This window comes from Polistes dominula, unplaced genomic scaffold (assembly GCF_049000335.1).
Source record: "Polistes dominula isolate Pdom_NZ unplaced genomic scaffold, Pdom_raw_medaka contig_22, whole genome shotgun sequence".
In the NCBI taxonomy this organism is placed as follows: Eukaryota; Metazoa; Arthropoda; class Insecta; order Hymenoptera; family Vespidae; genus Polistes; species Polistes dominula.
In genome coordinates, this window is record NW_028300966.1 from 965,145 (window position 1) to 1,439,339 (window position 474,195).

The following is a 474,195-nucleotide window of genomic DNA, read 5'->3' on the forward strand; positions in this document are numbered from 1 at the left end:
GAGTTAGTTATTACGTTATTTCTTCTCTAATTAGACGAAATAAAATGACGGCATTCTTGAATCATCGTCGTAATATACGCATACCGCTTTCTCAATCGGCGAACGATTTCTTCTTATCTTTTGTAATTCGACGAATCCTTTAACATAAGAGTAACAGAGAGACAGACAGAGAGAAAGAAAGAAAGAAAAAAAACATGGACGGAGTATGGGAAGTTAAAGAAGAAGCAGAAGAAGATGATGATATATAGATAAAGATGAATTGAAATACAACATGGAGAATAATTAAAAGAATAAAAATGATAAGAACGAAAATAGGAAATAATAATATTGAAAACTTGAGATGACGAATAATACGAGAAAAAGATAGTTTAAATATAGATGACAATTGTAGATGAATTTTATATACAAGATGGCGGATGAGATAAGAAGAAGGATAAATGGGATAGAAAAAAGAAAAGAAAAATATTAAAAAACGTGAAAATAAGGCAAAATAATAATAATAATAATAATAATAGACAGAGATAGAGATAGATAATTATTCTTAGGAATGTGTAACCATTAGTTAAACGGAAAGTTACGGATGCGATATACTCGAGTATAATACATGTAATTCAAAAGAGAAGAGGCCTATGAGATATTTCAATTGGATAGTCTGTCCCGATGATGTTACACTCGCGATGCATCAATTCCTTCCACGCCCATTGAATTGATTTCTCCCTGACTCTCGTAGACTCTTGGTCGCCTTTTCAAGTTACTAACCATATATACATACACACGCATACATATAAAGCTTTCTCTCTTTTTCTTTCCTTCTTCTTTTTTTTTTTTTTTAATTTCTTAGTACAGTGATCCGTTCCAAGAACGATTGAGACCTCCTTGCGTAGTTTCTATCTTTCTATCTCTCTTTGATGCACTTAAAATGTACTCTCTCTTTCACATTTTTTTTTTTTTTTATATCTTTTTTTTTTTTTTCTCAACAAACAGTTTCCTGCAAAACAGAAAATCTTTTTTTCCCCTCGTATGTCTCGACACACTGTTTACGTGTTTTTTGTTTTTTTTTTAACTATTATTCTTTTTATTATTTCAATGTTTGTTTGTCATTGGAATGATCTTATTTTGTATTTTGTTAATGTTATATACAAATTATATTGTACTTTTCAGATGGATTCAAGAGTGACATCGTACTTTGGTGTAAATTATTATTACCTCAAGCAGGAAATAAAAGAGTTTACAATTTACAAAGTAAACAATTGATCAAATTGTTCGCACGTATATTATGTCAAGACGAAGAATCAATGTTAGAAGATCTCGAGAATGGTGATATTGCTGAAACTATTCGTATATTTTTTGACAGTAGTACCGCTGTCACTCCTTCGAACAAAAGTTTACTCACAATACAAGAGGTAAAATGAATATTTTAATATATATATATATATATATATATATATATATATATATATATATATATATATATATATAAATTACGTTTTACGTTGTTTGTCCGCAATGGACTCCTAAACTACTGAATCAATTTTAATCAAATTTTACACATTGTGTGCAGTTTTATCCAACTTGAAAGATAGGATAGTTTATATCTTGTCCCTTAGGGATCAGAAAATCTAACATTATAGTCGATTAAATGAATTCTTTTTTTATTATTCATACAAAATCTCTATTTTGAATAAAACAATTCTCAAAACAATATGTGTCGTGGTCAAGGTAGGATTTTGGTCGTCCAGACCCTTCTTTGAATTCAATCAAAAGGAAAACAAAAAATACGAGACTTTTCTCGGTTTCTTTTTTTTCTTTTCTTCTTTTCTGGACGAACAAATCGACCCTTCTTTAAGCCAACCCCTCAAAAAAAAATGTATATTTTCTCGTTCTATTTCAAATCCACTCTCGTCAAATCTAATATACATTTTTTCTTTCTTCTATACGATAAAATTTGTCTCTTTAAAAAATGAATACAATGGATTATTACAAATTATTATATTTATTCTTATTTTTCAATGAAACCATAAATTATTATAGGTTGACGAATTTCTCGAACAATTGTCACATTTAACGAAAGAGGATGAACAAATCAATCATTTTAAGTCCATTATTGGTAGGTAAGTGATGTATTATTTAAAAACAAACAAAAGTTTCGTCTATTTTAAATAAACATTTTTAATAATTTGTATTATATTACTTTTAGGTGTACAGGAAATGATTTGAAAATGATCATACGACTTATAAAACACGATCTTCGAATAAATGCTGGTCCTAAACATATGTAAGTTAATTTGTTTGTCCTAATTCTTTCTATGATTATGCAAGATACAATTTATATAAAAAAAAAAAAAATTATTCTATATTTATTATTTATAATAAAATAGTCTTGGTGCAGTTCACGAGGATGCATATAAAGCATTTCAAGTATCAATGAACTTGGAAACAGTCGTGGAACGATTTGTACCAAGTACTTCTTTACCCTCACCAATTTCTAAGAAGGGAACTACAACATTAACTTCACCAGGTGGTAGCAAGGTATCTCTGTCATTAATGACTCCTGTTTTACCAATGTTGGTAAGTATAAATTGTTAGATATATTTTTTTTCGTTACACCGATAACTACTAGCATAACAATTTTATTTATAGGCAGAAGCATGCAAATCTATTGAAATGGCAATGAAAAAGTGTTCTAATGGGATGTTATCTGAAATTAAATATGATGGGGAACGTGTTCAAGTACATAAAAGGGGTTCTGAATTTCAATACTTTAGTCGATCACTTAAACCGGTGATGGCGCATAAGGTTAATTCATTCTTTTATGATTTATCAATGAAAATTATTGAAGATAATTGTAAAATAATAAATAATGAAATTTCAGATAAGACACTTTAAAGATTACATTCCTAAAGCGTTTCCAAATGGTGATGATTTAATCCTCGATTCTGAAATTCTTCTGATTGATAATGAAACTGGAAAACCATTACCATTTGGAAGTTTAGGTGTACATAAGGTAAATGTAATTATATAATTATTGTCATTGCCATTTAGTTACTTATTTCTACTCATGATGTTGCAGAAATCAGAATTTAAGGACGCAAATGTCTGTCTTTTTGTATTTGATTGTATTTATTATAACGGGGAAATACTTATTGACAAGTAAGTAGAAATAAAATAATTCTGTAAAATATTCTGTGAAATTGTTGATAACGTTACATTGATTTTTAGATCTATGATAGAAAGAAGACAGATTTTGAAGAGGAGCATGACAGAGATACCTAACAGAATAATGTTGTCCGAAGCTCAAGAAGTTCATGTAAATAAATTTTGTTTGAAATTTGTATATCTTTGGATAAAGATCATCATTTTTATGTAATTATTTTATCGTGATTTTAGGATCCTAAAGATTTGGCAGAGATGATTGCTAAAGTTTTGAGATTGGGACTCGAAGGATTAGTTTTGAAAGATATTAAAGTACGTATGTTTGTACACAAATTAATTTCTTAATAATTATTTTAAATAAACAATTGTAGAGTAAATATGAACCTGGTAAAAGACATTGGTTGAAGGTAAAGAAGGATTATTTATTCGGTGGTGCAATGGCCGACAGTGCAGATCTCGTTGTTCTCGGTGCTTGGTATGGTACCGGTCAAAAAGGTTTCTACATTATCAATGTCGATATTACAGTTTTTTTTTTTAAATTTAAAATAATATTTAAAAAATATTTTTTTTTTTTTTAGGAGGAATGATGTCTATATTTCTTATGGGTTGTTATGACACTGATAATGATAAATGGTTAACAGTAACAAAAGTGAGCAAATTAAAAGATCAAATTTCAATGCTACAAAATAAAATTGTATAATAGACATGATAAATAATAAAAGATTATTAATTAATTAGGTACATTCTGGTCATGATGATGCAATGTTAGAAACTCTTCAAAAACAACTTGATATGGTTAAAATAGGTAAAGATCCTAGCAAGGTTCCAAAATGGTTACGAGCTAACAAACCAATGATTCCAGACTTCGTTGCAAAAGATCCAAAGGTGATTAGAACACGTTATATCAATCATTTTATTTAAATATATGTTTATTCTTTATTTCTTTATATATTTGATTTTAGAAACAACCAGTATGGGAAATCACTGGAGCAGAATTTACAAATCAAGGTGTACATACGGCAGACGGAATTAGTATTAGATTTCCACGAGTAACGCGAATTCGCGATGACAAGGATTGGTCTACTGCTACAAATTTAAATGAACTTCGTGATTTGTTTAAAAGAAGTTCGGAATCATTGGACTTTAGTATTCTTTTGGGTACCAATAATAACAGGTGAGAATTAACACGAAAGAATGAACCTTATGCTTTTAAAATGAAACATGTGTTATGAACAATATATTTTTTTTATTATTTGATTTAAGCGAGAAGAAAAATACCGATGTTGTTGCTTCGACTAGTTCTACTCAAAACAATCAAACTACGATCTCTAACAAAGTTACTGTTAAAAAAGATATTTCTCCGAAAAAAATAAAAATTGAAAATACAAGTTTTGACAATGATAACGAAAATATCCAAGAAGAAGTTACAAATGTAAAATCTAGAATTCGTGTTAAAAAAGAATTTCATATTAGCGAATCGAGTACTACTAGTACAGGAAAGACAAATATGAAGAAAAATATTGAAAAGTACGAAAAGAATGTTAAGGTAAAAAAGGAATCAGATCTTTTCGATCCTGATATTAAAATAAAAAAAGAAGTTTGTCCAGATGTAAATTTACACAATGAAAAATCCATAGTAGAGACTGAACTTGATTTTCAAGATGATTCATCTGCTAAATATTATTCTTTCGTTGGAAATGATGTACGTGTAATTTCTGTTTATTTGTTAATAATTATTCTCTCTCTAAATATATTTTTACATTTAATAAATTCTATTGAAACGTAAACAAATGTTTTCTTTTCTTTTTTTTTCTTTCTCTAACATTAGTACATCGAATACAACGAAAGAGGAAGCCCTTTAAATTGGATCAAGGATCGAAAGCCGGAAAAGGGATTACCACTTGACGCTCAACCCTTATCTGACAATATGGAGGATGTACTTGTAAGATAACATACTCACAAAATGCACTTTTATTGTTATCGCTAACATTGACCATTCACTTTTCTATTTTATTCAAAAAAAAAAAAAAAAAGCTGTGCTATTTATTTTGTAACATTGAATTTTAAATCATATTTAATTACAGAAATCAAAAGGTATTTTTGGGGAAGTTCGTGTCACCTTGGCGCAAGATATAAAAAAGAAAAGACGAAAACGTCTTTGGCGAGAATTGAAAACGTATCCTTTTTCTATATTTCAATATTATTTCAACATTTTTTTATTATATTAAAAATCAATTATAATATGTTAATTTTTTTCTTTTTATCATATTTTGCTTACTTTAGAAAAATTTTTACTACGCGTTTTTACAGTTTTAAACAATTATCTCAAAGAGAGAATTTTAAAAATGAATAATTGATTTTTAATATCACCTGTGAGAACTTTTGACACGTCCTGTATTATAATCCTTTTCTTTTTTTCTTTTTATATTTGCTGAATAGCAGAAGTCCACTTAGAATATTTATGCATGTGACAGTATCGTGATTTACGAATGACATGATCGATACTACATATGCAATATGTATATACAGTTAAAAGCAATGCGTTCAAGTATTCCCGAGCTATCGTTATTAAGAGAGTTTTTTTCAAACTAAATAATAAAAAAAAATAAATAAATAAATATAAAAAATAGAAAAGGATAAAGTTAAAGAGAGAGAGAGAGAGAGAGAGAGAGAGAGAGAGAGAGAGAAAATAAAAAATATGGAATACGTTGAAAAACGTAATATGATCGAAACTTTTTGACAGTACATATACCCTTCCCACGTGTGTGGGTGTGCATATAAATTTTAATTATTTTCAAATGAAGATAATTAAATATGCGACGAGCATACCTATATGCATCATTTCAAATTTTTATTTAAATTTATTAAGCTAGGTAACTGTAAAATAATCCAACATTCTCGGTGTATGATAATCATTTTGAAAATTAACAAAAAATTCAATTAAATGTATCCTTTTAATATAAGAATTAAACGAATATATAGAAATATTCTTATTTTAATCGTTATTTTTATTTTCTTGTGCATTTTACTTATTTTTAATAATAAAAATCAAATAACAATTAGATATTGAACACCATTCAGTTAAACTTTATTAACTTAATGGTATATTTGTGATGAAAGTAATTTGATCTGGTCAAGTATACATAAGATAGAAATTTGTTTGATGATTTAGTATATATACATGTAAGTGTGTATAATTAATGTAATTTTATGGTTCTCTAGTTCTCTAGTACTCTCTCTTTCTCTCTCTTTCTCGTCTCCTCTTATTTTCATTTGGAATGATAAATTACATGTTTCGTCTAATTGTAAGTAATATCATCTCGTTGACCATAGCGCAGAAAACAGAACATATTTGATGAATTACTATACTTAAGTGATATATTGTAGAATTATTCTCTCTCTCTCTCTTTCTCTTTCTTTTTCTTATTTTCATTTAGAATGACAAAAGTTTTTTTTATGCCAAGCTTTGTGTGTTCGTTTATGAGTAGTTTTAAATATCGTTAATTATTCTAAAGAAAAAAAAAAAAGGAAAGAAAGAAAGAACAATTCAAGGATATAACAGATTTAGAAATTGTTGGTAAAAATATTTGAAGATTTTTTTAAAAATTATTATTAATATAAACATTTAAATGAGGTATATTTTCCTTAGTAAAAATTACAAAATGATCAGACTTGGAGCAATTATTTTGAAAGACTCGGATCGATGCAAATCTACTCATGTGATTCACGATCGTAAAGAAATTTCATCGACACTTCTAAGGGTTTGTGAAATTAATATTTTTTTTTTTTTTTTATTAATATTCATTAATGTAAACAACAATTTTCATATGTTCACATCATTTATTATTTCAGACATCTTTTTTCTATCACATTAACATTTATTGATTCAGTTATTTAATATGTTTTACATTTTTATATTTATTTTTTTTTAAATGTCTTTTTTTTATCACATTTGAATTTTGGCGCGAATTTGTTACTATCTTACGATTGGATGATTACGAAAAGTGCGGCAAATTTAATCGATTCCCTCGTATATGGGATACGACACTAACGAGATTAATCGTAGAGAGTTAATTCCGAAGCCATTACCGCGAGGTGTTTCATCGTTTAATAGTTTGCCTAGCCTACAAGATGTCTACTGGATTTAATCATCCATGGTTTATGCCAATTAACCTTTACACGATGTCGTAGCAATTACCAAATAAATCCCATAGCCCGTAGGAAGTCATGAATTAGAAAACATATATTCGATATTTATTGATTTTCTCTTTACAAATATGAATAATTTCCGAAAAATCAACGATTGCTAAACATGTTTTTTTTATTTTTTTAATCAATTATGCATTGTATTATATGGTATATGTAATTAAATATTGTTATAGGATTTTCAAGACGTTCCAAAAAGTGCAAGACACGTAAATTCGTCCTGGTTGGAAGAATCAGCTGCGTCATCGGAAATGAAGGATATTTATTCTTACGCTGTAACACTAGTTGCGGATTATTGTAATTGTTCTTGCACCTGTTCCCATCGATGATGAACGAGCTTCAATCGGAAAATATCTTTTTTTTTTATTATTATTATTATTATTTTTCCCCTTTTTTTTACCGATCAATCAAATATTTCTACCCTTTTATAGATATTTTATTATTGAAAGTAAATTGTTTTTTATTCGTAATAGCAAAGAAAAAAAAAAAGAGTAGAAATAGAATGAAATGATAATGTTTACATTTTTAATCAATCAATCGTAACTACTGCGAATATTATTATGAAATTTGCGTATATTATTTTTTAAATAATTAATTATTGTTATTTATTTAAGTTGAAATAAAAATAATGCTAAAGGGTGATCCCATAAAAGTTGAAATCCAATTTAGAAGCCATGTGTAAAACTGAATGTCCTCGACGGAAAATTTTATATCGCGAAATTTTAATTAAGACACACCGAAGGGAACTATACACTTGTACGGTTTAAAGGATGAAATGAATTAGCTAAAGTTAATGAAACTTTTTTTGCGAAATTGTCGTTTATCGAGAAAACGATAAATGAATGAAAAATTAATAAAAAAAAAAAAAAATAAATGAATAGCAAATTTTGTGTTTCGTTTGAAAGCCTGCTTCCAAAATAATTCAAAGATTTCTATTTTTAGTCTTGAGCAATTATTTCTATCATAAATTATATAATGTACTCTAAGTTAACAAATTATTTGATAAATCTAACATTCATTTGATTATTTGTAATAAAATTCATTTGTCAGAAGGACCTTAAAAAGTTAATAATAATTTAAACATGTAAATGATTTTAAATTGAATCTAACACAGCCATTCGCCCGATAGTACTTGCGTTACATAATTTACAATTAGATTTGGAATAGATCGCAAGCAATATCGACCCAGGTCTCACCGCGAGAAGGTTGCTGTTTTCGGAGACCCACGGGCTAAGACTCTACTTCTATAATTATCTTTCTAACTAGTACATTTCATTAGTCATTTGTTAGAAAGAAATTTCTAAAATTCAACCGGAAAAACGTGTCACCAAATTTTTTATCCAACTTATTATTTAAGTTAGATGAAAAATCATGTACATCGTTTTAAATCGACCTACCTACCCGATTTACAATTCTAAATTAACGCAAACATGTCTAAGCTTTGACGTAGATTCGGTTGGAACTTTAAATAATATAAAACGCAAGTTCCTATTAAACAAACGCAAGTTCCTAATACGCAAACGCAAGTTCCTAATACGCAAACGCAAGTTCCTACTAAACAAACGCAAAAATGTAAACTTACAATGTAACACGCAAAGTATTACAATATGAACGCACGCATTTATGTGCACTAAAGTGCATTGACTATTATTTTAATAATAATAAAAATTCGTAACGTTATAAAAAATATTCCTAATATTATTTAAAACCTGATAAAAATATTTTAATTTCTCGTTGGATTAAAATATTTTTTTTTAATGATTATTAAATTTATATTTTATTCTTTTATAAGATTAAAATAATTTAAAATATTCTTTTTACATTATTCATCTTATTATAACATCATAAATCAATCATTTATTTTATTATCTTATCATTTAATATATAATTCTATCTAAAACTAATCCTCTTCAGATGCTATTAACAATATTTCTACCTGTGAATAGAAACAATTAAGAAAGATTTATAAAAAAAAAAAAAAATCAATGAAAATTGTTCACACAGACACACACAAATAGATTCATTACATTCATACATTCATATATTCAGATCCAAAACCCAACACCACACTACTACCACAACACAAACTACAAACACTAGAATCGATCTTGCCAATAATCTTTGTCTTCTGTCTTCTTATTTTTGTATTCCACTTCTGTAACAAAAAAACTAGATGAAAAGGGCATGTGTGGAAAAATGAAATTCGATGTAGAATCCCCGACAAAAAATTTCCAATTTAAAAAAAAAAAAAAGTTTTAAGTGACCAAAAGGTGGACATTAAAAAATATCGAATTCTCGATGCATTAGAAAATGTGTTTTTTTTTTATATTTTAAACACAAGTGAATTTGAAAAAGTGCATGTTTTTTTCAATATGCAAATATATGAATAAAAAAATGTTTCAATTTCATACGAAATTATTAATCGATTAATACAATTACAAATGCACATAGAAAATTATTCAAGACACATTATAAAAAACTTAATCAATTGTGAATATTTCACAATATTTTAAAAATTAATTAACACCGCTTTCAAAAGGAAAAATAAAAACAATATTGCACCTTACGTCGTATTACAAAATGCATACGCAATTATGCATATCACCATAACCATAACCATATCGAAATCAAATATACATTTGATCGATAGATTACATATATGTATACATTTTTTATTTCATTAAATTTATATTAACGCGAAGTATGCAGTTACATCGAGTGTCTGATGTACATATTATTACATAATTTATATACAAGACACTTTTTTATTTCTAGTAAACTATTAAAAAACAACAAAATAGTAATACAATTTCACAATTTTTTAAATATATATTTTAAATAAATATGAAGAATTCAAGTGAAATATCAATTCGATATGAAATTTTAAAGGAAGATAAAATTGAAATTCAATATACAAAAATATTAATTGAAACAAAATTGATAATTAATTAATTGCTATTGCTTGCTTTAACAGATTCTAAGCTAATCAAGTCTCATAGATAATTAATCGGAATAATATGACTAATTTTTCACGGGAAAGGATGATTGACTCTAACTAATGGGACTAATCCGATTAGCCCATATATAAAAAAAAAAAAAATACACAAATCTAAGCAAGGTGATAATGTTCTTCTGCGACCACGTAAGAGGGATATACCCTCGTGGAAGCAATTGTGATTAGGATGAATATTTAGATGAAGCGTACTACTAATCGTCGAAGAGTGCGATTATATATGTAGACGCAATTATGAATGAACATGAATGAAGGGTATGTAAGGCTTACCTTACATTACCCACAGCTCTATGAGCTGTATGAGAGGGGTGTCCCTACTCTACGGGAATTATAATACAAATCTACATAAAAAATAGAAAAATAAAATGCCAAGGGAAAATTATTCCAAATTAATATCTACAAGATTGATAATCACCCAGGTGCATTTACAATCCCGTATGCAAAGCCTGGGCTCCCTGTTCTCAACTTATTCGTATAATCCACACTCTCGAGAGTGTGGGACAGCCTTTTAATTAGGTTTTTTTATATATCAAGACTTATGCATTTTTATTCTAATTAAAACATTTCTTCTATTATAAATCTGTGTAAAAATAGTCAAATGATTTTTGTATCATCTCTCTTTGCTTTCATTTTTTAGAAAAACTTTGATATTTATTTATATATATATATATTTCATAAAAATACTTTCTCCTCAAATCTTTCAATTAGATATTTATTTGTTAATAATTTTAGAAATAAAATGCACACCCTTGACATATTTATATGCACTCGCATGTGCTGGCTGTACTTTTGTGTATTTCCATTTCGCTTAGCAAGACTTATACGTTTCTAATCAGAATGATTCAAAATAGTTTTTCATTAATTTGCACTATGTAAATATAAATTCATTATTATATATGATTTAAATGAAATTTTCTAATTATTATTAGATAAATTTCTGTGGTTAACAAAAAATATTATGAAAATTTGAATATTTCAAATAATTATTTATTAAATACTTTTATCAGTGCATTCATTCATTCACTTTTGATCATTCTGAATGAGAAATGTATATTCTTACTGTATGTTCATCTGCACTTAGCAGGTATGTTCGATTGCATTTAGCAATTATATTCATCTGCATTTAGCAGGTATGTTCGATTGCATTTAGCAATTATATATTCATCTGCATTTAGCAGGTATTTTTGTACTTACTGCGATTTTCATATGCACTTTTTAGTGCAGACATGTACTTACTGCGATTTTCATATGCACTCTTCAGTGCATTTAATCAGAATGATTCAAATTTTCTTTTTATTTATTTGTTACTATTTAAAATAAAAATCAACGACTATATATTCAATAAAAAAAAATGTATAAATGAATTAAGAGACTATGTAAAAAAAAGAATTATGTAACTTTTGGATGCAATAAAAAATATAGTACATTACAACATTAAACATATTCAATAAATTATTATATCTTGGAAAAAAATTGAAATGAATTTAAATGGTATTAAAAAAAAATTGACAATATTTATTTATTATATACTTTGATTAATGTATTTATTAATTCAATTTGAATCACTCAGAATGATAAAACCTTTTTGTTGACCTTATCTGCATTTTTGTATGCAGAAATATCCTCTTCTTCCATCGTTGTATCCAAATGCACTCTTTTGTGCAAGCTGCAGCAATCCATGGATGTCCACACAATTTAAACGATCGTGTCTCTAATTTCATGAAAATTATCTAAGAAAATACTCTAATTTATATACTTCAAAAATGCAATGACTCGACTATTAATTTATTTTAATAAAAAAAAACTCCAATGACTCGACTTTTAATTTAATTTAATAAAAAAACTGCTATGTGTTTGTGTATGGTGGGGTGTGTAAGACTCGAATATTAATCTAATAAGAAAACTGCAATGACTCGACTTTGAATTAAATAAGAAAAAATGCAATGACTCTATTAATTAAATAAAAATAGCAAAATCTAGATTCTAGTATTTAAAAGACTCTAATTTTTCACGAACGCGAGTGTGGAACGGCGTAGCAGGGAGATGGAATGGTCCATCATCTCCATTCAGGAACAACTTATAACTAATACTACTACGAGCACAAGTGACAACGTGATAAAGGGTAAAAAAGGGATTTTGGTATGACCACGAATCATCGATCAAAGGATTATTAAAAAATCCTTTGAAAAATAACTCGTAGTCGAATAGTTGCCCTCTTGAGCCACAATTAGTGGGGGCCTCTTCGGCATTTTGCCTCTTCTTTGCTTCGTGCCCTGACCACTGCAATGGAGCATTCCCTACGTGCGACGCAAGAAAAAAAATTACGTGTCAAAAAACGCCCTACCGTTTGAAACAATACATCGCAAAAATGGGCATATTTCAGTGGATTATATCAAAAGAATGAAATCGTCCCTGAGCTAAACCGACCTAATCCCGACCTGTTCTCACCATACGCGACAAGACTCAAACCCTCGTGTTTAATAAAACGCATTTTATTATACGAGACGCAATTGGATCTAAGCTGAAAGAAAATTGGGGAAGGAATCAACACAGGTATTAATAATTGTTATTTCCGCAGGTTTTTACGCTGGTATTTTTTTTTATTCTTATTCTTACTTAACCTAACGAGAGGTAAGAGCTTGCAACGTATAGTATCGATTTATTCTAAATAATATAACCACTGAAATATGACAAAGTTTGCAAATGCATCATCCCAAACGCCACTGACGAGTCCCAACACGCAATCTCAACTGCGTTCCTACCTAAGTGCGTCTCGATTTTTTTCTAACACAATTCTCACTTACTTATTTATGTGTTAAAAAGAATTATAAAAAAAAAATAAATGTGTAAAAGAGTGAGAAAATATTTAATTAATTCCGTAAAGTAATCAGGCTAGCCTGTGGACGATCAATGGACTCAAAAGAATTCACCGATCGTGCGCAACTACACAGGCACATTTAATCGAATGCTCCAGCAGATATCTTTTTTTCTAAATGATGAACCTATTACAAACTAGGATTAACACGTTGCACATTAAAAGTGAATAATGTTTCGATAAAAAGAAAAAATTACAACAACTGTAATATTCTCATTTTATTCGAGGTATAGGTGTATGTTATTTCTAATATTAAGAAATATATTATATATAGTATAATAAAGATCGCGAAGTGCAAGTGTTAATATACTTAAAAAACTAAGTATCAAAACTAATTCAAAATCCTTTGCTAAGTTCAAAAGATATTGGGTGATCTATCTAATGTTCTCATTGGTTGCAAAGTATTTTTGAACTGTTTGATACAATTATCTTAACATAATGCATAGTATCAGCAAAAAAGAATAGAGAAAAAAGATAAGGTTAAAGGTGTAAAACTTTGCTGATACTTAGCTGAAAACCCCGGAGGCAGGAATGTCCACCCTGAATGGAAGCAAACCTTTTGCCGTACCCGGTCCTTACCTACTTAAAATTAAAGTATTCACATACACTCAGAAAAGTATGCTACCTGCCTACCTATCAACCTATATTTAAAAAGTGCAAACAGACACACCAACACATACACTCCACGGTTCTCACACACTCCACCAGGGTGCAAAAGCCTACACTAGAGAGCATGCCCCGGGGCACCTCCGACACCCTAGTTCAACCACGTTTTCTAAACTTATATTCTAAAAGGTTACGTACCAATTGCTGTAATCGACTGCCAAGGCTAATGATTATTGCAATAATGACTAAAGCAAAAATACTGGTACATACTAGTATATATTAGCATACTAGTATAATACAAGTATTGTTAAATTTCCACAAATAAATGTGGGAACTCTACTATTCAAAACGATTAGGAAAAATAAAATGAGAAAAATGGAATATAAGTATAAAAATACAAGTACATATCACACACGTGACTGTACAAGTATTTATCTGAATATTGAATGATGTATTAATTAAAAAGTACCACGAAACGATGTACAATGCACCACCTATAACGCACACACAAGTGCAATGTACACCGTGCAATCACTAACACAATGACAGTCGCCAAAGGAAAACTTAATAACTAAAACCCGTGCAAACTTTTTCTCACCCATACGTATAACACCTGGGTAACACGCATCGATGAGAACGAAGAAAGCACAGGGGGGAGAAAAGGGGGAATTAGTATATTAGAAGCTGAAAAGCCTGATCTAAAAAAACATAATTAACACATATATAAATATATCACAAAAGATTTTCATAAAAATTCATCTAAACGGGCTAAGGACTCTACAAGTCATTTGGTGAATAATGACTTAAACAAGCGAATGATAAAAAAAAGTTACCCCATAGGAAACAGTTAGAGTTTCGAGGTAAGGATGTATTAAAAGACTCTACGGTGATGATGGATATTTTTTGCAAACCTCGGACGACTCTTTCACTAAATGGCTGTTCTAATGAAAGAACTGGGCTTTGAGCCACCACTTAATTGCCAGAATCTATCCGTTCGCGAATCTGGTTTGTCTTCTTGCTCATTTATTAACAATATCGAAGTATCGATATATTGAAATAAATTACGATTGAAAAACTAATTACGATTTAAAAACTAATCACGTTTGAAAAATTAATTATGAAGCAGTGCATGTATAACAATTTATAAATACTTTCTTGGCACGAAATCAAGTAAATTAATGCTTGATTTCACCACTACTAACACGAGTAAATACGTAAAGAGAAAAAAATAAGTAAAATAATTAATTGAAGTGTTAATTAAGTGAATTGAAACCGATGAAACAAGAAGACCCTGGCCTAATCTAAATAAATCACATATATACATAAAAATCACATATATAAAAATCACATATATTAGGAATCACTCGTGAGCAAAACCATAGATTTTACTCACGGTCGCTTATGCTCGTTTCGGACCAAACACATCTACGAATACAACCAGGAACCCGTGCCGATATTGGATCTTTCATCCTCGGCATGATTGGGCACTGGAGGGACTTTAAATAAAAACTCACAGTTTAAGAAGTTCTGCGATGGCTCCAAAACACTCGTCCCCCTCGCTGTTGGTTGAATGATGTCGTGAAGTGGATTCAAATTTGATGAATTGTTGAATCGATGTATCGTTGAATCGTTGAATTGATGATTGATCTGTAATCAAAAATGCAATATAAAATTAATTATGTTTCACATCATTCTAAACATTTTTCATGAATAAAAATAATCATGATTTAAAAAATATATATGAGAAGTAATAATTAAGATTACAAGATAATACTAACCGTTGATTTATCCAGACGAAGCCCCAGATTCGTTGATAAAGATGATCCAGAAGAAATGAAGATATTAATTCACACTTTCGACCATGACAATATTTTTATCGAAAACGCAAATCCTCTTCTACCGAATTGGCCGAAAGTGTGTTAATGATTCTAATCACGCGTACCGACCAAATTATTTTTCATTTAACAAGAATATTGAAATAAATTCTTGCATTGATTTTAAATGTGATCGAGTTTAGTAATTATTTTTAAAGCAATCTATGCGATTGCATAGAAAAAATGTAACTTCGTTCGAAACAAACACTGACTCTAAAAGATTGCATTGCACGCAATCACAATTGAAGATCTGAAAATGAAAGTTTAGTTAAAGCAAGTCGTAGCGTACTTCTGTTTATTTATTACGTTACTAATAAAAAATATATTATTCATTTTAAAATTCAATTATTTAAATTACATATTCCAAAAATTCTGGAATTGTACTATTATTTTAATGTTTTAATTATTAATATAAAAAAGAGAATTCACATGATGTAACCACAACCTTTTAAACTATATGAAAAATAATATAAAATACAAACGAACAAATATCACATTGCATTCTATCTTTCAAAAAATATATTTAATCGCGATAGGGTTATTTTTACAGAAGTATGCTAATTGCGTGAATACCTATAGGAAAGAATAGATATAGCATTAATGTAAAACTAAACAAGGTACAATATTTATAAATAATCATTTAAACAATTAATTATAGAATCGATTGAACGTGTCTTGAATTATTTATGTGAATTTAATACCAAGATAAATGAAATGAATTTAAATGAATAAAATTGAAACAACAATTGCAACGTGTAATTAAATAATTAATTCAATGAATCGTTTCATTCACATTACAATTTAATTAATGATGCAAAAAGTTAAAATTTTCTAATGCATCGAACGTCAGCCATTGGCTCGACAGTGCTTACGTTGTACCATATAAATTCTATGGACATCATAAGCAATATCGGTTACCGGATCTCACCACTGGGAGGTTGCTGCGTCGGAGATCCATATAAAAATAGATGCATTTATAAAATGAAAGAAAAGAAAGAAAGAAAGAAATATATCTGCATGTATGTATGCAGTAGATTATAACACCATCGATTAGTATGATTTCCATGGAACGATAGCGAACGTCTTTCTGAAATCATAAAAAGAAATGCATATTAGTATATTAACACACACATACCAAGTATGAAATGTTAGTTAAAATACTCATTAAAAATCTTTAAAGTTGTTTAAATAAAACAGTAATTGTATCAGAGCAAACTCAATAAAGAGTAACATAAAACATAAACCACGTTTTATACCATTCTATGCAATGAACAACTTTTTAAACTATTAAAATCAAAACGATAACGTTAGAAATAAAATTATTAAATAATTTAATACGTTCCTTTTTCGTTGATGTTGTCTCGTTGAAGGATAGAAGACGAATACGAGATACGTTACTACGTAACCTTGTTAGAGGAGACTTTCGGAGTGTCGAACGTTCGGCTATTATACCTATGTTATCGGCTGTTTACGTTTTGTCGTCGACTCGAGAAATTCCTGGAAATATAAATACACATTTATAATAGCCAATATATCGGGTGTTTTGTTTTATTATTATTTCTTTCTCACTCTCTTTTTCCTTCCTTGTCACTCTCTCATTCTTTCTGTAGTATTTCTATATGCCAAATACACTTAAAAAAAAATAATGCTCACCTCGACGTATATAGAGAAGATAAAAAAACTTGTCACAAGGTTAAAACGTTAGATATGTGAATTCGTGGTGCAACTCTCCCCATGCTTAGAAAGCTAAAAAAAAAAGTGAAATATGAAAACACTCACATATTAAAATCTTGCATGTAACTATCATTTGGTATATAAAATTCGTTATATATAACATGATATATAACAGGAAGGTGTACGTTAGATAATTAATCAAATCAATTACCTGATATTAACGGGATAACAAAATCCACTGCAACAAGTATACCGATGATAGATGAAAAATTCGAAAGATTCGCCATATTGATGTGCATAAAACAGGCGCATAAGACTGGCGCGAAAATACTGCATGCGCGAAAATGATGCGCAGTAGATTTTCTTTCCACCTATAATAAAAACAAATTTCGAATGATTAAAAATACGATATAGAAGCATAAAAATTGTCAAAATATACTCAAAAAATCCAAATTGATCCTTTTATCCTTTATATATTATAATAGAAAGGTGTAAACCTTACAAAATATCTATTAATTACCTGATCTTAACGGGACGATGACACTCCGATGTGTTCTCCACGAAAGACGCCATGAAACTGAAGAATTCGGACGAAAGCTTGGCCGTGATTGGCTAATTCACTTTTTTGATCATGAAAAGGGTCATCACGGCTTCTTACACGGACAGAATCTGACCTTCCTCATGACCACGCTGGTCAAACTACATATGATAATTTATTTATTAAATAAATTAAAAATCATTTCTATTTTTCTAATAAATGTATACATAACTTATAAATATTCTAAAAATAATGAATAGAATAAAGACAATGTCGACATTAAGAGATCTTTGTCGTTTTGCATAAAAGAATACAATCGTATAGAAGAGAATTGTCGATAGAAAAATGTCTAATATGAAATGTAGCATATGAAAGAATAAATTCCCAAAATCTGTATCGATAAAGAATCCTCACAATTGAAATACTTTCAGAGATGCATAATTGTTTTAAAAATATTCATAATAACGTTTATACACGATTCACACACGAAGATTATTCCACATGCTTTTCTATGCTATAAGATACTACATTCTCTTTATCTTATTCATTATTTTTAGAATAATTATGAATAATGTGTACATTTTATTTGTAATCGAAAAAAGAAACACAAATTTATAACATATCAAAATTGTTTTCTATTTAATATATGTTAAATTGTGAGATAGTAGAAACCTGCTTTAAAAAATAAAATATGCATTATAACAAAAATAATTTTATCCTGAAATTAAATAAAATAAATATTACAATAAAAGATTTCTTGTTTTATCGGTGTAATGCCTGTAACATTATAAAAGTTATTTAAAAACATTATAAGGTAATTAGTTTCTGGAGATGAAATGGATAGAAGGAGCCAAGGAAAGGAATAAAAATATGTTCATTGGAAAATTACAGAAACTAATTACAATTATAATGTTTATGGTAAGCGGTCTTTGGCTGGATTTTACTTGCAATGGAATGTAAAACATATAAAAATATGTTAAACATTACATGGAAAGTAATATCCATTGCCCAGGTCTAACCACGAGGAGGTAACCGCTTCTGAAGACCCACGAGGGATGTGCATCCTGAAGATGCTCGCATCCGAATATAATTCAAAAGAATGAACCTAACTCTTAGGCCCCACCATAAGAGTACCATCCGAAAAATCGTTAAAATTATTATAGAAAATACCAGAGAAAAATTTCAATACCAAAAAATACAAAATGATAAATAAGGAGTGTAATCTGAAAAGAAATTCAATAGAATCATCGATGATACTTAAAGCTAACACACCCTAGAATAACTTCAACTTATAGAAATACAATCTATATACATATATTCATAATTTTCAATCTACATAAAATAAAGTATAATAATTAAAAAGAGTATACAATTATGAGTTGTTCCATGGAATCTATAAATAAAGAAAATACATTAAAAATAATGATCACACATGTGCAATGCTACAAAGAGAATTATATAAAGATACAAATTTTCATTTTATTTATACAAATAATTATTTTATACTATCCTACGTTACCAAGTCCACTTCTTGTTTCTTTATGGTCCTCCTTTGGTCCACCTGTGGTCGTTTCCTTAACATAGTCCAGTCTGCAACAGAAAAGAAAGGGGTAAAAAAGAGTTAAAACATAAAAGGGATAGGAGAAAAGGGAGGATGGGTATAACTTTTAAAGCGGAACTTTTCACGATTTTTTTTTTAAGTGGTTTCCCCCCGATTGGACTAGTCCACTGACTCTAAATTTAGGAGAAACCTACACTAAATGTTCAGTCCAACACCGTATACTATTGCGAACTTACAGAAATGAATCCTTGGGTCCGTCTAACAATTAGCGGAAGATGCCTTCCCTTACAATGAAGCTTCAGTTTCCCATGCTAAATGCATATCTATCAATGCATATCAAAAAGCCAAAAAAGAAAAAAAGAAAAAAAAGGACGGTAGTTCAAGTTTAAAAGTCAAATGAACATGATTCTATCCTTGGGAGTAAGATAGAATCATGGCTCGCGTGGGCAGGGTCGCATCCCTGAAGTAAATTCTTTATTTGTAAATGGTACCACCCTTTACGAACAAAAAATTTACCCGCTACCCATTAAACCACTTCTGAAACAGAAATTTTTAATGAATATTAATACAATTTTATTTGCAATGTAAGTAATTGGAGTATATTATATTACCTTCCGATCTAGGAACGCAATCAAGTTGAAGACAGTTATCTGATAAACTGAAAAAATAAATTCATATTAAAATTATTTTCTATTCAAAGTATGTTAATAGGTATGTAACGTTTAAATTAATGTATATGCGTTGAAACAATCTGAAAAATAATTAAAGTATATTAAAATAATGAAATAATTATTAAATAATAGATAGAAGTATCGATTATTATTTAAAAGTACGGAATATATTTTCGGAGTACCTTCCTCTTCGAAATGCACTAATAGACTGAGCTGTTGTTCTCTAAAACAAAACATTGATTAGAAAGTTGTTTATATGACTTCATATATGTTGATCATGTGTGCAACGGTAATTATAATTCTAATAAAAAAATTCAATATTATAACGTACAGATTTTATTATTTTATTTATTCTGAAATAAGTATTTTATTGTTCATGAGCAGTGATGACTTCGAGTATTAAATTATGCTATAATATAAGAAGGGTGTATTAGAATAATAAAATAATTATTAATTAATCGATAGAAGTATCGATTATTGTTTAAAAGTACGGAATATATTTTCGGAGTACCTTCCTCTTCGAAATGCACTAATAGACTAAGCTGTTGTTCTCTAAAACAAAACATTGATTAGAAAGTTGTTTATGATTTTTCTTATGTTGATTATTTCTGCAACGGTAATTATAATTCTAATAAAGAAAATTCAATATTATAACGTACAGATTTTATTATTTTATTTATTCTAAAGTAAGTATTTTATTGTTCATAAGCAGTGATGACTTCGAGTATTAAACTATGCTGTAATATAAGAAGGATGTATTAGAATATTAAAATAATTGTTAATTAATCGATAGAAGTATTAATTATTGTTTAAAAGTACGAGATATATTATTGGAGTACCTTCCTCTTCGAAATGCACTAATAGACTAAGCTGTTGTTCTCTAAAACAAAACATTGATTAGAAAGTTGTTTATGATTTTTCTTATGTTGATTATTTCTGCAACGGTAATTATAATTCTAATAAAGAAAATTCAATATTATAACGTACAAATTTTATTATTTTATTTATTCTAAAGTAAGTATTTTATTGTTCATGAGCAGTGATGACTTCGAGTATTAAACTATGCTGTAATATAAGAAGGATGTATTAGAATATTAAAATAATTGTTAATTAATCGATAGAAGTACTAATTATTGTTTAAAAGTACGAAATATATTCTCGGAGTACCTTCCTCTTCCAAATTTACTTATAGACTGACCCATTGTTCTCTAAAACAAAACTTTGATTAGAAAGTTGTTTATGATTTTTCTTATGTTGATTATTTCTGCAACAGTAATTATAATTCTAATAAAAAAATTTAATATTATAACGTTCAAATATTATTATTTTATTCATTCTAACGTAATTAATTTAATGTTCATGAGCAGTGATGACTTCGAGTATTAAATTATGCTGTAATATAAGAAGGGTGTATTAGAATAATAAAATAATTATTAATTAATCGATAGAAGTATTAATTATTGTTTAAAAGTACGAGATATATTATTGGAGTACCTTCCTCTTCGAAATGCACTAATAGACTAAGCTGTTGTTCTCTAAAACAAAACATTGATTAGAAAGTTGTTTATGATTTTTCTTATGTTGATTATTTCTGCAACGGTAATTATAATTCTAATAAAGAAAATTCAATATTATAACGTACAAATTTTATTATTTTATTTATTCTAAAGTAAGTATTTTATTGTTCATGAGCAGTGAAGACTTCGAGTATTAAACTAAGCTGTAATATAAGAAGGATGTATTAGAATATTAAAATAATTGTTAATTAATCGATAGAAGTATCGATTATTGTTTAAAAGTACGAAATATATTCTTGGAGTACCTTCCTCTTCGAAATTTACTTATGGACTGACCTATTGTTCTCTAAAACAAAACTTTGATTAGAAAGTTGTTTATGATTTTTCTTATGTTGATTATTTCTGCAACGGTAATTATAATTCTAATAAAGAAAATTCAATATTATAACGTACAAATTTTATTATTTTATTTATTCTAAAGTAAGTATTTTATTGTTCATGCGCAGTGATGACTTCGAGTGTTTAATTATGCTGTAATATAAGAAGGGTGTATTAGAATATTAAAATAATTGTTACTTAATCGATAGAAGTATCGATTATTGTTTAAAAGTACGAAATATATTCTCGGAGTACCTTCCTCTTCGAAATTTACTTATGGACTGACCCATTGTTCTCTAAAACAAAACTTTGATTAGAAAGTTGTTTATGATTTTTCTTATGTTGATTATTTCTGCAACGGTAATTATAATTCTAATAAAAAAATTTAATATTATAACGTACAGATTTTATTATTTTATTTATTCTAAAGTAAGTATTTTATTGTTCATGAGCAGTGATGACTTCGAGTATTAAACTATGCTGTAATATAAGAAGGATGTATTAGAATATTAAAATAATTGTTAATTAATCGATAGAAGTATTAATTATTGTTTAAAAGTACGAGATATATTATTGGAGTACCTTCCTCTTCGAAATGCACTAATAGACTAAGCTGTTGTTCTCTAAAACAAAACATTGATTAGAAAGTTGTTTATGATTTTTCTTATGTTGATTATTTCTGCAACGGTAATTATAATTCTAATAAAGAAAATTCAATATTATAACGTACAAATTTTATTATTTTATTTATTCTAAAGTAAGTATTTTATTGTTCATGAGCAGTGAAGACTTCGAGTATTAAACTAAGCTGTAATATAAGAAGGATGTATTAGAATATTAAAATAATTGTTAATTAATCGATAGAAGTATCGATTATTGTTTAAAAGTACGAAATATATTCTTGGAGTACCTTCCTCTTCGAAATTTACTTATGGACTGACCTATTGTTCTCTAAAACAAAACTTTGATTAGAAAGTTGTTTATGATTTTTCTTATGTTGATTATTTCTGCAACGGTAATTATAATTCTAATAAAGAAAATTCAATATTATAACGTACAAATTTTATTATTTTATTTATTCTAAAGTTAGTATTTTATTGTTCATGAGCAGTGATGACTTCGAGTATTAAACTATGCTGTAATATAAGAAGGATGTATTAGAATATTAAAATAATTGTTAATTAATCGATAGAAGTATCGATTATTGTTTAAAAGTACGAAATATATTCTTGGAGTACCTTCCTCTTCGAAATTTACTTATGGACTGACCTATTGTTCTCTAAAACAAAACTTTGATTAGAAAGTTGTTTATGATTTTTCTTATGTTGATTATTTCTGCAACGGTAATTATAATTCTAATAAAGAAAATTCAATATTATAACGTACAAATTTTATTATTTTATTTATTCTAAAGTAAGTATTTTATTGTTCATGAGCAGTGATGACTTCGAGTATTAAACTATGCTGTAATATAAGAAGGATGTATTAGAATATTAAAATAATTGTTAATTAATCGATAGAAGTATCGATTATTGTTTAAAAGTACGAAATATATTCTTGGAGTACCTTCCTCTTCGAAATTTACTTATGGACTGACCCATTGTTCTCTAAAACAAAACTTTGATTAGAAAGTTGTTTATGATTTTTCTTATGTTGATTATTTCTGCAACGGTAATTAAAATTCTAATAAAAAAATTTAATATTATAACGTACAGATTTTATTATTTTATTTATTCTAAAGTAAGTATTTTATTGTTCATGAGCAGTGATGACTTCGAGTATTAAACTATGCTGTAATATAAGAAGGATGTATTAGAATATTAAAATAATTGTTAATTAATCGATAGAAGTATTAATTATTGTTTAAAAGTACGAGATATATTATTGGAGTACCTTCCTCTTCGAAATGCACTAATAGACTAAGCTGTTGTTCTCTAAAACAAAACATTGATTAGAAAGTTGTTTATGATTTTTCTTATGTTGATTATTTCTGCAACGGTAATTATAATTCTAATAAAGAAATTTCAATATTATAACGTACAAATTTTATTATTTTATTTATTCTAAAGTAAGTATTTTATTGTTCATGAGCAGTGATGACTTCGAGTATTAAACTATGCTGTAATATAAGAAGGATGTATTAGAATATTATATTAATTATTAATTAATCGATAGAAGTATTAATTATTGTTTAAAAGTACGAAATATATTCTCGGAGTACCTTCCTCTTCGAAATTCACTTGCAGACTGACCCATTGTTCTCTAAAACAAAACATTAATTAGAAAGTTGTTTATGATTTTTCTTATGTGGATTATTTCTGTAACGATAATAATAATTCTAATAAAGAAAACTTAATATTATACCGTTTAAATTTTATTATTTTATTCATTCTAACGTAATTAATTTATTGTTCCTGCGCAGTGATGACTTCGTGTGTTTAATTGTCCTGTAATATAAGTACAGTGTATAAGAATATTATATTAATTATTAATTAATCGATAGAAGTATTAATTATTGTTTAAAAGTACGAGATAAATTATTGGAGTACCTTCCTTTTCGAAATTCACTTATAGACTGACCCAATGTTCTCTAAAACAAAACTTTGATTAGAAAGTTGTTTATGATTTTTCTTATGTTGATTATTTCTGCAACGGTAATTAAAATTCTAATAAAGAAAATTCAATATTATAACGTACAGATTTTATTATTTTATTTATTCTAATGTAATTATTTTATTGTTCATGAACAGTAATGACTTCGAGTGTTAAATTATTTGTAATATAAGTAGAGTGTATTAGAATATTAAAATAATTGTTAATTAATCGATAGAAGTATTAATAATTGTTTAAAAGTGTGAAATATATTTTCGGAGTTCCTTCCTCTTCGAAATTTATTTATAGACTGAGCCGTTCATTAGAATGATAAAATAATTGTTAAATAATTAATATAAGTGCATATTGTTATCTAATAACTTATTACATATGATCTATGTACCTTTTTCTTTAAGATTCACCTTTTAACTGAGACATTATCCTCTATAAAAATGCTTTTATTCAATGTTGGTTATGTTGTTTTCCAAATGTTGTCCATGTATGTAACAAAATAAAACATTCCAAGTAAACAGAGATACACATTATAACTCTCTATTTTTTACACTTTTTTTACTAGTACTTTACACACTTTTACTTGTAAATATTATATAAATAATGAATAAAATAAAAAAAGAGTACATAATAAAGACATTATCTCATTGCATAAGAGAAAACAATCATGTAGAAAAGAAACCTCTTCAAAGAAATATGTAAAACAATTGACAATCTATCGCTTGCCAACAGTAGAAAAGTCCCTATTATTTGTATCGATAACGTAAAAATACGCCTTTATGGTAGAGATTCATTTTTTTACGGGTGGCAATCGATATATTGTCAATTGTTTTACAAATTTCTTCGACATCGTTTCTCTTCTACATGATTGTTTTCTCTTATGCAATGAGTTAATGTTTTTAATCTGCATTCTTTTTATTATATTCATTATGTTTATAATGATTACAAGTTACATGTGCATTTAATAAAAATAGTAATTACATAAAAGTGATAAGAATGAAAAAATTAGAGAGTTATAAAGTGTATCTCTGTTTACTTGGAATGTTTTATTTTGTTACATACATGGGCAACATTTGGAAAACAACATAACCAACATTGAATAAAAGCATTTTCATAGAGGATAATGCCTCAGTTAAAAGGTGAATCTTGAAGAGAAAGGTACATATATCATATGTAAGCTTTTAAATTAAAGTAGGCAATCTCATTCTTTAATTAACAATTATTTTATCATTCTAATATTCTCTAATTACATTTCAGATTGTTTCTATGCATATACATTGGTTTAAACATTTTATATGTTTTAACATACATTAAATAGAAAATAATTTTGATATGTTATAAATTTATGTTTCTTTTTTTGATTACAAATAAAATGTTAACGTTATTCATAATTATTCTAAAAATAATGAATAGAATAAAGAGAATGTAGTATCTTATAGCATAGAAAATCATGTGGAATAATCTTTGTGTGAATCGTATATAAACGTTATTGTAAATATTTTTAAAACAATTATGCATCTCTGAAAGTATTTCAATTGTGAGGATTCTTTATCGATATAGATTTTGGGAATTTATTCTTTCATATGCTGCATTTCATATTAGATATTTTTCTATCGACAATCTCTTCTATACGATTTTGTTCTTTTGTGCAAAACGACAAAGATCTCTTAATGTCGACATTGTCTTTATTCTATTCATTATTTTTAGAATATTTATAAGTATTGTGTACATTTATTAGAAAAATAGAAATGATTTTTAATTTATTTAATAAATAAATTATCATATGCAGTTTGACCAGCGTGGTCATGAAGAAGGTCAGATTCTGTCCGTGTAAGAAGCTGTGAGGACCCTTTTCATGGTCAAAAATATGAATTAGCCAATCACAGCCAAGCTTTCGTCCGAATTCTTCAGTTTCATGGCGTCATTCGTGGAGAACACATCGGAGTGTCATCGTCCCGTTAAGATCAGGTAATTAAAAGATATTTTGTAAGGTTTACACCTTCCTATTATAATATATAAAGGATAAAAGTATCAATTTGGATTTTTTGAGTATATTTTGACAATTTTTGTGGTCCTATATCGTATTTTTAATCATTCGAAATTTTTCTTTATTATAGGTGGAAAGAAGATCTACTGCGCAACATTTTCGCGCATGCAGTATTTTCGCGCCAGTCTTACGCGTCTGTTTTATGCACATCAATATGGCGAATCTTTCGAATTTTTTTATTCTGTCATCTGTATACGTGTTGCAGCGGATTTTGTTATCCCGTTAATTTCAGGTAATTGTTTCAATTAATATTTTAATGTACACCTTCTTGTTATATATTAAATTATATATAACGAATGTTATATATCAAATGCATACTACATGCATAATTTTTATATGCGTTTTCATATTTTACTTTCTTTTAGCTTTCTTAACATGGGAAGAGTTATAACACGAATTCACTAATCTTTTAACCTTGTGGCAACTTTTTTTATCTTTTCCATATATGGCGAGGTGAGCATTATTTCTTTTAAATATAAGCATATAAGCATATAGAAATACTACAGAAAGAGTGAGAGAGAAGGAGTGAGAGAGAGAGAGGAAGAATAAGAAAACAATACACTCGACATATAGGTTATTATAAATGTGTATTTTTATTTCCAGGAATTTCTCGAGGAATTTTCTTCGTCGAATTTCCGACGACAAAACGTAAACAGCCGATAACATAGGTATAATAGCCGAGAGTTCGACATTCCCAAGATCTCCTCTACCAAGGTTACGTAGCTACGTATTTCGTATTCGTCTTCTATCCTTCGACGAGACAACATAAACAAAAATGAGGCGTATTAAATTATTTAATAATTTTATTTCTAACGTTATCGTTTTGATTTTAATAGCTTAAAAAGCTTTTCATTGCATAGAATGGTATAAAATCTGGTTTATTTTTATGTTACTCTTTATTGAGTTTGCTGATATAATTACTGTTTTATTTAGACAACTTTAAAGATTTTTAATTAATATTTTTACTAGCATTACATACTTTGTATGTAATTTAGCAAGCAAATAGTTGCATACTTTGATAAATTTCACAAATATTTAATAACTTGAATACCATTCTATCAAAAATATTCAATGGTTTTAATGTGTGCCCTGCCTTCAGAAATGATTTACAGGAAATATTGTAATATAGTCTTTAGTATGTTTCAGCTTTTTAGACTTTTTATTTAATTTTATTTTATACATCGTCATCCTAAGGGTAGGATACCCATCCTGCAGTCATCAACGAAGACTAAAAGTAAGTATATTTTACTATCAAACATTTCTATGATAATTTCAATTGATTTTTATTACAACAGTGATATTAATTGTTCTTTTTCTTTTTCTGTTACAGAAAATCATTGCAATCGAGCGCGTAGGCAATGAGGTTCTCGTGTGTTGCATCGTGTTAAAATAAAATATAAAAAAGTCGACAAGAGTAGATTCAGTGTTGATCGTCGTATGTTAAAGTTTCGTTTGCTCGGTTAAGAAACTCGCAAGTTTCTTTTATTCGGTTTAAATATGTGCTCATCGTCATCCTAAGGGTAGGATACCCATCCTGCATTCATCCTGCATCCATCAAAGTGAGTATATTTTTCTATTAAACATTTTCTCAATAACTATAGTAATTTTTATATAACAACGATTTATATAATATTGTTTTTATTTGTGTTTCAGATCATCGTTGGAATGGTATATTCACATTTTATTTATTAAATTCATTTAGAAATTCGTTTAACACTAGATTTTTTCACTATTTTTTTAAAATTTACAAACGTTGTTTATTTAAATGAAAAATTGGATAAAGGAAAGGAATTAATATTTATGTATATTTCATTACAGCATTAAAAATTACCATATAATTTAAAAAAATATTCTACTGTAAAGTTAATTAAATTTAAATTTTATTAAATTACAATTAATTTAAAATATTTCTATTTTATATATATGTAACAAAAAAGTTTGAAATGAATCAAATTCGCTCAGTCCATAAATCTAGTGTTAATTGAATTAATTACATGTAATGCAGTTTTATAGTCATTATTTGTGCATTGTCATCGTCATCCTAAGGATAGGAGACCCATTGTGCATTCATCAATAAAGATATTTAAAGTGAGTATATTTTTTTATTAAATAATTCCTTAAAAATCTTAATGATTTTCTGTAATAGTAATGATATTAATAGTATTGTTTTTTATTTCAGTTTCAGATTGCAATCGTGCACGGATGGCCCATGTGAAGTGACCGGGAGTGAAATTTTTCTTCTTGCATTTGACTGCGAGCAATGCAGTCTTTGAATTAGTGCAGTCTAGAATCAGTGATCGGGCGAGTAATAAGTTAAAATCAAACGCGAATTAAAGTCAGTGTTGTTCGTCGTATAATAAAATTTCGGTATCGCGATAAGAAACTCATCTATAGTTTCTTATTTTCGTATAAACCGCGTTTTTAGATTCACGCGAGGTGCATCGCCATGGTGCAATAGAGCTGCATCCCATTGGAATGCATTGTAAGTATTCATTTTTATTTATCTTTTATTCGATTTTATTTTATATGATTTGGGATAATATTCCAGATAACTTATCATTTTGTTCTATTTTATTTTACAGATATAACCATGGATTCTCTTCCTTTCAAAGATGTTGGATGAATTCTTCGATGGATTTTTGATGGATCTTCGATGGATCTTCTTCAATGGCAAATCGAGTATTGTCTTTCATCGTCAGATTACAATACTTGCTGCGAAGTAGGAGTGTTTTGGAGCCATCGCAGAACTTCTTAAACCGTGAGTTTTTATTTAAAGTCCCTCCAGTGCTCAATCATGCCGAGGATGAAAGGTCCAAATCGGCACGAGTTACTGGTTGTAATTATTTAAATAAATTATTGACGAGCACATGAGTAATTCCTTTTTAGGAGTTACTCATGAAAATTGTATATTTTATTGTATGTTTTATAATTAGTTCAGGATAGGTTTTCTTGTCTCATCGGTTAAATTCATTTAATTATTAATGCAATACATAAATGCACTCTCTTTTTTATTACGTGTTAAAAGCATGTAATAAATGTCTTACATGCATTGCTTCGTACATAGTTTATCTAATCGAAATTAATTTTGATATATCACTACTTTGATATTTTAAATAAATGAGCAAGAAGACAAACTCATTCGCGACGGATAGACTTTGGCAGTTAAGTGGTGGCTCAAAGCCCAGTTCTTTCATTAGAACAGCCATTTAATGAAAAAGTCGTCCGAGGTTTGCAAAAAATATCCATCATCATTGTAGAGTCTTTTAATACAGTCTTTACCTCGAAACTAGAATTGTTTCATATGGGGTAACTTTTTTTTTTCATTCGCTTGTTTAAGTCATTATTCACCAAATGACTTGTAGAGTCCTTAGCCCGTTTAGATGAATTTTTATGAAAATCTTTTGTGATATATTTATATATGTTAATTATGTTTTTTTAGATCAGGATTTTCAGCTTCTAATATACTAATCTCCCGTTTCTCCTCCCCATACTTTCTGCGTTCTCATCTATGCGTGTGCCCAGGTGTTACACGTATGGGTGAGAAACAGTTAGCGTGGGTTTAGTTTTAGTTTTTTCCCCTATTGGCGGCTGTTATTGTGCTAGTGATTGCACGATGTACTTTACACCTGTGTGTGCGTATTAGGTAGTGTGCATTGTACATCGTTTCGCGATATTTTTTATTCATTTAATACATCATTAAATACTTAAAGAATTACTTCTACATATCTATCTTCATTCTTATATTTATATTAAATATTTCTAATTTTTTTGAAAATCGTTTGCTTAATAGAGTTACTGCATTTATTTGTGGAAACTTTGATATACTTGTATATTACTAGTATGCATACATATATACTAGTGTATACTTGTATTTTTGTTTTAGTTTTTTATGCAATAATCATTAGCCTTGGCAGTCGATTTCAGCAAAACGTACGTATACCCATTAGCATATAAGTTTAGAAAACGTGGTTGAACTAGGGTGTCGGAGGTGCCCCGGGGCATGCTCTCTAGTGTAGGCTTTTGCACCCTGGTGGAGTGTGTGAGAACCGTGGAGTGAGTGGGTGGGTATGTATGGTTTTTCTTAAAATGGGTAAAAATATGGATAATAGGCAGGCAGGTAGCATACTTCTTTGAATGAGTGTGAAAACTTTAATTTTAAGTAGGTAGGATCCAGGAAAGGCATTAGACTTCTTGCTTCCACTCCGGAGTGGAAATTCCGCCTCCTGGTTTATACAGAATTGTTACAAAATTTGATCATCTCATTCTATTATGCTTGATTTGTTAATTTATTTTGTAACTATTCTTTGATCTTTATTATGTATCATGATTCAAAGATATTTGCAACCATTTGAAAGATTCATTTCTGCTTCGATTTTATCTCGAACGAGATAGAATCGAATCAAATCCGTAAATTCTTTGATGCATTTGATACTTAGTTTTAAGTATTTCAGTATTAGCACCACGCACTATCGCGATTTCGTCTTATAGATAGAAATATTTGATATAATTAAATATAATGAATTAATCAAATGAAAGTATTGCAAGAAAATGTATTACATTTACTGCACTATTTATTTCAATTCGATTTTTTACTCGACGTTAAAAGTGCGAAGTGTTATTAGGTCATCGAGGGAAATTATTATCTGCTTGGACATTCGATTAAATATTCTCGTGTATGATCAATGAACTTAAAGTTCATTGATGGTCCACGAACTAGAAAAGTGAACGCGAAATGTGAATTAATTTTTGAATAATTGAGAATTAGAATCATAAGAAAATGCAAGTTCATTTGTAAAAGTAATATGATAGATCTTATCTTGCTCGCACGTAGGAAATGTCCAATTGCAGTTTTCATGGAATGAAGAAAGAAGAGGCTTAATGCCGAAGAGGCCCCCACTTAATTGTGGCTCAAGAGGGCAACTACAGGCTATTGAGTTATTTTCAAAAGTTCAACAGCAAGTTCGAACCTTTAGAGAATGGCTCTCTAGTCATATTTTATATTTTATTGTTTTCCTTTTTGCTCGTCATTAATTTTTAGTTGTAAGTGGAGATGATGGACCATTCCATCTCCTTGGGACACCAAAGTCGTGTCTATATCGTCAAGAAGATGCATATATGTTTAGTTAGTTTGAGTCAAAAAATTTTAATTTTCTTATTATTAAATTTTGAAGCTTAAATAACTTTCAGTAAATATTAATGTAATCTCTCTTTTCTTTTTTTTTGTCTTTAAGATTTTTAACTGTGATCGTAGTTTATTAAATTCTTAATTTTTCTTTTCTATATAATGCAGTTTTAAAAAGTATTAGTCTTAATAATTAATGGATATTATTTTCTCTAGTAACTTTTACTTTTGTATTTTATTTTTATTTTTTGTAAAGATAAAATCACGCGTTTAAATTTAATTTCGTTGCAACGGTAAATAGATATTTGATAAAAATAAATAGAGTATTCAATTGAAAAAGTGCATCTGCGAATTGGACGATTCATATGTTAGGCTATTGTATCTCACTTGATTCTATAATTAATATAGTTTTCTTTTTGTTACAGGTGATCTTCGTTGGATTTAACAACAAACCATTTTGATTCTCCTCCTGTTTTTTATAATATATGTATAAATGCATTTCTGAAGGCACACACATAAACACTAAATATGTTTGTTAATAAAATGTTTAATTTTGTAAACATATCTGTTTCAGATTTAAGACTTTAATGGATCTACTTGTTTTTTTTTTTAATTATATTTATGACTGGCATCTCAAAAGGTAGTAATTTTATTTTGCTTGTTTCTATGATACGATAAACAAATGTAGGATATTCGAAAGATCATTGGTACAAAACTTGATGAGAAAAGAGGTGAATGAAAAAATCAGGAAACGTAATCTTTCATCTAATTCCAACTCCAGAATTATAGTAGCCAAAAATCTGTAAAAATTCACAAAATTGTTTTTAATGATGTTAGAAATGATAAAAAGGTTTGAGCAAAATCGAAAGGGGTCGGGGTCAAAAGTGGTCGATTTGACGTAGAATGCCCCATATATATGTATATATATTTTATGTATAGACACACAAACGCACATAGAGAATATTTATTAAAACGTAATTATTGTATTACGATATTTATCTGACAGAATTAATTACAGTTAATAATAATAATAATAATAATAACAATAATAGTAATGGTAATTACGAAATGTTATCAGATCTTTTTAAAACAATAATTAAAAAGGCGTGTGGATTAATTTTATAAATATGATAATTAAATAAACGTGTTATCCTTTATTAAACCATTAATTAAATTTTTAATAAAGAAATATATTTTCTCTCTATACAGAAAATAATTAAATAAGATCTGACGGAAATAAATACTTTATTAATGTTATTTACTTATACGTAATATATAGAATCTTAATCATAACATAAATATATATATATATATTTATTTATAATATTTTTCATTGTGGACATTAACATTAAAAACTTATTCAACCAACCAATATTATCCACATTTAATTAATGTTATTAAAAATTCGAATTAATTGCACATACGCCATTAGTACATTCCAATTATTTTTATTTAAATGAATTCATTAATAATAACAATAGTGTCATGTAATTAATTGTGAAAATTCCAAATAAGAGTTTTTTATTTTCTTTTTTTTTTTGTAATTAGAATAATTATTATTACCAATACGTTAATCTCAGATTGAACGAATCATATAATTTAATTAATAAATATTTTATTAATTTTCTTATATTTCTAACAGGAAGAGAAATAGAGAGAACAAATAATTCAATTCAAATACGATATGTGTATTTCTCTAAGAACTACTTTAGCTTAGTTTGAGAGAGAGAGAGAGAGAGAGAGAGAGAGAGAGAGAAAGAGAAAGAGAAAGAATATATTGCACAGATGATGATCGATATTTTTGTCCCTAGCATCCGTTAAATTTATTTACTTTTTTATTTTCCCCCGATTAAATAGAAAAAAAATGAAATAAAAAATGACATTTACAAAAAAAAAAATGATTAATTTTCTCAACGAGAAGAAACAATCTTTTATTTCTTTTTCTTTGTAAACCGATTAATCACTACATCATTACAATTTATATAAACAAAAATATATACATATATATATATATATATAGATGTTTGCATAAATGTTCTATTTGATTACTATCAACTGTAATATTTATTTTTAATGAATCAAATACTTTTTTTTTTTTACGAATAGATAATTAGAATCACGGATGCTAGGATGATTGGCAATTACATCAGATATAATTCATTAGTTTCATTTTATCTAAGATTTTTTTTCTCGCGATAATTAGTTTGATTTTTCAAGTTAACTCTCGAATAAGATAAAAGGTTAGAAGAGATAGATTTTGGGGGTTTTGTGGGGTTTTAGGGGGTTTTAGGTTTGAGGGGAAAATCGAACGTTGGTTTCCTCTTTTTTGTTATTTATCATTTCCTTTTTTCTTTTTCATCCTTTTTATTACTTTTTTTTTCTTTTCCTTTTTCCTTTTTTTTTTTCGTCCCTTCGTTTGCTTGTTTATTTGCCAAAGCAGGATACCGCATTGAAGGCGCATTGTTTCCAATAACTTCGTTTACGTTGAAGATCACCAATGTCCAGTTGATTTCTAAGTCGTTGTACAATTTGTTTCGTGAAAAGATAATTAATTAGGGCAGCGTCGATGGTACCATCTTCATCCACCAACTGAAAATAAAGAAACACGTAAATGTATTAGAATTTTTTTAAAATAAAAATCATTTTTATTTGTTCTCTTTCTTTTTGTATTGTTCAAAAGTTGTGTTAGGTTTTGCGTCAAGGGTTTTTGGTCAAGTCAGAAAAATTCTTCTTTTTATAAAAATTAGATAAAACAAAAATCAAACATATACATTTTTTTCGTGGCAATTTGTTTTTTTTTTTTTTCAATAGAACAAAAGTAAAGATTTCTTTTTATGTATTATAAATCAGTTTAGTTTTAGAAAATATTCTAAGTGAAATAAAATAAAAATAAAAATAAAAAAAATACGTTTTCACCGAGTAACTCACAAATTGTATAAAGCCGAAATCAAATTTTCAACAAATTCCTTTTATATCGTAAGTTATCTCAAGTTGTTGTTTCCAAAGTAGAAAACAAAGTTGAATTTCTATCTGACTGATCGAGAAAAGCTTTTAAATCGGCGTAAAACTTTTGGTAAAAGTTTTCAATATCGATACCATTAGTAGAGATAGACATTGCGATAAATTATTCCTATGTGATTACAAATTTTCTATGAAGTAATGAAGATTATTATCTCGAAGAAAACTGAGAGAAAGAGAGAGAGAGAGAGAGAGAGAGTGTTTGCGTTTATCCTTAAAAGTAATTTACTTCTAAACACATTTTCCTTCTACTTTGGATTACGAATTTAATTAATGTAAGATATCGATTGTTGTTAAATTTACATACACTCGTACACATGAACGCGTCGTAGTTGTATTTCCATAAACATTAGCATACCTTTACTAACACTATCACTGTTGTTGCAATAGAAATGTTCACTTTATCGTATTAATATTATTATTATAATTATTATTGTACAACTACATTCGCATAATATTAGACATATGTACGCCAAAATTTAATTTATATATATATAGTTACACGGGACCACATTTAATTTATAAATTCCACGCATATTTTCACAATATAGGTATACGTTCGATTCAGTTATTCAATTTATAATACACAAACGTAAAATTTTACGTGATAAATTATTATCAATATTTAAAAGAAAAAAAGTTTATTTCCAGTCGTCCTATTTTTTTCTTTAATTTTTTTTCCTCTCTTATTAAACGTAATAATAATAATAATAATAAACAAGTTATATTATTTTCCAGAGAAATAAATTACCGTTTCTCAAATTACATCGTGAAAAGGTACACCGCGTGACATTTCCTCCCCTTTCTCATCATTCCTTCATCCCACCCCCTTTAACCCTTCTGTGTAGTCGTCGTCATTACAATCTTTCCAACCCTTTCGTTAGAATTCTGAAACTCGTTTTGTTTTGCATGGAAAGTTTGAATGCAGTTACGTAGCGATAACGAGAATAAGGTTAAAGTCTGTTAGCTTGAACGAAAACGATTCGCATTCGAACAGTTTGAACTTCTTCTTTCGTTACCGTGAAATTCACTTGTCTTTCTTAAAATTAGATGTACACATGTAATATAAATGAAAACTTAAATTTATGATAACGATATTGTGACATTATTCTTACAACATTAGATATTTAAACAGTTAACAGACACCATGCAATAAAACTTTTACGAAAACATTTTCATTTTTATTTAAATAAGAACACGATTGAAATAATTAAAAATAAATGATTAAAATTAATGGCAAAATAATTGCGACAAACGTATACCAATTATTATTATATAAAATATTAATTGATCTATTTATTTGAATATCGATGTATAGAAAAATGTTTGATTAAAAATTATACAATATCGAAATATTTCAATGAAACAACCAAACATAAAAAGGAGAGAAAAAAAACAAAGTAACACAATTACGAATCAAAATAAATCGAATGATCTAAAATCGGATCTTACAGAAGAAGAAGAATAATAATAATAAAAAAAAAGGAAAAGGGGTTAGAAAAGTTATGACATTCTTTTCCTCATTTTTTTTTTTTTTTTTTATTTCTCGACAATGTCTCTTTACCGGAACAACAAAATGGATCCATAGATACAACAGGAAGTTCGTAAGGGGTGTGAAAGGGTGGTTTATAGTATGAGTGAGGTTAGGGGAGGGTTTAGAGATTTAGTTTTATGATAGTATGACGTAAGGGAGAAAAACTGTCGATCTTTATGAGGTATTTGTTCACTATATATCTCATTCACGATCCTTCCTACTTATTATAGTTATTACCCAACCTCAAATCTCAATGGACCACATCTAAAGGTCTTTAAAAGTCGTTCTCATACGTTCGTTTTTCTGACAAGTCTCTTTTTCCTGTCTTTCTTCCCTTTCCCTTTTCATTTTCTTCCTCTTGCGCCAATCTTTCATCCATGAAACCACCCCCTGCTCCCAGTCCCACTTCACTCTCTTTCTATTTTTCTCATTTTCTTTCTTTTGCATCAATTCATACCAACATATTGACAGATTGAACCAGTCGAAAACGTTTCTTGTCAACGTTTCACATTACTTTTCTATAATACGTGTTTTTTTTCTTTTTTTTATTTTTTATTTATTTATTGCTAGATCGATTGCATCGATTGTTCTCGACAGTTTTCGTTACTTTCAATTTTTCATATACATATATCTATTTAATGTAGTAGTTATTGTATTTTTTAAATAAATATTAAATTAATTAATATTTGTGAATGAGATCATATTGAATTGTTCGGAAAGTAATTTTGTTTTTTCTTGACACAATAAAGACATTAGTTGATGCAAATTGGCAAATAACAATACGTAAGATTCGGTGAGAAGTTAAAAATGTATAAAATTCAACTATTTATGCCAACTTGAAAGGTCTAGGTTTAATCTTGACGCGAAAATTGTCTTTATTTTCACAAAAGAAAAACCAAACTACTTTCTGAACAACCCAATAGTTTTTTTTTTTTTTTCTTACGTAATACATATCAAGAAATTCTGTCAGGTAACATTTGTTGTTAATCTTTTTATTTTCTTCTTTTTTTTTTTTTTTGTTCCTAATCTTTTACGAGCAATCACAAATGAAGAAGAGAGAGAGAGAGAAAAAAAAAGAAAAGAAAAGAAAAGAAATTAGAAAAGCCGGAAGGTCGAGGAATTTGTGATTGATCAAATAATCGATAATCCTGTCGCTCGTAGGCAATCAGATTTTAACAGATGTCAGTTGGATTTCTCGTAAACGTTTAATACACCAAAGAACTTATAAACGTCATATCGACATTTTTGTTCTTTTTCTTTTTCTTTTTCTTTTTATCTCTTTCCATTTCTTTTTAACCACGAATTTTTTTTCCCTTTATTTTAACATTCAATATTCAATCATAAAAAATGAATAAGAACAAACATAATGTATTATACATTGTAACGTTAAACGTTAATGTTTCTAATGTTTTTTAAGAATAACTTTTTTTAAAAAAATTAATTCACAAAACAAAATTTCATTGGCAAATCTCTTGGACTTTTAATCAAAATTAATTCATTTTATTTTTAATTATTATTTTTTTTTTTTTTTTTTAATAAAGTTTATAAGTTAGAACAAGAATTCATATCTTAAAAATAATCTTTAACAATTTGTAACTATGATCCAAAAAATATTAGTTAAATATATTGATGAAATGAGGAACAGGTAAAAATATGGGTATAGAATCTTTTTCAGTACAAAACAATCCACGCAACAGGTTACCTCCACTTATATTCTTCTTTCTTTTTTATTTTTTAATCTTTCAAACGCTTTAACACAGATACATATATCCAGTCAAAGGATTTCATTCTTTCAAAGATTTGTTAAACATTTTTTTTTTTTTTTTTTTTAATAAAACATTGAAAAGAATTCTAAAAACCCATTTTAAGTATTGTTAATAAATCCATTGAATGTTTGATATTTAGAGTAATGACAAAGTCATTTTAAATTCTCTCTTATTCACGCAAACTCATTTATGTGTATGCATAACCAGAATCCTTTATTAATGAACAATAAGCTTAATTCACTTAACCAATGTTTAATTATTTTACATAAAGCATGCGATATTTGAGGATTCGATTTAATCCCTTGAACTTGTGATCTTCGATTTCAGCTTTGAAAATAATGCGAAAAAAGAAAAAAAAATTAATTTAATTATAGAATGGAAATGAATGGAAATATCAATGATAAGAGAATGATATAATTATTTGAATGAACCTTTTATGTGATATTAAAGTACGTGTTATTAAATTAATTTAATAACACGTTAAGATTAATGTAATACTTTAAAATAATTTTTATGTGAAATAAAACTCGTTGATATACTATTAATTTAAATACGTGTGGGGGATACTCGTTAAACGTAAAAGTCTTTCGTAATGTAGAAAAAAAATCTTTTTCTAACGAACCTGAAAGAGTACTCATTTTTCCTTTGCCTTTAACAGATTCCAATTGATCATCTTTCTCTTTCTTTTACTTATACTTTTTCTCTCTGTCTATTTTTTCACTATTTTTTCTCATTGAAATAGCTCTGGTTACATCTCCCATTCGTTTTACTTAAACAATCTTTCCTCTCTTTTTTTTTCTCAGTCTCTCTCTCTCTTTATTTCGAATTACTTTCTTCCAATGTGTATTTATTTGTATTTTTTTTTTTTTATCATCAAAGGCACTTAGATAAATATTCTTGATTGAAATTTATTTGGAAAAATGTTAAAAAGAAATAAAAGTATACTTACATCAACTTCGTTTAGCATATCTTTGTCAGGTGTTGGTAACGCTGTTGTCCAATCGATTAAAATGGTGAAGAACAACGTCAAAATTACTGCACCACGTAAGAATTTCATGTTTTCTTTTTCTCTGCAATAATAAAAAAAAAAAAATTAATTAAATCTTTCAACGATCAAACATTTTCTATACTACTAAGTATCTAACATTTGTCTTTAGTGAAAATGATTTATTTTCGTCATTTTATTTTTTCATATTAGCAATAATAATTTATTCCAATGAAATGTCTCCGGGAATAAATTAATTAAAAAAGATTATTAAAAAAAAATTCGAAACATTAATGTGTTTAATATTACCACGTAATGCGGATAATATATTGAAATAATTTCGAGTAATAAATACAAATCGTGTAATAAAAAGAAAATAAATATAAAAAAGAGGAACATTATTAAAGGGCATAAAAGGTTATCAGTAAGGATTTAGGATTGAGACCTTTACCTTTGAGTCAGCATGATTTTTGTCAAAAAAAAAAAAAAAAAAAAGAAACCTTTGTTAATACGTCGTTAGGTTTTCCTAGTCGTATCATCCCTAAGAAGGGTAGGAGAGATAAAAAAAATGGGACATGGTTTTGTCCCATAAACTACGTCGTTTTCGTGTGTATCCTAATGGTACCACCATAAAAAAAAATCAAAATCAAAATCTTCTCTTCCTGGTACGACTACATATACATATATATATATATATTTTTTTTTATCATCAATTACACGCCACTCTGTATATACAAATATATATCACTGTAAAAATGTAAATATAATTACGTGTATGCGTATAAAACGTACGTTTTAAATCTTTATTGTTATTCCATGGAGTTACCAGAATATTTTGGTAATTTTATATGTATACGTGTAATATACATCTGTATAAATAAATGCAATATTTCAATAGAGATCAGTTTTAGTAACGCATACGTATATATAATGCTTGTGAATGTGAATGTGTTGTTTTCGTTGTGAATTTTTATCCTTTTTCTCCCCGTTTGATATCGAATTCATAGAATTATAATATATGTATGTATGTATATACAGGGAGATACGTGTAACGATTACTAAAATTGTGCATAAAATTTTCAAATAAAAAAATATAAAAAAAAATACAAAAAATAAAACAATATATAAATATCGTAAATAATAAATGAAATAATTGTAAACACGTAGGCAAAGAATCGTTTGGAAAGATAACGTGAATGAATATTAATATTTTGCTTTAAAAAAAAAAATAATAATAATAAAAACCAAAAGGAAAATAAAAAAAAAAGTAAATGAAATAAAATAAAATTAAAAAAAGAAAAAACCGATGAAATAATAAACAATTGTTCGATCAAATTAAATATGTAAAGAAGATAAATCGAATGAATTTTTATGAGATGTGTTTTCATAAGGAGTTAAATAATTTTTAATTTTAATAAGATGCGTTATTAAAAATTTTTTTTCTTTTTCATTTCTTTCTTTTTTTTTTTTTTTTTTCTTACTTTCATAATGCAAAGGATTATGCTCGTAAGTAACGCGAATGTCTGTCAATTTTCGTTGCGAGACTCATTTTAAATAAACCCTTTTCAAACATTATCTTCTTTCACCTTGAAAACACGTCTTAGTCATTGATCGGATTAATTCATATTTAAATTTCACTCGATTATTTCGTTTTCTCTTCAATGAAATGAAAAATTTGATAGAAGAAGAAGAAGAAGTACAACAAGGCGAATGAATTTTGTTAAATAAAAATTGCATTCTATTTTAAATTATTTTTAAATTTATTAATATATTTATTTATTATTAACATTATAATTATGTTAATTTTTATTTATTTATTGATAATTCATTGGTTATCAAATTTATCGATAAATGAAATATTTTGATGAAACTTTTTAAAGATATGCATGCAACACAATTTGCATACGTGTCAAAAATTTAACTTAATGAACGTGTATAGGAGACTTGACGTTTCTTTTTAAACAAATAAATTACATTTTTACGTTGAAAGAAATATATTCTACGTTTATAATCTTTTTATAAGAATTAAATAAGCGAATTTTGTAAAGAACGTGCAAATCACCGTTGACATGTTAAAAGGTTTATACCTTTTTTATATTCGTATCTCTTTTCTCGTTTTTTTTTTTTTTCTTTTTTTTTCTTTTCTATATTTCACTTCATCTTTCTTTTTCTTTTCATGGTTGTGTTCTTAATCAAGTCATAAAGCTGCTTACACGAGTTTTTAATGCTTCCTTGCAAAAGAATAGAAATTCTCTTTAATTTTTTTTGTCTTTTTTTCTTTTTTTTTCTTTAGTTTTCCATTAGATAAACGTTCACATATATAAAAGTAAGACATATGAGTATGGAAAGGTATTTAAACAATCTAATCGTACTTAGTCGTAATGGTAAATACATTTTCTTTTTTCCTCGACCTATTTTTTCCTCGGTAGATTTAGAAAAATATATTACTCGAGATAAGAATTCGATAAACAAAAAAAAAACAAAAAAACAAATTTATTGATCTTCAAAATGTATAAAAAAAATTAATTAATTCGATGTAACATAACACGATCAATTTGTAATATTTATTATGCGATAAATTATTAATACTATATTTAATAATTAATAAATTATATTATATAAAAAGAAATAATAACAAAACAATACGAGAAATAAATTTAAATATATATAATTTAAATAAATTATACATATTAAAGTTATTTATTTTATTTTTAATTAATTAAAATATTTTGTCAACTTAAATTTTATTAAATTTCAATGATTTCTTTTAAAGCACAATTTTAGTTCAATTATAAAAATTCTTTTCTTCATTTATATTTTTTTGCCATCATAAAAAATTGAAAAGTAATGTAAAAAAAAAGGTACATCAATGAACAAACTAAAAAAAAGAAGGGTTGCAAATTGTTCGAATTGTTTCGTGCTTATTTTAACTCAACTCGTGTTTATCCATTATCCAGATTGTACTTTATCGTTAACGTTTATTTTCAATAATTTATCGATTATAGTTAGGAAGTAAACCTTAAATATTATTTGTTGGTTCAACGGTAAATAGTGATCCTCCTCGTTGATGAGAGTTAGGTGTTTCCATCAAACTTTTTGAATTATCGAATTATGTATCTACCTAAACTTAAGATGCTTCGTGAATTTAATGTGTATAGTAAAATGCATCTTGCATTTTATCAACAACAACAAAAAAAAAAAGAAGAGAACAAAAACAATAAAAAGATTATGGTAAATTTAATTGAAACCTTAAGAAAAAAATAATAATAAATGTTTGATGAATATATTGATAATAGTCACTATAATTTTGAAAGATATCAAATCAACTGATAAAATATTCAAATCATTTCCATTTCCATTTCCTTTTTTCCATTTGTTAATCCTCATTCATCATTGTACGATAAAACGACAGTACAAACGATTATGGTTTTTTTTTTTCTTTTTTTTTTTTTTTTTTTTAGATCTATCTGATAATAGTAAAAAGATACTATATACGAATATCAAATTTATCTTACATTAAATATTTAAAAAATAGTCATCTAATTGTAAGACAATAGAATTTTACTTATCTGATCATGATCGATCATTTTTCTTTTATATTTTATTTTATTTTATTATTATTTTTATTATTATATGAATGAGATTTTTTTGACGGAATATATAAAATAATCGATGAAAAAGAAAAAAAAAAAAAAGAAAGGTTCGTTAACAAATTTATTTTATTATTATTTTTACCTATCTAATTATATATGTTTCTCTCATTATAACAATTATCATCTTATTATTTTTATTTTTGTTCTATATTCAGTATAATTAAAATTGAAACTTTTATATTAATTAGAGAAAGAGAGAAGAAGAAAAAAAATTACAAAAGTGTTGCTCGTAAAATAAAGAAAAAGTTTTCATCGATTATATAAAAAAAATTTGTTCAATTAATTTATTAATAATTTTTTCATTGTTCAAGGAAGCATTAACAAAACTGAGAAAAACATAAGTAAAAAAAGTTGAACATAGAACGTCTTCGTATTTCTCTAATTAATCTAATAACCTTATTGGAGGAAAGTCACTTAACCGCATTGCCTTTTCGAAGATAAGAAAAAAAAAAAGTTAATCAAAGTAGAGTAATAACTTGTGTAAGTAATAATGATAAAAAAAAAAAAAAACCATAAATAATAAAAAGAAAAAGATTCTCACTAACGCGTCTTATATTTTTGGGGGGGTTGAATTTGAAGCTTGTGGCTTTGCAAAAAAAAATAATATTCATAAGTCAAACAAATTGGATTATCAATCAGTCGTTGTAACCACGAAGGGTTGCTGTACCTTTCATTTATCTTTTAAAAGAAACTCCTACTAGTTACGAATGAAAAAAGGGACAGAGAGGAGAAGGTCAGAGGAAAGGTAGTGAAAGACGACCGAATGAAAAGTTTATTATTTTCTACTTTCTACTTACTCTTCTTTTTTTCTGCTCTTATTTTCTTGTTCTTTTTCTTTTTCTTTTTCTCTTTTTTTGACCAATATCGTTGCTTTTATCAATTTACAAAAAATAATATCTGATTATACCGATTGAAACATTGGGGATTTATTCGAATCAATATTTCGACTTAACTTTGAGAAACAAATAAAAAATAAAAAAAAATATATATATATAATTAATAAATAAATAATAATTATATAATATATAACAATCTATAAAAGTTATCCTTAAATATAATTTGTATAAATATTTAAATAATAATTATTGTATTTTTACGATGTCATAAAAATTTATTTCTAACCATCATTATACGAAAAATATAAGATCACTCTACCCCCCCCCACCCCTTTAAAAAAAATATTAAATAATTACTAATAATAAAAAAAACAAAAAATATTATAAATAAATAATGAATAGTATACCTCGAGGTTACGATGATCTTCCAAGAAAAATAATAAAAATCGTAGTAGTAGTCGGATTTCTTGTCTTCCTTTCGTGGAACCAGAAGAATCCAAGAAGCAATAAGATCAGTTGGCGATGGTTATGATGGTTCTGATGGTAATAGGGGGACAAGTGAAGGATTGTTTATTATCGCAAGAAAAAATAATCGCGATTTGAAATCGTATACTATTTAACCCTTTAGTTACTACTCGGAGTTTCTATGTCAGAATGACTGTGCTTCCAACCACGCGACCACTTTATATTCTCCAGTGCTGGTGGGGGATGAAAAACTCACCCCCCACTATCGTTCCTATCAGAGTGCGCTTGGTACAACCCTAGCGCGGAATGTTTCACGTGCCAACATTCTATACTACGAATCCTTCTTCCTAGTTTTACTAACACGAACAGAAAATTCTACGAGTCCAAAGAAAATCCTCGATCCCTCTCCCTTGCCCTTTTTAAGTATCCAAAGTATTTTCTATTATTTTTAGGAATTACAAATCCTCTTACTTATATTGTAGATCACATATTCTTTGGTTTCTTTAATTATAATTTGTTTTTTCTTTTAATAAAATCTCTGTTTAGTTATTGAATTTTTATGTTTTTATAGCATTCAGATATTTTTCAAAATAAATTGATAGATTTTTAATATACTTGCAAATTGTTCTAATCTCTTGAAAAAGTAATTTTTAATTTTTTTTTAATTAAATAATACAACAAGTATAAAAAAAAAACTATATCAGAATGTATGTAACTTTGACGCAACCACTCGTTTCCTTTGTATAAAAATATTTAACAACTAATTATTATTATTATTATTAAAACGTAAACGAAAAAAATATTTTTCTTCTTTCATACATCTGTGATGTACTTTGTTATTTTATTATCTAAAAAAATTTCGACTTAATAAATATAAGTTTATAATTTTTTGTGGTGATTTTTTTTCCCCCTTTTTTTTTGTTTTTTGTTTTGTTTTGTTCTTAGGAAAACAGAGAAGTTTGGAGAATAAATAAAAAGGATGTACGTACATTTCCTTTGAGATAAAGTTATTCGTTGTTTTACCTGAGGTTTAATAAACAAACAAACAAATTTGTGTCACTTGTTGCTGCTCATTTTGATATAAAAAAGAGGTAGAGGATTTTTAATTCTGGATAACACGACCGAAGTTTTTCGTTTCGCACGCTAATGCAGTTTTCACGATGCACTCGTCCTCTTCCATTCATTACGTTGCACACATTGCATTTTATTATTTTTCCTTTGTTTTTTTTTTTTTTTTTAATTCCTTCTTTTAATACACATATGCAAGTATTATAATAATGAATCTCATTAATCACGCATATTGAATATCTTTCGTAATTCAATCAGTGATCGTAATCGTTTGTCATCATTAATTCTCTTTATCATTGTATTAATATGATTTTTATTTTGTTTTTTCATTCATCCAATAAAATAAATATTACATCACATCGTGCATATACAATAACTTCATTCAATAACATTCGAAAGGATCCCCTTTTCCCGCTCTAGTTGTTTTCATTTTGTAAACATTTCACAAGAAAATAACAAACGATCATAATAAATGGGACACCGTGTATACGTAACACCTTAATTATTTACCTTTACGTAACTATTTTCCACAATCACGAAATAAGGGATACGAAATAAGATCAATTTCTTCCACCCCTTTTTTCCTCAACTACCCTACACCACCACCAACACCACCACCACCATTACCATAAACATCATCACTATAAACATCATCATGTATGTATAGTATGTACACGTAATTTATATATATATATATTAAGATTATATTTTTATTATTTTTTTTTTTTATAACATACCTGCGATAAGTTGACGAACATACACACACATATATACTTTACATCTTTTGTCTATATTTATTTTTCTTCATATCTTTCATAGATATGTTAATATACATATATTTATATACATTCTCAGATCGATTGTTTACATCTTTCTCTAACATAACATTTCAACCATTAAAAAAGGAGAGAGAGAGAGAGAGAACAGTTTTCACTATGTTTTGTTTACAACGAATCTTTTTTTCGAAACGAGATCAAACAACGTCTTTCACCATTACCTACTGGATAGATGGTTTACTTTGGAAAAGGTGTGATTTAAATTTCGATGCGGATTACTTTCGTTTCCTCCCTTTCTTTTTTTCTCTCACTCTCTCTCTTACTCTCTCGCTCTCTCTCTCTCTCTTTCTCTCAATATGTTTCCTATTTTATACCTTAAATCTAGTTCTTTCATCCGGTGTCGTTCAATTTCGATACGACGACGACTCTTTCTTAGTAGAAATTGTAAATAAAATTGGAAATGGTAATATAGAATGAGAGAGAGAGAGAGAGAGAGAGAGAGAGAGACAAAATAAGATAGAATATTTATTTCATTATTTTATTTTTTATAATAAAATCAACGAGAAACTGTAGACATTAAGATCACGGTATAATATTTCTCGTAGTTACGCAAGCTTAAAAACAAGCAACTGAGAATTCTTTTACTTTTTAATTTTTTTTTTTCTTATTACGCTCGTGTAAACCAATTAAAAAAATTATTTAAATAAACTTGTCTTATAATTTTTTTATATCGTTAATTTTTTATTCTCTCTCTCTCTCTCTCTCTCTCTCTCTTGTAAATGTCCTTACGAATAATATAAAAAATGGAAAGGTTACAAAAAATTTCATTCACCGTTGCTTTTTTAAAAAGGTTGTGGGTCTTCTTTTTCTGCTGGTTCCTTCCTAAGTCTCTTTTCTTTTTTTTTTTTTTTTTCAACCACATCATGAAAAATAAAATGGAAACCGTTTATGAGTCGTAAAGTTAAAACATCGAACTGTATTATAGAATTTTTGTTAACACAAATGTGATCGTATATACCTCCACATATATATACAAGCCCCAAACTCGATTCATTTTTCACGTTTGACTTTAGAATTTTGTTCGTCTAAAACCTTAAATAACATCGTCTATTTATTTTCATTAAATTTTAAAAAATGAGATCAAACATTATGCAGAAGAAAAATAGTAACGACGATAGGAACATTTTACTCGTGTTTAATGATAAATAAATGAATATTGTTTTCTTAAGGAAAAAAAAAAACGTATATTAATAAATATCTAAGTTTATAAAAAAAAAAAAATAGAAATATATTATATTATAAAGAATTACTTCGTCAAGAATTAAAAGAAATAGAAAAAGGGTAAAAGGATATTATTTTCAAGGATATTTTCTAATAGAACATATAAAACACAAACTTATATTTCCATTCGCGTAATAACCCACTACAAATGCAATAAAACTGCAAATGACGTAAATTATGAAACGCCTCTGTACGTTTATTTTACATCATTTCTTTTTTTATTTTTGGTCTTGTTATTAAAAAAAAAAAAAACTCAAATGTTAAGATTAATAAAAATTAGTCTAATAACTATGAATTATTTTAAACTTTTCTTCAATTGATGATAGTTCAGTAATTAGAATAGTTTTATCATTAATATTAAACAAGTTAACAATTTTAATAATTATATTGAGAACGTAAACTTCGTTAACTATTATAATTAATTATAATAAAATATATTAAATCCCCTGAAGGTATTGCAATACTCGATATGTTTCCATTGATAAATTCTACTTGACGAACGTGTATACATACTTTGAATGAAGAAACATATGTACGAACCCCTGGAAATAGGCAACACATTCGTACACTCGTGTATTACGGAATGATACTTGTAAAAGGGGCTTTAAAAAAATGAAAAAAAATATATACAAGTCCGATTAATATCCTTCGTAACTGACCATATTACCGAACAAATGATAAAATGTTGTAATGATGTACCTTTAGGTGCTATGCAAAACATCCTATTGTTATATAATATAATAAAATATATATATATATATATGTTCTTTTTGTTTACTCTTTTCATACTTAAACATCTGATATATTATTTTTTTTTTTTACGTGACAAACTTGTTTGCACAAAGAGATATGCTTGGTTGCATTACTACGACACTTTTTCTTCTATTTCTTCTCTTTTACTTTTTTTCCCCATTCCTTTTACTTTGCCATTTTTCCGTAAGTAGCAGCAGCATTTTTATCTTAAGCATCTTTCGTCAGTAATTTTGTAAAGAAAAGATAAAACAACGCTAAGAGATTAAGGTAATGCATAAGGTTTTATCTTTCAAATGTAAAAAGATAAAAGAAAAAAGAAAAGAAAAGAAAAGAAAATCGAATAAAATTAATAATGATAATTTAAAAATATATCTATATATATATATATATATATATATATATATATGTGAAGAGTTATGTTACACAAGAGTGAAATATAAATCTTCTAATGATATCAATTAGAAAGAGAAAGACAAAGGTCGAGTTTGCACACGTGTCGTAAAACGTATTTCACTGATGAAAACAAAATTATTCATGATTATGAAGGGACTAACTAAAATCTGCATTAAATTCACTACCGGTAAATTTAATTACGTGATGTAATGAAGATAACGTTTAAACGATCGTTCAGTGGCACACAATATGCGGTTATCGAATAAATGGAAAATCAAACGCAAGCAATTAACCCGCGAACAGTATTTGTGTATATAATTAGTATTTTATGCAATGTACTATTGCATATATGTATGTATGTATATGTGTATACACATTATAAACATATAGGGTGTATAAGAAAAATATGATACATAGTTTCACGCATTTACTTATGTTAGAAAACAAATAATATATCAATTGTAGGAAAAGTAGGTGTCAAAGTTTGAATATTTGATCAAGTGCAATAGATTTTTCTTTGTGATAAATTTCAAAAGCTCTTGATAGGATGGAAGAAGTATATTATATTTGCAACAAACTATCGTACTTTTGATAAACAATCGAATTAAATAATGGGAAGTCAAGGAGTACATGTGTATTGGATTTTCTTTTTGAAATTTGTCAAACATTCGTTAAATGACATTTTCTCATATTTATTATCATGATTTTGTTTCAATTTATAATATCTGAAATATATTCGTAATAGGATTATCCACATGTACGTACATATATTATACAATAATATTTATTATTTCATATTTGTTATAACTAATGAATACTTTTAATTCTATCGTAATATAATATAACCAGATATTTTCATATGAAAAAGAAGAAAGTGTTTTTTTTTTTTTTTAATTATCTTACAAAATCTCTGAAATGTAATATTTAAATCAAATATAATTTAACTATTCAATTAAAAATTATCTTTTAAAATATTGATCAACTACGTTTCTCTCGGAAAGATTATTAATCAGTTCAGACACTTGATGGGGAAAATTGAATAGACCTTTGATATCGATGAATTGCAATAGACAAACGTAACGACACTATCATCTGTAATATATCGATTTTCAAATAATATTCTTCAATGCAAACGAACTATAAACAATCTTTGCTATCTCCATTATGATTATAGTAACCTAGGAGATACTTTATATACATATACATAGAGATACATACGAGAACGTACAACACATATGTTCAATTTTCTTTACAATATCGATACATTTGATCCAATCTTCTTTATTTTTTTTTTTTTTTTTTTTTTTTTGATCATTTATATACAAACCTATCTTCTGTGTAATATATTTTCAATATATAAATATTATATTTTGATGCATAAGTATAAGATTATAAAAATGTAAAGTATTTATGCATTTATATTGTTTATTGTCTCACATATGTTTCAAGGGGGTATTCTGATCTAGAAATTGGAAAAAATCGATATTTTTTTTTTTTTCATATTTCCAAAGCTTAACTTTTTAAGAATATGTCTTTAAAAGGATTTTTCAAAATTCAAATTATTTTCGGAGATATAACTGTTTTAGTGACGCGGCATTCTATATTCAACCCTTATTACGCGAAACTTCAACCCTTTGATATTTTGTTTAGTGTAAATCGATAAAGAACAAAAAACATATATCCTTTATTTAAAACATCGATCGAAAAGTGGCGACTGCAGTCGATTTACCTTTTTACGAAGCATTCTCATTCATTAATTTGTACATTTGTTTAAAATCTGACAAACACGTGTCAAATACAGATACTCGAACACGATGGAAATTGAGAATTATATGCCTGTTACACTCTTTTATGATCTAACATATGGAATTGTGCATATGGAATGAATATAAATGTATATATATATATATATGTATTAAGTGCCAAACAAAAGTATTGAAACGTTAATCAATTTTCTTACAAACTTTCATGAAAATAAAATAAAATAAAATAAAATAAAAGAAGAAATAAAATAATGAAAAAAATATATAGAGGTTTGATTTTAACAATAAATCTTTAACTATTAGTAAATATAAATATCAAATATTTGTAATTAATTAAAACAAATATCAAATTCTCATAATTATCAGACCAGGAGAGATACTCAGAAATTTTTTTTTTTTTCAAATTTTGCACACTTGTAAAAGAAACTTTCTATATAAAATTTAAATCATTAGAATATACATTAATTAAATCAAATAATTGATTGAAATTATTTCTAGCATGTAAAATGAATTTTTAAAGAACAAAATCCCGACATCAGATATGATGGGAATCGGCGGATGATGTATTTTCAATTTGTTTAAAAATAATATGATGGAAAAATTGACTTTTGCTGATAGTCGATAAACAAGAATTTATTATTACCGACGTTCTATAAAACAGGAATCTAACATAACTTAACTGGATATATTTTAATTAAATTATTTTACCTGTTAAAAAGATGCAATTAGAAAGAAAAAAATAGATCCATAGTGAATAAAAAATTTCGAATATGTAAGATAAAATGAAAATAAAAGAAATCACTAATATATTGTGTAAAAAGTAAGTAATGCGTTATAACGAAATATGGATAATCGAACACATGCTTTATTCTTTTACATAAAAAAAGAAAAAAAAAGAAATAAAAGAAGAAAACAAGTCAGCAGGTGGTTAAGTGCTACCAGAGAAACCTTTACGTTGTCATTTCGTACTTACCATTATTCTGGACACCTACCAACATTCTGATTGACATACAGTGTCGTGTAAAAGTACTTTTACTTTTGTTCTGTTTGTTTCTGACCATCTAAATCGCGTTCTAATATATTACCTTATACAGGGTGATTCTTGGAACGGAGACGGGTAATAACTTTTTAAAAGTTATATGGCACAAACAAATGTCAACTTTATATGATCTTACTTGTTTTTTTTTGAAAATGCATCGATGCACCCGCTAGATGCAGTTGTACTTTTTTTTTTTTTTTTTAACGCAACCTTACAATTTTTTTCACACCATTCGATTCCTTTTTTTATTCTGCGTTAAAAAGTATTAAGTGAAGGTCATCGAAATGTCAATAGTTTAGAAGATATTTGAAATTATATAAGGAGAATGTAACAATGTATTGTTTCAATATCAATTCATGAATCACCCTGTATAAAGAAATATAATATTATATTATATTATAGTATTGACGTAATAGTTATGTTATATTATAATTTTAAATATTATTCAAATCAATCAGATGAGGATAATATTAGAAGGGACCTTAAAAGAAATAGAATACAAAGACCGCGAATGGAAGAATTGCGCTCAGGGACGGGTACAATGGCGGGATTTGGTATTTGCAGCAATGAACTTTCGAGTTTCTAATGCCAATTAATAATAATAATAATAATAATAATTAATCAACTAGATTACTATTTATTGAGTTGGTGTTTTGAAAAACAAATGAATCATTATTTATAACAAACTATCAATGCGACATCGATCTAATTCAAAAACTATTAATATGCATTTTAAATGATTTAGTAAAATTTCAATACATATGCTGTATATCAATTTATTATTACAACATATTCTTGTCTATATTATAATAATAATTTAATTAACATATTCCTAAAATAGTATTTCTATCGAACGATATTAATCTCATTCATATTGATTGTTTGTTTTTTTTTTTATAAAATAGAATTTTTTTGAAAAAAAAAATGTTCATAAAAATTCTGACCAAATATATTAAAGCCGAATTAATGGATCAATAGATTAACGGATTAATTAAATTTGACCTTATCAAGATGTACGTAAAATAAATATCACATATAATGCATATTCTTTCTGTATGGACATAAGGCAAATATGAAAGGAAAAGAAAGAAAGAGAGAGAGAGAGATAGAGAGAGAGAGAAAAAGATGGGTTACAGGACAGTAATAAATTAAGCATCCTTTTTTTATTACGTCGTTTACTACACCCACAATCATTTTCAAACGAACAACGCCAATCATCGTCGTCTTCACTTTCGCATCCCAGACGCCAATTGAAAAAAGCACCCTACGACGTGCTAAGGTCATTAATGACACTTTAGTTCATGACTTTTCTCAAATTTATACTTCTAATATATATTTGATATTTATTTAAATCAAATCTAATATAAATAAATTTTTTTTTGTTTTATTATTAATTTAGAGATAAATCTTCAGATTGTTGTTGTTGTTGTTGTTTTTTTTTTTGTTTTTTTTTTTATCATAAATTTGTAAATGATGGTAGCAAATTATACAGCAATTAGATGTATGAAGTTGTTAATCTTATTTTTGTTTTTTTTTTCTTATTTATTATTAAATTATAATTTTTTTAAATTATTATTATTATTATATAATAATAATATATAATTTTTTCTTATTTTATTATATTTTTATTAAATTGACATTATTTTAATTTTTACGATTTTCTTATTCTTTTTTTTTTCTTCTTGTTTTTTTTTTTTTTAAATAAAATATGGAAACAAAAGTGGTGGTTTTGTCTGTCTTATATAATTTCTTTTTTTATATATATATATTTTTTTTTTTTTTTTTTTTACTAGCATTTCATCAGATTATCCCTTCGTAATCAATCTATTAGTTCGTAAGGTCAGCTAGTTTACGAAGTCTATTAAACGTGAATTTGAACGGGTAAGATCGGGTGTACATTTTGACAAAAGGGAATAGAAATGGGAAAAAGTTTGAAGATGAACAAAGTGAGTAAAGATGGAAGAAAAAAAGAAAAAGAAAAAGAAAAAAAAAGATAATTCGTCACGTAGGTAGGATAACGTTCAAGACCGAATGTTATTATGTAGTCCTTAATTATGACCTGTACGTGACTGTACAAAGGTAGTATACATAATTAAATCGATTTTTTTTTCCATCCCTCTTTTCTAAACATCTGTCAATGAGCATGATATTTCAACGTCGAACAACTATCAAGTATTTTTTTTTTTTGTTTTCTTTTTTTCGCCTTTGTCTTGCAATATTTTTCATTTATTTAATACAAATAATATCAAAATTATTAAAAAAAAATATATATACAAAGGTATGAGTAAAAATTACAAGACGTGTACAAGTCATTCACATTATTAAAAAGTGTCTTTAAAATTATTAATTTTTAAAATATATATAATATTAAATTTTATATTAAATATATTATTATATTTTATATTAAAATATATTTTATATTAAATATATTAAATATAATATTAAAAAGTAATTTTTTTTTGTTTAATTAATTTTATTTATTAATTATTTTTGTTTCATCGGTTTTACGTTCTTTCGTTTTTACAATTTTCAAATCACCCTGATTCGAAAGAAGTTTTCACTTTCAAAAAACAAAAATTATATAAATTCGTAACTTTTCGTTTTTTTTTTTTTTTTTTTTTTTTTTTTTGAAATTCTCGTAATTATGTTAATTAAGACAAATTCCATATTGTGTCGAGTTAAAATGACAAAATGTTTTCTCACGGACATTTTATTTTGTATTTTAACCCATTGCCGCAAATGACGGCTATAGCCGTCCGATCTTCGTATTTCTAAGCACGATCGTCAAATTAAAAGTGTGCGGCAACGTGTTAACACTTTATTAACCATTAGTATTGATTGATCAGCTTTTCATTGCCAACACATATCGAACCCTTTAATCGACTTTTCCATTGCTAGAAACAAATGCAGTCTGAACGATAGCCTCAAAAACGAGGCTACCATATTCCACACAATTCATATACTTTAAGTACGAATTCGGAAAATAATTTAACCAATGTGGAAAAACATGGTAAAGAAAATAAATCATTAGATTATTTGTTATAAACAATACTAATTTTACGTTTTCAAATGATTGTCACACGATAATTGCATGTACGAAACGATGTGGGGAGAGTTTGTTGAATATTTTCAAAGCAGAAACGCAAGAAAAAATGTTAATAAAATATTTAAAAAAAAAAAAAAAAAAAAAAAGAGAGAAGAATGATTATAAAATCAATAAATGCATTTAAAATGTGCAACCCACGTTTATCATTACGTTTAGGACTAACCTGGGGTGTCCTCTTATCGTTAACCAATTAAATGAGTTATCCTAACGATACGCCTTCAAATGGTTTGCTTCGTTTGGTCTTTCTGATCGACACCTATCAAACGTGAATAATTGGATTCGTTAATCGTTCTCAACCAAAGATTCGCATCCTTTAATCTTCCTATTTGTTTTTCACCTATCATCATCTATTTGAATAAATACGAATAATATATCATAGATAATAGAATATTATTGATAATAATATCTACGATGAAATGGGATCACTTCTCGCGATATTGTTTATTTCATTTAAATAAATCAATCAATTTAATATACCACACGATATGCACATGCACGATATTATTGTAATCGATTGTGATGAATAAAATCTAATAAATAATCAATAACGATGACACATATTTCTATTCTTTTTTTTTTTTATTTTATTTATTTATTTATTTATTTATTTATTTATTTATTTCAAGATAAGTTCAACGAGTTAATAATTGCATCGAAAATAGAATTGTAATTAGGAGGAATAGAGTTTGGAAAATTTGGTTACTTTTTAAGTTAGAAAAATAATTTGATGTAAAGATTAAAAAAAGGAGGTTTTAAAATTAAAAATTCACCGATAGATTTACAGAGAGAGAAATACAAATAAATAAAAATAGGTGTGTACATGAATTGAGACGAAAAATGTATTTATAAATAAATAATCGAAATTCTTGACATAGTACGTAGAATTAAAATAAATTATAAATACGAAATTATTATTTTTTTTTTTTTAAAGCATGAATATTTTGCATTTTTAATTAGTCAATTGACGAAAAAATCTTTTCTAAAATTTATTCTATAAATAAATAAAAAAAAAAAACAAATTCGTTCTATTCGTTCGTTGTATTACTACGTTTTTCCAACGAAAAAAAACAAAACAAAAAAATTTAATTTAACGAAATTTATAGGAAGTTTTTCAAGAAAAAGTTTATTAACATTCCTAAATATAATACTAATAAAAAAAAAAAAAAAAAGAATAACTTCGATTTACGAATTAACAACGAATTTTACGAATTATTATTATTATTATTATTATTATTTATTATAACGTTAAAAGAGAAGAAAACGAGAAGAAAATCTCAGTGAACGTTTAAAAGCGCTTGCGCGCCATATTCCAAATAAATAGAAGCGCTTTCGCCGGCGCGGTTGTTTCATTGCGTCCTCGAGAGTACTTTCTTCGTTGACATCACGGACAGATCAAATAGAAAACTATCGATAAATTAATTCCCTATTCTAAATACATACATATATACATATATATATAGATATCTATATATATATATGTATATATTGTGATCGTGTGTCGATATGAAAACAAATTGAAATAAAACCATAATCAGAATTTGCACATACGAGTAAAAATATTAAAATTCAAAGGAAAGAAATTTTTTGTTGGAAAGGTGTGAACATAGGAAAGGTGTGAACGATTAACACGCAACGAGGTGTTTATAAACAACAGGAAGGAAAATAAAAGAAGAAGATAAAAAAAAAAAAAAGGAAGAAGAGATAAAACGATCATCAAATAATTCGTCGTGACAGAATTGGAATTTAATTTGATTAACTATAATAAAGAAAGAAAGAAAGAAAGAAAGAAAGAAAGAAAGAAATCTGATAATTGTTTAATAATTCAATAATTGAATGAAGAAGAATTGATCATAGATAATATTACTAGGAGAAAATAAGTACTTGTGTAGTACTAGGAGAATAACTATGATGAAAAATAACGTAATTTATTCGTTTCTCGTATTAATTCTAATACCATTTATCATCTGTGCAAAATTTGATCAACTAATTGTCAAAAGAAACAACAATAACAATAATAATAATAATAATAATAATCCATTAATAGACAATACTGATTACCCTGATTATCCGAAATACAACGAGTACACGGTGAGTAGTTTATTTACTTAATAATAAATCAAATGTTTACAATAATTAAAAAATCATAATTTTATTAAGTATGCGTGTGTTAGATGATAAATTTATCGTAAAAAAATTTTTTTTTTTTTATATCATCGAATAAAAAATATCTTTAAATATTTGTATTTTTGTTTATTTTTTCTTTTTTTTTTTGTTTTTTTTTTTGTTTTTTTTTTTGATCGATGACAAATCAAATTTATTAACCTAATTGAAACATATAATTATTGAAATGTGATTAACCATGATTATCCATTGTACTAAATTTACAAGCGATAAGTTAAACAAATGCTACTACACGTTATTAGTAACAATTCAGCAATTCCCTCGATATATGTGTGTTCGACGAATACGATTCATTAAACATTCTTGTGTTATGTCTCTCTCTCTGTGTGTGTGTGTGTGTGTGTGTGTGTGTGTGTGTGTGTGTGTGTGTGTGTGTGTGTGTGTGTGTGTGTGTGTGTGTGTGTTTCTCTAAAAGCCGCAAAATTTCGCGCCCAAACTATTCGACCGATAAACACTAAATTTACGTACTACTCCTTTAATTTCAGATTTAACACGTTTAACTTTGAAATATGCTAACGTTATAATAGTTTCATTTGAAACGTTTCTAACATTAAAAAAAAAGAAACAAAAAACAAACAAACAGAACAAAAACAATCTTTAACACGTAACTAAATTTATTATAATTGTGTTTAGATCAAATATAATTATTATTAATTATGTATGATTTAAAAATAATATTATAATAATGCATAGTGTGTGTTCAATTGATAATCTAATTCGATCATCTAATTAATGATTTAAATTTTCAAAAAGAAAATATTTATTTCTATAACATTTCAAAGACAAGAAACAATATATAAAAATAGAAATAATAATTATTAATTGCAACAGATTGATTATGTTTCATTTCTAATAATTTGACAAGAGGTTTTGCTTGGTTTGCTTTTAAACCTTAATAGAAAAGAAAGAAAGAAAGAAAGAAAGAAAGAAAGAAAGAAAGAAAGATAGTAATTAATAAATATAATGGTATCGTCACATTGCATTTTACTTACAATGAAATAATTTTGAAGAATAAGATTAAAATAATAGAAAATAATGTAAATTAATTATCAAAATGTAAATAGAAATGCAATAGCAATAGCACTGAAAATAAATCCAAAGGTAAATGGTGGAAGTAACATTTGTGACTATAATCAATTGACTGACTAACTCAATGAGAACGATAGATAAATATTTCAATAGAACAATTAGAACAATATAAATATTAATAGTTTCAATGTTTTATTTTGTTATTATTTTTAATCTTCTATATCGTGAATTATACTAATTGTCATTAGAATTGTTTTAGATTACTTGAGATACTTAAATGTTATTATAACGATCATTATTATTATTATTATTATTATTATGAATGATTTATTATCTTTTTATATCTCGTTACTTTCATTTCATATTTCATTGATAAAAAATGTTGATCTCAAGTATCGTCGTACGTTGTACGCGTGTTTTTCATTCTCTCTCTTTCTCACTCACTCACTTTCTAAATCATGGAGATAAATAGAAAGAACACGATTACGCAAGCTAATTTCTTCGTTCATCTTTACCAAGACAACGACTACGACGACGACTACGACGACGACGATGATAAGAAAACTGAGCTAAGCTTAGCTGAGTTTAGCGTACACCAGCACGCAGTAATTGCATTAAGGAAAATTCAATTCTATCATATTGTTGTAACCCTCTAGTAGTAGTATCTGCTTACGTAGATACATCTATCTTAATCCTTAGCTTCCTTAGTTATTTCTTGTTTTTTTTTTTTTTTTTTATTAATTTTTTATCTTCTATCAAATAACAACAAGAACAACAAGAACAATAACAGTAACCAGTCTACAACGTTTAATATTCTTTCTTTCTTTTGCTTTTGCTTTTAGTTTTAGTTTTAGTTTTTTTTTTTTTATTTTATTTCTTTCATTTTCTACATTTCATATCTCTTTATCTTTTTATCTTTCTCGGTTTATTTGATCGTCCTGTAATAAAAAAAAAAATAAAATAAATAATAGGATCTTCTATATTTTTCTTTTGTTTCGTTTCTCATCAAAATCATATTAAATCCAATTAGATTGATATATACACAGTAGATTTTTTTGTAATAATAATTAATTTAGTCGAACAATATTATTATTTGATAATTCGTTGTGTTTGAAAGATGACAAAATCTTATTTATATCTTTTGTTTATGAGATACGTCGACGGGTTTTCACGTGTACTTAAAATAAAGTAGAAAATAATGACAAAACTGTCTCGTGTTTTAGTGGAATATCATCAAGTCAGAGGGGGTGGGGTGGGGGGGGTTTCTCGTTCATAATAATACTGATAAGAGAAAAGGAAAAGCGACACTGTATAATATACATACATAGATATATAGTTATACAGATAGGTAGATAGACAATTGTGCGAACATACGTGTTTTTAGTAAGTAGTCGTGCAAAGTTGTATGTCTCGTCGCGTGTCAAACTTCCTAAGTTTGGTTTAAACGTGACGAGAGAAGATGAAATAGAGGTTACACTGTAATATGTAATACATAGTTACAATTGACACGTGTTATTGTTCAATTTTTAAAGTGAAAACTTCTTTAGAATCGGTGTGATTTAAAAAATATAAAATGCGGTGATATAGTGGGGGGGGGGGTAAAGAAACGGCCTTAACACTACGTAAGAAGAGAAAAAAAAAGAGACAAACATATCATTATTTATAAATCATCATTATTTATAACAATATTTGATTTGTAAAACTTTTTTTAAAAGTGTTTTATTATTTACTTTTTTTTTTTTTTTTGTAATTATTACAAAAATGCGCGCCTGCATGAATGCAACCCTCCAGACATATTTTGAAAATGTTGCTTGCTAGCGCCATCTAATGGGACGGAATTTTTTTTCTACTGCCCGAAAGTTAGGCAACCCGTCATACATACGTGTATAAACAGTTTTGAGTGGAAAAAAATTCTGTCTCAGTAGATGGCACTGGCAAAGAACATTTTCAAAGTGTGTCTGGAGGGTTGCATACGAACAGGCGCGCGTTTTTATAATTAAATTAATAATTAAATAAGGTCGTGTCAAAAATTTCTTCCTTTTTTTTTTTTTTTTGATAATAAGTTGAACAATAATATTGTATGCGAATTCTAGATTTTTGATTTTTTTATTGTTTGCACGTGACGTTATTACATTTATCTCGATATACTTTTTTTTTTATTTTCTCTTCTCTTATAATAAATAAATAAATAAATAAATAAATAAATAAAATAATGGTATCTCGTTATCTCGAATTGCTATCAGGAAAAGGTAGTAGAAACGTATGATGATAAAATTTGTCGAATGAAATTGTTCGACAAATTTGAAACGTAGATAGAAAGAGATGAGAATAGGCTATAGTGAATTGTCGATTAAAACATAGCACCAGGTGAGAAGAGACTAATTAATCGAGGTCATTTCACGCTTGAACGTTGTAGTAATCTTTTTACACTTTCGTTTATGTTTTTTGTTTTTTTTTTTTATGAGAAAAATGAGAAGTAACATTCTATGATTAGTCTTCGTTAAAAAGTATCTCTACCTTTAACCATAATAGGCCCCCACATACATGGGCTTTTGAAAAATCCTAGGTAATAATTAAAACTTGAAACTTTGATTAATTATTTTGTTTCTTTTTTTCTTCTTTTTTTCATAATATTAGCTAGAATAAAAAATAATTATTATTATTATTATTAAAATATTATATTATATTATATTATATATTGAAAAATAAATGATTGAATTTAATTGAATTATTATAATACGAGATGGAAATGTTCTGATTGAAAATTATGCAATTTATATTTGAGATGGATATTTCATCTTACCTGGGTTATACCATCTAAGAATAATTACATTCAGTATTAGGATTGTAATTAGTAAATGTAATCCTTTATAACCAATAGGGGAAATACCCTTAAATGTAATATGAAATGACTGTAAGTAAAAATAAGACGAAATGAAATTAGTGTTTCAAGCAATTATTCAAAATTCTTGTTCAAAAGTTTATTTCTAATGTTCGTATTAGACACATACATTGATAACATTGAAAAACACATTCATATAATCAACACGGTTACGAGCATTGAAATCTCTGATAGGAAAAGCACATTTACTCGTTGAGTAAAATAAATCAAAATATATTTTTTCAAAAGAAAGAAATCGTGCACGATTTAAATTTGGAATTTGATTTCTTTTTTCTTTTTTTTTTTTTTTATCACTTGACTGAGCATAAATCTCTTAACGATATTTGATCGATATTTTGAAACGAAAATAGTTAAGAAATTGAATTAATCAATACCTGCCATGAGCACATAACAAATGAGATTTCTCTCGTCAGAAGGTAAAGATATCAAATTATACTATATTTAAACGATCGTCTTGATCTACAAATATTTTTCAACAATTTCATGGATATATTTATAACAAAAATTTGCAAATTAAATCAAAATGTAATTTACTTATCCCCTATTATAAAGGATTGATTATCCTTTTCTTCTAATTACCAGGGTGAACCTAAAATTGTAATTGAAATAAAATTCATTAACAATCTATATGAAATATTGTAGAATATATAATACTATTTGTATAAATATAAATATAAAATAATAATATATAATAATATATATTTTTTATAATATATATATATATATATAAAAATATATTGTTATTATTATTATTATTAATTGACATTAGGAACTTGAAAGTTCATTGTCGCAAATAACCAAATCCCACCCATTGTTCTCGTCCCTGAGTGCAATACTTTCATTCGTAAAAATATATAATAAAATAAAATACGAAAAAAATATAATACATATATTAAATAATTAATACAATATAATATATAATGAAAAAAATCTGTATGAAAATACGTAAATGATTTTGATTTATCATCTTCGTCTCATGAAAAATAGATGAAGTGGGAGTGGAAGGACTAATAAAAAAAAATAAAAAAAAAATGATACCCCATATAAATGGAAAGTGTACATCATAAGAAAACGCTTTAATCATCGTTAAGGGATTCTTAGTATCAAACGAAAGTATATTTACGTTTTTTTTTTTTGTTAGGGTAGTTCATTCGAAATGGCGTTGAAAGCTTCTTAAGTTAAATGAAATAATCATTCTGATGATCGTAAGACGATTTTAATCTTTGATCAATGGCAAAAGACGATAATAAAGATTTTTATTATTCTCTTTAGTGAAAAAAAAAAAAAAAGAAAAAAAAAACAAAGTTCTATTTTTACTTCTCATAGTATACTTATGTTTTTTTTTCTATTACGTTTATCATCATTATTTCTACTCGTGTAATTATGAATTATTGATTGATAATGATGAAAATCTTTAATACATTTTTTTTTTATTCAATTTTTAAACCCAATTTGCGTAAGATGATGATTGATGATGCTGAAATTTGTAAAATTTAACAATTTGATTTTGATTTAGTCTTCTTTTATTTAAGAAATTTTCTAACACGATAATAAATATTACTCTGACTACGTCGAGATAACGATTAAATCATAACATCACAGACATTTGACTTCTTACCTTCTATTTCCGAAGAAAGAAACTGAATTACTCACCCTCAGTTTCTTCTTTCACCTTTCTGATCCCCCTCTCTCTCTCTCCCTCTCTCTCTTTCTCTCTCTCTCACACACACATACACTTCTCTTTCTCTCTCTCAATTTTCTATTTTTGTTACCCTAGTTCATATTTGAAATTTTGTTGGTGAAAATCGATACAGCTTTCATAATTCTTGATTTACGTATTTATTTATTTATTTGAAACTTATCGGACGTAGAGGGATGAAGAGAAAGCAATTTCATTCGTTGATAATTCTACAGGGGTCAAAAAATATACACATTGAACCCTCGGTTATGTTTCTTGTTTTATTTATTTTTTTTTTTTTTTTTTTTATTACAAAATTTATCGTCGAGGTAGAAAAACTTATCGCACAACTTTTCAAGCCACCGTTGTAAATCTTTAAAGTGATGATCTCTTTGGATGTGAAGTTGCGGCTCTTTGCGGCTCTTTGCGGCTCTTTAGTTAAAAGAGTTGAGTAAAAAAAAAGGAAATAAAAAAAATTGTTCTGAATTGATTAACGAGGGAACCGATGAATAAATAGATTAGTTTTTTTTTTTTTTTTTTTATCAAACAGATTTATTTATGCGAGTTATGCGAGTATTATTTATTTTGTTGGCAAGAAAAAATATTTTGGGTGGCTGTTTAAATCTTAGAAATGTTGTAAATTATAATTTTTGGCTCTTTCGACTGAAAAGGTTGCCGACTCTCCTGGGATAATGTTATACAAAACAAAAAATAATTACACTAACGAATATTTTATCTTTATATATATATATATAAACATTTACACAAGTAATTGCATGTATGCGTTTTGATTGATTTTAATATTTATTTGAACGATATATAAAAACACGAAGAAAATTAATATCGCGATATGTTATCACTAGCAAACCTGAAAGCCAATTAATTAATCCAGTATTCTGAATTTAGTAGTCCCACTTAATTACCGAGTTTTACACCTTAATAAACAGACACGTGTATAATAACACAGAAGACGCACACTTTTAAATAGATACGTTATTTTTTCTTTTTTTTCCTTTTTAAAAACTTTAGAATCATCTTTCAAATTATATTTAATTTATAGCGACATTGAAAAAACTATATTGTGATCTTTTGAAAAATATAAACGAAAAAAAGAAAAATTAATTAACTAATTATAACAAAAAAATTTGATATCTTATTTGAGAACAAATGGGACATACTAAATTTATCACATAAAAAAAAAAAAAAGTAAATTAGAATACAAAAAAAAAAACAAAAAAAAAACACTAGAACAATTTGTGTTTAATTTGGTAAATGACATAGTTGTGAGAAGAAAATATGAAAGAAAATGTTGTAATTTCATTTTCATTGAAGAAAAATGTTCATTCAGAAAGTTGCCATTTTACAAAGAGTCAATCTACAGTAGTTGGTACGCACATATGTGTGTGTGTGTGTGTGTGTGTATGTATGTGTATATTCATTTGAAACGTTGGTTAAAATGTAAACATGTATGCAAACGTTATAAACGCTGATAACAAAGGACCTAGGATTATACGATGTCGAGAATAGAATGGGGGGGGAAATATTACAGGTGAAATTAATTTTTTTTCTTTTTACGTATACGCACACATGTGTGTAGCTTATTGTATTCGTTCCATCAACCAAAAGGATTGATCTTCTTTCTAAAAGAAAATCAAAGGATATTATCTCCTTGGTTTTGTTCTTTTCTATATAATCGTTTCCGTAGGAGTACTTTCCTTGTGTAATTATTAAGAAAAAGAATAAGAAGAAAAAAAAAAAAAGATGATTTTACGTTTATAAAAACACGTTGAAAATTAACATGAATTTTTCTTCTCAAATTTAACCTTTGCTTATTACTACATTTGGTTCAAAGAACTCAGACCTTATTTTTTTGCAACTTGAGTCATTTTTCTCAATTGTTTCAAGTTTGGTAATTTTTTTCAACATATTTAAATTTAATTTAAAGCTATAAAACCTATATAGTCTTTTGAAGTAAGTATTAAAGAAGTCCCCAAAAAAATGTTGAAGTAAATCTATGCAATGGTTTTTTTTTTATAATGATTTTGGGTGATAAGCAAAGATTAAGACACAAAATGTTATTTTCAAATAATAAAATTAATATTTTATATACACGTGATAGATAAGAAATCATTTTGTTAATTTTGATGATTTTTTTCTTTGTCAATGTTGTCAAACAAAACTGAATTGAAAATAAATTGTCATTATAAATTCCCGTGTCATTTTAGAAATATTTGAAGAATAAAATTACTAAAAATGAGGCCCATTATTAAAGCAACGTATGCACGTAGGTGCATATATCAAACAGTATCAATGCATATGATTATTAATGACATTTTACTCGATTTGCAAGATATTTGCTATTTATATTTCTCTTCTTCATCATCTTTCTCTTCGTTTATATTTTCTCTCTCTCTCTCTCTCTCTCTCTCTTTCTCGTTAAAAGCTTTTATTATACATTCAAAAACCAGTTTTGCAACTTGCAATGATAAACGTTGAAAAAATAATTTCTATATATATATATATATATAGTCTTTTGTATTTTATTTTAATACATTTTTCTGTCTATTCAACATTCAGACGTTTCTTTTGAAAAAAAAAAAAATTTACATTTTGAAGAATACTATTAAAAAAAAAAAATAGAAATGTAAATTAAAGTAAATCGTAGTTACGAACTTTTGAAAACAAAAATGTATATTTGTATATATATATATATATATATATATATATATATATATATATATATATATATGTAAATTAAATAATATCAACACTTCTTTGTTTATTAAATGAATTATTGATATTATTTATTTATATATATATATTATTTTCTTCCATTCATTATTCATCTCGTTAAAATTTGTTATGACATTTTCTTTTCAAATCGTACGCTTTATTATTACCATACAACGTGAACTTTCATATTTCTGAAGATTTCCCGCGAAATGCCGAGCGCGTCCGAGCAAAGACGAAAAACAACGATTGACCAATTAAACATTTAATTTGAACAATCGCGCGGTATTTTTAAATTCAATGAAAAACAAAACAAAACAAAAAACTTGGAAAATTCTTTCCTTTTATTTCGTCCTTTGCTTTTTACAAATGGAAATGTTAAAAAAAAAAAAAAAAGGACAATAAAAGTTTATTGTTTGACACGTTCCTTTGGGAAATCGATGGAATAAATAAAAGGGAGAATAAAAGTTGCAAGATTGGAAGAAATCGTCATTTCTCTCTTTCCTCCTTATTTTCTTTCATCTTCATTTTCTTTTTCTTACGTTTCTTCATTCGATGTTTACATCCAACACACATATTTGCCAATCGAAAAATATCTATTTGTAGTTTCAGTTATCACTCGTAAAAGGATACAATTGTAAATTGTAATAACATCCGCCTACTTTGTTTGAAATAAGAAATATTAAAACTTATCAGGGAGATTTTTCCTTATCTTCATTTACTTTTACATTAATACACACTTGATTTATGATTTTAATATTTAATATTATACTTAATCCCATTCAAAGGATATTTTAATCGTTTCGAGTTTAATAACACTGTCGTTATTTTACTTTTGAAATATACTACGTCAATCAAATACAAATTTACACAAAGAAATCGATTTGACAATCGAGTCTTTATAAATAATAAGGGTGCCTGTCCCGCCACGTGTTGCTGTGGCTCACAATCAGTCCGATACCTTTGTTAATAAACAAATAATTGGCAATAAAATAATATTGCGAATTATAAATTGAAATATAAACTATCCTATCTTTCAAGTTGGATGAAACTGCACACAATGTGCAAAATTTGATTAAAATCGGTTCAGTAGTTTAGGAATCCATTGCGGACAAACAACGTGACGTGACGTAATTTATATATATATATATTAAAATTATTATAAATATAGATAGACACGTGAAGACTGTGAAATGTTTTTTTTATAAAAAGAAAAAAATAAAAGAATCTACTTTAATATCTGTGTAATAGATAATTTTAGATCGTAGATTAGATAAACGAAGCATGATAATTGGATTCAGATAAGGAACGACAAGTTTAGAAATCGCTTCGAGCAATAATACCACACTAATCTAATTGACCGATTCATTGTCGCTTCATTGACCAATCAACGTGTTCTACTTCGCATATAACATTTTTTTTATTTATTTATTTATTTATTTATTTATCTTGATACTCTTCTAATACATATTATCAAATAATTAATAATTATTGATAATATTAGAACAAAAGATGATATCGGAATGTGACAAGATGAAATGTCGCACTAAATACATATATATATATATATACATATATGAATAATGAATTTCTTTAATTAAACAACACTATTATCTTTCATTGTAACTGATCGATCTGATTGACTTTTGAAAATGCAATCACTGTTATCTCAATTAATTAATCGCGTCCAATTATGAAGCAATTAAAAATGATTATTTCTAACCTTTTACTCGTTATCGATGTATATTTTAGAAATGCATAATACAATGGCAACGACATATCAAAATTATCGATCATTCGTGTGACGATATTCTGACAATTCAATAAAGAACGCGTATATACGCACACGTTTACTGTATATAAAAGTTTAACATGTATATATATATATATATATATATTGGCAATCATAAATCATATTACATTATTTATTTTAATGCTATTTTTAAACTCATATTTGTTAACAGGTTGTACCGAAACGAGCAGCATTGCTGTTTGATCAATTAATGATAGCTTTACAAAAAGTCGTAGATAATCAAGGAGGAAACATTGGAAGTAGCAAATCTGTACCAAAAGCTATACCTCTACAAATGGCCAATCCACAAATACAGTCATCTGAAGAACAAACGGTGATGATTCTCATTAACAAAAAAAAAAAAAAAAAAAAAAAAACTAGATTTAATTTAATTTAATAATAAATTGTAATAATCACAATGATAATTCAATCAATGTAAACACATATTAATCTTTGCTTACCACCCTTCCTTGGAGTAACACGCTTACCACACCCGGGTCCCTTGGACCCGGACGAGAAAAATTGTTATAAAAAAAACTATTGCATAGATTTACTTCAACATTTTTTTGAGACTTCTTTAATATTTACTTAAAAAGACTATATAGGTTTTATAGTATTAAATTAAATTTAAATATGTTGAAAATAATTATCAAAGTTGAACCATTGAGAAAAATGACTGAAGTTGCAAAAAAGGTCGTCTGGGTCCTTTGAACCAAGTGTGGTAAGAAGCAAAGGTTAATAGTAATTATTCTTCTTTGTAATTATCTTATTATTTGAATGTTAGAAAAGAAATGCAATCTGATTGATTATTTTCTTTTTTTTTTTTTTTATAGATGGATTTACAACGAAGAGGACAATCGAAAAGTCGCGTTTATTGGAGATGTTATTTCAATGCTGTAACATGCTTCAAAAAGAAGTGATAACATTTCTCTGAATCAATTGCTGATTGATGATTTATCAATTGCTAAAGAAAGTTCTTAATACAATTATTCCTATGCTTTGACTGATAGCAAATTTCTTCTTTATTTTTAATTAGTTTCGAAGAATTCAGTTTGTTATTTCTTTCGTCTTCTTTTTCGCTAAGAAATCAATTAAACAACATTAATATTCTAAACTGGAGATAATTATATTCAATCAATCAAACTAATTAATTAGATTCAAATGAAATTATTTTAACAATCATGATTAATTTATTTATTATTGTCGTATTATAATTTTAAGCATTGTCAATGTTGAATTTTATTGTTAATTTCTAATCACTGGTCAATGACTCCCTCTCATGGCTGATGTTTCAATGAAATAAACAATAACAATTATATAATCTAACAAATGCGATTTTTATTTTGTTTTTGTTTTTTGTTTTTTGTATCGATTTAATAATTGCAATAAATATTTCTCATCATCTCGCACAGTGCGTGCGCATTTGAGTTTTACGACAAGATGAAGATGAAATATTTTTATTGAGATAAGCTTTACATGACTCACATCTTATTGCATTTTACAATATTTTTTAAATTTGAAACAACAGTCTTCTTCTTCTCTTCAAGGTAAGATCGAAAATGAACACACGTGATGATCAATTTCCATGAGATAAATAATGTTACAAATAGGAATATAATTAATAACCAAAAATCCGTACCTCTTTATAAAAATATTGAAATGTTGTTAAACTATTTATATTTTACAGATTTATTAATCAATAAGTTTAACAATTATATTTGCGATATTATTTAATAGAATAATAATTATAAAGCGATACGGGATATGAAATAATGTTAATCAATCATTAGATCATTTTTGTATCTATTTGTTGAAAATGATTTGTTGTTTGTTTAGTCTTTTTGTTTCGTACATCGTATAGAAAATATTACCACAATATTATTGATAATTAAAAATATATATGTATAGAATTACATAATAATAACAATATTTAATTTAAATATTATTTAAATCATCATCGTTCGAGTCTGTATCTTCAGTAAATCTTTCAAAGCATATTATTAATTCACAATGATTCGTATGAGGAAACATATCTACAGGAACAGCTTTGATCGGTACAAAAGGTTTGCCAGCAAATAATTTCGATCTTGGTCTTGTAAGATCCAACAAATTTTTCATAGCAGCTTGAGGATTACAAGATATATAAATCAATCTATTCAATTTATTAGTCCTACGTAACGTTAATAATGTTTTTTGATCTACAAATAAATATGTGTAAAATGATTTCATTATTTATTTGATATAATATCTCTACATACATATAGAAATGTTTGTTTACTTACCTATACCAGCTCTTGGTGGATCAAGCACAGCTACGATACGAGATTTGGTTGCCCTTTGTACAATAGGATATAGAATCTTTTCTGCTTTACCAGAAAAAAAGTCACTATTGGTAATACCATTTTGAATAACATTTTGTTTAGCATCTTTAATAGCATCAGGTACAATTTCTACTCCTAACACTTCACCGCAATGCTGTATAAAAATAAGAATCAACTAAGGTAAAGAGCAAAATTTGTTTTTGCGTTTCATTAATCATACACAATATATATATAAGCATACCTCTGAGAAAGATAAACCTATAGAACCAGTACCACAACAAATGTCTAGTACTGTAGTATCATTAGTTGGTTCTGCCATATCGATAATTGCTTTATATAAAACTTCAGCACCTAATGTATTTATTTGAAAAAAGGCTTGCGGTGATATACGAAATTTCTTATTTAACAACATTTCTTCTATATACTCGGCTCCACTTATATGCTGTATAGTATTTCCAGGCTCACTACCAGCACTTCTGTAAAATATAAATAAAAACAAATTATAGAAAAATGACGATGTAATAATATATTTGTCATTTAATTATTAACCTACTTTTTTCTCATTATTTGAAAATAAAGTGATGTAACATTTATACTGGATCCTTTTCCAATTTCGACAAATTCTTTCAGCATTGTTTGTAATTCTTGTAATTTGTCATCGCTCAAATCTTGAGGATTTATTCCAACTATTAACATTAATTGATTGAGACGACTGGTTCTAACAGTAACTTGTTTCCAATATCCACTGTTATCAACTGGATTAAAAGGTTCTAAACCAGACATTTGTATAAATTCTTCTAAAATCTATAATATAAATAGATTGAAATTATTTGACACATAGATCAAATCATTCAACAATAAAATATAATATTACCTTCATAGCAGTTTTCATACTTGTAGGAATATGACAGAGATCATCGATAGGACCAACTGCTGTACAACCATCAGCATAACTAGACAGTCTGAATCCAATTATTACTTTATCACCTTTTACATTTTTACCTGGAATATAATTCAAATATTAACAATAGTTACAATTTATTTATTATAATATATAATATCTTAATATAATATGCAAAACGTTATTCATCATTTACCAATTGTAAATTCACATTTGTTTCTATAACCTTCTGTACTATCAGCATATAGTATAGGTTTTAATTCACAAGGTAAACCTTCATAGAGTTCCTTTTGCGAATGAAGCCATTTTGATAGTTTCAAACCATTCTGATTATTGTAATTACTAAGCATTTTCTGTGCGAGTTCTATTAATACAGACTTCATTTCTTCTTGCTTGAATTTGAGCTGAAATATTAATAAAAACAATATTTCAATATTTATATATGGTGTATAAAAAAAACATTTGAGATAATCTTTTAACTCTTTGCGGCATAGAATTTCAGATAATAAAATAGACCTATGTTGCATAGAAAAATTTGATTAAGTTTTTAAATGAAACAAAATTGGTATATCTTTTAATAAAATTATTGCATAATGTAATAATGTAAAAACATATTAAAAAAAAGAGTTAATAACCAATTGTTTTGCATAAATAAGAAGAAATATAAACTTATGAGCATGTGTAGTAGCTATTGCAATAATATTTCAAAGTGGGACTAAAAATATCCCATGTGTGCCTCAAAGAGTTAAAGAAATGTATAATATCGTCGTACTTGATCTGGATAAGACATATTCCATAGAGGAGTAGTTTGTAATTTAATTTTATCCATGTCAGACATATTCGGATCAGTGTTAGCGTTTAATTTCTTATTAGTCTTATTCTTTTCTAATTTTCGTTTTATAAATGGATCTGGAGCAGGTTTAGCGATCTAAATAACAAAATGAAAAGTCAATATTTGAATGAGAATGAAATTGTTTTAAAAGTTGTCTCTTATAAACAAAAAAAACAAAAAAAACAGATCAATGATAATACCTGAGCGGTAAGTTTGCAATTTTTCCATGTAATTCCATTTAAAGTTGATATAGCTTGTGCACGACATTCTTCACTTCTAAAACTAACATAAAGCCAACCGTTGGAATCTTTCATTGATTTAACCTTGCATGGTTTTAATTTAAGCTTGATGGTCAATAATTTTTTAAATTCTCCAATTCCATAATATTTGGGCAATCCGCGTACTTCAACTTTAAACTTTTCTGATGTGAAATTTTCTCTTTCGAGATAAGCGTAAGGATTATTTTCATCTTTCTCTTTAGTATCTTCTGCTGGTGCTTCTTTAGTTTCAGAATCTGTCATTGTTATTAAATGAAACTAATATCAAGTACTAAATATCATATAACACGTGTGGATGATCATGAATCACCTCATGAATTTGTCACTGTTATTATTTAGATTATGTCACTTACAAATTTTCTTTTAATTAATTTTGATATTTTCAATAAACTTTTTTTTTTTTTTAATCTGTTATTTATAAATTCTTCATTAACTTATTCTTTACACGAAATAGTAAATATTTGAAATTACACAGGTTACATATGTTTCAAGTCATCACTGTACACTATTTTTTAATGTAATCAGCACCATCTATTATTTTAAATATCAACTTTATCTTATTTCCGAATCGTCGTGTCGGTAATATCGCTCAGTCGATAATATTAAAAAAATAAAATTGCTTCTACATAATTGTTAAAAAGAGTAGATATTTTGATATTATTTTAATAATAAATAGTTAGATATTATTTGCAATAAAATTATTTAAAACCATTAAAAGATACAAAACAAAAAGTATCACTAATATTGAGCTTTTCAACTGGAATAAATAAACAAAATGTCATTTGTTCAAATCTTCTTCAAATTTAAAGCTTTCAATTCAATCAAATGATATTATTTAAATAACATATTTACAAATGTACACGCGATTCATTTAATAATACATTATTATTTTGCATGTTATTTATATATTGTTTGGTTTAATGAATATAGATTCATTTTGATCATTAGCAGATACTTTATCTGTTTGAAAAATTAAAGTAAAATCTCTAAAAATGGAAATATTAATAATTAGTTATAGTATATGCAATGAAATGTTAAAAAATATAATATTCATTTAAAAATCTGTAAAAATATACCTTTTTAATGCGTAAGCCTCATTATTATCTATGTTAGTATTAACAGATTTGAGAACATCATTGTTATAATTAGAAAATGCTGTATTATCTGTATGAATTTCTTTTTTTCTGAATTGAAAATTAATCGTATTTACTTCTATTTGATTTTTATTTTCCATGTCTTCTTTAAAACGTTTTATTGCATTCTTGCTTTCTTCAATAAATTTATATTTTCTCTTTCTTGCTCCATATACTTGTTTTGATTCGTACTTAGCTTGTAAAGATCTGTTGTTAAAAAAAGAGGATTGTAATGTAAAAAACATTATATCAATACTATGTTTGTATGGGAATGATATTACTTTAAAGGACTAATCTTAATTTTGGTTTTTAAAGTTTCAAAAAAATGTGTATCGTCTTCATCATTATTCACTTTGTTTTCTTCTTCTATCACCGGTTCTATCAAAGACTTACGAAATAAATTTTGTCGAGTAATGGCAGAGGAACATATGATTCCTAATAAAAATAATACATGAATTTATTTCCAATCAAAACTCTTTAAGAATAGTTGCAAACATTATTAACATTAACATTTAAAATATAAATACTTGAATAAATGGAATTTAATTTTTCTGGATCCATAGTAGAAACCATCAAACTATAAACGCACGTAAATTTTACAAAAATCAGAATAATTATGAAAACATCTTAATTATTGAACACTTTTATTAAAATATATAATACTAAAATGCATATACGTGTTATTATTGAATTTAATTATCGACTGACATTAAAAAAACATTTGAAAGACAGTGTGCATAAGGAAGATGCGCAGAAGCAAGATACGCATAAGCAAGATGCGCAGAAGCAAGGTACGCATAAGGAAGATGCGCAGAAGCAAGGTACGCATAAGCAAGATGCGCAGAAGCAAGGTACGCATAAGTAAGATGCGCAGAAGCAAGGTACGCAGAAGCAAGATGCGCAGAAGCAAACTACGCATAAACAAGATGTGCAGAAGTAATATACACATAAGCAAGATGCGCAGAGCGAATATATGCAGAAATATTTACGCAATGATTAGTTATGCTCAATTCACACGTCTTAGCATCAAGAATAAATATTAACAAATCACTCGATAAACAAATGCATAAATAAATATAGATAATCAATATAATTGATAAGAATAAATTATTACATTTAATTGTTACGAAAAAAAACAGCAGGTTGTATTAACATTACGATCATTCTATTAAAACAAATTAGAGGTTAGTCGATATACGTATGTATGTAAATTCATGTTAGATTTCATCATATAAACTCCATAACCTCTCTTCAATGCTGTATATTTAATATCTTAAGAGTGCAGAAAGGATATATAATATAAAATAGTGAAAAAGGAACAAATAAAAGAATGCGGTGTGTTATGACAATTAAAAGTAAATTATTACCGGTATTTCGTCATAATGCGACGATTTGTCGATCGTTTTACAGAAATCATCATTTAGATACTCGCAATGTATTACCGGTTTATATTAAACCACAATTTCCTCGAATAGAACTTCGTAATCAAAGCTATGGAATATTGAGTCGAAATATTCGAAATCGTAGAGAATGCACAGCTATTTTATCTGTCAGATTATTTTCATCTAAGAAACCAGATAGACTTCCTCCAAAGTATGTACATTTTCTTTTCGCATTCATAATAACACTTTTTAAATGAATGAAACCTCATTAATATATTGTTATTATTTTAGTGAAAATGATGCAGAACAATCGGAAGACTATTCAGCCACTTTACCTGCTACGGTGGTTGTGCCAGAAGTATGGCCTCATGTACCGGTTATTGCCATCAATAGAAATCCTGTTTTTCCTAGATTTATTAAACTTATAGAACTTTCTAATCCTATTCTTATCGATTTAATACGTAGGAAGGTTAAATTAAATCAACCTTATGTTGGAATATTTTTGAAGAAGAATGAAGAGTAATTATTGTTCTAACAAAATAATTGATCATTATCATCAATTAAATATCTGATCATTTCTTATTATGTTTTTTTGTTTTAAATAGAAACGAATCGGAGATTGTACAAAATCTTGATGATATTTATTCCGTTGGTACGTTTGCCCAAATTCATGAAGTACAAGATTTAGGAAATCGTTTAAGACTTGTAATAATGGCGCATAGAAGAATTAAGATTGTTGGACAAATATTCGAAGATGTTGCTGCGATGCAACCAGTGCATGGTAAAAAATTTAAATAATAATTTAGTATTTTTTTTATAAGATAAAGTTCAAAGGTAACACAAGACTCGATAAAACTAATTTATTTATTTATCTTTATTTACAATGATTCATCTATATATTTTCAATAATTTTAAACAAGTGTTGAATAATTCGCTTGTGTGAAACATATGTTAAAATGTTTGGTTGTCTTTTTTTCTTTTTTCTTTTTTTCTTTATGACAATATGATCATTTGTACGGGCAGAGAATAATTTCGCTTTTTTGTCGCAAATATAAAATTGCCTATTTTATGCAGAGATGAAACTGACGTTTCCACTATTAAATACAACAATTAACGTCCCTGTAGACGATACTATGACTGCTGGTAAAGTGAGCCGTAGATCTGCACAACGCAATAAAAAATCAGAGAAGATATCTGGATCGACAGAAAATATAGATAATTCTACTGTAGTAGAAAATATCATAAAAGATAAACTGCCATTGGAACAAAAACAAACAGAGCTTTCTCCTGAATCAACGACAACAACAACAACAACATCATCATCAGATTCTCAGCCGATTGTAATGGTAGAAGTTGTAAATGTAACGCATGAAAAATTTAAACAGACCGAAGAAATTAAGGCACTTACACAAGAATTAATTAAAACTATTAGAGATATTATAAGTATGAATCCTCTGTATCGAGAATCTCTGCAACAAATGCTTCATCAAGGACAAAGGGTGGTTGACAATCCAGTTTATCTCAGTGATCTTGGTGCTGCTTTAACAGGAGCAGATGCACAAGAATTGCAACAAGTGTTAGAGGAAATGGATGTCAGTATATCTACTTACATTTATCAAATATTATAAATATCTTGCAATAATTCTTTGTTTTGTGAAACACAGATTCTTAAAAGATTGAGATTATCGCTTGCGCTATTAAAAAAAGAATACGAATTAAGTAAACTGCAACAAAAGATTGGTAGAGAAGTCGAGGAAAAAGTAAAACAACAACATAGAAAATATATATTGCACGAGCAGTTAAAAGTCATTAAGAAAGAATTAGGTTTAGAAAAGGATGATAAAGATGCAATAGAAGAAAAATATAGGGAAAAAATAAGACAAAAAACTGTTCCCAAACCGGTTATGGATGTGTTAGAAGAAGAATTAAATAAATTAAGTTTCTTAGAGAGTCATAGTAGTGAATTTAAGTGAGTACTTTGGAAAATAACTTTATCATAAAATAGATGTTACATTTAATTTGTATTAATTGTTTTTTTTTTTTTTTTGGTCGTGTTCAGTGTTACAAGAAATTATTTAGATTGGTTAACTTCAATGCCTTGGGGCATAACTAGTCCAGAAAATTTAAATTTACAACAAGCTGTAGAAATCTTAGACGAAGATCATTATGGAATGGAAGATATCAAAAAAAGAATACTTGGTATATTTATTTGATATTTTCTTGTAAAAATAATTACAGTAATATTTTTGTAATATGTTCTCTTGTATTTTTTAGAATTTATTGCTGTTAGCCAATTGAAAGGTTCAACTCAGGGCAAAATATTATGTTTTCATGGTCCACCTGGTGTAGGAAAGACATCAATAGCTAAATCGATAGCTCGAGCACTTAACAGAGAATATTTCAGATTTAGTGTTGGAGGAATGACAGATGTTGCAGAAATTAAAGGACATAGAAGAACATATGTAGGAGCCATGCCTGGCAAAGTTATTCAGTGCTTGAAAAAGACACAAACTGAAAATCCATTAGTGTTGATAGATGAAGTAGATAAAATTGGAAAGTTAGTATTTCAATGTGATACATAAAAAACTTATTAAAATTATTATAAAACAATGATTTATATATTATATAATTAATAGGGGACATCAAGGAGATCCTGCTTCTGCTCTTTTAGAAATGTTGGATCCAGAACAAAATGCAAACTTCTTAGATCATTATTTGGATGTTGCAGTTGACCTATCAAAAGTTTTGTTTATATGTACGGCGAATGTAGTTGATACTATTCCAGAACCTCTTAGAGATCGAATGGAAATGATTGAAATGTCTGGTTATGTAGCAGAAGAAAAACTTGCAATAGCTAAACAATATTTAATACCACAGGCTATGAACGATTCCGGACTTAATGATACACATATCAATATGCAAGACAATTCACTTACATCTTTGATTAAATATTATTGTCGAGAATCAGGAGTTAGAAATCTTCAAAAACATATTGAAAAAATTCACCGCAAAGTGGCTTTTAAAGTTGTTAAAAAGGAAATAGACAAAGTTGATATTACCGCAACAAATTTACACGAGTTTGTAGGAAAACCAGTATTTACACAAGATAGAATGTATGAAGTTACACCACCAGGTGTAGTCATGGGTCTTGCATGGACTGCCATGGGAGGTTCGACATTATTTATAGAAACAGCTGTTCGAAAGCCTGTAAATGCAAGTAAGATGGAGGGTACATGCGAATCAACTGGTCATTTAGGAGATGTTATGAAAGAATCAATACATATAGCAATGACAGTAGCTAGAAACTTTTTAAAACAAGAAGATCCATCTAATACATTTTTATATGATTCTCATATACATTTACATGTTCCTGAAGGAGCTACTCCTAAAGATGGTCCAAGTGCGGGTGTTACTATTGCAACAGCATTAATTTCTTTAGCTAAAAATCAAGCTATTAGACAAGATGTTGCTATGACAGGTGAACTTAGTTTAATAGGAAAGGTTTTACCTGTTGGTGGTATTAAAGAAAAAACAATAGCGGTAAATAAAATCATCGAATATATTAAAAATGTTTTATGGTGTATAACAGAATATGATCTTTAACATATATTTTTCAGGCAAAAAGAGTAGGCGTTAATTGCATAATATTACCAGAAGAAAATAAAAAAGATTTCAATGATCTACCAAAATACATAACAGATGGTCTTGAAGTTCATTTTGCTTCAACATTTGAAGATGTTTATCGTATATGTTTTCTAGGACAGAAAGCTCCAACTATTGATAATGATGAAACATTTTCAAATCATGTGTCATCCAAACAACAAGCACCTTTACATGGTCAAGAGAATTGCTTATGAATATATCATAGGTTTGTATTTTGTATATCTGCTGCACTCTCTTATCGCGATTCAATTTTATATAATGTGTTTCTGACATTAATGCAAAAATTGCAGTATATTCAAAATAAGAGATGTTCAATGATAATTGAGCCCCTGGCAAGTTCGTCTTTCGTTAAAAGTTGAATTGGTCATTATTACTTGATCTTTTTAAATGCAATTTTAAAACATGTATAAATATTAAAATGTGACAGATGTTGACACTATATTGGCAGATGGTAAAATTATAAAAAAAAAAAAAACAACAGAACTAGTTTGTTTCGCGTTATAGATTTTTATAATTAATATATTCATTTAATGAACGAAAGATATTCTATATATATATATATATACAATGATCAATATAAAATAATTAACAATATTAAATAAAAACGATGTATAATATTTGTTAAAAGAACAGTTAAAAGAAGTAAGTACGATAGTTGTTGTTGTTATCATCATCATCATTAAGATACTTATTTAATTAATATTTTTTGTGAATGTCTCTCTCAAAAAGTGAAAACATTAATTTTATAATATTTATAGATATATATATATATATATTTATAATTTTTGTTTTCAATTTAATTCAAAATATGTACGAATATAATTAAAAGGTTTTCTTTGTTTTTTTTTTTTATCTCTCAATATATTTGCTAAATAAATGTTTTTTATTTTGTACAAATTTATATATCAACTTCAACGAAATATAATGAAATTAATGCAATTTTACAAATATTTCAATGACGTTTTTATTTTCATTTCATATAATGGTGTGTTAATAATTTAATATCAGTGTATATATACATATATATATATATATATATATATATATATATATATATATATATATATATATACATATATAATTTCTGTTTTAGTAATAATAATATGCAATTTATTAAAATGAAGATATCATTTGCTTTATAAAAACAATTTCTTGTTAAATCGTTTAAAAAACATAATATTTAATATTAAACGATAAAAAAAAAGTATATAGAAGATACAAATAGAAATATGGCCAAATGTACTTTATTTTTTTATTGCATTTCTATATATTACAAATAAAATCTAAAATATTCCATTTAATTATTTATTATCATAAAGAACACACACACACACACACACATGAGCTACGTATCATTAAGTTAATATAATTGAAGAGAAATAATAAAATAAAACACATTGCTATTTAAATTGAATAATATCATATACATAATAAAAATAGCATATTTGGAAATTTGATGACAAACATTTGCAAACAAATCCAAAAATGCAAATAATGAAATAAACGTCAAATGTAACCCCATTCCTCTCTCCCTCTCTCTCTCTCTCTCTCTCTCTTTCTCTCTCTCTCTCTCATTCTTTAAGAAGATCATACTGAAGGTGCATAAAAAACAGTAGCAGTTGCAAACTAACCAAGGTTGAAAATGATCAATAAATACAGCCCCAGTGAATTAAAGAAGGGTTATCTCCATTTTGCCAATCAGCTGTAACGTGAATCACGCGAAATGAAATATTAAAAATTTAAATAAAATAAAATTAAAAAAAAAAAAACAGTTAAGAGAGAAAGAACGAGGAAGAAGAAGAAGAAGAAGAAGAGGGGGAGATTGTTACGAGAAATAAGAATGAATACGTATTAAACGTGTGTGTGTGTTATATATATATGTCGTGTATGTGATTAGTGAATACAGTGTTTATAAATGTGTAGGTGTATGTACTTATCGATCTTATCGATGTCATTAGTTCTGAGATCTTACCATTCTTAGCGGTCAACAAAAACGTTCGTAAAAACTAAAACTGCATTGTTAACGTTACCGGTAGTAATTTATTAATTTATTTCTTTTTCTTTCCTTTTTCTTTTTCTTTTTGTTTTTTTTTGGTCATTTGATATTCCCGTTTCCACAAAGTGTCATTAATTTCAAGAGACCATTTCCATACCAGCACGGTTCACGTCATTTTATCTATCTATCTATCTCACTCTATCTTTCTCACTTCAAACACGGATATTACGTGAATATTATGTGTGTGTGATATATATATATATATATATATATATGAGTATGTTATATACTATGTGTAGATTTTTTCTTTGATTTGCGGGGAAATACACTGAACTATACGCGCATGTGTGACATAGAAGAGGAACTTGTAAGTAAAAACATAAGTGTGTGATTTATACACGTGTGTGTGTGTGTGTTTTCTCTCTCTCTTTCTATCATTCTGTTATATTTGTCATCGTTCTTTCTTCTTTTTTTTTTTGTTTCTCGTTACTTTCATTATTTCTTCTCTCTTTCTATTGGATGACCCATATTTTTTTAAGAGGTAAGAAAAGTAAAAAGTATTTTGTTAGAAAAAAAAAAAAATATTGTATTAAATATATGAAAATGTATTATTTTATTCTTACAATATTACAAACTAACATTCTCGAAAACATTGATCGAAATGTCATTCGTCGCGGGTTTGTAAGCGTTGGAAATGTTAAAGGGGGTTGAAATTTCTTCGACTGCTTTTGATTGGTCAATGAGAGTTGACCAATCAGACGTTGAGATGCTTGAATTTTGGTTATATGACAGATGAATGATACAACACACTTGTTGCTAATGGTTGATTCATATCGAAGATAAGATTTGGCTTATTCAAATTATCATTGTCAATTGTCTGTGACTCCATAAAGAAAAAGGTATATTTAATATTTCATAAATTAATATTACTTTATTTCCTTTTTTATTCATTTTTATTATTATTATTTTTTTTTTTGTTAATTTACGAAATGTATGTATACTATAGGATGAGTTGAAAAGTTTTAAGCCTAGCATTTTCGATCAAACTAACTTTTATTTAAAACAAAACAAAAAATAAGAATGTGTGTTTGTATTGAGATTGAAAATTTGTTAACTCATCCTTGTAATATGTAAATTAACAAAATGTTCGGATTATTTGTCATAATAATACTTTAGAATGTATGTCGCGTAGCGTTAAATCAAATTAAATGCAAGGGATTGTGGGTCAGTGACTTTAAAACGATTGAACTCGTTTGCAGAAAATTAAATCTAATGTGTGACAAATGATTTATACTCGTCATAAATATATTAAAGTCTACTATGAATATATTGTATCATTGATATTTTTTTTATTTTATATATATATATATATATGTTCGTGTACGTGAGTTTAGATTGTAATGATATCATTGAGTAGAAAATTTCAAATAAAAATAACAAACTTTTAATAATCCATTATCATCATAAATTGCATAGAAAAACATCTGTCAAATATTTACATACTCGTAAAAATAATGTTACGAAATTGAAATGGAAACAAGTGTATGTTTAGTAACTCATTGTCAGTATTTACCTTTCAGTAGTCGAGTATCTTTAGAGGTGTTAAGTCACAAATCAATTAGAATACTTTAGAGATAAATTTTTAGTTCAAGGTTCTACTTTTTTTTTTTTTTTTTTTTTTTTAATTAATATTATTTTTTTTTGTCATGAATATTCTTGTCAAAAACAATTGACAAAATTAAACAGATCCGTTGAATAATCATCTATCTCTCTCTCTCTCTCTCTCTCTCTCTCTTTCTCGTTTGTGCAATTTGATTAATTTCGTAGGCGGGAAAATATGAAGAACGCGCGATAGTGATAATATATATAGTGTGTCTTGAATGTATGTAATTTTCAAGTTAAACCACATATATTATGATTAAGAAATTCTCTTTGAACGCGTACTTCTGATCAAACTGAACTACTATCTTTCATTCAGTCTCAAGCGTTAGAGTTATAAAGAAGAATTACGAAGTAACTTGCTACGAATGAACGAAGACATTATTCTAAATTGTAAGAATTCCATATTACATGTTTTCGATATATTAAGAATGTGTTTTATTATTCGATAAAACAATATTAACAAATGTCAAATTAATTTCTCATTTGGATATATATTCGTATTTTATTTCAATATTTATCAAGCAAAAATAGTAATACGTTATTAATTAACATATATAAATTCATACAAATTCCAATATAATACAATTCATAATAATACAAATTATTAATAAAAATTAATACAAATTACTTATTGATCAATGCAACAAATCAAACACGTTACATATCAATTTTATTATACATATATATATATATATATATATATGTTAAATAATCACAAGTATTTCTTTTTTTGTATGAGTACACACACTTACACGCATACTTTATTAAGAATCGATTTTTTATTTAATACATACGATAATAATCGATTTCAATTGATCTCATAGTAATATCACTTTTTATTTACTCTTATCATTGTGAAACAACGTTTCTACTATCTCAGTTATGAAAGTATGGTTTACAAGAAGATAAGGCTTATATCGTTTATATTTCCATTGTTCATTATGATTCTCTTTCTAAGCTAATTCGATTTAAAAAAAAAAAAATAAATGTTTCCTTTTTTATTTCAGAAATTGAATAATATCGAAAGTTTAATAGTGAAAGATCATTTTGATGATCAATGTGGATGATCTGCGCTTTGTTATATATTGTATATCAAACATATTGTTAAGTGATGTATGAGAAGTGTTAAAATATGCCATTGCATTTAATATTTTTAATTATATGGAGTTTTGTAATAGAAGAAGGATTATGTATCACATTGAAGAGAGTTGCTTTACAACCGTCCAACACATTAGACGATTATTATGCTTATCGTCATATCTCAATCATTCATTTCGATGTACCAGAATATTCAATAACTGCGGGATTCAAGTAAGATTTTATTTCATATTCATTATTTCTAATGTAAAAACAAAACGAATGACAATAAGATTTTTATTAACCGATTTGCATTAATCCAACGTTTCGATGATACTTACGTATGACCGCAACCGCAGGAAAATTCCGCTAATGCGCAAATCTACACTGAAAACCTGAAGAAAACATGACGAAACCCTGACGAAACCCTAACGAAACCTTGACGAAACCCTGACGGTTGCGATACATAAGTACCGTTTCGATTTATCGAGATATCTGTTTGTATGAATCCTCGGATGTAAAGTCTGACGATTGTTCATGATTTAATTGAATGAAATAATTAAATACACTGACGTGTTTACATTTATTATTATAGATTTACAGTAAAAGAAGAAAAAACCGGTGGTATAGGTAAATGTTCAGCAAGAAATGTTTCATTGTATTTGAAATCCGGTAGTATACCATTAATTCGTCCAGACGGATCGATTATCGAGGCTAAACTTATGAAAAGAAGACGCAAACACTATGCTTTAAATATTCAAAGTAATGGTGACGAACATATGATTACTATCGATTCACCAATACCAGGTGACTGGTATATAATTGCTTTTCGAAGTTGGACCGATCCTAATAGCGACAAGATTAAACAGCAAGGTGAATATTATTGAACTTTGTTTTCTTCTATATTAATATATAATTATAAATGTTAATTAATTAAATTACATTTATTTAGGTCTCGGTGCATCATGTGATACTGTTCTCGATGCTGAGTTGTTAATTGAGATGCCATCAGTGATATCATTTATAGAATTTAACAAAGATTATGAAATCGTATTAAACAAAAATACAGATACTTCAGTAGCACAAATTTCAATGCCAAATAATTTATTAAACGCTGTATTAGCGTTGAATCAATCCTGCGAAGAGAATTGTAAATTTGCAATACATATTGTTGCTCAGGAACATATTACAGGACAGATCGTTAACGATACAGATACTTTGATCCCATTCAAGCCTTATTCAAAAACATTCCATTATATTACACTTCGTTTACTTTCTGGAAATATGACCAGTATATTTTTGCGATTTGAAAAGGACACTACTTCGTTCGTTGAAACTAATCAAGTTAAATGTTTAAATCTTATAAGAAAATCATTGCCAGAGTTTTTTCTTTTTGATTACGAACATCGTGGTGAAAACGATACGAAGGCTGTACCATTTAATTTAACCAACGATGGTATTACGGTTCTTGATTTTGAAATTGGCCGAGTTTACGATGTTGGCGGTACAGTAACAGTGAAAATAAAAATGCTTGATGTGGATAAAAAGGATGACAAAAATGTTTTCGTCGTAGCTTGCATTAATTTGGGTTAGTATTATTGTTAATCTTTATTATCTTGAAAATAGTATTAATAGATTTGACGATAATTAATATTGAATATTTTACTATGATACACGATCGGTTAGAAGTTTATTTAGTTTGTTATTATTGAATGTATAACTAACAATATATGAATACATGAATGACTAATATTTATTCAGGATATTACTCGAATATCACTGCCGGTGGAAGTTGCATACGAGCACAAAATGTAACTGGGGCAGACATATATGCAAACGAAACGGCACCGGCTCATATTCATATACCATTTCCCGAACCTGGAAGGTGGTACGTCACTTTAAAATCATTTAGCATCGAGGGAAAGTGTAATTGTGCTGAGAATTGTTTGAACGGTACTATCATCTGTCAAGAATGCGAATGTATGATACCGTGTTCTGTTAAAATAGAGACCAGTATATCTTCGTCACCTTGCATCGAAGGACGTTGTAATTCACATGGAAAATGTATGCATTACATGAGCGGTGGTTTTGTCTTTGCAGCTTGTTATTGTACAGAAGGATATCGTGGTTTTGATTGTGCCGATGGAACATACGTTCTCGGTAACAAAGACATACTAGTACGTTGTTTGATGTTAACCATTAGCAATCTTGCCTTCATTGGTTCGATTTACTTAGCAATACGTCGAGAATATTTTACAGAAGCTATCGTATATACAGCCGTAATGTTCTTCTCAACATTTTATCATGCCTGCGAAGCTGGAGAAAATGTTTACAGTATTTGTATAATGCGATTGAGCGTATTACAATTCTGCGATTTTTTCAACGCACTTCTTTCCATTTGGGTTACATTGGTAGCAATGGCTTCCTTTGGACCAAAGCTCACAGCATTTTTCCAGATACTGGGTGCAATTGTTCTTGCTATGAGCTCAGAAATGGATCGTACTGCACTTTGGGTATTCCTTTTACCAGCCATCACTGGATCTTCTTTAATTGGATTATCTTGGGGACTTACATGTAAAAGAAGAAAAACTGTTCGATATCCTTCACGCGTTTACAGGTGTGTATTTTAATTAGTGTTTTTTTCTTTTTTTTTTTTTTTAATAATATAATAATTATTGACCTTTTCATTTTTTATTGACAGAACCATCTACTTTCCGGCGGGTCTTCTCATAGTCTCTTTGGGTCTTGTTTGCTATGCCTTTTTACAAACGCGTAGTAATTATCACATTGTTCATAGTTTGTGGCATATTTGCGTGGCCGTTGCGGTTATGCTTTTATTACCAAAAAAACATTATATGAAATAAATATGTTTTTAGTAAATACATTTCAAATTCAGGGATCATAAATGATAGATATGTGTGCATGTATAATAATCGTACGATACTACTTGTACGTATTTATTATCCTAGAAAATATTGATCTGAATTTGTCTCATGATCAATTGTGTATATTATATTAATTATTTTAATCAAACAAAACAAAACAAAACAAAAAAGAAAAGAAAAGAAAAATGTTATTCTTGTAAAACGAACCTCTATACATATGGCATTACATTTTTCCACAAGAATAGTTTATAAATATGTAATATATACATGGTGTATCCTCATGGAGGGGTGGGGGTGGTACAACGAAGCAGGGGATGATTCAACGTGTAAAAATAAATCGTAACATTTTTACGTTTGAGATGATACCAGCTTCGGGATACACTCTGTATATATAAATATATACATATATATATATATAAGAAATTTGAAAGGACATTTAAACGAATGCAATAATATACAGTATCAAAAGCAATTATTCTAACAGTATTATTTAGTTAACATATTCGCATTTCAATGCAAAACAAAATTTAAACATAAAATCCAAATATAAATCTTTCTATCAATTTTTATTAAAAATATATGGCAAAGCATATATGTTATTTATAAAAGCAAAATTATTATAAAAACATTATTAGAAAGTTGAAACATATAACTTGTGCTTTTACTGACATAAAATTATTGTTATTTAGGATTGTAAGTAAATGACTTTTGAAGATTCATTCACAAATCATATTACATTTAAAAGATAATGTTTGAATTTTCTATTAATATATTATTTAATTATTATTTATATGTGAGACAGTGATTTAATTTGCATCATGTAGGAATCAAAACCTCGCACATATGTAAAAATTATTATTTATTATAATAACATTATATTATTATATATATATAGACGCGCATATAATTTTGAACAAATGTACACATACACACATGCATTACATATATATGTATATGTACATTAATAAGTCAATTTCATGAATATAGTATAGATAGATAAAAAATATTGAAAAGAAATGAACAAACAGAATTATATATATATATAGAAACGTGTATATTACAGGTACATGAATTACATATGTATTTTTAATATGTATCTTTTAAATTGAACAATTCTCTAGTCGACTCTATTGTTCTTGTCTGAACTACTGTTGATAGTTTTTTTTTTATGTCTGACAACAAAAACAACAACAGAAAAAAAAAAAACCATTACATATTTACAGTGCACGAATCAATGCATGAAAAGTTACAGTACTATTTATGATATATCATGGCAGGAACACATTTCTTCTTTATTGTATGTAAATATGTAATCTACCAAAGATTGTTTAATTGATCGTGAAAATTAATTGATAAAATGGAGAATATTAAAAAAAAAAAAAACAAAACAAAAATGAAAATAAATATGTTGTTTATTTGTTAGAGTTGTCTCTGTTGCTTTTTTCTTTTTTCTTCTTCAATGTTGCAAATAGAAATAAGTGTGTGTAACAAATGATGAAGATAATTACATTTATTTAAACTAATTAATAATAATATGAGTTTATAATTATAAAGATGAAGATGTTGTTGATGATGCATTTCGTAAATTAGTTGAAGAAGAGACAGCAGTAATAACATTTGATAAAAGTGATAACATTGTTTCCAAAGAAAAACCACAATGGGGATAAGAATATGAACAATTTTTACCAGAACGACCAGCTTCTACAGCTTCTTGTATAGCTGTACCCTGCATTGCTGTTCGAAATACTTGATTGGTAGTTATCGCATCGATCATTTTATCAAAAGATGATATTTTGTCATCTTCATTATCTTCGTCAGCTACTTTTACAGCTGCAGCCGCTTGCTGAGAATATGTACAAACTGCACGTTGCATACAAGAAGTTGTATCTATACCATGACGAGCCAATGCGTCGTCCAATTTAGTCATGGATTGTGCAAAACCATTTTCTTCGCCTATGTGTAAAAGAATATTTGTCAATTGTTACAAATTATATAATAATAATATTTAATGTTTAATTGAAATATTATATTATACAAAAAAATACTTACTTCTCGCATAATTTCCGTAGGTACCTGACAGAACGTATAATAATTTTGGAATGATAAGAATGGAACCAACTCCAATGATAGCACCTAACAAAAGTCCACCCAAGTCAATTTTTGCTGGTGCATAAGGTGATACTGCGTAACCCTACAAATCGAAATGAACGTTGAATCTTTCACGTGGTTTAAATATCTATTTGAAGTTTAGAATTATTGAAATAGAAAAGTGTATTAATTGTATACTAATCTTGTGCTTACAGAACCAGAACTGCCGATATTGGTGAAACCAAATCTAGCTTCTTGATTACGATCAGAGATATCATTAATCGTAGTATCTCCACGTTTCGTTGATGCATCAGTTCGAACTTCAGCTTGTGATGGCATAGCTATTTGATCCTGTGCCTTTCCAGCTTTTTCCATGTAAGCTATAGAACTTGGTATAAAACTGTTAGAAATCAAAAAAAATAATTAAGAAATTATGTTAAAAGTAATGTAATAATATTATAACAATGAATATGTGTTACCCTCTGTCGTCATATTTAGGTACACAATTTGCACGAACTGCCAGAAATGTTAATATCATTATGATATTATTTTTAAAACTGTATTTCAACATCTGTAACAATGAAGAAGAAATGAGTATATACATGTTTTGTATTGATTAATTATTAATGTATTTTTGAAGTTTACCTTGAAAGTAAATAATCTAAAATAATTCATTCACAGATTAGAAGAAAGAAAGAAAGAAAGAAAGAAAGAAAAAAAATGATGAATTTTTAGCAGATGCTTATACGAAATGCTTTCACTAGCAACTGTGAAAATAAGACACTGTTACTGACATATATAGTTCTGCACCACCCTTTGTGAACATGACAAATCGTCGACATAATTGCAGTACGGTGGTTTCGCTTTCATTGTTAGATTTCCATAGGAGGATATTATCACGATGCGTGACGTTCTACTGACTCTTCGCGTCATTCTTTTAGTAAATAAGTATACACTGTATATAGGTATACCCTTTTGTCAACGAAGTAACTCTTCTTTAGTATTGTTATTGTTACAGGTCACTCTTCCCGAAATTCTGAGTACTTTCGAAGCTGAAATAATTAGTCTTTTGCAATGTTAATTGCTCGATTACTGATCTTCAGTTTCAACTTTACCGTTCTAAATAAATTATGTATTTTACTTTTCTTTTTCCTTTTTTTTTTTTTTTTAACCATCAACTATATCACATATAATAAGGTAATACTTATTTTTATTTATTATATCAGTATTATAATATAAATAATAATTATATACTTTTCATAGTATAAATATTAGAAGAGCTTTATGAGATACATCAAATACCAGGAAGATGTCTGTAATTTTGTTGCTACCGTTGAAAAGTTTCGATTTTAGATATTGTTTCAAGGTAAACAATTGTAAAGTGAGAAAGTGGATACACTTTGGAGTAATATAACGACAGTGAAAAGAAAACTAGCGTTTGGACATTTCATAGATTTTTATTATTATTATTATATATATATATATACATCTGTCTTTTCAGAATGGAATTCGTTCTGGACGTTGGTTAGGAAAATTTTCGAAAGTTACGCGAAAGGCACGGGCATGATGAGCCTGCTTAATTAGACAAATTGTCTTTGAGTACACGTAAGAAGACTATATTTTTATATTGTTTTGTTTTTTTCGTATACTTTTCTTCCTATCCAAGTGAAAACAATAGTATTGCTTTATCAAATTTGAATATACATTTATAAGAATAAGCGTATATTTATGTTAACTTTATAAAAACATAATTATAAGAAAGAGAAATGTATTTAAGAAACTTATAAAAATATATATATAATGATGTACGCGTAGACAATAATTCTTAATGATAAATAACACGACATAATAATTGCTAATGTACAGAGTAATTTGGTTTGTCATTCTTCCTAGGTTCGTTAATTCTATAAGAGAAAAAGGAATTTCCTGCTTGTCGTAGGGGTGGGCTAGACATTATACATATTCTGCCAGCTAAGGTAGAACCCGACTTTGTAAGAAACTGTCCATCAATGTCATCGTGTTTAATAAAAATAAGCTGATATATTTAAACTAAATTCAACTATTTATAATTTATCATATATATATAATTTCGTTTTTGTTTTGTTTTACTAATATAGTGTAAGTATTTACTTTCATTTGTAATATATGTATATTTATTAATGATGTGAAGTGAAGTGTGTTTGTCAAGTTAATCCAAATTGTTTTTGTTCATGAAAGTGAATGATAATATTATTTTTTACTAATTAATTAAAATGTTCATTAGGAATTATACGATATCAAAGATTTCTTCTGCAATGAATTTAACAATCGTACTCGTATTTTTTATCATACAATTAACAATGGCCGATTATATATCGGCTGGTTCCGGTAAAGGAAAGATTTCCAAAATGAAGAATCCATTTGTTGGTCATTCGAAACCTAAATTTATTTCGTTCGATGCTGAAGAAGCAAATATCGATGTAAGTTAGTTTAAAAAAATGAATTATTATTTTATATTTAATATATATATATAAAATATTATTAATTTATTAAATGATATTTGATTTATTTTTCAAATTTTCTTAGATCAGTTGGGACGTATCCATACCATTCATTTCTATTCCATTGCAAGAAAAAATGGATGAAGATAATAAAGAAAAATCACCAAAGTTATTCAATGTTAATACAAAAGCATTAACAATTGCTGGAATAATAACGGGAATTTCTTCTTTAGTTGTACCATTATTTTCAAAACCCGTGAGACCGCCATTGCAATCTCAATCGCATTATCGTTCGTTGATCAGATTTTTCTTATTTAATATTATAAAATACCAATGAGATAATAATAACAATAATAATCATATAAATATTTGTGAACATTTTTTAGGAACGGACGATGGAATGGAATGGTCAACGATGGGTAATACAATTAATGAAATGATTTTTTCCAATAATTATGTAGCACCTTGTATGCAACGCATTGTTTGTTCGATTGTATCAACTGCCAGTCGTACAGATAATCCTACGAGTACAGAAAAAATTATCGATGGATTGTCAAGGTATCATTTTTAAATTGAAATCATTTCTAAAAAAAGAAATATTCATATTTAGTATTAATCAATAATTTTTATTATTGTATGTTTTGATTGATCATCGTAGTCATAAATGGTTCCGAGATGCGACAAATGGAACACTTATCGAGGATGCCGTTTCGGTAGGTCGAGATGATAATCGTGATTGTACGCGTGTTTATAAAAATTGTTTGATAACGCCGAGACTTTTGAACAATTTAATGAGTCAATTCGGAATAATGTGATATGATTAAAATATAACAGAGAGAGAGAAAAAAAAAAAGACAAAAGAAATGCGATACCATTTGCATGTAATTAGAATTATCTATCTTCGGTGAAAATGTCATATTTTCAGATAAAAATTAGATACACAGTTGAAGAATATTTATCAATTAATAATATTTGAGGTGAGGCAAATTTCTTACCCATGTTTTTTTCTTTTTTATCTATTTTTGAATAAATGATAAAAACGTTAGATCGTAAGATTGTTATCGTTAAGATTTTACATTTAATTAGATCGATATTATTTAATCTATATTCGAATGTGTATAATGAAATTAATGTTACGCGTAGTATCTATTTTAAAAAAAAATAAAATGCTAATTATGTCATTATCATTAATAATAGATGAATAGACAACAAAAGAAAAACAAAAATTGATATTTAGTTGTAAAATGTTTACTAATATTTTTCTACCATTTCAATTTGCCACTCCCAGTGTAGAATAGTTTCAAGGCTTATCGCCATGATGCGACAGTTAATAAGTGCACGTGATTGGATACGATCGTATGAAAAGATCCAATCATCTTAAAGATGTATTATCGTTGTTTCGTTATTGGTTCATACATATATATATATATATATATATATAACTGATTCCAGTTGATTCATAAATTTATCGAAACCAATCGAAAGCTCTCACTATCGTCATTCGTATTTATCGAGATATTCGACATTCGGAAGTTGAACTTTTTCGTCCAGTATATAGAGTGTATCATACTGGATGAAAGATATTATTCTCCAAATGTCAATTTTTATACCTCCTTGTCATTTTAATAATAGTTGATGTTATTAACATCGACAATTTGACGAGTATAATTAATGTGTAATCTATGGAATATAACGTAGTAATACACGTTTAAAAGTGTACAGACGTTCTTATGGATTATCAAGAAGGCATGTTTGACATCACAGAAACGACTAGTGTTCCGTTTTAGGTAAATACATATCTACGAAAGAGTTAATTAACACTCATCCAACTTACACATATTTAGATTTAAACATTATTCTATTCAAATATGATTTTTCATTATATGAAGTGTTATCTTTAAAGAAGATAACAACTGTAACCTAATTTTCTAACTCTTTACCATATAATATAGTGACACCCGCGCCCATTATTAAATATATAATAACAGAATCATTGTTATGTTTATTATATTTTGTATTATCAAATAATTGGATATAATAACTATTGTCAATGTTAAATGTCAATATTAATTTATCTTCTTCTTCTTCTTCTTAATTTGTCAAAAATTGTATTATTATCATGATCATATTTGAAAGGAAAAATATAAGAAGAAAATTGTAATATAAAATGAATTTCTCTATTGTGTTGATGTATAGTAGAAAGAAATAAAAAAAAAAATGCCGACACCACCACCACCATTACCTCCTGCCCTTACTGCATCTGCACCTGCACCTGTGTCAGGAGAACAAAATAGGAGTTTATTACTACAGTCAATTAGAGAAGGAAAAGCTCTAAGGAAGACAGTTACGGTAGATAAAAGCGCACCTGCTATAAGTGGTACGCTTTAATTTGAAGATGCATTTTTTGTTGTTTTTTGATATTAATCTATCATTCAAATAAATCTAAATATATTACATATTGATTTAATTTGTAGGTAAAGTCAAGGGTGATTCGACTTCTACAACTTCTGGCAGTAGTGGTAACAATGGCCCTAATGCATTCAATAGTAGTATTGCTAATAATAACAATAGCGGACCAATAGGCCTAGGTGGATTATTTTCAAGTGGTATGCCAAAGTTAAAGCCAACGGGTCTTAGGGGAAACACTATTGAAAAGGATTCACATAATACCACTAATAACAGTAATTTTTCTAATACGACTGGTAGTTTGAATCAAAATGTTAAAAGAGGGCCTCCACCAGTTCCACCTCCAGCTACACAGAAACCACAAGTATTTCCTCAAGTATGATTATTAAACCTCTTATTATTTTGAATAAAGTGTAAATGTTTTCTGTGTTAATATTAATTATATTATACAGGTATCTGGCGGTTCAGATTCAATTAATTCTAATCCAGATGGACATAAAGGATTTGGCAAACCAACACTCGCACCTAAACCACCACCACCATCCACAGCTCCTCAGAAACCATCGCCACCTCCTAAGAAATTAAGTTTAACAAGTTCCGGGAGTGTCTCAAGAGCACAAAGTATGAGGTTACCCAGGTCTCCGCCTGTTCTTGCTCCAACACCGCCATCCCTTCATCAATCGCAGGATTGTTTAAATGAACCACAATCAAGACCCACGAATCGTGTTCTTAGACCACCTATTGCTAGACCTCCTTCTCCTCCAATATCCAAAGCAACATCATCAATGGTGATAACAAGAGCAGCACCGCCACCACCTTCCAGAGTAACAGTTACAGCGCCTTGTATTCCTCCACCACCTCCACCCCTTCCACATCGACCTCCGACTCACCAAAGATTGGCTGCACCTCCACCTCCACCACCAACACCTCCTACAAGGGGTTCATCAATGAGAAATGGACAAGCTACTAATTCTAATCTTGATTTGGAGATAAGATTTGCTGAAATGTTTCATTCTGTATCGAGTTTTCCACCACCAGAACCTTTTAGAGGATTTACAAAGATCTACAGCAGCAGAAATGGTGAGAATAATAGTAAAAATAAATTTACTACGCTCAAAAAATTAAATGTTAAACAACAAATATCTGATATGTTTGTTTGATGCTGCTCATTATGCAATATTTTCTGTTTTCATATTTATTCATATTGGGAATAATCTTTATAATTAATATATTTCATTAATAATTCTTTTTTTTTTTTTTTATATATACAATAACTATAAAGCATTTACTTATTTACATGTTTGTACATTTTTGAACTAATAATACATCGAGAAAGTGTGATTCATTCACTAATCAAGGACTATCTTGCATGCACTTGAGTTCATTGGGTTATAGTTGGATTTATTGATAACTGTGCCAACTATTTTTTAAAAATGAATGTTATGTTAGTACAATTATTAGTTTATTTAAAAAAAAAAAAAAAAAAGAAATATTACACAGGGCTGCTTTTATCGTCATTGATTTATTCAAAGCTTCGTCGTATCTTTATTCATACTGTTGTATTTTAAATGAAAATAAATTTCATTTATATATATTATATACATTATAATCAATCGAAGATCTTCGCAATTAACGCGTTAATAATCAATCATGTCATAGCATGACTAAAACATATAACTATTTATGTATAATATAATTTAATACAGATTTTGTGTAAATAGTTGCTACATAATTTCTCTATGTAAAATTGCATGCTGCATGTATATTATTATCTATGTATATATAACATTGGTATAGTTTTATATGAAAAAAAAAAAAAAAGTATATATATATATATGTACTAAATTAATATATATAATTATATATATAAAAGATATAATAAAAACAAATAATTATATAAATATATATAAAAAATTACAGCTGCAAAGCAACAGGCTCCGGCACCGCCTCAACAAACATCTAATCCAAATACAATACTTCCCTTAAGTGTATCGTCTAGTAACAGTGGCAATACAATGCAACAAACGTGGCATGTTAAAAACTTTTAGTTATCTCTAAGTTTTATCATTTTGTTTATAAAACAAAACAACAACAACAAAAAATGAAATGAAATGAAATGAAATGAAAAGAAAAGAAAAGGAAGAAAAGGTCAGCATTTAATATTGTCTTACACATCCAAGAAAATAGTAAATGTGTGTGAATACATAGAAAAATTGTGTTTGCAAAGAATCTAAGTTATTGTTATTGAAAGTGTATTTTGAAGGTCTATTTAGAGTTGTAATTATAATTAAATTTAACAGAGATGAAACAAAACTGAAGACTATAGTTGTAACATAATCATTGACACAAAAAAAAATATATATATATATATATATAATTTTATGCAAACATAAATACATATTACAATCATGTTCTGATATTTGAAATCACTTTATAAAAAAAAAAATTAAAAAGGTTTTTATGTAATATTTAAATATATATTACTGTGTCAGACTTTAAATTTTTCTATGGTTTCAATTTGATGATGAATGATTATAACATTATATGTGTCAGACGACATTTTGTTTATGACAAATTTATCAATGCACAAAAAAAAAATGATTTCATATTATAAATATGATTAATAAATAATAGGTATATATATATATATATATATATATTTAAGTTGAAACTAACATGAGATCATTAAACTTGTTAAAATAATGTTGGAAAAAAAAGAAAAACAAACACACAATTGCAACAATAAGTATTAATGCAAACCTAATAATTGTTAAGAAAAAAAAAAAAAGAAAAAAAAGTTCATATATACCTACGTATTATGTTGTAACATTATTTAAAAAAAAAAAAAAACAAAAAAATATAAAATGTTACATATTTTTATTTCTATCAACAGTTTCTCATAATCCATTATATCATATTGTATATACAATTTCATAGCAAACGATTTATGATATGTAAGTATAACCAGGCAGTAAACAATTAAACTGAGGACAAGTATCTTAGTTATATTCAAAAAAAAAAAAATAAATTAATATTTATATATACATATATACATATATATATATATATTGAGAAGTAAATGAAAATTATTTTTTTATCTCTAGATAAAAAAAAAACTTTTCTCTTAGAAAATTTCATTATAGAATATTATAAACAAAAAAAAAATGACTAGAATTTTATATGATATATAATAAAACTCATATAAAAAAAAAAAAATAGAAGTTCTCGATAGGAAAATTATAAAAAAAAAATATGCATTCGATTACGATTGTGTACATTCAGTATTTGAAAATAATTCGAATAATGTAAAATATATTTTGAAAGATTCAACACAAACATTGAAAAGTAAAGACTGTTATATTGTGTTGTGTTTATATATATATATATATAAATAATAATATATTTAATTTATTCAATTTTGTGTCATAGAATGTGAAAAATATCAAATATTCAATTCGTGATTTAAAAAAAAAAAAAAAAAACGAATCCTCCATGAATAAAAATGCAAATGAATTGGAAGTACTGAATTGTGGATTAAATCAAAATAAATTAAATTAAAACCAAGGTAGAGATGGATATGAGGAGGAGGAGGAGGAGGAGGAGGAGGAGGAGGAGGAGGAGGAGGAGGGAGGACGATATATATATATATATATATATATGAATTTAATTAACGCGATTATTTTCTAAAATTTTTCATAACATTGCATTATTTAATACAAGGTAGCATAAGGTAATTTGTAAGATCGAAAACATATAAACAAAATCAAATAAGTTTTTATACTTCAAGCTCTTTTTCAATAATCCTACGATATTCATCAAAACCTCCTTCAATGCACCGAACTGATCCTTCACCACAGACCCATAATTCTGTACAAACCATGCGTATTAGTCGTTCGTCGTGCGATACTAAAATTACTCCAGCCTAAAAAAAAAAAAAAAAAGGAATAATATAAATCGTATTGACGAATATTTTACCCATATAATAATAATAATAATAAATCATTGATAATCTTATCAAAATTTTACTTGACAAGTGTTGAGAGCTTTTCCTAATGCTTCTATTGATTCTATATCCAAATGATTAGTAGGTTCATCAAGAACTAAAAAGTTAGGCATTGCAGCGCACATTAAAGCAAAAGCTACCCTTGATTTTTGACCTCCTGATAAAGAATTGATCGTTTGCAATGCCAAATCACCGCTTATGCCAAAACTACCAAGCATACGTCTGTATTCTTCGATTGGTTTACCTAGAAAGAAATAATATCAAAAATCTAATTAATTGTGCGAGATTGAAATAGGATTATATATATATATATATATATATATATATACTGTATAATTGTCACATACCTGGGAAATGATTTTGCAATAATTCTACAGGACATACGCGCATATCTAATTGATCAACATGATGTTGACTAAAATATCCAAATTTCAAGTTACGATGTACGTGTACTGTGCCACGAGTTGGACTCAAAGCACCTGTTATTATTTTTAATAATGTAGTTTTACCAGCACCGTTTTCACCCACAATACAAATACGCGATTGTAAGCTTGCTGTAAGATTGACATCAGTGAAAACGTATGAATTATCTTTTCCACTCTCATAACGAAATGAAACTTCATTTAACTGTAGTATTGGAGGACTTAATGGTTCGACATCGGGGAATCGTAATGTTACTTCTCCTTCCTTTTCCATGGGTTTCAATTCTGGTCTATAAAATAGAAAGAAAAGAAAAAAAACAGAAATATATTTGTAAAATAGATATTATAATCATAAACTAAATGTTGTTATCATATTTAGAAGAATCTTACAATTTTTCCAACATTTTAATTTTACTCTGTACGCTAGAGGCACGGTTGGCATTGTAACGAAAGCGATCAATGAATTCTTGCACATGGGCTCTTTTAGCTTGTTGAGCTTCATATTCTCTTTGTTGATTTCGCTCACGTTCGCCTTTAGTTTTAGAAAATTGTTCATAATTACCGCGATATGCCTCTATCTTTTGACCTCGTAAATATAGGATATCTGTTGGTACCTATTATTATAGATAAAAACAATTAAGTAAATATATGATATAAGAAAAATAAATGACATCGTTAAAAATATACACACGGTATCCAAAAAGTTTCTGTCATGAGAAACAACAAGTAGAGTTGTTGGCCAAGATTGCAAATATTTTTCTAGCCAAAGTATAGCTTTAATATCAAGCATGTTCGTCGGTTCATCGAGTAATAAAAGATCTGGTCTAGAAAAGAGTGCTCTTGCAAGGGCAAGTCTCATCCTCCAACCACCGGAAAACGCTTTGGTAGGCCATGACTGTCGTTCGACGGAAAATCCAAGTCCAGATAATATTGCACTTGCTCTAGCCGGTGATTTATCAACTTCAGCCAATTGCATAGCTTCATATATTCGAGCTAATTCTTCTCCTAATAGATCACTCGCCTTACCACCATCTTTTTCTATCGCAGCTTGTAATTCTGCTTCTCGGCTTAACAAAGTGCTTCTTTCTTGATCACATTCTAACACTGATTCAAGAGCTGACGTTTCATCACCAGCTACTTCTTGCTCTACATGTAGAACTCGTACGTGAGATGGTATTCTAAGTTGTTTACTAATAAATGAAGAATCATTCATTTGAATTATTATACACATTCGTTTCATTATTTATAATACACATTAATAATATTATTAATTGTTTATTATTACCTTGAAATCATTCGAAGTAAAGTGGTTTTACCCAAACCATTTCTACCAATTAAACCATAGCGCCTACCAAATGCAAGAGTTAAATCAGCACCTTGTAATAATACTCTATCTCCATATGCAACATCAAAATTTTCTATTCTGATGTCTTGTGTTTTATTTACTCCACCTTTGGTTTCCATTCTACTATCTTTTTTACTAGTCATTTGACTAGCACTTGCAGATTCTGTAGCTTGACTTAAATTATTGTTACGTCCTGACAAACCCAATTCATTGATAACCCTTTTCTCTTGTTTCTGTTGTAACTTAGCTTCTGCCTTTTCTAATTTTTTAGCATCCACTTTCTATCGTAAAAAAAAAAAAATCATATATAATTATTATTGAAATGACAATTTGATTCTAATCAAAAATTGTTAAATAATGAATTACCGTGCCATCATCTCTTGTGGTTACCCATATACTTTTAATTTGTTCTACATGTGCTTCCAAAGTAGCAGCCATTGCTCCTAGATGTATGGGAGCATTTAATACTTTATTTGCACCATTTTTTCTTCTGTTAACTTGTCCTTGTGTATTACCTTTTAACATTTCTAGTAACTTCACACATATTTTTCTGTATAAAAAAGAAAAAAAGACAATACTTCATATTTCTTGTATGTTTGAAATTTTTTAAATGTATCATTCAAACGTGTGCACATATAAATATATATATATATATGAAATTTAATATTATTTTACTATATAAATCATTCCACATACCATTTGCATAAAAATGCAGTTTATTTTTAACACGTCATAAATTATCATATTTCCAAGAATCACAATTCAAACGAATTCTTAGACATCTATAATTAAAACTTACCTCATAATAATTAAAATTTTTTGATTAGGAAAATAAAATAAAAATAATTAAATAAATAAATAAATGTAACAATTTTCAAACAAAATAATAAAATAATTGAAATGTAACGTCTAAAATATTTCCATTAAAACATATTCAAATCTAATTCTATAAAAAAATGATTGAAATGGATTGTGTAAATACGAGTTTTACAGACCTAACCTCGTTTACTGGTTTATCATCTACTTCATGTAAAATTTCCCCAATAGCATCATAAATCTCATCACCGTTTTCAAACTCATCTTTGGAACTATCTAAAATACCTGTTTAAATAAAGTAAATAATAAATGACAATCATATCGTAAACTTTTGTAAAGGTACATTTTTGGTATTCTTAGGTTAATCAGTTGAAATGTACCTTTTACATATTGATACAAATGATCATCTATAGTTGGAAATTGAATACGAATATATTCACTATACGTTGTCATATTAGCCGATATATATTTGTAGGAATATTTAAATATAAATCTCCTACTAATAAATTAGAATAAACGCCTTGATTGACGGACTAAACGTTAAACGTTCCTTTGATCTTCATGAACACATGTTTACGCCATTTTGAATTTGAATACTGTCGTCGATAGATCGATTCGAGTTGGTTGACTTTTTGTTAGAAAAAAAAAAAAGTATTATTTTATCGCGTTAATTTAATTAAATGATTATTAGAAATAATTGAATGATATTAAATTGATATCAATGGAAAACATTGCCTTTATTAATAATCTTTTCTATAGGAATTCTATATATATTAAGCAGTAGTCGCCATCTTAAAACTAACAAAAGTCATTCCTCCTTGCTCGTATTGCGTATCTTTTTATTTGTTGACATTATCAATAATTAAACTTCCGCATTGAGAGGATCCTATTACTGAAGTAAACACAATTGAATAATTGTAGATAGTTGACAAAATATTCTTTATAAAATGTGTATTAAAAGACAACAAATTGTAAACGATGAAATTGACGATACGAGCAATGATATTAAAATTGTGGTGCATCAAATTCTTAGGGATTAAAGGTCAATACAGTTAGCAATATCTTTTTTCATTTTAAAAACATTATACTTATTTCTAACTGTATTTAAAGTGATTTCTTGAATAAACAATTATATAGTTGCATAAAATATTAAGAAAATGGCGACAGATGTCGAGGAATCAGATACGGATGATCATGAAAGACCAGTTCCGCCAAAACGTCAACGTACTAGATGCATTAAGGTCGATGAAAATTATTCCGATACGGTAATTATTAATGAAAACTTTACACAGATATTTATAAAATGTTGCTACAAGATTTAACGTATATGATACTTTAATTAATTTGCATATAAAACACACATACATATATATACATATATATAGATGTATAGATATATATATTGATACTCTTTGAATTCTAACTTCATTCATTCAAAATAATTTGTTGTTTTATCATACAATAAGTAATAAATAATATTCTTAATGAAACTTTCAAATAAATGTCATTGTCAGGATAATCATACAACATCAGACAACAGCGAACATACAATTCAAGATGCAGAAAATGTTGAGTTAGAGGATGTAAAAAGAAGAGAGAAATTAAGGCGATGGCAGGCCTGCCAAGTTGCGACAGGAGTTGTAGACAATACTATTAATAATATGTTAGAAGATCTTATACCAAACGAATCGTTTTCTGTGGAAGAGACAGAATTTCGTTTACTTAGGGAGAGTGACATGGAAAATACAGCTGTGATGATGGCCATTCGTAATCATGGTTTAGTTTCATCAAGAGAACTTTTCCCTACGCCCAATAATCGATGTAGAACCGCTTATTGGAGTAACGCACATGTATCGTATTGTTCATCAAGTAATATGCAAGATACAGGAGGTTTTTCTAATTCCATAGCTTCGTCATCGGCTAAATCCTTGGCAATATTTGATCCTATAGAAGTTCGACCATATATTGAGCCCAATTCGGATATTGATGAAATAGCAACTAATGATCAACAAGAAGATTTCCTAGAACGAGCTGTAGAAGAAGCTATCAAGAAAAAAGGCTTAAGTGCATTGAGTGTTGATTACGGATGAACTGTTTTTCTTTCCATTAATTGCTATACGAATGTATTAAAACACAAACATGGTATTATTATATATAAGACTATTATATACATTTATGGGTATATAATAGTGATCATTTTGTTCTCAATTTTTTAGAAACTTTCGTCGTAGTTTATTTTATTTAGTCAATATCAAAAGACTTTATAAACATAGACGACGTATATGAACCAAGCGTGTTCATAGAGATTAATATTTGCTGATGGATTTTAACATCAAAATGTGCTTGCCTTATGGTCAAAACATTCTTTTATTGTGATTGGTTATTTATGAATGAAAAAACAAATCATGAAAATAATAACGATTATGTTTCATTGATTATAAATTTATTTAATAATTATTATTTGTTCATTCATTCATACAAATGTGCTATTTATTATAAGTAAAAAAAAAAAAAACAACTGTTTTCGTAAAGAATGAAAAAGAATATACATACATATTATATATATATATATATATAGATACGTTAAGACTGTAGTATTAGACATTTCATTTTTTATCGAATTGTACATCCGCTTAATTTTAATTGACATCTTTTATTGACAAAATGTGATTTACATTGAAATTAAGAAGAAAACTGAATTATACCTTTACTCTGTATCGTACATATGTTTCTTTCTTTTTTTTTTTTCAAATGCGTGCCTCCTATTTTTTTTTTTTTTTACTTTAAATAAAACATCAAATTAAAAAGAAATATCATCTCATCGCTAAAAATAATAATTGAAAAAAAAAGAAAAAAAAAAACATTAAGTTTCTACATAGAGGAGAAGCAATAAAAAATATAGATAGAAGAAAGATTGAGAAAAACAAAAAAATGTAGATAATTTCAAGAATTATAAGAGATAGGATCAGTGACTCTAGTAGACTCTAGTAAATTTTTTCATAGATATTATAAAAGTTAAGAGAGGAAAGTATAGTTGTCCGAAATGCGAAAGACACACTGAGTATTAAAGGTAGTGAACAGCAAAGCTTTGTAGAGTGATAAGGGAAGAAGAGAGGAGAAGAGAGAGAGATTTTCTGAGGTGGTGGTCGCAAAAGAATATTAGAAAAGAGAGGGGTTTCAAGAACAACGGGAAGTGCAAGAAGCATGAGCACAGACAGAGCATAGTACATATTCGCGTGCTGCTGACTGTCGTGGCACGAGTACGAAGCATTAGGGAGTATAAAGGGGCGAAGGGAAAAGAAAGAACGTGCTCTTTCAAGGCGAAATGTAAGTGAGAGAGAGAGAGAACGATATAGTAAAAAGGAAGAAAGAAGAGCCGTAAGAGAAGTCGAGGGGAGGGGATATAAGGTTCGGAGTCGGATGGAGGGGGGAAGTGCGAGGAACCAACGAATAGCAAACGAGAGGGGAGAAACTATGAGCAGTGGGTGCACACGTACAAGGCGTAGTGACTGCATGCCGAGTCGGTACGCGGATAGTGAGCATTAATGTCGCATTTTCTGTGCTGTTTTTCTACACGTTAATATTTAGCCAGTGAGGATAAAGAGTTTTATTCGTCGTCTATCTCAAATCGTTCGTTTCAATAATGGCTTCGGACGAAGAGGTGGAAGAAAATTACGCGGGTGAGTCGAAAAATGAACACATTGTTCTAGCAACCACCGGAAAGCAACGAGTTGTGTCCTCGTCGGCTAAGCAGGACGCGCGCTTTTCGTATGATGGCTGCCGTGTGTCAATCGCTTTTTGTTGTTGTTGTTTTATTTTTATGTTTTTTTTTTTTTTTGATATTTTTCCCTTCTTCCCTTTTATTTATAACACGTTTTTTTTTTTTATATACTTACACGTGATACTATAATGGTAGTTGTAAGAATGCATCAAAATTATAATTTTTTTCTTCGTGAATGTCTTCTTATGCTTGATTGGGCAATATTTTTTTTCTCTCTCTCACTCTTTCGTTCATCCATCTCTCCCTCTCTCTTTCTCTCTCTCTCTCTCTCTCTGTCTCGCTCATTTTTCTTTTTTTCTTCCTTTTCTCTCTACTACCTCCCCTCTCTGTCTGTCTTTTTCTTTTGTCATCTTCCTTCTTCATGAATGCCAATTGCTCGTATTCGATTTGAACGCGCGCGAGATTTTATTATCAATGATTTTGTTAAAGATTTTTCGTAATATATTAATATTACACATGTGTGATTCTATCTAAGGACGAATTTAAGGTTAACATTTCGCGCCTTGTCCAGAATTGATCGATTCAACGATCGAATGCATGGAACACGATGCAAGTGTTCGGAAAACGATCGGCGTTTGACCGTTGCTCACCTCTCGCGCCGGAAAACTTGATCAAAAGACAACATGTCAATTTATTTTTTTATCTATCATTAAAATTTAATAATTAATTTGATTAATGCAGTCGAAATTTGATTTTTAAAAATTATATTTTTATTTGATTGTACAGTTTTTCCTGTAGTCATTATTTTGTTTACATTTTAAAGTGCAGAACTCAAAGTTGTATTTTGTGTGGTGTTGAAGACAAAAATTGATGACTTGCAATTAAGTCCAAAAATATCGAAAAGAGATCATTTTGATGCAAGTATTAATAAATAATATTGCAAGTGTTGCAAATAAATGTCAGACAGTGACTTTAATTTTTTTTTTTTTAAGTTTCACTGTTAATTGTAATTATTTCAAATTGTTGGGAACAAATCATCAGAATATTTTGAATCAAAACAGATCTATTTTATTTAGTTTCATTCTCTAGTGTTAATATCAATTTATTACAGTTATTAATTTAAATGCTCCCCCAACGTATATATATATATACTATATACTATACTATATATATATACTATATTATTATTCTACTATTACTATTATTATGATACTGTTGTACTATTTCTCATGTACAGTTGCGAATATGAAATTATTTAAAATGTGTCGCAACGAATACATGTTAGTCTACGATATTTCACGTTATTATTATTATTATTATTTTTCCTTCTTCTTTTTAATATTATTATTATTATTATTATTTTTATTATTATTATTATTTTTATTATTATTATTATCATGATGATTATTTTTGTAGGTACATAGTAACTTCGTGACGCTCGCTTCGCTTTTTGATCTAGTGCAGCTGTGTGTTGTACTTCGTGACTGACACACTTATAGGGTTGTTATAATAGCCGGTTCGTGTACGCGAGTTTATCAAATATTTTTCTAATTTTAATAATTAACCTATTTTTTGTTCTATATTCTATTGATCATTATTTTTCATAGATTTGTTTAGAAATAGTTTGTTCAAAGTTGACAATACTAATCTAAAGTACGATAAGATTATGAATAAATACTTCTTACTTCGTATGCGTTATGCCCTTTGAAAGAAAATGGCGGACGCACACTCGCACAAAGCATTCGCCGAACGCGGATTAGTCCTCTGTAATAATTTGTACATTTTTGTTAAACTTACTCGTGCATAATATTATGCATTCGTTATATTCGTAAATCGATTTTTATCGTGTTTCTTATCATCGGCAAGTAATAATCGTAATAGTTTATAAAAATAGTGAAAAATCGTTTTAATATAAGTTTTAAATTTCGTTTAATAACCGTCAATCGTTCCTTTCAGGTATTAGAATATGGATGGTTAGTAAACGACGATCTAATTCATATATTTCTGTTATAAATAATAATAGTTTTATTTTGGAGGGAAACTACTCTCTCTCTCTCCTCTCTCTCTCTCTCTCTCTCTCTCTCTCTCTCTTTCCTTTCTCTTTTGTGATTTGTTGTTTTGATAATTTTGAGTTTATTTCAAATTACTCAAATTTTGTCGCGATACCTTCATTTATATTTTAATCCATATTTTATTTCAAATAATATCATATAATTTTTTTTTGGATCTCATTTCAATTGTTTATTATAATATTTATAATATTTCATTTATACAGATACATTTTATTGATTTTGTGAAGGTTCAAGTGTGGTTTTCATTTTTGCCAAACCCAACTTATAATCACCATTCACATATTGATTTTGTCTGCTTAATACATATAGGAACAACTATATATATATATATAACTATATATATATATATTCATATTATATATATATGTATGTATAATAATAACCTGTAGAATAAGATACTAGTTATTTTGAATTGCATTAGAATTTAACATTTTATATTGAAATTCAAATAATTTCTTTATATTTTCATTCATTTACACATTACCTAGAAAATGTTTGGTTATGTTTTATTGATATGATGTTAATATGAAATGTACAGGCGAAGATGATCTAGAGGAAACTGGGGGTCAGGTTTCTAATATTAATCAACAAGTAGATGGCTCATCTGATGCTGAGAAATCTCCTATATTAGTAAGTATATAATTTCTTTTATTTTATTTTTCTAAATTTAAAATAAAACTTATAAGATTACACGTGGTTTCTTTTTCATTTATTATAGGAAGAAGATGATGATTATGAACCGGAAGAAAGAAAGAAGAAAAAAGGGAAAAAACGGAAAGCACGCAGTGAAGATAAGAAAGGCAAGAAAAAGAAGAAAAAGAAAAAGTCTGATTCTGGAGACGTAAATATTTTTGTATATACATATATAATAATATATAATAATAATAATAATTCTTACATGTTCCTTTCTTCATAATAAGTTTTATTTCCAAAATATTAGGAAAGTGATTTCGGTGGTGGAGATGTTGGTGATGCAGCAGGTGATGACAGCGACTATGCAGGGAATAGAAAGAGTAGAAAATCTTCATCGAGGAAATCATCCAGTCATAATGAACCGTCTACGCAAGGACAAGAACCAACAACTGGAATGCCAACGATAGAAGAAGTTTGCAACACCTTTGGATTAACTGATGTACAAATAGATTACTCTGATGCAGATTTTCAAAATTTAACAACGTACAAACTGTTTCAACAACATGTTAGACCACTTTTAGCAAAAGAAAATCCAAAAGTAAGTAATGTTATTATTTAGAAATAATATTCGATATCTTATCATTTATTTGTACACGTATTATGCATAATAGGTACCAATGTCCAAATTGATGATGCTGGTAGCAGCTAAATGGCGAGACTTCTCAGAGCTGAATCCTCACACCCAACCGGATGCAGATGCATCATCTACAAACGTGGACGATGATAGCAGAAATGTAAGAACAAATCGTAGTGGTCCGGTCCAGGAAGCAGAGGATGAAGAGGATGACGACGAGGACAGCGATAGAAAAAGGAAGTCTAGAGGAACAAGGGCCAAAAAAGGGAAGAAAGCATCTAAAGTACCAACGCTTAAAATAAAACTTGGAAAACGTAAAAGGGGAAGTTCAGTATGTGATTTTTAATTGATTGCAACAATTCAGAAATGTTGTGCAATTAATTCAAGTTGTGTGTTGCGTGTGTAATTGGTGTCGTTTCCTTTAATTAGGATGAAGAGGCAGAGGGAAGCGGGGCAGGATCTGATCGCGATTCCGACATGGAGTTCGAGCAAATGTTGGCCAATGCAGAAAAAGGATCTGGTGGTGATGGAAACATGAAGGCGGGTGTAGAAGAGGGTGAAGTTGAACCACCAGCAGAACCACCTGTTCGCAGAAAGGCCAAGACCAAGATCGGCAACAAAACTAAGAAGAAAAAGAAGACTAAAACTACATCTAAATTTCCAGATGGAGAAGAAGGTCTTCAGGTAATAATTTCATTTATAAATTTGTATATTTTATAATATTCTCATGTGAGATGTATTTCATTTTATTCAGACGGATCATCAAGATTATTGCGAAGTTTGTCAACAAGGTGGAGAAATTATCTTATGTGATACGTGCCCAAGAGCATATCATTTGGTATGCTTAGAACCTGAATTAGAAGAAACACCGGAAGGAAAATGGAGCTGTCCTCATTGTGAAGGAGAAGGTATTGCAGGTACCTCCCTGGCATTCCCTATCCCTTTTTCCTACCCTATCACATTTATTCAAGTATACTTGTAAATTTATATTACAAGTTCTTGATTATCTTCATTAGGTGCAGCAGAAGATGACGATGAACACATGGAATTTTGTAGAGTTTGTAAAGATGGTGGTGAATTGTTGTGCTGTGATAGTTGCACAAGTGCATATCATACACATTGTTTAAATCCTCCTCTGTCAGAAATTCCAGATGGCGACTGGAAATGTCCCAGGTGTTCTTGTCCACCATTACGCGGCAAAGGTCCGTTAATTGATTTTTATTACTTACTAAATGATTATATTGAAATAATATTAATTTTCATAATTTTATATATTACTTATTTATTTTGTTTTAGTTGCAAAAATATTAACGTGGAGGTGGAAAGAATGTCCAGAAACACCATCAGAAGAACCTTCAACAAGTAAAGCAGCACCAAAGCAATGTAAAATACGAGAATTCTTTGTCAAGTGGGCCGATATGTCTTATTGGCATTGTGATTGGGTTACAGAATTACAGTTAGATGTTTTTCATCCACTTATGTTCAGGTAATTACTAGATAATAAGACATGAATAAGAGTAAATACTTAAATTATAGGGAAGGGTTTTAAGATAATTGGAAAATAAGGTATAGTTCCTTCATTAGATTCTATTTTTCAGAAATTACTCACGTAAATATGATATGGATGACCCACCGAAATTAGAAGAGCCATTGGACGAAGGCGATTCTCGTGTAAAGAGATTGAAAGAACAAGATGGTGCTACTAATAGAGATGATTATAATTTAGAAGAACGATTTTATCGTTATGGTGTACGTCCTGAATGGCTTGTGGTTCATCGAGTCATTAACCACAGACTTCAACGAGACGGACGAGCGATATATCTTGTTAAATGGAGAGAACTAGGCTATGATCAAGCTACTTGGGAAGATGAACATGAAGATATTCCTGGATTGAAACAAGCTATAGAATATTATTTAGATTTAAGGGCAGCAAATTGTTGCGATGGCAGTTCATCTCGTAAGGGTAAAAAAGGTAATGTCGATATATAATGTTATAGAAAACTTTGAGTAATATATTTTTAAATATTTTCATTAATTATATAGGTAAAGGTAAAAAATCCAAAACACGTGAACTCATTGATGACGAAGAGAGAACACCCAAACGTTATACACCACCACCAGATAAACCAACTACAGATCTTAAGAAAAAATACGAACGTCAACCTGAGTATTTGGATCAAACTGGAATGCAATTGCATCCTTACCAATTAGAGGTAATTTTTTGATTTGATTGCAAAATATGTGACCACGAATAAATGGAAATAATTAATGATATTATTTTGTACTTGTTGTGTAGGGATTAAATTGGTTGAGGTATTCATGGGGACAAGGCATAGATACCATATTAGCAGATGAGATGGGTTTAGGAAAAACTATACAAACCATTACATTTTTATATTCTCTCTATAAAGAAGGTCACTGCAAAGGACCCTTCCTTGTATCCGTTCCACTGTCAACGATTATCAATTGGGAACGTGAATTTGAAACATGGGCACCTGATTTTTACTGTGTCACTTATGTTGGTTAGTACACGAGCTAATTGCTATACTTTTCTTTTATCTGTACAATATTTGTACAATTATATGTAAAATGTATTTGATTTGAAATATAGGTGACAAAGATAGCAGAATGGTAATTCGTGAAAATGAATTATCCTTTGAAGAAGGAGCTGTTCGAGGCATAAGAGCATCAAAGATTCGATCATCACAAATAAAGTTTAATGTACTATTGACAAGTTACGAACTGATTTCCATAGATTCAGCGTGCTTAGGTTCGATAGATTGGGCCGTACTCGTTGTAGACGAGGCACATAGATTGAAATCGAATCAATCGAAATTCTTCCGATTACTTGCGTCTTACAATATTGCATATAAACTTTTATTGACTGGTACACCATTACAAAATAATCTAGAAGAATTGTTCCACTTATTGAATTTCCTATGTCGTGATAAATTCAACGATCTAGCAGCATTCCAAAATGAATTTGCTGATATTTCAAAAGAAGAACAAGTGAAAAAGTTACACGAGATGCTTGGGCCACACATGTTGCGTCGATTAAAGGCTGATGTATTAAAAAATATGCCAAGCAAATCAGAATTCATAGTAAGAGTTGAATTGTCACCAATGCAAAAGAAATATTACAAATATATTTTAACGAGAAACTTCGAAGCACTCAATCCTAAGGGCGGAGGTCAACAAGTATCGTTATTGAATATTATGATGGATCTTAAAAAATGTTGTAATCATCCATACTTGTTTCCTGCTGCATCGCAAGAAGCACCAACCGGACCTAATGGAAATTACGAAACGTCTGCATTGATTAAAGCTGCTGGAAAATTAGTTTTATTGAGCAAGATGTTAAAAAAATTGAGAGACGATGGTCACAGAGTTTTAATATTCTCTCAGATGACTAAGATGTTGGATATACTGGAAGATTATTTGGAAGGAGAGGGTTACAAATATGAAAGAATAGATGGTAATATTACAGGTGCCCAAAGACAGGAAGCTATCGATAGATTTAACGCTCCTGGTGCACAACAATTTGTATTTTTACTTTCTACACGTGCTGGTGGATTGGGTATCAATCTGGCAACAGCAGATACTGTTATCATTTATGATTCTGATTGGAATCCTCACAATGACATTCAAGCATTCAGCAGAGCACATAGAATTGGTCAAGCCAATAAAGTTATGATTTATAGGTTTGTTACTCGTAATTCAGTGGAAGAAAGAGTAACGCAAGTAGCTAAACGTAAAATGATGCTTACGCATTTAGTTGTTCGACCAGGAATGGGTGGTAAGGGTGCTAATTTCAGTAAACAAGAACTCGACGATATTCTTCGATTTGGTAAGTTTGAAAATTTCATTATAAAATTAAACATTATTCTTGATGTAAATAAAAACTATTAAATTCTAATTTGGAACTTTGTCTTTTTTTTTTTTTTTTTTTTATAGGTACCGAAGAATTGTTTAAAGAAGAAGAAGGTAAAGAAGATGAAGCAATTCATTATGATGATAAAGCAGTTGCCGAATTGTTAGATCGAAGTAAAGAAGGTATAGAACAGAAGGAGAATTGGGCAAATGAGTACTTAAGTTCATTTAAAGTAGCATCTTACGTGACAAAAGAGGGTGAAACCGAAGAGGAAGCGGATACTGAAATAATTAAACAAGAAGCAGAAAATACTGATCCAGCATATTGGATAAAGCTTTTAAGACATCATTATGAACAACAACAAGAAGATATCGCGAGAACACTTGGTAAGGGTAAGAGAGTAAGGAAACAAGTTAATTATAACGACGGTGGTGTTACGGGAGATCAAGGTGCAAGAGATGATCAACCGTGGCAAGAGAATTTGTCAGATTACAACAGCGATTTTAGTGCGCCAAGTGATGACGATAAGGAGGATGATGATTTTGATGAAAAGGGTGATGGAGATTTGTTATCTCGTAGAAGTAGACGAAGATTGGAAAGGCGAGATGAAAAGGATAGACCTCTTCCGCCATTACTTGCCCGTGTTAATGGTAATATTGAAGTATTAGGTTTTAATGCCAGACAACGAAAGGCATTCTTAAATGCTATTATGCGTTATGGCATGCCACCACAAGATGCATTTAACTCACAATGGTTGGTCAGAGATTTGAGAGGGAAATCGGAGAAAAATTTCAAAGCTTACGTTTCACTTTTCATGCGACACCTTTGCGAGCCTGGGGCTGATAATGCTGAAACATTTGCCGATGGTGTACCAAGAGAAGGCCTTAGCAGACAACACGTTTTAACTAGAATTGGTGTAATGTCTTTGATTAGGAAAAAGGTTCAAGAATTTGAACATATTAATGGATATTATTCAATGCCAGAAATGATTCGTAAGCCGGTAGAACCTGTTAAGGTTGAAGCAGCTGGTGATGCAGCTACGGGTACTAGTAGCACAAGTGCCACGCCTGCTACTTCAAATGCACCTAGCCCTAGTCCTGCAGCCACGCCAACGCCTACATCTGCATCCGGCACGATGACTAGTGAAAATAACAAAGCCAATGCTGATTCATCCGAAACAAAGGATTCCAAGGATGATCAAAAGGAAAAGGAGGTTTGTAAAAACTTTGATCGACTTTCTTTTTATTTTTATTTTTACAAGGACTTATTCAATAAAAATGTTTAAGTATATTGATCATATAAATAAATTGAAGTATCCAAAACGTTTATATTATATTTTTCATGTTTCCTTTTTAGGGTAATGATTCCAAAGACGTGAAAGAAGATACTAAGGATAAAGAAGAGGAAGATGGAAATAAAGATAAAGAGAAAGATAAAGAAGAAATCAAAAAAGAAGAAAAAGAAACGGAAACAGACATATCGGATAAAGATAAGGATAAGAATGATGGAAAGGATGAAAAAGGTACAACGAAACATGATGAAAAAACTGATACGAGTGACAATAAACAAAAAGAAGCTGAGGAGGATGTTGTTATCGTTAAAGACGACGAAGAGGAAACAGAAAAACGAGAGGTACTTTTATGATTTAATAAAATGATTTATTTTTCTTTTTCTTTTTGCTCAGACAATAATTATAAATTTGATTTATAATATATAATAATAAATGACTTGTAGGATAAAGATACGAAAGAAAAGGATACTAAGGACTGTGATTCTGAAATACTTAAAACTAAACGTAAATTCATGTTTAACATTGCCGATGGTGGTTTTACGGAGCTTCATACTTTGTGGTTAAATGAAGAAAAAGCTGCAGTACCTGGTCGTGAATATGAAATTTGGCATCGAAGACACGATTATTGGTTATTAGCTGGTATCGTTACTCATGGATATGGCCGTTGGCAAGATATTCAAAATGATATACGGTAGATAAATAAACATTTTCATCATATTTAATATTTTCTGTCTTTTTTTTTTTTTTTTTTTTTTTTAATTTTAAATTAATTTCCTTATTTATAATTACAGATTTGCAATAATTAACGAACCTTTCAAAATGGACGTTGGAAAGGGTAACTTTTTAGAAATAAAAAATAAATTTTTGGCTAGGCGTTTCAAACTTCTAGAACAGGCATTAGTGATAGAAGAACAATTGAGGAGGGCTGCGTACCTGAACTTAACACAGGATCCCAATCATCCTGCAATGAGCCTCAATGCCAGATTCGCCGAAGTTGAGTGCCTTGCTGAATCACATCAACACCTTAGCAAAGAAAGTCTTGCTGGTAATAAACCTGCAAACGCCGTACTGCATAAGGTTTGAATTACCAATAATATAATATAAACATTAATATGTTATCATTAAGTCTAGTTGTGAAAAAAGTATAATTTCCATTTTGAGGAATGAATTGTAAAAATGTATTCATATCACAATATCATTCAATGACTCATAACTCATGATCTATTATCTTATCAATGCTGACATGTAATTGCTAGTCATTGATATTGGATTAAGAAGATTGATATGTTAAAATAGAAATTATATTTATAACTTGATTTATTACAAATTACTATGATTTATTTATGTTCAATGATCGATCATTTTTAACGTTGTTGTAAATGTAAAATGATTATAGGTATTAAATCAATTGGAGGAATTACTGTCTGATATGAAATCAGATGTCAGTCGTTTACCAGCAACTTTGGCACGTATTCCTCCAGTCGCCCAAAGACTTCAAATGTCCGAGAGGTCGATATTGAGTCGATTAGCTGCAACTGCCCCAGGTGGTAATAGTTCTCAAGCTGGTCAATTATTGGCACAACAATTCCCTGCAGGCTTTTCTGGAGGACAACTGCCAGCGACATTTGCAGGTGCCGCTAACTTTGGAAGTTTCAGACCACAATACTCAGTACCAGGTCAACCACCTCAAGGTTTTACAGGTCAGTGAGACCACCGTGTCTTCGTCCGCTCGAACAAGAACAATTGTTAACTTGATACGAAAAGGTGATTCATTTCTATCGTAGTTTCAACATAAAATCCTTGAATTCTTTTAAAGAATTCTAATATTGGCGCTGGTTGCATTGATTCAACAAAATAATAACAACAACAACAACAACAATAATAATAATAATATTATTAAATGATGGTAACAACAATAACAACACAAAATATTTTGCTGTATTATTATTTCTCTTAACACTAGTTGAACGTTTTTTTTTTTTTTTTCATTAGAAGAGGGCGATAAGATTTGAATATATAAAGTGTGTAATAACATTTTATTATTAAATTACATTATTTACCTGTATTTATTATATGTACATTCGGCAACTAGCATCATCAAGCAAGAGAAAGAGAGATATTCATGTTTTATATCAATGCAAGCGATTTTAATTCAAGAGACTTGAATTATTTTTTGAAATATATATATATATATATATACAAATATATGATTATTAAGAGAATGATTTTATATCTCTTGATATATATATATATATATGAAATCGCTGTGTGTATCCATATAATTATTAAGATGTTCGTTTTACTTAAATTTATTTAAGAACAAGTAATTAATTTTATGTGAAGAATTTACAATTTTAAGGTGTTTTGATTAATAATCGCGATGTATTCTTATAATTTATTCTTATTAAAGGGAGAAAAGATAAGAAAAGAAAAAAATGAATGAAAATTATTATTATTAGTGACAATAGTTGGCTCGGATGCAAAAAAAAAGAACTAATAAATTAACTATAGTTGGAGTATGTAAGTGAGAAGGGAAACATGTAATCATCAAGAGTTACAATAACTTCTCATTGAATTTCGTTAATGAAATTCATCAGGATATAATATGAAAGAAAGAAAGAGAAAGAGAGAAAGAAAGAAAGAAAGAAAGATAATAGAACTTTGAACAAAGGCAATCATTTTAGTTAAGACTGACATTTGATATTGTATCCGAGAGATTGTCACGCGTGATGTACTATTATAACCTACAATTGATTATATTATTAGTTACGTGATGATACGTATATATATATATATATAAATATATATATATATTATTTTTTTTCTCTTTTTTTATTGTATCTTAGAATTTCGATAATCGGTCGGTCAATTTTTCCAAGTCAAAATATTATATTATATAGGTAAAAGAGTGATTTAAAAAAAAAAAAAAAAAAAAAGAAAAAACAAGAAAAAAAAAACAAGAAAATGTTTGTATGATCCGCAGGAATCGATTTACATTCACCTACACACACACCCACATACACATTATTTCAATATTATTTGAATTTGGAAAGAGAGAGGAGGAGAGACAGACACACATTTAAAAAGAAAGGAAATTCCCACTAAAATGATGTACGTACCCCTTTTTCAATATGACGTTTGTAATAATATCAACGGATTTCAAATTGCAATATGATAATAATAATAATAATAATAATAATAATATTAATAATCATCATCATCATTATCATCTTCATCATCATCATCATCATTATCATTACACATACACTCATACAAACACACCACACATGGATGTCATATACTTACAATAGAAAAGAAAAGTAAATTCTTTTAACACTGTGTACGTCTACAAATATATGCTTCGAAATTTTGTCTTCTACCTTACCTAACAATAAGTTTAGAAATAATAATAATAATAATAATACATTTGTACATACGCGTATATATTGTCGCACTGCAATTTTCGAAAATATCATAGTTATAAGTGATAACAACAACAACAACATAACAAAATTATCTTGTGCTCCATGCATTACATTGGTTGGATGATCATTGTAAGTAATTACATGATAGGAAAAAAAGGAAAAAAATTTAACTGCGTTTAGTGGGTATATATATACATATATATATATATATATATATATATACATATTGATTATATTCGGTCTTTTCTACTCAATTTGCAAAAAATTCACAAGTATTTTACTTTCTACTTATGAGATTTGCCAAATTATTATTTTGGCATTGATATAAGTTTTTAAAAGTAGTGTAGAAATTATATAATTAAGGGATTTTATGAAAGGATGATAAAAAAAAAAAAAAAAGAAAAAAAAACAAGTATTGAAATAAACGAGGAGTAGAAACATAGAAATTGTTTGTTCACAGTCCTTAAAAAAAAAAAAAAAAAAAATGAATATTAGTAATAACTATTAGGTGTATATTTATGGAATTAAATATTCTAATAGATATTGGGTAAAATAAAAGAAATTCACACACACACATATATAGACATTACTACTTTTTTAATAGCATTTTAAAAAATATTACAATTCATCAGTACAGACAATGGATGGATGAGTAAGTGAAACGTAATCGTTGATGATAATTTAAAATATTTAAATAAAAAATATTGAAATATCGAAAAGAATTAATATTTTTCATGAAATGATAATCTCATATTCGTTGAAATATAATTGAATAATGAATTTTTTTTTTTTAGAAATGAAAATGTTTAACCTGAAGTATCTTTGCTTTGTCTTTGCTGTACCATTTCTCTCAGATTATTTTCACTCTCTTTTAAACTCTTTTGCAAATAAGTTTTATTATTTTCTAAACTTTGTACCTTCTCGTCAACAACTTTCATTCTATTTTCCAAACCAATTTTAATATTTTCAATATCGTCAAATAAAAACATTCGACCAATGGATTCGTAAGTTCTAGTGTCCGGTGGTAAAGAGGTTATCTCTTTAACAGTAAGTTGTGCACGTTGTTTAGTTCGTTTTAATTTGTCTATTTGAGCATCAGCTAATTTTAATTTTTGCGTAGTATCGATCATTTTTTCATGCAATTCCGAAAATGCCTTTTTTAATTCTTGATCCGGTACTCTTGCCATGTCTGTGTCTCTTGTTCAATATATCTACATTTACAAATGAAACATTTATTAACATATTACAATGATTTAATATAACTATATATACGTACCTTTATATATCGATTAAATTTATATTTAAACACACCACACGTTTCTATTTCTATTTTTATTTGTTAATAATAGTTCAATCAAATTTGTATTAATGCAACATTGTGTTAAATAATGATTCTTAGATCCTACGTTCATCATCCATATATGACAAAACTTGTTTAATAGATCAAGGCGTATTCGCATGACATGTCAAACGTATGATTTAAAATCACAAATAGGTTATGTAAAATATTTGATTCTAGTAATAATTGTTTAATACGTGTAATCAATTTTACCAATTAATTTCATTATAAAAAAAAAAAAAAAAAAAAAATGGACGTATTACATAAAACACTTTTGATTAACGTATTATCGTAAACTCATAATCTGATTGGTTGTTACAAATAAACCTCATCATGAGTATTCTCCTTGAATATAAGAACGTACGTAAAGTTAGTTATTAATACAGTTCACAAAGAGTAATTTATTAATACGTTTATTTAGTAAATAATAATTAAGATTATTTATAATAATAATAATAATAATAACAAATAGTGTAACGATAAAGTCTATTAATATTATTGAATTGTTTTAGATCTATTTATCTATCTCTTTCTCTCTTTAATCATCTTTCTCTTTCTGACCAATAGTCTAGAAGGATCGAAACACGTTATACGCCATATTAGATATCGACCTTTGTTTGCAGCAACTTCAAGCGTTAGCATCGTTTCTCTACATTTGTCGCGTTGTGCTCTGTCTTTCCCTGTCCGCGGTCGGTATTCCTTTAGTCTCCGGATCCCCCCAAAAAAGAAATCATTTATTTTTGTGCATAAATTTATTGTTCTGTGCCATTGGTCAACGTGAACGTGGAAGGAACCACTTTGCGGTGAGTGAGATTTTTCTATGGCCTACGACCATTATTATTAGGCTCTTCCCCACCCCACCCCGTCTACCCCATAACGTTCCTTTTTTTTATCCCTCCGTCTCGAAAATACGAAAAAAAAGGGCTAATAATCTTACGTGTTACTCCATTATCTCTCTCTCTCTCTCTCTTTGTTTTTTCTTTTTACAGTTTACGTGATATTTAAACACCTTGGTAATTTCGAGAAAGAGAGGGAACGAGAAATTTCAATTAATAAAATTGAATAGTTTCATCGTCATCATCGTTGTGATCGTTTCACCATTTTTTTTCATAGTTATTATTGAATATTTAATTGAAACGTTTTAAATATAGTCAATTTTTCTTTTTATGTATTATTTTTCAAGCTTCTCATTTGTCAAATATATATATTGTGATTTTGATGTTGATCATGTAATGGGTTGCCCTTTAGTCTTTGATAAGGGTGACCATCGTGCTAATGTCCATCGAACTCGGCCGTTACATACACCTTCCTCTTTCCCTCTCTTTCTCATTCTTTTTTTTTCCACTCCTTGCAGTTATATACATATACACACATGTATGTATATGTATATAACAGTACATAGTATATACCACTGGAGTAGGTATACGTTACCTGCCCTTTTTTCTTTCTTTCTCTCTCTCTCTCTCTTTCTCTTTTTTTGCTATTGTTGAAAATCGTGTCCTACTCTTCTCTCTTTCTTTCTTTCTTTCTTTCTTTTTATACTCAAGTGTAATTTAAAATACAAAATTTGGTCACACACACACACACACACATTTGTCTGTTACATAAAACTCATTTAAATAATATTTACCATTTGATTTCAATTGAAATTTGATTAGAATTTTGTTAATTGTATATTAATGTTTGTTATTAATATATTGTTCTTATTATTTTAAAGGTTAGCAAAGCGCAATTGCAAAGAAGTGCATTGTGTTTCAATGTTTCTTTGATCTTGGCATATAATTTTATAATATGCAACAAACATATATGCATTTAATAATAAGAAAAATATATATATTCTCTCTTGTACTTTAAAAAAGATTAGTAATTATTTTATCATAGTAATTAATAAGTCCTGTCATTTAATTAGGACATTTATTATCAATTCGTTATTTGAATCATGTTGTATTTTATCTTATGTTTCAACAAGCGAGAAGAATATATATATATTATTGTATTTACGATCATACGACTCATGTTCTTTTCATTCTATACTAATTTATTTATTTTCATGATGCATTTCACATAGTCTCTAATAATAATAATTTTATTCATCATTATTACATGTTGTGTATATTTATATTGAGAATATATATATGTATATATTTATGTATGTATGTAGGTAGAAGAAGAAAACTGTATAGCACAACGTGTTAGGATATATGTGTATTATGTTACGTGGTAGAAAGTTTGTAGGTTATGTTTCACATCCATTTTACTTTTAAATAATTTCTTTAACCAACCTACTGAATCTGACTAATATTATTGATAATAGTAGTAGTAGTAATAGTAATAGTAGTGTGGCAACCGTTCGATAACCTAAACGACGTGATATCATAATGATTCATAAAAGATCTGTATAGATATGTCAATGTTTAAACGTTTTTTTTATTTCTATTATATAGATAAATAAATAGATATTTAATTTATTTACAGCATGATGTTAATGGTTCTTGGTAAATGGATATGGTTATAAATAAAATACTATCGCGTGTAAATAATACAATTGAAAACTTTTATAATAATAATCTTGATAATTATAAATAATAGAAAAAGTGTAATTTATTTAATCGCGTTAATACGCGAAATATCTCATGATTTTCTTAGTAACATTCGAAATTCATTAGAAAGTTGACGATAACGCGATAACTGTATTGAAGTGTGTTGAAAATGACTCTCTAACAATTCGAGGATTCATTTGTATTATCGATAATAATGACAATGGTGAAACTTTATAAAGAAGAGTATTCCTTATTTAAAAAATAATCAATATTATTATTATTATTATTATTATATAGCAGGAATAAAACTGTCGTGATTTATTTGAACGATGTATCTTGGTTTACCCGTTAACAAACGATCATTGAAATAATTGCAACAATTGGTGCAATCATATAAAACACACACACCAATGGTTACTGCATGCATCAAAGATACATCCGTTTAAATTTACAAATGAATTGATTAAGTAAAATTATTTGATTTTATTGAAATATTTATAAAATTATTTTTTTATTAGTTTTTGTTTTGATTAAACATTTTTGTTTTTAAATTTGTAGAAGAAATACTAATAAGGAATAAGGGATGATAAATAATAACGGAATAGAGAATACATGTGATCAAAGTTAATCGTAATGCGTAGTATGTATATCAGTGTCACTGTTACGATGATAACAGGTCATCGTGTATAAAATTCAAGCGGTGTCATCCATATTAATGAAATTATTCTTTATTAGTCCAACAGTTATATTACGCGATTTAACGGAGCTCACGTTCACCGTAATGTTTCCTGCACGCGAACTCCTTGTTATCGCTGATATTAGTTTGATAGTATGTTGCCATATCATTATGTCTACTAAAGTAAGAGGGAACTGTTTTTGATTAGAGTAGTTCAACTTTTGTTTTACGATCAATTTATTCGACCATAATCTTACGATAAACTTGTCACGAGATTTAGTATTAATCGCCATTTTTAAAAAACAATTCAAATTTCCCGGGCTTTCTTTTCCCCGCACTTCTCTCACAGAGGGAACTGTTTTTGATTAGAGTAGTTTAACTCTTGTTTAAATGATCAATTTATTTGACCATAATCTTATGATAAACTTGTCACGAGATTTAGTATTATTCGCCATTTTTAAAAAACAATTCAAATTTCCCGGGCTTTCTCTTCCCCGCACTTCTCTCACAGAGGGAACTGTTTTTGATTAGAGTAGTTTAACTCTTATTTAAACGATCAATTTATTTGACCATAATCTTATGATAAACTTGTCACGAGATTTAGTATTATTCGCCATTTTTAAAAAAACAATTCAAATTTCCCGGGCTTTCTTTTTTCCTACACTTTCAATTTATTTCTAATTTATCTTACACGAGGTTCGTTAACTCTTCAGGATATACCTTATAAATTATTGTGATTTATTAATTTACCTTCCCACCTTCCCCTCAGCTCATTTTTTATACGGAAGTATGATATTAAGTTGCTCAAGAGATAATTAATAAAAAAAATAGTAGAGGGTTCGAGGATCTAAAAGGGAGATGAGATTATTTTTAAAACGTTCAACAGTGATTCTCAATTCACAAAGTGATTTATTATTACAAGGTTAACGATGATCAATCTATAGTGGTTTTTTTTTTTTTTTATCAGAATTACGTAATTTCACGTTTGTACAAAATACCAAAGTGGTGGTATTATGCCAACGACACGCATGAATATTTTTCAACAAGTCTGACATTGCACATATTTTATATTTTCTTCTTCTTCTTCTTCTTCTTCTTCTTCTTCTTCTTCTTCTTCTTCTTCTTCTTCTTCTTCTTCCCTGACATTGCTAATTTTATTTTTATTTTTATTTACATTAACTCGATCCCGTTTTTTTTCTTATCCTCGTTTTATTTTATTTGGTAATATACATTAATAATCAATCAATTTATATTCAGGTCACGTATTTTGTATATGAGTATTTTTAATATAAAAAGAAAAAGGAAAAAAAAAGGTCAATGCAAATCGTTAAAAATTCATCGTTGTTCTGTTAACATAATTTTTTTTTTTTGTTTGTATGTAAGTAATATATACATATATATATACTTACATGTGTTCTCGTCCATTGACATGCGCATAAGTTCTCGTTGTATTATGCATTATGCATATATATATACATATATATACATATTTATGTATTTAACAGTACCCTGCAATAGAGGATGGTTGTTATCAAGGGGAACTCTGTGTGTGTGTGTGTGTGTGTGTTGATCAAATTTTGCGTTCATCTTTTATGGCTTGTTTACATTTTCGATTTGTCACCTTTGTCTTTCAGTATTATTGTCTATTTAAATATAATTATGTATTAGTAGGAAAATTTATTAAGTTTAGTTTATCATCTAGGAGATTAAACTTCATTGAAAAAAGAAATTCAAAAAAGGAAGAGGTTAACACACGTGTAACATGATATTTATATGCATAACCTATAAATTTATTCACCTATATTTTATTATTTGTTTTAAGAAGAAGAAAGTAAGGATAGTTTTTATTTAATTTGATAAAATATAATGTAATTTATTTATAGGTAAATTATTTATTATATATACATAACCTATAATTTATTCACTTATATTTTATTTTAAGAAGAAGAAAATAAGGATAGTTTTTATTTAATTTGATAAAATATAATGTAATTTATTTATAGGTAAATTATTTATTATATATACATAACCTATAATTTATTAACCTGTATTTTATTTTAAAAAGAAGAAAATAAGGATAGTTTTTATTTAATTTGATAAAATATAATGTAATTTATTTATAGGTAAATTATTTATTATATATACATAACCTATAATTTATTCACTTATATTTTATTTTAAGAAGGATAAAATAAGGATAGTTTTTATTTAAATTAGTTTTTATTATATATAATATAATTTATATTTATAAAATGTTAACATAGAAAGGTGAATTAAAAGAAGAAACAAAGAAACAAGAATATCATCAAATATCATCAACTTCTTTGTGTGGTGTGTTTCTGTGACTCATATTTAACATAAAAAAAAAAAAAAATAAAAAAAAATACAATACAGGATCTCAGGTAGGACATATTTAAAGAAAATGAAACAAAAATTGCTACATAAAACTATGTATAATCTTTTAATATCCTGTTATGTGTCCTGTTAACATTTTCCTTAAGATTGTATTTGAAATTTGTTTATCTAATCTTTTGTGGTTCTTCAAACTTCATATTTTGATTACAAGAGAGGAACAATTCTTTCTCTCTCTCTTGCTCTCTTTTAAAATCCTTTTTCTTTGAATACGTCGTCCTGTGGCCATATATGTAAATCTGACGTCACCACCCTCATGAGAGTCACATAAGGACGCCCACCTTGACACAACGACCACGTTGTGACAATCATGATGATGATGATGATGATGATGATGATGTTGTTGATAATAGTGTCGTTTGTCGCTTCTTTTCCGCATCCTTTAAAAAAAGAAAACATTTTTATTTATTTAAATTGTATTAGATGGATCAGAAAGTAATGTCGCTTTTTAACCTCAAAATACAAACAAGTTTTTATTATTAATCAATAGTTCAATTAATTAATCACGTTATCAACAATCTTTATCTAATCTGATATGCAAATTTTTAATATCGTAATGATAAAAATCATTAATCAATTTTTTGATTTAAAATATTAGAAATAATTTGACATATGTAGTAACGTAACTCCATTACTTTTTAGTTTCCTTGATATTATTAACTTCGTATCTCAATTGAAAATGTTTTTATTTATTTATATAGATGGTTGCAATTAACTTTGAGATAATTTTTTTTTTAAACAAATGTTGTATTTATTTTTACAGTAATTTTATACAGTTCTGTATAATTTTTAGAAATAGTTTTTTTTTTTTTTTTTTTTTGGTGATAATTCAGATTCAGACTGTTTGAACTTTCTTGACGAAATAACAATGATATTATTTTTTTGATTATTTTTAATGATATTTAAGTAAATAATATAAATTGTTTAAAATTCGATCGTAAAGAAGACAATTTTCTTCGACGTACGATAATACGAAAGTCAAAATGGAGACCTCGAAAAGTGCCCACTCGTTCTTTACTTTACAAATGATTAACATGCATTGCGTAGGAGATAAAAACGCGTTTTTTTTTTTTTTTGCTAACGTAAAAGTACACCTTTCGTATTTCGTTTAAAACATGAACGAAAAATATGAATCACCTTGTTGTTTCATTTTATCTTTGACACAGATTTTTACCTTCAGGTCCAGATATAATCTCGTAAATAAAAAAAAAAAACAATATCTAATTATTAATTGCGAGATATTTTATTTTTTTTTTAACAATGGTGGATTTTGATATTTGCGGCAATGTACTTTCAAACTTCCTAATGCCAATTAATAATAATAATAATAATAATAATAAGATATTTTATTTTAATGTTACTTTTCAAATTGAATTTATTTATGCATCACATAGAAATTTGTTTAACTTTGTGTGTGTGTGTGTGTGTGTCTTTTTCTTTTTCTAAAATTTGTAATTTCAAATGATATTCTTTCAATTTATTGACACACTAATTTTTATTTTTCTAATTTTAATTCTTTATCAAAATTTATAATTTCAATTCTCAATTTTATTTGAAATTTCACTTTTTCAAATTTAATTTATTTATGCATCAATATAATTAAATTTGTCTAACTTTGTCTTTTTTTTCTAAAATTTCAAATGATATTCTTTCAATTTATTGACACACTAGTTTTTAGTTTTTAGTTTTTTTTTTTTTTTTATAATTTTAATTCTAATTAAAATTAAAAATTAAATTTATTCATTAAATTTCAATATCTTTTTTTCTTTTTCTTCTTTCTTTTACTTTGCACATATATTTTTTTTGTTATCTTTATTTATCTTACCATTTATACTAATAATACAAATTATCAATTAACTTTAATTTTAATTGTTTTTTTTTCTTTTTTTTTTACTTTTTGCATATCTTTCCTTTTTTCTCTTTATCTTTCTCTCTCTCTCTTACGAATACAAATTACCAATTAACTTTAATTACAATTATTCTGTTTTTTTTTTTCTTTTCTTTTGTATTATTTATCTATCCATCTTTCCCATTAAGCATGGAAAAAGAAAAAGATAAAAGAAAAAAACAAGAGATAATATTAACGTGTCGTGACTAAACTTCGTTCAGCTTCTGACTCAAACCAAACCCCAGTAAGTTTGCGAAATCTATCTGGTATGGTAGTAGTAGTAGTAGTAGTAACAACTAGTAATAGTTGCCAACAAAAATTGTGCACGTAAGCTAGGGCGAATAGAAAGATAGATAGTTAGATAGTTAGATAGATAGTTAGATAGATAGATAGATAGATAAATAGATTGAGGAGTAGGGTGATGGCTGTTTCAATTTTCTATTTGCGAACTAACACCATTTTTGAGATCTAATCATCACGGAAAGAGCTTATAACGTAACTTGTATCTATCAACTATAAACGAAGATAGAAATAAAAAGAACAGTAAGAGAGAGAGAGAGAGAGAGAGAGAAAGAGAGAAACTAGAAAAGCAAGGTCGTGATCGTGAAGGTATCTTCTATTTGTCCCACTTTAAGAATTCTATTCGTTGATAACTCGTTAGGAGACATCTTTGAATTTTATTGAAGTGAACATTTTCTTTTTTTTTATTTTATTTTATTTTATTTAATTTCTTATTTTTTTGTTCAATCTGTTTTATTTTAATATTAAATTTATCTTCTCTGTATACAAATGATTTTTATTATTATTGATTTTGGTTTGTATATACACACACATTTTTTTTGTTTTTTTTTTTTTTTTTGATTGATCAAAGGAAAAATTATTCATGAAAAAATAATAAAGTATAGAAAAAGGTTTGATTTGAAAATTGAATATTAGTATTAGAAATGTTAAGTGTCTAGGTCGATGACGATCATGTTTAAATTTTACTATCCTTGGAATGTTGCCCGAACTTCATAAATTCATTTTCCTAGTGTTATCTTCAATCTTTTGCCTTTGATTTAATTGCATTTTGGTTTATTTAAAAAGTGTGATGGTGGTGAAAGTAAAAGAAGAGTGAAATGAAGATATTTTGAAATAGATTTAATTGATATAAAGTTATATTTCATTGAATAGAATATAAAATAGGTGTAATATAGTGCATTTAAATATTATATATATATATATATATATATAATAGTATGTATTACAGCAGTGATGATGAATATGATTAATTGATTTATGTAAAGCACGAATGTGAGTGGGATCTTACATGTGTATCTATAGTTTAATGCATAGTTTACAGATCATTGAAAACATTACGAAGTTACTAAAAATAAGATTTTCATATTATCTTCTTATTAAGATAGACGCATATAACATTAACATTAATTATTATATTAAATTTGTTATTAAATTTTATTATAATATTTGTAATATAATTTAGTTTTAGTATTATATTTGAATGATATTATATTGAATTATATTATATTTTATATAATTTTATTATAATTATAATATAATATAAATTTAATATAATTATATATTAATAATAAAATAATATAAGATAATTAACATAATATATCTTAAATTTTATTAATATAATTAATTATATAATATAACTAGAGGTGCCCCGCCACGCATTGCTGTGGCTCACAATCAGTCTGATATTTTTATTAATAAACAAATAATTCGCAATAAAATAATATTGCGATTATAAATTGAGATATAAATTATCCTATCTTTCAAGTTGAATGAAACTGCACACTGTGTGCAAAATTTGATTAAAATCGGTTCAGTAGTTTAAGAGTCCATTGCGGACAAACAACGTGACACGTAATTTATATATATTAAGATATCCTATCTTTCAAGTTGGATGAAAGTGCATACAGTGTGCAAAATTTTATGAAAATCGGTTCAGTAGTTTAGGAGTCTATTGCGGACAAACAACGTGACGTGACGTGACGTGACGTAATTTATATATATTAAGAAGAAGAAGAAGAAGAAGAAGAAGATGTAAATTTAAATATAATATAATTAATAATATTAATAAAATAAATAATTAATTATATTTAACACTAGATATACCACCATATTCAATATACCTATCTCTACTACACTAATCAAAATAACTGTTCTGGTATATCTAGTGAAGAAATAAAATCTAACTTTTCTCTTAGTTATTTTTATTTTATTAGAAAATAATTAATTATCAAACAAAATCAAAATGTAATACCACCTTTGTCTTAATTTGATTTCTAACACAATTGAATATAATAAGATAATAAGATAATATGAAAATTTGATTATACAAACATAAAAAAAGTGGGGAAAAAAAAGTTTTAGGAAAAAGAGAGAGAGAGAGAGAGAGAGAAAGAGACAAAGAGAGGTAGAGGAAAAAGGAGAGGAATGGAATATCGTAATGACCTCCACCTACGCTTTTCATACTATTTTCGATACTCAGTTCGGCTAACTTTAGAGTTTTCGTCGGTCCAGTCTTTGACTTTGAGCTCAGTTTTCTCCCGAGAATTCGCTCTCACGCTACTCTCAACGTGTACCGTGTTCTTTATTTGCTTTTTTTTTTTTTTATTTCCCCCCTCCCCCTTTCTTCACAATTTCATCCTTAATTATCACCAATGATGTTTCATTTCGATCTGTACATCAGTTGAAATTATTTTGAATTCGTTGTTGTTTTTTGTAATTTTTGAGTTGTGTCGTTTGTTTTATTTTTACCAATTTTTTGTTTGATTAAAAATAGGTGAAAATAATTTGAATAAGAAGGGGTTTTTTTTTTTGAGGTGTAATAAATTTATAAAAATTAATCATTTGATTATGTGATTATTTTCTTTTCTGTTTTGTTTTTTTTGGGGGGGGGGTTGTTCAATTTATATACCGTGTGATCGATAAAAATATGCACTTCGATAATATAAATGGCCGAAAAGCGTGAGATATGTGTTATTGCTATTTAAAGGTGATTACTGTGCAACATTGTGCATATCCTAGCTTAAAATTAGTGCCAACTTTCTGACATAAGTTTATCTATAGAGCTAGAGTGTGAGTATAAAAGGATTCAAGTCAACAAACGTTTATTTTTTATCGGTTACTTCTTCTTCTTCTTCTTATTATTATTATTATTATTATTATTTTATTTTCTTACCCTTTTCTTCATATTCATTTCATTACTTGTACCATTGAATACAAAAATAAAAGAAGATAGGTAATAATTCTCAATGATTTTGATCAATTCAAACTAATTCGTAGTATTCAGACATTATATTTAAATATCTTTGAAAATGATTACAGTTAAAGAGAAAGAGAGAGAGAGAGAGAGAGGAAGGAAGGAATAATTTGAATTTGAATTTGAATTTGAAATTGAAATGAAGCTGTAGACCCATGATTTTCAAATGATCTCATCCTGTAGATGTTCTATTTTTTTATTCTTATTTTTTTTTTGGTTAACATAAGTTACTTGCCAGCTGGCTGGTCAAATGGTCTTGCTTAATTAGTATAACTAACTATGGATTGCATTGTTCGACAGGTGGTTGCCTAAGCTCTGATACCTGAGCAGAAAATTACATATTACGATGGTCGACTACTACAGGATTCTTGAAGTACAACGAACTGCTACCAGCAATGACATCAAAAAAGCGTAAGTTCAACAACAAATTTAATAATAATAATAATAATAATAATAACATAATTTAATTATTAATAATAATTAATATAATTCTAGAGAAGATTAAGAAGAAAATGATGATGATGATGAAGAAGATTTGATTAGATTGAAAGATTTGAAGAGAAAAATAATATTATTGATTTTTATTATTTGAATATTTGTTTTGTTTTTGTTTGATGGTATATGTAAAATTATTTTATTATATATTTTTCATTTTGTCAATGGATCAACCGGGTGAAAAATTGAATGAAAAGCTTTCTGCAATAAGAAGAAGAAGAAGAAGAAGAAGAAGAAGAAGTAGAACAAAACTGTATTTTGGCCATCATCCAAGTTCGAACTTGAAGAAAGAACAGTTGGTCGGGTCTTGTATATTCGATGCTTGAAAGCAAAGCATGACGATCATAATAAAATAGATCTTTTTCTTCTTCTTATTCTTATTCTTATTCTTATTCTTCTAGGTGAACCAGTTTCAATAAAATATCCTTGTAAAATGTTAAACTCTATAGTTTACTTCTTATAAGTATTTTATTATTTATTTTCATTTATATTTGTTAGAATCTTTTGTGTTTCATGTATTTCAAAAATAATTTTGTATATTAGGCGAATTTTTCATACAATTTTTTATTATTAATCAATAATTCAATTAATTAATTAAATTAATTAATAACTTTATCTATTAACAATCTTTTTCTAATTGGTATGCACAATTTTTAATATCATAACGATCAAAATCATCAATCACTTTTTTGATTTGAAATATTAGAAATAATTTGACTTGCGTAGTAACGACGCGTAGTACTGTAGTAACGAATTATGTTTCACGTTGTTTGTCCGCAATAGACTCTTAAACTACTAATCCGATTTTAATCAAATTTTACACACTGTGTGCAGTTTCATCTAACTTGAAAGATAGGATAGTTTATATCTCAATTTATAATCGCAATATTATTTTATTGATCTTAAAGAGTCAGAGATATTAACAAAGACGTGTGTATCGGATTGATTATGAGCCATAGCAACGCGTGGCTGTTCATTCCTCTAGTATTATATATATATATATTTTTGTAAGATATTATATCAATTTTTCATTTGATATTTTACAGATACAGAAAATTAGCGTTGAAATGGCACCCAGACAAAAATCCCGAAAATTTAGACGAAGCAAACAAGAAATTCAAGGAAATATCTGAGGCGTATGAAGTATTGATAGACGGTAAGAATTTATTTTTCTAACTTTATTGCCAAAAAAAAGGTTAACGAGCAAAAGAAAAAAAAATGAAAAAGTAATAAAAATGAAATTGCGGGGAAAAAAGTATTATTTATGGCTTGTTGAGAGAAAAGGAGGGGAGGAGGGGAGGGTGGGTGGGGTTTGAAACAGAAAAGGATTAAATAAAAATTACTTTTCAATTTTGAATATAAAAATATTTGGAAGGAACAAAAGAAGAAGAAAAAATTGAACGAAAATGGAAGTGTGAAGAAAAAAAAAAAACTAGCCTAAAAAAATGTATATTTCATCATGGCGACTGAAAATGGTGCTTCGCATGAGAGCTTTTCTTTCAAAAGCGAATCCCCTATTCTATTTAAAAAAAAAAAAATACAATGAAATTAATTCAGACAAATTTATATATATATATATATTTTTTTTTCTTTCTCTTTATCTCTATCTCTATCTTTATCTCCAAAAAAAAAAAAAAAAAGAAAAAGAATTACAATTTATGTTAATTTTCATTTCAAATTGAAATTAAAATTAAATTTTTTATTTTACGTTTCATTATTTTGTTCTTTTCGTTTTGTTTGTTTGTTTCTTTTTTTTTTTTTTGTATCCGTTGAACGATCATTGAAAAAAAAAAAAAAAACAATTGTTTGGAGGAAAACAAATGTGGTATAAAACAAGAAAAGAAAAGAAAATTAATTATTCACACTCGGAAAGAAAAATTTTTGAAAGGAGAAGTTGATAGGGAAAGTTCAACGAAAAATCTTTGTTTCCGGACACAATCTCATGGGGGTCAAACTTTGGTCTGGGTGTTCAGATGCGAAGAGACGTACCTACGACCAGCGATTGTATCAGAAGGCGTCGTCAAGGCCAGGCCGTGGATTCACCTTCCGGAGTTTCTTTGATTCTCCCTTCCAGCGACATTTTGGTACCATTTAAAAAAAAAAAAAAAAAAACAATCAAAATGAAAATGAAAATGAAAGAGTTGAGAAAAAAATTGAAATAATTGTCAAATGAGACAACAAAAGAAAAGGCTTTACAAGATAAGCCCCTCCTACCATCATATCTATCATTGAACATTTCTTTCATATTTGAATTTATATTCTATTTTTCATTGCTGCAAATAATCAACAAGGGTTGGGAGAGGGTTAAGAATATAAAAAAGGGTTGCTTACTCATTTTCAATAGCTGGGGTTATTTTTATAAATTACAATTTGATAATAGATAAAACGTAGGATTGAACATAATCATTTTAAGAAAAATGGTAGTTGTATTGATTCGTATTTTAATAATGGCGGAAAGAGGGGGAACAAAATTAGATTAGATTAGATACATCCCTTGTATTTTATTATTTATGCACGAGAGAGAGAGAGTTTCTATTGTAAACCCAGTTTGTGTTTTTAAAATCAAATTGTCCATTTCGTGTGAGTTCATTTGCGAGTGTTTTTTTTCCCCGAGGGGTGGGGTGGGTGGGGGGTAAACTTTTAAAAGAAATTATAAAAATGGAATCATTTTGATTAATTGTCCGGCGGATGTATTTTTATATATTATTACTTTTCTTTTTATTGTTTGGTTTACTGTAATAATAATTTTACTTTTATTTTGTATTTTTATTTTTGCACATTTATATATTTTTTTTTTTTTTTTGGTCTTTTCCCCCCTTTCATTACAAATATAAAACGTGAGGTATAGAAGAAAAGAGATGGAAATACAAATATATCATAATTATATTCTTATTTTTCCATTTATGGTTGAGAAAAAAAGGAGAAAGAGAGAGTGTCGTCCTGGATTCGCTAGCTTTATTTTCTTTTTTCAACAAGCGTAACAAATACTCGTCATCTTGATATGCGCAAATTAGTTAACAATAATGAGTGCACCTTCTTGTTGGCAAAGAGTTCTTTTTCTTTTTCTTACTTAACAAGCAATCTTCTCCTCCCTATGTTTTCCTCATCAATTATTTACAAACAAAACAAAACAAAAAGAGAAAAGAAGTAAACATTTTGATTACAGTAAGTCGTCGTCATTTTGTTCTTCTTCTACATGTTTGATTGGCAATTAAGTGATTACGAATTTTGTCGATAGATGGCTTTTTAAACTCAGCAATGATTTAATTGATTCACATTTTCTATTAATTTCTTTACTTTTTTCATATTTTTTGCAATAAAAAAACATATGTCAATTTAATTAGTTCTTTTCTCTCGCTCTGTGATGATAATTTTTGTTCATGCAAATTTCCTTGTTTATTAAAATAAAACAAAAATAAACATAGCAACAATTACAACCAACCAATCAACAACAACAACATAAACCAATCCTAGCAAATATTTGACTAACATACACAAACATATGTTGAAATTCGCAGAAATTTCCTCCCCTGCTGCTGCTTCTTCTTCTTCTTCTTCTTCTTCTTGGATTTTGGAACGAATAAACATTTGTTTTTATGAAATCTTTATTTCATTCATTTCATTTGATTAATATGATATTTTGTTTTATTTTTACAGAAAAGAAAAGGCGCGTTTATGATCAATATGGCAAAGAGGGTCTACAGATGAACGGTGGCAAGAGACGTCATGAAAGTGACTACAGGCCATTCTTTACCACCTACGTGTTCAGAGATCCAGAGGAAGTCTTCAGAGAATTCTTTGCCGGCTCGTCCTTCGATGATCCCTTTGATAGTAATTAAAATATCAACAATTATTTTATTCATTCATTCATAACTCTGACATCTTTAATAACATTTATAAAGATTAGTTAAACATAATTTTTTTTTAATATTGTGGTTCGGAAAGTCGTTTCGTTTTTTGCTGACGCAATAATGGTTGCATTAGTTGATGCAAACTGACAAATAATAACACATGAGATCAAAGAGAGATTAAATTGATCAAATTCAACTATTTATGACCACTTGAAAGGTTTAGATTTAACTTCGATGCAAAAATTGTCTTCATTTTTACAAAAGAAAAACGAAACGATTTTTCAAACCGCCTACACAATGTAAAGAAGTTCAAAATTACGTATCAAAACTTTTGATTTATCGTGTATACATTTCTTTAATAATTTAGATAAAAGTTATTAAATTGTAAACGGAATTAATGGTAGCATGTTCTTAGGTTCATACATTCAATTTGACTAGCGTTGTTCTATAAATTTATTAACACTAGATATACCACCATTTTCTATATACTTATGTCTACCACAATAGTCAAAATGGACTGGTGTATACAAAAAATGTTTTTTGAGACTTTCAGTCTTTATTTACTCTTAAAAAATAACAACAAATGTTTTAACAATAATAATTTTAATAGATAAATGGATTTATAGACATTTTGAAATGACAAAATGTTTAATTATTTACAGAAATCAAATGTTACATGAATTAAAATGGCCGACCAGTCAAAATAACTGGTCTGGTGTATATGTAGTGTTAATCATCGTTAATATAAAGAACAAAATCTTATATTTAGTATACAGTATTTAAATGAAGTATATAATAAAATGTATTTTCGATTATTAGGCTTATTCGTACCTGCTGCAAGACGAGGTCAAGGTAGTATTGGTACTAACAACAGTTTAAGCGCATCATTGTTTGGACGTCTAGGTATTCATTCACCGTTCTATAACCCATTGGGTGGTATGGATTTTTCCGAGTTCACTGCATTTCCTACTATCGATGTATCCGCCAATCATGGGGCAGCAGTTAAAAAGACCAGTACTTCGACACGTTTCATCAATGGGAAAAAGATCACCACCAAAAAGTAATGATTCAAATAGATATATATATTCTTGATGGTTCTTATAATGAAACAAGTTGAACACATTGCCAGCCGGCAACCTAAAAGACATTTAAAGTCTGAGCTTCGGCAACGTATCGGCCACTTAACACGTTTACGCTGGCGCGTACCACCGGTGGCCCGCACTAGACTGTCTCATCGGGCGGCTTGTACCACCGGTGGCCCGCACTAGACAGTCCCATCGGGCGGCGCGAAAAACTAGCAAAAAAAAAAATCCACATCATCGTGGGGCAGCTACTCAAGCGACAAACTCAGAAATCCGCGTTTTTGCGGGGGTGAGGGAGGGGCCGGCCGGCTGTCAATGTGTTAAAAAAGAAAGTAGAAGATAATTCATCTTTTATTATTTCTAGTGTCATCTAAATCAAAGATTCCCAAGCTTATTAAACTTATAAATCGTCTAAAATATATCCCAGGGTTATTTTTGAAGAGAAAGAAGGAAGAAGGGGGGTGGTGCGCTTTTGATTGAAATGTTAATACTTTGTTTGGGAATCATTGATTGAAATAAATTAAATAATTGAAATTTATTCATAATAATGAATGTAATCATTTGATTTTTGTTTGTCATCAGGATATACGAAGATGGGAAGGAAACCATAATGTCATTCGAGAACGACGTCCTAAAATCAAAGACGGTGAACGGAGTACCACAGTCAATAACGTACAGTTAAATTAAACTTTCAATTCGAATTTCAATCTCTCATCGGCAATCGAGAAAATATATCCTGTCGTCGTCACGTTTCAAATATCTCTACTTCGAAGTACACTCTGCTAATCCAACGGCATCCAGCTACTACCTACCATCAATATATATATATATATATATATATATCCAGAAGTCGCGTTTTCTTCTCTATGTCAAGATCAACGTCGAGACTATCTTTACTATTCTTTCATCTGCTTTTTTTCTCCTACTATCTACTTCTACTACCTTCTACTACTTCTACTTCTCTTCTGTCTATTTTCTTCGCTTTCATCTATCTATCTCTTATCTTATTTATAATTCGTCAATTCGTTTATAGCAATTAATTTGGACTTTCTTTTTGAGGATTACTTTTAAATCATTTTTTTTTCTTTTTTTTTTTTTTTTTGGGCTGTGCTCGTTTCAAAATTCAATTATTTATTTACTTTCTTATCTATCCCCTCTTTTTCTTTTACATCCGTTTCTTCTTTTTTACTTTCGTGTATTGTGTGTGTACGCTCGCGCGTCCAAACGCATTTTAAATGTATTATTTATATAACGTTTAATGTCGAATCAAGAAAAAAATATACATTTAATTAAGATAAGAGACGTGTATGGTAATGACAGGATCTCTCTCGTATTTGTTGCGATATTAGATAACAAAAAAAAAATATATATATATATATATAAAATAAATATAAATTTAAGAAAGTGTTATTAATTAAAATTAAGCAAAACACTAGGTGATGAAGATGATGATGATGATGATTATAATGATGATACTATCCCGCTCTCGTCACGTTTTTATTTTATCAGGTTCGAGCAAGTATCGACAAGTCGTCAGGTCGCTGAAGGAGGTGATGATGTTACGGTGATTAGCCAGACTGTAAAACCGCATCATCACGGTGATTATCCGAAGGGTACCAGAAACAAAACCCATCATCACCCACATGTCAAGAAGGTGGATAAAAGTAAGAGAAAGTAAAAAAAAAAAGAGAGAGACAGAGAGAGAGACGCGCAACACCAACCATTTTTCTCGGCGCTTCTTCTTCTTCTTCTTCTTCACACGTTCCTTTCTTAAATAATTAATAAAAAAAAAAAAAATCGATTGATGAAAAATAGGTTGCGGTACGATGGACTTGATGTAAATTTTTCCTTTTTTTTTTTATCGCTATTATTACTATTACTATTACTATTATTATTATTATTATTATTATTATTATTATTAATATTAGTATAATTATTTTTATTATTATTATTATTATTAATATTAGTATAATTATTATTATTATTATTTTATTATTATTATTATTATTTACTACGACATCATGTTTGTTGTCGCTTAAATGAAGGAAAGTTCCACGTAAAAAATATAATAACAGATGTAAATCTGATTTAATTAATAATCGTATCTTGTGAGAGTGATGTTCGGTGAAAAACAAAACAAAAAACAAACAAACAATCCGTATAGATTAACATATCTGTATGCGATTGGATGATAATGAAATAAAATTATATGTCAAGTAATATTATAGTAAAAATATATTGAAATTTTCTGATTGTATGAAAAGCGGTGATATATATATATATAATAACATCTGCAGGTAGAATATAGTATGGATAAATAATATATATATTATATATATATTATTTTTCTTTCTCAGTTGTTGTTGTTTCATCAACTGTATAATAATAATAATATTATTATTATTATTTAAAAGATCAATGTTTACAAAATTAATGATTAAACAAATTGCACATCATTTCTTTTCATGTTAAAAAATGTTACCAACAAATTTATACTTGCATAAGGTTTTTATTTAACAAATTTTATTTCAATTGTCATCATATATATATATATATATATTATATAAATAACACACATACATACAATTATTATGCATCATTCTCTCGCGTGTGTTATTAATTAAAGATACGTTGTTCAATTTCAGAACTGATGATAATTAAATGATTAAAATTTTTAAGCTATAATTGAATGAAGAGAACAAAAAAAAAAACAAAACAAAACAAAAAATCCTTAAATGTGTCAACATTATTAAATTTGTAATTTTTAAGTTTTAAACATTTGAATTGGGCCCCCTTACCAAGTGCGCATAATAGAAGATATTAATTTCAATATGAAGATCAATTGCTTTATCATTGCCTTAAATAAAATTGTATTGTCTCAATAATTTAACAAGATAATTCTCATTATTTCTTCTTTTTCTCATATATATATATATATTTCGTTATAGTTGATTTAACACGTTGAGCGCCATGTGAATTTTTACAGAAATCTTTGTCAGGCCACGTTGAGTGTCTGAGTTATATCTAAAAGTTGAGTGTCAGTCATTGGTGCCTGACATGGCCTGAACGTGAAGTTGACTGTCAGTCATTAGTGCCTGACATGGCCTGGACGTGAAGTTGAGTGTCAGTCATCAATGCCTGACATGGCCTGGGCGTAAAGTTGAGTGTCAGTCATCAATGCCTGACATGGCCTGGACGTGAAGTTGAGCGTCAGTCATTAATGACTGACATGGCCTGGACGTGAAGTTTAGTGTCAGTCATTAATGACTGACATGGCCTGAATGAAGTTTAGTGTCAGTCATTAATGACTGACATGGCCTGAATGAAGTTTAGTGTCAGACATCGGTGCCTGACATGGCTTGAACGTGAATTTCAGTGTCAGTCATTAATGACTGACGTTGCACTTAACATGTTAAATACAAAATTCTATCAAGTGTTAATTAAATAAGGAATATTAAAATGCGCGAGTATATTTTTTTAGGAATGAGATCCTTCATCCCAAGAGTTTAATTAGCCTTCTTCTTCTTTATATATATATTGTATATTTACCATCTTGTGTATGTTTCTTCTTTAAGTACTTAGTTATGCGCGGATGTGTATATAATGATTACCGATAAAACATGTTAAACGCGAAGAAATACATTATTAATTACGTGTATGTATAAATGACGTCTCATCTATTTCCTAATTGATTGGTCAAAGAACTGGATATATATACAGGAATGAAATTCAAATAGATATTTCTTCACAGGTAAATTTTAGGATACTCTTGGAATATGAAGGTAGGTAGTTTGAGTTTTGATTAAATGTTATATTTAAATTTGTCATGTTTAATTTAATTTATTTGAATTTTTTCAAGGAATATAATGTGGAGTAAATGTAGTAGTAGCAGTTACATACCTACCAACTGTACAAGAAAAATCGAATATTCTTAGGTGACACATCTCTCCTTGAAAGTTATTGGAAAATTGTGAAATTACTATTATCTATTGAGTCAAGAAATTGTAGATCGTGGATTTTGATTTGATTTGATTTATTTTTTTTTTATTGAAATATATACAAAGAATATTTTATGTATATTCTTTTTATATAAACAAGGTAAATTTGTTAATGTTTTTATAACGTGACATATAAAATATGCTCTTGAATATCATGCACATAGTATAAAGTAGTGTGTTGTGTTTCTCACATTAATAGAATACGTATGAAGAAATTGTGCAAAAGTTTAAATAATTATTTAAATTCTTGTTTTTTTTTTTCTGTCATTACAGAAACTGAATATTATATATATATATATTATATAAACATTTAGAAATATATATTAACAAAAAAATATGTATATATATATATATATATATAGCTTATAGACGTAACATATATATATTTATTCCCATAATGATAAATTTGTGTTTTTTTAAAATGTATTGTTACTTTTCATCAGCTTTCATTAATTCATTGGCTTTAGTTATGTAATTTTCTTTTGCTGTATCTTGACTCATACCTTTTAGTTTGTTCCATGCATCCCATTTAGCTTTTTTTTCAAATTCCCAAACATTTGGTCTATCTGAAAGATAAAAGAACAAAATTTACATAAAAAAGGTTTGTTACGTACGCCATAGCAGTAAAAATTCCGCTAATGCGCCAATAAAGAGCAACAATCTTGTTGTTTGCACATAGCAACCGTCAGGTTTTCGTCAGAGTTGCATCAAGGTTTTGTCAAAGTTTCGTCATTTTTTTAGTGCTACGAAAAGGCGTATTTCGGATTTGTCAAAAACAGAACAAGATGATGTTAGACATCATTTGAAATCTTATTTATCAGAATTCATATGGCGACAACATCAGATGAATGAAAACAGAGATTGTTTTGAATCTATGGTCAATTCTATATCGGGCCCATTTTCCACCAAAATTCAATTGACTTCTTTTTATAAAACAAATCTTTTGAATTTGAAAAGTGTTTCTCGACTTTAAATCAAGTTTTTTTTTCTTTTTGTTTTTTTTCTCTATGATTTGGCGCAACAATTGAAGCTGTAGTTTGGCGCATTAGCGGAATTTTGTTGCGGGTGGCGTTAAATACGTAAATACCTTAAAAAAAGGATGAATATTTTTACGGTGAGAATTAAAATTAAAATGAAATGACTTTATTTTTTTTTTGTGTTCTTTTTTTTTTTTACCTGTATCACAGTCACCGACTGTTGCTTGTTTATACAGTGAATACAATTCGAGTAAAGAAGCATTCGACGGTTTGTAAGAAAGTTTTTTAACATCCTCACTTGCTTTGGTAAAATTCTGTAAAAATAATATATATTTTTGTTATTTCATTAAAAAGCATATTATAAATTATTCTTTTTTCTTTTTTTTTCTTTCTGTAATATGTTTTTGCTTGAATAAATTGTTTTGATAAATTGACAAAATAATTCAGATAATAAATAATAAATTGATCAATATTTCACATATTTTACTCAAAATACAGTTACATCATTTGATAAAAATAAAAAAAATATATCATCCGATTAGATTATTCGATATAATCCATTTAATTTTGTATAAAAGTGAATCATAAACAAGTTCGTAAGATAAATGTGTGTCAACTTACTACTACACACACATAGAGATACACACTTATTATAAAATTGATAACAACACAACATAACAACCGGTTTACGTTATAATGACAATACAACAATTAATGATTTAATTTTGTTTTATATTAATAATTATTATTAAATATTGATTACCTCGTCTAACGACATTTTGTGATATCTTGAATTATTGAATAATTTTATTATAAATTTATATTAATTGTAGAAATTACAGAAGGAACAACGTACACTGACAAGTACGGTGACACGAATGAGTACGCGCAGAATCGTGGATGTTCACTTTCTGGTATCTTTAAGGTTAATTCTCAATCAAATATAGATATGAATGATTTTATATAATTTGAAAAAAAATCATATTAATCATTTATTGCTAAGTCTAACCTTTATACTCTATGCTAATTTATTTTAATTAATTATACAATTGTGGAATTGACTAACAAAAAATGTCTGTAAGAATTTGATGATTGATTTCAAACCTAAAGGCTAACACGCATTTTCAAATTTCGCGGTAATGAATTTAACATTGTTGACCTTGTATTTAGAAAAAAAAATTATGATAAATAATTGTAAAAATATGCGCAAGAAGAAAGAATGAAAAGATATGACCTTTTCATTTTTTTTTTTTTTATTTGTATTATCATCAAATTTATGTTTTTGTTAGTTTGTTCATAATACATTAGACATTTTTTTTTAGAAATGTAATATTTAATATCGTAAAATAAATTTTTCAAACAATTTTTCTTTAATGTCAACTTATTAATTCTGTTATCTGTTAAGATTTTTTTTGTTTTTCTATGTAAACATTTGCGTATTATTTTATGAGTAATTTTTCAAGTATGGACAATGTCCATATGTCGATTCAAAGTTGGTTAAACATTAAATATTTACATATGTAAAGAGTATTCCGATATTATCTTATGTCATATATTACGTTGGTAGAAATATATCGATTTTCTTATTTCTTATATCATAAGTTGAATCGAAATAACAAATGTAAGTTAAATATGAAAAGATATTTTTATAAACAAAATGAACACATTCATTTTTTTGTAAATTGAATACTCTTCAAGTATTATAAACTTTACTTTAAAAGATTAATAGATTAAGTTAAGATAAAAAAAGAGATAATCCATCAAATATTAGTGATATTATTTAATAGAATTATTAAATAAAAATATCAATAATTTATTAACACAAATTTTATTGACTAGTGGGTATAGTAGATCACTGTATTACCGGCTACTTGTAATAATAAATTCTTATTATTTTGTTATACATTTTTTGAAATGCAAATAAGTTTTGTCTTAAGTATAGCCTTGAGAATAGATTATAAATATTTATATGTATAATGTGATTATAAAAACAAATATTATAGAAATCGTTTGTGTATTCATATTTAAAATTCGCACCAAAAAACATTCGATACAAGATGGCGGAATAAGAAACGATTATCAGGATCGTAGTTATAAATAGTTCCAAAACAGGCTCTATTGGAAATAATAATTAATTCATTTTATTTTTTGTTATATACTGAACAATTCAATGTAATAATATTTGTGGTTATGTTTATTGAAATAAGAAAGGTTATAACATTATTAAAAAGTTTGGTTAGATTTACAATGTTGCATAAATGTGCAGAATAGTTAAAATTAAGAATACAAATATGGAATAATAAGAGCCTTTGTGTTTTACAAAGTATATACTTTCCTGAACATTGCTTTTACCGCTCGTTCATGTTAGTAACTGTCAGCAGTGCTATTTCTAATGTTTGAAATAAATATTGTTAATTAATTACGTAGTTCTTAATAATATTCATATATGTTGTATATATGTGTGTCTTTTAATACAGTAAGTTAGTAATTAATAAATTGGTTATCTTTTGTTGTTTTTGAATGTTAAAATGCATATGTAATATTACATGCATTATACATATGATTAATGTGTGTGTGTATATATAATTTATAATTGTATACATTTGTGCTTTGTTCTTTAGTAAATTTTCAAATAATAATTATGCCCCGACGCAAGCAACAGAGGCCTCCTTTAATAGGAGAAGACACTAGAATAGCAGTTAATTTAACTTTGAAGAAATTATTAGGAACACCAGATCAAAAAGAATTAGAATTTCCATCTTCATATACAGCAGAAGAACGAGCTTACATTCATGAACTTGCCAGGGAACTAGGTTTAAAATCTAAAAGCAGAGGGTACGTGTCAAATAACATATTTTAATATATTATTAGATAGTGTTAGTATTGTATTCTTTATTAGTTTACAGTTATTAATATTTTATACAAAACATTAATTGATTGTTACAATGCTAACACTATTTACTCTTATATATATATATATATATAGTTTATATTTATATAATGATAGATTGTGTTTTCATTATTTTAAAACATAACTGATAATAAATTTGAATTTACAGTAAAGGTATCAATCGATTTTTAACCGTATACAAGAGAGAAGGATCTACTATAGTTCAAGCTGATGCAGTTATCAAACTGCAAAAGCCTTCTAAACAAAGTATTTATGCTTTATTACATAATTTCCCATTGAATCATAAAGAATGTCAAGATTTGTTACCTCCAATGGAAAGAGAAAGGCCTCTTAATGCAGATGGTAAGAATAATAAATTGAAACAGTTCTTGAGATGTATAAATGTATAATTAAGATATTTAGAAATATTGTTTGTATTATTTTCAGTTATTGCAAGCACAAAAGCTATGGGTCGTTTGAATAGTAGCATCCCACAAGTTCCACAATTGAAGACTAATTTTGACGTATTGAATTTTCGTAAATCTCTTCCAATTTATAGTGCACGAGAAGATATTTTAAATGCTTTAGCTACTAATCAAATAATCATAATAGCTGGGGAAACAGGAAGTGGTAAAACTACTCAAGTACCTCAATATATATTAGAGCATTGCCAACAGAGACACCAAATTTGTAGAATTATATGCACTCAACCTAGAAGACTTTCTGCTGTATCTGTTGCTGAAAGAGTTGCATTTGAAAGGGATGAAAAAATTGGACAAACATTTGGTTATCAAATAAGACTTGAAAGTAGAGTTGCACCTAAAACTTTATTAACATATTGTACCAATGGTGTTCTACTTAGGACTCTTATGGGTGGAGATTCTGCTTTAACTACGGTTACACATATAATAGTTGATGAAGTTCACGAACGTGATAGATTTTGTGATTTTCTTTTAATAGCTTTAAAAGATGCTGTGAATAAATATAGATCATTGAAAATCATTCTTATGAGTGCAACTTTGGATATCAATATTTTTGCCAAGTACTTTGACAAGTGTACTGTTATTAATGTCCCTGGTAGATTGTTCGAAGTAGAAACATATTTTCTTGAAGATATTTTAAAAATGACTGGTTACATGACTAAGCAAATGATGATGAGAAAAAAGAATTTTTAAATAAAAAAGAACAATGCAAAGTGTTAGAATCTTGGACGCAATACAAGCCACAAATTTCTGGTAACGGTTCATCTAATGAAAGATGCTTGTTACCTGCTCCAATATTAGCACAACAAAATGAACCAATACCAGAGAAGGTTAAACTTGAACCTTGGTTGATAGAAGAAGTAGATAAAAGTATATCGGATGCATGGTTGTGCGGTGGGGAAGATAACTTTGCACAATTATTGCATTTTATACTCTCTGAAAATGTTTCTGTAGATTATCAACATTCTAAGACATTAGTCACACCATTAATGGTTGCCGCAGGTAGAGGATGTATAAACACTACTGAACAACTATTAAATCTTGGAGCAAATTTGAATCTTCGAGCTGGTAACGAATGGACTGCATTAGATTGGGCAAAAAATATGAAACAAATTGAATGCGCTGAATTGATTGAAGCATATATGAAAACATATGATTGTACTGTACAAGATTGTGATATAGTTCATGGTGAAAATGTCCCTCTCTCTGAGGAAGCTAAAATGTTATTAAATGTATATCATCATACATTTAACGATGAAAATATCGATTATGATCTTCTAGTACATCTCGTTATATATATTCATTTAAAAATGCCACCAGGTTCAATGTTAATATTTTTGCCAGGATACGATGATATAGTAAATGTCAGAGACAAAATAAATAGCGAGGAAAAGAAATTGAATCAAGGTCTTCGTTACACTTTATATGTACTACATTCAAATATGCAAACGTGTGATCAGAAAAAAGTATTCAAACCTAGTCCACAGGGAAGTAGGAAGATTATTCTTTCTACAAATATAGCAGAAACAAGCGTTACCATCGATGATGTCGTTTATGTCATTGATTCAGGAAAAGTTAAAGAAAAATCATTTGATGCAATATTAGGTGTATGTACATTTCGTTCTAATTGGATATCACAGTCATCTGCAAAAGAAAGAAAGGGAAGAGCTGGCAGATGTAGGAAAGGTTTCTGTTATCGTTTATTTTCTTCAGTTCGATTTAATAGTATGGCATCTCATCAAACACCTGAAATCTTACGATTACCTTTACAAGAATTATGTCTCTTTGCAAAACATTTGGCACCAGGAAATACACCAATTGCAGAATTTTTAGACAGAGCTATAGAACCTCCTTCTAATATAGTAACCAGAAATGCTGTTCAATTATTGAAGACCATAGATGCATTGGATCCATGGGAAGACCTTACTGAATTAGGAAGTCATTTATTAGATATACCAATAGAACCAAGATTAGGAAAAATGTTACTTTATGCAGTAGTTTTAAAATGTCTCGATCCAGTTTTAACTATTGTTTGCAGTTTGGCATATAAGTATGTAGTATGTTCTAAAAAAACATATTGTATATATTAATATTATTTCTAATATGATGTAATTTATTACAGAGATCCATTTATTCTACCAGCTCAACCATCACAAAAAAGGGCTGTGGCTGCTGCTCGAAAAAAATTTGCAACCGGAACTTATTCAGATCATATGGCTGTTCTGCGAGCATTTCAGAGCTGGCAAAATGCTAGAGCAAGTGGCAAGGAACGTAGTTTCTGTGAAAAAAATTTTATTTCAGCACCTGTTATGGAAATGGTTGTTGGAATGCGAACTCAACTTCTTGGTCAACTTCGTGCATCTGGATTTGTTAGAGCAAGGGGTGCTGGTGATATTAGAGATTTGAATACAAATTCTGAAAATTGGGCAGTCGTTAAAGCCGCTTTAACAGCTGGTTTATATCCAAATTTAATCAGAGTCGATCGAGAGCATATGCAATTAAGAACTCAGTATGTATATTTTCAATTTATGATTATTTATTTTGTATTGATATTTCATCAATTGGTATAATTTTTGTTCATTTTAGAAAAGAAGTTAAGGTCTTCTTTCATCCATCATCGACATTAAGAGATTTTCCAAAATCACCTAGAATGACTTATGCACAAACTCATGCAGCTAATGTAGAATCATTACCAACAGATTGGTTACTTTATGAAGAAATGAGTCGTACTGGTCGTTTCTGTCACGTTAAAATCGTAACTCTTGTAAATCCCTTAACTGTAGCACTTTTTAGTGGTCCAGCAAGATTACCAATGGATGTTATTTATGAAGCTGGTGGTATGCTCATTTTATATTATAATTATTCTTCATTGTATGTTAATGATTAAATATAAAATACATTTTCTTATATGCACTTTAGCAATACCCGAAAGTGAATCTGATTCAGAAGTGGATGAAAATCATGAGGGTACTATTTTTAAATTGGATGATTGGGTAGTATTCAAACTTGATATTGAGACTGTACAATTGTTTTTAAATTTACGACAAAAATGGAATGCTCTATTCTTACGACGTATGAAAGCACCTGGAAAACCTATGTCACAGTTAGATGAAAAAGTTGTTAGTACAATAGTAACTGTTCTTACTAATGAAGAACAAGCATGTGGATTGCAACAACCATCAGGAATTGGACAAAGACCACGTCCCTTAATAGTCGATTATTATCCTGCAAATGCTAGAAGAGCAGATGATTTTGTCGAGGTAACTTACTAATTAATAATGATAATAATATTAATAATTTTATTTCATATTATTATTTGTTCATATTTATGAAAGAGAAAGAAAGAAAAATTTAATGTAATATTTGTTATTTTACAGAGAAACTTCTAAATGAGAAATTTATATCTCTAAAGAAATGATTACAAAAAAAAAAACAAAAAAAAGAAAAATACAAAAATTTAATCATGTACAGTTTTTTGTTATTTAAAAATGATGTGCGTGTGGGTGTGTTTTTTTTTTTAAATTAGAAAATTTGTATTTTATTTTTATTTAATTTAATTTAGCTATTTTGCAAACATCACAAAAATTTAGTTATTTTTTTTGGTTTCATTTGAAATTATAATTAGTAAAAAATATGAAAATTGCATAAATTAAATATACGTATGCAATTGTATATATAAGTATGGCTGTATTTATTATATATACAATATGTTTAAGCTAATTGTCCTTTCATTATTTATTACTGCATTATTTTTTAAGATCATAAAATATGTATTTTTAAAAAATTAATTAATTAATTTCTTTTTTTGTTCTTTAAATATTCGAATAGATTTTATTCTGTTGTTTGTTAAGTGAATGAATAACGATAAATAATGTAATTTTGTTTAAATGATCTTAAAAATTAATTGAAGTGATAAAATTGTTACATTAAGGTGTATTTAAAAATGCTATTTTGTTATAATATTACTGTTATTATTTTTAATTATTAATAATATTTGTATAGCCTAATGTCAACGCAAACTATGCTGAACAAATGAATAAAATCAATATGCATTGACACGTGTTTACATTAATAATTTAAAAATCTAACAATAAAAATAATAACTTTGTAATCGATATCATCGTGTAATATATTGTTAAGATAAACAAACACAATGAATTAATATTTAAGGATATTTAAATTGCGAAAGAATAATGTATGTACATTCAAATTTTCCCGCCATTTGTCATTAGCAAATAATGGCGTGCGGTTAAAGTCCAAAGTTTATTTTTGCAGTGTATACGAAGAAGAATGAACGTGTATCGTTTGTCAGGATAATAATAATATAAAGTATCATTTTTAACAAAATGATATTTAATTCATTGAAATGTCAACGTGTGTCAACAGTTTACAAAGTTTTGGAAAGATCTCGTGGATTTTATCCTAACCTATCATCTATGTTCGTTCGTTGTAAATCAGGTAAGTTTAGGTTTGTTTTGCGGTTCCTATATGCATATACATATAAAAATTGAATTAATTAAAGATAAAAGAAATATAATACAATATATAAATATCAATTGACAGTTATTAATAATTTTATTATTTTTATCAGACGATTCATTTGTGACCATTGCTGATGTGTCAAAGCGTGTAAAGTCAGCCAAAACTCCAGAATACATTCCTAGAAAATATTGTAAGTATTCAATTATTGTAATAATAATTAAAAAAACAAAAGAAATATTATTATTAAAATACAATTGATTTTTATTTTGCAGCATTTCAAATAACTGGACAAGAATCATTGAGACATTTAAAATGGATGTTGCAAAAGGATATCCTATGTCAAGATATATTTTTAACAGGCAGTCCAGGTTCAAGAAGACGAGAATTAGCTTTGGCATTTCTCGAATTGACAAATCGAGAATTAGAATTCGTTTCTTTATCCAGAGATACAACGGAGGCTGATTTGAAACAAAGAAGAGAGATTAAAAGTGGTACTGCTTATTATCATGATCAAAGTGCAGTTAGAGCTGCTACCAATGGTAGAATTCTTGTGATAGAAGGTGTAGAGAAAGCAGAAAGAAATGTTTTGCCTATTTTAAATAATTTATTAGAAAATAGAGAAATGCATCTTGAAGATGGTAGATTTCTTATACCAGCTGCACGTTATGATAAATTATTAGAGGTATATCTTATATATATATATATATATATATATATATATATATATATATATATATATATATATGTTTAAAATAATAATATTTGTATATGACACGTATCTATTTATTATGTCAATTGATTTGTTAATAGAAACATAGTCAAGCAGAGTTAGATGCATGGCAATTAGTTAGGGTCAGTGAAGATTTTAGAGTAATTGCTTTGGGATTACCATCTCCACGGTATCCTGGTCATCCATTGGATCCACCACTGAGATCTAGGTTTCAAGCAAGATATATACCATTTTCTACCTTTGAAGTAAGTTAATCAAATTAATATTAATATTTACAATAATATATGAACGAATGAATTGATATTGCACGTTATTAAAACGCGTTAATGATAATGCCGATGATGCTTTGATATAAAATTAATGACTTATAATATTTTTGGAAATAGATAAAAATAGTAGAGGATAAAATAGATAAAAAAAAAGTTAATTTAAATGTAATCTATATTTAAAGTACAAATAAATATATATATATATATAAGCCATTTTACGATTGATGAAAATAGGGTATCATCGGAATGGGGTTGTTGAGCAGTCGTAAGAACCCCTCTATATCCACCACCCCCTTCCGATACTCGTTACCTTCGTATATAAACGAAGACCGTGACTGCGCGACGGTCACAGACACTGGGATCGCGTGTCCTAAACGTTAGAAACCTTACTTGTCCTTTCCCTACCGAAGTCGATAAGCCGGAATTTAGCCGAAAGAATTGCTTTTACTGTTTTATCAAAGATACAATAGAAAATATTCTTTAAATAATTCATCATATTAGTTTAGATAATTTCTATGATCTTTTGAGAGTATAAATTAAATAATAAATAAATAAAATTAATCTATTAATATAGTGATATGAAAATACACGTGTTCTTGGTCACGAACAATTGCATTGAATCAAGTGAACATATTAGAAGATTTAAAAGTTGTTAATTAAAGTATTATAAAAACAATGTCTGCTATATGGTCATCATCAGAAAGACCATTATCAGTAAGAACTGTTTGGGTGGGTGGTATTCGTCATGTTGTCTTGTCACCAGATGATCCTTTGATCAACACTAAGAACAAATATCAACATCGACGACCACATACATCGAAAGGTAACAACAACCAGTTTAGTCAATCGGATTATCAACAATTGAAATCATCAAGATTGGATAGTTTGAACAATTGTTTCGTCGATTTAAGCGTGATGGTTGAGAAAGATGATCGTGGATCTTCTAAAATGATTCTTAGACAATCAATACCTTCCTGCGATAGATTATTGTCAGGAGATTCTGGAAGATCGTTCAAATCTTGTCCGGTTATGAAAGATATTAAAAAACATTTAACATTGGAACATCATCAAAGTGTCGAGGATTTTAGGATAGAAATAAAAAGTATCGATGAACGATGGAATAATTCATCAAACGATTATTATTCATCGAGATCTAACATTGATAAATTCGAGTTGCCGGAAATCCGTTCGAATCTTTTATCAGAGAGGGTACTTCAATGGTTGGATTTGTCAGGAAAGGTTCAGAATTATGTACGAGATGTTGAAGATGTTGGAAAAGGTTTAAACACGGATGAACAACGTTTAAACAAACATCACATTTCTTCGGATAAAAGACAATTATTTATGCACAATTATAAATTAAATAAAGGAAGAAAACCTGAATGTTTGGAAAGAAGCGTACGAAGAATGGCAAGAAGAAAATTAATTGAAATTGATGAATGTACGAAGAAAAATGATAAGATTGAGATCGATGAAAATGTTTGGATAAAATCGACGAATGAAAATGAAGAAGATGATTCGACGAAGATGATAGAAAAACAAGAAGAAAATAAAGAAGAGATAGAAAAAAGTTGTAATAATTCTTGGTCATCAGTTGGAAGACCGCAGTTACATATTTTTATGCCTAAACTTAATTGCAATGAGAAAATACGTGCGACATCTTCTCAGGAATCCCTAGTTTGCGATTAATTTTCATAAGAATGGCTCGCAAAGCGAATATACATTTTAAATTTTGGTCTTTTTTCTTTCCCCGTTGTACGTGATATTACAATGCACTGGAAAAATGCATTTTTGAAACTTTAATAAATTTGTTCTCTCAACAAGACTACGTTAATATCTTTTTATTATAATGTATTATAATAATTAAATAATATAATATATAATATAATATATATATAATAAATATATATAATTTATTATAATGTATATATAATATAAAATTATATTTATATTAAAATAATAAAAATATATAATATTAATATAATATATAAATATAAATTAAAATTATATTACATATATTATATATATATATATATATATATACCACATAGGATCATTGTAAAAAAAAAAAAAAAATAATTATAAACATAAAAAATATCTTTGTTATTATAAAATAATTATAATGTATTATGTATTTAATGAAATTTGTCTTTGAAAAAAATAATTAACACGCACCAATCATTTATTTTTTAAAATACTGATTATATAAATAGAAGTGTGTTTCTCCTTTTTTTATAAATTTATATTTCTTATTAATTATTATTATTTATATATATATATATGTATATATAGTGCCAATGTGAGATATCACCGAGAGTTTTGTTTATTTTTTATGATAATCCTTTTTTAAAAGTATACGAAATTAAATCATAGAAGATAACGGGAATAATAATGCAAGAGAAAAGGTGCTTAAAACTTCGAAATAATTATAGAAAAGTATTTAAATTGTTTCCGCAATGGTAGAAAGGCATTTTGTCACGCATTCTCGTGTCAGTTATGCTACTTTTCCAAATACCACACAGACACGAAGAGTAATCGTTTTAACGTTCTAACATTCGCACGAAATTATTGCCTAATGTTTATTCTCTAACAGCTGACATACTTTCTTTTTTTTTTCATGTATTATTATAATATATATAATTTTATTTATTGTTATCATTTTCTTTTTAAAGTATTAGCTCGAGTCATAAATAACTTCCGTTTTTTTTATGAGACTGATTTTTGAAGACGCGTTTCTAAGACTGATAAGTGCAAGACACCTTTCATGCAGTTTTCGTTTTTTTTGCACTCTTTGCAATTGTTCAACGTATCTATTGGATTTTGCTTCCAATATTACCTTTAAAAGGTTCATCAAAGTCGGAAATACGTCCCTGCACTTGGGTTCATCTTTTAACATCGTATCTCCAGAACGGAATTTTACAAAACCAATTTCTGACTGCCCCTATCAGTTATCAGTCCTGCACTGTATACACTGTATATTTTTTCAGTTGCCACTTTAGTGCTAATTGCCTTGTTTCAATTCTTAAAGCATTACATGTCGAATATGCACTTTTTACTACTATCCATTTGAGTGGTTAAGAAAAACGGTTAAATGTAACATTGACTGTATAAAAAAGTTAACAGAAGACTAAACTGAATTCTCATCTATACAGTGATATCGAAAATCCGTTTGTTTCGGTGACTTATCTTAATATATATAAAAATTTCGTGTCATGTTGTTTGTCCGCAATGGACTCCTAAACTACTGAACCGATTTTAATCAAATTTTGCACACTGTTAGCAGTTTGATCCATCTTGAAAGATAGGATAGTTTATATCTCAATTTAGTTCGATAAGATTCTAACAAATGGCGGTATAAGGTAATTCGTTGATTTAAAGACGTGTTTATTGGCAACGCGTGACGGGGACACCCCTAGTAGTAAGTAAATACGAAAAATAGATTTTACATAGTCGCATTGGAAGTTACTTATGACTCGACCTAATATAAGAACAATATTAAAAGTTAGAGAAAATCTTTTGGTTACAACTGTGTTAATTACGACCAATTCAGAATTCTTTATTTTATGATTAATTAACACTGATTATCTTTATCAAAGAAGAAATACAAACTGACGATACTTTTTAATTTGATGTCGTGTGTTCTGTCTCGTTAATAAAACTAACATAAGATTATTAAAGTTTTTGACTGATAAAACTTTGTTCAACTTTTTCTACAGTGACATTTATCACGTATATATATATATATATATATATATATGAATTTGAAATTGTCTTTTATAAAAGTTAGTCAAATAAGAAACATTGTACAATACTTTCATGCAAAAAGAAAAAAAATATATTCATAAAGACAATTAATCGTCACGAAACTCATTTCACGAGTTTTAACGACAGTAAAGAAAGATCACAGTGTGATAGATAATATTTGTACGAATTGTTTAATCGAAAATAGATTGATAAGAAATAAATTGTAAAATGTTTTTAAATGAAGAGTTTGAGGGATGTTCTTATTGTATAAGAGAGTTAGTTAGGGGGGGGGGTGGTTGAAATTCTGGCACACGAGAATATGCATGCGGCCTACGTTTATAGCTTTTAGAAAGATCGACTTGGGATAAGGGATCAAATCCAATTGGAAAGTTTTTCCATGAAAATCCGACCAAGTAATCCTTGGGATTTCGTGTCGAGTGGTAGTTACTCGGGTACTTGCTTCAGTTAGGAGAAACCACTTGGCGCTAATCACTCCAAGAGCTTTTATGTATGGAATCGATCGCAATGGTAACATTCCTTACTTGTTAAATCACTGTTTCGTGAACTCTTATAAAAGAATATTGGCTAAATTATATATATATATATATATATATATATATCAGGAATTATCATTTATGTTTAATCATGAATTTCATTTGTGTAAAATGAATTCAAACATTTTTATTAATTTAATTTAATGTAAATTTTAATGGTAATTTTTTTGTTTTGTTACAATGTTTAGGAAAATATGAAAACTATGAAAGAATTAGCATCTAACATCGATTCAGAACGTTTATCAAAATTATTATCCTGCGCTCATGCCTTGGTAACACATGAAGCTATGAGCTTGAATCTTCCTGATTTCCCATTGGACAATCTTACACTTGCTGCGAAAATTCTGGTACATATTTTATTATAAAATCACATTTGATTGTTTCATCTTCATAATGATAAAATTGAATGAATTTTTAATCATTTTGTATTGTATTTATTTGTCACAGAATAATTGTCCAGACTTGTCGTCATTTGATATATTTTATAGACTTTATCCGTATAAATTATTTTTGAGTAAGGAAGGACAAACTGCAGTAGAAGATATTCTTAAAACGTTCGATCTTTTGAATAATCCAATAAAAGGAAAATCAATTAAAATAGATGGTCAAAAAATTGATGATAATTTATTACAAGTTGTTATTACGAAGGATGATGTAAAAACAACATTAAAAGTAATGAACAATAACAAAATGTATTTGATGTAAAATTAATTTTTGATATATATTTTGATAAATTTTATTTTTTTTAAACATTAATTCACAGATGCCTTGTGGATCAATGGAATTAAATAAATCAATGGTAGATAAATATATAGAAACGAATTATCAAAATAATTTATTAGCCAATCTAATGGAATCAAATTTAGTTTCGGATTTATGTTTAATTGGTCCGAAAGGTTGTGGTAAATCTACGACTATTCAAAAGTTAGCTGATTTAATGGGTTACGAAGTAGAACCTATAATGCTTTATCAAGTAAGTTTTCAAATACTTTGTCAAATAATCATTTTCATTTGACAATTTTTCAGACATTTTATTTGATTTCTTTTGTTTGATCAATTGTAGGATATGACATCGAGAGATTTGATACAGCAAAGAACAACTTTATCAAATGGTGATACTGTTTGGAAAAATTCGGCTCTTGTTGATGCGGCTCTTGAAGGAAAAATGGCTGTTTTAGATGGAGTTGATAGAATACATCCTAGTACACTTGCAATATTACATAGGTATAATCTTAATATGTATAAATTACGTCACGTCACTTTGTTTGTCCGCAATGGACTCCTAAACAACTGAACTGATTTTAATCAAATTTTACACACTGTGTGCAATTTCATCCAACTTGAAAGATAGGATAGTTTATATCTCAGTTTATAATCGAATTATTTGTTTATTAACAAATAGTCATGATTATCTCTGTTAATTCAATAAGATTCTAACAGATGGCGGGATAAGGTAATTCGTTGATCGGACTGATTGTGAGCTACAGCAACGCGTGGTGGGGCACCCCTAGTATTAAATAAATAAATAAATAACGATCCATAATTGATGAGAATTGTCTTTCTTTTCAGATTGATTTACGATCGTGAGTTACAATTACACGACGGTAAAAGACTTTTAAGAGCCGATCGATATGACGAAATTAAAGAAGAATATAAAAAGTCAGACGAAGAAATGCGCGAATTGGGGGTTTACCGAATTCATCCGTCCTTTAGATTGATAGCTCTTGCTGGAAAACCAGTGATTAATAGTTCAACAGGTCAATGGTTGAATTCCGAGCTTTTAAGTATGTTTATTTTTCATGAAATGAGACCTCTGGCTAAGGAAGAAGAAATTCATATTATTCGATCGAAAGTAAATAGCTTTCGTATTTTTTTATAAATGTCAACTTTTGTTTCAAATTGATTATGTTAATAATATAATATTGTGTTTTTTTTTCAGTATGGAGAACCCAATGAAGCTTTATTAAATATTATTAAATTAGCACATACTTTACGATCATCGAACGATCCAACTTTACAGTCTCTCGCTAGTTCTCTTAGTACAAGACAATTGTTAAGAATAGCTGAAAGAATGAAGAAATTTCCTAACGATGACGCTTATTCGGCTGTTCATCGTGCATGTTTGGCACGTTTCTTACCAACCATGACGAAACAGGCACTCGATGATTGTTTGAATCGATTAAATATCATTCCTATAAAAGATACTAAAAATATACCAAAGATTGACTATGAAGTTAATGATAAAACATTAAAAATTGGTAATACTGTAGTTGATAGGTATAATACTACGTCATTGAGCAAAGTACCGGACATATTGTTTTACGATGTACCGCAACATCTTACATTGTTGGAAAATTTGCTTCAAGATTTTACGTTAGGACATAATCTTTTACTCGTTGGTAATCAAGGTGTCGGTAAAAATAAAATAGTCGATAGATTGTTGCAATTGATGAACAGACCTAGAGAATATATTCAATTGCATAGGGATACCACTGTTCAAACTTTAACTTTACAACCTATGGTCAGAGATGGTAAAGTCGTTTATGAGGATTCTCCTTTGGTTCAAGCGGTCAAACTTGGACATGTTCTTGTTGTTGATGAAGCCGATAAAGCTCCGATACACGTGACCTATATATTAAAAGTAAGCGAAAAAAGTTTTGCATTTTTTAACAAGACAAATATTATTTGTGAATTTGAGTAATTGAAATCTTTGATTTCAGACTTTGATTGAATCCGGTGAAATGATTTTATCGGATGGTAGACGAATCGTTCCATCTAATAATAAAATATCTGATTGTAATGAAAGAATATCACTTCATCCAGATTTTCGAATGATAGTTCTTGCAAACAGACCTGGATTCCCATTTTTGGGCAATGATTTCTTTGGTGCTTTGGGAGATCTCTTTAGTACACATTCTGTTGATAATCCCAGTATGGAAAATGAAATTCAATTGTTGAAACAATATGGTCCTAATGTTGATGACAAAGTTATACATAAGTTGGTCAAAGCTTTTGGTGAATTGAGAAGTATGGCCGATCAAGGTTTAGTTTCTTATCCATATTCAACTCGAGAAGTCGTTAATATCGTCAAACATTTAGAGGTAAGTAAGTCGAGTAATTGAAATTATTCATCGAGATCGATAAGAAATGTTATTTTATTTAAGAAATAATTACAATAATTATCATATTTCAGAAATTTCCAAATGAAACTTTATCTGTAGTTGTACGAAACGTATTTGATTTCGATCGATACAGTCCAGAAGTTTTTGATACATTAGTAACTGTCCTACACAAACATGGCATTCCTGTTGGAACTTCACCAAATAATATAGCATTAGCGAAAGAGTAAGACAATTTTTATTCGACATTATATAATTATTTTTATTTTTATGTAAAAAAAAAAAAAAAAAAAAAAAATTGATATGTGTTTTATAGAATAAAATAAAATAATGATAACAGTAAAATATGTATAAATTATTATTTGTTCCTTTTCCTTTTTCAGAATATCTTTACCAGACATCAAGGTCTGCGGTAGTTGGAACGTTTTAAGCACATCCAAGGTTGTGCCCGTTCAAGAGAGATATGTCAAATTGAAAACATTCTCTTATCCAGTTCGAAATAATCATGTGTTAGATCGAGTTGAAGCTAGATCTGCTTGGTTCACCGAGTTACAAAGTTATTGGACTGTACCATTGAACGAAAGTGGTCTAGTCGTGTCTTTGACAGTTACTAAAGGAACAAAAGGAGATGGCACAGATGATAAAGTACACGTGCTTACTGTTAATCCTTTAACTTTGTTTACTATGAATTTAGAATCTGAAACAATTCAAGAAATTAAACTACATAATTTAATTAAAGAACGCAGTCATAAGCCGTCACTTTATACAATAACATCTGACAAAATTGGAAATGTTTTTGTACACGAAGGAAGTGTAAGTTATTAAATACAATTATAATTATTCTTTTTGTTTGTTTGTTTATATTTATTATAATATCACGTAAATTTCTTCTTTTTGTTTTTTTTTTCTAGAGTAATAGTTTACTTATGATAAATACGGATAATGCATCCATCCAAGAAGTTAAATTATTTTCAATTTTGGAACAAACTGTTGATAAAATTACCAATTCCTTCGGACGTCAGAATTTCAATTGGAAGATGTTACCAGATTTGATTACTTCGACAAATCAATTAGTCTTCTTTCTTCCCAATAATAATAAAATGGAAGTTGTTAATTTGGATAGTATGATCACATATTCGATCAACTTACCGTGTGACGTGGAATCGATATTACTTGCGTCTGCGAATAAATGGCTGATACAGGATACATCCAAGAATAAATACATTTTAGGCAAGTCTGTGGAATCTCAACCGTGTCCAAACAATTTGCGAGAAATTCAAGAATCAAATAATCATTTTTTGAAAAATAGTTTATTCCTGAGTTGTTCTCAAGACAATTTACATACAAACGTACTCAGTGAAGCATTGCAACAAAAAATTGATTCACCTAATAGACTTTTGGTTACTAATAATATTTACGCTGGGATTGTTATTGGATTTCCTGAATTGGACAGTGCTAATGAATTACATTATTGGCCTAGAAACAGACGATTAAATAGTTTTATCAGACCTATCGTTACAAATGATGGTCAAGTTATACGAACAATTTCTACTGAACAAGTACCTGATGAAGTTTTTTCTAGTGATAAAAAATATATTGGAATTTCTGGTTATTTAGAAGTTGTTAATACTGTTAATCGTAAAGTTCGATATATTCCTATACCAGAGTAAGTTACATATTTCATTTTGGAATGTCTTTTTTAAATATGATAATAATCATATGTATTATTATTTAGACCTGTTAAAGTCAATCCTCTTTCTGAATGGTTGTACGGTAAAGAGTTGCCAATTTTTGCTGCACCTACTTCGAATTATGGTCTTGTAACTGTTGACGTTAATGGATGCATTCGATTATGGGAAACATCGTTAACGAATATAGAAAAGTCTTTAGGTTCTTGGAGAAAAATGATTGGATCTGACGATGATAAAATACAAATAACAAAGGAAAGATATTCAGGACAAGATGTGAGTAGTCCGAAACATGGAAAGATCGATGAGAAGAACGATCCACACGTTGGTGGAAATACTTGGGCGGGTGGAACAGGAGGTACGTTTATTTTTAAATAAATATTCAATTATGGAAGAGACAATTAATTCAAGAATCTGTGTATAAAATTGTAGGTAGAGATACGGCTGGACTTGGTGGAAAGGGTGGTCCATATCGTTTGGATGCTGGTCATACGGTGCATCAGCTCAGTGACGAAGAAAAAAATGCAGTTCCTGAACATGTAAAAAAAGCTGCACGTGAAATGGGTTTGCGTGCTTTTAAGCAACGTTTAAAGGATATCAGTATGAGCGAATACGATCATAAACTTTATAGTCGGTTTAGTGATGCAGTTGCTAAACAAGTTCAAGCATTAAGAATCATATTAGGTAAGTTGTTATAACATTTAATGTTATGTTTGATCAATATCTATGATTATTTTTTACTATTTAGGTAGTCTACAAGCTAAAAGTAACGAACGTCAATGGTGCAGACATCAAACATCCGGCGAATTGGATGATACAAAATTAATAGAAGGTTTAACCGGTGAAAGAACGATTTATCGACGTAGATCAGAAAAGGAACCAGAGATTGGTGCACCCCAATTAAAACCAAAAAGACTTAAATTAGTTGTAGATGTGTCTGGTAGTATGTACAGATTTAATGGTTACGATGGACGATTAGATCGTGAAATGGAAGCTTGCGTTATGATGATGGAATCGTTCAGTGGTTACGAAGATAAATTTCAATATGACATTATTGGTCATTCCGGGGATGATTATCGTATTCTTTTTGTTGATCGTGCTAATCCTCCGGTTGATAATAAACGAAGATTGGAAGTAATTAAAGTAAGATATATCGGATGAATTTAATATATTATTATTATTATTATTATTGCAATTGGTTTAATTCTAATTATATTTCAGACGATGCACGCTCATTCACAATTTTGTATGTCAGGTGACAATACATTAGAAGCAACACAATATGCTATTTCTAGTTTAGCAAAAGAAGATTCCGACGAATCGATAGTTGTCGTACTTTCTGATGCAAATTTAGAACGTTATGGAATTAGACCAGAAAGATTTGCTAAAGTACTTACTTCGAATTTGGATGTTAACGCTTATGCTATTTTTATCGGTTCGTTAGGTGATCAAGCTACGAGGTTCGTATAGATGATTTATTTTATTTTTAGCTAACATTAGTTTCATTAATTTGATTATATTTTCGTTTGTTTGTAGATTGATCAAAAAGATGCCTTCCGGACGTGCCTACGTTTGTATGGATTTACAAAATATTCCAAGAATATTGCAACAAATATTTTCATCCTCGGTATTAAGTACAACAAGAGTTAATTGATGACAATAATTAGATTAGGAATAGTTTAATTAAACAAATGATAAGGTACATTAGAAATACTTTGTAATATATTTTATGTAATTATGTAAAAAAAGAAAAAAAAACAATCAATCTTTACTCGTTACAAATAATTTAAACCAAAAACAACAAAACCTATCTTTTAATATTCTTTCTATATTCCAGAATCCCATTTCTTATATGTACAATAATGGTATTTGTGAAAAAGAAATAAAAAAACATTAATTATAATATTTTGAAAGAAACATATCATACAAGAAGACATATAGTAAATCACATTATATTTATTAAAAAAATTGATTTTGATCGAAGTTAGTAGACACATAAATAAAAGAAAACGTATTAAACATACATATACATTTAAACCGTCGTCGTCTTTCATATATTACATTAAAAGGAAATATATTTTGAAGGTTCTATGAAGGAAGGCATTTAAAGAGCATATTTATATACATATGACTACATTCTTCAGTCGTTACGTGACGAAAGCAGAAAGAGAATATCGTCATCAGTGGTACACAGCTGTGAGGAGCTTGACAGTTCTACGAGTTTTCATCCCCCACTCCTCGAGGTTTAGTTCGCCGAGTAGTCGAATGTTAAGTCGGAACTTCCCGAAGCTAACCGAAGTGGTTCCGACCGAATGGTATGGGGCGTGCAATTGTCAGTTGCACGCCGGTCGTTGAATGGAGCGGGTTTGGAGACGTGTACAAGGTGTTGGGCGTCGCAGTGCCGTAGGACGTTGCGGCTGCCCCGTGCAACCATGTCAGTTGCACGTGGACCAACGCGCGAAGCGTGGTGCCAGTGGATCTCGAAGATCAAGAGATCCTCAAACGATAGTATGTGCTTGCCAAGTTCAACCGTGTCCGGTACATCCTGTATTAATAAGAGTTCGTCGTACGAGACAGCAACCGGTAGGCAACTGCGACTGTCCAAACGAATTGCAACCCTGTCCTCACGACGCACCCCGCGCTCCTGGATCTTCGCGAAGGGTCAGAAGGTGAGACAATTTATTTTCATTCTTTTTATTTTAGTTATCTTTACGTATGCATTGATTTTATATGTTTTCTTTTTTTATAGATCTTTAATAATAACGCTTGTTTGTATTTTTATAGTATAATAAGTTTAATACTTTTATTGTAATTGTTTTGACTTTTATTTTTATTATATGATTTGATAATTTTGTATTTCTTTGATTATTATTTTCTTTTTTTTGACAGATATTGCATAAACTGGTTTGAAATATATTTGTAATTTCGCGCGTAAGAATGTCAATAGTATCCTGTACCTGATCAGCTGCTACACTCTCGAGATTTGTCCTGGTCGATAAAAGATTATTTGACAATTGTATTACATTCTTGACAGTTTCGTGTCCTTACACGTTTGATTGATTTTTTTTTTCAAAGAAAAAGTTTCATTTATTGTTCTCGAATATTTTTCAACCAAATGTTATCTCTAAGATAATAAAAGTACTCATTGCAGTAAACAAGCCTTTTGTTAACACTTCGAGTTTTACATTTAAGGGACGAACGCCCAAGTGTTTGCTTGCATCAGACCATGAAGACATATCCAGTATGTTGAGGGTTGAAATCCGAAATTTTGTCTCGCTCGTCTCGAGCGTGAAGCGGCTTAAAGGACCTGTCGAGCGTATATACGTGTGTGTGTGCTATGAGGTCCTTTATATATACATATATATATATAGATATGTATTTATGGCTTTAGGAGCATGTGCATGCGCGCGAGTGTAATTCTCCCTCTTATTACTTGTGTGTATGTGCGCGCATATCGACATTCCTGGTTAATGATACGTAAAATGATACACGATACATTTTGATAGATTTTTATGACAAATGTGAATAACTTATTTCAAATGTCTAGTCAAATTATTGATACACCTTTTTTTTCGTATCCTTATTATATTATATTTTATTATGATATAAATGTTTAACCATTTTAATGATATTAATCAATCAATTTTGAATTTATTTTCAGATGCGAATGCACGGAGAGACCTTGTCGACATACTACTACCAGTGGTACTGTTATCTCACAACAACAACAACAACAACAACAGCAGCAGCAACAACGTCGATTGGGGACTTCATCACCTCTTGCTGGCTCGTCAAATCAAACAAATCAACAGCAACAGCAGCAGCATCATCAACAACAACAACAACAGCAATCGATAAATGTGGGAACGTTGCAACAGGAGAGAACATCGAGCTCAATTGTCGAGCAGACTCGTACAGACGGTGGCGAGGCGCCGTGCGAGTGCGACTGCAACGAGCAATCAAAACCTTGCTCACACGAGTCAAGGATGATGATGATGATGATAACGACAACAACAACAACAACAACAACAACAGCAGCAACAACAACAACAACAGCAACAACAATAGCTGGTGGTCGCCGTACTGCAACGGCTACTCGCGCAACCTGCGAATGCGGAAAAAGTTCATTAAACGTCGACGAAGATGACGATGAAAGCGTTGCCGGTACTCGACCATGTTCTCATAAACCACAAACCGAGGGTCGTATTAAACGAGTTAAATATCGAGTTAGGCGTGCTGGTTGCGCGATGGCCAGATGCACGGCTGAGCTCGCGATGTTGCACTTGCACTGGGAGCTCGCCTCCGAATGTGCGCCATGCCGGCCTAGGGCATTCACTAGGAGATTATGCAGACGACAACAGAGTGACAACGAACTTTACAGGAGTAATAGTTTCAAGTTTGAAAGATTCGAGAGAAGCAGGGACGAGTATGCTACACCGTTGAAGAAACAGGTTTGATTTATCTATTTTTCGCTTATTCAATTGCATGCATTTGTTTGTTTATTTTAATAACCATTCACCTGTTGTATTTATTTTCAAGATCATGGTGTTCTCTTCACGCTAGGAGTCTTGTTTATTTTATTATTCGATTTATTGATGGTTTTTTTTTGTTTTGTTTTGTTTTGTTTCTTTCGATCACTGTCAAATACCCATATTTGGTGGTTTGGTGTCTGATTGGTTTCTAGGTAGAAAAGCAAACTTTCTTCTACGTACTTTATAAGATTATCTTTGATATTGGTCTATCGAAAACTTAATACACATTTCTTTTTGTTTTTCTTGTTTGTTTGTTCAGATATAACTTATAAAATTCTTTACTTTTCATATAATATACGTTCCTTTACAACTTATCGTTAGTTTTTCTATAGATCGTGTTTAATGGATCGTGGGGGTATATATTCGTGATGAATGATAAAAGATATATAATATATAGTTCAAGTTTTTGTTATGTGAATGTCTTCCATCGATTTTTGTTCCGTTGAGAAATTCGTTCTCTCTCTCTGTCTCTCTCTCTCTCGCAATTTGATAAATTGAAAGCAACTTGTTATCATCATAGTCGTGTTACAAATTTTACATGTCGATCGATGTTTGTCACATGAGTTCTTTTGTTGAAATGAAATGATGATTAGAAAACATCGCTGTTAAATCTCGTGATTCAGTTTTTAATCGTTTCTACATATATAGACACAAAAATAAAAATGTGATTCATCAGTAAGTAACGTTGGAATGTTCAATATAAATAATAATATATTTCAAAATCTATCAGAATAATATAAAATACACTTATATATACTATTATATATTCTGATTTTATATTAGAAATAGGTTTATTTGAAGATAATATAATATAAATACATTTGTGTAATATTCTACTATGTTATTGTTATACGATCAGCTGTTCCAAGTAGTCAACCAACTTGGTTCATTGTACTCAACGATCGTTCGTTCCTTCCATGAAAGAAACTTCAGCATATATATATATATATATATATATTTATAGGTATGTGTGTAATTTATGTTACACCAGTTCACTCGTAATCTTTTGTCTTTTGTTAAGCTTTATTATACTTTACTTATTCATACATATATATTTACCTAAAGATAGATGTATGTATATCTTGTTTCTCACGTTTACTCATATATATGTGTATATATATATATATATATATATATATGTATGGTTTTTATGTTCTTATACGTGTTTTTATGTTTCCATTGATTCGGTGAATCACCATCGTGTCTGTGACTCAACGATCGAAGGACTTTCTTGAACAACTTCCTTTTACCCCTCATAAATGTCTGAAAATATATTTTCTATGCTCTTACTACTATCTAAAGCTATTGTATTGAACATAGTTTTGTTTTATTGTTATATCCCATAGAGAATCTTGGATATATTTTTTCTTCTTCAGTATAAAGATTTTACAGAGAGAGTGAGAGAGAGAGAGAGAGAGAGAGAGAAAGAAATACACTGTTTTTATTTTTACACATTTTATTTTATTATATTTATTATTTTTATTTTTATTTTTATTTATAATATTTGATTGTAATTTTATAGAAAGTTGAAAGAGATTTAATTAAATATTAATTAAATATTTATTAATTTTTATATATATTAACTAGGAGTAACCCGTCACATGTTGCTGTGGCTCACAAGCAGTCCGATACCTTTGTTAATAAACAAATAATTGGCAATAAAATAATATTGCGATTATAAATTGAGATGTAAATTATCCTATCTTTCAAGTTGGATGAAATTGCATATAGTGTGTAAAATTTGATTAAAATTGGTTTAGTAGTTTAGGAGTCCATTGCGGACAAACAACGTGACACGTAATTTATATTAAGATAAGAATATATATATATATATATATATATATATATTTATTAAGATATTATTAAGATATAATATATAATATATTATAAATATATAATATATATTAATAATTATTTATTATAATATTATAATAAATAATTATTATAAATAATAATATATAATATATATATCACACACAGATTATTGCATGTAAGTAGATAATTATTTTGTTATTGATCAGATTCAATAAAAGATAATCCCTTCTGTTAGTATTAATATTACACTAATACTATCGTATATATATATATATATATATAAGACATATGGTAGGAAGTAATATTCGTGAGTCTAATGTGGCGTGGTTGAAAGAGTTAATAAACTCGGTGGGTCCCCAGCGAATCATAATGTTGGCTTCTTGATACTAGTTTAAATCTTCTAGCTAGACCAATATTAAAATCGTAGTGGTTTTCTATCTCTCTTTCTCTCTTTCTCTTTAGTTGGTTTGTCCTTTTCAACTATCTTTCTCTACTACGTGAAATTGACTAAAAAGAAGCGTCATCACAAGACTCCCTACCAAGTGTAATTTTGTGTGAGATGAATAATTGCATGGGCCATTATCCCTTGAAATTTGTATTTTTGCTAGCTGTAAGCAATTTTCCTTTTTTTTTGTTTTTTTTTTTTATCTTTTTATTTAAAATTCTAAGGTGGAAAGATTTCTGCTGATGTAGGAATTTTTGTTTTTGGTTTTTTTTTCTTGTTGAAGTAAAGTGTGATATATTACATATTATAATATATATATATATATATATATAAAGATTTGTGTGTGTGCTTTCTTTTTTTTTTTAATTTGTTTTGTAAATGAATTATCATTGTAAGTTAACAAATTATTTATTTATTTATTTTATTATCTAATTTTATGTTGTATAATATGTTTCGTTTATTTATATATTATTTTAGGTTTAATTATAGACAAATATTTGACACACATATATACAAATTATTATTGTCAACTAAAACAATATTTATTTTCTAATTTTGTGTTATATAAAATGTTGTTGTTGTTTTTTTTTTATATATATTATATTTTATATTTAATTATAGAAAATATTTGACACAATAGTTACATAAAAATATTGTTTTATTAGTTGATAATAATAATAATTTTGCAAATAGAAGTACTCAAATAAATACATTAAAAAAGTCGAATTTTTAAATGAATATTTGTATATTTTTGATTTATTTATCTTTATTGATAGTAAACTTTTAGAACAAATATTTATATTATAATATGTAAGAACACAATTGTGATAAATTCTGGTCGTGTAAGCTTTCAATCTTTTATAGTAAAAGTCGACAAATCTTAAGATTTCAAGAGATTGAGCATAGTATTTGCTTAGAGAGAACGAGAGAGAGAGAGAGAGAGGAGAATAGTGTTGTGTTGTGTTAGACTCTTGAAAGAAGTAAGGAAATAAATAGAGATGAATAATAAAAAAAAAAAAAAGGTAGAAAAAAGGGAAAGAATAAAGTAAAGTGTATTTGGTAGAAGAAGTAGATGTGTCGAATTGATCGTGAATGGAAAATCGAGCTTTGCCCGTGGGAGCTTTACTGGTGCTGGTTTTTCGCGTATCCATTCAAGGAGAAAAATATAGGAAAAAGCTTTTATTCGATTTGTATCTAGCTTTTGTAATAAAGCTTAAAATGAATTTATTTTGGTAATTGATCAAAGAAACACAATTTTATTTGTATAATTAATAATATTAATTAATATTTTGTTGATTATTTTTAATTATTATTTTCTAGTTTCTAGACGATTTGTAATAGTATTGACAAAAAAAATGTATATTATTTTAATTTGTTATTTATATAATAGTAATTATTATTATTATTATTCTATTACCATATAAATATAAATATATAAATTAAAATTATTTTATATGTGTTATAATATATTATATATTATATTATTATAATTATTTAATTTTGTATAAATATTTAATTTATAATTGTACTATTTTATAATTATTTAATATTTATTATTACTATTATTTTAATTATAATAATTATTTTATAGTTATTTATATTTTTATTATTTTATTTTGAATATCAATATAATATTATTTCTAATTAATTTATATTAAATATAATTATAACATTATAGTCTATTTATCTCCTATTAATTTATCTATTATTTTTATAATACTTTTAAAAATATATGTATGATTATTGAAGCAGGAAATCGTATTAGATTTGATTGTATATATTTGAATGATTATAGTTAAATTACAATTTAAAATCGTTTGATAGTTCGATTGTATAAACGCAATAAGGGTGAATTGGTTCGATTGAATATATATCCGTGAGAATGAACTTCAATATCTCTCTCTCTTTAGCTTATTATTACATACTACAATAATATATATATGTATATATACTATAAATTATTTTGTATGTATATTATATGCAAGTAGAATTAGTAGAATACGTTTTTACTCTTTCATACGACGATTGCATTCGCTTGGTTGGCAAAAGCAAAGCGGAAATATCACAGAAAACTCTGTGGGAATGAGTTGTGTCAGTTGGATGCTGAAAAGCACTGAGAACAACAACGATTGTTTTGCTTTTTCAGAGATAATGTGTATCTCTGTGTGTCTGTCTGTGTGTTTGTGTGTGTGTGTGTATTTGTGTTTGTGACTAACTCATCCACGCGATAGAATGTCTTCTTATTTCTCGTTTAATACGCGAGTACATATTCTTCATTTTCTTTTTCTTTTTTTTTTATTTTTTATTTTCCCTTCATTCCTTCTTTTCTTCTTTCTTTATTTCCTTCTTCTTCTTTTTTTTTTTCTTCTTCTTCATCCCTTCTGTTTTTCTTTACTTTGTATCACGTTCAAATCACAGGGTAAAAAAAAAAAAAGAAGAAAAAAACTTCTTCTGTGAGTGTTGTGTATGAATTTTTTTTTTTTTTTTTTGTATGCATCTCAAGTGCAGAAACGATGCAACTTTTCTATCGCATTCGGAATAGTAGTAGACACTTGTAGGAAGGGTGCTTAATGAGAGGAAACAATACACTGAAAGGGAAAAAGAAACACCTGATGATAGACAGGTAATAAAACTCATGAAGAACATTTCTTGACGATTATATTCATTTATTTGTTCTGTATTAGTATTTTCTATATTATATATATAATATTACAGCATATATATATATATTGTACAAAATAATATAATTATTGTATTATAGTTTTATGTATAATATATATTATATAATATATAATATTACTATATAAATATATATACTATATTAAATTACTATTACTATATATTATACTATTACTTAGTATCATAATATAATAGTTTATTATAACAGTAGTATTATAATATAATAGTAGTAGTATAATATAGTAATAGTAATATATTATTATACTACGATTACATATATATAATATATTATATTATAATATTACTATATAAATATACTATATTAAATTACTATTACTATAGTTATACTACTACTTAGTATAATGATATATTAGTTTATTATAACACTAGTATTATAGTATAATAATTAGTAATAGTAATATATTATTATACTATTACTATTTTATATATATATATAAATATAATATAGTATAATAATAGTGTAGTGTAAATACAGTAATACTATACTATAGTATATATTTATTATAGTAATATAATAATATTATATTACTGTAATATTACTATATAAATAGTATAAGCAATGATGTCATAGAGATGTCTAGTTGTTGCCGAATTTCTTACTTAGTATAAGACGTATAATTTTTTTTTTCCCCCACCGGGATTTGAACTCGGGAACGTACGACGATTACTGAATGGTCATTACTGGATGGTGATTTGCCTCACTGAGCTATCTATATAAATATATATATATATATATTAAATGAAATTACTATTACTATATTATACTACTACTTAGTATCATAATATATAATAGTAGTAGTAGTAGTATAATATAGTAATATAATATAATATATATATGTATGTATATTTTCGTTCATTTAATGTTTTCACGAAAAAGAGAGAACAATAGTAGAACAGCATTTAGCTCGGTTTTGATTAACGGGGTGAGAAAAGGTGAATGACGTAATCGATCACCGTTCTATGTTTTGGTAGGATGCACCCACCCCATTCATGGTGAATAGAGTGAGAGGACATTCATTATAGGAAAACATGTCACCGTTCGTCACGTTCAACGTTGTTTTTCTTCTTCTCGATATCATCGCAAAAATAAAAGTCTTTTCATTCGTTTAGTTTGTTGTATCAATTTGAAATAATAATTATTTAAATGTGAACTTTTACAAATTACATAAATCAAAGAAAAACAAATGAAAAATTTAAAACGTTCATGTAAAGTCTTTTATGTATAAATGAAATAAGAATTAGACAAAGTTAGAAAGAGAAATTTTCATTCAAAGTAATCTTTGGTAAACGAATTTAGTTTTCTAACAACCGTGTATACTCATATTCATATATTTATATATATATATGTGTGTGTGTGTGTGTGTGTGTAATATATGGTTGAGTTTGTTAAGTAAAATTTCTCTAAGGTCTTATCAAATGGTCGAATGATTTTGCCGTTAGCATATTTCACTTACTCACTCAGTCAGTTAGTAATTCATTCATTCGTTCATTCATTAAGTTGCTTACCTCGTAGCAGGGGGTATGCTTTTTGTTCTTAGTCAGAGTTTCTTCTTCTATCTAAACACAAGGGAGATATTTCGTCTTAATTAATTATCGTATGCAACGGCACACGTTCGTTGCTGTTAATTAATTTTCTCAAATATATTCGGTGTTAAGATAATGAACGATGTGTGTGTGTATGGTAGAAATTTATAGAGTTAATGAAAATATTGACTCTCTTGTACTACTACTACTATTACTAAGGTGATTATACATATATATATGTTTTTATATAAGATTATATATATATATATTATATTTATATACTAAGATATATTGTGTATTTTATCATCTTGGTTTTTTGACGGACAACATTTCATGAATATTAAAATATACTAATGTATCTTTTCATCATATTTTTCTTTATTTTTGTCTATTTTATATTGTCAATTATTTTATCTTATTTATCTTTGTATATTTAATAGTACAATTTTGTAAAATATATATATATATATATATATATATATATATATTGTTATTATATTTATATATATTTTACAAAATTATATTATTATAATAATTATAATAGTATACTAATATAATACTTTACTAATATAATAATTATATTATTTTGTAAAATATATATATATAATATTATAATTGTAAATATATATATTTATATACATATTTTTATATATATTTTACAAAATTATATTATTATAATAATTATATAATAGTATACTAATATAATACTTTACTAATATAATAATTATATTATTTTGTAAAATATATATAATATTATAATTGTAAATATATATATATATATATCTTTTTTTATATATATATTTTAGAAAATTATAATATTATAATAATTATAATAGTATACTAATAGAATACTTTACTCTAATATAATAATATATTATATAATATATTTATAAAACTCTAATATAATAATTATATTATTTTGTAAAATATATATATATATATATATTTATATAATATTATAATTGTAAATATATATATATATTTTACAAAATTATATTATTATAATAATTACATAATAGTATACTAATATAATACTTTATTAATATAATAATATATCATATAATATATATATATATATAATACAAATGTATTGTATATATATAACTTGTTTGTACACTTGAAGAAATGATACAAAAATTCTTTTCAAAATTCTTTTCAAAAGAATATAAGAGTATAATAAGATATGTAAAGTTTCTTCAATAAAATATGACAGAAAAGAAAAATAACAAAAAAACAAAAAAAAAAAAATACTTTCAAAGTATTCAACTTCACTAACAAAATGATCTAGTCGAGGGTTATTATTATATGAAACTCGTTTTATTTTCAATCTAGTTAAACGATTCAAATTAGAAATTTCGATGCTTGAGTATAATCAAATTTCTTCTAGCTTGAGTTTGCTATTTTTCTTCTTTTTAAAAGTAATGACGTACACCATTACCTTTCAAGTATTAGCATATGCTTTTAATCTAAAGATAAAGTTGTTATTCTTCTTCTTCTTCTTATTCCTCAGTATTTTCATAGGAAGAAAATTCTATGAAAATATTTACAATAAGATAAAAAAATAAATATGACAATTATCAAGGAATAATTAAATGAATGAATGAATGAATGAATGATGAATGATTTGTATAAATACATATAAATATGAATGAATTCGTACAGAAATTCATTCATTATTTATTCAAAAAAATAATCATCTATATATATGTATATAACATAAGAATATTTATCATAAAATTAACAATAACAAATTTTCCCCATAAAATATTTTCATTAGATTACCCATAACTCTTGAAATATCCAATATAATATCTGACAAAACTACAAACACACAGTTGTTATTGTTGTTGTTGTTGTTGTTGGTTTGGATCAGATTTCTTTTTTCCACTGACCACTGAGATGTAACTGAAGCAAAAAAAAAAAAAAAAGAAAAGAAAAGAAAAAAGGAAGATGAAAGAAAATCAGGTTGTATAGATAGAGAAAAATAGATCCCCAGGTATCTGGGGATACCTATATATATATATGTGTGTGTGTGTGTACATATAATACTAAGAAAGGTCTAACAATACAAAAGACATCGCAAATCGATGGAAAAGATTTTGTGGTGGCCTATTTTCGTCTTCCTCCTTTTGACAAGTTGAAAAGTCACCTTCTTTGCTTCCTACCCCCTTACCCCCTTACCCCTTTACCCCTCCCTCCACTCCTCTTATCTTTCAATACCTTTCTATCTCTGTCTATCTCGTTAACGATGAACTACCGCCAACGCAATGTGTCCTTTCGTAGGAATAAGTTGAAAGAAGTAGTTTGTTGAATCAGATTAAAAAAAACGAGATAGAAAATGGATAGAAAAGTATGGAAGATAGAAAATTGTACGTTTAGATAGATGAAAGATTGATTAAATAAAGTCTTCTAGATAAGATTTCGATATATATATATATATATATATATTAAGTCAGCTGGTGGCTACTTAAAGATATGAAATGTGCAAATGAAATTTCATTTGCAATGTAAATATAAGAGGTGTAGTATAAGGGTTGGTTGGTTGGTTGGTTGGTTGAGTGAATGGTGGTTGTGCATTTGTTGTTTTAAACGGGGGTTGAGAAATTGACGAGAAGAATTTCTTTATGGAAAAGAGTGTTCAAAGCTTTTCTTTCTTTCTTTCTTTCTTTATTTATTTATTCGTCTGTGTTTCTTACTTTATTGGTATGCAATGAGAGAAAGAATAAAATGATGGCTTCTTTATAGTCATTTGTTACCTTCCTTTCTATCGAGTTAACATGCAACGTGCCGATCTTCTATCTACTCGATAACTCATTTATTAAAGGGGGTGAAACACTGAGAATATTCTATTATATATATATATATATATATATATATATATATAGAGTGAAATAGGAAAGAGGATTTAATGGTTATTATTTTCTTGATGCAAAAGCGTAGACATTGATAGATATTTAATATTGTAATTATCTTATTATTATTTTTATTAATATTGTTATTTGTAAATTGTAGATAATTTGTCTTTATTTTTATTAATAATTTTATATATATATATATATATATAATAGTGATTTAATGATTGAGTTATTTTAATTTTAATTTAATTTAATTATAACGAAAGATTGAACGATAAATCATAGAAATGAAATATTATATGGGAATTATTTATTTACAATTAAAATAACAAATAAATTAGTATAAGATTTGATTTGTGTGTGTGTGTGTTTTTTGTTGTTGTTGATCTATTTGATATTATTACATTTGAATAAAATATTTGATTAGTCGTCTAGTCGTGAAGAAAATATTCATTGAAATGAAATGATTAAACTCGTTGGTTTGAATTCGTTTTATTTTATTTTTAATTTTTTTTTTTTTTTTTTTTTTCATGAAAATATTTCACGATTCTTCATGAATTTGTTTTTTTGTTTTTTTTTTTTTTTTTTTTTTTCTACCTCGTGTTCGCGCCTATGAGCATAAAGCACGATGGTAGGTGGGTGGATAAGGGGGTGGTTAGTGGTAATGGTTGGTTGGTTGCTACCGCAAAGAGCAACCACCACTACCACTACCACTCTAACATCTCCTTTTTCTCTCATTTGCATCGAGATCTCGCGCTTTACGAGTGTCGTATCTATCTTTTCTATATATTCCGAGTTTTCTCTTATTCCTTTTAGTTCATACCTATCTGCTTATCTATCTAAGCTATCTACCTTTACCCCTTTTTCATATTTTCATCTCCGTTAAGCGTGCTCTTTTAAACGTCGAGTTTATTGCAAACTTGTCGTTTAAAGTTTCATCTCTTTCTGATATATTTATATATATATATATATATTTTTTAAGAAATATTTTCGTACAATTTTCTTTTTCTTTTTTTTTTTTATTACATAGACAAATATTTGTTTTTATCTATCTTCTTCTAATTAAGTTCACCGAGATAAATTTACTTTTATTTTTTTTTTTTTTTTTTTTGTTTTTGCTTTTTTTTTTTTCTTTGCAAAATTATTTAAACCAAAATGAATTGATGAAATATTACACGAAGTTTGAAAGAAATATGATAATTGTGAGATTAATGGAAAAGTAAGGAGAAAAGTTTTACGAACTAACGAAAGGATAAGGAAATGAAAGAAAATGGAAATGGAAATGGAAAGGAAGAATAAAAAAAAAAAAAAAATAGGAAAAAAGATTGGGGTGGGAGGGGGGGGGGAAATTAAAAAAAAAAAAATAAAAAAAAGATTGAAGAAAGAAACGTGCCATGATACTACTGTCTGCAACTTTAATCTCTCTGGCCATTTCTCGGTGTGAAATTTCAACGAAAAGAAAGAAAATGAAGTGAAAGAGAAAGAGAAAGAGAAAAGAGAGAGAGAGAGAGAGAGAGAGAGAGAGAGAGAGATAATGACACAAGGAAAGAACGAAAAACGTTTCTCGAACCTTTCTTAAAGAAATAAAAGATAAAACAAGAAAGAATGGAAGAATAGTAAAAAAAAAAAAAAAAGTAAAAAGGATCCTTGAAAGTGGATGATGGTCGCTCGTTAACGAACAAATCGATCGAGGGGTAGAAAAAAAAAATAATAAAAAAAAAAAAAAAAATAAAAAAAGAAATAAAATTCAACTTGATATCCAACTAACTACTACTACGTGAAAAAAAAAAAATAAAAAGAAAATATAAAAGAAATAAAAAGAATGTAAATGTTGTAGTTTCAAACTAAATCATAGTAAAATATAAAAATAATATATTTGATAATGAACAATTTATTATACCATTTAAGTTTTAAACTAAATCATGGTAAAATATAAAAAATATATATTTAAATAATGAACAATTTAATTTATTATTTATATCAATTAAGTTTCAAATTAAAATCATCAAAGTAAAATGCAAAAAAAATATTTTGGTAATAAACAGCAAATAGAAAAAAAAAATTATAAACAAAAAATATTTGATAATAAATAGTCGGTAGAAACAAAAAAAAATTATAAACAAAATAATTTGTAATATAAACATTTAAAGAAAAAAAAAAAAAAAAAAATTATGAGAAAAAATCATTTCAAAATAATAGAAAATGTATCATCAACAACAAAAAATGTATATCTTACACAATAAATTAATAAAACAATGAACAAAATATTAATAAACATTTAATTGAATTAATTAAAAATTTCTAGAAAAATTCTTAACAACAAATTAATTAATTACGTTATTATAAAACTATGAAATGTCTGATTTATTACTCTGGATTAATTTTCATCTCTAAATCAAACATTTCATATTTAATGACCAAATAACTTGAACTGAATTTCAAATGAAATGAAATGAAATGAAATGAAATGAAATGAAAAAATAAAAGAAAGAGTACAAAATTTTAATTAAATATTTAAATTAAAATAATCATCAAGATTTATCTCACAATCAGATAATAATACGTTTATCTTTATTATGGTCAAAAAACAAAAAATATTAAATCAAAATAATATTTTCATTTAATTGAATATCATTGAACATAATTCAACGTGTGAAAATGAAAATTAGTTAAATAGAAAGATGAATTTGATTAGAACCACCCTTGCAATCGAGTAGAATTATGCAAACGACTCTACAGTTGGATTTACTGGTCATGCGAAATCACAAACACACACTCATCCCCAATCCATCTTATTCACCCCTGCTTATAGGGTAGTGCCAGGAGAAGAAGGGTGTCTGCTATCGACAGATCTTCGTATGATAAGCGGCTCATCTTAGGAAACAAATGGGGGAAAAAGATGTTTAAAAAGTGTACGTATATATGTATATGTAAAAGTACATACGCATGCATAAATAGGTAGATAAGTGTATATACATATGTATGTATGTATGTATGTATGTATGTATGTGTGTAAGAATATTACTTAGGAGAAGTATTTGTGTCTGTGTTTTAATATCTTGAATGAAAATCTTTCCTTTTTAATGGAATCTTTTAGACAACCTTATAAATTTACTAACAAGTGTGCAATTATTTTTATATAAATAATAATTTATAATAATATTTAATATACATTACATATACATAATATAAAGTGTTAATACACACACATACACACATGCTCATATATATACGTATTAGAATTTTACAATGTGAAATTAGGAAGGTGTAACAAACGTTTAACAGTGTTACAATAATTTATGTCTTTTCTTCATATTTTGTCACGTTATTATTCACTCAATTATTTATAATTACTTTGAGTGTTTTTATAATATATATATATTATACTAATATATTAGTTATACTATATATATTAGTATACCTTTAAAGGTACACTATTATTACTTAGTATTATTACTAGTATAACTGTACTTAGTATTATTACTAAGTAATTATACTAATATAATATTAATACTAACACATATTTTAGTTATATAATATATTTATTATAACTAATATTATATATATATACTATATGTATATTAATTAATAATAATATTATATTAAAATATTAGTTATACTATATATATTAGTATACCTTTATAGGTACACTATTATTACTTAGTATTATTACTAGTATAACTATACTTAGTATTACTACTAAGTAGTTATACTAATATAATATTAATACTAACACATATTTTAGTTATATAATATATTTATTATAACTAATATTATATATATATATATACTATATGTATATTAATTAATAATAATATTATACTAATATATTAGTTATACTAATATTAATATATATTAATAAAACTATAATGGTTGGGTGGTTGGGAAGAGGATTGGGTGTATTCTCTGTGAATACATAATATATTTGAATTTGAATAAAATAAATATTAAATAAAATAAACAAAAAAAGAAATAATTATAATATTTAAACATACATACATACATACATAATTAAAACAATTTAGTTAAACGTTTATAATCATGTAAAACCATAGATGTATAAATTTCATTAAGTATAACCATAATAACTTGAACACATCTGATATGGATTGCGTAAAATTTCGATAGAATACGACTATTCGATTTAGTTTGATAGGAAAAGGGTTGGAATTGGGTGGAATGGGATGGAATGGGATTCGGATTGGGATAGGATAGGATAGGATAGGATAGGGATAGGATGGGGTACTGTATAACAGGTCAGCTGGTGTCGCAAAAGATCAATACAACACTATGCTCTTGTGCGCGGTGTTCACGTGTTGCTCTCGTTTCCTGTGACACTCGACCATCCTGGAAAGGATCGACGAAGAGGAGGAGGAGGAGTAGGAGGAGGAGTAGGAGGAGGAGGAGGAGAAGGAGCACTTTGACGTTCATCCGAGAAACTAGTTCGAGTACCTCCATTACTTTTTAATTACTGTAAAACTTGAGAAGAGGTAAAAAAAATGTCTTGAAGAATTTTTCTTCTTCTTCTTTTTGTGTTTTTTTGTTTAACTAATTCCTATACAAGTTTAAAAGTCCCCCCCCCCTCCCACGAGTGAGTGTCAAATTAATTTCATCAAATAAAATTACCTGTCAATCAAATTTACATTTTTTTGGGTTTTTTTTTTATTACATCGATGACTGTCGTACATTATAAAAGAAAGAAATATGTGAAAGATGGATTAAATAAGAGGTCCCTATGGGTCATGTGTATTATATTTTGGTTCTATGTATTTAAGGGATAATTAGGGGTATGTTTCTGGATAGGACAGTTCATTTTTAAGTAATTCAAGTATCTTATATCTTACTTTTAAAGTAATATTTATATTCTATATATATACACGTCAAATAATATAACTTAACATATATATATATATATATATATATATATATACCTTATCTATGTTATCTTACTATATATCTTACTTTTATAATATATATTATAAAATATTATAAATTATATATTTATACTATTTATTTTGTATATATATATATATATTTTTAAAATTATTTTAAATTTATTTTATATATTACTTTTATATTATTTATATTAATTATATTTAATTAATATAATATTTTTTATATAATATATAATTATATTTTATATGTGTATTATATTAATTATATAATTATAATTAATTAAATTTATATTTATATTATTTATTATTTTATATTACTTTTATTGTTATACGTATACCTATTTTTATTATTATTATTATTATTATTATTATTATTATTATATATATATACACACATGTTAAGTTATATTATTTGACATAACAAAATTATCAAGAAATCTCAACCTATGCAATCATAAAACTCATTTTATATTTCAAAAAGCAAAGAAAAAAAAATACATACACCAAATACATACATCAAATACAGATACACTAAATACATACACCAAATACAGATACACTAAATACATACACCAAATACAGATACATTTAATACATACATAATGTGTTAGCAACAGTAACAGGAGTCAGCAGCAGCAGCAGTAACAGCAAAGGGGAAAGATCGATAACGAAGTGCAATGGCATGCAACTCGTGTGCTTGGATATGCGTAAGGTAATTACTGATAGTAATTAATATATGTTTCCAAAAAAAAAAGAAAAATAAAATAAAATAAAAAATCATAGATCAGAGTCGTGACGATGAAGGTGGGGGAGTGGGGGGGATTATTCTTGTATCATTTCAAAGCAATCCTTTTTAACATAGATCACTTTTAGATGGTATATGTAAAACATGTTTATATATATATATATATATAGGAATATGAGATGAATGCTTGGAATTTATTATGAAACGTGAAGGGGGGGTGTGGTAGGGGGAAGGTGAGGGAGTAGCAGCATCCATGATGGGTCATTGCACCAAGATTCCTGATACCTAACTAACACGTCATCTATATATGTATATATATATATATATATATATGTATATTGTGTATCAATCTTGTCACATGTATATATATATATATATAAGATTGAAAAGTATTCGTAATTTTATTTGATTGATAATATATTACAGTCATTAATTTAAAATCATGAGATATTTATATGTATATATGTATATATGTATATTATACATTCTTATCTGTATCGTAACTTTGTTTGGAATTTTTTCATTTTGATTTATTTAATTGTTAATTATATCCCATTGTGAAACAAGTAATCCCGTTGTTTTCCAACGAGATAAATATGGGTTTTTCTGTTTTTTTTTTTTTTTTTTAATTATTTTTTTTGTTTTTCTTTTTTTATATCGCACCCTTCGTGAGGAATGAATTATTTATTATTCGTGTATTATTGCGATATGTTTGAATAAACTGATAGTAGAATGTGTTGGTAGTGGTGGTAGTGGTGGTGGTGGTGTTAGTGTAGAAATTTATTATCAAAGAATTTTATAGTTTTGTTATTTTGGAAAAAATAAAAAAAAAAGAAAAATAAAAAAGACACGACGAGCATTTAAAATGTTACGTTTTTATCTTTATGGGGATGTTTCTTTTTTTGTTTTTGTTACTTTCTTTCTTTCCAGCTGGTTTTTAACATTTTTATTATTATTATTATTATTATTATTTTTATACAGTTTCTAGCGAGCTAAATTTATACGTCGCGGTTTATCTTTTTTTTTTTTCTTCTTCACATTTTTAAATAATATATGTTCATATATTGTACGAAACGTGAACGTCAGTCATTAGTGACTGACACGGCCTGAACGTGAAGTTTACTGTAAAAAATAGGTGATTATAAAATTGACATATATATATATATATATATGTAATAATTTTTCATGTATCGATCATTTATTGATCTATGTCCATTTTAATATACAAAGCACCGAATAAAAATAATCGGTATTGTCGTTACAAATTAGTTTATAATAAAAAAATATATCTATATATATATATAATACAATATTTTGTTTGGAAAGGTTATCTTTCTCTTTTTTTCCATTGAATTTGAAATTAATCTTTTGAGTTAGCATTTATCCAGCTTCTGAACTCGGAAACACGAGTGTAGACTGTAGGGTAGTCGGTAAGGGCGCAAGCTTTGGCCCATGAAACCAAACCAACGAGTTTTCCATTAACGGTCAAGGGTCCACCAGAGTCACCCTAAATACACACATAGAAAAATAAATGGTTACTATTTTGTTTTTTTGTTTTTCTCTGTGATATATTATAATATCTACTTTAACATGATTTCTATTTTCTTATTGTGATAACATTAATGTGCAACATTGAAATGAAACATTGATATTAATTTAAATAAATTATAATTATTAACATTTTTATAATAATATACATTTTCAATGATTAATTTATATTATTATTATTTCAATAATAATATATTATAATTTATATTTATTTCAAATGTGTCAATTTGATTTCAATGTTGCATATTATGAATGTTGTTGCATTGATCTTTGGGGTTTTTTTTTCTTCCATCTTTCGTGGAAATATTTTCAAAAGAAATTTCTATTTAATAGATTTAAATATATATAGTATAAATTTTGAATGATTAATTTGGTTTTTTATAGTGGAACTCAAAAATATTTTTTATCAAATTTTTTAATTATGATTTTTTTGTTTCGAATATAAAATAAAATGACTTACGTGGCAGGAACCTTTTGGAGATGATGGGTCATAAGCACAGATATGGGAATCATGAATATCATAACCCATACTGTTATACATATTTCTACAGTAACTTTGATCAGCAATGTAAATGTTTACACGTTGTAATTTCTTGGTGGTAATACCGTCTTGCTAGAATTTAATAGAAAAAGAATAAACAAATAAATAAACAGAGATACCAAGTAATAATTAATAATTAATAATATTAATAAATAATAAAATATACTTTTATGGGAACGATTAGAAATATGAAATATGAAACAAATGATTGTATATTTATTAGTTTTGTCAAAACTTACCCATAATCTACCCCATCCAGAAACAACTGCTACATCTTGGGCACTGATAACATCATGGGATGATGGCAAGCTTACAAAAGATAACAGTTTAGTTTCGTTGAATGGTTCAACCACCTAAAAAAGGTAGACAGGTTGTGTTAGTTAAATACTTTGTACATCATTATACATCATTTTTTTGTTCTGTTTTTAATTGTAAATATTGTTTTTTAAAAAAATAAGAAACAAGGTACACTCAGTACTTGTAAATTACTTGGGTCACTTGTACTTTCAGATTTATTTATTTATTTATTTATTTATTTATTTATTTATTATAGCAGAAAAAAAATATAATTCATTTAGATTATGCTTCAGATTATACTTCATCATTTTTTTAATTTTTTTTTGTGATAATTATTATTCTAATAAAAAAAAATAAGAAACAATTAGTTCTTACCCTTAACAATGCAATATCATTTTTCCACGAATCACTTGGATTGTAATTTTCATGTACAATTATTTTTGCAACATTGTGAACTGAGACAGGTTTGTTCAAATTGATTGTACCAGCTACCACTTGAATTCCATTTGCTGTTTTACTGTAAAACAAAAAAAAAATGAATGAATGAATGAATGAGTGAGTGAGTGAGTGAGTGAAGGTGGAAGAGAAGAGAAGAAGAAGAAAATAAAATAAAATAAAATAATGTGTTAGAAAAAGAGAGAAAAAGAGAACAAACTAAAGAGTTTTGAAAAAAAAAAAAAAAATAAAAAGCTCGTTTTAGTAGAGAAACGCTTACGTGACAACACAATGAGCAGCAGTAATGACGTAGTTCTTGTTGAGAACTGAACCACCACAGAAATGGAAGTCCGATACTTTTACTTGAAGAGAGACCTGAAAGAAACGATCAAAGAACATTTTTTTTTTTTTTTTTTTTTTAAACACACAGTACTTTTCTCTCTCTCTCTCTTACTCTCTTACTCTTTTTATTATTTTTCTTCTTTTTCTTTTCTTATCCACTTTTTTTGTTAACCACGTTATATTCACTCACTTGGAGCTTGATTTTATGCTTGTTAGAGAATCATGATTAAAATTTGTATAAAAGGATTATGATGAAGAGTGTGTGAGTAAGAGAGAGAGAGACAGAGACAGAGAGAGAGAGAGAGAAAGAGAGAGAGTGAGAAAGTGAGTTTTTAAAGGATAGAACGACTCATGGTACTTTTCTATGGTACATATAAAATCGTTTTACTTTCTTTCATATTTGTTTGTTTTTGTTACTTAATCTTTTTTAATTTTTAATTTGGAAGAAAAAGGAAAGGTTATATTGTTTTTTAACAGTAATTTCTATATATATATATATATGATTTACCTGGTATGGTATTTCACCTGGTTTTGCATCCTGTCCATTTACAATTCTTGGATCTAAAAATGGCACTGCTGCACCTGTGTATAGAATTAATATTAATAATTAATAAGACATTTAGATTGTTATTGTTATATAGAATGTTTGTTAAGAATCTTATTATAAATTAGACAGTGTTTTATAATTAATTGAATAATTGTATATCTTATACTGGGGTTTTTTTTTTATATTGTTTACTTTATATATTTATTAATTATTCGTTATAATTATATCTATGTTATACTTAATTAATATTAAATAAAATACATTAGGTCGAGTCCTAAGTAACTTCCGATGCGGTTATGTAAAATCTATTTTTCGTATTTACCTACTACTAGGGGTGCTTCCGTCACGCGTTGCCAATAAACACGTCTTTAAATCAACGAATTACCTTATACCGCCATTTGTTAGAATCTCATCGAACTAAATTGAGATATAAACTATCCTATCTTTCAAGTTGGATCTAACTGCTAACAGTGTGCAAAATTTGATTAAAATCGGTTCAGTAGTTTAGGAGTCCATTGCGGACAAACAACGTGACATGAAATTTTTATATATATTAAGATAAGTCACCGAAACAAACGGATTTTCGATATCACTGTATAGATGAGAATTTAGTTTAGTCTTCTGTTAACTTTTTTATACAGTCAATGTTACATTTAATCGTTTTTCTTAACCACTCAAATGGATAGTAGTAAAAAGTGCATATTCGACATGTAATGCTTTAAGAATTGAAACAAGGCAATTAGCACTAAAGTGGCAACTGAAAAAATATACAGCGTATACAGTGCAGGACTGATAACTGATAGAGGGCAGTCAGAAATTGGTTATGTAAAATTCCGTTCTGGAGATACGATGTTAAAAGATGAACCCAAGTGCAGGGACGTATTTCCGACTTTGATGAACCTTTTAAAGGTAATATTGGAAGCAAAATTCAATAGATACGTTGAACAATTGCAAAGAGTGCAAAAAAAAAAGAAAACTGCATGAAAGGTGTCTTGCACTTATCAGTCTTAGAAACGCATCTTCAAAAATCAGTCTCATTAAAAAACGGAAGTTATTTATGACTCGACTTAATGTATTGTATATAATATTAATATATTATAATATATAATATTAATATATATAATATATAATAATATATTAAATTTATATAATATATATATATATATAAATATTGACTTGAAATATTTTCTATGAGTATTTTGAGAATTTGTAAAAGATATGAAATTTGTTTAGAGAATATATAAAGGGAATAGTATTAGTAGTAGTAGTAGTAGTAGTAGAAGGTAAAGGTAAAGGTATTACGTCGTTCTTGTAAGCTTCAAGTGTTAGAAAAAAGAAAAATAGATAAAATATAGAAAGAAAAAAAGATAAAAAAGATCAAAGTGTATCGTTGAATCGTTTGATATTGAAAAATATTCTGAGATGACCTATTTCTTTCTTTTTTTTCTTCTTCTTCTTCTTCTTCTTTCTCTTTTTCCTTTTTTTCTTTTTTTTTTTTTTATTATTCACCAGACTCTTGTAAAAATAACAATAAAAGTAGTAGTAGAAGAAGTAGAAGAAGAAGAAGTAGAAGAACAAAAATGGGGTTGAGAAAGACTCGAGAAAGACTTTGTTGCTATAGAGAACAAAAAATGGGGAAAGTGGAAAGAATAATAAAAGTAGGTTTTTTTTTTTTTTTTTTTTATCTTTTGTGTTACACCTTAGTTATATATCTATCTTTATATAAATATATATATATACATGTGATATATGTTTGATTGATCAATATGATTTTCATTTAAAAATACTCATTTTGTTTTGTTTGGAAATTGTTTGATATTTCATATAGTTTTTTTTTTAATATTTAAAATAATATTTTTTATAGATTATTTGTTAAATTATTTCCAGTCAAGTATATATATATCTACATATAAATTTATATTAATATTCTTTCATTTTTATTCATTATTTAATTAATACTTGTAATATTATTGTAGTATTACTTTTATGAAGAAATAATTTGTGTTAGAGAGTTTATATTTAAAAATATATATATATATGTATTACACTTTAATTTTTATTAAATACTTGTAGCACTGTAGTATTACCTTTATTATCAAATAATTTATTTTTTTATATTTTAAAATATATATAACACACATTAATTTTTATTAATTATTATTAATTATTTAATACTTGTAGTTTACTATAGTATTACTTTTATTAAACAACTAATATGTTATTTTATATTTTAAAATATAAAATAATATGACACTTTAATTTTTATTAAATACTTGTAGCACTGTAGTATTATACCTTTATTAACAAATATATAATTTATTATTATATATTCTAAAATATATATATATATATATATATATATATATATATATATATATATATATATATATATGTAACACTTTAATATTGATTAAATTCTTCTAAAAATGTATATTCAAGTAAATAACACACACTATATTATTTATTACAAAATTTCTATCATTTAATATTAAAATAATAACTAATTAATTAATTAATTTCATATTTCTTCATATAGAATTAATTGAATATATTTTAATATATATATATATTTTTTTTAAGTTGAAATTTAAAAACAAAAATAAATGAAATAGAATATACGTAGAATATACGTAGAATATACGTAGAATATACGTAGAATATAATAAATTATGATGACTTACCATAACAGGCAGCGATTAGGCCAAGTATTAAGAGAGCTCTTATTGCCATGATTTGATCTTCTTCAGGTGAATCGATTGTGATGTCTGTTCATTGAAATGATCGAGAGCAATGAATTTATATATCACGTTCTAACAACACAATTCCACTTCCGTGGATCATCTATATACGAGAATCATGCAACCATTTCTTTGTTCTTCATAGATTAGATTAATAACCGATAATAATAATAATAATAATAATAATAATAATCGTGTAATACCGATCAATTGTATGTCACATCGTGATTGACTAGGACTACTTCGGATTATTAATTATCTTTTATGATAAAAATATCATCTACGATTTACTTTTTTTTTTAATCTCACGTTTTTTGATTTATAGATAGTTTAAATTTAATTTATCTTTTGTCTATACATTTGTGTTCTTTTTTTTTGTGTTGTTGTATGTATGTAAACATTGAAAGGTTTTATTATCGTAATAAGATGGATTTAATGATTAATTGGATTTTCTGATTGATTTTCTTTTATTTCTTTTTTTTTTCTTTCTTTCTTTTGTTGATTTTTTTATTTTGTGTGTGTTTTTTTTATTATTTAATTTGTTTTAATTAATTTATTTATTTTTATTTATTTATTTATTTATTTATTGTAGGATAATATATTTTATATGTCATATATTATATTTGGAATTTTGTATATTTTATATTTTATATTTGGAATTTTATATATATTTTTTTATATTTTTATATTTGAAATTCGGAATTCTATATATTTTATATTTTATATTTGGAATTTTATATATTTTATATTTTTATATTTGAAATTCGGAATTTTATATATTTTATATTTGAAATTCAGAATTTTATATATTTTATATTTTATATTTGGAATTTTATATATTTTATATTTTTATATTTGAAATTCGGAATTTTATATATTTTATATTTTTATATTTGGAATTTTATAAATTTTATATTTTATATTTGGAATTTTATATATTTTATATTTTTATATTTTATATTTGGAATTTTATATATTTTATATTTTATATTTGGAATTTTATATATTTTATATTTTTATATTTGAAATTTGGAATTTTATATATTATATACTATATATATATATATATATATATATATATATATATATATATTTTATATTTTATATATTATATATTTTTATATTTTATATTTGGAATTTTATATTTTATATATATACATTTTATATTTTATATATTTTATATTTTATATTTTATATATTTTATATATTTTATTTTGTATATTTCCAAATTTGTATATATCATAATTATATTTATATATTTTATATTATTTATATTCCACCTATAGAAATATATATTTTGTTTTTTCTATTTATTATACAAATCGATACATCCTACCAATATATAAAAACAAATTTATTTTATTCACTAGTTTGTATTATATCGTATCAGTTAAAAACGAAAATATCCATATTGCACTTTTTTTTTCTTTTTTCATTTATCCCATTTAAAAACTCACTATCATATTGATAGAATAAAATAGAGAGAGAGAGAGAGAAAGAGAGAGAGAAAAAAAACAACAAAAGTATCAATAAAATATGATTGAATTTTTGTCTACATTTATTTATATTGCAATCATATTTTCTGTTTATTTTTATTTCCTTTGTTTAAAAAAAAAAAAAAAGAAAAAAAAATTTCTTCTTTCAAAGTATCAACACACAATCATAATCTCAGTCGAGGGATTAGGCATCAAGTTGTCAGACATTCTTTTCACCGATAAGGTTTTCCCCAATATCTCTGATTAAAGTATCTTTCCAATGATTTTTTCATTTAATACTTTTCAATACGATTGATAAGAATTTGAAAAAGTAAAAAAACGTTCAATAGTAGCAGCACAAAAAAAAAAAAAAAAAAAAGGAAAGTAAAGTTTCATGGTTTATTTGACACAATCTAATTTCGTCTGACGATTATTAAAAGATATTAATCTTGTATTTTTTAATTGCTTATAATAAAATATCGATATATATATATATATATATATATATATATATATATATATATATATATCTTAAATAAAATAAATAGATAAATATCAAATCAAACAAAATTAATCAAATGTTAAATGTCACATAAAACGTATCGAGTGTCTGATAAAAAAAAAAAAAAAAAAAAGAAATAAATTATAATGTTCCTATAATAAAAAAAAAAAAAAAAAAAAAAAAAGAACAAAAGAATTTCACACGTATAACTAAAAATTAATAAACTTTCTTCCACAAAATTGAATGACATTTCACGTAACATAAGAAAAAAACTTTCGAAAAACAAAATCTTCTTCTACAAAAAAATCTTTTTACAAGATGAAAATGTTCGCGTTTTTCGAAGACTTGCAACAATTCTATCAGTTGTTATTGTTTTTTAAAAAAATATTTCTGTTCAAATCTTTTATAAATCTTGTACAAAATATTTTTAAAATGATACCTGCGCAAGATTTCTCAAAGATTTCTTTTTTTTTTTCTTTGGGGGAAATATTTTACGAAACTTTCACTAAAAGATTTCAAAACCTTTCGTGTTGTATGAATTCTGATAAAAATCTGTTCTTTTTTTTTTTTTGATAAGTAGATGAAGTATACGTACTCATCATCATCATCATCATCATCATCATCATCATCATCATGATGATTTTCAATTAGAACACTTGAAAGTTTTATCGTCGTAACGATATAAACTATTGCATAATAATAGTGATAGGAATATTACGGTTAACATGCCAGTTTATCACATTCGTTTATATTTGAATCTGTGTCTGTATCTCTATCTCTTTGTGTATGTGTATGTGTATGTGTATGTGTATGTGTATGTGTATAACCAGATGAACAAACGATCGATCTTCTAGGATGATCTACTAGCGTATTTTGAGATAGTATCGCTTGTGGTTATGACATTTCTGTATTGACGTTAACTAGAGAACCGCATTCGCTATGATAGCATTTCCTTTGAATTACAATGCGAGAGAGAGAGAGAGAAAGAGAGAGAGAGAAAGAGAAAGAGAGAGAGAGAAAGAGAAAGAGAAAGAGAGAGAGAGAGAGAGAGAGAGAGAGAGAGAGAGAGAGAGTACTATGTGTAATATTAGTCGAGATAATTGGATTCTGTATCTCTCACCGTTTAAATCATCCCCCTATTACCCCCCTTACCCCCTCACCCCTTCTCCTTTCCTCCCTCCTCCCTCCTCCCTAACCCCTTCCTTCCCCCTTCTCCCTTCCCCCTTCCCCTATTCACCCTCCCTCTTCCCTAATCCTCCTTCTTTTTTTTAATTTTTCGATGTATATTAGTCACATTTGTGATTGATTGATTTCATGTGTGTGTTTATGTAACGATAATTCTATTTGTCAAATTAAATGAACTTTTAATTATGAAAAACAAAAAAGAAAGAAGGAAAAAATAAAAAAGTAATATATTGGAATTAATTAGAATAATAAAAAAAAAAAAAAAAGAAAAAAAAAGATAAATACAGAAATGTTGTATAATCGAAAAAAGAAAAAATAATGATAAAAAAAAAGTAATTAATTAAATATCAGACATATTTATGTATTTTCAAAATCGAATCTTCGGTGTTTGATTTTACAATGAAATTAATTATGAAAAAAAAAAAAAAAAAAAAAAAAATACATAGAAAAGTAATATTTCAATTAATTGGAATAAAAAAATAAAATGAACAGAAAAAAAATTGTAATCGAATAATAATTAAAAAAAAAAAAAAAAAAAAAAATATTAATATTAATTTATATTTAATTAAACTAAATAACCCGCGATACATCTATTTTTACATTGAATTTCAATTGTGTGATTTTAACTCTAAGTTAATTATGAAGAAATTAATATTAATAATAATAATAATATCTATATTTAATTAAATGAAATATCAGCAGACATATTTATTTATAAATCAAATCAAATCAAATCTTAAGTGTTTGATTTAGATCGTTTATCGTGTCTCGTGACAAAAATATATATATATATATATATATATATTATACTAATAGTATATTGTAATTATCTTTGTATACTTTATATGAATATTAGTATCGGTAATCAATCGAGATAAAAAAAAAAAAAAAAAGAAAGATCAAAAAAAGAAACTATTTTATGATAGAGGTTTTAATCGTTGTTCGGACGTAAAGGATTCGTAAAGCGCAGGTCAACAAAGTCGGGCAAGGATATAGTAGTCCAAGTTTAAAATCAATCGAACCTTAATTCATCCATGGCCGCTATTCGATTCTCTCTCACCTTTTGCAATTCTCATTAAAAACTACCTTTACTTTAATTTAAATCGTATTTTTCTTTTCATTTTGGTAATTCATTAAATTTGTTTGAAATTATCATTGGAAAATGTACAATTTTTGTTCTTAGTCAATATACTATTACATTATTACATATATTCTATATATATATATATAATACTATTCTATAGAATATTGTAATATTATATATATTATATATATTATACTATTATATACTATTATAAAATAATATATTATTATACTATATATACTATTATAATATATGATATTATTATATTATTAAAATAGTATAATATATTATACTATATATACTATTATAAAATATTATATTATTATATTATTAAAATAGTATAATATATTATAATATATATATATATATATATATATATATATATATATATATATATATATATATATATACTGAGCTATTCAGTGACTACCGTATATATATATATATATATTATACTATATATACTATTATAAAATATTATATTATTATATTATTAAAATAGTATAATATATATATATATATATATATATATATATATATATATACTATTATAATATATGATATTATTATATTATTATAATAGTATAATATATTATATATATTATACTTTTTATTTTATTATATTATATAGTATATATGTTATAATAATTATAATAATAATTATTAGTATATATTATGTAGTATATATATTATAACAATTATAATAATAATTATAATAATAATTATTAGTATATATATTATATAGTATGTATATTATAACAATTATAATAATAATTATAATAATAACTACTAGTATATATATTATAATAATTATAAGAATAATTAATATTATATATATTATAATAATTCTTTTAGCAATCTAACAATCATAGAAATTCTTTCCAATAAATAATTTAATTTAATAATATAGTCACAGAATTATTATTAATTATTATAATTATTATATTAATTAATTAACAAACTTTTTATAATAATTATAATAATAATTTAACAATCATATAAAATTCCTTCCAACGAATTATTTCATTTAACATAATAATTTTATATATTATTTAATTTTTTTTTTTATTATTACTTCTTATTCTTTCTTTTTTCTTTTTTTTTTTTTTACTTTTTTACAAAGATTACAAAAAAAAAAAAAAAAGAAGATAGGACTTAAAAATAGGTGAATAATTAAATCGATCGAACAAGTTAATCTCATCTTTCTTAGATAACACTATTATTATTTTTATTATTATTATTATTATTATTATTATTATTATTATTAGACGTTGAATTATCTAGAAAGATCGAACAGGATGAAAAGTTTTATAAGGAGTTCATCGTAAAACTCGATTAAAAGTCATCAAACCTTTAAACATGGATTAATAATAAGACACCTTATCACAAAATCGAATTACTTTTTTTTTATTTCATTTTTTTTATTTTAATGACGTAAAATATGACGTTGAACGTGTTTTAAATGTATGAACAATTTTCAAGTGATCTAAAAGTGAAGTGACAAGAATAAAAAATAAATAAATAAATAAATAAAAAAAAACGTGGAATTAAATTATAAAAATGTCACAAAGGGGTGAAAAAGTCAACGAAATTGACAAAAGTTATTCGAAAGTTTTACAGTTTTTTTTTTTTTTTTCTTTTTTTTTTAGTTGATTGTTCGGAAAATTTGTTTTGATTTTAACTCATCAATCGACTATTCAAAATACTTGATTGACATGCAAGAGAAAAACGGCAGTAATATCTGTGCATGTGTGTACATGTGTGTGTGTGTGTCTCTCTCTCTCTCTCTGTCTCTGTCTCTGTCTCTGTGTATGAAAGTGTGTGAGATAGTGAGAAAAAATTTGTATGTGTGTTAGAAAGAAAGAAAGAAAGAAAAATGAAAAAAAGAGAGGAATATGGGGTGGGTGGGTGAGGGGGAGGGAAGGTTGTGAACGATCGATTTCCTTGCAACCGAAGGACTCGATATTGAGAACCACTGCTTTCCAGGACTCACCTGCGAACGACGACCCCGTGTCCTGACCCTATCATCGGTCACATTAGAAGGCCAGACATCTTTTCTAACTTTTGTCTCTTTCTCACTTACTTTATTTCTTTTTTTCTTTCTCTTTTTTTTATATTCATCTATGAATTATATATTTTCTAAAGTGGTGAGTTTAATTTTTTAAGTGAAAAAGTACAGTTTTAAAAAATTAATTAGTTTTAATCAATCAAAAGTATGAGGTGGTGTGATCTTTCGATTGATTTCAATGTTTAGAATTTTCAATTGAAAAAGAAAAATAAAAATAAAAAAAGAAGAATATAAATCATACAATTTTATTTTATATTTACTATATATATATATGTGCCTATAATTATGAAAGTGATTGTAAGTCATGTAACTCTTGTTTCGAGATATTTAAAGAATTACATATGAACACTAAATGAATTCTGTGTAATCAACATTATTAAACATTTCATTGTTGACAATATCGTGAAAATTAAATTGAATTTGTTTAGTTTATAATAATGTTGTGTGTAATAATTGATAAGCACATTTTTAATTACATTTGATTTAGATCACTTTCATAATTATGGGCACATACATATATAGAAAGTGTAAGTGTTAGTGTTTGGTTGCTTTTTTTTTTTTAATGCAATCATCGATCGATCATTTCATATATATATATATTAAATAATTAAATTGTTATATAATTAAATTTTATATTAAAAATTTATTTATTTAATATGAACGTATATATAAATATATATATGTATTAATTATTTAATTATTTAATTATATATTATAATTTAAAAATTAGTATATTTAATTATTTAGCTATATATATATATATAATTACATAAATTATATTCAATAATATATTATAATTTATAAATTATTATTTAATTATTTTATTATATATTATAATTTATATAAATTATTATTTATTTATTTTATTATATTTCTTTATTTCTAAATTATTATTTAATTATTTAATTATATATTATTATTTATAAATTATTATATAATTATTTAACTATATATATAATTACATAAAAATTATATTTAAAAATTAAAATAAAATTAAAATAATTAGTAAAAAATAAAACCAAATTATTATTTAACTATTTAATTATATATATATATATATATATATATATATATATATAACTATATAATAAAAATTGCTATATTTATAATAATCAATTTATTTTTATAAAACAAAATTATAGAATATTTTTATTAAATATCTATCACCATAGAATTATTTTAAAATCTTTCGGAGCTTTTATATAGAAAAGTTATATATATAGGTGTTAGTAATGGGAAGCTTATGTATTAAAGTATATGTGTAAGAAAAGGAGAAGTTCAAGAGAAGAAGAGAGAGAGAGAGAGACTAATGTAATTTCGTATAAAAAGAGAGAGAGAGAGAGAGAGAGAGAGAGAAGGATTTTGTTACCAACACTAGTTCGTAAGCTCACAGATCGATCGTGCGTTTCCGCTTGTCTCCGTCGATACGAAGCTCGTTTTACGATCGAAGGAGTTAAGAGTGTGAAACAGAGAGAGAGAGAGAGAAAGATAGAGAGATAGATAGAGAGAGAGAGAGTGAGAGAGAGCTTTAACAAGGTGCTTTAAGGTGCTTTTTCATCTCTCTCTCTTTTTTTCACTATCGTTGAATGATGTGGAAACTTAATTGCTCTCTTTCTTTCTCTCTCTCTCTCTTTCTCTATTTCTCTTTCAGTTCCACTATCGAAGCTTTTTTACTTTGTGATTTTGTTAAAACTAATTCTTTTTTGATCTTTTTTTTTGGGGGGTGGCGGAGGGGGAGGGGGAGGTTCCAATGTGTGTGTGTGTGTGTGTGTGTGATTATTTTGATTATTATAGAAATAATATAAGACACACGTGAGAAATTTATCTGTAAAGTTTTGTCATCATTTGGTTGAATCGTTTTCATCATCATCATCATCATCATCATCATCATCATCATCATCATCATCATCATCATCATCATCATCATCATCATCATCATCATCATCATCATCATTATTATTATCGTCATCGTCATCATTTTTATTTGTTTAAACTAAATACCATCGTCGTCATAATCTTTATTTGTTTAAACTAAATACCATTTACTGTATTGAATATTTTTGTTATCGATAGGTTGGTATTATATAAAAGTTTATCATTTTCTTGGATTTAATATTACTACACTTGATAATGATAAAGATGAGTATTATCCACCTTTGTGTTTTTTTTTGCTTTTTCTCTTTTCTCTTTTCTTTTTCTTTTTCTTTTTTTTTTATCAACGAATAAACGCACATTTTTTTTTTATCTTCACGAGAAAGAGAAAGAAAGAATATACGTTAATATTCGAGAAAATAAAATGATATTACTTTTTCTGTGTTTTTTTCTTTTTTTTTTTTTTTCTCATTTGAAATGTGGGAAAATTATATTTTTACTTTCGATCGATTTATGGATAATATTCATAAAAAGAAAGAAAGAAAGAAAAAAAAGATTCGGGACGACATTTCTTTGACCGATATTTTTTCTTTGGGATCAGTATAAAAAGAAAATACAATTTGTTATCTATTGAAAGATATTTTTCTCATTTATAAGTTGAGCCAATATAAGCTTTAAAATATTCCATCGATTTGCTAGATGTTATTTATTATCTTTTACAAAGAAATTTTTTCTTTTTTTCCTTTTTTTTATTGTTATTATTATTATTTATAGACGTGTCACTTTTATTTGAAAAAAAAGGGAGATTGGAAAAATTAATTTCTACTATTATTAATTTTTAATTATTTATTTTTGATAAATAATATCACAAATTTATCTTTACAATTGTTTATTATAAAAAGATATTTATTATTATTATTATTATTATTATATTTATATTATATTTTATAATAATAATTCTAAATAATATCACAAGTTTATCTTTACAATTATTTATTATAAAAAAAAATTATTTATTATTATTATTATTATTATTTTCAATTACAATATTTATTTAATAAAAAATAAAAGAGGAGTTTTTATATCACAATAATAATATATTTTGCATTAACAATTTTTCTCAATTTACATAAAATATATTTTTAATAATAATAAATCATATGTTATATTTTTTAATCCAATCAATTTTATAATCATCGTATCTTTTATCTATCTCGATATGCACATATTTATGCACTCACTCATGCAACAGTATAATGCATACGTTGCATATATACATTGCACATGTTTACACAAAATCTTGTTCAATTTTATCAATATTTCAAATATCCAATTTAATTGAATTAATGTTACACAATTGATAAAATTATAATCAAAAATTTGTTCATCATACTTGTACTCGAAATACACACATGAGACAGTATAATGCATACGTTGCACATATGCATTGCACATGTTTACACAAAACCTTGTTCAATTTTATCAATATTTCAAATATCCAATTGAAAATGGTATCAATTTTATTAATGTTACAAAAATTATAAAATTATAATCAAAAATTTGTTCATCATATATGTACTCGAAATACACACATGAGACAGTATAATGCATACGTTGCACATATGCATTGCACATGTTTACACAAAACCTTGTTCAATTTGATCAATAATTCAAATATCCAATTTAATTGAATTAATGTTATACAATTGATAAAATTATAGTCCAAAATTTGTTCATCATACTTGTACTCGAAAAACACACATGAGACAGTATAATGCATACGTTGCACATATGCATTGCACATGTTTACACAAAACCTTGTTCAATTTTATCAATATTTCAAATATCCAATTGAAAATGGTATCAATTTAATTAATGTTACAAAATTTCTAAAATTATAGTTAAAAATTTGTTCATCATAGTTGTACTCAAAATACACGTATGCAACAGCATTCACGCATGCAACAGTGTAATGCATATGCACATTTGTATTGCACACACACGAGAGAACCACAACTCTTTCATTTGAAGCGTAATTGAAAAAGAAATAGAAAAAGAAAAAAAAAAGAAGAAGAAGAAGAAGAAGAAGAAAATAAATTACAGAGAAAAATATACAAGAGTGAATAAAAAAAAAAAAAAAAGAAAAAGGTAAAAAAGAAGAAAAAAAATGAAATAAAAGCAGCCGCCACGAGTAATCGACGGTAAACACTTCCGTAGTGAGTGCACTCATTAACTCTTGAACTATCTTTAAGCGCTTTTTACCACACACAATCTCACTTTGTGCACACACGCACGCGCACAATGTATACACACGTGCATTTATCGTTTTGAGAAATGAATGAGCTTTGAAACACTCACACACACACACACACACACACCATTAAATTCAGATCATCAAATTTGTATAGGAAGAAGAATATCTGAATCTGATAGATGCATTTTATTTTATTTTTATTTTTTTTTTCTAAAGCCACCCCTTCCTCTATACACCCCTTACACACTTTTTTGACCATTTTATTGGTTTCTGGGGAATAAATATCATTCTGATTTAAATAAAAATCGAAATTGAAGAAGTGGTGTCATTTATTTTCAAGTAGTTTTCAAGAAAATTTGTTGCAGTTATTGCAATATTGTCTCACGTGAAAATATTATGGGGATAAGGAGGGTTATATTTTTTTAAACTTACCCCCACACACTCCTCACACACTTCCTGACCATTTTCATTAGGAAAAAATCTGATTTAAATAAAAATCGAAATTGAAGAAGTGGTGTCATTTATTTTCAAGTAGTTTTCAAGAAAATTTGTTGCAGTTATTGCAATATTTTCTCACGTGAAAATATTATGGGGATGAGGAGGGTTGTCTTTTTCTAAACACACATTCACACACCCCTTACACACTTTCTGACCATTTTCATTAGGAAAAAATCTGATTTAAATAAAAAAAATAGAAATAAACACTAGTATCATTTATTATCGTAGTTTTCAAGAAAATCTGTTGCAGTTATTGCAATATTTTCTCTTGTGGAAATATTATGGGGTTTATGAGTGTTGTCTTTTTCTAAACCTACCCCCACACACTCCTTACACACCTTCTGGCCATTTTCATTGGAAAAAAATCTGATTTAAATAAAAAAATAGAAATAAACACTAGTATCATTTATTATCGTAGTTTTCAAGAAAATCTGTTGCAGTTATTGCAATATTTTCTCACGTGGAAATATTAAGGGTGGGGGGGTGGAGGTTAGGAGGGTTGGAAAGGGTGTAGGAGTCTTATATTAGAAACGTGTCTCAAATCGATCTCTCTCTCTCTCTCTCTCTCTCTCTAGTTTAATTTTTTCTAATTTGCAGTAATTACTAAAAATAAAAAAAAAGTAAAAATAGTGAAAGAAAAAAAAAGTGTGACAGATTTATGGTGGTAGAAAATTGGTATTTCTCGTCTAGTAGTTGAACTTATCCTGAAAATGGAAAAGTATTCTCGAACGTATGTTTTCTTCATGGATAGGTGACGGTGAGGGTTGGGGGTTGGAAGTTGAAAGGGGGTTGAAAGGGGGTTTGAAACGGGGTTGGATAGAGAGAAGAGGTTACAGGGTAGAAGCACATTGACTTGATGTTACTTGGCAAGCACGTCGATATGCAAAAGTCGCAAGGACGATTGAATACGTTCTTTCTAGGGACTTTTTTTTTCTTTCTTTTCTTTACTTTCTTTCTTTTTACAGTTAGAAATGTAAGATGAAAAGTACGAGGAGAAGAGAAGGATGACGATCTTCTTCGAAGTCAAGGGAACCGATTTAAAGGCTACCCCGTTATCCACCACCTCACCCACACATTTACTTCACATCCTTGGTTCTATTTTTATCATTGGTTTCGTTCTTTATTTCTTTCTTTTTCTTTTCTTTTCTTTTCCTTTTTTTTTTTTTTTTTCTAGATCAATGTCGATATTTCTACGTGTATAGGTTATCTTTGTTCACACCCTCACGTACTTGACATTTTTCTTAAGACTTTTCATCTTGAAATTTTTCTTTAATACTTTCATTTAACATCTTGGAAAAATAATATAATATTAAATAATAAATACAAAAGAATAAATAATCAATACAAAATTTAAAATAATAAATACAAAATTTAAAATAATAAATAATATATAAATAATATTATATTATAAAATTAAAATAATATTCTTAATAATTATAATTATACACTTAATAATTATAATAATACACACAATATTATATTATAATATAATAAATATATAATATAACACAAATAATACACAAACTATAATTATGCAATAAAATTTAAATTAAAAAAAATTATATATACATATATATATAATTATAGGAATGTTATATATATATTAAATAATAAATATTAAATAATTAATAGTAAATAATAAATATAGGAATAATATATATATATATATATATATAATACTATAAATAAAATATTAATTAACATAATAAATAAAATATTAATAATATATTATAAGTTATAATATTAATAAATTAAATATATATATGTATAATTTTTTTAAATTTAAATTTTATTGTATAATTAGTTTGTGTATGATTTATTGTCTAAAGGAATACATTTTAATTTAATATTTATTATAATAAATATTATTATATATGAATAATATCTCATTCATAATATATATATATATATATATATATATATATATATATATATATATATATATATATATATATATATGTGTGTGTGTGTGCGCTGGGTATGTGTATTTTGTTTTTAGTTAAAGGTGTAGGAATATTGTTTAAAAAATAATAATAGAACACATTTTGTTAATTCGTATTATTAGATTTCATTGAAATCTTGTTTATTTTTATTTATACGTGAATGTTAGTACTATAAACTGTTACATATATATATATATATATATATATATATATATATATATATATATATATATATATATATATATATAGATAGATAGATAGATAGATATGTGAAGTATGAAATTCAATCACATATGTCAAACTTTATTTGATTCGTGGAAAACGAGATTTTGATCCTTCAGTCAATCGAAAATCATATTGACGTTGTATCTGCAAATCAATTTTTCGTTTACAATAAGATGAAGTTTATCATGAACGTACTTTATAAAGAAAAAAAAACTAGAAAGAAAATTTGCTTGATTCACTCTTTTGTGTTATTTTATCCCCAGTATTTAAAAAAAAAAAAAAAATAAATAAAATTGAAAGATACTATGATAAACCATGGAACCCATATTACCAACGATCAAAGTTTACTATGAAGAATCTTAAACATTTCTATTGTATTTTACTAACGTTCCAGAAAGAAGTATCCATCGAGTAAAAGAAAAAAAAAAAACTCTGATTTGAAACGAAAAGAATAAAAGAAAAAAAAAAAGATAGGAAAGGGTAAGGGAAAGGGAAAAAAATCCTTTTGGTTGGTGGTGCCTTACTCTCTCTCTTTCTCTTTCTCACTCTTTCTCTCTCTTTCTTTCTGTACCATGGATTTAGGTTTTTCTCTTTACTTTACTTTACTTTACTTTACTTTACTTTACTTTACTCTTTCTCTTTCTCTTTCTCTTTTTATTTTGAAACGTGAGCTGGAAGGTACCAAAACTTCCATCCCCCTGTTAGATAGAAGTAAACAGAGAAAAGCTGTTCTCCTCCTTTTCTATCAAGCAAAAGAATAATCGTCGCCTAGTTTTATTTTTTTTTGTTTGTTTGTTTGTTTTTGTTTTGGTTTTCTTTTGTCTATCTATCTTAGTCATTCTAGTAGTTCTCCTATCTCTTTCTTCGGTTAGTTTCTTCTTTCATCTTTTTATCATTTAAGGACACGTTTTTCTAATCGTGTTTAATATGATTTTTCTCAGTTACAACAGTGTCAAAAAAGAATTTTACATGATAAATGGGATATGAGATATTTTTGATAAAAGAGACTAACAAAATTATTGAAACAAATAATATTGATTTTTGTTGTTGTTGTTTGTTTGTTTGTTAAATCATTCGATTGATTTTTAACAATTGATTTTTCAGAAAATTAAAAATATAATTTAATTCGAAATTTGTTAATAAATATATTGTAATATTATTTATTAGATATATTCATTTGAGATTATATTATCTTGGTGTTGATATTTTTAGATTATATTATCTTATATATCAGGAAAATTACAAAAACAAAATCGTAAAATGTTTAGGTAAAATTAAAACAAAACAAAAAAAAGAAAATAAACTTAAAAAATGTTCGTAGACAATTAAAAATAAAAAAAAAAAAACAAAATCGTAAAATATTTCAGGAAAATTACAAAAAAAACAAAAAATGAAATAAAAAAATGTTGGAGAAAAATTGAAAATAAAAAAAAATAAAAATTAAAAGGTATTCCAGAAAAATTCAAAAAAAAACAAAAAATATATATTCCCTTTTCGCACAATTTCGATTTAATCTGATGGAAATTTTTATTGCAAAATTTAGCAATTTTTTTTTATTTTATTTTATTTTATTTTTTATTTTTTTTAATACTTCGTACGAAGAATTTTTTAATATCAATTTTTTTGGCTTACGCATTTTTTTTTCTTCCTTCTTCCTCTTTTTTTTTCTCTCTCTCTTTTTCTTTTTTATTTTTTATTTTTAATTTGAGATTCAACTTTTTAATTATAATTTCGAAGTTAGGTACAAATTCAAAGTTACGAGGAACCGATGAAACCAACACACGAAACACGAAACAACACATACGTCCGATTTGAAATCGATTAATTTACCATGGAAATTAAATGGAATATTTCTCATCGTAATCATTGGGATGTCTCTTTGTCCTTCGGGTTTTAATACCATAATATATATATATATATATATATATATATATATATATATATATATATATATATGTATATTTCATAATGTTTACTCGTTAATATTTTACGTAATAGTTACGACGTTCACGTTAATTACGTTAATTATATTTAATTAATGACATGTAATCCTTTGATTCATATATTATCATCAAAGTCAATATTTTTTTTCTTTTCTAATATTACAAATGAAAAAAAACAAACACCAAAAAAATGAAAATGAAAATGAAATTCCTCGGGGGGGGGTTTGTTTTGTTATTTTCTTTTTTGAAATTATCTACAAATTTATTTCTTCTTTTTTTTTCTTTTAATATTCCTTCAATCAAAAAGAGAGGATATTATTTCTTGTTCCTTAATAAGAACTCGACCTTAATTGAATTTAAAGTGAAAGACGTGTCTACCTTACCACACCCTCCCCCCTCCCCCCGCCCGCGATGCCCCCCCCCCTATTATCGTCGTTCCTATGATTTTATCTTTGCCTAGAAAATTTTGGTGAAAACGAATTCGCGTGGCATTTAAAGGGATTAAAAGATTATCGTTGAATGTTCATCCAAGGAAAATTAGAGTTTCCCTAGGTGGAAATTCTTCCAACTCACAATTATGGGAGCAGCAACCACCAGCCTCTTTTTCGCATTGTGTGTGTGTGTGGTTTTATCTAATCCTTCATTTCATTTTCTATTATTTTTGTCTTTTTTTTTCTGTACATTTCATTGAAACTTTTCTAAACGTAAAAGAAAAATCCACAGGGGGGGTTTATATTCATTCGTTTGTTTTCACAACTCGAATGTAATTTAAAGTAAATGTTAGTTTTTGATTAGGCTCGTTTGGTGGTGTTTCCTCTTCTTTCTCTTTTTCGTTTTTGCATTTTGCAAATCTTCTACGTTCAATTTCAAATAATACTATGTGTTCGAGTTAATTATAAGAAAATGAATATAAAAGTATATTAATTAATTAAATCGTTTGTATAATTTGAATTTTGTTTTTTCATTTATTGATAATTTTAAGTAGTATTGTATGATCGATCAAATTTCACTGCAGTGCGTCGACTCAAACATTGACTTTCTCTACTGATAAACTCAGAACACGTGGAAACTCGAAGTTTATCGCAAGTTCTACATGTGAAGAAATCTTCCTTACCGACGGAAGATTTTATATCATTTGCTACAAGTGCTTTTATAAGTTACAGTATTTATTATTATTATTATTATTATTATTGTTATTACCGACTGTGGATGAGAATAATAATATTAATCATTTTTTATATTTATAAAATATTATCTTTGTAATTGTAATATTTAATGTTGTTAAATTTGTCAATAGAATATTTTAAAACAAATATTTTATGGAATTGATCATGGTTGTGTTTGATGTATCTGATGAGTTCAGTTAACCGTGTATGACAATTGTGCAAAGGACAGAGGACGTTGTGGTTAACCACTTGTTTCTAGGATAGTTGATAGATGAATAGAACACTTGTGGGTTTTGTAACATAGTCAAATGCATACACTTTCTTTCATTTATTTCAAAACTTGTTTGATAGATTTGTAGTTAAAGTCTTTAATAAGATTTAAGTAAAGTTAATTTGACGATTTATTCACTCTTCTATTATTTATTATATTATTTATAAAATTATTACGCCTGTAGATATGCAACCCTCCAGACACACTTAGAAAATGTGTGCTTGCGAGCGCCACCTGTTGAGACGACATTTTTTTTCAGTCCAAACTGTTCATACACGCGTGTATTACGGGGTTGCCTATTTTTCGGGCAGAACAAAATATTTCGTTCCAACAGATGTCGCTCGCAAGCAACATTTTCAAACTGTGTCTGGAGGGTTGCATATCTACAGGCGCGCATATTTTTAAAATAATTATTCAATAAATGATTAAAAAGAAGGTAAATAAAAAAGGAAATATTGTAATAATGTTTGTAAATTACATTTTAATATTATTTTTTTTGCAAATATAACCAAACATTCTTATTTGAAACTTGAATAGAGACGAGTAATGTACATTGATACGCAAATTGTATTGTCACGAATGTTAAGAACCTAACTCACAGGATGTTCTGAAGTACGTAGAAGGGCTGACCGGCCAATTAGTTTCTGTAGGCCCCTTTTAGTTGGAATTGCTGTTCCTAGTAACTTGACTCGATGATCTCTGTGTCGGTTGGGGTAGAAGAAAGGTGGGGTTTAGCATTAGGGAATCTTTACAAGTACCACTCGAAAATCCAGAAGCAGGTAGACTCGATTTAACCATTCGTATTTCCATATACCCAAATCATTCAACTGCTCGACCATTTTCGTCGCCCTTTTTTTTCTCCCCAGAAAAAATAACAAAAAAAAAAAAAAAAAAAAGAAAGAAAAAAATCGCTCGATTCGATTTCGAAACCGATTCTTTCCCTTTCCATTTTCCCTCCCAGCTCTCTCTTGTTGAGTGCTCGTTCATCATTCTATACGTCAAGTAAATTTGCATTTCACTCTTTTTCGATTCATTTTAAATAGATTTTAATTGTAATACTTTTAAATTACGATTGATAATTATTTTCTATTAGGTTTTTTTTTTTTTTTTTTAATTAAAAACAACTTTGATTGATGGATCATAGTAATTTGAATTAATTTCAAATTAATTTGGAAATATTTTGTTTCGTTTTGTTTTTTTAGGATTAAAGTATTGTTAAGGAGTAATATAATGTTCTATTAATTTATTTAATTATTTATACAATTTCTATTGCGTACTACTATTTGTGATAAAGTGCAATATTATACACTTTTAAATAAAATATAAATAAATTATTAAATGTATATTATTATAGTTAAATAATTTAATTATAATAATTGTTAATATAATAATACTAGGACTAGGAACTATTATATATTTAATTAAAAAAATAGTTATATAAAAGAGATAGTATTATTATATTACTAATAGTATTTAGTATACTAAATAGTATTATTATATACTACTATATTTTATAAAATAGTATTGTAATATTATTTATATTATTATATTATTTATACTATTTATATTTGTAGTAGTATATAATAATATTATTAATATTATTAATAGTATTGTAATACTATTTTATAAAAATATTTATAATTTATTGAATATTAAAATTAAATTAATTTATTATATAAAAATAGTATTGTAATAAATAAAATAATATTTTTATAAAAATACATAGTATTTTACAATAAATATATTTCAATGAATTAATTTTGAAATACAACACACGTGAGATCATTCCCAAAATACTCACAGACAAGATTAATGGAAAACACATATACACATACACACACATACACATATCAATTCATTCCAAGCAAAAAAAAAAAAAAAAAAGAATTCACGAAATTTTGTATCTCATTTTTTATTACCATCGAATATTTCCAACCCACCCACCCCCTCCGTTCATGAGATTTCGTTCTTTTATTTTCCTTCTTTTCTTCTTCTTCTTCTTCTTCTTCTTCTATTCATTTCTTTATTTTGAAAGCGTTACATGGCTCATTTATATTTGAAAAAAGCACTTCTCTGATCTATTCGGTCTCGTTACAAGAAGCTCCCTGTTTTCTCTCAGTTACTTTCAACCCACAGAGAGAGAGAGTGTACCACCGACACTCCCTTGGGAATCTGTGGTATAATAATGTTGACATAGTCGACGCAGCGAACTAAATAGGAACCACCACCACCACCACCCCTGTCTCTTTTAACTTTTTCTTCATTCCTTCATTCCTTCATTCCTTCCTTCATTCCTTCCTTCCTTTCTTCCTTCCTTCATTCGTTCATCCAAGAGACAAGTAGCAACATCAACTATAGGTTATACTATCCTTTTTTCTTTTTATTACAACTAGTGTGTACTTTCATACGTTCAACATGTATACACCTATACCATCAACTACCCCTTTAAATTCATCTTCTTTTTTTTTATCCTCTATCTTTATCTATTTATCTATCTATCTATCTATCTATCTATTTGTTTCTTTTTATTATTCGTTAATGATTCAGAATGCATTATTACAATTACAATTACAATGTGGTTATCACCTTTTTAACAATTGCATTTCTTTATTAAATTTTTTTTTTTTTTCGGGAACAATTCCAATGTTCATTGGAAAACGAAGTGTAAAAATAAATTGTTATAAATGACACATAGTTTGATATTTTTATTTGATCATTTGAAAATGCGAATGTTCTTTCCACTAAAAGCAACCAACTCACCCTGCTGTTCTCCCTCATTTCATCTTAAGAAATTCTATCATAAACTTTTAACCCTAAACCTCTTTTATTCTCGTTCATCTTCTTCTTCTTCTTCTTCTTTTCTCATCAGTTTCTTCTATCGTAAGAAGTGATGATAATAGTATGGTGCCAACTTGAATGAATCTCTTCCGAACGAGAAAGGAACAATGGACGAAGAACACATCTCTCATACCAATGAAAAGTCTCTTTACTTTAACAACCAACCCCTTTTTGTGGGTTCAATGTAATTCCTGTAACGTTACTGTTATTTCTGATTTTCTACATCGTGTCGTGCCATCCAAGAGAACATTTTTAAAGGGGGAGGGGGGTTTTGTCGTCTGCCCTTACACCCCCTCTCACCCCCAACCCCCCGTTACAGTTGTAGTAGTAGCACTTTTGCAAAAAGATAGTCAAAAGGGTGAGTTTGAGGTACGTGACAAAGACAGAGAAAGAGATAGAATGAGAATGAGAATGAACGAAGAAGGGTAGAAGAATTGGGTGGGAGGGAGGGAGGGAGGGGGTTGGTTGGTAGAGAACGGGGTGACTCTTAATGGAAGAAACCGTCGGCTTCATTCGTTCATGGTGATGGTGATGGTGGTGATGGAGGTGCTGTTACTTCGTGCCTTGCCTTCCTTCGACTCTACAATTTACGACCATTTATTTAATTGGTTCGTCAAAGTCCATGGGACTTAATGCGTTGCGATGAAAAAGCAAAGCCCCATAGGGCCTTTATCTTCTTTTTTTTTTTTTTGAGTGGGGGTGGGAAGGGGAGGTAAGGGGCGGCTTTTCTTTCTTTTTATTCTTCTCATTCTCAATCAAACGTATACATATATATATATACAAAGTTGATTTTATCGATGAAATAACGTCATTCTATTACTCTAATAACTTAGTTAATAAACTTTTGTTTAAACTTTGATATTATTCAATATGTTGACAATTTCAAGTTGTTTCCATCAAATATACATATATATACATATTCATACATATTTAGAGTAAAGGAAGTTGTCAATGATATCGATTTCGGACTTCAAACTTGGACAACCCCTTGAAATTTAGCGGAAATTGATTTACCGATTGGTTACGACAAAAGGGTCACCACGGAATATATTTGCAAATTTTCAACATCGAAATAATCAAATTGACTTGTTCTTTTCTTTTTCTTTTTTTTTTTTTTTTGGGGTTTTCTTTCTTGTTTCTTTGCTATGTAAAAATCTGAAGAATCTAGTTACTTTTTTCTTTTTTTGTGTCTAACTTTAATCGTTCTAATTTCATTCGAAAGGTTTTATCGTATGATTTGGGGGACACTGGGTACCAGAAAAAAAAGAAAAAAAAATAGAGGGTAATACAAATTCGTTTTGGAGGGTTGCAAATTGTAAATGTGTGTTGAAGAGGGGACAAAATGAGACAGAAAGTGTGTGTGTGTGAGAAAAAGATAAAGATAGAAAAAAAGTGTAAGGAAAGTGCATTTTAGGATAGTAGTAGTAGTAGTAGTAGTCACAGCTGCTATCGTGCCAAAAGCAATCACGATGTCGAAACTAAATCGTTTTTCATTTTCTATCTAACCGATCATTTCTATTATTCTTTTCGACCTTTATTTTTGTCCCTTCCCTTTTCCCCCAAACTTTTTGTGCCCTTTTTCACGATGTTGTTACCATTACTTCGAATAATTTCACCAATAAGATTTCTTTTTACAAAAATGTTCCATGAAGTTTGTTAGTTGAAGGAATGAATCATCATCAAATTCATGTATTTTTTTTATTATTATATTTATTAAATCGTTATTTAATAATTAAATAATTTTTCATTTATTTACGTATTTTATTTTTATATTAATATATATATATATATATATATTACGTGTCACGTTGTTTGTTGGTAATGGACTTCTAAACTACTGAACTGATTTTGATGAAATTTTATACACTGTGTGCTGTTTCATTCAACTTGAAAGATAGGATAGTTTATATCATTCTAACAGATGGCGGTATAAGGTAATTCGTTGACTTAAAGACGTGTGTATCGGACTGATTGTGAGCCACAGCAATGCGTGGCGGGTGGCACCCCTAGTATTTATATAAATTAATAAATACCATATTAATATGAATAATAATATAATTAATAATATACAATATATATTATTATTAATATAAATAAATAATAAGAGAAAAGATAAGAAAAATATACCAATGAAATATGACAAATTTAACGTTAGGCAATCGTCCAAACGTTTTTACATTGAAAAACAACAATTTTTTACCATTTCATAATAGAATTACCAACCCCCTTCCCTTCCCTCTCTCAAAACAAAAAAAAACTAGAAATAAAGAAAGAAAAGAAAGATATGAAAGAAAACAATCTTAAGCTTGTCGTAAGCTCTTTCATCTTCTTTATTTTTGATCCATAGAATGAAATGAAGGAAAGAGAAGATGAAGGTTGGGGTATAAAAAGGGTTGAACAAAATTTCATGTTGTCTTTTCTACTTGTCTTTCATGGGAGGTACTTGTTTATCCAAGCTGACGACAATTTGGCGAAAGTTCTCGTAAAATCATCATCAGAGTTTATTATTATTATTCATCACCATCACCACCACCATCAGCAGCAGCAGCAGCAGCACCACCACCATCATACGAGTCAATTTATTTTGTCTATTCGTTGGAAAAGTGCCTTTTTCATTTTTGGTAGCAAAGTATCAAAGAGTTAGATAGAAAAAGAGAAAAAGGGTAAAGTATACACACACACACACACACACACATTGTGCTTTTCCAGCATTCCCATATGACAAAAGCCTCCCTAAATCCGACGATGCATTCGTTCTGAAAGAGGACAATAATAGTCTCATTCCAATATCTATCTTCCATCTCTTTCTATTTTCCATTCATCGTCATGGTAAATAATAACAAATTCATTCTTCCTTTCATTTTCTATTTAATTTTCACACCCTTTCTTTATTTTTTGTTTTGTTTTTGGTGAAACCACCCTTCCTCTCTACTGTTGTTTCATACAAATTCATAATAATTGTTTTCCAATAATCATTTTATCTACAAAAAAAAAGATTTGTTTTTCCCCCTTAAATTGTTTTGTCCAATTTTAAATCCCCCCCCCCCCGACTTTTGTTTGATTTTATTTAATAAAAAAACAAAAAAAAATGAATAAAAAAGATATTGTCGTTTGTGATAGATAAAGATTCGAAAATTGAAGAAGGTTATATACAGTGATATGTTTGAAAAGTCAATTTTTGATTTATTCCAAAGTTAAGGGCGATATATGATATCCGGTAGAAATGAAAAGGGCCGACACGTCAGTGCAGGCTGCGTGCAAATGACCAACGACCGGCGCGTGAGACTCCTATTAATTGTCCTTTTAATTTTACCACGTTACCAACCCTCCCCTCCCCCCTTTTCTGTACCTCCCCTCTTTAGTTTTCGTATGATTGTTCGATTAACATTTTGTTAAATCATTTGAACAATTCGTCGCGCGAACATTATTTTTAAACAAATCTTAAATATTTTCAATATGGTTAGGTCATTAAATATGAAATGTCTGATTTCGAGGTGAAAATAATCTGAGTAATCAAACATTTTATTGTTAATAAGCTAATATAAATGTTCATTTTGTGTTGCTGATCATGATATATTAATATTATATATAATATATATTACTTTAACACGTTCACACCGGCGTGTACCACCGGTGGCCCGCACTAGACTATCTCATCGGGCGGCTTGTACCACCGGTGGCTCGCACTAGACTGTCCCATCGGGCGGCGCGTACCACCGGTGGTCCACCTTGGTCCAGGTTTGAACAAGCAAAAATTACGCGCCGCCAGATGAAGCGCATCTTAGATTCGAGTGCCGCCTCATAGCGCAGACACTGAAAATCTGAAATATTTATTTTATATTATATTTACAATATATTATATTATATTATATTATATTATATTATATTAATATTATATAATTAATATTACGATATAATTGTAATAATAATTTTTTTGGAACTAGTGTATTTTTTAAATAACATATTACAAATATGTTATAGTTATTTTTTTTATTTTTTTTTTTTTTGTAATATTCAGAACAATTATACGTATATCAAAAATATTTGTAAAAAGAATAAAAGAGAAGAATTTTCATTGAATAATAAAACTGAAAAATCATTGATGAAAGAATACTGTATCATGGTAGGTAGGGAGGGGTGGTTTGAGGTGGGAAAGTAGGGTGTCGCGATTTGGTAATAAGGGATTCAGGACGTTTTCCCGTTTTGACGATCGCAATCGCGTCCCTGAGGTAATTAAGAGGGAAGAATTAGGATTTTTCGCTAAGATTGCAAGTATCCAAGAAAACGTCGACTCGAACGTGATCCGTTGGTTTGTTAGAGGTGCTGGGTTTGTCTGACTTGGTTGGAATAAGAAAAAAAAAAACGAAAAAAAGGATTGGGTAAAGGGGAAGAGTGAAAGCTGTCGAAGAATTTCAAATTGGATTAGCAAGGAAGAAAGTAAGAGAAAGAGAAAGAGAGAAAGAGAGAAAGAGAGAAAGAGAGAGTGATAGGACGAGTCTTGTTCTTCTTCTTCTTCTTCTTCTTTTCTTTGCTTTTTTTTGTTTCGGCCTTTTCATTTTTCCTTTCCACTCTAAGAAAGTGGCTCCCAAACGTTATTTGCATTACAAATAAACCTTAACCCACCTTTTTTGCGTTTCATTAGATTCCTTCTCTTTCTCCTTCTTCTTCTTCTTTTTTTTCTTTTTTTTTCCTTTTTTTTCTTTTTTTTTTACTAACAAAGAATGCTGGTTAGTGTTATAAATGTATTCATTTCCTGCACCCCTCTTTTTTTTTTTTTCGAAAAAGGGTTGTCTTCAGAAAGAAATTAAATATCGAACCCCCCAAATGAATTCATTTTATTATTTTATTTAAATTAAATTTAAATACGTATATTATATATATATATATTAATTATTATTATTTAATATGTATATATGTGTCATAGTTATAAACGAATTTGAATCTGCATGAGGATTATAAGATTTAAATGATGAATAATATTATTTTGTTATATAATAGATTTGTTATTTTTTCCTATTTACATTATATAATAGATCGTTCTGATATAAATCAGTGAATTTATATATTTGTTTAAACAAAATATCTTTTTATTTAATTCTCTCTGTGTATGATTAATATCACAAATTTTGATAGATAATTCTAGTTTACAATGATATAATCGTGTACGTGACTGTGCATTTGATTCTATCATAGTATTCGATTTACTCACATGTTCTATTTGGGTGCATGTTTCACATCAATTTGAAACGTTTTGGGGGGAGGGGGTGAGTGAAGGAGGGTTGTTCTTTGTTCGGTGTTTCGAATACACACAAGTGTTTGATAGTTATATCCTTCGAAAATTGAGATACTACTACAGTGAGATAATAATTCTCATCCTGTTCACTCTTCTTTAACTTTAACTAGTTTGTAATAGTAGTAGTAGTAGTAGTATTAGTAGTAGTAGTGAAGGACTAGTAACGTTAACTTGAATTATGGTGTTCGCGTGTCCTGCCCTTAACAGCAGGCAAGGAAACAAGGAAGGAAAGCAGCATCCAGTTATCCGAATGGCTCTATTTTATCTACGTTAGATATATTTATGTGAGAAAATCATAGTCCCATGCCTATGGTTGTCTACTCTCTGTTATAACGAGGATTACATATATATATATATATATGTACTCTTCTATGGTATATTATATTATATGTATACGATAGTCTGTAAATCAAACTAAGTTTAGTTGAATTCCTTCATATTTTACTTCCTTGTTTTGCTTAAGGCTTAGTTGGTATGTGTGTGTGTGTGTATATATTAATATGGTATTATTCCTCAGGGAACTTGCTTTGTATTTTTTTTTTTATTTTTTATTTTTAGCAAGTACGGGCTTAGCGAACCCGGGGTCCCGAGCTTTAGGAATAAATTAAAAAAAAAAAAAAAAAAAAGACGAACGAGGACATGCCGACCATCTTTACAAGACTACTGAGACAGAACCCGGGACTCTCAGCCTCCTCGTGGAGGGTGTGGGACGGGAGGGCTGTCCATGGTAGTAGGTTCTGTCCTGTGCTAGGCGTGGATGCGGTTTCTCTGAGTCAGTTGAAAAAGCTAGGGCTCGTCCCTCACTTCGGTCTGGGCTGGGCTCGTTTCTACGAGACTAATAATTATTAATAACAATTATTCTAACAATTATTATTAACCAATCTAAACAAATCGTAAATTGTTATTGAATTAAAAAAAGCAATAGGATATTTTTCTTGATTACGTAATACGAAAAACAAAACTTCTATACACTCATATATTTTATAACGAAACTCTCATCCTCCCTAAAAAAACAAAATCGATATGGACAAAGGGCATAAAAACGGACCTTTTTTTTTTTTTTTTAAAGCGGATACAAGATTTCGAGATAGTACTTGAAAAAAAAAAAAAAAGAAAAAAAAAGGAAATCAAGCTCTTCGAAGCACCTGCTCGTCCTTTCTCCATTCCTCTTAGCCCTTCCCTCAATCTCTCCCAACTTTTACCCTCATCCTCAACCTCCTTATAGTCCTGGGTCCTACGGACGATTTTCGGATTTAGCCGCAAAAAATGCTAACGACTTTTGCAAGAGGAATTCATGGACGAGTAGAGTCGAATCAACCTATCCAAGAAAATCCCAACACGATATATATAACTATACAACCTATATACATGTAATAATGACGTTGGTAGATACCCAGCATAGGTTGGGGGTGGATTGGGGGGAGGGTTAGGTAGAAGACACACAGTACGAAAAGGCAAAGAATAAAACACCGAGCAGAACCAACACCAACATCAGCAACACTCACTCACTTTCCTTGGGAAGATCATTTTAATGCATGTATTCATACGGTTGAAGGATGCAAAAAGATTTAAGAGAAGAGGGGTGCATAGGTAGAGTAGGGTGAGAATGTGAATGTGATGTTTATATAGTATATAGGTGTGTTATAGGTGTTAGAGACATTTTTTTTCCATGCTTTTTTCTTCCCTTCTTCAAGAAAATCCTAAACCACGTGAACTACTATACATATTCTGTTTTTTTTTTTTTTTTTTTTCAAATAAATATCTATGTATACATATGTAAGGGAGGATTGGTCTTCCTTAGAATTGCTTTATAAATCGTATGGTGTTTTTTTTTTTTTTTTATATCATCGATACAAAGATATGGTATCCCGTTTCGATCACACCGGATATCCACACTTTCTCAAATGATTCTACTATCCCCAAGCACATTTATCGTTTCCTTTAACAGAACACGATTTGATTTCATATAAGTTCCTGGATATAGGCAACACATTATACTTCGTATCGTTTAGATATTTTTTGGTAAATAAATATTTTTAAAAATAATGACTAATTTATTAATATAATATTATAAATTTATTTAATATTAATTTAATATTATTATTAAATTAAATTTTATAAATTGATTATATATAAAAGAATATATAAATAATTTATATAAATTTTATTTATATAATTAAATTTAATATATTTTAAATTTATTTATTAATTTATATATAAATTAAATATAAAATTGTATAAAAATATAAAATATAATATATAAATTAAATTATATTAAAATTTAACACACACTTTAAACTTCTTATCTTAATTTATATATTATATTAATAAATTTATATATCATATTATTATATAAATTATTAGAAAATAATATAAAAATTCTTTTTTTTTTTTTTTATTTATTTATTTAATACAAATTACCATTTTTTTTTTTTTTTTGGTACAACTTTCGTGTTGATATTTTTTTTCCCCAAGATTCGACGTACTATATATCGAATAAATATAAAAATAAAATAATAATAATAGAATAAAAAGGGGTTAGGAAGGGGTGTAGGTGAAAATAAAAGCAGGACAGGAGTTAAACTCTCTCTCTTTATTTCTTTTTCTGTTCTTTTTCTTTTCTTTTTTTTTTTCTTTTTCTTTCTTGTCTTGTCTTTTTTACGCTTCGAAGTCAGCGGAAACCAACCGAGACACAGAAGCTCGCGCACCTGTGTCTTAATTAAAGTCTCCTGACTTCTGCCTTGTTGTGCTCTTCGCGCCACTCGTCAGCGTTGTGTCCCCCCAGGGGTGCAATTTACCTGCTACACACCCCTCACAACACTCACTTGCCGTCGTCCATCCCTTCCTTTCTACCCTCGTTTTTTTTCTCTTTTTTTTTTTTTATTCTTCTCTGTCGTTCGAACTATGTTCACAAGAATGAGACTACTCCCTGTTCGTCGATGCAGAAACTTTTTTCTCACTCCATTATCATCATTGTCATCATCGTCATCATCATTATCATCGTCATCATCGTCATCATCATCATCATCATCATCGTTGTCTTCGTTGTTGTCGTGGTTTTCGTTTTTTTTTACTATTTTTCTTCTTCTTTTTTTTTTTTTCTAATGTTCATATCTTATTTTATACTTCGACGAAGTGTCTTCAAGTGATTCATCTTTTAACATCGTATCTCCAGAACGGAATTTTACAAAACCAATTTCTGACTGCCCCTATCAGTTATCAGTCCTGCACTGTATACGCTGTATATTTTTTCAGTTGCCACTTTAGTGCTAATTGCCTTGTTTCAATTCTTAAAGCATTACATGTCGAATATGCACTTTTTACTACTATCCATTTGAGTGGTTAAGAAAAACGGTTAAATGTAACATTGACTGTATAAACAAGTTAACAGAAGACTAAACTGAATTCTCATCTATACAGTGATATCGAAAATCCGTTTGTTTCGGTGACTTATCTTAATATATATAAAAATTACGTGTCACGTTGTTTGTCCGCAATGGATTCCTAAACTACTGAACCGATTTTAATCAAATTTTGCACACTGTTAGCAGTTTGATCCAACTTGAAAGATAGGATAGTTTATATCTCAATTTAGTTCGATAAGATTCTAACAAATGGCGGTATAAGGTAATTCGTTGATTTAAAGACGTGTTTATTGGCAACGCGTGACGGGAGCACCCCTAGTAGTAGGTAAATACGAAAAATAGATTCTATATAACCGCAACAGAAGTTACTTATGTTATGTTAAGTTACTAATATTTTTTATTATTATTATTATTATTATTATTCATCATATTATTCTGATTGTTTTCTTTCGTGATATTCGTAGTCTATCTCTTTAATGTTTATACCACGACTAGACGTAGTATGTTTTTAAAATGGAGAATCTTGAAACATCGATCGAGTCAAAACGCATTCCACCGTGATTATTTTCTTTTCTATCCAACGTGCATATAACTTCCGTCAATTATAGATTTTCCTCCCTTAAAATGCATCGTGTGTGTATGTGTGTGTGTGTGTGTGTGTGTGTGTGTGTGTGTGTGTGTGTGTCGAATGAACGAATAGCCTGACCAATAAGATAACCAATGCGCGCGCATACATACAATGTTTTTAAACGTCGTCATACACACAGTGATAAAAAATAATAAATTGCGTCGTCATTTAAAAAAAAAATAGAAATAGAAATAAAGATAAATAAATAGATAAGGGTAAAAATAAGGGTTAGAAAGGAATGAGAAATAATGGAGGGGGTGGATGGGACAGGGAATATTAAATAAAAAAAAAATATATAAAATACACAGTAGACGATGTTATCATGAAACTTTTGATGGTATCCTCTACCCATGTGATACCATAAAATACTCTTTCATAGTTCGATCGTTGCTCGAAGGTCACGTTCAAAGATCAAAGCGGGTTGTATTTGAGAGGGGGTATGAAAAGAAAAAGGGGGAGTGGAAAGAAATGAGAGAGAGAGAGAGAGAGAAGGATAGGTACTTTTTCTGATCTCTTAAAAATCTTGGAAAATCAGCATCCCTTTTTGTCCCACCCTTACTTTCTCTCTCTTTCTCATAGATTCTTGCTTTTTTCTACTAAATAAATATCGACTAGACTGAGATGGTCATAAGAAAGTTTTTTAGTTTTCTCTCTTTTTTTTTTTCTCGAGAGAGAGAGAGAGAGAGAGAGAGAGAGAAAGAAAAGTTTGAAAACCTTCCTGATAAAGGAATAAGAAAAGAAAAAAAAATACGATAGTCCAGACCCCATGGACAAAAAGGGAATAGGGGCTGTTTTACATAGTAAAGACCGTGAAGGACAAAATCTTTTAGACAACGTTTCGAATCTTAAAGAGAATACTACATTGTCATGCTTTAAATTCATAGGATATATTTAATGTGTGTATAATATTTTATTATATATATATATAATATCAAATTATAATAAATATTATAATTATTATAATTTAATTATAATAATTTAAATTAATTAATAATAATAATTTAAAATTATCATATATAATTAATTTAAATTATAATATATAATATGTAATTTATAATTTAAATGAATTAATAATAATTTATATTAATTTAAATTAAATAATTTTATTATTGAAATTATAATAATTTAAATAATATTAATTATATATAAATTATATATATATAATATTGAAGTATTGAATACCCCTATATACAATGTTCTATGTTAAATAAATGATATATATCTCATCAAGATAAAAAGATATAAGTATAAAATATAGTTTATTTTAATATGTGAATATTTTAAAATATAAAATTATAAAATAAATGAAGAAGAGAGAGAGAGAGAGAGAGAGAGAGAGTATTATAAGGGTAGGGGAAGAAACCTAATGACATTCGTGACGTATAATATCTGGCAAAGATATTTTGCTTCTCATCGACGTTATAAATGGGCATGATATAGGCTCCTCGTAGAAGTGTCGTTTTTGGTCCAACAATGACGCCATGCTTTAACAAGAGAAAAGGAGGAGGGTTGAGAATAGGGGGTGGGTGGGTGGGTGGTTAGGATGGAAGAAGAAGAGGATGAGATGGTTAGGAGGAGAACTGGCGCCATTAGCCTCCAGGTGTTGGATATCCCAGCCTTCGTGCGATCATGCTCAACGATGATCCCATTTATGGTAGTGTAAGTTTCACTATTTTCTTCAGATAAATGTGTGTAAATATATATATATTAGTACTTGTCTGTATGTATGTGTGTGTGTGTGTGTGTGTGTGTGTATTTGTGAGATAGAGAAAGATAAGAGGAAGGGAGAAAGATGGTAGATGAGAGTAAATAATCCTCCCTCGTATTATCCCTTAGGTTCTTCGAAATCGCGGCTAATGGGGTTCCTAAACTTACCTAGTCTTACCTTCGCCGATGATCGGCTTTGCTGTTATCTTAAGTACTTTTATAAGTTGAATATTACTTTCATTTTTTTTTTCTTTTTTCATCGTGAGTACATATTTGACGAGTGAATAAATTCAGTTGATTATGGGATTTATATTTCATTTGTTTAACCACATTACGATTTTATTACAAGATTATATAGTTGTTATATCTATATTTGTTATGTATCTTATCACACACACACAACACACATAATATAATTATAATATTTATTATAATTTATAATATTATTTTATATTATATTATGTATTTAAATTTTTATTTTTATTTTTTTTATTAAATATATATTATTATATTAAATTAAATTAAAATTAAAATTAATATTATATTATATTAAAAATATATATATATATTAATATAAGTATTATATAATAATATTAATATGATTTTTATTGTTCATTCGGTCTGACAAATATTTTGAGTATTCGATTTGGAAAAAAGGTTATAATAGAAATTGTATATTCAAAATTACTTTGATTTGAAATCTAACACAAATGTATATGTGTAATATGCAGGTTATAATACATATATATATATATATTAAAGATAAATCTGTGTTAGAAAGTAGTGTACCAAATAAATAAAAGTTACGACCTAGTTTTACTGGATAGAGAAATTACACAGAAGTATCATTTTTTTTTTGTTCTTTTTGTTTCTCGAAAAGGTGTAAATAGGAACAGTCAGTTAACGTTTTCAAATGAACTACTAGGTATTTAGTAGTTGTTATTTACAGTATATTGCAGTTGAAAATGAATGCTTGCAAGTGAATGAGATGGATAGAGTTAAACGACCATTGAAAGTTTCTAATCAGTCTCTCTGGATATTTAACGCGGTTTTTTTCTAAAACATTAAGTAAATAACATGTGTTAGTTGATATATGTAACATCTGTGTACATATATACCTAATCGATATTTCCCTTCATCTTGTACGTCTTCACGTTATGCATTGAAAAAGATTAAGAACGGTCAATGTAAAACTAAACCATATTACGAAACACATTCTTTTGTAAAAGTTTCACATGTGTGTATGTGTGTGTGTGTGTGTGTGTGTTAATATTCAATTTATAAATATAATATTCATTCTGACATATTGAGGTCATTGAACACTTTAATTGAAAATAATATATAACATGTTTTATTATTAAATTAATACTCTCGTAGCTGTATATATTAGATAATGCAATTGAATTATACGACATAGATTTAAACAGTTGAATTATTTACTTAATTATATTTTTAAGAAATTATTTTCAATCGTATTATCTTATCTTGATGTTCAGATTAACACGTTCGTCGCCATGGCACCGTATACCGGAGACGGGCATGTTTCTCCGGGGGCCTCGTCACCGTATACGGTGACAATCTTCTTGTTGAAGTCATAGTATTTTTAATTGGAAAAACTTATCACATTTATCATTTTGAAAAAAGAAATTATTTATGGTAAATAAAATATAATAATATAATATAACCATAATATAACTGATAGTCGAATTTTGGGCTGGGCGACGATACGTGTTAAAAACAACAAAGTTAGTGTTATGCAAATAATACACATACGTAATATCTTAACTTATCTTTGAAAGATAATTGAATGATCTCACTTGTTATTTCAACTGTTAAATGATTCGATAAGAATTTGATGTTATTATGCGTATGGCATATAACTGCATGATTTTTCATGAACGTATCTTTTAGATGGTTCGATTAATTCGTTACAACCATAATCTTTGTAAAAACATTCTACTCTTCTGTAATTACATTTTTCTTCGTGTATCGTTTGACGATAACGTTTTGGTCTAACACGACAACCATACTCGGACCATTTACAATCAACCTGTTCGTCAGGATTTAATTCTAAATGTGGAGGATAATATTGTGCATTATCGTAATCATGTTGTTGTTGTTGTTCAACACGATAATTACATTTTTGTTCGTGCGTGTATTTTCTTCTTCTAGGTATTCTAACTCTACAACCATAATCACGAAATTGACATTCAATCAATTCTTCTGGATCGTTTACTTCTTCTTCTTCTTCCAATACACTACAATCGGTTCTCATGTAATTACATTTTTGTTCATGCGTGTATTTTCTTCTTCTAGGCATTCTAACCATACAACCATAATCACGAAATCTACATTCGACCAATTCTTCGTCATCATCATCGTTGTTGTTGATCGTAACACAATCGATACTTTCAATCACTGCATTAATCGCTGCAAATTTTTCTTTGTAATTGCATATATTTTCGTGTATACGTTTTCTCCAAATTGGCATTTTAACTTTACAACCAACTATACTGTGACCACATTCTATCAAATCGTTTTGATCGTGACGCAAGTCCGTTGGCAATTGTTCTTCCTCCATGTGTGGTCGAAATTGACATCTGTGAAAAAAAAAAGTTATATTCGTCAGGTCACGTGAATTAAAACGAAAAGCTGAACGACAGGCCACGTGTGTGTGTCAAAACGAAAAACTGAACGTCAGGCACAGGTGTCTGACACGGCCTGAATTGAAAGTTCACTGTCAGTCATTTATGACTGACGTTGCACTCAAAGTGTTTAACAATTCTATATATATATATATATCATTGAGTGAATGAAAAAAAAAATGAAAGAAAAAAAGGGGTAGACGTCCGAACAAAATGGAATATATCAATCGACAGCTATTCAAAATGGCTTATCAAATATTTACCCGTCCGTGATATTAACGTTAAGAGTACTGAAGTGATTTTGAACGAAGATAAATGGTTGCATGTGAACAAAGAGTGATAGAATAAGAGAAAAAGACAGACAGAGAGAGAGAGAGAGAGAGAGAGAGAGAGAGAAAATATGAGGGGTGAATTTTTTTGATGATTGCACTCGATTATGGAGTGCGTAAAAAATGTCGAAAAAGTCTCAGGGTTTTTTAAATATCAACGTAATACTTCATGAAATGATGATTGGGAGAAATGATGTTATTAAATAAAACTTCTTTCTTGTTTTTTTTTTGTTATTATAAAATTATTGATTTAACGATATTAATTATTATATGAAAAATAAATTTAAATCAATTACAAAAGGTTGAATCGTTTGATAAATATAATATTATATTAAAAATCTAAGTCTTTTCTTTTTCTTTTTAATTTATATTCAATTTATTTGTATATATTTAATTGTAAAATATTAATTAACATTTAATCAATTATTATTAATATTATTATTATTAATTGGTAATTAGGAATTCGAAAATTCACTGTCAAAAAATACCAAATTTCGAAAATTTAATAAATATAAATAAAAAAATTAATAATTAAATTTAAATATAATTAAAATAAATAAATATAAATTTAAAAGCAATAAAATTATATATAATTTTATTATTATATTAGAAACTTTAATAAATATAATTAAAAAAAAATAATAATTAAATTTATATATAATTAATATAAATAAATATAAATTTAAAAGCAATAAAATTGTTCAATTTTATTATTATATTAGAAACTTTAATAAATATAATATAAAAAAATACAAATTAAATTTAAATATAATTAAAATAAATAAATATAATTTCAAAGCAATAAAATTATATATAATTTTATTAGATTAGATACTTTAATAAATATAATATAAAAAAAATAATAATAATAATTAAATTAAAATATAATTTAATAGGAATAAAATTGTATAATTTGATGAAATCAAAACGACATAGAAATGAAAACCAAAAAAAGAAAAAAAAGAAAAATTAGAATAAAATAAAAAAATTAAATTCTTACCTCGATTCATGAAGTTGTTTAAGATATTCTGGTACTTTAATCCAACAACCAAGATAAGAATAAGTACAAGATAAAAGTATACTATCCTCAGGTGGAATAGGTGGTCCCCAAGGATGTTTTCTTTCGTGATCCAAAAATTCGTTGTTGTCCATTGGTGGTGCACTAGGATGATTGGGTGAATTCGGATATACTGGTGGATAAGGATGTGGAAAAAAATGGGACGGTGCTGGGGGATATGGAGGATTATTTCTGCCAGGTACAATTTCTAAGTTGAGAGTTGATTGACAGGTAGGACAGTTATAAAAATGTGGCTTGCAACGGTAACAAATAGTATGACCATTTTCACAAGAATATCTTGGAGTTAATTCCATTTCCATAAGGCAGATTGGACATACACCTTCGGATTTAAATTTGTCGTGCAAATTTGGATATAGGCCGTCCATGATCTTTTTATGAAAAATTTATATTTTTATTATTATTCATTGTTTTTCTTCTTCTTCTTCTTGTTAATTTTGTATTTTGTATTTTAATTGTAATTATTGTAAATATATTTTAATATTTATTATTGATTCGTATTAAGAAACTTAATACTTATAGTGTTCTCTAGTTACTATATATATATAATATAATATTCTATATAATATTTATATATAATATATAATATTAGTAAATATTAATATAATAAATATTATTAAATAATATTATTTTATATATATATATTAAATTATTTTGTTATTATATTCTATTATATATATATATTATAATATTACAGTTAATATATATTATATTACTATTAATATTATGTTAACTATAATAATTAATTATAATAATTAAAATTACCTAATTATAATTAATATTATATTATAGTTAATATATATTATATTATTATTAATATTATGTTAACTATATAATAATTAATTATAATAATTAAAATTACCTAATTTTATAATTAATATTATATTATAACTATTATTATATATATATATATATATATATATATATATATATATATATATATATATATATATATATATATTTTATTTTATAATTTTCACGATTGATATTTTGAAAAATAAAACAAAATGAGATTTGTACCTGTTCAACGATATTTTTTCTCTTGCACGTTAATAATTCGAATTGCTATCACGTAGAAAACAAAAATGTGGAACGAGATGAATTGTGGTTGTTGAAACAGCAGCAGCAGCAGAAGAAGAAGAAGAAGAATTGAAAGAAGGAGAAAAAAAAAGAAAATAAAATAAAAAAGATAAACGTTGTTACGAGACACAACGTATAGTATGTAGTAACTTCTTTGTAAGAAAGAGCACTACGACTACTAACAGTTAGTAGCTAGGCCAGGTTTTTCGTTTCGTGTCATCGTCGAGCTGTCACCGTTCCCCCTTATCTGCCAAGACCGATAGCACGATTTTTATCTGATAAAACGTTTTGCTCATGATAGAATCGTTTCCAACGCACGCCTCAAACGTCTTACCCAAATATTTTGGCTTTGCCAAAAAAAATGATTAGTTCTTTTTTTTTTGTTTTTATCGCACAACTTCAACACACTTAATAAATCAAATATTATTTATTTATTTATTATACCAGAAAAAAAACAACAAAATAATTTACATAATAATACACAAGGTTAATACGTAGTAAATCCTACAAGAGGTAAACATAGTTATCAGTACATAAGCTGTGCGTGTGTATGTGTGTGTGTGGTACATACTAAAATTATTAATACTTAAAACTAAGAAATATAAATAAATTGAAATAACATTATAAACTTTTAAATAATTGTTTAACAGTGATATATGAGTAGTTAGTTAAACTATATCACATATTACATTCTTTAATTTATGTTTAATAGTATTATCACACATTATGCATTATGTCTTTGAGATATATATATATTTATATTATATAATAATAATTTTCTAATATAAATTTAGTTAAATTTTAATATTATAATATTAAATAATAATAATATAATATTATTATATAATATATATTATTATTATCATTACAATATAATATTAATATATAATTTTATATTAATTTATTATTATATTTTATATTATATTATATTATTATATATTATAATATAATTTTAATAATATTAATATTATATATATTATTATTATTATTATATTATTAATATATATATATTTCGGTATTTATGAAGTTATTTATTACGTGTATTGTTTTTTTTTCAAATTTTTATAATAATTAACAAATTATATATAATATAATATAATATATATTATAAATCAAAAATAATTTGATCATTAATTGCAAAAATATAATTTGAATTTGTTACGAATTTATTGATTGTTCATTTCTTATCTCGTTCGTTTGTTTCTTATCATCACAGAATGATTCACCACACCTAATTCTTGATTATTATTATTTTTTTTTCTTTTTTTTCTTTTTTTTTTTATTGAGTCAGATTGGTCTTCTTTTTTTAATTTTCTTGCACATCTCGTTATATTCTAATTCCTTTTTTCTTCTGTCTATTTTACAACGTTAATTGCAATTTTGAAGGTCACGATAGTCCAGGTCGAATTTTTATCTTGTTCATTTCTGCTTGTTACACGGTGACAGTTAATTACGCATGAAAAATCGGTGTTGGGTGGTGGGAGGATGGTGGTTCCCTCCCTCCCCCCCTTTCTCTCTTCCCCCCATCATCATCATCATCGGTGAGAACAACACATCTATATTATGGTGTCGCATTCGGTTTGTCTTCGAAAGATGAATGCCAGTTGTCATGTATGAATGGAAAACGTGAATTATTACAAGGTTATCATGCGTGTGGTGGTGTCTCTTCTTTCCTAAACATATATATCTCGTTACGTTCATTTTTTTTCTCTTTTTTTTTTCTTCTTCTATTTTTTTCTCTTTTTTTTTGTGTGTGTGTGTTTTACTGGCCAGAAAAACGTTTATTTTCCACGATTCTATTCTCTTCGATTTTTCCTACCTGTCTTTTGGATTTTTTTTTGGGGTTGCATCGAAAAATATTCCTCTCGTATTTGTTTTTTCTTTTTTTTTTTTCTTTTTTTATTTGACACTACATTTTTATGTTCAAAGAATAATAAAGACAAAATGGTTTTTTTTTTTTTACAGTACTTTATTGTACAAATAAAAAAAAATACGTAAAATTGGGTGGGGGAGGAGGGTTGGGGATGTCATTTTCAATGAAATGTTGAAACAAATTATTCGAAGATTTGTCAAATAAGAAATAAAAATTGTTAGATTAATAATAAAAAATAAAATTGCCAATAAAATTCAAATAAAATTCAAATAAAATTGTTAAATATAATAAGAAACAAATAAAATTTAAATAAAAATTGTTAGATTAATAATAAAACATAAAATTCCAAATAAAATTTAAATAAAATTGTTAGATTAATAATAAAAAATAAAATTCCAAATAAAATGCAAATAAAATTGTTAAATATAATAATAAACGAATAAAAATTTTTTAGATTAATAATAAAACATAAAATTTCAAATAAAATTCAAATAAAATTGTTAAAAATTAATAAGAAACAAATAAAATTTAAATAAAATTGTTAAATATAAATAATAACAAATAAAACTAAAATGATATATTTTTGTATTAAAATATTTTGAAATTAGATTCACCAATATATTTTGATAATATGTATTATACAGTAACCATAAGTGTCATTTCCCACATATTGCAATATAAAAATACATACACGTAGAATGAGGATACATGTGTGTGTGTGTATATATATGTAACCATATTTATATATATGTATGGATATGAATATCCATGGAAAGAGGATCGTATGATATTTCACACCGAACGTTAGTCGGAAAACGAGCATCCCCATCACCACCCCTTTTTCCTCCTACACACCCTCGTTTGAGAATTCCCGCGCGAAAATGTCACATCAAAGATAGTCAAAGCCGACGAATGGCTGTTGGCCATTCGCGAAGCTAATACCACTACCATCACCACCACCACCACCCTTGGTTCTGTCCATAAGTCATTTATGTAAATACACGGAGATGGAAACACGCATTCTATCGTAGGAGTCTACGATGAAATGTCAGATATATCGGCACGATACAAATTCAATTTTCAAATTTCAATGTGTATCACTCTGAACTAGTAGGATTTATTTCTACATATTTTTTTGTCTGTATTTTTGTATTTTTTTTTTGTTTTTAAATTTTGTTTTTTAGGATACATATTTGATATATATATATATATATATATATATATGTAGAAAATTGTGTCAATGGTTTTGGTGATTTAATAATTTCAAATTTGTGCGTGGTTTAAATATTTGAAATTATTATTAATAAGTTTTTAATTATATTTTTTTTTATAAATATTATAATTGCTAAAGATATATATTTTTATTTTTATATTAAATATATGTATATATATGTATTATTTTTATTATTATAATAATTTGTTTTATATTTAATAATTTATATATTTATTTTATTTTATTTTGTATTTATTTTACTTTACTTTATATTTATTTTAATTACATATATATTTATATTATATATTATATTTATCTATGTTTTTATTAATATAATAATTTATTATATATATATATATATATATTTATATTATTTTATAATATATTTTTATATTTATTTTGATTAAATTTTAATTTAATATTTCAACACAATATTTCAAATATGAGAGCATATCTATTTTATTATTATTATTATTATTATTATTATTATTATTATTATTATTATTATTATTATTATTATTATTATTATTATTATTATATATTTATTATCCCTCTTTTTTAATAAGCATGAAATGTTTGTAAAAAAGGAAATTAGAAAAAATGAGAAGTACTGATTTATTTTAATATATTCATTGTTCACAATATTTAATAGGCCAATATAAGGGAGACGTGTGTAGGTGGAATGGGGTAGTGATGGTGATGGTGGTGGTGGTGGTCGTGGATGGGTATTGAAAGGTTTCAGAAAAAAAAAATATATGAAAAGAGCAAAAAATAGAAAAAGAGAGAATAAAAGAAAGAAAGAAAAACTGTTTAATGAGATCCTCTTTTCTTTGCTTTTTACGTTCGCCATTGGCAGAGAGATCTTTGTGAAAGGGGCGGAAGAAAAGGGCCGATGGGGAGAAAAAAAAACGAAAGAATCGAGCAAAGCCTCTCTCGATTGCCAGTCTCCTCTTTTTCTTTCTTTTTTCTTTTTTATTTATTTTTTTTTTTTTTTTGATATTCAAGGAGTTCACGTGGTATTCAAGAAAAGACTCCTTACATGTAATGCTTCCCATTTTTTTTTCTTTTTTTTTTTTTTTTTAAATTTTCCTTCTATCAAGTAGATCGACGATGTTTCGACATATTTTTTATTTTGTTGTTGTTGTTGTATTGTAATATTATTTGTAAAAAAAAAAAAAAATTAAATTAAATTATATTTTTCTAATAGTGTTGACAATTTAACAAAATAATACAATAAATTTTTCTATAAGGATTCATATAATTTTATTAATTTAAATTTATATTAAAAATTAATAAATATATTAAATATATTAATATATATTATATTAAATTATATTAAATATATATTAATATTTGTAATAAAAATTCTAATAAATATATTAAATTTTATTAAAATAATATATAAAAAATGTAATATATATATATATATATATATATATATATATATATATATATATATATATATATATAAATATTTTAATAATTTATTTAAATTAATAAATTTATGAATTTAATTAATTTCTAATTTAATTAACACACACACACACACACAATATAGAATATAAATATAACATTGTAATATTTTATTTAATCCAAACTTAATTTTTTATCATTCATACAAAGATACTTGCACGAGATTACCCAAAAATTAATTTTAATCGTATTATATATATATATATGTTGAATTTAATGGAAAATTTGAATTGAGTATTATGAAAAATATCAATCATCGAACATCCTTGAATATATTGATTTCCAAACTGTTAAACGCATTTCTAATAGAATCTAATACATATGTAGGTGTTGGTATACTAATCGATAGTGAGAGAGAGTGATAATGTAAGAGAGAGAGAGAAGAGAGAGAGAGAATCTAATCAGGATCCAGTTTGATGGATTCGAACATATTTCTCGACACGTTTTAACATACAATGAAACCAATCGATCTTTTCGAATCCTATCGTTGATCTGACGTAACGTGTATTCGATTAGAACGACGCAAATTATTAAATCTCAAAATAGAAATGGAACACGTTTGGACACACAATGACGATTGCAATTTTCGATTTGAAAATCTATTAAGGGGAAAAAAACACCCCTTTCTTTTTTTTATGATACAATCTGACAGATCTTTCATTGGAATTTCCTTTTACAATTTCTTCGAATATTTTTGTTTCTTCTTTTCTATTTCATTGACAAAATGAACGATAAAATGCGTTAACTTAAAGGGCAGAAAGAGACAGAGAGAGAGAGAGAGAGAGAGAGAGAGAGAGAGAGAGAGAGAGAGAGAGAGGTGAGAGTTTCCAGAGATTACCCTAAATCTCCGAATGAATGTACGTTGATTTATTGAATTGCAAACGAGCTTTGTGAATCGTCGTTCATTACGTTGATGCGTGGAATAAACGCTGAACTATGCGAATCCCTTCTCTCTCTCTCTCTCTCTCTCTCACTCTTCATTTTATCCTAGAGAAGAAGGGAGAAGGGATACGTTAGGGATGAGTAGAAAATGTTGTTTGTATTTCGATTTCTCTAACTAATTCGTTAATTTTACGTTTACGTTTACGTTTGTCCTGTTTTGTTGAATTTAGTGTAGTCTCAACGATCGTATAACAACTTGTTACCTTTACTTGGAAAATTTCATATCGTTCAATTTGTCATTTGTAATTTTAATACAATTATTTATCAATTTGTTTGATGCATTTATGAAATATTATTGTTGCTAAATTTGATTGCAATTTTTAAACCGAATATCGTTAGGTTTGTAATCATTATATTAATTTAGAATGAATTTATTTAGTACGAACATTATTTGATACAAATTTGAAATATTTTTTTTATTTAGTTTTTGTATCATAGTTTTAATTTATTTTTTTTTTTATTTATTGCAATTTGAAATGAATATATATATATATATATATATAAGGTTTGTAATAATTGTATTAATTTCAAATTAATTTTATTTAATTATATTATTTCAATATCTTTATATTATCTTTATTATGAAAAATATTATTTATATTATCTAATATAAAATATCAAATATATATTATATTATTTAATTAATAATATTAAAATATAATATTTTAAATTAATATAAATATTACAATCCTTATCTGTGGTACAAATTTTAAATATTTTTTTTATTTAATTAAATTTTGTATCATAGTTTTAATTAATTTTTTTTTATTGCAATTTGAAATGAATATAATAAGGTTTGTAATAATTGTATTAATTTCAAATTAATTTTATTTAATTATATTATTTAAATATCTTTATATTATCTTTATTATAAAAAATATTATTTATATTATCTAATATAAAATATCAAATATATATTATATTATTTAATTAATAATATTAAAATTAATATTTCAAATTAATATAAATATTACAAACCTTATCTGTGGTACAAATTTTAAATATTTTTTTTTAATTTAATTAATTTTTGCATCATAGTTTTAATTAATTTTTTTTTTTTCAAACATCCAATATCTTTTGAAGTATCACGTTTGTAATAATCGAAACAACAATCCCCTTTTGTCGATATATCGTCAAGATTTTCCGCATCGAATCCTCGAATACTCTGAAGATGTGGTGCCAGGGTAAAAGGTGGGCTGGGTGGAGGATTAGTCGAAGCATAGAGGGATGATGCGGGTGCATGGGGATAGGGGATGGGGAGGGGGTTTGTCTGGTTGCGCAATATGTCGCATAATTTGACCATTCCTCCGTTCCGTGTGTCTCTTTTGAAAAATGTCACGATGGAAACAATGTTCCGAACATGTGTAGGCTTTTTCATGTATGATGTGTACATATGAACAATTTTGTTGAGATTGAAATATATACATATATATATCTATATATGTATATGTATATATGTATATGAGAATTTGCTTTTGGCTTCAAAAAAAAAAAAAAAAAAGAAAAATCCTGATGGGTTGATCCCTTAGAAAGTATCAGAATTCTTTGTCTTCATTTTAAACGATAGATATGGATATGAGAAAAAAAAGAATCATAAATCTTTGAAAAATGAAGAAAACGAAAAAGAACAAAAAAATATGAATTTTTTTTATATATCACATTGAATTTTTTTTATCTTAAATATAAATCGTCTTATGGTGTTAGTAGAGAAATATAATATCATTTTCCTATTTTTTATTTTTTTATTTTTTTTATTTTCTTTTTTTAAATCCTATTATACACACAATAATAATAATAATAATAATATTATAATATTATTATAAAATATAATTATATAAAAAAAATGTCTATCGTAAGATAATTTGCAAGGTTTAAATGTTAATATTAATTGTTTTACGGTGTTAGAGAAATATAATTTTCTAAATTTCTTTTTTTTATATGTTTTCTTATTATACAATAATAATATTATATTATTATAAGAAATATTTTTAAATATAATTATATAAAAAAGTTTCTATCTCCAAATAATTTGCAAACTTTTATCAAAGTTTCGTAAATGTATTTTTTCTTTTGAAAATATTACAAATTTAATTATTTTTTTGTAATATCCTATTATAATAATATTATAGTATTATTATTATTATTATTAGAAATATTGGTAAATATAATTATAGCAAAATTTTTATCTTAAGATAATTTTACAAACTTACGTCAAAAAATTTTGTTAATTAATTTTCTCTATTTTTCAAATATTACAAATTTAATTAAAGTATAAAATAAGTACGGATAATATAACAAGTGTTAAAAAAACGTGTTATGAAATGACAGTGTCGCCATGTTGAAATATGCAAAAATTATTCCTTGAAAAGATTCTAACGACGACTGCGACGAGATCTTTCGGTTTTCGAATCCTTCTGTCGAGAGACGTAGAAGCTTTTCTTCATCCCTTCTTAAGGGTGTACCATGTTACACGCGTAAAACGTTCTATGTATATATATATATATAGATGGTGACTGGAACAGGTGCAAGACGTCGTACTTGTAAGAGGAATGAGAAAGATAGATATAGTTGGTAGGTGGGTTGATGGGAGGAGGGTGGTTAGGAAAAAGGAGAGGGAGGGGGGATGGATATTATCATACTCCTGAATACAAAAGCCTTCTTTTCCAAAGGCGAAGGTAAAGTTTTCCGGTTAGAAAGCGTGTCGAGTGCTTTCGAACTACGTGTAGAAAAAGTGGGGGAAAAAAAAGGAAAAAAAAGAGAGAGAGAGAGAGAGAGAAAGATGTGAACAAAGAAGAAGAAAAATCGTTTCGTTTATTCTCGATAATTTAACAGAAATCATTTTTTCTTTTTTTCTTGGTGCCCTTTTCTTTATCACGCAATAAGATTTTAAACCCTTTAGTTCAGTCAGAACTTTTATATCTATATATAGAATTGTATTAATTAATTAATTAATAATATAGAATTAAATTATATATTGAATTTAATGAATGAATGAATTATTTTTGTTTCTTCCGTTTCACGATTTTCAAATCACCCTGATTTTTCTAAAAAAGTTTTTACTTCAAAAAGAAAATAAATTATCACACATGCACACATGTACACACGTTTTCGTCAATTTTGTGAATATGTGAGAAATGGATTGGTTTTATTTAGTTATTCGTATTTGACATTGTCGAAATATCCAAAATGTTTGTTAAAATCGTGAATATTTTCGAATGGTGTCATTAACATCTAAAAATGTATAAGTAGGTTGCGTTTTACATTTTAAATTTGAATTTTGATTACATCTTTTTGTTTTTGTCACCAATTGAGTTACCATAGTATATATATATATATATATATATTATATATCGAGTTGTTTGTTCTCTCGTTGAACGTCAAAGGTAATATTACACGAAATGCAAGAGAAATTGGAATTCGTTGCAATTTGCAATTAACCTAGAGCAGATTGGTAGACTAAAATGATCGTGTTTTCCCTCTCTGTTCATCACTTGTGTCTCGTTGGTGCTAATATTTCTTGTGTGTTTTTGTTAAACGTAAAGCTTTAACTTTAGCTTCAGTGTTACTGTTAAAATCCCTGTTAAATTTGATACAAAACTTTTAAAGAGACCATTTACATGTCTTCTGTTGTTTTTTTAATTTTAATTAAAAAAAAAAAAGAAAACCATTTTTGTTAATTAACATCAATACGAATACATTTCAATGATAAATCATGACAAACTTTTTTTCTTATCTTTCTGCGAGATTAATGTTACGAACACGTGCAACTGGTAGATAGAACGATCGAAAGGGAAAATAAAAAATAACGAGTTGAATTACACAATGAATCTCTTTAATAAAAAAGATTTTTGTTTGAAAAACCTTGTTTTTTTTTTTTTTTTTTTTTAGGTTTTAACGACGATACTTTTAAACACAAAATCTCTTTAACACACTTTAACATTTTGTTGAAATTAGTTCGTTAACCAACAACTCGATAAATCATCGTACATTCTTTTGGTTTTTTTTTCTTCTTCTTCTTCTTTTTTCGTTTATTCTCATAATTTAAAAAAAATTATAGGATAGGTTTATTGTTGATGTAACTTTGGTAACTAGGCATAAATCGAGATGAAAACGTGCGTCGTCGGTGCTTCGGGAATTATGAAACTACTATGGGAGACGATGGTTTACCGAGTTGTTGTACGAGAGACGAGACATTAAAGTTAACTCGATAACGGCGGTGGCATATACTAGACAAACTTTATTTAATAAATAAATTAGAACATTTTAACAGCGAGAGGAATGAAGAGAGAGAGAGAGAGAGAAAGATGAGGTATTTAATGTGTCGTGAAAGTAACTCGATAAAATATTAATCTCTTTTTTTTTTTTGCTAATCAATATTTCCTTGCAAAAAGGAAAAAAAAACAAGGAATAAAGAAATATAAAATACTCTCGATCAAGGCACGTTGAATAATTTGTAATTCATATTTTAAATATTAGAAAAAGAATAAACACTCGATAACTCAGTCGCATCAAAGTTCACATTATTATCAAATAAAACTCTCGAGTAGACTTTTGATAGAAGTTTTTAATATTAAAAATCAATTATATAACGTATATAAATTCATTATATTCGTTCATTCATTATGTATAAATAATAAAAGGAAAAAACGAGAAAATATCCTCTTGAAAAAGAAAAATAATAGTTTCCCGCGTATCTTTGAACACAGTTTCATCAATTTCACCGCGAGATGGCAATAGCGATACGAGGGTACGAGGTTGCGCAATCGATATGCGATATATCTCGACTACCCCGTCATGTCGTAACGCCCGCGCATGCGCAAACCGTTTGCCGCTCCGATTGGCCGGCGATGATGTCATGCAGTCACCCCTAGTTCTCTGATATCATCTGCGGGATTTTCTGCAGTCTACACCGACCACTCGAGCGGCGTAGCCGCGACTAACGAACGCCAAGGGTTTTTCATAAGGGTTAAACAAGATAAACCCGTTGTGTTGTGTCGTTGAAGTTTAACGTTGTCCGAGTTACGTCGCGTCGTGTTGTGTAAATAAAATGGACATTTTGTAATGGACTGAGATAGAACGAGAGAGAGAGAGAGAAGAGAGAAGAGAGAAGAGAGAAGAGAGAGAGACAGATAAGGTTAGAAAACGGGGTAGTCGTCGTAACATTTGGCGTCATATATCTACAATACGTCATCGTCTCGTTAATAATTTTATCTTCTTATTCGGTGATCAATCGGAATTCATCTACAGATTGACATCAACTTATATATATATATATATGTATATATACACACCTGTCATCTTATTTTTACCATAAAAGAGAGAGGTACAGCTATGAAGAAAATGAAATAGATAAAAAGAAGAAAATACGAAGAGAACTTACGTTGCGGTCGCTTATCGTCATTACTTTTACTTCTGGCCGTTGTCGTTGTCGTCAATGAGGTGAGTCCTTTTCGTTCACTCCGTACTAAGCTTTTTCCCTCCCTTGTGTGTGCGTGTCAGGAGCTAACGACCTCGAGTGTGCAAGAGAGAGAGAGAAAGATATATATACTCAGTGAAGAAATTGAAAGAAACTGATCGTCAGAAAATAATACAGATTAATAGATAAGATGAATTTATATTTAAAAAAAAAATATATTTTATATAATTATTTATTATAGTATTTGTGTGTATTTATTTTAATATTATTTTGTAGATAATTTTCAACAAATTTTCAGATTAATTGTAAAGAATTATTGTACTTTTTGAACAATGTTTAAAAATTGATTTCTATTTTGTACCGATTTGTTTTGTTGTTTTTAGTTAATAACGATCAATGAGTATTTTGAATAGATGATACATTTTGAAAAAAAAAAGAAAAAAACACGTGGTTAAGTTTTGTTTGTGTTTTCATTTGTACGTTCGATCGTCTCCCTTTTTTTGTTGTTGTCTCTTTTCATTGCCACTCTTATTGCTTGATGCGACCTACGTTTGTTGATGTATCCATTGGATATCTTTGGGTAGGTCGGGACTTTACTCTCAACGGAATTTCAAGGAAGAAACTTTAAGCATAGTTAGATGATGATATTGTTTTTTTATTATTTAGATACATTAATTGTTAGACACATATTTGTATTTTCTAACAATCTAATATTTATCTTATTCAAGTGATCAAATAATTATTTTATCTTGTATTTATTCGATCATATAATGTTCAACATTATAAAACAATTTTAAATGATTGAAATAAAAATTGATAAGATTTATTATAACATATGAATTGTTATTATTATACTGTTTTAGAAAAAAAAGTAGAAGAAGAACTGTCTGTTTGTATTTTATGAAAAATATTTGTAAATGTAATAATGAATGTTTTTTTGTTTAGTTTTGTGTTAGGTGGATTTTTAAAAGTTGTAGAAAATGAAGGATACTATTTTTAATGTTTAGAAGATTATAATAGATTGTTGTTTATTATAACGTATATAAGAAAAAAAAATATGAAAAGATATTGTAAATTTATCGTTGTATCTTATGGCATATAAAAAAAGATAAAAAGATAACAAAAAAAAAAAGGGACGACGTACTTATGAAAAATCTAATTAGCTCGTATGTTCCCCTTGAAGCCGTTGAATGTCTTCTTTCTGCAACCTTCTTTCTTACTTTCTTCAACTTTCACGGGTATCTTATATTACTATAATAAAAATCTATCCTACGTTCAATATTATCTTCTCAATTATTTTTTATTTTAAGTAGATAAATAACAGTATAATAATTATTGTACAAAATGAAATTGAAAGTATCAATCAATTTCTAATATTAATTTGCAGTTTTTTTTTTTAAAATGATATAAAGTGTTTTTATATTTTTTATTTTTTTATTTTTTAGAAGAAACAAACCCGCAAAATTTAATATACGAAATATAGACATTTATTTCTCAACTATTTTTTTATTTTAGAAGATACATAACAGTGTAATAATTATTATACAAAATGAAATTAAAAGTATACATTAATTTCTAATATTAATTTGTATTTTTTAAAACAATATTTTATTTTTTATTTTTTTTTTTTTAGGAGAAACAAACACTCCAAATTTAATTAACGAAATATAGAAATTTATTGTAAATGTTAAATAATTCGAATTATTCGAAACAGTAAAAATATTGTTTTCCTTTATTCTACGATGAAAGAAAGAAAAACCAAAGTAAAATAGAAAAAAAAAAAAACAAAAACAAAACAAAACTATTCACACACGTTTAGTTTAGTTTTATTTATTATAAAAGTCACATAGTGAGAATAGGTTACGTGATGTGAAATTTGTTAAATGTATGAGATAACAATCCATGTTCTTTCCGAGCTTTTTCCTGCGAGTCTTGTTGTTCTATTGCAACTGAACCGAGGAACTGCATTATGCACTGAGTGGATATCGCATAGAAACTTTCTCTCTCTCTCTTTCTCTCTCTCTCTTTCTCGTTGTGGTTACGATCTCGTGCAATGTATGCGAAATTTGCTGAGGATTCAGGAAACTTCCGAGAGCGGTGTGTAGTTTCACGAGAGTCCTTTCGACTTACTTCCAACTATATCTGTATCATCTATATAAACTTGCATATATATGTGTGTGTGTGGGTGAGTGTTTGAGTTTGTATATAAATGACCAAATACGTGAGTATCGAACGCAATGAGGTTATTGAACTTTTCCAAATGTCTCTCTTTCTCTCTCTCTCTCTCTCTCTCTCTCTTTGTTAAATTTTAGTTGCATTCTCAATTCTAAGAACTATTTCAGTTGAATAATCGGTCTGATTTGCCATTAAGATTAGAAAATAGAATATTACGTTGTTGAAATTTCATAGTTTCAATGTAGATACTTGTCTGTGATATAATAAATATTGAAATAAAATTTAACGACGTCGTGTGTGCACTGTTCTTATTCTCTTTTTATGGGATTACATAAAATTATGATTTATTTTCTATTTTATTTCATATGTGATATTCGATTTTTCAAATTGATTGATACTAAAAACAAATAAATTTAGTAATTTGCAGTTTTAGTAAAGTTTCTTGTTTTTTTTTTTTTATTAATTTTATATAATATATAATTTTATTTAATTAATTAATAGTTTATTTAGTTGTTGGAATATTTTAAGTAAAATTGTATTATATATATATATATTTTTTTAAATAAATTATATTGCGTATAAAATTGTAGACATTAATATTGAATATTATTTTTTTATAGTTTTATTTAAATATATAATTTTATTTAATTAATTAATAGTTTATTTAGTTGTAGGAATATTTTAAGTAAAATTGTATTATGTATTTTATTTTTTATAAATTATATGGAACACACGTCTCATTTAATTTATTTATATTATTTTTTTCTAGGTATCCTAACAATAAAAAATTAATTAAAAAATAAAAACAAATAATACACATAACTATAGACATTAATATATGAAATATTATTTTTTAGAGTTTTATTTAATATACAATTTTACTTAATTAATCCTTTATTTATTTCTAGGAATATTTCAAATAAAATTGTATTATATATATTTTATTTTTTCTAAATTATATTGCGTATAAAATTGTAGACGTTAATGTTAATAGATTCTTTTTTATTAATTTTATTTATTTATTTAATCCTTAATTTATTTGTACAAATATCTCAATTAAAATTGTATTAAATATTTTATTTTTTTTTTCTAAATTATATTACACACACGTCTCTCATTCATCTTATTTATATTATTTTTTTTCTTATTGTCAAGGTTTTCTAACAATAAAAAAAAATTGATTAAAAAATTAAAAACAAATAATACGTAAAAAAAAAAAAAAAAAAAACTATATAAGTTAATGTTAATAGATTCTTTTTTTTTTTTTTTTGTCGATCGTATATTTATAGGTCGAGTGATCTCTCCAGAAGTACTATATAATATAATGAAGCTTTAATTGCTTGCTGCAACTAGAACGGAGATTGTATGTATCGTATATACACGATGTGTAACAACAACAACAACAACACACAAAGGTTGCATCCTTGTTTTCCTCGGTTTATATCGATCGTCAAGAAAGTTTACCAAAAGGATTTCCTTTCTCTTTTTTTTTTTTTCTTTCACCTTTTTCTCTCTTTCATCTTTTTCTTTCTATACCATTCTACTACCTACGCTTTTTCTTATTTTTTAATTTTTTTTTTTTTACGTTTAACCAACTTCTTCTTGTTTCTTTTTTTTTTATTTCTATATTTATCCTTCTTTTCATTTATTCTTTTTCCACTTTATTCTTTTGATAAAGTGCACGACGCTTTTTCAATCTGTCAAATGAAAATATGCGAAATAAATACAAACAAACAGAGTGATATGGATACAAAGTGTGGTCTCGTGTAGAAAGTCATGTTAATATATTGCATATAAGTTAAATTGTTATACAATTGCAATAATACGTAGGGTTGAAACTTATATATAGTGGCAACTATTTATTCACAATCGATACAAAAGAGTTACATGTTTGCACCTCTTACTGTTTCTCAAATTAGTCACTAGCGTTGTGTAAAACCCATTGCCAGCGATTTGGAAGGAATAGCATACCATTAACAGAGCCTGTTCTGTTGATGGTGCAAATTTAGCCGGTTTACTGCCATGTCTCATCCAATGTTATGATACGGCGTAAGAAAGCCTCTTATTTGCGCTCATAGCAGCAAGTTGCGCCCAAGTGCGTCTGAGCAGCATCGTAACGCATCCATTTCTGCATTTCCGTCAATTCATGCGAAACCCATCGTGACATTCGCTTCAGAACTGTTTCAGAGATTCGATAGGTAGTAGATTGTTCATCATTTTCTTTTTTTATAAAATTCATTCGATCGATTCCAACTCAATTTGTTTATAAAAAAAAAAAGAAGAATATTTATGAACTTCAATCGTGAACTAAATAAAATTGCAATCTCCAGTTCCTTTTATTTTTTTTTTATTTTTATTTTATTTTCAAATGTATTTATGTTACGCTCGAAAGCATGAAGTTAAATGCTATAAAGTAAACGTTTCCACACACATATACACACACACACACATAAATAAACGTGTACCCTGCACAAGCGTGAATAATATATGTCAGTATCGTAAACGTTGTGTTTTTGGCGGTAGGCCGGCCAAACGCGTTGAGGGAATACGAGAATTGCTATTAGTATGGTAGTAGTGTGAAACCGATGGTCCTTTGTAGCGAGTAGTATAAGTCTATGCTTGTGTCAGACGGTACTTTATATACGGGGTGAACTACTGAAAAAAATAATATTATACCTTGTCCTTCTATTACCTTTTTTTTTCATTTAGTTTTAGTATTAATAATAACATATAAAAATAACATATATAAATTATTTTTAAATAACATATAAATTACTTATAAATAACACACACACACATATATAAGTTATTTTATAATATAAAAATAATATATAATAATATATAAAATAACGTACAAAAATACATACAAAAAAAACCAAATATTAAAAATATTAATTTATTCTTAGTATTTAATAGAAAATTTATAAATAAACGTTTTGTTGAAGTAAATTAATTTATAAGAAAATTTAGGACTTTTTTTTTAGGATCAATTTTTTAATAGAACAAAATTAAACATATATATATATTTTAAGAATTTAAATATATCTGTTCAATGAAATAATGTCCGAGATTCTGATTCGTTTGACCACCCTGTAGAATTGGATTACCAGTCGAGCGTTTAAGTTTAGGGTCTAGAAAGTGAAAAAAAAAAAAAAATAAAAAGAAGATGGAAGGTGAATGGATGGCGAGAAAATATATAAAACATTGGAAAGATACACTTGCAAGAGTTTGAACCCTCTCAACTTACATATATATATATATGTACATACGTACACGTATATAAATTCACATTGTAGTAACAAGGAGTGTAGGACCCTTGCATTTCGGGAATGCCAGTTACTACTACCACCCCCTGTGGGTCACCCCCCTCCCCCTTGTGCGTTCCTTTGTACGTGTCTCTTTTTCTCTCTATTTTCTCTTTTTTTTCTTTTCCTTTATATATTCGACGCTTCCCCTTTTTTTACTTTCTTTAATTTCGTTTGCCAACAAATTCTAAAGCGGCCAACCGTAAGCCGTTTCTACACCGAATTTTTCGAAACTTTTGCTCGAGAGTTTTGTAATGAAATTATTAAAAGAACTAAAAGTTATTCTGTACATTTATATATTTTTTTTTTTTTTTTTTTTACATCTTTGCATATAAAGTATTCGATAAAAAAATGTTTACATTATTAAAAGAACTAAAAGTTATACCTAAATATTATTATTATTATTATTATTTTTTTTTTAAATCTTTGCATATAAAATATTTGATACAAAATCTGTTCGTGAATAATCATTGAACAAAATTTAATGTTATTTTTATATTTATTTAAATAAATATATTTATTTATCTTATTTATTATATTAACACGTTTGTCGCCCAGTCCATTTAGGTTGAGTTTCTCGCTAGGCCCAAAATTCGATTGTCGGCTGACGGCTCGTGGGGGTAATCTGCGTACTCGGCCCCGTTGTGAACGCGCCGTTTATTAGGCACCACATTAGCATAATGGTCAATTTTAAAGGAAACGCCAAATATTATTAGAGTTGGATTGAAAAATAAACAATTACAATACATTTACAATTGTTACATTCATATCATACCAAGTGTCTACACCAGCGCCATTCTGGAAGGTTTTTCAACTGTTATTGATAGAAAACGCTGGACACTTATTCACATTTTCTTCCATAAGAGATTTTATTCCTTACTTTTACCCTCCATACTATAACTTCAGCAAGAAGAGTGTCACCGTATTTGGTGACGGGGGGGGGGGACTCCCGGGGAAGCATGCCCGTCACTGGCATACGTTACCATAGCAACGAACGTGTTAAATAATAAAAAAACATATAAATTTTTATATAGAAATAAAATAATGATTCTTTCATCGAAGTATTAAATTTAGGATTATTCGTTATCTTGAAGGAACAGTATCCAATGATCCTTGCGTAATGCACTTAAATCAGAAATATAAGGAGTCAAGATAAATAATTACGCGATTATAGTCAATAAATAATGAAATAGGACGAAAAAAATCGGATCTCGGAGAATTTCGAAGGATTTACAAAGAGAGAGAGAGAGAGAGAGAGAGGGAACAAAAAAAGTCAGAAAGAAAATAAGAAAGAAGATATTTGGGAAAAGTTAAGCGTAGCGAGTCAATCAGAAAAGTAAACAACTGGAGTGTCGTATTTTCTATCTCTTTTCTTTTCTTTGTGTGTATGTGTGTGTGTGTGTGTGTGTCTAGTTGGTACTTCTATTTTTGTCTTGTCTTTCTTCTTTAGTTTATCAGAGTCATCATCTTCGAATGCTAGTTTTAGTGAGGAAGGGGAGGGTTGGTACTGGAAAGAGGAAAGTTGGTCTTGTTGTTGGAAGTAGAGAAGAGATTCGTCAAAACCTTTCATCCCCATTTTCAGTTTCACCTCCCCCATTTTGTCATCGTTGTACTTATTCGTAACTGTAGTACGACTTGGAGTCCCTCCAGCTTTTTCTTTACCCCTACTGAACGAATTGTTGTCCGCCATCAGTGATTCGTGAGTTTCTGATATGCGACAGAAACAGAATGTGGTGTTGCCGTAGGGTTGAAACGTATCAAAGAAAAATGAGAAAGAAGAAATATAAAAATAAAAAGTAAAACAAGAGGGATGAAAATATTGATAAGGGTATAAAATGATAGACAAAATATATTGGATAATATCCATTTGAACAATCGATAAATAGATAAATAGATAAATAATATAGTAAAATATTGAAATAGTATAAAATAGTGATATATATATATATATATATATATATATATATAGAAATATATATTTATGAATTTAAATAATAATTAAATAAAATTAAATATTAATTAAATACAATTAAATAATAATTAAATATTATATATATATATATATATATATATATATATATATGTATTTTTTTTTTAATGTAATAATTTTGTTCAAATTATTTTCAACTCTTTCGTAAGTCAAGTGTGTATTGCAAAATCGAATAATCGATTTTGTTTTAAGAGGATAAGATTTGTTCTTTCTATTCGTTCGTTTTCTTTCGTTTCGTTCGTACAATCGTTTATTCGTACTACTGAATTTATTTCAGTATTATTTTTATTTTCTGTTCTATTCTCCAACAAATTCTTTTTCAAGTACTACTAGAATAATATTATCTGAAATATCGATAGATTTCTCATCTTTCTATAGATAAATTCTCGTTATTGGAATTCCAAATTTATGTTACAGAATGTACATAAAAAAACAATGTAATGTAAAAAACAAAAAATGATTTATGTATTTTTATTCTTTTGAACGTTGTTGCATTTTGTCAAAGTTTTATGGAGAATGAAATCGAAGTGTCAAAATATACCATCTATTTTTATATATCTGTACAATTTATACACTCACACACATACACATGTATATAATACTTTGTATGTAATATAGTTAGGTGTATTTATATATGGTTTCATAGACCGTTTCTTATCGATTTTCCGATAGGCCGGCACCATTTGGAAGGATAAAGTCAGAATGAGTCATAGTATGTCGGTGAAATGCAGTTGCATAAAATTCCCAACGATCCTAAACCATTCTCTCTCTCTCTCTCTCTCTCTCTCTCTCTCTCTCTCTCTCTCTCTCTTTCTCGCTTCTTACAGAGTTTACTATAATACGTAGAATCTAGATTGATGTTAACTCCAGTCGTTCTTAACGTACCGTGTAATACGCTCTCCTCTTTCACTTAAAAAGAGGGTGAAAGGAATGAGTTGGGAAAAAGGGAATGAAAAAAAAAAAAAAAGAAAATTTCTTCCTATCGAATTTCTATATTTATCCTTTCTCTCTCTCTTTACTTGTACTTTTTTTTTTCCAACCCCTTTCGAATATATGTAAAGGAATAAGGTTTATTTTATGTATGTGAAAGTATTATGTATTTTATATTTGTTGATATTAATTTAAATATTAAATTAAATATATTAAATATTAAAAAATTAAATATTAAAAATTAAATAATAAAAATTAAATAATAACAATTAAATAATAAATATTAAATCAAATATTAAATATTTATGTTGAAAATAAAATCTAACTGGTATTTTTCCTTCTCTCTCTCTCTCTCTCTCTCTCTCTCTCTCTCTTTGTTTTATTTTTTTTTTTTAAATTTAATTTATTATCTTTTATTTCTTACATTTCATTTACATTGCATCTGAAATATTTCTATTTTTCTTTTCAATTTTTTGTTTTGTTTTTGTTTTTTCTTTGAAGCCCTTCTTTCGTTCAAAATTGAAGAAAAACGAAAACGAATTAATATTAATAAAATTTGATTAACAAGAAAAGATACATGAATATTCAATTTAAATTTAAAACTAAGTTTCTTTCTCTCTTTCTACCACCTTTTCCAACCCCCTATTTCCAACTTAATCGAGTTTTCGGACCACTCCTTTCTTTTCTCTTTCTCTCTCTTTCTCGTTGCTTTTGCAATTAGCATGAAACGCATTTCACTGTTTCTATTTTCTTTTTTTTTTTTCTTTTCTTTTTGGTGTATTTCTCTTGGTTTACTTAGTACCGATTTACTTTGCTCCCTCCCCCCTATAGGTGTATATCTCACATGGACCTTTTTATTTTTTTTTTTTTTTTTTTACACCATCTATAATCTGTCTGCTTGGTTTTTCCTAATGAAACGCAAACGCGGTCACCCACCTGTATTTGCACCCAGAAATTGTAATTTCTGTCTCTTTTATTTTTTTTTTTTTTTTCTTGTGGTACATCTCCTCACCTCGTTTCATTTATTTTCCACACGTTTCTCCTCTCTCTCTCTCTCTCTCTCTCTCTCTTATTTTCTATATATATATATATATATATTTTTTTGTGTATGTGTAAATGTGCATCATGCAAGCAGTTGACTGCATACTAACTGAAATATGAACACACAGATAGTCAAAATACAAAAACAGTTTTATACATTGAAAAGGGTTTCTTTTTTTTTTTTTGTATGAAAATTGTTTCTACGTGTGCGTTTTGGTGCTTAGTATAATACTTCAAAACGATTCCACTTTTGTTTTATGAGAAACAAAGGGAGAGAGAGAGAGTGAGAGAGAGAGAGAGAGGGGATTATTGATCTCGTCGAAATTCTCTTTCATGTTTGAGTTATATACCTTGGACAGATTCGTTAGACTTATAACACGATATATACACCCGGTATATTATGACGTTAAGTTAGAAAAGTTCGACATCAGTCCCTTTTTTTTCAGTTCAATCGAATTTTCTATTTTTTGTTTTTGTTTTTTTAATTAAAGGATATTTTTAGTTTTAGTTTGTTTCGTTCGTAAACATTTTTTCAATTTCATTTTTTCTTTTCTTTTTCTTTTTGCATTTCTCTCTTTTTGTCTCTGATTCTTGTTTTTTTTTTTTTTTTTAAGGGTGCGGGGTTTGAGGTAATATTTTACATTCATCAGCCCTTTTTTTCATTTCACTTGAATTCTTCTTTGTTCTTTTTTTTTTTTTTTAAGGATATTTTTAGGTTTAGTTACTTTTTTTCCCCTAAACATTTTTTAAATTCCACTTTTTCTTTTACTTTTTGCATTTCTCTCTTTTTGTCTCTGATTCCTGTTTTCTTTTTTTTTTTTTTTTGGAGAAGAGGGAGAGGTAATATTTTACATTCATGGTACAACTTCCATTATATTTTTAGTCGTATCACTTTTTTTTTTATTTATTTAACGATCCAACATCATTCACATTTTTTTGGGTACTTTTTATTCACCTTTTTTTGTTATAGGGGAACATCGTAACGTTCAATTATTATGTGTGTATATTTTTTTTTTTTATTTTTTTTTTATTGTCTATTTTTTCCCTTTTCATAGTATTTATAGAGATTTGTTCGAGCGTTTATTTCTAGTTAATGGATAAAGCAAAAAAATTTTGTCGAAGAATCATATATACTAATATTTGTATTATTTTCGTTTTTTTTTTTTGTCAAACATTTATTACGAAAAAAAAAAGAAAAAAGAATTATTTTCTTCTTATGTAAAAAAAAATCTTTTCCTTAGAAAAATGTAACAAAGTAAAACAAATGCACTAAAATTAGTGAAAATAAACTTAAAATTGCGAATAATTTTGCATACAAATTATTATCGATACTGAAAATTGTATAAGCATCGAATAAGCAAGAAATATAAAAGGGCTTTTTACTTATTTAATTAATTAATGGTTTTCTTCTTTTTAAATATAATTTGTAATTGAATAATTTCTATGCGTTGATAGATCACTCTGATAATTTATACCAAACGCATTTATGCGTCTGTAGCATTCTAAAGTTTAAAATGAAACAATTAATTCAAAGTATTTTATATATATATATATATATATATTTTTTTTTAAATACTTTCTTGAGAAAAAGAAGTTTAAATATAAATTTTTTTTTTAACGAGAAGTACGTACCAAAAGATGAAAAAAAAAAAATGAAGAAGGTATAGCTGCCATTTTGAAGCATACGAAAAATTTAGATGAGGAATGAAAAAGGGATGGTAATAAAGGGTAAGGAATGAGTAACGTCTGAAGGGTTTAAACGAAAAATGTATGAGAAACACGTATATATATATATATATCTGTGTGTGTGTGTGTGCATATTTACATAGCTGGTATATAAATAGATATAAATCCATGTATGTGTATAAGTGTGTTTATGTATTAGTTGCACTTATAAATCGCTTAATCGCTGCTTTTCACGGATCACGAAGTTTAGGAAAACTTTGTTCCCCCTTTAAGTTCGTAACCTCTTAGAAACCACCTTCGGTTAACCTTTGAACCGTTCTCCACTTGGAGCACACTCGAAACACGCGAAACATCCCGCGATTTCTTCTTTCCTGAGAATTTAACTAATAATAATTCATCAAGATTATGATAAAACTTCGGATTATTTTATTATTCATATAAACATTACTTTTTTTGTTTGTTAATGTTGCAACAATTATTTCCCATCAAATTTTGTTCATATAAATTTTTTTGTAATATTGTAAGAATTATTTCCCATCAATTTTTGTTCATATAAATTTTTTGTAATATTGTAAGAAATATTTCCCATCAATTTTTATTCATATAAATATTTGTAATATTGTAAGAAATATTTCAAATCAATTTTTCTTATCACATTTTTGATTTTCATATTTTTTTATGTTTATTTTTTGTTTATTTTTTAGATTAAAAATTTTTAAACAGATTGTAACAATTTTTTAATAAATTGTAAAAGATACACCACTTGTACATATTCAATTTAATTTTTATTTATATATTGTTTTCATTTTAATATAAATATTTGTAATATTGCCAGAAATATTTGGTATTCATTTTTGTTATCAATTTTTAGATTTTCTATTCTTCTGTTTTACTTTTATTTTTTAAATTAACAATTTCTAAGCAGATTGTAACAATTTTTTAATAAATTGTAAAAGATAATACACCACGTGTACGTGTTCAATTTAATTTTATTATTTATTATTTCTTTTTAATGTGAAGTACTGTTAATTAAAAAAAAAACTAATAAAATATTAATCATATTTTAATGACCATTTTAATTTCTACTTAGAAATTTATCAAACATATATGTATGATCCATTATTATTATTAATTTTTTATGTTTTATATAAAGTAAAAAAACTTCTCTTACAATTTTATATAATTTTAATAATACATAATATTTAAAACAAATTCCAGGATATTATCGAGAGATTCCAACGAGTGGATAAAATATGAAAAAAAATAAATCTCACATCAGTTAAATCATATTCTTCGAAAGTATCGAATGTAAAATCACTTCTTTTTCACTTCAAAAAAAAAAAAAAATAGTCTTTACATACATCGTGACGAGAAAGCGGAAACAGACGACACGTTTCCGTCCCGTCCAACTTGGCATAATCCCTGACGGCATGTCCATTCTGTAAAGAGACGAGAGAGATCGATTGGAAACATATGAAAAGGAAAAGAGAGTGAGAGATAGAAATAGGGGGTTGGTAGTAGTGAAGGATATACATGATGTATAATAACACAGACATTAAATACATGTATATATATATATATGATTGCATACAGTTTTTGGATAGTCATTTCATATACAATATAATAATTTCTATCAATTCTGATAAATACTTTTAATTAAATAATGAAATCTATTAATTAGATCGTGTAATAAACAATTCAAATATTCTTTTGTTGTTTGTTTATGAAATTTTCGTATGATATTAATAATCACATATTTATATTTATTATTATATAATCATTGTATATATCAAATTTACATTGAGAACATACACATTGTATAATATTTTATAAGGAAAGTTAAATTATAATATATAATAAATATAATTTAATAATATTTATAAAAATATATAAAATAAATAAAAATAAATAAAATAAAATATAAATATATGTAATAATATAATTAATATAATTATGTGTAATATGTAATATTACATATAATACAAATTATATATTGTAATATATTTGTATTATTTATTAATAATACAAAAATAATATGTAATATTAGAAATAAATATAATTAATATTATAATATTATAATTATAAAAAATAATATAATAAATATTAATTATAGAATATAAATTATTTTAATAATAAATAATTGAAAATTAAAATGATATAACAAAAGTTATAACATGATATATATATATATATAGATACGTGTGTTATGGGATTATACAGTCGAATAGTTCATAGAAATAGTTAGATATTCTTAGTTTCAGTATCTATTGAGGAATATCTCGTCATAACCAGTATGATTTCGTATACTATGTTTATCCTTCAACCTATTTACACCCTTCAATTTCATCCCCTTTTCTATTACTATCTCTCATTCTATCTCTATCATCTCTATTTCCATTTCACATATCTGTTCTATTCTTCTTGGTGTCTGGTTATCAGAACACGACGTTGCTTCGAATTAATACCAAGGAATATAAGGGACGTATAAAAAAGAGAGAGTGAGTGAGAGGGAGGGAGAAAGAGAGTAGGGGGTTGAATACATGAAGGGTGTAATGATCATCCGATGACGCCTGTCAATATGTTGCCTTCAGTTTTTGATTACGTCGAGTGTAACAGTGTGTGGGGGTGGCAGTGAAGTAAGTGGGGTGGAGACACCAACAGTCACAAATACATTGACAATTTGTGTTGGTGTCACGTATTACCAATGAAATGAGAATGATATGTTGGCATGAGAAAGACATAGATACATAGATAGATAGATAGATAGATAGATAGATAGATAGATAGATAGATAGATAGATAGATAGATAGATAGATGATAGAAAGAGAAAGACAATGAGAGAATATACATGTGTGTATATATATGTATACGTATATGTGTATGTGTATGTGTGAGAAAGGAGAAACGAAGATTAAAGCGATCACACGGACATCGATTGTACTCGCGATTAATGCTAGCTCGTAACCAATACCCCCCCCCCCTTCCCCCTAACCAACCCACCCTTACCTCCCTCCCACTTTCCACCCTCCTGTTTTCCATCCCCTTCTTTTTTTCTTCTTTGTTTGCTTGTTGTTTGTGTTGTGTTGTGTTTTGTGTCGTTGTTCGCGATAGGTTTTCGTATTAACTGGCGCGACGTGTATGTCTGTCTATCCTTCTTTCTTTCTCTTTCTTCTTTTCTTTCCTTCTTTATCCTTTTTTTAGTATTTTGTATTTTTTTTTTTTTTTTTAATTCTTCTTTTTCATTACTCTAACTGTCTAACGGAAGGGACCGACGACTATTTTTGTTTCTGTTGTTGTTTTTTTTTGGCTTTAGGCTATTTCGACTGTACCCACCACCTCGAACCGATACTACTATTATTATTATTATTGTTGTTATTATTATTATTACTACTACTACTACTAGTATACTCATTCGGCTTTCATTTTCAACTCTTGTTTTTTTTTTCTCTCTCTCTCTCTCTCTCTTTCTTTCTCTCATTTTCGAATCTATGGACGAGGCAGTGCCATCATTTTTGGCTTTCTTTTTACTTGTTCGTATATCTAGCTCATTGCCAGACACCATTGTGTTGTCATCTGCTGTTTCTACTTGCTGTATATATCTCTCTTTCTCTCTCTCTCTTTCTCTCTCTCTCTTTCTCTCTCTCTCTTTCTTGTTTACATCTTTTTCCGATCATTTTCCTTCGTCGTTAGTTGCAATGTTTGTTTGTTTTTTGTTATTGTTTTCATCTGTCTTCCTTCCTCTTCTTTTATTCTTCTTCCTTTTTCGTTTGTTTTCGTTTGGCACCTTTGATTACCGTTCGTTCAAAATCACCTACTACGTGGTGGTGATGGTGATGGTGGTGATGGTGGTGGTAGTGGTAGTTCGATTTTATGATAATAAGACGCAAGGGAGTTTTTCTCGAGACATTAGCGAGATTGATAACGTATTGTTATCACGAGTGCTCAATTCACTCTCACCCTGTAAACCCTTTTTGATTGATCGTTTCGTTGTAAAGAAAAGAACCCCCCCCCCCAAAAAAAAACAACGACAAGTTATCTTCAACCTAATTCTTTTCTCTTTTGAAAAATAATTTCACGTTTCTTTCGTTTCAAGCAAAATTACACGTGTGTTCATTTTATTAAAAAAAAGTGATTAATTTATTATCATCTATGTTTATATTTTTCATTTCATTTTATTTTATTTTTTAATCTTCGTTTTGTTCTCTTTTCTTTTTTTTTTTTTTTTTTTTAGTTTCGATCATCGTAATTTTAACGAGTAATATTTTACTGCAGGGAAAATTTCGATACATTTGATGTTTATATTTTACACTTCAAGTATTTACACACGCATACAGAGAGAGAGAGAGAGAGAGAGAGAGAGAGAGAGAGAGAGAGAGAGAGAGAGAGAGAGAAGTGGAGGTAGAGAGAGAGAGATAGATAGAGAGATTAAAAAAATAAAAAATAAAAAAAAAAAAGGTAAGGGAGATAACATATTCACCCTTCGTTTTCGCCATTTCACCGTTCGACGTATCGATCGAACGCGTTAAAATACACGGATCGCTTGACTACGTGAGTATTTCCTTTTTTGTCTCCCGTTTTGTTACAAAAATGAGATGGGATGCTTGAAAAAGGCTGGATAGACAGAGAGAAAATATCTATATGTATGTATGTGTTACAGAGAGAGAGAGAGAGAGAGAGACAGAGTGAGAGAGAGATAGAAAAAGATTTAATACTCGTTTGATCGTGCTCTACTTCTCTTACATTTAAATTTTGATTCGATCGTATTAATGTGACGTTATTAAAACGATATGCATGTTTCGTGATAGATATTTAATTAGTGTCTCATATATATATGTATATGTAGATTGGTTTTCTTTTTTTTCTTTAATATTTACGAGATAAACTTTCTCTCATACTCTTTTAAACAGACGTGTGTCTGTGTGTTAATCACATGTTTTGTTATATATTTATGTTGAATTTTAATAAAAGTAAACTTTTTGAATATTTTCAAAGATATTTTGTATATCCATTGATTTATAAATTTATTAATTAATATTATTTCTTTTTTTTTTTAAATTTATTTGAGATAATTTGTACTTTGATAGAGCCTAACTTAGAATTGGAATTAGAAATTAATTAAAATGTAAATTTTAATCTTAGATTTTGTAATATATATATATTACAATTATTATTATTACAATACATATATAATAATAATAATTTTATTTTTATTTAATTATTTTACTATTATATTATTTTATAATTTTATATAATTCTAATTTATTATATATATATATATATATATTCCTAATTATTTTTTCTAACTTTAATAAAATTATCATAAATTTAAATTTACAATCACAACTCATACTAAATAACTAATCATGTTTGATACTTTTAAACAAAATATTTCAATCTATATTCCTTTATTATTGCATACGTTGATTGTTAAATTATTAATAACACAAGTGAACTTTTTACATTTATAATATGAACAATGTACAATATAAAAACTAGACATTGTATAGTAATGAATAATAACAAAGATTAGTTGTATGAGTGTGTATATATCAGGAAGTAGAAAATAAAAGTGACACGTGTCAGTCGGTCGAAGATTGGTATACTCTAATTAAGCAGCATCATAAACATACCTCGTTTGTCGAACGAACCCTCTCTAGTATTCTTCTCTTCTCTCCCTTTCTGTATACATATACATCTAAAGAGGGATGAACCTCGCGTGCACGAGGTGACTGGCACGATGCAGGAGCCATTTTCCAATTGGCTAGTGCCCATAATTGAAGTCAGGAGCCCCGAGTGACCGACCATAAACGATCGTAAAAGATGAACAAGAGACACCATATACATATTTATTTATATATATTCATATTATATATGTATATGTGTATGGGTATGTGTATGTATGGTTTTTAGGTCTTTCAAACTTATATATTTATAGTTGGTTTATTATTAATTTTATGTTTTTTTTTTCATGTTGTTAATAATTGTTTCAATTATTCATTTAGATTTGTTTTCTTATCAGAGATTTTTATTAACATTTATTTTAAATATTTTTTTTGTAGATATTTTTATTTATATATGTTTATAATATATATCTGTGTGTGTATGTATTTTTTTTAGATTTTTCAAATTTATAGTTGGTTTATAGTTTGATAATTTGATTTATAATTAATTTAATTTTTACATTTACTTTTATATTTAACTATTTTTTAATAATTATTTTAATTCAATTTATTTTCACTTTTGTTAACAATTTATTAACGTTGCATATTAGATTTTTATTAAAATTTATTTTACATATTTTTATTTATATATGTTTATAATATATATGTATATGTGCATGTGTATGTTTTTTAGATTTTTCAAACTTATAGTTGGTTTATAGTTTTATAGTTTGATTTATAATTAATTTAATCTTTACATTTATTTTATAATTAACAATTTTTTAATAATTATTTTAATTCAATTTATTTTCACTTTTGTTAACAATTTATTAACGTTGCATATAAGATTTTTATTACAATTTATTTTACATATTTTTTCTCGTTACATTTATAGAAAGTAATAATCTATATACAAATAAATAATTAAATAATTATTAATAATACTATTTTTCAATTATTGAAATTATTCATTTTTAATTTGTTACTTTTAAGAATTTTTTTATTCAATTTATTATACTTAAATTATTTTCAATTCTTAGTAAATAATGATTAATTGTAATGAAGTTATTTTGATGATCAAATAAAGTTTTAAAGTAGGTTAGATGATATTAAGTAATTAACTTTAAGGGAATTTGTTAGTTAAAGACGTTACCATGAAATGAAATAAGAAAAGAGGGGAGGAGGACACCCTATCCTTTTTGGTTTAATTTCTTCTCCTTCTCCTTCTCCTTCTTCTTCTTCCATTTGTGTCTTTCTGACTTAGAGATCGAGCATGTTCGTTTTCCCAAGTGTGTGTTCTAAGGATTCCACTGGGATTGAACGAAGTGTTTGCTCACGTGAAGCTTAGACGTTAGGGAGAAGGCAAATTTGCACGGTTCTACCAGCTTATATTTTATATACATATATATACACGTGCTAGTTCGTAGAAGTGTGTGAGTGTGGGTGGGTAGGGGGAATAGTTAAAAATTGCCAAGAAGATTTGATGAATATAAATTGATGATTAACTCATGAAAATGTTTCAATATTACATCGTCATTCTAAATAATTTCAAAATGTTAAGTCCAGTTGACTGTGGAATGAAAAACAAGCAATGACGTGTATACACGTCGAATGCAAGGCAAATGGTATTATTATACATTTGTACGAAAAATGAGGAAGAATAACATTTTTATTCAAAATCAACAAAAAACACTAACAATTCGTTTGTGAATACGTTATTTTTTACTAAAAAGCTTGAAAATTGTCAACAAAAAAAATAATCAAATACATTAAATAAGAAAAATTGAAGATAGGAAGAATAAACGAAGAAAAAATAAGAAAATAGTTAGCAAAATTTCAACCTATGTATGTGTGATATGTTTGAAAGTGTGTACGGTACCTACGCAAAGGTGTGACTTTTACAGGTCGTACACCAAAAACCTTGTTTCCTTGCATTTTCCATTTTTTTTTTTTTTTGAAGCAAACGCGGCACATCTTATAAATAAAAAATAAATATAAATAAATCTAAATAAAATACATAGAAATCGTATTGGTAATATAAATGGAACATACACCATCAAATAATATTCTTATTTATATTTCGAGTTTTTCTAGTGAATGATAATTTTGTTATTTTACAGGACGAGTATGCACGTCAAACGTACCACAGTAGAGAGATTTGTACCGACGTGTATACACGTGTCGAACGTCACTTAATTGGTTAAGTTAAAGTTTTTCTCATTCACATACATCATCCCAAGTACGATTGTATTATTTTTATGATTTTACTTGTCTCTTCCTGTTTCTCATATTTTTTTTGTCTTCTTTTAATGCATCGTGTAACTCTGGTAGAGTAGTAAGAGGGTAAAAAAAAAAAAAAAGAAAAAAACGTGTACGAAACGAAGAGGGGTGTATGGGGGTTGAATTTTCATCGAGTAAAACGTAACTTTCCAAATTTGTCTTTCCTTCTTTTTATTTTCCAACGAGAGAACCGAGAACCGAACGGAATTCGTGAGCGTACTACGTGAATGATATTAAAAAAAAAGAGGAGAAGAAGAGAGAATGAGAGAGAGAGAGAGAGAGAGAGATAGAAGAAGAAGGAGTAAGAGAAAGAAAGATAGAAAAATAAAATAAAAAAAAAAAGAAAAAGAACGCGAGAAACGGGAAAGCACACCCCTAGTGGTGGTATTTTCCAACCGAGCGGCTTTTCGCATATATCGTCGTAACGACGATGTTTGCTCATACTGATTCCATCCATGGCTTTAGCAAACTGAGAAAGAAAGAGATAGAAATGTGGAAGAAGAAAATAAAAGAAAAATAAAAAAAAAGAAAAAGACAAATTTTTTTTCTTTTGGTCGCCAACGAGTTTCGTTCTTCCTCTCTCGTCTAAAACGAATGCGAATCAAAACGAATTTACATGTGAAAATTGAGAAAGGTGAAAAAAAAAAGCTTTTTTTGTCAACGAGACACCAAGTTCCAGTGTAAAGTTATTTTTTATTTTTATTATTTTCATTTTTTTTTTTTTTTCATCTTTCCCACTTTTTAGTAATAATAATAATAATAATAATAATAATCTTCTATTCAGTTTTTTTTTTATCGAAAAAAAAAGAAAGAAAGAAAAAAATCATTTTCAAAGTGTAATAAAAAAAAAAAAACAAAAAAAAAGAAAAAAAGAATTCGTGAAATTGAACACACGTGAAACTTCACACGAATGATTTTCATTTTTATTTTTTATTTATTTATTTTTTTTTTTTTTAATAATAATTAGACTGGAATTATTCGATAAAATTGACGAAGGAATAAAAATAGCATTGATAAAAAAAAAAAAAAGAAAGAAAATAGAAAAAAAATTATTCAACGTTGTAACCATTTTTTTTAAACCACAAATTTCCGGGTTATGAGAAACACATAGAAATAAAAAACGAAAAAAAAAATAAAAAAAATAAAAAAAGAACAGAAGATACATTGACGTGGTATAACAAATGTAAAGCTTAAAGGGTCTATCGGCTTGCACCACACCGTTTCACCCTTACCCTTTTCCAACCCCCACCCCTCTTCCCACTCTTCTTTTTTTATATTTTCATGCTCGTTTTATTTTCCTTCTTCCGCGAGTTTTACAACAAATTTTTGTTGCCACTCGGCGGGGCATAAAGTCAATATTTTCGTGAGCGTACTGCGAGCGAAAAAAAAACACAGGGTGAGGAGTAGACGGGTGGTAAGGTGAAGGATAGAAAGAGATAGAGAGATAGACAGAGGGGAGGGGTGGATTATACGAAAGATTTTTTTCAGTAGAAAGTTTATGGAATATTTAAAATAACATATCAAAATGTTCAAAATGACATAACTCGTGAGCGTTAACACACATGTTGAGTGGCACGTGAATTTTTTTTTATGGAAATTCTTGTCAGGCCACAGGTTTTACTTTGTATTGAAAAAATAGTTGAATGTCAGTCACCGATGACGGACACGGCCTAAGCGGAAGTTTAATGTCAGTCACCGATGTCTGACGTGGCACTCAACTTGTTAAAAAACGCATAAAAATCCTAAATAAAGTGAAGTACTCTAACCTGAGAGAGAGAGAGAGAGAGAGAGAGAGAGAGAGAGAAGAGGTGAGGGGGTAAAGAACAGAGTTTTGGATGAGGATTGAGAGAGGGGATGAATTCAACGTGTATGTGTGTGGGTTTGAATGTGAGGAGGAAGTTTGAGAAACGATCACAGATCTTCTTGGAAAAATTTCATTATTCTCCGCTTGATGGAAAAAGTTTTTTCCTCGGTTGGTAGGTAATACGTTTGCCATGGCAAACCACGAAAGAAGAAGAAGAAGAAGAAGAAGAAGAAAAAAATGAGATTGAAAGGTATAAGGAAAAAAATAAGTGGGAGGATAACTGATGATGGGATAACTGATGAACGACGATCGAGTGAATATGCTAAGATGATATTCAGATTTCATCTTATTTTCTTTTTTTTTTTTAACGTGGTTTTATCTTACGTCATGCAATTTTTGTATATTTCATATTAAAAATCATACAATTGTAGAATTTAGATTCTTATCTTATATATAAAAGAATATTTATAATATATAAAATTATTATTTATTATTATATTATTAGAATTGATATATATATATATATATATATATATATATATATATAAATTATACATATTTAATAATTAAATAATTATATATATTTTAATATATAAAATTATTAATTACATATATAAAAAAGAATATATAAAAATACGTATTATAAATTATATATTTAATAATTCAATAATTATAAATTTTAATATATAAAATTATTAAAAAAAATTACATATCTAAAAAAAATAATAATTACATATATATATATATATATATATATATATATAAAAAAACATATAAAAATACGTATTATAAATTATATATTACATATGTAAAACAAAGTTTTAATTTTAATTAAATGCAAGCAGCACAACTTTTAATAATAATAAATTTATTATATATATATATATAAAATAATAAAATAAATTTTAATAATATAATCATATTATTTCAATCCTAAAATATACGAATATTATTCAAACAAATTAATTCATCATTCATTTCTCTTTAATCTAAGACGTTTCATTAGCAAAGTAGTAATGTTTTAAAATAAAACTGGGGAAATCAAAAACAGGTGTCAGAGGATAAAAGATTCGCACATGTATTTGTATATATATATATATATATATATTCTAATACCCCATAGTGTGAAGAGAGATCCTTTCATCGTTTTATTGTAAGGGTGTTGAAACAAGAATACGTTCTTTTACGAGCATGAAAATAATTTCATGGCCTTTCTTCATCTCTATTTCTTCACTTTGTATTGGTAGTAGTAGTGATGGTAGTGGTGGTGGTATACATTTCGCGAGGTCTACAACTTATTGAAGCTTTAAAAGCTTTTACGACAATACCGTATCACGATTTTACACTCTTACTTCTTCCTAAAAACAGGAAGCCAATGAAAACTATCAGGAAATACAAATTGTAGTTATCGATATTGTTATTTTTTTTTTTTTTTTTTTTTTTATATACAATTTCACAGAATGTTGTTCATATATGTGTTTTTGATTTATCCCCTTTTATTTTAATACTAAAAATAAATTCATGCAAAATAATTAATTCTAATAATCCATAAATTAAACACGTGGGTATTTTTATTTCCATATTTGGATGTTTAATATTTAAAAATATTAAAATAATATAAATAAAAATAAAAATAAAAATATGTAAATTAATTCAAGATAAAGTATAACACGAGTAATTTATTTGACACAAAAATTCTAATTCAATAATAATAATAATACTAATAATAATAAATAATATTAAAAAATTACTTTAAATTTGAAAAAGGATTTGGTATAAAGTAAATAATACTCGTAAAGGTTTGTTCAGTTGTTTAAATAAAAATCAAATACGAAAAGCTTATAATAATAACTCGAACAAATTTGTAGGTCGTGGTAGGAAGGTTTCTCGTCCTATAGTGTTGTTGCCTGACTGCTTCCTGTGTCCCTTTTGTCTCGCGGATAACCGGTAGGGGTTTTCAATTATGAACTAATTACTGCGTGTGCATAGAGGTTTGGGTTAAGGGCTAAAGAAGGGTAGGGTAGAAGGTGGAGGGAGGGGATAATTACCTTGGTATGAGTGGCGACATCTGCAAGGCAACGTGTTTCGTTCAGGTTTACGGTAATTCACAGACAACGCGTGTGTCTGGGCCCTGTTCAATGTTATGCGTGTCCATATACCAATCAAGTATATATATATATATACATATATGTATGTATGTGTGAGAGAAAGAGAAAGGGGTAGAGGGTGAGTTTCTAGATCGGAGTGATTCTAAGGGATGCCAGTGTCATGAACGTAACTAACCCTTTCCACCTATTCTCAACAAGTCGTGTCCCTTTGTAGGTATTGAAGGAACACCAAAATTACTATATTCGTCTAGGATATGATGCTGATAAGTCTTCTTAGCATGGTAGCATATGTGCAACCTTGATAACTTCCAATCCGGAATAATGTCTTGATGAAATGCAATTAAATTAGGATGAGTTAATTAGATGAAATATATTTGATATAAAGTTACACGTATATTTTTATTTTTTGATTATGTTATATTATTATGATTATTAGATTATATATATATGTATATATTGGAATTTTGTTTATATGTATTTTTGAAATATGAAAATGATCTATTAATATAATATGATTTTTTTGGTAATTTTATTTTGTAATATAATATTTGTATTCAATTTAATGTAACTTTTTTTTCTATTATAAATTATTATATATTATATGTATATATATAAATTTAATTATTAATATATTAAATATAATATTATATATATTCCTATAATTTATTTATATTTAAAATATATTAATATTTAATTTTATGATTTTAATTATATTTAATTATTTATATATATATATATATATATATATATATATATTATTAAAATTAAATATATAATTAATTATATATTTATATTTAAATTATATTATAATATAATATTATATTATTCCTTATATTATTTTAAATATTTAAAAAAAAATATAAACACACGATATAGTATATAAGTAATATAGTAAAAAGTAATATACGTAAACGGTGTAAGATAAGCTTTGCATTGAAAGGTTTCAAAGAAAAGAAAGGTGGATTGGTTGTACAAATGGGGGTGGATAAAGGGGTAGGTTTTGTTGTTTAGTTAGAAGTACTTCTTTCGAAGAAAAAGATATTCTTCTCTGGAATACTTTGGTGGATAACTTGTCGAGTCACGTAGAATAGTTTTCAAGATACACGATACTGTCTCTGAAATTACAGTTGCAGTTAAAGGTACAAAATGTTAGTAGTAATAGTAATAGTAATAGTAGTAGTAGTAGTAGTAGTAGTAGTAGTAGTTGGAAGTGTATAGTATGGATCTTTTTCTCTTTTCCCTTGACATTCGATGCCAAAAACGTTATTTTACGTTTGCCCATATGTTGTAACACACAAAGTAAAAGAGAAATAGAAAGAGACCCTTCAAGTTTTAAAATTCTGCAGTCGTCGAACGCGATACGAAATCAATGCAGACTGTGAAATACCTTAGAGTCTTCTTCGTATATGTATATATATATCTATATGTAGATAGACCTTGTGGATACGTGCTTCCTTCTTAAGGATATGTTATATATATGTATATAAGGTGACTCACTTATATTTATATATATATATATATATATATATATATATATATATATATATATGATGTTTAGTTAAAGGTCTTGTGTTACGTTTAATATAATATCAAATACAACATTGATTATTAATATTATATATATTTTATTTGATGATTATTAGATTGTATATATATATATATATATATTTGAATTTTGTTTATATGTATTTTTAAAATACGAAAATAATGTAATATAATTTTTATTTGTATTTTATTATTTAATATAATATTTAATTTAATTTAATTTCAATATTATGTTATTTATAATTGATATAATAATAATCCCTTATTTAGGATTTTAATTATGGTCAAGATTATATTTATTTTATTTCTATTTTATTTCTATTTTATTTTTTTTAGAAAATTGAATATTAAATTTATTGAAACTCGAAGATGATATGATATTGAAAAATGAGATGAATATACGTACGATAAATAAAGCCTTTTACTGTTTCTCTCTCACTCTTTCTCACTTTGGCGAGTTTTCAGAACCACCCCATATATCATAGTTATCCTTGTAACTCATCGAGGTATTCCAGGATATGACGTCACCCTCAGCCCGATTTTACTCCCTAAAACCATGTGACCGAAATACCAATGTAACTCAGAGATGTTGAAAGAACTCGAAGAACTTCTTGTTACACGTGTATATGTAATATATATATATATATACATAAATATATATACACATTGTACTTGTCATAAAGTACATGCATGAACATTAGATGATAAAAAGCAGTTTGATGTGTCAGTTTTTTTTGTTTTTTCAAAACATTTTTGTAACAAAGTTCAATCTTACACTTCACATTAGACTAGGTCATAATGATTAAAATTTAAAAAAAAAATTATAATAATAATAATTATTATTATTAATAATTAATAAGAATAATTCACATTAAAATGAATTTCTATGAGGTATAAAAAAACATTAATGTAAAGTCTCTCGTGCCATTTAATGATAATTCATAGTAAATGTTATTCATACCATAAGTTTCGTCCCAGGTTATTGCAGTAGAATTCTGTAACCCTGGGGGTGGTCAGGGTAACGCACCCCCTTGTGGCCAGCTTTCTCTATCTCTCTTTTCCTTCAAAAGCAAAGCAAGCAGGCAAGCAGCCAGGCAGGCAGGCAGGCAGGGAGGAAGGGAGGAAGGGTGGTAGGGTATGCAAGCAGGCAGGCAGGCAGGGGTTGTTAGATTAAACTCTAGCCCTTCGCGACGCCCCGGATGCTTCCGACGCCACGACGAGTTAAAAACAGACAGGAAGAGAGCATGAGTCATCTTTTAGCATTGATTTGAACCTCTTTCGAACACACGAACAAATATCTTTTATTTTATTATTTGTATATAAAGTGTATAAGAGTGTGTTGGTGAATATCCAGTTTTGTTATATTTTATAAATGAAATCTATTTATTGTACACCGTGTATATGTTTGTTCGTGTGTGTGAATATCGAGTTTTATTATATTTTACAAATTAAATAAATTATAATATATTATATAATTAATATTATATTAATATTATATTAATTAATATTATAATAATATTATATATATATATATATATATATATATACATTAATTATTTAATATATAATTAAAATATTAAAATTAAATATTAATGTATTTTAAATATATATAAATTATATTTAAATATTAATATATTTATAATATATTATATACTTTACAAATTAAACAAATTATATTTAAAATAATATAGGGAATAATATAATATTATATTAATAATACAATAATATTACATTATTATATTAATATATTAATTATATTATTATATACTTTATAAATTAAATAAATTATATTAAAAATAATATAAGGAATAATACAATATTATATTATTATAATAATATATTAATTATATTATTATATACTCTCTTTACAAATAAAATCAATTATATTTAAAATAATATAAAAAATAATATAATATTATATTAATACTATAATATAATAATATATTAATACATTACTAATAACCTAATTTATTTTAAATATTAATAAATAATATTTAAAATAATATAATGAATAAATCAAACAAATGGTTGAAATATATTAATATAATTGTTCAAAATGAACTTAGATTGTATCCATCAGTAGAAATTCTTACTGTAGAGTAGAGTCACTGTCAAATTTTGTGTATCAGTGAACAAAAGGGGTTTATATTCCGTCCTAGGGTCAAAAGGGTTTCTAACAAGTATATAGGACCATTGGGAATAGCTTGAAGGTTGTTTTCAACGCGTTTTGTCTCTTAGTAGTAGATCTACCTAGAAAACTAAAGTATGTTAACTGGAAACTTTGCTACCAAAGTGAAAACTTTTTGCAAATTGAAAACACATATACATATACATATATATATATATATTTCCCTATATATAGGGGATTATTGATGCTGAGTTTCAACATTCAATATATAAATCCTTTTGTTCAAGATCTTTGGTTGAGAAGCTTTGGAAAACTTATTCGTAAGCAATTCTCAAGTCAAAGGTTCAAAGGTTTAGATATTGTATGTGTGTTTCTGTACGTATAATGTGTATGTGTGGTTTCATAAAAAATCGATGACATTTCTCTTGCAATATAGTTTCTTCTGTCAAAATGTAGACGATATTTCTACGTGATCCAATCATACAAAACCTATGGGATTTGGTATAGAAATACTTGTATAATGTAGTACTGGTGTTCAAATCACGACCACCCCTCTTTTTCTAAGAAAGTGTTTTAAATCCTTCAGTTGAAGGATAAAGAGAAAGAGAATAAAAAAAAGAAAGAAAGAAAGAAAGAAAGAGTGTGAGATGGGAAAATAGTGATGGTAGTAGGGTTGGGTGGGTGTGGGAGGATGATAGTGAGAAAGGGAATATCGGTTGAACCCTCTAAAAACCCTCTTCAATTATTCCCATGGAAACGATTCGACCGAAGCCTTTCAACGCATCAATCTCGTTCGAGTTTCTATCTAATATACCAGTAGGGGTTAATTATTCCTTCGACAAAGAGACCGCCTGACAAGTCGACAACTTTTGTCGGATATGATGGATAATCTTTAGGAGAAATCTTTTGGAGAAATTCAGTAATATGTAAAGTAGAATATTTGATGTTTCTTTTTCTCTCTTTTTTGTTGTTGAATCAGCGATTCAGTGATTAAAACTTTTTTTCTTTTTTTCTCAGTTTTCTCATTTGTTTTAATTTCAGGATTAAATTGATCGTAAAGAAAAGTTTCTTTCGTTTGTATATTTGTTGTTGTTGTTGTTGTTTTTTTTTTTTTTTTTATCGTTATGGTGGTAATGCAATTTTTAGTTTAATTCTTACGCGTTGTTTTATGATAGATTTATACATGATTTGTTTTTAGTGATAATTTTTTTGATATTAAAATATTATTTATTAAAATGGTAATTAAAATTTTAATGTTAAAAATATTATTGATTAAATTTTTATAAGATTGAAGTTTTTAATGCAAAATTTGTAGATTTATTTTGTTGTTGTATTTTTGTCTAATATTTAATTTTTAAAATTTAGTTAAATCTTTTGTTCTTTTAGATACACGTAATTTGTTTTAATAATAGTTTATCCTATCTTAATATTTTTTTGTATAAAAATATTATTAATTAAAATTCTAATATTAAAAATATTATTTATTAAATTTTTATACAATTTTTTTTAATGCAGAATTTATAGATTTATTTTGTTGTTGTATTTTTGTAATATTTAATTTTTAAAATTTAGTTAAATCTTTCGTTCTTTTAAATACACGCAATTTGTTTTAATTTTAATTTTTTCTACCTTAATATTTTTTAATGTTAAAATATTATTTATTAAGTAAATGAGGTTGAAGTTTTTAGTAGAAAATTTGGTTGTAGTATTTTTGTAATATTTAATTTTATGGTGTAGTTAATTTTGTTGGTAGGTAAGTTTTCTTAGTTATTATTTACTTTCCAAATTTTGGTTAATTTGTTTTTGGTAATAATTTAATTTTTAGTTAAATCTAAACCCTAATGTTAAAAATATTATTTATGAAATATTTATAAAGTCGAAGTTTTTATTAGAAAATTTAGTAAGGGCTGTATTTTATTGTGTTTTTGTAATATTTCATTTTTAAAACTTAGTTGAATCTTACGTTGTTTTAAATACACCTAATTTGTATTAATAATCATTTTTCCTTCCTTAATATTTTTTTTTGTATTATTAAATATATCATTATTAATATTATTTATTAACTAGATAAGGTTGTAGTTGTAAGTAAAAATTTTGGAAATAAATATACCTTGTTGTAGTATTTTTGTAATATTTAATTTTAAAGTGTAATTAACTTTGTTGGTAACAAACGTTTCTTATGGTTAATTATTTATTTTCAAAATTGCAATTATATTTTTTTTTTATTTAATGTAACAACCCTATGTAACTTAAACTTATAATATTTGTCGTATATGTTAGTGTCTTTTATATTTATTTATTTTTTTATTTTCTAGTAGAATGAAATTTAATTAACGAGACAAATAAAATAACGTCGTTTATTCTTTTATGTAATATCTTTGTTATATATATATATATATATATATACATATATATATAGTATATAGAAAGTAATTTTCTTTGAAGTACCTAATCCAATTCGCAAGTGGACAAAAGAGGAAAGTTTTGAATGTATTCGCGAACGAGATATAGAAAGTAGAGAAGTACACAAAAAAAAAAATAATAATAATAAAAGATTGTTGAAGAAGAATGTGTATGGTTCAGTAGCGTGTTGTTCACCATCAACTTTATGGGAAAAAGAAAAATAAAAAAGATATATAAAGTAGTATATAAAGAAAAAGAAATATATAAGAAGAAGAAGAAGAAGAAGAAGAGGAATCCTTTTTCGATGATACTCGTAGAAAAAGATTTGTTCGCGTTGATTGTAACAGTTCTAAGGGAAAAAAAAAAAAAAAAAAAAAAATACTTATCTAAGAATTTATGACGACGATGCACACGATATTCTCGTTCTTTCACTTTTTTTATTTTTATTTTTATTTCATCATTTTATCATTATTATTATTATTATTATTATTATTACATATATTTTGTCTTAGAAGTGAAAGAAAAGTTTTTTTTTTTTTTTTTTTTTCAAATAATTTATCTCACAGATAATCGTTTTGATTAAAAGTAAAGTAAAGTGTGTGCTTTTTATATTTATTTTAAATGTGTATTAATTTGAAATGATTTATATTAAAGATAATAGTGAAGAATTTTAGAAATTAATTGTAAACTATAATATTATTTTTAATTTTCAATTAATTATGTTTAGAACTAAATTGATTTAATTTAATAAATTAAATATCATAAAAAAAAAATATAATTTAAAATATTTAATTAATATTGAAGATAATAGTATAAAGTATTTATAAAAATTAATTATAAATTATAATACAATTTTAAATATATATATATATTTGAAAAAAAAAAAAAACTAAAATTGGGTTTAGAAAAAAAAAATTAATTTATTTAATTAAGACTATCATGAAATATCAAATATTAAATTTATATTAAAGATAATAATAAAGTATTTATAAAAATTAATTATAAATTATAATACAATTTTAAATATATATATATATATATATATATATATATATATTTGGAATAAAAAAAATCAAAATTTGGTTTAGAAAAAAAAAACAAATTGATTTTTAATTAAACAATTAAAACTATCATATGAAGAGAATATAATTTAAAATATTACATTTAAAAAATTGTAATTATTATTAAAGTATATCTATAAATTATTTATAAACTGTAATATAATTTTACATATATATTTGAAAGGAAGAAAAAAAAATGGAAATGAAAAAGTTGGAGAAAAATTACAATGTAAATGACGACTGGGAAACGTGAAACGTGTGTTAGGATCATTTTTTATTATTATTATTATTATTATTTTTTTTTATTCTTCTTGGCTTTACCAGAGCCCATGGGCCACTCTCATCTTCCACTATCATCTCATTCTAGTCTCTCGTGTGAACGGAAAATAAGAGAGAGAGAAAGAGAAAGAGATAGAGAAAGAGAAAGAGAAAGAAAAAAAATATAAGGGAAAGAGATAGCAGTTCGAAATGAATCTACCCTTAACACATCGCATCCCCTTCTCTTTTTCTTTCCTGTACTTCTTTGGTCCTTTCCTTTTAGGTAAAGGGATAGAAAAAAAGTCGACGATTCTTTTCTTACTTTTTCTTTGAGAGTCCCATTGTAATAGTTTACCTTTATCGAATGGCAAAAAAAAAGTCTCTCTACTGTGATTGTTATTACTATATATATATATATCTTTTTGATTACATATTAAGTTTTGTAAGGAAAAGCTTCTATTGTGTAGAAAAGCTTATATATATGATCTTTTAAGAAAACTTTGATATATTTCCTTTTAATAAAATATATATTTGATTTTTTTTTTTTTAATTAAATTTCATCTTATTATAATTTTATTAAGATATTATTATAATTTTTTGTTGTTGTTATTATTTTATATTATATATATATATATATACAATTTTATTACAATATAATTATATACAATATAATATTAATTATAATATAAATTTATTTAATTTATTATTAAATTAATTTATTATTATTATTATTAAAATTATATTAATACAATATAATTTAATTTATAATATAAATTAAATTATAAAATATATATATATCTTAATATAATTAATATAATATAATATGTAATCCTGACGCAATCCTATATTATATAATTAATATTATATATTAATATAATAATTATTTACTCAAAAATAACAGAGTTACAAAAATAATAATAAAAATCTATTAATTATATTTATATTATTAAAAAAAAAAAACAACAACAACAAATCAACAAACAACAAATCTTAATTCAATGATCGATAATAATATAAAAATATTTTTCTATCGAATTTCAACATTATTTACAATCGTTTTTATTCTCATTTGAAGAATCCTTTCGAAAGGTTTGCAATGTTTTGATGAAAAAATAAGAGAATGGGGGGCAGAGGAATTCTCATTTAAGGAATGAGTCTGACTGAACCTTTGCTGACACTACACGAACCTTCTCTAGGTATCATATCATCCCTTTTGTCACGTCTTCGTCGTGAAAGTGTATTTCCTCATTAGGCTTGGGTTGCAATCCTAGAACGAAAACAAGCAAGCAACCAAACCAACCAACCAAGTACTCGTCGTCTCGTCAAGGACTTGGGATTCTACTGAAAATCATTGCATCTACCTTCTTTCGATCCTCTTCTTAATTTTTGTTTGTTTGAATTTAGTATGAAACATCAATCATTATTAAGTATGAAAAAAAGAAACAAAGGTTTATTTTATTTTGTACTCTCATTTTTGTAGAAGAATTGATAGAATTTGAATATCGTTTTTTGAAGTGACAACTTCATTAGAATCAGGCTGATTTAAAAATTGTGATTCACGAAAGAACGTGAAACCGATGAAACAAAAATGAATAATCATCAGTGTTACAATATGTTTGTCTACTAATAAATTTCGAAATTACTTAACTTATCTTAATGACGACATTTAATTTATTTCACATGATTTTTTACCAACTTACCACATAGCACAATATTTATTGCGATTTTTTTTATTTTTTTTTCATTATTATTTCTTATTACTAATTTAAAGATTTTTATTTAGAAGTTTATCTAGGTTCTGTAAGATTCTTTCAATAGATGACACTGTATTATAATTAAATTATTACGATATATTCACGTCTCGAAGTTTGGGTTTTCTTTGAAGGTTTCACTTCTACCGTGTGTGTTATCTGTTACAGATTGATTATTAAATAATCTTGTAATTTTGGTTAATATATTATCAATATTTTTATAATATATTAATTTTTTTATTTATTATTATTTTAATTATTTAGTATATTATACAATAATTTTTTTTTAAGTTATAATTTATTTTTTTTTTTTTAGTTATATTAGTATAATATATAATTTACTTAATTTTATTTGTAATATTTTATAAATAGGATATTATTATTTAATATTAATTATTATATATATATATATATATAATTATAATGAGAATGAGATAGAGTTGTTTTAGAGATTAGAAAGAAAGGTAATTATTTTTTAGTTAAGAGATAGCTTGATACAGAATAGGGGATTCTCTTCTTCCATTAGCTAATTACTAAACCTTCTGTGTAACATCTAATGCATTTTAGATTTTTATTCTTAACTAAATGATATTTATCTTACGATTAGATACAAATTGTTGAAATGAAATCAATTTTGCCGAACGTATTGTAAAAAATTGCCAAATATTATTTTTCCTTTTTATTTCGGATGTTTTTAATTTGAGATAGAGCAGCCACATAAATGGTTGAGGAGAGAGCACATATAATATATTTCTCTTCTTTCTCAGCATGACGCCAATGGGGGAATTTTCTGTCTCTTTCTTTTTCTCTTGCAAAGCTTCAATTTCGGTTTTCGATTAAATCCTGAAGACTGTAGTTCTAGGTAGCTAGCTAGCTAGCTGACTGGCTTGGTTGGTTCTGGTGCAGGCAATCTCGATCGACACGGGTGTTCTTTGTGCATCTTCTGACGATAACATGAATACCTGAGAGATGAGGAAAAGATCCATTATTTTATCGTTCAAACATGACGCCCGTCAAACGAGGAAATTCTTTCTTCTGTGAAATTATAATTTCATCGATCCATAAAACCACCTTGCTCATAACGGTTTGAGAACTTTCTGACCGAACTTGAGAAAAGTGTGATAAGAAGAATTTGTTGAAGAAAGCTTTTTATAAAAGCATATCTCGCAATCTCGCATTTTATATTGAGATTGATAAAATGTACAAAGAAATATTATCAAATAGTGTCACATTTCAAATACAATGGAACGTGCTCGCTTTTTTCCAATTGCTACGCTATTACACACACACACACACATACACACATTCTTTTGGTAAAAGTTCTTTAGGTAAATATGTTCCTTGATGTCTACCGATTAATATAAGTCCAATATCATTAGAATCCGTTACTTGGTTTCAAAGTTATACTAAATAATACGAGGATCTGTAAATGTGCCATTTCTGTGGCACGGAGTAGCTGCTATCCAACGTTAAGAATCGTGCGGAGTGCAAAGTGGTTAATAATATAATAATTTACAATAACTATAAATAACTATAATATAATAATAACAGTAATAACTTGTTCAATTGGAATTATTCACGATAAAATAAATTAATGAATATTAATAAATTAATAAAAAAAAAACCAAAAAGTCTATGAGATTATTTGATTGAATATGGTTTAGAAGAAAAAGATGTGTTTTATGGTTTAGAATAGAAGGTTGAGAATGAAACGTTTCTGAAGATCTTCGTAAGAAAGTTTTAATTGCGTTAGACAGGGGATAACTTGCTACTTAAAAGTCGGGCTATTATTTGAATGTAATTACGAGCCCTTTGAAAGGAATTCAACGACGTCCTACCACCCACCCATCCACCCCCTTTTTCACCTTCTTCTTCTTCTTCTTTCCCCTTGTAGGTTCCATCTTACGTAGAACCATGGCTTTTATTCAACACCTTTCTCTGCATCTTTCTTCGTAAGAGTAAGATAAGAGTAGTCCAAGTTCTTTGCATGACGACGACAACTTACAACCGTGAGAGTTTTCTTTCATTTTTTTTTTTTTTTTTCAAGTATTTTCTTAGGAAATTCTAGATAACGTAAGTAAGAGGTAGGACGAAGGAATGTAAAACAAAAAAAAAAAAAAAAGAAAAAAGAACGAAAAGAAGGGAAGGAAACCCTTCTCTCGTATTTCCTTACAAATTTAATTTGCCAAACCAGAAAACACGACGTATATGTTCTTGAAATAAAGAAGAAAAAGAAAAAGAAAAAGAAAAGAAAAGAAATAAACTCACAACCAACCCTTATGAATTTCTTTTTCTTTAACTTCATTCTCGTTACTTTTTCAAATAAACGTTTATCTTATGACATTTTAAAAGTGTCATTAAATTTCCTTGTTCTTTGAACACGTAAATTCATTTCCAAGATGCTTACTTTTAGAATAATTAAACAAAATAAAATAAATAAAATGTAATATGCATTTTTATTAAAAGTACAATAATTTTGCAGTCGTTTAAGAAATGAGAGAAGAGGTGGGGTGGGGGGTGGGGGATGGGGGGATCGTAAAATCAATAATAAAAACAAAAGAAAGATAAAATCGTATATAAAAGAGGAACCGTTTAAGCACATTGGTGTAGTTCACATTCCAGTCTCGTCTTAACCAACACCACTACTATCACACCACCATCACACCACCATCACCATCACCAATACGATTACCCAGTACCGCGAAATTCAGTATGGCGTTCCACCTTATTTTTTTCAATTTACCCATTCGCCGATCCTGCATGCCGGGTAGCAGTCGATAATAGAATTTGGCCGCCCTTCACGGAACGCAGTGGCCCTACGAGCACAGCACTGGCTGATATGCAAATGATCTCTCTGTCTATCTTTCTCATAGGTTAGCTAACCGAGTAAGGGTGTAGTAGTGCATTCAAAGGGAGATGACGTTAGAGATACTACTACTACTACTACTACTATCTTGTTGGTTGGGTTAGATAGGATGGAATGAAGGGGAAGGGGTTTGGTGAGAGTTCAGGTGAAAGCTAGGAACAGAAGGAAAGAGAGAGAGAGATAGAGAGGGTTATGACCTATACTGAAAGGAATTTGTTGCTTTCGCGTGCGTTACGTTGGAAGTCTCGTGGTCCTCCGCAGACACCTGAGGAAGGGTGTGTAGCAACCTACCCCGAAAGGGGTAGTTCCTGTAAACGGCTAACTCAAGTTCTCGCATGCTTTAGCTTTTTCAGGTTCTATCTTCCAATTCTTGCAACTTTGCATATTTACTCTTACAATTATAATAATAATAATAATAATAATAATGATGATTTTGTATTATTATTTATTAAAAACTGTATATGATTATAATCTAATTGTTAAATGAAAAGTAAACAATATATTCATTCAGTTTAGAAATCTTGAAAAAGATAGTGATAAGTAAATTAGAAAGGTAGATAACAGTTTATATAAATTCGTTTGTTCGTTCATTGGGTGTACGTGGGGTGTGAGAGGGTGGGTGGATGGGTGAGAAAGGGTTCATTAGTGATTCTCCTGCATGCTTGAATTCTATTCGTTGTTTAGTATAGTTAGGTACCTTTCCCTTCATCGTTTCTATATACATAACATGCACACATATATATATATATGTATGTACATAGATAGAATCGTGAAATGTGAAGGAGTGGGAAAGGGTGGTTAGGTGGGTGAGTGAGTGGGTGGATGGTCGACTCGATTCCTGTGTTTGGTCAAACAGACAGCAATGACGAACGCGACTACTAGCTGTGCCGGTGGTTGTTTCGGTACACAGGGGTCTCCCCAAGTTATTTCATTAAGCTTCCCGTTGCCGAGCAATAATTATTGTCGAAACGTTGCGTCCTTTACGCATAGTATCCTCCTCCTCCTCCTCCTAAACCTCCACCTTCTCGTTTGCTGCCATATTATCACAGGAAAAAGCTGTGCCTTCTTTCTCTTTGTGTTGTTCGTCAATTTAAAAGAGAACGAGAGGAAAAACCACAGACGAGGGAAAAGTATTTTCAACCCTTTGAACCCTTTTTATTTTATTTTTTTTAATCCATATATATATATACTACAATTCGCTATTTTATTTGTTGCTAATATAAAGTACGTTTTATGTTGTTGTTGGTGGTGTAGTTTGTGTTGCTTTTATAATCATAATCGAGATAAAAGTTATGCAAAAGTTTATAAATTAATTTGTAATAAAATTTGTGAATTATTATTTTTTTTTTACATAAGATTATTTAATTATATAATTATATATATATATATATATATATATATATATATATATATATATATATATATATATATATTATATTAAATTATATATATAATAATATATAAATATAAATATTAATAAATATAATTATTAAAATTATAATAAAATCGTTCTTTCATTTATTATTAATCATTTTATGATAAAAATATTAATTGTGTTTTCCTTTCTTTCTCCCTTTCTTCAATTTCACGAAAAGGGGGAAATAAAAAAAAAAAAAAAAAATTACGAAAATTGAAAACAAAGTGTTTACAGGAAAGAATATCGGAAAATAATGCAGCACGTTTTAACGCGTTCACTTTGCTTTTTTCTTTTCTTTTTTTTATTGCTTTCGCAGGAAAAATCACCCTCCTTTATAAAAGTTGTGTACGCCTTGTCAGAGGATTCACCTGAAAATCCGATACAAGAGATATTTGCACGCACCCACGTAACCTCGGATACCTCTCCTTCCCTCCCTGTTTCCCTCTTCTTCTGTCATGTACGAGGAGGAACAGAGACGGAAGGATGGAAAGAATATTTTCCTCCCTTTCATATTCTCATAAAAGACAAAACCTGAATCTTTATTCTCTTCCAAACCCTAAAGAAATATCTTACTGAAATATTCTTCCGCTTAGTCGAGCATGATACTGATATTACGTTTAATTTATTATCAATTAAATAAGTAATCTATTAATTATTACATCATCATCATAAGAAAACAAACTTCATAATAAATAATCAAATAAAAGTCATTTAAATTAATACGAAACATAATTACAATAATACAGGAAAAATCAAAGAGATTAGGTTGGTCGAATGAAATAAAAAAAGAAAGAAAAAAAAAAAAGGAAAGGAACTTTCTCATTTGTCAAGGATGAAATTTATCCCACTGGAGGGAGGCAGGCAGAACAGTAAGGGGGTTGATATCAACTTCTCCCTCTCTAACGTTGCCACGTTAACTACCCCGAAGATTTCTCTAACTCGATCACGAAAGAGGAGAGGATACAGCTACCGGTGTAGCTACAGGGATATAAACGGTGCTAGGTAGAAAGTTAAAAAGAGAAAGAACACACAAAAAAATTAGGGGGTTGTGGTCTCTTTCTCTTAGGTATTTGCTAAATTGGTTGAGCTTCGAGAGGCCAAAAACTCTTTATCCCAATACCCAACCCTTATTTCTTCTTTTCCAACGCGCGATGAACGTTCTATTCCCTCTTCACTCCCTCCCCCAACCCCTAACGAGAGTGAGAAAGGACGACGGTTCGGGTAACGCACGAGAAAGTCAAATCCAATCTTGGCCTTCTACGTAATTCGTTAAACCATTTACTACATATAGGTATGTATATATGTATGTATGTGCGTGTCCATTTCCATTCCATCGTAGCTTTTGGAAATTTCCTTTCTCCTACTTGACCATCGCCAGAATTCATCCCTAAAACCCCATCGAGTATCGTCTCAATTCGTTTCGACAAATTTAGTATGATACTTGGTGGTAGTAGTAGTAATAGTAATAGTAGTAGTAGTGGTGTTGCTTTCCGAATTTCTACGTCCCTGGTAAAGTTAGCTTTCGTTCGTACTTTCCGACAACCATGGTCGACCAACCACACGCGAGAGAGAGAGAGAGATGAGGAACAAGGAACGAATGAATCCCCTTTTACTAATTCTACGGCCAATTATGTTCCTACGTCGCGTGGTTTTACTCCTTTCTGGGGTGGTCCCTCTCTTGGGAGTAAGAGGACCAAATTTCATTCATTCTCTTTCTCACTCTCTCACTTTATCTTGTACTCTCTTTAGGTATAACGGAATCCTTCTCATCCAGGATCGTTCTACGAATTGTCCGCAATCCTTCCTTCCTTCCTTCCTTCCTACCTTTTAGTTCATCCAGTAGCAAAGGATCCTAAAGGTTACACTCTATTCTCCTACTTACTATGAAACCTCGTCGTGATTGTATTCCACGTGTGTATGGGTTGAGAAACCAACCAACCTCGAGATGGTATCCCATAATGACCGTTTAACGCGACACTTAGGGGTCGCGTTAATTAATTATCTACATACGTGTGAGATGTTTCCTTCAAGTGTTTCGAACACATTCAAATGGATCTTATGGGATTGACGTTTGTGTGATTGGGCCCATTTCTGTCTTTAAGATACTTCTTCAGATTTATGGATAATTGGATTTATTCTTGATCTTCTTTTTATTTTGTTTCCTTCGAGGATTTGGTTTTTGCACTCATCTTGTTTCTTGCAACAAAGTGTGTGGGATGTTTTCTCTATGTATTTGGAACACATTTGAATGGATTTTCTGAGATTGACATTTGTGATTGGCTAGATTTTGATTCTAAGATACTTTTGTTTGAAATTTCATTTGAATTATCTTTTTATTCATGGACAATGGGATTTATTTCTGATCTCTTTGGACTCATCTTATTTCTTGCAACAAAGTTTAATGGTATAATACGTTGATATTATTATTATATGTGTGTTTGATGTGGTACTAATAGAAAATAAGATTTAATTTGAGTTCTTTGAAAGTTGAATAACAAAATTAAAAAAGGATTACACGTTTGACCTACCAACTGTAAAATACAACAACAAAAAAACATTTTGTAGTATCATACTTGAAAATTGTTGAGAAGTAGTTATTTAAACACTGAATATAATTATTTGAGAACAATCATTTGGACGTTTGAATAACGTCGGATTAATGATTGGCGTGAGGGTGGAAAAAGAGGGGGTGGTAGAGAGGGAAATGAATAACTCGTTGAAAGAGATTTTTAATTCTCACCAATACCAACATCAGACACCAACACAAGCAAGCATCAGCAACGCATCCCTTTGTTCTAGCGTTTAGTTCCGGCCAGTTTGTGAGCATCCGTGGAACGAAGAACCAACCCTGTGCATTCAGACCCTAAACCACCCCTCTAGTCCCACCCCCACGTTCTTCCCAACTCTCTTCTTCTACTGTTCTCCTACGTGAGCCATGATCCGCCTATCTGCTACCACCAACACATTTACGTCTTTACTTTTGTGGGTGTCTCTCTGTACGTAGGTGTAGAATATAAATCATTAATACACTGGGTGTTCTATTTTCATTTCATTTTGTATAATATGTTTTTTTTTGGTTATAATAATTATATTGTTAGTTGAGAAAAAGGTTAGATGTTTTAAACATTAAAATGTTATTCAGAAATTTTATTTTTTATGTTGTTACAATAGTTAATTGTTATACTGTTTGTTATATTAGTACTATTGTTATATTACTAATATAATATATATATATTAAATATTTATAATATATTATTAATAAATATATTATTATATATTATATATTATTATAATATATAACAAATTGTTATATTAGTAAATTTATTTGCAATACAAATATATATTTTATTTTGATATTATTTTTATTATTTAAATTGTATACTTATATATACAAAAATGTATATATAATAAAAATACAAATATTTTGTATTTTTTTAAATTATAAAAAATTATAAAAATATTATTTAATTCCAATATAAAAATATTAATAATATTTTAATTTGTAAATATTTCTAATAAGACGTTGAAAATCTAAACTTTTTATTTCGATGTTAAATGTTTCATTCGTAATTACGACACGAGCTTATCTTTCAAAGTTAAATAAAATGAACAATATATTTTTTAGTAGGTTATATAGGTTATAGTTTAGTAAAATATTGCACCCTGTATATATATGTATATGTGTATGTGTATGTGTGAGAGCACGCGATGACCAAAGCTGTGTGTTAGAGGAAGGAAATCGCAACGAGCACGTACGATACGGCCACGGTGGATTAAAGATTAAAGGATTTAAGGCGAATGGGAAAGCTGAAAGGAGACATAAAAAAAAAAAAAAAAAGAAATAAAAATAAAAAAAAGCTCTAACCCCCGCGTTAATGATACCGAATGTAATCCTCCGGTTTGCCTTGCGGAACTCGAAAGCTAAAAATTGCATCACGTTGATGGTGAAGGAAAACGTTTTCATTTCATATGATCATCCCATACATATGATAATCTATATATAAATATAATAATTTAAAAGGTTTTTCTCTCATGCACCATTTATTTATTTAAACAATTTTCTGTTTATTGATTTATATAATATTGGATATCTCACATATGTCTAAGAATCTTATTTTTGTTTTGAATATTTTCGATTAAAAAACATAAGTTGAAAGAATTTAATAGAAAGTTTGAATTAAGGTGCTTGTTGTTTCCCCATAGAAGAGATATAGAAGGGGCTGGAACGCATGAACATATTCGATTATGGTTGTATAGTTTTTTTTTTTTTTTTTATTGAATTCCACCCTTAGAAGGTGGATTGCTAGGAGGAAGAAAAAGGAATGGTAAAATTGCAAGTAGAAAGGGTGGGATAGTTGGTAGTTGTGATAAAAGGTAAATAAACTTTGGATTTATTTGTTATTTTTTGAAAAAATTAATCATTCTAAGTGTACCAATTGTTTACTAGAAAAAAGAGTACGCGTTATCTTTGAATATTTTTATTTTTTATTTATTTTTTTATTTTACTTTCCATTATCCACCATACACCCCTTCATAAAATTTCCCTAAGCTGTGTTTTGTATTTTTCTGTTTTTATTTATCGATAAAACCAAGCATAGTGTTATACATTGTTCAACTTTATCTGTTTCCATTCTTTTTGATATTTATTTATTTATTTATTTTTCTTCTTTCGATGTTTTCTTCTTTTACATAAGATAAAAAGAGAAAGATGGTAAAACACCATCGTTGAATTTACATTTTCTACTTCGCATGGGTTAGTCACGCATGTTCGCGTGTACAGACTGATAAAACTTCAGGTATTTTAAATTACTTTCTTTATGTGTTTTTCTACGAGTTTTTATGTTTACGTTTGAATGAATCATTCGTACAATTATTTTGTTTAAATAGTTTTATTAAAATGTTACTTATACAATCAATTTGAATTACTTATTGAAATATTTGAATGAAATTTCTTGATTAAACAATTATTATATTTAAAACAATTGGATGAAATTTTCGAATAACAGATTGAAGTTGAATTTCTTTTTTTTTTTTCTTTTTTTTTCGTTGAGAATATTTTTTCGATATTTATTGTTCACTCGATTATACATATATATAGGAATCAATGAAAAAAGACTGTCAAACGATCGAAATTGTAAAGAAAAGAGGACAATGAAAAGCCATTGAATTGAACACACGTGGAATGATACGTTGGATACATCGAAAAGGTTTATTAAAGCCTAGAGATCCATCAAGAACGACTACCTTTTCCATTTCGTTCTAGAAAACCCATTGCTTTTTTTCAATTTGACTGTCAGTGTCACTGTCACGACCATGGTATACACACTCCTCCTCCTCCTCCTCCTCCTGTCACGTCGAATCGTCAATCGAAATTTCGTTTCTTTCTAGTCTTAAATAAAGGAAATGAAATGATTTCAATATTTTATTTTCAATTTCAATTTCATTTGCATTTCGATATTCATTGGATTGGTCAACAAAGTGATATTGAAAAATATGTTTGACCTAGGTCAATAATTTCTAGAGAGAGAGAGAGAGAGTGATTGTATTTAATATTGATTTATTGGGTTTATTTATAATTTGTTATGGTTTTGATATTTGATACGATTTATATTAAATATTTTTCATAGTATTTTTTTTTTTATTAATGAAATGGGAGGAATAGGAATTTTATGTATATAATTTTTCAAATATTATATTAAATATTGTATATAATGGTATGTATAATTTTAAAAAGAAATTAATTTCAAATAATATAATATATTTAAAATATTATAAATTAGAAATATATAATATAATATAAATACTATAAATTAAAATATATTCTAATATTTATATAATATTATATAATTAAAAAAAAATAAATTTTAAATAATATATAATATATTTAAAATATTATAAATTACAAATATATAATATAACAAGAATGCTATACAAATTAAAATATTATATAATTTAAAACAAATTAATTTAAAATAATATAATATAAATATTTAAAAAATAAACTTATAATAATATTTATATTATAAAAATAATTGTAAAATTAAATATAAAATAAAATTTGAAAATATAATTAATTAATATTGCATCCAAATTTAATACAAAACTAAAATAATAAACAAATTATAATACTAAGATTGATTTAATAACTAAATTCAAAAAAAAAACAAAAAAAAACTAAGAAAGAAATGAAAATAATGTTGTAGAAATTAGTCCAAGACAGTTTGAAATCCCATAATTCTATGGGTAACATTTGAAAGTATTTCTTCAAGTCGTAAATCCGATTCCGTCAGCAGCCCTTACCCTGCTACTACTCTGCTTTCTGCCGATCGGCAGGTTCAAGTTCGCAGCCTATCCGACCTTCGAATCTCGAAGAAACAATGGACAAGGTTCTCGTATTTTTATTGAATTCTTTCTTTCTTTCTTTCTTTCTTTCTTTCTTTCTTTCTTTCTTTCTTTCTTTATTCATGGCAGCCGGTGTACTTCCTCGCCAAATGGGTGAGATGTATATGTAAATGTTGCTTGGAAAAAAGGGGGGTGGCGTAATCCTTAGGGAAAGGACCACCTAGGGATGAAACGAGGATGATAAGAAAGAATGAGAGAAAGAGAGAAAGAGATAGAGAGAGAGAGAGGGAGAGAGGGAGAGAGGGAGAGAGAAGGTTCACGATATTAAACGATATTCCATCATTGGTGAATACTGTTCTTATCTTACATTTACAGAACTTTGATATCGTAAATATCTCAGAGTATTATACTTGTTATTAAGTATTAGTATTTATTGCTATATCGCGTATTTACTTTGATTTATTTATCATACATTTTATTTGTATATATATATATATATATATTTAATACTTTATTTAAGTAGATTTTTTTTCCAAAAGAAAATTATATTTTCATTTATGTATATACATTGTTCTTTTATTTTATAATCTTTTCTGTTATAATAATACTGAAATTTATATTTAATTATATTTAATTTAATATTTAATTATAATATTAAATTTATAATTTAGATTTTATTATATTATATTATTATATAAATTTTTAATATAAATTATATTATATTATATTATATTAATATTATTAATTTAATAATAAAAGTATAAATTATATAAAAATTTAATATAATACTAAAAAGTATATTAATGTAATACTAATTTATTATATATAATAATATATTATTTATTTCAATTTAAATTATAAATTTATTTGTAGTATTAATATAAAGTATATTATTATATTAATATTAATAATTTAATAATATAAGTATAAATTATATAAAAATTTAATATAATACTAAAAAGTATATTAATGTTATACTAATTTATTATATATAATAATATATTTGTTATTTCAATTTAAATTATAAATTTACTTTTATAGTATTATTAAGAAGAATATTAATATTTTTTTTTTTTATTAATTTAATAATAAAAGTAAATTATAAAAATTTAATAATACTAATGTATTATATTTAATAACACATTTGGTTTTTATTTCAATCTTTTATTTTTAATAATACTATTTATGCATAAATGAACTAGAATCTTTTGTATGATGCAACGATGAAAAATATGATAAATATCTATAGAAGAAAAATACATATAAATTAATTATTTATAATAGAAAAATATAATCTAATGTTGTTTATAATATTTTATCATGATTGATTTGATATATCGTTTATAATAATACAAAATATATATATATATGTAAATGTATAAATAATTTTTTAAATATTACTTTACAATATTCAGACTGATGTTACATAATGAAACATTTCTATTTACACTACTCGATCATTATTAATTATCGTGTAAATTTTTCATTTAATCCATGAAAACATTGTAAAGATTTTTTGTTCAACTTTGCTGATTCATAAAACGAGAACAGGGAAAATTGGACTTTCGTAAATAAAAAAGTTTGACTGGTGTATGTGAACGTGTGTTATACACACGATACTGAAATAAATCTGTTAGACCGAAGGGCCTGTTTTCTTTGAAGGGATTACTCTACTGGTAGACTATGAGAAAGAGTATACGATGAAGAGAGAGTAAGTCCTTAAGGGTGCACTAACCCTCCAGATAACTTCTCAGCTTGTTCATCTTCTATCATTCGATTCTCATCGTTATATACATTTTGCGTAAAATGAATGTATGTGTGTGAGTGGGTGGGTGGTTGGTTGGCTGTAGAAGGTACTTGAAAAATCAATGCTTTCTTTTTCATCCATATTGTTTTTTTATTATTATTTTTTTTTTTTTATTTCTGCTTCGTAACTAACCATCCATTTTTCATGATTCGATAGGTAGGTACACCTGTTGTTTCTCTATGGTTCTCTTTTTTTTTTTTTTAGATATTTTCTTTCATTTTATTTTGTTTGGAAATAATATTGCAAGTCATAGTTAGATAGGATGATAGAAAGTATTATTAATCTTTTTTATTATATAGGGTGTCATAGTTTTTCTATCGATTTTATTAGATACTGTAACCCTTATCTTTCGTTTTCAATGTTAATCATTATTTAAATATTGATTTTAATTTATATATATAATTAAATATTGTTTGTGAAAATATTGTAATATATTTATTTAATATTTATTTGAATTCGTCATAATTTAAAAAAATAATGTTAATTTATATTAAAATACGTACGTAGTGTATTATTTTGTTTTAGAAAATTATTTCTATATTTATTTAATATTGAAATTTGAATTTGTCATAACTTACAAAAATAATTTTATATTATATTAAAATATTTAATATAATATAATATTTAATTTAATTATTAATAAAATTTAGAAAATTATTATAAAAATAATATAATTAGTATTTAATTTATAATTTATATATTATATAAAATATGGTTTAATCAAATATTGTTATATATTTATTTAATATTAATTTGAATTCGTTATAATTTAAAAAATAATTTTAAATTATATTAAAGTATTTAATATATAAATTAATAATGTAATTATTATGAAAATTTATAAAATTATTATAAAAATAATATAATCAATATTTAATTTATTTATATTATACTCTCTTAATATTTATTTAATTTATATTATATAAAATATTGCTCATGAATATCTATAATATTTATTTAATATTTTTTTGAGTTCGTAATAATTAAAAAAAAATAATTTTAATTTATATTATAACGTATTTTTTTTTTTTAAATTTGCAATAATTATTTAACATTTATTTGAATGTAAATTTGAATAATCGATCAATCACCCATTATTCACTTTTCAATTTATTTGTAAATTGCATTTCGATATTTGTATTGAATTTGATTTAAATCATTAAAATTCTCACTCATTTTTCTTTCTTTCTATGTATAAAAATAAAAGTTGATGTAGTGTGTGTTAAGGGGGGGGGGTTTAACCCAAGAGAATTCTTTTCTTGCCAGAGATTATTGTACTCGAGTGGCATACAAGTTGTGTCAGTAAAGAAAAGAGACAAGCTTTTCTACACCTGGGACTTGATGTTACCCTTGGCTAAGAGAAGAAGGTGTAGGATGAGGAGGAGGATGAGGAGGTGGAGGAGGATTCAACGGGGTTTCCCCCTTAAATGACATTCACGGAGACATCATGGTTTCGAGGGTCGATCTAATGGGTGTCCCTATGGAGCGGTCACGTGTTCTGTATATATCACATTCGGTATATCTGCGGTTATATACACGCGTCTGCCATTAATAGCTATGAATGTTACCATCGTGACGTCATTTATACCACCATTGAATAAACCATTAGAATGTTTAATATGTTATAAATATTTTTTTTTTTGTAGAATAATGTTCAATAATTATTATTATTATTGAATATTTATAATTGTTGTTATGGTTAGTGTTTTAATGAAGATAATTTTCATGGAATATTTTTGAATACAATTTGAAATGTTTATTTATTTAATATTTTATAGGAACTTGTATATATATATATATAAATACGGAAATGTACGTGATATCGATTTTTTATAAGATGGCCTTGGGAACGAAAATAAATTATTATTCATTCGATAAAGTGAACTCAACGAAGCTGAACTAATAGAAAAACGATGAGGTGTGGTGGTTATCTTGATAAGAAAATTCTTTCCCCTTTAATAGATTTCTACTATCTCTCTCTCTCTCTCTCTTTTTTTTATACATATACATATATTTACACGAGTAGAAAATTTATTTATTTATTGATTTTAATTTACAATTTAATTGAATTTCATTAACATTACATTGTACACAATTCTAATGATCAAACAAAATTATAGAAATTTATTTATATATATGAATTACAAAGTTGTGAAACTATTTTATAAAATTAAAACAATTATTTCCATATCAAGCTATAACAATTTTTTATTTATTTATATATAAATAAAAAATTAATATATTAAAATAAAATTTGAATATGATTGAATGTTGTTTTTTCAATTTATTTAACTAAATTATTATATTGTACGTTGTAAACCTGTCAACAAATTTTTGTTGGTGTTCAATGATTTAATCTCTTTTTTCGCACTTTTTTTTTATGGTATTTCATGGTCGTAAATCTATGGTGTATCACAATGGCGAGACCCGTAATAAATATCGACTCTTTCTCTCTCTCTCTCTCTCTCTTTCTCGTTGACTCTTTTTGGTAGACGGTTAATGGGAAGAATAGGCCGTTTCAACAACGCGGTCCAAACTCGATGATATTGTTTATGGCGGTTACGTATGGGAACGCGATATAATGGAAATTCCACCGTCCAGTCGACTATTTATGGGACACCGTAGATATAATACCAACGCTTTTGCTTGTGGCTAACCTTCGGGAATCGCTTCGTTGGACATCATATATATATATATATATATAGGACACGTGAACATTTCATGGGGTTTCACTTATTAACAAGAAATTAGATTGTAACATTAGTGGTGAATTATCAATCATTATAGAATTATTTTTATTTGTTTATTAGATGATTTTATTTCACTCGTTTATTCATTAGAATAAATTGATTAAATTTAATTTATTATATACACACACACACACACACACACACACAAAATTATATACAGTAAAAGTTATATTACCTATAAATGATTAAGTATATTAATTAATAATTATATTATACTAGGGGTGGCCCGCCACGCGTTGCTGTGGCTCACGCCATCTGTTAAAATCTTATCGAACTAACTGAGATAATCATGACTCTCTTTGTTAATAAACAAATAATTGGCAATAAAATAATATTGCGATTATAAATTGAGATATAAACTATCCTATCTTTCAAATTGGATGAAACTGCATACTGTGTGTAAAATTTGATTAAAATCGGTTCAGTAATTTAGGAGTCCATTGCGGACAAACAACGTGACACATAATTTATATATATATATATATATATATATATATATATATATATATATATATATATATATATATATTAAGATATTAATTTATATTAAAATTTATTTTAATATTATTTATTATTATATAATTTAAAACTATTATTATATAAAAATTGTATTATATATATTTTTATTATCTCTGATAAAACTTTCAACATTAATTGCACCAAATCCAATTAGATCTCAAATTCAACAAAATTTATTTTCAAGATTGTTCTATATTTTTTTTTTTTTTCAAATCAATGTTGATACAATATTTTAAAATTGATAATTTGATATAAAAAAACATTTAAAGTTCTTACCTGTGTTCAATCAACTTTATATCATTATTAGTATTCTCTATAATTAGGTTTACTTGTGAAAGTATAAAATGCAGATGTGTTTTAACTGTTGTGGCAACAAAGTTCTGCTATTATTTTTCACTCGAATATTTCATGAGAGTCTACTATTAACAAGTATTAAGTGTTGTGTGAAGGGTAGTTTCGTAATCTTAGAAAATGATTTATATTAGTTGTAAAAGTTGTCTTCTCATAGTCGACTTTTGTTAACGATTATCATCTTAGAATCATTATGTGACCATGACAGCTGCTACCTTCGTAAATGTTCTTGTTTAGAAACTTCCAAGTTTTCATCATACTTTTCTCTAAGTTATAAATATATATATAGTTTCTATGGTTTTATTTTGTGAGGAATAAATAAGACATATCATTTTGTTCAGGTGACGTTTAACTTCTTAAATAATACTCTTGATCCATTATATTGGGTCCACGTTAATGTACTTCATAAGTTTTAGCCTTGAGTCTTTCCAAGATCAAGGTTGGTAGACTATTCTCATGGGATCAGATCATAGCTAACTTTGTTTCAGAATGGTGAGAGGAATTATCCTTTGAGCAGATTACCATAACAGGAGAGGAGGAACTATTATCTATGGATATTTTAATGTGTTAATGCTTGAATGATTCTTAAACATAAAATATAAATTTATATAATAATAATAATAATAATATATCAAAGTAAATTAATTTTAAAAATTTTGATATACAAAGTATCTATTATAATTTACAGTGAGATATATCGTAATTATTTTATTAATAATAAATTTATTTATATAAAATTGACGAGTTTGAAATTGTGTATCGTTGAAATGAATTTTATTCTAGGTCACACATACACACACACACACACATACAGATGTATATTTATATACGTAAATGATCTTAATTAACTAGATTTTGTTGAACGTGTAATAATTGAATTATAAATAATTAATATTATTTAGAAATGATTCATAATTAAGTAGGATTCATACAATACCAATCATACGTCACTACGTACGTGCTTACGCACATGTACACACTTGTTAAATGAAGGTCTATTATCACTTGTGGTAGGCCAATATAACGATGGCATTTATAGGGTATGCAAGCTCACGGATCGTTAAACCAATGCGTCGGAAGTTTACGCAGATGTTGTTCGGTTTCCCACAATGAAATCTCGTTAAATGGCGTCGTCCATTTATCTGATACAAATCCAGAGATTGGCCAGTTTTCGATAAGCATCTTGATTTAACATTTTGAGACCAAATAAGAAAAATTTCCAATTGTAAATCAAAATATGATTTTATAGAGAAATATTATTTATTACGAATTTTTTTTTTAAATTTTTTATTTAAATATTTATTTAATTCAAATTGAGAGTATTAAAAGTGTTGCAACTTTTTGGTTGATAAATTTACAACGTTGGGATTATTTAAAGCCAATTCTATGATAAATAATTTAATTGAATTATTATTTTATTATTGTTTATATTAGAAGATTTATAGAAATATTTTATAGGAATTTTTTTTACAATTAATTTTGTTAGTTTTATTTCAATATTTATTTAATTCAAATTGAGGGTATTAAAAGTGTTGCAACTTTTTGGTGGCTAAAATTTACAATTTTGAGATTATTTATAGCCAATTCTATGGTAAATAATTTAATTTAATTATTACTTTATTGTTTGTTATATTACGTTGTTTATTTATTAATAAAAATAAGTCAACTTTTAGTGAAATTTACAAAGGAAGAAACTATTTGTAAAAATTCCGTGAGTTTAAATGAATTAATTACGAAGAATCGAAAAGTATTGGAAATCCAAAATTGTATTCAATGGAAATCCCCATGAAATAGGATTATATAACGAGGAAGGTTATCGATCCAAAATGGGTTTTCGACTGCTCGTTAAGTTAAAACGTTAAACGACAAACGAACGAACGAACGAACGAACGAATTCGAAATGTAGGGAATATAGAATCCTGGGGGGGGGGGTTGTTTTTATAAATTGAAACGGCAAATCTATAATATACAGTGATAAAAACTGTATAACCTCCTACTACTATTATTTCTCTCGAAGGATATTGAAATAATAGAAATGTGTCAGTGTAGTAGTTAGTTTTCCTTCGACATGAACAAACGGTGTTTACTTCGTCACGAAACTTACTTTACGACAACGACAATGAGTTTCAACGATAATACGAATTTACGAAGAGGATGTGATGGCTAAAACAGAGAGAGAGAGAGAGAGAGAGAGGAAGAGGAAGGGAGGGTGGTGAAACAACCCTTAGCTAGCACGATCGATTACGGTAACGTTAATTTACCGTTAATTCCATACCATAAGTGTTTGCTTAGGACTTTCAAGTGGAGATTAAATATAGGTACCCATAGTTTGATTAATAATTATTTAGAACTTATTTTTTAATATAATATTTGATATAATATTTAATATAATATTAAAAACTAATTTAATATAATATTTAATATAATACTATATATATATTTTATAAATTTCAATATATAATATATAATTAAATTACAATTAAATATTTAATTTAATTGAACAAAATTAATATTAATATATAATAATTAATAATATATTAATATATAATAATTAAATTAAATTAATATTAATATTAAAAAAAAAAAGAAATAATATTATATGATATTTAAATCACACACAATTTCACAGATTTTTATACGAATTATCATCGAATATTTGATAATAACTTTTTTAAAGTGTTCAACCACCATGAAAATTGTGTTTTGTCACATATATATTACAGAGACAAATGAAACATCTGTCACATACTATTTTAACGATTGTAACCATTCATACGATGATTTTGCTACGACGATGACAACTACACGACGTGAACGTGAACGACGAAACATTCGCTTGCGCTTCGGTGATTTGAAACAATTCCATTTCATCGAATTCGACGACCAATCCAATCCAACCCAACCCAATCCAACCCAACTCAACCCAACTGAACGTTCATTCGACCGCGTTAAAATATTATCCTACGCGTTATTTTTTTCTCTTTCTATTTTTTTTTCCCCCCATTTTTTTGCATTTCTTTTTTCATATTTTTCATTTTGTATCCTCGTTTCGTTTCGTTTCGTTTATTTTATCTTTTTTTTGGGGGGGGAAGGGGGGAGGGGCAGGGGGGTTTCAATTTTGACAAGATAAAATATAGAGAAGAATGTAAAACTTAGGAGTGGGAATATTCCACTGCAACCCCCTCCCCCACCCTCTCCTTTTACCACCCTCAATTCTTTCACACACCAAAACCAGTCATTTCGTTTTATTTCATTCGTATCAATCGTGTTGATATATATATATATATTTTTTTTTTTCATTAAAACGTGTCTCCAACCATTTCACCCTTGTCCTCTGATTTTCTTTTTTTGTTTTTTTCTTCTTTCGCGTACAATTTTTGTGTGTGTCACACAAGTCGTACACCACCACGTCCACCACCACCACCATCACCACCACCACCACTACCACCGTTGTATTTGACGAAAAGAAAGGAAAAGGAAAAAAAATGTTCCAATTAAATTTGATCAAGTTACGTTAGCGTACATCGTTGGTTCCTTTTTTCATCACCCACTCACCCCTTCAATACCCTACCCATGTACCCCTTTTTTCTTTGTGATATCTCTTTCTCTTTCTAATCGGGATTTTTTTCTATTCTGTTTTTTTCTGTATTTTTTTTTCTTTTTTTTTTTTTTTATGAGCAAGATCTTCCTTCCGCTGGGATTAACCGAACGAGAGCTCGTGAAACGACGACGACTACTACGGTCGTCCACTCTAATTTATTTGTCTTCGTTATTACGTCGTGATTAAACTCGTCGGGTCGATTGTTTCCAAGGATTTGTGGTCTCTTTCTGTGTGTGTGTGTGCTGGTGTGAGTAAAGATGGGTGGGCCAACTTTTCGGGTTACGGTTTAATTAAAAAAACATGATCGCTACTTCCATTTCTTTCGCAGCATCCGAAACCTGCTGCTGTGGTGGTCATGGTGATAGTGATGGTGGATTGATCTTCTTCTCTCGTTTTTTATTTTTTTATTTTCTTTGTCTTTTGGCGATTGGAAAATCCCTTCTTTTCATTTTCTTTTTATTTTTTTTTTTATTTTACAACACCACCGAAGTTCTTTGGCAATCACGAAAGAAGAAATCGACAAATTAAACGTATCTTTCTACGAATGAAACTTCTTTTGTTCTTATTCGCAAGAGAGAGAGAGAGAGAGAGAGAGAGAGAGAGAGAGAGAGAGAGAGAGAGAAAGAGGGAGAGAACGAATGATGATTTTTGTTTTATTTGTGCAGGGTTGATAAAAGACTTTTACTTCTATCCATTTACTTTTCCTTTTTTTTTTTTTTTTTTAACAATTTTATTACCAATTTAATTTATATTCGTGATAGAATTTAATATTACATTTATTACTTGTATATTTTTTTTAAATATTATATTTATTTATTTATAATTTTATAATTTTATAATTTACTAAATAAATAAATAAAACAATTATATTATATTATATTATATTATATTATATTATATTATATTATATATATATATTTATAAAGTAGTATATTAATTATAAATATATTAAATAATTATAATTATAAAATATAAAATTTAATTTAAAAAAATATATATATATATAAATATAAATAATAATAAATATAATAATAATAAATATAAATATAAAATATAAATAATATATAATGAATATAAATAATGTATAATATATATATAATAATAATAAATATAATAAATATATATATTTTCTTTTTAATGTAATTAAATAATTTTTTTTATCTTACCTTTTTTTTTTAAACAAATTATTTAGAAACAAAACAGATAACAAAATACTACGATAATATATACATATTATATATATATATATATATATATATATATATATATATATATATATATATATATATATATATATGTATATGCAAGGTAGATATTATTTATTTTACGTTGAAAATGAAAATGGAAAATTAAGTATCAATGTGTTACAATTAAGAGTAATAAAAATAAAAGAGAGAAAAAGAGATAAAGAGAGATTAAGAGAGATAAAGAGAGAGAGAGAGAGAAGGAGATAACGATAAGCTTCGTAATTAATTGACGCGAATACCAACTCGTTTGTTCCGCGATATTTCAAGTTACATGCGAGTGGGTGAATGGTGGTTGTGTGAGCCAACATTAAAAGACAATAAACGCGTTTTATACCAACCTATACCTACACACGCACACACACACACACACATACACGAACAGGTACGATATAACTATAGAAGATTTTCACTTTATATGTAAAAAGGGAAGGGATGTGTTTCATTCACTACCAGAGAAAGATATATTTTCATGAGAAGTCTGTAGAAGTCTCTCTCTCTAACAAGGTGACCGCAATTTAGTTGCTACAGCACCCAATTAGCGATGACCTGTAGAGAGACTCAATTTTTAGTAAACCCTTAAAACTATGAAATAGGCTTCTCTCTTCTTTTTTTTTTTTTTTTCATTAGATGAAAGAATTAAAATTGTATTCTCTTTTTTTTTTTTTTTTCAAAGTATTACTCGACTTATGTTAGAAGTTCAAGGTTAAAATATTGCTGACCAATCAATCAAATTTTTCGAAGAATTTTATTTTTTATTTTTTAATATTTTTAAATTAAATTTGAAATTAAAAAAAAAAATGGGTTCATCTATCTTATTCTTTTTCCTAATTAAACAAAAATTATTATTATATATATAAACTATAATTTAATTACTTATTATTAATTTTACTGTATTAATATTATTGCTATTGTATTATTATTATTATTATTATTATTATAAATATATATATAGTTTATATAATAAATATATAGTTTTTCGTAAATTATGCTAGCTATAATAAATAAAAAAAAATAGTTATAATATTTATATATATAAAATATAGTTATATAGCTATAATAAATAGATATAGCAAATATTTATATATACGGCAATAAACTCTCGGGTTCCTAATGCCAATTATAAATAATAATAATAATTATAATACAATAAATAATAATAATATAATATAATAGCTATAATATATATTATTATAATAACTATATATTTAATATAGCTATTTGCTATATAAATTTTGGTAAATTTGAAAGACAAGAAAAAAATAAAAGTGATTAAACTAAGATTTGATGATGAAGAAGTACGTAGTTAAGAGGATCATTTCCTTAAAAGAGGGATTGCCAAAAGTGAACGGGAACACTTATTATTGTAAAGGGACAATGGAATCAGGACTTGAAGAGAGTGTTGGCACCACAGTCAACAGAGAATAAGATAGAGAAAGAGAGGGGTTAAGATAAACGGGAAAGTATAGGAAGAGATGAAAGATGATGAGTAGTGGCAAAATAGGGAGATAAAGGAAATAAGAGAGAGAGAGAGAGAGAGAGGAAGATAAATCGATATGAGTAGCAATGATTAATGTGCAGTATGCCTTTCTGTATAATTACTTAATTAAATTCATAGATCATGCGGAATTACTTACGATATAATGTAAGTACATAGAAATCTCTCCCTTTATTGGCATCCCTCTATCTGGAAAGGTTTTGTTAGGTAAGGGGTTGTTCGTTCCATTAGAATCGTACATCTCTTTGACTACGATCAATTTCAAAAGGGGGTCTATCAATATCTAATAAAATTCAATGAGACATGAAAATGTCTGTAATAGTTGTATGTACATTGTATTTAATGAATTAATTAAAAATGATGTTATCAAGTTGACAGTATTCTAAAGTAATAGAAATGAAATGTTAATTAATGATATGCAACTTGATATGGGTAGAATTTAGGTCGTCCCTTCTTCTTCGTTCATCTATCGTAAAACTTAATCCACTAATTTTGATGGCCGAGACGAGACGGTGTTAGAAGACGATAACCATAACCACACAACCATATCCCTAGTAGTGTACCCTGAAACCATTTGAATCTATTACAGTCAATAGACTCTTACTATCTCACCCCTCTGGTTATCTCGTATTACGTACGACATGTCCAGTATTAAGTGAATTAATTGATAGTTGTTATTTAAATTTGATATAAATTTATTTTATGGAACTATTTTTATTATTTCAATCAATATCTTATCAAATAGATCAATTTGGGTAGATATATTTTCAAATATTGGTAATAGTTTGTTAGTTTTTAAAATAATAATGTGGAATTATCTACTCTGTAATATTTTATTATATAATAAATTATATATAATTTTAATTACATAATTAATTATATATTAATTATATAATACTAATTATATAATAATTAAATATCTATTAAATATATAATTTTATAATTAAATAATATTTTTCATTTATTTATTATTTAAATATTAAATTATACATTTGATTATTTGTTATAAATAAAATATTACAAACAATTATAACAATTTTTATATTACTATAATATTAATTGAAAATATTGAACAATGTTTCGATACAATAAACAACAATTATTAATTAAATATAAATAGTCAAATTGTTCAAAAAAACATTGTCAGGATTTATTTGGAAATATCTGAAAATTGAAGAAAAAAACGATAAAAAGGAAGAAGAAAAAAAAATGGAGAAACAGAGAGCCAATCACTTGAGCCAACCTCTCTCCTTGCTTAGAACGTGAACGGATCGGTCAATTGTACGACTTAATTGTTACAATCGAGCTTCTCTCGTAACTTGGGCCGATTCGAAATTGGTTTGCCGATAACGTTGTTATCGTCGAAGACGCGATTATCCTTGCCGAGCTAGTCATCCTTTAGGAGGATATCTATCCTCGTGTCCGAGGATAATGCGTTCTCTGGACATAGAAACAGGGAAGGTAAGGGAGGGTCATACGAATGATTTGTGACAATTAATTATTGGTCAATTACATATTCCCTAGTTATTAGATAACTAATCTACTAGATAATAATAATTACTAATTGTTATTTAACTTATAACAATAATTATTAGTTAACAAAGTAATACTACTTTACTTACTATATAATAATAGTAATAATTAATAGAAATATTCTCATATTTATTTCTCAAAATTGTATTTTATTATTAAATAATAATTATATTTATTTATTTAACTATTTAATTGATAAAGAAAAAAATTCCTATATAATTTAATTGTCATTTGAGTTTATACGAATGATTTTTTTCTTGTAGCGTCTGACCATTGATTGACTCGTACTACTGAAATCGCACAAAACGATACTTTAGGACAATGATAGATGTATAGCAAGTGACATGAAGGGTGAGAGAGAGAAAGAATAGGGCTTAGGGAAGAAGGTATAGGGATTTGAATAACATGATCGAAATGATCATCGGTAAACCACAGGATAGAAGCGTGTTAGGATGTTCCCATTGCGGCTTTGGCTTTCGGAAAGTTCGTGAACGAGGAAAGCTTCCTGTGTACATGATCGTTAGCCAGAATCAGAGAGAGAGAGAGAGAGAGAGAGAGAGAGAGAGAGAACTATAAGGGGGTAGATCCGTGTCGTTTGTGGCGGTGTTACGTCAAAATTTATCAATCTGTAGTAACGTCACGTTTCGTTAATTATGCACGTGTGCTACTGCTGTGTGTGAGGGAGCAACGTGACGTCTGTCCAGTCGCGGAAAACCCGCGTTGCTTCGTGTTTTTGAGGGCAAATCGGTGCGATGAGGGTGTGGGTATGGATATGGGTGTAAAGGGTTAACGGTAAAAGTCGAGGGAAACGTTAAATCGTGGGATTTGTTCGACTATCTCTTCGGACATTCGGCGAATTGTGTGTTTTTAGCTTTGAAACAAATCGTCGAATGGTTGCGAACAAATGCAACTACGTTTTCTATTCATCATTCATACGAATTTTCTGCTTATTCAGTATTTTTTTTTGTTTTTGTTTTTTTTTTTTTTTGTCAAGCATATATTCAGCAAGTTGGAAGTCCAACCACTCGGGTTGACTAACGAAATTTTGTTCACAGTTTCATTCATTTTTGTGTTTTTTTTTGTTTCACTTTAATTGAAATATTTCGTTTCAAATCTATAACTCGAACTAAAAAGAGAGAAAGAGATAATAATTTTATTTATTTATTTATTAATAATACAACATGTGTATAAACGTAATATTCTTTTTTCGCGGACAACGAAAAATATTCTTTTTTCCAGATGTTTCTGGCAACTCGTTTGTTTGTCGAGCCGCGAATAAAATATACCACTCGTTTGGATATAATCCCTTCGGAAGATCCTATGTAATTTCGCAAACCCAAAGCTCTCTCTAGAGCTGTCTCGTATCCGTACACATTTGTCATACTTACAGTTATCAAATTGGTCTCTTAAAACAGGAAAACGTATAGGAAGTATCGTAATAATCCTTGATGTCAACCATAATCTCATCATTTCTTTTATTTTTTTCGTACAAAAAAAAAACAACAACAAAATTCGTAGGGGTATTACATCTCGATTAACCCTCACCACCCATTCCACTTAAGGGTTAAATTTTTATATTAAAATTAAAATTAAATTAATGATAATGAGATTCAATGCTTTTTTATATTGTTGTATTATTTATTATATTATTTATTGATAAATGTAATCACGTTTATGCATTACTTTTCTTTCATTCATCGATCAATCCTTCCTTCCGATTTCTACAACATTATTTTACGTACTTTTAGCGGAAATAAAGTCGAATTAAATGTACCGGGAGATATTAACGACATTGGTTTCCTTAGAACGCTTTTACGGTACTTCCTAAAACGACCCTAAGAAGGGTTGTTGGGTTAGCATAATGTTCGTTCAAGCGTGAAGGATAGATAACGGTTAGAGACTATGAAAATGTTCAAAAGGTACAAATATTATTTAAAAAAATACAACATTTTTAACTTATCCAAACATACATATATATATATATGTCAATTCGTTATAAGGGAAAGAGAAAGAGAAATCGAAGGAACGTGACGACCCTTCATATATTTTTACACTCCCCATCCGTTATATATTCCTATTAAATCTTCGTCGTAGGAAAAATCACGTAGCCCTTCGAAAAAAAAAAAAAAAAAAGGAAAGAAATGTTGGTTTGAATACCACCGACATCGTTAACATCGAGATTGGATATCTCGCGTATTGGTCTGACTCTCACTTTCTCTCTCCCTCTCTCACACTTTTAATGGACGATCCTGGAAGAATACTAAAATGTGAAATCGTCGAAGGGACGAACGAACGAATCGAAGTAACTCCACTTATCTGTACAATTTAGACAAAGAGAAACAAAAAGGGAAGGAAGGGAGAAAGACAAAATGAAAATGTGAATGAGTGTGTGAGAGAGAGAGAGAAGAGATTTTAATAAACCGGAAGCTTATTGTGAGACGGTTCGGATGTTTGAACGTGACGTGAGAGTAGGAGGAGGAGGAGGAGGAGGAGGAGGAGTAGACGTTTCCTAGAAAAGAGGAATGTGAATGTTAGGTGGTAGGTCTGACGATGAAGAAGAAAGATAGAGAGATAGAGAGAGAAATAAAAGGGAAAGGGTGAAAGCCATGAGAAAAGGGATAGAGAAAGCGTTTCAACACACTAGGAGACGCATTGTGTTGCAGTAGAGCACTGATTACGACTGACAAGCACCACGAACTACCCACCCTTCTTCATTCCTCTTTTCTGTTTCCAGCAAGCAAGCAAGCAAGCAAGCAAGCAACTAAGCAAGCAAGTTCATGGTTCCTCATAGCAGCAGACGTTCCCTAAGGCTTGAAAGACTTGTTACCATTTTCATAACACGGTACTTCGGTCTTTTAAGTCTTTCATAATATAACCGTTCGTGTTTTATCCGATCATCAAACTCCAAGAATCTATCATCCTTACTTGAAAGTTAACGATTGAGAATGATCAGAAAAGTCCGATAATTACCCTCAGTTATATTATCCTTCCACTTGTTGTTAGAAGTAGTATCCTCTTGTTTATACACTCGAATAAAGGAGGAATCATTCGACGAGATAATACGTATTTTACCGAAGAAACCAACGAGCAAGGGAAGTCTGTTTCTAAAGCAAACGTTAAACATCTATCTGAAGATTTAGATGTGAAATGAGTTTGACAAGGTAATTCTTAACTATGACGTCTCGTAAAGTTTGACATTGTTTTCAGTTTAATAGAAACGTCGTAGTTGATGGTAAATGAGCTATGGGTTAGGTTGAAGGATTGACGAATCCCTATTTTCGTTTAACGAGAAACAAGAAGTGAAGAGTTGGCCGAGTGAATCAGGCTTGTTCTTCGAGAATATCTCGAAGATGAGACTCTACTCGTTAGGTTAGTAGTCGCGATAGTAACATCAGGTTCTTGCAGCGTCTTTGCTAAAAGCTTCGTGGAGAGGAGTAGTAGTAGAAGAAGAAGGGTGTTCTGTTCGAGGATGATGGTGGCAGCATGACTAAAAGGGAATGGGATGGGAAAAGACGAAGGGGATGGAGATTTGCCCCGAAGGAGGAACTTCTAAAATCAATTAGCAGCCCCTTAGGCAATGGGGGTTCCGCTTCCGCGAACGACCAATGCTACAGAGAGAAACCTTTCCGTCATAGGATAAGGGGGTGATAAGAGGGTAAAAGGGTAGGAGAGAAGACGTTTATCCCAATAGAGAAAACCGGTGGAACAATCACGGCGTTTCTGTGACTACGTAGGAAGCTTCGTGTTGAGAAGAGGGGTCCTGAAGCACGTAGACGAGTATTACATACACATATATACGAGTATGTGTTTAAGTTGGAATAAAGATGTGTCAGTAGTGTTACATGTTTTGCATCCACATAGGTGATGGTAGGTTCCTTTAACCCTTTCCCGTGATTCTCTGCAGCTTCTTCCCTCCCATTGCCCAGGGCACCTAAGATTATCACGAGATGATTTAGACTATCTTACTAATAGTCATTTTTCGTCACCCTCCAGCACGTTTCTCCTGTTATACGGTCTTTAGATTCCTGACTTTGTGGTATTTTGAATATTTCCTTTAATGAGAGTTAAAGGATCTTTTTAAATTTTTAACTAAAGATTGTTTCAATTATTTATATTGGATATTATAATATTGATCAAATTTTGTAAGAAATTAATTACGTTAGTTTTATAATGATAATGGGGTTAAAGTTCTCTTTATGGGTAACTCGTAACAGTTTGAAATTTTGGTAAACCAAAGTTCTTCTTCCACTTTGGTACTTGATATAATTGAGCATCGAATGGAGCTTATGGTGGAAGCATCACCATGAGCTGTGGCTTACTCTTATACGCTCCGTTCGGTTGGTCGAACTTTCGATGACGAGACTGACGAAGATGTTGGAGAAGAAGAGGAGGGCTTTGTAGGAAATTCCAGATGAATGAAGGGTAAAGAGAGAAGGAGGTGCAAGAAGGATGGACTTAGCTTTAAGGAGAGTAGACGATTAGGAACAGCTTGGTAGACCCTTGGCTCACCTACTCTCTTTCTCTTTCTCTTTCTTGTCACTAGCAACGGAAACGTACTCTTGTGACTTTGAACGAATTTCCTTCTCTTTGAGCGACCCTTCGTGACCCCACAAAGGACTTGAAACATGGCAAAAAGGCCCGCCGCGTGTTCCTTTCTCAAGGAACGATTCTACAGGATTGGAAGGACCAAAGGATACCAAGGGAAAGCTACGAGAAATACTCGGAACAGTTTTAAATGAAGACGAAAGGTCTATCGTGTTCCCCAAATCTTGAAATCACAGTGTCCCTTTTCTTTTCTTTTCTTTTCTTTTCTTTTGTTGCTTTCTTCGAAAACTTTGACTTCAATGAATTTCCACTTTTCCGATACTATCGGTGAAAGTTTATTTTCCATTTAAGTAGAGAAACAGCTGATCGATTTAAGTACATCCAATAATGTTTCAGATTATTCGTATTTCTATGTTGATTTATTGGTAATTGTAAGGGTCTTTTATAGTTCTTTCGAAAAGTTTTGAAACGTCCATTTTGTTTTCTCAACATTTTTATTCTTTTGTCAGTTCAGTTCAATTGTGAACAAACTTTAATTTCCTATTTGAAATGAAAATATTATTAAAATCGTAATTTTTGTTGTACGAATGAAATAATTTCATCAAATGGAAGAAGATTTACTGAAAAAAAAAAAAAAAAAACTGATTTACCTGAAAGTTCTTTCTCAAAAAGGTACGAAAAACCTTTTCGAATAAACTAAATTCGGAAACTATGTTGAATAGTCTTTGGCTAAGTTCTCTCTCATGTCCTGTCAAGAATCTTATCGTGAAAATTTAATACATTTCTTCTACGTAGAATAGAAAAAAGATAGAACATTGCAGAATTCTACGCTTGCAAAGAGAAAAAAAAAGTACCTTTGTAGCCCTCTAAGGGTTTCTCGTTCGAATTTGAGCTCATTTTTCTGTCATTGATCATGGTTAGTCTTTCTTTTTTTTTGATTTCTCGTTAGATTCGTGGTTTATTTTCGTTAGACTTTAGTAAGGATCTATGGTTCTCAATAAATCTTGACTGACCATCGCGAACGGTTAATGGAAAAGTTGGGCTTTTTATTAACGAAAGGTACAAGACTCTTGAGATTTCTTTGGAAATCATATATATATATATATATATATATATATATATATATATATATATATATATATATATATGAACCCTTACGTGAACCTATCTTTGGGGGTTCATTCGTTCATCTTTTCCTCTCATCCTTGTACTGTGTCAAGATACCTAATGGATATCTGATAATGAAAGAATCTATTTGTACATATATCTGTTAAGATGAATCATCTAAATCACATTGTTTTCATATTACCCCCTGAAAAGATTTTTGTCATAATTATTTAATACTTAAATTAAATGAATTCAAAATGATTCATATTCCAAAGATATTATACTGTACCTGTATAAATTAATATTCGATGTTAGGAAACCATTAATCATTGAATAATATAATTGTTCCATGCTGTACCATTATGGAAATGTTTAGTTGTACTATGAATCCGATTTGATCTAGGTGGGTTTTCAGAACACGATGTTATTGTAAACAGGTAGTCGCTAATTCAAATGTAGTATTCCTCTCTCCCTCGATACGTTTAAGTTTACAATTTACTGACAACCGTTTAGATATTCTACTCGGGCGTTGGAAACCCTTAGCTATTCAAGACCAAGTTAGGGTTAATTATGTCATCGTGATCGATCTGTTTGCACGGTCTCAACAACTTTCTCTCACTCACTCATTCATTTTTTCTTTAGTAGTAGTTTTGACCTGTTACTTGTCATCAAAGTATTATCAAACTTTCTTTTAGTAAGACATCATCAAACTCATAATAAAATCGTCAAACAAACTTCTCACACATTGTTTTCAAGAATAAATACAAATATAATGAAGAATATTATTTAACTTGTTGTGTATTGTCAAAGATGACCAGTTAAATCGTAAAAGAAGTAGAAATCGGTAGGTCCTACTACTACTACTACTACTACTACTACCCTTATGGGCAAATTTCCGATTTATTCAAGCCCGTGCCCGAATACTTGGGAGCCCATAAAGAGAATGAATGGGATTGTGGCGGTTGCAGCAATGCTCAGGGCTGCTTTAGGGGTTCATGAAATACGCGCTCTGCCACCCTCGTTCAGTGCTTTTCCTACTACTGGTTCTTCCTTCTGTTGCTCTCTCACTCACTCTCATTCATCGGTTGTCTCTCTCTTTCAATCTCACTCGTCGACCACGTCTCTTCATTCCCCTTAAACCACCTCTTTCCATGCCGAATCGAAATTTTCTCCTTCCACCCTCTCGCCCCCCCCCCCAATCTTCCTCTCTCTCTCTCTCTCTCTCCACGGGGTGGCCACTGGTATTACCATGAATTTACATAGCCTCGCTCGAAACTCAGAACATATTGCGCGGGCTTTGATTTATGCGAAACATTTGCTAAATATTCTCGCTTAATCTCGGCTCACCCGCGAGATGCCGGACGGAGAAACGGGAACAGAGAAATGCGGAACGGGACTTGCAACTACTATGAGGGTTCACTGTATATTTCTGTATATGTGTGTATGCGTATTACCAACTCAACTCGAACATTAGCTTCGTTGTAGTTGTCGTCGTTGACTTTTACTTTGCTTTCAAGCAACGGGGAGAATGCGTGCTCTTGAGAAAAGAAAAGTGAACATAAATATTCTTTATTGAATTATAGCGAGAATTGTGTCGTTTGGATTGTTCAAAAAAAAAAAAAAAAAAAAAACAGGTTTGAGTTGAATGGTGAATTAGTCATTTTGTTATTTATTTATTATTATTAACTCTGTTTAATATTTATTTAACAAAATGGTATTGACGAGACGGCCTAGTTCGCATTTGGCTTCCTCCGTCCAGTGACAAACAGGGATGTCACCCCCTCCTGTCTAGGTGATTGCCCGAAGCCTTGTTAGTTCAGGAAATGCGTTACCACTTGTTAGTATCAATTTCAAAGAATTGACAAGAGAACCAGGAAGTTGGTAATGTATCTTTTCTAAGCTGATCTTCTTATCATTGGTCTAGAAACTTCCAATAAATTAATAATAATAATAATAATAATAATAATAAACATTCGTTAATTGAAACATATTATTAAAGAATCCCCCCCCCCCTAAAAAAAGTGCACATAAAACCAAGAAACACAAAATGAAAAAAAAAAATAGAAACGATCTTCGATTATCGGCAAGGTTCGATTACCACCCTTTTACTCTAATCCTTTTCAAGTCTCCCGAACCTCACCCCTTCCCCTCTATAGAAATTTTTTTCTTCCATTTACCACTTCACCATATATTCATATAGGGTTCTCTTTGCTCACAATAAAATGCGCGGGCCATTTGCATGCGAGGTCTCGGAGAATAAAACGGGGCAGGCATTCCCTGGATATATCCGCGTGGAGAGTCGAAGATGGGTTGGTGTTACAGGGAAAACCACCACCACTACCATCACCCTTAGTCCCTTTACCGAGTAGAAACGAAGCTGCCAGCCTGCCAGCCTGCCAGCCTGCTTGCTTGCTTGCTTGCTTGCTTGCTTGCTTCCCAAGCTCCAGCAGCGCGATAAGCCGCCCCTCAGGGGATTCGCGATTGTCTCGATTTATATGCACGCACGGACCTAGGTGGTAGGCTGTGCTGTTGCTGATCCTCTCACTCTCTAGTTTGGGAGCTTTGTCGTTAGGTTGTGAGAAAGAAGGAAGGGTGTCACACAAACTCCCTGGTCTTCCTGCTGTTGCTGGTGTCCTGTTGGTAATAGTCCTGCTATTGCTGTTGCTGACTATTCTCGCGAGGGCATCCATCGATAGATCGATTCTCCAACAGACAGTAAATATCGCTGATGAGCTGGACCCATTCCTGTTCGTTCATTCGTTGCTTGACTGGTAGGGATGGTTGAGTTTGCTTACCCTGCGATTTGTCGAGTGCTACAAAATCCTTGTTTGACTCGACTTCAAATGCTCTTTCGTTTTTTGTTTTTTTTTTTTTTGGTTGTTAGACCCTTATTCTGCTTCTCTTTCTCTTGTTTTTTTTTTTTATTCTACATGAAATTTTTTTTTTTTTCATTTCATACGTTGTTCACCCTATTCCCTTTATATGACACGTGCTCGAAACAGGACATAGGTAATTAGAGGATACCCTTTGCAGAAAAAAAAATCTTTTCGTTGTTATTCTTGTTGGGTTGAATTTGAATCTTTGATACGAAGCTGTCTCCTTTTACAGACATTTTGTTTTCTGATGTAATTGTTTTGTTCTGTGTGTGTGTGTATGTGATAGAAATTCAATGAACGTTTAGGATTTTTTGTTTTCTTTGTTTTCTTCTCATACGTTCGAACAGATACTTATATACCATTTGTTTTTTTATTTTTCAGGTCTCATTGTGCGACGAGTACAGTTTACCAGTCGACTTCGTAAACAAGAAACGTCCTGCAAGTGCTGCTGCTGCAACTTCCTCGATTCAGTGGACTTTGCCAAGTCCTACTGTCGAGAACGTGAGTATTTTATTTCTCTTTCTATTTTTTGAATTATCTAGTTTCTATTCTCGACATTTTTATATATATATATATATATTGATTAAAGTAAATAACAAAATTATATCAACCATTTTTTTATTTATACAGAATAAATTCATTCTAGTATTTGTCAATTGGTGATTAGTATCATTTAATCATAATAATATACTTTAATTTTAAACAATCATATTCTTAACAAATATACCAAAGGGTTTTCTAGGAAAAAATGTATTCCCCATAAATACTATGAGTAATTGCAGGAGTTCATCAGATTACAAAATAAAATCAACGTTAATGACCATAACTCAACGTTATCCAATAGAAAAGACAAAGATTCAATTTGTAAAAGATCGTAAAATTATTTTATCGACATTTTTTATATTTCATTTTTATTTTTTTCTTAATTCTTATGGTTTCAAGCATCTTTACCATCAGAAAGTTTGAACGGATAGTATTGATATTTTCACTCGACGAACTGCCGGAAAATCGGCTGAAGGGAGAAATATAATTACGACGGTGACAAAATACCCGTCGGGCATAGGAAGGTAGGAGGTTACGAGAGGGATTACGTGAGGGTGACAAGGGTGGTGGTGGTGGTGGTACGTGGGTGGTGAATAAGAGTGAAAAAGAGAGAATGAGAGAGGTGTGGTGATCTCGTCGAGGATGGTTGAGAGAAACAAGGCCGCCGCACCTAATGCTTGCTGTGTGAGTAAAAAGAGAAAGAGAAAGATAGAGAATGTCGAAAGGGGGATGAGGGGGTGTGGTAGAGAGTGGGTAGGGGTGGTAGTGGAGAACGGTGACTTCCGGCGTTGCTTATAATTGCTCCGGCACTCAGTTTCTGGCGGCTGTGGGGTTGCCTCGAGCGTTGCGCCTAAATGCTTCTGCCCTTGAAACATCACCAACCACCCACACACACCTTTAACCTCACCCACCTGATTCCCCGTTCCGCTCAAGCACAAAACCACTACCACTATTACTACCAGAACCAGCATGGGTACCCATTTACTTAACCATAAACACTACTTCTGATACATAGTAGCATGATTTTTGTAAAAGTATCTTTTCGTTCGATACGATAGGGGTTGGTATGACGATTATTCGATAATGGGGAATGGTGAATATGTGTTAGAACGTATGACAATGATCTGTGTTAGTAAAAACTTTTCGAATATTTTACGTGTCCACTTTGAACGTTTCAACGATTCGTTAACTTTCTATAACTAACATAATTGACTGCTGCTAGGTTGAGCATGAACGTGTCAGAGAACGAATTTATGTTGAAACTTTGTACGAGCATCTAGAAATTAATTTGAAATATATAAAAAAAAAAAAATGTATTTTTGTTTCTACAATCAAAAAGGTAACTTTTTGGTAGTTGGTTTGTCTTCGATCGTATGTATGGTTGCTAAAAAAGAAAAAAAAAGAAAAGGGCTTGATTCTTGTCTGGGAAATTCGTCGAAGAAACGAAAAAAAGAAAAAAGGGAAAGGGGAAGAACTAGGAGGGAGGGAGGGAGCATGGAAAAAAATGTTGTATGGGGAGGAGGGGGTGTGGGTACGAAGGACACCTGGAAGCAGCGTCGAACAAAAGTTTCCTTCGTCTCGTTGTCACCCCTATCCACAACTGAAAGTGCTTTTCGTATCTTGAGATCGAGTGAAAGTGTATGTGTATGTATGTATGTGTGTGTGTGTGTGTGTGTGTGAGAGAGAGAGAGAGAAAGAAAGTAAAACAAAATAAAAGAAAGAAAGAAAGAAAGAAAGAAAGAAGATGATGGTAGCGGTGGTGGTGGTGGTGGTGATGGTGGTGGTGGTGGCACTTGACTCTCAAGAGGGTGAATCGTTATGACTCTCGCTCGTAAGCCCTACTTAATACTTTAGCGCTTTATTTTATGCGTTAGGTCGAAGGACGGGCTGTCGTTCTCGCATTTATCACTTTAAACAATGGCCCTTTTTTTCTTCTTCTTCTTCTTCTTCTTCTTCTTCAATTCGATGCTTATTCTTCTTTCGAAGAACTTAGAAACCATGCTGGAACAACAATTCATACTTTTATTATTACACATTGTTATTTATTCTTTTCATTTGAGAACTAAAACGAAAATGAAATCCAGGCCAACATTATTTTCGAGGGTTGGAATGGAATATGTTATGTTTTTTTTATTTTTTTATTTTTATTTAATATTGAATTCTAAATGTACTATCACATTTTTTTTTATTATTTTGAAAAATAGATGTGTATGTGATTAAATATATTATACATTTATTGTTATATGTCATATTAGACATTTTCAGATTTATTATTTTGTATATTAAATTATTTTTAAATAAAAATAAAATATTATTAATAATATGAAAGTAAAATAATTTTGAATGAAAATAAATGTAAATGTAAGAATTATTTTGTGATTGTAGATATAAATGATTACATATTGAGATGTGTGAGTGTGTAATAATACCGAATATTATGTTTAACAAATTCACTTGAGGATTAACAAGGAATTAGAGAAAGAGAGAGAGAGAGAGAGAGAGAGAGAGTGAGAAGCATGTAGAAATTGGCTATTTTAGGGAATACACGGAGGATCAAGAGGACTTCATTGGTATGCAATAACAAGGCGAGGTAAAATGCACGTGCTCGACAATCGTAAATAACTCGAAGTCGGTATGATTATGTTCTAGCTAATGATCGTATTCGATTATAATACAGTGGTCGAATAATCGGCTTAAAGTCCTTCCATAAATCGATAGGATTATCGACGAAGCATACGACAAGAGAGAAAGAGAAAGAGAGAAGGGAAACAACAACTACTACCTTTTACGAAGTTCACCGTAATCGTTGGTCGAGGGTAAACTCCATTTAAAATCGTTCGCTCATTTTGTAGAAAGTAACGAAAGGTTTGTGCGATATAGCAGAAATAAAATTTAAAAAAAAATTGTTACGGGTGGTTAAGTTTAATATACTTGAATTATTATGTCAGACATTTATCTATCGATAATTGCATTATTATATTTTTTTATCTTATTATTTTATTGGTTAAAAATTGAATCTTCAATTGATCGTGACATTTTAATAGAAAATTTAAATAATATAAATTATATATTATTATTATAATTTAAAATAATATAAAATAATATATTAATAAATAATATATAAAAATATATAAAAAAAAATTTATTTATTAATTTTACAAATTAATATTACAAATAATTGTAATATATTAATATTATAATATATTATAAAATCTCTTTGATCATAAGACAAGTAATTATAAAGATTTGTCAATTTATCGAATTAATAAAACTAAAATCTTCTTCAGATTGCACATTGAAATGAATACACCTCATTGGTGATGTTTACATTGAAGGGAAAAGTCCTATGCATTCGATTGAAGAGTGAAATTTTCAACAGCCCGATCCAAGACTTTTCTTTCTCTCTCTCTCTTATCACCATACTTATTTACTTCCCCTATCTTTGAAAGCTACCTTCGTAATTTCCGTATAAACATCCACGAATTTATGTGTTACCAGGGAGTCCTCTTCTCTTTTTTTCCCCCTCCTTTTCGTTTCACTTTCTTTAACGTGGAAGGTGGAAGGTGAGGGTGGATTGAGAAGATGGTGGTGAATCGAGACAGACCTTTTCGCCTTGGAGGAACAACCAACCCCCGAGGGCAGCCAGCTACCACCGACAACGTTCAACTTTGGCAGGAGAATTCCAATTTCGGGTTCTTTCAATTTAAGGCTACTTGTCTTCTTCGCCGTCTTCTCATCCATCTCAAACCTTCCTTCCAGGTTGTTCTTGTCTTTCTCTCTTTCTTTTTTTTTCTTATTTTCTAGCAACGTTTTTCTCTGGGAATAGCTTCTCATCTTTCTTCTTACTCTTTTTGGTGATACTGTGGTGGATGGCTCATCTTTCAACCAACCAACCAGCCAGTCAGTCATCTAACTTTTTTTGTTTTGTTTTTATTTACTTTCCTGATACACTCATACCATTTTATCCGTAAGGAAAACAAGACACTAAGGAGAGAGACTCTTTTTATCACTGATCAGACGTTTTCTTACTCTGTAAATCTTAACTTTCTCTTGAAACATCTCTTCTTTCTTTTTCACTAGGTTTCCATTTTGTTTCATTTGATTCGTATTTCTTCTTTTTTTTATTTACCCGTGGACATCGTTATTACCTTGTCATTATCTCGATGTTGTCATTAATATCGAAGAAAGTGAAAAAGAGAGTGGAATTATTAGCGAGAGGAGAAAGTTTCTTATTTATTGAAGAGTAGAAACGTAAGGTGGAATGAAGAAAGAGATAGGGTAAAAGAAAAAGATGATATATTCAGAGAAATGGGTTGATGATGGTGGTGGTGGTGGTGGTTGGTGGTGGTTGGTGGGTGTAACCCAAAGTTGCTTTTTCTTCGCTCAATCAGCCAAGTCGATTTGTTCGAGACAGTTTTGTGTGTATTTTTCTTAATGCTCTGCTTTCTTTCCTTTCATCTTATCGATAAGTTTAGTCAATGTTATTTAAGCTTGAATTGACTGAAAGGATGGATGGTATGTTGTGGTAATAGATTTTAGGATCTATTCTTTGATTAATTTCTATTAAATATTATTAGATTATTATTAGATAGTTTTTTGTTTATGTATATTTTAATCATTTCACTTTGTTTTTATGTTAATTTGAAATATATAATAATTATTTAGAATTTAATAAAAATGTATGTTAATACATCGATTCAATTAGCATAAAAAAAAAAATTATCAATTAGCAAAATAACTTTTATTCTAATTTTATTATTTATATTACATTGCATGGTTGTAATAAAAAATTAATTAAAATAATTAAATATATAATTATACTAGGAGTGTCCCGCCACGCGTTGCTGTGGCTCACACAATCAGTCCGATACACACGTCTTTAAGTCAACGAATTATAAAATAATATTACGATTATAAATTAAGATATAAACTATCCTATCTTTCAAGTTGGATGAAATTGCACACAGTGTGGAAAATTTGATTAAAATCGGTTCAGTAGTTTAAGAGTCCATTGCGAACAAATAACGTGACACGTAATTTATATATATTAAGAAGATTATAAATATAATATTGTTATTAATTAAATATTGATAAATTTGCTACTAGATTTGTTTGAATAAAATTATATTTTTATGGGTATTCCAAATTTTAATTTTTATTTAGAAAAAAAAAACAAAATGTTATTTTCTCTTTTAGAACTATAACAATAATTTTTATAAGGGGGTATAGAGTGTATACAATAAAATGTTTACTCTCTGTAAGTTCAGCCAAGGCATTACCGCAATTGGCTACGTTCAGATGGTGGAAACGGTTTGCAGTTAACGTGCTTCGTACGTTTAGGCGAAGGAAACTCTGGCAATAACCCTTTCTCGTGGTGGCCCCTAAAGAGACGAAGCTCTAGACGTCACTGTTTAAGTACAAACCTTAGAGTGAGTGAGAAAGAGATATAGGGGAAGAAGGAACAAGTAGAAACGTTGCCAAATTAGTATTGTCGAAGCGTTTAATGCCAATAATTATTACAGTATTCTCTTGCCAAATTCCTATGGGGGTTTTTTTTATTTATTTTTATAATAAAAATATTATATACTTTTATTATATATATTATATTATATATTAATGAAAGTAATTATTTTGTAAAATAATATTAATTTGTATAATGCCATATACTTGTAATACAAATACAAATGTTAATTATTACATCATACAATGAAATCAATGTAATATTATTTAAAAAAAAAAAAAAAATTATATTATTTATTGTGTTTTAGGCAGAAGTTGAGATCGTGGAACAGTACAGTGATCCTAGAGATAGCAAAAGTAAAGCTTACATTGAACCAGGTGCTGAAACATCATTGCCAACACTTTACAGCAAAATAAATCGCAATTATTGTCGACCATATACAGGTAAGCTTAAAGATTTTGAAATATAATGTATATTATTATTGTGACTCGTTGATAATAGGGATTACAAAATTGTTCTAAACTTATTCATGATTATACTTTAATAATGTTTAAAATAACTATAGAGCTTCATAGAATTTAACCAAGTGGTTTATCTATACAATCAACGATAGATCGAAGATGGTTTGTAGATTTTTCAAGTAGCTTCTTCTTATTATCTATCGATAGAATCTTGCTTTGTTAAGAATTTCTTTTGTAATAGGTGTACCTACTAGACATTTTGATTACTTTGAAAAAAATTGGTCAAAAGTAGATCTTTCTAGTAGATCACACAAGTTAAATGTCACATTGAATTTATTATTAATTAATTATTTATGATTTATCGATCATTTGCTCTTTGATTTATTTATCTTCGAGTAATAGGAAAATGTAATCGATTGTGCAGAAACATTTCGATTGGTTATTAGGAAACAGATCATTAAACAAGTCGAGTAATTAAGTGATGTATTCAATAGGAAAATGTCTCTCGTCTAGTTGTAATTAACTTCCATAGTTATCTCGCATGATGGGTAGTACCTATAGTTTAAATTCTAGACTTTCCAACCCTATTCAACAACGACTGAAAGATCGTGATAGAGAAAGAGAGATAAGGGACACTGATAGGGTATGACATGGGCTAGTACACAGTTATCTATCTCTTTCTCTCTCATTTCAATGTTTCACTGACACTCAAATATGCAGATTGCCAAGTAACACTGATCCCGAGTAAACACCATCCTGGAATTTGCATCCTTACCATATTCATGGGCTTTTAATTCGTGGAGTATCGTAGGATGTGGTGATAGGAATGAAAGGAAGATAAGAGGAAGGTTGGTTGATAGGAGTTCAAGCCGCTGGAAGAAACTGTGTAAACGCAACGAGTAAACGTTTCCTTTTGCCCTCTCTCTCTCTCTCTCTCTCTCTCTTCTTCTATGATCCTGGATGGGTGGTGACGACGGTAGTAGCTTTGGACTAACATAAGTAAGTCCCTTGCACACAATCTACAAGTAAGAGAGAATCCTTTGAGAAATGTGAACGTGACTTTGGATTTACTACTGAGTAAATTGTCAACGTTCTTCTTCTCGTATTTAACGAAAATAGAAATCCTCTTGAGTTTTAGTTTAAATTGTTCATTATTTTTATGGTATATTACAATTTTATATATTTATTTATATAATTGAATAATATGATTATATTTATTTTCATATTTATTTCTTAAAGTTTTATCTTGTTTGATCGAAAATCGAATCGAATTATCGGTTACTTCGTTATATTGTTAAACGTGTTGAAAATGTGGGTTGTAAGAAAAGAAGGAAATATGTGCGAGGGGTCAGTCCAATGGAATTTTCAGAGTAGTAGTAGACGATATTTGTAAAAAAAAAAAAAAAAAAGAAAAAAAAAAGAAAGGGACAGAGACACATAGTGCACACCCCCTCAGTGAAGCTAAAATGTCTCGACATCTTCTCCGGGACACCCAATATCGTTCAGGGTCTAGGGTTGTTACCTACTCAATGATAATGTCCAGAAACTACCTTCTCTAGGGTTCGATTCGTTTGAACTTTTCAACATCGAGTTCTGTCCCTGACGTTTTACTTGCAAGAGCAAGAGCAAGAGCAATCTACACTGTGCGTCTATCTCATCCCCATAATATGTCGTGTGATATTTAATTAAACTCTACCCTCTCTATGCGATGTCAGCACCATCTCACCAAAGGGGGGTGGGCACCTACTACCTCATCGTTATCACTACTACTACTACTACTACTAATACTGAACATCAGTAACAGCAACATAGAAAGCAATGGACTACTCATCCTCTCTCGTTTCAGTCATTCTCGTAGTCTGTAAAGTTTCAAGGGGTTTTTCAGCACCGCACCATTCTCCTCTTTTACTTTCCCTTTCTATCTTTCTCTTTCTCTTTATCTGATCCCCCTTTCTCGGGACTTATTAACCGTTTCCAACAGGACTCTCTTCCCATTTACTCACCATCGACATAGGTTTTTCTTGCCTCCCTCTGTTGGAAATAATGAAAAATCTAACGATTAACTTAACTCAACTAATCTTTTATCTTACTTTATCTTTCTCATTCAATTTGTTCACAGATAATATTTCACAATTAATATTACATCATTTTTTTTCAATAACCAACATTTCTTTCTCCAATTACAACCATTCAGAAAGTTTCTTTTCTGTTTTTTTTCTTTTTGTTTGATATTGCAACTTCTATTATCTTTTTGTATAAGTTATCTCTCAGTGTTGAACGAGATGATCATCTCATGGAAACTACCCTTTCCAAAGAACTTCCCTCATTTCAATTACTGGTACCAGGTGACTTGTAGCTCGTTCCGCATCCCCGAACAGTTAACGCGACCATGGGTTCATTGTATGCAAATGACAAGCCGTCCGTTCGTTTGTCCGTTGTCCAGCTTGTTGTAGAAGAGTACCGGTCTGTTTCACATTAAATGCTCGTTCGTAGGATCTACGACGTACGTGATCGACGAACTGGAAGAAAATTTCAAAAATAATATACATATATATATGATGAAAAATATATTTTAACTTCAGAGAAAAATTTCACATCTATTTAACTTCGTACGATACATTAAAATATTTATTGGAACAATAGTTTTATAATGTTATTTATTTGATCAATAGTTTGTTCAAAAATGAATGATAAATTTTATACGAAATATTTTATTTGATATAATTAATAATTATATTTAGTAAAATATTTTATAATAAAAATAAAATTATATCAGAGTTATAATATATTGTAATAAAATATATTTGAATATTAATATAATTAATTTCAAATATTTCAATATAAAAATATTGATCCAATAAATATAGAAGGCTATAATAATTTAAAATTGTTTTCGTTGCTTTTAATAAAAAGATAATAATGTAATGTTACGCTACCTATTTACAATGTCAAATGAAATGTTTAGAAAATGTTTAATATAATTCACGATTGTGAATAAACTTCCTTTAACAATTTCTTATCAGTTATGTATTCGCAATACTTCAAGAAGAATAAGAAGAAGACTAGTCTAGCAACAGTTTTAGTATTTCATGAGGTTCGAGTAAAACGGGAAAGGAAAGTTTGTTGGATAGCCACGAAGATGAATAGTTAACGGGAATCATTTCAGCCCTTTTCCAAAAGGGCTTCTCTTCTCTACTCATTTCCCTTTCTTGGAACAAGATTTATCCTCTTCCACATCTCTCTTTCTAAATTTATATATATATATATACCTATATCTGTCCTATTCCTTTAGGTAAGCCCTTCTTCCCTTATTTCTCACTTTCTCAGGCGGCAAACTGGATCATTTACAAACTGTCAACGGCATGGTTCCTCTCTTCCTTGCTACCAATGGCATCAAGTACCTTTCAGATCTTTACCTTTACTTATTACTATATCTATATATATATTTCTCCCTCTCTCTCTCTCTCTCTCTCTCTCTCTCACACACTTTCACTTTCTCACTAACTTTCTCCTTTCTTTAGTTTAAACGACCATCTTAATTCTCTCGCACAATTTCACAAGTTAGATTAGCGAAACGTTTATAACACTACTACTACTACTACTACTGCTGTGATGACGAAGATGAGACATTGAACTAAGTGTCTTTCCACCATTCATATCGGATTCCATGAATTTCTCTTGGTAATAGTTGTTACTTGAAACGTTTTCTCTCTTGATGATGTATATAAGGATGGATGGATGGAAAAACGGGTTGGTTTAGGTGGAATATGATAAATTGAGAAACTTTTGTGATTACTGTAGTTAAACGTAATTATTAAATTTTTGTAGAAGAATATTCGTAAGAAAAATTGTGAATTTTTTTTTTTTTTTTTATTTGAAGTAAAAACTTCTTTAGAATGTTATTTTTCATGTAAAATACAAATTACATGGTAAGTTTAATTTTTATCATTATTTATAAAAATATTGCGCCTGTAGTTATGCAACTCTCCAGACACACTTTGAAAATGTTGCTTGCGAGCGCCATCTACTGGGACGAAATTTTTTTTCAATCCAAACTGGTTATACTTGTATGTATTACAGGTTGCCTATCTTTCGGGCAGAAAAAATTCCGTTCCGATAGATGTCACTCGCAAGCAACATTTTGAAAGTCTGTCTGGAGGGTTGCATAAGTACAGGCGCACATTTTTAAAATTATTAAATAAATAATTACAGAAAAAAGTAAAAATAATAATATAATAAATTATCCTACTCCTAATATTATACACTCGTCTCATTTTCTTGAAATTTGATTTTTTTTTTTAAAGATTCACTTCTGACTTGTGTGATGTGCACACACGTTTTTTTCTTTAAATATTTTTATTATTATAATTATTTAAATCTTTTTCTTTTTTTTTGAATTATTTTACATTCATAGAAAATTATGTCGAATGAGTTAACCTTATCATTTCGTTCCGTGTACCATGAAATCACGTTCACTTGGATCGATGAACGTTTTGACATCCTCCATAGCGACGACCACCGGGAGGAGGCTACCTACCAAACGAATTCGAATGAAATTACGAGAGAACAATGAAACGTAGGATACTAAATTTGATGGGACTACTGTTTTGTTGAAAGATCGATACTCACTTGTTTTAGAAACGAATGGTTAAAAAACATTTTAATGAAAAAAAAAAAAAATAAAAAAATTTCAATTAAATACAAATTTCATTTACAGATAGTGTAACTCGAGTATTGGAAACATTTTTTATTGTCAATAGATTTGAAATTCTTTTTTAAGGGTTCAATCATTTCAATTTTTTTTTTATACAGACACATATCAGTATAAATATAGTTTAACGTCAACACACACATAATATTTTTCTTGATTTATTAAACATAGCAATTGTTCTTCTTCATTCTCATACTCTGATTTGTTCACCACAAAAAGCCGATTATTAACGACCCTACAGATTTCTCAAACTTCACCTATGGGGTTATTTGTTTTCCCAAACACCCTGCTAGACCGATACTAAACGATATCAATTTGCCGAGTTTACTTTTCCGCTATTTATCTCACTTCGTAGATGAAATGAATTCTCAGATAAAAATATCAAAGATATAATCAAATTGTATATTGGAATATTTTCCTTTTTATTATTATTATTATTATTATTATTATTTCATTTATTTTTTCAATCAAAGATATGATTTAAATTTCTTTTTGATTAAATTCGTATGAATAAAAAAAAAAAAAAACACACACACACACATTTTGTAATTAAATTGTCTCGTTCGAATGATAACAATACGATGTTCAAATTATTTCATTTTCTTTTTTAATAAAACCAGACGAGTGAGAATAGTAATAGTAATAGTAATAATAATACTTTCTCTTTCGAATGAGATGTTGCAATATTGCAAAAAAGAGAGAGAGAGAGAGAGAGAGAGAGAGATAGAGAAAGATATAGAAGAAGAACAGAAACCTTCCCCATTTTACTCGAATTCATTTCATGGGCAATTATAATTAACATTTATGTCACGATTTGCATATCGTTGAGAGATAATTTTGCCTAGCTTGCTTAGCTTTCTCGTCTAAACTTCGTCGTATCAGATGTTGCTTTGATACCACCTAAGGGCAACGTAGTTGGGTGCGTAAGTTACAGAGATAAGAGATAACGATCGTCTCGACTAGAAAGGGGGGTGAAGAAAGGGGTAAGATCCTATTCGTCCTGCATGAAATCTCGTTCGTTTGTGTAGGAATAGACAAAGAGATGTAATTTAAATATTTAAAATTTTATTTGAATGTGTACTTATGAATAACAATTTCTGTTATTTCTTATTTGTATCTCACTAATAGATAAAAATCTTGTGTGAGATGCTTGTTGTTATAGTTATCTCTGGAAGTTTTATTTTATTTAATAGTAAACTCTAAAGTGTGTAAATTATATTATAAATTATATTATATTATAAATACTATAATTATATAATATATAATAATATTTATAGTATAAATATATTATTATAAATATATAATAACAATACCTAATAATATAATTATTATAATATTATATTATATTAATAATATCTAACATATTATTATATTATATATTACATATAATTTAATAATATTAAAAATTATCTAAAACAAATAAATTATATTTAATAATTAAAATATTGTTGTTTCTATAATATAATTTTGATATGTGACAAACTTAAAAAAAGAAATATTACAAACCCTTATATACACTACACTATGATAACTCTTATCAAATGCATACATATACCAATATCAATGTAAATGTTAATAATAATAATACAAAAAAGAAATGTGAAAAATGTGTATTTAAAACTGATAGAAGTTCGTCAAACAATTATCGTACGTGTAACCCTTTTGGAAAGGGCCACTCTTGTATGAACGAGGTGCAGTTCGAGAGAAATGTTCATATCGTAGAAACGTGTAGTTTCGATTAATCGAGATAAACCGAAAGCAACGGGTGGCTTAACGAAGTGGGATCCGCAATCGGGCCGCATTCGGATTTTGTCTTCCGACACTTTTCCCTTTTCTCTTTCCCCCTTCTCTACTAACCAGGAGCCCTCGAAAACGCAGGAGTTAGTCAACCCTTTTCCCTGGAAGCAAACGAGCGTGCTTCGCGCGTGACCACCGATGTAGATTTCAATCGAACGATGTCTACCGATAGGGTAAGCGTATAATCCGTCCATCTCTCGCTATCTCCACACCCCCTTTCCACCCCTTTCTACTCTCCCTTTCTATCTACCACCTCCTAGAACCACCCTCTCAGTCAACGACAATTTCCAATGCTATAACCCAACCCTATCTTTTTTTCTCGATACTTCCTCTGTCTCTCTCTCTCTCTCTCTCTCTTTTTTTGTGCGTGTGTGTGTGTGTGTGTCTATCCTTGTCTTCATCCCTTCACTCACACCCCTCTCTTGCTATGAAACAAACATTGATTTTATTTCGAACAAAATCAATTGGACCTTAACGATCCAACGCGATGGTCTCTCTCTCTCTCTCTCTCTCTCTTTCTCTTGTTCTTTTTCGAATGGTTACTCTTAACGAGGAACAAAATTGTTCACGAGTTCCCTGTGAATCCTATAAAGGGACTCTAACTCTCTGTTCATAATTACAACCACTTTATACCAATTTTCTGGTACTTTTATTACTACGAATGATTCTTTAGGACTTTTTCATCGTTTCAAGAATAAAACACAGAACCAAAAAAAAAAAAAATAATGAATGCACTTCAATTCGAAATGATGTTTCACTTTTGATTTTGATTTATAATATTTCTTGTTCATTTTTTTTTTTTTATTATTATTTTATCAATTTATTTTTATTTATTTATAGAAAATAAATTTTGTGTGTGTGTAGAGTGTCCTCGTAGTTCGTGACACGTTGACGGAATAACACGTGTCTGTTCGAGTAATCCACCACTCGTTAAATATTTCCGAGAAAGTTTTAAGGGAGTTAAAAATTTGTCCACTTAATTCATACTACTCAAAAACGAATACTCAAGTGGTCTCTGAGCAAAGTGACGGTCAATTCGACGATTCGTTTTAAGTGTCACGTAACTAAACTTGAAGTCAAAACTTGTTGTTCAACTTCAATATCGAGTTGAATATTTATTCTACTTCGTGTATCACAATATAGAATAAAACGTATCCCATTTTTGTTTTTTAACTTAATGGCAGTTATTATCGGCCCATTAATGGCATTTATTATCGGCCCATTACCGGCATTTATTATCGGCCCATTACCGGCATTTATTATCGGCCCATTACCGGCATTTATTATCGGCCCATTACCGGCATTTATTATCGGCCCATTACCGGCATTTATTATCGGCCCATTACCGGCATTTATTATCGGCCCATTACCGGCATTTATTATCGGCCCATTACCAGCATTTATTATCGGCCCATTACCGGCATTTATTATCGGCCCATTACCGGCATTTATTATCGGCCCATTACCGGCATTTATTATCGGCCCATTACCGGCATTTATTATCGGCCCATTACCGGCATTTATTATCGGCCCATTACCGGCATTTATTATCGGCCCATTACCGGCATTTATTATCGGCCCATTACCGGCATTTAGTATCGGCCCATTACAAATATTTAGTATCGGCCCATTACAAATATTTAGTATCGGCCCATTACAAATATTTAGTATCGGCCCATTACAAATATTTAGTATCGGCCCATTACAAATATTTAGTATCGGCCCATTACAAATATTTAGTATCGGCCCATTACAAATATTTAGTATCGGCCCATTACAAATATTTAGTATCGGCCCATTACAAATATTTAGTATCGGCCCATTACAAATATTTAGTATCGGCCCATTACAAATATTTAGTATCGGCCCATTACAAATATTTAGTATCGGCCCATTACAAATATTTAGTATCGGCCCATTACAAATATTTAGTATCGGCCCATTACAAATATTTAGTATCGGCCCATTACAAATATTTAGTATCGGCCCATTACAAATATTTAGTATCGGCCCATTACAAATATTTAGTATCGGCCCATTACAAATATTTAGTATCGGCCCATTACAAATATTTAGTATCGGCCCATTACAAATATTTAGTATCGGCCCATTACAAATATTTAGTATCGGCCCATTACCGGCATTTATTATCGGCCCATTACCGGCATTTATTATCGGCCCATTACCGGCATTTATTATCGGCCCATTACCGGCATTTATTATCGGCCCATTACCGGCATTTAGTATCGGCCCATTACAGGCATTTAGTATCGGCCCATTACCGGCATTTAGTATCGGCCCATTACCGGCATTTAGTATCGGCCCATTACCGGCATTTAGTATCGGCCCATTACCGGCATTTAGTATCGGCCCATTACCGGCATTTATTATCGGCCCATTACCGGCAGTTATTATCGGCCCATTAATGGTAGTTGATCATTGGCAAGATATATTTCTCTATGTCTGATCCTCCGAAAAATATACCTGACAATACGAAGGATTATACAGATTACAATAAAAAAAACTGCTTGAATAAACAATGAAAGAGAAAGGGATTGAACAAGATAAGAGTCGTCCGTACGCGCCGAACGCTCAGGAAAGCGGTCCGAGGTAGTTACGTTCAGGCACCAAAAATGTAGTTAGAGACATCGGATCTTTTTGAAATTTTAACACAATATTTCTACATATATATACATTCGAAAAATGTAAAAAAAAAAAAAAAAGAAAATTTTTTTAAATTGCAGAGTAGAAGGTCCCCTTAAATTGTAATAAAAAAATATATATTATTAAATATTATTTTTATTATTATTATTAATTGGCATTAGGAACTTTAAAGTTCATTGCTTCAAATACCAAATCTCGCCATCTGTAATATATATATTATATTTTTATACTAATATCATAAAATTAATATTTTTATAATAATATAATAATAATAATAATAATAATAATAATAATAATAATAATAATAATAATAAATATAATAACATATATAATATTAAATATTATAAAAATTGCTATGTAAATTTGGCAAATATTTCAATGCATGTTGCATACAAAACCTCAATTATTTAAAAATATATTAATTTATTATCACAGATTTAACATTTATTAAATTATTAATAATAATAATTATTATTATTATATCATCCTATACATAAACTAATTTAATTTTTGTTCTAATAAATATTCTAATTATAACATCATAGATTAGGATTGTATCACTGATATCAAATTGAAACTACAAACACAAAAATGAAGATAGGCAAGAGAAGTAAGGGCCTTCGATCATGATAAAGCTCTGTTTTTTTTTTTTAATCCTACGACGTTAGTCAAGTACTAAAGGTCGTAGCCTTTAGTGACTAAGGACGACCGGAATAAAATTACTGGAGTAAGTAATTTGAGGACAGAGCAAGTAATTGCCACTCCAAACGCTCAAAGGCGTGTCCCTCCGCGCCTTTTAAAATCAGCACTCCGGCTTCGGCCGGAAGCAGGAGCCTTCCCTCCCTCCCTCCCTTATTTCCTTTCCGTCCTTCGGATCTCACGCACGTTCCTTTCCCACTTTCTACGTGGAGATCAAAGGATCTTCCCTCGCTGGATCGGGCCCTTTTGTTTTGTTTTCTTTTTTTACTTTCTCTCTCGCTTTGGTGTCTTGCATTTGCTTTTCATGCATAAACAATAACGCTTATGACTATAAAAAAATTCCTTTTTCTCTTGTTTTTTTTTTTGTTATTAAATACCTTAATAAAAAAAGCTCCTTTTTTTTTTTTAAATTGATTTTTATAATTTTATTCACAATTCGTGTTCATACGACAAATTGTCGTATTAATCAAAAGTTCAAAATAAAAATATGAAACAAAATAATGGTTTTCAAGTGAATTCAAAATTATTATTATGCAATATGTTCATAATAAATTAAACATAAAATATGTAGAATGTAAAAAAGAAAGAAAGAAAGAAAGAGAGAGAGAGAGTGTGTGTGTTTTTTCTTTCTCTTTGACAGAAAGAGCAAAGGAACGTAATTGCCACTTAAAGCGTTCAAAGACGCGAATCTCTACCCCAAACCTTCCCCAGAACACCTTCCTTTAATTTTTTTTTTTTTTCTATGTCGCGAAAAAGCCCGCGAAAAGTGAGGAATCCATTGGAGCACCTTTAACCCTGCTTGCTGTTTTTTTTTATTTTTTTTCTCTCTCTCTCTTCCTGAGACAGATTTCTTCCTTGGATTCGTTATTCTCCGTCGACACGAAAGAGTAATCAAAGACAAGGTAAAAAAAATCTCGACTTGGAGGTTTAAGATCTTTTTTTTGTGTGTGTGTGGTTTCTTGTAATCAGTGAATCGAGAAAGAGAGAGAGAGAGAGAGATAGAGAGACAGATAGAGACAGATAGAGAGAGAGAGAGAGGAGTTCAGCTTTCGTAATCCAACCAACAACAACACTTTCTGTTTCATAAAACACAGTAGTTTTTATAGATTCAGTTTTTTTTTTTTTTTTTTTTTTAATATTCTTGCAGGTGAATGAAAAAGTGGAACGAAGATTATGGTGGGTGAAGGAAAAGGGAGTAGAAAAAGGGAGAAAATAAAATGAGAGGTTGACGAATTTAGTCTTTGAGAAGTTGCTCAGCCTCATCCTTCTTCTATCTTTTTTTTTTTTTTCTTATCCTTTCTCACATCTTTTCTTTTTAACTGATGGTTAGTATCTTTCTTTCACTGCTTAACGTGACCTCGATGACTTTGGCTCGTTAGTAGCTTCTTTTCACAAGCTTTCGTCAGAGAATAACAGAAAAAGAGTGAGAATCTTGGTTGCATGAAAACAGGGTACGTGAATACTGAAGATTACTGATTTCTAACGAGAGATCTTTGGATTCAAAGAGAATGTTCTTTTTATATTTTAAATGTTTATATTTATATTTTATAATCATGGATTTTGTGTGTGTCATATTTCTAACGTTTGCTTGCTAAATAAAATAATATATATATATATACATACATGATGTGACTTAAAAATGTGTCACATAAAATATTGAATAATATTTTAAATAATTATTTTAAATACAATATTATAAATTATTTAATATAATATTTTATTAAAATATCTTTACTTGATGTATTATCATATATTTTTATATAATACATAATATATATAATTAACAATATATATAATATAATATACTATAGTGTAATAATTTTATTAAAATATAAAATAATATAATACAATATATAATTAACAATATATAATATAATATACTATAGTAATATATTATTATAATATAAAATAATAATAATATAATATATAATTATTAAATATTTTTTATTATTTTTCTAGCATTCAATTGCGTATAGAATTTTCTTAATAAAGATATTAAAATATTAAAATTGTATTCACGTAAGAAAAAATATAACTAATATATATTCTTAAAAAACATTTATGACATATTATTATAATAATAATCATATAGAAAAGGTGTATTATTCTAGGACACCCATTGTAATATAACATGTGACTTTTGGCACGTTTTACTTCAACAAAAAAATCCTACGATCATCGTAACCGAGATTGCCTTTCATTTTGTCCTACTGTTGTTAGACCTTTTTCTGGTAATCTTTTGGCTAGCTTCATTTTCCTTACTTCTTTTTCTTTCTTCTTCAAACGTTAAGAATAAAACGAATAAAAAGACGGTTCGTGATTTGGTGTGTGTGTGTGTGTGTGTGTGTGTCGGGTTCTGGAAATATCCAGAATCCATGTGCTGTGTTATACCTTGGGATTCCTTTTTCGAAAGAACTTTTTTCCCCCTTTCGTTCTTTTACCTTTTGCTCTTTTCACCATCATAGTCAACGATACAAAAACGATACATCGAGAACTAACCCCCCCATAGAAGGCTACGAAGACAACTACGAAGAGACTATGACGACGACGACGACGACCCACGTGTTCCGGGTTGTCATCTTCGTTCAGTTATGTTACCAGGACAATATCTAATAAAAAGCGAAGTGAAGTGGTCCATAACCATCACCACCACCACCACCACTATCACCAACCCTAAATTCTCTCTTTCTCTTTCTTTCTTTTTTTCTGTGTTGAGATTTTTTCGCCTTTTCCTTTATTATAAAGCTTTCCTCCCATGGAATTCCACTCGTTGTTGCCTTCATCCACGTGGATCACTGGCATGAAGAAAATATAGAAAATGCTTTAGGATCTTTTTTATTGTTCGTCTAATAATATCGAGAGGATACACACAAAATCTTATATCTTTTGGTCTAAGTTAATCCGATAAAAAGATTTGGCCAAAAGGGAGGATGGTTTTTTTCCTTTTCTTTGATTCCATTCAATTTTTAAGATTACCTTCTTTTTTGTCCTATTTATATATATATGTGTGTGTGTATGTATGCATTGGTGACCAATTCGATTGAACATTCAATACTTTATAGATTTTTATTTTGATTTTATCCTTTATTCTTTTTTTTTTTTTTTGGAAATTACGACAGTTGGCAAGAAATTTCTCACTTGGCACGATCCACTTGGATGAGAATAACAACGGTGCTTAATCTGGCAACGATGATAATAAAACCCCGTAATAATAAGAATCTTGGTTTTGTTCTCGTAAAAACTAAAAGACCCTAGCTAATAATTACAACTCCATCCCATTCTCTTTCATTTCTTTTTAAAACGTAATTAGATCCTATTTTTCGTCTAACAGATGAACATAATTCGTAGATTCAACTACAAGAAACTTCACGAAATAAAATTACAGTTACCAATATCACCAATTAATTTATACAAATATTTCTACAATCATTTGTTCGAAAATTTAACACAAATTAGTATGAACCAATATAAAAGTACATTTCTAGTTAATTAACTAACCAATTGTGTTTCATTTTACGGTTTTCTAGATGAAGAAATTGATGAATATTAACTCATGGGAATGTAGTAGTTATTTAGAAAATGATCCCTTCTGTAAATTCGTTCATATGAACTATCCCATAAACGATAGTAAAATAGGGGTTTACTTTCTCTCACCGTCACCCACTTCCACAGCTACACACACATGTATATTAAGCCTGCATCAAGCTTGCATCGTTTCGTGTTGTCCGTAGTGATTGCTGGACGGAGGGTTGTCGCTCAGGATCCCTAATGAATCTATTAGGGATGCCATCCCTTCGTCCCTAGAGTTGCATCCAGCATCCTGAACCATCCAGCAGCAGCAGCAGCAACAGCAGGAGGGAGTATGGGTACACTCACTCGTTCTCTCTCTCTCTGTTACTCGTTATCTTCATTGCACGATGCATTCTATCATTATCTCTATCTATCTATCTATCTTTCTCTCTTACTCTCGTTTAATAGAACATTTCTATCCTTCCTCTGTGCAATATCCAACGGGGCCCAACGGATGTCTCGTAAATCTGATTATCGATCGGTAATCAATATCGTTGCAATTTGGCGGTACGCCAGGACACACTGCACACTGCATTCTCTATACGTGTACAAGTATATCTATATATTCGTATATATGTGTGTGTGTGAACGTCATTTGCATCAAATATGACAGGCAGAAAATATTTTCAACTTTTTCGTCTATTTTGTTGTTGTTTCCAATAGGTGGGTGTAGGGGGAACCTTCCTTCCCTAATCGATTTTTAGGATTAATTTATTTTCGTTAGGATCGTTCATCTCTCTTTTTTTGTTTTTTGTTTAATCACCGTTATTTGTGCACGCTGGGACAACGTTGAAATAATCTAACTCGATGTTATGGGTGGGTGTTTTTGTTTTTATTCGGAACGTTCGTGTTATGAGTCTTTTTTTCTCTCTCTCTCTTTCTTATTCTTCCCCTATTTCTCTATCTTTTTCTTTCTTAAAGCTTGTGGGTCGAATGACTCTTCGAGCAGGTCAAGCGTACTTGCGTGTTTGACAGTATTCTTTCATCTCTCGTGTGCTGTTAGCCAAAAGGCTACGTGAGAAAAGAGAATGGTACTTTCTTCCTCTCTTTTATTCTCTCTCTCTCTCTCTCTCTCTCTTTAGTATATATATATATATATATATTTTTATTGAAGTATTTCGTTGTTTAAGTAAATACAGAAATTGCAGTGATACGTAATAAAGATTTATTAATATAACAAAATATTTTTTTTTTTAAATAATTTTTGATGTTTATTCAATAAAAAAAAAAAAAAGAAATTTTAATTGAAGTATGTAATTTAAATATCATCGATATTTATTTATTGATTTCCATAAAGAAATAAAACACATTTAGTTCTTCGATTTATTTAATTGAACTTTAAAAGGTAACAGGAGGAGGAGGAGGAGGAGTAGGACTTGCATATTCATGATTTTTCGAGATTTCGTGTCTACTTTGCATTTTCAGTAGTTCACGATCGTTCAATCCCTTCGCCCTCGATACAAAATTCGCTGATATTGAACTTAGACCTTTGCTAAAGATGATATTACAATCGTTTGTACGATATTACTATGAAATCTCAAGATATTGCAATTTTATTCAGACATATATATATATATATATTTATTAATATATTTTCTTTGATAAAACAAAATGAAATAAATTGGATGTATTGTACTAAATGAAAATGACGTATACAAAAATACTTGTGAATAGGATTTGAAATGATATATTAGTGTAGGTTTGAATGGGCAACGTTGAGAAAGTTGAAAAAGGGATACCAAAAGAAAAGAATTTGATAAGTTCACCAAAAATTCTACCCCGTTGTCAGTTTCCTGTGCCAAGTTTCTATGTCTCAAGAAAAGGTTGAATGGATAAGACAAAGCTTATCCCCCCAAACCATGATCACAACCAACCAACCACCACCACCACCACCACCACTACCATCATAATCTTTCCTCATGGCATAGATCATATCTTTCTTTTCTTTCCCCCCATTCAATGAGAAACTCCCTGAATTTCTTGACAAACGTTAAAGAGAATAAAAAGAAATGTCTATGTGGGAGTGTCAAAATGAAAATACGATTAAAATAAAATGACGTTGAGATGTTCATTCTTCGTTTAAAATGATAAATGATTTTAAATTATAAATTCATGAGTTTATTCATATTACACGAACGATTTATTTATATACACACATATACATAAACACAATGAATATCTCATTACGTGTTTTGTGATTTTATTGTATAATCCTTGCATTTAAGAACGTGTCGGTGTTAGAATTCACAGGATTGCTAAATCTGTTGAATAAATACCTACATTTCTTCTTCTTCTTCTTCTTCTATTTCTTCTCTGTTTATTTTACGATTTGTAATAATAAAGGGTGTTTTACGTGTGAAATTTTAGAGTATCTATTTAATTCATAATAATTCTAGATTATATATAATGAGTAAACAGTAATAATAGGCTCAATAATTATTTGTCTTTGTATAAATGTGTTATAAAATATAATAAATTATTTGAGGATAAATTTAAAAAAAAAAAAAAAAAAAAAGAATTTCACATTACAATAAAATATTATCAATAAATTTGTTCACTCGATAATACAGCAGTACTTGATAAAGGATAATAATTTTGATCCCAGTTTATTTCAATGGGAGTAAGTTTTTCAGTATATATCCGTAATGCCGTATCCTGTCAGAGGCAGCTTTTCCCAACCACCATTATGGTTTATAGCGTTTCCTACTACTATCTTCGGGTACTCCTCGCAAGAAGGATTCCAACTGGTGTCCCTCCGTTGGAGCATAATGCGCCCATTATCTCCACTCCTTTCACCTATCACCAACGGCGTGTGTATAACACACCAAAGGTATAATGTGTACCGGGTGTCAATGTAATTTCCCGTTTCCTCCTCAAGCGATCTATTTCGCTAAACGTGTGTTGTTGACGTGATCGTAAACTGAATGTCATCGGATTAAGTTATGGTACGAAGTGAACAACAACAAAAAAAAAAAAAAGGAAAAATATAGAAAAATGAGAACAAGCCAAGCCAAGCATTGTGAATATGATACGTTCGTGTAAAGATGAAAAATTGAGGAAGAAGCAAGAAACCATTACCCATAATATCCCATCGCAGGAGGAAGTGATTTTTAAGGAGAAGAGGACCCATCGTTTCACGGCAATTTCGCTTTCTCTTAAGTGTCCTCTTTTCTCTTCTACTACTTCTCTTCCTTGCTATCACGAGTCACGATGAAACGATTATGAAAATCTCGTAGCATTTTACCTTCCTTGGCTGGTACTACGAGGGCTTCTTTTTTTTTATTTTTTACCCCTTGTTATATATCTACGCACCCTTCTACTTAAATTTCGAACTTTCCCTCTTTTTTTCTTTTTTTCTTTTCTTGCCCCATCATCTGGACGAGATGACCATTTTCTTATTATCCAGCAAAAGTCTTATTGAGATAGGAACGTTTTATTAAGAACGTTTCGGTTATTATGTTGAATTATTGAGATCATTTGATTTCATTATTAAAACATTTTAACTTTTGTTTCAGATCCATCAGCTTCCGGGTCATCTTGCGAAGATGAAATCAACGAGGAGCGTTTTATCGGTGCTAGAAAACGTAAGAACAGTTTGTACACATCTAACTCACTTCGTGCTGCTTCAGTAGAAAGCGACAGACCATTATCGACGGATGGTGTTCTCGTTGATTGCGTTGCGTTGGTTCATCTAGCTGATCAATCCTCTACGGACTCTAATCAACCAGCTCGTCATCCATCACCGTATTATTACGGGGATCTTTTCAAAGTACCGGAACAACCAATAAGATCACAACCAAGTAAATATAGAAAGAGTGTGAGTTTAGACGTGCCTGAGGAACGTTCAAGAACACCCGGTATACCGAAGAGAAATTCTCTGGCGGGTGATGGGGGTCCCTATTCTCCTCATCAACAGCAACAGCATCAGCAGCAACAACAGCAGCAGCAGCAGCAACATTATCAGCAACAACAGCAGCAACAGCAACAGGGAGGACAACAAAAGGGACAACAGCAACAACATAATCAACAGCAACAACAACAAAATTATCAGAATCAAGATCTAGTGAGCCCCACATCGGGGAGCGAGCATGCTGTCCCAGATAGAAACAGCGAGCTCCTCTCGTCGTGCATTATTACAGAGTGGGTTCACACACTCATGCCTCCACCTAGGCTGCTGAGCCATGATCTTCCGAGTACCGTTTGTACCTGCGTCGCATCAGCCGAGGAAGAAGAGGATGAGTTAGATCGACGACAGCCGCAAACTACGCGGCAACATCAGCAAACACAACAGCAACAACAACAGCAACAGCAACAACAACAGCAGCAACAACAACCACTCCTTCATCATCACCATCATCATTACCATCATCATCATCATCATCAAACAGCACCGAGAAAGTTACGAAGAACCAGAAGAATAGATCCACAACCGATTCTCGTGGAGGACGAGGACGACGTGGAGGGGGAGGACGAGGAAGAGGAGGAGGAGGAGGAGGAGGTGGTGGTGGTTGGTTTGGAGGAAGACGAGGAAGAGATGGCGAGACAACGTCATTTATACGAAACCGCTTTCGATTGCAAAGTCAATCGTTCCGACGATGATCTTGACGATCTCGATCGAGTTACCAATCATCCGGTACTGCATTCTCAAGTAAGTCATTCTCGATTTAATTGTTTTATATTTGATATTATTTAATATTTATGAATTTGTTCTTTGGTTTTTCTTTTTCTAATAACATAGATAAGAAGCAGTAGCGCGTTAGCTACGAGTCGAACGAGTTCGTCGACGGATACGTCGAAGCAACAACAGCAGCAACAGCAACAGCAGCAATTACAGCAACAGCAGCAGCAGCAGCAACAGCAACAACAACAGCAACAAATTCCTTATGCTGGTCAATCGCATTCAAGCAAAGACCACCGACGCAAAGTCGTACTTCTCCGCCCAAAACCAATTCCGAGCCGTCTTCAACAACAACAACAGCAGCAGCAGCAACAGCAGCAGCAACAACAGCAACAACAACAACAGCAATCAGACAATATTTCGACTCTGTCCCAGGATATCGAATCCCTCCAGATAAATTCGAGTGATGAAAAAACTGGTTCGCCCAGACTTCCTGCGAGAGGGTATACACCCTCACCGCCATCAACGGCACCCTTACCCGCGAAATTTCATGGTAATCGCGACCACCTATTGCTGAATATACGCAGCGCACCAAATTTGCCATCCCAACCGGATCATCCACGTTTGAAGGATATGAGACTGCCCATTAAATCGACCTTACGTGCCAAGGATTCTCCTCAAAGTAGCGAGGGCAGTATTTTGGAGATCAAGAGCCGACCTAAGAACTTTGTTCAAGAAAACGTCGAGTCATCTCAGGGTCGTCGTTTCGACAAGGACCTCATTCTCGAGTTCAAGAGCAGGCCAAGGGACGAGAGACAACGTCCAAGAAGTTTGATACGCGAGAGTAAACCTATTATGGAGTTCAAGGGTAGGCCTCACGAAGCTGAAAGTGACCTTGCACGTCCAAGAAGAGAGGCGGGTCTTTTGGAATTCAAATTACGTAACAGCAGGCGTAGAGCTGGTTATTCTAGTACAGAAAGTATGGCTACCAGTAGTAGTGGGGGTAGTATGGAATCTTTGAGAAGCAGCACCAGCGAAGGTAATCGATCGACGAGTAGCTCTGAAAGTCGCCATAGTACCAGTCTCAGTTCTCATAGCTCTGACAGTGGTGGTACGAATTGTTATCATCATCATCATCATCAACAACCGTCTTTAACGGGCTTCCTGACACATCATGCCAATAAACTTCACATATTATCGCCAATTTCGGACAAGTCGTCGCAAGAACCGGCCTCGGAAACATCGGACAACAATCGTAACAATAATTCTCAAAAGCATCCCCCGAGGAAAGCATCACCACGGAAAATAATGTTATGTTGACCAATAATACGAACACTAATACAAATACCAATACGAATGCAGCCAATACAAATACAAATTCCGTCACGTCTCCCATGGACACGTCTTTTAAAAAGAGACGTACACCTCAGAACAAGAATCTCATTAATTTAGCTCTCCAATCGTCGTCTTCCGGAGATGCAGAAATTCAAGGCTCCGATAGTGGTATTTCTATCGAATCTCGGGCCGGTATCAAGTGCAAACCTTTCGCTTTTCACTTGGTAAAACCACAATTGGATAATATCAACATTGTTGATAACGAACCGGAATTGTCAGATTTGCCGTTTGACATGCCGAAACTTCGTAGACGAAGATTACTCATGCAACAGGATGCGACAACTTCCGGTAGCGCGACCAGTGTTGATTTGAGAGATTTGCCATTTGACATGCCAAAACTTAGAAGAAGACTTAGGTGCACTCAAAGCACCGAATCCAGTGCTTCGCAAGCTTCTTCGAGTCTTTCAGTACGCGACGTTGAACCGCCTGGTTTGTTTGGTAAGTCTTATTATCTTTTTTATTATTTATTAGAATAAAAGTAATAAATTTACATTCTCAAATTAATTTTCAAATGAGATGATTAATTATACAGGAAGCCCTTTTGTAAAATAAGTGGCCAAGACTAAGTTTTTATCAGAGATCTTTTTCTTTTTTTGTGTCAACGATTAGCTTAACGTCAAGGGTAAAGCCGCAAGACACTTCTTCGGTACTCTATACTCGTTTCTCGTTAATCAAGTGTCTCACCATTAAAGTGATAAAAACATCGTACTTTTGGGTAGCACGAGGTGAGTTAAGTACTCACCACCACCACCAAGAAGACTCGGAGGGATACTGTAATTTGATGCTGATCGTTATGAACCTTCCAGACAGCGACTAACATCGTTAAGCCTCACTTAGAACCTTCAGTACCTTTAACCGAACGACCAAATATTTAATGTTACCAACACACCATTTGGCTTAGAAAATTTACACAGGGTAAAGACCTTACCTGATATTCTCGCCTTAAGAAATTTTAATTACCGGTTTCGTTGAGAAGGGTAAATGAATAGGGTGAATTTTCTTTCTTTTTTTTTTTATGATTCTTAAAATGAAAACTGAAACAAAAAACAAAAGACAAACTGAAAGAATATTTTCTAATAAAAACAAATGATGGAAAATGAAATCATAGGAAGAAGGACAAGTACATTATGCATGCAGTTTAGTAAGAAGCGTTAGGGGTTTTGCATTAGTCGAACGATTAGGTTTGAACTGTGGTGGTCCAACGTGTGGTGTGAACCCATCCCTTCCACACACACACACACACACACACACATACATACATACATACATACACCTTCCTATCCCCGATTTTACCTCGAGGCTTGGCGTCGCGTCGCCCATCGTCGTCGAATCGAACGAGAGTTTGAACGCCTCTCGTCTACCCTTCCGTACCTACCCCATTCTGTCGTCCACCCTTCACCCCCTTTCTGCCCCCATCAAATTGGGAAAGCTCTAATGCAAGCTCGCGCATACCCATAGACCCCCATAGGCTAAACTGACACGATAAAGAAAGAGATGGAAATAGATGGATAGATAAAAGGGGATGATAAATTCCGCAGTTTCCGATTCTGTGCTATGATCAGTATGATGTTTCACATACGTTACTTGTATATATATATATGTATTAGTAATAGTGTTGGTAAGAATCAAATATTATGAAGAAATAAGCTAAAGGAAGTAGTTGTAAAAATATTTTTATAGTATTTTCTATAGTATATAGTGTCAATAAAAAAATCCTCAAATACTTCATAAACTTACTTCCGGTTAACGTAAAATCCTTTACTATGTGCAAGCTTGTTGTATTGGTTGTGTAACTTAAATGTTTATGACAATATTAGGGTTGAATATATTATAACTATGAATCATTTTATTGTATTATTAGTTTGCCGATACTATGATTGTTCCTTTCGATAAACGTTTTGCATCCTATTCGTTCATACGTATTTCCCCCCCCCCTCCTTCGTTTTGTGTTAAATGGATAACAATAATGTGTGTATAACCATTCGTGTGACTCCGATATTGTTGGAAACTTGAAATTCTGTTCGATATCGGCCACCTACGGTCGAGTGAGTTCCGTTTCTACGTTTTTGCTGACTACGAGATAGGTGCAGAAAGATAGAAAGAATAAAAAAAGCGACAGTGTGAGGGTTGAGATGAGATAGAAACGTCGTTTCCCGTTTTTTGTTCATTGTTACGCAACGATAAATGATAAAACTCTCAGGAATACTTGATAAACACGTACAACACGAACAACTACTACTACTACTACTATTCTGTTATCAAACTGGGTGAAAATAACGATCAATATCGAATTACGTTCAGGGTAAATTCATAAGGTTGATATAAACTATACTAAAGTATAATTTAATATGAATTTTTACTAAAAAAAAACAAAAATATACATTTTTATTCATGTGTTTGATGATTTTATTTTATTGGAAAAAAAAAAAACTGTTGAAAGAAATGATTATATTTACGTTTTAATAATTTGCAGATATATATAAATAAAATTGCTTAAAAGTCTCGTATATTTGATATCGGATTACTCGAGGGATAAATTGAAAGGGTGGAAATGTAATCTTCTTTTTATATATATATATTCGTTTATACGTTGAAAGCTTCAGAATATATAAATCTTTATTTATATTTATATTTTTTAATATTGTACTTTATTATATTGAGAAAAGAACAAAAAAGTATAACATAAATCATTTAATGGGGTTAGATATTTTTTTTTGTAAAAATTCTTAACACGTTGCACATTAATTTATATTGGAAGAATATAAAAAAAAAATTGCTTGGAAATTTGTTCTTTTTTTTTTTTCGTTGAGCTTAAGGTACAGTCAGCTGCGTATAAAATCGAACAACGAAAAGATATATATTTCTTTTAGCCGTCTGATGGATGTTGCACGATTTCGATCCGTAAATTACTTTTTGAAGAGGGCGAAAAAACACGTGGAAATAAAAAAAAAGTGGAAAGAGACATGAGAAAAAGACGAAATGTTCGTTTTGGCTTTCAACGATGGCTGTTAGCACGTCATCATCTGGAACAGATTTAAGCAAGGAACCCGAATATTTGATGTTACTTTGGTGGTTTTTTGTTTATCAATTTCTTATCAAACGTTTACACAAAATGTTAGAAAATTGGGTATGAAGGAAATTTTATAGATGGTTTAATCAAATTTTTGTTATTTATAGTTTGTAATATTAATTGGAATAATTAATAGTAATTTTTGTTTATTGGAATGTTGCAATATTTTCTAATTTTATGAATAAATGTTTATGAAATATAAAATAATATTTATACATTAAATTAAATTATATTATATAAAAAATATAAATTTGAGATGTTATATATATATTTTATTATTTATTTTACATTTATTAATATATTATATATTATATTAGTTATTTTGTATTTATTATACATTTAGTATATAATATATTACATTTATTTAATATATTATATATTATATTATTTATTTTATATTTTTTATTAAATATTTAATATATAATATATTATACACATAGCAATAAGTGTGGTAACTTCCTTTAAAAAGGTAAACTAAAACCATTTTTGATATATGCAAATTTGATTATGAAAATATGACTTATGCAAATTTATTTCAAATAAAAAGTATTTCATATCTTTCCTATCTTTCCTATCTTTCGTATCTTTCGTGATTTTTATAAATAAAAAATATTTATCTCAAACTAGTTATCATTGTTTCAAACTAAAAGAAATGCATTTAAATGTCAACACGTGACAAAATGCATTAAATATTATTTTATTCTTGTATCTTGTTGAAAAACAAAAATTAATTTAATTTTTTTTATCTTAATAGTCGATAAATGTCGCCAATTATTATTCGATCCATTTCTGTTTTTTTTTGTGTATTTGCTAAAAAAAAAACTCGAAGGTGGTAACTTTCCGATTGAGAAGATTGATCGATCGGTTGATTCGTTTCTTGCGTTAACCTAACGTTCGTTGTTGTCTCCAACATTGTTAAGGGTAAAACTGCTTTATTAGTTTGCCAATGGTGAGGGGAGGATTGGGAGAAGGGGGAGGAGGAAGGAAGGGATCGTCGATCATCGTAATCCCATTTTGACCGATCTAAAGATTTAGACACGATGACGGAGCACCTTGATAGAGAACCGATTTGTTCCTCACTTTTTGTTTCTCTTTCCATTCGATAAACTTTCGCTTACTCATCGCTAGAATTTTTTTGGGTTTTTTTTTTTTTACGAGAAAGAGGTAAAAAAAAAAGAATTGATTGGAGGATTAAAAAACGTTCACCACCGTTCGTAAATTTTTTTTTAATTTCTTATTAATTTCTAATCGTTTTACTATTTGATTTGATTAATATTTCAATACCTGTTCAGTTTATGTGTTCATTATTTTATTAAAATTACATTTATTTATAAAATATTATTTTTATTAATTTCATAAATAATATTTATTTAATTTAATAATATTATTTATTAAATTAAATTTACTAATTTCTAATAATCGTTGTATTATTTAATTTAATTAATATTTCAATACCTGTTCAGTTTATGTGTTCATTATTTTATTAAAATTAAATTTATTTATAAAATATTATTTTTATTAATTTAATAAATAATATTTATTTAATTTAATAATATTATTTGTAATTTCGAGATTACCTAATAGAATATAAAAATCAATTTATATATAATTTAATAAAACAAACATTGTTTTTATATTAAAATTGAAAACATTTCAATCAATTCACCTGCACGAATAAAATTCAAAAAAATAATTATTTATCAATAGAATTCAATTAACATTGTTTAATTAACACTAAGTATTAGTGTATACGAGAATACACGTATGAATAAAATATAAAAATAGAATCTTTAAAAAAGATGTGTTAAAATAGATGAACAGATGGTTGGGTGGTGGTTGTTGCTGTGGTCCAGCTAAACCAGAATCACCATTTTTCTCTCTCTCTCTCTCTTTCTTACCTTCTTTTTCCTTCCTTCCTTCCTTTTTTTCTCCTTTCCCTTTTCCCTTTCCCTTTCCTTTCTCTTCTTCTCCTTTTTATATTTTCAACTATGCTCTGTGACGGACGACTAGCCCGGAAGGAGGTCGGTTCTTGCATTGTGCTTTCAGACAAAAGCACCCAGCTTGCTTGCTTGCACGTCTACAATACGATAGATGAGAGAGAGAGAGAGAGAGAGAGAGAGAGAGAGAGAGAGGAATAGTGAAAAATAGAAAAAAAGATAGAAATAGAAGCTGAGCTTAAAGCTTTCACCACACCGTGTACCTTTCCTATCTTTTCTACACATTTATATCTACGTAAACGTATTGTTAAACATATTTGTGTTTGTGTATGTGTATGTGTATGTATTTGAGATAGAATATGTAAAATATAGTATCGTATATAACAAAACAAATCCACACGTTTATATTTATGGTTTTGTATGGGTTGAAAATATCGGCAGTATTGGAAATATTTATGCTCTATTTGTTACAACTTTTCAATTGTTTTTTCATTTGACGACTACTCACACGTTCATTTCGAGTGACTAAAATATTCACAATTTTTTTTATTTTTATTTTTTTTTTTTATTATTCGGTCAAGGATGATATTATTTTTCCTTTACTCTGTTCGTTTTTTGATTTTCTTTTTTTCTTTTTTCTTTTTTTTTTTTTTAGTTCTTTCCATCCCTTAGGAAGTATACGTTAACCAGAATTCTTTTTCCTAAGGAAAGTAGATGGACTCGTGTTTTTGGTTTTTAGTAGAAGAAAATGAAGATGAAGAATTCTAACTTTGGATGAACGTAACAAAGTGAAAGACAGAAAGAAAGAAAGAAAGAAGTTGCGTTGAAAGAACGTAACAGAGAATTGTTCTATCTGTATTTTTCTTCTTACAAAAAAAAAAGAAAAAAAAGAAAAAAACGAAACGAATAGATCACCTTCACGCTACGTTGGATGTTATTGACCTAAACGAGAAATAAAAGTGAATTAAATAGATTAAAGTAGAAATTAACAAAAAAAAAAACAAACAAACAAACAAACAAACAAAATTAAAATGATTTATTAAATATCACATTTGACGATTAGTATAAATTTTAATTAAAAATTTAACGATTTAAAAAAAAACAAAACAAAACAAAAGTGAAGAAGAAATATACGAAAGGATGTTTCTAAATTCGTTTCAAAGTATTTGATATATTTCTTCGTAAATAATTAGATTTTATTTATTTATATTGCTAATTTTTAAAGAAAAAAAAATTGTATATTATAAATCTCTTTTCATATATTTATAAAATATTATATTATATTATTTAAAAAAATTATTTATGTATTTACAAAAAAATAATAAAATTATATATAAGAAGAAGAAATATGTGAAAGGGTATTCTAAATTTGTTCAAAATTATTTCATAAATGTTTTCGTAAATATAATTTATTTTTATTTATGTAAATTGTATTGGTAATTTTTAAAGAAAACAAGAAAATTTATATAATATAAATCTTTTTATATATTTATAAAATATTATATTATATTATTTAAAAATATAATTAATTTATTTAAAAAAAAAAATAATAAAATTATATATAAAAATAAATATACGAAAAGGGTGTTCTAAATTTGTTCAAAATTATTTCATAAATGTTGTCAAATAAATAATTTATTTTTATTAATGCAAAATTTATTGTTAATATTTAAAGAAAAAAATATTTATATATATATATAGATTGTGATTAATCGAAAATAATCGATTTTATTGTATAAGCGTGAAAATTGATATTCTTGGGAATCAGGAGATCGTCATGGGACAATTTAACGACCGTGAACAGAGGATTCCTTCTTTAACGTTTCCTCCCTTATCGTAAGGGTGGTCGTTAACGGGGTGGAAGCGAGAGATGGTAGTTGGGAGAGATGGTTGGAGCAAAAACGAAACCCGCGTCGTTGGTACACACCAACCAGTATACATGGTTTGCTAGTATCTCCCTTATAATTCGCTCGGTTAAAGCCAGTCGGAAAAAGATTTGGAAAAGTTTTCGTGAAATCCTACCGAAAAAAGAACGATCATTCGTTTTCCTCCTGTCCCCCCCCCCACAAACCCTTAACCCCTCCCTCCCACCCTACCCTCTCTTCACCCATACCTAGTTTTATTGTTCTTAGGTTACTTGTGGTTTCTTTTTTTTTTTTTTTTAACTACTACCACTGCTATTGCGTTTCTTTTATTTATTTTTTTTTTTTCGGTTTCTTAGATTTAACGATTTTGACCCTACAAAAATCATGCTGGTTTTTAATCATCTTCTAAATTTTATTTTATTTTTTTTTTTTTTTAGACAAATTAGTATAATATTACGCTATTTATTTTTAAAAGATTTTACACCTGGAATTAATTTATGATAAGAAAATAAAATATATTTAATTGATGTTAATCACTTTAAAAAAAAAAAATCGTAATCTATGAAACGATATTTTTATATACATTTTTTTTTTTTTTTTTTTTATAAAAACACATATTAACATACATTATCACTCTAATGAAAAAAAAAAAGAAAAAAGAAAAAAGTATGTGCGTTTCCTCACATTCCCGTAAATTTTTAATTAACGCGCGTAATTCACCGTACGAAAAGATTGGCAAAGAAGTAAAGGAAGAGAGAGAGAGAGAGAGAGAAGGGTCGAGGTCATTTGCGTCGTTAAAAATTATAAGTCCGATGAAAAAAAAAAAAAAAAAAAAAATGTCGTCAAAGTACACGCGAGTATTAAACTATTTTTAAACGTTCAAGCCAATGTTGTAGGGGCAAGCAAGGTGGTTGGTAAAACCTTGGATACATTTTTATTTTTTTTGTTTCCCTAAGAGATCGACAAAAAAATCCTTGGCATCTTTTTTTATCTAGATTCATATGTGTAAGTGTTATAAAAAATATATAAAAAAAAAGATTTGTTTAATAATTACGATCCTTTATTTATTTATTTATTTTTTTTTTCGATACCCCATTGCAACCAACACGTTGAGTTAGCAGATTGAAGTGACGAAGTGAAATGTATAAAAGCCAAGTAAGCGGATAATATTGTACCTTTTTCCCTAACATAACCCTACTCTCTCTTTCTCTCTCTTTTTTCTCTCTCTCCCTTTTCATACGACGAAAATATCGACGCGTAAATGTAACCTATACATACATAACAAATACAAACACGTACTCATACATGTACGATCATAACGCGTATGTACAGTTTTTAAGTGGTTTTCATAGAACTTTGGGTTTCCATACATAAACACAAACACATATTTACGTCCTTATGTCGTCGTTGCTAGCTACGTTGTTGAAGAAATTGCAATTTTGTCGCAGAACCACTTGCAAAAGCGAATGAGAAAGGATTCTGTTGGTTGCCGTCGTTAAAATCGTTTGGTACGAATCCAAAGTGTCGTATTTTACACGTTCCAACCGGAGATTTCTAATCTTTAGATTCCTCCCTTTTAACCCCTACACCCTTTCTACCTTCCTCTATCGACCATTTTCAACGAATCCTTCTCCACCTTCACCTATCTTCCTGGATGAGATTTTTTAACGAGTGCCAAACGTCGTCGCTACTTCTCGTTTTGCAGATATTTTTACTTTTTACTTTTTTTTTCTTTTTTATTTACCCTCTTTTTCTATTTTTTTTCTTTTTTTCTTGTGAAACTCTTCCAACCCTATTTTTCCGTTTAACTGACGCAAAAATCAGCGTACTCTCCTGACCCAATTTTCGTCGACTTTTCGCCTCGTTTCATTCGCTAACGGCTTGTTTCCGCTCGCGAATCAGAAAGCTGCGAAAAACTTGCACGCCTGCCCTTTTCCCTTTCCCTTTTTCCTCTCATTTCTAATTCTTTTTTTTTCTTCTTCTTCTTCTTCTTCTTCTTTCGAATCACCCGTTACGCGTCGCGTTCTCTTTTTATTTGTTTTTTTGTTTTTTTTTTTTGTTTTACTTTTTTTTTTGTTACCTCTCTCTCTCTCATTCTCTCGTTAGTGTTCCGTTCTCTCCTCTTTACGCGTTTCCTGGTTTTAATTAATTTCTTCACTATTCCCGTTGTTTCGTCCTCGTTAAAATCTATCCCGTATACTAACAATTATCATCTTCCTTACTCAATTTATTCAAGTCATACACACCTGCCTTGATTTTATACGATTTTTTTTTTCTATTTATTTATTTTAATAACATCAATTTTCATACGAGATAAAATGTATTTATATATTTTTTATCATTTAATGAGATCAAATAACATCTGTGATATTAATAAATTATTTCATGCAAGACAATTTAGCAAATATTATCAAGACAAATTTATTATTATTTATAATAAAATATTAATATATATTATGATGAAACATTTATTACATTGAGTCATAAATAACTTCAGTTTTTTTATGAGACAAATAATGACGTTTCTGCGACTGATAAGTGCAAGACACCTTTCATGGAATTTTTTTTTGCACTCTTTGCAATTGTTTAATGTATCTATTGGATTTTGCATCCAATATTACCTTTAAAAGGTTCATCAAAGTCGGAAATACGTCCCTGCACTCAGACCCTGCACGGTTCATCTTTTAAGATCGTATCTCCAGAACGGACTTTTACAAAACCAATTTCTGACTGCCCGTATCAGTTATCAGTCCTGCACTGTATATGCTGTATATTTTTTCAGTTGCCACTTTAGTGCTAATTGCCTTGTTTCAATTCCTAAAACATTACATATCGAATATGCACTTTTTGAAGTGAAAACTTCTTTAGAATGGGTGTGATTTGAAAAAATGTAACGGAGCGGTAGGCGGCTATGTAACGGAGCGGTGGAAGGGGATGAAACGGCTGCAATATTAAATAAGAAGAGAATACAATTATCCTACAGCAGATATTTGTATTTTGTATTCGTCTTATTCTCTCGAAACTTACTTTTTTGAAGATTTCACTTCTAACACGTATGTTCTTTACTATCCATTATCAGTGGTTAAGAAAAAGGGTTAAATGTAACATTGACTGTATAAAAAAGTTAACAGAAGACTAAACTGAATCCTCATCTATACAGTGATATCGAAAATCCGTTTGTTTCGGTGACTTATAATAGGTAAATACGAAAAATAGATTCTACATAACCGCATCAGAAGTTACTTATGACTCGACCTAATATCTTATTATAGACATCAATATATTATTATTATTATTATTATTCATATGTAATAACCATTCATATATATTTTTCAAAATAGTTATCAAAAATGTTTGAAATATTTAAAAAATAAATAATCGAATAAATAGATACAAGTTTACATGATTTCTTTCATTAAGTATTAAAAAATTGGGTTTTTTTTTTTCATAAATAAGAAATATATCGTTCGATTTCGATGTAAGTCTGAAAAATGAGTGGGTTTCTTTCTGATCCTACCAACAAATTATAATTCCTACATATACATGTGTATATCTATATATATATATTCGATGGTAACAGCAGCGTTCGACTATAGTAGTTCATATTTCATGAGGATCGAGAGGTATCAAGGATTCCGAGCAGGCTCGAAGTGTTTGTTACCACGTCGATAAGGGGGATGCTACGTCCCCTTATACCACACCACCACCACCACCCTTGCTGTGGTTTCAGACACTACGAGAAAAAGGGAGAGGGTACTTCTCTATCTTTCTATCTATATTTATCTCTCTCTCTCTCTCTCTCTTTCACTTTCTCGTTTGATCTCGATTCTAAGAGGGTGTATGTGTGTGCATGTGTATGTAACTGCAACATCTGTTCGTGAAAATCTTCAAGATTCGCGTATATTATTTTGCAAGCCTACGCATTTGTTTCGACGTGTTTTTTTTTTTTTTTTTTTCATTTTATTTTTTATATAAGTAAAAGAAGAAGTTTTGTTAAAGCTACAGGTGTTACATTATTGAATTACTTTCTTTCATTTTTATTTTTAAATATTTAATTATACCCCTCTGTAATATATTTCTCTCATTTAACTTGTAAATTTGAATCTGTAAAATTTCCTTTTTTTCAATTATAATTAATTTTTCAAATTATATTTGATATATAACTCAGATTAATATAATATTAATTATTAATGTGACATTTGTTAAAACATAGAAGAATAATATTTCTTTAACATTTTATTCATCGAGAAGTTAATAATATTTGACGAATGTGATTATTTTAATTATTATTCAATTATTTTGAATTATTATGAATATTTTCATTATATTTCATTATAATATAATTATATATTTGATGAATGAAAAAGTAACGTTCAGTATGTTCAATTAATGAAACGTGATTTGATTTTATATTAGTGTAGATAAATCGAACGATTTAAAGGATCAAACGTTTATTAGTCCTTTCGATGGAGTACTCCTTGCTATACTAAATCCTACCTGACCATAAATTTTATCCCTTCTTTCTCTCTCTCTCTCTCTCTTCCATTCTATCCATTCATCACTGTTTCCTTCCTTCTTTTTCGAGACAGCAATAAATACAAATCTTCGAATAGTTGTTTGATTTTCTCACGTAAGCGACGAATGACGATGAAACCAAACGAATTCGACAATATTTTCTGATTTTCACGGGAAATTAAAAGTTTTCTCTTTTTTCTTTTTTTTCCAATGGAGATTTTTCATTCTATCTCTTTCTTTCTTTTCTTCTGTTCTTTCTTCTTTTATATCTCGTTTTTTACTTTTACTTCTACGTTTGTCAGGACATGAAACCGTAGGACGAGAATGCCCGTGAGATTTTCCCGCGTGTCCTTCGTGACGTTGAATTTCCCTCGAGACTTTTCTTTCTATCTGTTACTCTTACTCTTACCTCTCTCTCTCTCTCTCTCTTTCTCTTTTTCTCTCTCTCTCTTTTCTTTTTATCAAACTCGCGAGAAATACTTTTTGTGCCATACTGTTCACTTTCGTCTTTCTCTTCCTTCCTTTACCTTTCCCTTTTTCACTGTCCTAAGGCATCTACGTTGGCATCGAATATCCGTCACACGAAATTTACCATCTCGTGCGTAAAAAGGAATTTTCGTTTTCTACGATCTAGTTTCAGACACTTTTTTCTTTTTATATATATATTTTTTTTAATAAGCTTTATATTACAATAACTTTTAATATAAAGTTTCATAGAAGTTTTTTTTTTTTTTTGAAGTGTTCTTTCTATTATTCATATTTTATTTTTATTAGACATTTTTCTTCATTATTTTACACATTTTTTCATTTAATTTCTTTCATTAAATGTCTAACATGAAATTATTTCAATCTTTAATAATTTATTTAAAATTTAAGTTCAATTTTTATCATTATTTTTAAGAATACTACGCCTGTAAGAATGCAACCCTTCAGACACACTTTGAAAATGTTGCTTGCCAGCGCCATCTACTGAGACGGAATTTTTTGTCAGTTCAAACTATTTATACACATATGTATTACAGGTTGCCTATCTTTCGGGCAGAAAAAAATTCCGTCCCAGTAGATGTCGCTCGTAAGCAACATTTTCAACGTGTGTCTAGAGGGTTGCATATCTACAGGCGCACATTTTTTATTAATAAATAAATAATTATAAAGAAACTAAATAAAAAAATACTTTAAAAAATGTTTGTAAATCAAGAACAATTCTTACTGACTTTATTTTTCATTTAAATTATTATTTAATACGTATTTCTATTTTCGTTATATTATGTTGAAATTAAAAACGGATTATGACATAAGTTAATGGCAAAAAAAAAAGAAAAAAAGAAAGAAATGTACTAAAGTAGTAGAATGTATAAGAGTTTTGATTGTAAGCCGTGGAAAAAAGTAAAGTCGCTGAAAAAAAAGTCCAGTCTCTGTCGCTGTGCAAAAGACAATGCTCTTAAGATTTCTTATTTCGATTCCCTTCCACTTTTAAGAAGTTCTCTCAACTTTTTACCATATCTCTTTCTTTACGAATTTTTATCCACCCCCTTTTGAAATGTTCTTAAGATTCTCGTAGAAAATTAACGACCATTGTTCTTTCATAAACAATACGTCTGCTCGATTAACAATAAATTAAAGTCATATTCTTGTTCTTAAATGTATATCAATTATGTATCAAGTATTAAATATTTAAACGAATTTGCAATCGTTTGAATAATACGATTTATTTTATTATTAAAATGTATTTTTTTTTTTTTATATATATATATATAATGAAAAGTATAGAAAAAAAATTAAATATTAAATTAAGTTTATAAAAATATTAAATTAATATTATTAAGTAGTAATTTATATTGAAATTAACAACACATTTATTAGTGAAAATTATTACTAAAAATAATATATTAGTCAAGCTATTAAAATACTATTCTATCTTATTTATTTTAATTCCTACAATAATTATTAACAAATTCAATATATATATATATATTTCAAAAATAATTCTTAAAGGTGTGTCAACACGTTGAGAATAATTTGTACAAAATTATTCATTCACAAATATAATCAAATTTATATCAACCGACATTTATATATACCATGTAACACGTGTTGTCGATTATCAGAACATAAAAAAAGAAACCCCAAAAAAGAAAAATGAAAGAGAAATCAAAAGACAAGTTGTGGTTAGAGAAAAGTTAAAGAAAAGTTAGTTGAGGAGGCAATAATCTCATTTGTTCTACGCAATCTCTTAACGGTTGAATTCTTGGCTTGAACATGAAGCAGGTAAAAGGAAATTGTTCTGACAGGTGTAACAACGAGTTAGTTTCTCACTTGAGGTTAATATGTCTCGACTATATATCACTCTTTCTCTTCAACCTTAACATAGTAGAAACATGTCGGTCTCTTATCTTGTACATATACATTTATCTTATACTTGACGAATAAAATAGCACAAGGAAGAAGTTTTCTACCTTCTCGTCTACCTTTTACCTATGTATATATATATATATATATATATATATATATATATATATATATATATATATATACTTTCACTTTAGGTACTACCATCATTTTCGGCATGATTAAACATTAACGAAAGCAGACGGTCCGCACTCACTGTGATTGAGCTACTTCTGTTTTATTAAATTCAATTCCATGCTATATATATATATATATACATATATACATATACAGATATTAAGGTATTTGTACAATGAATAGAATATTTCTCTACTTCTTTAATCTCGAACGATCTTTCGTGATTCTGATTAGAAAGGTGAATTTATTTAGATCCAAAAAAGAGAAGATTGTTTATTAAAGATGTGTTCTTTGAAAGCATAGAATTATATGAATGAAAAATCACACAAGTTATTTTTTTATTATCTTATCTTTATACTAAAAGATCAAAGTATCTTCAAAGTTTATTACAAGAGATATATTTTTATATTAAAAACAAATACGGATCATATTTTTGATTGGGTTTTATAACAAAAGTGAAAATCTTCTTCCTAAAAAAAAAAATAAATAAATAAATAAATATAAAACCATCAGCCCCATAAATAATGAAGAAGATTATTGTGAGAGATTAAAGAGAATAATAAATCTTATGGTTAGGTTGGAAATGTAAAAAGGGGAAGTTGTAAAGTTCTAAAAGGAATCATATTATAGTTGTATTGTATATATATATATGTGTGTATATTGTATGTGTAGAATAAAATCCATAGAAAGAGATGCGATTGGTGTTTACTGTTAGGCGAGTTTTAGCGGCGTCTAACTGTCGCGTGACTCATTTCAGGCGGCGGTCTGGCGCGTCCAAAGATGACTCTGAATCTGGAAGCTGGTGGAAATGCTTCCGGGGTTGGAGGAAATGTTGGACAACTGGCATTAAAGAAACCTGCTGGACTTAGCCTTGGATTACCCTTAGAAGTTAATGTTGCGAGAGGTGCAGCTGATCTCGTTGACGTCGATTTACCTCTTGAAAGACAAGGGTTTGTTTCTCATTATTATTATTTTTATTTATTTATATTTTAAATTGTTATGCAATTATTATATTTAATTTTTTGTTAGTTTGATATTTTAAAATCAAATTGATTTATATATATATATATTGATTTTATATTACAAATCTTATCTTAATGTATATAAATTACGTGTCACGTTGTTTGTTTGTAATGGATTCCTAAACTACTGAACCGATTTTAATCAAATTTTGTACACTTTGTGCAGTTTCATTTAACTTGAAAGATAGGATAGTTCATATCTCAATTTATATCGCAATTATTTATTTATTAACAAAGATTCATGATTATCTCTGTTAGTTCGATTATTATATCTATATATATTTATTATGAAATATTTAATTAAATGTTGTGTTAATATTAAATCAAATTGTTTGTTTCAAATTGTATTGTCAACGATGATAATAATTTTTTTTTTTTTTTGAATTAAATTAAGATACAAATATGATGAAGTAGTAGTAATAAAATTTTATCTGTTTTTTCTTTTTAAATTTTGTTTTTAGATGGTATCATGGTTCTATCACAAGAATCGAAGCAGAAGCTGTCCTACGACTTCTTCGGGAAGGAAGTTATTTGGTGAGGAACAGCGAATCGACCAAACAAGATTATTCCTTGTCACTCAAGTAAGTTGTATTACTTGAATTTACTCAAATAAAGTTCTTTAAATTAAAATTTCATGTGTGTATAATATGATTGTGAAATCTCATTGATATAAATATCATTTTTTAAACAACGTTTATTGATCATAGTTCAAAAATTCTGATTGTATATAATAAACGTGTTTATTAATTTAATTTAATTTTATTTTGTTTTTTGTTTACAGGAGTGCCAGAGGTTTTATGCATATGCGTATACAGAAAAATGAAGAACTGAACGCTTACATTTTAGGTCAATTTAGTAAACCATTCGAAAGTATACCAGAAATGGTTCGTCATTTTAGCGTTAATCGCCTTCCAATACGTGGTGCCGAGCATATGTGTCTTCTGCATCCTGTTATAGCACAGCTTTTGTAGCGTATCTACCGTAGCGCCGTTTAAAATAAAGGCGCTGCTGCTCTTCCTAAAAATACTAAAATAAAAAAAAACCATTTTTGATAATTCGTAGTTTACTCTATTACGAATAATTAAACAATTACAAACAAATACATACATAAACATACAGAAAACACAAATACCTCTGGCATTTGCTCGATGATGAAGTAAAAAAAAGAGAGAAAGAGAGATAGAGAGAGAGAGAGAGAGAGAGAGACAGAGAGGAAGAAATAAACAAAAATTTACCAAGAATAAAATGAGATACACGTGTATATGTATATATATATATATATACGAAGTTATATATATAAAGTATATAACAAGACATTTTTTTTTTTAAATAGATGTAATACAGAAACACAATTATTTTCAAAAAAAAAAAAAAAATCGACGAAATCTTCCAAAATCTGAACGTAAAAATGGGTCCGTAGGATATCGTTTTGTACTCTTCCATGAAATAATAAAAAAAAAAAAAAAAATTGAAAGGAAAAAAACAGAGATATGTGGAGAAGTTTATAAAATTTGATAATGAAAAATGAAGGTAAATATAATATATATATATATACGATATGTGAGATCATCGAGTTAGACAATAAATCGACTAATCTCGATTTGAATGGAATGTTAAATGAAAGAAAACTGGTAATACGATTTAAAAAAAAAAACAGTACAAAATAATAAATCAGCCAAGAAATTCTCTGTGAAAGAATAAAAAAAAAACAAACAAACAAATTCTATTCTGTGCAATGAAGAAATTTAATGATTATGAATTAACAAAAAGAATAAAAAAAAAAAAAAGAATTAATGATGTATTAATTGTTTATTTTTATTTTATTTTTTCTCAATCCTCTCACTTCGTCGTTTCTTCGATCGTACGCAGAATTTTGTTTGCTCGTTGATGAATAAAAAAAAAAAATGCAGATACTTCTTCGTTATTATATCGAAGATAAAATCCTTTTCGTCTTCCCGTGAGATTACTTAAAAAAAAAAATAAATAAAAGAGTAAAAAATTACAAAAAAAAAAAAAAAAAAAAAAACAGGAAAGAAAGAGGAAAACGACGATGAAAGAGAGAGAGAAAAAAAAACCAACATTGATGATGAAAAAATAAAAAAAAAAATAAAAACCTACCTCCGTGTACGTACGATCGTTGTAACGTCCATGAAATTAAAAAGAAAAAAAAAACACGACGACGATTTTTCGATCGTTGGACAACGAATGAATGTTTTATTAGAAAACTAAAGTAAAGTTGATCTTTAATAAAATAAAAGAAAAAAAAGAAAAAGGAACGAGATGTGTATACCGAAAAGATATGATGATGAAGAAGAAGAAGAAAAGAAAAATGAAATAACAAAAATGATTAAAAAAAAAAATAAAAAATAAAAGGAAGAACAAAATACTTAATAATAAAATAATAATAAATTAATTAAATAATTAATTAATTAATTATTGACAAAAAAACAACTTGGGATAAATATAAAAACGAAGATTCCATTTGTTCAATGCTAAATGCTGAATTGCTGATATTGTCAGTTTTTTTTTTTTAAATACGAATGAACGAATGAACGAAAAACGTCATCATCAGGATATCAGAATTTGGAATTAAACAATTGAAAAAAAAAAATCAATAAAGGGAATCTTTGATAATTGTATAAATAAGAAGGGGATGATGTTTTAATGATAATTTCTAAACGAAAAAAAAAAAACAACAAAAAAGTACCCAATTATATACCGAGGCTATTGTAATAGGAAAAAAAAAAATTAAAAAAGCAAACAAAATGTTGTTCCTGAAAATCGTTCGATTAATTAATAATTAATCGTTTAACGATTTGGGAATATAAATACTAAGGAAAAATAACCAGAATAAAAAAAAAAAAAAAAAAACACTATGGATTTTTCACAAACACAAACACCCACCCTATGAATTCTAATTGCTTGAATGAGAAATTGTTTCGGGAGAGATGAAATGGTGCAATGTGTTTTATTCCTTTCCAATTTATGGGAATATACAAATATATAGATATATATTTGATGGTGATGTAAAAATAATTTGTATCCTTTTTTCCATGAACGGGATTGCAAAAAAGGAAAAAGAAAAAAAAAGAAAAAAAAACCAGAAGAAGAAGAAGAAGAAGAAGAAGATGGAGTTGAAGGAAGACGCGGAATAATAATAAAAAAAAAAAAAAAATTACAACCGCGGATAATAAATGCCAAAGCTTAAATCCTAATCTCTTAACATAATAATAATAATATAATAATTATTAATAATAATTTAGTCGAAGAATTTAGTTAAAAAAAAAAAAAAAAAAAAAAAAAAAAAAAAAACCGTCACCGTTGATAAGTGATTAGACTTAGATCGCTGATTTTTGAGTGTGTCGTATGTTGTGTGATTTGATAAAAAAAAAAAAAACCAAACTAACCAAAAAAAAAAAAAAAAAAAATGCAAAAAAAAAAAAACAACAACAAATTGTCAATAAAACGAAACAAAAAAAAAAGAAAAGCTCCTCCTTCCACCATCACCCTCCACCTTCCATCCTACTCCTTTAACCTCTGAAAAAAAACAAAAACTATTCACTTTTTATGGTGAAATTGTATAAAAATTGATAGACGATAATGAGAAAAGGGTTTGATGATTTTATTTGAATTTTTTTAAGAAAAAAAAAAAAAAAAAAAAGGATCAGCGATCAGCAGTCAGTCCGAATCATCGATGACTCGTATCAGCCGAGTCATCCGTCCGACAATTTGTAATTTTTCGAAAGAATTTTTACGAATGTGATGATGAGATGAAGAAAAGTAGAGGTGACAGAATAAGAAAAAATTGAAGATGAAGAATAATGAAGATGAACACGTTGAGAGTGCCACGTTGAATTCTTATGGAAATGTTCGTCAGGTCACGTTGAGTGTCTGAATTGAGTGTCAGACATTGGTGCTTGACACAACTTGAAGAGAAAAGTTCAGTGTCAGACATCAATGACTGACGTGGTGGTACTCAATGTGTTAAAAGAAAATGAAAGAAATGAAGAGTGAGGGCAACCGATACATATTTTTTCATGTGATATTAATTTGTTACACAGTGGATGAAGTATAAGCTTAGTTTCTCACCTGTGATCTGTTACATTTAATTATTCCAACATTTAATCCTTTACATCTGTTGTTTGCTAATATAAATTGTGCAATATTCTCTTATAAAAAGAAGAAAAAGGGGGAAAAGAAAAATTAAAAAAGAAAAAAGAAAGAAGAAGAAGGATAAAGAAGAAACCGAAATGATTTTACGAACGATATTAATAATTATTATTGTCATTATTATTATTATTATTATTATTATAATTATTATTATTATTATTATATTTACTACGATTATATGTTAGGAAAGAAAGTGAGAGAGAAATGATGATAATACAAGAAGTGGAATAATAAGTTTAAGGATTAAAAAAAAAAAAAAAAAAAAAATAAGAATAAGAATATAAGTATAAGTATATAAGATATAAAAATAAAAAAAAAATGAAGCAGCTTATTCAGTAGTCAGACAAAAAAAAAACATGCAACGACTTGTATCGATTGCTCGCTGAAGAATTAATATTTAGAAACAACAATAAAAAAAAAAACGAAAAAAAAAAAGAAAAAAAAAACAATATAATAAGGAGATCGTCCGTGTGTGAGCGTTACAATAATTTTTGTCGAAGCAAATTCGATTCACGACGGTTGTGAGTGCGAATTTTTTCTTAGTCGGCTACTAATAATAATAATAATAAAAAAAGAGAGAAAAGAAAAAAGAAAATATTTGAGTGATCTTTTAAAACATTATTAAAAAAAAAAAAAAAAAAAAACAAATACAATGAAAACGTATTCATTCATTGATATATTTGATTATATGGGGGGAAAAAAGAAAAAAGAAAACTTAGATTTTAAAATCATAATCTTTTTTTTCCATCAACGATTGGTAGCGAGTGCTGTTGCAAATTAAAAAATAAATAAATAAATAATACCGACCAAATCACGTTTAAAATTACACGTTTGCTTTATTATTATTATTATTACTATTATTATTATTATTAATAATTCTATAATTCGTCCAGAGAGTGTCAGGCGCCGGCCAAAAAAAAAAAAAAAAAAAAAATAAAAAGAAACACATAAAAGCGTCAAAAACTATTTTTCTCCTTACGCTTTTCTAAACATTCATCTAAAAATGAAATCTAATTTTTCGTGAAATAAAATACTATGTAAAAAAAAAATGGGTAGAAAATAGAAAGAGAGAGAATGAGAGAGGGAGAGAGAGAGAAATAAGTAGAAATATTTGGCACTCCCTACCATTTCGCGTTAGAATTAGGTTTTCAGTGTAATACGACACGTTGTACTTTAAGCTGCCAGTATTATTAACTGTAATCGATAATGCATATCCATGTTAATGTTTAAGACATTATTATTATTATTGTCCCCCTTTCCCCAGCCCCTTACTTCCCCCAATTCATCACATTTTTCCGTATGAGCGATTATATTGAAACTATAATCTATATACATATATAAATATATTATATTATACATACACATATAAATATACATATATATATATAATAAAAATATATATTTATTTCATTATTATATTAAATTGATGATAAAAAAAGGAACAAAAAGATGGGTAAAAGAAAAAGAAAATAAAAAAAGAAAATAACCAACAACAACAACAACAACAACAACATCTTGTGTCGTTAAAATGCCTGTGGTCTTACGTCTAATATATATAATTATTCTGTATACCGTTGATTTGTCGTAAGATCTTCTAATTAGTCGGGGAAAAAAATCTAATTAAAAATAAAAAATAAAAGAAAGAAAGAAAAAGAAAAACAAGCTAATTGAAGAAACGATGAAAAAAAAATAAAGGTATCTCGCGTAGTTTTAATATCCTAGAGTTAGAAGGTGCGTATTAGTAATAATAAAAACAAATTGAGAAAATGAATAAAAAAAAAAAAAAACAAATGATAACGGGAACGTAGTCGTTAAAAACAACAACAACAACAGCTGACAACAAAAAGAACATCTCAACGTTAATTATAATATTATTAACAACAACGTCAAATACATGATGAAGAATTTAACACAACACACACGTCACTTTATGCGGTAGCATTAAACAAAAAACAAAAAACAAAAAAACAAAAAAACAAAAAAACTTTGTAGATACTTCCTGTACCTTGAAATTTATATGACGTAGCATTTAGATCCGATCGTACATAAATAATATATATATATATATGCATAGATATATATGTATATTATATATAATACGAAAAAAAATAATGTTAGCTAGTAGTCCCTTGATAAGAGAGGGGAGGGGTTTACGATACGAGTTACCTGTATTCAAATAAAAAATAATCGATTTGTGATTGATTAATATAAAAAAAAAAATCGAAAAAGAGAAAGAGAACAAAGCTAACAAATCGAATGTTAACTCGTTTTATCGTTGACTCCCCCCTCCCCAATACCCTAAAAACTGCTGTATACACACCCTCGTTTTTGTGTATGAGAATCTTTGTGTGATGTGCAATAATAAAACTGATAGAATGCGCGAAATAAAAAGGGGGAAAAAGAAAGAGAGAGAAAGATGTAACACACACACACACACACACATGTGCAGGACGATTGTGTCTCTTTTAAAAAAAAAAAAAAAAAAAAAAAAAAACAATGTGACCCCCTCCTCTCTCCAGTGTATTATTGTTTCTTATATTTTTAGATTTGTTCGTTCTACTTTGAATTGTTTTTAAATAATCCCAGACCACCGATGTTCCGAAATCGAATTTTGCTAGGGGTAGTCTTGTGTACTCTGGAATTCCTCCTTAATAATAAAACATTTAATAAGTCATTCGTTATACTCTTTGATCATTATTTGTAGAAATTTATTGAAATATTTCATATAATAATTTTGTTGTTTGTTTGTTTGTTTGTTTGAAATTTTTTTTTTTTTTAAATATTCATTTATCATTTTATTTAATTATATCTAAGTAAATAAGTTAATTTAAAAATTAATCAGAAATGCACGAATGTGCGAACAATAATTTAAGTAAATTTAATAATAATAATAATAAATATGTTTAATTATATATATATAAATATTTTTTTTTTTTTTTTTAATAGAAATTTTTCAAAAATACTCATTTATCATTTTATTTAATTATACCTACGTAAATAAGTTAATTTAAAATTTATCAAAATGCACGAATGTGCGAACAACAATTGAAATGAATTTATTAGAATATATTATGTATCGTTAAAAATATTTAAAATTATCGATATATGATATAAATAAATAAATAAATAAATATATATATATATATGTATATAAATATTGCAATCTAACTTTTATAGATCAAGTTAAAAGTATTGCTCCATCTTTTTTTGTTTTCTTTTTTTAGAAGCAAAAACGAAATTATTTAATATTCATATTCGTCTTTATGTTCATGCGATTGCGTAGTATTTAAAAAGTCTCATGTTTTGATCGAAGCTTTCACTTTGATATGAAGTTTCTCTCATTGGCACATTTTATTAATTTTATATATTCTCTTCTCATTCCATTAATTTTGCCTTTTTCTTTTTCAAATCCGTTCCATTGAAAATTATTCTTACGAATTGAAAGACACTTTGAATTATTGCGACGCTTTTTCTATGAGAAATAAATAAAATAAAATAAAATAAAAAAATAATAATAATAAGAAAAAATACAATCAATCTTTATACAGATTAGAAATAAAATAAACAAAAAAAAAAAAAAAAGATAAATTAAAGTTAAACTTACTATCATTAGATTTATTTGATTGACTTAAATTAGGCTGAGATGGTTTTGAAGAATCATGCTGTTTTTCCTCCTGATACGTTAATCAAAATGCACAATTATTTTTTTATTTATCAAATGACATATAAAAATATAATATTGTAAGTGAATTATTTTATTATTTATCTGATTTTGAAATAGTATATTACATACCTAGGGCGGTAAAGTAAGAAATATCTCAGAGCACATGTAATTGTTGTCCAAGGCGAAGCTGAGGTCAATGAACATGTGCTCTGAGGCTTTCTTATTTCTTGCCCATGGTGTGTATACTTTTTCTCTGCTTGACGTAAGTGGAAAGTGGCAACCTTGTTTTGCACAGCGGCCGGAAAGTTGACACTTTCCTTATGGTGTTGTGAAAAACTTTTTTTTATTACTCATGCGGGGAAAGTACTATTTTTTCGGTCGCTATTGGGGGGTCGGAAAGACTCTGTTTACAATAACACTGTTTGAATACGTTATCGATCTTGGTGAAAGGAAACTTCACTCGAAAATTGGAGGGAAACGAATATTACGTTGTTTAAAAAGAACGAAGTTTCGTTATGCAAATAAATTTACTTTAAATTTTTGATCTTTTTCAGTAAAGCTTCCTGAAAAACCGGGACTCTGCCCTCGATCCCATGGATGTGCAAAACATGTTCCCACGTTGGTAATAAAAAATAGTTTAGCCAACAAGGATAAAGTTTATAACCAATTTGAACGTATGCGCGCACTCGATTTCTTGGTATGCCCCGCTTCGCCCATATGGGTATTGCAAAACTTTTCGCATTAGGAAAGAAATATAAGTTTACCTCTTTATTAGCAGCTAACTTTTCCAAAAGAGGATAATCCATGTAACTGCCGTCCTTCATAGGACAAGTTATATCTTCAGGAGATGGACTAACGTCTTTTGAAGAACAAGAAGGTTCTTCATTGATACAAAAATCTTTCGACGGGAATGATTGACTTCGATTTAATTTACATTCCTCAGGTAATTTTCTAGTATACGGTGTAAACTTTTGTGATTGCTTTTTCCTATAAGATTTCATTAAGTCAACAAGATTTTCATTTAAATACGACACTGGTTGTTTAACTCTTTGTTGAGGAGTTGTAATCGTATGACTTCCACCGCAATAACGATTGCAACCATCATCGCTGGAAAAATCAAAACATAAGAAAAAAACGAAAAAATCAAACCGCGTAATATTTGTAAATGTAATTTGTAGAAAAAAAACAATGAAAGAGACAAACCTAGTTGATTGTTCGTTAGACGGTTTGTTTACATCGGTGTATTTGCTCTTCATAAATTCTGCCATTACTGCCTCGTATTTTTTCATATTTTTAAAATTAGACCATGGTTTTTGTTGCTTTCTAATTTGATCCAATTCATAAGTCAGATAAGGTCTTATGCTTCTACGGGGTGGTATAAAAGGTGATTCGTATCTTCTAATATCTTCCATTCTCATAGTTGTGTCTTTATTGCAGGATAAACATTGTACTCCGCTGATTAATTATTAAATAATTAATTATTATTTTTTTTTTAAATGTACTAAGCAAAAGTTTTAACGTGAATAATGAAAAATAAACGTGCGACATTTAAAACACATTACCTGAGCTTTTTCTTCGTAGCGGCAGCTTCCTTTTCCTGTTTTTCTTTGATCATTTTTTCAACTTTTTCCCTAAGCGAACTAAATTGCTTACTAACACTTGTTTTTAATGGTTCAACTTCGATTTTATTTACTTTCTTTTCTATCTCTTTTTGTAACTCTGTAACATGTCCCACCATAACAGAATTTTGTTGATTCATCTGTTCCATAGCTTGTTGTATTTCTTGTGTTAAATCGTTACAGGCAGTATCAAATTTGTCGTGTGAAACCTAAATACATATTTTGTTATTTATTATTAGTCATTTATATAATTATTATAACATAAAGTGTGATTAAATTTTTTTATTTTTATTTTTTTTTTAAATCATTCTCAAACCTTTCTGTTTAAAGTATCAGTGTCAGCTTTATCAGCTAAACTACTTTCAACGAGTTCCTTATCAGCTTTCATTGTTTGCAAATATTTTAATTGTTCCAGCATTCTCTAAATTTCAAATAAATATTAATTACATATATATATTATATTATATTATTTTTTTGGTAAGTTTAATATAATTTAATCTTACGTTTAGACTCTCATTACGAATTGACGTATCATTCATAAGATAATTAGCAGTTTCATTTAATTTTCCAATATCTTCTTGAATTTCTTCTATTTTTAAAATCATATTTTGAAGATCGTGTACTTCTGAATCTTGTGGTAATTGATTTGTACTTTTCATAGTATCCATTATAAGACTATTATTTGTTTCTATTTTTTGTAAACGTTCCTCAAGATGAACGTTTAAAAATCTTTGCATTTTTTCTATCATATCAGGTATATCTTTATTGTCAAGGTGTGGTATACTCGTTGATAATTGTTTCAATTCTGTATCTATTTGTTCTTGGTGTTCTTTTAATAAACTTATTTCAACGTGCAATTTGTATATCTCATTATCCAGGGTTGTATCAAGATCTTGACATCTTTCTAAACATATTTGAATGAAATTGTCTTTAATATCAGTTATCTCATCTTCTACGTCACTTTTACTAGCAGTTCTTTCATCTTCCTTTTCTTTACTTTCTGTAAAACAAAATTCATTAAAAAAAATATATATATATATTCAATTAATCGAAATAAATTTTTAATCAACGTGAGTTTTATATGACATATTACATATCATATTTTGCAAAGAGTATTATAAAAAATATAAAAAAAAATAAAAACAATTATTAGGTGATTCGAAAAGTCGTTTCGTTTTTTGCTGACACAATAATGGTTGCATTAGTTAATGCAAACCGACAAATAGTAACACATAACGTTTTGTTTAGAAAATGACAAAATTATTTGAATCTCTGTTTTACCTGGAACAGGTTTATGAGTATCGGTTATGATTACATCTTCAACATTAGTATCTATAATCTTCTTATCAGTTCTCTTCGTAGTTTGTGTCATGTGATGAGCAACACTTTTAATATTTTTTTCATTTTTAATTACTTCTTGGATCATCGATGTAAGCTAATTAACAATTATAATTTTGATTTAGTATAATGATCAAGAAAAAATAATTATAATGATAAAAAATATTGTTTATTATACCTTACTGATTCCTTGTTCAGCTGCATCAAGTCTTTTGTTAATGTTAATAATATTCCAAACGTCTGTTAATGGATCCTTAAGATTACCTTTCAATCGTTCAATTAATTCAGAATTAGTTGACAATTCTTGCAATACTTCGAATTGTTTCTCAAGACGTTTGACCTGCAAAATATTTTCAGATGATGTTTTAATAAAAAGATTAGTATTTTTAATATAATCTATTATATATATATATTTACGTTTTCTTCAAGTTTTTTAAAAGCAGAAGCAGTTGGAGTTAAACCATTGACAATTGGTTCGACAGAAACACGACTGTCCATATTATTTTCCAAATCTATACTAATCGATTGATTAAAATCTTTCATTTTGTCATCAGAAGAATCAACTGTTTTTTGTTGTTCATCTTTACGAGGTGAAACTGGTGCACTGGCCGATTTTCCAACAATGTTTTCATCTATAAATCAATGAACAATTAAACTTGTTTAAATTTGTTCAAATTAATTTCATGAGAATTATAATAAGATTTTACCTTGTTTGATAACGTCAATGTTTACTGCAAATTGATCTGTACTACGAAAACGTTGTTTTATTTGATTAGATCCATTAACAATTATGTTCTCGTAAAGGTGCATATTTGGACCAGATTTAGATGAAGCTATCACATTCTGTAATAATAAATTATAAATAAAATAATAAAAGTATTAATATAATATAAATAAAATGATCGTACCTTAATTCGTTTGGCATCATCTCCACGAAATTCAACCCTAGTTGTTCTAAGATTCATTTGTTGCAATAAAACATGAAGAAAATTGTGTAAAATGTTCAAATTAATTGCACCGACCTAAAAAAAAATGGGTATAATTGTTGTTACACTTGAAATATTAATATTATAATTTTATAAATTACTTACTTCTGGTGTTCCCAGAGCAAGATCCAACAGTTGGGGTAAACTGACAGCAACGGTTGACCAATTATTTTTCTTCGTTTCTTGTCTAGTCTTTTCTTCCTCAACATCTGATGCAGTAGTAGCAGCCATTTCTTCACATAAATAATTTATTTCTACAAAAAAAAAGGGTAGTATAATATTTTTTATAAAATCAAATATTTCTAATTAGTTAACCGAACAATTTCACATGGTTTTATTTTTTTTTTTTTTTTTTTCGAAGAAGCAAAAATGACTTCTTTGGGAAGATAATTGATCAGATTAAGAAATGTACACATTGAAAAGTGTCACGTGAAAAACACCCCCCAGCAAATACTATTATTTATTTCCAAGAAACGAGAAAATTATTCTTTGGGGGATGAAAATGATGGTCCACATGTTACTACGTCGGTCAAAACCTACTTGAAAACCACTCGATTCACGAAATTTTACCCCACCTGCCAAATTTATCAGACATTTCTATTATCACTTATTGGATAACGTTTGAATTACTTCATATCATGTGAAGATATCTAAAAATTTGACGGATTAGGTTTTATTTCAGAAATATCGGCAAAAGTAGACCTGGTAGGGTGAACGATATTTTGAATAAAAAAAATAAAATAAAATAAAATAAAATAAACTACGTTTTTTCAATTTTTTTTAAATAAAATACCCACGGCTAGTTCGTACTCTTAATATTTCCATTTGTTGATAAAATAGACAACATTTCAAGGCTAAATTCTATCGATTATTTATTTTATCAACCATCGGTATTTTTGGTTTACTTTGAGAAAGGATTTATTGATTTTTTTTTGGTAAGGTTTTCTTTGAAGTTAGGAGACAAACTGGATAGCTGGAGCCACAGATACATTTTGACGATAAACAAAATTCTTCATTAATTAAATAATGTTCATACGACATGTTTGACTTTCAAAACTAATAGTAATCTTTTAAAAATATCCTCTTAACAAACAAACAAAAATTAAAAGAAAAGATAATATTTTATATTTTTAATTGCAAAGTAATTGAAGGAAAGAGAACAACTAGAAGAACAACAACAAAAAAAAAAAGAAATGATAATAGTTTAGGATAAAGTTAGTGCTAGAGTATCCACTAGGACATAAATAAATTTTGTCATTTTTACAAAATTCAAATAGCAACCTAAATATTTTCTCCCTTACTTAATTAAATTACTACTACTACTGAAAATATTTTACATTAATTCGACTAAAATTATTGTTCTATATTTTTGTTTTAAATAAGCATCTTTTCAAGTATATTTTTTGACTTCTCAAAAAAAAAACAAACAAACAGTGTCTTAATTAAAATACCGTTCTAATTGAAACAGTACAATCAAAAATCTTATTTGTTATTTAAAAAAAACCAAAATCAAAATATTAAAATTAAAAAAGTCAGATCATTAAATACAATTACACGAATTGAAGATATCATAAATCAGTTAATATTGTTTTAATTAAAATACCATTTGAATTCAAGCAGTACAATCAAAAATCTTATTTATCAAAAACAAAACAAAACAAAACAAAATAAAAATCAAGAATAAAAACCAAGGATTATGAAATAGAATTACACGAATTGTTAGAGAATAGTAAAATCTAGAGAGAAGAGACATTGTGCATCGGATAGTATACATTTAGCAACCCTTGTCATATCGTAGGAAGAAGCATCATCAGAAGCAGTAACAGCACAAGTACTACTCGCGTTCGTTCTCTAACGTACGCGTAAGGGGGGGGTGAGTACGCGTGGTACTAAAGGGATGAGGACTAGTAATTGCGTGGAAACGGTTAGAAGAAGGGAATGGGTAGAAGTAGGAGTCGTGGGGACTTTGCTACGTGCCTACCTAGTCCTTGAAAGGATGTGTAACCCCAGGAATAGAAGGTGCAGGAGAATGAGAACTACGACTACGACAACGACAACGACAACGACAACGAGAAGGAAGAAGAAGAAGAAGAGGAAGAGGAAGAGGAAGAGGAAGAGGAAGAGGAAGAGGAAGAGAGGATACCAGGATACGCTGATGTGAGAGTGGAGGTGGTGGTGGTGGGGGGTAAGTACGGTTTGAGAAGCAGAGGTAAGCCGGCGTTTATATTTAATTAAGGAGGATACATTTAGCTCGTGTGAGAGCATGCTGGAAGGAATCAGATAGAGAGAGAGAGAGAGAGAGAGAGAGGATTTTAGGTCGCGAGAGAACCAAGAAAGATGATAAGAGAGAGAGAGAGAGAGAGAGAAGGAGAGTGAATTTCTGTGTGTTTCTTGTCTAATTATCTACCCTTCCAAAAGTGCCACGTTCACTTTCTACCGTCTAACTGTTGGTAAGTTGTTTTATTTTTCGTATTGTTTCCAGGAAATGTTCTATTCTCTCTCTCTCTCTCTCTCTCATTTATCTCGAGATAATACAGGACAGAAGAGAAGAGAAGAGAGATAGAGAAATATAAAAAAAAAAGAAAAAAATTGTTTCACGGTGTTTTACCTTCTAAAATGTCTCTCGATTCAACTATCTTCCCTTCTTCAGCTACCTTCCCCTCTTCAACTTCTACGTCCTTTTTTCCTTCCATTTCTAATTCCTTCCTTTTGTCCTTTTTCTTCTTTCTTCTTTCTTGACGTTTCCTTAGCTGCTTTCCTACGGTTGGCACTGAAAATAAAAAGTTTTCTTTTTTTTTTTTTTTTAAATATATTTCACAATATTTTTATTCGTAACTGGGTCATGTGCATGAGATAATATTTAAAAAAAATGATTTAAAAGTAAAAGAAAAAAAAAAGATACTTGAAAAATGAATTTATATACCATAGAAAGATTTGAAAATAAAGAAAACGATATCAGAAGTTTTCCCATAAAAAAAAAAGCCCAAAATCGAGACAGAACGAAACGAACGGGTCGGTCTCGATCTCCATCGAAGATTGGCTTTAACGAGTTTCCTTTGAAAACGCGGTTTTATCGAAGGATTGCCTGATTCCCTTTTTCTACCCGAATACTTTCCCCGTTGGGCTTTTCTCAATGAAACGAGGAATAAAAAGGCAGAGAGAGAGAGAGAGAGAGAGAGAGAGAGAAAGATAAATTTTGAAAGGAAAAAGGTCTTCTTAATTAAAGACGATCCAACGTTCGAAAAAAATACAAATAAAATCGAACCTTTCCTTTCAGGTATAAGAAGATGGTTTAACCGATCAAAAAGAAGAATGAATTGTACTATGGGATAGAAAAAGAATAAATAAAAAAGGTTTGAGAAAAGGTTGATGGGAATACTGATTGTTGGTTTGAAACTGACACCAGTGATAAACACAAATTCCTTAACTTCACAAGGTTCTTTCCTAAAATCTTTTTTTTAAATATATAAAATTATTAAATATATAAAAAATGAATTATAATAAATTTGTATAATCTGTTTTACAATCTTAGGTTAACCCTTTGCACTCCGTTGTCGCCGTTGAGGCGACACAGCACGCTCGGAATGCAAATTGCTTGGAATGCAAAGGGCTAAATAAGAAAGGTTTCAATATTTGAACATTCGATTGTTACAAATGACAACCACGAATCACGAGCTACGATTGCAATCACAATGACGAATAGGAGGCTTTAACAGACTTAAGGTTTTCGTCTTTTAGGGAAAAATTAGAAAAGGCCAAATAATTTCTGTTCTGTTAAGGAATTCCATTATAATATTCAGGTCGAGCAGGCTGCGTCGCCGTCGCCGTCGCCGTCGGTCGTCTTTGTGTCGCCGAAGAGGATTCTTTCCTTTTCTTTCCCTCTACTTCAGGTCTCAAACTCATGCCACATGCCTCTCACTTTTACCCTTCTCCTTCTTCGTCTTCGTCTAGGCCAACCCCCTCAACTCTCTGTTTGTCCGTAGAGTATCTTTTCCTACCATTCTATCTTTCTTTAGATTTCTTTTTTTTTTTTTTTACTTTCTTTAGTGGTTTATTCCCTTCTCTTTTCAATTCTTTTGCTTTCTTATTCCACGAACGTTCTTATTGAATTCCGAGAAAGCAGAGAAAGAGTCACGCTAATGCCAAACATCGAGGGAAGAACAAAAAGAAAGGAAAACAAAAAAAATATTATATATATATATATATATATAAAATAACCTCTTATACGGATTTTTCTTTCATGACTAAAAAGTTTCTTCTGTGTGCATTGTTTTTTCTATTTCTTCTTCTTCTATTTCTTATCATTCTTTATCTTATTTCTTCGTTGTGTCATTGTGAAAGAGTATTGTGTATCACATTTTTTGTACTTCCATAAAAAGTAATTATTTAATCAAAAGCAAGTATTTAATTGTTTAATTGAAATATCTTCAAAAAAAAAAAGAAAAAAAAATTTTTAATATAATGTACACGTAAGACAAAAATTATCTTTATTAAAATTATACGTTAATATATTTTTTTTTAATAATATTATATATTTGTTATAAATATATTATGTTCAAAAATAGCGTTAAAATTAACGTACACCGAACTATATTTTAAATTTAACACCAACTTTATAATTTAACTTTTATATTTACACATATATATATATATATATATATATATATATATATATATATATATATATATATATATATATATTTTTTTATATAATATATAATATATTATATTTATATTTGTTAATATTTAATATATTTCTATTAGGGTGATATAAAAGTTCATTGTGTGTGTGTCGTTCATTGTATCACAGATACTGTAATACTTTTGAAACCAATAAAATCACTTCATATATGCTAATAAAATTATTAATTAAATTATTATTAATAAAAAAAAATAAAACAAACCTACGGAACTTTTGTTTCACTTCAATACTTTTTTTTTGTTTAACACATTTTTTATTTAATCTTTTATCTCAACTAATATTAAATTATATAATAAAATACCTTGAATAATTCGTTGGAGATCTGTTCAAGTAGTCGTCCAGAATGAGAATAAGAAGAACGTCTTTGTCAACGAATCCAACAGAACAATCCTGACTCAACAGAAATGAAGGAAATGGACGAACATTAACCCATGAAAATTCCCTATTAGAATTTTCTTTAGGCGCTCAATTCAAATATCAAATCCTACGATCGTTTCCTCCAATCGTACACAGAAAAAGAAAAATAGGAAAGTGACTTTTAAATGTGAGATTCATGGATAATACACGAGAAAGATTTACTTTGGTTTGATGTAAAATCAACGACGACGTTCAAATCCTTTTTTTATTTTAACGAAAGAAAATAACAAGACTGAAGAAAAAGAATGGTAAAAAGTTTCAGACGAAAATAAGCCTCGAATTTCCCTTTTTGTTTTCTTCTTCTTCTTCTTCTTCTTCTTCTTCTTCTTCTTCTTCTCACTCACGTTTAAATCTGTCTTTTGCTTTTCTTTTTTCTTTTTTTTTTTTTTTTTTTACCTTACGATAAAGCACGAAGGAAACATCGTTGAAAAAGGGAAAAGTAAAAGACGTAAGAGAACTAAGTATAAAAAGCGATAAAATGAGAACGAGTTGAGAGTGATGGTGTTAGCCTAGCCTAGCTTAGCTAGCTAGCTAGCTGTCTTAGTGGTTTCTCAGATATTTAAATCCACCTGAACGACGTCGAGACTCAACTTTCTTTCTTTCCACTTCACGTGAAACCCCCAAACCACCCCTTTCCTCTTGACGTCTCGTTCAACGATCTCAAGGAACCAAACCCACGTATACACACCCACATGTTTCTAGAATCCTTGAATTCGCATGTGTTGCTGTTACCCCCTCATAGGCTTTTCTTGCATTTAAAAAAAAAAAAAAAAGAACAAACAAACTTGAAAGACAGAAAGAGATAGATAGATGGATAGATAGAGAAACGAGTAGGTTTAAGAAGAGATTAAAAGAAGGGGGTGGGGTTGAGAAGGGGTTTGTTCAAGCGTGACGTGTATTCTTCTCGTCGAAAAACCTAATAGCACGTGGTAGGTTGTCTGACTGCTGCTACTGCTACTGCTAGTGGGTGCTTTACAGCCTTGTCGGTTTAGAAAAGGGTTTGCTTGAACGAAGAAGAAGAAGAAGAAGGAGAAGAAGAAAAAGGAAAATGGAAGATCTAGTAGCTTGTCTTAATGGTGTGGGAGTACTGGTGAACCGGCTGCGAAAAAGGGAGTTTTTAAAACATCCAACCCTATGCACCAACTGTTTCCTTCCTTCCTTCCTTCCTTCTTCCTTCCTTTTTTCTTTTTTCTTCTACTATTGTTTTTTTTCTTTTCTTTAGCTTTTATCGTTACCGGCCTAACCACGAAGAGGATAGAAAAGTCTCTCGACTTTTCTTTACCACGAAATTCCTACCGACGTGTAGTATAAAAGATTTCTTACTATTTCTATCTCTATCTCTTTCTTTTTCTATCCATCTGTCTATCTATCTGTCTTTCTCTCTTTTTTACTATTTTCTCTTCTCTGACTTGATAGACCACCATTTGCACTAGCTCTACTCTATCTTGCTTTTCGTAAATCTTTTAGAAAAAAAAAAAAAAATTAGAAGAAAGAAAAGAAGGAACGTGTATAGTGAAGTATAGCATTTGACCGGATGCGGGATCTTTTTTTTTTTAGCTCGTTAAATACTGCTTTGTAGAAGTAGATGTACCTGTTTTTTTTTATTTTCTTTCCTTTTTTTAAAGTGAAAATTTCTTTAGAATCGACGTGATTGGGAAACTAATAAAATTATTTATTAAAATTATATTTTAAATAATTATTTATAGTTAAAAACAATGTTATATATGCATATTCTAAAAATATTATAAAATTAAAGTTAAATTTTTATGACTTATTAAAAATACGCGCCTGTAAGAATGCAACCCTTCATACACACTTTGAAAATGTTGCTTGCGAACGCCATCTACTGAGATGGAATGTTTTTCTGCCCGAAAGTTAGGCAACTCGTAATACACGCGTGTATAAACAGTTTGGACTGCAAAATAACTCTGTCCCAACAGGTGGCGCTCGCAAGCAACATTTTCAAAGTGTGTATGGAGGGTTGCATTCATACAGGCGCACATTTTGTTATAATTATTAAATAAATAATTACAAAGAAAGTAAATAAAAAAGACAATTAAAAAAATATTTGTAAATCAAGTCTAATTTCACGGATAAAGTTTTTAACATTGTTTAAGTAAATTTATTCTTCTATTATTTATTAATTATTTTTGAAAATCCTGAGATTATAGAATTATAGTTTACAGAAATATAAGATCTTAAATTATAGATCGTTTTCCAATAAAATTATTAACAATTTTCTAATTTTGTATTATTTTTATTTTTCAAATTAAATAATTTCAATAGTTAAAAATTAACTTTTCACGTAATATTTCTAAATATTTTTTAATTTACAGGACAATTATATCAATGATATTATTATATTATCTTTAGTTATTATATAAAAACGTATTATATGTAGATGATAGAATTGAAATGAAATAAAATTAGTATTTTATGAATAATATTTTAAATATACTTTTAGGATAATTATTAGCAATGAGACTTTAACACCACTTATTATTTTAATTATTAATTATATGTACTCACCAGTAAATTGAAAAGAAACTCAAAACTAATTGAAATGTATAACTAAAGTTCTGACTTGTTATATAATCTTACGATAAATTTGAAATGTTTCAACTGTTCGAAGATAAAAGTTTGCCTACGTAGTCTTCTTAATGTTTGAGTTCACATGAAAGTCGATAAACATTTCTTATTTAAATCTCTAACCCATATTTTCTTATACACTCGAATTTAAATATCTAACGAATATTTTCGTATATACTTTAGAAGAAATTCACGTATTTACCTAAGTTATATTTAGAACGTATTAGATATATATATATATATATACATATTTGTAAATAGTAAACACGTTCGAAGAGAAGACTACGATATAAAAGTCATAGAAAAAAATAAATATATGTATTATATTTTAAATGAAATATATAATTTAAAATTGTTATTTAAAAATTTAGAAAAAAAAATAAATTAACGATATATTATGTTTATATATATATATATATATATATATTTTTAAATGATTAACATTAACCGATTAAATATTAAAATTTTGTTTTCAACATTTAAATAAAACTTTTGTTAAATAACATATTATATATATATTTTCTAATTTGTTAAAAAGAAAAAATTCTATGACGTATTATTCGTTTATATTATTTTATCCGAATTATTATTATTATTATTATTTTTTTTTTATCTACTTTTCTCTCTTCACTGTCTTTTCTTAGTTATCATATTAATAAGATATTTATGCAAATTAAATTATAATTCGTTTATCTACAATATTAGAATTTTTTTCTATCTTTTCAACGTGTCGACTTATAACGTATGCTTATACTGACTTGAGTAGTAGTAGTTACGAAGAAAACGACGAGAGAATAAAGGTGAAAAACGTAGCGAGAAAGATATAAAAAAAAAAAAAAAAAAGAAAAAGATAAAGGAGTTTTGGCTTTGCGAAATTGGATATCATATATCAAGAGCTTTCCAAGCGAAACTCATTGTGTCGACTTGTCCAGCCTAGGAAGAGAATTAGCTTGAACAAATTAAGCTCGTCCTATTCTCACTCTTTCTCTTACAAAAAGCACCAAGAGAAAGACAAAAATATACATGAGATAGAAATAAAGACAAAAAAAAAGAGTGTTAGTTAGAAAGAAAGAAAGACAGAAAGAAGAAAGAAAAAAATCCAACGTACTAGACAGACATTTGTATTTAACTTATAGAAGATCGAAGATCTGAAAAGTCAGAAAGTAAAAGAACGTTTTTCACCAAATCGTTTCCATCTTTTGCACTTTTCCTAAACGTTTTGGTAAACGTTTTCGCAAGCGTTTTAACCCAACCTCCTTCTACTTTCTCCACCCACCCCTTTCCATTTTCCTTCCATGCTTCCTCTTTTCGCGAAACCTCCCCCGCAGTTTATTTTTTTCTTTTTTCCTTTTTTTCTTTTTTTCGTCGCGACGTCTCGTCTTTGACCGACAGCAGGAGATTGAAAAGTTTGCCTTTGGACTGAAAACGGTAGTTGAGTATAACGCTAAAGCAAAACGCCACTAGAAGATGGTTTTTGGTTACCACCATACGACTACAACGACCAATAGAAACCAGGATTTTCTTTCTTATGGTGTTCGAAAGGACCAACACCTTTCCTTCGTTTCTTTTTTTTTTTTTTTTTATTTCCTCTCAACCAAGTAAGAAAAATACTACCGAGACTCAGGTGTACGAATGCTTAGCTAAGGTTCGAAAAAGGGTCCTCCCAGTGTAAGAGAAGGGATAAGGGTTGGACCTTAAAAACAAGCCGATGTGCATCGACATCCTATTTCGTTTCCTATTACGTAAACGTCTGAAGCACAGCCGGATTTATTTGCTTTATTTTCATATGGGAATGTTCTTTGGCACAACCTCAAAGGCAACGCGAGATCTTTCTCTCTCTCTCTCTCTCTCTCTCTTACACACACACTCACACACTCACTCTCATTCTCTCTCTCTCTCTTTCTTTCCCTTTTTCATGCACAAGTACATACAAACTTGAGTCTCATCATATCCTTCGTCCTTCTCTTCGATCTCTTTCCCACCATCAGCCATCCTCGTTCGTCCAACTGCACAATGATCTGTCTATCCTTTTTTATTTTCTTCCTTTTTTTTTTTTTTATATATATATCTCTCTGTCTCTTTCTATCTTTTACGTGCTTCCACGCAGACTCTTCACATACGATTACGATCGACGTTCACCGAACTAATATCCGAATTTTTGCGATTCCTTTTATAGGATATTGAAAGCAAGCTTCCTTCTCCTCCTCCTCCTCCTCCTTTTCCTCCTCCTCCTCCTCTTCTTCTTCTTCTTCTTCTCCTTTATTTCTTCTCTTTCTTACTCAGTTTTTAATCTCTTCTTCTTTACTGTTCTGATCTCTTGTAATTTTGTTCTCGTCTATGTTTCCCTTTTTTTATTTCCCTTGTTCTTTTTAACTTTGAAATTTTTGAAAGAAGAAACGCGTCGCGTTTGAGGTTTCGATCGAATGCGGAACGAGACTTTTGCCGCAGTCACGAAAGGCTAATTAGTACGCTTACTGCTTCCTACGTGATCGAGGAAGGGCCAATCATCGATCAGGATCATGGATCGTAAACGAGTTCTGAATATAAGTGGGTTAAAGAGAGCTAATACATACTCAACCACTTACCTAGTTCTTCTCTCTTAGTAACTTGGATTATATCTGAGAGAATATTCCCTTTTTTTAGTTTTTTTTTTTTTTTTGCTTCAATATTTTCTACGATATTATTCAACGATTATTTTCTATTTTTCTCTCTCTCTCTGTGTTTCTTGTTTTTTTTTTTTTTTTTTTTTTATTAAATATAAAAGATATTAACAACGGTTAATATAGATAACATTGAGATTTATTCCCATTGGAGATTGTTTTACTTCAATGTCAACGTTTATATTTTTGTTATTGAAAAATCAACATTATCGACAACAAGTTCTCGAAGATTTGACTTTCTTTTAAATTTTTTTATATCTTTCTCTCTTTCTCTCTTTTCGTTCGTTATTGCTCTCGTCGATGAGAGACACAATGAGAGAAAGAGAGAGAGAGAGATAGGTTGGTAGACGTTTTATCTGACCTGAATACAGGAAATTAAGGAACTCACCGGTCGTTCACAATTTCCTTCCAACTTATTGTCTCTTTTACTTCTTCTTCATTACTTTTTTCTCCTTTTTATTTTATTTTATTTTATTCCTTGACGAGAAAGCTTTCACGTTTTAGGTCTATCTGACTAATTTCAACTATGTATATTAAATCAAATTGAAATTGAAATTAAAAGAAAATGTATTTCTGTTTATTATTAAAAGATTAATATATATCTGTTTGATAATACAATGTTTATAAATTCTTATACAAAAAAAAAACATAAGAATTATTATAAAATTAGAAAAGTATGTATAATTTGATTAAATTGATAATATGATAAGACAAAAAAAATAAATTTCAACAAAGTGTTATCATAGAAAAATAATTACATTTTGATTATACTTTATATATAGATTTAGGATTAATTTAATGAAAATATATCTCGAAATTGATTGTTAACCACATTCAGTTAAATCCGACAGTCAAGCAAGTTATGTGTGAGAGAGAAAGAGAGAGAGAGAGAGAGAGAGGAGTGCTTTCTACGTTAATCAATTGCCCGTACACACTTAACCAAGTGTATCTCTTGATAAATAACGAAACGATCGACGGATAAACAGAGAAATCGATCTATCGGGTTCTATCTAATCCTAAAGGTTGCTAAACCTTTCAAACGTTCGCCCAATTTCTCGCAAAACGATACGTCAAACGTATCGTTTCTATCAAGCTATTAACGCTACTCGCGGTAACATTATATATGTATTTCATTTAGAAAGCAACCGTGGCTACCCAATACATATACACACACACACATATATATATAATATATAGAAAGTATATGTATATATATATATATATGTGTATCAACACAACAGCAAAGTCAAAAGCGTGTAATCAACAAAGTGCTTCGCAATGCGCCGAACCAATACATATATATATATAGCAATTTAAACACCTTAAATATGCATTAACACAATTATTGTAGATTCGTATTGTAGGATTTGATATAAGTATATTAAGACAAATATCAATTTAGATCATGCGTGTGAATATATATTTTAGAATTTCATTAAAATAATGTATATGTATATGTATGTATGTGTATATATATATATATATATGTTGCTATCGTTCGATTGAAATAGAACGCACCGATTTTCAATAATCCCAATTAGCTTGTATTCCAACATATATATATGTATATTGCAATATATTTAATTAAAATGTTCGAATTTATGTTCTTTACAAACGATTAGTGTAATTCAAAATTATGATACGAATATATATATATATATATATATATATATATATATATAGATGATATACGAATTTTATTACAAATTATTGCATTACCTTTCTATGTTGTTAAATTTTGATTTAATATTTTTGGTTCTTTTTCTTTGTTTTGTTTTGGACAAATGAGAAAGGTTTGTTAGAAAAAAGTATAGTGGAAAGTTGGATGAAAAGACAATAGACTAGTGTCTTATATATTTTCAACGTTGGAAGAAGAAAATAATAGTTGCCGTATTCTTAGAGTTTCACTTTCATAGTATGAAACAAAGCCGTTCTTTCTCTCTCTCTAGAATTAGAATGAATAAAAAAAAGTATCATTAGTGCTCTATATATATATATATATATATATCTCTTTCATTTTCTTTTACTTTATCATTTTGTATTTTATTTTTTTTTTCAATCTTATTCCTTCATCTTTTCAACTTCTGTACTGTTTGATATACCATTCATTGAGAAATAGGTTAATAGAATTTTAATTTAAATGTTTGTAATTTAAAAAGAACAAGATCAACAACAACAACAACAACACACTATTTAGTTTTCTTTAGAGTATTTTGTTTACTTCTCACCCTTTGACCATCTTTTCTTCAACTATTTATCAACATTATTCCTCCCTTTTCGTAGATTCGTAATAGCAGCAATGGTAAAACTGTTTCTTCATCGTCTTAGAAAAAGTTGCAATTAGCCTCTTCTTCGGTTTCTTATCCTATAGACATAATAATCGCATCAAAGTTTTCCATCGCGTGCTTGCTTTGATCTCTCCAAGAGTAAAATCGTTCATAGCGTGGGAAATGAAACGAATCGTTTGATGAAAGACAGAGAGTTTTCCTTTTTCTTCTCCTTCTTCTTCTTTTTTTTCTTTTTCTTTTTTTTTTTTTTTTTTTTTTAATAGAAAAAGAGATGAATTTCTTTTAAATAAAATGATCTCTCTTCTCAAACTGCATTTATACCGAGAACATCATATTCTTCTTTTCCCAGTCCAGTTTTTTATATTTTTTTTTTTACTTTTTTTTTGTTCATGCCGATTAGATTATCTCAGAGTAAAAGAGAAGAAGAGAATATTTCCATTTTACTTTTTTTTCTTCTTCTTTCTATCTATTATTACATCTCATAGTCTTTGTAAAAATGATTTTGGAAAAAAAAAAGAACGATAGAACGAGTTACAAATTGAAATATTTTACGATCATTTATGATTTTTATTTTTAATTTAAAAAAAAAAAAAAAGAAACCGTTTGATATTTCTAATAAAATATTTTTACCTGTAGTTAATACAAAAAATATAAATTACATTATTACCAAAAAACATACTGAATGAAAACCAAGTATACAAAATTATTTCAACATTATTCTATCGAAGTACCAACCGTTCAGTTTGAATATGAAAAAAGTACAATTGTAATGGTTTTAAAGGTGATCATCGTAGAACCCCCATAAAGGCTCGTTTCTAGTAGAACCTCAGATAGGAATGGCGAAGAAATGAAAGTAAAAAAAAAAAGAAAAAAAAAGACAAGAAGTTGGGCTTAAGAGAAGGCGAATGAAAGGGGTGGTGATGAGGTGAGTTGTGGGGGGGGGGTGGGTTGTGAAAGAAAAGAAGATAGAAAAAGATAGAAAAGGATTCTCTGAGAAAGCTGAATCGGGTGTATAGGAAGGGCTAGGGCCAGATACACCTACACGAATACATACACGTACACATACACAAATGAGTAAGAGAGACCACGTTACTTCCAGGCCACCGGTGCCTTTTGATCCTTCCAAAGTCTAGACTTCCTTCGCTTTTCTATCCTATCCGAGGGCAGAGCCTCGTTCGTCTGCTCACCAGGAAGTAAACGCTTCGAGACCGACTTATCGAAACTTTACGGAACTACGCCGATATCCGTTTTCTACTTTCTTTTCTTACCTTTGCTTTACTTTTTTTTTATTTTTATTTTTTTTTATTTTCTTCTTCTTCTTTTCCTTCCTCTTTCATCTTCTTCTTCTCCTTCTTTTTCTATCCACCTTTTTTTTTTCTCCTCGATCAGCTCTCTTTCTTTCTTTGATTCCCTTTTTTTATTTGTGTATTTGTATTTTTATTTTTATTCTACCTTTACTCTCTTTACATTCTTTTTAACGTCCAACCCTCATCACTACTACTACTACTACTACTACTACTACTACTAGTACTACCTTTTTCTATCCGATAGACCTAACAGCTTTTAAGTCTCGAGTAAATCTGCCCCAGTAGTTCGTTTCTTTCTTTCTTTCTTTCTTTTATTTTTTTATTGTTTTTCTTTTCTTACATTTGTTAGTCTCTAACGAGCAGTTCCTTGAATTTTTTTTTTTTTTTATACCTTCTATATTTTCTACTTTTACCATTTTGTTATTGTTCGTTTTTAAATGATCAACTTTAACTACAGTAAAGATTATTTTTTTCCCTTTGTATATATATATATATATATATAGTGATTGGTAGTAATAGAGATCGTAATACGATTCCGATAACTCATCAAATACTGTCAAAGTACAGTAGTTGGTACGAGATGTTCCTGCTTTTCAATCAAATGATTCGTCTATGTCACTCGAGATGTTCATAGTGGTATCGGTGATGGTGTTGGGCTATGCTAGTTTCAAGACCTTTCGGTATTCCGATGAATCTGTGACAACGTTTGTGCTATTTCACGATGCTACTATGCTACGGTTTCTATTAACGGGAACGATCGTGCGATAACCGCATTATCGATGTTCGCGTGAAAGCGGACGTATTGAGGAAAACGGAGGACTATTTCGAAAGGTTTCTCTATCTGTCTATCTATCCATCTCTCTCTCTCTCTCTCTCTCTCTTTCTCTCTCTCACTCTTCCTCTTATCACAGTTTATTCGTTTCAGGTTGATTAATTTCTACAGTTTAATCGATACAAAAAAGAATTCTAAATTAAAGATTAATCAAACAAGGAATTTTCTAAACTAATTTTTTTGTTTTTTTCAAATGAAGTATCTATAATTCGTCAATAAAAATTTCAATGATATAAGATAGGACATATTACTACTACTACTACTAGGACCTCATTTTCATTTCCCTCTATGCTTTCCTAATTCACTGAAGCTTAGGAGACCCACTCGGTAACTCGGTATGGCAGAAATACTAGTACTAGTAGTAGTAGTAGTAATAATAGAGTATGCCGTTACAAAGCTAGATTAAATAGATAGCTTGTTAGCCGTTTGTTTAGTAAATACAAAATTTATATATGTTATTTCGTAGATTTAGAGATAATTATTTGTTAACTCACAGGAACGAGAGTTTGTAGTTGAAATTTTCAGATCTATTACGATTTTGTCTAATTTTTTTTTTTTTTTTGAATTAGTTTTATTTTATCGATTCGTATAACAATCATGAACAAGAAATAAAAGTATACGAAGATTGCTGAGAATATATTTTTCTGTTCTCACCATGTATTTTATAGAATGTTTCTTACTATAGAAATGGAACAGAACTATCCAATCGAGTATCGTTGCTGTTGTTGGATAAATCGAAATTCGTAATCCAAAATCATAGACGAACGTATTACTACTCCTTCCTTTCCTTCTCTTGGCTTTCAAATATTTCATTTAGAAACAGAATCACATTTGTTTTCTTTTTCTTTTATTCATTTGGTTATATTTGTTATCCCATTTCTTTTTCTACTGTTTGTTTTTCTCTATCTTTCAACAAATACTCATATTTGAGTCATCCTTCGAAAGAAGTGACTTGTTTCTCATTCCCCACCCGCCCCCTTCTCCCACCAACTTCCATAGTCAGTCGTATAACCCGCCTTACTACTTACGTTCGGTTCCAGTGAATTAAGCTAAGGGAAGTCAATTGGAAAAGTTTTTATTGCTTGGCGTTTAGGAATTCCATGATGTTAGCTAGGAAGAAAGGACCCATATCGTTCCGAATCTTGGAAGATGTTACTACTCGCGTAACCATTTGAGGAAAACGATGGGAAATCATTCTACTGTGTGTTCGGTGATCCTTCCTTCCTTCTTTCCTTCTTCGGTGATGTCCTGTGACTTTCCTTTTTACGATAAACGTTTCGCATTGATTCGATTTCATTTCTTCCTTAGTTTTCCTTTCCTTCATTACTTTCAACGATTCTCAACGAATGAAAATATGTTAAAGTTTGTTTCATAAATTTCTTCAATATCAAAATAAAATTCTCTTTATTATTTTATTTTAATCAAATAAACAAAAACATTATTATTGCTCCGCTATATCATTGTGTTTCATCTTTTTTTTTTTTTTTCAAATCACCCTTATTCTAAAGAAGTTTTCACTTGACAAATAAATCGTACGATAAATTTCATCTATTACTACTTAAAGAGAATTTTCAAATGTTCGATAAATGTTCGACTTTACTACTAGACTTTGGAGTTTGATCAAAAACCGCCATTACTACTTACGATTAGAAATTCCTCTCACATCGAGTTCTATATGCGATATGGTATAGTAACGACTAAAACGTAGTTCGACGATAAAACAAAATGGAGTCTCTCAATATCGAGTTAGAACATTCTCTTCACCTGATATTCTTTCTCACTCTCATTCTCTCTCGTTTGAAGAAAGAACAAGAGTACGAAGACACATAATATATCGAACGATAGGAAGTTTCAAGTGCTGATATTCTCTTTCGATGCATCGAAGAAATCGCGTGGAAATCATTTTACGGTCATTCGTATTCCATGCCGACATCCCTTTTCTCTTTCCCTTTCTCTCTTTCGACCTTCAAAAGCTACGTGCAACTCTTTGCACCATACCCGAGAATTGTAACACCCACCAGCAATACCACCGTCACTTTCCTGTTTATTTTAACACCGAACGTTATATTTTCCGTCGACACACACCCTATACTCTTCACCGAATTACCGTACCATCGGGGAAGAGGAAAAAGGGGTAAGGGGACAGAGGGGGGTTTAGGGAGAAGGGTGCAATTTCCATGCTACCAACGAGCAGCGTTGTACCATTCGTTGAAAATTTGTGCTCTCGCGTAACTTGCCACGCGAGTATTTTTTCAAAGCGAAAAACCCTATGACGAGAGAGAGAGAGAGAGAGAAAGGGTTAGAGGAAGAAAGGGAAAGAGGGGAAAATGGATATACCTCGATCGACTGAACATTTTTAGGGATGTATTGATTAGGGTAAAGTGAACGTGCGAAGTATTCGTGTGAATATTATCGTCCAGGTGTAATAACTATGATTTTGTAACCATTTACTATTTTTACGTGTGTTTGTGAATGTATTCTTAAAACGAAATTTGTCATTTGTTATATTTTATTATAATTATTATTCTTTTTTTTTTTTATTATTATTATTAAGATGTGACATTTTTTCGTCGTTCTAATTTTCATAGTTGGAAATATCATCAATGATATCAGTGCTGTTTGTTTTTACATTTGTATGTTTTTTTTTTTTGTTCTTTTTAGTCAAATCACTCTTTCCACCCCCTCTCTCAAAACAAAACAAAAATAAAATCATGGAGCCCCCTTACGCGAAATAAATTTAACAAAAAAGCGTTCGTGCGTTCCCAAAATCGTTCGCGAGAATAGTTCGCGACCCCTGAGCGATTTGATATTTCGTGAAATACGATCGACGCGGGAGGAATGCATATTCCTGATGGAAAAGTAAAAAAATAAAAAAAAAGAGAAAGAGAAAAGATAAATAGTCGTGGAAGAAAAAAAAAACAGAGAGAGAGAGAGAGAGAGAGATTATAGTTAGGAAGAATTGGTCGATAGTTCGTTGACGATTTCGGATAACATTTTTGTATCAACTATGAAATATACACCGATATAAAAATGATGAGTCTCATGTTAACAAAATTTTCATCCTAGTATTATTTATTTCAATTATATATATATATATATATATATATATATATATATTTACAGATACACAAATCGAAATATTTTTGATATCGTTTTACGTTGATATAATATAATTGTGCAAGAATTTCACATTTGGTTGTTCAATAAAGTATCATTTTTCCTACAAATTATTTCGTTGAATGAACAAGAAATGTTTATTATAAAATGAATTATATTATGATAAATATTTAACGTATTAAAGTTGAAAATTAAAATTAACAAATGAAAAAAAAAAATAAAAAGAGGAAAAGTATACTACAATTAAATCTTTTTCTTTTTGTTTTTTGTTTTTTTCACATATAAATCGTTGAGGGTGTTAATGATCTGCATATAATTACGTGAAAGGTTTGGAAACGATCAATGCAATATATATATATATATATATAGGGTAACGATGACAAGAGAAACGATATTCGTAGTTTGAAGTTAATTAGCAAAATAGAAACACATCGGTCGAATAATTTGATCAGCGATTAACGAGTTAACGATAGAGCCCGATGTCCATTATCGAAATTTATCGAGTGCTGTGGAAAAGCGGATTCTCGCGTAACTTGTGTACACTAAATCGACGATCTATCACATTGTTCTCGTTTCGTTTGAAAACAATAGTTGGATATCGTTTTCATGATATGGAATCGTTTCAAAACTGTATATAATATACAGTTCTCATTTACTTTTCGTTTCTTTTCGGTCTCGTTTGATCGATCGTTAAAATCGAATTTACCGTATATTGACTTGTCGAAGAGAAACAAAAAAACCAAACTATTTTTTTGTCAATTTGATGAACTTTAAAGAATACAATTTCGTTTAAATGAAACATAAACACGTAAAAAAGAAAAAAAAAAATAATCTAACAGGGTCGCGGGACAAATCTACGATTCGTGTCGAGAGTCAAATTCATGCTAATTGTGATTGCTAGAGCGAACATTTTATATATCAATATGTATTTACAGTCAACAGGAAAGAGAGAGAGAGAGAAGAGAAATGAGGGATGAGAAAAGAGAAAATGGTTGCACTGATTTATATGTCGAGAGGGTAAACAGTAAGGGAAAAAGGATATGGATGGTAGGTAAAACGCGACCATTCATAAAATTGATCAGTTGGACGAACGAGAAAGAGATAAAAAGAGAAAATGACAGTTTTGTAGAGATAGATAGAGAAAAAGAATATGAAAGAGTGTGTGAGAGAGAGAGAGAGGGAGAGAGAGAAAGAGAAAGATAGTACACTGGCTGATTGTAAATTGTAAGCAATTTCGTAATTGTGTGGATAAAGCAATTAAGCCATTTGACTGACTATGTACGCTACGTAAAACGCTCCGTGGCAAATACACTCGCTGACGATATAACCACGCATGAAAGAGAGAAAGAGAGAGAGAGAGAGATAGTGAGAGGAGAAAGAGAAAGAGTATAATACAATTTGGATAATACACGCCGTCTACCTGCACCACTCTCGGGGGGTTCTTTTTCCAGTCGGCCATGGACAAACTGCGTTTTCGGTGACTCGGCTCGAATATCAAGCCGTGTATTTAATGCTTGCGTCTCGGTAAAAGGTTTCGCAAACTAACGAATCAACGTATGAACGAATGAACGAACGAACGGATGATTCAATTTAGACTAAAATAATACTAATCTTTTTGCTCTCTTTCATTCGATTATTAATATACATATACATACTTATTTGTTTATTTGATTTCAATATTTTATTAAAGTAAGACAAACTGATTTTATTTATCTAATACAAAAATGTACTGTTCATAGTCAACAACGATTAAATAAAATATCTCGAAGATTTATGGTTTTAAGCAAGGAGTTGCAGGATGCACCAAACAATAATGCACGAATCGTTGCACCGTAATTTCGCAGAACAGTGAAAAAAACTTCCGTGAATGCAAGCAGCAAGGATTTTTTGTTTCGTTGTTGTTGTTTCTCTTCTCTGCTAACTTTTTTTCGTGGCTTCCACCTACCTGTTCCTTCCTTCCTTCCTTCCTTCCTTCTTTACTTTCTTTATTTTCTTTTGTTTTTTTTTGTTTTCACAAAGCCGAGCAATTCCGGCTCGACCGACGTAAACCTTCGCGAAATGACCCATAAAATTGAACATTCTACCGATATAAGTAGACTCATTCAACTGCTGAGACCGCATCTGTGCTGTCTGTGAGAGAAAAGGAAAGAATATGAGAGTAAGAAAGAGAAAAGTAAAGGGTAGTTTCTGAGGGGGTGAAAAAAAAAAAGAGAAAACGACGATGAGGTTGTCTTTGGTAGTCTCGCACAAATACCAACGAAACTTTGTCACTGCTTTCTCATGGTACACAATTTTAACGCAAATGAGAATTTTCTTTCTTTCTTTCTCACACTTTGCCACACTACGGTTTGCACGATAAACAATCCAGATAAAGAATTTATGGGTGTGCGGGATACAGCTGCCATAAAAGTCTCGGGTTGTTTCCAATCTGTCAACCAATACCAAAAGAGAGAGAGAAAGAGAGAAAAAGAGAGAAGGAATTACGTGTAGTGTTTTCTCTTTCTATTCACCTTCCACACTTTCACCCCCTTCGATTGTTATCCGGTATACCAGAATACTGGAGTTTTATTTATATATTTATTTATTTTTCTTTCGTCGAATTGTAAAACACGTCGAATTGTAAGATAAAAAAAGGAAAGAGTAAAAGAGTTCTTGTTATTTCCTTGGTTAGGTTTTCCATTTCTTTCTTTTTGTGTATCTCTTACGCAATAAAGTCCGAATTCGAAGGGACGGACAAGTTTAGGGTTTCTCGTTTTCGAGTTTAGTCGAGAAGATTCGATAGCCTTCGATTACTTGGAGAGAGAGAGAGAGAGAGAGAGAGAGAGAGAATCCTCTTGACTTCTATGCCTGACGACTACTACTACTACTACTACTACTACTACTACTACTACTACTATTGTTCGAGTTCATTCTACGATACTCGAGGATGTTTTGTCAAAGTGAGTTAGATAGATGGATAGATAGATAGATAGATAGATAGATAGATAGTTAGATAGAGAAAGAGAATGAGAAACGGGAGGGAAAAGAGTGAAACACGGTTTCCGATTCAGCTGGTAGACCTACGGATTGGAAACGCATATCCATGTCCACTTGCTTTGTAAAGAGACTAACTGACTCTCGCTTTGACTCGAAAGTGGACCAACTCGGAAAAGGACATTGAGGAGAGTTACCGATTTAGAATCGATTTTATCTCAGATAAGTCTTTCAATGCTCGTTACTTTCATCCTTTTCGGAATTTGATCGAACCTTCTGACAATTTTCTAACAATTTTCTCACAATCCTTTTATCCAATGCATACGTTTTACGATAATACTAGTGGTAGGAATTGAATAATGTCAGACGAAGAAGAAGAAGAAGAAGAAGAAGAAGAAAAAAAAGCAACTTGTCGAACTTTTAAAAACGCTTTTACCTTTTTTTTTCTTTTTTTCTTTTTCCAAAGTGCAAATTTTCTTTAGAATCGTGGGTGATTTGAAAACGATGAAACGTTTTAACGATAATAGCAACGAAACACACTTTTTTCTTTTTCTTTTATTATTATTTTATTTATTTCATTTTATACTTTTAAGATCGTCAGATTTAAACGAGACACGAATGTTGAGAATATTTTAACACTTGAACATCACCAAAGTTGAGAAGGTGGAAATTTTAAAATAGGGGTTGCTTTGTTGATTGCTTTATAGTGAAAATGAATCGAATGAATGGATGAATGTCGACCCATATAAATTTTTACGTAAAGACGTCTCGCTGACTAATTCATTAAATGAAAAAGAAAGGAGAGAGAGAGAGAGAGAGAGGACAAAAAAGAAATGAGAGTAGTCTACGTTGTGACGATTAAAACTGTTGGTACGTACATTTTGATTGCATTTTTGTTGCAACTCGTTTTTAACTAGACTTTTAATGAAATATGTGTGTCAATGATCGTAATTTTGAAAGATACAATTTTATTTATTCATTTGTTAGCATTTGTTATATTATACATGTGTTAATTAAATTTTTTATAATTAAAAAAATATTCTATGCAAATAATAATAAAAAAAAAAAATTAATAAATTCATATTTATCGCGAACAAAATTTTTCTCAAAATTAAATAACAAATTTTCACGCGTGTAATACAACGACTGATAAAAATTGTTTGTTTCGCACGTTCATTGCTCGTTAACAAAGTTTACGATCATATTACGATATTTTTTCAAGAATTTTTCTATAGAAAGGTATTAGAAGAAAATTCCAATAATCTTCTTCTCCTTCTTCTTCTTTCTAATATAAAATAAAAGATAGAGAGAGAGAGAGGTAAACGGAAGGAAAGTAAAGTGGGGGAGGGGTTGGAATCAACCTCGAATTGGATTCCAACATGAATTGAATTCCCCTCTTGGGACGAATTAACTTACACACATTTCCGCCCACGTATTAACGAAGAACTATGACGTGTACGGTAATGGACGTATAAATTATGCATTCGTTCATCTTTGGTTATTTCTCTCTCTCTCTTTCTCTCTCTTTCACACTCACACACACATATACAAGAATTCTCAAACGAGTATTTCTCTTTCTCTTTCTCTTTACTTGTGTTAGTCTTGTAATTAGTTATTTATACATTCTAAGAGAGGGCGCGAGTCTGTGTCAATGATTAAGAAGGATCCATGAGAAAGTTTAACACCGAGTATTTAACTTTGAACGAGATAAAACTACTTTGACAGTATCTAACTATATCTTATTAACTCTTATTTCCAAATAATAATAATAATAATAATAATTACAATAAAATAATGATATTGAATTTATAAAAAAAGATTAACAATCAAATTGTATTGTTTAACATGTTCCATGCCACGTGTACCACCGGTGGTACACTTACCATTAGACTTTAAGAAATTGAATTCTGTAAAAAAAATATTCCTATTAAAATATTGATGCATTATACAAAATGCAGTATAAAACCAAAGCACATAAGTTTGTTTAATTGTTATATTAACAATAATTAATAATTACATGTAATGATTGTTTTTGTTCAAGCAAAATTAAATGGCCTGAATAAAAATTGCTTTGGCATGTAACGTGTCAACCATAAAAATTACAAGAAATAATTGAAACAATGATAACAAATAACATTTTCGATTCGACAGTATTTTCTTCCTAGTCACTTGTTGCATTTGACTGTTGCACGAAAAGAAACGTTAAAGGAAAACAGCCAAGAGAATAAAACAAGGAAAGAAATAAAGAAATAAAGAGTCAGATAGAATGTAAAGAGAAGTGAATACAAAGAGGACAAGGGCAATTGAAGATTTTTCATGGTACGAGTTGGTGCAATGTAAATCCACGATAACTGCTTGTATGTCTCTCTTTTGTCCTTTTCTATTTTTTTTGTTTTTTTTTTTACCACCTACATACATCCCTTTTCTTTCTTGTACTTTAAAAGAGAAAGAAAAGCATTCAGTAAGAGCTGGAAAAGGGCTCTCTTATAATTGCAGCTATGTTGTTGATTCGTTTATGGTAGTAGTAAGTGACACAAGAGGAAAATAAGAACAAAAAAAGAATCCGTCATGGTTTAACAGTATCCAGGTAGTTACACCATGATAGTAGATAATAAGCTAGTAGAGTGCAAGATATTCGAAAAGGGTGGGTGGTGTTGGTTGCGAGAGGCTAAAGGAGACCTACGGGGTAGCTGTTCTCGTCATTAAAAGTAATGCCGGAAAAGAAGGACGAAGAAAAATAGAAAAGCGTGCTTGGCTTTGAAGAGCTGCTTGGCATGCTACCCTCATTCTTTCTCCCTTTTCCCCCTACCTTCCTTACTTCCTACCTTCCTTCTTTCCCTTCACCCCACTACTCCAACATTTTCCTAACCTTTTTCCATCGTCTCGCGTCTCTCTTTCCGTCCGATAGAACAGCAATCGTTTTTTTTTCTTCGTCTACCTATTCGTCTTTTTCTTTTTTCTTTCTTCTTGTTCTTCTTTCTCTCTCTCTCTCTCTCTCTCTCTCTCTCATCGTTCGCTTTTCTCGAATTCGAAAAGTACTTTACCCTCGAATTCTTTTCTTATTCTCTCTCTTACACGTTTCTACTGAAAAATTAAGAAAACCACGTCACGCACCATGAAACCATTACCACGAGGCAAACATACGACTTGTATACACGCGTGGAATATCGTCGAATTCAAACTATTTCTTTCTTTTCTTTTCTTTACAAAGTGAAACCTTCTTTAGAATCGGGGTGATTTGAAAATAGATGAAACGAACAAATGACGAAACGTCACTACGTCACTAAGAAGAGATCAAGAAATATTTTCATGCCGTGTATAGTCGACAGCAGGCTCTGATGGATGCAAAATGAAAAATTCACTTATGATACAATTTTAACACTTTGTACTCCGAGCAATTTTTAAAATATCGTTTCGTCAACACCGGATCATTTTGACCATGAGATATCACCTGTTTCATAAGTATTTACAATATACATTTTTCTACCTGTACAAAGATACAATATTGCCTTTAGATGTCGATGTGCCGTGTCGCCTAAGTGGCGACAACTGAATGCAAAGGGTTAAATATAATACTTTTAACTACTTTATATTCTGAATATAAATATCTACAAAATATGATATAAGAATTAGTAAGATTTTTGAGATAATAATGAAACGGTGGTAATCTGGGATAGATGTCTTATACTTCATCCAACATTTCTGTCTCGTAACCCTGTCAAATCTCGAGGAAACTCGTAATAGTTGTACAAATATTTCCCCGACTCTGTCTATTCCCTACTCAAAGGAAGTTGGTGAAAGGAGGATGAGTTTGTTAGAGAAGAGGAACAGAAAGAGAAAGAGAAAGAAGAGACTAGAGAGGAGCACGTCAACGTAAGACTCGAGAGAGAGAGAGAGAGAGAGAGAGGATGGGGTTGGGGTTAGGGGGTTGGTTGTGTCTGGGGGTACGCGCGAGTGGCCGCGGGAAAGTGCAATATTGAATTCCCTTAAGGCATGTGGGAAGGCGCAACCACCCTTCTGACAAATCTACGTCTCTGGGATCAGAGGTCCATGCCATCTATATAAATTTAATAACGCGAAATGACGTTACCTCCGACCTCTTTTACCCATCCCCCTTCCCTCTATTCCCATCCTCATCTATCTCTCTCTTTCTATTCACCCTCTTCGAAGTACCACAGAGTCAAGAATGCATCAATACTTTAGTGGAAACTTCACTCGCAACCATCTTTTCTCTTGTTTCCCTTTTTATTTTTTTATTTTATTTTATTTTATTTTGACTTACTTTCGTATATACCTTTATCTACTACTAAGTATATATATATATATATATAGATATTGGTCTCACATACCAATTTTTCTTTTCTGCACACATATAACTCTTTTCTCACATTTCTTTTTTTCACACATAAACGCACTCGTATTATTATTGTTATATCTCGTAAGTCATTTTCTTCATACCCATTCCTTCTTCTTTCTATTTCTTCTTTGACCATGAGAGAGAGAGAGAGAGAGAGAAACAGATTTAAGATACACGAGTGGCAATAAAAAAGTTCGTTTCCTTTTCGAACGGCATCCGGGTCATGTATCCGTATCTGTATCTGTATCTGTATTTTATAAGAAAGAAAGAAGAAAATAAGTTGGAAAGTTTTGTTACACGATAGGAGTACATCGATAAACGAGATACTCGGTGTTCGATACTCTATGTTCGATAAATGAGCCGTACTAAAAATACACCCCCCTCCCTCCCACAATCGCCAATGTTACCATGTATTCACACGTATGGGAAAGTAAAAGAAGATTTTAAAATTTATTTGATGCTCATAGTGGAATGCACTGATTGGGCATTTAACAAATAATTTGGTATTATTTTTAAGATCGTTAATATTAATTTAAAAAAAAAATTTGATTTTATTTCCATTTTGTTTTCTTTTAGAGATGTAATGAATTTTTTCATATATATTTGATATATATATATATTTAAAATGTTTATTTTAATATACTATCTATTATATTTTCCGTAACGCATCCGATAAAATGCCAACGGCTAGAATTTCTTATCAGCCAAAATTCACTTTTCACGTTTCTTCACGGTGTTAGGAAAGGTTGTTTATGGGTTGGTTCGATGCGCTCGAGGTTATGGATAAATTATTCGACACGCGTGTTGCACTAGCTTGTTTCAACGATCCAAATCGATGTCGGAACCTCCCATTATTTTATCGATACATTTTTTATTATCCCAACTATGCATTATATCATCGGATTTGTGATTCTGTTTTTCATACCTCAATGCACGTAACATATTTTTTTTTAAATAAATAAATAATATTCAACACACTTCGTATATATTACTACATTTTGTATAATATATTAATAATCTTTTATCCAATAATAATATGAAAATTCAATGAAATTTAATCGATTTTTAGAAATGGAATTGAAATTTCATTTTAAAAAAATTTTTGTTTGTTTTAAATGAAGAAGTGCCATCTCTCCTCTTTTATATAATCAAAATTCGTTTTCAATGCTTTCAGCGCTTAAAGATCGATTTTCTATAATAAATACTACCTTATTCTCTCTCTCTCTCTCAATCTCTTTCTGTCTTTCTCTCTTTGTCTCTTGGATATCAAGCCGACACTCGAAGATCGTCGCCCGATGTAATTTCTCGCCACGTCCGTGGCCCAAACCCAGCTATAGATTATTTTATGCAAATACGGAATTGAAAGTGGTACTTCTCCGTCCGTGGACCGAGCCGCCATCTTCTTCTACACCCCTTCACTACCACCCTCCGTTCCCCCGTTCCTCCATCCCCCTTCCCCCCTCATCACTTCACTCGTTCGAAGTTGGGTGGTGCAAGCTCTAGGTTCCTTTTATTAATTCCTCGGATAACGCGGTATGCTAAAGGAAAAAAGAAAGAAAGAAAAAAAAAGAAAAAGAGAGAGACAGGAATTGATGAGCAGGTAATAATCTAATTTCTTTGAAGAGAGAAAGAAAAAGAGAGAGAAAGAAAGAAAGAAAGAGAGAAAGATGTAGTATCTTGAAGAAGTGCTATTCCGACGGTCGTCTTTTAATAAATTTACATGGAAACAGGCAATAAAGGCGTTGCGAACGGTACCGAGACGGTTCCAATCGCGAGATAACTCTGAAAACGATTTTTTTTTTTGGGGGGTTGTTTTATCTTTCTTTTACCCTCTTCCTTCTTCTATAACCCCCCACCGGCCCCCCGCCCACGCCCACGCTCCCCCCACCACCACCACTAGCTCAACCTTTCTTTTCTTTTTTATTTCAGAAAATAGTCTCTCTTCTCGGATATAATACGATTATAACTTTTACATCGGAAGTTAGACTCGTCGCAGATGTCGCCGAATGGAAAAGACATCGACGTAGAATCGCATAATTTCTTCGAGTTATATCGATCTTTATTACGACGAGGGGGGATTTTTTTAGGGCTAACTTATTGCTAAGATCTTTTGCATAGGAAGGAAAAGAGATAGAAAGATGAATTAAGTATAGTTTCGTAATAACGTTCAACATACCATATATATTTTATTTGAAATGTTTACCTAAGACGAATCGTTAAGCATCTGTACATATATTTGCTTATGGGTTGCCGAATAAGGGCTCGCAATGGAATAAACATATGCTCGCGGCGTTACCATCTTGAATCCAGAAGTAACCCTAGGGACAGATTCGAAAATTCTAAAGGGCCGAAACTGACAAGAAAGGGAGAACGATATAAGATATCTTTCCCTTTCTAATATACATATACATATATATACATGTGATACATATCTGTCTAAATTATATATTCGTATGCATATCGGATTAGGAAAATTGAAGTAAAACTATTGAATATTTAACAAATGTGTTCATTGAATTCATCGTATTACATTTTACAATACATGCAACATGAATTACGAGTAATCGATTTTGATTAAAAAAAAAAAAAAAAAAAATAAAACGTTGTAAAAGTGTAAACGTTACTCGAATAAAAAACCTAAGAGTATCGAAATAAATAGAAAAATAAGAAAAGATGATAGAAAGAAAGAAAGAAAGAGGAGGTGTCAGGAAAGGTTGTTGTCGTTCGTTCATAAGTCACGGAAAATTTATTTTTCTCGCTAGCGAAACCATTTCGTACCGATGAGAGAAAACTTCGGCTTCAATCTCCTACCGACTTGTACTTGCAGTTGACAAGTGCATTACCATTCGTGCAAAATAACAACAACGGCGAAAAGAAACCAGCATAGGGGGAGGGGGTGGGTCTGCTACGTGTACGTGTACGGAGATATTCGTTGAAGAGAGAAAGAGAGAGAGAGAGAGAAAGACACACACGAGACTAACGTAGGAAATATATGAACAAGGGAAAACAGGGACGATAAAGAAAAAACGACAAAAAAAGAGGGGTGGTGGGGGGAAGAAAACAAAAAAAAACTAGAAGAGTAGAAACTAGTAGTAACACCAGGTTGCAACAACGAAACGATAACGTATCAACGTTGTAACACAACACTATACACGTCGTAGTACATGTACGAACATGAGAACATGAACATGAGAGTGTGAGAATGTGAGAGTGAGAGTGAACACGAGCGCGTATTCACCAGGCCGTGCCTGCCATGGGAGATTGTCAGGCCAATAATGCATTTTTCCATGAAAATTCCCAAGCAAAAGAGTATGCTTCGGATCAGAGATTTAGTCATTTAAAATGCATAGAGTTCATAACTTATTCCCAACCCGAGTATCCGTCGACCGTACTCGCAAGTATTTCTCTTTCCTTCGTTTTTTTTTTTTTCATCTCCATCCCTTACTTCTCTTCAACCTTCTCTTCTTCTTCTTCGCCCCTTCCCCTTATTTTCTCTACCCTTCCACTATGTCCCTGGATCTCTTGCCAACCAAACGTAGAAGACCAAGGCGATCTTTCCCTTTTTTCTTTTTTTTTTGTTTCACCTTTCCCTTCTTACCATCCTCCTCCTCCTCCTCCTCCTCCACCTCTTTTTCTTCCCTTCCATTCCCTTACCCCTCCTTACCAATCTCTTGGTGACACAACCACACTCGTTTACTACTTCTGTCTCTCGACATCGTTTCATCTTCCGTTTTCTCTTTACATTCTACTTTGTACTATGACGTTTAGTTTTCTCACGCGTGATTCTCGGTTACTAAGAAAAAACTGAAATCCTGAAATAACTTTTTCTCGTTTCTAACTTTATTCTATTCTTTCTTTTTATTTTTATTTTTATTTTTATTTTTTTTTTGTACAGAAACCTCAGACAGTTATTTATACTTGAAATCGTTTATTTCTTTTAATAGTCTGCAAATTCATCAAATTTATCGAGTGTTATCACGTTGCATTGAAAATTGTATTTTTTATATTAATTATATTAAAATGTTTATTTGATTATTATATTTGTTAATATAATAATTTAATAATAATCTATATATAAATAGAAAATTATTAGAACCAAAATGTATTGGGTTGGCAATTAAGTCATTGCTCATTTGGTGTTTCACCTAATTGTTTTTTGATAGCAAAGATCAGAAATTTTATGAATAAAAATAGACAATAACTAATTGAATAAATTTATATTTTTAAACAACAATTTTGTATTTTCATTCTTATTTAAAATCTGCAGTAACTTAGTTGTCAAATCAATACAATATCGACATATAAATGCAATTAACAAACATAAATTCATAAATACTATGATTAACAAATATATAAATAAATAGAGAAATAATTGTTTATAATAATAATAATTTTGATTTTATGAATAGAAATAATAGTAATAGAAAGAAAATACATTTCTTGTTTCGTTTTATATACTCATCTTTATCGAATGATATATCAAACTTTTCGAATAAATCATCTGTTCTCTCTCTCTCTCTCTCTCTTTCACTCACACTTTCGTATTTATTTCTTTTATCTTATATCTTTTTCGATACCTTCTGAACGATCGTTCAAAGAACGATTGGTACATAAGATAAGAACATAAGAATGACATCGAAATCGATAGTATCTTTTTATCTCCATTTTTTTTTTGAATCCTAAAGCAAACAGGGTATGTACCACGACACGACGAGGAATCTAACCTGCTTCTGCATCATCTTATTTATTTTCAAGTGAAAAGAATGTAGTAGTTGTCGTGATAGTAAATAGAAAAACAAAACTGGGGAGGGTGAAAAAAAAAAGAAATAAAGAAAAAAATATTGAGAGGTGACAAGAAAAAGAAAAAGAAAACAAAACACAAACACATGCTTACACGAACGTTTATCTTTGGCTTGCAAAAGGTAGAGTCAAGAAGACGAAAACTGGTCACGTTTTATCTACACGAAGAAGAACCAACCAGTCCCGCCCATTTCTACCGTTTTCTCATTCCAAATATCAAAAAGACCTTGTATAGTGTTTCCACCGACACCATGGATCATTTATAACCGTTCCCATGGGTCGGGTCATCCTACTCGTGAAAGCGAATCGCAAAAAACACATTGGATTTTTTTTTTTTATGTTAAACGTTAAACCTTTGAAATGACTATGATGAATTTGTCAAGCCAATAATGTTATCATTATTATTATTATTATTTTTTTTTTAATGTTTTATTTAATTAATTTTTACCAGTTTTTTAATGAGATGAATTTTTGTTTATTTTTTTATGTTAATCCGAAGGAAAGTGGAACATGTTAAGAGAATGGATAATTTGAAAAAAAAAATCTAAATGGGGATTGGTGGAGTTAGGGGAAAAAATGTCAACGGGTTTTTAATATCAGCCCTCGAATGAAAGAATCCCAAACCAGAGTTTCATTGGTTAAAAGATATATATATATATATACGCCGTTTTCTAGGTTCCTAGCGAATCTCGTTTTAAAGTTCTTTACCGCAAGATTGGAAAATACTCCTATCTTCGAAATAATCCGCGAAAATCCGAGCCAAAGGAAAGAAGAGAGATATTTTTCTTTGTGAGAAAAAAAAGAAAAAGAAAAAGAAAAAAAGATAAAGATAAAGAATAAGAATTTTGTATTAGCGAGAAAATATATAGCGTTGAAGTTGAACAGTTTCTTGATAAAAATAAAAAAAATAAAAAATACAACTTATCTACAGATTATTACTTCTAACTCATTCGTACGAGATAATAACAGTGAAAAGAAAAAAAGAACTCTCGAAAAAATGTGAATAATATTCAAATAAAAAGAGATTTTCTTGAATCCAAAAGAAAGAAAATACAAAAAAAAAATGATTGATTTCTAACAAAGTTTGAGTGACGTTTAGTGTTGTTCACGACGAGATCATCACGAGGGTTAAAAGAAGAAAGAAAAAGAAAAGAGAACACGATGAACAAGCAAGTCTGGCCGTTACGAGGGTTCTGGATAGGGTTGGATAGGACTACTGGAGCTGGTGGTAGTGGTAGTGGTGATGGTGGTGGTGGTAGTGCGGGGGTGGTTTTGTGGATGCCGGAAAACCGTGGCGCGTAATCCCCGCGAGTGCGGTTAATTGTTAGACGTGAGCGTGCGAGTCCAATTAAAGCATTATGGGTTGGCGAGAAGGGGTTGGGTGACTCGCGAGTGATGCTGGTGATGGTAGTGGTGATGGTAATAGTGTTGGTCGTAGTGGTAGATAGGTTTTTAGTAGTAGTAATAGCATGAGTGTTTTACGAAAAAGGTGTGTGCGTTGTGTGTGTGTGTGTGAGTGTGTGAGTGTGTGAGTCCTTGCATGAGAAATATAAAATCTCAGGGACGACGATAATTCATCAGAGTTTACGCGTCAGCTTTCGCACTGGCGCACTTTAAAAAAATGGCTTTTATAATTTGTCGCCCGTACGCGGCGCGTTCATTCGTTCGTTCGTTCGTTCGTTCGTTCGGTTTGTTCCATCGCGGCACGATTTTCTTTATTTCTTTTTTTTTTCTCTTTCTTTTTTCTTTCATTTTTTTAATTTCTTTTCTTTTGTTTTCCTACGAGCTTACTCAGTATACGAGGTAACATGGTACTTCACATATAAAAAAAAAGGGCTAACGTTGGGTGATTTTAAGATGATAAAACATTCCCACTTACAACAGCAAAAATCTATCTTAATTTAATTATACGTGTATAGAATATTTTCTTTTTTTTTTATTTATTTTTTTAATTTAATTAAAATTTCTAAAGTTTTGTGAATTGTGTTTGAAGATTTACAACACCTATTTACGTATATATATATATATATATATATTTTTGTTTTTTAATTTAATTAATTTTGAAGTATCGCAAATTGTATTTTAAGATTTACAACATCTACTTAAATATATTTTTTTATTGTTTTAATTAAATTAACTCTGAACTATCGTGAAATGTGTTTTAAGTATTACGATATTACAAAATTTGAAACAATTTGTCATTTATTACTTGAACAATTTCTTTATTTCTTGAAATATAATCATCTATGTTAGAATTGTTGAAATAGAATTTGCAGATATCAGAATTTTTCGTAGAAAATCATTTGAATTTTTTGGATAAGGGTGGTTTTACGTAGAACCGAGGACAATAGGATGGGAAAAAAAAAGGAAGGATACGTATTCTCCAACGTTTTATAAATGCAACGAGATGAGACTCGTTCGTTGGAAAGGTTACGTCGTTAAACATTCGCTTTTACTATTTTATCGCGTAACGGCCGCTCGTATTTGTCGTGCGTGGAAAACGTAAACAGAACGAAAAACTCGCCCTAACGTTTTTGTTATTCTTTCGCGTTGAAACGAAAGAAGAGCTGAAAGTTAAAGCATGTAACAAAAGGAGAAACGTGAAATTTTGGTAGACAAGGGGGTTGGTCGGTGACGGGAATAGGTTTGTCATGTTCCTACCTTTCGACGTTACGACAGTAACAAAAAAAAAAAAAACAAATCAAAATTACACGGATAAAATTTTTAATTTCCTTTCCCGTTGCCAAGATAAGCACCCCCCATCAAAAAATCATCCCGATGCTACGTCGAAACCAACCCTCGTCGTAGTTTCCGTTTCCTGACTTCTACGTTTACTAGATTTGTTTACGAAAGTATGAAAAACGTCGTATTATTAAATTACATACACTTTTTGTATCTTCATTTTGTTGTTGTTGGTACGTTGGACAATAGTTTGAACAAAATACGCAGGATTTTTTTTAATCCAATTGCAGATGTATCCTTTTTTAATCCTTTCCATTTGAAAGAATAGAAAGAGGATAGATGTTTTGAAAAATAAAACATTGTTTTAAAGTGAGATTATTTTTAAGCGTGAAATTACACGAAACGAAGTCAAGAAAGATTTAAGAAATATTTAAAAAGGAAAATAAGTTGAAATAAACAAAATAAAAAGTAGAAGAAGATGAACGTTGAGGCAACTTTTTATGAGTGAAAGAAAACTGTTCATATATTCTTTTCTTTTCTTTTTTTTTTTTGTATCAGGAAAGCTCATATAATTCGAGAGAATAAAAAGCTTTAGCGAGGCGTTAATTATCACGAGCATAACAACTCCTGTGCGTTCAATTAAACGTCAGAGGAAAGCTTAATTAATAATTTTTCGTGTGCTTTAAGTCTATAGAGTAGTCTCGTAGTTAAATGGCTGTTATCTAATGTGTATATAATAATATACAAACACAATATATATTTCTATTTTATTTATGCACCATTTACCTACCTATCAACCTGTATTGTATAGCTAATTAATAAAATAAACGTAGTAAAATAAAAAAAAGAATCAAAAAGAAAATGTTGTTGTTTGGATTTTTTTACGACGTTTTATTTTTTATTTTTATCAAAATAGAATCTTATTTCTCCATATATATATATAAATTGTTTCTAGTAGTATATGTGTATCGTAAATTTGTATTGAACGAGAATAAAGAAAAATTCTAGTCGCGGTTGCAATAAACATTCTACTCGAACTATTCGATAAAATTGTTTCCGCACGAGTTTCGAATAATTTGATAAACATTTTATCAAGTATATATATATATATGTATATATTCTGTATAAAAGAATGAAGTATCTAGTCTTTATTTTTTAGAACGAAATGTAATTCAAATAAGATTGTATCTTATCAATTGATATGTAACAAAAAATAAAACAAAATTGGGTGAACAAAACGATTGTTTTTTTCTCTCGAGATCTTCATTCCCCCAACCCCAACACTGCTATTATTTTTTTTATTTTTATATTAATATTTTGGAAATATGAAAATCTTCGAAAGGTTTGGAATTCGAGCAAAAAATTTGTGTTCACTGTGAACGGGTACAATGGTCTAACTTCCTTTTATGTTCGAAAATATTGTCATGAAAGTTCACGATGCCACCAGATCTAGAACTCTATCATAGAAAGACGGATAAACGGGTGTGTATGTATGTATTTGTGTGTGTGTGTGTGTGTAAGAGAGAAGAACGGTGTCACGCTCCGATAATAAAGCCGAGGGCTGAACGTGGACACGATGACTAGGGGGGGACCATAAACTCGAGCATTGTAAAAGGGACATCCTCGAATCCACTCGTTGCAGTTGCAGTTGCAGCTGCACATCTACGAAAAAAAGAAAGAGAGACAGAGAGAGAGAGAGAAAATCAAGCCCTGAAGGTATACACGACTATGTCGGCAAATAAGGGAACGCCCTACAAAGAAAGAGACTTTGAAACTTAGGTTGCACTCATGATGAAAGACAAAGAAGATTTCACGTTGCCAGAAATTTCAGTGTCCATAACTTTAAATGGACATGCTATTCGATTCGTTTTAGTTATGGAATGTAAAAAAGTATAAAAGATGAAGGAATGTTATCTGTAAGAGATTTAGAAAATATTTGAGTCATTTTTTAGTTTGAAAGTGGAATAAGTTTAAGTTGAAATCGAGTTATTGAAGGGTTTAGGTTTGAATGTAAAAATTAAATAAACAGTTAAATAATAAATAATTAATAATATATGTAAAAGAATTATATATATATATATATATATATATATATATATATATATAAATTATTCTATTGTTTTATATATATAGAAAGATAGTGGGAGAGAGAGAGAGAGAGGAAGAAACTTTGAAAGGAAGTTAAAAATACAGGAGTACGGATTTGTTGAATGATATGCAAAAAGAGGATGAGAAATTCAGAATTTTGGAATAAAAAGAAAGAAAGAAAGAAAGAAAGAAGAAGTATGTCTGGGTGATAGGTGGTTGGTTGGTTGGTTGGGTAGGGACGAGTCAGCGTCGACACAATAAATATGCAAATCATTGGATACGAGATTAGATATCGCGAAGAGAGAAAGAAGGATACACGATGTTTGGTCGAACAAATACTGGCGACGATATCGGAACGATATCGGAAACGATATATCGAAGAATCGAGTAGTAGTCGTCGTAGTTGGAAAAGGGGAAAAGGGGGAGGACAGCAGACAGCTTCTTTCGAATACCAAATGGAATATATTCGTGAGAGTATGCTAGAAATAAAAATGAGAATTGAGATTCGTGGAAGAACTCATCAAGTTTATTGGCTTGCCGATGCAATTGCATATAAATTATATGCAAATTTTTTGTTGCTTGTTGTTTTATAAAATTAGAAAGGAAAAAATACATCTCTAGCGAGGAATAAATTTCTTTCTTCTTCTTTTTTTTTTTTTTTTATTATTATTATTTTGTAATTTTTATTTTATTTATGATAGGAGAATGCACGTGAAGAAAGAATTATAAATTTATATCATTTATTTGTTAATATATGTGAAGAGAAAGTTTTGGAAAATGAGGGTGATGTCCAATATTCGAGACTTCAAGATAGCGAAGTAAATGGACGGGGGTTGGGAAAGTGTCCCATGTCAGGAAAGTGCTCGTAAATAAGATAAACCAGGTAGTACCTTTAGAATTTCTTCGAAGAAAAAATATCCTTTAAAACGTCAAACTCATCAACTGGTTGATGCTGTTGCCATCGTTCGCACAACCAACTATTATTATTATTATTATTATTATTTTTATTACATAGATAGAATTATTGGAAATTATTTTGTCAGCATCACTATGACGACATAATAAAGGGATGAAGAAGGATGGAAAGGAAAGAAAGAGAGAGAGTTAATATGAGAGTACATTTAATACTCTTGAGAGAAGGTCAACGTAGGGCCTGTAGTAGACGACGAGTCGGGATCCAAGAATGATTTAATAATGCGAGGAGCATTAGCTCGGCCGAGGTACGTAAGCAGGGATAATCCTTTTAACCAGTTGTCTGCCAACCCCTTTACCCTGAAATCCAGGCGACAACTAATTCTGTCAGATATTACAGAGACCTTAGGGAGAGAAGGACGAGGAGTAAAGCCTTGGAAATCGTCGAGTAGTGCGTACGTATGCATATACAACTATACTATATATATATATATATGTATCTAGGTACAGTGTATTTGTATCGGTAGAGAGAAGTCACCCTTCAACGTAAACGTGTCCCTTTACCAAGTTGAGCTTGGTCTTACTTATTACAAGATTTATCAAGCTTATCATATCGGAAATACAGTTATGTTCAAAGTTTTCTCAACGTGTAATGTTAGTTTTGAAAAGTTCTTTTTATAGAAAATTACTGCTTGAGATCTATCTTACCAATTTGTTGTAATGAATTTATAGATGTTTAGTAATTGTTTTTTTTTTTTTTTTTTTTTTTTTTTGTGCAATGAATAATAAAAAATGAATAATAAAAAATTCGAAAACGAAAAAGAAAAACAATTTGAAGTTGATTGATTGAATAATATAGGTTAACTTGGAAGTTAGAAATTAGTTGGTTAACCCTTTCTGAACAAATCCTGTTGTACCCTGCGGTTTTGGTCTTCCTAAAGGGTGGCTGAAGGGGATAAGAAAGGCCCTTGAGGTTTCCCGCGACCCTTCGATTAGCCGGTGCAGTCAAAATGCGAGTAACCGAGCCGTTCGTCTTTCTTATACCTACCCTAATTCTTCTCATGCTGTCTCTCTTACTCTTAAATGCTATGTTCTTGCTATTCTGTATGCCAGACCGTGTTCATTCCTGGGTGTTTGTTCGAACTCGATTAGGATTCGTCTCGGCGATTACGATTTCGTCTCACGAAAGGGGTTTTAAGCGTCTCGAGGCATTACACTCGATGAGATGTCTCGCGGGACTAAGAAAAGAGATATGGGATTGGTTGCTGATGGTAGTGGTGATGATGGTGGTGTGAGAGAGGGGTTAATAGAAGAAGATGGAAAGCTTTTCGATTTAGAACCTGGATCTAAGCTAATTTCTCGTACTTAATTATATTCATTTCATTCATTCGCTGACGTGATTTTTCTTACGTTTTTATTCAATCTTCTTTTTATTATTTTTGTTTGATAAAGTTTAAGAAAGACGATTCTACTGTAAAAGTTCGCTTACCCAATCTTCATCATTCAGCATCTTCTCTCGTAAACGTCAAGCTCTCGTTTCTTCTTTAATTACACATCGAATACTGGATTTACTCTCTCTCTCTCTCTCTCTCTCTCTTTCTTTTTGTAAAAGCGATGAAACAGGCGCAAGAACTCGAAGTAGCTTCAGGAATCGTGAAAACTCGTCACTGCGAAACGTCGTTCGCCTAACACTCGGCTCATAAACTTCCGACGAAGTAAAGGTAATTTCCAAGAAGACTTGGCTTGGTTGAAAGCCACGAAAGACGACGAAAAGGAAGATGAGAGAAACGAGGATGAGGATGAGGATGAGGGCAAGGATGACTTCCAACCTGCCCCCCTTTTCATCCACCTCTTTCCAGAAGGTCCTTTCTTTCGCGAGATTCGCTGTTGGTACTTTCTCGATAGCGTTGAAAGTTTACACATTAATTCTAAAGGAGTATCCGCTGTTGAAAGTGCAAAAGAGATGCACACTGCTTCGTATATTTGTTCTCAAGATAGAAAAAGAGAGAAAAAAACAGATATATATATATATATATATATATACATTAACATTGTATAAGTAAGTATTATATGAATGACAGAGAGAAATAGAAATAAAAAGATCTTGGAAAAGTGCCACGTTGTAGAAAGGTACAGACAGATAGAGAATGGACCACCATGGTAGGATGCTGTGAGTCGTTATCTACGTTCTTCCGGTTTTATTTAAGATGCAACGAAGGAAAGGACGACGACGACTACTACTACTACTACTACTACTACTACGTCTTTCGTGGCATTACTCACTAACGTTATAATGCACCTGGCGCAGTATATACGTTCTTCCTACAGTTTATGAGAACATAAACCGAAACGAACTTTAATATAAGAATGTTATAGTTTGGTTTACGTAATATTCGACGTTAGCGAGAGCAAACGCACGCACACGTGCCAGGACACTCTCTCTGCACTTTCTTTTCAATGATTTTTTTGTTCACTTATCACAGAATCTTTTTTTAAATAATTTTATGAAGAGTCTATTTGCGTTTATGAGATTGAAACTTTTTCAAAGAGTTGTTTTATGATTTACACACATTCGATAAGATTTCAAATGAATTTTAATCAATGTGAATATGTGTAGCTCAGTATGCATATGTGTGTATGTATATGAAATTCTTTGTAGAAACTCGTTCAATCAAAAATTTTTCATAGAGCATGAACATATATTATAGAATGGGTGTCCCGTTAAAATGCTCGGTCGATGATCCATGGATCGCATGCACGAGCGCAATTACGCTAGGTACCAGGTATACTTAGAAACGGCGGCACGTGTGTCGGCTATCTCGTAGAAATCTTATTCCTCTTGCAAAATCGGAAGTCGTATAGAACTTCGTAGAATGTATTAGTAGTAGTAGTAGTAGTAGTAGTAGTTGTAGTACCATCTGCGAAAGATTTAAACGTAATTCGTTTTTCTGCAAAACTGTCCTCCTCCTTCTCGATGAATCTTCCTAGGTACGAGAGATAAGAAATGTTAAAGAAAAAAAAAAAAAAAAAAAAAAAAAAAAGAAAAGAATAGAAAAGAAAAGAAAAATGAACAAAAGTACAGTGCTAAGAATAGATAGGATCGAAATATTGGTTCTTTTTATCAACATAAAATGCACACGTGGTCTTACGAAAAGATGTTCAAACAAAATTCAACCAATTGCAAGAGCAATCTTTCTAATTCTTTTTTTTTTTTTTTGTATATAAATTCTTTCATTAATTTGCATGAAAATAAAATGAAAACATATAAAATTAGGACTGGTTAAATTCTTGAAATTCCCATAATAAATATAAGATCTATCGATTGGAAAGAAATCCTTGGTTTTCTTAGTCCTACTTTCTTTTTCTTTTTCTTCTTCTTTTTCTTCTTCTTCGAGGAGTCGCAAGCTCGAGCTAACCGTACATACAAAAGCTCATGGCAGTGGCGCTTGTGGCATTACGATAAGCGCGTTCGTTCGAGAAGACCGAGCTCGGATATACGCTCGATCGAGTGAGTCCACGGCTGGGGCGTTTCGATAAATATTTATGGGGATATTCGTAAGGTTAAACGAAATCCAATAATGGAGGATTTTCGGACAAGAACGATTCCACTGCTAATCGGCATATCCTTATACGTGTTTCTTCAATGGTACACGATTTTTATATAATCGCACTTCTAACTTATTTCATTTATTTATTAAAAAATATTACGCCTATTGGTATGCAACCCTCCATAGACAGTTTGAAAATGTTGCTTGCGAGTGCCATCTATTAGGACGGAATTTTTTTCTGCTAGAAAGATAGGCAATCCGTAGTACACGCGTGTATGAACAGTTTGAGCTGAAAAGAAATTTCGTCTCGGTAGATGACACTAACAAGCAACATTTTCAAAGTGTGTCTGGAGGGTTGCATACTTACAGGCGCAAATGTTTTTTATAATTCTTAAATAAATAAATAAAAAAACACTTTAAAAAAATGTGTCCAGTAGTAAAATCTTATTTGTTTGAATAAAATTTTTTATTTTTCTATTATACGTGAGATAAAACCAAAAAAGAAAAAATATATCCGATGGAATAAAAGTTTGCTAAAGTTTTTCTTAATACTTTTTACTTTTTGTTTGATTTTTTTTTTCTTCTTCTTTTTACGTAAAGATAAAACAATATTTGTCGATCGGAATGAGCTCGAGGAAGAAGGTAAAATAGGTCGAACGAGCTTAAAAGTTCGTCGTAGTAGAAAGGTGACGTCGGGGATAGGAAGAAGAAAAGGGTCGAGAAAAGCGGCGAACTTTAACTTTCGCGAAGAGACGACCTTTCTCGGAGGATACGAAACTCGTATGTGACGTAAAAAAAAAAATATATATAAAAAGCCGTGTATCTTGGTAACGATTTGCCAGTGCACGAAGTAATAAAAACGAGAAGTCAGTCCAATATATCGGGGCCGTGCAATTTCCGTTATTTGAAAGTCGAGCAGTAAGCCAGTTATATTCCGGTTATTCGTCAGAGCCGCTAACTGGCAATTTTCTAGCCGCTTCAACTAGTACGGAATATAAAAGGGAGATACCTAGCGCGCTTAATCTCCTTTTTTAATCTCGGCATGAAAGCACCCGGTGACCTCTCTCAAGCTCTAGCCCCTCAACCACCCATCCACCTACCCACCTACCCACCTACCTTTACCTCCATCCCCCTTTGAAAAACTCCTCCTCGTTCTTTCATCGTTGCTCTCGTTGAAAGTGTTAATAAATCCGTGAGCCCGAGCGGTTACAATTTTTTAACGAACATCCCCGAATTAGAGAAGTTGCCGAGAAAAAGTTAAGGATTAATTGGCCTCATGCCTTTGGCTCATTAGCGTGTCAGTATTAACGCTAATTTTCTTCTTTAATTCTCCTTCCTGTCATAGGTAGAAGAGAGTTGGTACTTGGGTCGGTGGGAGAGTACAGGGATTGGGATTTATAAGAGAGAAAGATCGTTATTAAAACATATTATGCAATTAAATATATACCCCCTCTTAAGTTATTCTTCATAATTACAAGTACCACTTTTTATTGCCCACTTAAAATGCATCTAAAAGAAATTCTCTTCTCGAGTCGTTAAACATTGCGATAATAGAAAAATACAAAACAAGAAACACGTACAAAATTTTATACCGTTAATTTTTGTATTGAAGTGAGGGGGAAGTCTTTTTCCAATCGAAACGATCGGAATTATATTTTGAAAAAAAGACGAAAAAAATAGGAAAAAAAAAAATCCGCAAATGTTTCGATGGTTCCTGGTAGGACGGAATTTCGAGGTAATCGGTTTCCGTTCGTCCGCGGAATATCTATAACCATGGTCGAATGGAGCGCGTTATTACCTTGGTGTCCTGACACCGTGTACCCTATAGTAGATGCACTTAACGTTAACACCGAACCCAAGTAATGGTTCTACCACCATCACCAACTATGGCCAATGCAACGGCCATAAAGACCACGAAGCCGAACCTCTCCCATCGACGTCCGTCACTCTCAATAAAGCTCTCGTTTTAACCGCACCCTCCCCCTCTCCTAGCATCAAATCCCTTCAAGGCATCCCCCCTCCCGATCTCCATCCACGTTCACGTGCATTCGAGTTGCACGGACGAATTGCTACGCGCTACTGATTGGAATCAATCGCCGAGAAAAAGTGCGAGCGTGAAAATGTTCCTCGATCGTACGCGATAGAAAAAAAAAAAAAAAATAGAAAAAAAAAAAGAAATTGACATCGACACACTTTTAACTTGCTTTATATTTGTCACTATAGCTGGACTATTGGTAGTGGTAGTAGTGGTGGTAGTAGTTTCATTAAGATTTTTTTTCATTGAACGATACGAAATTTCCAGGCCAAAAATTTCGTACCGTTCAATGAAATTTCGTATTTCGATTATTATTTTTTATACGTTTTTATTTTTATTTTTATTATATCTCAAATAAAAAGAAAGAAAAAATATGTTAAATCTCTCATTTCCTATTCAACATGAAAAATTAACGTAAGATAATTAGAAAATATAATAAAATTAATAATACGATTTTCAATGTATTTAACCAAAATTTTCGTATGACTTTTAGTTGAATGAAACGTAAGCTAGCAAGCAAGTATAATAACTGAGAAACTAGGTTAACTGAAGTAAAGCCTTTTACGAATTCTCGATTTAAAAAGTACCCCACTTCTTCAACACCACCACCACCACCACTACCACCATCAGCACCAACTTGACCCAGGTATGCCGTTGAAATTCAAGTTACTGATATTTATATCTCTGCAAAAGCGAATATCGTAAGACGTGGTTCGCTCAGCCATAAACTTGAAGCTTTTTCCACGTACGGGAGAAGCTTTTACAGGGATACGGTTTTTACGGTTTCTCGCACGAATCAGGATCGTGAAAATGTATAGATATATATAAGCAGAAAATGGTGAAGAAGAGAAGAAAAAATAAGAAGGAGAATCGTCCCTGGTTCCTTTCTCCCTTTTCCTAAAGGTGGAAGTGAGGAGGAAACTGGCGTGCGTTTAATAAACGCAGAATGGCAAGTTCGGTGTTGCGAAACGCACTGTAGGCTGATATAGAGTACGTAGAGGTAGTGTGATGAAGGGGGATGTTAAAGGAGAACTGAAAGAGAGGGTAGGAGGGTAAGTGAGAGGGGTGTGCGTCTCTCTTATGACGGTGTGAAATTTCGCGAGATTAAAAATTCAGAAATATACACCAGCAGGTTTCCTAGAGGAAAATACGGTTACGAAACGCACCCCTATGTGAATTTCTACCCTCTCTCTCTCTCTCTCTCTCTCTCTCTTATTTTTTATCTTTTTTTTTCTTATTTATTTTCGTATATCTATTTCCCGTCTCTCATTTCTTCCCGGCCGAACAATTATATTCTCCAGTTTGCGCTAGAACGAGTTACGAGATACCCCAACGTTTGAGAGAATATTGTTGTTTATATTAAAAAAAAAAAAAAAAGAGAGAGAGAAAAAGATAGAAGTTAGAAGAAAATATACAGGTGCAAATTACTTATTTAATTATGAGATTCATACAACAGGGAGAAGAATTATAGTTCGTTCGTATTAACCAACGAGATTCTTTTTCTCGTCATTTTCATTTTTTAGAATCCAAGTGGTGATATAAAAATCGATAAAATTGTCTACGGTGCTAAGAATTACATGTTAAATAAATAGAATGTATTAGAATATTAAAATAATTGTTAATTAATGTGAATTAATGTTTAAAAGTATGAAATATATGATCGGAGTATCGTCCTCTTCGAAATTCACCTTCCAACTGACACGTTGACATCTGTCAAAATTCTTTTATACAATGTTGTTTATATGAGTTTCAAAACATTGCGCATGTCCCGTCGAAAGATCGTTTGCATATTTTCTGTCCATTTTTGGCTGATCATCAATCGTTCATTGTTTTCGTTCGTTTGTCATGGAAAATATTTTTCCCAATGGTATATAAAACCGTTCTATGATTTCTTTTGTTTATTTTATTTTCAGTTCCCACTCTCCTTCTTTCTTCAACCCATTTTTTTTTTTTTGAAACCATCGTTATCATTCAATCGTAAAATTATTATCTTATTTCAAACACATTTTAGTGACGAACCAACCATCTAACTAACCGAAGACTCGTATCAATCATTTATACCGTAATTTTGTTTCTTTCGTGGAGAATTTAAATTAAAGATTCACGTTTAGTTTTACTCGCTTGAGAATTTGCCGATCTTACCAAGAAAACTGGATTGTTCGTAACAGGCTCCTAACCGCTAGAGCATCCTTTTCTGTAATAGCACGAACCTTTTGTAATTACCAGCAGTGACTCACCGGCTGGCCCTTGCAATTAAACAAAAGTTTAATTTTCGTCGAGAACGAACCGAGGATGCGATCACATTACCGAAGGATGTAAAGAGAGAGAGAGAGAGAGAGAGAAAGAGCAAATGACGAAATATCCACACCTCATCCCTTCCTTGAACCCTCGACTATACCCTTCATTCCCTTCCTGGGTTTATTAATGCGCATTGTCGGCGTGCCTGCACGGCCAAAAATTTTCCATGCAATTTAACGGATTTGTAGTATTTTCGGGGATGTTACTCAACCCCTTTCGCACTCGTTTCACTACCGCCAGTTTCCCCTCCTCCTCCTCCTCCTCTCTACCTCTACCTCTACAGCTTTCACTCTACACCAATTCAACGCGAATGGAACAAATCTTGCGACTGCCAATCGACCTTGACAAGCGCTAGATTTCGAGATGAGTATAGTACGTGCATATACGAGTCGTAAATATCGTCGAAACAAGCCCCCTAAAAGCTTCGTAAATAAAAAAGAAAAAAAAACTTGTACAAATAAAAGTGTTCACGGAAAATCATGGGGTGTGATGGGGAGGGGAAGTTTTGCAATGGTGTTTGTACGTACCGTTGAGACCGATAACAAATTTGTGCGAATTTTTGTTTTCTCATACCTCTCGTTCAGACTTGTGCACGCGATACTTTGGCAAAACTTTACTCTGTTTATTATAATAATTTTGCTTTGAAATAAAATCCGTTCGAAATTATTATTTCTAGTATTTTTTTTTTTTTTTTATCAATATAAAAATTGTACCTTTTATTTCGTTAACGTTGGTCATAAATTTCGCAAATTAAATTTCAAATAATATTAACGAATTGATTATACAATTTAGTACAAATTATTTCTACTATTATAAATAGATATTATATATATATCTTTATTAAATAACAATTTATAATGTAAGTAAGAAATATAAGTTAAAAGGGTTCAAAGTATTTTTATAATTGTACCGTTGTTACTCGATTAGTATAAAATTTGGACCTTTTATTTCTGTAATGTAGGTCATAAATTTAATTAATAATTACACGTCGATATTACAATTTAGTACAAATTATTTCCTAATTACTATTACAAATAGATATTATTATATATTTATTAAATAATGTAATTTTGGAATAATGTATTAATAAAAAAAAAAATAAACGTGCTCGCTAAATAAAAAAAAAAATATATATATAACTTAAAAGAGGGGTATAAAAAGATTCGTAGGATATTTTATGGTTCGAGATAGAAGAAGGAGTATACTCTTTCTAAAAAGCTTTCAAAACGTCAGCATAGGCGTCATAGAAGAGAGGATAGTCAGAGAGTGAGAGAGGCCCCGATTATGTACTTTGAATACTCCCGATAAATTGGGTCACTTGTGCACGGTAATCGAATCTTACGGCTTAAAAGGCAATCATCTTCGTCGCGTACGTTGATGCTAGTCGCGAACTGGCAAACAACAACCACTATGCTAGAACCACCGACACCAACCATCCAACCAACCAACCAACCAACCAACCAACGTACCAACAGCAACACCTAGAGCCATAATTTTCGGGAAATTGCGCGTGTAATGGAATATTCTCTCGATCATCATCACTTTGTTAGTCGCGTTCACCGCTAGGCAAACAAAAAAGGTGGCTGAAAATTACTTGCACCTCGTTCAACGGTAACCCAACCAACCATACCCCAGCTATGGCTTTCGATGTACTCGTACGAGAATAGACGAGGGTTTGAAAGGATGGTTAGAAGAGGAGAGGGGGTGGGATGGTAGGGGAGGTGGGGGGGGAAAGAGGTGTAGGTATCATCGAGCTGCCACCTAAATTACACGTTCGATACGTTTGCTCCGAGCTATGCTTTGTGCCACGAAAATAAAAATAGCTGCGAAAAACGTTGCCACGGCACTGCCTGGGCAATTACTCGTTTCCCTCCTTGCCTCCCTCCCCCCCTTGCTTCTTTTAGTCTTTATTCATTCGTGCGTTCATTCGTTCCATGTTGCTAGAGATAGATGGATAGATAGAAACAAAGAAAGAGAATGGTAACTTCGAATTTCAAGAAATATCCGATAAATGATCAATAATTTATCGAATAGGGCTCACATCAGTGTTCAACTGTATAGAGATTAGAATTGATTTTTAGGATCTATGAATAATTTCGTTCCGTCAATATACATAGAGAAAGAGAGAGAGAGAGAGAGAGAGAAAGAGAGAGAGAGGCCGGTAAGTGCACATAATAATGGATTTATTATAAATTCATTGAGGTTCTGCACAAATACAATGTGTGGTAGAGAGAATGATTGATTTATATATATATATATATATAGAGAGAGATTTATATATATAGAGTGAGGTTGAAAAAACTTTTTAATTTTTTATTTAGTATCAATCAATCTAATTCTTACGATTACTTTATTTTCGATTTGTAGAAACTGTTTGTTAAATAATAAAATCATTTGAAACGACAATGTTTGATCAAACACGAAAATTTATCTATTATTTGTGAAATGATATACTTGTTATATCTAAAAATAGTTTCCCCCGTTATTCTATTCAATTGAATAAAGTAAATATCTATCTTGAATAAACAAAGGGTAGGAGGGGTTTCTTAAATAGCACGTTATAGGAAGTGTTAATTATACGGATCGGAAATCCTAATGCATTCTGTATCTACGCAAGAGTAAAAAAAAACAAGCAATCGAAATGAACCCTACGCAAGCAAGCAACTTCCTTCCCCTAAAGTTTCGTGCTACCCCTAAAAGTCCGTGATTACTCGCGCGCGCGCGACTAAAACACACCCCCGCTCTTCTCGGCAAAACTTCCTCCTTTTTCCTGGGCCTCCAAGACAAACTCAATCGTCACGCGAAGACTAAGAACGTGCACGGGTGAAAGATCGCGTGACGTTTTCATATTCCAACACGCATCCCACTCCCTCTCATCCCCTTCCCAAATCCTAGTAGTTTCTGTCGAAGGGAAAGCTTCCAAAGTTTTTCAACTCGACGAGGAATGTAAGTATAAAAAAATGTTATAATAATAAACTTCTTCGTAGACATTTTTTTCCCCCTTAATTTGATAATATTACAATCAAATAATAATAATATTATTATTAATAAAGTCTGAAAATACTAAATCAAATTTGTTAACAATCTTATTTACTAAAGGACAGAAACTCTCCATTGCTTTGTTTAAATCCGATTATCAAGAAAACTAATCGAATCGTGAGAATAAATCTTATTATCGTACACGACATCTTCATGAACGAAGATTTTCCTGTCCCCTCAGTCACCCTTTTTCGTAGAATTAAACGTATCTTTCGTAAATAGCGAAGAAAGATCGAATTCCTTCGCGTTGATATCACGGAGGAGTTAGAAAATGAGATTATCGAACGGTTAACGATATTCGGTGTGGACCGTAGGACCGAACTAATTCGATAACTGAAAAGGGTTACCTGTACCTGGGATATTCTACTTTAATTCTATTTCAAAAATGAAGTTAAAACCAATAATGTAAAATGTTCATTTATAGAAAATTTCTAAACAATTTCACTAAATTTCACATTATTATCTGTAATTATATTTCTTTTTTTTTTATTTTTTCAATTATCAATCAAATTATTTTAATTTCGATCTTTTACAAATTTTCTTTTAAATTGTTATAAATATAATCAAAATTTTTTATTTCAAACAAATGTCCCTTCACAATTCTCTCAACGTTGCATCAGTTGTCTCTGTCTCTATCTCTGTCTATCTCTGTCTATCTCTCTCAGTTCTATCGAACGCGGCTTCCGGTCGAACCGTGAAGACCACCGGATAATCCCGAACGACCGGTTGCGGTCGTACTGCGCGGCACCATTCCGCAATTAGCGCCGCTATCGTTGGCTATCCGCACGGTGGATCCGCTCTTCGCAAACGTTGGCTGGCGGCTCCCTAAAACAACGGAACTGACGCGTGTACGGACTACGGGAGTAAGCCCTGGCCACGAGGGGTGGTTGGACCGGAAGGGGGTTGCCTAGAAAGGGACGGAGAAGCAGAGGTAAAATGTCGTGGGATCAGCAGAACTCGACAAAGCTATATTGTCGTACGCTGACGAGTATCTCTCTCTCTCTCTCTCTCTGTCTTTGGGTTTGTCTATTTCCTTCTCTTTTGTTAATTGAAAATTGTTAGATCCAAATAAAAAATTATGAAAAATAAATTTTTTTCTATATATGTAATAATATATTTGTATTCTTATTTTTATTAATTATTATATTAAATAGAAAATTGTTCATCGATTCGACGTTGATTAACAAATTCCAATGATTGAATGCACTTGTATATATATATTATTATTTTTATTATATTAATATTAATTTATATATATTATATTATATTATATATTCATTATTTTATTATATTATATATATAAACTATTATATAAAATTAAAAGTAAATAAATACTAAAATAATACCTCTTAGGATGACAAACTTCCAAAGATAATTTTTCATTACATTTTAATTATAATAATCATCGTTTAAACCATGTACGAAGGTAGTAAACGCGTCATTTGATCGTGTCAAAGGGCGTTCCGTAGGCCAGTCGAACGGTTATACGCGACACGAGGTCGTTGTCGACCAAAAGTCAACCATGGTCATTCGAAGGGGTGAAAAAGGGAGCTTAGTTAGAGTGAGAGAGGAAGATAGTATGCAATAGAGAAAGCTTTAGTCTAGCTTCGATAAGTTAATCTCAGCTGTCTACTCCTCCGCGTGCATGTGACATCAGCTTTTGATTTATTAGAACGTCGATCAGTGCGTCTAACTCGCGTTAGATCGTCTCGTATCAAATTTCGAATGCGAACTGTGTTTGTATATCGTTCGTCCTTTCTCCGAGATGTCTCGTCATCCAGTATCTTCAACCCCCTGCACTTCCCACCACTCTTCTTTATACCCTATCGACCAAACCAACCCACCCTCGTAGAAGCGGCTCAAGCTTTTACCGTACGCACAATAAAAATGGCCAGCACTGATTCCGGTGTCAGCATCAGAACTCGAGATTATTAATAGGTAGCTGGTATTAAACCTTCCTGTCGAGGGTGATTCTTTTAATGCGATATCGCTCAAGGGCTGGAATGTAATACTCGGTTAAGAATTTCTTCTATGATAAATAAATCGCCAATTTTCGCGTTAACGTCAACTTGTCTTTTGTATAATCGTTTATGTTTTATGCAAGAATTTTTCAATTTATTAATAACGTTTTAAATATAGTGTTTAATTATATGTTATTATTATTATTTTTTTTTTATAAAGAACAGAAACTAAGACTAATCGAATTTAAATCCATTGACAAATGATAAATGTTATTTGACATTAACAACAAAATATATCGTACTTAGTTTAAGTTAAGGTAGTTAGAAGGGTTTGACGATAACGATCGCGGCTGAGAATTTTAACGAGATTCCATGGAAACGCGGACCTCGTGCTATACGTCTCTGGAAAACTCATCAGGCATGTAGATATCAATAAAGGGGATTCTACAGGGAATAAGAGAAAGAGAGAGAGAGAGAGAGAGAGAGAGAGAATAAGCACTAGTAGTAGTAGTAGTAGTAGTAGGAGCATCCACGAGTAGCAGCAGCAGCAGGATGAACGCGTTTCGATCGGCTCGCGTTCTCAGCAATTCGCGGCATGCTCAGAGAGAGAGCAATACCAACGAGGAGGCTTCGAGGCTATGCAAGGAAGGGTCTAGGCAGTCTGCTGGCGTCCGTAGAGAAACCGTAAGGGTTGGCATAACGCGCCAACCTCATCCCCACCCCCTTAAAAGCGAACAGGGAGAAGAGGGCAATAACATGCCGGCTTGCCACCACCCTCCTACCTACTACGAATAATGGAGCCTCTCGACTATCCATGATTAACGCCGCAATAACGATTATTTATAGGTCTAAAACAATGTTTCACGGTGTCCACCCTTCGAGCTCACACGGACGATGGCTCTCTCTCTCTCTCTCTCTCTCACTCTTTCTCTTTCTTTCTTTGTCATCCGATCGGTTGACCTGAATCAGCTTCTACGACGTTATCCAACCCTCTTAGAAATATTTCTTTACTTTAACTTTCCTTTTTTGTTTCATCTTCTTTGTTTATTTTCTTATAATTGTGATTTATGGATTATAGGATTAGATTTGAAATGAAAGGATGTAGGATGTTTATTAACCCTTTTACTGGCACACCGAAATCATATGTTACGGGATTATTTTTTTTATTCAAAGAATATCATTGCAAAATAATAATAAATTGATGTTAATAAAAAATTGTAATTGTTCAGTAGGGTACTTTTTATTTCAAAGTATCTTCTATATATATATATATAGGTCATATTAAAATATACTAACTTTCAATATTTTCATTTAGTTTAAGTCACCAATAACCACCGTGGCATCTCAGAAGAAACCATGGCCATATATGACCAATATGGTAGTCAAAAAGTTAATAAATAAAGTTATATATATATAGGATCTAAGTTTAATTGAACATATAGATCGATAGGGAGAAAGAAAATCGATCGTTTTTGGAGGATTGGATGAACGAACGAAACATGCCGTTTGGACCACACCAGTCAGCAATATTGCGTCTATCGAAACGCATCGGCCGGATATATTTCAGAATTATTCCACCGCGGTTCGGGCCACGCACACTTGATTTACGATCGGTCGCGAGACAAAAGAGTGGTGGAAACGGTGATGGGGTGGAGGAAGGTTGGGGGTTGTGGGGTAGTGATGGGGAGAATCGGTGCGCGTTTTGCGACTTTCACTCGCGTTTAAATCTTCCACCTTCCAATCATATCCACCATCACACCCTGTCTACCTCCTCTCTAGTTTTCTCTCTCTTCCTCTCTCTCTCTCTCTCTCTATCTCTCTTGTTTCCTTTATGAAGAGAAAAAAAAATAAAAAAAAAAATAAAAATATTCGTTATTTTATGAGCGAAATTGGCTGGTGGTACACCTAAAATGTTCAAAAACGTTTATGAAACGTTCGGTTCTTTCCAATACGATTGAGTTATACAATTTATTGCCAATTGAACAATTTGTTGTTGACGTTGATTGATTTGTCTTGAACAAATTTATTATCAATGGTGAATCAATCATGTTTCAAGATTATTAACATTTGATATAACATATATAAAAATTCACACGCGAACTTTAAACAAAGAATCGGTGTATACGAATAAGAGAGTTTCTCTCTCAATCTTTCTCTCTTATTTCAAGAGAGCAATCAGCTTAACGAAAGGGCGCCTCGTGGTCGCGCATAAAACTGGGGGGAAGGGAGCAGATATTTTTCATCCCGTTTGCGGTTAGACGGGGAATACTTTCGACGACGTCATTGTTTGCATGGGTCAGTGGTAGCCGAGTAATATCTGTGAATTTCTCATTCGTTCATTCGTAACCCTATTCTATTCTATATATGTGTGTGTGTGTGTGTGTGTGAGTAATAGTACTTTTGTGGAAAAACATATCCATTTACGCCGAAAAAACGAATGGAGAATAATGGAGAAGATAGAAAAGAAAGTTCTCTTTCTTTCTTTCGTTCTTTCTTTCTGAATTTTTTTTAATATATTTTTTTTTTTTTCCATAGAATTCGATAGGTCGTATTCCCTTGAAGTAATGCTTCATCGAAATTTCATCCTTTTTACTTTGGTAAAACTCTCTAGGAAACGTTTTGCAACAACGAGATGATGAATTTTATTTGCGATAAGAATTTTTCGTATTTCCAAAACGGCCACGTTCCAATTGGCCATTTCTATGCGAACGCTGGACCAGAACCCAAGCAACGATATTTGTGTGTATGTGTGCAAGTAGAAAGCGCCAGCCAATCTTCCCAGGAATCCACAGAATTCAATGCATACCTATGGGGCCCTTCCAAAGTGTAGACGAATAAATTAGACATAGCACACCCTTTACTCGACTCCCATTGGTCCAGACTTTTACCTTAGAATGTTCTTATAACTTTACACGTTCTTTCTAACATATCTATATCTATCTTTATATCTAACCAAATATTTTTATCTCGTACTATAATAATTTTTCTTATTATTTCACGTAAAATAGATGATCAATGGAATATTATTACTTTGATCATTTTTCAATGATCATAAAGTTATTTAACATTTCATGATTTATATTTTATTGAATAGGAATAAAAAAGAAAAAATATTCATGAAATACAAATGACTGATCAATACAGGGTGGAGGGGAGGGGGAGGGGAGAGGATATTTTTAATATTTTGTACAAAATTTGAAACGGATTTTCCACGATTGCGAAAATTATTTCCATAATTTCTGTCTATCACTAAAAAAGGGAAAATGAGAGAGAGAGAGAGAGAGAGAGGATGAGATTGTACAGCCCTTACTATATTTTTAACGATAATGACTTCCATTACTCTTTGTCCGAGTATTCTGACACGCGCAACGCTATAATAACCGAGCGTATTCTGCCATACGCAAGCTTTTTTGAAGTGGAAAGGTGAGTGGTGGTGGTGGTGGTGGTGATGGTACCAGAGGTGGTGGTAGTAGGGGATGGGTGGGTGTTTCACGATCGGTGTAAACGCTAGCGCGTAATTTTGCGGCATTAAAGCAACGTTACAAACGCACAACCATTCCCGATGTAATCGGAGAACTAATTTTTCAAGCGAATCGTTAACCATGAGCACGGGTGTGAAATAATGTTAACCGTATTGGAAAAGGAGCTAAATGATCCGGCAAAAGTATATGAGAAAGAGAGAGTGAGAATGAGAATGAGAGTGGGAGTTAGAGAATGAGGTAGAGGGGTGTAGGGAGGGTTGGGAGGCAATTAAATACTCATCTCGGCTCATTACTCTTACTTATTTAGATATTTCGCAAAAGGAGGTCGAACGCTGATTATATATATATATGTGTGTGTGTGTGCTGTGTATTAACTCACTTACGTTAATGTATATACATACATATAGTATGACTGTAATATAACATCGAAAATTAATTAGAAATAGCTTTGATAACTCTTACGATAAGTTATGATATTACCTTAGTTATATCTAAAAGAAAGGATTTAATATCGAAACGTTTATGAAGATAACGAAAGGAGAATGAGATAGTGAGAGAGGGACAAAAAGCAATAAGTCTTGTTTCCTCTTTGGAACGACTCTTTGATTGGATATCGGACGGAAGTGTCCATTAATCCTACTAATTTCTTCTTCATCGATTCGTTCGCTGTTCTCTTAACAACATATCGATAGTAAGGAGGTTAAGTTAAAGGGACAAGTGTTTTATCTCATTTTAGTTTTAGTTCTTGAATTATATTTGATTTATTTTTAATAACAATTGATGTACTTTTAATTGAAGATATTTTTTTTGGAATTCATTCATTTTGGACATATGTTTTTTTTTTTATTGTAGTTACTTAAAAAAAAAATGATAATACGATTTTCTTCGAACAAATGACACTAAGCAAAATTTGAACATACGATAAATCATTTTCTAACGGCGACAAGCGTAACATCGTAGTATAACGCATAAGTTTTACCTACGGCTCGTGTAAATTTAGTCTCCCGGCACCGGGCAAGTTTAACTGCCACGAGACGTGGAACTTCCTGTTACGGTTGGATCGTCCAAATTACAGACCACTTAATTGCAAATTACTTTGAAAATCTTGTCCATCACCGTGTTTCTACTTAAGTCAAATCGATATCGATGATACGCTGATAAAGCTTATTATTCTTTATAAAATAATTAATCACTTATTCTTATCTGATATGAATTTTTTGAAACATCATGCATGAAAATATTTATTAAATAAATTGCAGTTCCGATTGATCCATTATTTTACATATTAAATAAAAAAAAAAAGAAAAAAAACCGATGATATTGAGAGTTTGTTCTTCAAATTAATTATTGAAACATTTTCAATGTACGTGCACGAAATTCAACTTTAAATGTGAAAGAGATGAAACTGTTGAACCAGACTTATGTATTATCAGAATGCGTTTTTTTTATTTTCTTTCTTTTTCTTTTTTTATTCTAATCCGACAGGAGAAAAATGATCTTAGTCGTGTCAGACGATTCTTCTTTTGAGTTCGACCGACAAGTCGCGTTTTACGAAAGTAGTAAAGAAACGAATTGAACAAGATCTGTTTGGGTGGGATTGATAGTCATGAAAGTTTCAAAATTATTTTCTATTCGTATGCTAGGATCCAAGGTAAGTAAGGCATTGCGAATTCAGCTCGTGCATCGTGGCCATCTTCGTGAGTTCCGGTCCAACAACAAAGTTCTCCTGTCAATAACGCTGCCGCCATTGCCATAGAGTGACTATGCTTTCCCCTATGTATGTATATATATATATATAGAAAGAGAGAGAGAGAGAAATAGAGAGAGAGAGATAGATTGAAGTATATGTCGGAGAAGTTCCTACCGACCTTCGACCCCTTTTGCGTTAGGCCCCCTATTTGAGATGTGTCAGGCGCAACGGTAGTTGGATTTAATTTACTAATCTGCTGGATCGGGAACAGTTCTTAGCTTTGATTATTAACGCTTTGGGACATACCTTCAAGGGTTATTGTTACTGAAATACCTAACAAAAATTCATTCATTTAATTTTAATGACAAAGAACAAAATAGAAATATTTATATATTTATATAAGTTTCTTAAATTCAGATGACGAGTCTCACCCGTTAAATGTAATGTAAAAAGGGTTAACTCGATTGATATATATATAATTCTTTACTTATATAGATTAGGTTGACCTACATTTGCTTGATAGATAAAAGAAAAAAAAATTGTTTGATTCTACAAACGAAATAGCTTCGTTAAACAATACAAACGAGTCATCCCTTAACGTAGAACTCGCTAGAAAAGACAAGAAATCAATGGTTCAACTAAAATGGCGAATGTCGTTCAACTGCAATAACGATTCGTGGTTAACCTCGTCGATATTCTTAGGTTTTCAGAATTAAGGACGTCTCTCTCTCTCTCTCTCTCTCTCTTTGTTTGATTTTGTCGCACGAATAATTCGTTGAAGCCACGAAGAATAAAAGGGGAAGGGAATATTCCGAGTTCGCGAGAAGTTAAACAGAACGGAAGAACTGAGTGTGCAGTGAAATGGGGAAGAGAATGACAAGGTAAAAGAGAAAGAAAGAGAGGTCGGGGTTGGGTTGGGTTGGGTTGGGGGGGGAAGGTGGATTTAGAAAGAGAGAAAGAGAGAGGAAGTTTTTGGAGTCACGAAAGTAACATTTCGAGCGACCAATTTCCAGTTGGGAATCGTCTACTGTCACGCTCGTCGAATATTAGTCTGCATAAAAACCAACTGTTGCTTTCCGGCACGAGTCTCCATTTGGATCGATTCGAAGCTTGTCCATCCCTCTGCGACCATTCCCTATCATGCTATCTCTATCTTCTATCTTCCTCTCTCTCTCTCTCTTACGATCTGTAGAGGGTCTCCGTGAGTACATACTATTGATGTCTAGTGGGACGTTTCGTATCTCGAGTGTGCTGCTTCGATTCCAAAGACCTTATCTTCTAAGGGAGTACGACCTAGTCTCGATCTCTTTTTGTCAAGGATTATATTCTCCATTGAATCTTTATATCCTCGATAATCGACGTTCAATAAACTCGTTTATCTAATCGGTCAATCATCTTTTTCTCCCACCCTCTCATCGTGTTCATATCATCTATCCATAGAAATAAGTGATTCATAACTCGTTTTCTATCATATCCTTTCATTTCATTGAATTTAACGTTCATTTGTAATCTATCATGGGATTTAAACTTTAATACAAAATCCAGATTTGTTGAAATCTAAATTATTATTATTATTATTATTATTATTATTATTATTATTATTATTATTATTTAAATCTTTCGATGTTGACGTATCAAATTTCTACGTTTGGTAGAAACTGTAAAATAATAATTCAAATGGTTGAAACATTAAAATATGTTTTCCATTGGAATCTCCTATCAACTACTTCAGACTCTGACACGTTATCAGAACTGGAACACGCACGGCTCGGTTCAAAGTGGCTCTTTTCGTGGCCGACAGGTAGTAGGGGGAGAGTTGCAAATGTCTCTCTCTCTCTTTCTCTCTCTCTCTCTCTCTCTCTTATAGGAGAGCAATTTTGTGGTGAAATTTGAGCGAATACCGTGTAAGTCTCGGAACCGCGGACAATTTCGTGGTAACGTTAACAAATACCATTGCAGGATTATGTTCTGTGTGTGTTGGATTGTAAGGTAGGGAGAATCACGATAAAAGAGAGAGAGAAAGAGAGAGAGAAAGAGAAATTAAGATAAAATGAATCGAGGATAATTTTTCTCTTTCTTATTCCACTAGCGGAAATTAATATGAAATTGGTCTATAATCCAGAATGGTCTGAGTACAATAAGAAAGTATGAAAATGATTTTAGAGTACGTACTGCGTTGCGTGTTACGAGTACTCCCTTAAAATATGACAGCGTGAATTATTCGGCCGCTTCTGACACCTACTCGAAATATATATATATATATATATATAATGAAAGAAAGGGACAGAACCCTATCCTCTTTTCAACCTATTCGTAGACGGAGTCTGCCAGTTACGTAGTACCCTCTTCACTTGTCATGATTTAGGATCTTTGCTCGTGCCTAATGTGGGGGAATGAAATAGGAAGGGGGCGGGGGGTACGAATTTTGCTAATTTCCCTTTACTCCCCTTATTTATATTTAACTTACATTTGTTATTTATCGCAAAATTGTAGTAGTTTGTTCTAGAAAAGGGACCTGGGGGTAGTTGGGGGACTGACTTCATTCTCTTTTCATTTCATTTTTGTTGATTAATTCACATTCGTATTATCTACACACGTCGTTGATGATTGTACTTTATGGTTTGTAAGTTGACTGAATGATGTAAGACGTTTCAAATTGTTCTAACAGAAATGACTAGACTCCTAAGTGATGTGTTTAACAGATATTAAATTTATGCAACTAAGCTGAACACACACTCAGTGTTCGAAATATGCTATGTTACATAATATCAAGGCTTAAATTCACTTACTACTAAATACAGCTTACTGCTTTCTGTGGATCACTTATGAAATCTCAATATAATGATCGTTTAACTGTATCATTATGTAACACGTTTTATGTCAATTAACGTAGGTATAATGATGGTTGGTTACACATGACGATCGTTCGTGACTGACGTACATTTGCGGTATTTTTTTTTTTTTTTTTGAATATTTAAAGTTCATCGTGAACCAATCGTATGTATACTGCGAAATGAACGTTTAATTAGAAAATTTAATGTGTGTCAAATGAAATAAAAAAAAAAAAAAAAAAAAGGAATGAAAAGTAGAACAATAAATACGTTCGGATTTAATTGTCAATGGAAATGTCATGTCATTTATCGGTAAAAATGGAAAATAATATAGAAATATATTAATTTTATCGTTGGAAGATTTGAAAAGATTGTGAAATGTACGTAGCGGATGAGAAGATTCTTTTTTTGTACAATTTTCTTGAAACACGTTTCTTTCTGTCGCTTTTATTCCCTTTTCTTTTTTTTTTATCTCTCTTTCTCTCTCTCTCTCTCTCTTTATCCTTCTTAATCCAAGATCTTGAAGAGGACCGTCTCTCGCAGCAGCATTAATGATGCACGAACGAGCGCAAATAATGTTGAAATCCTTATTTGAAATTCCACGATGGAAAATGGGTAGCAGCACAGTGTGACGGTTTCTCAGAAAGACGGTGGTGCATCTTTCGAACTAAGAGAGAGAGAGAGAGAGAGAGAGAGAGGGGTGAGGTAGAGGGATGAGTAAGAGTCGGCTGACGGGATGGGGTGAGATTCGGGAGTGAGGTTGGATAGCTAAAAAAGGAAATATAACGAGTCGTTGTCTCTCTGGTAATTGCATTACGCTTTTGGTAAATGTTGTTTCTCGTTTTAACCCTCGTGACACCCTTTAACTCTACTCAACCCCTCACCTCTACCCTATTTCTTCATTTATTCTTTCCAAAAGTCGATATTAGCATACAAGAGTGGAAGAAGAAGAAGGAGGAGGGTTAAGCTCGAATAGCATGTTAAACGTTTAACACAATTCTTCGCATACTTCTCGCTATACGAATTTATCCTATGAGAAACTTCAAATTAGATTCTTCGAACGAGCGAAGTGCTGAAACTAATATTCCTTGAGTTTTTTTTTTTTTTTTTATTTATTTTCAAACGTTCATGTTTAGCTTATTTTTGTTGTTTAATTAACACGATCGTTTTTGCAAATGCACGCGTATATTTGAAGGTACTTACATTTGATAAAATGTTAAGTAATTATTACTAGAAAATATAATAATAATAAATATTATAAAATATATTATAAATATTAATTAATCATATGTATGTGCATGCGTATGTATAAACGTGTACTTTTAGTTTATTTTCTTTTTAATTAACACGATCGTTTTTGCAAATGCACGTGTATATTTGAAGGTATTTACATTTGGCAAAATGTGTGTGTGTGTGTGTGTTAAGTAATTATTATTATAAAATAATTATTTTAAATATTATAAAATATATTATAAATGTTAACTAATTATAGGTATGTGTTTATATGCGTGTATTTGTTATTTAAATATTACATGTTCTATGTTTTTGTTTTAAGAAAAGAAAAATAATTTTACGCATTGTATTGAACACAATTCATTTTTATATAATAATAATAAATTTTTAATAAATATAATTGTAATATTATAAAAATATTGAAATTGAAGATCATTAATAATTTCAAAACATAATTTAAAAAACATCAATCCCGAAGATAATCGTATACGTTAATACTTTGAATGCTCGAAACCACAATGATGTATATTTCGGTTGAATACGATAAAGAGGAAAGTTAGGGGGTAGAGAAGGAGATAATAAAGCGAAGAGACGAAAGTAAGAGAGAGAGAGAGAGAGAGAAAGAGAGTTGATAGTGAAAGCGTTTGAGGATACGGATAAAGGAGATCAAAGAGAAATATTTATCGAGTCGGAAATCATGCGTGAGAGGGTAAGGATGATTTATCGCCTGGTGTATCGTAAATTTTCGTTGGTGTAAGTGAGACGGTCGACGTTCCGTGAGACTGACGATAATTTAAATATCTCATTGCAAGTAGTTTCGAAGGGTGCTTTTCAGAACCTCTCTTTTTCTTTCTTTCAAAGTCTCTTCACTTTTTCAACGACACAAAATCTTCCATTTTTTTTTCTTACTTCCCCTCTCTTTCTGTCATAGAAAAAGAATAAGATTTTTCCGGTAGCCTTCCTACTCCCTCGCTTACTTTACGGCTGTCACTCTTCTACACCCCTCGAGACATCTTTCTCATTCAAGTTGATGTTATCTCCGAGACACAAAACTGCGTTCTACTCTGCTCTGCTCTGCTCTGCTCTGATCTGCTCTGCTCTGCTCTGCTCTGCTCGAAAGATGAATCATTGAAAAGTATTGCATTCTATCTTATTATCCTGGATACCCTCGAAGATTTTACGGGATTTTGCTCGACATTAATCGAGGGGTGAAAGAAAATGGTGTGAGGTGAGGTTCTTTTTTTTTTTTTACCTCCTGTGTTAGATACGGTGAATAATAAAATTACGAAATATATTTTATCTCATAGCGAAAGTTTTTTTTTCTTTTTTTTTTGCAAAAATAGATCTTTTCGTAATAGAATTTTCGACACGTTTGGAATAATAGATATATTATATATATAAATCGATGTGGAAGAAATTTTATTCCACGATTCTCGGTTAAACTCGAAAGATGCTGCCATCCACTTCTATTAAAAATCGATCGATAACAGAAAACATAAATTATTTCCAAAGATCCTCGAAACCGTACGAACTCGTCTAAAGCATTCTGCCGATTATCGGATAAAGATCTCTTGTGCCCTTCGTAATAACTCTCGATCTCTTCCGACATTTTCGGGACACGTAGCAGCAGCAGCAGCAGCACCACCACCAACACTACCATCACTGAGCGCGGTCAATTGGCTCGTTACCGATAATCGATCGACAGATGGTGCAAATCGACTTGCACTTCGGATGGAGGAAAGAAAAACGAAGAAGAGTGAGTGAGTGAGTGGGAGATAGAAAATGAGAGAAAGGAAGTTGAAGCAGAGAGAAAGCAAAAAAAAAAATGGACATATTTTTCATCCCCCTTCCAGAACTGTTATCGACTCACCTCCATTCGTCTATCTTTTTCTCTCTTAAGAACAGCAGCAGAAGCAGAAGCATCGGTACGCGTGCAAGACCCTTTTTGATTCCCTAAGGGATCTACACCACGGACAAAGGTCACTCATATACAAGCAAGTCATAGATCATGGTTAGTCTCTCGACCCCTTGGTCAGTCAGTCCGACGGCTATGGTGGCTACCCATAAGATTTGCCCTTAGCATCCTCAATTATTCGCGACTATAGGATCTAACTTGGCGCCACATTTCCCATAGGAAAAGACAGTGGTGGTGGTGATGCTGGTCGTCTTTCGTTGTTACTGCTATTTCGAGAAACGAGTAACGACTTTCCACCCTTATAATTAAATCATTAATTAGTCTTGGACCTTTTTCTTTGTTTCCCCATTGGTGGTGGTCTTTCGTGTCACGTCAATGGGATACCTTATCCCTTCTGGGAGTGAACGAGACAGAGAAATAAAATCGTTCGAGTGTAACGCGATACTTTTTTTTTCTGTCTTCTTCTTCTTCTTCTTCTTCTTCTATTGTAACGGAAGGATCGTAAGGAATGGGGGAAGAAGGGAAATACTTTGGAGCAAAATTTTGTGAGTGAAAAGAAGGGTCTTGAGGTGACGTTAAGATGGGATAATCCTTATTCGATTAGAATTATTTTTCGTTGGTTTAAAAGGAGGGTTAATATTCGTTTGCTGCGTGATACGATAAGCGTGTAATTGAATTATCTTTTTAATTATTTTTAACTAATAGCTTGTAAAAATAAAATCAATTTGTTTTTTTTTCTTTTTACTCAATTTTCTATGATAATATTTCTTATATACTTTTTATAAATAATTACAATGTAATTCAATGATATAATCTTAAATTTCTATTTGATCTTGTTACTAAGTCAAATATTCTATTCAAATGTGTCAGTAGAGTAATTCATTATCTATTAATTAAGAACGTATTTCTAATTTTATCTTTATCTTTCTCTCTCTCTCTCTCTCTCTCTCTCTCTCTCTTTTGAAGAAAGCCTCGTTGTAGAAACAATTAAATTATCTAGGTGGAGATGAAGACTGGATTTTTCGTTTCTAGGTCAGGAGGACCTCGCATCGTCGAGTTTTTTGAATCGCCGACTAACGGAATTACGGTTATCTCTTGGTTTTCAACGAGAAAAAGAAGAAGTGAATGAATGAGAAAGAAAGAGAGACAGAGAGAGAGAGAGAGAGAGTGTAAACGAACGACCCTTCGTTCTTTTTCCAACTCTTTGGGTTTTGTCATTTTGTTTTTTTTTCGGTAAAAAAACGTTCAACCATTTCGTTTTACACTACGAATGTGTCGCAAGCACGTTGCTAAATTCCAGATTGCGGTAAGACACGTTGGAAGCGGATTAATTCGCAAAAGATTCATCGTTGGTTTTCTCGGGTTTTAAAATCGAACATACAACCGTAGTCAACAAAACACATTCAAAGGATTTTCCGTGTTTTCTGACTGAAACGAAATGTAACTTTGTTCATGTACTGTGTGTGGCTTACATCGAATTTCTTTTATATTTATTGAAGTAATTTTTGTTAATCTATTTTCATCTTCTCGTATTTCTTTTCATAACAATCTGGAAAAAAAAAAATAAATAAAAATACACTGAGAAATATATTTGCGTTGATTGCTGAAAAAAAAAAAAAAAAAAGATAAAATAAACCAAAACCAACGATGGAATGATGTAATTAGAAATAAATTCGAATCGTTGATCAGTGAGAATTTTTTACAATCCCTCCCACGCATTTATCCGTTTTATAACACGTGGGTTCTGTTCGTTAATACATATCAAATGAGAGAAAGATGGGTAAAATTCGATAAAATTCGTAATTCCACGGTTCGCCATGCAGAAAGATGATTCGTCATTGAGAGAAAATTTGTTAACTAAAAAGGATCATTTTAAAAACATGAAAAAATCAAATACTAATCGAACCAACATGTAGTACGTACCAGTCGGAAAAATTCGTTTGGAATTTTTAATGACCCCTTCCCACCCTCCACACGTTGCAGAACGTGTCCTAGCATTCAGTAACAGTAGCAGCAGTGAAATGGCTTTTTTCCTTATTAAGAATTAAATCGTTTGGATAAGAAGGGTAGGCTCAGCTTTTACGATTCCAACGTAAAACTCGTGACGGCTAGCTAGGAAAAGGCTGCGATAAGTTGGACGTGTCTTTCACAGTCTGCTTGGCTCTGAACCAGGACGCTTAGAAAACTTGAAAATAAATTATTAACGTTACCTGTCTACCATTTCCACGAGTTTCGTTTTCAGCCACCCACGAGTCTTGGACTTCTCTTAACAGCAACATTCAAGAAAAAGATTAAGAGGATGAGAGAAAGAGAGAGAGAGAGATAGAAAAAGAATGAGAAACGTTCTTAAGTTTGTTTTGTTTTTTACTTTTTATTTTGTTTTGGCCTTTGGTCTGGACGCATACCTGGATTCCAGAAAAACGAGGAGAACTGTCTATACCTTCTTGCACAATTTATGACCCTTTAGAAAATCACGAGCATTCGATCGATCGAAATAGAAGAATCGTTCGAACCCTCGAACTTTTATTGGAACGTTTCTGCGAAAAGTATTAAGTATCTTGAATAAATAATCAAATCTTTTAACATTTCCAATTGATACAGTTCTATATACTATAGAAAAAACACGTTCATATTTTTGCCGCTAGAATAAGCCACGCCCCTGCCAGAGATCCCAATATATTTATTATACTTAAAAATATTATTATATATATTATCTATATTACCAAATTATTATTATTATATATATATTTTACCTTTTATTATACTACAAATTATTATAATTCAATTATTATAATTCATTCAAAAAAATATTGTGCCTATAGAATTACTAAAAAAAAAAAAAAAAGAAACTTTTGACACAACCTAATATAAAGAAAAAAAGAAAAAAAACACAAAAAAGAAATTAAAAGAAAAATGAAAGATTTCTTTATCACTTTTCGAATATTTTACAAATATAATATATATGTATATGATTTACTTGACGATAGGTGAGACAAAAAGAGTTTGCATGTATGGGAAGGGGGTTGGGAAAGATGGGACAGTTCTCTGGTTGCAAACGTGAGCTTCCACTTTCGTCGAATAACGAACGTGCAACACAAACGTATTTCACTGAACTTTACGAGGATCGATATGAGAATTTATGTAGCCGCGAAAATGTCTATCCAAGCAGCAACGAGTAAAAGAGAGAGAGAGAGAGAGAGAGAGAGAGACGTAGAAAAAAAAGGGATGAGAATGCACGTGTTACGTTCTCACCCTAGTTGCATTTTCGGATTTACGCGGCATTCGGATATTTGAGTTTTTCGCTAAGGGGGCGGGAAAAGCCACGACGATGGTGAAAGGTCCGAGTACGGATTTTTACGTTGAAAATTAAAATATGTCCTATGTGAATGGGAAAACATTGTGACACACAATACCTGTGATTTATGGTTACCAGTCTAATACGTTTTCTTAATATTCGATGTAGACGACAAAAATGTTTTCATACAAAATTAGAAATTATTTTTTTTTTTATTTTTTTTTTTTATTGATAATCGTTCAATTTTCAAGGTATATTTTTGATCGTATTCGATTAAGTTACATCAATATAATCTCGTTTGAAAAGATAGAAAATTTTGAAGGTTTACTTTTGATAAAAATATGTGTCACTAGTTTAATTATTTAATTTTATTATTTTTCAATCTATCTAAGGTTGACAAAATTCTTTTTTTTTTATATTCTATTACTTTTAGATAATCATGTTAAAATATATTGTAAATTTTTATGACTACGAACGATTATAACGTGTGTAGGATTAACGGATACACAACCATTTAGTTCAACTTAGTTCCTTTTTAAATATTCTCGAAACAACATTTATAGTTTTATTTTTTCTTTTTTTTTTTTTTTCTTTTCCTTGAGTTTACGAGGACACACACGCAAAAATGCAATACTTTCGTGCACATAGAAAAATGCTTCTAATTAAGTTTCAGTCGTGTTTAACACGTGTGTGCGCAAGCGTCACGGAATAAGGCGGTTAAGGAGCTTCGGCTTTCAAGTGTCGAAAAGAAAAGAAAAAGTGAAAAAAAAAAAAAGAAGGACTCGTGGAAAAGAGGAATAAAGAGTGAGTATCAGAGAGAAAAAAGAGAGAGAGAGAGAGTGAGTGAGTGAGAGAGAACAGAAATAGGTGGAATTCACGGAGACTGCGGAGAATTAAAAGCCCGGAGGGCAGACTCTTATCCACTCGACGAAACGCGATAATGGTTGAGCCACGCTGTAAATCTTTAGGATTAATCCTTCGTGCCTTTCTTTGCACTTTCCTTTTTTTTTTTCTTCTTTTTTTTTTTCTCTTTATCTGTATCTTTCTCTTGCTCTTACTCATTCTCGAGTAGTCCCGTTTTCGCGTTGTGAACTACTTTTTCCATCGGTTCTTCTTTTTCATGTGGTAGTTTTTTTTTTTTTCACCTTATTGTATTCTTTTTAACTTTCTACTAAAATGACATCGATTCTCAAGAAATATAATCTCAATGTATCAAATTTTACAATGTATTTTTCTTGAAAGAATTATCAAGAGGATTTTGTTTGTTTTGTTTGTTTGTTTGTTTGTTTGTTCATTTTGAGAATATATTCTTAAAACTGGGAATGAGATTGTAAAATAAATTAGAGTACATATTTGATTTATTATTTTTTATAAGAAATACTGTCCCATTAGACTGTCCCATTGGGCGTCGCGTATCACCGGTGGTCCACCTTGGTCCAGGTTCGAACAAGCAAAAATTGCGCACCACCGGATGAAACGCACCATAGAAAAATTGCGCTCCTCAACGCAGACACTGAAAATCGGCGCCGGCATGAACGTGTTAAATTTTATAATTATTTTATCTAAAATATATATATATAATAAAGGATAAGTTGGAGTATTTAATTTATTATTTTTTATTTAAAAAAAAATCGTCTCAATTTTATAATTATTTTATGTGTTAATATATATTATAATATAAAATAATTAGAAGAGAATTATTATTGTTAGTTGGTATTAGGATCTCGAAAGTTTTATTACAAAAGAATTGGAGTATTTAATTAATTATTTTTTAAGATAACAAATTGTTTAAATTAGAACATGATAGATTAGATTTTTCTTAATTATTACATCTATATTATAGAAGATTTCTATTCGTGTAAGACTTTATCTGTCATCGCTTCAAGTGTCGTTCGTTGAAACCTTAGTGAGACCTAGATAGTTCAGTGTAATTCTGTAATTAGTACAGCGACGTCCTATCTCAATGCATTCCATTGCTTCTCAAAGCACACATACGAATAAGTGTGTGTGTGTGTGAGAGAGAGAGAGTATCTTACATTGCTAGCAGAGAGAGAGAGTCATCTTCTCCAATTTCCTTTATGTGCCACAAAAGATAATTTTGGCATTCTAGATCTCTCCTTGAGTGAGAATGAATTTCTATTAATTAATGATCATTCTTGTAACATTCGAAATAACAATTGTGAAAAAGTTATCATTTTATTTATTCGCTAAAATAACCTTTTTTATTTTTTTCAATCAATATTTGTACTAACTAACGAGTAAATATTCGATAAAATAAATGTTAGTTGTATTAATAAGAATATTATCTTTTTTACAATATAAATAATAATTGTCTACAATTATTATTTATATTGTAAAAAATAATAACTTAAATTAAATATTAAATATTTATTTAATTAATAACTTAATAATAATTAAATATTTGATCATATAATATTTGGAGAATAAAATTAAAAAAAAAAAAAAAAAATATTCAATTTAAATTAATCTTTTAATTAATTACTCCCAATTTTTGCATTAACCTATACCACTCTTTATTTATATTCTTATACACCATTGATATTTAATTACAAATGTTGATTAAAAGTATTAAAAAAATATAAACTCCAATAAATATCGGTTTATACAAGGATATAAATAAATCTGTAATCAAATATTATATAATTCGATTAATTTCAATTATCTCTTTATATAGGTTTATTTAAGAAGATTAAAATTTAACGATCCCATTGGTTAAATAAAATCGATTCATCGAAACGATCGAAATTCTTGCTACCGCGAGAAGCGGAACTCATGCAGGTGTGTACTAATCGTGAGGGAAGCGTTAGACGAAACGTTGCTAGATAGTTCAACGAGGGTTCGAAGTAAAATAGGGGTGAGGGGGTGGGTGGTATGAGAGACGAGTCAATAATGGTGCTTTAAAATGGCTTAAGAGTTACGAAACAATTTCCGAAGCCTCGGGAAACTGACAAATGCCATCAAAGTTTTAATACCGAAGTCATTTAAAACTTCAATCGATCCGTCCCATGATTCGCGAATGAAACTCCCTCCCCCCCCACCCAGTTCCTTTACCATCACGACCATTTTCCTTTGCTCTCGTCTCTTTTATCTTTTTATTTTGAGTTTATCATCTTTCTATGTTCTACTTTTTAATAAATATATAAGGAATTTATAATAATACTATAAATATATAAGAAAAATATTAGAAAGAAGATGAATTATGGAAAATGAATTCTTCATGAGATTTTCTAATCAAATTTTAACTCATTTTCTTAACCCTTGTGAGGTGCCTAATAGAATGAGATATTTGTCTATTCAAAAGATGTGATTATTTTCACGTAGTAACACGTGATCGGAAAATATATTCATTAAATGTCGACAAAATTCTATGATCAAAGTAAATTAGTCATATATATATATATATATATCGTTTGAAGAAAGGGGTTGAAGAAAACGTGCTTGAAATTTTTTATTTCTCCGAAAAAAAAGGGAAATGTTAATCAAGGATCAAATCTTTTGTTACAATTTTAACCCTTGCGTCCCTTAACTTTCCCTTTTTCATTTAAGAAACAAAACAATTTTCTTTACTGTCTATTTCATCCCCTTTACTTTTTTTTGTTTTTCTACAATAATCGTAAAAGTGTCGAACACAAAAAAAAATGTGCAAGAATAAAATAGAAAGAGAAATGATGACCGAGTTAAAAAAAAAAAAAAAAAAAAAAAAAAGAAAAAACATGTAAAAATAGAAAGAAAATATGTACACTCAACCTTAAGTTTTTATTCGAAAGAACCTGCACCTTCTTTTTCTTTCTTTTTTTTTTTTTTTTTGTTGGCTTCTTTCTGCAGTTAATGCCGAATCCACTTCTCGTGATGCGACTCTTCCAAGCGGTGGAAACCGAGTCAAAGGTGATTTCCATCCCTTTAACGTGCCTTTCATTTACATTTACCTTTCCGTGAACATTAATGTCGACCCAATTAAAGCCACGATACGAAGCGTTTCCTCCTACCATCAACCTCTCTATCATCATTTCTATCTCTTTCTCTTGCATTTTATTGCGACACGCTTCTCTACCTGTTTCTCTTTTTATATATATATATATGTACGAGAGAGAATGAGAGAGAAAAGAATAGTCGTGAACCTCGAAATCTCTAATTAAGTTTTATCTAATTTGTAAGAGTTCAACGCGTGTAGCTTAATCCCGAAATATTTTGAATTCCTGTGTATAGCTTTTGTTAATTCTTTCAAAATAAATTACTACCATTTTATAGATTTATTTTAAAATGAAACCTAATGATATATAATAATAATAATAATAATAATAAATAAATTAAAATAAATGTGTGTGTAAAAGTTTTCGATAACGTGAAAATGCCATTTAAATTCTTCAATATTAATTCTATTATTTATATAGATTTGTATTGGTATTGGTATTGGTATTGGTATTGGTATTGGTATGAATAATTAATTTGAATTATTTATAAATATATACGTGTTCTATTTCTAAAACCAAATTAAATTTATCTTATTTAATCCTTTGAGTGGTGAATACTTTTAACTAAAATGTTTTGTAGGAATGGATTCATTTATTATTAATTAGATTCTAATAATAAATTATAAATAATAATTAAAGTTTTTCTTTCTAAATATAATTTAATTAAATTATTTAAACATTACATTATTTTATATTAATTAGTAATAAAATTACTAGCCTTTCTCATAAATTTATAAATTATTTTATTGAAATATGTAAAATTCTTTTTTCTTTCATAATTGATCAGTTTCATGTAATAGCTCATTGTTTAAACAAATTAATTTATTTCACAATATTATTAATTAAAGTTTAGTTATAAATTATTCACCTTAAAACACACTTTATAAGAAAAATCTTTTCTCAATTTCTGTTTAAAAATAATTCATCCGTATTTATTGATAAACTCGATTTAGTATTTAACTTCATTGAATATTTCAAACTATTTCCTTGATAAAAAAAAAAAAAATGAATAAATAAATTATTTTTTTTTCGATCCACTTGAGTCGATCTTAATCCGTTCGTATCGAATACTAAGAAGATACTTTATATGTAGATTGCAATTTTATCACGTTTCACTCGTATCTACGTGGACTCGAAACGAGTCCAAATAAGATCCGTAATACGATATGATCGATCAACGAGAGAGAACCAGGTAAAAAAAGATAAAGAATGTAAGAGATAGATAGATAGATATATAGATAGATAGATAGATAGATAGATAGGTAGATTCGTATTTGCAGCAACCGATTAAATTTAGGGGCTACGATTTCTCGGAAAATATCGCGTTAAAATTACCTTGCTAGAGTGTACTGCTTCTAATGTAAGTAAAATGTCCTTCAACAGGGAAATCTTGTTACATATTCGTATCGAGAGAGAGAGAGAGAGAGAGAGAGAGAGAGAGAGGAGAAATCTATCTGTTAAGCTGTCTTTCTACTTTCTATACAATCACTTTAAGGTTTTAACAAACGAATTTCAGATTTAAACTTCTCAATCATATTCATAATGTCATATCTTTGTCTCTCAATTGTAGTTTTCTTTTCTCTCTCTCTCTCTCTCTCTCTCTCTCTTCTTATTTCGTGCTTTGACTCTGTTATTTCATATATATGTGTGTGTATGTATATATTATATATACAATATGCCATTAGACGAGTTTAGTTTGACAGGTAGTCTAACAGGCTGACGCAAAGCTCACCACCAAACACGTCTGCCTACTAGCAACTACTAAAAGGGTGGGGATTTGATAGTTGTGGATGGGTGGGTGGGTGGTTGGATGGATGGATGGGTGGTGGTGGTGGTGGTGGTGGAGGAGCTTTCGCCGAACTCCGACAATTCGCGAGCACAAGCTGAATTTGAATAATCTCCATTGAAAATTACGTCACGTATGACGAAATTGCGAATGATTACGGATGAGAATTTCGAGAGGATTCATCGCGAAATTCACATTTCGAATTGTTTGTATGTATATGTGTATATATATGTGTGTGTGTGAGAGAAACTAGGCGTTCTTTCATAACTTTTACAAAACTTTTAAATGACTTTTTGTCTCGTTATAATTCGTAACTTATTGTTTTTTTTTATTTCAATAGGATTTTTCTTTGGTTTGTAAAATTATTTTCCAAATTTTTGTTCAAACTTTTTAACTGTAAGTTGATGATTGATTCGATCTGTAGAAATTTTATTGGTTTTTTCTTTTTTTTTTTTTTCACTTTACTTTTATTCCATTTTTTCTTTCTTTTAAATCCATAAAAAAATAAAAGTAAGTAAATATCATTTCTTCTTCAAAACGGTAAAAAAAACTTTGTCTCTTCTTTCTTAGGACGAAGTAAATAACCGGTGGATGATAAAAAGTAACGACTAACGCGAAATGATTTTTCGACGATTCCCTAGAAATTTCACGGATCGTCGAATTCATTGGTTCGTTTCGTACGCAATTCGACGAATGTTATGCCAAGAATCTCGTGAGTTTCTTATTTTTCCCTAAGTTCTTCGCGTCTACGTTTTCTGGACTATTTGTCCTATTTCTTTCTATCTCTTTATCCATTTCTTTACTCTTATTTTGTCTTCTTCCTATTTCTTTTCTTCTCGAACCGTTCATTGACGTATCTCTGCGTCTATCTTCTTCCTTTTTTTCTTTCTTTATCTTTTTCCTTTTCTTTCTATACCCATTCAAATTGATGGCCGATATCAATTTTATGCGCGGAGTTATTGCCAGACTGTTTGCGCTTATTCGAATATATCCGCGCATAAATCGCTGCTCCACCATTGGAACGAAACTTTTATCCCACACTGGAAGATGTTTTTTTCCAACCTCCTCCTCCTCCTCCTCCTCCTCACCTCCTTCCACTATTCAATTGATTTTTCTACGAATTGTAGTATAGTGTGTGTGTTTTTTTTTATCCTATTCATATATATTGTAAAGTATCTCAAAAGATTTTCTTACACATTTTATGTCATACATTTAATTCGTGTGTCTGTTTTTTTTTCTTTTGAATTTGTAGAACAAAAAAAAATGATTTCATGGAAATAAAGTAAAATTTGTTTATTTTTTTTTTTTATCTTTTCTTTTTAATTATAATTATATTATCTATTTTAAAATAATATATATATATATATATCAAGTTAACATTGGACAGTTTTGACCTACTCTCTTGAGTGGTTTTCCTTGTTTCAACATAATACGTATTTTCACGAGCATTTAAATTTCTTAAGGAAATTTACGTTTTCTTCCACAATTCGTCTTAACAAATTTGATCTCGAATTTTGCAACGATATTTAAAACTCGTGTTGGTGAAGAAACTTAATCTTCATCTTTTCGTCATAACTTTCTTCCATTATACTTTACATTAGATGTCTTATGAAAATTCTTCCATTTTTAATTTACAATTATAAATAAATTATTTATTTTATAAATATACAAACAATACGAATTGTTGAAAGAACAAAACAAAAAAAAAAGGATTATATAATTAATAAGAATATTTCAAAATGATAGAAGTCACGAAATGACGAAATTCACGTACTAAAATCTTTCGATTCGTGGTTAAATTTACACCAAGGTTTTCTTCTAAAAAAAAAAAAAAAAAAAAAAAAAAAACAAAAAGAAAAAAAAGAAAGATAGAACGTAAAGGATAGAGATGGTGGTGGTACCGCCTTTCTCGTGACTCGATTTAAGTCGTGACAGGACTGCAAGAAACTTTTCTACCAGCAAAGACGAGCGTTGCAATTCGTTCCGTCAGCGAATATCAGGCAGACCCCGTTTACGATTGCAGCCGCAAGCGAAACACCCTTTGGTCTTTACGCGAACTTACCATCAACCCTTGTACGAGTTACCACCTGGACTTCTATCATCATTCTCAACCCCATCTTCTTCTTGTACTTGTGACACGTTGAAACTAAACTAAACTAAAAAAAAAAAAAAAGAAAGAAATAAACGTTTTGTCTCAGTAATTTCATTTAAATGTTTCAAACAGTTTGACAAATAATTTTGATCTCAGTGAATTTAATTTTTCTAATTTTTTTCTCTTATTTTTTGACTCTCTTTCTTGTTCATTGGTTATATAAAAAATGATGATTTCTTTTCCTATAAATCAAATAAATATGTAACAATCATCGCATCATTATATCATAATGATTTTGACTTGTGTGAAGCATTCAACGTCTCTGTTCGATTGCACGTGCTGGACGACGTGCATCTCGCCAAGTAACACGCTGTGCTTGTCAAGAAAATTGGTTTAGTGCTTTGGGAGCAATCACTTCGAGCGTACCTACGAACAAAACAACGTACCTACGAAAACGGTATAGTACAAAAGCTTGATATATTGCATTAAAATACATACAAATCCTAGCTTAATATTAAGTTATTAGTTTTTTTAATCTAATAAAAAAAGTCTTGTTATGGTATTTTCCTCGAGAAGGGTATGGATCGATTGTGGATCGTGAGAATATTGGTAGCCATCGATTATGAAGTAGGTTCTGCTTGTATTAGAAACAATGCTGATATATATATATTTCATTTTGACGAAAATGAACGTCTCAAAATTGATAATAAAATAAAAGGAAAGTATTTTTATATTTTTATTCAATGATGGTTTATAGAGACATATAGGAAAACGAAGTGAATGCATGCATTTGTTGAGCGAGTTTGAAGGTGGCGCGAGTACACACACATGAACTCCTTCTTCCTTCACATATATATATACATACACATAGACACATACCTTTAGCAAAGCGACTGCTAAAGTTAGACTCGAACTTCTCTCCGCCAGTATTATACGGGAATTGATAATGCCGAAGTTGTTAATGCATTCTCGGATCACTGCACCATTTATGGACCGTACGAGGAAGGTCCTGGCTATTCCTCTCTTCTCTCTCTCTCTCTCTCTCTCTCTCTCTCTCTCTTATTCACTCTCTCTTTCCCTCGTTATCTATCCGTCCTTCTTCCCTAACGTTTCGAATTCACGAGGAGCAAAGGAAGAAGCGAGGAGTGATTAATTCGTTCAGAAGTTTCTCATAGTGTTACAACGAACATAAAGAGAATGTAAGAGCGTGTGTGAGAGAGTAAGGGAGAAAGAAAAATATATAAAACGAATTTAACTTTAGTCTAAACTTTCGCGTTTTATTTTTTGAAAACTATTATAATATGATATAAATGAGAACACGAACGTCTTCCTATGAGAGAAGGAGAAAGAAAGAGAAAGGGAGATATGATGAAGAAGATAGTGAGAAGAGAAATGAAGATAGTTTAATGCAATTAGGTCAAATTCCACAGTTTAACTTTGTATCGTATCAAACTATATATTACGTTTATTCTAAGAGTAGAATCATTTGAATACGTTAGAACGTGCGAGAAAATACTTGAAGAATTCTATCTCTCTCTCTCTCTCTCTCTCTCTTTCTCTTATTCTCTCTTTAGCAAAGTTAGGTGATAGTGTTTCGTAATAGTAAATTGATCATCATAGTCTTAAGATCTTATATCGTTAGTAAAATCATGAAGATTCATAAAGTGAAATCGCAACACTGGTAACGTAATAAAATATGGGAATGGGAGTGGGTGGTGGGGATTGGGGCGTATAAATTAGAGTTGCTATCGACGGATTCGAATTAGATGGGAAAGAAGGATAGCTAAGTAGTTCTATGGGACCAATCGCGTTTGAGCTAGAGCACATCGATTTGGCTCTTTAATTATCCCACGTTCTCGGCATTCGAAGCAGTCGTCGAGATCGAGTGGAATCGCGGTCGACGTACATAAATATACGTATTTGTATTTGTATGTGTGTGTGTGTGTGTGTGTATGTACATTCCTATACAAAAGTTTAGAATATCGTTTAATAGTTTTAATCAAATCTATGAATCTATTTCTATTGTTGTTATTTATATGTAATGATGGTTATTAATATTTTGAATTATTTAAACTAGATTATCACGATAGTAGAATGAAACGAATTATATTCTACTTGTATATATACATATATATAAGATTATTCAATGTGAGATAGAAAATTGATATTGAGAGAATAATAGAAAATATTATTTTAGAAATTCTATAAATCAACACATTTATGAATTTTCTATCTCATAAAATGTGAATGAAAAAAAAAATATATGTTTTTATTACACTGAAAAAAAAAAACATTTCCCCTATTAAAAATAATTACATTTTTACGAATGGTAGGTATGTTTTAAAAATGAAATAATAAAATAATTTCAATTAATATCTATATCAATAATAAATTAATGATTTAAATATAATGTTAAATGATAGGTTCGATAAGGAATAATAATTTTCTAAAATATAATCTACCCCATAGAAATGTGGAATCTATTGGAAAACTTTTAGCAGTGTATGTATATTCGTAGCAATGGTATGTATTATAGAGGGAAGATTAGAAGTGAGTTCGAGAAGGGTATGGATCGATTGTGGATCGTGAAAGGTGAGAATATTGGTAGCCATTGATTATGAAGTCGGTCCTGCTTGCATTAGAAGCAATGCTGATGTGATGATGGTGGTGGTAGTGGTGATGGTGGTGGTGGTAGTGTTAGCTTGGCTGGCTCGATCGGTTGGTGAGCGTGCAACCGAGTCACAATGCCTCTCATCGTGGCGTCCTAATTATTCTGGTAATTATTCTAGCCATTATCGCGACTGCAGAGTCCAATGCGAGGAGAGAATCGAACAGACGAATGAGAAGGAAAAGGGACGATAAATTACGATCAAGAGAGATGATTTCTAAAAGGACTAAAAGAGAAGGGATGGATACTACTCTACCTTTAGTTTTGATCAATTTCTTCTTGTCCTATTATTCTTCCTTTCTTTTATCATTCATTTTCATTTTTGTAATTTAACATTCGATCGGTTTTTTCAGATTCAAATCAATTAACCTTCAATTCCCTTAAAACTCATTATATTTCATGATAATGAACAATGAGATAGAAAGGCAATTTCAGTGAAAAACTTTGAGGAATAGAAGACTCTTTTTTTTTTTTTTTGAAAAAAAAGGGAGCATGGTTATCACGGATCAAGGTTCTTCTTTTTCTCTCTTATCCTTTACCAATAACTTTCTTCCATCTTTCTTTTCCTCTCGGCTACTTTTCTACTTGCTTTTTCACGATACCGTGAAAAGTCGCTCGAGGATTTCGGTGTGATGTGAGACTAAGTCCCCGTTCTAATGAGAATCCAATAATCCCCAATTCTACGGAACGTTGCTCGGGGTAAATAGAAGTTTATTTGAAAAAGGTTACGTCAGATGGATGCCCAAGTTTTCGTGTAAATAGTTGTTGCTGCTTTTGCCGAACGAGATTTGAAAGAAACTAGCGTGGGTGGACAAACTTTACTCCGACAAATTATCAAATCAAAACGATCCGTGTGATTGAAGTTTGAGAAGAGAAAATAGATCTTTTAATTGCGTAAATTGTAGTACGAGACGTGTGTTATATTAGATAAGGACAATGCATATGATAATTCTACGTTTCTTGATTATAATCTAAGTTGATATAGAATATCACACGTTACTGATCGATTTTAATTGAATCACAATCAACGTTCGACGCATAGAAGAATTCTAATCAAGATCAAACTGGCCCACTCATATTATGTTTTGATCGGTTCGAGGGTCGAATAGATGGTAATCTACTTATTACCTGAATTACGCTCGGAAACCAATTACTATTCCAATTTCTGCGATAATCCAATGCGATATGTACCAAACGAATAATTTATATCGTTGGATTACAAAGAAAATTAATGATATTACCGCGTGTAGGAATTTATTTGAACGCGAACCGTCCGGGCTAAATATTTGATACACGATTTATGGGAATTCATTTATAGAAATAATCACGTATGTAATATATATATATATATATATATATATATATATATATATATATATATATACATAAAACGTACGTTTTAACGCGAGAACTAACCTTTTGAACAGATTTATTTATGTCCTTTTAGTTTAATTAATTAGAACATTTCTTTTTTTTTAAACAATTATAAATAATTTATTAAATCTTAGAAGTTTGAGTTTATTAGTAAACTTTCTATTTGAAAAATTCTTCTATGCAATTTCATGTATATATATATATATATATATATTTTTTTTTTCAACTTATCGATTGATTCAGTAAAGCAATTTATCGGTCCATGTAATTTAGCAGACCAGGTAACGTATTCCAGTGTTAGATTCGATCGATCCTACTACGATATTATAGTTAGTATCCACCTGTTACGGAACGCGAGGAGGATATTCGTTGCGTGCCACTTTGAAATCTCGTAATGGAAATACGATCGGTAATAACGATAATTTCCGATAATATCGGATCGACTCTTTATCCTGTTATGCAAAATGGCCGAGAGAGGAGAACCTTGCGGCTCTTGACTGTGATGCTGATAGAAATCGTTCGGTGTATTTTCGATTGATTTTAATAACCGAAAAGCGTAAACACGTACGAACATAAATAATTATTATTCTTATACTTTCAATACTATTCAAATTATTTCACATTTATATAAAGCTAAATTTATAGTTTGTATTTAGATAAAAAAAAAAAAAAATTACAAATTGAAGTTGAACGTCAGGCACAAGTGTCTGACACGGGCTGAACGAAAATTTCGGTGTCAGTGACTTATGACTGACGTGGCAATCAACGTGTTAAATAAACAAAATTTACAAATACAAATTTCAAAATTTCTCTTGTCAACTTTTTAATATGAAAACACTATAATATATATATAGATAAAAAAAAAGGTATATAGTATAATATATTCAAAAGAAAGAAATTTCGCGTAACCATTTACAAAGAAGAATTTTCTTTTTTTTTTCTTTTCATGGAGTCCTTTGGTATTCTTTTCCCAAGCAAATTATGCGTATTACCATTTGGCGTAGACACTCGCTGATTAGACTAGACGTAGAAGAAGATAACAACCTACCCTACCCACCCACTTACAACGTAGCGTGTTCACGTGGATGATGGGGGAGGGGATCCTTTGAGAAGCATCCGCATCCACTTGGGATGCAAAAGGAAGCGCGTTAACCGTACGGCCCTTTTCTCGTTGGATGGAAGAGTTCCCATCGATCCTCCCTTTTACTTTTATTTTCTCTCCCTTGCCATTCATACTCGTCTCTCTTAATTCGCTTCTCCTTGACCCCATCCACCAAGATCGACCTCTCACTTCTCTCTCTCTCTCTCTCTTTCTTTCTCATTTTCTCTTCTTTATTTGTTTTTTCTTCTCTTTTCTTTTCTCTAATCTTTCTTTTTTCTTTCCACTTAACGTAATCGACTTTGTACGATCGTAGGACACGAAAAAATGATTTTTCTTCTTCTTCTTCTTCTTGAAAATGAATGAAATCTTAGGTATCTTTTATAATATTTTACGTTTAATATTCCTCGTTATTTTAGATGATACTTTGTATATATATATGCTGATTCATCATCAAGGAAAGATTTAAAAAAAAAAAAAAGAAAAGAGAAAAGAAGCGAATATTTACATCTCATAATGATCAAAATTTGTTTTAAAAATATTACATCCCATTTAACTTTAATGTTATCCAACCGAAGTTTTAACAAGTTCAAATATATTCTCAACGTTCTTATATATATATATCTGGTCTAAGTTTGTGAGAAAAGTGAGAGGAGGAGGTGGTGGTAGGATACTTGTAGGAAAAGTATATTTATTTAGCTGTCCGCTTTATTGGCCTCGACAACTCGTCGGGTTTTAGGCCAACAACGTGACACGAATCGTGAAACAGGAGAGAGAGGCAACAGGAAAGATGGAAGTAACTAAGTAAAAGACAGGGAGAAACGTATGAATGAGTGAGAGATAGAGAGAGGAAACATTTTAGGAAAAAGCATGAGATACACTTTGGAGAACTTTGACGGGTCCATCGATGCTATTTGCTTACGTCAGGACGAGATCCTTGGCGCGAATTACAAATTTGTTCTAACTCAACTCTGCCCTTTTCTCCTTTTTCTTTTTTTATTTTCACACGCGAAGGGATGGATGGATGGTGGATCCTCACTCCCTTATACCACGGTTGAAAAACCGTGAAAAATGTCGGTTAATTTGCCCACCCAGTGAGAGGTCGGAGCCCTTCTCACTTTTTCTTCTCTTTCAGTTTTTTTTCATTTTTTTTTTCCAGAGAGAGAGAGAGAGAGAGAAAGAGACCCTGTGTGCTTTTCGACGCCGACCATTTTTTTCTCGATCGGTCTGGTGTCTGCGGTGTAGACAACCGGTTCACTTCCACTCTACCGTCCTTTTGTCTCGTGTTGCGTGAAATACGAAAGAATTTTTCAATTAGTTTTGCACCAACCATTCCCTCATTCTATTTCTTTCTCTCTCTCTCTCACACACACACACACTTACACATACATACTTTTCTCTCTCTTTTTCTTCATGGTTTAAAACACCAACCACCGATGAATTAACGATTCATCCCAGACTCTTTTAACCAACTCTTGTGTCTCTCTTTCTCTTAGTCACCTTTATTTTTCTTTTTCCTTTGACTCAACCACTTTTTATATCTTCGAATATCTCTTGTCTTCACAATCAACCGACTAACCCAACCAACCGACCATAAACTTACTTTTTACGTTTGACGTAACGAAAAGTCAACACTGTTACACGTTCAATTAGAGTTTTACTTTTCTTATTTTTTTTTCTTCTTCTTTTCTTTTTTTTTTGCCCCACTAGAATTAACTCGATCAAACTCGAAAGTTAGATAATCATATTGGAGGGATGATGGTGGAAGATGAATAGGAGTAAAAGGGAATGAGAGAAAGAAAAATTAAAGTGTAACCCATATATATACGTGTGTGCGTGTGTGCATAAAGTTTCTTCTTCTCTTTTTCTATTTTTTTTGGTTCTATCTCTCTCTCTCTCTCTCTCTTTTAAGTTACATTTCTAGTAAATGAATATACGTGTTAAGTTCATATATGTGTCACAAATGTTTCATACGCGTGAAAAGTATGATTGAGTTAAATATGAATTATTATTCTATCTTTTTCTATCTTTATATTTCTAATACTATAATCATCTTATTATCTTATCTTTAATGTTAGTGCGTACCAAAAGTAATTTAAATGACTTTAATGGGTTGTGCATCTATATATGTATATTTTAAGTTTTCTTCTTTATTTCCGCCCTCTCACCACCCCTTTCTTGAATATGTGTACACATATATATATATATAAGTATCTCTTTCCTATTCATGTAGTAGTACGTTTCAGCAACAAAATAATATTCTGTGTAATCTTCAACGCTCAAACGAAACTCGAGTGCATGCAAAATGTGCGTAAATGAGATGCCTAAGGCTACGAATTCTCTCTCTCTCTTTCTCACACACACTCTCTTCTGGTAGTTTTGAAGAAAAAGAAAAAGGAAAAATCGATGCAAGAATGTATATGATAATTTTATCATTTTATCATAACGTGAACATGTTATCTCGATGATTTATGAATTTCTTTGGAATATGTTTGATTTTATTTTTTTATTTGGAAGATATTCATAATCATTTGTTCATTAATGAATTATAAAATACAGTCAGATGATTTTGATACTGATTGAAGGTAAGATAACAGACACATAGGTATCTTCTCACCAATTAATCTTTTGATTTAATTATACAACCCTTGTGATATCTCATGTCAAGTCTTATCGTTAAAGTAAGTTCGTATGATAAAAATAAATGAGAACGCGTTAAGAGTTGAAAAAAACAACGAACGATAACGAAATAACTCGCGAGTCATTCATTACTCGTTGTCTTTCTTGATTCGTCAAACGATTCGCTAGAAGAAAAAGAAAAAAAAGTCAAGAAATCTCTTAAGCTTGTCGACATAATTTTCTCAACGTGTTCTTCCTTCCTCTTACATAGCAAAAATCACCCATTTCAAATGGAAATGTACTAGTTTATGTTAAAAAAAAAAAAAGAAGCAAAGAAAAAAAGAAGAAGAAAAAATAAGAACGCATCATTTCAGAGGAAAATGAAATAATTTGAAAGCATCGTCAAGATTTGACGATGAAGGAAGAAACGTAATTTAAAGAATCTTCGTAGGGTTTGGAAAAAAGAGGGTGAAAGGAAAAAAGGGTCAATTCATTATCCCCTTTACTGATATTTAGAAATTGCTAGCAAACACGAAACATCTTTTATGTATTTTTTTTTTGTTGTTGAAAGGGTTTATTTTTTATATTTTGATATTTTGGTGTTCGAGTATTTTTTTTTTTTTTCGTACAAGTTCGAAATTATTAGTTTTATTCTTTTTTTTTTTTTTTGATATTCTGATATTCGAGTTTATTTTCACATACGCATTCGAAATGATTTCGTTTCTTTTATTTTGTTATTTTTCTTATTATTTTTTATTTTTTCATTTTTACATTACCCTCTCTCTCTCTCTCTCTCTCTCTTTTTTTCCCCTCTCTTGCAATTCAATAAACGATAGAAAAATGTTCACGAAGAGATGAGAAGCGTTCTTTTAATTAATAGATACTATACCAACTTGCATCAGGAAATATACACCATGGACAGGCACGTTTCATCGTTGTCGTTATAAGCCCTGGGCTTCGGAGTATCGAAGTGAATCGATTTATCGGAGTAACAAAGTGTACGTTGCCTCGTTCTCCTACTTTTTACTTTTCCTTCTATTTTTCCATTTTATTTATTTTTTATTTATTTCTATTGTTTTATTTTTCTTTTTCTACCTTGTCTTGTTTTCGTTTTGTTAAAAGGGGTTATTTGCAACTACGTTGAACGGTGATCATCACGCTAAGAATTCTCAAAGAAATTTTTATTTGTTATTTAATATTATCTATTGTCAAATGTTAAATGATATTTTTGACATCTTCGATGACAATCTGTCAAACGTTTTAAATCATGCAATTATATTTGTTACTGTTGGAATAGAAAATTATTATTGTCTTGTTACATATAGTAACTATTTATTAAATGCTATCGTGTAATTATTTCTCTGTTTATAAATAGAAAAAGAATTAAAAAAAAAGTAATATTAATGAGAGAAAGGAGGAGGGGAGGTGGAGGGGGAGGGGGGTTATCGATGTTAGAAAGTAAATATAGCGAAAGAGAGGTAAAGGGGTTTATTTCTTTCTTTTAGTTGCCGAGAAAAATCTATCTAGGTCAGACGAATCTTCTACGATAACTAAGTTCCTTCTTTTGCCCTTTTTCTCCCCCCTCTCTCTCTCTCTCTCTCTTTTCCTATCGAAAAGAAGAAGAAGAAGAAGAAAAAAAAAAGAAAAGAAAGAAAGAAAGAAGCTTTTTTTTGCTTGAATTCTTTAATGATCGTTTCCACTCGTTACATTGTTCTCCTTCATCGAAGAAAACCAATTTCTTTTCCTACTACGTAATCGTAAAAACAGATAAAAAAAAAAAAAAAAAAATGAAATAAAACGAGAAAAATATCTATAATATTATATTTATTTATCGTCAGTCGAGATATCCTTTATTTAAAAAAAAAAAAAAAAAACCTTTTTTTTCATTTATTAATGTTTTAGAAGAATAAAAAGAAAAAAAAAACCAATCAAATGAATAAAAAGAACATTTGTAATTGACAAGTATACGAAAAAAAAAAAAAAAAAAAAAAAACACGTGGAAAGATTTTCATAACAACCCCACACATGTTGTATACATTTTTAAATAACACGTACGACAAAACATTTTACGTAAATCCACTTGCATAAATAAAGGTTAAGGGGTAAGGGTGAAGGGAAGAGTGGGAAGAAGAAGAAGAAGAAGAAGTAGAAGAAGAAAAAAATCAGGACACTTCTATTCGCAACAAACTGTTCCATATGGAGTATATCCTCTCACTTTTTCTCATTCTCTCTCTCTCTCTCTCTCTCGTATTCTTCCACTCTATTTCTCTCTATCTCTTTCTTTTACATATATTTACAGGAGGACGCAAAGCTAGTAGAATCGGCATTATGTCGGTCGACATAAGCGGTGCACGTCGTCGCGATTACGGTTAATTAGCCGAGAGCGAGGTTAATAAGCCGCGACGATTGCAATGTAGCAGAAAGAAGAGTAGGAGGAGTAACGGGGGAAGAGAAGAGAAGGAAGGGAGGGTGGGGGGGGTGAGAGGGAAAGGTAAGGACGTGCTTTTTACGTCGAGTGGAAGGGTACAAGGGAGAAACTACAGAAAGTGAGAGAGATGTGTACAGACAAATGGACAGTGTAGAGAAAGAGAAGAAGAAAAAGTGAGTTGGGAGTGTGGGTTGAGGGGTTGAGAGGGGTTGGGGGAGGGGAGGCTTGAGAATGTTGTTGGGAAGTCATGCGAAGCTTCAACCATTCCCAGGGAGTAGTTGCATCGTCGACTAGGACGAGGAAAATCGTCGGCCACAAGCAGCCAATTACGCGAGTCTTTCTCTACCCCTTACCTTTTCTCTCGTTCTCTCTCTCTCTCTCTCTATCTCTTTATTACTCTCTCTTTCTCTCTCGTAGAATAGGTCAGAAGCTTGCAGCAATTAGCCCAGTTTGTCGGCTCCGCGAGAAAACAATGCCGGAAAGTTGTTGCTTGTTAACGATGTCACACCGAGCCACCACCGCATTCTCGAGTTTAAACGTCGCTCCAGCCAAATCCTTTTGCCACCATCATCCCTCTCTCTCTCTCTCTCTCTCTTTCTCTCTGATTCTGTGTGTTTCTCTTTCTCTAACTCACACAGGTACTCTCTTCTCAAATCCTTACACTACCTGCCCGCGGCATTCTCTTTTGTGTCGTCCTACCACCAACCCAACGGTTTCAGCAACCTGCTAATTATAAACAAATAACGATAGCGAGGGATTCATGAATGCCAGAGAGAGAGAGAGAGAGAGAGAGAGAGAGAGAAAGAGAGAGAGAGACGAACTCGAAAGACGGGATTTGCTGTTAACGTCTTTCCCCTTCCTCCTATTCCTTTGGTAGGTAGGTAAGTAGGTATCTCAGTCGCTTTATCTAATTAAGAGGTGAGACTTTGCAAAGCGTTTAATTACTTTTACTTAACAACTCTTTTCTAACACCGACTTTTTCTTTCCTTGAATTAATCGAATCAAACACGATCCTATTCTTTCTTCCCTTTTACTTTTTTATTTTATTTTTGTTTTTATTTTATAATTGTTTTTGTTTTTATTTTTAATTTATTCTTATTTGAGTGGAAACACTGGTGGAATTTGATATTTGCAGCAATGAACTTTCGAGTTCTTATAATGCCAATTAATAATAATAATAATATATTTATTCTTTCTTCCCTTTTTACTTTTTGTTTTTATTTTTATTTTATTTCTATATATCAATCTACGAACTTTTAAAGATCATCATTCAAAATATCAATCCATCGAATTCAGATTTATTTTTAACTTAAAATTTTTTTTGTCAAAAGAATCGTCTCTCTCATTGAATATTTCTCAATAAACTCGATTGAGGGAGTCATCCCTTCCTCCAAAGATTCAAAAGTTCACGAAGGGTTGAGAGAAAAAAACTGAACATGTATAATGACTTTTTTGAACACATGCACACCACCTGGACCTTTTCGAATGATTATACTGTTTTAACATTTTTCGTTTCTCTTTTCTTTCTTCTTGTTCATTTTTTGTTTGTATGTGTCCTTTTTTTTCTAGCTTTTCCATCGTACAAAAGTCACTCGAGCATTATGCTAATCGACGAAGACACGTGTTTGTAATGGCTTATTTTTACGTTGCCAAAATAATGTTACGGCAGGATGCACAAAACTTTCCCTCTTTTTTATCAACTTGATACGTAGTCTTAAAGGACAAAGAAAATAGAAAAGGAAGGAGAGAGAGAGAGAGAGAGAGAGAGAGAATGTTGAAAAATAGCAGCAGCAGCAGCAGCAGCAGCAGCAGCAGTACGATGTTTAAATTTAAATCGGTCCTTAAGTGGCATTAAGGAGACAACTCCCTGTCGCTTCTTAAATTATCTTTACTTAATTTTGTTTCACGAAAAAGAAGGAAGGAAAGAATCGCGTGAGAACAAATTGGCCTGCTTGATACGTTGCCCTACAATAGGGGTGACGTTTCTCGCGTAAGGGATGAAAAGAGATTCTTTTTGTTTTTTTTTTTTTTTTTTTAAAAAGGTCCTAGTAAGTATGTAATTTAAATCCTGTCACAGAAAAAAAGTATTCTCATTCGGATTCGTTTCATTCAAATATTATATTATGTATATGTGTTTTATAACAGTCACGCGTGTTTATATTTATTTAAATTTATATATTTTTTATTTATTTATTAGGAATGGCATATTTTTATATAAAATATTATATATATATTTTTTTTTAAACTAAATAGATATCTCAAGGACAGATGTCTAGTAAAACTCAGTTACAGGAACTCTCTCATGGTTGAAATGGTTTTGCCGGTAGCCGCGAATGATAGCGTTAATTACGGCGTAACTTCTTTCGTCGAGGAGCAATTAAGCGAACGAAAAGTCGCATAAATATCGGACCAAGAGCTGGAACATCGGGTGGTGGTGGTTCTTTGCTTGGATAGCAAGAGAGAATGATAAAGATAGAAAATGGGGGTAGATGGGTGATGGTGGTGGTTTTAGGTAAAAGAGAGAAAGAGAAGGCAGTTAAGTTTTCAACGATTTTCATTGCACGAAGATGGGGCTGTTAGATATCACGAAACGTACGACGAAAGAGATAGAGCTTATTTCCTCTTACATATTACTTTCCCAGAACGAGCATAGTCTCTCCTTCGTTATTACATTACCAACTGTACCATACTATACTGTAAAACTCTTCCTACTCATCCTTTCCTCCTGTTGTCTCACATCAACCAACCACCCTTTACCGATATCATCTATAAACCAGAAAGATTTTACTTAGTTTCATTAACAAATTAAAATCTGAATTTATTTCATTATTTTTAATTGAAATTTACGATGATTATGTATTATCGTATTATATGTAACGAAATTATATTAATCACAATTTAGAAAACAAGTTTACTTACTCTTGTAATTCAATTTGATTTAAGGATTTAATTTGTTCAAATTTTGTTCTTACTTGTTTTTAACGAAAATCTATAACATTATTTTTTATTTCTATATTTATTATTTATTAATTTTCTTCATTGACGAATAAGTAATAAAATATGAATATATATATATATATATATATATATATAAAAGACCGTTTTACTAAGAAATCCGATGGACGTTTTAAACTACGCATTGACTAATTAATAGTAAATTCATTTAACGAGGAATTTGAAACTTGCTAGCGTTCTCTTTCTTCTTCTTTCAAGTACAGAAGAAGAAGAAGAAGAAGAAGAAGAAGCTTCAACGAAGTACGGAAATTAATGAGAATAAGCGTGTCGTACCCGAAGGAATCCACTAAGCAATTATTTCGAAACATCGTTAAGAATGCGGCGAGCGTTTCACTCGAGAATGAAGTGCGATTTACTTAATCGCGATTTATCGTATAACAAAAGTATCGAAGAATATAAAGGTGTGTGTAGGTCTGTGTGTTGTAGTAAATGTTCACCAACTCTTCTAGTAAACCAAGAAGACAACATCAACCCAAGACGACGACGACGACGACGACGACGACGAAGGACAATTTTATTCGATACGGGAAACCGCTCACGTTCGACTCGGATGGAAAGTTTTTGACGTTTTGCAAAAGAGAATCGTGGCCACGAGTGCACGTAGACACATTTTCGAACTTTCTTATTTCTATCACTTTTCTGTGATCACATCGTGTCCCTTAACGCGACCAACCGTAACCTAACTATAGTCCAATGAAATAACTCAAACATTTTCAACCTTGCAAATTATCCTTTTTGTACTTTGTTATTTTTCTTTTCTTTATTTTACAACATTCATTGATTTTTCTTTAACACATTGAGCGTTACGCGAATTCTTAGAGAAATTCCCGTCAGGCCAAAGGCATTACTTTGTATTGCAAAAATAGTTGAATGTGTCAGTCACATGTGACGCACACGTGGCCTAAACATGAAGTCTAATGTCAGCCATCGATTGCTGACGTGGAACTCAACATGTTAATCTATTAAATACACTTTACTACGTATACCGAGTAAAGATTAAAAAAACATCATCTTTGATACTGACATATATAGATAGGGTCCATTTAAATTGAAGTAGAGGGTAGTTGTCGACAGATGATAGTGATCGCTCGGTTAAGTGGTTCCAAAATATGACATCACATATTAAGACTTACATATCAACATGTACGTATAGGTAAAATATGTGCTTCAACTAGTATGAGGTTTGTTAGATAGGTAGGGTAGGTAGATAGTTGGTGGTAGTGGTGGTGGTTGTGATGGTGGGAAGGAAACGGTAGGATTCTCCTATCCTCACAATTCATGCATAAGCTTCCATCTCCATAAAGGAGTTAGTGGTGTCATCCCGTTGGATACTCATGTTTCATGAGGCTTACCCACCAGTACTAAGCCGCCGGCGACCCACATAGTACGCGAGCCAGAACAACGCCTCTCGCTAAATAACTCTGCCGAAGCAATCCTTCCCTCCTTCCTCCCGTTCCTCCACACCCTTCCTCCCTTCCTCTCTTTTACTATCACCAATCCCCTAACTAAAATCGCATCTATACTAGCAGCACCAGCAGGAGCACCTAGTACTATCGCAACTACTACTTTGCCAGCATGATCTTCTCGCAAAAGCTCGCACAACCTCCTCCCCTCTTTCCCACCTCACCCACTCCAACCTTTCGAGCCCATAGACCAGTTCTCTGATAACGGTCCTATCTACGAGCAAACTCCTTCGTCGTTGCGTTTTGGGACACTACAAATATTGCGGAAGCCATGTACTAGTCGAACACAAGTTAACTACTTGGTTGGTTGGTTGGTTGGTGGTGGGAGACCCTTCTTGAAGGTTACCTTATCGAACTTTTAGAACGAACTCTTATTATATTACGGATCGTTTAAAGTGTCTTCTATATCTATGAGAAGCCAAAACATTTTAATCGGTGTTTATCAGTTTTGATATGATAATCTTATGATATAGATGGAAAATGATGATGATGATGATGATGATGATGATGAAAGGTAAAGTGCTTTTGGGGGTAAACTTCTTGCAAAAGTTCTAAAGAGAGAGGGGGGTTAAAAGTTATCGTAAAAATTTTACCTCTTTTCAAGGGGTAAAGCGGGGGGGGGGGAAAGATTTATGGAAATTGCGAGAGTGAGTGGATCGAGAAGAGAGGGTAAATAGATTCTCGAGTAAAGTTATCTCTTTTTTACATCATTTCTTAGATACTTTTCTTTAAGTACTGAATAACAATCTTGTGGTTGTTTCAATATAAAAGAAAAAAATATATATATATATGCATATATTATATTATTTAAAGAATCAGTGTTGATGTTAATGAGTTGTGAAGATTATTAAACAAAATAGTTTAATGGTGGATGTTGGATAAATTACGTTTGAGATTTTCGTCTCGAATTATTCTTGTGAGGTGGTAGTAGTATACCTGGTTAGATGGAATAACGTCTCAAAGATGTTTATGCGTTGATGCAGCTACAAAGGAACGTACCCACCTTCTGAGCGTATTATTCTATGGTGTTGGATTGCAGTACTCCTACTTTTCGACGCGAAACGAGATAGTTGACGCAAGTAAAGTTCATACGATGGTGACAAGAAAATAAGTGAGAGAAAAAGAGAGAGAGATAGAGGGAGGCTTTTATTTACAAGGTGTGACGTTACTCGAATTCCATGAGTTCCATAAGTCTCTTTGTATTCGAGTTTTTATATAAGTGTACCATGTACACCACGTATGAAATTTCTATGTGTAAGAAAATTGACTTCTCGTATTTATTTATTTTTTTTTTTTTCATAAATTTACAACAAAAATAATCTTTCATAAAGGGTTTGATTTAAGTAGATCAATGATTTAAGTTCACAAATTATTTGAATTATTTCTAATGGATATTTAATTTATAAAATATTATTTGTAGTATTGTGAATTGTTTGATACGTTTTTCATAGTTTTCTTTCAGATATTTTTAATGAGATGAAAAAAGAAATATGAAAATAAAATAATAAAGAAGCTTTAGAGTTAATTTTAACTTTAACGTAAACGTAATGCAACAAGGTAGACAAGGTAGCAAGTTAAGTAAAATATAACTGGCAGAAAATAATCGTTCCTGTAATATTCTGTTAAAGGGGAATTATTTCTAGTCGTTTATTTGTTTCTTATCGTTTACTATGATGTATCTTGAAAACCTTTACCGGGGTATTATAACAGACTGGCAAAATAATCGAGAACATGGAACGATTGAAAGTAAAACTCGATAGTTGGAACGTTTTGTACAATGATGGTGAAAAGGTTGGGGGTGTACGAAGAACTAGAAAAAAAAAAAAAAAAACTTGAAAAGAAGGAACGTAGAAAAGAGAGAGAGAGAGAGAAATCGATTTTCCTTTGAAGAAATTAGTTCTCCCCCACTTCCATGAAAATTCGTTGGAAGTGAAAAGAAATTTATTCCTTATCCTGAGAGAGAGATGAACACAAAAAGGAGAAAAGGGTCGAGCTACGTTCATTAACGACGATTTACATCGCGACGAATAAAAGTTTAGGTTAAGAAGAAGAAGAAGAAGAAGAAGAAAAAGGAAATAAAAATAAAATAATAATAAAAAGTAGAAGAAGAAGATTACTCGATTCGTATAATATCGAGTTACTTCTCTCGAACTATCTTCAAAAAAAAAAAAAAATTTACTAAATAACAACTATAGGGATTATAATAAAGACAAAATAATATATTTGATTAATCATAATCATATGAATTTTGTTTGTCCTATGCAAATTTTAATTACAACACACAAAAAAATGATAATTAATTCGTGACGATATGATTTTAACTGGTAATTCTAGGAATGCTAATTATCAACTATAAACAATTTTAATATAGCAAAGTCCATGGTGGAATGGGTTAGGGTGTTGGTTAGCCTTAGGGGGCTGATTAAAGAAGGTACCGGAGTCTCATGTATATTAATTATTATTTTTATGCGGCCGGTAGAGAAAGTAAAAGGAAAGGGGAGAAGAGAAAGAGAGGAAGTAAACCGTGAAAGTTAGTGTATTAATACGAATCGTTGGTCGTAAAGCGTATTCCAACGTCTTCCTTCCCTTACGGGGCACTTAATTAGAAGACCATGGGTACTTTCGTCGCGATTTAATGGGGTACTTAAGATATACACCTTTGAATGAGAGAGAATGTATCCAAACCGTCTCATTAATTATTATTCATCGGTCATAATACTCGATAGCCATGTGACCATCCCATGGTTAGACATTGTTAACCATGGACCATCATCATACCTTTATACCCTTTTTTTTTTTACACGTTTCGTTTAATAAACATATAAATTGAAACATTAAATTTCGTTCCTATTAAAAGGTGTGCAAATGTGCATTGAATGAAAATGAAACAAAAGTATTATTATATATGTATTAAATATTTATATTTCCTCGTTGTTTATTTATTAGGTCAATATTTTTGGTCCATTATTTTGTAAAATAAAAGGTCAATAATAAATATATATATATATATACATATATTATATGAATATTTTATTCGATATGAATAATAATTTGTCAGTGTTTTAAACAGATGATCAATATTTAAATTAACATTAACATATTGATATTTTATTATTATTTAATACATATATATGTATACCAAAAATATTGGAAAATATTGAATCGATAAATAATATATATATATAAAGTAACTTTATATACATTGAATCGAAAAATTGTTTTGAAATAATTTTCAATCGACAGACTAATATTAAATGTTGACAGATTAAACGTTTATTATAATAGGTAGATACGTTTAAAGGAGAATAAGAATTAAAAAATAAAAGAAGAAAAATAAGAAGAAGAAGAAGAAGAAGAGACAGACGTAAGGCTTCGCCATTAATGGATGGTATTTCGAAAAGCTCGTACTTAACTAAGGACTGCGAAGTGACGCGTGGAATACAAAATTGATCTTAGCATGACATTAACGCGTCACACGGCTTGGAATATTCGCTCCTTGCTATTCCAGTTTTGCTTCTGATCTTCGTATATCCCGTTTAAATCTAGAATTAGGGTGGTAGCTGGTTGAAAATTGACGTTACCAATGTGACAAGGTAAAACTAACCGAAGAAAAGTAAAAAACAAAACTAACTTTCTTTCACGAAAAACTATTGTAACACAATTATCTTATTTTTTTTTTAAATTCGTATAAAACGTTTATCGAGTATTTTGAGGATTAAAAAAAAAGATTTTAAATAAGATAATCAATCGAAGAAAATATAATAGTTGTAGTAGTAGTAGTTGTGGGAGAGAACACTACGTCGTATTAATAAAAGACAGGTACGTTGAAAAGAGTTTTTTTTTATTTCTCTCCCTCTTGAATGCAAAGTATTTTCCATGGCGAATTGCCCGAGTGCAATCAATCGAAAGAACGCTTTTTTTCAATCATCCGCAAGGCTACTAACAAAGGAATACCTTTTAGAAAGAAACTACCATCCGATTAAAATCAATCCGTTTTAATTACTACTCCTCATCGATTTCAATCAATTTGGCATATTTTTTAATGGCAGTAAAGAAAGATGAACTTTCATAGATTTTATGGATTAATTCTTTTTTTTTTAATCATGAAGTATTTATTAACGTAAATTTATAATGATGCAAGTCCTTCTGCAGCAGTTCGTCTGACCGTGTGACCGAGTACAATTCTACTTAAGTGATATAAGCGTATACTTTGACGAACCTAACCATATAATAATTATTTTACTATATAAGTACAGTTGTATTAATACTTAATTATAATTAAATATCATTATTAGGGTGTCACGGTTACTAAAAATTTATTTTTTACTATTTTTATATTAATATTTATTAACTTATTAATTTGAATAAGACACAACATAGAAAATATTTGATTAATCATTAAAGTAATTTCATTTTGAATTAATACATATTAAAATATTACTTTTCATACTTGATTGAAATTACGAAAAGTGTTTTAAAGGAAAAAAAAAAAAGTAATAAACAAATTACATCATATTTCTTCGATAGACTTTTAACAGTTTATTGACCACTTGGCGTAGTTTTGTAGGCTAAACGCGTTTCGTTTCGTTTAAATGGGCTCTTTGCTTTCTGTCCTGAACCAACCAACCCCTCTCCCAACTCCCACCCCAACTTCCTCTTTACAGCCTTTACGATCGTTCCACACTTTCCGCTCGTAATTCAAAGTGGACGCGTAACGGAGAACGTGCGATCGTTCGTAATAGGAATTTCGACGTTGCGTTGTCGAATATTATTGGCCCGGCTTACTTTCCGTTGACGGGGTGTACTGGCACGGGCCATGTGTACCACCTCCCCACTCCCCAATTCCAACCACCTACCTTCCCGCTTCCGATGTAGCATTTTAATTAATATTCCGGCCGTATCGATGGCGGATCCGCAATTTCGGGGATTTTTATGAGAGTTCACGCAAGCGGTCCGTAGCCATTTATAGTTCGCTTCGCGCCGTACATCGTCAATGAGCGCCAGAGATTTTATAGCGAACGAACGAGTTTTGTTACGTGCCACCAACCCACACACACACACACACACACTCACAGGGATTGTGGGAAGCAACAAAAAAAAAAAATTTACAAGTTTACACGACTCCTATGTTGATCGGAATGTTAAGAACTTTTTTGGTTTTTTTTTTATTTTTCTATGAAATAAAAGAGAAATAAATAATGATAATATTGATTATTATTATTAATTAACATTACTGATATTATATTCCAAGACCTAGATAAAGGTGAGCAACCTACACTCGGTAAAAAAATATAATCACTCGCGGAACCTAACAAAAAAGCTTATTTAGATTGTTTATAGTTAGGAATAACAGGTTGAGGTCCTAATATAAATTTAACTTGTAATTATTAACAATTCTTGACTAGGTATATAGATTGTAATTCGAATCGAAGAAACTGTGAGATAAACGGGACCCTTTTTGAACTCGAACTCGGACCAATCCAATTTCACGTCGCTCGACTACCGCGATTCTTCCTTAACGTCCCTAACATTTGTTAAATCGCGGCTAGGAGGGGTTTTAACGAGCTTCCCACCTATATATTTCTTACTCTTTCTCTCTCTCTCTCTTTCTTAATCGAGAGAGTAGAGAATCACCTTTCTCTCAGTTAAAGGAGTTCGAGACTCTCAGACAGTGAAACACCCTCTCGTAAAAGCATTCGTCAGTCTCCGTTAAGCGTATCCCTCTTTCTCACACCCTTGTTTTCTCTTGAAATAAGGACGAGGAATAGAGAAAGAACAAGAAGAAGAAGAAGAAGAAGAAATAATGGTAGTGGAAGAAAAAGAAGGGTGAGGGGGTTTAAGATCGAGAGCAGGCAGGCAGTCAGGTGCGTGAGAAGGGCATGAGAATGTTTAAGGCCTCTGAATTTAGCAAGGTTAATTTAGCAATTAAACTACCCGAGGAGAAGAACCGAAACTAACCAGACGAGAAACCCCTGATCACCAAAAGCGTAACAAACACGACCACTAATAGCAACCGATATCGTTACTAAGGGTTGACATTTGCTATAGTTGAGATCGAAATTTCTCTCTCTCTCTCTCTCTCTCTGTGTTGCAAATAGGAAAACAAGCTTATTCTCATTCATGCCTATGGTTTAGGGTGAGATCGGTAAAAAAGTAACATTATTGCTACACGTTACCTTCCTTCACGGCTCATAGACAACCCCCATTCCCATTCGTAGCAATAAGTTCAAGGCTACACACAGACAGAGATATATATATATAATACACGCATTCGAATATACGATGGTTATCGTTTCAAGGATACAAATTATATGCTAGAATATTGTAATAATTCTTACCTACTACTACAAATACTGAATATTTCGTATATATCGTTTGAACATTTGATATTTATTTTCACCTTTATCTCCATAAGTTTCTTTGAATTATGAGCCAGCCCCATGTATCTAACATTTATATCCATAAAATAGTTGATATATATATATGTATATGTATATTGAATAATTTAAAAAGATTACAGGTAAAACGCGTGGAATTAAAGTTAACTTTTATCCGTCTAAGTTATTTTTATATCCCATAAGTTGTATGGGATGCTTACTTACTTACTTCTTGTAAAAGTTAGTTTTATATAAGTCATTGAAGTTTTTAAAAGAAATTTTCTATTTTCTTTAACTCGCAATCATTCAACATGATCGTGAAAACTTTGATAGGATAATGTATGCGTTTAGATCTTCACGATGAATCGGATGATAGGGTGGGGATAAAAAAAAAAGGGAAATATAGAAAGAAGTTAAGAGTTGCTTGGGAAAGGGAAAAGGAAAGGGATGACTGTTACTCGCGTCAAAAGCTAAACGATTTTGAAGTATGACTAATGTATACGTCGTCAACGTAACCGTACCCAACATCAACCTATATAGTATTCTATAGTATACCTTTTTCCCCGTAGCTCTTTTGGTGAAAGGAAAAAAGAAATGTAAAAGAATGAAACAAAAATAAAAATAAAAAAAAAAGAAGATAAAAAAACAACACATACACCCTACGAAGCTCTAGGAAACTCGATAGCTTGGCGTTCATTACAAGTTTCACGCTTTCACAAAAGCTACGTATAAAAATGATCTCTCTCTCTCTCTTTCTCTTTCTCTTTCTCTTTTGGGCGAAGATTTTAAAGCGAGAGAGCTACGAAAATAAAAGAGAAATATAAAATAATAGGAAAAATAAAAGGAAAAAAAAAGAAAAGAAACGATCTACTTACTCATATTTCAAGAAGAGAAAAAATACTACGGTTTTTTTTTTTTTTTTTTTTGAGGAAATTTTCATATTCGAATATATTCGAATTTTTAGTTGAGAAACATCGTAAATTAACTAAAGAAAAATAATAATTCAGAAAAATAACGCGAACACGATGATAGTTTAGGTTGTAATTAATATTATTAATCAATTTTTAGACAAAAGTGTTTAGAATATAAAATAATAAGGTTCACTAATAAACTTTACATTGGTAAATACTGTACATTGGTATTGTACAATCTCGTCCATTAAACATGTAACGTTGATCAATCGATGATCATCAGGTATTCTTCAATATGAAATTGTATGTATACAACACGAAAGAGTATAATTCTGGCAAAGGTAGGCAGGTAGGCAAGCAGACAGGTAGGTACGATCCATCTCCAAATATCTGCAGGATTACGCGGCCTCATTTACGAGGAGAGACGAGCAACGAGGAATTAGTAACCGCACTTCGGACCATAGTTCATTATGCTAATTAAAGTTGGGCAAATACTCGGTGAGTGGCTCGCTCGTATTTTCGAGCCATTTCTATCTCACTTACTCACTCATTCTCTCTATCTCTCTTTCTCACTTCATCCCTTCTATATCCCTTCTTCCACACTTTCCTGGCTGTCTGCCGGCGTCCAGTGATCTTAGCCATACCTACACGAGCCTGTACATTTTTACGATTCACTTTGCATTTTTTTTTTTTGCAACCTCGAATCGTATTTTTTCCATTGCGGTCAAGGGGCCAACAGGGGGATTCGTTTAGCCCCCAGACTGCTAGCTTTCATTTTTTTTTGTTTTTGTTATTATTTTCTCTTTTTTTTTTTTTTTACGAAAAAATGGAAACATGGAATTGCGAAGGGTTCAATAGAGTTGCAGTGTACTGATCTCGCAAAGATCTCGTTAACGAAATTGTTGCCAAAGTTTTGACGAGATAATCGATAATACAAAAAGTCATATTCATTCGTATGAAATATTGAAACTTCTATTATAAATAATTATGGTGTTTTAATTTTATTCAAATTATCAGATTATAAAAGAAAATCAACGCTAATCCGATTTATTTGTACTTTAACTTTGTTTGAGACTATGAAACGTAGGAGTCTTATTAATTGAATTATTTATTTTTCTACTTGTCTTTTTTTTGTTCTTTTTATCTCTTTCTTTTTCATGTGTAAAACGCGTGACACAGTTTCATGGGAAGCTTTAACCCCAGCTAAATTATTATCATATCTATACATTGAACATAAGAGAGAAAATGGAAATATTTAGTGACTGGTTAATTAAAAACCGTGGCTGCCTAACCTCACCTCACCTCACCTCATCCTCCACCCCTCTACCTGTACACAGTAGTCGCCGTTGTCATTGAAATGTTGCCAAAAATTTTATTTCAACAGAACCACCGACTATACCTTTCGCCGTACAAACATCGAGAACACGTAGAGTTATCACCGGTGACGGTGTTCATTTTCCTCTGAAGCTCTCTCTCTCTCTCTCTCTTTTTCTCTTTCTCTCTCTTGCTTACTCTCTTTCAAATTCAACGACCCGAAATGCTATCACACACTGGTCTACAGTAGGACGATATTTGCATCGCGTAATAGCCGACGAGATCTACACGAATGAAAATAACGAAGTACCAAGGTTCAGTTTCTAAAATATTTCATTCGATTTTAATATTACATTGAATTACGTTGTAAATAATTCATGACTAATTGGCATTAATGACCAAAGTATTCAATAATAAATAATTTTTATTAAATCATTCGTAATTTTTTTTTTTTTTCAAACACGCATATTTTGGTCAAATGTACGATTAGGGTTCATTAGAAATATTTGAGAAAAAAAAGCATTAGTTTAATTATATAGTATATATTAATAGTTAAATTTCACTTTATCAATGATATATATATATATAGTATTTGGAGGTGAGAAGCCACGAAACGACAGGATTTAACGGATTCTGTACCTCGAATCGATAGAATAGACGTGATAGAGAAAGAGAAATTACATCGAGAGCCAAGGATCGTACCGACAATAACGCGTTTTACAGCCACGATTGGGTGTAGCTAATTCCTAGGATCGTCGGCTTCGTTGAGTCATGCCTGGAGGCTTCACAAATACATCTATATACATATATATACCCATGTGTATTTCTATATAATATATATATACATGTAAAAGATAGAGAGAGAAAGAAAATCGTGCGATTTATGTTGTCTCGTGGCCAGAGAACTGGCTGGAAATTCGAATGGACGAGGAATCAATCGTCCTTCCTACCTACTATATGTGTATATATATGTGTGTGTGTGTGTCTGAGGGACAGTACGTGAGAGAGAGAGAGAATGAGGAAAAGAGATAAAAGCTGGTGTACACAGCCGATCGGGATTTCTCGCGGCATTTTGTACGTTCCATTCACACACACATACACATACATCTGTATATCCAGGGTGTACCGTTTGTAAATAGAACCACCTACTCTTCCTATTGTTATCGAACTAGCTTATCTTTAACACTTTCTCTTTCTCTTTCTCTATCTATTTATCCGTATAAACGTCCGTCTTTCTCTTCCCCCCCCCCCATTTTCGGTAGCTTCGAACGAACATCGGGAATTTCGCCACTACCATCACCACCACCTGGACGGCTGGCCCGGTCGTCCTTATCGGCTCAACAAATTTAACTTGATTTCCAACACAGGTCTTTGCGAAGGCTCCAGGGAAATACCACCGAGCTTGCACTACGGGATTCTACGCGTCTGCGTCTCAACTCGCTTTACGATAAGGTATAACCCCTTCCCTACCACCCCATGTTCTTCTCTTCTCTTTTCTTCTTCTTCTTTCTCATTCGTTTCGTGTAAAAGCAACCGTCGACACATCGATACTATTCTCGTGTAGTATCTCGTAGTAAGCATGTAGTAGAAACAACCCATTCACCTACGCGAATCCCGAATACTACTTGAATCCTCTTGACCCGGCAAGCGAACTTTTCGTAAGCTCGGCAACGTGTCCGAGGTCGGGGGGTGAAAGTTTTCAAAGTGGACGACCTCTATCGAACGGAAAGATCGCGAGAGGAGGGATAGTTGAAGAAGGAGGAGGAGGAGGAGGAGTTTGATAGGTGGTAGGTCGTAGGGCGAGAGCAGATTTTCCAGGGGTGTAGAAGTTTCGAGGTAGATAGGTAGGGTATGGTACGCCTTGTTGTTGGCCGATGAACCCGTGTACATAAGAAGAAACTTTTAACGTTCGATCGAAGCTTATAACGTTATTAAATAAAAATAAAAAAACTAACCTTTTTATCTTATTTTCTTTTTTATTCTCTTTTACGACCCAGTTAAAAAGCTCTTTAATCATAAAATGTCATCTAACTTTGATTTTTAATCGAAATACTCAACTATCGTTTACATTTAATCATTATCATTATTAATCATTTGCATTTTGTTCATCGACTAAATATCAAATTAATTTTTATTCGAATTATTTATTATTACAATGCATATAAATGACGTATTTAGGATTATTGTTGTTTTATTTATTATATACTCGAATAAAAACCTAAATAATAAATATAATTATCTTGATAGAACTATATAATGTTGACCGAGAGTAACCTTTCGATTGTAAAAGGATTAAAATATTACATTAATATATGATCGTTGAAGTGTGGGAAGTCTATCAAAGTGACGGGCAGCATGAGTTCAAAAAGATACTAATATAAACGCATAAACACTCTCATTCACATACACTTATAAATATATATACGATAAGCGAACACACCACTCACACATAGATACATGCACACGAGAGTGGTATTTTAAACGTCGGTGAAGAAGTCCCTTTGGAAAAGGCGGATCTCTGTGAGAAGGATGGACGATGAGAAAATGGCGAATAAGTGGGAAAGAGAAAGTATGTTGAAAAGAGAGAGAGAGAGAGAGAGAGAGATGAACAGAGAAAGAGAGAATAAGATAGAAAGAGACAGATGGATAGACAGAGACGCAGCTTATGGTACACGCAGTCTGGCGCATAGTCTGTATAATTCAGTCATATCCATGCTAATCCCAACCGGCCGGCCTGCGTTATTCTCCATGATGGATGCACGGCCACAGGAGAATTGCCCTTTTCATTGAAATACAACTAAAATTAAACTCATTTGCCGCCCTCGTGGATTTACGACGGCGATGGCGTCGGCGGGTATCGTCTCTGCTTTCCTCTCTCTCTCTCTCTCCCTCTTTTTTATTCTTTACCCCTCTTTCTCTATTATATTTTTTTTTTATATATATACACTTAAACATTGATACACTCACAGACACGTACGCATATATACGTACGCATACGCATTTACCTTTCTCGTTTCCTTTCATTCTGACTGGTTTCTCTTTGACGTAGTCTCCGAATAAGTACGTCGTAAAATCGCATAAACCATAATTTAGTAATTCCATTAGATTCGTGACGATACGCGCAGGACTACCAAAGTTAACTTCGTATACTCGTTGCAAACAGGAATAGTGGGTGGAAGGGTAGGAAGTTGAATTTGGAAGCTTGAATTTTTCCTAAAGTGTAACCCACTAACTAGCTATGGGGTAGCACTGATGGAGTTCATTCGTTTTGGTAGACTGTTTTTTTTATTATGGTTAATAAAAGAAAAAACAAAACAAGAAAAAGAGAAACGAAATGATTATCTAGGTTTGTCGAGTGTTGTCGGTAAAACGACCGTAAGGAATTAAATCGTTACGATGGGGGATAACTTCTATGGGAAAGTGAAAGGTACAGAAAGGTACGAAAAAAATTCTTTAATTTAGTTCATTTGTAAGTTAAGGAAGTCTCGTAGTAATTTTCTTTTTTTTTTTTTTATTAACATTGCATCTTCTCGTATTTGTAATTTTACAATCACTTGTTGGCTTGCTTTATTTTTATTTAATAAATATTGTTGGATTATTTTATTATTTATCAGGGTGACAAGGAAGAGCAAAAATAGTTCTTCCCTAAAAAAATAAAAAAATAAAAATTGAATAGTATAGAATTTTTATATTATCAATGAAAGAACAATATGAAAATCAAACGTGGAATACGATTAGCTTTAGTTCACTTTGAACATTGAAAAAAAAAGAAAAAAGAAACATAAAAAGATTTGAAGATTTCATTTTGCTTCTATCTCTTTTTAAAACAATTCGTGTAAACCGTGTTTGATTTAAAAATGAAGAAAAACTCGATGAACAAAAAAAAACAAAAAACTAGAAAAGAAAAAATTCGACCAAAGCAAATATCCAATAAGTTCTGTGTATGAGCTATCATTATTCGACGAATAATCCAATTGAACGTTTCACGATTGAACTCCTCTACGATAATCTTCTACGATAAAGGAACACTTTATCGAATAAAATTATCCGAATAGACGTAGGAGAGAAAGAAGTCGGTCTGACGACTGAAATGATGCAAAATGGGGAGGAAAATGGAGAGAGAGAGAGAGAGACAGAGAGATAGAGAGAGACAGAGAAATACTGAAAGACAGAAAGAAAAAAGAGTAAGAGTAAAAGAAAGAAAAAGATAGTAAGAGAAAGAGACGTCACACACCATATGGGCCTGGAGATACTTATTCGACAGATGTGTCGATATTTTCCTATAGACGGGTTACGGGGAAGTGGAGACATGCCAGGTAATATCGAATGGTAGACGTTGTGCTCCATGCGTTTTGAGAGGTCTAGAGGCTGCCATTTGAAAGAAGTAGAAAAAGAGACGAAAAAAAATAGAACAAAAAAAAAAGGGTGGTGGAAAAGAAATAAAGAACGAGAGAGAAAGAAAAGAAAGATGAGAAGAGCGAAGGAATAAAGATGGGGGTTGGTGAGTGGGTGGGTAGGCATGGTTGAAGTCAGATGGAAACATCGAGAGATTCTAACGCGCGTAAAATGAAAATTCGCAAGAGTTTATGGTTGTAGTAGTATAAGTATGTAGTAGTGGTAGTAATAGTGATGGTGGTATGCTACTGAAAACTTATAGCTCGTCGGGAGTGTTTCGGTAGAGTTGGGGGGGAGGGAGGGGAGAGGGATAGGGGACTGGGGGTGGTATGGAAAAATTCGATAAATCAAATGTCGATAGAAGAAGAGAAAAATAAAGAGAGAAAGGGAAACCGAGAGAATAAAAATTATTATCGAGCTATGTAAAGTGCGTATACAGGGATTTGGACGATTAATATTCGAATTTGATATATACGTGATAAAACGATTTGTTTTTTTATTTTTTTTTTTTTTACTTGTTTTTCCCCCCATATATATATATATATTTTTGTTTTATTGTTATTGTCTTTTTTATTTTTAAAAGCTTATTTACAGCAATTCTATGAGAGTGAGAGAAAGAAAGGTAAAAACACACATACATATACAGACAAGGTAAATATTCTTTACCAACAACAGTGCGGGGTGTTAAGAGCATTTCGCAGCTGTTTGAACAGGACGAACTATTGTCCCGTCTCTCGTTTCGTAGTTTAAATATTTCCGCTTTTTTCCTCGCTGGAATTCAACTACGACGACGATGGTGTTTATGCAATCTCTAGAGAAGAATACCGTCCAAACCACCCCTCACACCTACCCTTGTATAGTTCGTTCTCGTTAAATAGAGATCACAGTTCGAGAGTGATAAATCTTTGAGGTTTACTTTCTTTTTTTCCCCCCCCCCCTATCATGCTTTTCCACGAGTAAAGTATTATTCGCAAATTGATTATATACCAGTAAGTAAATAAGTAAATAAGTATCTTATATATATTTCATCGTGTTCATTTGATTCGTCGATTAGATAAATGAAATAAACAAAATAAAAAGAAAAACTACGTTCATTATAAAATCCTTTCAATACAAAAGTATATATATATATATATATTATTAAATTGATATATATATATATATATATATATATATATATATATATATATATATATATATATATATATATATATATAGTTCAAGGCTATTCAATTACATTCTGAAAAGGAAGATCGATACAATTAAGTAATAACAAAAAATACTGTAATTGGAGAAAAAAGGTAGACACAATAAAAATGTACCAAAATCTGGAAGAATTCATTACAGTATTGCATTATTTTTTTTTTCTAATGCATACACACATACTTTCTCTCGATTAAAAAAATTCGAAACGCTAAGGGCGAAAAACCGCTTTGCTTTTGTTTTTTTTTCCTTGGGACGTTTTAAACGATGTCCGAAAGTTCGGATTTAGTATTCTTTTGAGTTAGAGAAAAAGCGTATGAAGGAACCTTTTTTCGAGTAGGCGAATAGAGTGCATACGTGCCGCAGAAAGATTGGGAAACGCCTTTTTCGATTACCCCGAGGGCCGCGAAACAAATCAACCCTGGAGAGAAGTAAGCGTCGATATTCAGCTGCATTTCCCACGAGGAGGGAATGCGAACGATAGAGTTGAAGAACTTTTTCTATCCTTCTATCTCTCTCTCTCTCTCGCTCTCTCTACTATCTTTTTTTATTAGCTCTTTTTTCCTCTCTTATTTATTTCCTTTCTCTTTTTATTTTTTTTTTTTTTTTTTTTGAGCGTGTGCATCCTTCGTTTGGACAATAAATGCAAAGGATCCCCCTTAAATGGGAAAGCAATTTTTTAAAGAAGAAAATAATGAGTTATCGATTATTATTGAAAATAATATATATATAAAATAATAATTGTCTTAATTTTTTATCAAAAAAAAATTTAAATTAATTAACACTCGGTTTAAAATTGTTAACAATTTTTAAGATTCAAATGCTTGTGTTTCTTTTTTTCTTTTTTTTGTAAAAGGGTCACAGTTTAATCGATTAGTATTTATAATTGTTTTTAATGAGTATTTTAAATAGATGGGGATTAGTATTATAAATTATTAATATTTCTGTAATAACATAAGCTGTCGTTAAATTGACTCGACTTTGACGGAATTTTACGAACTGATAAAATGCGATTTAATATTATCACTTCATTATTTATACCGAACAAAATATTCACCTATATATATATATATATATATATATATATATATATATATATATATATATATATATATATATATATATATATCGACCATGTATTTTACAAAATACTCTTATCGTTAATAAATAATAAGTACTGATGAAATAAATAGTGAACCATTTAAAATAAACTCAAATAAAGAGAAAAGGGACATATTTCGGTCGCAATAAAATAAACCATTTCCAATTTCCAATTTTATTCTATTTAAAAAATTTACAAATTCCCAACAGAAAATAAAAAAAAATAAAAAATATCTATAACATAGTACAGTCTATTCGAAAGTGGGTGTAGTATTGCATTGGATTTGGAAAATCAAAAAGTTGCGTTTTGCAAAAATGGTTGAATTTGCACGAATATAACGAACTGCCGAGAGGTGCATATTTATGAGAAGGGTCCAAGGTTTGAACAAATACGAAGAATAGGAGGCAAAATGGTGGTGTAGGAGGGAGAAACGGGGAGGGGGAGGGGAGGGGGGAGGGAGGGTGAGTTGAATTTTATCAGTTACGACTGAGCGGACAGGAGGCAACGGTAGAGAAAGGTTAAGCTGTCGCTTGACGGACGAGGCTAATGAAAGCTTAGCCGTGTAATGCAATCTGACGGAAAGCAACTTAGACGTCTGACGTGATAGGTCAGTCGAGGCTAGTCTCGAGTTTGCCAGGGAAGACAAGTGGATTACTTGCTCGTAGAAGGATGAGGGTGAAAAGAAGGTGGAGGTGAAGGAGAAGAAGAAGAAGAAGAAGCAGGCGAATGAGAGAAGAAGAGATATGGAATAGTGAAGGTGGGTGTGGGGGAGAGATGAGGGCTCGAGAGTGTCGCCGGAGGGATGCCGAAGGGATGCTGGAGAGATGCCGGAGATGGCAGCCATATAACCGACGATCTTTGACTTTTCTTTTTCTCTTTCGTTATCCTTTTTCTTTTTTTTATCTCTCTCTCTCTCTCTCTTTTTATCTGAAGTCAAGCTATCCTGGTAGATATATTATCTTCTTCGATATTCGACCACTCTTTCTATTTCCTCCCCAACCCTATACTGCTCTTCTACTCTTAACGTTTGACGTTTATCGTTATGGACATTTTATTTTATTTTATTTTTTTTTTTCTTAACCTTTTAAACTGAAGTAATTTTCTTTTCTCAAACTATTTATATACTAAAATCTTGTTTATATATTTTTGAGAATTATTTCTTTAACTGTGGTATGTGGGTTATTAAATTTGAACGTTTGTATTTTAAAAATCAAATATTTTACACGTATCGTTTATATATACTGTTATTTATATATACAATCGTACGAAGAGAGTTTTTATTTTTTATTTTATTTTGAAAAGAAGTAGAAGAAAATAGGAATGGTCAATTATTGAAATACAACGAAGAGACAAACGAAGACGATTTGCCTAACGAACGAACGCTGGACGAACGAAGGACGAACGAAGGGGTTTTTTTTAGCTGGACGAGTACCTAAACGTAAAATGCAAATCGGTCGAGCATTACGAGATTCGCGTTCTAACCAATTCGTGTATCCCATAGTAGACGACGGGCCCGTAAACGGGTTTAATTGACCTTCGTTATTTTTGTCTGACAGAATAGAGAGACAAGTTGACGAATCTAAACGTCAAAAAATTTCTTAATAGTATTATCAATTAATCCTGTCTACGTGATAATAGAAAAACAAAAAGAAAAAGAAAAACATTTTTTACGATCGTTAATGTAAGATCAATTTTAACGTTAACATTGAAAGATAAAAATAGGGGGTAGGGGGTGTGAAGGTATTATTGAATTTTTTTTTCTTGTTATCGTACAAATATGTATGATGGAAAAAACTTGTCGCAAATTATAATCCATTTTTTTTTCTTTCTTTCTTTTTTTTTTTTTTATCATCGTGATGTATCAGGTTTCTTTGGATGGGAGACGATGCCTATTATCCCTACTATGTTTTTTTTTTCTCTTCCAACCCAACAACACAACGGCGACACACACGTAGCTTTGCAATGGGTTGTTGCTTGCGATATACATACTTTGCTTTGCCTTCATCCACCAACCCAACCGACGTTACCGTGATATACATACACCATGTTACTTAATTCCATTCGGCACGACATCGCGCACGTTTTTCCCAGAAACGTTCAAACACATAGGAACGATCGATATGTTGTCACGCGGAGCTAGAGAAACTAAACTACTCGTCGATTTCGTGCCACGAAGTCGTCCTTCTCCAAGCTCGTTCGTTACTACAACCAGGAGAGAATGGGGATGGAAGGGAAAGGGGGTAGCTTTTCAATTCACCAACGACGAAAAGCGTACGTACTGATTGCTCGTTTTTCACAAATCTCGTAAAAACGTACGTACAAATGTTGTTTTATTTTTTTATTTTTATTGTATTTTATTGTATTTTATTTTATTTTATTTTCCGTTCGACAAATTTCCAAAACGAGTTACGAATATAACGCACGAATCGATTTATTACCCAGTTTTTTTATTTTTTTTTTTTTTATTTCATTTCAGTTCATTTTATTTTATTTTATTGTTTTTTTTCTTTTTTTTTTTTATCAAACTGTTATCTCGTTTGCAATGTCATGATTACGATATGCATAAATGTATGCATAACATATTTTCAATTTTGACTACTTATATAGATTTATATATGATACATTTTTATATTTTCTCGTCTCGCACAACTTCTACTTCAGTTTTATTCTCCTACCAACCAAACCGATCGAGTTATGTATGTATTCACGTATGTATTATATGTATATACTGTGAGAATCAATGCTCTTCTCCCATGATGTCCGTTGCGGCATTTCAATATAGACATACCACAAGCGAGTAGAAATGTTCTGCCTACGATAAAATGCATTTTATTGCTTATACCAAATACTCCACTTCGATTTTTCTTCCTGACCTTCATTTTCTTCAATGTCCTTTATGAAATGAAAATGGAGATGGAACATCGTCGTTTCGAATAAAAAGTTATGTCCCTCGAGTAACATTTCTTTTTTTTTTTCATTTCTTAGATCGTTTTAAAAGAGATCAAGATATAGAATAAAATAAAAAATTATTGTGATATTGCCATGAACGATTAAAATAATTCAACAAATGAAAAAGAAAAAAAAAAGAAAAGAGAAAAAGAAAGAAAGAAAGAAAACTATAGAAAATATTTAAGTATCAAGAATAAGATAATTGGGGCATAAGATAATAATAAGATAATAATGGCACGCGTAGAACAGTTGAAAATTTAAAACAGAGCATATTACAAAATATTAAAATAATGCATAATTTGAAGATTAATTATACTCATAAGAAATTGATATAGGTGTAACTACCGGGTGTCAAAAGAATCCCCAAACCTTTCTACATCTGCAGAGTATAATTAGAATGTCACCGGTGATCTACAGTAGGTTTTACAGGATTTGTTCTGATGCCACCTAAATGGTGGGCATGTACAACTAAATGGTAGCACTTAGTGGGGGATGTAATGTGAAATCTGTCTAAATTATTATTTTAAATACTTTAAAATATTCTATACTGCGTATATAATAACAAAATATTGTAAAATAAAAATAATGATTACTTGGAAGACCAATAATACCCACTAAACATTAATTGGTTGGCACTAGAAGGTATTGGTAGATATGCACACTGTTTTCTATCTCATTCTCTCGCAATCTCAACCCTATCAATCCTATAAATTTGTTTGTATTTTTTTCTCTTTCTAGTGATGTATTTTTTTTGTCATTATTTTGTTTCATCGTTTGATCATTTCATACGTTTTTCAATCACCACGATTCTATAAAGAAGTTTTTACTTTAAAAATAAAAATAATCTTTCTCTCTCACTCTCGTTTTTTTCTTGTTTTTTTTTTTAATTTCTTTTTTGTCATTATCGTTCTCTCAGCTAATGCCCATGAATTTTGTAGAACCTTTTAATGCTTCCTCATGCCAGTTACCGTTTATTATGTACAAACGCTGCTGCTGCTGCTTGCTGGTTGCTGGTTGCTGCTTTGTCGAGCGTTTAAGTGCGACAAAATGATTCGAAATATTTCATTTATAATGTTATATAAAATTACTCGTTCCAATTATGGATAACTCGAAGAACGATTCATTAATAGTACGGGTCTACGCGGTCAAGTGAATTCATATTTGTCATAAAATTATATAAGTATGTATGGATATACGTATATTGTATATTCCTGACACATATACACGTATAATGTAATATAAATTAGTAATTATATCATTTCGTGCACATTTTGTATAACAATTATTATTATTATTATTATTATTGTTATTTCGTCGGTATTTTATAATTATTATTATTGTAAACGTACGACGATGTTTTTTTTTGTTTCGTATCGCGATAAAGTATTCTGTTTTTTTTTTTTTTTTTTTTTTTTAATTAAAAAACAAACTAATTGCTAAAATATTTAGAGTCACTCGGTCAATTCTACCATTCAGATAAATATCTTTAAAAAAACCTCACTACTTTTCGGAAAAAGTTCGGTTGTGAGGTTTTTTCCGATAAGTAGTGAGGTTTTTTCCATAAAGTTCGTAGGGTATTTTTGAAAGTTGTATAGCTTTTTTATAACGAGACATGATTAATTTCACTCCCACTTACCGAAAATTTAAAGTCGATATTCTTGAAAACAAAGACTCAAACGGGAAATTTTTATTCTACATTTTTTATTTATTTTTTATGTAAGTTTTCCTATTTTTCTTTTAGTACTAGTTACAGATCACCTTATATATATTAATATATGTAATATATTAAATATTTTATGTAAAAATATACATAATATATATATATATATCATATACATATATATGTATATGAAGTGAGAGAGTATGAGTGAGAAATAGAGAGTGATAGAGAGTAGGAGAGGTTATAGGAAACTGAACGTCCTGATAATGCTTCACTTGCATTATGGAAAATAGTTCGTTAAAACCGTATTATCCGGCTCGCTGGTTCGATAGCTACAATGGCGGTGAAGGTGCTGCAGCTGGTACCCTCACGATGCATGGCTGTGAGGCGATCTATCGTTTCTCGATATTAACTACTCGTTCGTCGTCAGAGACATACTTTAGAAATAGATCTTTACTATCTTGTGCTTTACTTGAAAAAAATATACTTCAATATGTGCTTATTTTCGTCTGTTTTTTTCTTATATTTTACATAAAAATTTTACAATTGTTTTCATTTTTTTCTTTATATTGTAAAATCATTTTCTTAAATTTATATATCAAATATTTAAACAACGTGTTTTTTCATTTTTTTAAAAATTATTTTTATGTTATTTATTCTTATTGTTTTAATAATGAATCAAATGTAATGAAATAGATTTTACAACCCACTCAATTTCAATCAAAGTGTATTTTGATTTAATCATTATCAAAAAACTTTATCCTGCTCTATTTCTCTTACTCTCTCTTTCTCTCCCTCCCTTCATAGATATGTATAGCTACATATATATATATATATATATTGCATAATTCGACGTTATGGAAGTTAGATTGAGTTCGCTAGCGAGATTCAATAAATTGATTCCGTAATTCTCTGTAGTATTCAGGGATGGACTTCCGAAAGTAGTTAATGAATAATAGTTCCTACGAACTTTAATAAATAGACTTATATCTCTTGTGTCATTAATTAAATAAAAAAAAAAATATATATTGAAACAAATTATTTACATAAATTAAACGAAATCCGGATTATCTTCACTTTATGTCTATGGTTCATATAAAAATCTTTTTACGATAGTCTTATAAGAAGAAGAAAAAAGGATCAAGATGAAGAAGAAAGAAGAAGGCGGGTGGGTTAAAAAAAAAAAAAAAACGTGTTAGGTACGTAGTTATCGGAAAATTGTGTTCCGGAAGGGACGATAAGTAGCTTCGTAACGCGTTATATATTCAATATATATATATACACATACACATACACACATACACACACATATATAAAGAATATTCGCTTTAACATCGACCCTAATCGACGTTTAACTAAACTAACAAAAGTTTTTATATTAAATGTAATAAAAATTGGAAAATAAACTCATGAAGAAAATCTTGATGAACATTAAACGGGATTATTAATGAAATAATTTGTTATAATACTAAGTTCCATATAGTTATTACAATCTAATGAAATTTGACCATCGTAGAAGACGTCTGCTGTACGTTTTGACATCACGTATCGTAATAATGTCGTGTCGAAATGTCAAACACACAGGAAGGGGTTTGTACAAGGAGGTTGAATGCTTTACAAGCCAGTTACCCTGGCAGAAGTTCGTGGCAGTGTTGACGTACGATGACGACGGGGGTTTATTGCCTATGTCATGGACCTGTCTTGAATATCAAGAAACAATTCTGACAGTACTAACTGTTTATTTTCCTATTAATTAATCTACACGAATCTTGCAAGTTTAAGAACGAAACGATTCATCTATCATATAATTGATTAGAATAATAAAAATCTTTGTCTGTGTGTTAAACAATTTTTCTTCTTTTTTTTTTTGTTTTTTTTTTTTTATCAACGATACGAATTGTTCAGAATAAAATAAACAAATTAATATACTAATTATACTTTGATTCATTTCATATAATAATTTATTAATATAGCATATTACAATTATATCTAATATTATATAATATTAGAATATTAATTAATTATTTAGTTAATTATTTAATTATTAATTAATTAATGTATTTTACTAATTATAAAATATAACTTATATACCTACTATTATATAATATTAAATATATATTTTGTATATAATAAAATTATTATATAATATCTATATACTTTTATATATTTATTTTTTTTCTTATTATATATATTATATTATATATTATATTTTTCTATAATATATAGTTTTATAATATAATATAATATAAAAAAAATATGATAATATTTTATAATTTAATAATAATTATTATTTTTAATAATTAACGTTACGAGATTTAACATTTAAAATTGTATGTCAACCTTCAAAATAAATTAAATTTTGTATTCTCTTTCAAGAAACAATTAAAAATAAGTTTACAACAATATTCATTGCTCGTCCTTTTTTTTTTATTTTATATTTTATTAATAAGATATTTAATCACGCTCGAACTATTATTATTAAAAAAAAAATACTTTTATCCTTCATAGAAATCTCATCGAAGAATTATGGCAAAGAAACCACGAGAGAAAGAGAAAGGAAAGAAAGCAGAAACGTTCGTCGACGAAAATGTTCACGCCTCGTTAAACAAATTCCAACGATATTCCCATTTCTCTCTCTCTCTCTCTCTCTCTCTCTCTCTCTTTCATTCTCTTTCTTACTCTCTCATTCAAGTAGTCAAGTTCTAAGTAAGTAATTCAGAAATCAACTGCCAACAGTGAAAGACGGTTTAGGCGTTGACATCGGCCGACCATTTTCCTTCGTTGCCCAACACAAGGACCAAGAACTCTAGATAAATATATATATATATATATAGAAAGAAAGAGAGTGTGAGAGACTGAGTAAGAGAGTTAGAGAGAGAGAGATTTGGGAGGATCCTTCTTTCATTAAATCCCGTAGAACTCGCGCCGAGGGCTTTGTTTAAAATACAATGGCCATTGACTGGGCGCAGCCGGTGGGCGTGGAAACACGACACGGCCGAAGATCGAGTTGGTTTTGGCCAAAATGAGAGAGGACAGAGAGAAAGAGAGAAAGAGAGAGAGAGAGAGAAAAGGGAGACTTCCAGTCAGCGAACTCGAAGATTCCTTCCGGGCTGGAAAAGGGACCACCACGACGAAAACTACGACGACAACGAAGCTGTTCGCGAAGATTTCGTAGCAAAAGGGTGAGGAAAGTGTAACCGTGAAAGGACGATAAGGAACGGAAACGAGGAATGAAGAAGAAGAAGAATAAAAGGGAGTGGAGAATGGTTGGCTGACTGGGTTGGCTGGCTGATGGCTTTCCAACTTTATTTCATGGGATTAGATATCACCGTTTATTTCAAAGAAAATCTTTCATTATTTTATGGATTGCTTATTTTTAAGTGGGTGGAGGGAGGTAGGTGGGTGGGTGGATTGTTGTATTATCGATTAGAAATAATAATTCATGGAAAATATCCTATTCTATAATCCTAGATTAATTCTATGCACGTTATTAATTATTATCAATCTCCTATCCTCTTTACTAATCCTCATTAATATAATCTATGTTAATTATCAATGGTAAAATCATTTATTTATTTTAACGATTGTCTACAAATGTAGATGTATGTGTGTCTTCATGTTTTATTCCCTAATAAATATACTATTATCATTATTATTATTTTTAGATATCGAAATTAAATTAACCCTTTGAGTGTTGAATACTTTTAACTAAAATGTTTTATAGGAGAGGAATAATTTATTAATAATAAATTATATATTTAATAATTAAAGTTTGTCTTTCTGAATATAATTTAATTAATTAATATAAACATTACATTTTATTTTACATTAATATTAACAAACACATATATGCATCGATAGACCACTTTGGTAATTTTAAACGAATATATGTGTCCATAACACTTTAAGGGTTAATATATAATATCATATATATTTATATATCATATCCGTATGATACTAAACTAGAACAGTACTTTAATCCGAAACACCGTTCTCTTTTAACCTGTTAAAAAAAAATCAACAAAAAAAAAATAATTTTACTCCTAGCAACTTAAACATCACCGCGAATGCCCGTAATTACGTGGGTGAACTTTTTACTTTGCGCCCAGGTGAAGTACTCCCTCGGTGAATAAAGTTTCACGAGAAGCTTGAGAAAGAAAGAGAAAGAGAAGGAGAAAGAGAAAGAGAGAGAGAGAGAGAGAGGGAAAAGAAAGGGAAAGAAAAAAAAGAGAAAGTGAGAGAGAGAGAGAGAGAGAATGTTATCGCTCAGGGGCTCCTCCTGCCCCTCCCTTCGGTTCGTCGAAAATTTCACTAAAACCACGAGATAAGTATTTGTCGGGAAAAGTTTTCGGACGTTCGTGCAACGAGCTTACGAGCTTGCGCATCCGGAAAAAGCTGTCTCATGTGAAAGTTCCCGCGGTCCTAGTTTACCGTGCGGTAAAACGAGAGAAGAAAGATTTCCAGATGTGAAACAGAGATAGAAGAAGAAAAAAACACACACACAGTTGGTGTGTTAAGTGAAAGAGAGACACAGATAAATACATGATGATTTTCTATCTATCGAAGATAACAGAAAAAAGAGGCCAGACTACCTGATGAAAATTAAATGAATTCGAAGAAGAATCTAAGTAGTATGATCGATAATATCGTAAGATTATCGTAGTAAACGAGATAAAGAATTAATCAAGTTAAAATTTGTCATCATCTGCAGAAAAAAAGAAATGTTTTATTAAGTTGAACTAAAGTGTTAACTTTAGTTGTTAGAAATCTTAGAAATAATTTATGAAGATTGATAGATAATTTTCAATTAGTTTTCCATATATTTGAGATTTTAAATATATATCTATATAAATATGTAAAAATTTATAATTATTATTATATTAATTATAATATTATTATAATTAATTATATTATTTATAATATATAAAAATATATATTATTAGTAAAAAAAAGATATCTTTTTCAAAATAAAATAGTAGGAAATAAACAGACAAAAGAAAGGAAAAGGAAAATGCAGTAGTAAAGTCAACCGTTAGTCGTCCTTTTAATCTCAGACGAGGTGATCGAAGGGTCACTTTAGAGTTAAAAAAAAAAAGAAAAAGGAAAGGAAAGAAAAATAAAAAAGAATGGAAAGAGTAAAAGATCGATCGATAAAACAATTTCGTTAGTCCTAGACTTTTCTTTTTCGTGTTAGATTCTAGTAGAACGTCCTTACAGGACGTTTCCTTCCCACGCTTACTTCAACCGCAACACGGTTTGTCCCCTTCGATTCTCTTTTCGTGAAAGTCCGTCAGAGTGGTGGTTGGTTGGTTGCATCAGACATGTTTCTGCCACCATCACCCTTTTCCCAAACGATTTTCTCGATGAACCTTTACAGCACACCATCCTACATTGATGCTTTTCCCTGATTTGTGAACTTCTGACCCGAACGTCTGACAAAACAAGTCGTTATACTACTACTACTACTAATATTACTTACTTCTTCGTTATTCCTAATACTTTTTACTGTAAAAACTTTTGTAACACTCGTAAAAAAAATATCTTATCTACTTTCATCTTTCATGTTAGTCTCTAAAAGTTTCTACTTTCATCTTTTCCTTTTTGTTTTTCTTTCTTCATGAATTTTTGCACAATTTCGAAAAGGATGATTATAAATATTACATTTTGGATAAGATTAAAATGTGAATTATTTCTTAAACTACTTTTCTAATTAATCAAAGTCCATTTGTCCTTATTATTATTATTATTTATTGTAATATAAATTATAAGATTCTTTCTTTACTTCAAATTTGAGACGAGCCGTTAACAAAAAGTCATTCGTATCTCGTTATAAGGTACGGATGTAACGATGAAAAGCACTTTGACGAGGTTTCTACCCGCTTAACCACAAAGTTAGCAACATTCACCGCGAGTAGCCGAGTAAACGTTCTCATACGAATGAGTGAGAGTAAAAAGAGAGAAAGAGAGAAAGGATTACTACTACTAGAAATAGTTTTATTGACTTCACGGTACCCACATAAAGTGTCTACCTTTCGTTTAATTCGTTTCTCGATTGTTTTTAATTACCACGAATTGAATAAATGAAAAACTAAAAAAAAAAAAAAAAGAGAAATAAAATGTATAAATAAGTTTTATTTATTTATAAATACGAAAGTGACAAATATCATTTACTGAAGTCTCCTCTGATCTCTTTTTTTTATAAATGAAACAAATAAGAAATAAATGTTTAAGATGAGTATACTCGACATTTTCGGTCTACTAAATGTTCTCTCTTTCTCTCTCTCTCTCTCTCTCTCTCTCTCTGAAAGAGTATGATTTCGAAGTATTCCCGGCGTAGTTTCCACCGGTTTGCCCGCATCGTTACCAGGTTTTCGACCACTAACGACCAAAATTTAGTTACCTCAAGAGCAAGTGCAAAACGACGAAAATTTAGTTACACACTGGCAACTGCAAAACAATCCTAAAGCGGTTTTATTCGCATTGCCCATTTATGCGAACCTACCCTGGACTGAAAGACTTACTGACGTTGATTTTCAACCCCACTTTAGGCACCCCTTTTTTAATTATAATTAAACGTGTATTCTCATTTAGAATCAATTATCATCGTTGTCGAGAAAATAATTTATTATTCATCGTTACGTCAAATATATATGTATTTTTTTTTTAATTTATCATAGTTATTTCTTTTTAAATGTTACGTGCTGTGGGATTAGATTTTTTTTATTATGATTGATTTATTTGTCAAAATAATTTTCGTATAAATAGTATTCTAATTTTTGTCAAAATCAGTGTTAAACGATTGAAATTACGATAACTTCTTCTTATCATTGATAAAATCAATGAACAGAAATATCAAATTAAATTAATATCGAATCTTTATAATAATTCTCTTTGAAATCAATATTATAAAAACGTTATTGTGAAATATTTAATAAAATTATAGAGTTGTGTCATAATTGAACAAACATAGATTTCAACGTTAAAAGTTGAACTAGAAATTTGATATTATATTATATGTTTCTTTAAAGAAAGTTATATAAACTCGCGGTATATCAAATCACAAATCGAATTAGGTCATATTAGGTATCTATCTAAACGATAGAAATTTTTGTCGGAGAAGATATTTTTCTTCTAAAATAACGGATACGGGAGGTTTGAGGGAAGGAGTGGGTGGAAAGCAACGTTCTACTTCATCTTCTTCTTCTTCTTCTTCTTTCGTTGTTTCTTCGAAACTTAATAACGATCGTCAACGCGATTTCGTCCAATCAGTTAACATCTTTTTCGAACGGAAACGATAAAAAGCGAGCCGAACTGGAAAAGGAAACTTTGAAAACCGGACGATCACGTAGCCTTCGGGTTATTTCGTTGATTTTCACCCCTAACCCCGTATTCCCTCTGAAAGTCTTTGCTTCTCTTTCGATTCGAAGAAAAAAAGAAAAAGAAGAAGAAAATAAGGAAAAGGTCTGATACATTCTCTCTCTCTCTCTCTCTCTATCTCTTTTTCTAGTTGCTGTTGGGTGTTGGGGTGTTTGGTTGTTGCAACGCCTAGAAAAGTTTTTAGCCCTTTTTCACGGAAACGTTCTTCTCTCTGATCTATCGTTAGTTCGAACCAAAGGACTACACCAGCAATGCTTTGGGACACACAACCCTAACACACGTTGGATCTAAACGAGATGAAATCGAACTTTTTCAATTGATTTCATATAAAAAGGAAAATACAAAAAATAAATAAATAAAAGTGAAAGAAAAAAGAAAAAAGAAAGGGGTAGTAACACGGCAGAGTTTAGAAAGAAAAGAACAATCTATGGAATAGTAGAAATCGTTCGTTTGTATCTTTTATCTTTTATTTATTTATTTCTTTTCTTATTTGATATTTATCTTTTCTTTTATCTTCTTATCTTTTCCTTCTACTCCTACTACTACTACTACTACTACTACTTTTACTCATTCTCTTTTTATGTAACTTTCTTTCTTATTAAATGTTAAATATAAAAGATACAAAGTTTTTCAATGAAAAATGTTTTATAGTTACTTAGAGGTATACCTCACATTTTTCATTTCCTTTACCTTCTTTCCATCCTTTTTTCACAAAGTTTATAATCGTGACATTCCTCCCTCCTCCTCCTCCTCCTCCTTCATCTTCTTTTTCTTCTTCTTTTTCTTTTTCTTTTTCTTTTTCTTTTTTTTCTTCATTTTTTTCTTTTACGTTTTTAGGATCGACGAACTCTGTTTTTGACTTTTCGACTTTTCAACTTCTCCCAGTCTCAGATCGTTACCAAACTTCTTTTTCTTTTTATTCTTTCTTTCTTTAACTTCTTCTTCTTCTTCTTCTTCTTCTTCTTCTTCTTCTTCTTCTTCTTCAACTTCTGCCATACCTTTTTTCTTCGTCGTTTTTCTACGAAAGCTCGCGGATCGTTCGTTCGTTCGTTCGTTCGATTTTCGAGTTCGTTGCACGCGTCGAAGTCGAACCACCCACTTTTTAACCACCCCCTTTTCTTCTTACCTATACCCTTGAGTTATCGTAGCTTTTCGTGGGACAAAAATAAAAAGAAAAGAAAGAAAAAGAAAAAAAACCTTGGAATACTTCTTTTTTTTGCGGTGCATCTCGATAGGATTGATGAAATTTCTTTTTTCTTTCTCTTTCACATTCTATTTTTATTTTATTTTTTTATTTTTGCTACTTTTTATTTTGTTGAATTTATTCGTTCGAATTTTCTATGTGTTTGTTTTTTTTTTGTATATTGGTTTGGTTCTTGGAAAAATAAAATATGATAAAAAAAAAAAAACAAACAAAAAAAAAGTAAAATCTAATAACTTATGAAATAGTAATTACTAGTTATGAAAGATACGTTTGTGTATCGATACGATACTATCGATTTTCGATACTCGATGACAAAATAGATTTTCTTGCGGACATTGCTGATCAATTATAGTAACAGTCGATATTGTTTTTGCGAGACTAAAAAGTCATTTAAATAAAAATTTCTTTTTCATTGTTCCTATTGGTTTGATAACACGCGTCGTTATCTATGTATGTATTAAAACTCCACCGTCTAGACTTTCAATTATTTATTTTACTTTGTTCATAGTTGAATAACCAACCCTTCTCCTTCCCTCTTCCTCCCTCTCTTTGCACAACTATCGAATAAAATAATAAAACTTTAATAGGTGATTTAATTATGATAACTCAATATCACTAATTTCATTTCATGAGAAAGAGACGTCACACAAACTTATTAATAATAATTATTCTTATTATCCTAAATACGATTTCACTTATTAAAACCTGGAAAATTAATTTGCCAATTAACAAACAAATTTTCAAACTGAATATTAATCGTTCTTCGTATTTAGTAAAAGAAAAACCGAAGAGAGAAATAGAGATGATGTTTTTTCGTTGATGGTCAGAAAACAAACGTGGTTTATAGGTATACGTAATACAGGTATTGTATATTCCCGATAAATAACCGCAGGCTTTCATCGGCTACCAGAAAATTAAGCAATTTACAGAGTAACGAAGTTCACCAAAGTTTCGTCTATCCTCTCGATCGAGTTTTGGGTAAAAATTTGCAAAATTTTTGTTGTTTATTTAAATACGCTCATCTGTAAAATAACACATGAATATTTCTTCCTAAGAGTTAGATGGATTTCATTAAAATAGAAATGTCCAAAAATCTATCATATCATATTTTATTTACACTCTATACTAAAATATTCAAAACATTGAATATTTTCATTGATAATATTTCTACGATAAATAAATTTCATTGAACAAAATTTTGGTTAATTCCATTTTTTAGATTAAATATCAAATCGCATGAACATACACACACATTTATTTGTTTATTCATAATACATATTTACATATTGTTCTTTTTATTTTTTTTTTTTTTTATTAACACTTTTCAGTGCATTATCGAAGAATAATTAGCGTACCTACAAGAACTTACTTTTACCAATACCCATTTATTTCTTCCTCGAATTAAACTTTCGAATCTCTCTACCCAAAGTACGAGGTACCACTACTACCATTACCAACACCATTACTATTAAAACCATCACTCGTTTAACGAACGTTCCTCCACTCATCGGTGAACAAACTCAACCCCGTTGGCCTCGCCCCCTTTCGAATTTCAACGATTTATTCCATATTATGCAAATGACCAGAAAGGGTGATTACAGTGAGAAAAAGAAATAGAAGAAAAAGAACAAGAGAATTGGAAAGGAAGGGGTGGAAGAAAAAGAAGGATATATAAAAAAGTAAAAGCAAAAGTGAAAGTGTACGTATGTATGTATGTATGTATGTGTGAGAGAGAGAGAAAGATAGAAAGGTCAATGGTTATGGTATAAACCATAAGAGTAAAACGAAGTAATTTCTTTCATCTTCGGATATTAATTTTACCATAAAGAGAGAGAGAGAGAGAGAGAGAGAGAAAGAGAGAAAGCAAGCGAGTCTGGCCAGAAGATCGAAAGGGAAGAAAGGGTGAGGTAGGTAGTGCCCTTTTAAGTGGACGATAAGAGGAAAAGCTTGGAGTAGAAGAACAGAAAAGAAAGCCGTAATCCAATTTGCCAGTTATCTTTCTCTTTTTTTTCTTTTTTAACTCGAACCACTTTTCTCTTTCTTTCTCTCTCTATCTCTCTCTCTCTCTCTCTCTTATTTTCTCACATTCGAACAATCTATAATCTCATTTTTACAGACAGACAAACGGACAGACGGTTTTTCGTGGTTTCTATCAGTTCCTTTCAACCTAACCTTTCTGATATTCTTTTTTTTTTCTTCTTAATTTCATTTCGATCTAACATAGTTGTCGTCTTTTTCTATTTCTTTTTGTTCTATTTTCTGCCTATCAGTTTCCTTCGAATCGATGAACACACCAGTTTCCTACACCTATTCCTGTTCAAGTCCTTGTTCGGAGGATCCACTTGTACAAAAATTCGTCACGAGTATGTACTCAAAAACTCAAATGGTGAAAAATAAGAAGAAGAAGAAGAAGAATATGAGTGTTAGAACGAGATAGAAGATAGTATTGGTGGTCTTACGAAAGATCGCGACTTTAACTCGTTGGATACCGTCTGAATTGGTGTATGTGTGTCTGTATGAGTGTATATGTGTATGTGTATACCACCTTTCAAGGATTTTTCTTTTTATTTTTATTTTACCTTCGGCGAGATAGATCGTTTTACTCGACGTACAGAGACGATTTCTTCGATAGCTCCTGAAGTTAAAGAGTACCAGGAAAAATAGGAGGAGGAGAAAGAAGAAGAAGAAGAAGAAGAAGAAGAAAGGAAATAGGACCCGATACAGTCTTATTCGATTCTCAGGGATATATCCTTGCTTTCTCTGGAATTTGAGAAGATTTTCTTACTCCTAGAAACTATTTCTCGTACTTTGGGATTCCACCAACGCGAGGATCTACCATGCCTTCTCTTTCAATTTCCCTTTTTTTTATTCTCTTACGAAGATATCGTCAAAATTACAAAAGATTCAATTGGAACGCTATATCTCCTGTCCCTTTATATACATATACATATATATAAAAAAAGAAGATAAGAAAAAAATTATTTTAAATAAAATTACTGCAATACATTTTCATCTTAACTTTTTCGCATTAAACAAGATCTATCTCATATTTCATTTTTAAGGATTATAAAGAGATACCCATCTTACATTCTCGCATTAGCTATTATACCAAACCCGATACTATCCACTCAGGTTACCGTATGAAAAATAATTCAATCTGGCATCTATAAGAGAGAGAAAGAATAAGAAAAATGCATTAAAGAACGTATTAGAACTTTACGCACTTTTTTTATCCCACTTTCTTAAGCATTTACTTTTCCATCTTATAATCGAGTATTAAATCGGCTTCTCTCGTTGAAAGGATCAGAATATTATGGACATTGGCCACTAACAAAATCCACTTACGTTGGAAGCCAACAGAAAGAAAGAATGAATGAGAGAGAGAGAGAGAGAAAAGAGAGAGTGATATTACGGTAAGAAGTAATGCTATCAGGAATACTTTGCTAAAGGGATACTATAGAACGTTTGAGAAAGTGGAGGGTTGCCAGGACCATGGGCTGCTTTAAGTGCACGCCAGCTAGGATTACCACCACTATGGACTGTAATATAAGCCATCGTTGTGTTCTTCACTTGCTGCTACCGACAGAAGACCTGGCTGAAGTTGAACCTTCAGAATCGGGCTTGGAAAAGACAAGAGTGGGGGTATGGGTCGAAACTGTAATGGTATTTCGAGAACGAGAGCCAAGGATGTCGTTTCTACCGGTGTTTACCATCCCTCAAAAGTTACGATATTCCTGGAATGACGACAGGATCGAAAGGGAAAGGTAGGAATGCGTCCCTATTATTCCTTTCGTGCTTGGTACCACCCTTTTCATCTATCTCTTTCTATCTTTGTTTAATTGCTATATCATTTCGAGGGTTGGCTACTTGTCGCGAACATTAGCAGGGTGATACGAGTTCGAGTAAAAAAGGGTGCTGGATTTGCTAATGTTTGGTTTTTCTATTCTAAATTTTATTATTTCTTTTTTACACATTCTACGAAGATGTATATTTTATTTTATTAATTTATTAAGAATATACTACTATAATTAGTATTATTATAGTTATATATATATAATTTTTGTATAACAGTTAATATTATAATTAATATTTTATTAATATCTATATTAAATAGGTATATACTAAATTTATTACTATAATTCAGATTGACTATTAAGACTTTGATTAAATTTTTAAGCAAACAGCACGAAATTAGAAAAAAAAGAAAAGAAAAGAAAAGAAAATAGCGTGGCTATTACAGTTGGCTACTAATTTGTGTTGTCGAGTAAATATTCATCGCGAATTATAGTAGTCTCTTGGGAATTTAAAGAGGTATTCGAAGGGTGAAAATAGGGTGCTACGAGAAGAAAGAGAAATGAAGAATAAGAAGAAGAAAATAGATGATGAAAAGAAAAGGTATGGAAGAAGATGGTAGATGAAGAAAACACGAGATTTTCCTTACTATACGCGAGTATACGTACAAACCTACCGAGAAGAGAACTGTAGGAGGGAGTAAGTAATTAAAAAGTTTGCCGAGAGGGTCGTTAAGTACGGGTCAGAAAGAGTATCTGCTGGATAATTAGACGGTTAGGAGGGGCCTGAAAGCTCATCTCTGAGCTTCGTAGCTGTTTCCTTCTTCGAATGACCGGGACTCTGACTAAAGAAAAAGGCCACCCTCCCACCACTTTCTTCTTCTAAACCTACCACCATTTTTACTTTTTACTTCTAGTTCTGTCTAACTCATTGACTCACCAATCTTTCACAACCCTTCAATGAAGTATCATTCCTCCATGTGTATTTATATGTGTGTGTGTGTGTGTGTTGTTTTGTTTCTCTGCCTTGTTACAACCATACATGGGGTTAACTAAACTAAGTATAGTTCTTTTTCTTTTTCTGTAGCTTTGTCTCAACCGGAGGATCCTTTTCCAATGAAGTTCAAGTATTTCTGACCAAAACGTTTTCAACATTTTCTTTTCTATTTACTTTCTAACGTTGTATTTGTGCCATTAACGCGTTCCTTTTCGTCTTCTCTCTTTTTGTCCAGATCTGTCTGTCTGTCTGTCTGTCCATCTTGTCTGACTGTTCTTCCTTTCCTGAACCCCACCAATTGTTTTTTTTTTTTTTTTTACTGACCGTAACCCCAGTCGGGAAAATAGTACTTTGGCAGGTGATAACCCGCTGTGTTTCGCGAGTGATAAATTTCAGTTACACGTTTCTTTCTCTATTTCATTTTGAAACGTTTTAAATAGACGAGTCACGTGACAGCTTGACAGATTCCAACCTCCTCTCCTCACAACCCCTTACTCATCAGTGGACAACGAATTGAAATGTTTTTCTTTTCTGCCAGAATATTGTGTGTGTATGTGTATGTGTAATATGTCTGTGTGTAAAAACATAGTTTTAAATTTTAATATACGTGATTTAAATCGTACAAGCTAGCGAATGAACTTTCAAACACTCAACAAGAAATTAATTTTGTTAATAACCATTTTTATGGGGTGGGGTGGGGTGGTGTTGGGTGGGTAGAGGAGAGAAATTAATTTCGATAATAACCATTCTTACGGTACGAAACGTGGAGGAGGTGGTGGTAGGGGGGGGGGGTGGGGATAATTAATTGACAAACAGAAAACACAAGACCTACGAAAATTCAATTAACTTTTCCCTAAATCCTTGCAGGATTTATTAAAAGGCTGGATTCATTGAAAATTTCCAATGGGCTTTTCTCTTCTACTACTCCTCTCCTTATGAATTTCAAAGGTTCAACGATACTCTTAACCCTTCTCGTTCTCGTCCCTTTTTCACTCTTTCTCGTACAACACGAAGGATATACTCTTGTCAATTTTTCATTCACGTGGCTTCGTTTGAGAAGAAAATTAACAATGTTTGGGAATACAAAAGGGAGTTTAGCGTGGCTTTGTGTACACCACAAGAAAGAAAATTCACGTGTGTGAGTACAGGTGTGTGTATATATGTGTGAGTGTCAGACAGACGACGATTAACCTTTGACGTTTTTCGACCACATCTATCAAATCTGTCGCATGCTTTGTGCTTTAAAGTTTGTTATAGTTAACGTTCACCTAAGACTTGGACAATTAATAAACCTTCATTCACCAATTTGATCGGTAATAATAATCTTACGTGACGTCATATTCATAATAATTCATAAACTATGTTATTAGAGTAAAATACTAATTGTACTTTAAAGCACAAATACTTTTCTTATTAATCTTTTTTCTTTTTTAAATATGATAAACTAGATACATTTTAATTTGACAATAGGATAATTTAAAAGACTATAAAAAAAATTTGCAAGTAAGCAAGTAGTTTTTAGTAGACGCGTGTTTTCACTAACGCAAATTGTAGATGGAATATATTAACGATCTTCACTTTGATCTGGTAAAAGGAAACGAAGTTTAAACTACTTTCCATTTCATTATTGACTCACCTCAACGTACTCGTCTTTGAAGATGTTTATCAGAGAAAATTACTAGCCTATATATGTATATACTTAATTCTAACGATTACGATGACAACCATCACGGGAAAAGTGAACCAATTCGAATTAACTTTCACAAAGTTATTCTCGATTGTTATCGTATGACACGATCAAAATTTCTACTTTTCAATTCATTAATCATTTTTTCTTTAACATTATCATTATCTATCATTTATCGGTAGACTATTCGATGTTTATTCTTCTATTTTTATACAGTATTGTTATATAAATAATTGTTTTAAATGAACTAAAATGTATAATACGATATCGAAGATATGAAAGAAAAAACAAACGAGGTTAAGAAGGAAAAAGCTTGTAACAGGAATACTATAACAGGATATAGTCTTTTTCTGGTAGGACATGTTATAAATATCAGTTTGTCTCAAGCAAGTACCAAGAAGCTGGTTGGTCGTTATGCTGGATTTACGATATGTGTTTTTCAACGACCGAATTGCACTGACGTAATATCACACGTAACGTTAGAGCATTAATCTGTAAAGGCTAGAATCTACTATAGTTATTTTGAACAACTTATTTTTCTTACTTTCTATCTATGTGCATTTCTTTTTTTCCTTTTGCAATGATTTGAAAAGAAAATATCAATAATATATATATATGTGTATTATGTATATATATACATATATGTGTGTGTGTATATGTGATCGATAAAACTGATAAAAAAATCTGGAAATTTTTTGAAATAAAATTAAGAAAGCTTAGTATAGATAAAAAGTAAAAAAAGAAAAAAAAAATTAACGTACACGGGTCAGTAAATAAAAGTGCATTTTCGTCCATCATCCATTCTATACATAGTATATAAAATTTCACGTTGGATATATCTCATAAAAGCTTTTACGCTTGGCACGATGATGAGAGTAATTCGATATTTCTATCAAAGGGGAGTAAAAATGATATCTAAAAAGATAAATTATTATATGAACATATATATATATATATATAATATATAATATATAATATATATATTGAGATATTAGATAGTGGTAGTATGAAATTACGTGATCGTAAAATGTCATAAAATAAGAAACCATAAAGATCAGAGAGAAAGAAGATCAAATTTCCTTATTCTTTTATCCACTTCATGGATTCTAATTTCAACAATGAATTTTTTTCTAAACGACATTTTTCGAATAACGATATATATATATATAAAGGTATAATTATTTATTTATCTTTTTAATTGTATCTTTCTTACTTTTCTTTTTTTTGTTTTTTTTTTTTTAAAAAACAAAATACGTTTTATCAGCACTCTGATAACTTCTTTACAGAATTTTCGATATTTCTAACTGTGAGTAGCAGACGTACACGTTCGTTGGCTCATTCAAAGTAACGTTTCTTTTTTTGTAGAATGGTTTCTCGTTACACTAGAAGAATCATTTTATTTTTACAATACTCTGGCTTAGCTATAGCTATTTCTTCTTCTCCTTCTTCATTTCATTCGTTTTACGATTATTTATCAATTTTTTCTCCTTTGTGTAAACGAGATCGATATATATAATATAAAAGTGTCTGTGGTATTATTATAAATGCAATATACTTTCGTCTATCGTGAAAATTCACGTTTTTTTTTCGGCGAATCGTTTCATTTTTAATTAATTCAATGTAACATACCTCTACCTTAAATATACCTTTGCTATATTTTCAATAGTAAATAAAGCTTAATTACAGAAAAAACTTAAACGTGGCAGGTTTAATTTAAATACAAAGTATTTATTAGGCACGAAAGAAGATTAATAGATCGATACATCAAAAGCACGTTACATCGATGAATCAAAAGTTCGATAGATCGATATATCGAAGTTCGATATATCGATAGTTCGATAGATCGATATATCGAAGTTCGATATATCGATAGTTCGATAGGTCGATATATCGAAGTTCGATATATCGATAGTTCGATAGATCGATATATCGAAGTTCGATATATCGATAGTTCGATAGATCGATTTATCGAAGTTCGATATATCGATAGTTCGATAGATCGATATATCGAAGTTCGATATATCGATAGTTCGATAGATCGATATATCAAAGTTCGATATATCGATAGTTCGATAGATCGATATATCGAAGTTCGATATATCGAAGTTCGATATATCGATAGTTCGATAGATCGATATATCGAAGTTCGATATATCGATAGTTCGATAGATCGATATATCGAAGTTCGATAGATCGATATATCGAAGTTCGATATATCGATAGTTCGATAGATCGATATATCGAAGTTCGATAGTTCGATAGATCGATATATCGAAGTTCGATATATCGATAGTTCGATAGATCGATATATCGAAGTTCGATATATCGATAGTTCGATAGATCGATATATCGAAGTTCGATATATCGATAGTTCGATAGATCGATATATCGAAGTTCGATATATCGATAGTTCGATAGATCGATATATCGAAGTTCGATAGTTCGATAGATCGATATATCGATAGTTCGATAGATCGATATATCGAAGTTCGATATATCGATAGTTCGATAGATCGATATATCGAAGTTCGATATATCGATAGTTCGATAGATCGATATATCGAAGTTCGATATATCGATAGTTCGATAGATCGATATATCGAAGTTCGATATATCGATAGTTCGATAGATCGATATATCGAAGTTCGATATATCGATAGTTCGATAGATCGATATATCGAAGTTTGATATATCGATAGTTCGATAGATCGATATATCGAAGTTCGATATATCGATAGTTCGATAGATCGATATATCGAAGTTCGATATATCGATAGTTCGATATATCGATAGTTCGATAGATCGAAGTTCGATATATCGATAGTTCGATAGATCGATATATCGAAGTTCATTATATCGATAGTTCGATAGATCGATATATCGAAGTTCGATATATCGATAGTTCGATAGATCGATATATCGAAGTTCGATATATCGATAGTTCGATAGATCGATATGTCGAAGTTCGATATATCGATAGTTCGATAGTAATTTTAAAATCGTGAAACAAAAAGAACGTGAAACGGAAGAACGTGAAACCTATGAAACAAAAAAACCTAATTAATTAATTAAGGTAAATATATAATTTATTTCTATATTATTTAATTCTATATATGAATTAGTTAATTAATAAAATTCTATATATAAAAATTTAGTGTCACACAATATGTTTTTACACTAATCAATCTGAAATTGTTCAACTTATCTTGATGAATTTTATTTTATTTAACGTGATTTTGCACTTAGCACATAGCACAATTTTTTTTTTATTATATTTTATTGCTTATTTATAGATTTCTATTTCGAGATTTTGTGGGTTCTTATCTATTCTTTCCATGGATAACACTGTAGTACAATTCAATTATTTCGAAGCTTGGTTGTTTTTGAGGGTTTCACGTTTACCGTGTGTGATCTGCACACATCTGTGTTTTATTTATTTTCTTGTTGTAAATTTTATCTTTTAACAAATTTATACTGTCTCTCTTCTCTCTCTCTCTCTCTCTCTCTCCCTTTTAATAATTAGAGAAAAACATTTAACAAGCAATGATCATCTTGTTGTTATTATTCTGTTATTTTCACGTACAAAACTGTAATAGAAAAGGAAAAAAAGAAATGAGAAAAATAGCAGTAGAACCGAGGAACCAGTAAAATATAAGGAAAGACTACGTGTTGTTGGAGTTTTATGTCGAACCATAAGTGAAATGTGCAACCTGCGGACATACTCTTGTTACATATGTAACGCGTGAACTTGCGAGTATTACGTAAAAGCAAAAGATAGAAAAATAAAAATAAAGATAGAAAGAGAGAGAGAGAGACAAACAAATGGGATTTACGTGTTGGTAAAATCGCCACTCATCTTACTGCAAAACTTTTTTTTTCGTGTCCTTATTTCATGACCTTTGTAAAGTTAGATTTTTTTATTAAAAAAAAAAAAATAAAATATATTACAACATTTGAAAATTTGTTGATATTATTATAAAAAAAATCAGATTTATTTTCTATTACAGTACAAATTATTGAAGATGCAAAGAGAAAGTATTTTTTATTCTTTTTTTATTATTGAATAATAGAAAAAATTATAGTAGATAAGAATAAAATGAGGGGGGGGGGGGAGAGAGAGAGAGAGATAGAGAGATAGAAAAGAAAAGTCTTGCATTTGGTGTGGCATTTCAATGTTAAATATGCATGCTCGACTTGACTCCTGTGTCCTACGGGAAATGGAGATTTTATTACTACAGACTACAACCTAATGTCTTGTGCAAGGTTCGAGCAAACGTTTGTAGGAAAGACGTTTACCCGCAAGATTAAGCTACTCTAAACGTTGTAATGCGAAAAACTGTGCGACCGGAGATAACGTCGTAAAGAAAGGACCGTGTGCGTTGTGGGAATAGGAAATTAGATTAACTGAAACCGGTCTATTTAATTTTCTCTTTATTTTTTTATTTTTTTTTTTATTTCTTTTATTTAAGAAAAATCCTATACATATATAAATAGAAAGAGTGAAGGGGCGAACAGAAAAAAGAAAAGAAAAAAGAAAAAAAAAGAAAAAGCAATACGCTTATAAAGTTAATCTTGAGAACAAAATGATTTTGAAATTTTTATATATTTTTTAATTAAAAATTTTTTCCTTCTTTAAGTATACTTTGAAAATCCTTTTTATTTGTTTTTTTTTCTTTTTCTCAAAAATTAATTTTATCTTTCGCGATGTGATAAAGTTATTAATAATTAAATTATTCAATTTTTTTTTTTATATCATTTCAACGTCATTATATTTTATCCTAAAAACATTTTCACGTGCTTATACCTACACAAAATAATAAATATCAAACTGATACCGCGTTATCATTTCTCGTGGTTTGTGATCCACGAATAGGGAGGGTCGTGGAATTGCAAACAACCGATGATATTATTAAAGTATATATATATATATATAACCGACAAAAGTGTACGATCGTTACTATGATGCTTTTATTGTAAATCGAGTTTTGTTTTTGATCATCGTTCTCTTCTATCAGTGCGGTGCAGTGATAAATGTGGTCAAGAGATAGACTTAATTCCGTATTATCAAAATGCAATTTATGCAAGGTTTTAATCTCTATAGTGTGTTGTGTGTGGATCAAATACCAACACAATGATAAATTATTTAAAATACGTATACTCGTGTCAAATCGGGTATTGATGTTTTTAACCGATCATTTTAGGTAGTCGTTCTTAAATTAAATTTCATTTTTCCATTAAATGACAATCGATAAGAGTGTCAACGTCAAACAAACAAACAAACAAAAAATAGAAAGAATGTGAGAGAGAAAGTGACATTCAAATTTATGTTACGAAAAATAAACAAATATAATATTTTTGAATAATTTTGATAAAACGATATAATATATTTTGACCTACTATCAAATAAATTTCATGTCACATTCTCAATCGTTTTAAATAAAATAAATGAAAAAAATAGGTTTCATAAATATGATAAAATATATTCAGATTATTTACATATATATATATACAACTGACATCTTTATATTCTAATACTGTTATAAAAATGCATCATTTATATAGCGATTTTCGAAAATATCAACTTGATTCTATCTATCATTCTTAAATTCGTACATTTATTCTATTTTTGTCTATTTTTTTTTTGTTTTTTTTTTTTAGTGATGCGTTACGTTTCCTGTTTTATTTCGATAAATGCGAGAGATCGTCCACACGCAAAAGTTAAGGAAAAAAAGGAGGAGGGATGGTTTAATGCTAAAGTAGAGGAAATTTTCGTTAGGGTCTATCGAACCCACGTGGTGGTGTTGTTGTCTCAAGGAGTCTACCCTTCGGCCCATTCCATTTTGACTTTAACACGAACCTTACTGAAATATCTACGAGTTCAGGGATCCAGCCATTATTTTTTCATTCGATGAATGAATAATGACGAGAGAGGCGAGTCATTCATCGCTAGAGTGACAGTTACGACCATGTGCATCGAACAACTCTCATTCGTTTTGTTTTTTTTATCCCGGAACGACAATTTTTTAATCCCTTTTTTTTTGTCAACCGATTCAGTGGATAATATTTTTTCTTTTTTTTTTTTTTTTAGTAAATGACAGAATGATTTCAATCCGAATTAAAAATGTTTCTAAACACGTTTGATAGAAACTATGAAGAGGAAAAACGTTGAAATATTTTACTTATCATTTTTTACTTGAGTTAGTAGTAGTGGTCACTGTATTTTACACAAATCGATGTACAATTGCAAAACATAAAAACTGTTTTCACGGCAATGCGATCTGTGCTTACGTGCGTGCGTGCGTGCGAGCGTGCATACATTTTGTCCATGTTGAAAAAAGACGTGGAGAGAAACGAGAAACGAAAAAAAAAAATAAATAAATAAAAAACAAAGAAAAAGAACGAAGTTATACGGCGTATCCAGAGTTCAAGCTTTAGTTGTATAAAATCGAATATCGAATGTGATATCTCGTTCACAAAGAAAAATATCCCAGCAACAACAACAAGAAAAACAAAAAAAAAAAGAAAAAGTTTTGCTTTTCGACAGTGACGTTTTGATAACCTCTTTGTCAAACATTGTTGGAAACTTTGCTATCTGTTGTTACTCGCGTTTTATTTTATTGCAAAAAGATTTCGATGCTAGAACTATCCTCTTTCTCTCTCTCTCTCTCTCTCTTTTCTCTCTATTCGTGAAACAAGATACCAAACCTATATAGGTAGGTGTATACGAGATAATAACAATGGATATAATATCGGAAAGCGTAGACACGCGTTTTCATTCGAAATGCGTTCCTTTTTGCAAAACACACACACATACACCAATACGGATTGTAAAATATCGGAAGGGTCGTGTCGTCGTTCCTATCTATGAGAGAAATTGAAAACCGCAATCGAACGGTATCAGATTTGGCAAAAAGGAAACAGTGAGATATTGAAATTGTTCTAGTGTTATATTCCCTTCTTCGATTTTCGAAGCACCAACAATAGTTTCTAAAGCATCAAATATCTATCCATCTATCTATCTATCTATCTATCCTGTTCTGTTGGATGGTAACAGTAAACAGAGAAACCTGAGCGACCAACACCGGCCTACCCACTGACCTGATATCAAAATACTGGCACTGTTTCAACTAACCGATTTCTTCCTTTATTTCTAAACGTTCATCCTCTTCAAAGAATTTTTTACTCTCATCGTTCCCTTTGCCAAGAATATTAATCACCCGTGCTATATTTCTTTTCTTTTTGCATAAAATTAAATTAACGTACTCACGTATTTTACGAAAATATTTGTTTATTCTAATAAAATCAGAAATAAATTCAAACAAAATTATAAATAAACGATTATTGATGTTTTTTTTTTTTAAATCATTCACCTTCTATTGTTTTTCTTTTTCTTTTAATGCACACACACACAAAGAAAAAAAATCGTTTTTACCCAAAGCAAAGAATTAGGATCGTAAAGGACAAATGCCGTCGCGTCGTATTCGCGCCTTTACTGCTTCATTTTTGGCTCTGATAGCCCACTGGCATAACCATCCCCTACCATTTAACTCGCAACCTAGTGTTTTCCCCGTCGTGATCGTCTTCCGGAAAGGAAGCTATACAATTGTAGAAAAGAAAGATAAAGAAAAGGGGGAAAAAGATCTCAAGAAGAAGAAGAAGAAGAAGAAGAAGAAAAGAAAAAGAAAAAGAAAGAAGAATCGCGTGATCCAAGCTGATGGTTAGTATGATGCTGGGCGATACTAGTGATGGCTATGCCGGTGTGTTGGTACTCGTTCAGAAAACGTGGAATCGAGAAAAAGGGAAATACCGTTTTCTAAATGTCCTCTCGTATAACGTCTTCTTATTGCCCCACGTACGACACGGACACGACTTACCCTCTCTCGTTTTGTAACCCCACCCTTAAGTCATTCGTAATAGTCTCACTCACCCTCTACATTTTCTTTCCTTTATCTCTTTTTCTTTCTTTTCTATGATAAAACACACATCTATCTCATACTTCCTCCTCCTTTAACTTTCTTTTCTTTATATATTATTTTGTATAAAATATTCTATAAAAAAAAAAAAAAAGTAACGGAAATAATAAAATAGGTCGTGTAATTAAAAGATAATTTAAAAAAAAGGGTAGAATTAAAAAAAAAAAAATAAATAAAAATGAATTTTAAAATAATACCACCATAGGCAAGAAAAAGAAAAAGGTCGAGACACAAAAGTAGAACACACACACACCCGTTTCCCCTGTAGAGTAGTCAGCATTTCCGAGCATAAATTATTCGAGGAAGGACGCTTCGTTCGTTGGTTCGTTCTCTCGCGAACATTACGTTTAAACCTCCCCGACAGAAACATCGGTATGTACCTAGGCCCACCTCCACCTCCACCTCCGCCTCCTCCTCCTCCTCCTCTTCCTCCTCCTCCTCTCTTTATACCCCCTTTTGAAACCTCAAACTACTCTCTCATTTTTTTCGAGCTTGGAACCCATCCGCGAGTTAGCCACCGACTGCTGTCGGTGGTGGTGGTGGTGTTGGTGCTTCAGGGAACGCTGCTACCACGGAATTACAATTACGATAATTACGATTCGCATAAAATTTGGGTACTCTTGTATATATATATATATATATATATATATATATCTAACGCGAATATATATATGGGAGTCTCATGCCCGTATTTTGGGCGCCATGACGCTTTCACAGCCTCATTATTATTACGTAGCCACGGCGATATAATATACGAGTGTTCGCTATTAACTCTTCCCTACTCTAATAGGAGCCATCGAGCCTTTCCAGAACAGACAATATCGATTGTCACGTTGACAACGAGGGCGTTAGAACGAGTTGGGTTTGCCGTTGAACTGTTGGAAGTGGGGAAGGGGGCAACAAGGGGGTTAGGTAGAGGTAGAAATAGGTAGGGATGGGTAAGGGGTATAGGGAAAACTGAAACGGGTCGGGGTGAAATGGTTTAGGGGTGGTAGGTAGGTGGTAGGTACAATTATTCTGCAAACATAATGTCTCGCATTTGTAGAACCATTTAACGTGAAGTTCATTACACTAACGAGCGAGGAATTATGTACATTGTCGCAAATGTATTACCGTGCTTGAACATCCAGGAATATGACGAGCCGACGACGACAACGATGACGACTACGATGACTACGACGAACGTCGTTGTAAATATGTAACGATGTTCCAGAAATACACGAGAGATATAAATTATATCGCTTCGTTGAACGATGTAAATCCGCCTAAGGTTGAACGAAATTTTTCATTTTTACTCATGAGGACGCGGGATGAAAGATGTAACCGAGATTTTAACACTGGTTCACGTAACCAAGAACGAAATTGGTTACTATCTTCTCTATTTTATTTTTTCGGTAACTGTAGTTACGGTGTTAAATGATAAATAAATTTTCCTGATATTTAATCTTGAACATTTTTCGACTCGAGTTATGAGATGTTATATCAATAAATTGCAAATTATAAACAAAAAAGAAAAATAATATCACATAATAATAAAACATACAATACAAAATACAATTTTCATGAGTAATTCCTAAAAAGGAATTACTCATGTGCTCGTCAACAATTTATTTAAATAATTACAACGAGTAACTCGTGCCGATTTGAACCTTTCATCCTCGGCATGATTGAGCACTGGAGAGACTTTAAATAAAAACTCACGGTTTAAGAAGTTTTGCG

At 29.4% G+C, this 474,195-nt stretch overlaps 23 protein-coding genes and 4 long non-coding RNA genes across 49 annotated transcripts in view; 14 read left to right on the forward strand and 13 right to left on the reverse strand.

Moving 5' to 3' along the window:
• The window catches only part of DNAlig3 (DNA ligase 3), a 43,779-nt gene extending 34,800 nt beyond the window's left edge, over window positions 1-8,979 (forward strand). The window contains exons 1-19 of one of the 2 annotated variants that reach the window (XM_089173082.1): window positions 894-921; window positions 1,162-1,403; window positions 2,032-2,111; window positions 2,198-2,275; window positions 2,379-2,568; window positions 2,641-2,796; window positions 2,873-3,004; window positions 3,071-3,150; window positions 3,220-3,307; window positions 3,388-3,465; window positions 3,525-3,648; window positions 3,732-3,802; window positions 3,892-4,038; window positions 4,116-4,327; window positions 4,417-4,855; window positions 4,982-5,095; window positions 5,238-5,329; window positions 6,824-6,914; window positions 7,536-8,979. In XM_089173082.1, coding sequence (XP_089029208.1) covers window positions 909-921; window positions 1,162-1,403; window positions 2,032-2,111; window positions 2,198-2,275; window positions 2,379-2,568; window positions 2,641-2,796; window positions 2,873-3,004; window positions 3,071-3,150; window positions 3,220-3,307; window positions 3,388-3,465; window positions 3,525-3,648; window positions 3,732-3,802; window positions 3,892-4,038; window positions 4,116-4,327; window positions 4,417-4,855; window positions 4,982-5,095; window positions 5,238-5,329; window positions 6,824-6,914; window positions 7,536-7,688 — 2,580 coding nt within the window. In that variant the 5' untranslated portion in view covers window positions 894-908 and the 3' untranslated portion in view covers window positions 7,689-8,979. Of the gene's footprint in view, window positions 1-893; window positions 922-1,161; window positions 1,404-2,031; window positions 2,112-2,197; window positions 2,276-2,378; window positions 2,569-2,640; window positions 2,797-2,872; window positions 3,005-3,070; window positions 3,151-3,219; window positions 3,308-3,387; window positions 3,466-3,524; window positions 3,649-3,731; window positions 3,803-3,891; window positions 4,039-4,115; window positions 4,328-4,416; window positions 4,856-4,981; window positions 5,096-5,237; window positions 5,330-6,823; window positions 6,915-7,535 lie in introns of those variants that run through there. The other variant, XM_015332847.2, reaches the window with a different exon arrangement.
• Window positions 8,980-16,990: 8,011 nt separating this feature from the next.
• On the reverse strand, window positions 16,991-18,001 carry LOC149032435 (uncharacterized). The gene is made up of 4 exons (XR_016176743.1): window positions 17,922-18,001; window positions 17,613-17,772; window positions 17,297-17,473; window positions 16,991-17,224 (listed from the first exon to the last, which is right to left on the reverse strand). It is a non-coding gene; the product is annotated as an uncharacterized LOC149032435 (long non-coding RNA).
• Window positions 18,002-26,077: 8,076 nt separating this feature from the next.
• On the forward strand, window positions 26,078-28,077 carry LOC149032436 (uncharacterized). Its single transcript, XR_016176730.1, has 4 exons — window positions 26,078-26,638; window positions 26,788-26,949; window positions 27,083-27,170; window positions 27,321-28,077. It is a non-coding gene; the product is annotated as an uncharacterized LOC149032436 (long non-coding RNA).
• A 5,357-nt stretch (window positions 28,078-33,434) lies between these two features.
• On the reverse strand, window positions 33,435-44,297 carry LOC107069388 (prohormone-1). Its single transcript, XM_015326663.2, has 3 exons — window positions 44,039-44,297; window positions 39,107-39,227; window positions 33,435-34,428 (listed from the first exon to the last, which is right to left on the reverse strand). The coding sequence occupies exons 2-3, from the start codon at window positions 39,212-39,214 to the stop codon at window positions 34,264-34,266; spliced, it is 273 nt and encodes a 90-aa protein (XP_015182149.1). The 5' UTR covers window positions 39,215-39,227; window positions 44,039-44,297; the 3' UTR covers window positions 33,435-34,263.
• Window positions 44,298-55,609: 11,312 nt separating this feature from the next.
• LOC107069409 (uncharacterized) lies at window positions 55,610-67,776 on the forward strand. Its single transcript, XM_015326708.2, has 3 exons — window positions 55,610-56,363; window positions 66,760-66,921; window positions 67,421-67,776. The coding sequence occupies exons 1-3, from the start codon at window positions 56,181-56,183 to the stop codon at window positions 67,505-67,507; spliced, it is 432 nt and encodes a 143-aa protein (XP_015182194.2). The 5' UTR covers window positions 55,610-56,180; the 3' UTR covers window positions 67,508-67,776.
• A 146-nt stretch (window positions 67,777-67,922) lies between these two features.
• Window positions 67,923-71,502, reverse strand: LOC107069410 (tRNA (uracil-5-)-methyltransferase homolog A). Of its 2 annotated transcripts, XM_089173048.1 has the most exons (9): window positions 71,273-71,502; window positions 70,842-71,155; window positions 70,582-70,737; window positions 70,006-70,213; window positions 69,783-69,910; window positions 69,462-69,712; window positions 69,150-69,384; window positions 68,870-69,062; window positions 67,923-68,785 (listed from the first exon to the last, which is right to left on the reverse strand). In XM_089173048.1, exons 2-9 carry the CDS (start codon window positions 70,953-70,955, stop codon window positions 68,523-68,525), a joined length of 1,548 nt encoding a protein of 515 aa, XP_089029174.1. In that variant the 5' UTR covers window positions 70,956-71,155; window positions 71,273-71,502; the 3' UTR covers window positions 67,923-68,522. The 2 variants fall into 2 exon arrangements, with proteins under 2 accessions (XP_089029174.1, XP_015182195.1); XM_015326709.2 differs by having other exon boundaries at window positions 70,842-71,502.
• A 134-nt stretch (window positions 71,503-71,636) lies between these two features.
• LOC107069383 (uncharacterized) lies at window positions 71,637-72,887 on the reverse strand. The gene is made up of 4 exons (XM_089173054.1): window positions 72,580-72,887; window positions 72,334-72,487; window positions 71,996-72,259; window positions 71,637-71,905 (listed from the first exon to the last, which is right to left on the reverse strand). The coding sequence occupies exons 1-4, from the start codon at window positions 72,623-72,625 to the stop codon at window positions 71,821-71,823; spliced, it is 549 nt and encodes a 182-aa protein (XP_089029180.1). The 5' UTR covers window positions 72,626-72,887; the 3' UTR covers window positions 71,637-71,820.
• Window positions 72,888-73,068: 181 nt separating this feature from the next.
• Window positions 73,069-81,896, forward strand: Lon (lon protease homolog, mitochondrial). 4 transcript variants are annotated; one of them, XM_089173046.1, is made up of 10 exons: window positions 73,069-73,645; window positions 73,726-73,953; window positions 74,040-74,215; window positions 74,509-75,026; window positions 75,099-75,403; window positions 75,494-75,633; window positions 75,709-75,991; window positions 76,071-76,974; window positions 77,052-77,302; window positions 81,763-81,896. In XM_089173046.1, the coding sequence occupies exons 1-9, from the start codon at window positions 73,383-73,385 to the stop codon at window positions 77,289-77,291; spliced, it is 3,057 nt and encodes a 1,018-aa protein (XP_089029172.1). In that variant the 5' UTR covers window positions 73,069-73,382; the 3' UTR covers window positions 77,292-77,302; window positions 81,763-81,896. The 4 variants fall into 4 exon arrangements, with proteins under 4 accessions (XP_089029172.1, XP_015182157.2, XP_089029171.1 ...); XM_015326671.2 differs by lacking the exon at window positions 81,763-81,896 and adding an exon at window positions 77,388-77,714; XM_089173045.1 differs by lacking the exon at window positions 81,763-81,896 and having other exon boundaries at window positions 77,052-77,714.
• On the reverse strand, window positions 78,275-79,214 carry LOC149032437 (uncharacterized). The gene is made up of 2 exons (XR_016176732.1): window positions 79,070-79,214; window positions 78,275-78,799 (listed from the first exon to the last, which is right to left on the reverse strand). It is a non-coding gene; the product is annotated as an uncharacterized LOC149032437 (long non-coding RNA).
• LOC107069395 (post-GPI attachment to proteins factor 6) lies at window positions 81,888-86,141 on the forward strand. The gene is made up of 5 exons (XM_089173047.1): window positions 81,888-82,066; window positions 82,428-82,705; window positions 82,785-83,420; window positions 83,594-84,449; window positions 84,534-86,141. The coding sequence occupies exons 1-5, from the start codon at window positions 81,888-81,890 to the stop codon at window positions 84,694-84,696; spliced, it is 2,112 nt and encodes a 703-aa protein (XP_089029173.1). The 3' UTR covers window positions 84,697-86,141.
• Window positions 84,575-87,587, reverse strand: LOC107069396 (uncharacterized). 2 transcript variants are annotated; one of them, XM_089173049.1, is made up of 5 exons: window positions 87,451-87,587; window positions 87,285-87,376; window positions 87,019-87,205; window positions 86,767-86,908; window positions 84,575-86,670 (listed from the first exon to the last, which is right to left on the reverse strand). In XM_089173049.1, exons 1-5 carry the CDS (start codon window positions 87,478-87,480, stop codon window positions 86,264-86,266), a joined length of 858 nt encoding a protein of 285 aa, XP_089029175.1. In that variant the 5' UTR covers window positions 87,481-87,587; the 3' UTR covers window positions 84,575-86,263. The 2 variants fall into 2 exon arrangements, with proteins under 2 accessions (XP_089029175.1, XP_015182167.2); XM_015326681.2 differs by having other exon boundaries at window positions 87,285-87,493.
• A 783-nt stretch (window positions 87,588-88,370) lies between these two features.
• Window positions 88,371-90,515, forward strand: LOC107069398 (uncharacterized). Of its 3 annotated transcripts, XM_089173052.1 has the most exons (6): window positions 88,371-88,410; window positions 88,699-88,796; window positions 89,069-89,264; window positions 89,371-89,575; window positions 89,672-89,843; window positions 89,944-90,515. In XM_089173052.1, the coding sequence occupies exons 3-6, from the start codon at window positions 89,100-89,102 to the stop codon at window positions 90,098-90,100; spliced, it is 699 nt and encodes a 232-aa protein (XP_089029178.1). In that variant the 5' UTR covers window positions 88,371-88,410; window positions 88,699-88,796; window positions 89,069-89,099; the 3' UTR covers window positions 90,101-90,515. The 3 variants fall into 3 exon arrangements, with proteins under 3 accessions (XP_089029178.1, XP_089029177.1, XP_089029176.1); XM_089173051.1 differs by lacking the exon at window positions 88,371-88,410 and having other exon boundaries at window positions 88,782-88,923; XM_089173050.1 differs by lacking the exons at window positions 88,371-88,410; window positions 88,699-88,796 and having other exon boundaries at window positions 89,058-89,264.
• Window positions 90,516-90,770: 255 nt separating this feature from the next.
• LOC107069399 (uncharacterized) lies at window positions 90,771-94,556 on the forward strand. 2 transcript variants are annotated; one of them, XM_015326684.2, is made up of 5 exons: window positions 90,771-91,072; window positions 91,485-91,662; window positions 91,760-92,067; window positions 92,144-92,771; window positions 93,612-94,556. In XM_015326684.2, the coding sequence occupies exons 2-5, from the start codon at window positions 91,503-91,505 to the stop codon at window positions 93,737-93,739; spliced, it is 1,224 nt and encodes a 407-aa protein (XP_015182170.2). In that variant the 5' UTR covers window positions 90,771-91,072; window positions 91,485-91,502; the 3' UTR covers window positions 93,740-94,556. The 2 variants fall into 2 exon arrangements, with proteins under 2 accessions (XP_015182170.2, XP_015182169.2); XM_015326683.2 differs by having other exon boundaries at window positions 90,772-91,072; window positions 91,482-91,662.
• Window positions 94,557-95,367: 811 nt separating this feature from the next.
• On the reverse strand, window positions 95,368-98,884 carry LOC107069405 (ATP-binding cassette sub-family F member 3). 2 transcript variants are annotated; one of them, XM_015326701.2, is made up of 9 exons: window positions 98,658-98,884; window positions 98,457-98,562; window positions 97,828-98,011; window positions 97,402-97,742; window positions 96,808-97,306; window positions 96,507-96,730; window positions 96,042-96,406; window positions 95,718-95,938; window positions 95,368-95,613 (listed from the first exon to the last, which is right to left on the reverse strand). In XM_015326701.2, the coding sequence occupies exons 1-9, from the start codon at window positions 98,728-98,730 to the stop codon at window positions 95,467-95,469; spliced, it is 2,160 nt and encodes a 719-aa protein (XP_015182187.2). In that variant the 5' UTR covers window positions 98,731-98,884; the 3' UTR covers window positions 95,368-95,466. The 2 variants fall into 2 exon arrangements, with proteins under 2 accessions (XP_015182187.2, XP_089029184.1); XM_089173058.1 differs by lacking the exon at window positions 98,658-98,884 and having other exon boundaries at window positions 98,462-98,562.
• A 180-nt stretch (window positions 98,885-99,064) lies between these two features.
• Window positions 99,065-100,999, forward strand: LOC107069406 (uncharacterized). Its single transcript, XM_015326702.2, has 3 exons — window positions 99,065-99,319; window positions 99,415-99,542; window positions 99,792-100,999. The coding sequence occupies exons 2-3, from the start codon at window positions 99,435-99,437 to the stop codon at window positions 100,365-100,367; spliced, it is 684 nt and encodes a 227-aa protein (XP_015182188.1). The 5' UTR covers window positions 99,065-99,319; window positions 99,415-99,434; the 3' UTR covers window positions 100,368-100,999.
• A 711-nt stretch (window positions 101,000-101,710) lies between these two features.
• Window positions 101,711-113,838, forward strand: Mi-2 (chromodomain-helicase-DNA-binding protein Mi-2 homolog). 4 transcript variants are annotated; one of them, XM_015326686.2, is made up of 19 exons: window positions 101,711-101,957; window positions 104,609-104,700; window positions 104,789-104,911; window positions 105,011-105,301; window positions 105,375-105,668; window positions 105,767-106,021; window positions 106,092-106,254; window positions 106,354-106,539; window positions 106,634-106,823; window positions 106,936-107,309; window positions 107,381-107,550; window positions 107,634-107,859; window positions 107,949-109,184; window positions 109,292-110,421; window positions 110,565-110,840; window positions 110,943-111,190; window positions 111,291-111,576; window positions 111,896-112,199; window positions 112,284-113,838. In XM_015326686.2, the coding sequence occupies exons 1-19, from the start codon at window positions 101,921-101,923 to the stop codon at window positions 112,292-112,294; spliced, it is 5,892 nt and encodes a 1,963-aa protein (XP_015182172.1). In that variant the 5' UTR covers window positions 101,711-101,920; the 3' UTR covers window positions 112,295-113,838. The 4 variants fall into 4 exon arrangements, with proteins under 4 accessions (XP_015182172.1, XP_089029182.1, XP_015182173.1 ...); XM_089173056.1 differs by having other exon boundaries at window positions 105,375-105,658; window positions 105,766-106,021; XM_015326687.2 differs by having other exon boundaries at window positions 101,712-101,957; window positions 106,092-106,245.
• Window positions 113,839-114,502: 664 nt separating this feature from the next.
• On the reverse strand, window positions 114,503-115,452 carry Pfdn1 (prefoldin subunit 1). Its single transcript, XM_015326711.2, has 2 exons — window positions 115,201-115,452; window positions 114,503-115,135 (listed from the first exon to the last, which is right to left on the reverse strand). The coding sequence occupies exon 2, from the start codon at window positions 115,109-115,111 to the stop codon at window positions 114,731-114,733; it is 381 nt and encodes a 126-aa protein (XP_015182197.1). The 5' UTR covers window positions 115,112-115,135; window positions 115,201-115,452; the 3' UTR covers window positions 114,503-114,730.
• Window positions 115,453-115,670: 218 nt separating this feature from the next.
• LOC107069403 (dnaJ homolog subfamily B member 6) lies at window positions 115,671-134,366 on the forward strand. Of its 3 annotated transcripts, none has more exons than XM_015326693.2 (8): window positions 115,671-116,066; window positions 126,354-126,464; window positions 127,595-127,704; window positions 128,522-128,632; window positions 130,206-130,379; window positions 131,219-131,459; window positions 132,064-132,153; window positions 132,991-134,366. In XM_015326693.2, the coding sequence occupies exons 2-8, from the start codon at window positions 126,400-126,402 to the stop codon at window positions 133,157-133,159; spliced, it is 960 nt and encodes a 319-aa protein (XP_015182179.1). In that variant the 5' UTR covers window positions 115,671-116,066; window positions 126,354-126,399; the 3' UTR covers window positions 133,160-134,366. The 3 variants fall into 3 exon arrangements, with proteins under 3 accessions (XP_015182179.1, XP_015182183.1, XP_015182180.1); XM_015326694.2 differs by lacking the exon at window positions 115,671-116,066 and adding an exon at window positions 125,645-125,869; XM_015326697.2 differs by lacking the exon at window positions 128,522-128,632 and having other exon boundaries at window positions 115,681-116,066.
• LOC149032438 (uncharacterized) lies at window positions 121,057-122,912 on the reverse strand. Its single transcript, XR_016176733.1, has 2 exons — window positions 122,717-122,912; window positions 121,057-121,271 (listed from the first exon to the last, which is right to left on the reverse strand). It is a non-coding gene; the product is annotated as an uncharacterized LOC149032438 (long non-coding RNA).
• A 1,131-nt stretch (window positions 134,367-135,497) lies between the features above and the next one.
• On the reverse strand, window positions 135,498-137,379 carry Acbp1 (Acyl-CoA binding protein 1). Its single transcript, XM_015326664.2, has 3 exons — window positions 137,220-137,379; window positions 136,656-136,770; window positions 135,498-136,045 (listed from the first exon to the last, which is right to left on the reverse strand). The coding sequence occupies exons 1-3, from the start codon at window positions 137,232-137,234 to the stop codon at window positions 135,909-135,911; spliced, it is 267 nt and encodes an 88-aa protein (XP_015182150.1). The 5' UTR covers window positions 137,235-137,379; the 3' UTR covers window positions 135,498-135,908.
• A 1,307-nt stretch (window positions 137,380-138,686) lies between these two features.
• On the forward strand, window positions 138,687-143,284 carry LOC107069408 (3'-5' RNA helicase YTHDC2). The gene is given in 9 exon segments (XM_015326707.2): window positions 138,687-138,932; window positions 139,078-139,291; window positions 139,516-139,709; window positions 139,794-140,498; window positions 140,501-141,878; window positions 141,951-142,337; window positions 142,415-142,665; window positions 142,748-143,088; window positions 143,206-143,284. Coding segments are annotated over 8 exon segments (3,462 nt in total). The 5' UTR covers window positions 138,687-138,932; window positions 139,078-139,097; the 3' UTR covers window positions 143,218-143,284.
• Window positions 143,285-143,438: 154 nt separating this feature from the next.
• On the forward strand, window positions 143,439-156,220 carry c12.2 (von Willebrand factor A domain-containing protein c12.2). The gene is made up of 19 exons (XM_089173032.1): window positions 143,439-144,286; window positions 144,420-144,500; window positions 144,583-144,992; window positions 145,121-145,285; window positions 149,796-149,954; window positions 150,055-150,279; window positions 150,371-150,580; window positions 150,671-150,831; window positions 151,177-151,459; window positions 151,547-152,248; window positions 152,328-152,708; window positions 152,801-152,952; window positions 153,110-153,539; window positions 153,638-154,392; window positions 154,462-154,772; window positions 154,847-155,098; window positions 155,163-155,557; window positions 155,636-155,874; window positions 155,951-156,220. The coding sequence occupies exons 1-19, from the start codon at window positions 144,175-144,177 to the stop codon at window positions 156,066-156,068; spliced, it is 5,541 nt and encodes a 1,846-aa protein (XP_089029158.1). The 5' UTR covers window positions 143,439-144,174; the 3' UTR covers window positions 156,069-156,220.
• Window positions 145,301-147,163, forward strand: LOC149032439 (uncharacterized). Its single transcript, XM_089173041.1, has one exon. It carries the CDS (start codon window positions 145,985-145,987, stop codon window positions 146,996-146,998), a length of 1,014 nt encoding a protein of 337 aa, XP_089029167.1. The 5' UTR covers window positions 145,301-145,984; the 3' UTR covers window positions 146,999-147,163.
• A 522-nt stretch (window positions 156,221-156,742) lies between the features above and the next one.
• On the forward strand, window positions 156,743-334,787 carry hwt (SH2 domain-containing adapter heavyweight). Its single transcript, XM_015326666.2, is given in 10 exon segments — window positions 156,743-157,083; window positions 158,076-158,865; window positions 291,700-291,819; window positions 297,630-297,765; window positions 314,740-315,872; window positions 315,963-317,115; window positions 317,118-317,675; window positions 331,908-332,100; window positions 332,634-332,753; window positions 332,954-334,787. Coding segments are annotated over 10 exon segments (4,707 nt in total). The 5' UTR covers window positions 156,743-156,769; the 3' UTR covers window positions 333,144-334,787.
• LOC149032440 (chymotrypsin-2) lies at window positions 175,102-180,461 on the reverse strand. The gene is made up of 7 exons (XM_089173042.1): window positions 180,317-180,461; window positions 177,597-177,670; window positions 177,027-177,121; window positions 176,687-176,828; window positions 176,254-176,367; window positions 175,934-176,086; window positions 175,102-175,432 (listed from the first exon to the last, which is right to left on the reverse strand). The coding sequence occupies exons 1-7, from the start codon at window positions 180,363-180,365 to the stop codon at window positions 175,286-175,288; spliced, it is 774 nt and encodes a 257-aa protein (XP_089029168.1). The 5' UTR covers window positions 180,366-180,461; the 3' UTR covers window positions 175,102-175,285.
• Window positions 211,307-216,369, reverse strand: LOC149032441 (uncharacterized). Its single transcript, XM_089173040.1, has 3 exons — window positions 215,760-216,369; window positions 214,665-215,110; window positions 211,307-213,290 (listed from the first exon to the last, which is right to left on the reverse strand). The coding sequence occupies exons 2-3, from the start codon at window positions 215,105-215,107 to the stop codon at window positions 212,552-212,554; spliced, it is 1,182 nt and encodes a 393-aa protein (XP_089029166.1). The 5' UTR covers window positions 215,108-215,110; window positions 215,760-216,369; the 3' UTR covers window positions 211,307-212,551.
• LOC107069393 (uncharacterized) lies at window positions 333,060-354,087 on the reverse strand. Of its 8 annotated transcripts, XM_089173037.1 has the most exons (14): window positions 346,558-346,719; window positions 344,055-344,203; window positions 343,872-343,985; window positions 343,671-343,806; window positions 343,381-343,595; window positions 343,142-343,303; window positions 342,907-343,060; window positions 342,129-342,625; window positions 341,942-342,046; window positions 341,569-341,834; window positions 341,210-341,461; window positions 340,771-341,113; window positions 339,947-340,016; window positions 335,817-339,814 (listed from the first exon to the last, which is right to left on the reverse strand). In XM_089173037.1, the coding sequence occupies exons 1-14, from the start codon at window positions 346,640-346,642 to the stop codon at window positions 339,798-339,800; spliced, it is 2,565 nt and encodes an 854-aa protein (XP_089029163.1). In that variant the 5' UTR covers window positions 346,643-346,719; the 3' UTR covers window positions 335,817-339,797. The 8 variants fall into 8 exon arrangements, with proteins under 8 accessions (XP_089029165.1, XP_089029163.1, XP_089029161.1 ...); XM_089173039.1 differs by lacking the exons at window positions 335,817-339,814; window positions 339,947-340,016 and adding an exon at window positions 333,060-333,198; XM_089173035.1 differs by having other exon boundaries at window positions 335,817-340,016.
• Between the last annotated feature and the right edge of the window lie 120,108 nt (window positions 354,088-474,195).

Excerpts from the sequence above, each read along its gene's own strand:
- LOC107069399 (XM_015326684.2), top strand. The coding sequence starts at position 91,503 with ATGCCGACACCACCACCACCATTACCTCCTGCCCTTACTGCATCTGCA. Across the intron at positions 91,663-91,759 it reads AAGCGCACCTGCTATAAGTG|GTAAAGTCAAGGGTGATTCG; the intron begins GTACGCTTTAAT and ends TTTAATTTGTAG. Across the intron at positions 92,068-92,143 it reads AACCACAAGTATTTCCTCAA|GTATCTGGCGGTTCAGATTC; the intron begins GTATGATTATTA and ends TATATTATACAG.
- LOC149032440 (XM_089173042.1), bottom strand. The coding sequence starts at position 180,365 with ATGGCAATAAGAGCTCTCTTAATACTTGGCCTAATCGCTGCCTGTTAT. Across the intron at positions 177,122-177,596 it reads CAGGTGAAATACCATACCAG|GTCTCTCTTCAAGTAAAAGT; the intron begins GTAAATCATATA and ends CGTTTCTTTCAG. Across the intron at positions 175,433-175,933 it reads CTCCAAAAGGTTCCTGCCAC|GGTGACTCTGGTGGACCCTT; the intron begins GTAAGTCATTTT and ends GTGTGTATTTAG.
- LOC107069403 (XM_015326693.2), top strand. The coding sequence starts at position 126,400 with ATGGTCGACTACTACAGGATTCTTGAAGTACAACGAACTGCTACCAGC. Across the intron at positions 126,465-127,594 it reads AGCAATGACATCAAAAAAGC|ATACAGAAAATTAGCGTTGA; the intron begins GTAAGTTCAACA and ends GATATTTTACAG. Across the intron at positions 132,154-132,990 it reads GGAGTACCACAGTCAATAAC|GTTCGAGCAAGTATCGACAA; the intron begins GTACAGTTAAAT and ends TTATTTTATCAG.
- LOC107069405 (XM_015326701.2), bottom strand. The coding sequence starts at position 98,730 with ATGACAACGTATAGTGAATATATTCGTATTCAATTTCCAACTATAGAT. Across the intron at positions 98,563-98,657 it reads TTTGTATCAATATGTAAAAG|GTATTTTAGATAGTTCCAAA; the intron begins GTACATTTCAAC and ends TTATTTAAACAG. Across the intron at positions 95,614-95,717 it reads AAGCTCTCAACACTTGTCAA|GCTGGAGTAATTTTAGTATC; the intron begins GTAAAATTTTGA and ends TTTTTTTTTTAG.
- Lon (XM_089173046.1), top strand. The coding sequence starts at position 73,383 with ATGCGGTGTGTTATGACAATTAAAAGTAAATTATTACCGGTATTTCGT. Across the intron at positions 75,027-75,098 it reads AAGTGTTAGAGGAAATGGAT|ATTCTTAAAAGATTGAGATT; the intron begins GTCAGTATATCT and ends TGTGAAACACAG. Across the intron at positions 75,634-75,708 it reads TATCAAAAAAAGAATACTTG|AATTTATTGCTGTTAGCCAA; the intron begins GTATATTTATTT and ends TGTATTTTTTAG.
- LOC107069395 (XM_089173047.1), top strand. The coding sequence starts at position 81,888 with ATGCCATTGCATTTAATATTTTTAATTATATGGAGTTTTGTAATAGAA. Across the intron at positions 82,706-82,784 it reads CGACAAGATTAAACAGCAAG|GTCTCGGTGCATCATGTGAT; the intron begins GTGAATATTATT and ends ACATTTATTTAG. Across the intron at positions 84,450-84,533 it reads TATCCTTCACGCGTTTACAG|AACCATCTACTTTCCGGCGG; the intron begins GTGTGTATTTTA and ends TTTTATTGACAG.
- Pfdn1 (XM_015326711.2), bottom strand. The coding sequence starts at position 115,111 with ATGGCAAGAGTACCGGATCAAGAATTAAAAAAGGCATTTTCGGAATTG.
- LOC107069383 (XM_089173054.1), bottom strand. The coding sequence starts at position 72,625 with ATGGTTTCTACTATGGATCCAGAAAAATTAAATTCCATTTATTCAA. Across the intron at positions 72,488-72,579 it reads ATTAAATTCCATTTATTCAA|GAATCATATGTTCCTCTGCC; the intron begins GTATTTATATTT and ends TATTTTTATTAG. Across the intron at positions 72,260-72,333 it reads ATTAAGATTAGTCCTTTAAA|ATCTTTACAAGCTAAGTACG; the intron begins GTAATATCATTC and ends TTTTAACAACAG.
- LOC107069410 (XM_015326709.2), bottom strand. The coding sequence starts at position 71,162 with ATGACAGATTCTGAAACTAAAGAAGCACCAGCAGAAGATACTAAAGAG. Across the intron at positions 70,214-70,581 it reads ATATGTCTTATCCAGATCAA|CTCAAATTCAAGCAAGAAGA; the intron begins GTACGACGATAT and ends TTAATATTTCAG. Across the intron at positions 69,385-69,461 it reads TTTCAAATAATGAGAAAAAA|AAGTGCTGGTAGTGAGCCTG; the intron begins GTAGGTTAATAA and ends TATATTTTACAG.
- LOC149032441 (XM_089173040.1), bottom strand. The coding sequence starts at position 215,107 with ATGGACGGCCTATATCCAAATTTGCACGACAAATTTAAATCCGAAGGT. Across the intron at positions 213,291-214,664 it reads AAACAACTTCATGAATCGAG|ATGTCAATTTCGACCACACA; the intron begins GTAAGAATTTAA and ends TTTTTTTCACAG.
- LOC107069393 (XM_089173034.1), bottom strand. The coding sequence starts at position 353,649 with ATGGCTGATGGTGGGAAAGAGATCGAAGAGAAGGACGAAGGATATGAT. Across the intron at positions 344,204-346,557 it reads ATCGAGAGACATTTTAGAAG|AAATAAATTATTTATGTGAA; the intron begins GTAAAACACCGT and ends TTTTTTTTGTAG. Across the intron at positions 343,807-343,871 it reads ATGATGCCAAACGAATTAAG|AATGTGATAGCTTCATCTAA; the intron begins GTACGATCATTT and ends TTATTATTACAG.
- LOC107069396 (XM_015326681.2), bottom strand. The coding sequence starts at position 87,409 with ATGTATATACTCATTTCTTCTTCATTGTTACAGATGTTGAAATACAGT. Across the intron at positions 87,206-87,284 it reads CCTAAATATGACGACAGAGG|TTTTATACCAAGTTCTATAG; the intron begins GTAACACATATT and ends GATTTCTAACAG. Across the intron at positions 86,671-86,766 it reads CTACGGAAATTATGCGAGAA|GCGAAGAAAATGGTTTTGCA; the intron begins GTAAGTATTTTT and ends TTTTACACATAG.
- LOC107069409 (XM_015326708.2), top strand. The coding sequence starts at position 56,181 with ATGATGAAAAATAACGTAATTTATTCGTTTCTCGTATTAATTCTAATA. Across the intron at positions 56,364-66,759 it reads CGAAATACAACGAGTACACG|GTTGTACCGAAACGAGCAGC; the intron begins GTGAGTAGTTTA and ends ATTTGTTAACAG. Across the intron at positions 66,922-67,420 it reads AGTCATCTGAAGAACAAACG|ATGGATTTACAACGAAGAGG; the intron begins GTGATGATTCTC and ends TTTTTTTTATAG.
- Mi-2 (XM_015326686.2), top strand. The coding sequence starts at position 101,921 with ATGGCTTCGGACGAAGAGGTGGAAGAAAATTACGCGG. Across the intron at positions 104,701-104,788 it reads CTGAGAAATCTCCTATATTA|GAAGAAGATGATGATTATGA; the intron begins GTAAGTATATAA and ends CATTTATTATAG. Across the intron at positions 107,860-107,948 it reads TTACTGTGTCACTTATGTTG|GTGACAAAGATAGCAGAATG; the intron begins GTTAGTACACGA and ends TTTGAAATATAG.
- LOC107069398 (XM_089173050.1), top strand. The coding sequence starts at position 89,058 with ATGTTCATTAGGAATTATACGATATCAAAGATTTCTTCTGCAATGAAT. Across the intron at positions 89,265-89,370 it reads CTGAAGAAGCAAATATCGAT|ATCAGTTGGGACGTATCCAT; the intron begins GTAAGTTAGTTT and ends AAATTTTCTTAG. Across the intron at positions 89,844-89,943 it reads ATTATCGATGGATTGTCAAG|TCATAAATGGTTCCGAGATG; the intron begins GTATCATTTTTA and ends TGATCATCGTAG.
- c12.2 (XM_089173032.1), top strand. The coding sequence starts at position 144,175 with ATGATATTTAATTCATTGAAATGTCAACGTGTGTCAACAGTTTACAAA. Across the intron at positions 149,955-150,054 it reads CACTTGCTGCGAAAATTCTG|AATAATTGTCCAGACTTGTC; the intron begins GTACATATTTTA and ends TATTTGTCACAG. Across the intron at positions 155,558-155,635 it reads GAAGATTGGAAGTAATTAAA|ACGATGCACGCTCATTCACA; the intron begins GTAAGATATATC and ends ATTATATTTCAG.
- LOC107069406 (XM_015326702.2), top strand. The coding sequence starts at position 99,435 with ATGGCGACAGATGTCGAGGAATCAGATACGGATGATCATGAAAGACCA. Across the intron at positions 99,543-99,791 it reads ATGAAAATTATTCCGATACG|GATAATCATACAACATCAGA; the intron begins GTAATTATTAAT and ends TGTCATTGTCAG.
- LOC149032439 (XM_089173041.1), top strand. The coding sequence starts at position 145,985 with ATGTCTGCTATATGGTCATCATCAGAAAGACCATTATCAGTAAGAACT.
- LOC107069388 (XM_015326663.2), bottom strand. The coding sequence starts at position 39,214 with ATGAAATTCTTACGTGGTGCAGTAATTTTGACGTTGTTCTTCACCATT. Across the intron at positions 34,429-39,106 it reads ATATGCTAAACGAAGTTGAT|TTGGTGGATGAAGATGGTAC; the intron begins GTAAGTATACTT and ends CTTTATTTTCAG.
- Acbp1 (XM_015326664.2), bottom strand. Across the intron at positions 136,046-136,655 it reads AGTCGGTGACTGTGATACAG|ATAGACCAAATGTTTGGGAA; the intron begins GTAAAAAAAAAA and ends TTTATCTTTCAG.